Source organism: Phascolarctos cinereus, unplaced genomic scaffold (assembly GCF_003287225.1).
Source record: "Phascolarctos cinereus isolate Bilbo 61053 unplaced genomic scaffold, phaCin_HiC Scaffold_3;HRSCAF=262, whole genome shotgun sequence".
Lineage (NCBI taxonomy): Eukaryota > Metazoa > Chordata > Mammalia > Diprotodontia > Phascolarctidae > Phascolarctos > Phascolarctos cinereus.
In genome coordinates, this window is record NW_027555736.1 from 77,643,413 (window position 1) to 78,130,999 (window position 487,587).

Here is a 487,587-nt window from a genome sequence, read left to right on the forward strand (position 1 = left end):
GCCCCACGCAGATAAGCACCCTGCACCATTCATCTGAAAGGAGCTGAAGAAAGCAACTTAAAGTCTTCCTAAAGCCCCAGCCTTGCTGATTCCAACCCAAAACCAGGTAAGTTGTCAGAACCCCAGGAAGGGATCCTGAAGCCCAGATGGTAGAGCAGGCAAACACCAACACCTGGACCTCCATGCCTCAGTGAGGCAGGGAACCGGTGGAAACCAGCTCAGAAAACCCCAGGTGCCTTGGCACTCTACCACAAAGGAATCTCCAGTGCATTAGCAGAACAAGGGAACAACACTGCAGGGGCCCCAGGCAGATAAACACCCTGCAGCACCCATCTAAAATGAACTGAAGAAAGCTAATGGAAAGCAAAAGCAGGCAACCTAGAATGGCCTGAAAGTTCCAGCCTTGCTGATTCCAGCCCACAAGAGGTAAGCTGCCAAAACCCTACAGCCTCCAATTGCCAACATAAGAGGCCCCAGCACACAAAGCCAGTGACCAAGACCTAGGCTCCCAACACAAGAAGCTTGGGTCAGTACCCTCTGTTCCCCAGCAGGAGAGCTCAATCTCTTTAAAGGCCAGGGAATAAAGAAACACCATGAGTAAAAAGAAACATACCATAGATTCATATTATGAGAAGAGTGAAGATCAAGACAGAAATTCTGAAGAAGACAACATTGTCAACAAACCCACATCTGCAACAACAAAAGGGAATATGAACTGGTCTGAAGCCCAAAAAGCCTTCTTAGAAGAGCTCAAGAAGGATTTTAATAGTCAAATGAGAGAGGTAGAAGAGTCCTTCAAAAATACAATTGGCCAATTGGAAAAAAAATACACTGAAGAAAACAAGTCCCTAAAAAAACAATTGGCCAATTGAAGAAGGAAGGACAAAAACTAACAGAAGAGTACACTGAAGAAAACAAGTCCCTAAAAAACACAATTGGCCAATTGAAGAAGGAAGTACAAAAACTAACAGAAGAAAACAATCTGTTAAAAACTAGAATTGGACAAATGGAAACTAATGTCTCTATGAGAGAGCAAGAATCAGTCAAACAGAAACAAAAAAATGAAAAAATAGATGAAAATGTAAAATACCTCATCAGTAAAACAACCGACCTGGAAAATCGATCAGGAGAGACAATTTAAAAATTATTGGACTACCTGAAAATCATGATGAAAAAAAAGCCTGGACAGTATCTTTCAGGAAATCATAAAGGAAAACTGCCCGAAGTCCTAGAACCAGAAGGGAAAATAACCATAGAAAGAATCCACCGATCACCACCTGAAAGAGATCCCAAATTGACAACCAAGAATATAATAGCAAAATTCCAAAATTACCAGATGAAAGAGAAGGTGCTGCAAGCAGCCAGAAAGAAACAATTTAAATATCATGGAACCACAGTCAGGATTACACAGGACCTTGCAGCTTCTACATTAAAAGACCACAGGGCATGGAACATGATATTCCATAAGGCAAAGGAGCTTGGAATGCAGCCAAGGATCAATTACCCAGCAAAAATGAGCATCATTTTTCAAGGGAGGAGGTGGATATTCAACAAATAGGAGACTTCCAAACTTTCCTGATAAAAAGACCAGAGCTCAACAAAAAATTTGATCTTCAAGTACAGGACTCAAGAAGGACAAAAATAAATGGGACAGAAGATACAATATGTTGTTAATAAGGGGGGCTGTTTAAACCCCTACAAGGGAATATGACACTTGCAACCCTTGAGAACTGTATTGTTATTACACCTTGTTAAAGGAGTATACATAAAGAGGGTGGATATTAGTTGACTTTGATGTAATGATAAAAAAAATCTAATCAAGTGGGTTAAATGGATCCAAATAAGTGGATCAATCTGATCTTAGAAAATGTACTGAGAAAGGAGGAGGCAGACAAGGGTAAATTACATTACAGGAAAAGACACAAAATCCTATTACAGCAGAGGGAAAGAAGGAGGGGGAAACATTGTTTGAACCTTACTCTCATCAGATTTGGCTCAAGAAGGGCATAACATAATCAGTTAGGTATAGAAATCTAACTTGCCCTATAGGCAGTAGGAGGGAAAAGGGGAAAGAAAAGGGAGGGGGGAAGAAGGGAGGGAAGAAGCAGTAAGAGAAAGGGGAAGAAAAGGGAAAGGGATAATAAGGGAGAGGGACTGAAGGAGGCGGTGTCAAAAGCAAAACACTAGTGAAGGGGAAAGGAAAAAGGAGAAAGAAAAGCATAAATGGGGGAAAAAGGATGGAGAAAAAGACACAGATAGTAATCATAACTGTGAATGTGAATGGGATGAACTCTCCCATAAAACGGAAATGGATTGCAGAATGGATTAAAAACCATAATCCTACAATATGTTGTTTACAGGAAACACATTTGAAAAAGAGTGACACATACAGGGTAAAGGTAAAAGGCTGGAGCAGAATATATTATGCTCAGCTGAAGTAAAAAAGCAGGGGTAGCAATCCTGATCTCAGACAAAGCAAGAGCAAAAATAGATCTAATCAAAAGAGATAAGGAAGGAAACTACATCCTGCTAAAAGGCACCATAGACAATGAAGTAATATCATTACTAAATATATATGCACCAAATGGTATAGCATCCAAATTCTTACAGGAGAAGGTCAGGGAGTTACAGGAAGAAATAGACAGCAAAACTATACTAGTGGGGGACCTGAACCTCCCCTCTCACTAGATAAGTCTAACCACAAAATAAACAAGAAAGAAGTTAAGGAGGTGAATAGAACATTAGAAAAGTTAGGTATGATAGACCTCTGGAGAAAACTGAATGGGGATAGAAAGGAATATACTTTTTTCTCGGTAGTACATGGCACATACACAAAAATTGACCATGTACTAGGGCATAAAAACCTCACAATCCAATGCAGAAAGGCAGAAATATTAAATGCATCCTTTTCAGATCATGATGCAATAAAAATTATATGTAATAAAGGGCCATGGAAAGATAGACTAAAAAATAATTGGAAACTAAATAATCTAATCCTAAAAAATGATTGGGTCAAACAACAAATCATAGAAACAATCAATAATTTCATTCAAGAGAATGACAATAATGAGACAACATACCAAAACTATGGGATGCAGTGAAAGCAGTTCTTAGGGGAAGTTTTATATCTCTAAATGCTTACATAAATAAAATAGAAAAAGAGGAGATTAATGAATTGGGCATACAACTAAAAAAACTAGAAAAAGAACAAATTAAAAATCCTCAACTAAACACCAAATTAGAAATATTGAAAACCAAAGGAAAAATTAAGAAAATTGAAATTAAGAAAACTATTGAACTAATAAATAAAACTAAGAGCTGGTTTTATGAAAAAAAAATAGATAAACCTTTGGTTAATTTAATTAAAAAAAGAAAGAAGAAAACCAAATTACTAGTATCAAGAATGAAAAGGGTGAAGCTACCACCAAGGAAGAGGAAATTAAAACAGTAGTTAGGAATTATTTTGCCCAACTATATGCCAACAAATTTGACAATCTTAGTGAAATGGATACATATTTACAAAAATATAAATTGCCCAGATTAACAAAAGGAAGTAAAATACTTAAATAACCCCATCTCAGAAAAAAAATTGAACAAGCCATTGATGAACTCCCTAGGAAAAAATCTCCAGGGCCAGATGGATTTACATGCGAATTCTATCAAACATTTAAAGAACAATTAATTCCAATACTATATAGACTATTTGGGAAAATAGGTGAAGAAGGAGTCTTACCAAATTCTTTTTATGATACAAATATGGTGTTGATACCTAAACCAGGAAGAGTCAAAAAGAGAAAGAAAATTATAGACCAATTTCTCTAATGAATATAGATGCAAAAATTTTAAACAAAATACTAGCAAGTAGATTGCAGCAACTTATCACAAGAATAATACACTATGACCAGGTAGGATTTATACCAGGAATGCAGGGTTGGTTCAATATTAGGAAAACTATCAGCATCATTGAGCATATCAACACAAAACCAACAGAAACCACATGATCATCTCAATAGATGCAGAAAAAGCTTTTGATAAAATACAACACCCATTCCTATTAAAAACACTAGAAAGCATAGGTATAAATGGAGTCTTCCTTAAAATAATAAATAGCATATCTAAAACCTTCAGCAAGCATTATATGTAATGGGGACAGGCTAGAAGCATTTCCAATAAGATCGGGGTGAAACAAGGATGTCCATTATCACCACTGTTATTCAATATTGTACTGGAAACCTTAGCTTTAGCAATAAGAGAAGAAAAAGAAATTGAAGGCATTAGAATAGGCAAAGAAGAACCAAAGCTATCACTCTTTGCAGATGACATGATGATATACTTAGAGAATCCTAGAGAATCAAGTAAAAAACTACTTGAAATAATAAACAACTTTAGCAAAGTTGCAGGCTATAAAATAAACCCACATAAATCATCAGCATTTCTATATATTACCAACAAAGCCCAACAGCAAGAGATAGAAAGAGAAATCCCATTTAAACTTACTGTAGACATTATAAAATATTTAGGAGTCTACCTCCGAAACAAACCCAGGAACTCTATGAACACAATTACAAAACACTTTTCACACAAATAAAATCAGATCTAAATAATTGGAAAAACATCAGCTGCTCATGGGTAGGCCAAGCTAATATAATAAAAACAACAATCCTACCTAAGCTAATTTACTTATTCAGTGCCATACAAAACTACCAAAAAATATTTTATAGAGTTAGAAAAAATAATAACAAGATTCATTTGGAAAAACAAAAGGTCCAGAATATCAAAGGAACTAATGAAAAGAAATGCAGGGGAAGGTGGCCTAGCAATTCCAGATCTTAAATTGTATTATAAAGCAGCAATCATCAAAACTGCTTGGTACTGGCTAAGAAATAGAGTCTTGGATCAGTGGAATAGGTTAAATATGCAAGACACAGTAGTCAATGACTACAGTAATCTATTATTTGATAAACCCAAAGACCCCAGCTTCTGGGATAAGAACCCACTCTTTGAAAAAAACTGCTGGGAAAACTGGAAAAGAGTATGGCAGAAACTAGGCATAGACCCAAATCTCACACCATATACCAAAATAAAGTCAAAATGGGTTCATGACTTAGATATAAAGGCTGATACCATAAGTAAACTGGGAGAACAAGGAATAGTTTACCTATCAGATCTATGGAGAACAGAAGAATTCATGACCAAACAGGAGATAGAGAACATTATGAAAAGCAAAATGGATAATTTTGATTACATTAAATTGAAAAGTTTTTGCACAAACAAAGCCAATGCAACTAAGATTAGAAGGAAGGTAGAAAATTGGGAAAGAATTTTTACAACCAGTCTCTCTGATAAAGGCCTCATTTCTAAAATATATAGAGAATTAAGACAAATTTATAAGAACACAGGCCATTCCCCAATTGATAAATGGTCAAAGGATATGAACAGACAGTTCTCAGATGAAGAAATTAAAGCCATCTATAGTCATATGAAAAAATGCTCTAAATCGTTATTGATTAGAGAAATGCAAATCAAAACAACTCTGAGGTACCACGTCACACCTATCAGAATGGCCAACATGACAAAACAGGAAAATGATAAATGTTGGAGAAGATGTGGGAAAATTGGAACACTAATACATTGTTGGTGGAGTTGTGAAATGATCCAACCATTTTGGAGAACAATTTGGAACTATGCCCAAAGGGCTACAAAAATGTGCATACCCTTTGATCCAGCAATAGCACTTCTAGGGCTATATCCCAAAGACATCAAACAAATGGGAAAAGCACCCACATGTACAAAAATATTCATAGCAGCTCTTTTTGTGGTGGCAAAGAATTGGAAATTGAGAGGATGCCCATCAATTGGGGAATGGCTGAGCAAGTTATGGTATATGAATGTAATGGAATACTATTGTGCTATAAGAAATGATGAACAGGTTGACTTCAGAAAAACCTGGAAAGACTTATATGGTCTGATGCTGAGTGAAGTGAGCAGAACCAAGAGACTTTGTACACAATAACAGCCATGTTTGCATGACTAATATTAAACTGAACCCTTCTCAGCAAACAAGGATCTAAGACATCTCCAGAGGCCTCATGATGGAAAATGCTATCCACATCCAAAGAAAGAACTATGGAAGTTGAATCGCTATCATTTTTTTCTCTTCTGTTGAGTTTTGTTTCCTCTTTCTGATGGTTCCTCTTATTGGTTTTAATTTTTACTTACACCTTCACTAAGGTGAAAATATGTTTGATGGGAATGTAAATGCATAGCCTATATCAGATTGTGCGCCGTTTTGGGGAGGGTGGTAGGGAGGAAGGGGGAGAAAAATTTTAAACTAAAAAGCATATGCAAGTGATTGTTGATAAATCAAAATGAACTAATAGAATCTAAAGAAAGAATTTTAAAAAAAAATGATTAGCATGATATTATCAGAAAAACCTAGGAAAATATATATGAACTAATGCAAAGAGACGTGAGCAGAACCAGAAGAAAAATGTGCACAGTAAGAGTAATATTAAAGATGATCAACTGAGAATGACTTAGTAATTCCCAGAAATACAATGATCCAAGACAATTCCAAAGGACTCATGGTAAAAACACTTTCCACCTCCACAAAAAGAACTGATGGATTCTCAATGAAGGTCAAAGCTTTGATATTTTACTTTCCTTTTTCTTTTTATTGTTTTTTTTTTCCTTTGGAACTGTGTTTTCTTTTGTATCTTGGCTAATATGGAAATATGTTTTGCATGACCACACACATATAATATACATGCATGCATGCATACATACACACAACATACAGAATGTGGAAGTTAAAATTTTTCAATGACTGCTTAAAATTGTCTTTTACATATATTGAAGGAAAAACTTGAAATAAATAAAATGAGAGAAAAACTAATGCCAGTTATTTACTAGTGGTTCTCAATTTAAAGAATCCAATAACAAAAGTTCCCAGAGAAGAATTTCCTCAATGGGTTCCTGCCAATATAAGGGCCCAATATTTATCCCAGGCAAGGTCTCACATAGAAGACCTTATAAACTCTGAGTGAGAGAGGGTGCTGAGGCCCTTCCCTCACAGGGAGGAGCCAGCAGCTCATCATCCTCACTAGCCACTAAAAGGGAAAGAGACAAAGTGGGCTCCAAGTGAGTCTTTTGTGTGCATTCTGACTGCCACTCAATATCCATGTTCTCCCAGGACTACAGATTCAATGGCCAGTTCCTTATTATGGGAGGAAGAAAGGAAGGAAGGAAGGGGGAAAAGGAGGAGAGAGGGAGGGGAAGGAAAAATGAGGAAAGGAGGAGGGAGGAGGTATAAGAATGAACTATGGGCATATCATTTCAGTTCTCTCCAGGAAATATGAGGTGAGGCTGTCGGCTGTGAGGTGTCCAACAAGGGGGAGCCCTGAGAGACTTGAGGGGGGACAAAAAGGTTTGGAAAAACCGTGGTAGTAAGATACTTAGTAAATTATGAAGGCATAAAAAGACTGCTCTGTCACACTGGGGCCCAGATGAGATGATATAAAAGTCTGTAGTAGACCCAATAGGCACATTCTTGCAATTTTCTCTAGCTTCATTCATTAGCCCAGGAGTAAGGGCAAAGCAAGCAAATAGTGAGAGTAATCTTACCCAGACTAGGACTAGGACAAGAGAAAAGACAAGGAATTTTGAATTAAACATTAACAAACAATAATTGCAAACAGAGAGCAGTAAAGTTTGTTGTTGCAATCCTCGCACGTCAATGAACCCAAGAAATGATTGCCTAAAAGGCACAGAGGGGAAAAAGGTTATTGAGGCAAAGAGAATAAACATTTATGTACAGCCTACTAGGTACTAGACACTTCACCAAGTATTGTTGAAATATCATCTCATTGGATTCTCACAAATGCTTTGTGAGGGATGATGTTTCCCATTTTATACTTGGGGAACTGAGGTTAAGTGACTTGCCCAGAGTCACACAGCTAGTAAGTGTCTCAGGTCTTCTCAACTCCAGGCCCAGCTTTCTCTCCATAGCACTACCTTACTACTGGATAACATGTCTTAAAAAGCTCTGATTTCTAAGGGGATTATCAATTTCTAGTTAGATCCTAATTGGTTCAGAACTCTAACAATATAACCTCAGGAGCCTCTTGCTAGATCATTTGTATCTTGTGTTTGTTTTTCTTTCCCTTTGTAAACATGACTATGTAGGCTATGTCAGTCAATTAACATTTATAAAGTATATACCATGTAAGAAACTGCTAAGTGCTGGGGACACAAAAAGAGGCAAAAGGCAATCCCTGCACTCAAGGGCTTACAGTCTAACGTGGACACAACAAGCGTGAGCAAACAAGCCATATACAGAATAAACAGAAGATGATCACAAGAGGGAAGGCACCAGAATTAAAAGAGGTTAGGAAAAGCTTCCTGTAAAGGTGGGATTTTAGTTGGGACTTAAAGGAAGCCAGTCAGTAGTGATGAGCAGGGAGAGCATTCCAGGGCTGGGGAACAGCAGGGAAAAGGCCCAGAGACAACAGATGGAGCATCTTCATTTCTGGAACAGGCAAGAGACCAGAGTACCTATATGAGAAGACATGGTGAGGAATAAAGTGCAAGAAGACTGGAAAGACAGGAGGAGGTTAGGTTATGAGGGGCTTTGAATCCCAAACAGAGGACTATGCACTTGATCCTCCAGAGGATGGGAAGACACTGCAGTTTATTAAGTGGAGGAGGTGACATAATCAGACCTGCACTTTAGGAAAATGACTTAGGTGGATGAAGGGAAGATAGATTGGATCAGGGAGAGAATTGAGGCAGGTAGATCAACTAGCAGGTTTTTGCAATAGTCCATGACTGAGTGGTAAAGGCCTATACGAGAGTGGTGGCAGGGTTTGAGAATGGGGGCTATTCAAGAGACATTGTAAAGGTGAAATACGCCTTGGCAAAAGATTGGATATGGGAGGTGAAAGATGGTTGGTAGTACAGGATGGCACCTAGGAAAATGGTGTTGCTGTCTATGATAACAGGGAGTTGAGAGGAGGGGTAGGATTTAGAGGAAAAGGACAATGAGTTCAATTTTGACGGGTTGAGTTTAAAACATCTGAAAAGCAACAGGAGATGGGAGATTGGAAGCAGCAGAGAGATTTGGGTTGGATAGGTAGATTTGAGAATCATCAGCATAGAGATAGTAATTACACCCATGGGAGCTGATGAGAACACCAAGTGGAAGTAGTATAGATGGAGAAGCAGCTCTGATAGCACTTACTGGGACACTGATGGTTAAAGGGCATTTTCTGGATGAGGATCCTTTGAAGGAGACTAAGGAGCACACAGATAGTAGGAGAATCAGGAATGGTGTCTTGAAAACCCAGAGAGAAGAGAGTATCAAGGAGAAGAGGGTGATTAATGGTATCAAAGGTTGCAAAGATGTTGAGAATTAAGATTGAAAAAAGGCCATTGTATTTGGGAGCTGACATCACCTGCAGCTTTGCAGAGAGCAATTTTGGTGAAATGATGAGGTTGGAAGCCAGATTGTAAGGGTTAAGAAGAAAGTGGAGGCATCTATTGAAGACAGACTTTTCCAGGAGTTTTTGGCACAACGTGTGGGAGATACATAGAATGATCATTAATGGAGATGGAATAATCAAATGCTTGATTTGAGGTTCAGAGAGACATAGGCATTTTTGTAGGTAGTAGGGAAGGAGGCAGTAGAGGGGGAGAGATTGGGGATGACAGAGGTGGAAATCTGTTCAAGGAGATGGAATGGAATAAGATCATCATGCAGATAGAGAGGGGTTAGCTTTGGAGAGGAGTGAGATCACTTCTTACTGTGAGACAGGGATGAAAGAGACAGTGGCAGAAGGAATATGAGTCACAACAATACTGCCCTCCCTGGCTTCCTCTAAATCCCAAGCAAAATCAATCTTTACAGAAAGCCTTTCAGACTTCCTCTTAATGCTTGTGCCTTCTTTCTGTACTTTCCTACTTATCGTGTAGATCATTTCTCTGTATGTTTATTTGCATGTTGCCTCCTTCATTAGATTTTGAGCTCGTTGAAAGAAACTAGTGTTTGGGTGGGCAGAGCCAAGATGGTGGAGTAAAAGCAGTGACTTTCTTGAGCTCTCCCCCAAACCCCTCCAAATACCTGTAAAAAATGACTCTAAACAAATTCTAAAACAGCAGAACCCACCAAAAGGCAGAGTGAAGCAAATTTTCAGCCCAAGACAACCTGGATGGTTGATCAGAACGGTATATCATGCCAGTCTGGAAGAAGAGTGCAGTGTGGGCATGGGCACGCAGGCCACAGCAAACCTGGAGCAGGCCTCAGAGTACTGAATTGCAGACCACTGTGGAAGTTTCCAGACTTCTCAACCCATGAATACCAAAGACAACTGAGAAGGTCAGTGGGAAAGTGTGTTTCTGTGAGCTGAGAGTGCAGCTTGGGGCCTCAGCTACAGTTCCCAGAGAGCATGGAGTGGCGGCACTTACCTCCTGAGCTTCCGGCCCACAGACTGAGAGGGAAGAGAGTGGCTGATCAGAGGAGGATTGCAGGGATCTCTTTGCCAGTGCTGAGGCAGAAATCTCTTCCTTTGCCCGTGTTTGCATCTCGGTCACAGTTTTGGGCAGCAGTCGTGGGGCAAGGAGGAGTGCTGGAGTGGTGGAGGTTGCAGTGGCCATGAAGAGAAACCCTCCTCACACTTCCAGGAATGAATAATCTTATTTTTATAGGATTTGGCTTAAGGAGGGAATAACATACACATTCAGTTGGGTATGGAAATCTGTCTTACCCTACAGGAAAATAGGGGGAGAAGGGGATAAGAGAGCAGGGGGGTGATAGACAGGAGGGCAGATTGGGAAAGGGGGTAATCAGAAGCAAATACTTCTGAGGAGGGACAGGATCAAAAGAAAGACTAAATGCGGAAGCAGGGTAGAATTAAGGAAATAGAGTTAGTTTTTCACAAAATGTCTACTATAGAAGTGTTTTGCATAACTGCACATGTATAACCTATATTGAGTTGCTTGCCTTTTTAATTAGGGTGGGTTGGGAGGGAGGAAGGGAGAAAATTTGGAACCCAAAGTTTTGAAAACACATGTTTAAAAGCATATATTCACATGCAACTGGGAAATAAGAAATACAGGAAATGGGGTACAGAAGTCTATCCTGCCCTACAGGAAAATGGAAGGGGAAGGCGATAAGAAAAGGAAGGGAGAGAGATAGAAGAGAGGGCAGCCTAGGAGAAGGGGTATTCAGAATGCATGCCATCTTGGGGTGGGGGGAAGGATGAGGTAGGGAGAAATTTGGATGAACCGAGCTAATATATAAAAATGACAATCCTACCTAAGCTAATTTACTTATTCAGTGCCGTACCAATACAACTACCAAAAATTATTTTATTGTTAGAAAAACAATAACAGGTTCATTTGGAAGAACAAAAGGTCCAGAATATTAAAGGAAGTAATGAAAAGAAATGCAGGGAAGGTGGCCTAGCAATTCCAAACCTTAAATTGCATTATAAAGCAGCAATCATCAAAAACTGCTTGGTACTGGCTAAGAAATAGGGAGGTGGATCAGTGCAATAGGTTAAATATGCAAGACACAGTAGTCAATGACTATACTAATCTATTATTTGATAAACCCAAAGACACCAGCTTCTGGGATAAGAACCCACTCTTTGAAAAAAACTGCCGGGAAAACTGGAAAAGAGTATAGCAGAAACTAGGCATAGACCCAAATCTCACACTATATACCAAAATAAATTCAAAATGGGTTCAGGACTTAGACATAAAGGTTGATACCTTAAGTAAACTGGGAGAGAAAGGAATAGTTTACCTAACAGATCTATGGAGAAGAGAAGAATTCATGACCAAAGGAAGGAAGGAGGGAAGGAAGGAAGGAAAGAAGGAAGGAAGGAAGGAAGGAAAGAAGGAAGGAAGGAAGGAAGGAAGGAAGGAAGAAGGAAGGAAGAGAAGGAAGGAAGGAAGGAAGGAAGGAAGGAAGGAAGGAAGGAAGGAAGGAAAGGTAAAAAGGAGGGAGGGAGGGAGGGAGGGGGAAGGAAAAACGAGGAAAGGAGGAGGGAGGAGGTATAAGAATGAACTATGGGCATATCATTTCAGTTCTCTCCAGGAAATATGAGGTGAGGCTGTCGGCTGTGAGGTGTCCAACAAGGGGGAGCCCTGAGAGACTTGAGGGGGACAAAAAGGTTTGGAAAAAACCGTGGTAGTAAGATACTTAGTAAATTATGAAGGCAAAAAGACTGCTCTGTCACACTGGGGCCCAGATGAGATGATATAAAAAGTCTGTAGTAGACCCAATAGGCACATTCTTGCAATTTTCTCTAGCTTCATTCATTAGCCCAGGAGTAAGGGCAAAGCAAGCAAATAGTGAGAGTAATCTTACCCAGCTAGGACTAGGACAAGAGAAAAGACAAGGAATTTTGAATTAAACATTAACAAACAATAATTGCAAAACAGAGAGCAGTAAAGTTTGTTGTTGCAATCCCTCGCACGTCATGAACCCAAGAAATGATTGCCTAAAAGGCACAGAGGGGAAAAAGGTTATTGAGGCAAAGAGAATAAACATTTATGTACAGCCTACTAGGTACTAGACACTTCACCAAGTATTGTTGAAATATCATCTCATTGGATTCTCACAAATGCTTTGTGAGGGATGATGTTGTCCCCATTTTATACTTGGGGAAACTGAGGTTAAGTGACTTGCCCAGAGTCACACAGCTAGTAAGTGTCTCAGGTCTTCTCAACTCCAGGCCCAGCTTTCTCTCCATACACTACCTTACTACTGGGATAACATGTCTTAAAAAGCTCTGATTTCTAAGGGGATTATCAAATTTCTAGTTTAGATCCTAATTGGTTCAGAACTCTAACAATATAACCTCAGGAGTCCTCTTGCTAGATCATTTGTATCTTGTGTTTGTTTTTCCTTTCCCTTTGTAAACATGACTATGTAGGCTATGTCAGTCAATTAACATTTATAAAGTATATACCATGTAAGAAACACTGCTAAGTGCTGGGGACACAAAAAGAGGCAAAAGGCAATCCCTGCACTCAAGGAGCTTACAGTCTAACGTGGACACAACAAGCGTGAGCAAACAAGCCATATACAGAATAAACAGAAGATGATCACAAGAGGGAAGGCACAGAATTAAAAGAGGTTAGGAAAAGCTTCCTGTAAAAGGTGGGATTTTAGTTGGGACTTAAAGGAAGCCAGTCAGTAGTGATGAGCAGGGAGAGCATTCCAGGGCTGGGGAACAGCCAGGGAAAAGGCCCAGAGACAACAGATGGAGCATCTTCATTTCTGGAACAGGCAAGAGACCAGAGTACCTATATGAGAAGACATGGTGAGGAATAAAGTGCAAGAAGACTGGAAAGACAGGAGGAGGTTAGGTTATGAGGGGCTTTGAATCCCAAACAGAGGACTATGCACTTGATCCTCCAGAGGATGGGAAGACACTGCAGTTTATTAAGTGGAGGAGGTGACATAATCAGACCTGCACTTTAGGAAAATGACTTAGGTGGATGAAGGGAAGATAGATTGGATCAGGGAGAGAATTGAGGCAGGTAGATCAAACTAGCAGGTTATTGCAATAGTCCATGACTGAGTGGTAAAGGCCTATACGAGAGTGGTGGCAGGGTTTGAGAATGGGGGCTATTCAAGAGACATTGTAAAGGTGAAATACGCCTTGGCAAAAGATTGGATATGGGAGGTGAAAGATGGTTGGTAGTACAGGATGGCACCTAGGAAAATGGTGTTGCTGTCTATGATAACAGGGAAGTTGAGAGGAGGGGTAGGATTTAGAGGAAAAGGACAATGAGTTCAATTTTGGACGGGTTGAGTTTAAAACATCTGAAAGCAACAGGAGATGGGAGATTGGAAGTCAGCAGAGAGATTTGGGTTGGATAGGTAGATTTGAGAATCATCAGCATAGAGATAGTAATTACACCCATGGGAGCTGATGAGAACACCAAGTGAAGTAGTATAGATGGAGAAGCAGCTCTGATAGCACTTACTGGGACACTGATGGTTAAGGCATTTTCTGGATGAGGATCCTTTGAAGGAGACTAAGGAGCACACAGATAGTAGGAGAATCAGGAATGGTGTCTTGAAAACCCAGAGAGAAGAGAGTATCAAGGAGAAGAGGGTGATTAATGGTATCAAAGGTTGCAAAGATGTTGAGAATTAAGATTGAAAAAAGGCCATTGTATTTGGGAGCTGACATCACCTGCAGCTTTGCAGAGAGCAATTTTGGTGAAATGATGAGGTTGGAAGCCAGATTGTAAGGGTTAAGAAGAAAGTGGAGGCATCTATTGAAGACAGACTTTTCCAGGAGTTTTGGCACAACGTGTGGGAGATACATAGAATGATCATTAATGGAGATGGAATAATCAAATGCTTGATTTGAGGTTCAGAGAGACATAGGCATTTTTGTAGGTAGTAGGGAAGGAGGCAGTAGAGGGGGAGAGATTGGGGATGACAGAGGTGGAAATCTGTTCAAGGAGATGGAATGGAATAAGATCACTCATGCAGATAGAGAGGGGTTAGCTTTGGAGAGGAGTGAGATCATTCTTACTGTGAGACAGGGATGAAAGAGACAGTGGCAGAAGGAATATGAGTCACAACAATACTGCCCTCCCTGGCTTCCTCTAAATCCCAAGCAAAATCACATCTTTACAGAAAGCCTTTCAGACTTCCTCTTAATGCTTGTGCCTTCTTTCTGTACTTTCCTACTTATCGTGTAGATCATTTCTCTGTATGTTTATTTGCATGTTGCCTCCTTCATTAGATTTTGAGCTCGTTGAAAGAAACTAGTGTTTGGGGGCAGAGCCAAGATGGTGGAGTAAAAGCAGTGACTTCTTGAGCTCTCCCCAAACCCCTCCAAATACCTGTAAAAAATGACTCTAAACAAATTCTAAAACAGCAGAACCCACCAAAAGGCAGAGTGAAGCAAATTTTCAGCCCAAGACAACCTGGATGGTTGATCAGAACGGTATATCATGCCAGTCTGGAAGAAGAGTGCAGTGTGGGCATGGGCACGCAGGCCACAGCAAACCTGGAGCAGGCCTCAGAGTACTGAATTGCAGACCACTGTGGAAGTTTCCAGACTTCTCAACCCATGAATACCAGAGACAACTGAGAAGGTCAGTGGGAAAAGTGTGTTTCTGTGGAGCTGAGAGTGCAGCTTGGGGCCTCAGCTACAGTTCCCAGAGAGCATGGAGTGGCGGCACTTACCTCCTGAGCTTCCGGCCCACAGACTGAGAGGGAAGAGAGTGGCTGATCAGAGGAGGATTGCAGGGATCTCTTTGCCAGTGCTGAGGCAAATCTCTTCCTTTGCCCGTGTTTGCATCTCGGTCAAGTTTTGGGCAGCAGTCGTGGGGCAAGGAGGAGTGCTGGAGTGGTGGAGGTTGCAGTGGCCATGAAGAGAAACCCTCCTCACACTTCCAGGGAATGAGTGAATCTTATTTTTATAGGATTTGGCTTAAGGAGGGAATAACATACACATTCAGTTGGGTATGGAAATCTGTCTTACCCTACAGGAAAATAGGGGGAGAAGGGGATAAGAGAGCAGGGGGGTGATAGACAGGAGGGCAGATTGGGAAAGGGGTAATCAGAAGCAAATACTTCTGAGGAGGGACAGGATCAAAGAAAGACTAAATGCGGAAGCAGGGTAGAATTAAGGGAAATAGAGTTAGTTTTTCACAAAATGTCTACTATAGAAGTGTTTTGCATAACTGCACATGTATAACCTATATTGAGTTGCTTGCCTTTTTAATTAGGGTGGGTTGGGAGGGAGGAAGGGAGAAATTTGGAACCCAAAGTTTTGAAAACACATGTTTAAAAGCATATATTCACATGCAACTGGGAAATAAGAAATACAGGAAATGGGGTACAGAAGTCTATCCTGCCCTACAGGAAAATGGAAGGGGAAGGCGATAAGAAAAGGAAGGGAGAGAGATAGAAGAGAGGGCAGCCTAGGAGAAGGGGTATTCAGAATGCATGCCATCTTGGGGTGGGGGGAAGGATGAGGTAGGGAGAAATTTGGATGAACCGAGCTAATATAATAAAAATGACAATCCTACCTAAGCTAATTTACTTATTCAGTGCCGTACCAATACAACTACCAAAAATTATTTTATTGTTAGAAAAACAATAACAAGGTTCATTTGGAAGAACAAAAGGTCCAGAATATTAAAGGAAGTAATGAAAGAAATGCAGGGGAAGGTGGCCTAGCAATTCCAAACCTTAAATTGCATTATAAAGCAGCAATCATCAAAACTGCTTGGTACTGGCTAAGAAATAGGGAGGTGGATCAGTGCAATAGGTTAAATATGCAAGACACAGTAGTCAATGACTATACTAATCTATTATTTGATAAACCCAAAGACACCAGCTTCTGGGATAAGAACCCACTCTTTGAAAAAAACTGCCGGAAAACTGGAAAAGAGTATAGCAGAAACTAGGCATAGACCCAAATCTCACACTATATACCAAAATAAATTCAAAATGGGTTCAGGACTTAGACATAAAGGTTGATACCTTAAGTAAACTGGGAGAGAAAGGAATAGTTTACCTAACAGATCTATGGAGAAGAGAAGAATTCATGACCAAAGGAAGGAAGGAGGGAAGGAAGGAAGGAAAGAAGGAAGGAAGGAAGGAAGGAAAGAGAAGGAAGGAAGGAAGGAAGGAAGAAGGAAGGAAGGAAGGAAGAAGGAAGGAAGGAAGGAAGGAAGGAAGGAAGGAAGGAAGGAAGGGAAGGAAAGGTAAAAAGGAGGGAGGGAGGAGGGAGGGGGAAGGAAAACGAGGAAAGGAGGAGGGAGGAGGTATAGAATGAACTATGGGCATATCATTTCAGTTCTCTCCAGGAAATATGAGGTGAGGCTGTCGGCTGTGAGGTGTCCAACAAGGGGAGCCCTGAGAGACTTGAGGGGGACAAAAAGGTTTGGAAAAACCGTGGTAGTAAGATACTTAGTAAATTATGAAGGCATAAAAAGACTGCTCTGTCACACTGGGGCCCAGATGAGATGATATAAAAAGTCTGTAGTAGACCCAATAGGCACATTCTTGCAATTTTCTCTAGCTTCATTCATTAGCCCAGGAGTAAGGGCAAAGCAAGCAATAGTGAGAGTAATCTTACCCAGACTAGGACTAGGACAAGAGAAAAGACAAGGAATTTTGAATTAAACATTAACAAACAATAATTGCAAAACAGAGAGCAGTAAAGTTTGTTGTTGCAATCCTCGCACGTCAATGAACCCAAGAAATGATTGCCTAAAAGGCACAGAGGGGAAAAAGGTTATTGAGGCAAAGAGAATAAACATTTATGTACAGCCTACTAGGTACTAGACACTTCACCAAGTATTGTTGAAATATCATCTCATTGGATTCTCACAAATGCTTTGTGAGGGATGATGTTGTCCCATTTTATACTTGGGGAAACTGAGGTTAAGTGACTTGCCCAGAGTCACACAGCTAGTAAGTGTCTCAGGTCTTCTCAACTCCAGGCCCAGCTTTCTCTCCATAGCACTACCTTACTACTGGGATAACATGTCTTAAAAAGCTCTGATTTCTAAGGGGATTATCAAATTTCTAGTTTAGATCCTAATTGGTTCAGAACTCTAACAATATAACCTCAGGAGTCCTCTTGCTAGATCATTTGTATCTTGTGTTTGTTTTTCCTTTCCCTTTGTAAACATGACTATGTAGGCTATGTCAGTCAATTAACATTTATAAAGTATATACCATGTAAGAAACACTGCTAAGTGCTGGGGACACAAAAAGAGGCAAAAGGCAATCCCTGCACTCAAGGAGCTTACAGTCTAACGTGGACACAACAAGCGTGAGCAAACAAGCCATATACAGAATAAACAGAAGATGATCACAAGAGGGAAGGCACCAGAATTAAAAGAGGTTAGGAAAAGCTTCCTGTAAAAGGTGGGATTTTAGTTGGGACTTAAAGGAAGCCAGTCAGTAGTGATGAGCAGGGAGAGCATTCCAGGGCTGGGGAACAGCCAGGGAAAAGGCCCAGAGACAACAGATGGAGCATCTTCATTTCTGGAACAGGCAAGAGACCAGAGTACCTATATGAGAAGACATGGTGAGGAATAAAGTGCAAGAAGACTGGAAAGACAGGAGGAGGTTAGGTTATGAGGGGCTTTGAATCCCAAACAGAGGACTATGCACTTGATCCTCCAGAGGATGGGAAGACACTGCAGTTTATTAAGTGGAGGAGGTGACATAATCAGACCTGCACTTTAGGAAAATGACTTAGGTGGATGAAGGGAAGATAGATTGGATCAGGGAGAGAATTGAGGCAGGTAGATCAAACTAGCAGGTTATTGCAATAGTCCATGACTGAGTGGTAAAGGCCTATACGAGAGTGGTGGCAGGGTTTGAGAATGGGGGCTATTCAAGAGACATTGTAAAGGTGAAATACGCCTTGGCAAAAGATTGGATATGGGAGGTGAAAGATGGTTGGTAGTACAGGATGGCACCTAGGAAAATGGTGTTGCTGTCTATGATAACAGGGAAGTTGAGAGGAGGGGTAGGATTTAGAGGAAAAGGACAATGAGTTCAATTTTGGACGGGTTGAGTTTAAAACATCTGAAAAGCAACAGGAGATGGGAGATTGGAAGTCAGCAGAGAGATTTGGGTTGGATAGGTAGATTTGAGAATCATCAGCATAGAGATAGTAATTACACCCATGGGAGCTGATGAGAACACCAAGTGAAGTAGTATAGATGGAGAAGCAGCTCTGATAGCACTTACTGGGACACTGATGGTTAAAGGGCATTTTCTGGATGAGGATCCTTTGAAGGAGACTAAGGAGCACACAGATGAGTAGGAGAATCAGGAATGGTGTCTTGAAAACCCAGAGAGAAGAGAGTATCAAGGAGAAGAGGGTGATTAATGGTATCAAAGGTTGCAAAGATGTTGAGAATTAAGATTGAAAAAAGGCCATTGTATTTGGGAGCTGACATCACCTGCAGCTTTGCAGAGAGCAATTTTGGTGAAATGATGAGGTTGGAAGCCAGATTGTAAGGGTTAAGAAGAAAGTGGAGGCATCTATTGAAGACAGACTTTTCCAGGAGTTTTGGCACAACGTGTGGGAGATACATAGAATGATCATTAATGGAGATGGAATAATCAAATGCTTGATTTGAGGTTCAGAGAGACATAGGCATTTTTGTAGGTAGTAGGGAAGGAGGCAGTAGAGGGGGAGAGATTGGGGATGACAGAGGTGGAAATCTGTTCAAGGAGATGGAATGGAATAAGATCACTCATGCAGATAGAGAGGGGTTAGCTTTGGAGAGGAGTGAGATCACTTCTTACTGTGAGACAGGGATGAAAGAGACAGTGGCAGAAGGAATATGAGTCACAACAATACTGCCCTCCCTGGCTTCCTCTAAATCCCAAGCAAAATCACATCTTTACAGAAAGCCTTTCAGACTTCCTCTTAATGCTTGTGCCTTCTTTCTGTACTTTCCTACTTATCGTGTAGATCATTTCTCTGTATGTTTATTTGCATGTTGCCTCCTTCATTAGATTTTGAGCTCGTTGAAAGAAACTAGTGTTTGGGGGGCAGAGCCAAGATGGTGGAGTAAAAGCAGTGACTTTCTTGAGCTCTCCCCCAAACCCCTCCAAATACCTGTAAAAAATGACTCTAAACAAATTCTAAAACAGCAGAACCCACCAAAAGGCAGAGTGAAGCAAATTTTCAGCCCAAGACAACCTGGATGGTTGATCAGAACGGTATATCATGCCAGTCTGGAAGAAGAGTGCAGTGTGGGCATGGGCACGCAGGCCACAGCAAACCTGGAGCAGGCCTCAGAGTACTGAATTGCAGACCACTGTGGAAGTTTCCAGACTTCTCAACCCATGAATACCAGAGACAACTGAGAAGGTCAGTGGGAAAAGTGTGTTTCTGTGGAGCTGAGAGTGCAGCTTGGGGCCTCAGCTACAGTTCCCAGAGAGCATGGAGTGGCGGCACTTACCTCCTGAGCTTCCGGCCCACAGACTGAGAGGGAAGAGAGTGGCTGATCAGAGGAGGATTGCAGGGATCTCTTTGCCAGTGCTGAGGCAGAAATCTCTTCCTTTGCCCGTGTTTGCATCTCGGTCACAGTTTTGGGCAGCAGTCGTGGGGCAAGGAGGAGTGCTGGAGTGGTGGAGGTTGCAGTGGCCATGAAGAGAAACCCTCCTCACACTTCCAGGGAATGAGTGAATCTTATTTTTATAGGATTTGGCTTAAGGAGGGAATAACATACACATTCAGTTGGGTATGGAAATCTGTCTTACCCTACAGGAAAATAGGGGGAGAAGGGGATAAGAGCAGGGGGGTGATAGACAGGAGGGCAGATTGGGAAAGGGGTAATCAGAAGCAAATACTTCTGAGGAGGGACAGGATCAAAAGAAAGACTAAATGCGGAAGCAGGGTAGAATTAAGGGAAATAGAGTTAGTTTTTCACAAAATGTCTACTATAGAAGTGTTTTGCATAACTGCACATGTATAACCTATATTGAGTTGCTTGCCTTTTTAATTAGGGTGGGTTGGGAGGGAGGAAGGGAGAAAATTTGGAACCCAAAGTTTTGAAAACACATGTTTAAAAGCATATATTCACATGCAACTGGGAAATAAGAAATACAGGAAATGGGGTACAGAAGTCTATCCTGCCCTACAGGAAAATGGAAGGGGAAGGCGATAAGAAAAGGAAGGGAGAGAGATAGAAGAGAGGGCAGCCTAGGAGAAGGGGTATTCAGAATGCATGCCATCTTGGGGTGGGGGAAGGATGAGGTAGGGAGAAATTTGGATGAACCGAGCTAATATAATAAAAATGACAATCCTACCTAAGCTAATTTACTTATTCAGTGCCGTACCAATACAACTACCAAAAATTATTTTATTGTTAAAAAACAATAACAAGGTTCATTTGGAAGAACAAAAGGTCCAGAATATTAAAGGAAGTAATGAAAAGAAATGCAGGGGAAGGTGGCCTAGCAATTCCAAACCTTAAATTGCATTATAAAGCAGCAATCATCAAAACTGCTTGGTACTGGCTAAGAAATAGGGAGGTGGATCAGTGCAATAGGTTAAATATGCAAGACACAGTAGTCAATGACTATACTAATCTATTATTTGATAAACCCAAAGACACCAGCTTCTGGGATAAGAACCCACTCTTTGAAAAAAACTGCCGGGAAAACTGGAAAAGAGTATAGCAGAAACTAGGCATAGACCCAAATCTCACACTATATACCAAAATAAATTCAAAATGGGTTCAGGACTTAGACATAAAGGTTGATACCTTAAGTAAACTGGGAGAGAAAGGAATAGTTTACCTAACAGATCTATGGAGAAGAGAAGAATTCATGACCAAAGGAAGGAAGGAGGGAAGGAAGGAAGGAAAGAAGGAAGGAAGGAAGGAAGGAAGAGAAGGAAGGAAGGAAGGAAGGAAGGAAGGAAGGAAGGAAGGAAGGAAGGAAGGAAGGAAGGAAGGAAGGAAGGAAGGGAAGGAAGGAAAGGTAAAAAGGAGGGAGGGAGGGAGGGAGGGGGAAGGAAAAACGAGGAAAGGAGGAGGGAGGAGGTATAAGAATGAACTATGGGCATATCATTTCAGTTCTCTCCAGGAAATATGAGGTGAGGCTGTCGGCTGTGAGGTGTCCAACAAGGGGGAGCCCTGAGAGACTTGAGGGGGACAAAAAGGTTTGGAAAAACCGTGGTAGTAAGATACTTAGTAAATTATGAAGGCATAAAAAGACTGCTCTGTCACACTGGGGCCCAGATGAGATGATATAAAAAGTCTGTAGTAGACCCAATAGGCACATTCTTGCAATTTTCTCTAGCTTCATTCATTAGCCCAGGAGTAAGGGCAAAGCAAGCAAATAGTGAGAGTAATCTTACCCAGACTAGGACTAGGACAAGAGAAAAGACAAGGAATTTTGAATTAAACATTAACAAACAATAATTGCAAAACAGAGAGCAGTAAAGTTTGTTGTTGCAATCCCTCGCACGTCAATGAACCCAAGAAATGATTGCCTAAAAGGCACAGAGGGGAAAAAGGTTATTGAGGCAAAGAGAATAAACATTTATGTACAGCCTACTAGGTACTAGACACTTCACCAAGTATTGTTGAAATATCATCTCATTGGATTCTCACAAATGCTTTGTGAGGGATGATGTTGTCCCCATTTTATACTTGGGGAAACTGAGGTTAAGTGACTTGCCCAGAGTCACACAGCTAGTAAGTGTCTCAGGTCTTCTCAACTCCAGGCCCAGCTTTCTCTCCATAGCACTACCTTACTACTGGGATAACATGTCTTAAAAAGCTCTGATTTCTAAGGGGATTATCAAATTTCTAGTTTAGATCCTAATTGGTTCAGAACTCTAACAATATAACCTCAGGAGTCCTCTTGCTAGATCATTTGTATCTTGTGTTTGTTTTTCCTTTCCCTTTGTAAACATGACTATGTAGGCTATGTCAGTCAATTAACATTTATAAAGTATATACCATGTAAGAAACACTGCTAAGTGCTGGGGACACAAAAAGAGGCAAAAGGCAATCCCTGCACTCAAGGAGCTTACAGTCTAACGTGGACAAACAAGCGTGAGCAAACAAGCCATATACAGAATAAACAGAAGATGATCACAAGAGGGAAGGCACCAGAATTAAAAGAGGTTAGGAAAAGCTTCCTGTAAAAGGTGGGATTTTAGTTGGGACTTAAAGGAAGCCAGTCAGTAGTGATGAGCAGGGAGAGCATTCCAGGGCTGGGGAACAGCCAGGGAAAAGGCCCAGAGACAACAGATGGAGCATCTTCATTTCTGGAACAGGCAAGAGACCAGAGTACCTATATGAGAAGACATGGTGAGGAATAAAGTGCAAGAAGACTGGAAAGACAGGAGGAGGTTAGGTTATGAGGGGCTTTGAATCCCAAACAGAGGACTATGCACTTGATCCTCCAGAGGATGGGAAGACACTGCAGTTTATTAAGTGGAGGAGGTGACATAATCAGACCTGCACTTTAGGAAAATGACTTAGGTGGATGAAGGGAAGATAGATTGGATCAGGGAGAGAATTGAGGCAGGTAGATCAAACTAGCAGGTTATTGCAATAGTCCATGACTGAGTGGTAAAGGCCTATACGAGAGTGGTGGCAGGGTTTGAGAATGGGGGCTATTCAAGAGACATTGTAAAGGTGAAATACGCCTTGGCAAAAGATTGGATATGGGAGGTGAAAGATGGTTGGTAGTACAGGATGGCACCTAGGAAAATGGTGTTGCTGTCTATGATAACAGGGAAGTTGAGAGGAGGGGTAGGATTTAGAGGAAAAGGACAATGAGTTCAATTTTGGACGGGTTGAGTTTAAAACATCTGAAAGGCAACAGGAGATGGGAGATTGGAAGTCAGCAGAGAGATTTGGGTTGGATAGGTAGATTTGAGAATCATCAGCATAGAGATAGTAATTACACCCATGGGAGCTGATGAGAACACCAAGTGAAGTAGTATAGATGGAGAAGCAGCTCTGATAGCACTTACTGGGACACTGATGGTTAAAGGGCATTTTCTGGATGAGGATCCTTTGAAGGAGACTAAGGAGCACACAGATGAGTAGGAGAATCAGGAATGGTGTCTTGAAAACCCAGAGAGAAGAGAGTATCAAGGAGAAGAGGGTGATTAATGGTATCAAAGGTTGCAAAGATGTTGAGAATTAAGATTGAAAAAAGGCCATTGTATTTGGGAGCTGACATCACCTGCAGCTTTGCAGAGAGCAATTTTGGTGAAATGATGAGGTTGGAAGCCAGATTGTAAGGGTTAAGAAGAAAGTGGAGGCATCTATTGAAGACAGACTTTTCCAGGAGTTTTGGCACAACGTGTGGGAGATACATAGAATGATCATTAATGGAGATGGAATAATCAAATGCTTGATTTGAGGTTCAGAGAGACATAGGCATTTTTGTAGGTAGTAGGGAAGGAGGCAGTAGAGGGGGAGAGATTGGGGATGACAGAGGTGGAAATCTGTTCAAGGAGATGGAATGGAATAAGATCACTCATGCAGATAGAGAGGGGTTAGCTTTGGAGAGGAGTGAGATCACTTCTTACTGTGAGACAGGGATGAAAGAGACAGTGGCAGAAGGAATATGAGTCACAACAATACTGCCCTCCCTGGCTTCCTCTAAATCCCAAGCAAAATCACATCTTTACAGAAAGCCTTTCAGACTTCCTCTTAATGCTTGTGCCTTCTTTCTGTACTTTCCTACTTATCGTGTAGATCATTTCTCTGTATGTTTATTTGCATGTTGCCTCCTTCATTAGATTTTGAGCTCGTTGAAAGAAACTAGTGTTTGGGGGGCAGAGCCAAGATGGTGGAGTAAAAGCAGTGACTTCTTGAGCTCTCCCCAAACCCCTCCAAATACCTGTAAAAAATGACTCTAAACAAATTCTAAAACAGCAGAACCCACCAAAAGGCAGAGTGAAGCAAATTTTCAGCCCAAGACAACCTGGATGGTTGATCAGAACGGTATATCATGCCAGTCTGGAAGAAGAGTGCAGTGTGGGCATGGGCACGCAGGCCACAGCAAACCTGGAGCAGGCCTCAGAGTACTGAATTGCAGACCACTGTGGAAGTTTCCAGACTTCTCAACCCATGAATACCAGAGACAACTGAGAAGGTCAGTGGGAAAAGTGTGTTTCTGTGGAGCTGAGAGTGCAGCTTGGGGCCTCAGCTACAGTTCCCAGAGAGCATGGAGTGGCGGCACTTACCTCCTGAGCTTCCGGCCCACAGACTGAGAGGGAAGAGAGTGGCTGATCAGAGGAGGATTGCAGGGATCTCTTTGCCAGTGCTGAGGCAGAAATCTCTTCCTTTGCCCGTGTTTGCATCTCGGTCACAGTTTTGGGCAGCAGTCGTGGGGCAAGGAGGAGTGCTGGAGTGGTGGAGGTTGCAGTGGCCATGAAGAGAAACCCTCCTCACACTTCCAGGGAATGAGTGAATCTTATTTTTATAGGATTTGGCTTAAGGAGGGAATAACATACACATTCAGTTGGGTATGGAAATCTGTCTTACCCTACAGGAAAATAGGGGGAGAAGGGGATAAGAGAGCAGGGGGGTGATAGACAGGAGGGCAGATTGGGAAAGGGGGTAATCAGAAGCAAATACTTCTGAGGAGGGACAGGATCAAAAGAAAGACTAAATGCGGAAGCAGGGTAGAATTAAGGGAAATAGAGTTAGTTTTTCACAAAATGTCTACTATAGAAGTGTTTTGCATAACTGCACATGTATAACCTATATTGAGTTGCTTGCCTTTTTAATTAGGGTGGGTTGGGAGGGAGGAAGGGAGAAAATTTGGAACCCAAAGTTTTGAAAACACATGTTTAAAAGCATATATTCACATGCAACTGGGAAATAAGAAATACAGGAAATGGGGTACAGAAGTCTATCCTGCCCTACAGGAAAATGGAAGGGGAAGGCGATAAGAAAAGGAAGGGAGAGAGATAGAAGAGAGGGCAGCCTAGGAGAAGGGGTATTCAGAATGCATGCCATCTTGGGGTGGGGGGAAGGATGAGGTAGGGAGAAATTTGGATGAACCGAGCTAATATAATAAAAATGACAATCCTACCTAAGCTAATTTACTTATTCAGTGCCGTACCAATACAACTACCAAAAATTATTTTATTGTTAGAAAAACAATAACAAGGTTCATTTGGAAGAACAAAAGGTCCAGAATATTAAAGGAAGTAATGAAAAGAAATGCAGGGGAAGGTGGCCTAGCAATTCCAAACCTTAAATTGCATTATAAAGCAGCAATCATCAAAACTGCTTGGTACTGGCTAAGAAATAGGGAGGTGGATCAGTGCAATAGGTTAAATATGCAAGACACAGTAGTCAATGACTATACTAATCTATTATTTGATAAACCCAAAGACACCAGCTTCTGGGATAAGAACCCACTCTTTGAAAAAAACTGCCGGGAAAACTGGAAAAGAGTATAGCAGAAACTAGGCATAGACCCAAATCTCACACTATATACCAAAATAAATTCAAAATGGGTTCAGGACTTAGACATAAAGGTTGATACCTTAAGTAAACTGGGAGAGAAAGGAATAGTTTACCTAACAGATCTATGGAGAAGAGAAGAATTCATGACCAAAGGAAGGAAGGAGGGAAGGAAGGAAGGAAAGAAGGAAGGAAGGAAGGAAGGAAAGAAGGAAGGAAGGAAGGAAGGAAGGAAGGAAGGAAGGAAGGAAGGAAGGAAGGAAGGAAGGAAGGAAGGAAGGAAGGAAGGAAGGAAGGAAGGAAGGAAGGAAGGAAGGAAAGGTAAAAAGGAGGGAGGGAGGGAGGGAGGGGGAAGGAAAAACGAGGAAAGGAGGAGGGAGGAGGTATAAGAATGAACTATGGGCATATCATTTCAGTTCTCTCCAGGAAATATGAGGTGAGGCTGTCGGCTGTGAGGTGTCCAACAAGGGGGAGCCCTGAGAGACTTGAGGGGGACAAAAAGGTTTGGAAAAACCGTGGTAGTAAGATACTTAGTAAATTATGAAGGCATAAAAAGACTGCTCTGTCACACTGGGGCCCAGATGAGATGATATAAAAAGTCTGTAGTAGACCCAATAGGCACATTCTTGCAATTTTCTCTAGCTTCATTCATTAGCCCAGGAGTAAGGGCAAAGCAAGCAAATAGTGAGAGTAATCTTACCCAGACTAGGACTAGGACAAGAGAAAAGACAAGGAATTTTGAATTAAACATTAACAAACAATAATTGCAAAACAGAGAGCTGTAAAGTTTGTTGTTGCAATCCCTCGCACGTCAATGAACCCAAGAAATGATTGCCTAAAAGGCACAGAGGGGAAAAAGGTTATTGAGGCAAAGAGAATAAACATTTATGTACAGCCTACTAGGTACTAGACACTTCACCAAGTATTGTTGAAATATCATCTCATTGGATTCTCACAAATGCTTTGTGAGGGATGATGTTGTCCCCATTTTATACTTGGGGAAACTGAGGTTAAGTGACTTGCCCAGAGTCACACAGCTAGTAAGTGTCTCAGGTCTTCTCAACTCCAGGCCCAGCTTTCTCTCCATAACACTACCTTACTACTGGGATAACATGTCTTAAAAAGCTCTGATTTCTAAGGGGATTATCAAATTTCTAGTTTAGATCCTAATTGGTTCAGAACTCTAACAATATAACCTCAGGAGTCCTCTTGCTAGATCATTTGTATCTTGTGTTTGTTTTTCCTTTCCCTTTGTAAACATGACTATGTAGGCTATGTCAGTCAATTAACATTTATAAAGTATATACCATGTAAGAAACACTGCTAAGTGCTGGGGACACAAAAAGAGGCAAAAGGCAATCCCTGCACTCAAGGAGCTTACAGTCTAACGTGGACACAACAAGCGTGAGCAAACAAGCCATATACAGAATAAACAGAAGATGATCACAAGAGGGAAGGCACCAGAATTAAAAGAGGTTAGGAAAAGCTTCCTGTAAAAGGTGGGATTTTAGTTGGGACTTAAAGGAAGCCAGTCAGTAGTGATGAGCAGGGAGAGCATTCCAGGGCTGGGGAACAGCCAGGGAAAAGGCCCAGAGACAACAGATGGAGCATCTTCATTTCTGGAACAGGCAAGAGACCAGAGTACCTATATGAGAAGACATGGTGAGGAATAAAGTGCAAGAAGACTGGAAAGACAGGAGGAGGTTAGGTTATGAGGGGCTTTGAATCCCAAACAGAGGACTATGCACTTGATCCTCCAGAGGATGGGAAGACACTGCAGTTTATTAAGTGGAGGAGGTGACATAATCAGACCTGCACTTTAGGAAAATGACTTAGGTGGATGAAGGGAAGATAGATTGGATCAGGGAGAGAATTGAGGCAGGTAGATCAAACTAGCAGGTTTTGCAATAGTCCATGACTGAGTGGTAAAGGCCTATACGAGAGTGGTGGCAGGGTTTGAGAATGGGGGCTATTCAAGAGACATTGTAAAGGTGAAATACGCCTTGGCAAAAGATTGGATATGGGAGGTGAAAGATGGTTGGTAGTACAGGATGGCACCTAGGAAAATGGTGTTGCTGTCTATGATAACAGGGAAGTTGAGAGGAGGGGTAGGATTTAGAGAAAAGGACAATGAGTTCAATTTTGGACGGGTTGAGTTTAAAACATCTGAAAGCAACAGGAGATGGGAGATTGGAAGTCAGCAGAGAGATTTGGGTTGGATAGGTAGATTTGAGAATCATCAGCATAGAGATAGTAATTACACCCATGGGAGCTGATGAGAACACCAAGTGAAGTAGTATAGATGGAGAAGCAGCTCTGATAGCACTTACTGGGACACTGATGGTTAAAGGGCATTTTCTGGATGAGGATCCTTTGAAGGAGACTAAGGAGCACACAGATGAGTAGGAGAATCAGGAATGGTGTCTTGAAAACCCAGAGAGAAGAGAGTATCAAGGAGAAGAGGGTGATTAATGGTATCAAAGGTTGCAAAGATGTTGAGAATTAAGATTGAAAAAAGGCCATTGTATTTGGGAGCTGACATCACCTGCAGCTTTGCAGAGAGCAATTTTGGTGAAATGATGAGGTTGGAAGCCAGATTGTAAGGGTTAAGAAGAAAGTGGAGGCATCTATTGAAGACAGACTTTTCCAGGAGTTTTGGCACAACGTGTGGGAGATACATAGAATGATCATTAATGGAGATGGAATAATCAAATGCTTGATTTGAGGTTCAGAGAGACATAGGCATTTTTGTAGGTAGTAGGGAAGGAGGCAGTAGAGGGGGAGAGATTGGGGATGACAGAGGTGGAAATCTGTTCAAGGAGATGGAATGGAATAAGATCACTCATGCAGATAGAGAGGGGTTAGCTTTGGAGAGGAGTGAGATCACTTCTTACTGTGAGACAGGGATGAAAGAGACAGTGGCAGAAGGAATATGAGTCACAACAATACTGCCCTCCCTGGCTTCCTCTAAATCCCAAGCAAAATCACATCTTTACAGAAAGCCTTTCAGACTTCCTCTTAATGCTTGTGCCTTCTTTCTGTACTTTCCTACTTATCGTGTAGATCATTTCTCTGTATGTTTATTTGCATGTTGCCTCCTTCATTAGATTTTGAGCTCGTTGAAAGAAACTAGTGTTTGGGGGGCAGAGCCAAGATGGTGGAGTAAAAGCAGTGACTCTCTTGAGCTCTCCCCCAAACCCCTCCAAATACCTGTAAAAAATGACTCTAAACAAATTCTAAAACAGCAGAACCCACCAAAAGGCAGAGTGAAGCAAATTTTCAGCCCAAGACAACCTGGATGGTTGATCAGAACGGTATATCATGCCAGTCTGGAAGAAGAGTGCAGTGTGGGCATGGGCACGCAGGCCACAGCAAACCTGGAGCAGGCCTCAGAGTACTGAATTGCAGACCACTGTGGAAGTTTCCAGACTTCTCAACCCATGAATACCAGAGACAACTGAGAAGGTCAGTGGGAAAAGTGTGTTTCTGTGGAGCTGAGAGTGCAGCTTGGGGCCTCAGCTACAGTTCCCAGAGAGCATGGAGTGGCGGCACTTACCTCCTGAGCTTCCGGCCCACAGACTGAGAGGGAAGAGAGTGGCTGATCAGAGGAGGATTGCAGGGATCTCTTTGCCAGTGCTGAGGCAGAAATCTCTTCCTTTGCCCGTGTTTGCATCTTGGTCACAGTTTTGGGCAGCAGTCGTGGGGCAAGGAGGAGTGCTGGAGTGGTGGAGGTTGCAGTGGCCATGAAGAGAAACCCTCCTCACACTTCCAGGGAATGAGTGAATCTTATTTTTATAGGATTTGGCTTAAGGAGGGAATAACATACACATTCAGTTGGGTATGGAAATCTGTCTTACCCTACAGGAAAATAGGGGGAGAAGGGGATAAGAGAGCAGGGGGTGATAGACAGGAGGGCAGATTGGGAAAGGGGTAATCAGAAGCAAATACTTCTGAGGAGGGACAGGATCAAAAGAAAGACTAAATGCGGAAGCAGGGTAGAATTAAGGGAAATAGAGTTAGTTTTTCACAAAATGTCTACTATAGAAGTGTTTTGCATAACTGCACATGTATAACCTATATTGAGTTGCTTGCCTTTTTAATTAGGGTGGGTTGGGAGGGAGGAAGGGAGAAAATTTGGAACCCAAAGTTTGAAAACACATGTTTAAAAGCATATATTCACATGCAACTGGGAAATAAGAAATACAGGAAATGGGGTACAGAAGTCTATCCTGCCCTACAGGAAAATGGAAGGGGAAGGCGATAAGAAAAGGAAGGGAGAGAGATAGAAGAGAGGGCAGCCTAGGAGAAGGGGTATTCAGAATGCATGCCATCTTGGGGTGGGGGAAGGATGAGGTAGGGAGAAATTTGGATGAACCGAGCTAATATAATAAAAATGACAATCCTACCTAAGCTAATTTACTTATTCAGTGCCGTACCAATACAACTACCAAAAATTATTTTATTGTTAGAAAAACAATAACAAGGTTCATTGGAAGAACAAAAGGTCCAGAATATTAAAGGAAGTAATGAAAAGAAATGCAGGGGAAGGTGGCCTAGCAATTCCAAACCTTAAATTGCATTATAAAGCAGCAATCATCAAAACTGCTTGGTACTGGCTAAGAAATAGGGAGGTGGATCAGTGCAATAGGTTAAATATGCAAGACACAGTAGTCAATGACTATACTAATCTATTATTTGATAAACCCAAAGACACCAGCTTCTGGGATAAGAACCCACTCTTTGAAAAAAACTGCCGGGAAAACTGGAAAAGAGTATAGCAGAAACTAGGCATAGACCCAAATCTCACACTATATACCAAAATAAATTCAAAATGGGTTCAGGACTTAGACATAAAGGTTGATACCTTAAGTAAACTGGGAGAGAAAGGAATAGTTTACCTAACAGATCTGTGGAGAAGAGAAGAATTCATGACCAAAGGAAGGAAGGAGGGAAGGAAGGAAGGAAAGAAGAGAAGGAAGGAAGGAAGGAAAGGAAGGAAGGGAAGGAAGGAAGGAAGGAAGGAAGAAGGAAGGAAGGAAGGAAGGAAGGAAGAAGGAAGGAAGGAAGGAAGGAAGGAAAGGAAAAAGGAGGGAGGGAGGAGGGAGGGGAAGGAAAACGAGGAAAGGAGGAGGGAGGAGGTATAAGAATGAACTATGGGCATATCATTTCAGTTCTCTCCAGGAAATATGAGGTGAGGCTGTCGCTGTGAGGTGTCAACAAGGGGGAGCCCTGAGAACTTGAGGGGGACAAAAAGGTTTGGAAAACCGTGGTAGTAAGATACTTAGTAAATTTAAAGGCATAAAAAGACTGCTCTGTCACACTGGGGCCCAGATGAGATGATATAAAAGTCTGTAGTAGACCCAATAGGCACATTCTTGCAATTTTCTCTAGCTTCATTCATTAGCCCAGGAGTGAGGGCAAAGCAAGCAAATAGTGAGAGTAATCTTACCCAGACTAGGACTAGGACAAGAGAAAAGACAAGGAATTTTGAATTAAACATTAACAAACAATAATTGCAAAACAGAGAGCAGTAAAGTTTGTTGTTGCAATCCCTCGCACGTCAATGAACCCAAGAAATGATTGCCTAAAAGGCACAGAGGGGAAAAAGGTTATTGAGGCAAAGAGAATAAACATTTATGTACAGCCTACTAGGTACTAGACACTTCACCAAGTATTGTTGAAATATCATCTCATTGGATTCTCACAAATGCTTTGTGAGGGATGATGTTGTCCCCATTTTATACTTGGGGAAACTGAGGTTAAGTGACTTGCCCAGAGTCACACAGCTAGTAAGTGTCTCAGGTCTTCTCAACTCCAGGCCCAGCTTTCTCTCCCATAGCACTACCTTACTACTGGGATAACATGTCTTAAAAAGCTCTGATTTCTAAGGGGATTATCAAATTTCTAGTTTAGATCCTAATTGGTTCAGAACTCTAACAATATAACCTCAGGAGTCCTCTTGCTAGATCATTTGTATCTTGTGTTTGTTTTTCCTTTCCCTTTGTAAACATGACTATGTAGGCTATGTCAGTCAATTAACATTTATAAGTATATACCATGTAAGAAACACTGCTAAGTGCTGGGGACACAAAAAGAGGCAAAAGGCAATCCCTGCACTCAAGGAGCTTACAGTCTAACGTGGACACAACAAGCGTGAGCAAACAAGCCATATACAGAATAAACAGAAGATGATCACAAGAGGGAAGGCACCAGAATTAAAAGAGGTTAGGAAAAGCTTCCTGTAAAAGGTGGGATTTTAGTTGGGACTTAAGGAAGCCAGTCAGTAGTGATGAGCAGGGAGAGCATTCCAGGGCTGGGGAACAGCCAGGGAAAAGGCCCAGAGACAACAGATGGAGCATCTTCATTTCTGGAACAGGCAAGAGACCAGAGTACCTATATGAGAAGACATGGTGAGGAATAAAGTGCAAGAAGACTGGAAAGACAGGAGGAGGTTAGGTTATGAAGGGCTTTGAATCCCAAACAGAGGACTATGCACTTGATCCTAGAGGATGGGAAGACACTGAAGTTATTAAGTGGAGGAGGTGACATAATCAGACCTGCACTTTAGGAAAATGACTTAGGTGGATGAAGGAAGATAGATTGGATCAGGGAGAGAATTGAGGCAGGTAGATCAAACTAGCAGGTTATTGCAATAGTCCATGACTGAGTGGTAAGGCCTATACGAGAGTGGTGGCAGGTTGAGAATGGGGGCTATTCAAGAGACATTGTAAAGGTGAAATACGCCTTGGAAAAGATTGGATATGGAGGTGAAAGATGGTTGGTAGTACAGGATGGCACCTAGGAAAATGGTGTTGCTCTATGATAACAGGGAAGTTGAGGAGGGGTAGGATTTAGAGGAAAAGGACAATGAGTTCAATTTTGGACGGTTGAGTTTAAAACATCTGAAAGGCAACAGGAGATGGAGATTGGAGTCAGCAGAGAGATTTGGGTAGAATAGGTAGATTTGAGAATCATCAGCATAGAGATAGTAATTAAACCTATGGGAGCTGATGAGATCACCAAGTGAAGTAGTATAGATGGAGAAGCAGCTCTGATAGAACTTTCTGGGACACCTATGTTAAAGGGCATTTTCTGGATGAGGATCCTGTGAAGAGACTGAGGAGCACACAGATGAGTAGGAGAATCAGGAATGGTGTCTTGAAAACCCAGAGAGAAGAGTATCAAGAGAAGAGGGGGATTAACAGTATCAAAGTTTGCAAAGAAGTTGAGAATTAGATTGAAAAAAAGACCGTTGGATTTGGCAGCTGAGATCACTGGCAACTTTGGAGAGAGCAATTTTGGTGGAATGATGAGGTTGAAGCCAGATTGTAAGGGTTAAGAAGGTGAGAGGACCTGAAGTGGAGGCATCTATTGAAGACAGACTTTTCAAGGAGCTTAGTCACAACATGTGAGAAAGACATAGAATGATCATTAGTGGAGATGGAATAATCAAGTGTTTGATTTGAGGTTGAGAGAGACATAGGCATTTTTGTAGGTAGAGGGAAGGAGCCAGTAGAAGGGAGAGATTGGGGAAGACAGAGGTGGAAATCTGTTCAAGGAGGTGGGATGGATAAGATCACTTGTGCAGATAGAGAGGTTAGCCTTGGAAAGGAGTGAGATCACTTCTTCCTGTGAGGGAGGAAAGAGATAGTGAAAAAAACATGAGTGGTAACCATACTGATTTCCCTGGCCTTCCTCTAAATCCCAAGCAAAATCCCATCTTTTACAGAAAGCCTTTCAGACTCCTCTTAATTCTAGTGCCTTTTCTGTGTTTCCTACTTATCTTGTAGATCACTTGTTTGTATATTTATTTGCAGGTTGACTCCTCTATTAGATTATGAGCTCCTTGAAAGAAACTACTGTCTTTTGCCTTTTTTTGTATCCCCAGTGCTTCCTGGCACATAGTATGCACTTAACAAATGTTTCTTGATTGAGATGAGGAAGAAGAGAAGAGGTAGCTCATGGTGAATGTCCTCAATTTTTTCTGTAAAAATAGGAGGCCAGGTTCTCTGATGAAAAGTGCAGGGAAGGGGAGCATGAGAAATTGAAGGAGAGATGAAAAAGTTTGGAGGAATTGCTGTGAGGAGTGGGATAGCGATAAGATAAAGGAGTACAGTAGGATTGCCTAGCAACAGTGAGGCCCAGTTGAGGTTGTGTAATGAATTTGCAGTGGAGCTGATCGAAGGGTCATGAGATTTTCTCCACCTTCATTCAGCAGCACCATGTGTAGAAGCAAAGGTGACATGGTGAGAATGATCCAAGGCTGAGGCTTGGCAAGATAATCAATTAAACATTTAAGAAGTACCTACTATGTCAGGTACTGTGCTAAGTGTGGTACAAAAAAGGCAAAAGACAACCAACAAAATAAAGGGGCTAGGGACTCAAGGGAACAGCACAGAGTTGAACTGCTTTACCAAGAGGTCACAGGAAGAAAAAGAAAACAGTGAAGTTAATGCAGCAGTGATGGCCTAGGAAAGAAAGGAAGGCTTCCTGGATTGAAGGTGATGGTGTAGGCTAATAGTAGGGTTTCGAAAGGGAAGGCAGAGGAAAACATGGAAAGACAATAGATTAAGGTCAGATTAAGGAGATTTTGGAAAACTGATGGTTAGGGTGTTTGAGGAAAGTCATTATGTATGCTCCTAAGTGCATGGGCAGTAGTTGGGGAGGAGAAAAATTGAGAGCCAGGTTGTTGCTGTCTTTATCCTTTGCTCTCAAAGAGGACCATGACATTGGAAGGTGATGTCATGACTTGCAAGTGAATTGGATTTAAGTGAAAGAGGGCTGTGCAATGTCACAGCCTCTTTCTCCTCCTGAGCCATCTAGGTCCAGTGTCAAGATATGATCAGGACAACTGGAGATGGCAACTCATTGAGGAAGGAAGGAGAGTGACTTTTTCAGCATCTAGATAGGCCTTGTGAATTGTATGCCTACTGTTCCGCTCATCTGTCTTTCTATTTCTTAGTCACTACCAGATAATTTTGATAATTACTGTTTAAAATAGAGCTTAAGGTTTGGTACTGCTAAACAACCTTACTTTCCATTTTTTAAATTAGTTCTTTGATATTCTTGACTTTTTGTTCTTCCAAATGAATTTTGTTATTTTTTTCTAATTTAGTCAAATTTTTTGGTAAATTATTGGGATGGCATTGAATACACAAATAAGTTCAGGTAAAATTCATTTTTATTATTTTGGTCCTGCCCACTCACAAACAATATTTCTCCAATTATTCAAAACTGTTTTACTTGTATAAAAAGTCTGTTATAATTTTGTTTATATAGTTCCGGTTTATTTTGAAAGGTATACTCCCAGGTATTTGTACTGTCTGGAATTATTTTAAATGGGGTATCTCTTACTATCTCTTCAAGCAGGATTTTATTTGTGATATATAGGAATGTTGAGATTTGTGTGGATTTACTTTATATCCTGCTACTTTGCTAAAATTGTTGGGGTTTTGTTTTGATTTGTTTTGCTAAAATAGTTCATTGTTCAATTAATTTTTTATTGAGTCTTCAGGATTTTCCAAGTTTATCATCATATCATCTACAAAAAGATAGTTTCATTACCTCATTCCTTATTCTGATTCCTTCTATTTCATTTTCTTAAATTCCACTTGGTCAAATATATACTCATTAGGGAAATAGTTTATAGTTTTCTTTTCTGTTTTTGCTCTTCCTGTTGAATTATCAGCATCATATTTGTTTCAAAAAAAAGTTTGGTAGGACCCCTTCTTTGCCTATAATTTCAAATAATTTACTCAATATTGGAATTAGTGATCTGTAATATTAATAAAATTCCTTGTAAATCCATTTGGTGTTGGTGTTTTTTTTCTTAGGAAGCTCTTTTAGGGGCTATTCAATTTTTTTTTCTAAAATGGGTCTATTTAGATACTCTATTTCCTCTTCTGCTAATATAGGCAATTTATATTTTTTAAATATTCTTCCATTTCACTTAATTTGTTAAATTTATTGGCACACAATTGCATAAATAATTCCTCATAATTACTTTAGTTTCATCTTCATTTAGTGGTGTATTTTCCCTTTTCATTTTTAATACTAGTGATTTGGTTTCTTCTTTCTTTGTTTAAATCAATTAACCAATGGTTATCTATTTTATTGATTTTTTCATAAAACAACTCCTAGTTTCATTTATTAATTCAATGGGCTTTTTACACTCAATTTTATTAATCTCACCTTTAATTTTTAGGTTTCCAATTTAGTGTTTAATTGTGGATTTTCAGTTTGTTCATTTTTCTGTTTTTTAAATTGCATTGGTCTGTTCTTACTCTATTTTATTGATGTAAGCATTTAGAGATACAAATTTTCCTCTGATTACTGCTTTTATTATGTCCATAGATTTTGATATATTGTCTCATTGTTGTCATTGTCTTTAATGAAATTATTGATTATTTCTATGACTTGTGCTTTAAACCACTCATTCTTTAACATTAGGTTGTTGAATCTCCAATTAGTTGTTAATCTATGTTTTCATGGTCCTTTATTAAATAAATTTTATTGCATTATGATCTGAAAAGATACTTTTAATGTTTCTTTTTACATAAAATATTTTATGTCCTAATATATAGAAAATCATTGTAAGGATACCATGAAGTGCTGAGAAAAAGGTTTATTTCTTTCTTTTCCATTCTAGTCTCTCCAGAGATCTATTTGTTTTTGGTTAGATTTCTAGTTCTGAGAGGGAAAACTTAAGCTCCCACTATTATAATACTACTACCTATCTCCATCTGTAATTCATTAACTTTTCTTTTTAAAATTATATAAAAGTATGGAATTTGATTCATATAGGTTCAGTATTGTTATTGCTTTATTCGTCTATAGTACCTTTTATCAAATTAGTTACCCTGTTTGTCTCTTTTAATTAAATCTATTTTAGCCATAACTTTGTCTGAGACCATAATTGCTAACTCTGCATTTTTTGCATCAGTTGAAGTATGGTAAATTCTACTCCATCTCTCCATTTTAACTCTGTGTGTATCTCTCACTCTTAAAAGTGTTATGTAAAAAATATATTGTTGGATTCTAATTTTCAATCCTTTCTGTTATCTGTTTCCATTTTATGGTGAATTCATCCCATTTGCATTCAAAGTATAATTACTATTTGTGTATATCCTGTTACCCTATCTTCTCTCCCTTAACCTCCTATTTTTATTCTACTCACTCCTCTAAGAGTCCCTCTCTTAATCCTCTCCCCAACTGTCCTAAATCTTAATCTACACACCCTTCAAAAGTCTCTCCCCAACCCTCTCTAGTCTTCCAGAACTCCAGAAGACTTCTCCATCCCTCTAGATGTACAGTTTCCTCTTCAATACAGATCTTAAGAGAGTAATTGAACATTACCAGCCATCCACCTCCACCCACTTCTTCTATATCACTTCTTCCTTTCAAGTCCCACTATTGAGATAATTGCTCCTTTTTAACTTTTCCTATCCAATTTTGCTTTTAGAATCACCCCATCATGCACAACTCAGCCCCAACCTTTCTTTCAAACTATCCTAGTAATGATGACACTTTTAAGAATACTAATAACATTTTCATATGTAAGATGTAAACAGTTTGACCTCAATATGTACCTAATAATTAGTCTTTAATGTTTTCCTTATATTTCATTTTAATCTTTTATATTAATGTTTCCATTGAATTCTAGTCTTTTTCATCACAAATTCCTTAAATTCTTTCAGTTAGCCAAATGTTCATTTTTTTTCGTTCACTATTATGCTCAACTTTGCTGGGTAAGTTATTCTTGGTCGCAACCGCAGCTCTTTTGCTCTTTGAAATGTAATATCCCAAAAACTATGCTCTTTTAGTGTAGAAGCTGCTACACTTTGAAATCCTGATTGTATCTCCATAGTATCTCAATTGCCTTTTTTTCTTGTTGCTCACAGTATTTTCTCTTTAACCTGGGAGTTTTGAAACTTGAGTATGCCATTCTTTTTTAGCTGGTGAACAGAGGATTTTTTTTCTTCTTCTCTTTGACCCTCTTGTTCTTGAATTTCCACGAAGGTGCCTCAAGGAAGCAGGGTAGGCCCCAAAGAAATTTCAGCTCGACTAACCCAGCAAGAGATTCAGATGGCTGAGGAGGGGGAGATTGAAGGATGACTCTTGCCCTGCTGTTTCCAGATGTTATGTCTAGCAGTGCTGACTAGATGTGATCCTGGGCTACAACTCTGGGATGGGAGGAGTGAGCACACAACAAGTGAGTCTGGTACCGGTACAGGAGGGAGCAAGAGCATTTTTAGGACAGCGGGACTCAGAGTCCTATCAATTTGGAACTTTGCCCTGAAAACATCAAAGACCAAGTGGAAAGAAGCATATGTACAAAACTACTGAAAGCATCTCATTTTATCCTAGCAAGAAATAGGAAATTAAGGGATACCTAGCAATTGAGGAATGGATGAACAAATTATGGTATATGAAAGTAATAGAATACTCTTCTGTCTTAAGAAATGATGGGTGTTGATTTCAGTCAACCTGGGAAAGTTTGCAAGAACTGAGGCAGAGTGAGCTCTGAACCCTTTGCCAAAGTCATGTCAACTCACTAGACCTCTGTTTCCTCAAACATCATCTATAAAATGAGGGATATGGGCTAGTTTATTGATTTCTAAAGTTCCTTCCTTGGTGCCATCAAGGAGCTGATCATGGACTAGGGGAACAGGAAAGAATGAGTACAAACAAGTGCTATAAAATGATTTTAGATAAAGATGTTCTCCTGTCTTTTCAACATGAAGGGGCAGTCATTTTTCAATGCTTGTTGGAAAAAACAGTGCTTCTGCATTGTTTAAATGATTCAACATCTGAATCTGAAAGAAAGAGAACATAAAGAAAGGAGTGTATGTGGGCATAAGGCAGTTAGAATTTAGTGAGGGAGGATTCACTGAGGAGCCCTGAACTCCATAGGTCAGTGGAGTGGAGTGGAAAGTTTCAAATTTGGAGTCATAAGACATGGGTTTAAGTTATGGTGCTAATGGCCATTGCTCCTTTCTGGACCTCACTTTCTACATCTATAAAGTGGAGAAAACAATATTTTCACCACCTACCTTGCAGGTTTGTGATGAGGAAAATACATTGTTGCTGTAGAAATGTGTTATTATTAGACCACAGAAACATAAGATGTTTTACATTTAAATCTGGCAGGAATCATATGTAATAGTTATCAATTACACTCACCTGATTTTAACAGAGCCCCAAAGAAGTTCAATAATTTGTCCAACATCACACAGTTAACAAATGGCAGAGCCATCACTTGAATTCAGGTTCTACTAATTTTAAACCTCATGACTTTCCACTCTAGCACCTAGAATTCGGCAACCACCATGGACCATTCTCAGTGAAGTAAATTGAAACATATACTGTGTATGTGAATAGACCACCTCACCTGGTTCCTGGTGCAGAACTTTGGTTCAGTGAGCCCTCCTGAACTGATAATGTCTGGGAACCTCAACTGGATTACTCTTTGCTTAGATATGAAGCTCAATTCTCCCTTCAAAGTTTCCATTCCTCTCTTCTGATTGAGATCCCACTTCTAGATTCCTGAACTTTTTACCACACCACATATTTGAATCAATACAACATACTCAATCCTTTATGATTAACCTCTGGCCTCTCACGTTGTGGAGCTTGGGCAAAACAGATCAGAAAATGATCTCACAACCAAGGGACAAAGAGCAGAATGAAGGAAAAGGAGACAGTGCCAGCACCAATCCCACACTAGTTTCTAGACTAGATTTGACATGGCCTATCTTCATAAATTCCTTATAATTTCCCAAACAAACTATTGGAGCCAACAAGAGAGGTAGGAGAGTGGGAAATATTTAACTATTTTAAGATAATGGTGTTGAAAGAACACACTGCATTTAAAAACACACTCACTTTTCTCCAACTAAGGATATCTTATGTTGTTGTTCAGTCATGACTCTTCATGACTCTGTTCAGGTTTTCTTGGCAAAGACACTGGAGTGATTTCCCATTGACTTCTCCAGCTTATTTTACAGTTGAGGAACTGAGGCAGAGAGAGTGAATTGACTAGTCCAGGCTCACATACCTAATAGGTTTCTGAGGACAGATCTGGACTCTGGAAGATGAGTCTTTGTGATTCTGAGACCATAGCTCTACAACAAATAGAAAGCTATAATAACCAAAGTCTTACCGGACATCTAGTAGATGCATGCCCAAACATCATGCATGATATCTGCCAAGCCAAACATAGAAAAAATAGTGGCAATGGTCACATTAAGCAAGAAAAGATACATAGACATAAAAAATGTCACAAATGCATTTTCCACTTATTTTAGTACATCATCAAGAAACATGTGATATGAATATTTAGCTAAATAAAGTAAAGAAGTAGGATATAGTGAGGAAAGCACTGAATTGGAGCCAGGATACCTGGATCCTGAAATTAGTAAATTATGTGGCCTGGGGCAGGTCACATCCCTTTTCTGGACCTCACTTTTTTCTCATCTATAAAATGAAAAGATTGGACCAGATGATTTGTAAAAATCCTTCCAGCTCAAAATTGTGTCAATCTGAGACCAGCAAAAGATAAATCTAGTAGACATAGCAAAAATGGTCATGTAGAATATTGGAAGCCTGTCACCATGTAATCTTTTCCTTTCCAGATCCCCACAAGTGGTGACTTCCCCAAAAGTCACTCTGCATTTACTTTTATATACTTATAGGAACAGAAATTTAGAACTGGAAGAGACGTCAGTTGGACCACCTACTCCAATCCCCTACATTTTATGAATAAGGAAACAGGTCCAGAGAGGTTATGACTTGACCAAGTTCACACAGATAAGTGGCAGAATTAGGATATGAACCCAGATGTTCTTTTTGCTCTACTCATTGCACCACATTGGCATCCTATATTTACAGTTCATATTGCCTTGTACTTATAAAATATACACTGAACTTACAGATGGGCAGGTTGTCTACTCAATAGAATAGAAGCCCCTTGAGCAGAGGGATTATTTCCATTTTGATTTTGTACCAGTAACACCTAGCACAGTACTTGGATATAGGAGACTGGACCACCAATTGTTCAGTGTGTTATAGTGGGAATTCCTGTAGTGTGGATTAGACTACACAGGTATTGAAATCCCTTTGAACTCAAATTTTGTGCTTCTGTGAAGTACTCAATTAATATTTCATTGACTAATCAATTGATCCTTAACCCAAAGTTTTCCATATCACCCATTTAATTTTTTTCTAGGGTGAGATACTCATCTGATTGTGGGGCAATAAGAATTATTCATTTCATACCATCATTATGTGCCAGCCCATGTTTTTCTAAGATTGCTGAGACTAGAGAAGTTTTCTAATGTTAAATGATAATGAAATAGTCCAAGTTGAAGTAGAGGGATGCTGTGGTCCCTTTAAAGATTTAGGAGGGAAACAGAAAACTGGGAAAGAATTTTTTGTAACCAATGTCTCTGATAAAGGCCTCTTTTCTAAAATATATAGAAAACTGAGTCAAATTTTTAAGAATACATGTCCATTCTCCAATTAATAAATGGTCAAAGGATATGAACAGGCAATTTTCAGAGGAAGAAACTGAAGCTACTTATACTTCCATGAAAAAAAAGTTCTAAATCACTATTGATTAGAAAAATGCAAATGAAAACAACTCTGAGGTACCATATCACACCTATCACATTGGCTAACATGACAACACAAGACAATGATAAATGTTGGAGAAGATGTGGGAAAATTGGAACAATAACACATTGTTAGTGGAGTTGTGAACTGATCCAGCCATTTTGGAGGGCAATTTGGAACTATGTCTAAAAGACTATAAAATTGTGCATACCTTCGGCCCAGTAATACCACTTCTACGTCTGTAATTCAAAGAGATCATAAAAATGGGTAAAGTACCCACACGTACAAAAATATTTATAGTAACTCTTTTTGTGGTGGCAAAGAATTGGAAATTGAGGAGATGTCCATCAATTGGAGAATGGCTGAACAAGTTGTGGTATATGAATGTAATGGAATACTATTATGCTATAAGAAATGGTGAGCAGGCAGACTTCAAAAAAATCTGGAAAGACTTACATGAACTGATGCTGAGTGAAAAGAGCAGAACCAAGAGAACATTGTACATGGTAACAGCCACATTGTGTGATGACTAACGTTAATAAACTTGGCTCTTCACAGCAATACAAGGATCTAAGACAACTCTAAAAGTCTCATGACTGAAATTGCTATCCACACCCAGAGAAAGAACTATGGAGTCTGAATGCACATGGAAACATAATATTTGCTTTCCTTTTCCTTTGTTGTTTTGTTTTATTGCTACATTCTTGTGATTCCTCCCATTACTGGTGATTGTTCTTTACATAATGACTAACGGGAAAAAAATGCTTAAAATGAATGTATAAGTAAAGCCTATATCATATCGCACACCATTTGGGGCGGGGTGGAGGAAGTGGTGGGATAGGGAGAAAATTTAGAGCTCAAAGTCTAATGGAACTGAATGTTGCAAACTGAAAAAAAAAATTATCCAAAAAAAGTGCCAAAATGACTATACTAGTTTCTATGGATAAAGGACTTGCCTCCAGAACACAATTGGAAGAGTAATTATTACCCTTTTTATCAGTACTCATACAGTTAGAGACCACTGGGTGTATTCTTTCCTTGATATGTTAACAGATATTGTTCAGCATAAAGATGAGTATATAATTGTTAATAACAAGCTAGATTAATGTACGTGTAATGATAAGCCTTTAAAGAACACTTGCATCCCTGGAGGAGGAGCACCTGAGGACATTACCTCCACACCTAGTGGTATGGACTAGTTGACATGGCATCTCTGAACACTTTTTCTGTTAGAAGGATGCAAGAGGGATAGGCAATGTAGAGCGGGCAGGCAGCCTGGAGATTGCACTCTGCCTCAGAAGGAATTGAATTTGCCAGCTGAAGAACTCTGTACACTCCAGCTGAAAATCCTCAGGCAGATGCAGAGTTGATTGGAATTAAATCCCTATGGTATTCTATTTACTACCTCCATTAAATCAATCAATCACTATAATGTGTATGTCAAATAGTTTCTTTCCCCAAATCCTGAAATAATCTGGCCTCCTTGACTTTACATTGTTACAAAGGCCATCTCCCCCATAAAAAACATTCCTCACATTCTATCCAATGAATCTTCCTTATGCATAGATCAGGTCAATATTCAGCTCATCTTTTTGTTTACTGAGTAAAGTTCAAACTCTTCTTCCTGACATTCAAAGCCTCTTTTCCTTTACAGGCTTTTCTCATATAAAGTTCCTCTCAATACTCTATACTTGAGTCAAATTAGACTACTCAAATGTGTCCTGTTTTTTTGACACACATATATTTTAATTAGAGTAGGCAGGTGAAATACATAGTAGTTATGGTAGTAAAGGTAGAAGTAGAAGTTGTAGTAGTTGGTGTTGTTGTTATACTACCACTAATAATAATGATACTTGCAGCTAATATTTATATAGCAATTATGATGTGCCAGACACTGTGCTAAATGTGAACAATTATAAACCTTTGATCCTCTCACAACAACACTGGGAGATAAATGCTATGATTATGCCCATTTACAGATAAAGAAACTAAAGGAAATAGAGATGAAGTGGCTTGCCCAAGGTCATATAGCCAGTAAATGTCTAAGATGGATTTTAATCAGTTCCTCCTAAATCCAAGTCCTACAATCTGTGCAAGGTACCACCTCACTGCCATAACATTGTGAGTAAGCTGCCATCAGAGTAGGATACATGTACGTGTTGAAGTATATAACCTGAGACATTTAAGGAAGAAAAGAGATTCTAACCCATTGGGAGTGCATAACTGCACACAAATATGGGATAAAGGCCCTACTACAAGAAGCTTAGGATCAACTAACATGTCTAAAAGAATACAACATAAGATGGGTATATAATTCAGGCTTAAATTGTGAAGTACAGATTGTAAGTGCTAACAAGGTCACAGAGATATGGCATCTAAATTGTGATGTGAAGCTGGAGAGGATTTCAATCAGTGAAGTTGAAGAGATGAGAAGAAAATTCCAGGAACATGGAATTTCTGGGAAACAGGGAATTGGGGAAAATTAAGTCATGATTTTGGCAAAAGTCAAAGGGAGTATTAGATATGAGGAAGGGAATATTGGGCTGAAATCATAGAGGGCTTTCATTGCCAGGCAATGGAATAAATGCAGCTTCTTCATAGCACATCAGGAGACTCTAGAGCAATTGAACTAAGGGTGGTCCTTCACATGTTTTAGGAAGAGAAAGCAGAGCTCATAGGAGGGGGACTTTGCCAAACCCACTGGCAATTGGGGTGGTGTCAATACTTTTGGGTCAATGGGAGATTTCAAGGTAAAATTCTGTAAGATGGAGTAAAAAACAGAAATAATTCCATTCGAGCCAGGCTCTCACCAGCACATATCCATTTCCTGAAAGAGAAATACAAGGATTAGATAGAGACTTCTAACTCATAGACCACTTCTTTGGACTTATAGTAGCACACTAACTCAGTGGCATTAGAAAAGATTATGCATTCCTTTCCTCTCTGGTCCTTGACTAGTTTGAAGAGCCTGTTCCCCCTCAACAGAGAGGAAGACCCCTCCTGTATACTCTCTCTAAATCAATCCCCTGAACCAGAGCAAGTCCTGGGATTTATTTCAGAGGAAAGGATCATTGCTTTAGGGAGAAAACAATCACTCATTTATAATCTCAAAAACTAAGCTTAGGGCTAACCAGAGAGACTGCAATGGGGAAAGGTGACAGAAGAATGATCAAAGTTCCCTTTGGGAACCTCCTGTCACAGAAAACACCTCTGGAGTCTACACCACAACTTCATAGCCATCCAGCCACTTGTCTTAACTACTCACTCCTAACTCCAACCCCAGTATTAGAAACAATTGAGCAGGGCATGACCTTGGAGACCACAATGTCAGGGGTAGTTAGCTGTCTGACAACATTCCTGTCTGCCAGAACTAGGCTTGGCTATCACCACATTACCTGATGACTAATAGGTTCCCCAAGAATTGAAGGGAAAGGACAAGACAGACTCATCTATAATTTTGTACCAATAGATCCCTTAGAATGTACATAACTAGGAAAGGTGGTTCCATGTGTCCCAGTCAAGAGTCACGTTTCTACAAAATCATAAACTCTAGGATTACACCTTGGGTGACCTTAGCCATAATGGAAGCTAAGCAATGAGCCTTTAACATTACCCAATACTCTTTCTTTGCTTGATAAAGTACAAGATTATACCATGCCAACATAAAAGCCTGGAAGACTTTATCTGAGAAGTAGCTCAGGTTGAGAGTGACTGGGAGGACAGTTTTTAATATGGGGTTAAGGGACTTTAGTTGGGGTCTGGATGCAAAACAGAATAGCCACTATCTCAGTTCTACCTTTTTTTTGGAATAAGCTCAGACAACTACCCTCAAACCCAACTGATTTAGTTGATGGACCTTGGCCTAGGGAGAATTAGAAGAATGATGTATTATAAGGGGCAGCTAGGTGGCACAGTTGATAGAGTTCTGGCCTTGGGATCAGGAGAACCTGAGTTCAAATCTGACCTCAGACACTTGACACTTACTAGCTCTGTGAGCCTGGGCAAGTCACTTAACCCCAATTACCTCACCAAAATGAAAAAAAAAAAAGAGAGAATATGGTAAGACCATAATGGTCACCTAATCCAAACCAATCTTTTGGCATATAAGTAAACTGAAGTCCAGAGAAATGAAATGATTTGACCAAGGTCAGACAGGTAATAAGTAGCTAAGCTGGATTGAAACACGGGTCCTCTAAGTTATCACTCCAACTGTGATGCACATATTTAGAAGACTGTCTTACCTGCTGAAGAAGGCATGAAATAGTCACTCTTCTTAAAGTTGCCACCTTCATCCAGGAAGTGACCTGGGTCAAACTAGTCTGGATTGGGGAATTCTTCATCATCAAACAGAACAGAAGATAATACTGGTACTATGGTGGTACTCTGAAATGAGCAGATACAAACAAATAATGAGAAAATAAGAACAGCAAGAAAACTCAGAACTATCATCTAGACAAAACCCCTCATTTTGAAGTATGGAAAGAGCCAAGATTTTTTTAAATGCCTGTGCTGATCTTAAATTAGAAAATCTGCAATACTATGGGGAGAGATATGCGAGGGCCGGAATCGCTGTGCTTTGTCTCCCACTGAGACCAGGCTGCCAGGTTCATACTCACAATTCTGGCCATCCAAGAGTCTTCGGAGCCCATCCTGATACACCAAAGGATGAGTCGATGGGGAGGTGTTTAACCGTTTATTACAGAAAAGCCATAAGGGTGAGAGAGAAAAATCAGCAGACGGTAAAGCAAAGCAAGAGCAAGAGGGACGGAGAGTGCCACCCCAGGCAAGGAGCGCATAGGCTCAGCCACCTCAATAGACATCATAAGAGGTGTGTTAACATGCCTTTATCTGATGGAGACGTGGCAGAAGCATAGGCTTCGCCGCCTGTAGAGTGACGTCACACACAGCCCATGCACCTCTACTCCGCTTCCAGGACAGTTTCCTTATCAGCGAACAAAGCCGAGACCCACCAGCAGCAGCAGGCCCCTAACAGAGATAAAACTGAATTTTGACAACCTGAGGGGCAGAAGCAGTACAAATGAGTAAAAGACACAAAGAGGCAGATCCCAGGTTAATAAAAGTTGATAAAATAACTTTTGACCATTAGATCCATCAAAGAAGCAAAGTACTGCCTGGGTAAATAATAAGCACACTAAGTTCAAGCTGATGCCAGATGATCTGAAGAGGTAGAAATGAATTCTGACCTGTGTCAGGATGTTGAAGAATAAAATAGTGTCACACAGAAGAATGAGGCAAGAGCTGATAAACAAACTGGGGGCTCTTCTTGAAGATGAAGAAATTGGATACTCTAGGTAAGAAGCCCTGGCTTATAGTCTAAAGAATGCTAAAGTAGGTTCACGGGTATTATTTGATGAAATATCCAGGAAGAAGAAAATGGTATTAGTTGTTGACTCCTTGCAGATGGACACTGAAACAGCTGTTTGCTGACAATGATAACAATAGACAGGTCTGCCATATTCTCACAGCACATATCAAAGGCAAAATGGAGAAACCTCCAAGACTTGTGAATGGGGATGAGTACTAACCAGCTCTGGTGATTCACAGGGGCAAAAACAATACCTCTATAACCTGGAACCATTTCCAAAGCTTTTGACATTCAGAACAAAAAGAACCTAAAAAGTTAAGAGCACAGATGGTATATACATTATGGCTGGATTTGGAAGCAAAAGATTCTGAAAGGAAAGGTAGTTTTCAGAAGTGGACATCTTGTAAGATCGTGTTTCAGAATGGGATTTGGATTTCTGGATCATATATTCATTGAAATACAGGTAAGATAGACTCCTAGCCAGGATTGCAATGATGCACCTAGCAAAGACTGGAAGGATTTTAATTTTGATTTGTTACAAATACAGTCAAAAGCCTTTTTAAATGCTTTAAGTGTGGCTAAAAACAGGTGGATTGGAGATTTTAAGACAAGGAAACAAATTTGACCTCAAAGTTATAACTAGGACTTGGTATGATGAGATGTTTAACAAGGCAGAAGTTCTGGGAAAAGTTTCTCTTGTTTAAAAGAAACAGAATAGGAAAGAGGGAGGGGTTGTATATATTTAGAAGATATACTCATGTGAGGCTATTTAGGAAGCAGAGGAAAGAAGATTGATGAGAAACATCCAGGTAAAGAGAAATGGAGGCAGCATCAAGAGTGACATTGTCTTGAGAGTATTCAACAGACCACATGGAGAGAGAAGAAAAGGACAGGGAATAAAGAAGACACATAAACCCTGGTGGTTAGACATGATGCAGCAGTGATGGAAAACTTCAGTTATTCATTTAGATCCTTGAATTTCCTTTCTGTCAAAAACAGGGCAATTCATAATTCTTTGACTTTTCTTCATGACAATTCCATCCTGTAATTACAGTGGAACAAAACAGGGAAATTCTTTTATTGATCCAATTCTAACCAGCTGAGAAGAACTTGAATGACATAGATGTGAATGTGGCTCTGTAGGACCCTTGTGGCACAACATTCTTCCTCTGAAGGGATCATTTTATGTTGTAGGATATGCCATCACACCTGGCACACTTTCTGTGCACACCTATTAATTGTAACAATGGGAATTTTTGGGAAAGTGACCAGTCCATCTTAGAGTTTATAACAGAGTCAACTAAGTGGCCCAATGGATAAACTTAGATGCACCTTCTCCGACCCCAAATACTCACTAGCTGCGTTACCCTGGCCAAATCACTGACCCTCTCTCAGACTGAGTTCCCTCATGTGTAAAATGAGAATAATAACATTGCCTGCATGTCAGGGTTATTCTGAGGATAAAAAGAGATAACATTTGTAAACTGCTTCACAAACCTTAATGCTACCTTTTATTATTATTGCCAAGAAGTACAAGAGTTGTTTTCTAAAAACACAAAGGAAGACAATTCTGACAATGAAAGATAAAGGAACATTCTCTAAAGATACCAATGTGGATAAGGTAGCCAGATGGTGCAGTGGAGAGACTGCTAGACCTGAAGTTAGGAAAACCTCAGTACAAATCCAGACTCTCACACTTACTAGCTTCATGACCTTAGGAGAGCCAGGTGCTCTCTCTATGACTTAGTTTCCTCACCTGTAAAATAGGCATAATAATAACATCTACTCCCACAGAATTGTTGTAAAGATTCAATAAGATCATCTATGCAAATCATATCTCAAAGAACTTTGTAAAAGTAGATATTATTATTATTATTATTATTATTATTATTATTATTATTTATTATTATTATTATTATTATTATAGGGAACTCACCAACCAACTTAGATTTTTCAAAGACAAGGACGAGTAAAAGAAGCATGTCACAGTTCTATAAGGACGACAGAAGTGGTTAAGCCCAGAACAAACAGAGGCTAGTGAGGCTAACAAAGGGCAACAAGAAGGGGTTTTTTTTAAACTATTATTGTAGAAAAGAGGAGGATTAAAGAAAGGATAAACCCACAATCCAGAAGGTAATAAGATGAGGATGACAAGTGACAAGAAAAGATACAGAAATTCTCACTTTTTCTTTTGCTTCTGAGTTTTTTTTTCTAAGGGAAAGATCTTTGAACTGAAAAGTATAAAATAAATAAACATATGTGGCTGATAGTGATTGAATACCCCAGAGAAGTAAGGATAAAATAAGAGAGAACCTAGACACCTGTGCAAGAAAAATAAAGTGAAGAAAGTACAGTTCAATTTACACTCACCATCTAGAATACATTTCTAAAGAGAGCATTAATCTAGATAAGGAAGGAAGGAGGAAATGACTCCAGATAAGGAAGTAGAGATCAACAAAGATCTGGGGTGGAATCATCATTACTTCTTTTTTTTGAGGGTCTTAATAAACTGGTAGAGGAAGAGAATGCTGTAGATAGTGTTTACTTATATCTTAGGAAAGCATTTGATAAAAGATTTCATGTTCTTCCTCTGAAAATGGTGGAAATATACAGGTTAGATGATCATACAAATAGGTGGATGGAAAACTGATATCTGACTATGTACAAAGGGTAATTATTGAAAGTTCAATGGCAGCTTAGAAGTAGGCACTGCTGTACTGTGAGCTCCTTAGCTCACAAATATGGAGTATTCATTCTGGAATCATATTTTAGGAGAACATTGAAGAGCTGGAGGCAACTCAAAGAAGGGCAACCAGGGTGGGAAGAATAACAAGTCCATGCCATGTGAGGATGGGTTGAAGGAAATAGGGATATTTAAACAAGAGAACAGAAGACATAATAGAACAGGAGACATAATGGCTGATTTCAACTATTTTATGAACTGTTATTAGAAAGAGAGAGTAACTTTGTTCTGTTCTGTTCCAGGATTCAAAATAGATTAAAGTTACAAAATTTCAAACTTGGGCTTCATGCAAAACAAAAAAATTCCCTCAAATTAGGGATGTCGAAGATTAGAATGGAATTCCACAGCATTCCATTGAAAGGTTTCCCCTCATTGAAAGTCTTTAACCAAAGATTGGATGATCACAAGGTTAGCATACTATAGATGGGATTCTTTTTCAGATTGGGGATGGACAGTATGACCACTGAAATCCCTTCAGATTCTGAAACTCTATAACCAATTCTCAGGGATGTGGGTGGACCTGAGATTCCTTCTAACTCTAAGATTCTATAGTTCAAAAGGAGAGAGTATAAAATCTCATGTTATAGTGAGAAACACTTCTGACCTTGTGGACAAGATATTGTCTAAATTGCACATCTGTCTCTGCATGGGGCAGAGACACAGACATACATTGGCATAGGTCAATGTATCATTGTATCTCATGTACCACAGCATTGGTGTAAGGCATCTCATTTCTGTCCTCCATGCAGGGACTTCGATTTCAGTCAATCACACAATCAATTTCTTCATGAATTTTTCCTGTCACAATATGAATGAAAATTGATTTTAAAAGTAGGAACAAAGGGGCAGTTAGGTGGAGAAATTGATAGAGCACTGGCCCTGAATTCAGGAGTACCTGAGTTCAAATCCGGCCTCAGACACATAACACTACCTGTGTGACCCGGGGCAAGTCACTTAAACCCATTGCCTAGCAAAAAATAAAAATAAAAATAAAATAAAAGTAGGAACAAAAACTGCCTTCTCACATATTTTCCCTGATTTTTCACCAAGAGCTACATTGGTAAATAATGCATTTGACCCTCACATTCTCACATAGATAGATAAACAAACAGATAGATAGACAGATGAAAATTCCATTTTAGTCTCTTAAGCCAGCTGAGAATCCCTTGAGGTACCTATGCCCCATGCCCTGAGGACAGGCTCAAGTTATCCTTAAAATAATGCAGGCCAAGCAGCAGTTGGTTAAAGAAATGAGGAGAGGTCTCAGTCCTGACCTGTTCCAGAACTCAATGTGACCAACCATAGGCCCAAGGTACTTCCCTGCATGGCTGTATGAGTGACAGGAATCCAGAGGCACCAGCTCCTCCTATGGTCAGGAAGGATCAAGAAGCTATCAGGAACTAGTGCCTCTCAATCATTCAGTTCCTCCCAGTTCTATCACTGGGCTCCAGTCTCTATCCTTATCACTATCTCTATGCCTATCTCTCAGGAAAACTCACAATTACATACACTTAATCAAGCAAGGTAGAGGTAGTAGTGGAGGAGGAATAAGTAAACTTGAACCTCTAATGACTTAAATATATTAAAGTGACAACAAAAAATTTCCGAGGAAAGTCTCAAAAGGACCATGAACCCCTCTCATGCTGACTAAATGACAGATGTGCATTATCAGCCTGTAATAACACCTGTTATCTCATGGTATTTCAGGAGAAGCAGGAGTCCATATCTCTGGGTGGTGCTTGTTGTCTCTTTTTGCAGCAAATAGATCAGCTGCATTACAGACCAAGTTTTCAATGGTAAATTCAGACTGTGGTTGTTGCTTTTCCTAGGAATAATTTGGTATGATTAATTGAAAAGTAAGGGAGGCAGCAGGGCACAAGGGAAAGCATGATGGATTTGGAGGAAGAGGACCTTGGTTTAAATCTCAGTTCTGATTTTTTTTAATTTTGGGGGGAAGGCAACCAGGGTTAAGTAACTTGGCCAGGGTCACACAGCTAGTAAATGTCTGAGGCTGAATTTAAATTCAGGTCAGAAAGAGAGAGAAAGAAAGAACAAAAAGGGAAGAAAGGAAAAAGAAAGGAAGAAAAGAAGGAAGGAAGGAAGGAAAGAAAGGAAGGAAGGAAGGAAGGAAGGAAGGAAGGAAGGAAGGAAGGAAGGAAGGAAGGAAGGAAGGAAGGAAGGAAGGAAGGAAGAAGGAAGGAAGGAAGGAAGGAAGGAAGAAGGAAGGAAGGAAGGAAAGAAAAGGAAAGGAAAGGAAAGGAAAGGAAAGAAAGGAAGGAAAGGAAAGGAAAGGAAAGGAAAGGAAAGGAAAGGAAAGGAAAGGAAAGGAAAGGAAAGGAAAGGAAAGGAAAGGAAAGGAAAGGAAAGGAAGGAAAAGGAAAGGAAAGGAAAGGAAAGGAAAGGAAAGGAAAGGAAAGGAAAGGAAAGGAAAGGGAAGGGAAGGGAAGGGAAGGGAAGGGAAGGGAAGGGAAGGGAAGGGAAGGGAAGGGAAGGGAAGGGAAGGGAAGGGAAGGGAAGGGAAGGGAAGGGAAGGGAAGGGAAGGGAAGGGAAGGGAAGGGAAGGAAGGGAAGGGAAGGGAAGGGAGGAAGAAGGAAGGGAAGGGAAGGGAAGGGAAGGGAAGGGAAGGGAAGGGAAGGGAAGGGAAGGGAAGGGAAGGGGGGAAAGAAAGGAGCTGTGTTGCCCAACTGGCCATTTCCAGTTGAGTCCCCAGTGAGGCAGCTCCTACTAATACTCACAGAGGTTGTTGTTGTTTGTCCTTCCTTCTTGAAGAAGACTATGACATCAGGGAGGTGATGTCATGGCATGCAAGTGAGTTGCATTTAAGTGAGAGAGGCTGTGCAAAGCCCACAGCCTCACTCTCTCCTCTGGAGCTGTCTGGGTCCAGTGGCAAGATACAGATCAGGACGACTTGAGATGACCCTGGATGCAGTGAGATTATGTCATCTCCTTTGATTTTCATAACAACCAAAGGAGATAAGTACTATTATTAGCTCCCTGTTACAGAAGAACAAACAGAGGTTGAGATGTTAAGGGACTTGACCAAGGCCACAAAGCTATGTAAGTGTCTGAGGCAGGATGTGAACCCAGCTTTTCCTGATTCCAAGTTTGGCACACTATCCACCATGTCATCTACCTGCCCAGGAGATGAAATTGAAATATTTGAACATAAATACATAAAATATCTTCAGTAAAATCAAGCAAAACAAAATGAGTATACAATTAAATGTTCTATTGTGTAGTACATAAGTGCTAAGGAATTCAGAGGGATGTGGTATATGAGCTGGTCTTTATGGATGGGTAGTATTTCAAGAGGGGAAGATGAAGAGTGGGAGGAAATATCCTGGGGAACAGGAATACTTCATAGGAGCAAAAGCATTGGGCAAGGAACCTGAGTAATGTTGGGAGCAAAAGGTTTGTAATTCATTTTTATTAAAACCAAAGAGAGCAGTTAGAAATCAGTCTGGAAAAGTACATTTGGCCCAAGTCATGGAAGGCTTTGAATGCCAGGCAAGAGAATGAGTATAATGTGTGCACAGGACAGCGAGAAGGTGCTATAACTGCCAGTAGAGGGGTGTTCCTTCATGTGTTCTTGGAACGTACGAAGCGAGCCCATAGGAGAGTGGCACCTGGTTAAACCACTGGTGACTGGGGTGATGTCAATGTCTTTGGGGTCAATGGCAGACTTCGGGTTAAATTTCATAAGACTGTGGTGAAAAAGGGAAACAATTCCATCTGAGCCAGGCTCTCACCAACACATGCCCCTTTTCCTGAAAGAGACAGATGCAGATGATAAGCAGAGACTTGGAAGTGAGTCAGGAAACAGTCAATGAAGTCCCAAGGGTCACGGGCTCTGGGCTTTCTTGATATTCCTTCACTCTCTCCAAACAAAGTCACTCAAGGCATGAATGGTTTTTTTTATTAATTTATGATGAATTCCTGGGAGAAAATGGACTAGAGATGGGGGGGGGACTGTAGACTTAAAAAGGGAAAATAATCACACAGCTTTTTGAGGAGGGGGCCTGGATACACAAGGTACGTCCTTACTCTTGGATACAAGTAGTATTCAGAAGAGGAAACTGATCAGGTAGGCAGAAGTCACTGAGGCTAAGTGTGGAAGAGCAAAATGGTAACCTCTTCTTTTTACTTCCCCCAAACCTCTAAAATCATTTTAGATCCCACCCTCCGTCTTGAGGGCCTCCTTAATGCTTTACTAGAATAGAATATTTATGTAAAATGCTTAAATAGTAAAATACTGGGATACTTTCACTGGATAGAGCATTGGACATGGAATCAGGATGAACAAGGTTCTAACATGACCTCAGATACATTGGTTGTGGGACCCAATCAAGTCACTTTCCTTCTGTCACCCTCAGTTTTTTCACAGATAAAATCAGTATGACAATATCACCCTCACCTGTATTCATGGGGAGCTGAGAATCTGACATCTCACTTAAAAGCTCCATTAAATATAGAAATTTCTGACCTCGATAGTCAAAATGTTTCTCAGCAGGTGACATTGCAGGGGGTAGACCCAAGGGTAATGGTGAGGTCACAAGGCAGTCCTAAAGAATGGGAAATATTGAGAAAGAGAGAAATTTTAGCCTTAGCTTGAAATTGATTTTCACTGAAAGTACAAGAGAAGGTTACTGTGTACTCCAGCTAATCTAGATTACACCTTAGCAGACACTGTTAAAATTTTAAGCACTTATATGTTGTTTAACCACCAGATGGCATTGTTCATCACCAGCTTTATCCTATTCATGAAAAGAATTCAGTTCTGTTAAGTCCCACTAGGATACAAAGAAATGGTGTTTAAAAAGACCAGGCCTTCAAACTACTTACAGTCTAATGTAGGAGGTATTGTGCATGTAAATAAGTACACATAAGATATCTATACGTGTACATACGTGCACACACAAATGATGAAAGGTAATTTCAGAGGGCAGCTGGGTGGTGCAGTGGATAGAGTATTAGGCTTGAAGTTAGAAAGACTTATCTTCTTGAGTTTAAATCCTGCCTCAGATGCTGAGTAGCTGTGTGACCCTAGGAAGTCATTTAACCCTGTTTGCCTCATTTTCCTCATCTGCAAAATGAGCTGGAGAAGGAAATAGCAAACTACTCCAGTACCTTTGCCAAGAAAACCCCAAATGGGGTCACAAAGAGTTGGACACAACTGAAATGACTGAGCAACAAAACTTAGACATTAGTAGCATGGGATAGGGAAGATGGAAAGACTTCCTGATAAAGGCAACATATAAGCTGAATCTTCAAGTAAGTCAGGGATTCTCTAAGTGGGGGAAGTGAAGACCAGCATTGTGAGTGAAGAATAGTAAATAGGACAGTATGGCTAGACAGTAGAGGATGTGGAGATAGGAGGAATGTGCAAGAAAACTGAAAGAATTAACAAGGATCCAAGTGGTGAGTAGCTCTTAATACTATAAAGTGGAGTTTACACTTGATCCTAGAGATAATGGTAAGCCATTGGAATGGTGAGCAAATTAATAGAAGGAAGCCATAAAAGTCATAACTGTACTTGAGGAAAATTACTTTGGCAGCTGTATGGAGGATGGATTGGAATAGAGATTATTTAATTATCATTTATTATTATTTATTACAATTTAGTAATTATTAATTAAGAGATTGTTGCAATAGTCTATGTGAGAAGTGATAAGGATCAAAGGAAGGTAATAGTGACCTGAGACAGATGTGAGCTCTACTGGGAAGGTAAAATCAACAAGACTGGGCAACTGATTGGATGTGAGGGGTCAGGGAAATTAAAAAGTCAAAAATGATGCCAAGATTGAGAACCCGAGTGATTAGAAATAGGGAAGTTCAGGAAAAGCATAGGTTTTTGTTTGTTTTTGTGAGGGGGGAGATGATGAGTTTTGTTTTATACATGTAGAGTTTGTGGTACCTACAGGATATCCAGTCTGAAATGTCCAAAAGGCAGTTGGTAATGTGGAACTGGAGCCCGGGAGAGAGACTAGATATATAAATACAGTCAATGCTCAGGGCCATCCTTCAATTTTGCGACTTCAAGCATTAGCATGGTTTTATGAGTAACCTCATTTTCACTTTTGTGTTGGCTACCATGCACATTTGTGGCTATGTGCAGTCCTAGTAGGTGCTTCATTGGTCTTGTTAATGCCATCATTGTAGAATAAAGAGGTTCCCATGCAGTCGTTGCATGTTTTCATTGTTTGCCTTTAAAACTCAAGTTTTGTGTTACAATGAAGCCCCTGAAGTATAATGCAAGTCTGTAGGGCTCTAAGGTGAGATCAAGACCTTGCTAGTCTTAGCATCTTCCAATAGTTGTAACTTAAACACCACAACTTCTCCCTTGGTGTTCAGGCAAGACAGAGAGGTTTGCAGCAGTATGGTATAAGGTACAACAGCACTGCACCACCACCTAACAGTGGAAAGTAAGATTCAAGTTAAAAAGTGTTTTAGTTTCAAGAATTTTATTTGTTGTACAGTATTTTTGGTACTATAGATGCCATGTGTTATGAAAACAGAATAATGTCTGAAATCAATGATTTTTTTTTCACTTAGATGTTAGTGCGAAAGGTCACAGAATTGTAGGGAATTACTAGCAAGAAAAAAATTTGCATGTCACAAATTTTATTTTAGGGCAACTAGGTGGTACAGTGGATAGAGTGGCAACACTAGAGTCAGAAGGAGTGAGTTCAAATCTGCACCTCAGGCACTAGCTGTGTGACCCCGGGCAAGTAATCTAACCCTGTTTATCTCAGTTTCCTCATCTATAAAATGAGCTGGAAAAGGAAATGGCAAACCATTCCAGTGTCTTTGCCAAGAAAACCCCAAATGGGGTCATGGAGAATTTGAAATGATTCAACAACAAATTTTTTTTTTTGCGTGTGTACTGCATTTTACAGGTTATTTCATGGTTATCATGTTAGGAAAAGTGCATGTTATAAGAATTAATATTTTGTTATCAAGAATTGTATGCATAAAGTATATTTTCAGCCACCTTTCATGAAAGATTACAGGTTTTGGTGGTCACAGGAACCTCCCCCCCCATTTCACATAGTTTCAATGCTTCAGTGTTTGCATTTTTAACTTTCACACTGTTTTCTAGGAGCATAACCACTGCATATACATCTTGCAGTCATCTACATAGATATAATAACTGAATCCATGGTAAGCTGAGGAAATCAACAAGTAAAAGTAAAGGAAAAATAAAGAGAAGAAGGCTGATGTCAGAACACTGGGGTACTCCCCCAGTTAGTGAACTGAAGATCTGAAGACAGAGGACTAAGAAGGAATGATCAAAGAAGTAGGAGGGAGAGAGACAGAGAGAGAGAGAGAGAGAGAGAGTGAGAGAGAGAGAGAGAGAGAGAAGGAGAAGAAGGAGGAGGAGGAGGAGGAAGAGGAGGAGGAGGAAGAGGAGGAGTGAAGAAAGGGAGGAAGGGAAGAAGAGGAAGAGAGTAAAGTGGAGGAGAAAAATAGAAGAAAAAAAAAGGACAGAGTCAAAAACACCCAGAGAAGAGAGTGCCAAGGAAGAGAAAGTGTTGGTCAACAATGTTAAATGGTACAGACAGGTCAAGAAAGATGAGGTGTAAAAAAAAGCAATTAGGTTTGTCAATTAAGAGATTCTTGTTAACTTTGGACAGAGCAGTATATACTTGTTGAGTATAGTTACTATTGTCCTCTTCACTTGTATTTGACTCTCCATAACCCAGTTTCCTCAACTGTAAAATGACAATGACAATCTCACTGATCTCTGAAGGTTGTTGTGAAGATAACATTTTTGAACCATTTTTGTCATAATACCTGGCAATAGGTGCCTAATAAAAGCGTGTTCCCTTCCCATTCACCTACCCCATCTAGCCGTTATCAAGTCTTGTCCAGTCTATCCTCACAACATATCTTGCATCTATCTTCTCTTCACTCACAAAGCCCCTTCAGTCCAGGCCCTCACCACCTCTGGTCTGGAGTATTGCATTAAACTCTTAATTGGCCTGCCTGCATCCAGACTCCTTTGTGATCAGAACTCCACACAGCCACCAAAGTGACATTCCTAAAGCACAGGTCTGACTAAGTCACTCCCCTCCTCAGTAAGCTCCAATGGCTCCCTATTGCCTTTGAGATCAAATTTTCTTCTACTTAGCATTTAAAGCCATTCATTACTCACTTCCACCCTATTTTTCTAAGCTTACTAACATTACCTACTTTCACAAACTCTAAGGTCTAACCAAAGTGGGCTTCTTGTTTCTTAAACATGGCTTTCAATCTCTTATCTGCAAAGCTTTGCATAGGCTGCCTTCCATGCCAGGATGCTCTCTTTCTTATCAATCACTTCTTAGAACATTTACATTTCTGTGAGACTTACTCTAAATGTCCCCTCCTATATGATGTCTTCTCTGCTTGCCTCAGTACTTTGTGCTTTCCTCTAAAGCCTAACTTTTTTGTATTTATTTTGTATAGGTTTTGTATTTATTTCTCCGTATGCATCCTTGTACTCCACTTCCAACCTACATGTAAACTTCCTAAAGAGGGCTGGGACTTTTTATTTTTGGTTTTGAATCTTCTATGCCTGGCACAGTGTCTGGCATAAAGCAGACATTTACAAATATTCATTCAATTGAGCTGATAATGTAAATTTTCTCAAATTTCTTGTAATGCTACTTTTCTACATCCCTCATTTTATCTGGATTCTCTGCCTTACATCAAGCATAAACATACCTAATCCCTTCCTAATGGTGTCAGACACTGGGAAACTTCCTCTGCCAGCAAATGTATCTCTGTGACCAATCAGATCTTGCTTAATTGCTTTATGTCCATATAACAGGATAGCATGCTCAGAACCCAAGTACAGAGTGAATACTGGGCCATAAGTTTTTGCCAGCTGTAAGAGGAAATATAGAAGGCAATTTGATCAATTTGATAATAAACAGCTTGGATTGACCTTGGTAATCTCATTGGAGAAATTTTGAACTCATTAACAACTCCATCACGATATCTTTGACATTTACATCAAAAAGAGTCCAAGAAAGACATGTACTTTGCCTACAGTGCAAATGTCACAAGCAGAGTAGCAACCAGCACAATGGCTGGTGAAGTGTAGTTTATGCCCCTAGAGCAGCATCTTCACCTTCCTCCTTAACTCTGCCTCTCAGAATATCCAGTTTCCTTTTAAAAACAGCCCATGGGAAGCATTTCCCGATCTACAAAGTGAGTAGTGTTTTCTCTCTCTTTACCAAATTACAATGTATCTACCTAGTTACTTATATGATACATTCTTTCATTAGAATCTAAGCTCCTTGAAGGTAGGGTAGGTGTGTGTGTGTGTGTGTGTGTGTGTGTGTGTGTGTCTGTGTCTGTGTATGTCTGTGGGGGGGGGGTCTTTAAATCGCTGGTACCTAGCACAGTACCTGGCATATGGTATGTGATTAATAAATGCTTATTGGATCAAATGGGAGCAACTGTTTTTCCTTTCAATGAAGCATTGGAAGCATTAAGGTTAGGGAAGCAGAAAGGTATTGGTGGAGAAGCCTCAGAGCAAGGCATGTATTATAGTCAGAGGAGTGAGTAGGAGGAGAGGAAGTGAAGGCAATGAGGTTAGATAACTTTGGCCAGCAGTTTGGCTGGGGGAAAGTTTCATCCATAACTTGCAATATACCTCTAAGATTCTGTCCTGGTCCCTCTTCCCTCTACATTCTTTCATGGTGAACTCATCAGTTCCCATGGGTTTAATTAGCATCTCTATGCTGATAACTTCCACATCCATACACCTAGATAGTTTCTCTCCAGAGCTCCAGTCCTACCTTACCAACTGTCTCTTGTATATTACATAATCTATGTTCCAGAACCAACTGAAACTCAATGATACAGCCACCTCCTCCTCATTGCTTCTCACTTGGACCATTGCAATGCCTATTAAGTAATCACTCTATCTTACACTTGGAGACATTAAGATTTATGGTGATGCTCTCTCAAACAGCCTGACTTCCCAATTCCTCAATCTCCTCTAATATTATGACTTACCCCTCCATTCAACTTCAGCCACACACAGGGATAGTCACACCCTGGATCTCACCATGACTCACAAACTGAAAGCACTAATATTCCTCTAACAATAACCTCCTATCATAACATTTTCCCCTATGTCTTATCCCTCCAAAACCTACCTTTTGTACCCACTGGAACACCTAAACCTCATTACTTTCTTAGGCCATTTGCCCTGCTCCTACTCATATCCTGTTGAATAGAACTAGAGGAAGCAGTAAAACTACATAGACTTGGTCAAATTATAACTTTATGTTTCTAATTTCAACTGAGCTTCACTGTAGTAAAATAATCCTTTTATTCTTCCTTCATTGATTCTCTATCCAATTCCTCTCAGCAGCTAAGCCAAAACTTTCCATTCTCTCTTCAAGTCTCTCACATTTCTCTCTAACCATTTTCAGCTACAGAAAGTAAAGGATCTTGCCCCTTATTTTATGAAGAAAATTGGTAGACATCTCATTTGTCATGAGCTACCTCTTCTCCTCTTCTTTTGATCTCAAAATTCAAAATATCATCTCCCACTCTGCCCTCCTTTCTCCCAGTCTCTGAAAATCAGCCAGCTTTTCTTCTTATCAAGGTCAAGCTCTATATATGTGCCCTTGACTCCATCCCTTTCTGTTTTCTCCACAGATTGCAATCTCAATTGGTCTCTCTCAGCTTCAAGTCTTTCTTCTCCAATTCACCCTCGTCTCAGTGTCTAAAAAGATTTTTACTGAAGTGTAGGTCTAACCATATTACCACTTTACTCAATATACTTCACTGTTACCCATGGGATAAAATATAAAGTCATTAGTTGACATTTAAAGCTCTTCACAACTTGGCCCCCTTCAACCTTTTGAGTCTTCTTGTACTTTACTGCTCTAAATTCACTCTACAATTCATTCAACACTGGCCTACCTGCCATTCCTCATAGTCCCTTTCCTGACATGATGCATTTGAACTAACTGTTTCCAGTACAATCCTCTCCTTCCTTCCCTTTGCCTCCTGGCTTCACTGGTCTTTCAAGACTCATTTCAAATCTCACTTTCTGCAAGAGTCCTTTCCCATCCCCAGTCCCTTCCTACCAGCCACAGTTAGTACCTTCCCTATGAAATTGCTTTCCATTGATCTCTGTGTGTGTGTGTGTGTATATATATATATATATATATATATGTACACCTCTCTCTGTCTCTGTCTCTCTGTCTCTGTTTGCCTCTGTCTGTCTGTCTCTCTCTCTGTCCCTCCCTCCCTCCTTCCTCCTTCTCTTCCTTCCCTGCCTCATTATTTTCCTTTCTCTCATACTGGATGTGAGCTCTTTGAGCTTAAATGAAGCTTTTGATCAATTGATTGACCTCTCCTCCTCAATAGGTATCCCAGCATCATAGGATCATAGGTTTAAAGCTGAAAGGACCTTAGAAATCATCTAATACAGATCTACTTTTAGATATTCAATTCAAATCAACAAATAGTTCTGAAGTTTATCTTATGTACCAAGTGCAGTGCTGGGCACTAGCTCACACTTTAGATAGAAGTCTCTGGAGGAAAACAAAGACTCTGGAAAGATGAAGACATGTAGAGGAACTGATACCTTGATCACATCCTTTCTCAGCTTCCTTCCCAAGAGCCTTCAAGGAATTTCCTCTTGGATGAGTCTGGGGACTCTTTCACTCAGTTGAGCTAAAATCCCTTGCCCCCGGGGGGAGAACTATTTCACTCTCTATTCTGATGTTCTGGAATATTCTTATCTTATTCTCAAATTTCTGTTTGCTATTGGATTGGATAAATGGGTTGTTTGCTATTCACTCTGTGTGATGGCCTTTGTGTAACTGGTATGTGGTGAAAAGGAAGTGAAGACTTTGGATATAGGTTGGGGTACTCATTCGCTGTCATGGAATATCAATCAGGAGAACAGCTTGAATCTAAAGTTTCCCTAGACTAAAAATAATTAAGTGAGTAGATGGGTATAATTCTGACTTAGAACCTGCTCTCTGAATAGAGCAGAGCAGCTAGCCTTGTGGTACCAATCTGTCCGCCTGGCAAGAATCAAATTCTCTCTGGGCGAAAGGTAAGTAAGGGTTAGTCTAGAAGTATCTATTTATGTCTCCTTGTAAGCCACATTTAAAGCAAGTATGTGGACACACACAATCTACAAACAGATACTTACCAGGCAAAAGGATTTATTGATATTCTTAGTATCTAACTGCAGCTCGTTTTCAATAATTGGAAGAGGAGTAGGCCTAGGTGGGAACTTTCCTTTCCCAGAACCCCACCTCCATATTGAAATGAGAAGCAGATAGAGTTACCTGGCCAAGAGCAGATGGCTCCATGGGAGTTTTTCCTAACTGCTACAACACTGGACAGTTAAGAATCCAAAGCTTATGAGAAACACACAGGAGCTCAGCAAGCAAATAACTCCTTGTTTTCTTGGACAATTGTGGCTTTACTTCCAATGGACTTTGACCTGCTGGTAAAGACAAAAATGTGAGAGTCCTTTAATTTATTTTGAATTTTTGATGGAGAGTACAGTGAATAACATGGTAACAAACTGTCTCTGAGAAATGGCCATTCGTTCCCTCATCATTTTTGAATGATAAAGTTATTTATTTGCAATAAATTATTGAAGCAGGGTACTAGCTGCAGGTGGTGGACAACAGAAAGGTATTTTTTTAAAAAAAACAACCTCTATTGATATGTTTTGTTTTTATATCTCACCTTCCTCCCCCTCCCTAGAGAGTCATCCCTTAAAACAAAGATTATAAAGGGGGGGATGACGTGGGAAGAATCCATTCAGCAAAACCAACAGTTCTGGCAATATATGCAGTGTTCCATACCTGTAGCCTGAACTCTGCAAAGAAGGGAAGGAAAATTTATTTTTCCAGATCTAAGCTTGATCTTCATAATTACACAGTGTTCAGTTTAGGCTTTATGGTCATTGTTCTTTCCCATTTACCCTGTGGTTTCATTATGCATATTGTTTTTCTGGTTCTGCTTACTTCACTTTGCATCTGTTCATGTTACCTCATGCTTCTCTGTATTCTTCATAGTTATCATTTATTAAAGGGTACTGATAGTTTACTTCACCATGTATCACAACTTATTAGCTATTACCAAATTACTGACATCTACTTTGTCTTCATTTCTTTAGTACAACAAAAAGCGCTGCTATAAAGATTTTTGTGTAGTTGCATTCTAATAGAAGAATGAATTCTCAAAACTGTCCCCAATGGCTATGGGCCATTATAAAATGTGATATTCATTTTTTTTATATGTTTTAAAAAACAGTCTCCTGATCAGTTTCTTTTTAAAACAGATTTTTATCAATATCTTTTGTTTTTATATCACCTAGATTTCCCTCCTCCCAGAGAATAATCCCTTACAATAATAATTTTTAAGAAGGAAAAGAGGGAAAATATCTGCAAAACTGATAAACACATGGAAAAAATCTGAGTTATATGCAATATTCCATATCCATGGATCTTTCCCAAACTCTTGAAAGAAGTGTGGGGGAGGGGCAAGGTTGCTCCTTATTATTTTGTAATATTCATCCTCTGATCTGTTTTATATTTGTCCTTTCCATTACTTTAATAGTCTCTGTTTAAATGAACGCTTTAGAAGGGTAGGGGACTCTGTTTAAGGAATATTGCCTACACAGTTATACCTAGAGAGGTGAAATGACTTGCCCCAGGGTACACAGGTTCCCAGATTCCAAAGCCAGCTCCACTTTAAACTTCATCGCGTTGCCTTTACGTTAGCAATCTCGCATTGGTTTTTTTGTTTGTTTGTTTGTTTTCTTTTAATGCCATTGAGAAAAGTACTCTATGGCCATAGAAATGTGTTGTTATAAATCTAAGGCTGTTCTCCTCAGAAGGAAACTGGTGATCCGAGATTTGGAGCTATCGGAAGGAGTTTTAGAAGTCATCACTTCCCATTTCCTCTCTAATCGGGACTTCGCCTAAGTCGCAGAGCTAAGTGGGCGGAGAGATGCAGATGAGGGTCCTCTGACTCCAGATCCATAGAGTTATATCAAGGACCACTCCCTCTTATCAAAAGGGCAGAGACCCTATGTGCTGACTTATCTACTTCTTTGCCATGCCCTGTTCTCTGATCACTCTCCCTCAGAGTGTGGGACCCACACCAACTTCCCGCTAATTCAGATGCTAAGTAGAAGTTAATCTATTCTCCTCCCCAAGACCAGGCTTCACCATCTCTGCTTTTGCTCTTTTCGTTTCAACATCTCCGCTTCCTTCTCACACATCCGGATTTCTGAACTACTTCCACATCACGAAATCTCGACCAATAGGACCTATCTTGCCTTTGACCTTAATCCTGGGGCTTTAACTGGTCGTCTCCTGAAGTCTACCAGCCAAGGAGTAGAAAAAGAACAGGACAGAACGAAATACCACAGCGAAGGGAGGGATGGTGTTCATTCCTTCGAGTCACAGTAGCTTCTACACTACATTAAACAAACTAACTTCCAGAACAACTAATGGGATTTTCAGGTGAAGAAACCTTGATCTAGTTAATCGTGGTGTCATGGAAAGAACTCTGGACTCTAATGCATAAATTCTCAGACCCTGAAGGGACTACAAAAGCTGCTAGTCATGACACCCCTGTCAAGCATTCATCTATCTTCTGCTTGCAAACCTCTGATGATGAAGAACCCACTATTCCCTTTACTCTTTTTTGGAGAGCTATAATTACTTGGAAGTGTTGGTATCCTGCATAGCTTCGTGTCACTTTCAAATCTGATAGACATTTTATGCTTTCGTCGCAGTCGCTGAAAACAAAATTGTTTAACAGCACAGGACCAAGGACGGATCCCCAGGACCTCTATTAGAGATTTGCATTCTAGCTGACATCTTCCTATTAATGATTACTCTTGGAGTGTGGTCATTCAAGCAGTTCTGAATCTATTTAACTATGGTATCACCTAGCCCAAATCTTGTCCCCAAAGATAACCTAAGGGATTCTGTCGTGTGTGTGTGTGTGTGTGTGTGTGTGTGTGTGTGCGTGCGTGTGGACAGTATTCCACCATCATCCTGGAGTAACTATGGAGTCATCTGTTATTCTTTTTCTTTTTTAATTTTATTTTATTTTTATTCCACACTTAGACACCAAAAACAAACAAGCATTTCCATATACAAAGTAGATCAGGAAAATATGATTGTATATGGTTACAAAAATGTCAATTACATGAGGCTTGCTTTTTAAGATCATAAAATGTCTTACTTTTAAAACTGTACTGTTTTGTCTTCCTGAACTTCCTTTTGTTATCTTCTGTGCATTTTCTGCTAAATGACTCTTCTTTAGGATACAGCAACACTGTCACTACAGGCATGCCTCTGGTTTAGTTCATGAAAAGTTTCCCAGGCTTCTATGAAACTGACGTTTCTTACAAAACAAACATATGACATTATATATGTACACTATGAGTTGTTCAGCCATTCCTCTTCATGGGTAGTTCCTTTGTTTCCAGTACTTCAGTAAAACAAAAAAAAACTACTATAAATATCTTTGCCCTTTATTGTTCTTCATCATTTCATCTCTTTGGGGTATTGTCTTAGTCGTAAAAGGATATGCATAATTTGATAACTTTTGGGGTATAGTCCCAAATTGCTTTCCAGAATGCAAAAGATCATTTGACAGTTCTCCTAACGTTGTGTTAGTGTTGGCATGATGAGTTTGGGAACCAGATTGCAAAGGGCTGAGAGTGAATAAAATGATAAGGGGAAGCAGTAAGGTGAAGTCAGCTCCAAACCACCACAATAAAGCAAACATTGCAATAAAATGAGCCACACAATTTTTTTTTGTTTCCCCATGCATATAAAAGTTATGTTCATATGATACTATAGTCTAGTAAGTGTGAAATGATATTATGTCTAAAAAGACACATACCTTAATTTTAAGATACCTTATTGCTGAAAAAAAAATAATGTTAACCATCATCTGAACCTTCAATGAGTCATAATATTTTTTCCTGGTGGAGGGTCTTGCCTGGGTCTTGATGGTTGCTGCCTGATCGGGTTGGTGGTTGCTGAAGGTTAGTGTGGCTGTGGATATTTTTTTAAATAAGTCAACAGTGAAGTTTGCCACATCTATGGACTCTTCCTTTCATTAAAGATTTCTCTCTATCCTGTGATGCTACTTCATAGCATTTTATCCACAACAGAATTTCTTTCAAAATTGTAGTAAATCTACTGAAAACCTGCCCTTGCTTTATCAACTAAGTTTATGTAATATACTTTAATATTGTTGTATCTCACAGAACAGGGAGGCCCATGGAAAAGGAGAGTGAGACAGGGGAATGGCTAGTCAGTGAAGAAGTCAGAACAAACACAACATTTGTTGACTAAGTTCACTGTCCTGTATGGGCACAGTTAGTGGTGCCCCAAAACAATTACAATAGTAACATCAAAGATCACTGACCACAGATCCATATAACAGATATACTAGTAATGAAATACTGCTGTGCTTTGGGGAACACTTTCTCATCATACAGAACAGAGGTCAATGATGTTAATATGGTAGTGCCCTAGAAAGCAAAAACACAGAAAATTTCAATGATGTAGTAATGATCCTGGAAGATTTGACCTGGAAGTGGCCTTGTACTTGGACTAAATCCCCTCATTTTATCAACATAGAAACAAAGGAGCAGCGCTATTAAATACCTGCTAGCAAGCTAGTGATAGAGTTAGCGCTAGAATCGAGGTCTTCTGGCTTCCAGTCCTGCCCCAGTTCTTTGCATCAGACCATGCTTCCTCTCTTCCCCTAAGTCAGTCTTCCTCAGCTTCTCTCTGATCTCTGTCTTCACAAGCGTCTTTGATGTTAAGGTCAGATGGCTGTGCACTAGGGAACAATGTTGCTGACAATACAGGGGTGCAGGAGCTGAGAGGAGGGCACAGAACAAGTTTTGTGGGAGCTGCCACCAAGCATTAAGGGAGTTTTTGAAACTGAAGCTCTCACTCTTTGGAATTGTACCAGATGTTCAGGAGACTTCTGGCATTGCTCTCTTTAGTTATCAAGATAAGAACACCAGCTACAATGTATCTAACAAGGCATTACCCAACTTTTTAATGAAGACCTTCATTGAGGGAGAACTTAGGACTCCCCAAGGTAACCCATTCTCTTTTGGATAGTTCTAATTGTTAAAAACTTCATTTACCTATTTGCAACTTCATTCATTTCTCCTAATTCTGTTCTCTGGGACCAAGAGGCATAAATCTAATCCTTCTTCCACATGATAACCCTTCAAAAACTTGAAGACTGGTATTAAATCTTCCCTTCTCTGAGTTAACATCCCAAGTTCTTTCAAATGATCTTTATACAGCAGGATCTCAAGGCCCTGAACCTTCCTGGTTGAATTCCACTAGACAGCTTCCATCACACATCACTGTTTTATCTGGAACACAGCAGTTTGAACTGAACAAAATAACCACAGATGAAATCTGACAAGGGCAGTTTTTAGGGGGACCATCACTTTCCTAACCTGGACATCATGTCTCTCTTAAAGATGGTTCAGAATCAAGAAGAGCTAGGTTCAAGTCCTTCTCGGGCACATTTATTTTGTGCAATCCTGGAAAGTCACCTAGCTCCTCATTGTTGCAGGAGATTCTCTAAGAGCAAAACTGCATACTAATCTGCACTGAACTTCCTCTATGGGAGTTCCTTATAGCAATAAAATCACAGGTCCAGTCCCATATACATGCATATATACATACATACACATATGCTTACCTATATACTAGTATATATATATATATATATAGATCTATATGTATGTATATACATGTATATATATATATAGATCTATATGTATGTATATACATGTATATATATATAGATCTATATGTATGTATATACATGCATACATATGTTCTGATATATCTAGATACATACATTATGATACTTTTAGCTTTGAAATTATGCTGCTGATTTAGCATAGTCCCCTAAAACTCTCAAATCATTTTTGGACACATTATTATATAGTTATGCTTCTCTCATCCTAAACTTGTGAACCTAAATTTTTTAAACACAAATGTAAGACTTCATGTTATCTTTCTTCAGCGCACTAACTGGGCAATTGGATGGAGATTCTAATATTTTGGCTACCCAAATAAACAAACCCAGTCCGAGCTAGAAAATTTTTGCACAAACTGACTCGTCAACGGCATTTTAAAACAACTACACCATTGATTGCCACCATGCTACAATGCAGCTAAAGGGAATTGTTATGAAATACTCCAGGACAGCTAGGCATGGGCTTAAATAAGGGAGGGGAAGAAAGAAATCGTTTGTTTCCTTGCCTAGGAAAAGATATAGCTGTCAAGAGTATTCCCAAGTTCAAAGGCAAGGAGAATCAAGTCCACTGTATTTTAGGAAACAGACATAAAGAAAAATAAAGATTGTCCAACTGATATATAGACAAAGGATTTGAACAGGCAGTTTTCAAAAGGGGAAATTCAAGTTAGTAATGGCCATATTTAAAATACTCCAAAGCACTAATAATTAGGGAAATTCAAAGTGAAAAAATTCTAGGATTCTACATTAGGCCATCAGATAAGCAAAGCTGACTGACAAGGAAAAAAACAAATGCTGGAGGGGCTGTGGGAAATCAGGCACATTAATACAATGTTAGTGAAAGTGTGATGTGCTCTAGCCATTCAGGAAAGCAATTTGGAGCTATGCCCACCAAGTTATTTAACTGTATATATCCTTTGACATAGCAACTACTTATCCTCCCACCTCCCCCCAAAAAAAAAATCAGAGAAAGGAGAAAAGGACTTGTTTCTTCTAAAATATTTGTAGCAGCTTTTCTTGTGGTAGCAAAGAACCGGAAACTAAAGTGATGCCTATCAGTTACAGAATGGTTGAGTAAGTTTCGGTTAATGAAAGTGATGGAATACAACTAGACTCTACGAAATGATGAAGGGGATAGCCTCAGAGAAACTTTGGAAGACATATATGAACTGCTACAGAATGAAGTGCACAGAGCCAAGAGAAGACTTTATATGATAGCAACAATATTGTAAAGACAAATAACTTTGAAAGACTTAAGAATGCTAACTGATACAATGAGCAACCATGATTCCAGAGAACCCCTGATGAAGCAGGTTACCCACCTTCTGACAGAGAGATTGTGGATTGAGGGAAAAGACTGAGACATTAATTTTTTGGACACTGGCAACATTGCAATTATGCATATATGTTACAAGCATTTCATTTTTCTATTTTTTTTCACTGACAATAAAGGAAAGGTGGGTGGAAGAGAAAACATATTATTTGTTGAAAAAAATAAATAAAATAAATACCTGGCTTTCTTTGTATCCTAAACACAATCCTAAACATATAGTAAACATTTAATAAATGTTCATTGACTGTTTTTTTTCAATCTAAGAAAAGAAAAAGAAGAATTCATAGCTCTAACCCTGACTTTCAGGCTTTATAGATTCCCATGTGTCAAAATCTACGTTAACTCTTGGACCCTGTGCCAATAGTAAGTATTGACAATGTGCATTACTTTGTAAGAAACAAAATGAAATCTTGCCCTTGGACAGCAGAAATAGGACCAGTGATTTGAAGTTACAAAAAAGCAAATTTCAAATGTATAAATGGAATAATTTTCTGCTGATTTACATGTTATAAAATGGAATGGGCTGCCTAACTGGGTAGGATATATACTGTAAGTGAATATCTATAATCAGCTGTCAGGAGTAGGGGTTGGACTACAGAGCCTCTGAGTTCCCTTTTATCTCCAAGATTCAAGGATTCTATAATTTACTAAGATGTAGCATAGGTCAAAGAAACACTGACCTTGGGGATGACATATTGTCTGAACTGAGTGTCTTGTTTTGCTGCGTGGGGCAGGTTGGAGGGGATTAAATCAATGTGTCTCTGTATCTCACGTATCATAGCATCAGTGTATGGAATACTGCTTCTGTCCTTCATGTAAGGACTTCGGTTTCAGCCAATCACATGGTCAATTTCTTCACAGATTTTATCTTTAACACAGGAATAAAAATCATGTTAAAAGTGAGAAAGGAGGAAAAACACATTTCCCATAAATTTTCTGGTCAGTCGTTCAGAGATACCTCAAGAAACACATATTCGATCCTCTCTTTACTAGAAAATATAGCTATATTTAGTCTCTTAGGGAAGCTGAGAGTCCACAGGCCCTAATTCATGTAAGTCGCATGACCTCAGAGCACAGGTCTTTAAACAAAGGGAAGACAAGGGCTTTTGGTAGGAATACACACAGATATCAAATTGGATGGCTCCAAGTTATACTTCTTCATAGTGTGTGTGAATAGCAGGGAATCCAGATTTGTGAGTCCTGCCTACTGTAGGACAGGATACATTTGCTACAAGGAACAAAATCCAAGTTAAGAATGCACCCGGAATTCCTTGTCTAAATGGGTCTCCTTGCCTTACTAATTATTCAACACAAGAGATAGACATTGTTTATGAATGTTATGAATATAAAATCCTTATTTGTCATTCAAAGCCTTTGACAAACTGACCCCTTCCTCCTTTTCTAGTCTTCTTAAACCTAACTCCCCCACAGATCCTCTACATGTTATTCTAGTCTTCATGCTATTCCTTGAACACAATCCTCTCTCTCTCCTTCATACTTTTTCACTGTCAGTCCTCTATGCTTGGAATCCTCTACCTCCTCAAGCCTGCTCCTGGATCCCCTGGCTTCCTTCAAGATTGGTGCAAATTCCATCTTATGCAAGAGACAGTTTCCATATTCCCATATCCCCTACCTCAACTGCTTATGTCTCCCCTTTGAGATTGCTTGCAGTTACACTGCATTTATCTAGCCTGTACAGAGCTGTTTTGCTATGGTGACTATATTATAAAATATCATCAACATATTAAAGCAATTCTTACTTTTGACAATTGCTTTCAAAGTGGACAAGTAGACATTTTAATTTCATTATACTTTTAATATATTGGTGTCATACGTGTTGCTGTCATTGGTGGTTTATTTTTCTTCTCTTTGAGGGGATGTAATATAGAGAGAAGACTGGACTTTTCCTACAGTTGCAAGAACTGAATTCTAGTTTCAATCCTACCATTAACAGGACATTTGGAAATTTATTCTTTGAGACCTCAAGCTCCTCATCTGTAAAATCGAGCTGATACCTGCCTCATTGATCTCAGAAGGCTAACCAGATGTCCAAATGAATATTTTGGTGCATTCTTCATACTACCATCAAAACTCAACACAACACAGAAAGAAATCAAATTCAGAAAAAGAAATAGTATAAAACATGGAGTAGACCAACTCTTCCTACTGGTTCTATATGTCAAGTGTACTAGGCAAAGAGGTAATAGTGGGGAGAAAGAAAGGAGCAGAGAGCCTTAGAAAGAGTACCAAGAGATGTGGTGCCTTTAGAAAAAAGCTAGGTTCTATTGTGACTCACAAGATGAAAGGAATTTGAAAACAAGAGATAGAGGAGGATTGAGATAACTAAAATTGAGGGGCACAGGTAGGTGGCTCAGTGAATAGAGATCCAGCCTTGGAGTCAGGAGGACCTGAGTTCAAATCTGGCCTCAGACACTTGACCCTGGGCAAGTCACTTAACCCCAACTGCCTCACCAAAAAGCAAAAAAAAAAAAAGATAGCCAATATTGAGCTGCCAGGGACTTTAGCGGTTGCCAGTCTAATACCCCTCAGTGCACAAAGGAGGAAGCGGAGGCTCATAAAGGTGAGATAACTTCCTAAGGTTCACACAGGGAGCAGAGGTGGAATTCAAACACCAGTCTCTTTCCTCCAAAGCCGATGATCTTCCCACTGAAATAATAAAGGAAGGTGTCACAGAGTATATGGAAAGAGAGAGCAGAGGTCAATAGGAAAAAGGGAGGGCTAAGGGCAAGTTTATCATGGGTGGCTGCCAGCTGATTCTAGACATGCTGCATAGCATGGATTCTCAGACCAGGTAGCATGTTGGTGGGCAGTCCACTTAGCATAGATGGGAAGGCATACACCACCACTTCCAGAAAGGGGTTTGGTGACTGTAGGACCTGGGTAGTATGGCAGCCCAGGCAACTAGCACTAGAGAGGGGTTGGTGGTTAAATGTGAAGAAGAGAACAGTGATCATCCCCAGGATGTCAGCAAATGGTCAAAAACACAGCTTCAAGTATAGGCCTAGCAACAGACTATAGATGCAGACTCTACAGAACAGTCTATCCAGATTTAAAGAAAGCCATCACTAAAATGTAGACTACTAAAGATGATTTTTTTTTTAGCCACAGCAATTTACGAAACTGTCTACTAAGATGCATAAGAGCTGAACTCTGCTTTGGTAAAGGGAATACCTCCACAAACAAAATCAAAGATGCTTTCAAATACTTAACACTGTTATTGTGAACATAAGGTAGGAAGTAAAATCTTTCTAAAACAGGGATTCTTAGCCTAGAGTTCATCCCAAAGGGTCTGTGGTTAGATTTCACAGTGGGAAAACACTTTCCATCTTTATTTTAATACAACTGGGTTTTTTAGTAATATTACATGTTTTGTTTGATGCATTTAAAAACTTTATTCTGAGAAAAGGCTTCACCAGACTGTCAAAGGAATTCATCAACACACACATAAAGGGTTAAGTATCTCTGTCCTACAGGAAAGTATGTAGCTTTTAGACCCTTCCTCAAATGAATTTAGGGTATTATTCCAAAGACTTCAAAAGATCTGTAATTTCATCATTGTGAGAACATTCTACCATTAATGTGGTCTCTCCATAAATACAGGATCATAGCTACTTCACATATTAGTAGACATTTTCATGAGTTTCTGTGAACAACAGCAAGAAAAAAGTCATAGGATCACAGATTTAATCCTAAAAGGTACCTTAGAGGCCATCTAGCCCAATCCCTTCATTTTACATTTGAGGAAATCAGGTCAAGAAAGAATAACTTGCTCGTGGTTACATAACTAATATGTAAGATGGGATTTGAACCCAGGGCTTTCTGACTCCAAGGTAACCTGCCTTCCAATTCTGAACCTCTACAAATATAGCCAGAATGGTACTCAAGCAACAGAAACATAGTCTGTCACTGGATCTGTACTCAAAAGCCTTCCCAGCTTAACCAGACTTTCTGGAGCTTGCACTCTTCCTTATGACTTTGAGGTCCCAGGGCCATCTACATGCCAAATATTTTAATGACATATTTTAAGATAATAATAATACTACTAAAAACATTGTATAATCGCATGTTGATTTTTTTTAGTTCATGTAGTGCTCTCCCTGCAATAACGATGGAAGCAGGGAGCAAATTTGGACACACGACAGCTAATATTGAATACATGAAAACAGCAAGGGAAATTTTTCCAAGGTGAGTCTCAATGGAGCCACAAGTCATTCTCTTGCTGACTTTCCTTCTGAGTTTCATTATCATTTTTGTGGATCAGTATACCTGCTACTTCAGGATGTTTCAGTAGAAGCAGAAGTCCATATCTCAGAGTGGTACTGGTTGTCTCTGATCCCACAATAAATAGGTCAGAGACTGTTTGGGCCAAGTTTTCCATGGTAAATGCAGATTCTTGGTTTTCCTTTTCCTAAGGATAACATGATATAGTTAATTTACAAATAACTTAATTGGATTAGGTCACAAATGAACAAAAAATGAAGAAAGTTGGAAAGAGATGTAAAATGTATCCAATGCAGATATTCCATGCCCCTCAAAAAATTTTGGAAGAGTTTTGTGAAATAAACAGGATTTATTAACTTAGTAAATCAGAATGAAAAATAAAGAACAGGCACAGCTAAGTGTCACAGTGGATAGAGCCCCGGCCCTGGAATCAAGAGTACTTTATTTCAAATCTCCTTCTGATGTTTACTAGCTATGTGACCCTGGGCAAGTCACTTAATCCCTTTTGCTTCCAAAAAAGAAAAGGTAAAGAAAAAACATATAAGGCTTTGTACAAAGCCCTTCTACACACATTATTTCACTTAATCCTGATAAAAATTGTGACTTTTAGGTGGAACCTTACCAGTCTCTCTTTATAAAGGCTAAAGAAATTCCCAAATGTCTCAAAGATAGTGAGTGCTGGACCCAGAGTTCAAACCAGCTTTTGCTGCTTCCCATATTCACTACCTTTTCCACCATACAAGGTAGTCTTTTTAAAATAGTCCTATTTCTCCTATTTCCTGAGATGTTAATATGAAGGAAAATGATTCACTTAAAACCAGAATTGAAAAAAGCATAAATATGCCAAAGACTGAAGATGAGAATATGGAAATAGTAGGTAGGTGCTATAGAACCCATTTTAATTCAAGTCAACAAGTACTTACTTTGTTAAGTGCAGGACAGAAAAAAAAATGAAATTCTCCCTACTCTTAAGGTGGTTATAATCCTGTAAGAGAAATAGACTCCCATTCACAAAATAATTATATATGTGACTTCCACTCATGAAACCATGCTTCTGGGCTTATGTGCCAGATTATGTTACAGAAAGAATTCAAAGAACAAAGAGGTCAACTTGTATGTATCTTGAGGAAGGCAAAATTCAGGAAAAATTTAAGTTGGACCTGAAGATGAGAAATATTTGTTAAGGGAGAGAAATGGCATGGTGAGTTCTGAGAAACTAGGCTGGAGGATTTATTTGAGGGAGCGGAGGTAGGTTGAATATGGAAGGTAGGGGATAGGTTAAAAAATACTTAAATTAACAGGATAGGGATTTTGTATTTCTTTTCCTCTAAACCTAAAATGATTTCCTTTTACAAGTATAATTGTGGTATGAATGTTGTTATGAGGAGGCTACACAAGCAGTGTTATATTGTAATGTCAATTGAATCAAGAAAGCCTATTGATGGGAAGACCAAACAGATACCTCAAAAGGTCAGAAAAAGAGTAAAATGGGCCAAATATTCAAAGATATATTTTCTTACTTATGCTGTCATTTGTTTTTTTAAAATTTATTCATTTTTAGTTTTAACATTACCTTCCATGAGCTTTTGAGTTTTAAATTTTCTCCCCCATCCTCACCTCTCTCACTCTCCAAGATGGCATGCAATCTGATATAGGCTCTACATATACATTCATATTAAACACATTTTTACATTAATCATGTTGTAAAGAAGAATTAGAACCAATGGGGAGGAACTATGAAAAACAAAAAAAGAAAGCAAAACAAAAGAACAACAAAAAAGAGAGCAAATAGTATGCTTCAATCCACATGCAGATTCCACAGTTCTTTCTCTGAATGTGGACAGCATTTTCCATTATGTGTCTTTTGGAGTTGTCTTGGATCCTTGCATTACTGAAAAAAGTCAAGTCTATGAAAGTTAATCATCACACAATGTGGCTGTTACTGTGTACAATGTTCTGGTTCTGCTCGCTTCACTCAGCATCAGTTCATATAAGTCATTCAAGGTTTCTCTGAAGTCTTCCTGCTCATCATTTCTTACAGCACAATTATATTCCATTACACTCATATACCAGACTTATTCAGCCATTCCCCAATTTATGGGCATCCTCTCAATTTCCATTACTTGGGCACCACAAAATGAGTTGCTATAAAAAAAAATATTGTACATGTAGGTCCTTTTCCCATTTTTATGATCTCTTCAGGATACAGATCTAGAAATGGTATTGCTGGGTCAAAGGGTATGTTATATCCCTTTGAGCATAGTTCCAAATTACTGTCCAGAATGGTTAGATCAGTTCGCAGCTCCACCAACAATGCATTAGTGTCCCAATTTTCCCTTACCTTCTTTTTTTTAATTTTTTTTATTAATTTATTTTGATTTATCAATAATCATTTCCATATGCTTTTGAGCTTAAATTTGTTCTCCTCCTTCCTCCTCACCACCTTCCCCAAGATGGTGTACAATCTGATATACGCTATACATTTACATTCCTATTAAATATATTTTCACATTAGTGATGTTGTAAGGAAGTATTAGAACCAATAGGAGGAACCACCAGAGAGAGGAAACAAAACTCAACAGAAGAAAAAAAATAGCAAATAGTATGCATTCAAACTCCATAGTTCTTCCTTTGGATGTGGATAGCATTTTCTATCACGAGGCCTTTGAAGATATCTTGGATCCTGGGTTAAGTTTATCAGTATTACTCATTGCACAGCATGGCTGTTATTATGTACAATGTTCTCTTGGTTCTGCTCACTTCACTCAGCATCAGATCATATAAGTCTTTCCAGGTTTTTCTGAAGTCAGCCTGTTCATCATTTCTTACAGCACAATACTAGTCCATTACGTTCATATCCCACAGCTTGTTCAGCCATTCTTCAATTGATGGGCATCCTCTCAATTTCCAATTCTTTCCCACAACAAAAAAAAGCTGCTACAAATATTTTTGTACATGTGGGCCCTTTTCCCATTTGTATGACCTCTTTGGGATATAGCCCTAGAAGTGCTGTTGCTGGGTCAAAGGGTATGCACATTTTTATAGCCCTTTGGGCATAATTCCAAATTGCTCTCCAAAATGGTTGGATCATTTCACAACTCCACCAACAATGCATTAGTGTTCCAATTTTCCCCTATCTTCTCCAACATTTACAATTTTCCCATTTTTTCTTGTTAGCCAATCTGATAGGTGTGATGTGGTACCTCAGAATTTTTAATTTGCATTTCTCTAATCAATAGTGATTTAGAGCATTTTTACATATGACTCTAGATAGCTTTGATTTCTTCCTCTGAAAACTTCCTGTTCATAGCCTTTGACCATTTGTCAATTTGGGAATGACTTGTATTCTTACAAATTTCACCCAGTTTTCTATATATTTTGGAAATAAGGCCCTTATCACAGACAGTGTTTGTAAAAATTCTTTCCCAGTTTTCTGTTTTCCTCCTGATTTGGGGTATATTGGCTTTGTGTAAAAACTTTTCAATTTAATATAATCAAAATTATCCATTTGCATTTCATAATGTTCTCTATCTCTTATTTGGTCATAAAATTTTCCCTTCTCCATAGATCTGAAAGGTAAACTATTCCTTACTCTTCTAGTTTGCTTATAATATTAGTCTTTGTATCTAAATCCTGTACCCGTTTTGACTTTATCTTGGTATAGGGTGTAAGATGTTGGTCTATTCTCAGTTTCTGCCATATATTTTTCCAGTATTCTCAGTAGTTTTTGTTAAACAGTGATTTCTTATCCCACAAACTGGAAACTTTGGATTTGTCATAGAAAATTAATATAGTCGTTGACTGTTATGTCTTGTATACCTAACCTATTCCATTGATCCACCACTCTATTTCTTAACCAGTACCAAGTAATTTTGATGATTGTTGCTTTTATAATACAATTTAAGATCTGGTACAGTTAGGTCACCTTCCCTTGCATTTCATTTCATTAGTGCCCTTGATGTTCTGGACTTTTTGTTTCTCTGGATATATTTTTATTGTTTTTTTTTCTGGCTCTATAAAATAATTTTTGGCAGTTTGATTGGTATAGTACTGAATAAGTAAATTAATTTAGGTAAAAGTGTCACTTTCATTACATTAGCTCAGCCTACCCATGAATAACTGATATTTTTCCAATTATTTAGATCTGACATTATTTGTGTGAAAAGTGGTTTCTAACTGTGTTCACATAGTTTCTGGGTTTGTTTTGGCAGGTAGACTCCAAAATATTTTATAATGTCTACAGTAACTTGAAATGGAATTTCTATCTCTTGCTGTTGGGCTTTGTTAGTATTATATAGAAATACCGATGATTTATGTGGGTTTATTTTATATCATGCAACTTTGCTAAAGTTTTATTATTTCAAGTAATTTTTTACTTGATTCTCTAGGATTATCTAAGGATCCTATCATATTATCTGCAAAGAGTGATGGCTTTGTTTCCCATTTGCTTATTCTAATTCCTTCAACTTCTTTTTCTTCTCTTATTGCTAAAGCTAACACTTTTAGCAAAACACTAAATGACAGTGGTGATAATGGACCTCCTTTTTTCACCCCCTATCTTATTGGAACTGCCATTCCACAACTGATAAATGATCAAAATATACAATCAGTTTTCAAATAAAGTAATTAAAGCTATCTGTAGCCATTTGAAAAAATATTGTAACTCACTATTGATTGGAGAAATGCAAGTTAAAATAATTCTGAGTTACTACCTCATACCTATTACATTAGATAATCGGACAGAAAAGGTAAATGGCAAATGTTGGAGGGGATGTGGGAAAAATGGGACCTTAATGTACTTGTGAATTGATTAAACTATTTTATAGAGCAATTTGGAACTATGCCTAAAGGGCTATAAAACCATGCATACCCTAGCACTGTATCCCAAAAGAGATAAAAAAACAAAAAGGAAAAGGACTTATATATGCAAAACTATTTATACATAATAAATAAATAAATAATATTTATAGAAGATCTTTTCTGGGGGTAAAGCATTAGAAATTGAGGGGATGCACATCAATTGAGGGACGGCTGAACAAGTTGTGGTATGTGCTTATGGTGGAATACTATTGTACTATAAGAAGTGATGAGCAGGATGCTTTCAGAAAAACCTAGAAAGACACCCATGGGTTGACGCGTTGCCCCCAACCAGATAGTACACCAAACAGAAAGGTGCAAAATAAACTTGAGACATGGGCCAGGTGGAGCAGTAGGAACTGACTCAGTTTATTCATGTGAGGGTACAGGATATATAGAGAACATCCATCCTAACTTCAAAGAGACCTCCCAGTGAGACACTCCCCAAAACATCTGCTAAGGATGTGATAACATACATTTCCTCCTTATCAGAGTTCCTAGATAGGGTTGTAAATTCCAAGGCTTTTTCCTGCCCCCTGTATAGAGGAGTGAATATGTAAATCTAAGGTTCAAAGAGTGGGAAGGAAAGTCTCAGGAGCCTCCTAGCAGGGAGAGATTTGGAGAGCCCTGCTTCTTAATTATTGAGCCTTTTGGGTTAAAGCCTGGGCAAAGGTCAAACTCTGTCCTGGATCTTGAACCTATATCGGACTCTTAAGGCCCGCCCTCAACAAATTCCTCTCTTTTCAAATTAGCAAGCAGCTTGAGGCGGTGAACATCTGTTCCCAACACTATGATCCTTGATTTAATTAAGGTAACAATGCAGGGGATAATGAAACATAGTATGATGAATAATACTGCCCAAGAAAATGCATGAAGTAACAAGGCAGGTAAATTCTTAAATATATTGATTGCACTTAATTTCTCTAAGATCTCTACAGCCAGATTTTTTTGGGTTGGCCCCCAGGGAATGACTGCCTGCAATCTCCTGGGTGATATTTAGAATTGTGCCAGGCCACCAGTAGGCAGGCACTTGTCTTGTCTCATGAGATATTAGGATCTGAAGCATCATAGGGTAGCAGGATAGTGTAAATATATGAATATCTATAATCACATTGCAATAGCAACCTTGTTTTCAAGGGTTCTAACTTATCTGCTAAATACAATACTGATTGTTCTAATAAATTGACTTTATACAATGTATCAATAGCTTCTTGTGCATTAAGTACTAAACATATATTTTTTTGCTAAGTCATATACAAATTATGCAGTTTAGATTTCAGATTGTAGCATAATAGATGAAACAGCAGTAGATACAATAAAAGAAGCAACAATGATTAAACCAATAATAAGGAGACCAATAAATCGTTTTGATTGACTTAAGGAGGAAGTAATAATTTGAAGAACATGTTCACCAGAATTCTGGAACTATCCATATGAAATGTTGGTAGGGAAAATAGCAAATGATGATTGTTCTACCAAAAGTACAATATAGTCATTATTATCAATACATTGTTTGAGAGTACAATTGACACAAGTAACATACTATTCAAAAGTAGTATTAGATTGAGTAAAAGTTACATATCCATAAGACAAACTGGTATTAAAAACTGATGTAACAAGGAAAAAACAGGATTCAATATTGTTGCTAAATTTTGAAAAACATATAGGTGTCCTGGATGCTAGAGATCTGAGGGTAATTGTAACATTGACTTTATCCTGGAGATAGGGATCTTCTTGTCTTCCGAATATACAGGTGTTATTAGTATATGTACAGTCCCAATTTGTCCTATATGTGAGAGGTTGCATCCAGGGTGGAAAAGGAAAAATAAGTCCAGTGCTGAGCACTCTGTACATTACACACTTGAGCAGAAGTAAAGCTACTGTTACTAAAAACACAAGTTCAGGAGTCTTTTATCACTCGACGAGAGGGAGCTTTCACAGGACCCCATGTGGGAAGGCAACTCATCACTGTAAATTGGCTCCTTCTGTGCTTTCCCTGAATTTTCATACTCTGTATTCAAGCTGTGAGTTGTTATACATGATGCTCTGATATCTTTCTCCGGTATCCGGACAGGTTTATCAAAGTTTTCTGAAAAAATATAAGGACACCCTCATCCCCTTGTTAGTAATGGATCCAGTAATGGATACGGGCCTCAGGATGTTTTTAGGCTGGAGTGTACTCATCTTTGTTAATATTTAGAAAATTAATACCTAATTATAAAAATTAGTAGCCAATTGTCAAAAAATTAATAACCAATTATCAATGAGGGGTAATAGCTCAGATCCCCCCTTTTTTGAAAGAATAATTTTAATATCTTTCTTTTTAATTGTATAAAATGTTTGTGATCAGAGAAATGTTATAAAAAGCATAAAAGATAGAAAATGTTTTGCTAATGGAAGCTCCTCAGGAGCATTATCTGTTTTGATTCATTTAAGTACACTCATAACTGTGAAGGCTTGTAAAATATGATTGATCACATATTTAATTGTACCACTTGTTTGTAAAGTGGCAAAAATGAAAGAAGAAAAAATATCCATTATAACATGAATATAAGAAAGCTTTTCAAAAGAAGGCATATAAGTTACATCCAATTGTCAAATATGTTTGGGAGAAAAGCCTCTTGATACATTTGAAACAGGCTGTTAATTAAAAAATAATCATTATTCTTTATACTATGTTTCTAATACTGTAGGAGTTTATTTATTCAAAAATAGTCACAAAATGTTTTCTTCTCTACAGTTAAGGTTGTTGTATTGGCAGAATATAGTTAATAAAAGGCTCAATAAAAGCTTAATAAAAGTTAAGTGGCAGCATTGTAGTTAAGAATCAATAATGGCATTGCTTTCAGTATATAATTGTGTATTAGTAATATATTTTAATTTGCAGTCTCTATATTTTGACAGACATAAACAGATTACTTGTTATCAGAAACAACATTAATAGGCTCATAATATCCTGCTATACCTGTACTTAACCCATCGATGAATGTCATGGGTGCTGAAGGAATGGGGTTAAATCTAACAATCTTTTTGAAATACCTATGAATAATTAGTAAAAAAGGTTAATATCTTAAGAAATGGTAAGTAATTATCAATATCAATACAACCAGAAAAAATAGTAATAGCAATTTGCCAATTCTCTAAGAGGAAACAAGAGTGTCTATTTGTCTTTTGTTATAAGGTTAATTAATAACGGAAAGCAAATTTCCTGTAAGTTAAAAATTGTAGGGGACACTGGAGTACTAAGAATAGCACCTGGTACCTCTTCATTTAAAAAAATATGGGTGAGTTGAGCTTCAGGAATTTTTCTGTTTGACTAAATAAAGCTCCTTTTTTGCTTCAGGAGTTAATGTCCTAGGGGAATTTAGATTAGGATCTCCTCTAAATGTTAAAAAGAAATTCACCAGTTGTTCTGTAGTAATTTGGAAGGATGGTCAAAACTAATTAGTATCCTCTAAAAGTTTTTGAAAATCATTAAGTGCTTCACTGTTGTTTCAGTGACAATATGACCTAGGTAGGAAAATGGAGATTTTTCTTAAACTTTTTCTTGGGCTATAATAAGCCCATATTCTTGTAAAGCTAATTGAGGCTGAGGAAATAAATGTGTGAGTTTTCAGTGGAACAGCTACAAAGTATGTCACTATATAGTGTATTATTTTTGCATTGAGAAATTTTTTCCTAATTGGTTGTATAGCTTTATTAACAAAATTTTGACACATTGTAGGGCTGTTTTTCATGCCTTGAGGAAGGACTTTCTATTGAAACCTGGTTGCAGGGTGTTCTGCATTAACACTGGGTATTGTAAAAGCAAAACAACATTTGTCAGCTTCTTGCAGTGGAATAGTAAAAAAGCAGTCTTTTAAATCAATAACTATCAAAGGCTAGGAAACAGAATTCATAATGGGTGAAGGGAGACTTCATTAATAGCTCAGAGGTCATGAAGCATCCTCCATTTTGCTGACTTCATTTTAATAACAAAAACAGGTGAATTCCAAGGATTTGTAAAGAATTCTATATGTCCTTTTAAAAGTCTTGTTCAACTAATTGCTTTACTGTAAAAAGCTTCCTTTTTGTCAAAAGCCACTGTTTCACCCAAAATAACAGCTCCCCTTAGATGTAAAATATCTTGCCCCCACAAATTAAAGGGAATTAATTGAGTTTCAGCTATCTATTATTCTACTTAGTTTAAATTCATCTTAAAATAATTGATTAGTGGTGATATACTAGGCAGGCTAAAGCTAATTAATACCTTTAAGAGTTTTTTAAAAATCTTGACTATTTTGTAATATTTTGGGGGTCTAATTGTAGACTGTGAAACAATATGTCTAAAGTAAGCAAAGGGTGATTTCTTTTGTGCCTTATCAGGAGTAATTATAAATCTTTGAGACTGAACAGCTTGTCACACATTGAAAAGGAAAGTTCGCTAAGTTTATCATCCATATAATAAATTATTTTTGTCTGGGAATATTTTTGCCCAACAGGTTTAACAATGTTATGAACAAAATTTTTCCACATGTTAGAAAGCATTTCTTCTTAAAGGAACATAATAGGAAAACTTCAAATACTAATTTAATACAGATGAGTATACCCAAATTAAAACTCAAAACAAAATTAGTTATAGTCCTAAGAGTCTTTTATCTTAAGCAGTAAGTTTCACTAATCATGGCTTAAAGCCAGATATAGTTAATTTTACTCCCATGGAGTTGTAATAAGTAACAATGATTTACCATGAGTCACATACATAAGAGATTTCACTTAACATCTTTCTTCTCAAATTTAAACTTGTTCTGGTAAAAAAGCCAACTATTAGAAATCATTTCATATAGTTGCAGCTTCTCAGCAAGCTAAATTAATTGTTTAGAAACTGCATAATCCTAACAAGTTCCTTTTTTTTTCCCCTCAGGGAAGATGACCTTGCCCACAACAGATAGTTTCTAGAAGCTCTGGCAAATTTACAAAGTAGAGGGAATTGCCTTGTGCCCCTCTTTTTCACTCATAAGTAATTAAAAATTCTAGGTTTTAACATTAAAACAGTAACTTCAAATAACTTAATTAACAATCTGGTAATTTTCATAGGTGATAGTCAAATTGTTTTAACTATAAGCTGTTCTTTAATTACAGGTATAGATGGAAATACCTGACTTTCTAATTGATAGTTATAAAACATTACAAAGCAAGATTAACTGGACTTCATAAAATAATTTAGCTGGTTTTTACACAGCTTTCTCACTGTCTTTCAGTCTTTTTTAATTCATATTTTAATGACATCTAATTTATTAAAAATTGTTTGACATAACACAAAACAATACAAAAGTATACCAATTTGTAACAATACTAGATTTTTAAAACTTGAAACAAGCATATTACTAATTTGAATGAGTTAAATTATCTTTTGATTGCATTCCAAATACATAAAAAACTTTTCTTTATGATCTCAGGGGGCGCACCCTCCTTTTCACTATTCTCATTCTGTCTCTCACACCCCAACTTGGCCAGGCTTGGAATGGAGAGAAAGGAAGAGAATATTTTCCAACAACTTTTCTTTGATAATCTTCCAATTTTACACCCAAAGCTTTGGCCAGGGCTTTAGAATGCAAAAAAGAAAGAGAATTTTTTCCTAACAATTCTCAAAAAGTTTCAAAACCTTTTCATTTTCAAAACCTCTAATCACACTGTGCAAATAAATTATACCTTCCTTAAGCTTTCTATACATACTCCTCTATCCTACATGCTTAAACTTATTTGCCTAACTAATTTTAAGTCCACAGGCACTTCTTCCCCTCTCTTTTCTGCCCTTTGTATTGCCTTTTCTAACAAGCCCTTGCATTTAAATTTTCTCCCAGGCTGTTGTTTAACTGAAGGTAAATATACATCTTTCTGTTACTCAGAGGAATGCACATCTCTTTGTTGTTTAACAGAATGCACATCTTCCCTGTCCTCTTCAACTATGCTCAACTGTTCCTCAAAGGCCTTATGCATTTCTTCTTTCTCATCTGTTCCTGCCCTCTTATCTACCCAAATCACTTTCTCAGCTACTATTACTTTCTCCAGGGGAATAAGACATATTTTTAACACATTCCACATTAAAAAGGTAGCAATCGAGAATGCACCAGGGCCCTCTTCTCTGTAATATTCACTTACTTGCGTGCCTACAACCTCCCATTTCTCTAAATCAATTGTTCCTTCTTGTGGAAACCATGGGCAGCATTTTTCTACACATTCCAAAAATTCCTGTAGCTGACTGTTTGGAATAACTAAACCTCTTTCTTTCACTATTTTCTTCAGTAATCTTAGGTAATATTCTGTATCTCTTTTTCCACTTTGTACCTGACCCATACTTTTGATCTTAAGGGTGCCCCTTAACACCAAAAGTATGTATGTGGGCCTTTCCAAAGAGACACTATTTCTTGTGCTCTAAGTACCGAGCCTGTTTCTAAACTTTTCTTCTAATCTTTTTCTTATAATTTCTAATCTCCCACTTAAGCCTGGTGCTAAGGGATAATCTGTAATGACCATCGTTCCCTTTACCTTGATTCCATAGTGTCCAGCTACCAAGGACCTTGTTTCCCAGCGTAATAGCCAGCAAGGGTTTTTCTCTGGAGTGCAAGGGAACCACGTTTTCTCAGACTTTCAATGTTGTCACTGTTCAATGCGCCAAAATGTTCCCCACAACCAGATAGTACACTGAACAGAAAGGCACGAAATAAACTTGAGATGTGGGCCAGGTGGAGCAGTAGGAACTGACTCAGTTTATTCATGTGAGGGTACAGGATATATAGAGAACATCCATCCTAACTTCAAAGAGGCCTCCCAGTGAGACACTCCCCAAAACATCTGCTAAGGATGTGATAACATACATTTCCTCCTTATCAGAGTTCCTAGATAGGGTTGTAAATTCCAAGGCTTTTTCCTGGCCCCTGTATAGAGGAGTGAATATGTAAATCTAAGGTTCAAAGAGTGGGAAGGAATGTCTCAGGAGCCTCCTAGCAGGGAGAGATTTGGAGAGCCCTGCTTCTTAATTATTGAGCCTTTTGAATTAAACTCTGGGCAAAGGTCAAACTCTGTCCTGGATCTTGAACCCATATCAGGTTCTTAAGGCTGGCCCTCAACATTGATGCAAAATGAAATGTACTGGGTAAAACTAACAACAATATTGTAAGATGATCAGCTGTGAAGACTTAGCTATTCTCAGCAATACAAAGATCCACAACAACTTTAAATGACTTTAGGATGAAAAATGCTATCCATCCCCAAAGAAAGGACTGATGGTGTCTAAACACAGATGGAAGCAACGTTTTTTTTCCCACAGTTTTTATTGAGTTCTTTTTGTCTATGTTTTCTTTTGCAACATGAGTATTACGGATATGTTTTGCAAGACTACACATACATAACCCATATGGAATTGCTTGCCTTCTCAGTGAGTGGGGGTGGCGAAGGAGAAAGGGAAAGAGTTTGGAACTCAAAGTTTTGAAGACGAATGTTAAAAAAAAAAAAGAAATTGTGAAAGAAATGGTTTCAGAGAAATCTACTAAAACTTGTATAAAATAATGCTAAGTGAAATGAGTAGAACCAGGCAACAATTTATACAGTAACAACAATAGTGTAAAGACAAAAAACTTCGAAAGACTTAGGAACACTGATCAACAAGACCATGATTTGGGAGGTCTCAAATGTGCTACCTCTCCAGACGGAGAGATGATGGACTCAAAGTATAGACTGAGACCTATCTTTTTATTTTGGACGTGGCCAAGATGGGAATTTTTTTTGCTTCACTATATTTCTTTGTAACTGTTTTTTTTTCCCTTGCTTTTTCAACAAGGAGAGCAAGAAGAAGAAAATTCAGACATAAAAATAAAATAAAATTGGATTCAAAAAATAAAATTAAAATTAAATAGATAAATAACAATAATGAGGGGGTGAGAATAACACCTACCTCACAAGGCTGTTGTAAGGACAAAATTAAATAAATAAAATGCTTTGGAAACTGGAAAAATTGAACAGGCTGGGAAAAATGTGATGAGTATTGTACTTGGGGTAGAGAATGTGAGTAGAGGAAGCATATATGAAGATATGGGTAGAGGAAGTATGAATGAAAATACTCTTGGAGTTATATACTGGGTGACCCTGTTATATAATTCATTTTTCTTGGAATTTAATGGGCACATATAAGCCCTCTAGAATCATCCACACAACCAAAGACATGCAACCAAACCAACTAATGACTGTAGTTACATCCAGTGTTCAGGCTTACCTTTGGGGACAAGAAATAAAAACTTAGGTGGAAAGTTTTGGACAGCTTCCCAAAATTGACAAGACCCCATACTTCACATGCTTCACATAACCATTCATCAGCCAGTTGCTGGGAAGTTCCCATCACTACTTCCATACATATATACTTATTCCAATTATGTATCCTTGCTTAAATGAATTTTATCATTGGAAAGAGAGAAAAAAAGTCAGTAGTGACTAACACCTTACACTATCCCACGTGATTACCAAAAGCAAATAAGCTATAGCAGACAGAGTTCCCTTAGAATGTCTGATGCCCCTCCCCAATCACACAGACATAGTCCGGTGTCCCATTCCTTTCTACTACAATTTTCTCTAATCAGCTGGAAGTCCTCCTACAAGATGCCATGCCTCATCTCTGGATTCACTCTTTGTCCAGATGTGCTTTATGTATTCCTGTTTTCTTCTCCAACAGAAAGGAAATAACAGCAACACTTTGAGAGTCACTGTGTTCCTATATGTCTCAGTACTTAAGGCCTATGCAAGCAGGTGATGTGAATTGGTCTGTCCACTCTGGAAAGCAATTTGAAACTCTGTCCAAAAAGCTGACTGCTTTCCCCTGCTTTCTCAGAGACCTACTACATTCATGAAAACATGTGTCACTGAGAATGTCTTCCAATACAGGATCCAAATAACCCATGAAAAGTGAGCTGCCAACCTGCTTCTCTCATTGTACCTGCTCCATTTTCATCAGGAAGTAGTCAATAAAGTCACGAGGATTGTTGGGGTCCAGGGTCTCTTGGTGTTCCTTCACTCTCTCCAAGATAAAAGTCTGCAGCTTTTGACAGTTATTAAGGAATTTCCTATGAGGTCCTGGGAGATAATGTACTAGAGATGGGATAAAATTGTAAACCTAAGAAAACAAAAAAGATTATGAATCTCTTTTTTAATGGATACAAATGATAATTCGTCACTGTAAGATTCACATTGTACTTGTAAGAGAAGCCTGAATAGTAAGCAGTGGTTAACAGGGCAATTGTAGGACAAATGCCCTGCTCTGCCTACATTCAGTGGTTCCTTTCCAGGAGGAAGAAGGTATGGACACATCCCAGAATCCCACTGCTTTACCTCCCAATAGGGTGCATGATGAATCCTAGCCTAGTTTCTGGTAGTCATTTCTATCACATGAAGAAAAATGCCTTGAGCACCAGGAAGAGAAAACACTAGCCTTACCTGTATCCGTGCAGAGTTCAAGATTTTGTTGTTTTCCTCTAAAAGCTCCATTAAATGTAGAAATTTCTGATCATCGTATTGAAAACATTTATGGAAAATGACAGAGCAGATGACATTGAAGGGAGCACGCTCCAGGATGAATTTGGGATCATAAGGCTGTCCTAAAGAATGAGAGGGGGAAAGAGAGACAGAAGCTTTAACCTGCATTTTAAATTAAATATCATTGAGAGTACAAGGTGAGATTTGCCTGCCTCAAAGGGCAGTGGCACCTGACTCTCCTTCTGTCCCCCCAGACAGCTTTAGCAAGCTTATAAATTGATACTTTGTGGTACTGTTTAACTTATAATAAAAATACTTTGCTTTAGTGGTAGTAATCATAGTCATCGCAGTGGTCTTTGTAGTTGGAGTAGTAGCAGCAGCAGCAACACCAATAGCAGTAGTAGACGTCATCAAGTGGGGAGTAGTAATAGTCCATAGTAGTAGTGGTGGTGGTGGTGTAGCCTTTATCCGATTTGTTTCTTACAACTCAGTGCAAATATCAAATCCCTATTTTATAGCTAAGAAACATGGTCCCACAGCTGGTGAAAGAGGTGAAATTCAACTCCAAATTTTGTGTTCTGGCTGGCAAAGTCTGCCTAGCAAAGTCCAAAGCATGGACTCCAAAGTTGGTGTTCTTTCTACCATACCATACTACTTGCCTTGTCAAAATCTGTTCCCCCTAAGTGTGGCAGCCCACACCTGTAATCCCGGATACCAGGAAGTCTGAAACTGGAAAGTTTCTTGAGCTTGGAAGTTCCATAGTGAGAATCAATAGTGAGCTAAGTCAGTTGGGTTCAGAAATAATATTGCGAGTCTTCAGGAAGGAGCAAGGAGAGGAATGACCATTTTGCTTAGAGAGAGTGAACCAATCCAGATAGGAAATGGAACAGGTCAAAGCTCTCCTGCAAATAAGTAGTGGGTTCAGCCCACTGAGTGGCCTTTGCACTTTCTCCCCTATCTATGAGGTTCAATCTTTTTTCAAGAAAAAAAATCTATTTCCATCATCTCCTCTCCAAACCAGTCTTCATGTTGAGACTTCCCCATTTCTATGAATGGGATTACCATTCACAGAGTTACCAATGCTCAACACCTCTAGCACTCTTCTCTCACCATCACTCCAACATCTACTCCATTTCTAAGTGTTATTATTTCTTCACTGTGTCTCTTACATACCACCCCCCAAATCCTCTCCTCTTGCTAGCTTCCCTATTACTATTAAGGGTACTACTAGTATTCCAGTGACTTAGTCTCACAACTTAAGCATCATCCTCAACTCCTTACTCTTTCACACTCCCCACATCTAATATGTTGCCAAAGCCTGTCAATTTTACCTTCCCAGCATCTCTTGCATACACCCCTTCTCTCCTCTGACATTGGCACCACTTAGGAGCAGGCTTTCATTACTTGCTCTGAACTATTGCAATAGACTTTTGATTCATTTAAATCAAATGGGCGGTCAATAACAATTTATTTGACAATGATTATGTGTTAGGCACTGAGCTAGCACCAAAGACATGAAGAGGGCAAAAGATAGTCCCTGTTCTCAAGGAGCTCACAGCATGCAAACAACTATGTAGCAAGAAATTATATGAAGAGGTCATCTCAGAGGGAGGGCAGTAGAAGTACGGGGGATCAGAAAAGGCTTCATCTAGAAAGAACAGTAGACTTAGCACCTACTTTCAAACCCACCTGCCCCCCACAATACCCTGATAACGAGTACTCACTAAATATCTAAAAACACTATGTAAAACACTTTTGAGAAGTGACAGGTGAAAGGAGAGAGAGAATGGAGCAAACTGGGTGGGGGAGGAATAGAATGGAGGGAAATACAGTTAGCAACAGTGATTGTGAAAAAAAAATTGTGAAGTCAGTTTCTCTCATAAAGGCTTCATTTCTCAAACATATAGAGCACTGAGTTAAATTTACAAAAATAAGCCATTCCCCAATTGATAAATGATCAAAAGATAGGATCAGTTTTCAGATAAAGTAATCAAAGCATTAGAGAAATGCAAATTAAAACAATTCTAAGGTACTACCACATACCTATTAGTTTGGCTTATAGGACAGAAAAGGTAAATGAGAAATATTGGAGGGGATATGGGAAAAATGAGACATTAATTCATTGTTAGTGGAGTGGTGAACTGATTCAACTATTCTGTAGAGCAATTTGGAACTATGTCCAAAGGTCTATAAAACCATGCAAATCCTTTGACCCAGCAATACAGCTAGTAGGTCTGTATCCCAAAAGAGATAAGAAAAAAAGAAAAAGGAAAAGAAATTATATGTACAAAAATATTTATAGTAGCTCATTTCTAGCGTCAAAGAATTGGAAATTGAGAGGATGCCCATCAATTGGGAAACAGTTGAACAAATTGTGGTTATTATGCTATTATGTATTATGATGGAATATTATTGTACTATAAAAAATGGTGATCAGGATGCTCTCAGAAAAACCTGGAAAATCTTGCATGGGCTGATACGAAGTGAAATGTACTGGGTACAAAGTAACAGCAATATTGTAAGATGATCTGCTGTGAATGACCTAGCTATCTTCAGCATTACAATGATCCAAGACAACTCTGAAAAATTATAATAAAAAATGCTATTAATTCCCAGAGAAAGAACTGATCGTGTCTGAATGCAGAACGAGGCATACTTTTTTACTTTATTTTTCTTGAGGATTTTTTTGGCCTATGTTATCTTTTACAACATAGCTATTATAGACATGTTTTCCATGACTACACATGTATAACCTGTATCGAGTTGCTTACCTTCTCAATGAAGGGTGGTGGAGACGGAAGAAGGGAGAGAACTCACAACTCCAAATTTTAAAAATGAATTCTAAAAATTGTTTTCACATGTAACTAGGGAAAATAAAATACTAAATAATTTAAAAAAAAAAACAAAGAAACAAAGAAAAACAAACTAAAACAAAAAAAAACTACTGTCTTAGGAACTTAGGGGAATCCAGAAGTGATGGTAACATCCTTCAGTTACCCAACAAATTAGCTGTCCCTTCTGGACGTAGATCATCTGTAAATTTGACAAGCATTTCATCTCTGCCTTTATTCAACTCATTGATAAAAATGTTGAATAGTTTGTGTTGAAAGGAGATGTATTCAGGGAATGAGTAGTCTAATTTGGTACTACTCATTGTAGTGCAGAGGGCACTAAGGGCAATGATTTGAAATGAGACAGAAAGTTAGGCTGGAGCCAGGTTATGATAACAGGGACACACTGGAACTTTGAACAAAACAGTGACATGGACAAATCAGTTATACTAACAGCAGGTATGCAAACAATCTATTAGAGTGGGGCAATAAGGGCAGAGAGACCATTGAGAAACAATGCATGGTAGGTAGGGGTTCTGGTGATGAGAATCTGAATTAGACTGGAAATCAGGTAACTGAAGAAAAAGTTACATAGGCCAATAATGTTGTAGAGTAGAATGAACAGGACTTGGCAACTTATTGGACATGAGGCAAGAGTGAAGGAAATTAAATTATGATTTGGAAGCCACTGGTGTCATCAGCAAAAAGAGGGAGGTTTGGAGGAGGAACATATTGAAAGATAAAAATAATAAATTAAGTTTCAGACATTTTAAATTTGAGATGAAAACAGAACATCCAGATAGACTTCCTATAGGCAACTGGTGATTCAGGACTAAAACTGAGGAGAGATAAAAGCTAGAAGCATAGATTTGGAAAATATTTGTGCTTAGTATCCATGGGTTCACATGATATACCCAAGAGAGAGAAAATGGAAAGAGAAGAAAATACCTTCACATACACACACACACACACACACACACACACACACACACACACAACACAAACATCCCTAGAGAGCTGGCTATAGGGTGATCCAGTGAACCAATCCACTGAGATTAGTTAATTAGAACCTGGAGTGTATAATGACATAGAAGTCAGAGCAGGACAGAGCCCATAACAGGAAGGGATGGCCAGCAGGATTAATAGCTGTACAAAGGTCATTAGAAAATGAGAATTTAGACAAAGCCAAAGATTTAGCAAAGAAAAGATTGTTGGTAACATCAACAGAGTAAATCAATAAAATACTAAGGTCAAGACTGAGATTTGCAAGTGATTAAAATGTGACAGAAAGGCGATGAATTTATTTTAGATAATTCATTCTAGGAATATAGTAATAAAGGGGGAAAGGTAAATAAGGATAGCTTGAAAGGATAGTCAAGTGAAGATTTTTTTTAAGGATGTGGGAGACCGGAGCATATTTGTAAGCAATGCGGAAGGAGCCAGCAACTTGGAAGAGACTGAACAAGAGGAGAAAAGTAAAAAAGATAACCTCAGAAAGGAGAGAAGCCTCCTGACACTGGAACAACAAGGGGAAGAATAGGGGAGACAGTGGAAAGGTTTGTTCTAACTACCCTGAGGTTGAGATCATCTTCTGGGGTACCCGAAGCAGCCCCATTTTCACCTCATGGCAGTTTCCTAAAGAGCTAGGAGTGTTCTCATGAGGAAACAATCATCCTTTACAAGCCATACAAATCTGGGACTATTCAGCCATTGCAAAGATCTTGTGTGTATGTGTTCCTGTTCCATGTCTAAGGCGCATGCTGATATTGCTCTACTGTATTGATTTGTTTGTTTGTTTTTCAGTAGGAAGCTATTCCTAGTAAAATATTCTGGTGTAGAAGAGTATGCAAAACTAGATTATGACCAAACTATGAGAGTACTCTATTACCTCCCACCTGCCATCCTCTGCCACATGTTCACACTTATGCTAATTTTGCATTTTACATTTTTTAAAAACAGCCATAACTAAGAAATTGTGGCATTGGCTTGTGTACCAGTTTATGTACTCCTCTGACATCCTATAGCTTCACAGATTTAGGAATCCTTAGAACAATAATAGTTAATATTTATATAGCACTTACCTTACAGTTACTATTTCATTTGCTCCTCACAACAACCCTGGGAGGAAGATGTTGTTATTAAATGATTTGCTATGGGCCTCAGAACTGATAAGGATCTGAGGGTGGATTTAAACTCAGGTCTTCCTGACTTCAAGCATTGAGCTCTATTCCCTGTGCCACCTAGCTTCTAAAGAAGAAGGAAGAACACCCTTCTACTGAACCTCTTAGATTAGAGTGGGAGATGGAGGAGGTAAGCACACAGACCTTTGCCCTCCTCAGCTTCCATTAGAATAACTGGAGGAGTAAAACAAAGCTGTTCGTGGTCTCCTAAAATGTCCCCTGCCAGATCTTGCTCAGACCTATCCTGTCCTGCACTGTGTCATAGCTGGAAAAGATTATGACAATGTCCAGGTTCAGGATTCCAGCTGTAACCTTTCCATCAAACCTCTTCTCTGGGATCATCTTCCTAGAGTAGGCCATCCTATCTCACTGTTCTTGGAAATACAGCATGTAGACCCTGTATAGTTTCCTGTTCTCTATCAGTGTGATGATCCTTGTAAGCTTTTAGTGACCATCCTGGTCTTAGGATACAAGAAGGTAGTTTGTTCCTAAGCACAAAATAGAGAAAGCTAGGCAAGGAAGTGCACAGATTACTGGATGTGGAGTCAGGAAGACCTCACTGCATTTAACTCCCCATGCCTCAGTTTCCTCATCTGTAAAAAGAGTGAGTCTGAGTTCTACAAGACTGTGCTCCAAAGATGGCTATGTTCCAAAGACAAAACTCTTGACAGGTTCTCTTCTCCAGACAGTTAAGTACAAAGAGACTCATCTGGAGGGTGGCTACTGAGTGATGAATCATTTGACCATGGAAAACCATGAAATGAAGATAAAATGTACCCAAGTCTTGTGAATATGTGCCCCTCCTGTTTCTGGAGTGATGGTGACCAGAGGTGGAAAAGGGGGCAGTTGTCACAGAGCTGGGAATAACACCCCAGGCTTTTGACTGTTGGCTCAGTCTTCTTTCCATCACTGCCTTCCCCACAAGCCCAGTGTAAACCCATCAGGACTGCTACACGATGTCCCCTGTCTTTTTTCTCTCAGTAGTTTCTAGCCTTCAGGGCTTCCAGGAATGATCACGGGGTTTTATAGTCTTGTACCAGAACAAGACTGAAAGATCAAACACATCCCATGTAGTTGGTGACTACAACACATTTCTTGAAACTGCTTTATTCTAAGAACTAACAACTTTAATGAGAGAATTTGCAATTTTTTCTAAGACTAATGGGGTAAATAACATAATAAATAAATAAAATCTTAAAGAAGTAAATATAAGATAAGTGAATTTAATAAATAAATTAAATAAATAAGCACCAACCATTTGCTTTTTTAAATTCTTCCACCAGGAACTTTGCCTCTTCTTGGACTCGCTCCTCAATGCTCCTCTTCCCCATCCCCAAATTCTTCAGAGTCGCGAGGGAGAAGTGTCGCATTTGCTTCCACTTCTCTCCATTGCTGAAAACTAATCCTATGGGGAGGATCAGAGAAAGAAGAACAGGGAATTCCTCCATGTCTTGATTTCCAGCAGGAAGAGAAGTGGGGGAGAGAATGGGACTGACACTCCAATAGCCGTGGAAGTGAACAGCCTCAGACGTAGAAGTTCTTTTGTGTCTCTTATCCCAAAGAGTCCAGGCACAAGGATTCTTAGCCACCCCAACTCCTGTGTGGGGGAGATGGGCACAGGTGTGGTGGTTCTCAGTTTTCTTTCTCCTCTATCAGCACTGCTGTCTCTTCCATCTCAAACTCCAGTCCCCCCTCACCCACCATAATCACAAATACATCAGATGGTCAGGTACCCACAATCCCCTTATTGTAAAGAAGTAGCCATAAATCTGGAGGCCAGGCTGAATGTATTTTTTGAGATTCCAAATGACTGTGGAATAAATTAACTTTATGTACATATCTCTGCATCTTTTGGTCCAGGAACTAAGATGCCTTTGGAGGAAAGTTGAAGTTCTAGGCTCTCTACTCTATGAAAAGACCAGACTAGACAACTGTTCTTAATATTTTTATGAGTTACTAAAAGTATATTCTGGCAAGTCACCATAAACAGAGGTGCCTTCTTTGATATCTGTTGGCCACTCCTACCCTCTACAATTAAAATACAAAATACAATTGTATGTATCTGGAGAGAGAAAGAGAAACTTCCCATGATAAGGCACAAATCATAATGTCCTATAAACAAGGGGCCTTGTCTGAAGCATCCACCCTCTTAGTACTCTTTGAAAGAGATTGGTTTATAGGAACTTGGAACAGGTGGTACCTAAGGGTCAGAATGGATATCTTGCTGGTTCTAATCACTTTCTTCTTTAATGTGGTCACTAGGGTAGTAGCTCCAGGAAATTCCTGGATTTCAGTAATGCATTTAAAAATGTTTTTCATAGTATATTTAGGAAAGAGATGAAGGAGAACACACTGGTCAGATTGCCAGGTCAATATCAAGATTATCAACAGTAAGATACACAAGTTTAGGGTGAGTTTCCAGTAAAGAAAAACCAGTGTGTGAATGAGGCTATAGACCATTGGGCCCCTGGACAAAAAAAAAATTCTAACAAACTAGAGGATGAAATGGATGAATGGACCTTTGAGAATGACAATGATGACTGAGGGGTAGAAGGTTGTATCAAAATACATGACCTTGGTGGGTGAGAAAGTTTATCTTCTTTTCCTCTGGGTCTCTGCCTTCCTTCTTCCTTCTGTATTGTCCATGGCCACCATTTCCCTCTCATCTCACCCCTTTTGTTCTTTTTATCTTTCCCTCTATCTTTTCCCCTCTACTTCAACTGGAAATTACTTAGATAAGAGGTAGATATTGAAAGATACTCTTTACACCACCCTATCCTCCCCAGTATGGGTATTTGGTTGGAATTGTATATTTCTACCCATTTTTCCCCCATTCTGTTTTATCCAGTTTCCCTGTTCTACACCAAGAGGAAACATACCCAATAGTTTACTAACAGCATCAATAATTGAGAGACTTCCTCTGGCAGCAAATTCTTCTCCATGATCAATCAGAGCTTTTTTCATTGCCTCGTACCCATATAATACAACAACAGGCTCAGAACCAATGTACAGAGTAAACACTGGACCATAGCTTTTCACCAGCTGTGGGAAGAGACACAGACACATTGACAGTTACTGCCAAGTTGGCAGCTTAGTTTACCACTGATGATCTCATTGGAGAAGTTTTCAATCGATTAGAAGCCCCTTCAAAACATTTTTGATGTTTTGGATATAACAGCAAGGATCCAAGCAAAATACACATCTGACCCGGGACCCAGATGGGCCTAAACCACAAAATCCCATTCCCTTCTGTGGGGTAGCAGCCAGTAGGATGGTCAATGAAAGACATCAAGATTTTATCCTTCCTGTGAAAGGAAGGAGTTTGGTTTCTTTGGGTTTTTTTTTCTTTTCTGAATCTTTGAGAACACCTGAGCTGAGGAAAAGAGAGAATGCCATTAGTGAAATCCTGAACCAGGGGAGGCAGGGCTATCCAGGCCTCTTTCCCCACTGGAAACTCCACAAACCAATACAATAATATCATTAGAGTTGGAGCCAGAAGGGACTTTAGAGATCATACAATCCATTCATCTAATGTTGGACATGTGGAAGCTCAAAGAGCAGTTTGAAGGTTTACCAGGTCATAATGATTATATAACATGGCTATAAAGCACTTTCATTTGTGTTAACTTCATTTGATCTTCACACACAACCTTATGAGGCAGATAGGACCCTAATGCACAATTTTCCTCTTACACATCAAGAAACTACAAAGGCTCAGAGAGATGAAATCACTTCCCAAGGACACAAGGCTAGTATGTGTAAGAGCCTGGACTTGAACCCAGGCCTTTCTAATTCTGTGTCCAATGCTCTTCCTATTACCCAAGGCTGCCTCTCAAAGGCTTTGAGAGTTACAGGGTCTAGATCTTGATCTAGGGATACTCAAGAGTTCAGAACTTACTGGTGTCCCTGAGCCCAGGCTTGCTTTCAGCCAGGCACACTTAGGATTATACACAAGCATAGAGGCTGCACACAGAGACTGTGCCAGTGCTCCTGTGGAGCCTTGTGCAGGGAAAACATCTCCACTCTGATCCCTGAATGTTTGCAGAACCCTTTCTTTTCCCCCAGCAATGAGGAACAATCAAACTCATGAAATACTCTCTTTTTGCATATGATGGTGATGGCTCTCTCCAAAGTTATTAATGTTCTCTTAATTGCCAAAACCAGTGGCCTTTTCTCAATCCTCATTCTTCTCAATCTATCCACAGCCTTTGACATTGTCAATCATGCTATCCTCCTTGATATTCTCTTTTCTCTAGGTTTTCAGGACACCATTCTTTCCTGGTTCTTCTCCTACCTATTTGGCCACTCCTCATTCTGCTTGGGGAAGCTAGGTGGCATAGTAGATAGGGTCCCAGGCCTGGAGCCAGGAAGACTTGAATTCAAATACAGCCTTAGACAATTGCTAGGTGTGTGACCTCAGGCAAGTCATTTAACCTTTTTTTTTACCTCAGTATCCTCATCAGTAAAATGAGTTGGAGAAGGAATGGCAAACTACTCCAGTATTTCTCCAAGAAAATCCCAAAAGGGGTCACAAAGAGTTGGACGTAACTGAAATGATTAAACAACAATCTTGTTCTGTTTTGCTGGATCCTCATCGAGGTCACACCGTCTAACCATAGGTGTCCCTCAGGGCTCTGCCCTGGAATCCTCTTCTCTTCTCTCTCCACACTACTTCACTTGGTGATTTTATCAGCTCCCATGGATTTAATTACCATCTCTGTGCTGATGATTCTCAAATCTACCTATCCTTCCCTAATCTCCATACTGACTTTCAATCTCCAACTGCCTTTCAAGCATTTCAAAATGGATGTCCAATAGACATCTTAATCGCAATATGTCCAAGGCATGTCATCATCTTTCCCCCTAAACCCTCCCTACTCCAAACTTCTTTGTTACTGCAAAGACCAGCACCATCTTCCTAGTTTCTCAAGCTCGCTACCTAGGAGTCATTTGAGGAGTCCTTGTCTGTAATCCTAAGTGTGCCTGGCTGAAAGCCAGCCTGGGCTCAGGAACACCAGCAAGTTCTGAACTCTTGAGTATCTCTAGATCATAAACTCTCACCTCCCATATCCAAGCTGTTGCCAAGTTCTGTTGATTTTACCTTTGCAACATCTCTCATATAGGCCCTCCTCTCTTCTCTAATACAGCCACCACTCTAGTGGAGATATTCATCACCTCACATCTAGACCACTGAAACAGCCTAGCCAACTGGGTCTACTAGATGCAAGTCTATCTCACTCTAATCCAACCTCCATTCAATCAACAAAGTGATTTTCCTAAAGTACAGGTTCAACTATGTCACTCTCCTACTCAATAAATTCCAATAAATCCCCTATTGCCTCCAGAATCAAATACAAAATCCTCAGTTTGGGATTCAAAGCTCTTCATAACATAGTGCCTGCCCCTTACTTTTCCAGTCTTCTTACTCCTCACCACACACTCTTTGATCCAGTGACCCTGGCCTACTTACTCTTTCATGAAAAAGACACTCCAGCTCTCAACTGCAGACATTTTCTCAGGCTGCCTGTCATGCCTGGGATGCTCTCTCTTCTCATCTCTGCCCACTGTCTTCGCTAATTTCCTTGAAATCCCATCTAAAATCTTCTCATTGACAGGAAACCTCACCCAATCACTTTCAGTTCTACTGCCTTCCCTCTTTTAATTATTTCCTGTTGATCTTTTGTATATCTTGTTTGTCCATATTTGTTTACTTTTTATCTCCCCCATTAGATAATGAGCTCCTTAAGAGCAAGGACTATCTTTCCCCTCTTTTTTTTTTTTATTGCCTGGCACATGACTACTAATAATGATGGCTCCTTGAACTTTCAAGCCAAGAGGAAGCAAGTGAAACATTCTTATACTCATGCCTTTGAGAATGTGTAGCAATTACCCTCAATTACCCCACATATACAGACTCCTATTAGAACCCAGTAACACCTAACTAAAGCTGATTCACTAGATCCTTCTAGCCACAGCATAGCTATGAATCAAAATATGAATCAGATAACACATAAACTAGTTTCTAAAATCCTTAGTATGATCTGTTTGAACACACAATCTCTAGAAAGAAGGATGCTAAAAGCCAGGACCAGAACATCTTTTTTTAAAAATAATGCTAACTTACTGAGCCAAAGGATTTGGTGATATCCTTAGAGTCTAACTGCAGCATATTTCCAACAATTGGAAAAGGAACAGGGCCAGCTGGAAGCTGTCCTTTTCCATGACTCTTTCTCCACACTGAAATTAGAAGCTGACAAGAAATACACAGGACCAGGACAAGAGCAGTGATCACAGAGATCACATGAGACCTCTTCCTTAATCCTAATGCAATGGAGGGCTGAGAATTCAAAGCCTGTGAAAACTGCAAATACAAGATTAATTAGCCAATAACTCCTCCTTCTTTAAGACAAAATGTGGTTTCACTGTCAAAGGACTTTGGCTTGCTAGCCTCTTAATTATCTCTTATGCCATTATTACTGGGCTTTTTGGTATTTTTCAAACCAAAACTATGATTTCCTTCCTACATGACATGTCAGCAGCAGCATCTGTAACTTAATAGTGCCAGAGACAATAGGCTATTGAAAGGTTAAAGTGACCTTCTTGTGGTTACCTAATATGCATCCAAAGCAGAATCATTATCCAGTACCTCACACTGTCTCCAGTTACATGATAGGAGGTGACATTTGCATAATGTCCTTGCAAGGTTAAGGGAACAGCTCTGATGGCTTTTATCCTCCTATTTATTTTTTACAGGACTTAGGCATTCATGGGTATTATGCAGAATCTCTGTCCACTAAAATAAAATTGCCTAGACCCCAGAGAGGGCAAATGATTGACCAAGGATCACATGGCCAGTGTAGGTCAAAGGCAGGGCTTGGAACTTGACCCCAAGGCCAATCTACTGTCTGCTCTGCTAATCTACCTCCCTTCTCTTTAAATATGGCCTATTTGAATATATGCAGACCCGTTGGGGATTTTGTATTTGGGTTTTCGTTTTGTTCCCCATGTTCAAAAGTCATAAAATATTTAAAAGGGGAAAGGAAGCCCAGTTGAACTTCTGATCTTTTGAGTGTCTTAGATTTTTTTTTTCTGTATGTCTGGTCTGCATGAGTGGAGTTAATGAAGGCTGGGTCAGGAAAGAGGCTCTGATGAACAAACAGCTCCCAGGCTTCTGTGCTTTCACCTTTACTAATAATCCTGATTCCTCCTGTGGTATTTTGGGCCAGTTTCTGAAAATCTAATATGGCAAAGTTCAACTGGACTGAATGGCTTTTAAAGTCCCTTTCAGCTCTAAATTTCTTTGATACTTTCTCTAATTCAGTTCATTGAGACTGCTGGAGAGGGAATGAGGAGGGCATCAGGTAGGTATATGCACAGACAGACAGAGCAGTAAGATGTTGTTTTCAGACTATCTGGCATTGTCAGGATCCTTAGGGAACACAGTCCTGACAAGAGCTGCACTTTTCATTCCCATGAGACTGAGAGCTGAATCTTAAGAATTGCATCAAAACAATCTTTTCTCTCAGGTTACTCTTTTACCTACTCAAGGAGCAGAAGACAGTTTTCTTCCCTGTTTCTTAAATGATTCAGAGTTCATTCTGAGTAAGAATGGAGGAAATGGAATAAGGAATGTAGAGGCTAAGGTGAGCATAATTTAATGACGTAAGACTCACAGAGGAGGGCTGAAAGTGTTGGGGGAGGGGGTGGGAGTGTGTGAGAGGAGACTGAGTTAGTGAAGAGTGCTGTACTTGGACTTAGAAGACCTGTGTTTAAATTCTGGTTCTGCTGCTTGGCCAAAGACAAGTCACTGCTCTTGTCTGAGCCTCACTTTTCTCATCTTCAGAATGGGGGTTTGCACCATGGATGTCACAGTGTTGTCGAGAAGAAAGTACTTTGTTGCTTTAGTGATATATTACTACTGGTCTCAAGCTGTTTTTCGTTGTCGTTCGGGTTTTTTTTTTTGGTTTGTTTTTCCCCCAAGGGGGGATCACAGGATCATAAATTTTAGACTCAGAGCTAGAAAAGATTACAAATGAGTCTTCAGTAGCGACCACCTCCTTTAAACTGAGGCTCAACGAAGGTAAATAAGTTGCCCCAGGTACCGTAATTAGTAGGTGGCATAGCCACAATCCTAACCAGGTTCTCTGATTTAAAATCCAACGCCTTTCCACCATAACCGCGGGGGAAAGAAGATTAGACCCTCAGTGGAAGGAAGTTGCCACAGGCAGCCAAAACTAACCTGAGTTCCCCGCGTCCTTCCCGACTGATGCCGGGTGAGCCACACTGGCTCCTGGGTCCCTCTCGGACGCTGTCCAATTCTCCTCCCTGTGATAAGACTTCTCAGCTAAGGCAGCCTGGCTTTACAACATGTCTCCCTTCTGAAGTTTCTGGATTCCTGGGCTATCTTCTCAGAGCTCTAATTTGGACCAATAGGACAGATCCCCATCCTGGACTGCCCCCAGTCAGCTGCAGGTTAACCTATTATCTCCTGGAAAGGAACCTCGCAGCCCAGAGAGAAAGGGCAGAATGGAGAAAAAGGAGGAGACAGGAGGAGACAAGCCTGGCCAATTTCCCATCTTCCCAAACCTCTAACCTAAATGATTCCTGGGACAGGAACGGCCGGCCATAGAGGAGGAATCACACAGAACTTGTTCGGGATGGTGAAGGAACCTCAGAGGACAAGTAGTCTATTTAACCACTAATCCCTTCGACAGCCTCAGTGACTAGTCTTCATGTCTCTTCTTGAAGACTTGCGACCATGAAGGAATCAATCCTTGCCCTCTGCCCCCTAGAAGCAGCCCGTTTCATTTTCGGATAGCTCTAATTAGAAGTGTTTGCTAACCCTTGCAGCTTCACGTCAGCAGCCATTTATTAGGCAACTACTATTGTGCTAGGCACTGTGCTAGTTAAAAAGACAAAAGTGAAACAGTCTTTGGTCCCCAAGATCTTACATTCTATCAAAGAAAACAGCATGTTCATAGCTAACATATAGATATGGGTGATGGCAAATAGGAGAGCACGGAGCTGAGGGGCTTAGGAAAAACTTCATGCAGAAGGTGGTTCTTCAACTGAAGCTTAAATGAAATAATAACAGCTGGCACTTCTATAGCATTGTAAGGTTTCCAGAGCACTTTTCATGTATTATCTTATTTGATCCTCACAACAATACTGGGTGATAAGTGCTATTGTGATCCTCTTCATCCTGAAAGAGATTACAAACCAATGATTCCAGCTCTAACCAACTTGGGAAAACCTATTGTAAAATTTTCAGTGTAAGCATTTACAGAAATCTGTGATTTTGCAAATTAGGGCTTGATTTTTTGTTTTGATTGCCTACATTTAAGAAACTGTTAAATATGAGGGATAAATTTAAAAGTATGTGTGCATATTTCTTTTTTCCTGCAGTCTGGTTGTTAAATATTTACTACTACACCCCCATATTGATTTATAATCATTGCTTGAGTTCTGGACTGCAGTAGAAGACTTACAGACTGATCATCACCAGACTGGCCCCAAAAGGCCCAATGGGAGTGGAAAGTTCACCTCTCATGTGCCAGGGGAGTGAAGAGATAAATGGCTATGAATTCACTAGTAACCAACCCGGAGCAAAAAAGAGAGACCTGTTTGAATTGTCTCAGAACAAGGCATTCCTACAGCTAACTAAGGTGACCCTTTGTTTAGCAGATGGAACTGTGGGACCTGAGTTTCAATGTCCTTTCTGCAATGTACCACTGAGAAATGAGCACAATAATCCTGTGCTTTGTTCACAATACAGTATGATTTCAAGTCCTAAATACAATGACTCTCAATGCAGATCAAGATCATCACACTACCTTTCTTGGCTACCACATCATGCTACTGGTTATTCAGTTTGCACTCCTCTGCAATCCACAGATTCACTTCTTACACACTGAATTGCAACCATGATTCCTCCATCTCATAATTGTAAATTTTATTTTTAACCCAAATACATTTTACCCTTAGCTCTATGAAATTTCTTCCTACTTCCAGCTGAATGGTCTAGTTTGTCAAGACCTTTCCTCACTCTATCATAGGGTATGTTCATTGTTCTTCCCAGCTTTGTGTCATCTGCAAACTTGATAAGCATGGTATTTATGCCTTTTTCCAAATCATGATAAAAATGTTAAACAGAAGGGGGTGAAACACAGATCCCTGAAGATCTCCACTAGAGCCCATCTTCCAAGGTGATGTTGACTATACTCACTCACACCCTCTCTTTCCCAAACCCAGAGCTGGGCTGGTTCCCCACTTCTGAGGCTGACTGAGGGCCCTCAGCTCCCAGCATCTCACTGTATTGGTGCCTGCCAGTAAGGACACGCAATTGACTTTAACCTCATTGCACCTCTTTGTTGCTGTCCAACTCTTCATGATTCTGTTTTTGTTTTTGTTTTTTCTTTTTTTCCATGGCCAAAGTTGTTTATTTCAATATATTCTGTTCACAAGAATTAATTAGAAGAATTATTTCACCATACATGCCTGAGAAGTAAGATCCTGGGGGCATCCAAATGTTGAGTTTTGGAGGCCAGTCCACTTCATTATTCTGGCCAAAATGCACACCATCAGGGTTTCTCTCTCGTCCATTGATTGCTTCCAATCCAGATGTTCAAACACTCTGTCATCCCCAAAGCAAGCTCAAAGCAATTGGTTCAGGCATTCTCAGGTCTGTACCTCTCCTAAATCCTCTCTTTTTGTATCTCCAGCACCTGGCAAACAGGTGGTGCAGAATAAATGCTTATGGCGCTACTGGCTGCTTACTCTAGACCAGAGGATTAGATCTCTGTGGAAGAGTTCTCCCAAATGTAACCAACATCAACCTCTTTGCTACAGTTTCTGCCTCCTAGGCCGAAGAGAATTAGGCTGATCACTTCACCTTACTCTCACCTCACTTCTCATAGCTGGAGGAAGGCTTTCTTTTCTTCTCTTTTTTTTCCTTTTTCTTTTCTTTTTGCTAGGCAATGAGGTTAAGTGACTTGCCCAGGAAGTGTCTGAGGTCAAATTTGAACTCAGATCTTCCTGACCCTTGGTCTAGTACTCTATCCGCTGTGCCGTCTCACTGCCTCCTCAGTGCCTACTATACCTCAGCACTCCTAAATTTAGGCAGTCCACCAGCTTTAGCCTCCTGGTAGCAGGGATTACAGCTGTGTGCCGCCACATTCAGCATCTTTTCCAGAATAGCAACAGAGACTTTATCCATAAATTTAAAATAAAATGCATTTGGTTTCATATATTAGTATCTACAATATCTTTATTTTGGCTTTATTGTTAAATAAATGGGTGTGTTTAAGACCAAAGAAAACAATAAAATCAATATTTTTTTAAAAAGAAAGAAACTTTGTCAAATTCTTTCCTCAAATTTAGGTTAATTGTAGCTACAGTATTCCCCCAGTGTACCTGTGCAGTGACCCAGTCAAAAAAAAAGAACAATCTGGCAAGATCTATTCGGTTTTTTTAATCAACTAATTTATTTTTAGTTTTCAAAAGATCTATTCTTGAAGAAGCTATGCAAGCTCCTTGTGATCACTGCTTTCTTTTATAAATATTCACTAACTATATTTTAGACATCAGAGGGAGGCAGGGAAAGAGAAAAGCAAAGCAGAAAGGTTTTTGTTAGAAATCAAAGTCATGCTTGCTGGACTTCAGATTGCAAAAACCATTCTCTACCCTTTTCTGAAATGTTGAATGTTCTCCCTTCCCCAGATCTTACTACCTTTCCTATTCTTGATCTTTCAAAGATCTCTAACAATAGCTCTGCAATCATATCTGCTAGTCCTTTCGGAGCCTGGTAACAATCTTGTCACCTCCTTTATCCAACCCTTCCTCTTCCCTGGCAAGGTGACCACCCCAATCCAAACCCTTATCACCCCCCCAGGCACTATTCCCATAGCATCCGAACTGGGATCTCTACATTAAGTTTTTCTCCTCTCCAACCCATTCTCCATTCAGCTGCCAGACCGACATTCCTAAAACATGAGTTAGATGTTTGTCCTCTGTTCAAGAATGTTTAGAATCTCTCTATTACTTCTAAGACAAAATGCCAGCTGCTGTGTTTGGCACAAAAAGTCCTTTGTAATCTGACTTCATTCTACCTTTCCAGATTAAAATCTGTTTAGGAATCTATTACTCCACCTCACACATTCACCATCCCAGCCAAACCCTTCAAAATGCATTGCCTACATTTTGCATATACTTTCCTGTGTGTGTATTCTCCTCAGCCCCAGAACAATTTAAATTCCTTGAGGGATGGGACTATTTTGGTTTTATCTCTGCATGCATCTTGCCTAGCACACTGTGTGGCACATACAGATACTTAGTAAAGGCATATTCAATTGAATTAAATAGAAAGGGAAATGAACAGCTCTTTAAATGTCACTCTACTTAGCTCAGGCATCAACTCCTTATTGATCATTCTCATTATGTCCTTTCAAGTTTAAAGATCTGATTCTCATTGAAAGAGAATCAAAAACAAAATAAAAATCCTATCTCCAATATTTAGCCATTGCCTGAAGGTTTCTAGTAAGGAGTAACACATTAGCTCAAGAAGCAGTTCATTCCATTGTTGGCTAGCTCTCATCTAATTAACAGGCCTAATTAAGAGGTTTTCCCCTTCTTTAAGTCACATGACCCTCTGCAATTTCTACCCATTGTTCCTGGTTCTGTCCTCTGGGACTAGCCAGGATAAATGCAATTTCTCTTCCAAACGACAGTGCTTCAAAAGTTGGTGACTCCCAATCAGTCTTAATCTTCTCTTCCCCAGGTTAAATGTCTCTAGTTCCTTTAATAGATTTCCATATGGCATGATCCCTAATACCAGATTCTGATAGCTTTTCATCTGTCCTCCCTTCTCTACTACTACCCTAATACAGGCTCTCATTACTAGCTGTCTCATTCAGGTGGTTTAAAGTTCGGAGCACACCTTAAAGCTTGGAGACTGTACTGGGGAGGCTGTCATGTACTTAAGCAAAGGGCTGGCCTACTGGCAGCCCTGAATAATTGGAAGTGAATAGTGACTCTTTGTTTAGAACAATGGATGACATACTTAAATTCTGATTTGAACCAAATGAATGCAGTTAGGAGAGTATGGATGCACTAAAGGGGAGCACTGTTGGCAACCTTGTCTTCAACAAGATTTCTATATTATCTGTCTGCATATTCTGTTCTCTAGTAGGCTTCTATATGCCATCCCCTAATGTATGTATGTGTGTGTGTGTGTATATATGTACATACACAAACATATACATACATGTATGCATACATTGCTCATGCATAAATATGCATATATGTCTCATAATTTATTAGCAAAACCTAGCAATATATGTGTCCACCTGATTTTCCAAAGACAAGAGGGGAAGATCACCCTTTCACTGATCTAGAGCAGAGATTTTAATCTTTTCATATAATGAAACCTTCTCATAGTCTCACAAAGGCTATAGACTCCTCCACATAATGTTTTTAAGCCCATGAAATACATCAGATTATAACATAAACTAGCTATACTGAAGTCATTTTCAAAATATTAAAAGACTAAATTCAGATTAAGAACCCCTGTTAGAGATTTTTCTGTGTAACACACACACATGTCTACTATTGAGTTAGATTAAGTGTATGCAACTCAGGATTGCAAGCCCCATGGAGACTAGTCAATCACCATTGCAGCTAGTAGTATAAAACTAACAATTGTACTCATGGTCACTTCTTCCTCTAGGGAGACTATGGGACAGGAACAACAAAAGGTTCATAGACTTTCCCTGTAATGAACTTTGACCAGGAAGGAATTGGATTTCCCACTTGAACAAGATTTCTGCGTACCCCAGGATCAAGAATCCTAAGGCCCAGGGGGCAGCTATGTGGTTGATAGGGATTGAATATCAGTCAATGTTTTCTCTTCTATCCTCATTAAATGATTCAAGTCCTTAGTAAATGTCCCTTGAATGTGCCCCATGCTTTTAATATGCATGCTTATATTCTGCAATTAAATTAGGCAGGTGAATATTGTCAACTGAGTTGGAAGCAAGGTAGTGTATGTACGGAGGGGGCATCAGCTGGGGCATTTGAGGAATAGGATTGCTCCTTACCCATTGCTGGTGAATAATTATATACAAGTGTAAAACATTTTCCCTGCCAATGAGAGGCTTACAATGTAATTAGGGATACAAGATGAAAAAGACTATAACACGCATGGAACAAGAACAAATGGATGGACATATAATTGAGTGTTAATTTGTATAGTAATAAGTAAATGGGGATATGGCATCTGAATTGTGATTTGAAAGTGGGTAAGAGTTCATCCAGTAGAGTTGAGTAAAGGAAATATTTCAGATACAGGGAGTATCTGGAGAATGTTGGGGTGGGGTTAGAGGGAGCAGGGCATGTATTTTCTCAAAAGTCAGAGGAAGTAATGGGAGACTGAGCTAGGAAGGTAGTTTGGATTGAAATCACAGAGGACTTTCATCCTCAGGCCAGGGAATGAGTGAGAGTAGCATGTTCCTAGACACTAGAGAAGTTGGATTCTCTCACATGTTTTGGGATGGGAGGAAGCAAAGCTTAAAGGAGAGAGATATTTTGCCAAATCCACTGGCAGCTGGGGTGGTGTCAATATCTTTTAGGTCAATTGGAGATTTCAAGGTAAAATTCTGTAAGATGGTAGTAAAAAACAGAAATAATTCCATCTGAGCCAGGCCCTCACCAGCACATAACCATTTTCCTGAAAGAAAGAAATGAAAAGATTTGCTAGTTGTGGAGTTTTAAGTCATCTAGAACAGTGGTCTTGCAATTAAATAGCAACAGTGGCCACTAAACCATATATAAGGATTCTGTGGTTGCATATTGACTTAGGAAACCCCGTGTTCACATTATCTATGTTCTATTGTGTTTGTGTTTATTTTGTTATATATTTCCCAATTATATTTTAACCTGGTTCCTGCTGCACCCAGGAATCTTGAGGGCAGTGTATTTGACACCTCTAATCTAGACCGCTCCTGCTGATTTATAAGTTCCCCTCTACTACCCACTGGCATTCCTAGAAGACGATTCTTTCCTTTCCTCTCTGTTCCCTGCTCAGCACATCACCCCTTATCCCAGGGAAGACTCAGCCCTTTGGCCCATTTTCAGTGCAGGGTTAGGAGTAAAATGCTTTCTTAGTTCTTTTAAAGCCCTTATCCTGCTCTGTAGAAGGAGAGCTCTCTCCCTGAAAATCAGTATTCCTGAAACAGAGTAATTCCTGGGATTTGAAACTCAGAGGAAAGGAATAATTGCCCCCAAGGAGAGAACAGAGCCAACCACTCAACTCCACAGGGCAATGATGTTCAATTCCCCTTTGGGTAGTTTGAGTCACAATTCTGGACGGGCAATTCTGGAATCAGTTTCCCAGTTGGTGCCAATCTCCTTTCCACTCCAGCAGTACAATCAAGGACAACTGCCCCCAAACCTATCAATTGAAGTGTTCCTTCAGTTGATGATGTATGATCCAAGGAGCACTGAAAAGTTAAGGAACTCTTGCCACCCTCCTCTTAGAATTTATTGCTGCAAGAAACTTTAGTGATAACCTATTTGAACCCCTTTGACATATGACGTAACCGAATCCTAGAGTGGTGAATTGACTTGAACAAGGATACGCAGGTAATAAGTAGCAAAGCTAGACTGGAACCCATGTTGTCTGAGCTGTTGATCCATCTTTGGTGCACACATCTTACCTGTTGAAAAAGGCATGAAATAGTCACTCTTCTCCAAGTTGCCACTTTCATCCAGGAAGTGTCCTGGGTCAAACTGGCCTGGATTGGGGAACTCTTTCTTGTCATATAGAACAGAAGTCAGTAATGGTATTATGGTAGTGCCCTAAAATGAAGAGATATAGATAAGCAGAATTAGAAAATAAGAATCTTACAATGTCAGTACTGAAAGAAGTGCTTGGGTGCTTGTACTGAGACCCCAACTCCAAAACTATATTTCTCCCTAGCTTCAGAAACACTATCCCTGCCACTTTCTCCCTAGCCCAGGAACATTATGCCTAGCAGTTACCCATGTGTGGGCCTCAGCAACACACTTATCTCTCTCCCTGGAGCAGTTACAAACCACACCTGTAGGAATTATTAGTTTGAACTGGCTTTGAATTGGCTAATTAAGATATTGATACCCACTGGACTATCTAAGCCAACTCTCTACCCCATTATCTGCATCCTGTACTCATGTGTATCCTAGACTTAGGACATCTGTGTACTCCCTACAGCTATCTTGTCAAACAAGACTTTGGTGGCAGACGGGACAACCCTCAGTTGGCCCTGACTGCTAGTTACCTTAGTGACATAGCAGACCTAAAAATGACACCTCCCTGTAGCCCCTCCTTGGGCTTTTCCTGGTGAACTCTGGGTAAAATGCCTGTACAGTAGACACCTTAATACAAATTTCATCCTGAAAAAGGTAGAAGCAACATGGAAGAAGTCCATTCTAGACCTGATTTTCCCCAACAAGAAAGAACTGGTTGCTGAGATGAAAATGATGATGTTATGATAATCGTGGGCAAATGTTATTGTCTTATCTTAGAATGTAATAGAGGAGAAAAAAGCCAAGCACACCTTTTCCCTCTGTGACCAATACAAATAAGAATTCTAATCTAAGCTGTGATATTTGCTACCTATGACACCTTGGGCAAGTCCTTTCATATCTCTGGGCCTCAGATTGTCTTTAAAGTGAGGAGGGTGATGAAAAAAAATTAAAATGAATGGTGTATAATTGTACTTATGAAGATTGGCCCTGAAAAAAAAAATGAAAAAAGCACCTTCCTCCTTTCTTTGCAGAAATGGGGGACAATGGTTATAGAATATTACCTATATATCAAATCCCTTTGAAGTGTTAGATAGTTTTACTGGACTGTTTTTTTCCCCTTTCTTTTCTATACTTTATTACAAGAGATATTTACAGGGTAGTGGGGAGAGTTATATATTCCCAAATGAAAGTGATAAACATAAAAGCCAGGTATAATTTTACATAAACCTTAGATTAGAGGAGAGCAGATTTCAAACACCTCAGAGGAAGAATAAGTAAGCTCCCACTAATTAAAATTCTAGAAAGGAAGTTAATCAAAGAGGGGTAGGAAGCTCTCAAAAATGAAATCCTGGTGGTACAAAGAAAAACAGTTCTGATGGGAAAAAAGACAGTTACCAGAAAGTATCAGTGTAGATACCCATTCAGGGAACTCAGCAAATAAGTTAAATTGTTAAAAGAAATAAACAAAACATAGAATTTTAAAAAAACAGGCAAAGGAAGCTTGCCAGGGTCCTATAAGAATGGCAAAAGGGGTTCAACAGCCTGTAGCAAAAATGAGTTTATTATATGCAAAGCAGGAAAGAAAATGGCCCCTTTGGGCCACTTGATACCCTCCTGTTGGCTTTAAGGAGTTTATTTTGGCTGGAAAGGTTGGGATTCAGTCATGATTGTTCTGAGCCACAAATTAGGAAAATTCCTAATACTTAATAAAAGGCTGGGCTCTCTGCCTATCTTTAGACTTACATCTATCACTAGATATCCCCTGGCCTCTTTGTGGTTACGATAAAATTCAGTTAACTGAAACATTTTTGAAACCAAAAAACAGACTGTGTTAATGATATCTGTTGTTGCTCATCCATTTTCTTTTCTTTTTTTCTTTTTTGGCAGTTGGGGTAAAGTGACTTGCCCAGGGTCACACAGCTAGTAAGTGTCAAGTGTTTGGTCTGAGGCTGGATTTGAACTCAGGTTCTCCTGACTTCAGAGCCAATGCTCTATCCATTGCACCACTCCTCATCCTTTTTCAAAGAGAACCAATGACATCACTGGTGATGTCTTGACTTGCATGTGAATTGGATTTAAGTGAGGCAGAGTTACACTAAGTCATTACCCTCACTAACTCTCCAGAGTCATGGAAGTCCAGTGGCAGGATAAAAGCCAAGATGACTCAAGATGGCCCAGGGTGCAGTAGATGACCTTGTCATCTTTGATGTTTGACTAAGCTCTAAGTCCTCTACAATGCCTGCTTCTGCTGCCCTCATGGGCATCAAAACAAATTCCCTCATCTACCAATTCACAATTTCACATGATTGGAGTAGATAACCCACTACCTCACTGACAGATTTGAAGTCCATTGGTTACCCTCAACCTGGTTTATCTCAGCTGCTGAGATGGTTTACTGCAGTGTGGAAAGAGCTGACTTTTTTCTTGGGACTTCCCTCAGCCTGGGTCTTCCATTGCAAGATTCTTATAGAGCCAATAACTCTCCTTGATATCTCTTATGCCTACCGCAGTTCAATTCTGCCTTTATTCCATGCTTGCTCCAACCTCTCCAGTCCAAAGGCTCAGCATGGCTTTCCCCAATTATAAGACTTCTCTTTTTTTACTGAAATTGGTCAGGGTACAACCCAGGATCTCACATAGTGGCTTTGATTGATTCAAGGAGGGGTACAGATCACCAGTTCACATTCAGTTGATTCTTTGATTCAATCAAAAGTGTTTACACTTATTCAAGGCACCTTAGCCAAATGGAGTGACAATCAATGCCACCTTGCAGTGGTAAACCTTAGAGTGAGCTGATGTTGGTGAGGATAACAAAGAACAACAAAAGGGTTGGGAGTGCTAACTATAGTGTGGGGGAAAGGAGGTCAAAGAAAGAATGAGACTGCTCTGAATGGATTGATGATAGTAGTAACAGGCAACAAGTGATGGAAAGCAGCTGGGTGGCACAGTGTACTGTGCCTGAAGTCAGGAAGATTCATCCTTGTGAGTTCAAATCCGGCCTCATACACACTAGCTGTTTGACCCTGGGCAAGTCTCTTAACCCTGTATGCCTTAGTTTCTTATCTATAAAATGAGCTGGAGAAGGAAATGGAAAATTACTCCAATATTTTTTGCCCAGAAAACCCCAAATGGAGTCACAAAGAGTCAGACATGACTGAAACAACTCTGTAACGGCAGTAACAAGAAGAAATGAAGCAGAAATTCTCAATTCTCATTTAGCCTGAATTTTCTCTTAGAAGTATAATGAACTTTGTACTGGAAAGGACAAAAAGTATAATTACGGTTAATGGAGCCAAGATAAGAAAGGAGATAGTAAGAAAACACTTAGAGCTACCCTTGTTGAGTTCAAGTTACCAGGCATAGGTGACACCTTCAGGTACTGAAAAGGCTGATGGATATGACTGAGTCACAGAATTGAAGATGCACCAAGCTGGAAGCAATTTCAGAGACCACCTAGTTCCAGTCCAACTTCAATTCTGAAAAAAAGATCCTTCTATTTCAGATTCAACAAGTTAATTGGGTGATTATCTCCAGTAAAGGGCCTCTCCTGACACAGTCTGTTCCATTATGGTGAGGCACAAATTGTGAGGAAATTTTCTCCTGCATCAAGCCTAAATTTTCTTCTTTTCAGTTTCCATCCATTATTCCCAGTTCTGCCTTCTGGGTCCAGGCAAAACAAGTCTAGTCTGTCTTCCAAATGACAGCCCCTTGAACATTTGAAGTCACCTATACTGTCCTTCATAGATCCTCTTTTTTCTAGGCCAAGATCCCCAATTCCTTCAGCTAATCTTCATATGGAATGAAAGAATGAAAGAGAAAGAGAGAGAGAGAGAGAGAGAGAGAGAGAGAGAGAGAGAGAGAGAGAGAGAGAGAGAGAATGAGAATGTATCCCACTTTCAACTCAATCTCCACAGCCATCATCAGGAGGATCAACCATTATACAGAAGAAGCCCACCACTCCCACCATCATCAACTTTATCTGCTGACTATTATGTCAGCCTAAGAATCCTGAAAATAGTAGTGTCTCTCAGGCCACCAAATCTCTACCAACCTGGCTCCCAAAGCCATTTTCCATGGGAGAGGGAGGGGAACCAATTTTGGAAATAACTGTCAGTTGCTTCTGTAAGTGCTTTAACCCTCACTTTGTCAGAAGCCACAGCTACTAAGGACCCAGAAAAGAAAATTCTTACCACCAAGAATTGTCACTAGATTTTTAATTTCTTGAAGGCAAGGACTATCTTTTGCCTCTTTTTGAATCACCAGGACTTAGTAAAGTGTCTGGCACATAGAAGGCACTTAAATGTTTTTTTGACTGACTGATCAAAGTCCTTAGCATTAGGTAACAAGGATGGTAAGATGAAGTGAGGATTTTTTTAAACATGGAGGAGACATGGACATTTCTAGAGATATCAGCGAAGGAACCAGTATATAAGGAAAGATTGGAGATGAGAGAGAGTTGGAATGATAGTAGGGGAAATCTGTTGCAGACAACTGTATGGTATGGGCTCAAGGGAGCATGTAGAAGGGTTTGCTTTGGTGAGGAAAAAGGCAATCTCTTTATCAGAGACAGAAGTGAAGGATGAGATAGTAGGGGAAGATATCTGAATGATGTAAGATGGGGAGGAGGGGAGAAAGGTATGCTCATGGAAAATGCAATCAATTTTTTCTAATGAAGTATGAGGTGAGGTCCCCAGCTCATGGGATGGGGAGAGAGGGTGGATGGGAATCTTAAAGACAAGGCTTGGAACAATCACTGTGAAGACTAGGATAATCAATCTATAATGGGAGTCTGATGCTTCCTCAGAATTCTTCAGATGGCATCTACAATTGGAGGATGCTATAGACAGAATAGCAACTCTCCATGTGGGAGATGCTATGGAGCAGCCTCCAGAATTGTAATGATGTGTAAGGGAAGTGTCTTGGAGGAACAGGTTATGGAGCACATGTAGGTATTCTGCAAGTGGTTCTGGTTGGCTAACCACATGTTGAAGAGGAGACTTCTTAGATTGACTCTGGCAGCATTTAAATGGACGTGTTTCACCTACAGTTTTTCTGTCCCATTTATTTCTGGTGATCTCAGTGACTCCTTCATTCATGGCATCTGATGAAGGGAGTAGAATTACTGACCTTGAGTATTTTGAAAGATTGAGAGAGCAAGTCACAGGAATGAAAGCCCAGGCTGAGTCAGGCAAGCATCAGAGCCTCAAGGAGCAAAGAAAACTTCATAGTTCTCCACTCATTGGCAGCTAAGAGAAGGATACATATGGCAGAGATGCAGCCTTTGGTTCTGAATGTGATAGGAACAATTCAATGCAGGAACTGAGTGAAGTTGATCTTATATCCACCAGAGACTGAGGATGCAGGGGAGAGTATGCCCTATAGGCACTGGGGAAAATGCTCATTTTAAAAAGCCAATTGGTATTAAGTAGTTAAATGGAACTAATTTTCTAGACAATGGACTCTAACAATGGAGGAAACACAAGCAGTGTGGGGCTCAAATATGTGGCGGTAGGGAAAAAGCTACCCTAAGCCCCTCAGTGTACCCTGGAACCCCAAGGGGAAATGGAGCTAGCCTACCTGGCCTCAAGAGAGTGAGCATTCAAGCTACAAATCAATTAGGGAGGAGTGGAATGACTGCTTTGCTGCAGCGAGTGTCCAGTTGATATTAGACAATATAAATTCATGTTATATTGCTGGGAGAAACATTTCTGACCTTAGGGATTAGGTATTGTCTGAACTTAGTATCTTGTGCCACAGAATGGGTCAGATTGGCTGGGACCAGATCAGTATATCTTTCTATCTCATGGATCACAGCATCTGTGTAAGGCACGCTGTTTCTGTCCTTCAAGCAGGGACTTCGGTTTTGGCCAATCACACGGTCAATTTCTTCGCGAATTTTATCTGTTGTGATAGAAATTAAAATTTATTTTAAAAGTGAGGATAAAAATTTTTATCTCCATCAGTTTCTCTGATCTCTCTTACCTGAGTTCCAGTAGTAAAAATTCCACTGACTCTCCCTATTTATGGGAAAATGAAGAGTTCAATTTCAATCTCTTGACCCAGTGGAGAATTCATTTTAGATTCCAACAAGAATCCTAAATTCCATATCCTCAAAGCATAAGCCTCACAATGTCCAGAGATAAATACAGGACAAACAATAATTGGGTAAGGAAGCAGTGAGAAAATGAAATGGGGCTGGGACTTAACAAAATATGACCAATAAATTCATAAGAGTCTAAGTTACTTATTTACAGAGCTGTGTGAGTGACAGGCCATCCAGTTGTGCTAACTCCTCCAACAGGTCAATCACACAAGCCCAAGCAAAATGGCCCCTCTGAATCATTATGCTCTCCAGTCTGTTGCAGAGAATTAAACCTAGTCTAAGAGTAACCCTCTGCATTTTTTTTAATAGAACACTATTTCTGGATTCAGAGAACTCATGTTCAAATGCCACCATGGTCCCTTTCCTAATTGTATGACCTTGAGTAAGTAATTGAACTCAGGTTTCAGTTTCCTCATCTGTAAGACAAGGGGGTTGGATGACATTGTCCCTACGGTGCTTTCTATCACTAAATCCATGATCCTATGACTTAATGTTCCTCTTTTTTCTACTTAGTAATCAACACTAATGCTAGATATTATTTATGAATTGTATCACAGCTATACTACCATGTAATTAGTCACTATCTGATAGATCTGTCTCTGTACAGGGAGGTAATACTCCAAGATACATTATAAACCTTTAGTAAGTCTCATTTTCTACAGATTGTTTTAGCCTAATGAGCCCTCATTATAAGTTGGTCTTGTTTTAAATAGACCATTGACAGGATTGATCAATCATTATTTATTTTGATGTTTGAGGGAAAGTAAGAACATTGAGTGGAAATGATAATAACTAATATTTACACAGAGCTTTAAGTTTATGAAATGTTATTATATATACCATCTTTTTACATCTATTTATCTATTTATATGTATATGTACATATACATATTATCTTATTTGATTCTCAAAACAACTTTGTGACAAAAGTATCACAGGTATTAGTACCACCATTTTATAGTTGAGGAAATTGAGGTTCATGGATTTTACGTAACTTCTCCATGATCACACAGCTATTGGGTATCAGAGGCCAGATGTGAACCTTGGTTTCCTCTATACCTTTTCTTTCAAAAGACACTAAACTCTTTCAAAATATATTGGACTCTTTCTTGATTGGAAGACCTGGGATCTAGGTCTAGATTTGCTACTTAATCACTATGTAACATTAGGAAAGAGATTCTTTGGGGACTTAGTTTCTCCATCTATAAAATACAGATAAGACCTACCCTTCCAACCTCAAAAGTTGTTGTAAGGATCATATGTATATAAAAGTACTTTCTTTGTACTACCCAAAACAAGAAAATGTCATTTAAAAATTGGTCCCATTTATGAAAACACACATAAAATCATACATGAAATTTAAGTGAAACTGTTATAATATTTGTAAAACTACAGTGTTTTAGTTGTAAAAGATCTAAATAACTATTGTATCGGTGTAGCAAAAGTGACATTGATTAAATTAATTCATAGCTTTAATGCAAAATCAACAAAAATGTCAATTAATTTCATTGTAGAACTAGATTTAAACATGATGAATATTAGATGGAACTGAAGGGCAAGAATATGAAGGGTTAATTTTAAAAGTAAGAGTGGATGAAAATGCACTTTTTCTTCCAGGTTGTAAAACGTGTTATTATAACTCATTAAATTACATCTCATTAAAACTGTCTTGTACTAAATGGAAAAGTAAGATAAGATGAAAGAATACAGATTTCAGAAATAGAACTAAACACTTATAAGTACCAGTGTTTGATAAATTTGTAGGCCATAAAAACTGAGAGAATTGTTCATTTAACAATAACATTATGAATGACTCCATGAGAGTAGAGATTGCATTGTTTTTCATCAAGCCCCAAGGTCTTGCATATATAAAGGACAGATAGGAAGAGGGGCTATATCTGTAATTTCATTGATATGGGGAACTCCCAAATGGTAGAGGGAAACCTCCTCTCTCAATGTAGGCTTCCACTTTGCAATTTATAGTCTCAGGATGGTTACTATCTAAAGCACTTAGAGGCTAAGTGAGTTATCAATCATTACACTGTCAGTACGTGTTCATTTACAGATAAGTAATATACAGGGTAACTAGAAGGTAATCTTAGAAAGAAGGTCCTGTGGTAGGGGAGTGGAATCTGGAAAGGGCTTTTGCAGAAGGTAACATTTGAGTTAAGTTGAAAAAAGCCAGAAAGGTGGAGATGAGGAGGGAGAAATTCCAGCAAAGACATCAACTAGTGAAAAAGCATAGAGTTGGAAGATGGCTTGTTGAATTTGAAGAATTGCAAAAAGGTTAGTGTTGTTGGATTATAGATCACACCAAGGAGAGTAAAGTACAAGAAGACTGAAAAGATAGGAAGAGGGCAAGTTATGAAGGACTTTAAAAGTCAAAGAGAGGATTTTATATTTGATCCTGAAAGTAATAGGGAAGCGCTGTCATTTATTAAGTTAGCGGAGTGACATGGTCAGACCTGCTCTTTAGTAGGATCACTTGGGCAGCTGAATGGTGAATGGACTAGCATGAGAAGAGAATTGATATTTACTTTTGGTATAGATTTTGTATTTATATATACTACATGCGTACTACTTTTTACTACGTACTATGCACTGTAGTAATGTGCTGGGGACCAAAAGAAAGGCAAAAAACCCAGGGTCCATTCCCTCAAGGAGCTCATGTTCTAATAGGGGATATGATATGCATATGGTGTTTCCCTCCACTTAATGTAAGCATTTAAAGGTCTACAGCTCTATTTTTCTATTTTATCTCTCTCTGGTTTATGTGTCAATACCATATTTGTATCACAGAAAGAATTTGGAAGGGTCTCTCCTCTTTTTTACAAGTTTGATAGAATTGACTTGTATGGTTCTGGAATTTTTCTTTGAGGGTTCATTTTTACCTTGTTCAATTATATTTTTTAATACTGGGTATTTTAATAATGTGTTTCATCTGTTAATCTGGTTATTTTACATTTTTGTAAGTATTCATCTATTCCATTTAAGTTACTGGTTTTATTGGAATATAATTGGGCAAAATCATTTCTTACATTTTTTTAAAATTTCCTCTTACACCATGAATATTCCTTTTTCAGTTTCATGTAAACAATTTGATTTTCCTCTCTTCCTTAATCAAACTAGCTGTTCATGAGTGCTTTTTCCCAGAAAATAGTTCATTGTATTTATCAGTTCAATGGGTATTTTTGCTTTCAATTTTGATAATCTTTTCTTTTACTTGCAGAATTTCTACTCTGATGGTTAGATGGGGGGGATGGAAGCAATTTACTTTTCCAGTTTTTTTTCTAGTGGCATCCCTAGTTTGATTTGGTTTTTCTCTCTTTAGTTAATGAAAATATTTAGAGTTATAAAATTTCTCCTTAAGATTTCCTTAACTGTACCATATCAGTTTTGGCATTTTGTCTCATTATTGGAATTTTTCATGAAATTTTCTATTGTTTTTATGACCTTTTGTCCCACCAGTCTTTAAGAATCATGATGTTTCCAATCATTTTCAATTCTTAGTTCAAATTTAATTTTAAGCTAATATGATTTTTATTCTATTGTTGTCAGTGAAGTATGTTTAGCTTTTTTGAATTTGTTTGTGAGGTTTTATACCCCAATCAATGGTCAGTTTCTATAAAGGTGCCATGCATACCTGAGAATACTCCCATTCCCTTTATATTCCCATTCAATAATAACTAAAAACTCCTATTGTCTCTAATTTTTTAAGATTTTTATTCAGATCCTTGACTTCTTTTTTATCCTTTTATTTAGATTTGCTAGGTCAAAAAGGGACATATTAAGGTCTTCTGCTATTATATTTTTACTGTGTATTTCTCCCTGCAATTCAATTGGTTTTTCCTTTAAGCATTTAGATGCCATATGAACTATTTATATTGATTTATTATCTGTGATATCTTTGGGAATCATGTAGTTTCTGTATTTATAGTGATTAACTTTACTGTAACCTTGTCTGAAAACAAAACTTGTTTTGAGTTTAGTTAAAGTATGATCGGTTTTGTTATAGCATATCATTTTAACTCTGTGAGAATTTTTGTTTCATTTGTGTTTCTTCTAAACATTGTATTGTTGGATTCTGTTTTCTAGTCCATCCACTAACCTTCCATTTTATAGGTGAATTCATCCTGTTCATATACATTTCCTTCCCCTCAATTTATCCTCTTATACTTTTTTTTCCTCTTTGTCCCCAACCCCCTCTTCTATGAAGAAGGTGGTGAAAAACGAGTTTACCTAACACTTATGCTCTATAAATGATATAATCTGTTTCTACTCTATTGCCCTTCTTCTTTTCCCCTTGTTTCACCCCTAACAACAGATTTTTATTCATTATCTTCTTCCTTTTAATTCTCTCTTCACATTTCCCTCTCCAACACTGGAGTTTTAAGAGAGTTTGTTCATGACTACTACTTACCTCTCAAATCCCCCCACTCCTTGTCCCTACCTATTTAATGTATTTCTAAACCTCACCCTTTCTGTATATGCATATGTGTTTTTATGTGAGTGTGTTCAACCTTCCTTTGTCTGGTTCAGATGAAAGTGATCTAGCTGATAATAAAAATATTAATATCTCTTGATATTTTACAGTTCACAAAATACTTACTTCCCAACAACCAAATATGAGGGAGGGAGGAACCTTAAATATTTGTGTGTAATTTTGGGGAGGAAGTAGTTGTGTCAAAACAAAAGTAACTGCTCTAGTGCCTTATCATACCATGGAACTCCTTCTGGGTTTGGGTGGCTGTGAAAGGAAGAATACAAGCTCTCAGCAAAGTCCTATTGAATGGCTTTGAATAAGCACCTGGAAACTGCAAATTGCATGGATGCCCATCAGTTGGGGAATAGCTGAACAAGTTGTGGTATAGGATTGTGATGGAGTACTTCTCTGCTATAAGAAATGATGAGCTCAATGATCTTAGAAAAACATGGAAAGACTTGAATGAAAAAATGAAGAGTGAAATGAGCAGAACCAAGAGAACATTGTATATAGTAACACAATATTATTTTAAGAATGACTTTGAGAGAATAAGTTATTTTGACTATTATAAATACCAAAATTAACCATAAAAAACATATGAAGAAAGATACTATCTGCATCCAGAGAAAGAACTGATAAATAGAAGTATGTGTGGAATAATTTTACATACATGCATGTATACATATACATACATATATATGTAGTATGTGTATATATACATATACATATATGTATACACGCACATTATATATATACATATATACATATACATATACGTATACACACATACATACACACACATTTTATTTATATATATATATATATGTGTGTGTATATATATATACACACACACACACACACATACACTATATAGACACATACCTATTTGTGTCTATTGGTACCCATCTCTAGGGTGGGGTAAGGGAAGTGTAGGGAAAAAAAGTAATATACGTGATAATTTTGTTTTATATCTGAAAAGAATAGCAAGTTTCTCGTAGTAGATTTGCAGTTTTCTACAATCATCTTTTTCATGGTCCTATGTTATGAAAACATTTTTTTATTCCATAAATATATATAACATAAAAAATTAAAGGACAAAAAAAGAGTATGCATCTGGAGATGGTCTGTGTCATCTGGGGACAAACTGGAATATGTGGTGACTGCTAAATCCATGAAAATGACAATGGAAATATTCCCAAAGATAGTCTCCACAGGAGTGGACATTACTTTCGAGCATTATTATTGGGCGTATTGTCCATAATCCCACCTGTTATCTCAGGGTGTTTCAGGAAAAGCAGAAGGCCATATCTCAGAGTGGTACTGGTTGTTGCTATTCCTGCACCAAATATATCAGACACAGTGTAGGCCAACTTTTCCATGGTAAATTCAGATTGTGGTTTTTTTCTTTTCCTAGGAATAATTTGATAAAGTTAAGTAAGAAGCAGAATGTTTCAATATCAAGAGTGGTGGGTTTGGAGCCCAAGGACCCGAGTTCAAATCCCAGTTCTGCCCGTAAAGAATCTATGCGAGCTTGGGAAAGTCACTTATCTTCTCTAAGTCTTATTTTCCTCATCTGTAAAATGAGGGGGTTAAACTCAATGAACTTTAAGGTCCCTTTCAGCTCTAAAGAACTATGATCTTTTTGTGGTGGCAAAAAGCTGGAAATGAACTAGTTCCTGCTAAAACCAGACTTATACAGCAATATGAAGGTTGAAACAAAATTTAGAAAAGATTGGCTATCTGGGGTGAGTGGGAGGGAAGAGTGCAGAATGACACTGAGGTTTCAAGCCTTGAGGGGTAGGAAAGATAGTATTCCTGACAGTAGTAGGCAAGTTCAGAAAAGGGGAAGTTTTGGAGGGTTGGGGAAGGGATATAATTCACGGTATCTTACATGACAAAAAGTTAAAAGTGCTGTTGTTATGTTCAGTTATTTTTCAGTTATGTTCAAGTCTTCATGACTTGAACATTTGGGGTTTTCTTGGAAAAGATACTAGAGTGTTTTGCCATTTCCGTCTCCAGCTCATTTTACAGATGAGGAAACTGAGGCAAACAAGGTTAAATGATTTGCCCAGCGTCACACAGCTAGTAAGTGTCATGTGTCTGAGACTGGATTTGAACTCAGGTCCTTCTAACTCCAAGGCCAGAGCTCTATCCACTGTATGACCTATCTGCCCTAAGACTGGATTTTAGCTCAGGAGGAGTCTTCCTGACTCCAGTCTTGCCATGCTATCCACTGTGTCACCTAGCTGCCCTTTAAAAAGTTCTACTGAGTCACTTTTAGCCTTATTCCCTGTAGAGATTTGCAGCAACCACAATTGGCATGATGGGAGTTGAAAGGAATTCACTCAGCCTAAATCACCTAGTGAGCGGCAGCATGACATAGTAGATAGATGGGCTAGCCTTGAAATCAGAGCGATCTAGGTCCAAATTCTGCCTGGACACATAATAGCTAGATAACCATAGGCAAGCTACTTAATCTGTCAGTTGCCCCACACAACTGTCTAAATAAATTACAGATGAGAATCCAAACTCTATTACTGAAGGGACTTTCCGCTCTCAAAGTTACACACACACACACACACACACACACACACACACACACACACACACACACACAGGTATCAATGATATCATAGGTCAAGACTAAATTAAGTAAAAGATTGGGGTCAGAGAACAGCAGCTTAAGCAAAAGCAAAGTTGTTCAAAAGATGACAAACATAAGTCTAAAAGTAAATTAAATTTCATTAATTAAAAGTAAATTAAACGTGTCTACTGGCTGGCCTGGATGATCTCAAAAGAGCAAGATAGTTCCTGGTGCTATGTTCTGAAAGAGCTAAGACTCCTCCCTAATTCAAATAGCCAAAGCCTGGTAGCAGTTACAATTCATCAGAACATGGTAGCAAAAGATTTGCAAAGAACATCCCACTGACAACCAGCAGATGGAAACAGTGGAAATACTGGTCCAGTTGTATAGCTCAACAATCAACTCAGCATAGCATACCCACAAATCAATAATATTATCTAAAAAGCATATAACACCAAGAGCTGCATGAAGGAAGCTGCAAGTGGCAATCATGGAGATGGAGATAGGTTTCATCCCAAGAATATGAGTTGCCTTGGTATGTATATGTGTGTTTATTTGTATCACCAGATAGATATAGATACATAGAAAAATAAATGGATAGATGGATAGATAGATAGATAGACAGACAGACAGACAGATATTCCTTACATGTGGGTCCTCTCTCATGTGTCTCTTTAACCAGTGTTAAGTCATGAAATAAGGTACTCCTGGATTGCTGGCTAGGGGGAAAGTGATTTTCATTGTAAATTTTATTACCATAGTTAAACTAAATGTCTTTCGCTTTGAACTAATGTAGCTTCCTTGCTATCTTCTCACCATGATGTTCCAGTTGTCATCCTTCCCTTCCCTCATCCTTCACTCTCCCAATCCCACCACTGGCTTTCTAGCTCCCTTTTTATATGTTGTTCTCCATCTTGAGAACAAGGACCTTCTTGCTTAGTGTCTGAAACATAGGGAACATTTTATAAATACTTCATCTTGTCTATCTATTTGTCTCTTTTCTTCTGGTTAATCTGGCAAGAGAAACCTATGTGGAGCTCACAAGGCACACTAATTTCTTTCAGGCTATTTCAGGACATCTACCAGGGCACTGGGTGCTTTTCTTCTAGAATCTACCTTGTGTCTGGTGCTTTTCAATTTCTTCAGTTCTTTTGCTGTATTTTTTAAAAATTATACTAGAATTTTGCTTTATTCATTTTCTAGTTAATCCTTCCTGCTACGTAGTGTGGATTAATAGGTCTTCTTCTTCTTCTTGTTTTTTGTCTTTGTTGTTTTTTGAAAGGTAAGAGAGGAACTGGACTCTTTTTGGGTCCTCCCTCTGCCATCGTTGTCAGAGAATCCACTTGTATCATTTCAACCCCATCTGTTATTACCACCCACTAAAACAACTCCACTTCAATCTGGCCACTCAGTTTGCCATCATCCCCCACAATGACCTGTCTATTCAGAGTCCTGAAGTACCCTTTCCCATTCAGATTGCCAGTTTGTTTTATTGCCATCACCTCCCTCAATATCCAGATCAAAACTTAGCTCTTCTAGAAAAATGTTTTATATCCAACTGTTCCCAATTCTATTGTGCATCATTATTGTCTACTATTTTGCCCTTCTTGATATAGTCCTAGAATCATAGGCTCCTACATCTTGCAGCTGCAAGAGACCTTAGATGTCATCAATTCCAAACTCTTCATTTTACAGATGAGGAAACTGAGGCATAGAGAAGTTAACTGACTTGTCCAGGGTCTAACAGCTAGTAAGCATCTGAGATGGGATTTAAACACAGGTCTTCCTGACTCCACATTCTGTTCTTTCTGCCCTGGGCCATGCTTCTCACCTTATAATTATTCTCAGGCCCTTCAAGTATATCCTTCCTCTAATTAGCTTATAAACTCTTTCATGACAGGGACCAACTGGCCCTCAGTTCCTCAGATTGTTCTCTGAAGACACTTGCTTTAAGAAATTCTCACTTCCCTTTATTTACTTGTGAACAGCCCCCAATACAGTAATCACATGACTCACAAGAATTGAGCTGCAGCCCCATTCTTCTCACTATACCTGCTCCATTTGAAACTGTCAATCAAATCCTTAGGGTTGTTGGGGTCCAGGGATTCTTGGTGCTCTTTCACTTTCCCTAAAATAAAATTATGCAGTACTTGACAGTTCTTAAATAATTTGTGATGATGTCCTGGGAAATATTGTACCAAAGCTGGGAAGAGATTGTAGATCTATAAAAAAGAAACAATGGCACATTTCTTTTTCAGTAGATACACAAGATAGTTCTCTAACCTTGGATTCAGAAGAGAAGACTGTGACTAGGTGAGGAGAAGTTGCCAGGGCAAATCCCCTATGAAAAAAAATGTGACTTATCTTCACTCATGCTCTTCCCTCACCTGCAAAACCCCCTGAAATCATTTTAATATTCCTCCCCCTGCTGGCAGCTAGTGTCCATATGAACTTCCACTTTCCATGATTAATTAATTACCCCTGAAAGGTTTCCTGTCTACCGTTTTCTCAGAGCTCTGCTTTCTAATTTCCAATGGGGCAGCTGACACCTGCTAACACTATCTAGGCTCAAGTGTTCATGGCCAAGGTCAGCAGTCCTCTCGCAATGGGTATTTTTAAACCAGGGACCTTTGATGTCAGTCCCTGTGGCACATAGGTAGACTTCTTCAGAAAAAGACCTGATAGAGGCCCTCAGTGAAACTCTAAAGGGGTGACCTGCTCCATCTACATTCAAGAGGCCATCTGTTTATGATTAGAAAGATTTGGATTATGGCTGGATCTCACAGTTGTACCTCCCAATGAAGCTCATATTGGACCCCAGCCTTGATCCAGGTAGAGTTCCTCTCTCTAGAAAAAAAAAGAGTGCTCTATGTCCCAGAAGGAAAGAACTCTGCACACACCTGTGCCCATGGCGAACTCAGGATCTTGACCTTTTCATCTAAAATTTCCATTAAATGTAGAAATTTCTGATCATGATATTCAAAACGCTTCTGGAAAATGATAGAGCAGATGACATTGCAGGGAGCACACCCAAGGATGAATGTGGGGTCACAGGGCATCCCTAAAGAATCAGGGAAAGAGACAGAGCTTTAATATTGATTTTAACCGATTAGCATTGAGATCACAAGGGAATATTTGCATGCCTTGAGGAGCAGTGGCCACCATACTATTTTACATTCTCCTCCAACAAGTTTAACTTTCATTATAGCTGAGAATTACATCGTACCGAAAGGTAATAAAAAGCACTTTGTACATATTTTCTGATTTCATCCTTACAACAGTTTGGTGGAGAAGGAGAATGAGAAAAGGACAAAATGTAAGAGGTTTTTCATAATGGAGTGTTATGTGGCTTAAATGAGATAAATGATATAAAAGCATTTGCAAACCTTAAGGCACCATATAAATCTCAGGGATTATTATTATTATTATTATTATTATTATTAGCTTATAGTCACTAGTCCTCCAGTCTGATGATGACTTCATTCCCTAAGCCTTCTTTCTACTGTACTCCTGTGGAGTTCAAACAATGTTTATAGGGCAATATAGGAACTTACTGGTAAATGTTTAACCACTGACTGTCTGGGGCGGGGGTGAAGTATGCACACACTTTTAAAGTTTAATCTGTGTTAATAATTTCTTAAGTTTCAAACAGAGCTTGGCAAACGTCAGCCTGAGCTAAATTCAGCCCTCTCCCTATTTTTGCATTACCCAAGAGGGGTTCAAATCCAGCTTCAGACACTTTCTAGTTGTGTGTTGCTGGACAGTCACCCAACCTCTGTCTTCCTGTTTCCTAATCTCTAAAATGGGGAGAGTAATAGCACCTATCTCCCAGGGTTGTCGTGAAGATAAGATGAAACGAACGATAAAGCATATTATAAATACTGGCCATCATCATCATCATTATCATCATTGTTATGGGCTTGTACCAGAACAAGACTGAGAACTCAGACAAACCTAGGGGTGGCTGCAGATCACAATAGATTCTTTGGGGTCTACCTCAGTCTTCAGTTATCAGAAAAGTAACTGCTTTCCTGAGATTAGAGATTTGTTTTGAAGTAAATAAGCACCAACCATTGGTTGTTTTTAATGCCTCGACTGGGCACTTTGCCTCTTCTTGGACTCGCTCCTCAATGCTCCTCTTCCCCATCCCAAAATTCTTCAGGGTCATGAGAGAGAAGTATCGCATTTGCTTCCATGTCTCTCCACTGCTGAAGAATCAGAGAAGTAAGAAGAATCCCCTACTCCAACAGACTGGAAAGTCTCAGAAAATGTTCTTGTCTCCTGTTTTGCAGAATCCGTGCCTAAGGACCCTTGACCTGGTTCTACTAGAGTAGTCTGAAGTGTGGGAATTGTCAAACATCACATAAAAGGTAATCGCTCCCTATTTTTAGCACTAGCAACCTGGACAAGGAAGCCTGCTCTCAGTCGTAGCCAGATGACTCATTTTTAAGCCCATTTCTAAAAGCAAGAGGCTAGGGAACAATATAGACATCCTTGCTGCGTATTAGTCTTATCCACTTTAACCACATTTCTCCGTGCTTAGCTTTCAAGGGCTCAGTATTTTGGCTGATACTTAACATTGCTGGCTAAAACAATAATAATAATAGTAAGTATCTGGGGGGCAGTTAGGTGGCATAGTGGCCCTGGAGTTAGGAAGACCTGAGTTTAAATTCAGCCTCAGACACTAACTGTGTGACCCTGGGCAAGTCACTTCAATCTGCTTGTCTCAGTTTCCTCATCTGTAAAAAGCACTGCAGAAGGAAATGGCAAACCACTCCAGTATCTCTGTCAAGAAGACTCCAAATGAGGTTACAAAGAGTCAGACACAACTGAAAAGCAACTGAACAATAGTTAGCAATCATCACCGTAGTGTTTGCAAAGCACTTTGCCTATATTATCTCACTTGATAGTCACAACAACCTTTTGAGGTTGAGGTACTATTACAATCTCCATTTTTTTTACTATTACTATATCTCATTATTACTATTACAATTACAATTACAATCTCCATTTTACATTTTGAGAAACTGAGTCTGAGGTTTAGTGACTTGCCCAAGGTCATGCAGCTAAGAGGCATCTGAATCAGAGTTTAAACCCATTCTTTCCTAACTTCAAGCTTTCTACTCTCTGTGCCACCTAGTTGCTTAGATGAGATAATTTTTATTCCTTTCTTCTTAGTACCAGGCAGAGAACCCCTCACTCAGCTTAATTTCATTTCTCTCATGATGAGTTTTTTTAATTATCTATTGACCACCCTTACCTGTTGTCATTAATATTTTTAAAATATAACTATATATGCCTGGAGAGAGAGACTTGTCATAGGATGAGACAGGTTCTATATAGTGGAGGAAGGACAGGAGGCTTGTCTCATTTATAGTATGTCCCAGCACTCTCCAGCAAAGACAGGTTGGTTTGTGAGATCTTAGGGAGGGTGATTTCATTAAGAGTTAGCATAGGTATCTTGAGAAAAAGTTTTTTTGAGACTACCCTCATTTTTTCATATACTTTCCAAACAAGATACTGGGAATATTGACCTATTTTCCCTAAATTTCAGCCAGACATATGGCAACATTTCTCTTATACGTATCAATAAGTTGGAGAAGACACAGTCCAAAAGGTAAATTCTGGTCAAGCCAAGGAAGTATAGGGTTGGAGCAGGCAGAGGTTTAAAGTGGGGAGAACAATGGCAAAGCCTAGGCAAGGGGTGATAAGAGTCTGAACTGAGGAGATCATGTTGTAAGTAAAGAGGAGGGAACACAAATTCCCTTAAGATATATAGCTACAATCCTAATTCCAGAACCTATGATTTTATGTCCCTGATTTAGGGGATTTGGGTAAGTGGATCTATTTCTACTAATTTCTTGGAATGGCAACCTTTCCTCCATTCTCTGCTTCATCCAAATTCATAGCTCTACACCAAGCAGAAACTTACTCAACCCATTGTTAATAGCATCAATGATGGGGAAACTTCCTCTGCCAGCAAACTCTCCTCCATGATCAGTCAGCCCTTCTTACATTGCCTTGTATCCATGTAATACAACAATAAGTTCAGAACCCAAATACAGAGTGAACACTGAGCCATAGACTTTCCCCAGATGTGGGAGGATATGCAGAGGGCTTTGAGAGAGTCATCACTGAATTTGCTGACAAAAAGCTTGGATTCCTCATTGGAGAAGTTCTCAATCTATTCTCTGCTTCCTTCAAACCATTTCTATCATTTATAACAGAAAACATCTAAGCAACACATATGCCTGACCCAGGGCACAGAAAGGCCTGAAGTCCAAAATCTTACTTTCTGTTCTGAGATAGCAGCTGCGTAGTCTGGTATTGGGTCTCCAACCTTCCCATGAGAAGGAGCTACTTTTTTTTAATTTTTGTTTTTCTCAAGCTTCGAAAATAACAGAGTGGGGAAGGAGGAACAGTGCCCTCAGTGAAATCCTGGATCAGGGGAAACAGTGCTGGCCACTCCCCTCTCTCCACTGGAAATCCCGCAAACTAATCCAATAGATTTTGAGCTACGAGGAAACTTAGAGAACATATAAAGCTGTCATCTCATTTTATAGGTGAAGAAACAAAGAGGTTATGTCATGGAAGGGTACCAGTGGTACAAGAGTAACAATTTACAGATTTAAAAGTCACAATGAATATACACATTCCTGTAAAGCTTTAGGGTTAGGAAGCATTTCCACTTTTGTGAATTTTATCCGATCTTCACTTACATCACTGTGAGTAGGTAGTACATTCATTAATCATTTTCTTTTACAGAGGAGAAAACTGAAGCCCCAAAAGAAGGGTATGACTGGAGAAGGTATGAGAAGTACAACAATTTGGAGATCTACCAGAACATAATGAAAAACACATTTTAGTTTTGTCTTAAATTCGTGGTTACAAAGCACAGTCACACATTAACTTCGTTTAATCTTCTCACACCACCCTTTCTTAATGATTTTATTAATGAGCTTTATTAATGATTTTCTCTTACAGACATGTAAACAGAGACTTTGAGAAGCAGGTCAAGTGTCCATGGTCACAAAGCCAGTTATGTGGCAGGGTCTAGACTTGAATCCAGGACTTTTTAATTCCATGGCCAATGCTATTTCTACCATATCAAGTTGTCTCTAAAAATCTTTGTGATCTACAGGTCTAGATGCTGATCTGTGTATTTATGGGAGTTCAGAACTTGCTGAGTCCTCCTGTGGCCAAGCTTACTTCCATCCAGGCACACTTAGGATTACACATAAGGACCGGGGCTGCACACACAGGCTGTGCCCTGTGCTCCTATAGAGACTTGTGCAGGGAAAACATTCTGATTCAACAGAGGCTGGAAACCCATGAATGTTTGTAAAATATTTCATTCCATAACACTTTGATTGGAAGGCTCCAGGGAAGCTAGTGGTCTACAGACCTCTGACTGGGGCACTCTAGGTGCTGGAAATTGGTAGAGGATGTTCAAGTGAGGAGGAGAATGGAGGATGTAATGCTCTAACCTAGGATGATACATAGGGATCCTGAAACCTGCCAGGACTCTATGTATAGACATATTGGGGAGGTGGAAATTAGTGACAGGAAATCAGGAATTTAAGATCAAGACTCAACAGGAGCTGACCACCACATCTAAGACTATGAGAATGGGAAGAGGCTGGCCATAGCACAAAGTTACAAACTGGGAACTGAGCTGGCAAATAGGAGTAAACAAAAGAAAACAAACAAGATGGAGAAATGTTATATCACAGGAAATGCCCAAGAGGCAAACCCAGAAATAACATAACAACTAAAAGAGAGTCTCAAAAAAAAAAGTGGCTTGACATTAAAGATGACAAAAGTAGCTAGATGAAATGAAAGGAGAGATAAAAATAAACAATTAAGTCTTATGGAGGAAAAAATGGAAGCAAAATAGCTTAGAAAATAAGATATAAACTTCTGGTGTCAAAATGGCAGAGCGAGGCAGGAACCTTCTGAAGTGCTTTTGAATTCCCCTTTAAACAACTAGAAAACTGCCTAAGAATGTTTTTAAAATTATTTTATGTCATTCTTAAGCAACTACAATTACTTACTAGTGGGATATGTGTGCTTGTTTGGATGCTGTAGAACTTCTCAGACCTTGGAATCAAATTAGACACAGCCACCCTCATTTCCTGTTCCACATTGATTTTCTGGAAGCGCTTGCCTTTTTACCACAGAAACCACCACCACCACCAAAACACAACTTTGCAAAGATATGAGGTCACAAACGAGAAAGTTCAAAGAATTACTGGTATGGCCAAAAGCACAAGTACACAAAAATATCTCAAACATTAGAAAATTTCTTGAAAAAGAATGTAGCTTGACCTAATGTTAAAACCGAATAACATCAATGCTTGCATAACGTTCTACAGATATTGAGTAGCATTGTATTTCCCTCAAAAATATAAAAATATCTTAAGACTTCACAGTTTGGCAACTGTAGCTCTATGTTATACTTCACAGAAAGTCATAGGGAACCCACGTTCTTCCTGAGGTGTGTGGTTTTTGTTTTTTGTTTTTTGCTTTCCAAAGTATTTTTTAATATAAATTTATTTATTTTTAGTTTTCAACATTTACTTCCACAAGATTTTGAGTTCCAAATTTTCACCCCATCTTGCCCCTCCCCTCACCCCAAGATGGCATGCATTTGAATACCCCTTCCCCTAGTCTGCCTCTCTTCTATCTCCCCCCCTTGTCTTATCCCCTTCCCCTTCTATTTTCCTGTAGGGCAGGATAGACTTCTGTACCCCATTTCCTGTATTTCTTATTTCCCAGTTGCATGTGAAAACTTTTTTTAAAATCATGTGTTTTTAAAACTTTGGGTTCCAAATTTTCTCCTTCCTTCCCTTCCCATCCACCCTCATTGAAAAGGCAGCAACTCAATATAGGTTATACATGTGCAGTTATGCAAAACACTTCCATAGTAGACATGTCGTGAAAAACTAACTCTATTTCCCTTAATCATATCCTGCCCCGCCATTCATTCTATTCATTCTTTTGACCCTGTCCCTCCTCAGAAGTATTTGGCTTCTGATCACCCTCTTTCCCATTCTGCCCTCCTCTCTATCACCCCCTGCTCTCTTGTCCCCTTCTCCCCCTATTTTCCTGTAGGGTAAGACAGATTTCCATACCCAATTGAATGTGTATGTTATTCTCTCCTTAAGCCAAATCCTATGAGAATAAGATTCCTCATTCCCTCTCACCTTCCCCTTTCCCCTCCACTGTAAGCTTTTCTTTTCTGTTTTTTTGTGAGATAATTTACCCCGTTCTACCTCTCCCTTTCTTCTTCTCCTAGTATAATCTTCTCTCATCCCTTAATTTTATTCTCCAGATATGACCCCTTAATCTTCAACTCACCCTGTGCCCTCTACTTACCTATCTATCTATCTATATACATACATATAATTTTCCCCCTCTACCCTAATATTGACAAAGGTCTCATGAGTTATAAATATCATCTTTCCATGCAGGAATGTGAACAGTTCAACCTTAATAAGTCTCTTATGATTTTTCTTTCCTGTTTCTCTTTTCATGTTCCACTTGAGTCTTGTGTTTCAAAGTCAAATTTTCTATTCACCTCTGGTCTTTTCATCAAGAAAAGAATGCTTGAAAGTCCTCTATTTCACTGAATGACCATTTTTTTCCCCTGAAGGATTATATTCAGTTTTGCTGGGTAGGTGATTCTTGGTTGTAATCCTATCTCCTTTGCCCTCTGCAATATTATATTCCATGCCCTGCAGTCCTTTAATGTAGAATTCATCTAGGAGCAGGGAAGCAACTTACCAGTCTAGCAGGAAAGGTCTGTCTCTCTGGGGCGGGACAGAAGTCAGGTGCAAAAGCAGCAGCAGCTAGCCTCACAGCAGAGGGGTTGCAGCAAGGCTCCAAGCCTGGGGAAATCCACCAGTGAGGCTCCTCTCTCTTGCAAACCGGGAGACCCTAAGCAAGTGAACAGCACAGCAAGGCCCCACCCCAGTGATCTCACCCCCATCACAAGCCACCAGTGGAGTCCTTGACCCCATTGCTGACCAGTAGTGAAGTCCCACCCCTTGGGCTTATCAGCAGAGAGGTCCTGCTTCCATAGCAACCCGGTAGCAAAGCCCCACCCCTGGAGCATGCCAGTAGCTCAACCCCATACCCAGGGAAGGCCAACAGGGAGACCCCTTCCCCCCGTACAAGCTGAAAGGGAAGCCTACCCTCCAAAGAAAGCAGGCAGATAAGCCCTGAAGCCTAGTGAAAACCAGCAGTAAGACCCAGAGCATAAGCACAAAAAGCTTGGGACATTACAGGACCAGAGCCCAAATCTCATATGAAAACACCAAGTCACAAAAAAAGAGCAGAAAAAATGAGAAAAAAAAAAGGAGCTTGACTGTAGAAAGTTATTATAGTGATAGGGAGGATCAAAGCACAAACTTAGAAGAGGACAATAGTGTCAAAATGGCTACATGTGAAGCCTCAAAGAAAAATGCAATTTAGTCTCAGGTCCAAAAAGAATTCCTGGAAAACGTAAAAAGGATTTTAAAAAGCAAATTAGAGAAGCAGAAGAAAAAATTTGAAAAGAAATGAGAGTAATACAAGAATTACAAAAAAGGAGTCAATAACATGGGAAAAGATATGCAAAACTTTACCAAGGAAGCAACTTCCTAAAAAATGAAACTGGCCAAATGGAAAAGAAAATACAAAAGCTCACAAAAGAAAATATTTCCTTAAAAATTAGAACTAAGCAAGTAGAAACTAATGACTATATGAAACATCAAGACATAATAAAACAAAATCAAAAGAGAAAGGGGCAGCTAGGTGGCACAGTGGATAGAGCACCAGCCCTGAAGTCAGGAGGACCTGAGTTCAAATCTGGCCTCAGACCAAACACTTAATATTTACTAGCTGTGTGACCCTGGGCAAGTCACTTAACCTCGATTGCCTAAAAATAAATAAATATTTTTTAAAAATGAAAAGAGAAAAAAAAATAGAAGAAAATGTAAAATTTCTTGTTGGAAAAACAACTGGCCTAAAAAATAAATTGAGGAGGGATAATATAGGAATTATTGGACCACCTGAAAACTGTAATAAAAAAACTTGGACAATATCTTTCAAGAAATTATCAAAGAAAACTGCCCTGATATATTAGAACCAGAGGGCAACATAGAAATTTAAAGAATCTGCTGACCACCACCTGGAAGAGATCCCAACATGAAAACTCCTAGGAACATCATAGCCAAATTCCAGAGCTCACACATTAAAGAGAAAGTACTGCAAGCAACCAAGAAGAAATAATTCAAATGTCATGGAGTTACAATCAGGATTACATAGGATTTGACAGCTTCCACATTAAAGAACCAGAGGGGTTGGTATATGATATACCAGAAAACAAGGAATTAGGATTACAAGAATCACCTACCCACCAAAACTGGATATAATATTTCAGGGGAAAAATAAACACTTAATGAAATAGAGGACTTTCAAGCATCTCTAATTAAAAGACTAGAGCTGAAAAAAAAAATTTGACCTCCAAATACAAGATTCAAGAGAAACATAAAAAAGTAAACAAGAAAGAGAAAACATAAGAAATTCAATAAGGTTAAACTGTTTATATTTCTATATAGAAAGATAATATTGGTAACTCTTAACAACTTGATTACTATAAGAGCAATTACAAGGAGTATATGTAGACACAAGGTGGGAATATGAAGTGAGTTTGACAGAATGATAACCCCCGAAAACAAAATAAAGGGGTGAAAAAGAAAATTGCACTGTAAGAAGAAGGATGGTAGAGATTGAATAGAGTAAATTATCCCACATAGAGGAGGCATGAAAGAGCTATTGTAATACAGGGGAAGATTTGGGGGAGGGGGTTGATGTTGGCAGGCAAAGTTTAAACCTTATTCTCATCAAAATTGGCTTAAAGCAGGAACAACATACACACTCAGTTGGATATAGAAATCTATCTCACCCTGTAAAGAGGTTAAAAGAGATGGGGACAATAGGAGAGGGTGAGGGTACTAATAAAATGGAGGATATGTGGGGAAAGGTGGTGATCAGAAGTAAAACACTTGTGAGGAGGGAAAAGTTGGGGTGTCAGAGAGAGATAAGCAAGTGAAAAATAGCTTGGAGGGAAATACACAATTAGTTATCATTACTATAAATGTGAATGGGATGAACTCACCAAAAAAAAAAAGAAGCAGACAGCAGAGTGGATTAAAAAACAGAATCCTACAATATGTTGTTTACAAGAAACACAGAGTAAAGGTAAGGGGCTGAAGCAGAATCTATTAAGCTTCATCTGATGCAAAAAAGCAGGGGTAGCAAACATGATTTCAGACAAAGCAAAAGCAAAAATAGATCTAAATAAAAGATAAAGAAGGAAATCATATCTTACTAAAAATGAATCAGACAATGAAGTCATATCAATATTAAACATATATGCACCAAATGGTATAGCATCTGAATTTTTGAAGAAGTTGAATTAATTACAGGAAGAAATAGATAATAAAACTATACTAGTAAGGGACCTCAGCTTTGTCCTCTCAGAACTAGATAAATCTAACCAAAATGGGCCAAGCTGGCTATAAGTGAATCAAAATATGGATTAGATAATCTGTCTGGTATCTCCTTTCTCTAATATATACTATGCTCATTAGGATAATTTCCTTGAAGATGTTCTCCCAAAACACATTGACATGGAAAGCCAGAAATGAAACCAATAGGACAGACTGAGCCTAACTTACCATGCATAAGGATTTAGGGATATTCTTAGTATCCAACTGCAATGTATTACCAATAATTAGAAGAGGAAAAGGGCCAGGAGGGAGCTTTCCTCTTCCAAGAGCCTTCCTCCATGCTGAAATAAGAAGCAGACACAAGATACAGAATGCTAGGCCAAAAGCAGTCACCATAGATGGACCCATTGAAATTCTTCCTTGCTATGTCTGATATGGAAGGCTGAGAATAAAATGTCTGTATGAATTATAAACACAAAACTAATCAGTCGATGACTCCACTTTTTCTGGCAAAATACGGTTTTACTGCTAATGAACTCTGACAAGCTAATAAAGATAAAAAAGGTAAGCTCATTCCTCAGTTGATAAATGGTGAAAGGATAGAGACAGGCAATTTTCTTTCTTTTTTTTTTAGACAATTGGGGTTAAGTGACTTGCCCAGGGTCACACAGCTAGTGTCAAGTGTTTGATCTGAGGCCGGATTTGAACTCAGGTCCTCCGGACTTCAGGGCCAGTACTTTATCCACTGTGCCACCTAGCTGCCCCGAGACAGGTAATTTTCAAAGGAAGAAATCCAAGCTAACTATAATCATTTGGGAACAAATACTTCAAATCATTAGTAGATAAATGTAAATTAGAGTAATTTTGAGGATTCACCGTACATGCATCTGATTGGCAAAGCTGAAAAGACAGGAAAATGATAAATGCTCCAAGAACTTCAGGAAAACAGGCACATTGATAGACTGTTGGTAAAGCTATGAATTGGTCTCACCATTCTGGAAAGCAATTTGTTTCTTTTTCTTTATCTAATTTTTAATTTGTGGAATAAAATAAGCATTTCCATAACATAGTATAATAAAAAAAAAGATGATGGCACATGAAACTGAAAACCTGTTATGTACAACTTGCTATTCCTTTTAAGAACATAATAAAATTATCATGTAAATTTCATTTTTTTCCTCTTTTTTTCTTCCCTCCCACCCCCCCACCCTGGAGATACAAATATATGTATGTTTATACATATATGTGTGTGTGTATACATATAAATGTAAAATCATTCTATACATACTTCTATGTATCACTTCTTTCTCTGGATGCAAACAGCATCTTCCTTCATATGTCCTTTGTAGTTAATTTTTTTTTTCTTTTTGGTGAGGCAATCAGGGTTAAGAGACTTGCCCAGGGTCACACAGCTAGTAAGTGTCAAGTATCTGAGGCAGGATTTGAACTCAAGTTCTCCTGACTCCAAGGCTGGAGCTCTATCTATGGCGCCACCTAGCTGCCTCTTTTTGTAGTTAATTTTTAGTTACGATTACTTTTTCACTCAAAGTTGTTCTTCAAACAATATTGTTGTTACTGTATACCATGTTCTCTTGGTTCTGCTCATTTCACTCTCCATTATTTTGTGCAAGTTTATCCATGCTTTTCTAAGACCATCAAGCTCATCATTTCTCATAGTACAGTAGTATTCCAACACAATCACATACCACAATTTGTTCAGCCATTCCCCAATAGATTGGCATCCTTGCAACTTCCAGATTTTTTGCTGCCACAAAGGAAGGTGCTATAAACATTTTAGAATATATAGGTTCTTTTTATTTTTCCCTAATCATCTTTGGAAATAGATCTAGTAGTGGTATTGTTGGGTCAAAAGAAAAAGGCAGTTTAACAACTCTTTAGGCATAATTCCAGATTGCTCTCTAAAATGATTGGATCCATTCACAACTCCACCAAAAATTAATTAGTGTCTTAATTTTTCCACATCCTCTCCAACTTTTGTAGCTTTCCCCTACAATCGTTTTAACCAATCTGATAGTTGTAAAATGATATCTCAAGGTTGTTTTAATTTGCATTTCTCTAATCACTAACAATATTGACTATGAATTCTTTTTATTTCTTCATTAGAAAACTGCCTATTCATATCTTTTGACTATTTATCAATTGGAGAATGACTCAAAATCTTATAGATTTTATGAAGTTCTTCATATATTTGAGATATGTTACCTTTATCTGAGAAACTGTCTATAAAATTTTCCCCAATTTTTTGCTTTCCTTCAGATCTTGTTTACATTTGTTTTATTGGTACAAAATCTTTTTAATTTACTGTAATCAAAATTTTCCATTTTATACCTCACTCTGTTCTCTCTTTTTTATTCATAAATCATTTTCCTATCTGTAAGACTGAAAAGTAATATGTTCCATGTTTTTCAAGTTTTCTTGTAATATCTCTTTATACCTAGGTCATGGATCAATTTTGACCTCATCTTGGTAAATGGTGTAAGATATTGGTCTATGTGCAGGTTCACTAGAAATTCTGTCTGCTTCTATTGGCATTATAATAAAATTTACCCCTTGACTGGAAGATGATTTGAATGCATGAATTCATTCCAGGCAGACTGTGCCCTATACCCTAATATTTTGGGGTTTCTAGCAATCCCAAATCATGTCGTTTTGGTGGCCCATTATGGTGACCTATCTGATCCCCTCAAGTCCTTCTCCAGTCAAGACCAGAAGGCATGTAAGCCTCCTCCTTCTCTATCCCTTTCTCACTCTGCAGTTGAGGTTGCTCTCCAAGCACCTAGGAAGGCTTGGAGGTTTCAGGCTCCATTGGGTCAGACAGTTCAGTTCAAGGCCTTCTCAGACCCAGGGACAACCTATCTGGAACGATATGCCCAATCCTCTCAATTTTCCAGGACGCTGGGGAATTTGGTGACTACAAGTGCTTTTGGTTTCCTGAGGCAAAGAAATGGGCAAATCTCCCTCTATACCCTGGGATCCTACTTCTCTTCTGGTTTCATGAAGGGACTCCCAGTTCCAGTGCTTGTGCCTGCCAGATCCCCCTTCTCTTCCAGCTTCATGGCCACCAGATCTTCAGCCTCACAGCCAGACTCAGCAGCACTTTCCCAAGATTTGCCCCTATGTTATCTTTTACAGAACTGGAAACAGCTCAGTCTCCAAGACCTTGAAAAGGAATGCCTTGTGCCTGGCCTCACTATGACTTAAAGGACTAAGAAAAATCATCTGATCTGTGCAGGGGGTTTCCAACAAGCCTCTCTGAGCTTTTAGGTTTTCTCTGTCATTATCTGTATCACCCTGTCTGTTTGTCATATTAATCTGTTCTGTATTTGTCTCTGTGTGGTGCAAGTGAGTGTCTATGTGTAGTCCGACACCCTGTAAGATTTAAAATGCAGCCAGCCAGCCAGAGAAGCCTTTAAGGGCATAGCTGGACTTTTTTTTGGAATGCCTTTTTCTCCTTCTCTCTCCCTCTCTCCCTCCCTGATTGCAGCAGCCTCAGAGGAGTGGGGGATGAGACAAAGAAGGAGAAAGAAAAATACTTCATTATTTAGGTTGTATGATTGATAAAAGGCAAATAGAGGAGGATAAGAGAAGTGTCAAATCAGAACTAGAAAGAAACAAGACATGTGTAGTTCTAAAGGAGCTTTAATCAAAGACTACCAGAGGGATAAATAGATGGAAGGAAATGGAAGAAAGTTTAAGCATATAGGAATGAGAGGAGCATGGGTAGAAAGAAGGGCATAATCTATTTGCACAAACAATGTGAACAGAGGGTTTGAAAGTAAATGGTTTGGAAACTTTTGGAAAGAAAAAAGTTGTTGATTAAAACTCTCTCTCTCTGTCTCTCTCTGCCTCTCTCTCTCTCTGTCTCTGTCTCTTTCTCTCTCTCTGTCTCTGTCTCTCTCCTCTCCTCTCGTCTCCTCTCCTCTCGTCTCCTCTCCTCTCCTCTCTTCTCTTCTCTTCTCTTCTCTTCTCTTCTCTTCTCTTCTTCTCTTCTCTTCTCTTCTTTTCTCTTCTCTTCTCTTCTCTTTCCCTCTCTCCCTCCATTCAAACTCTGGCCAACTTCTGAATGTAGAGAGACAGACAAGGGAAAAAGAAAGAGGGAATCTTTTCCCCTCAGACCAAAAAGAGGCAGGTTGACTAGTATTCAATTGTTTCCTGTCTCACATAAAGAGAAGAGGTTTTGTATAATGTGACTCCAACTGCACAGTCTCCTGCAAAATGGGAGCAAATTCAGCTTACAAGATCTTGAAAAGAGACACCTTAAAAGTGGAGTCTTGAAGCTCTCCAGTTCCTGGGAAAGGGGACTAGATGCCAATTAGATCTTTTCCCGGAGGTCCCAAGCTATCTGTCCAAAAGGAAGGAGCCGGGAGGTGCAGCATCTAGAGTAGGGGGCCCCCTGGAAACAGCACCCCTGGACACCCCATTGCCTGCCTGGAAAGCTTGGAAGTATTACCCACATCCTGCTCATCCCCACACCCCCCAGCTTCATGAGCAGTGCCTGCAGCCATGGGAAGAGAGGAAAGGAGGATGAGTCAAGGCAGTACAAGATAAGAAACCAGCCAGCCTCAGCACTTGTTAAGCCCACTTTTTTTTTAGGCAATTGGGGTTAAGTGACTCACCCAGGGTTACAGTGTTTGGTCTGAGGCTGGATTCGAACTCAGGTCCTCCTGACTTCAGAGGCGGTGCTCCACCCACTGAGCCACCTAGCTGCCCCTAAAGTTATAGTTTCAACATGTTAATGATGAGATGCCAACTTTCTGTGTAAAGTAATTTGGAAATGCATTCAACAATATTGAAGTCACCTGATTGGTAATGCATTTGTTTCAAGTTTCAAACTGGTAAACTTTTGCATCAGTTATATCAAGCAACTTTTCATGATTTGGATATTATTAGAGTATGAAATGAGAGAACTAAAAAGGCACTGGAAAAATTGTTTCCCTAACCGTGTCTTATAATGTTTTGTAACTGCTATTTAGAAAATTGGGTACTTTCACCCTAGCCTACAGTTAAGAGGAAGTTGAAGCTAAAACAATTTGCATTTCCCTTATAAAAATTCTATTATTTTTAAAATTAATTTATTTTTTAGTTTTCAACATTCACTTCCATAAGCTGTTGTTTTAAATTTTCTCCGAGTCTCTCCTCTCTGTCCTCCCCAACATAGCATGCAATCTGATACAGGCTCTACATATACATTATTATTAAATATATTTTCAAGTTAGCCATGTTGTAAAGAAGAATTAGAATGAATAGGAGGAACCATGAGAAAGAATGAACCAAACAAACGAGAGAGAGAGTGAATAGTATTCTTCAATCTGTATTTAGACTCCATAGTTCTTTCTCTGGATGTGGATAGTATTTTCCATCATGAGTCTTTTAGAGTTGTCTTAGGTCCTTGTATTGCTAAGAAGAGCTAAGTCTATCAAAGTCAGTCAACACATCATGTGGTTGTTACTGTGTACAGTGTTCTCCTGGTTCTGCTCAGTTCACTCAGCATCATTCCATATAGGTCTTTCCAGGTTTTTCTGAAGTCTGTTGCTCATCATTTCTTATAGCACAATAATATTCCATTACATTCATATACCATAACATCTTTGGCCATTCCCCAATTGGTGGGCATCCTCTCAATTTCCAATTCTTGGCCACCACAAAAAGGGCTGCTATATTTTTGTATGTGTAGGTCTTTTTCCCATTTTTATGATCTATTTAGGATACAGTCCTAGAAATGGTATTGCTGGATCAAAGAGTATGCATATTTTTTAGCCCTTTGGGCGTAGTTCCAAATTGCTCTCCAAAATGGTCGGATCAGTTCACAACTCCACCAACAAAGCATTAGAATTTCAACTTTCCCACATCTTCTCCAGCATTTATATTTTCTTGTTTTGTCATGTTAGCCAAGCTGATAGGTGTGATGTGGTACCTAAGAGTTGTTTTGATTTGCATTCCTCTAATCAATAGTGATTTAGAGCAGAAAATTGTAATATAATTAACTAAGATATTTGGGTTATTTTTAATGCTAAAACTGGTTATTGATTATTCTGTCTGTGGATGTGTAAAGAAGAGGATGAGGTGAAAGCTTTATCCAGATTGCTTCTGCCAATTCAGAGCAGTCCTCAGAGCTAGTCAAAAGGCACAGCCCACGGCACATCTAAAGGTAGATGGGATGGATAGGCAGCTCCTTCTCAGGGGTCCCTATGGATATCCCTTATTTTGTAAACTTGCCAAAGGGCTTATTTGGGTTATGGAGTTCCTAAACAATGAACTTAGCTTGCTGAGAATCTGCAAGTATATCCCAAACAACTGGGTAAATTAGTACATGGGCTTGTTATCTGCCTGCCAGTGTAGTCATGTGAATCATTATCCCATAGACTAAGGCTGGGATAAATATTGCTATTATTTACTGAAATTAAATCAAAAATATCTCCATTTTGGTTTGGGGAAAAGAATTTCAGTGCAATCCATTTTCTTAGAGGGCAATACTTTCTTTGCTTTTCCCCATCATAACATCACTTTTATTTCTCCCTCTATCTGGGCCCTGCATATTGAACCTGCTTGCCAGATTTGTCTCCTCCAGGCTCCAGACCATTAACTTCTAGATGACTGCTCAGGATGTATACTAACCTTCACCCCAGTCAAAGGCCCGTAACCCACTGGACCTGGCATCAGTCAAATTCCAAAATCTTACTCCTTCAACGGGACCAAGCAAGGCAGGAACAACTCTATGCCCCCTGCCAGGAGGAAGCAGTTTCAGAAGCTGAGACTTTCACCCCTTACCTCAAAAGATTTTGGGTCCCATTTGTTTGGGGGGGTATGATAGGGTAATGGAACCTAGACCTCTAAAAGAAAAAGACCATATTTTTGAAAGCAACTCAGTCCCTGAATTTTCCCATACATTCCAGCAGCCCAGCTCATTGGTCCACCCCAGACTACTTGATCATCTAATTAACTAACTTGACATTCCTTTCCTGGTTGCACTTGGTGCCACCCCAGACTCCTTACCACTCCTGAATCTCATCCAGATCCCTTCACTGTCCTTTTTGTATATAAGCATCAGTTGCTAAGGTTCTTAGTTGCAGGTTCACTAGAAAACCTGACCACTTCTATTGACTTTACAATAAACTGCACCTTAACTGGAAAAAAAAAGGTATTGGTCTATGCCCCAATTTCTGTCATATTGTTTTGCAATTTTCCCAACAATTTTTACCAAATAATGAACTCTTATCCCCAAATCTTAAGTCTTTACTCTTGTCAAACACAAGGGTACTTATTTGCTGCTAGAAATTGTATGTCTACTCTGTTCCACTGATTTACCTTTCTCTTTCTTAGCCACTACCAGATAGTTTTGATAACTACTGTGCTATAAGAACTGGTGCTGCTAAATCTCCTTCCTTTACATTTTTTTCATTAGTTCCTCTGATATTCTTGACTTTGTTCTTCCAAACGAATTTTGTTAATTTTTCTAATTCAGTAAAATTTGGGGTGGGAAGTAATTTAATTGGGATGCCATTGAATATATAGTTTAAATAAAATTGTCATTTTTATTATATTGGCATTGCCCACACGTGAACAATTAATATTTCTCCAATTATTTAAATCCGGCTTTATTTGTATAAGGAGTTTTTTATAATTTTGTTTATGTAGCTCCTGGGTTTGCTTTTGGTAGGTATACTCCTAGGTATTTTATACTGTCTAGAGTTATTTTAAATGGAATGTATCTTAGTATTTCTTCTTGCATGGTTTTGTTTGTGATATATAAGAATGCTGATGATTTATGTGGATTGACTTTATATCCTGTTACTTCAATAAAATTGTCGGGGTTTTGTTTGTTTTTGCTAAAATTGTTAATTATTTCAATTAATTTTTAGTTATGTTTTTGGGATATTCCAAATATATCATCATATCATTGGGAAAAGAGATAGTTTTATTACCTCATTGCCTATTCTGATTCCTTCAATTTCTTTTTCTTCGCTTATTGCTATTGCTAGGATTTCCAGTACAATAATGAATAATATTGGTGATATGTGAGAATCCTTATTTCGCACCTGATCTTACTAGGAAGGTTTCTAGCTTGTCCCCATTACAAATAATGATTGCTGGTGGTTTTAGATAAATGCTTTTCATCACTTTAAGGAAGAATTCATTTGCACCTATACTTTCAAGTGTTTTTATTAGAAATGAGCATTGTACTTTATCAAAAGTTTTTTCTGCATCTATTGATATAATCACATTTTTTAAAAACTTTTACTATTGATTTAATCAATCATGGTAATAGTTTTCCTTATGTTAAACCATCTCTGCATTCCTGGTATAACTCTTACTTGGTCTTAATGTATAATCTTTGGGATATATTGCTGCAATCTTTTAGTTAGTATTTTATTTGGGATTTTTTACTCAAATTTCAATAGGTACATAGTCTATAAATTTCTTTCTCTATTTTTACTCTTCCTGGTTTAGATATCAGTATCATATTTGCCTTTTATTCCAAATAATTTACTAAACACTGGAATTAGTTGATCTTTAAATGTTAATAAAATTCACTGGTAAATCCATTTGGTCTTGGTGTGGTTTTTTTCCCCCTTAGGAAGCTCATTTATGGGCTGTTCAATTTCTTTTTCTAAAATACTTCTATTTAGATACTCTTTTTTTTTCTTCTGCCAATCTAGGCAATTTATATTTTTGTAAATATTCTTCCATTTCACTTAAATTGTTAAATTTATTGGCACATATTTGAGCAAAATAACTCCTAATAATTGCTCAAATTTCATTTATATTTATCCTTTTGATTTTTAATACTTGTGATTTGGTTTTCTTCTTTTTTTTAAATCAAGTTAACCAATGGTTTATTTATTTTATACTTTTTTTTCATAAAACCAACTCCTTGCTGCATTTATTAATTCAATGGGTTTTTTTCTACATTCAATTTTTTAAATCTCACCTTTAATTTTTAGCATTTCCAATTTAGTGTCTAATTGGAGATTTTTAGTTTGTTTTTTTTCTAGTTTTTTAATTGCACAGCCAATTCATTGGTCTATTCTTTCTCTTTTTTATTGATGTAAACATTTAGAAATACAAATTTTCCTCTAATCACTGCTTTTGTTGTATCCTATAGGTTTTAATATATTGTCTCATTGTCATTCTTTTTAGTAAAATTATCGATTGTTTCTGTAACTTCTTAATCCACTCATTCTTTGAAATTAGGTTGTTTAATCTCCAATTAGTTTTTAATCTATAGTCCCTTATTTAAAATAATTTTTGTTGCATTATAATCTGAAAAGGATACTTTTAATATCTCTGCTTTTAACTATAAAAAATGTGCTAATATTTAGTCAATCTTTTTAAAGGTACTATGAACTGCTGAGAAAAAAAAATATAACTTTCTATTTCCATTCAAATTTCTCCATATCTCTATCTCTAGCTTATCAAAAATTCTATTCACTTGCCTGATTTCTTTTTTATTTGTTTTTTGGCTAGATTTCTAGTTCTGAGAGGGAAAGGTTAATGTCTCCCACTATTATAGGACTGCTATCTCTCTCCACCTGTCATTCATTTGACTTTTCTTCTAAAAATTTAGATGTCATAGCATTTTGTGCATATAGGCTCAGTATTGATAGTGTTTCTTGTCTACAGTACCTTTCATCAAAATGTAGTTACTCTGTTTATCTTTTTTTTAATTAATTCTATCTTAGCCTTAACTTTATCTGAGATTATGATTGCTATCCTTGCCTTTTTTGCATCAGCTGAATCATAATAAATTCTACTCCAACCTTTCATTTTAACTCTGTGTATATCTCTTTTTTAAAATGTGTTTCTTCTAAATAACATATTATTGGATTCTGATTCTGTTTTATGGGTGAATTCATCCCATTCACATTCAAAGTTATAATTACTATTTGAGAATTTCCTTCCATCTTATTTTTACTCACTGTTGACTTCCCAGCCTCTCTTTTTACTCTGTCTCTCTTACCTTATCTTCTCCCCTTACCCTCCTATTCTTTATTCTACCCAACCCTCTAAGAGGGTTCCCTTAACCTCTCCCTCCACCCTACTAAATCTTAATCTGCACACCCTTCTAAAAGTCCCTCCCTAACCCTATCTCTCAGTTCTCTCACATCTCTGCAAGTCCAGAAGATTTCTCTACCCCTCCAAATGTACACATTACTTCCTCTTCAACACAGATCAGATGAGAGTAAGGTTCCACCATTACCAGCCTTCCGTCCTCACCTGCTTCCTCTGTATCAGTTCTTTCTTTCACCTATTTTTGAGATAATTGCTCCTTTTTACTTTTCCCTGCCCAATTTTGTTTTTAGAATCACATCATCATATACAACTCAGACTCAACCTTTCTTTCAAACTATTAAAGATGACAGTTTAAAGAATACTGATATTTTCATATACAAGAAGTAAACCGTTTGACCTTAATGAGTGTTTTATAATTAGTCTCTAATGTTTTCCTCATATTTTTCTGGGATCTTTTATATCAAATTTTCCATGGAGTTCTGGTCTTTTCATCACAAATACCTGAAAGTATTTCAGTTTGTCAAATGTCTTTTTTTCTTATTCAGGATTATACTCAAATTTTCTGGATAAGTTATTCTTGGTCACAACCCCAGCTCTTTTGCTCTTTGAAATATAGTATTCTGAGACCTATGGCCTTTTAATGTAGAAGCTGCTAGGTCTTGTAAAATCCTAATTGTATCCCAACAGTATTTAAATTGTTTTATTTTTGGTTTTGTTTTTTTATTTTTCTCTTTGTTACTCACAATATCTTCTCCTTAACCTGGGAGTTTTGAAACTTGGCTATGACATTCTTATAAGTTTTTGTCCTGGTACCTCTTTTAGGTGGTGAATGGTAAATTTTTTTTCCTATTTCAGATTTGTTCTTTTCCTCTAGAACTTCCACAGAGCTGCTCCTGGGGAAGCAGATTAGGCTTCAAAGAACTTTCACCTCAAGTCCTTTGGAACTTTCACCTCACAAAGTTCCATCTAACCCAGCAGGAGGATCAGATGGCTAAGTGGGGGAAGATTGGAGGACCACCCTCAATCTGCTATTTCCAGACGCTAGGTCTACTGGTTCTGACCAGACACAATCACAGGTTGTGGCTGTGGGAAAGGAGGAGTAAACAAACACCCAGTGAACGTGGTACTGGTACAGCAGAGAGCAAGAGTATTTTCATGACAGCATGGCTCAGGGCTCTATCAGTTTGGAACTATACCCTAAAAGATACTAAACTGTGCATAGCCTTTGACCCAATTATACCACTACTAGGCCCACACCTCCAAAACATAAAAGAACAAGGAGAAAGAAGCATATGAACAAAAGTATTTATAGCACCTCTTTTTGTGTTAGCAAAAAATAGGAAATTAAGGAGATATCTACCAACTGGAGAATAGCTGAACAAATTATGGTATATGAATGTAACAGAATACTATTGTATCTTAAGAAATGATGAAAGTGAGTATTTCACCATAACCTGGGAAATCTTGTAAGAACTGATGCAGAGAGAGCTCTGAACCCTTTGCCAAAGTCATGTTGCCTCACTAAACCTCTGTTTCCTCAAACAGCATCTCTAAGATGAGAGGAATGGGCTAGTTGATTGATTTCTAAAATCCCTTCCTTGGTGCCATCAAGGAGCTGATCATGGACTAGAGGAACATAATAGAATGAGTAGAAACAACTTCTGCAAGATGATTTTGGATAAAGATGTTCTCTTGTCTTTTCAATACAATGAGGCAGTCATTTTTCAGTACTTGTGGGAAAAAGAAATTCTTTTGCCTCACTTAAATGATTCAGGATCTCATCTGAATCTGGAAGAAGGGAGAAGAAGGAGAAAGGAGTGTGTGTGGATATGATAAGGCAGGTAGAATTTGATGAGGGAGGACTCAATGAGAAGCCTTGAACTCCCTAGGTCAGGGGAGTGTAGTGGAGAGTTTCAAACTTCTAGCAATATTATAGCCAAATTCCAGAGTTCCCAGGTCAAGGAGAAAATATCACAAGCTGCCAGAAGGAAACAATTCAAGTGGTGTGGAAACACAATCAGGATACCACAAGATTTAGCAGCTTCCACATTAAAGGACCACAGGGCATGGAATATAATATTCCAGAGGGCAAAGGAGATAGGATTACAACCAAGAATCACCTACCCAGCAAAACTGAGCATAATCCTTCAAGGGAAAAAATGGTCATTCATTGAAATAGAGGGCTTTCAAGCATTTCTGATGAAAAGACCAGAGCTGATAGAAAATTTGACTTTGAAATACAGGACTCCAGTGGAACATGAAGAGGTAAACAGGAAAGAGAAATCGTAAGAGACTTATTAAGATTGAACTGTTTACATTCCTGCACGGAAAGATGATATTTATAACTCATGAGACCTTTGTCAGTATTAGGGTAGTTGAAGGAAAAAATTATATGTATGTATAGATGATAGATCTATAGAGAGCACAGGGTGAGTTGAAGATTAAGGGATCGTATCTGGAGAATAAAATCAAGGGATGAGTGAGGATGATACTAGGAGAAGAAGAAAGGGAGAGGTAGAATAGGGTAAATTATCTCACAAAAAAAAAATCAGAAAAGTCTCTTACAGTGGAGGGGAAGCAGGGGAAGGTAAGAGGGAATGAGTGAATCTTATTCTCATAGGATTTGGCTTAAGTAGGGAATAACATGCACATTCAATTGGGTATGGAAATCTGTCTTACCCTACAGGAAAATAGGGGGAGAAGGGGACAAGAGAGGAGGGGGGTGATAGAGAGGAAGGCAAATTGAGAAAGGGGGTAACCAGAAGGAAATACTTCTGAGGAGGGACAGGGTCAAAAGAAAGAATAGAATAAATGGGAGGGCAGGATAGGATTAAGGGAAATAGAGTTAGTTTTTTACAACATGTCTACTATGGAAGTGTTTTGCATAACTGCACATATATAACCTATATTGAGTTGTTTGCCTTTTCAATGAGGGTGGGTGGGGAGGGAGGAAGAGAGAAAATTTGAAACCTAAAGTTTTAAAAACATATGTTTAAAAAAATGTTTTCACATGCTACTGGGAAATAAGAAATATAGGAGATGGGGTATAGAAATCTATCCTGCCCTGCAGGAAAATAAAATGGGGAGAGGATAAGAGAAGGGGGGAGAGATAGAAGAGAGGACAGACTAGGGGAAGGGATATTCAGAATGCATGTCATCTTGGGGTGGAGGGAGGGGTGAGATGGGGCAAAAATTTGGAACTCAAAAACTTGTGGAAGTGAACCTTGAAAACTAAAAATAAATAAATTTATATTTAAAAAAAAAACAAAAATGGGAAGAGGAACAGGACCAGGTGGAAGCTTTCCTCTTCCAAAGCCCTTTTTCTATGATAAAATGAGAAGCAGACATGAGATACAGAGCAGTAACTCAAGAGCTATGACCACAGATGGATCCATTGACACTCTTCCTTACTACTAATGCAATGGAAGGCTTACAATCCAAAGCTGGGAAGAATTGCAAACATGAGATCAATCAGCTAATAATTCCTCAAAATCCTGAGTAAGCTTCCAATGGATTTTAGCCTGTCAGTAATATAAAGAGAACCCTACCCCTTGTTCTATAATAATGTATTTTAATGTATCAGGAGCCCTTAATTTGTTGTTTAAAGTTTTACTGATTTATTTTGCTCCTTATATAACAAAGTTATTTCCCAATATGACCCCATCTCCTCTAATAATAAATACATTTAACAAATATTAAACAAAACCAATGATTGAAGACTTTGACTATTTATGTCATATCCATAATACCTTACCACTCTGCTGAGAGGAAGTGTTTCTTTATCTGTTCCAAGATTGAGACCACCTTTATAACATTAAAACTTCATTGATCCATTGTTGTTTGTCCTTCATTCTCAAAGAGGACCATGACATCATTTGCAAGGAAATTGGATATAAATCAGGGATGTCTGTGCAAGGTCAAAAGCCTCACTTTCTCCTCTGGAGTCATCTGGGTCCACTGGTAAGATACAGATCAGGATGACTGGAGATGACCCTACATGCAATGGGAGACCTTGGCCTTTTTAAGCTGAGATCTTTCCCAGGTCTCATGGAAAGGACTTCCAGGACACATTCAAACTTTATTCAAGAAAACTTAACTTGTTGGGGAGGAAGAGGATAATTGTGGTTTCCTTTTTTGTTTCAGTCTTCCACATTTACAGTGAGCACCACTGAGGCACTTCATATACATCTTCATTTTTAAATAGATGCCAGCAGACTCTTAAGAACCTAGAATGCATAATTAATTTGTATTAGATCAAAGCAGGCGTGGAATAACAGTATGGGCCGTGTCAAGCACTCATTATACTGGCATATTATGTGGATGACAGACGAATATATGACCACAAAGGCAAGGCCACCCACTGCTCCTGAATATCTGCAAACCACAAAGCTCACTGTGTTAATGTTCTTGAGTTTTTCTGCTTTACAAATAAAACGCGCTAAAATTTCAATGTCCCTCAATCTGAAAAGAGAAGAAAATCATGACAGCAGAGAAAAGGCACTAGGGTTTAAAACTGTTAAAATTCTCCATCCAAGTTAATATAAAACTTTATTTCCTGTTCATCTTTATCTGATGTTGTTTTCCCAAAACATTCAGCTGTCACTGACTTCATTGACCCGCACATTGAACTTAAACTATTAGTATTCATTAAAAACACATAATTTTTTAAAAAAAAAATTTATAAATTCAGCAGTGTTGTTAAGTTAATTTGCATTTTATAAATTAAACATTATTAGCTGTGTGACTCTGGGCAAGTCACTTAACCCCAATTGCCTCACCAAAAATTGATTAATTAATTAAACATTACTACATTTCTGAAAAATAAAATATATGTGTGTAAAATAATATTCTTTCAGTCTACAGTGCTTAATACGGTACATAAAACTTTTTTTAATGACGCTGCTGGGGGCACATTTTGATCCAAGGGCCACTTGCAATTACTTCATGATGTACAGCTTGGAGACCACAACTGATAATAATAACTGTCCTTCCCTGAGAAAAATGGTCCCTCAGCTCAAGGGTAATTTTTTTTTAATGGGAAAAGCTTTTCTTTTTTTTTCTTAATGAATATTGCCTTTAAAAGGTGCTAGTGGGAGGTAGTAGCTAAGAGAAGAAGAAAAAAAAACTATTGTATGAAAATTCTCCTTAATTCTCTTTAATAAGTTTAATGGTGAATCATTAAACGGTGACAGAATGTAGTTATAAAGTGTCTAATGTATACATAACAGGGAGAATTGGAACACTGGCAATTTCTATAGGTTAGGGGAAGAGATATGCTGATAAAATGTTTAACACCCAGAATGTCCAGGAAAAATGTATATATTATAAGCTTAAGTTTAAGGTGCATTGTTAACATTTTCTCCTTCACTTTCTTAAGGCTAAACAATCAACAGCAAAACAACCATTCATACCCTTATTTGTAACATTTGCTATGAAGGCTCACACTGGAAATTTTAGAATCAGATCTCATGAGATGGTACAAGGTGGATGCAGCATTTGTTCAGGTATTTCAGTTGTTTCTGATTCTTTGTGGCCCCATGTCAGGATTTCTTGGCAAAGATGCCAGAGTGGTTTACTACTTCCTTCTCCAGCTAATTTTACATATAAAGAAGCTGAAGCAAACAGGGTTAAGCCACTTGACAAGAGTCACACAGCTAGTAAGTGTGTGAGGCTAGGTTTGAACTCAGGTATTCCTAACACCAGGCTCAGTGCTGTATCTACTGTGCCACCTAGCTGACCCAGATCCAATATACTCTTGTTCATACACTGTATAACTTCTAAGCTTCTTCCCAGTCCTAGCCTTCTGTGATTCTCTCTCTGAATTTATTCTCTGATACTTCATAAGAACTTTCCCAGGGAGCACCAGGTGGGTACAGAATGGTGGGCGGGAAGTAGAGACCACACCCACACCAAACAGTCACAGAAAAGGAAGACACCTGTTCTGGACAAGGCTTAGCTCAAGCCAACAGAAGGATTTAGCTTGAGGACTAGAATGCAACGAGACACTTGCAGGGCATAAAATATATTAAAAAGAATTTGACTCAAACATAAAAATGAATAAATAAGGATACAATATTGATTCAAATGTGCAAGGGACCTCTTCCATTTCCAGATAAGTCACAGCATCAGTGACCAAAGAGAAAGGTCTGCTGACTCTGATATCAGTGAGCGTTCTATGAAACCTATGAAGCTTCCTAGGTTGGGCTTTCTCTGGCAGCCAGGAAGTCATACCAATGATTCAGGCCCTGGTCATCTAGACCTGTCAAGTCCTAGAGAGCTTCCTGGCTCATTTAAAGAGAAATTAGCCCAAAAGAAACAGAATATCCCCCACCAGAGTCTTTTCTATGAATTTCCAATTCCAGCTCAGTAGTGAACCAAAAAGGACATGGTAAATGAACTGCTACAAACAGTCAGAATACATGCTCATCCTCTAAAGTAGAAAGTGGGATCTCCACTCTACCCCGAAGCAGGCTCACCAAATATCCAGATGCTCCCAGCACTGGGCCTGGTCTGGCCAATTCTCCAACCCCATTTAAAAATTTTACTGTCCTCAACTAATAAGCCATGGGGTATTCTGAACAGATTGTCCATGTCCTCAATCCATAACTGTTTCCTAGGATCTCAGGGAAGCATAAATACTCTTTCTTGAATGCTTTCCCCCAGTGCTATAAAAGAATCTCAGAACAGTCAGTGTGGCCAGATCTTAAATAATCCTACATATTTTATGGGAAAACTACAGTTGTCACAAATGCAGTTATATAGATTTCAAAAAGGAAAAACATTTTACAAAGCTTGCTTAATACTTTACAAGGCCTATCTAGGGGCTAAAAAGGACCTTGTCCAACCCAAGGGCAAATAAAGAAAAAAAGAAAAGAAAAAGATTCTTATTTCAGAATGAAACCTTGTAAGTATGGAGCATCTCAGATCATTTCTACCTGAAGGGATTTGGGGTGTAGGGTACAGTGGTGGTTACCTCTTCATTCTCAGGCTTGATATTTATAAATCATCTCTAGGTTCTGGGGAAGTGGGCTACTTCTCCCTCTCTCTCTTCTGCTGAAGTCCACCCCATTCATCTCTAAGGTCAGACTCAAAGAATCAGTTTAATTCTATAAAATTCACCAATATAGTAGAGCAACCCAAATTTTCTCCAGGAATCCCTAAATTATCTAGAGAATCTAATCAACATTTCCAGGTATATCCTTCCAGAGAGGGAACACCAACAATTTCTGAGTCTCTGAAGCCTCATAAAGCACTCAGTATTTTCTCCAGGAATCTTTGCCACAGCAAGAATAATCTAAGACAGGCAGTCTCAGTTTCAGAAAAACAAGATGAGTTATATCTCCAGAAAGTATGGAGCCACCATGAAAGGGAAATCTGAGGCTGATTACTTGGGGGTTTTAGGTCAGTTGACAAACTATCCTATGTACTTTCCCTCTTTAAGGCTCTCACAGTAAGGCAAGAAGTCTAGGTCTGTATTCAATGACAGAAGGGAAATATAAACATTGAGCAGGTAGGCACCAGCACTCCACAGTAACAATATCAATATTTATAAAGGATTCAGAAAATTCAACAAGTATCTATACTTATACAAAAAATAGCTCAAAAAACTTTTCCGAGATAATGAAATACTGGCTGTACAATTACAGTCTAATATGAAAAACAAAGATTCTTAAAGGAAAAGTTAAATGAGTTACAGGAGAAAATAGACAGTAAAAATATGCTAATGGGGGGCCTCAAATTTCCCCTCTCAAAACTAGATAAATCTAACCAAAAAATAAATAAGAAAGAGGTTAAGAAGATGAATAGATTTTTTAAAAAGGTAGGCATGACAGACTTCTGGAGAAAACAGAATGGGAATATGTTAGGGATCTGTAAGGATGTAGAGGGCCACAGGCTGTTCATGAGATCTCACTGATGGGTGGAGGCCCCTCTCGGGTGTTGGTCTATGAGCAAAGATCGCCTGGTTCTGTGCTCCAGTTCTATGGATCTTTAACAATCTTTAACTCCCCTAGTTACTGTGTGGTCATTAGCAGTTTACTTGTGATTGGAGACAGATAAGTGCACAGGATGTGTGCATGCACTGCCCTTAGCACAGCATGGGCTCTACCTCATTGTAACTTGAGAAGTTCCTGTTACTTTACTACTTAAGTGAATGCTTTGTTTAAATTAAATGGAGTTGCTTCCATCTTGTCTCCCACCTCATCAATGCATTCGAGATAGGAGGTTAAGCTGGTCTTATCCCTTCACAGTTAGTATAGGATTCTTGCTCTTGTGGTGAGCTGAACTGGTTGTGCACAACAGGAATAGAATGGAGTATAACTCTTTCTCTGCTGTACATGGCAGCTTCACAAAAATTGACTGTTTATTAGGGCATAAATAACTCACAACCAAATGCAGAAAAGGACAAATATTAAATTAATCTCTTTCAGATCATAATGCAATAAAAATATGTTGAATAAAGGGCCATGGAAAGAAAGATTAAAAATTAACTGGAAACTAAATAATATAATCCTAAAGAGTGAGTGGGTTGTAGCAGCTAGGTGGCATGGCGTAGGGAGGGAATAGAGCTCAGGCCTTGTAGTCAGGAGTACCTGAGTTCAAATCAGAACACAGACACTTGACATTTACTAGCTGTATGTGACTCTGGACAGCTCACTTAACCCCAATTGCCTCAGAAAAAAAAAAAGAAGTGATAGCATAATAGAAACAATAAATAATTTCATGAAAGAGAATGACAATGAGACAACATGGGAAAATTTTGTGGGATGCAGCCAAAGCAATACTTAAGGATATTTTTATTTCTCTAAATATATCAATAAAATAGACAAAAAGCAGATCAATGAGTTGGGCACATAGTTTACATAGAAAAAGAACACATTTTAAATCCCCAAATAAACACCAAATTGGAAATTCCAAAAATCAAAGGAGAGATTTATAAACATGAAAGTAAGACAATCATTGAACTAATAAATAAAACTAAGACCTAGTTTTATGGTGGAAAACAATAAGATAGATAAACTATTGGTTAACTTGGTTTTTAAAAAGGAAAGAAGGACATCTCCAGAAGCCTCATGATGGAAAATGCTATCCACATCCAAAGAAAGAACTATGGAAGTTGAATTGCTATCATTTCTTTTTCTCTTCTGTTGAGTTTTGTTTCCTTTTTCTGATGGTTCCTCCTATTGGTTTTAATTTTTACTTACAACTTCAGTAATGTGAAAATATGTTTAATAGGAATGTAAATATATAGCCTATATCAGATTGTGCCCCATCTTGGGGAGGGTGGTGAGAAGGAAGGAGGAGAAAAATTTTAAACTCAAAAGCATGTGGAAGTGATTGTTGATAAATCAAAATAAATTTATAAATTTTTTTTAAAAAAAAGGAAAGAAGAAAACCAAATTACCAGTATCAAAAATGAAAAGGGAGAATTCATCATCAACGAAGATAAAATTAAAGCAATTGTTATGCGCTACTTTGCCCCATTACGTGCCTACAAATTTAACAATTTTAGTGAAATAGATGAATTTTTACAAAGATGTAAATTGCCCAGGTTAAGAAAAGAGAAAGTAGAATACTTAAATAACACTTTCTTAGAAAAAGAAATTGAGTTTCCAGCTCTGATCCGCGGAGTGGCAGTTGCGCAGCCCTGGCCCCCCCCCCCCCCCCGTTTTGTAGCGGAGGGGAGGGGAGAGCGGGAAGACGTTGCGGAGAGATTTGGGAGCGGCTTTCCCCATTCAGCTCACCCCGCTTCCTCCCTCCAACCCCTTCCCGGTTCCCCCTCTCCCTCACGCCCCGCCTCCTCGGCTCCCAGACTCTCCGCGGGGCTTTTCACTTTGCGGCCACTGCTAGTTCCAAGAGCTGGGGGGCAGCGACCAGGCTTCCCTCCTGTCTGTGGCCACAATGAGCTTTATGTTGCTTTTCAGTCGTCAGGGAAAGCTCCGACTCCAGAAATGGTATGCCTCGCTATCGGACAAAGAAAAAAAAAATCTTAAGAGAACTTGTTCAAACAGTTTTAGCCCATAAACCAAAATGTGCAACTTTTTGGAGTGGCGAGATCTGAAGACTGCCTACAAAAGTTATGGTAACCAAATGTATTTCTGCTGTGCAAGAAGATAAGGACCACGAACTAATTACTCTGGAAATTATTCATCGTTACGTTGAACTACTTGACAAATATTTTGGCAGTGTCTCTGAACTTGATGTCATCTTTAATTTTGAGAAAGCTTATTTTATTCTGGATGAATTTCTTTTAGGAGAGAAGTTCAGGAAACATACAAGAACAATGTACTTAAAGCCATTGCAGATCTGCTGCAAGAGGAAACTGAAATCCCACTTATTGTTCTTGAAGAAATCAGACTGGGGCAGCTAGGTAGAACAGTGGATAGAGCACTGGCCCTGGAGTTAGGAAGATCTGAGTTCAAATTCAGCCTCAGACCAGACCCTTAATACTCGCTAGCTGTGTGACCCTGGGCAAGTCTCTTAACCCCAATTGCCAAAAAACAGCAACAAACAAATAAGAAATTGGACTTGACATAAGCCAGGTCCCATGTTGATGACATCATGTGGTCTCACTGTAGATGTTCACTGCCTTCAATGTTTAACTAAGGGTGCAAGACTCTTGTTTCTCAGTATTACTGCTTGGCTAAGCCCCTTCATTCAGGCCTCCATAAAAACACCCCTTTTCCAAAAGGGAATAAAAATACTAGTTGTTGTTTTTCTTAAGGGACTTAAATGTTAACTAAAACTTGATGCTGAAGAAATATCTCTTCAGTATTCTCAAAGGATAAATTATGTCAGTTTCCTATTTTATTTGTATGTGGTAATTATGGATATACACATACAATCACAGTATGGGAGCACATTTGTTGCTGTTATTGCATTCAGCTGAAAGGAATCTACAAAGTAAATATAATAATATTTCAATATGGTTTCATGCAACCATAGACTAATGTTACATTTCAGTATTTATGGGAATGAGAAAATTTGAATGATATTATCTATCAAAACAATTTCAGTTGTAACATTACCACTGAAATTTAAACATACATATGTATATCAAAGATACTTATTGGGAAGTACATATCTGAAACTGGCAGCTTATAAAAAATGTACATGTCTGAGACTAAAGGGATATTACATTAAAGGGAAGAAAAGAAGAAAAGGAAGAAAGAAAGGAGGGAAAGAAGGAAAGAAAGGAGGGAGAGAGGAAGGTAAGAATGAGGAGGACAGGAAGGGAGGAGAGAAAGAGAGGGAGCTATGGGAAAATAACATCAATTTTTTCAGTGAAATATAAGGTAAACCTGTCAGCTGAGAGGGTTTGACAGGGGCGGGGGGGAGGAACCCTGAGAGACTTGAAGGGGGACAAAAAGGTTTGGAACAATCATGGTAGTAAGATAGTTGATTATGGAGGCATAAAAGAATTGTTCTGCAACAGTGAGGGCCCAATTGAGATGATATAAAAAGTCTATAGTAGACCCAATAAGCACATTTTCATGATTTTCTCTACCTTCATTCATTAGCCCTGAAATAAGGGGAAAGGCTTATCCATATAACAACTTGGCAGGGTAAGACTAGAGAAAAGAAAAGGAATTTTGAATTAAACATTGACAAACAATAATTACAAAACAGAGAGCAGCAAAGTTTGTTGTTGCAATCCCTTGTACTTCACTGAACCCAAGAAATGATCACAACATAAGCACAGGAAAAGAAAAGAAGTTATGAGGGGAAAGGGAATAAGCATTTATATAGAGCCTACTACATACCAGACACTGTACCAAGTACTATACAAATAGCATTGGGATTCTCACTGGATTCTTACAACAGCTTTGTGAGATGGGTGATGTTAGTCTCATTTTAGAGTTGAGAAAACTGAGATTAATTGACTTGCCCAGAGTCACACAGCTAGTAAGTGTCTCAGGTCTTCCCATCTCCAGGCCAAGCACTCTATCCACAGCACCACTTTAGTGGCTAGCTATCTATTGGGATAATATGCCTCAAAAAGCTCTGATTTCTAAGGGGATTATCAAGTTAACTCCAGCAATATTATCTCAGGAATCTTCTTGCTAGATCATTTGTATTGTGTGTTTGTTTTTCCTTTCTCTTTGTAAACATGACTGTGTGAGGTATGTCAGTCAATTAACATTTACTAAGTATATACTGTGTGAGAAACACTAAGTGCTAGGGATACAAAAAGAGGCAAAAGACTTACAGTCTAATGGGGAGACAAGCGTGAGCAAACATGCCATACACGGAATAAATAGAAGATAATCACAAGAGGGAAGGCACCAGAATTAAAAGGGGTTAGGAAAAGCTTCCTGTAAAAGGTGGGATCTTAGTTGGGACTTAAAGGAAGCCAACAGGTAGTGATGAGCAGGGAGAGCATTCCACGTCTGGGGAACAGCCAGGGAAAAGGCCCAGAGACAAGAGATGGAGCATCTTTGTTTATGGAATGGTCAAGAGGCCAAGGTCCCTATATGAGAAGACATGGTGAGGAATTAGGTGCAAGAAGACTGGAAAGAAAGGAGGAGGTTAGGTTATGAGGGGCTTTGAATCCTAAATAGAGGATTGTGAATTTGATCCTAGAGGGAATAGGGAGAGACTGGAGTTTATTAAATGGGGGACATGACATAATCAGATCTGCACTTTAGGAAAATGACTTAGGTGGTTGAATGGAAGTTAGATTGGAGCAGGAGAGAGTTGAGGCAGGCAGGTCCACTAGCAGATTAGTGAAATAGTCCAGGTGTGAAGTGCTGTGGGCCTGTATTAGGGTGGTGGCAGGGTCTGAGAATGGGGGCTATTCAAAAGATGTTGCAAAGGTGAAATAGGCCTTGGCAACAGATTAGATATGGGGTAGGGGAGAGGCAAGAGATAGATAATAGTCGAGGATGACACCTAGGTAGGGAACCTAGGAAAATGGTGTTGCCCTCTATGATAACAGGAAGGTTAGGGAGAGGGGGAGGGTTTAGGGAGAAAGATAATGAGTGCAATTTTGGACATGATGAGTTTAAGACATCTGAATGGTAATGGGAAATGAGAGATTGGAGGTCAGTAGACAGATTGGGGTAGAATAGGTAGATGTGAGAATCATCAGCACAGAGAAGGTAATTAAACCCAAGGGAGCTGATGAGGTCACCAAATGAAGTAGTATAGATGTAGAAACAGCCCTAACACACCCTCTGGGATACCTAGAATTAAAGGATATTTTCTGAATAAGGATCCATTGAAGGAGACTGAGTAGGAAAACCAGAAATGCTGTCTTGAAAACCTAGGGAGAAGAGCATAGAAAGGAGAAGGGGTGATTAACAGTATTAAAGATTGAAAAGACTGAGAAAAGGCCATTGGATTTGGGAACCGAGATCACCAGCAGCTTTAGAGAGAGCAATTTTGGTGGGATAATGAGGTTGGAAGCCAGATTGTAAAGGTTAAGAAGAAAGTGAGAGGACAGAAAATGGAGGTACCTATTGAAGACAGACTTTTCAAGATGCTTAGTCACAAAAAATGGAAGAGACATAGGATGATCTTTAAAGTGGATGAAATAGACAAGTAGTTTTGAGGTTGAGACATAGGCATGTTTGTAGGTAACAAGGAAGAAGCCAGTAGAGTGGAAGAGATTGGGGATGACAGAGGTGGAAATCTGTTCAAGGAGATGGAATGGAGTGGGATCACTTGTGCAGATAGAAGGGGCTAGCACTAGAAAGGAGCAGTATCTGGAGGAGAGCTGGGCCAAAGGCATATAAGTGATACAATACTGACTTCCCTGGCTTCCTTTAAGTCCCAAGTAAAATCCCACCTTTTACAGAAAACCTGTCAGACCCCTTCTTAATTCTAGTGCCTTCTTTCTGTTGTTTCCCACTTATCTTGTAGATCACTTGTTTGTATATTTGTTTGCATGTTGATTCCCCCATTAGATTATGAGCTCCTTGAAAGAAGCTACTGTCTTTTGCCTCTTTTTGTATCTCCAGTGCTTCCTGGCATGTAGTAGGCATTAACAAATGTTTATTTATTGAGATGAGAAAAAGGAGAAGAGGGAGCACATGGTGAATGTTCTCAATATTTTCTGTAAAAGTAGAAGGCCACGTCCTCAGCTGAAAATGTGGAGGGAGGGGAAGCCATGGGAAATTGAAAGAGGAATGAAAAAGTTTGGAAGAATTGCTGTGGGGAGAGGGGGAGTGATAGGACAGAGGGGGTACAGTAGGATTGCCCAGCAACAGTGAGGGCCTAGCTGAGGTTGTGTAACATAAATTTTCAGTGGATCTGATCAGAACGGTCATGTGATTTTCACCACCTTCATTCAGCAGCACCATGTGTAGGAGCAAAGGTTACATGGTGAGAATGATCCAAGGCTGAAGCTTGGCAGGATAACCCAAACATTTACTAAACATCTACTGTGTGAGAGATACTGTGCTTAGTGTTGGTGATACAAAAAGAGGCAAAACAAAACCAACAAAATAAAGGGGCTAGGGACTCAAGAGGACAATATAGAGTTGAACTGGTTTACCAAGAGGTCAAGAGGGAGAAAAAGAAAAGAGTGAAGTGAATGCAGGGTTTGAAAAGGGAAGGCAGAGAAAACCAAGGAAAGCCAATAGATGGTGGTCAGATAAGGAGATTTTGGGAAATCGAGGGGTTAGGGTGTTTGAGGAAAAGTCATTATGCGTATTGAAGTCCCAAATACAAGGGCAGTAGTTTGGGAAGAGAAAGACTGTGAGACAGGTTGTTGTTGTAGTTTGTCCTTTGTTCTCAGACAGGACCGTGACACAGGAAGGTGATGCCATGACTTGCAAGTGAATTGGATTTAAGTGAGAGAGGACTGTACAAAGTCATCAGCCTCTTTCTCCTCCAGAGCCATCTAGGTCCAGTGCAAGATGTAGATCAGGACAACTGGAGAAGGCAACTCACTGAGGAAGGAAGGAGAGTGACCTGGAGTTCTTTGAAGTGTTACCCAGTTTATGTGTGTCCACATTTCTTTGTGTAAATATGGTTCATCAGGAGATGTGACTAGGTTATCTCTAGTCTCCTCTGCCCACCTTCTCTAAAGAAGATACCTTCTAGGAGGGAAGCAGGAGACTGGGGCCACTGTTTTCCTCAGATAATGGGTTCTAGGCTAGAATTATGTCTCTCTAACCCCCATCCCCAATATTGTTGGTCTACAGGAAAAAAAAAAAACTAGTATTAAGGGGGGACCAGGAAAGGCTTCCTATGAAGGGTGAGATATTGAGACTTGAAGGAAGCTAGGGAAGCCAAGAAGAAGAGATAAGGAGGGGGGGGAATTCTAGACATGGGGATAAGCCAGTGAAAACACCCAGTTAGTTGACAGAGTGTTTTATTCAAGAATGAGAAAGGCCAGTGTCACTGTATTAGATTGTATGGCAGGGTATTAAGATCTAAGAAGATGGAGAAAGAGGAATGGGGTGGGGTGGAGAGGGGCAGGTTATGAAAGGCTTTAAAAGCCAAAGAGGATTTTATATTTGATCTTGGAGGGAGCCACTGGAGTTACGCAGTGTGGGTGGGTGGGGGGAGGGCAGTGATATGGTGAGCCCTGTGCTGTGGAAAGATCACTTTGACAGCTGAATGGAGTGCCAACAAAGGATGGGCTTGGAGTCAGGGAAGATCTGAATTCAAATCTGATCTCAGACACATTAGCTGTAACTCTGGGCAAGTCACTTAACCTCTGTTTGCCTCAGTCTCATCTGTAAAATAGTGATTGAAGAACTTACATGTAGGGTTATTATGAGGATCAAATGAACTATTTTAAAGAACTTAGCACTGCACCTGGCACGTAGTAGGCACTATCAAAAATGCTTATTCCCACCTTTCCCTTGAGTCAGGAATATCAACCAGAAAGCAACTATATTAGACCAGGCATGAAGTGATGAGTGATTGTTCTAGAGTAAAAGCAATATCAGAAGAGAGAAAGGGTCTGTGAGAGCTATTGTAAAGAGAGACACAAAAGCTTGTCAACTTCTCAACTTGTCAACAGATTGGCTACAGGGGTTAAATGTGAATGTGGAAGAATATGAAGTCTAGGTTGGACATCTATGTACTGGTAAAATGGTTTCCTTGATAGTAATACGGAAGTTATGGAGAGGGGAAGAATTTGGGGGGAAAAGATCAGCATTGGACTTGAGTTTGGAATCATCTGCATAGAGATGTCAATCTACAGGGAGCTGATTTTCACCAAGTGAAATAGAGAAAGAAGGTCCAGGGCAGAATCTTGGAGGACATGTATAGATTATACAGTATGTGGAAGGCAGTAGGCTATTACTCAAATTTTACTGAGTTGCTAGACAAGCAAGGGGTGGCTACAAGGCACATTTGCAATGACTACTCTTAGAAACCTAATCTTTGCATACTATAGAACCATTTATGTTGAACTACTGATTGGTTGTCATTTTACTAGAAACCACATGTAACTGCCAAGATGCAAGCACTGCTGTTTGGCAAATTAAAGTGCATATCATTTCTTAATACAATAAAATGGGAGGAAAATGAAATCACTATCCAAGTTTAAAATGTTCAATATTTTCCCACAAAGATTTGTACATAGGTGAAAAAGGTTAAGTTTGCCCAGTCACTGCTAGACTTTGGACTGCTATTGCATTGTTAATTATTGACTGGACCCCAAAAAGCTTCTTGAAAATCTAACAACAATGTAACAAAATAAGCTTACACTTTAAAAACCATTCTTAAAATTTATGTTACATAGTTTTCCTCATATGCAAAAAAAAAGTGAAGGTGTTGAAATGTACAATACATATTCTAAAGTTCTACTTTTGTTCTTTCCTTCTCCACAATTTTCTTTTAAAACCCATGAACAAATTAAGTACAAATCTTATCTTATGCAAGAATGCTCAAAAAGTTCTGGTTTATTCATCCTGTGTGTATAAAGACTGATTAAGATTTACTTTAAAAAGAAAGATTTACTTCAATTCTTTGCATTTTGACTGATATTGGTTAATCACTACAAGAAATATCCATTATTCAAAATTCATTTTACTGCATAAAATTTTGATGACTATTTAGTTGAAATAAAAAAAATTCAGTATGTACCATATGTTTCCATAGGGAAAATAAGAAACATGTATAAAAACATGCAGCAGGGAGCTGCCCTCTTTGGAAATCATTTCATCATTATCATCCCCTCCTCATCACGTAACTTACTGCATTGCAGCCCTTTTAAAAAACTTTCTTTTGATGGGATGTTTTCCTTCATTCCATTGTAAGCTCCTTGACAGCAGGCACTGTCTTTCCTTTTCTTATATGTATAGGCACTGTGCCTGGCACATAATTAGCACTACATAAATGTTAGTTATTATTATTATTATTATTCTAATGGTATATTATGCTCTTAATCACAGATACAGTAAGATTGTTTATTTCAAAATCTACAAATATCTTAAAATTTCAAATCGAAGATGTGTGAAGCTTAATGAATGCTTTCATTTCTAAATTAAGGTTCCAGGATTTTTTTTTTTTTGGTGAGGGAATCAGGGTTAAGTGACTTGCCCAGGTCATATAGTTAGTAAGTGTCGGAGGTCAGATTTGAACTGAGGTCCTCCTAACACCAGGCTGGTTGCTCTATGCTCTGCACCACCTAGCTGATCCTATTTCCTTCTTAATTGTGTACTATTCTTCCAAAGCTTCATCCCTTCTATTAGATCCCATCCACTACTGAGTAAAAGTCATCTATTGCAAAAAAACTTCTTAATAGTCTCTCCTTTAGCAAGAATTCAAAGAAGCCTGGAAACATTCATGACAACTGATGCAGAGTAAATTAAGCAGAACCAAGAAAACTATTCATAATGACAATGAAAATGGAAGCATACCCTAAACCAAAGAATGCACAGTTATGATGACCAAGCCAAACTTGTTCCTGAAGAGATGAGAAAACATACTCTCCATCCTTGTTTATAGAATAAAGAAAATATTGGGGGATTCCTTCTACTAAGAAATATATGAGACTTATATGTATATAACTTAAGAGAACTGAAGACATAGTTATATAATTGAAGAGATATTAATTGCCCAGGATTGAGTCAGGTGAAAATAATAAAAATGACAATATTACCTAAATTAACTTACTTATTCAATGTCATACCAGTCAAACTGCCACGGAATTATTTTAAAGGATGAGAAAAATAATAACATAATTCAGGAACAAAAGGCTAATAATAATATAATTTAGGAACAATTGTCAAGAATCTCATGGGAAATAATATTTAAAAGTTCTAAAGAAGGAAGCCTAGCAGTACCAGATATCAAACTATACTGCAAAATATTAATCCTCGAAATTATTTGATACTGATTAAAAAATGAAAACATTGATCAGCGAGATGGGATTAATTACACATGATTCAGAAAGAAATTAAAAAGTAACACAAAGTTTGATAAAAGTAATCCAACTATAAAAACATGTATGAGAAGGTATGAGTTCAGGAGCAAGACAGCAGGCAAGAAGATGGTACCAAAGTGAAACATGACTAGAGACTGACCTAGATGTAGTGGGCAACTACAGCAGATCCCAATCAGGATAAAGGAGTCCCAGAGTAGGTGCTCCAGGAGGAACGATATGAACCATTGGGCTAAGCATTCAACAAAAGTGGCTGGAGAGATAGAAAGCAGGCAGGCCAAAACCAGGTTTAGACCAACATCTAACCGCACATGCCATAGTAAATTCCAAATGGATACATGACCTAGATATAAAATGTCACATAATCAACAAATTAGAGTAAGGAAGGAGATACCTTTCACAACTGTGGATAAGAGAGGACTTCTTCATTAAAGAATAAAGAGAATCACAAAAGCTAACATGAACAATTTTCATTACACAAAATTGAAATGTCTTTGAACTAAAAAAGTTATTAAAATTAAAAGGGAAATAGTTCAACCACGTGAAAGAATTATCCCAATCATTAATAATAAGAGAAAAACAAATTGAAACAATCTTAAAGTTTCACTTCTTACCTTGTAAATTGCAAAAGAGAACACAAGATGGGAATGGTCAATGTTGGAGGAGTTGTGGGAAGATAAGGCATACTGATGCATTTGGTGGTGGAGCTATGACACAGCATAACCATTTTGAAAATCAATTTGGGGGGCAGAGCCAAGATGGCAGAGTAAAAGTAGTGACTCGCTTGAGCTCTCCCCCAAACCCCTCCAAATACCTATAAAAAATGGCTCTAAACAAATTCTAAAGCAGCAGAACCCACAAAAAGGCAGACTGAAACAAATTTCCAGCCCAAGACAACCTGGATGGTTGATTGCAAAGGTATATCGCACTAGGCTGGGAGAGGAGCACAGTTTGGTGTGGGTGTGCAGGCCGCAGTGAACCTGGAGCCGGCCTCAGAGGACTGAATCATGGGCAGCTGTGGCAATTTCCAGACTTAACCCACTAACGCCAAAGACAACTTACAAGGTCAGTGGGAAAAGTCTGTGTCTGTGGTGAGAGAGAGAGGTACAGTGATCTCAGCTCCATTCCCTGAGCTTGGCCCTGAGGTGGTGGCTGCCTCCTGAGCTTCCTGCCCACAGACTGAAGGGGGAATTGGGTGGATGATCAGAGGGGGATTGCAGGGATCTCTCTGCTGGTGCAGGATTCTCTTGCTTTGCCTGTGCTTGAATCTGGGTCACAGTTCTGAGGGGTGGCCCTGGGGCTAGGAGGAGCACTGGAGTGGTGGAGCTTGTAGTGGCCGTGGAGAGAAAATCCTCCTCACAGTTCCAAGACAGAAAAGACTGCTTGTGGTCATTCATGCACCAGAGCACAGGCCAGGAAAGGGGTAAACACCTCACCCTTGATCATAGTACCTTGGAAGAACTGAAAATTTACATATCCCTAGAAGTATCTCTGAAAACAGCTGCACAAAACCCATGAAGCTTAGGACAGTGCATTCTCCACACTGGAAACAGATCACTACCTTAACAAAGAGTTTATAACTCAAGTAATTGGCTGGGATCACGAGCAAGCAGCATAAAAAGAGTCAGACTATATTTTCTTACTTTGGTGACAAAGAAGATCAAATCATACAACCAGAAGAAGACAACAAAGTCAAAGCTCCTGCATCCAAATCCTCCAAGAAAAATATGAATTTGTCCCAAGCCATGGAAGAGCTCAATAGGGATCTTGAGAAGCAAGTAAGAGAAATAGAGGAAAAACTGAGAGTGATGCAAGAAAATCATGAAAAACAAGTCAACAGCTTGCTAAAGGAGACCCAAAAAATACTGAATAACACCTTAAAAAATTACCTAACCCAAATGGCAAAAGAAGTCCAAAAAGCAAAATTGACCAAATGGAAAAGGAAGTCCAAAAGCTAACTGAAGAAAATACTTCCTTAAAAATTAGAATGGAGAAATTGGAAGCTAGTGACTTTATGAGAAATCGAGGCACTGTAAAACTAATCCAAAAGAATGAAAAAAATAGAAGAGAATGTGAAATATCTCATTGGAGATACCATTGGCCTGGAAAATAGATTACAGGAGAGAGAATTTTAAAATTATTGGACTATCTGAAGGCCATGATCAAAAAAAGAGTCTAGATATCATCTTTCAAGCAATTATCAAGGAAAACTGCCTTGACATTTTAGAACCAGAAGGCAAAATAGAAATTGAAAGAATCCACAGATCACCTCCTGAAAGAGATTCCCAAAAAAACTCCTAGGAATATTGTAGCCAAATTCCAGAATTCCTAGGTCAAGGAGAAAATATTGCAAGCAGCCAGAAAGAAACAATTCAAGTATTGTGGAAACACAATCACGATAAAATAAGATTTTATATATTCCAGAGGGCATGGAATATAATATTCTGGAGGGCAAAGGAGATAGTATTACAGTGAAGAATCACCTACCCATCAAAACTGAATCTAATCCTTCAGGAGAAAAAACGGTCATTCAGTGAAATAGGGGACTTTCAAGCATTCCTGATGAAAAGACCAGAGCTGAATAGAAAAGTTGACTGTCAAATACAAGACTCAAGTGAAACATGAAGAGGTCAACAGGAAACAGAAATTGTAAGAGGCTTATTAAGGTTCAACTGTTTACATTCCTGCATGGAAAAATTATATTTGTAACTCATGAGTCCTTTGTCAGAATTAGGGTAGTGGGAGGGGAAAAAATTATATGTATGTATGTATAGATAGATAGATAGATAGATAGATAGATAGATAGATAGATAGATAGATTGCACAGGGTGAGTTGAAGATGAAGGGGTGATATCTGGAAAATAAAATTAAGGGGTGAGAGAGGTTTATACTGGGAGAAGGAGAAAGGGAGAGGTAGAATGGGGTAAGTTCTCTCACATGAAACAGACAAGAAAAGGCTTTTACAGGGGAGAGGAAATAGGAGAAGGTAAGAGGAAATGAGTGAATCTTATTCTCAGAGGATTTGGCTTAAGGAGGGAACAACATACACAATTGGGTATTGAAATCTATCTTACCCTACAGGAAAATAGGGGGAAAGGGGACAAGAGAGCAAGGGGATGATAGAGGGGAGGGCAGATTAGGGAACAGGATAATCAGAAGCAAACACTTCTGAGGAGGGACAGGGTCAAAAGAGAGAACACAATAAATGTGGGGTAGGATAGGATGAAGGGAAATGTACTTAGTTTTCAACACGACTACTATGGAAGGGTTTTGCATGACTACACATCTATAACCTACATTGAGTTGCTTGACTTTTCAATGAGGGTCGGTGGGGAGGGAGGAAGAGAGAAAATTTGTAACCCAAAGCTTTAAAAACACATGTTAAAAAAATTGTTTATAAAATAAAACTCAAAAGCTAAAAAAAGAGAGTAATTAAAGCAAGTATTTTAGCAAAACTAAAAAGAAAAGAAAAGAATTTGGAATTATGCAAATAAAGTGACTAAAATGTCTATATCCTTTGAAACAGAGATTCCATCCCTTGACTTTACTTCAGGGAGTCAATTGATAAGGAGAAAGTCCCCATTTACATCAAAATCTTTATAGAACTTGATAGAACAATGAAGAATTGGAAACGAAGTAGATGCCCATTTATTAGGGAATAGATAAGAAAATTGTGGGTACAGGCATGTAATGGAATATAACTGTGCTATAAGAAAGCACAAAGAAATTACTGAGAAGTATTGGAAAGATCTACATGAACTGATGAAGAGTGAAGTTAGCAATGCCAGGAAAATAATATACACTATGACTATAATAATATAAACACAAGAACAATTACACATGTCTTTTAAAAGTGAATTTTACAAAATTATAAAGAGCAAATATGGTATAAAAGAAGAGATAGAAGATATTCCCACCCCCACCACTTTGAAGAGGTTGGAGGTTCACAAGTGTTGCACATTACACATATTTTCAGATTTTTTTTGATGTATTGATCAGTTACGCTGATTTTTCCCGTACTTTTTATTTTTAAAAATTTGCTTTAAAAATAGTGTTTTTATAAGGAATGACTCTCTGGAGGGAAAAAAGAAAGGAAAGGGTATATCAGCTATGGGGTACCTGCAGCCTTGAGGTTGCTTGTGGCCCTCTAAATCCTCAAGTGCAGCCCTTTGAATCCAAACTTCACAGAAAAAATCCCCTTAATAAAATCCTTAATAAAAAGATTTGTTCTGTGAGGCTTGGATTCAGTCAAAGGGCTGCACTTGAGGATTTAGAGGGCCACAAGCAGCCTCAAGGCCACAGATTCCCTACCCCTGGAATTGATACTAGGGAAACTACAGTGATATTTTGAAAAATAAAATAAAAACTGTTTTAAAAAAAGAAAGAAAGGAAAAAGTTAACTGGGAAAACTATCTTTGCAGAAACTTTCTCTGATAAAGATCTATGGGGAACTGATTCAAATACATAAGAACAAGAACTATTTTACAACAAATGGAATAAAACAGGCAGTTCTTAGGGGGGAAATGCAAGTTGTCAACAATTATAAGAAAAAAGTGCTCAAAATCACTAAAAATTAGAGAATACAAAATGAAACATTTCTGAGGTTCTATCTCATGCCCAGTAGATTGACCAAGATGACTAAAATAGAAAATGAGAATTGTTGAAGAAGCTATATAGGACAGACATGAAGCTACCATTGCTTAAGTTGTGATTTTGTCCAGTCATTCTAAAAAGAAATTTGGAATTATACTAAAAAAATCACTAAGTAGCACATACTTATTGACCCAACAATATCAGTTCTAGACATGTACTCCCAAAGAGATCAAGACAGAAGGAAAAGTCTCATATGTACAAAAATAATTATAGCAACACTTTTCATTGTAACAAAGAAGTAGAAATGAGGGAAAGGGGGTGGGAAAAAGAGAAATATCCAACAATTAAGGAAGAAATGAGTGAATCATACTACATGAATTAATAAAATATTAATTTCTCATAACAGATGACAAAAGGAACAGATTCAGAGAAACCTAGGAAGATTTTTATGAACTGATACAGAATGAAGTACATCTTTGTATGTACTTTGTATATGAAATAGTCATATAAAATAGGATAGTAGAAAATTCACATTTAACATAAACAGGAAGCATTTTTATAACTCTTGCTAAGGGCCCTGGCATTCATAGTTCCAGAGGACTAAAGACCTGTAGAGAGCTGGTCTAGACTAGACTCTCTAGAGTTGGACTGCAGTCTCTGCCACAGAAGAGGAATTTTGAATTACTAGGCTGGAGAGTTTCTGCACTCTATGCCATAGAAATTCTACCTTTAGTCTCTATACCTCCCAAGGATATTAAGCAGAAACAACTCATATGCAAAGAAACATGGATGACAGGGGTGGAGGGGAATATTGTTAAGTGGGTCTAGACTCCGCCAGGTCATTTAAGTATCTTTAGGCAGACAGGACAGCAGTGACCAACCTAATTATTGGTGAATATTTCCCTTGATAAGATTCCAGAGGATCTAGTAAATTACCTTTTTACCTTTCTCTCTCTCTTTCTATTTAAAAGTGTTTTAAAAGTTTACTGTTTTTAAAAGTTTATTTACTATTTTCAAGGATACCTTAAAGATAGCTATCTCTAGATAAGGATATGATTGCTCTTAATTGCCTGTATTTGGTTGAATACAACAAGTGCAAATAGGGAAGTATCTGAGGAAAGGCATCAGTGGCTAGTTTCAATATGGAATAATTAAATTAGGTTTCACTGTCAAGCAGAGAAGGATAGATCCACTGATCAGCCAATCCTAGTAGTCAAAATTGGATTCTGATCTTGGGGCACCAAGCACTGATGATTTATATTAATAATCAAAATCCTTAAGCTCATTAAAATAGCAGAGAAAGGACCCACTTGGACCTGCAGGCCATTGCACTTACATTAAAACTATGTGCCTATTTCTTATTGTAGCAAAGTCCCTCTAAACATGGATGCTCTGGGCAAAAATCTTCAGCCTCCTACTCAGAGAAAATTAGGGTAGATCAGAGAGTGACGAAAGGGAAAAACTGAGTTGATCCAGTGGGAGGACATAGGCATGGTGTAGGAAGATCTAGCTCCACTCCTCTGTTTCTCTTGGAGGGAGGGGGAATAAAAGAGGAATAAATACCCAGACTTACAATGTCTCTGCACAACAACAACTGCTCTGTGTGTGTGTGTGTGTGTGTGGTGTGTGTGTGTGTGTACTGATATTTTTCAGGTTCATAATGAGAGAAGACAGAAGACCTTCAGGAAAACAGGCACACCGATAGATATTGATTTTTTGATTTTTTGATTTATTTTAGGCAATTGGAGTTAAGTGACTTGCCCAGGGTCACACAGCTAGTAAGTGTCAAGTGTTTGGTCTGAGGCAAGATTTCAACCCAGGTCCTCCTAACTTCAGGGTCAGTGCTCTATCTACTGTGTCACCTAGCTGCCCTAGGTGGAGCTGTGAATTGGTCACCCCAACCTGGAAAGGAATATTTTTTTAAATTTTTTATTTCATTTTAAATTTGTGGAATAAAACAAGCATTTCTGTAACACTATAATAAAAAAAGATGATTGCACATGATACTGCAAATCTATTATGTACAACTTACTATTCCTTTTAAATATGTAATAATGTAAATTTCTTTTCCCCCTTTTTTTCTTCTCTCCAGCTCCCCACCCTAGAGATCACTACCATTACACACAAATATGTATATATGTAAAATTATTCTATACATACTTCTATTATTAGTTCTTTCTCTGCATGCAAATAACATTTATTGCATTATTACTTGAAAAGGATACTTTTAATATTTCTGCTTTTACCATAAAATTTTTATTCCTTACATATGGTCAATCATTGTAAAGATAGCATGAAGTGCTGAGAAAAAGGTTTATCTGTTTCTCTTTTCATTCTAGTTCCTTCAGATATCTGGTTTATCTAAAATTCTATTCACTTCCTTGACTTCTTTCTTTTTCTTTTTCTTTTCTTTTTTTTTTTTTTTGGACAATCTGTCAAGATTTATTGTATAAGCCAAATAGAAGGGTACTATGTACAGAGGAGATAGGGGAGGATCATTTCTTAGTCTCCTCTTCCTTGAACAAAGTCTTGATGATCCCCTCTTTCTTAGCCTGCAGACACTCTTCCCAACGCTTTCATGCTTCCTTAGTCTTGGACTGGCAAGCTTCATCCTGGTCAGCCAAGAGCTTCCTCCGGGCTTTGTCTGCCTTCAACTTATAAATGTGCTCCATGAGGATTCACTTATTCTTGAACACATTTCCCTTCACCTCCAAGTACAGGCTGTGTGTGGTACATGTGTCGGTCAATCTTTTTGGATTCACGATGTCTTTGGAGCAGACAGCAAAGAATCTTCATTTGCCTCATTCAGGTCACCTTTTCAGGCATACGAGTATTGGCAGTACGCTTTCTCTTACCAATGCCCATGTGCGCACCCTTCTGTCAACCCAGAGTATTTTTCCGGCATCTGGCACAAGAGTGTACAGTAACGGGTTTCCAGATGACCAGCCCATCTTTAATCAGCTTCCAGATCTGCTGACGGGAATTGGCATTGGCAATTTCATTGGTCTCATTGGGGTCAAGCCATACCTTCTTCTTTCCACATCGAAGGACACTAGAGGCAAGACTCCTCAAGCCTGAGCATACTCATGGCTGCAGCCGCAGCACGTAAAAGGAAAGGAGAGAGCCCTTGACTTCTTTCTTATTTATTTTTGGGTTAGATTATCAGTTCTGAGAGGGAAAAGTTACAATCTCCCACTATTATAATACTACTACTATTTCCATGTGTAATTCATTTAACTTTTCTTTTAAAAACTTGGATGTTATAGCATTTGATGCATATAGGCTCAGTATTGATATTGCTTTATTATCTATAGTACCTTTTATCAAAATGTACTTACCCTGTTTATCTTTTAATTAAATCTATTTTAGCCACAACTTTTTCTGAGATCATGATTGCAATTGCTGAAGCATACTAAATTCTATTCCAACTCCCCATTTTAACTGTCTGTATCTCTCATTCTTAAATGTGTTTCATGTAAACAACATATTATTGGATTTTGACTTTTAATCTATTCTGCTGTTTCCATTTTATGGGTGAATTCATCCCATTCACATGCAAAGTTATAATTACTATTTGGGAATGTCCCTGTTACTTTATCTTCTCCTCTTACCCTTCTATTCTTTATTCTGCTCACTCCTCTAAGAGTCCCTTTCTTATCCTCTCCACCCCACACTCTTTTTCCTCCCACACTCTTCAATCTTAATCTACACACTCTTCTAAAAGTTCCTCCCCGACCCTGTCTCCTAGTCTTCTCACCTCTCTACAAGTCCATAAGACTTCTCCATCCCACCAGATGTAAATAGTTTCCTCTTCAACCAAGATCTGAAGAGGGTAAGATTCCAACATTACCAGTCCTCCATCTCCATCTGCTTCTTCTTGTATCAGTTCTTGCTTTCTTGACCCACTGTTGAGATAATTGTTCCTTTTTACCTTTTCCTGCCCAATTTTGTTTTTAGAATCATCCCATCACACACAACTCAGATCCAACATTTACTTCAAACTACCCTAGTAATGATGACACTTTTAAGAATACTAATAGCATTTTCATACATAAGATGTAAACAGTTTGACCTTAATAAGTCCCTTATAATTACTCTTTAATATTTTTCTTACATTTCTTCTGGATCTTTTGTATCAAATTTTCCATTGAGTTCTAGTATTTTTATCACAAATATCTGAAAGTCAGTTACTCAAATATATGATTTTTGGATATAGTATCCAAATATATAGTATAGCATATATAGCCCATAGTGTAGTATAGTATAGTATTTTGGGGGCTATACTAAAATGCAAATTTTTTTTAATTCAGGATTATACTCAATTCTACTGGGTAAGTAATTCTTGGTCAGAACCCCAGCACTTTTGCTCTTTGAAATATAATATTCTAAAACCTATGGTCTTTTAATGTAGAAGATGCTACATCTTGTGAAATCCTGATTGTATCTCTACAGCGTCTAAATTGGTTTTTTTTTCTTATTGCTCATAATATGATCTCCTTAACCTGGGAGTTTTGAAATTTGACTATGACATTCTTGTAAGTTTTCCACCCAGGCTCTCTTTTAGGTGGTGAACAGTAGATTATTTTCTATTTCTACTTTTTAATTAGGGTAGGAAGGTGAAATATGTAGTAGTAACGGTAGTAATAGTGGTAGTAGTGCTAGTAGTAGAAGTAATAGCAGTAGTAGCTATTGTTGTTGTAATAATAATAATTTCTGGTAACATTTATATAGCACTTACAATGTGCCAGACATCGTACTAAATGCTTAACAATTATCAACTGCTTTGATCCTCTCACAATAACCGTGGGAGATAGATGCTATGATCATCCCCATTTTATAGATAAAATAACTGAAGCAAACAGAGGTGAAATGACTTTCCCAGGGTCATACACTCAGTAAATGTCTAAGGCTGAATTTTAACTCAGGTCTTTGTGATTGCAGGTCCTAGACACTACCAAGGTGCCACTTTACTGACATCACTTTGTGAGCAGTTAAGTTGCCATCATAGTAGGATGTATGTATGTGTTGAAATATATAACATGAGACGTTTAAGGAGCAGAAAATGGCTTCTAACCCATTGGTGGTGGATAATTACACACAAGTACAGGATAGAGGCCTTGCTAAAAAGAATCTTAAGATCTGGTGAGGAATACAAGAGAGGATCAACAAACATTTCTGAAAGAACACACAACATAAGATGCATATATAATTCAGGCTTAAATTGAATAATACAGACTGTGAGAGCTAAAGGGGTCACAAGGATGTGGCACCTAAATTGTGATTTGAAGGGTGGGTAAGATTTCAGTCAGTGGAGTTGAAATGAAGAAAAAAGAAGAAATATTCCAGGAACAGGGAATTTCTGGGGAACGTTGAGGAAAATTAAATCATGATTTTGGCAAAAGTCAAAGGGAGTATTAGATTATGCTAGAAGAATATATTGGGCTGAAATCATAGAGGGCTTTCATTGGCAGGCAATGGAATGAATACATCTTGTTCATAGAACATGAGGAGACTCTAAAGCAGTTGGAACTAGGGTTGGTCCTTCACATGTTGTAGGAAGGTAGAAAACAGAGCTCATAGGAGGGGGGCACTTTGATAAATCCACTGGCAATTGGGGTGGTGTTGATATCTTTTGAGTCAATGGGAGATTTCAAGGTAAAATTTTGTAAGATGGTAGTAAAAAACAAAAATAATTCCATCCGAGCCAGACTCTCACCAGCACATATCCGTTTGCCTGAAAGAGACGAATATAAGGATTTGATATTTGTAAACTTCTAAATCATCTAGGCCACTTCTTTGGACTTACAGGTAGCCCACTAACACTCAGTGGCATTAGGTAAAAGACTGTGTGCATTCCTTTCCTCTCTGGTCCTTGACTCCTTTGAAGAGCCAAGACAGACAGGAAAAACCCCTCCTGTGTGCTCTCTCTCAATCAATCTCCTCTGAGCCAGAGCAAGTTCTGGGATTTATATTCAGAGGAAAGGAGCCATTGTCTTAGGGAGAAACAACCACTCATTTATAGTCCCAAGACATAAGTTTGTGGCTACCCACAGTGACTGCACTGGGGAAAGGTGACAGAAGAATGATGGAAGTTCCCTTTAGGAACCTCCTGCCACCATTCTGGAGAGAAAACACCTCTTGAGTCTACCTCACAGCTTCATGGCCATCCAGCCACTTGTCTTAACTACTCACTCCTAGCTCTAACCTAAGTATTAGAACCAACTGAGCAGGACATTGGAGACCACAATGTCAAGGATAGTTAGCTGCCTGCAAACATTCTTGTCTGCCACTGCCAGAATGGACCATCACCACCATTACCTAATAACCAGTAGGTTCCCCCAAGAATTGAAGGTGAAAGGACAGACCATCAGTTATAATTCTGTACCAATAGATACTCATCAAAATTTACATAGCTAGGGAAGGGGGTTCCATGCTCATGTGTCCTAGTCAAGAGTCACATTTCTATAAAATCATTAACTCTAAGATTAAACCTTCAGTGACCTTAGCCATAATGGTACCTGAGTAATGGGCCTTAAGATAACCCAATCCCCTTCCTTGGCTTGATAAATTACAAGATTATACCATGCTAACATAAAAGCCTAGAAGACTTTACCTGAGAAGTAGCTCCAGGTTGAAGGTGCCTGGGAGGATAGTCTTAAATGTGTGTGGGATGTACGGGCCTTTAGTTGTGGGTCTAGATGGAGAGCAGAGTGGCTTCTATCTCAGTTCTTCCTCTTTTTTTGGAATAAGCTCAGACAACTATGCTTAAATCCAGCTGATCTAGTTGATGAACCTTGGCCTAAGGATAATTAGAATGATGTATTGTATCTCCACCCTACTCTCTGGTTTTAGAAATTTGAAGGAATATATTGGTTACCTGGACCAAGCCAATCTTTTGGCATATGAGGTAACCGATATTCAAAGAAATGGAATAATTTGACCAAGGTCACACAGATAATGAGGTCCCCTGAGTTATCAATCCATCTTTGATGCACTCATTAGATGAATATCTTACCTGATGAAAAAGGCATGAAATAGTCGCTCTTCTTAAAGTTGCCACTTTCATCCAGGAAGTGACCTGGGTCAAACTGGTCCGGATTAGGGAACTCTTCATCATCATACAGAACAGAAGACAGTAATGGTATGATGGTGGTTCCCTGAAATAAGCAGATACAAATAAATAATTAGAAAATAAGAACCATAGAATGGTGGCGCTGAAAGAGAACTCAGAACTATCACCTAGTCAAAACCCCTGATTTTTAAGTATGCAAACAGCCCATCTTTTTAAGCACCTCTGCTGATAGTAAGTCAGAAAGTCTACAACATTATTGTGAGAGGTGAAACTGAATTTTGACACTCGAGGAGCAGAACCAGTACTGATGAGTAAAATACACAAGGAGGCAGATTTCAAGTCAAAAAGAAGTCAATAACATAACTTTTGATCATTAGATCTCTCAAAAGAGGAATGAGCTGCCTAGGCAGCAGACAATAAGCATACCAATCATGAATAAGATCAAGCAGATTCCAGATGATCTGAAGAGACAGAAATTAATTGTGACCTGTGTCAGGATGTTGAAGAATAATATAATGTCACACAGAAGAATAAAGCAAGAGCTGATGAACAAATTGGGAGCTCTTCTTGAAGATGAAGAAACAAGATGTTTGAGGAAGAAGCACTTGTTTGTACTCTAAAGAATGGTAAATTGAGTTCACAGGTGTTATCTGGCAAGATATCAAGGAAGAAGAAAAGAATAATGGTTGGTGACTCCCTGTAGAAGGATACTGAAACAGTTGTTTGCTGACAATTACTAAAAGGGATAGTTCTGGGACAGCTAGGTGGTGCAGTGGAAAGAGCACCGGCCCTGGAGTCAGAAGGACCTGAGCTCAAATCCGGCCTCAGACACATAACACTTACTAGCTGTGTGACCCTGGGCAAGTCACTTAACCCCATTGCTTCACAAAAAAATAAATAGTTCTGCCATACTCTAAGAGCATATGTCAAAGAGATAGCAGAGAACCTTACAAAACTTGAAAAAGGAGACAACTACTACCCACATCTGGTGATTCACATGAGCAAAAATGATACTACCATAAGGAATCTGGGAAGCATTTCCAAGGGGTTTGACATTAAGGGGAAAAAAACTAAAGACTTTAGGAGAACTGGTAGTGTATTCATTATGCTTGTTATTAGAAACAAAAGAATCAGAAAGGAAAGGCAGATTTCAGAAGTGGACATCTTATAAAAGGATGTTTAAAAATGGGATTTGGATTTCTGGACCACATATTAATTAAAATATAGGCATGATGATCTCCTGATCAGGAATGGAATGATGCATCTAGCAAAGGCTGGAAAGATGATTATTTTGATTTCTCACAAATATAGTCAAAAGGCTTTTTTAATGCTTAAAGTGTCATTAAAAAAAGAAGATGGATTGGATAGTTTAAGACATGGAAGCAAATCTGACCTCAAAGATAAAAATAGGTCTTGGTTTGATGAGATGCTTAACAAGACTGAAGTCCTGGAAAAAGTATAACTTATTCAAAAGAAACAGGATAGGAACAAGAGAGTAGGGTAGTATATATTACGAAGATACACTCATATGAGGCTATTTAGGAAGCACAGGAAAGAAGAATGATGAGAACCATCTAGGTAAAGAGAAATGGAGGCAACATCAAGACTGATATTGCCGTTAGAATATGCTACAGCCCATTTCGACAGAAAGAAGAAATAGATGAGGAATACGGAAAACAAATTATAAGCTCTGGAGGTTAGACATGATATAGCAGTGATAGAAGACTTCAATTATCCTTTCAGATCCTTGAGTTTCTCTTCTGTCAAAAACAAAGCAGTTCATAATTCCATGACTTTTCTTAACGATGATTTCATCCTGCAATTATAGTGGAACCAAAAAAGGGAAATTCTTTCATTGATCCACTTCTCACCATCTGAGAGGAACTTGGATAACAAAGATGTGAATAGAGATCTCCAGATCCCCTGTGGCACAACATTCTTCCTCTGGAGGGATCAGACTGTGTTGCAGGATATGCAATCACACTTAACACACTTTCTGTGCACACTTGTGGATGGTAATAAGGGGAATTTTTGGGAAAGTGACCGGTCCATCTTAGAGTTTATACAGGATCAACTAAGTGGCCCAATGGGAAGAGTACAGTACTTGGAGTCAGAAGGAACTGATCAGGCCTCAAACACTCACTAGCTATGTGACCCTGGCCAAATCACTTACCATCTCCTAGACTCAGTTTCCTTATTTGTAAAATGAGAATGATAACAGCACTTACATTTCAGCATTGTTATCAGGATGAAAAGGGGTAATATTTGTAAATTATTTCACAAATCTTAATGCTAGCTATTATTATTATCACCAAGAAAGACAAGAGTTAAGTTTCTCAAGACACAAAGAAAAAGAATTCTGGTGATGGAAGAAAAAGAAACCTTATCCATGTGGATAAGGTAGCCAGGTGGTGCAGTGAGGAGACTGCTAGCCCTGAAGTCAGGAAAACCATCATACAAATCCTGACTCATACATTTATTTATTGCATTACCCTAGCTGAACCAGGTGGTCTCTCTAACACTTAGTTTTGTCACTTCTAAAATGGGGATAATAATAGCATCTATTCCCACAGAGTTGTTTTAAAGAGTAAAGAAGCCCATCTATGTAAAGCAAACTTCAAACTACTTTATAAACAATAGTTATAATTATTATAGGGATTCATTAATCAACTCAGATTTTTCAAGGACAAGGATGAGTAAAAGAAGCATGTCACAGTTCCATAAAAGTGACAGAAGTGATAAAGCCCAAAATGGACAGAGGCTGGTGAGGCTAACAAAGGGCAATAAGAAGAGATTTTTTAAAACTATATTGTGAAAAAGAAGAGGATTAAAGAAAGGACAAACCCACAACCCAGAGGCTTAAAGGACAAGGATAACAAGTGATAAGAAAAGATGCAGAACTTCTTAATTTTTCTTTTGCTTTTGGGTTTTTTTTCTGACCAAGGGAATGATCTTTGAACTGAAAAGGACAGAATAAATTAACAAATACAGCTAACAGGGATAGAATACCCCAGGGAAGTAAGGAGAAATTTAGGGAGAACCTAGACACCTTAGCAAGACAAATTAAGTGAAAAAAGTGCACTTCAATCTGTACTCAGAGTCTAGAATATATTTCTAAAGAGATCATTAATCTAGTTAAGGAAGGAATGAGGAAATGACTCAAAAGAAGGACGTAGTGATCACAAGGATCTGGAGTGGAATCATCATTGTTTCCTTTACTGAGGCTGTTAATAAGCTGGTAGATCAGGAGAATGCCATATATAGGGTTTTCTTCGATTTTAGCAAAGCATTTGATAAAGATTTTCATGCTCTTCCTCTGAAAATGATGGAAATATGCAGGTTAGACTATCACACAATTAGGTGGATTGAAAACTGATGACTGATCATATACAAAGGGTAATTATCGAAGGTTCAAAAACAGCTTGGAAGTAATACTGTGGTCTCCTCAGCTCACAAATGAGGATTATATTCCTTCTGTGAGTCATATCTTAGGAGGACACTGAAGAGCTGGAGGCTACTAAAGGGAGGGCAACCAGGATGGTAAGAATAACAAGTCCATGACACGTGACGATGGGTTGAAGGAAATGGGGATATTTAGACAAGATAACAGAAGACATAACAGAACAGGAGACATAATAGTTGATTTCAAGTGTTTTATGGACTTTTACTAGAAAGAGAGAGTAACTTCGTTCTGTTTTGTTTTAGGAGACAAAACCAAGAGCAATAGATTAAAGTTACAAAATAGCAAATTTAGGCTTAATACAGACAAAACAAATTCCCTCAAATTAGGGCTGTCCAAGATTAGAATAGAATTTCACAGTGAAAAAGTGGTTCCACCTAATTGAAAGTCTTTAAGTAAAGATTGGATGACCATGAGGTGATCATACTGTAGATGGAATTCTTTTTCAGATTGGGAATGGACACTATGACCACTGAAATCCCTTCAAATTCTGAAATTCTGGGACCACTTCTGAGGGATATGGCTAGGCCTGAAGTTCCTTCTAACTCCAAGATTCTAGATTTCAATGAGAGACAGCACAAAATCTTGTGTTACAGTGAAAACATTTCTGACCTTGGGGATAAGATATTGTCTAAACTGAATATCTTCTGACACTGCATGGGGCAGGTTGGTGGGAACAAGGTCAATGTATCGCTGTATCTCATGTATGACAGCATTGGTGTAAGGCATCTTGTTTCTGTCCTCCATGCAGGGACTTCGATCTCGGCCAATCACATGATCAATTTCTTTATGAAGTTTTCCTGTCACAGTACAAATGAAAATTGATCTTAAAAGTAGAGATAAAAACTGCCTTTGCTTATATTCTGTCTGATTTTTCACCAAGACCTGCACTGGTAAATAATACACTTGACTCCCATATTTCAATAGATAGAGAGATAGATAGACAAAAATTCCATTTAAGTCTCTTGAGCTAGCTGAGCATCTCTTAAGGCACCTATGTCCCATGCCCTCAGGACAGGCTCAAGTTGTCCTTAAAAAAATAAAGGCTAAGTAGCACTTGATTAAGGAAATGAGATGGGGTCTCAGTCTGGACCTGTTCTACAACTTAACGTGACCAACCATATCCCCAAGGTATTTCCCTGAGTAACTGTATGAGTGACAGGAATCCAGAGGCACCACCTCCTCCTATGGTCAGGCAGGATCAATAAGCTCTCAGGAACCAGTGCCTCTCAATCATTCACTTCTTCCCAGTTCTATCACTGGTGTCCAGTCTCTATTCATATCACTATCTATGTGGCTACCTCTAATAATAACTCACTGTTATATACCACTTAACTAAGTAAGGTGGAAGTAGTAGTGGAGAAGGAGGAATAAGTAAACTTGAACATGTAATGACTTAAATACATTAAAATGACAATAAAAAAGTTTCCAAGCAAAGTCTTAAAAGGACCATGAACCCCTCTCATGCTGACTAAATTATATGTATTATTATCCTTTATCTCACCTGCTATCTCAGGGTATTTCAGGAGAAGCAGGAGTCCATATTTCAGGGTGGTGCTTGTTGTCTCTGTTCCTGCACTAAATAGGTCAATTGCAGTACAGACCAGGCTTTCAATGGTAAATTCAGACTGTGGTTGTTGCTTTTCCTAGGAATAATTTGGTATGATTAATGGAAAAGTAAGGGAGGCAGCAGGGCACAACAGAAAGTGTAATGGATTTGGAAGCAGAGGACCTTGGTTTAAATCTCAGTTCTGATAGTTTTTTTTTAATGGGGGGGCAATCAGGGTTAAGTGACTTGGCCAGGGTCACAGAGCTTAGTTAAGTGTCTGAGTCCAGATCTGAACTCCAATCCTCTTTACTTCAGGGCCAGTGCTCTATCCACTGTGCCACCTAGCTGCCGCCAACACATCACCAGCTCTGATCTTGACCTTGGGCAAGTCATTTAACCTTTTGATATTTCAGTTTCCTCATCTGTGAAATGAGGGGGTTGGATTCAATTACCTCCAAGATCCATTTCAGTTCAAAATCTATGACCCTATAAATAAATTAAATTTGACAAACACAATCCAAAGTGGAACAAGTAGTTGGCAATTATCAAAGCATTTTGGCCCTTGCAGGTATGACATATGGGAGAGAGACAGAGAGAAGAAAGACATGTGGCGGGGGTGAGGGGAGGAAAGAAAGAAAGAAAGAAAGAAAGAAAGAAAGAAAGAAAGAAAGAAAGAAAGAAAGAAAGAAAGAAAGAAAGAAAGAAAGAAAGAAAGAAAGAAAGAAAGAAAGAAAGAAAGAAAGAAAGAAAGAAAGAAAGAAAGAAAGAAAGAAAGAAAGAAAGAAAGAAAGAAAGAAAGAAAGAAAGAAAGAAAGAAAAAGAAAGAAACTAGATCTGCAATTTCATTGGCACAGGAAATTTCCAGGTAAGAAAAATTCTGTCTGCCAATGCAACTCTGCACTTTCTCTAAAACACCTAAAGTTTCAAGAGAGTTGCCTAGCCCTAGGGCACTACAGTGTTAAGTGACTTGCCCAGGATCACATAGACATTTTGTGTCAGAAAGGGGACTTGAACTCAGTTTTGCCTGTCTCTGAGGCCAGCTCTTTATCTACTACATGAGGAGGGTCAAACTCTCAGCCTTCAGGCCACAAGCAACCCACAGAACTGTGTGTGGCTGAAAGCAGATTAAAATGTAATTGGGAAATGTTTAGTAAAATAAACAAAGATACAATACAACATAAAGAATGTTATTTTCTAAGCTAATATGAGGCCCACCAGGATCCATTTCTATTCATGATTGATATAACTGTACTATATCATACTATCTTGCAAGACATCTATACCTATATAGTATATAGCAGTTATATCTGTGGGTACACACAAGCAGCTAGGTGGTACAGTGGATTGAGTTTAAATCTGGCCTCAGACACCAACTGCCTGTGTGATTCTGGATAAGTCACTTAACCCTGTTTGCTTCAGTTTCCTCATCTGTAAAATGAGCTAGAAATGGAAAATCACTCCAGTAACTTTGCCAAGAACATCCAAAATGGAGGCATGAAGCGTTGGACTCAACTGAAATGACTAAGCAACAAATGCCCAAGCACCGCACACATGTAAGCTATTGCATTTTCTTCCGGATTAAGTTCTGTTGTTCTATGAGTTCAATGACATGAACAGGATTTATTAGTTTAGCAAACAAGGAAGGAAAAAAATTATCAACTTCCATATATATCACAATTAATGCAAACAGGATCCATGTATATTTTCCCATTTTATCCTCATCAAAATACTGTGATACAGTTAGTGCATTATTGTTGTTGTTTTACTAATGAGGAAATTGAGAGGCTAAATGCTTTGCCCTTGACCATGAGATGTTGATATTGAGGAAAAGTTACCACTGAGGTCAGAAATTTAATATATAACAAATACCCAATGGACTAAAGATAAGAAAGGTTAAAACATAGGAAAAGCAGGCAGGTGCTAGAGGACATAATTCAACTTCAAGTCAGCTAAGGTCTATGCCCACTGTGGATGGGGGTGGAGGGGAAAGGATATGGAATTCTGAAGATTCTCACACATGAAAAACAAGAGACTACTGTACATATTAGTTCTAAAAATCTCTTGCTCTGCTCTACATATTTGCCCTCTCCCACATTCCCTCATCTACCAATGGGGTAGGAATCTGTGGGAGAATATACCCTTATGTGCATAGGTTGATGAAGGAAGGATTTTCCTGGTCAATTATGTTGGCACATTGCTAAATTAAATGCTTTTGAATTAATGTGTTTTCTGGTTGTCTGGTAAGAAAACCATAAGTGATGACCTCAGAGTACACTTCATTGCTGTAAGTAGGTAATTTATCCATTTCAGCATTCCATCAGCATATCTTTTATCTTCTCCCATGTTTCTCTGGTACTTTCAGGGCTTCATTTACTCCACATGAATTACATTAGCTTATTGCTTTGTTCTACTTTTCTTCTAATTTGTTGGATTGTTTTTCTTTATGCAACTTTTCAATGATTTTTCTTCCCTTTCGTTTTGCTCTTTGCTGTTTATGGAATGGTTGGAAAGTGAGAAGCCTCTAACTCCACTATCTTGACTGTAAAACCCACCATCCTCCCCCCAAGTACTTACCACAGCAGCCCCTCTATTCCACTCAGGCTGCTCAGATTAAAGTTCCCTATGCCCCACTGTCTTTACAACTCCTCAAATGCCCTGCCCAGTCCTCACTGCCTAGCTCTAGGACCTCCTTCAACACTCAGATCTAAATCTAACACTTCCAGAAGAAAGAATTATGATAACCCTCACCAAATATTACATTTCTTGCTAATTCCAAATTCCTTCATCACTTAAATATTCAATTTATAATCTATTTTGGCTTTCCTTACGCATTCCTGATAATTATTCTTGTCCTTCGGGGGGCTTCCTTCTCTCTGTTGGGTTAGAAATTCCATTAGGGCTAGGATCCTATCTTCTCATTCTTCTGTTTGCCCCATACAGTGCTCTGACCACACTACAATTAATATATGATTATTTACTTCTCTGTATCTGTGAACGTGAGTGTCAGCCTCTAATACATATACCATTTCACCTACAAGAACTGAGATTCAGACCTACTGTTCACACTCTACCTGCTCCATTTTCATCAGGAAACAGTCAATGAAGTCCCTAGGATTGCTGGGGTCCAATGTTCTTTGGTGTTCCTTCACTTCTTCCAAAATAAATTCACATTGTAAATGATAATTTTTAATTGCTTTGTGATGAGATCCAGGGAGATGATGTACTAGAGATGGAAAAGAATTGTACACCTAAAAAGAAGAATTTTATATCATACTTTATGAGAAAAAGAAAATACTTCTCTACTGTAGCATTTGGATCACGCTGAGAATATCACTGAATAAGGGTGGGACAAATGCCCTTTGGAAAATAGTGACTTTTCTCATCATTTCCTATACAAACCCCCTAAGAATAAATACTCTGCTCCTTGGTTGTCTAAGAATATGTTGGCCTTCACTCTCAATTCTTACTTCCTACAGAAAAGTTCTCATCCTTTCTCACTTTGAGGTCTTCTAAGAGATCTCCCTACCACCTTCCATTGGGACAGCTAACTCATCTGCTAACCTGATCCAACCTCAGGTGCTTGAGGGAAAAGTCAGCTTGGCTCTAGTAACATGAATTTTAACATTCAGTCCCTGTGACCAGTGGGTGAACTACTCCAGGGAAGGCCCTTATAATGTACCTCAAATCAGACCCCATAGAGGTAACCTTTTTTGTCTTTAGTTCCTGTCAGTGAAGAATAAAATGGGAACCCATTCCAGCATGGCACTATTGTACCTCCCAATAGAATGAATGATGAGTCTAGCTCCTTGCAGGTGTTTCTTTGAAGTAATTAAAAAAATATATTCTGAGCTCCAAACAGTGAGAACGCTGCTCTCACCTTCAGCCATGGAGAACTTACAATCTTGACATTTTCATCTAAAAGCTTCATTAAATATAGAAATTTCTGGTCTTTATATTCAAAACATTTCTGGAAAATGATAGAGCAGATTACATTGCAAGGAGCACAGCCAAGGATGAACGTAGGGTCACATGGCAATCCTAAAGGAGAAAGAGAGAAAGACTTTAATACTGCCATTGTGATCTAAAGGAAGATTTGCCTGCGTTTAGGTAGGACATGACTGTCCTCTTTCCCCTCTAGTTTACATTCTAGCTGACATTTATGTGGCACAGCAAGGTTGAAAATAAACTACTCTTTATGAAGCATCTGATTTCATCTACATGAGAATTCTAAGTGCAAATAGGATAATTCCCATTTTATAGATGAGGTTGCTGAGGCTCAAGCAAATCAGCTGATTTATGTGCCATAACTAGGAAGGATCAAGAAGTGGAATTCAACCCAAATTCTCTCCTGGACCCAGGTACAGTGCTCTTCCTACCATACAGCATCACTTCCCATTTCTAAATCCCTATTCTTCACCTCACCCTGACCAACTTTTACTTTCAGACTTCTTCATGTCTATTTTGAAATTATATTTCATTTTATTTCATTCACTTATCCCAGGATGAGGGTTAAAGGCACTGGTCTGGAAGTCTTGCTATTCCAAATGCTCTTAGGTTGCAGGTTCTGGGTTGTCAAAGGATTGATAATGTCAAGGTGGTGATTCTAGGTTTCCTTGACTGGTCTCTCATCTCTCCCTGAGGGTGCCTAACTGCTTTAGCCAGGCTGGCCCATCTGCCTTATGAGTAGCAATTGGCTGACAACTGGTGGCAATGGCTAGTCCCTTTTCCACAGGAGTTGCTTCCTCAGATGAGAGCTGTGATGGCTGGACTGGGACCAGAGGTCTAGAGATTGCTGCCACCCCTGTGGCCCTCATATTTACCTATTGGGGCAGCTGGTCACCAGTTGTTGCTAGTAGCAATGAGAACGATAGGCCCCTTCTTCACAATGTAGCTGCTGTGGACACTGGTTTTGCTGTTTCCCAGTCTCTTGGGTTTGGAGGTCCTGAGCTGCCTCCATCAGGGTCAGAGGGGAGATTGTGGTTGAGGTGGCGGCTATGCTAAAGAGGCCCAAGTACAGAATCTTGGAGATATTCACACTGAGGAGACTGAAGGTGGATAGTGACCCAGCAAAAGAATATTGAGAAGCAAAAATCAGGCCCAAAGAAGAGCCAGTGGAGAACAGCATGACAGAGGTGAGGGAGAAGAGAGTATCAGTCAGCCAATCCGCCAGCAGTCACTTAGCTCTTACTAGGCTCTGTGCTAAGCACCAGGGGTACACAGACAATAGTAAGACAGCCCCTGCCCTCAGAGGGCTTACATTATACTGAGGGAGGCAACATCTACACAAAAGAGCGGCAAAAGTCCCGGATTCCTCGGTAGTGGGGAAGTGCTGTTCTTAGTTTATTCCTCCAACATTGCTGGTGACATTTTCTGGAGTAGGAGAGCACATACAGCTGATTTCGAGCAACGACTGACAGCATCCTACTACTGCCCAATTCCTACCACCCAACACACACACACACACACACACACACACACACACACACACACAGAGTACACAGAGGTTTTGCCTTTTATTTTAAAAAGTAGTTATTCCATAGAATTTATGGCATCAGCATCCTCTAGTGTCCTGTGGCCCCCTAAGTTTCAGATTTCATAGAAGGATGACAACCCTTCTGTAAGATAGCTTAGATGGGGGAAGGAAGGGGGAAGCATGAAGGGAAACAAGCTTCCGAGAAATGCTGCTGAGTCAGCTCACTGACTTCCTAGCAATGTTCTCAGCCCTGCTTCCATTCCTTCAGTTAGTCAGAAAATCCCTGGATTCCCCAAAATGATCCTAAAGCAATGCCTTTTCCTCCTGGAACTGTTGGCTAAAGGTAACAGAACTGGTGCTGCTAGGTTCTTGTGAGCTCTGCTCCATCTGAAAAGGAATACAAACATATAAAGTCATCCCCCGACATGTTCCTCACCATGCTGCCTCCTCACAAGATTAGCATGAACTCATTAGTAGCGCTGCATTGCCTCTCATCTCTTCTCTCAGCTGTCTTGACCCTTCAGGGGTCAAGCAATGACCATATAGCCATGGGCATATCCCCAGCATGGGCCAAAAAGTGCAAACATGGTAGTTTCACACTACAGTAAATTCCTTGGACCAACCTCAGTCTTCGTGAGATATAAGGGATAGGACAGATTTTTACAAGGTCAGTGGTAACAAAGTGAAAAAACACCAACCTTTTGTTTTTTTTAATTCCTCCACAAGATACTTTGACACTTCTTGGACTCGCTCTTCAATGCTCCTCTTCCCCATCCCGAAATTCCTCAGGGTCATGAGAGAGAAGCGGCGGATTTGCTTCCATCTCTCTCCATTGCTTATGATAAGTCCTAGAAAAGGGAGCATGTCAAATTTTCTAATCAACTCTGGTCTTTTCATCAAGAATGCTTGGAAGTTCCCTATTTCACTGAATGACCACTTTTCCCCTGAAGGATTATACTCAGTTTGGCTGGGTAGGTGATTCTTGGCTATAATCCTATCAAGCATTCTTGATGAAAAGACCACAGCTGAACAGAAAATTTGACTTTCAAATACAAGACTTGAGTGGAACATGAAGAGGTAAACAGGAAAGAGAAAACATAAGAGACTTATTAAGGTTGAACTGTTTACATTTCTGCATGGAAAAATGATATTTATAACTCATGAGACCTTTGTCAGTATTAGGATAGTCGGAGGGGAGAAAATTATATGCATGTATGTATGTATGTACGTATGTATAGATAGATAGATAGAGAACATAGGGTGAGGTGAAGATTAAGGGATCATATCTGGAGAATAAAATTAAGGGATGGGAAGGGATTATACTAGAAGAAGAAAGGGAGAGGGAGAGGAAGGTAAATTATCTCACAAAAAAAAGACAAAAGAAAAAGCTCTTACACTGGAGGGGAAATGGGGGAAGGTGAGAGGGAATGAATGAATCTTATTCTCATAGGATTTGGCTTAAGGAGGGAATAACATACACATTCAACTGGGTATGGAAATCTGTCTTACCTTACAGGAAAATAGGGGGGGAAGGGGACAAGAGAGCAAGGGGATGATAGAGAGGAGGGCAGATTGGGAAAGGGGGTAATCAGATGCAAATACTTCTGAGGAGGGACAGGGTCAAAAGAAAGAATAGAATAAATGGTGGGGCAGGATAGGGTTAAAGGAAATAGAGTTAGTTTTTCACAACATGTCTACTATGGAAGTGTTTTGCATAGCTGCACATGTATAACCTATATCGAGTTGCTTGCCTTTTCAATGAGGGTCGGTGGGGAGGGAGGAAGAGAGAAAATTTGGAACCCAAAGTTTTAAAAACAAGTTTTAAAAAAAAACGTTTTCACATGCAACTGGGAAATAAGAAATACAGGAAATGGGGTACAGAAGTCTATCCTGCCCTACAGGAAAATAGAAGGGGAAGGGGATAAGAGAAAAGGGGGAGAGATAGAAGAGAGGGCAGACTAGGGGAAGGGATCTTCAGAATGCATGACATCTTGGGGTGGAGGGAGGGGTGAGATGGGGTGAAAATTTGGAACTCAAAATCTTGTGGAAGTAAATGTTGAAAACTAAAAATAAATACATTTATATTAAAAAAAAAACAAATAACTACAGCAAAAAAAAAAAGGGAGCAGGAAGAAGAGAAACCTTAGACTCTAAAGTTCCTGAAAGTCCATGGCAAAAAGTTCTTGGGCCCTTGACCCACACCTGTTGTTCTAGGAGAATATAATGTTATGGGGTGTCATTTTGCTTTCTCCTCTATCTATACTGTTTCCCGTCTGATTCTCTCTTCACCACAGTCACAAACACATCAGGTGGCCCTATGCCCATATCCCGAGCCTGGTAATGAAGTGGCCACAAAGAGGGAGTCCAGGATAAAGGCATATTTTTTGAGAAACTGAATGGTTATAGGGCACGTTAGTTGATATCTCTCCATCTTTTTACACAAGGAACCTAAAAGACTATGATGTCCTGAAGTCCTAGTCCTCCCTCTTCACACAGGTACCAAAGAGTGAGAGTCTTTGTGTGTTGTCTTTTTGTGGGTTGCAAAGTGGTGCAGTGGAAAGAGCACCAGACATGCAGTCAGGAAAACTCATCTTCCTGAGTTCAAATCCAGCCTCTTACTATTTATATGATACTGGGCAAATCACTTAACTCTGTTTGTCTCAATTCCTCATCTGTAATATGGCCTGGAGAAGAAAACAGAAAACCACTCCAGTATCTTTGCCAAGAAAACTGAGTGACGGAGAGTTGGACACGACTCAAATGATGGAATAATAAGAGGTACACTTAGTAGGAATAGAAAGTTATAAAAGCTCAGTAGAAATCCCAAATCATGTGGCTTTCCTTAGCTTTCTTTTTTTTCCCCTAAGTCTGAAACAATCCTACATAAGATTGTTGTTTATGGGGAAGTGATTGTTGAGTCAAAACAAAATATAGCAATTATACAAAGAATTGTAGTTAATTTGAGTAATGGAAAAGGTGTACACGTGCCTTTATGGTACAAACACGATAGACACACACTAAAGCTTCACAGGGTATGTTCTTCTTTCTCTGACTATATAACCCCTTCCTACCTTCAGATATCACCCTCTGTTTCCAGACATGGAGGAAGACTTCACCTAACTACTCTTATATGGAGAACTATACTTTCGCCTATAATCTTATTTCCATGGGACCTTTATCACGATCAAATTCATTACCCTCTGCTTCAAGATCCTCCAAAAGGGAACATTTGGCCTGCAGTCAAAAGATCTGAGTTCAAATCTAGCCTTAGATACTGACTAGCTAAACTAATCACTGAACATCTTTTTGCCTCAGTTTCATCATCTCTAAAATGAAGAGTAATAATAGCACACCCCTACTGGAGTGATTGCAAAGAGCAGATGAGATAATACTTATAAAGCACTTAACACAATGCCTGGCACATAGTAGGTACTATATTTGTTAGCTCTTGTTGCAGTTGTTGTTGTTGTTCATTCATTCACTCATTTCCCACCTTGGTTTACTCATATGTCCCTACTACAAGTGTTCTAAACTTCCTGTAGCAGAGATGTGTTTGCCTTCTAGACAGGTTATCAGGAGTCATGATGAAAAAGGTTATCAGAGACTTTTCCCTGGCAGTAGCTGATAGAATGCCACAAGAGAGAGAGATTTTTGTCCTAATTTCAGCTCTAGTAGGCTAAGCAAGGTGACCTATTCCAGAAGTTGCCAGATAATCATAACTTTTAAGACTATTTCAAAAAGTATAGATACTTTTCCTTCATGTGGATTCTGATCCACATTGGCTATACAGCACCTTGCTTGGTCTTCAGAGGCTCAGCATTTTGGATGATCATTATCCTTGCAGAATGAAGTAATTTTGATTTGCCTGTGACCTCTGGAAGGTAGCAAATCACTGACCACCAGGTTCATTTCACCAATTTTATACAAAATTTCCTAACATTGTACGTCTATTGGCTGCCATTCACCCTCTTCTGCAATGCCCAACAAGAAATACATGGCAAGAGAAAAGTCTCAATATCCTACACAGCGTGGGGTCTTGTCTCAGTTATTCACTTTCTTGACACTCTTACCAGAGGTTGTTTAGTGAACACTGAGAAAGGGTGGTCACTAAGAGCCAGCATGGGGTTGTCAAGACTAGGTCTTGCTAGACTAATCTGATTTTTTTTAACAGTATTATTAGAGTACTAGATCTAGGCAATGCCTTGACAGACTAGACTCAGATTTCAGCAAGGCATCTTACAATGTTTCTTATGACATATTCATACAGAAGATGGAGAAGACACTGGTCAGACTGCCAGAACACATGTTCCTAGGAATCCCAGGTCACGTCAAGTTGTGGACATTGTCCAGTAGGAGGAAACTAATGTAGGTGCTAGGCAGCTGAGCACTGGATCTCTGAACAGAAAAGAGAACATTCCAACCAACTGGAAAATGAACTAGAGTAATGGATCTTGGAAGGTAAAAGTCACAGCTGAGGGGGGAATGATTGCAGCAAACTGTAAAGACTAGAAAGATGGGAGAAGGAGATCTCTCTTCTCCCTCCAGGACTCTTCCACTCCACAATCATTCTCTTTCTCTCTCTCTTTCTTCCTTCTTTTCATTCTCCATCTTCTTTCTTGTCTTTCTCTCTCCTTTTTTTCTTTCTTTCCTTTCCACTTTTTCTTCCTCTGTCTCTCTGTCTCTGTTTCTCTGTGGGTCTCTTCTCTATCTGTCTGTCTTCTTATTTTTCACGTAGTGTCTTTCTTCCTACTTTAACTGGATATAACATACAACATGAAGCAATGCAGCTGCTGCCATGGACAAAAATATTGGCTTCCATACCTCTCACTACATCCTCCCCAACATGCCACAGCTATGAGGCCTTTGGTTTAAAAGTGGGTGTATTGCCACTAATTTCTGTCAATACTATTCTTTTCTGTATTCTTGTCTTTCTGTTCTTCCTCTATACCAAACAGAAGCTTACCTAATCCGTTGCTAACGAATTCTAAAAGTGGCATATGTCCTCTGTCAGCAAACTTGTCGCCATGATCAATCAGAGCTTCTTTCACTGCCTTGTATCCATGTAAAACGACAACACGCTCAACACCAAATTGCAGAGTGAACACTGGGCCATATTGTTTCCCTAGCTGTGAAAAGAGATGTGGGCAGTAGTGAGAGGGTCATCACTGAATCAGGTGATAAACTGCTGGCATTACTACTGTTCACCTTATTGGAGAAGTTCTCAATCCACTACCAGCTCCTTCAAAATATTTCTGACATTTATTACAGAGAGGATGATTCAACAAATGAACCCAAACCAAACCACAGATGGCTCAAAAGGCTAAAAGTTCATTCTGTGCCTTTGGCTAGAAGTCAGAAGACTGGTTAATGTGGCACAGTTTATGACCTCGGTGCAATATCCCCAACTTTTAGAGAGGTTGAGCTCATATTTCATAGCTAGGTGCCATAGTGGATACAGCACTGGACCTGGAATCAAGAAGACTTTACCCAAAATCCAGTTTCAGATATCAAATAGCTATGTGACCCCAGGCAAGTCATTTAACCTCTGTCTGCCTCAGTTTCCTCATCTGTAAAATTAGGATAATAATGACACCTAATTCTAAGGGTTCTTTTGAGAATAATAAGATGATTTTTATAAAACATTTGGCAAACCTTAAATCACTATATAAATGCTATTATTATTGTTATTATTCATCTAAAGCTTTGCGAATAGCAGATTTGGAAATGGGTACAATGCTGTCAGTGAAATCCTGGAGCAGAAAAGAGTACACATTCCAATAGAAATCCTACAAACCAGTATCATTGGATCATAGGTGTACAACCAGAATGGACTTTAGAGATCATTTAAACCTTTTTTTTTTGTCATGAACTCTCTTAATAGTCTGATGAAGCCTATGTCTTCCTCTGAATGATATTTTTAGATTGAAATACATAGGATTACAAAGGAAACCACTTATATTAGAATAAAATAAAGATGTAATTTTTCCCATCCTAACTCACAAAACCTCTGAAATATATCTACAGACCCAATGGGAGTTCATGATCCCAAGATTAAGAACTCCTCTTTTAAATCAATCATAATTTCACAGATGAGGACAGAGGCACCAAAGATCAGGATATATCTGGGAAGGATTTGGTAAAACATATATATATGAATATATATGTTTATCAATCTACCAGGTGAAAATGAGAACATAATTTCATTTTCACATATTAATCTCAATCTTTTTTCACAACCCTGTGAGGCAGATAGGACATTTATTGATAATGTCCCCATACAGACATAGGAAACTAAGACCCACAGAGGTCATCATGACTTGTCCAAGGCACAAAGCTAGTAATTGTCAGAATCTGGACTTGAATTTCAAATTCAATGCCTTTTCTACTACCCCACATTAACTTTCAAAGGCATTAAGATCCACAGATCTTAGTTCAGAACTTGCTGGTTCCTCTTGAGGCCAGGGTTATTTTCACTCAGGCACACTTAAGGTTATATGCAAGGACTGGGGCAGCACACAGAGACTGCTTAAGGGCTCCTTTGAAGGAATGTGCAAAGAAAACATTCTCCACTCTGATCCAACAAATGCTGGAGGTCCCCACCTGTTTGCAGGACCTACTCATTCCTCAGGCAACAGAAATAATCAGGCACATTACATACCACCTTTCTTCTTATGGTGGGCAATGAGAATTTTAGGTGGGACTGATGGCATTTTCTCCTAGAACTTCGCAGTGCCAATGTGAGCAGTGATAGCAGACGATGGCAGTTGTAGAATGGATTTCAACAATTCCTACAGGAACTTAACAGCACCCAGCTAATGCTGAAGCATTGGGCCCTGATGGCCACTACAGTGAATCAAAACAGAGTCTAGAAAACCTACAAGGTACCTACCTCTCTACTCTAACATGCTCTACTCATTAGAACAAGCTGCTTGAAGACAGTCTCCCAAGACAAACTGACTGCTGATAGAGTCAGGAATGAAACCAACAGAAGACAGCGATGCTTACTTACCTTGCAAAGAGATTGAGGGATATTCTTAAGGTCCACCTGTAGTATATTGCCAATAATGGGAAGAGGAACAGGACCAGGTGGAAGCTTTCCTCTTCCAAAGCCCTTTCTCCATGATAAAATGAAAAGCAGACATGAGATACACAGCAGTAAGCCAAGAGCAACGGCCACAGATGGATCCATTGACACTCTTCCTTACTACTAATGCAATAGAAGGCTTAGAATCCAAAGCTGGGAAGGACTGCAAACATGAAATTAATCAGCTAATACTTCCTTGGCATCCTGATTAAGCTTCCAATGGACTTTGGCCTGCCAATAAGATTAACAGAACCCTACTCTTGTTCTATAGTAGTGTATTTTAAAGTAACAGGAGCCATTAAATTTGTTGTTTGAAGTTTTACTGATTCATTTTGCTCCTTATGTGCCACAGTTATTTCCCAATATTGTCCTGCCTCCCCTTACAATCAATACCTTTAACAAACATTAAATAATACCAATGATACTCGTACTTTGACAGTGTATGTCATATACCACAGTACCTTACCACTCTGCTAAAAAAGTGTTTCCTAATCTCTTCCAAGATTGAGGCCACTTTCATAACATTAAAAACCTCACTGACCCATTGTTGTTTATCCTTCATTCTTGAAGAGGACCATAACATCAGGGAGGGGATGCCACGGCCTTTCCTTAAAATTATAAATAATATCTGTCTAAAACCATCAGCAAGCATTATCTATAATGGGTATAAATCAGAAACTTTTTCAATATGATCAGGGGCAAAGCAAAGACGTCACTGTTATTCAATATTATACTAGAAATGCTGGTTATAGCAATAAGAAAAGAAAAAGAAATTGAAGGAATTAGAATAGACAATAAGGAAACAAAACTATCAGTCTTGGCAGGTGATATGATTATATACTTAGAGAATTCTAGAAAATCAACTAAAACTTAATTAAAATAATTAATAACTTCAACAAAGTTGCCAGATAAAAAATCATCAGCATTTATATATATTACCAACAAGGTCCAGAAAGGAGAGATAGAAAGAGAAGCTGCATTTAAAATTACTGCTTACAGTAGAAAATACTTGGAAGTCTGCCTTCCAAGACAAATCCAGGAACTCTGTGAACACTTTTCACACAAATAAAGTCATATCTAAATAACTGCAGAAATATGAATTGCTCACAAGTAGGCCAAGCCAATATAATAAAAATGAAATTTCTACCTAAATTAATTTACTTATTCAGTGCCATACAACCAAACTACCAAAAAGTGTTTTATAGAGGTAGAAAATATAACAAAATTGATTTTGTAGAACAAAAGATCAAGAATATCAACAGAATCAATGAAAAAAAAATGTGAAGGAGGGTAGCCTAGCAGTACTAGATCTCACCTGTATTACAAAGTGATAATCATCAAAACAATCTGGTATTGGCTAAGAAACAAAGTGCTGGATCAGTGAAATAGGTTAGCTATATAATACACAGAAGTAAATGACCATAGTAATCTAGTGTTTAACAAACCCCAAGATCCAAACTTTTGGGACAAGAACTCACAATTTCATAAAAATTCCTGGGAAATCTTGCAAGCAGTTTAGCAGAACATAAGTATAGAAGAACATCTCATTATATACCAAGATAAAGTCAAAATGGCTACATGATTTAGACATACAGGGTGATCTCATAAGCAAATTAAGAGAGCATGGAATACTTTACCTGTTAGATTTATGATTAAGGGAAGAATTTATGACCACAGAAGAGTTAAAGACTATTATGGAATGTAAAGTGGGTAGTTTTATTGCATTATATTAAAAATTTTTTGTGCACACACACACACACACACACACACACACACACACACACAAGAAGAATGCAACCAAGACTAGAAGGAAAGCAGGAAACTAGGGGAGGTGAGCAAATTTCTCTGATAAAGGCCTCATTTCTCAAATATATGGAGAACTGAGTGAAATATCTAAGAATATGAATCATTCCCCAATTGATAAATGGTCAAATGATATAGACAGGCAGTTCCCACATGAAGAAATCAAAGCTAACTATATTCATATAGAAAATATTCTAAATTACTATTGATTAGAGAAATACAAATTAAAACAACTCTGAGGTACCACCTCATTTGTATCAGATTGACTACTTTGACAGAAAAGGGAGATGGCAAATGTTGGAGGGAATATAGGAAAATTGGAACACTACTGCACTGTTGCTAACAGTGAATTGTTGTGAACTGATGCAACCATTCTGGAGAGCAATTTGGAACCATGTCCAAAAGGCTGTAAAACTGTGCATACCCTTTGACTCAGCAATACCACTTCTAGTTCTGTATCTGAAAGAGATTATACAAATGGGAAAAGGACCCATACATACAAAAATATTTATAGTAGCTCTTTTAGTGGTGGCAAAGAACTGGAATTGAGCAAATGCTCATCAATTGGAATGGTTGAACAGTTGGGGATATGATTATGATGGATTACTATGTGATATAAGAATTGATGAACATGATATTTTCAGAAAAACCTGGAAGAAATATGTGAACTAATGCAAAGAGAGGTGAGCAGAACCAGAAGAACTTGTACACAGTAACAGTAACATTAAACAATGATCAACTGAGACTGACTTAGTCATTCTCAGCAATACAATGATCCAAGAAAATTAGAAAGGACTCCTGATGAAAAATACTCTCCACCTCCACAGAAAGAACTGATGGAGTCTCAAAGAAGGGCAAAGCTTTGATTTTTTTACTTTCCTTTTTCTTTTTTATTGTTTTTTTTCCCTATGGGACTGTGTTTTCTTTTGCATCTTGGCTAATGTGGAAATATGCTTTGCATGACTGCACACATAATATACATGCTTACATATATACATGCAAACATACAGAATCTGGAACTTAAAATTTTTAAACTGACTACTTAAAATTGTTTTTACATGCATTTAAGGAAAAATTGAAATAAATAAAATGAGAGAAAAACAAATGCCAGTTATTTACTAGAGGTTCTCAATTTTAAAAACACAACAAAAAAGTGCCCAGAGAAGAATTTCCTCAATGGGTTCCTGCCAATGTAAGGGCCCAATATTTACCCCAGGCAAGGTCTCACATAGAAGACCTTATAAACTCTGACTGAGAGATGGTGCTGAGGCTTTTCCCTCACAGGGAGGAGCACAGCAGTTCATCATCCTCACTAGCCACTAAAAGGGAAAGAGACCCAAGTGGCCTCCAAGGGAGTCTTTTATGTGTATTCTGAGTGCCACTCAACATCCACGTTCTCCCAGGACTACAGCTTCAATGGCCAGTCCCTTGTTATGGGAGGAAGAAAGAAAGGAAGAAAGGGAAGAAGGAAGGAAGGAAGGAAGGAAGGAAGGAAGGAAGGAAGGAAGGAAGGAAGGAAGGAAGGAAGGAAGGAAGGAAGGAAGGAAGGAAGGAGGAAGGAAGGAAGGAGGAAGGAAGGAAGGAAGGAAGGAAGGAAGGAAGGAGGAAGGAAGAGGAGGGAGGGAAGGAAGGAGGGGGGGAAGGAAGGAGGGAGGGAAGGAAGGAGGGAGGGAAGGAAGGAGGGAGGGAAGGAAGGAGGGAAGGAGGGAGGGAAGGAGGGAAGGAGGGAGGGAAGGAGGGAAGGAGGGAAGGAAGGAAGGAAGGAGGGAAGGAAGGAAGGAAGGAAGGAAGGAAGGAAGGAGGGAAGGAAGGAAGGAAGGAAGGAAGGAAGGAAGGAAGGAAGGAAGGAAGGAAGGAAGGAAGGAAGGAAGGAAGGAAGGAGGGAAGGAAGGAAGGAAGGAGGGAAGGAAGGAAGGAAGGAGGGAAGGAGGGAAGGAGGGAAGGAAGGAAGGAAGGAAGGAAGGAAGGAGGGAAGGAAGGAAGGAAGGAAGGAAGGAAGGAAGGAAGGAAGGAGGGAAGGAAGGAGGGGAGGAAGGGAGGAAGGGAGGAAGGAGGGAAGGAGGGAAGGAAGGAAGGGGAAAAGGAAGGAGGGAGTGAGGGGGGAAGGAAAAATGAGGAAAGGAGAAGGGAGGAGGTACAAGAGGGAACTATGGGCAAATGATTTCAGTTCTCTCAGGGAAATATGAGGTGACACTGTCGGCTGTGAGGTGTCCAAGAAAGGAGAGCCCTGAGAAACTTGAGGGGGGACAAAAAGGTTTGGAATAACCATGGTAGTAAGATAGTTAATTATGGAGGCATAAAAGGATTGCTCTGCCCAATTGAGATGATATAAAAAGTATGTAGTGGACCCAATAGGCACATTTTCATGATTTTCTCTAGCTTCATTCATTAGCCCAGGAGTAAGGGCAAAGGAAGTAAATGGTGGGAATAATCTCTACCCAGACTGGGACTTGGCATGGTAAGACTAGAGAAAAGACAAGGAATTTTGAATTAAACATTAACAAACAATAATTGCAAAACAGAGAGCAGTAAAGTTTGTTGTTGCAATCCCTCGTACTTCAATGAACCCAAGAAATGATTACCTTAAAGGCTCAGTGGGGGAAAAGGTTATTGAGGCACACAGAATAAACATTTATACAGGGCCTATTAGGTAGTAGACACTGTACCAAGTATTGTACAAATATCATCTCCTTGGATTCTCACAACTGCTTCGAGAGATGTATGATGTTATCCCCATTTTACAGTTGGGGAAAGTGAGGTTAAGTGACTTGCCCCGAGTCACACAGCTAGTAAGGGTCTCAGGTCTTCTCAACTCCAGGCCCAGTGTTCTCTCCACAGCACCACCTTACTACTAGGAAAGCTCTGATTTCTAAGGGGATGATCAAGTTTATAGTTCACATCCTAATTGGGTAAGAACTCTAACAATATAACCTCAGGAGTCCTTTTGCTAGATCATTTGTATCTTGTGTGTGTTTTTCCTTTCTCTTTGTAAATATGGCTGTGTAGGCTATGTCAGTCAATTAACGTTTATTAAGTATATACCATGTAAGAAACACTGCTAAGTGCTGGGGATACTAAAAGCGGCAAAAGACAATCCCTGCATTCAAGGAGCTTACAGTCTAATGGGGAGACAAGTGTGAGCAAACATGCCATATACAGAATAAATAGGAGATAATCACAAGAGGGAAGGCACCAGAATTAAAAGGGGTTAGGAAAAGCTTCCTGTAAAAGGGGGGATCTTAGTTGGGGCTTAAAGGAAGCCAACAGGTAGTGATGAGCAGGGAGAGCATTCCAGGTCTGGAGAACAGCCAGGGAAAAGGTCCAGAGAGAAGAGATGGAGTATCTTTGTTAGTGAAACAGTCAAGAGACCAGGGTCCCTATATGAGAGGACATGGTGAGGAATTAGGTGCAAGAAGACAGGAAAGAAAGGAGGGGATTAGGTTATAGAGGGCTTTGAATCCCAAACAGAGGACTGTGCACTTGATCCTAGAGAGGATAGGAAGACACTGAAGTTTAGTAAGGTGACATAATCAGACCTGCACATTAGGGAAATGACTTAGGTGGATAAATGGAAGATAGATTGGAACAGGGAGATAATTGATACAGGTAGATCAACTAGCAGGTTATTTCAACACTCCATGAATGAAGTGGAGAAGGCCTGTACTAGAATGGTGGCAATGTCTCAGAATGGGGGCTATTCAAGAGACATTGTAAAGGTGAAATAGGCCTTGGAAAAAGATTGGATATGGGGAGTGAAAGATAGTGGGCAGTCCAGGATGGCACCTAGGTAGAGAGCCTAGGAAAATGATGTTGCCCTCTATGATAATAGTGAAGTTAGGAGGAGGTAGAGGGTTTAGGCGAAAAAGATAACGAGTTCAATTTTGGACGGGTTGAGTTTAAAACATCTGAAAATAAACAGGAGATGGAAGACTAGAGGTCAGCAAAGAGATTTGGGTAGAATAGGTAGATTTGAGAATCATCAGCATAGAGATAGTAATTAAACCCATGGAAGCTGACGAGATCACCAAGTGAAGTGGTATAGATGGAGAAGCAGCTCTGATAGAACTCTCTGGGACACTTACAGTAAAAGGGCATTTTCTGGATGAGGATCCTTTGAAGGAGACTGAGGAGCACACAGATGAGTAGGAGAATCAGGAATGGTGTCTTGAAAACCCAGAGAGAAGAGAGTATCAAGGAGAAGAGAGCGATTAACAGTATCAAACGTTGAAAAGAAGTTGAGAATTAAGATTGAAAAAAGGCCATTGGATTTGGCAACTGAGATCGCTGGTAACTTTGGAAAGAGCAATTTTGGTGGAATGATGAGTTTGGAAGCCAGATTATAAGGGTTGAGAAGAAAGTGAGAGGACAGGAAGTGCAGGCATCTATTGAAGACAGACTTTTCCAGGAGTTTAGTCACAACGTGTGGGAGAGACATAGAATGATCATTAGTGGTGATGGAATAATCAAGTGTTTGATTTGAGGTTGAGAGAGACATAGGCATTTTTGTAGGTGGTAGGGAAGGAGCCAGTAGAGTGGGAGAGATTGGGGATGACAGAGATGGAAATCTCTTCAAAGAGATGGGATGGAATAAGATCACTTGTGCAGATAGAGAGGGGTTAGCCTTGGAAAGGAGTGAGATCACTCCTTCCCATGACACAGGGATGAAAGAGATAGTGGCAGAAGGAATATGAGTGATAACAATACTGACTTCCCTGCCTTCCTCTAAATCCCCAGCAAAATCTCATCTTTTACAGAAAGCCTTTCAGACTCCCTCTTAATTCTAGTGCCTTCTTTCTGTTGTTTCCTACTTATCTTGTAGATCACTTGTTCGTATATTTATTTGCATGTTGACTCACCTATTAGATTATGAACTCCTTGAAAGAAACTTTTGCCTTTTTTTGTATCTCCAGTGCTTCCTGGCACATAGTAGGCACTTAACAAATGTTTATTGATTGAGATGAGGAAGAAGAGAGGAGGTAGATCATGGTGAATGTTCTCAATTTTTTCTCTAAAAATAGGAGGCCAGGTTCTCAGCTGAAAACTGGAGGGAAGGGGAGCCATGAGAAATTGAAGGAGAGATGAAAAAGTTTGCAAGAATTGCTGTGGGGAGTGGGGTAGCGATAAGATAAAGGAGGTACAGTAGGATTGCCTAGCAACAGTGAGGACCCAGTTGAGGTTGTGTAACATGAATTTGCAGTGGAGCTGATCGGAATGGTCATGCAATTTTCTCCACCTTCATTCAGCAGCACCATGTGTAGGAGCAAAGGTGATAGGGTGAGAATGATTCAAGGCAGATGCTTGGCAAGGTAAATCAATCAAACATTTACTAAGTACCTATTATGTGTCAGGCACTGTGGTCTAAGTGCTGGGGCTACAAAAAAAGGCAAAAGACAATAACAAAATAAAGGGGCTAGGGACTGGAGGGTACAGTACAGAGTTGAACTGCTTTACCAAGAGGTCAACAGGGAGAAAAAGAAAAGAGTGAAGTGAATACAGTGGTGATGGCCTAGGAAAGAAAGGAAATGGTTGAGGGATTGAAGGTGATAGTGTAGGCTAATAGTAGGGTTTGGAAAGGGAAGACAGAGGAAAACATGGAAAGATAATAGATTATGGTCAGATAAGGAGATTTTGGAAAACTGATGGTTAGTTAAGGTGTTTAAGGAACAGTCATTATGTATGATGAAGTCCTAAGTAAAAGGGCAGTAGTTGGGAAGGAGAAAAATTGACAGCCAGGTTGTTGCTGTCTTTATTCTTTGTTATCAAAGAGGACCATGACATCAGGAAGGTGATGCCATGACTTGCAAGTTAATTGGATTTAAGTGAAAGAAGGCTGTGCGATGTCACCAGCCTCTTTCTCCTCCTGAGCCATCTAGGTCCAGTGTCAAGATATGGATCAGGACAACTGGAGATGCCAACTCATTGAGGAAGGAAGGAGAGTGACCCTTTTCAGCACCTAGATAGGCTTGGTGAATTGTATGCCTTCTCTGTTCCACAGATCTATCTTTCTATTTCCTAGTCACTACCAGATAATTTTGATAATTACTGTTTTAGAATAGAGCTTAAGGTTTGGTACTGCTAAACAACCTTACTTTGCATTTTTTTAATTAGTTCTTTGATATTCTTGACTTTTTGCTCTTCCAAATGAATTTTATTTTTTCTAATTCAGTAATTTTTTTTTTGGTAATTAATTGGGATGACCTTAAATGCACAAATTAGTTTATGTAAAACTGTCATTTTTATTATATTGGTCCTGCCCACTCACAAATAATATTTCTCCAATTATTTAAAACTGGTTTTACCTGTTTAAAAATATAAAAAGTTTTCTATACTTTTGTTTATGTAGTTCCTGGATTTGTTTTGGCAGGTGTACTTCCAGGTACTTTGGACTGTCTAGAATTATTTTAAATGGGGTATCTCTTATTATCTCTTCAAGTAGGGTTTTGTTTGTGATATATAGAAATGTTGATGATTTGTGTTGATTTACTTTATATCCTGCTACTCTGCTAAAATTGTTGGGGTTCGGTTTTGTTTTGTTTGTGCTAAAATAGTTCATTGTTTCAACTACTTTTTTAATTGAGTCTTTGGGATTTTTGAAGTTTATCATCATATCATCTACAAAAAGAGATAGTTTTATTACCTCATTCCTTATTCTGATTCCTTCTATTTCTTTTTCTTAAATCCCACTTGGTCATTATATATATATACATATACATATATATATATATGTATATATATGTATATATATTTATATATATATATTCATTAGGGAAATAGTTCATAATTTTTTTTTCTGTTTTTGCTCTTTCTGGTTGAAATATAAGTATCATATTTGTTTTTTAAAAAAAGTTTGGTAGGACCCCTTCTTTGCCTATAATTTCAAATAATTTACCCAATATTGGAATTAGTTGATCTTTAAATATTAATAAAATTCACTTGTAAATCCATTTGGTCTTGGTGCTTTTTTCCTTAGGAAGCTCTTTTGTGGGCTGTTCAATTTTTTTTTTAAATGGGTCTATTTAGACAATCTATTACCTCTTCTGCAAATATAGGCAATTTATTTATGTTTTTTGTAAATATTATTCCATTTCACTTAATTTGTTAAATTTATTGGCATACAATTGGATAAAATAATTCCTCATTACTTTAGTATCATCTTCATTTAGTGGTATATTTACCCTTTTCATTTTTAATACGAGTGATTTGGTTTTCTTCTTTTTTTAAAATCAAATTAACCAACAGTTCATCTATTTTATTGATTTTTTCATAAAACCAACTTCTAGTTTCATTTATTAACTCAATGGATCACCCCATCATACACAGCTCAGCCCCAACCTTTCTTTCAAACTATCCTAGTGATGATACATTTTTAAGAATGCTAATAACATTTTCATATGTAAGATGTAAACAGTTTGACCTCAATAAGTACCTAATAGTCTTTAATGTTTTCCTTATATTTCTTCTTAATCTTTTATATTAATGTTTCCATTGAGTTCTAGTCTTTTTTGTCACAAATACCTTAAATTCTATCAGTTAGTCAAATGTTCATTTTTTTTTTGTTGTTCAGTATCATGCTCAACTTTGCTGGGCAATTTATTCTTGGTCACAATCCCAGCTCTTATGCTCTTTAAAATATAATATTCCAAAATCCATGATCTTTTAATGTAGAAGCTGCTACATCTTGTGAAATCCTGACTGTATCTCCACAGTTTCTAAAATTTTTTTTTCTTGTTACTCACAATATTTCCTCTTTTACCTGGGAGTTTTGAAACTTGACTATGACATTCTTGTGAGTTTTCCTCATGGGATCTTTTTTAGGTGGTGAACAGAGGATTATTTTTTTCTTCTTCTCTTTGACCCTCTTGTTCTAGAATTTCCATGGAGGTACCTCAAGGAAGCAGGGTAGGCCTCAAAGAACTTTCAGCTCATCTAACCCAGCATGAGGTTCAGATGGCTGAGGAGGGGAAGATTGAAGGATGACCTTCACCCTACTGTTTCCAGATGCTACGTCTAGAGTGCTGACCAGACATGATCCGGAGCTACGACTGTAGGACAGGACGAATGGGCCCATAATAAGTGAGTGTGGTACAGGTATAGGAGGGAGCAAGAGCGTTTTTAGGACAGCAGAACTCAGGGACTTCTCAATTTGGAACTTTGCCCTGAAAACATCAAAGACCAAATGGAAAGAAGCATATGTATAAAAGAATTTACAGCATCTCATTTTGTGCTAGCAAAGAATAGGAAATTAAGGGGATACCTAGCAATTGAGGAATGGATGAACAAATTATGGTATATTAATGTAACAGAATACTCTTGTGTCTTAAGAAATGATGAAACTGCTGATTTCAGTCAACCCGGGAAATTTTGCAAGTACTGATGCAGAGTGAGTTCTGAACTCTTTGCTAAAGTCATGTCATCTGACTAGAGCTCTGTTTCCCCAAACATCATCTATAAGATGAGGGGTATGGGCTAGTTGATTGATTTCTAAAGTCCCTTCCTTGGTGCCATCAAGGAGCTGATGATGCACTAGGGGAACTGAACAGAATGAGTACAAACAAGTGCTACAAAATAATTTTAGAGAAAGATATTCTCCTGCGTTTTCAAGATGAAGGGGAAGTCATTTTTCAGTGCTTGTTGGAAAGAGCAATACTTTTGCATCATTTAAATGATTCAACATCTCATCTGAATCTGGAAGAAGGGAGAACATGGAAAAAGGAGTGTATATGGAACATAAGGCAGGTGGAACTTGATGAGGGAGGACTCACAGAGGAGCCCTGAACTCCCTAGGTCATTGGAGTGTTGTGGAAACTTTCAAATTTGGAGTCATAACACATAGGTTTAAGTTATGGTGCTGATATTCATTACTCCTTTCTAGACCTCACTTTCTACATCTGTAAAGTGGAGAAAAAAACATTTGCACCAGCTATCTTACAGGTTTGTCATGAGGAAATACTTTGTTGCCATAGAGATGTGTTATTATTAGACCACAGAAATATAAGGTGTTTTAGATTTAGATCTGGCAGGAATCATACTTAATACCTATAAATTACAATCACCTGCTTTTAACTGAGCCCCAGAGAAGTTCATTAATTTGTCCAACATCACACAGTTAACAAATGGCAGAGTCATCACTCAGAAGTTAATGGCAGGTTCTCCTGATTTTAAACTTCATGACATTCCACTCTAGCACCTAGAATTGGGCGACAACCATGGACCGTTCTCAGTGAAATAAATTGAAGCATACACTATGTGTATGAATAGACCACCTCACCTGGTGGCTGGTGCAGAACCCTGGTTCAGTGAGCCCTCCTGAACTGATGCTGTCTGGGAACCTCAACTGGGTTACTGTTTGCTTAGATATGAAGCTCAATTCTCTCTTCAGCTTCTATTCCTCTGCTCCAATTGAGATTCAATTTCTAGATTGCTGAACTTTTTACCACACCCCATATTTGAACCAATAGAACAGACTCAATCCTTTATGATTAACATGTGGCCTCTCCCGGTGTAAAGCCTGGGAAAAACAGACCAGAAAATGATCTCACAGCCAAGGGACAAAGAGCAGAATGAAGAAAAAGGAAACAGTGTTAGCACCAATCCCACACTAGATTCTAAACTAGATTTGACACCTGCTATCTTCATAAATTCCTTATAATTTCCCAAATTACTATTGGTGCCAACAAGAGAGGTAGGAGAGTGGGAAATATTTAACCAGTTTAAGATAATAGTGTTGAAAGAACACACTGCATTTAAAAACACCCTCACTTTGCTCCAGATAAGGAAATCTTATGTTGTTGTTCAGTCATGACTCTTCATGACTCTATTTGAGGTTTTCTTCGCAGAGACACTGGAGTGATTTGCCATTAACTTCTCCAGCTTATTTTAATTTAAAGAAGTGAGGCAAAGAGACTGAATTGACTTGTCTAGGCTCACATGGCTAGCAAGTGTCTGAGGCCAGATCTGAACTTTGGAAGATAAGTGTTTGTGATTCCCAGCCCACACCTCTATAACAAACAGAAAACTGTAATAACCAGTCTTAGTGGACATCTAGTAGATGTATGCCCAAATATCATGCATGATATCTGCCAAACCAAACATAGAAAAATAGTGGCAATGGTCACATTAAACAAGAAAAGATACATAGATGTGAAAAGTGTCACAAATGCATTTTCCACCTATTTTACTACACATTAAGAAACATGGGATATGTATATTTAGCTAAATAAAATAAGAAAGAAGGATTTAGTGGAAAAAAGCACTGAATTAAAGTCAGGATACCTGGATCTCGAAATTAGTAAATTATGTGGCCTGGGGCAGGTAACATCACTTTTCTGGACCTCACTTTTTTCTCATCTATAAAATGAAAAGATTGGACTGGATGATTAGTAAAAATCTCTTCCAGCTCAAAATTCTGTCATTCTAAAACCAGGAAAAGATAAATGTAGTAGACTTAGCAAAAATGGTCATGTAGAATATTGGAAGACTGCTCACCATATAATCTTTTCCTTTCCAGATCCCCATACAAGTGGTGACTTCCCCCGAAAGCCACTCTGCACTTTCTTTATATATACTTACAGGATCAGAAATCTAGAACTGGAAGAGATCTCAGTTGGACCATCTACTCCCATCCCCTCATTTTATGAATAAGGAAAATGAGGTTCAGAGAGGTTGTGACTTGACCAAGTTCACACAGAGAAGTGGCAGTATAAGGATGTGAACCCAGATCCTCTTTTTGCTCTCCTCATTGCACTACATTGGCATCCTATATTTATGGAAGTTCATATTGTCTTGTACTCATAAAATATACACTAAACCTAAGAATGGGCAGGTTGTCTACTCAATAGAATAGAAGCCCCTTGAGCAGAAGGATTATTTCCATTTTGATTTTGTACCACTAACACCTAGCACAGTATACTTAGATATAGGAGACTGGACCACCAATTGTTCAGTGTGTTATAGTGGGAATTCCTGTAGTGTCGATTAGACTACACAGGTATTGAAGTCCCTTTCAACTCAAATTTTGTGATTCTATGAAGTACTTAATTAATATTTGATTGACCCAATCAATTGATTCCTAACCCGAAGTTTTCCATATCACTTATTGAATTTTTTCTAGGGTGACATATTCATCTGATCATGGGACAATAAGAACTATTAATTTCATACCATCATTATGTGCCAGCCCATGTTTTTTCTAAGATTGCTGAGAGTAGAGGAAGTTTTCTAATGTTAAATGATAATGAAATAGTCCAAGTTGAAATAGAGGAATGCTGTGGTCCCTTCTAAGATTTAGGAGGGAAGCAGAAAACTGGGAAAAAATTTTTGTCACCAATGTCTCTGATAAAGGCCTCATATCTAAAATATAGGGAGAACTGAATCAAATTTATAAGAATACAAGTCATTCTCCAATTGATAAATGGTCAAAGGATATGAACAGACAACTTTCAGAGGAAGAAACTGAAGCTATTTATAGTTCTATGAAAAAATGTTCTAAATCACTATTGATGAGAAAAATACAAATCAAAGCAATTCTAAGGTACCACATCATCCCTATCACATTGGCTAACATGACAAAACAGGACAATGATAAATGTTGGAGAATATGTGGGAAAATTGGAGCAATAACACATTGTTAGTGGAAATGTGAAGTGATCCAGTCATTTTGGAGAGCAATTTGGAACTATGCCTAAAGGTCTATACAATTGTGCATACCTTTGACCCAGTAATATCACTTCTAAGTCTGTATCTCAAAGAGATCATAAAAATGTGAAAAGGACCCATGTGTACAAAAATATTTATAGTAACTTTTCTTGTGGTCGCAAAGAATTGGAAATTGAGGGGATGCCCATCAGTTACAGAATGGCTGAACTAGTTGTCATATATGAATGTAATGGAATACTATTGTGCTATAAGAAATGATGAGCAGGAGGACTTCAAAACATTCTGGAAAGACTTACATGAACTGATGCTGAGTGAAATGAGCAATATCAAGAGAACATTGTACATGGTAACAGCCACGTTGTGTGATGACTGACTTTGATAGACTTGGCTATTCACAGCAATGAAGGGATCTAAGACAACTCCTAAAGTCTTATGATGGAAAATTGCTATCCATACCCAGAGAAAGAACTGTGGAGTCTGAATTCAGATGGAAGCGTAATATTTGCTCTCCTTTTCCTTTGTTGTTTTGTTTTATTGCTACATTATCATGATTTCTCCCATTAGTGGTAATTGTTCTTTACATCGTGACTAATGGGAAAATATGCTTAAAACGAATGTATAAGTAAAGCCTATATCAGATTGCACACCATTTGGGGTGTAGGGGAGAGTGGCGGGAGAGGGAGAAATTTTAAAACTCAAAATCTAATGGAAATGAATGTTGAAAACTAAAAATAAATAAATAAATAAATAATCCAAAAAAAGTGCCAAAATCTCACTATACTAGTTTCTATTGGATAAAGGACTTGCCTCCAGAAAACAATTGGAAGAGTAATTGTTACCCTTTTTTATCAGTATACAGAGAATTACAGACCACATGGTATATTCTTTCCTTGATATGTTAACAGATATTGTTCAGCATTAAAGATGAGTATATAATTATTAATAACAAGCTAGATTAATGCACATATAATGATAAGCCTTTGAAAAATACTTGTATCTGTGGAGGATGAGCACCTGGGCACATTACCTCTACATGATGTGGACTAGTTGACATTGATCTCTGGACACTTTTTCATTTAGAAGGCTACAAGAAGGATGGGCAGTGTAGAGTGTGCAGGCAGCCTGGAGCCTGGACTCTGCCTCAGAAGGAATTGGATTTAACAGCTGAAGAGCTCTGTATACTCCAGCTGAAAATCCTCAGGCAGATGCAAAGCTGATTGGAATTAAATCCCTATGGTATCCTATTTACTACCTTCATTAAATCAATCAATCACTGTAATGTGTATGTCAAATAGTTTCTTTCCCCAAATCCTGAAATGATCTGGCCTCCTTGACTTTACATTGTTACAAAGGCCATCTCCTCCATAGAATACATTCCTCACATTCTATCCAATGAATCTTCCTTATGCATAGATCAGGTCAATAGTCAGCTCACTTTTTGTTTACTGAGTAAAGTTCAAACTGTTCTTCCTGACATTCAAAGCCTCTTTTCCTTTACAGTCTTTTCTCATATAAAGTTCCTCTCAATACTCTATGCTTGAGTCAAACTGGACTACTCAAAAGTGTTCTCTATTTTTTTGACATACATATATTTTAATTAGAGTAGGCAGGTGAAATACATAGTTGTAATGGTAGCAATGGTGGTAGTAGTAGTAGTTGTTATTGTAATAACAATAATATTTGCAGCTAATATTTATATAGCGATTATGATGTGCCAAACACTGTGCTAAATGCTGAACAATTATAAATTCCTTTGATCCTCTCACAACAACACTGGGAGATAAATGCTATGATTATGCCCATTTTACAGATAAAGAAACTAAAGGAAATAGAGACAAAGCAGCTTGCCCAAGGTCATATACACAGTAAATGTCTAAGACGGATTTTCACTCAGTTCCTCCTAAATCCAAGTCCTACAGTCTGTTCATGGTACCACCTCAATGCCATAAAATTGTGAGTGGTAAGGCTCCCATCAGCGTAGGATATATGTACATGTTCAACTACATAACCTGAGACATTTAAGGAGTAGGAAAGAGATTCTAACCCACTGGGAGTTCATAACTGCACACAAATATGGGATAAAGGCCGTACTATCAAGAAGCTTAAGATCAAGTAAGGAGCACAAAACAGGATCAACTAACATGTCTTAAAGAATGCACAACATAAGATGGGTATATAATTCAGGCTTAAATTGTGAAATACAGATGGTAAGTGCTAACAAGGTCACAGAGATACGGCATCTAAATTGTGATGTGAAGTGTGGAGAGGATTTCAATCAGTGAAGTTGAAGAGACGAGAAGAATTATCCCAGGAACATGGAATTTCTGGGTAAAAAGGAACTGGGGAAAATTAAGTCATGATTTTGGCAAAAGTCAAAAGGAGTATTAGAATACAAGAGAAGGGAATAGTAGGCTGAAATCACAGAAGGCTTCCATTGTCAATGGAATAAATGGAATGGCAATGGAATAAATACAGCTTCTTCATACCACATGGGGAAACTCTAGAGCAATTGGAACTAAGGGTGGTCCTTCACATGTTTTAGGAAGGTAGAAAGCAGAGCTCATAGGAGCGGGGCAGATGGCCAGTCACACTGGCAATTGGGGTGGTGTCGATATCTTCTGGATCAATGGGAGATTTCAAGGTAAAATTCTGTAAAATGGAAGTAAAAAACAGAAATAATTCCATTCGAGCCAGGCTCTCACCAACACACATCCGCTTTCCTGAAAGAAATAAAAACAAGGATTAGATATTCACAGACTTCTAACTCATTAAGACCACTTCTTTGGACTTATAGGTGACTCACTAACACTCAGTGGCATTAGATTAAACATTCTATGCATTCCTTTCCTCTCTGGTCCTTGACTCCTTTGAAGAGCCTGTTCCCCCTCAACAGAGATTGAAGACCCCTCCCGTATGCTCTCTCTAAATCAATCCCCCTGAACCAGAGCAAGTCCTGGGATTTATATTCAGAGGAAAGGAATCATCACTTCAGTGAGAAAACAATCACTCATTTGTAATCTCAAGAACTAAGTTTATGGTTACCCAGAAAGACTGCAATGGGGAAAGGGGACAGAATAATGCTCAAAGTTCCCTTTTGGAACCTCCCATCACCATTCTGGACAGAAATACCTCTGGAGTCTACCCTACAATTTCATGGCCATCCAGCCACTTGTCTTAGCTACTCACTCCTAGCTCTAATCCAAGTATTAGAACCAACTGAGTAGGGAATAGACCACAATGTCGGGGGTAGTTAGCTGTCTGACAATATTCATGTCTGCCAGAACTAGACTTGGCTATCACCAAACATTACCTGAGGACTAATAGTTTCCCCCAAGAATTGAAGGGGAATGGACAAGACAGACTATCATCTATAATTTTGTACCAATACATCCCCATTAGAATGTACATAACTAGGAAAGGTGTTTTCACATGTCCCAGTCAAGAGTCACATTTCTACAAAATCATAAACTCTAAGATTACACCTTGGGTGACCTTAACCATAATGGCACCTGAGCAATGAGCCTTAAAGATTACCCAACCTCCTTTCTTCATTTGATAAAGTTCAAGATTATTCCATACTAACATAGAAGCCAGGAAGTCTTTATCTGACAAGTAGCTCCAGGTTGAGAGTGACTGGGAGGACAGTTTCCAATATGAGGGGGTGGGTTAAGGGACTTTAGTTGCAGGTCTGGATGCAGAACAGAGTGGCCACTATCTCAGTTCTACCTCTTTTTTGGGATAAGCTCAGACAACTACTCTGAAACCCAATTGATTTAGTTGATGAAGCTTGGCCTAAGAAGAATTAGAAGAATGATGTACCATAAGGGGCAGCTAGGTAGGGCAGTTGATAGCGTTCTGGCACAACCTGAGTTCAAATCTGACCTCAGACACTTGACACTTACTAGCTTTGTGACCCTGGCAAGTCACTTAACCCAATTACCTCACCAAAAAGAAAAAAAAAAAGAATATACTGTGTCTCCACCCTACTTTTTGGTTTTAGAACTTGGTAGGACCATAATGGTCACCTAATCCAACTCAATCTTTTGACATATAAGTAAACTGAAGTCCAGAGAAATGAATTAATTTGACCAAGGTCGCATAGGTAATAAGTAGCAAAACTGGATTGAAACACAGGTCCTCTAAGTTATCAATCCATCTTTGATACACATATTTAGATGGATGTCTCACCTGCTGAAAAAGGCATGAAATAGTTGCTCTTCTTAAAGTTGCCACTTTCATCCAGGAAGTGACCTGGGTCAAACTGGTCTGGATGGGGGAACTCTTCATCATCATACAGAACAGAAGATAATGCTGGTATTACGGTGGTACCCTGAAATGAGCAGACACAAACAAATAATTAGAAAATAAGAACCATAGACTGTTAGGTTCTTACAGTGGAGAGGAAACAGGGGAAGGTGAGAGGAAATGAGGGAATCTTATTTTCATAGGATTTGGTTTAAGGAGGGAATAACATACATACTCAATTGGGTATGAAAATCGGTCTCACCTTACAGGAAAATAGGGGAGGAAAGGGACAAGAGAGCAGGCGGATGACAGAGAGAAGGGCAGATTGGGAAAGGCGTAATCAGAAAGAAGTACTTCTGAGGAGGGACAGGGTCAAAAGAAAGAATAGAATAAATGGGGGGCAGGATAGGATTAAGGGAAATAGAGTTAGTTTTTCACAACTTGTCTACTATGGAAGTGTTTTGCATAACTGCACATGTATGGCCTGTATTAACTTGCTTGCCTTTCAATGAGGGTGAGGGTGGGAGGAAGGGAAAATTTGGAACCAAAGTTTAAAAAACATGTTTTAAAAAAAAGTTTTACATGCAACTGGGAAATAAGAAACACAGGAAATGAGGTAGAGAAATCTATCCTGACCTACAGGAAAATAGAAGGGAAAGGGGATAAGAGAAGGAGGGGGGAGAGAAAGAAGGACAGGCAGACTAGGGGAAGGGGTATTCAGAATGCATGCCATCTTGGGGTAGGGGGAGGGGTAAGATGGGGTGAAAATATGGAATTCAAAATCTTGTGGAAGCAAATGTTGAAAACTAAAAATAAATAAATTTATATAAAAAAACTTTTAAAAAAGAAAAAAATAAGAAAATAAGAACCATAGAATGTTATAACTGCAAGAGAATTCAGAACGACCATCTAGTCAAAACCCCTCATTTTGAAGTATGGAAAGAGCCAACATTTTTTTAAACACCTGTGCTAATACTAAATTAGAAACTCTGCAATACTATTGGGAGAGATGAAACTGAATTTTGACAACTGGAGTGGAAGAACAGGTACCAGCGATTAAGGGAAATAAGAAGGCAGATTCCAGCTTAAAAAAAGTTAATAAATTAACTTGTGACCATTATATTCATCAAAGAAGGAAAATACTGCCTGGGTAAATAATAAGCACACCAAGTTCAAGCAGATGCCAGATGATCTAAAGTGGTAGAAATGAATTCCGACCTGCAGCAGGATGTTGAAGAATAAAATAATGTCACACAGAAGAATGAGGCAAGAGTTGATAAAGAAATTGGAAGCTCTTCTTGAAGATGAAGAAATTGGATGCTCTAGATAAGAAGCCCTGGCTTATAGTCTAAAGAATGGTAAAGTAGGTTCACGGGTATTATTTGGTGAGATATCCTGGAAGAAAATAGTACTAGTTGGTGATTCCCTATAGAAGGACACTGAAACAGCAGTTTGCTGACAATGACAACAATAGGTCTGCAATACTGTCAGAGGATGTATCAAAGGCAAAATGGAGAAACCTCCAAGACTTGTGAAAGGGGATGACTACTAACCACCTCTGTTGATTCACAGGGGCAAGAACAATACTTCTATAAGGAACCTGGCACCATTTCCAAAGTTTTTGACATTCAAGAAAAAAAAAAAAAACCTAAAAAAGTTAAGAGTGCAGGCGGTGTATTCGTTATGGCTGGATTTGGAAGCAAATGATTCTGAATGGAAAGGCAGATTTCAGAAGTGGATATCTTGTAAGATCATGTTTCAGAATGGGATTTGGATTTCTGGACTATACATTCATTAAAATATAGGCATGATAAACCAGGATTGGAATGATGCGCCTAGCAAAGACTGGAAGGATTTTTATTTTGATTTCTTACAAATATAGTTGAAAGCTTTTTCAATGCTTAAAGTGTGGCTTAAAAAAAGGTAGATTGGATATTTTAAGACAAGGAAACAAATCTGATCTCAAAGTTATAAGTTTGACATAGTAGGATGAGATGCTTAACAAGACTGAAGTTCAGGAAAGAGTTTCTCTTGTTCAAAAGAAACAGAATAGGAAAGAGGTTGGGGTGGTATATGTTGAGAAGATATACTCCTGTGAGGCTATTTAGGAAGCAGAGGAAAGAAGAATGATGAGAAGCCTCTAGGTAAAGAGAAATGGAGGCAGAATCAAGAGTGACATTGTCTTGAGAGTATTCAACAGACCTCATGCACAGAGGAGAAATAGACAAGGAATAGAGAAGACAGATTATAAACCCTGGTGGTTAAACATGATGTAGCGGTGATAGAAAACTTCGATTATTCATTCAGATCCTTGAATTTCCTTTCTGTCAAAAACAGGGCAGTTCATAATTCCTTGACTTTTCTTAAGGACAATTCCAAAAAAGGAACCAAAAAAGGGAAATTCTTTTACTGATTGAATTCTAACCAGCTGAGAGGAACTTGAATAACAGATGTGAATAAAGATTTGTAGAATCCCTGTGGCACAACATTCTTCCTCTGAAGGGATCATGCTGTGTTGTAGGGTATGCTATCACACTTGGCACACTTTCTGTGCACACCTATAGAGGGTAATGATGGGAATTTTTGGGAAAGGGACCAGTCTATCTTAGAGTTTATAACAGAGTCAACTAAGTGGCCCAATGGATAAAGTCAAACAGGCCTGCTCCAAGCCCAAACACTCACTAGTTGTTTGACCCTGGCCAAGTTACTTACCCTCTCTCAGATTCCCTCATGCATAAAATGAGAATAATAACAGTGCTCAATGTCAGGGTTGCTATGAGGATAAAAAGAGATAACATTTCTAAAGCGATTCACAAACCTTAATGCTAGCTATATTATTATGACCAAGAAAGACAAGAGTGGTTTTCTAAAAACACAAAAGAAAACAATTCTGAAAATGTAAGATAAAGGAACATTCTCTAAAGATACCAATGTGGATAAGGTAGCCAGGTGGTGCTGTGCAGAGACTGCTAGACCTGAAGTCAAGAAAACCTTAGTACAAATTCAGACTCACACACTTAATATCTGCATGACCCTAGGAGAGCCAGGTGCTCTCTCTAAGATTCAGTTTCCTCATCTGTAAAATGGGCATGGTAATAACATCTACTCCCACAGAACTGTTGTAAAGAGTAAATAAGATCATCTATGCAAATCAAATCTCAAAGAACTTTATGAAAATAGCTATTGTTATTAGAGGGAACTGACCAACCAACTTAGATTTTTCAAAAACAAGGATGAGTAAAAGAAGCATGTCACGGTTCCATAAGGATGACAGAAGTGGTAAAGCCCAGAATGAACAGAGGCTGATGAGGCTAACAAAGGGCAACAAGAAGAAGTTTTCTATAACTATATTGTGGAAAAAAGGAGGATTAAAAAAAGAATAAACCCACAACCCAGAGGGTAATAAGATGGGGGACAACAAATGATAAAGAAGATACAGAACTTCTCAATTTTTCTTTTCCTTCATTTTTTTTCTGACCATGGAAATGATCCTTGAACTGAAAAGGACTGAATAAATAAATAAATATGGCTAATAGGGATTGAATACCAAAGAGAAGTAAAAAGAAAATGAGGGAGCACCTAAATACCTGTGCAAGAAAAATAGAGCGAAGAGAATCTAGATAAGGAAGGAAGGAGGAAATGACTCTAGATAAGGAAATAGTGGTCACAAAGATCTGGAGTGGAATCATCATGATTTCTTTTATTTCTTTTTGAGGATGTTAAGAAACTGGTAAATCAGGAGAATGTTGTAGATAGGGTTTCCTTAGATTTTAGCAAAGCATTTGGTAAAGATTTCGATGTTCTTCCTCTGAAAATCATAGAAATATACAGGTTAGACCTTTATACAATTAGATGGATATAAAACAGATTGACTGACCATACACAAAGGGTAATTATTGCAGGTTCAAAGGCAGCTTGGAAGTAGGCAGTGCTGTACTCTTGTACCTTCAGCTCACAAATGAAAACTGTGTTCCTTCTAGGAGTCATATTTTAGGAGGACATTGAAGAGCTGGAGGCTACTGAAGGGAGGGCAACCAGGATGGTAAGAATGACAAGTCCAAGCCATGTGAGGACAGCTTGAAGGATATGGGAATATTTAGACAAGAGAATAGAGGACATAAGAGAACAGGAGACATAACAGCTGCTTTCAAGTGTTTTATGAACTTTTACTAGAAAGAGAGAGTAACTTTGTTCTGTTTTGTTCCAGAGGACAAAACAAAGAGCAACAGATTAAAGTTATAAATTTGCAAACTTAGGCTTCACGTAAGAGAAAAAAAAAACCCTTGAATTACAGCCATCCAAGATTAGAATGGAATGCCACAATAAAAAGTGGTTCCACCCCACTGACAGACTGCATAAGCAAGGATTGAATGACCATGAGATGAGCATACTGTAGATGGAATTTCTTTTTCAGATTGAGGATGGACAATATGACACTGAAATCCTTTCCAATTCTAAAATTCTATGACCACTTCTCAGGAATGTGGGTTGGCCAGCAGTTCCTTCTAGCTGTAAGATTCTATAATTCAATAGAAGAGAATATAAACTCTCATGTTATACTGAGAAACACTTCTGACCTTGGGGATAAGATATTGTCTAAACTGAACATCTTCTGACACTGCATGGGGCACGTTGTTGGGAATGAGGTCAATGTATCGTTGTATCTCATGTATCACAGCATTGGTATAAGGCATCTTGTTTCTGTCCTCCATGCAGGGACTTCGATCTCGGCCAATCACACGATCAATTTCTTCATGAAGTTTTCCTGTCACAATATGAATGAAAATTGATCTTAGAAGTAGGAACAAAAACTACCTTCTCTCATATTTTCTCTGATTTTTCCCCAAGAGCCACATTGGTAAATAATGGACTTGAACCTCATATTCTGATAGATAGATATATAGATAGTTTTAGACAGAAAGATAGACAGATGGGTGAAAATTCCATTTTAGAGTAAGTCAGCTGAGAATCCCTTGAGACACCTATGACCCATGCCCTCAAGACAGCTTCAAGTTGTCCTTTAAAAAATGCAGGCCAAGCAGCACTTGGTTAAGGAAATGAGGAGGGGTCTCAGTCTGGACCTGTTCTACAACTCAATGTGACCAACCATAGGCCCAAGGTACTTCCCTCTGTGGCTGTACAGTGACAGGAATCCAGAGACACCAGCTCCTTCTATGGTCAGGTAGGTTCAAGAAGCTATCAGGAACCAGTGCCTCTCAATCATTCAGTTCCTCCCAGTTCTAGCACTGGGCTCCAGTCTCTATTCATTTCACTATCTATGTGGTTACCTCTAATAATAACTCATAATTATATACCACTTAACTAAGCAAGGTGGAAGTAATAGTGGAGAAGGAGGAATAAGTAAACTTGAACATGTAATGACTTAAATACATTAAAATGACAATAAAAAACTTTCCAAGGAAAGTCTCAAAAGGACCAGGAACCCCTCTCATGTGGATTACATTATATGTATTTTTATCCTTTATCCCACCTTCTATCTCAGGGTGTTTCAGGAGAAGCAGGAGTCCATATCTCAGGGTGGTGCTGGTGGTCTCTGTTCCTGCACTAAATAGATCACTTACAGTGCGGACCAAGTGTTCAATGGTAAATTCAGACTGTGGTTGTTGCTTTTCCTAGGAATAATTTGGTATGATTAATGGAAAAGTAAGAGAGGCAACAGGGCAAAATGGAAAGCATAATGGATTTGGAAGCACAGGACCTTGGTTTAAATCTCGGTTCTGATATGGTGTTTTTTAATTTGGGGGGGGAGGAAAACAGGGTTAAATGACTTGGCCAGGGTCACACAGCTAGTTAAGCGTCTGCAGCGAGATTTGAACTCAGATGCTTTTAACTTCAGGGCCAGTGCTCTATCCACTGTGCCAACCTAGTTGCCCCCAACACACCACCAGCTCTGATCTTGACCTTGGGCAAGTCATTTAACCATTTTATGTTTCAGTTTCCTTATCCTCAACTGAGGGAGTTGGATTCAATTACCTTCAAGATCCATTTCAGTTCTAAATCTATGACCCTATAAATAAATTAAATTCGAGCAACACAATCCAAAGTAGAACAAGAAGCTAGCAATTAACAAAGCATTTTGGCCCTTGCAGACCTCACATACGGGAGAGAGAGAGAGAAGAAAAAGGTGAGGGATGGGGGGATATATACAGACAGACACACAGACAGACAGACAGACAGAAAGAGACTAGACCTGCAATTTCATTGGCACAGGTAACTTCCAGGTAAAAAAAAAAATCTGTCTGCCAATGCAACTCTGCACTTTCTCTGAAAAACTTAAAGTTTCTAGAGAGTTGCCTAGCCCTAGGGCACTACAGTGTTAAGTGATTTCCCAGGATCACATAGACATTTTGTGTCACAGAGGGGACTTAAACTTAGTTTTGCCTGGCTCTGAGGGCAGCTCTTTATCTGCTACATCAGGGGGGTCAAACTCTCAGCTCTCAGGCCTCAAGCCACCAACAAAACTGTGTGTGGCTAAAATCACATTAAAATGTAATTGGGAAATGTTTAGTAAAATAAATAAGATATAACACAATATACATAATGTTAATTTCTGCATTTTCTAAGTTAATATGAGGCCTACCAGGATCCAATTCTATTCATGTTTGACACAACTATACTGTATGATACTAACTTGCAAGACATCTGTACCTACATATTATATATCAATCATATCTGTGGGTATACACAAGCAGCTAGGTGGTGCATTGGGTTGAGTTTAAATCTGGCTAACTGCCTGTGTGATCCTGGACAAGTCACTTAACCTTGGTTACCTCAGTTTCCATATCTATAAAATGAGCTAGAAATGGAAAATCACTCCAGTATCTTTGCCAAAAAAACCCACAATGGAGTCATGAAGCGTTGGACTCAACTGAAATGACTAAGCAACAAATGCCCAAGCACCGCACACATGTAAGCTATTGCATTTTCTTCCGGATTAAGTTCTGTTGTTCTATGAGTTCAATGACATGAACAGGATTTATTAGTTTAGCAAATAAGGAAGGAAAAAAATTATCAACTTCCATATATATAACAATTAATGCAAAAAGAATCCATGTATATTTTCCCATTTTATCCTCATCAAAATACTGTGATACAGTTAGTGCTTTATTATTGTCATTTTACTAATGAGGAAATTGAGGTGGTAAATGCTTTGCCCTTGACAATGAGATGTTGATATTGAGGAAAAGTCACAACTGAGACCAGAAATTGAATATATAACAAATATCCAATGGACTAAAGATAAGAAAGGTAAAAACACAGGAAAAGCAGGCAGGTACTAGGGGGCATAATTCAAGTTCAAGTCAGCTAAGGTCTATGCCACTGTGGATGGGGGTGGAGGGGAAAGGATATGGAATTCCGAAGATTCTCACACATGAAAAACAAGAGACTACTGTACATATTAGTTCTAAAAATCTCTTGCTCTGGTCTACATATTTGCCCTCTCCCACATTCCCTCATCTACCAATGGGGTAGGAATCTGTGGGAGAATATACCCTTATGTGCATAGGTTGATGAAGGAAGGATTTTCCTGGTCAGTTATGTTGACACATTGCTAAATTAAATTTTTGAATTAATGTGTTTTCTGGTTCATCTGGTAAGAAAACCATAATTGATGACCTCAGAGCACACTTCATTGCTGTAAGTAGGTCATTGATCCATTTCAGCATTCCATCAGCATATCTTTTACCTTCTCCCATGTTTCTCTGGTACTTTCAGGGTTTCATTTACTCCATATGAATTACATTAGCATATTGCTTTATTCTACTTTTGCTTCTAATTCGGTGGATTTTTTTTCTTTATGCAACTTTTCAATGATTTTTCTTTCTTTTTGTTTTGCTCTTTGTTGTTTGTGGAATGAGTAGCCTCTAACTCCACTATTGATTGTAAAACCCACCAACCTCCCCCCAAGTACTTACCACAGCAGCCCCTCCATTCCAATTAGGCTGCTCAGATTAAAGTTCCCTATTCCCCACTGTCTTTGTAGACTCCTGAAATGTCCTGCCCAGTCCTCAGTGTCTAGCTCTGGGACCTCCTTCAAGACCCAGACTAAAACCTAACTCTTCCAGAAGGAAGTCTTATGTTAACCCACACCAAATATTATATTTCTTGCTAATTCCAAATTCCTTCATCACTTTAATCCTCAATTTTTAATCTATTTTGGCTTTCCTTACACATTCCCGATAATTATTCTTGTCCCTGCATGGGCTTTCTCCTGTCTGTTGGGTTAGAAATTCCATCAGGGCTAGGACCCTGTCTTCTCATTCTTCTCATATAGTGCTCTGGCCATATTATGATTAAAATATGATTATTTACTGCTCTGTGTTTGTGAATGTGAATGTCAGCCTCTAAGACACAAGCCATTTCACCTACAAGAAGTGAGATTAAGACCCACTGCTCACACTCTACCTGCTCCATTTTCATCAGGAAACAATCAATAAAGTCCCGAGGATTGCTGGGATCCAGTGTTCTTTGGTGTTCCTTCACTTCTTCCAAAATAAATTCAAGTATTGATTGCATATTTTTAACTGCTTTGTGATGAGATCCAGGGAGATAACGTACTAGGGATGGAAAAGAATTGTAGACCTAAAAAGAAGAATTGTATATCATACGTTACTAGAAAAAGAAAATAATTTTCTACTCTAGCACTTGGATCATGTTGAGAATAGGGCTGAGTAAGGGTGGGACAAGTGCCCTTTGGAAAATAGTGACTTTTCTCATCATTTCCTATGCAAATGCCCTAAAAATTAGCATTCTGTTCCTTGGTTGCCTGAAACTGCCTTGGCTTTCACTCTCAATTCTTACTTCCAACAGAAAAGTTCTCATCCTTTCTCATTTTGAGGTCTTCTAAGAGCTCAGCCCACCACCTTCCATTGGGACAGCTAACTCATCTGCTAACCTGATCCAAATTCGGGGGCACAAGGGAAAAGTCAGCTTGTCTCTAGTAACATGAACTTTAACATTCAGTCCTTGTGACCAGTGGGTGAACTACTCCAGGGAGGGGCCTTATAATGTCCCTCAAATCAGAGCACATAGGGTGACCTCTTCTGTCGGTAGTCTTTGTCAATGAAGAAGAAAATGGGAACCCATTCCAACATGGCACTATTGTACCTCCCAATGAAATGAAAGATGAACTCTAGTCTAGCTGATTGTAGTAGTTTCTTTGAAGTAATTAAAAAATATATTCTGAGCTCCAAACAGAAAGAACACTGGTCTCACCCTCATCCATGGAGAACTTAGGATCTTGATGTTTTCATTCAAAAGCTTCATTAAATATAGAAATTTCTGGTCTTTATATTCAAAACATTTCTGGAAAATGATAGAGCAGATTACATTGCAAGGAGCACACCCAAGGATGAATGTGGGGTCACATGGTAATCCTAAAGAAAGAGAGAAAGTAAGACTTTAATACTGGCACTGTGATGGAAAGGAAGATTTGCCTGCCTTTAGGTAGGAAATCACTGTCCTTTCCCCTCTAGTTCACATTCTAGCTTGGCACAGCAAGGTTAAAAATAAACCACCCTTTATGAAGCATCTGATTTCATGCACATGAGAATCCTAAGTGCAAATAGGATAATTCCCATCTTATAGGTGAGGTTGCTGAGGCTCAAGAAAATCAGGTCATTTATGTGACACAACTTGGAAGGATCAAAATGTGGAATGCAACCCAAATTCTCTCCTGTCCCCAAGTACACTGTTCTTCTTACCATACAGCATCCCTTCCCATTTCTAAATCCCTATTCTTCATCTCACCATAACCAACTTTTACCTTCAGACTTCTTCATGTGTATTTTTAAATTATATTTCATTTTATTTCAATCACTTATCCCAGAACGAGGGTTGCAGGCACTGGTCTGGAAGCCTTGCTATTCCAAATGCTCTTAGGTTCAGGGTTCTGGGTTGTCAAAGGATTGATAATATCAAGGTGGTGATTCTAGGTTTCTTTGACTGGCCTCTCGTCTCTCCCTTAGTGCCTCACTGTTTTAGCAAGGCTGGCCCATCTGCCTTATGAATAGCAATTGGCTGGCAGCTGGTGGCAATGGACAGTCCCTTTTCCACAGGAGTTGCTTCCTCAGATGAGAGCTATCAGGGCTGCGCCAGGACCAGTGGTCTAGAGCTTGCTGCCACCCCTGTGGCCCTCATGCATATGTACCTATTGGTGGCAGCTGGTTATCAGTTGTTGCTAGGGGTAAAGAGGCAGATGGGCCCCTTCTCCACGAGGTAGCTCCTGTGGACACTGGTTTTGCTGTTTCCCAGTCTCTTGGGTTTGGAGGTCCTGAGCTGCCTCCATCAGGGTCAGAGGGGAGATTGTGGTTGAGGTGGTGGCTATACTAAAGAGGCCCAAGGACAGAGTCTTGGAGATATTCACACTCAGGGGACTGAAGGTGGATAGTGATCCAGCAAAAGAATATTGAGAAGCAAAAATCAGGCCCAAAGAAGAACCAGTGGAGAACAGCATGACAGAGGTGAGGGAGAAGAGAGTATCAGTCAGCCAATCCGCCAGCAGTCACTTAGCTCTTACTAGGCTCTGTGCTAAGCACCAGGGGTACACAGACAATAGTAAGACAGCCCTGCCCTCAGAGGGCTTACATTATACTGAGGGAGGCAACATCTACACAAAAGAGTGGCAAAAGTCCCGGATTCCTCAGTAGTGGGGAAGTGCTGTTCTAGTTTATTCCTGTATTATTGCTGGTGAAATTTTCTGGAGTAGGAGAGCACATACAGCTAATTTCGAGCAACGACTGACAGCACCCTACTACTGCCCAATTCCTACCACCCAACACACACACACACACACACACACACACACACACACACACACACAGAGAGTACACAGAGGTTTTGCCTTTTATTTTAAAAAGTAGTTATTCCATAGAATTTATGGCATCAGCATTCTCTAGTGTCTTGTGGCCCCCTAAGTTTCAGATTTCATAGAAGGATGACAACCCTTCTGTGAGATAGTTTAGACGTTGGGGGGAGGGGGGAAGAGGGGAAGCATGAAGGGAAACAAGCGTCCAAGAAATGCTGCTGAGTCAGCTCACTGACTTCCTAGCAATGTTCTCAGCCCTGCTTCTACTCCTTAGCTTAGTCAGAAAAACTCTGCACTCCCCAGAATGATCCTAAAGCAATGCCTTCTGCCCCTGGAGTCATTGACTAAAGGTAATGGAACTAGTGCTGCTAGGTTCTTGTGAGCTCTATTCCATCTGAAAAGGAATACATACAAGTAAGGTATTCCCTTAAATGTTCCTCACCATGCTGCCTCCTCACAAGATTAGCATGAACTCATTAGCAGAGCTGCACTGCCTCTCATCTCTTCTCTCAGCTATCTTGACCCTTCAGGGCTTCTAGGAATGACCACATAGCCATGGGCATATCCCCAGGATGGGCCAAAAAGTGTAAACATAGTGGTTTCAGACTACAGTAAATTCCTTGGACCAACCTCAGTCTTCACGAGTTATAAGGGATAGGACAGATTTTTGTAAGGTCAGTGGTAACAAAGTAAAAAACACCAACCTTTTGTTTTTTTTAACTCCTCCATAAGATTCTTTGCCACTTCTTGGACTCGCTCTTCGATGCTCCTCTTCCCCATCCCGAAATTCCTCAGGGTCATGAGGGAGAAGCGGCGCATTTGCTTCCATGTCTCTCCATTGCTTGCGATGATGCCTAGAAAGGGGAGCAGGAAGAAGAGAGACCTTAGACTCTAAAGATCCTCAAAGTCCATGGCAAAAAGTCCTTGGCCCTTCCCCCACACCCATTGTTCTAGGGGAATAGCAGGTTATGGGGTGTCATTTTACTTTCTCCTATGTTTCTACTGTTTCCTGTCTCATTCTCTCTTCATCACAGTCACAAACACATCAGCGGCCCTACACCTACATCCTTCTCCTGGTAATGAAGTGGCCACAAAGAGGGAGGCCAGGATAAAGACATAATTTGACAAACTGAATGGTTGTAGGGCAAGTTAGTTGATATCCCTCCATCTTTTTACACACGGAACCTAAAAGATGATGATGTCCTGAAGTCCTAGTCTTCCCACTTCACACAGGTACCAAAGAGTGAGTGAGAGTCTCTATGTGTTGTCCTTTTGTGGGTTACTAGGTGGTGCAGTGGAAAGAATACCAGACATGGAGTCAGGAAAACTCATCTTCATGAGCTCAAATCCAGCCTCAGACACTTACTGTTTATATGATACTGGGCAAATCACTTAACCCTGTTTGTCTCAATTCCTCATCTGTAAAATGGCCTGGAGAAGAAAGTTCAAAACCAACTCCAGTATCATTGTCAAGAAAACCCCACACTGGGTCATGTAGAGTTGACACAACTGAAATGATGGAACAATAAGAGGTACACTTAATAAGAATATAAAGTTATGAAAGCTCAGTAGAAATCCCAAATTGTGTGGCTTTCCTTAGCTTCCTTTCTTTCCCCTAAGTATGAAACAATCCTACGCAGGATTGTTGTTTATGGGGAAGCGATTGCTGAGTCAAAACAAAACATAGCAATTATACAAAGAGTTGTAGTTAATTTGAGCAATGGAAAGGGTGATCACATGCCTTTATGGTACACACATTGATGTACACATACCAAAGTTTAACATGGCATATCCTTCTTTCTCTGAATATACCATACCTTCCTACCTTCAGATATCAACCTCTGATCTCAGACATGGAGGAAGACTTCCCCTAACTAAACTTATATTGAGAACTATCCTTTTGACTGTAATCTTATTTCCATGGGACCTTTATAAAGATAAAATTCATTACCCTCTGCTTCAAGATCCTTCATAAGGGAATATTTGGCCTGCAGTCAAAAGACCTGACTTCAAATCTAGCCTTAGATACTTACTAGCTAAACTAATCACTAAACATCTTTTTGCTTCACTTTCATCATTTGTAAAATGAAGAGTAATAATAGCACCCCCTACTGCAATGGTTGCAAAGAGCAAACAAAATAATACTTATAAAGCACTTAACACAATGCCTGGCACATAGTAGGTACTCTATTTGTTAGCTCTTGTTGTAGTTGTTGTTGTTAATTCATTCATTGATTTCCCAGTTTGATTTACTCATATGTTCCTACTACAAGTATTCTACATAGCAGATAATGTGTTTGCCTTCTAGTCAGATTATCAGGAGTCATAATGAAAAAGGTTCTCAGAGACTTCTCTGTCTGTGTCTCTCTCTGTTGGTCTCTGTCTATCTTTCTGTCTTTTTATTTTTCACTTCATCTCTTTCTTCCTACTTTAACTGGAGATAACATACAACATGAAGCAGTGCAGCTGCTGCTGCTATGGACAAAAATATTGGCTTCAATATGTCTCACTACATCCTCCCCAACATGCCACAGCTTTGGGCCTTTGGTATAAAGGTGGGTCTATTTCCACTAATTTCTAGGAGTAGTATTCTTTTTTCTATTCTTGTCTTTCTCTTCTTCCTCTATACCAAAGCAGAAACTTACCTACTGCATTGGTAACCAATTTGAGAAGTGGAATAGGTCCTCTATCAGCAAACTTGTCACCATGATCAATCAGAGCTTCTTTCACTGCCTTGTACCCATATAACACGACAACACGCTCAACACCAAGTTGCAGAGTGAATACTGGGCCATATTGTTTTTCTAGCTGTGAAAAGAGATGTGGGCAGTAATGAGAGGGTCATCACTGAATCGGGTGATAAACTGCTGGCATTACTGTTGTTGACCTTATTGGAGAAGTTCTCAATCCACTATCAGCTCCTTCAAAATATTTCTGACATTTATTACAGAGAGGATAATACAAACCATGAACCCAAACTGAGCCATAGATGGCTCGAAAGGCAAAAGTTCATTCTGTGTCTTGGGCTAGAAGCCAGAAGACTGGTTAATGAAGCACAGTTTATGACCTCAGTGCAACATCCCCAAACTTTTGGAGAGGTTGAACTTACATTTCATAGCTAGATGCCATAGTGGATACAGCACTGGACTTGGAATCAAGAAGGCTCTATGCAAAGTCCAGTTTCAGATACCTAATAGCTATGCGACTCCAGGCAAAAGTCACTTAAACTCTGTCTGCCTCAGTTTCCTCATCTGTAAAATTAGGATAATAATGACACCTAATTCTATGGGTTCTTTTGAGAATAATAAAATAATATTTATAAAACATTTGGCAAGCCTGAAATCACTATATAGATGCTATTATTTTATTATTATTATTATTATTGTTGTTCATCTAAAGCTTTGAGAATAACAGATTTGGAAATGGGTACAATGCTGTCAGTGAAATCCTGGAGCAGAAAAGGGTGCACATTCCAAAAAAAATCCGACAAACCAGTATCACTGGATCATAGGCATACATCCAGAATAGACTTTGGAGATCATTTAAACCCTTTTTTTTGGTCATGAACTCTTGTAATAGGCTAGTAAAGCCTATGTACCCCTCTGAATGATATTTTTAGATTGAAATACATAGGATTACAAAGGAAATCACTCATATTAGAATAAAATAAAGATGTAATTTTTCCCATCCTAACTCACAGAACCTTTGAAATATATCTACACACCCAATGGGATTTCATGATCCCAACATTAAGAACTTTTCTAAAGCAATCATAATTTCATATATGAGGACACTGAAGCCCCAAAGATCAGGATAGATCTGGGAAGAATTTGGTAAAAAAAAAAAATTATTGGTTTATCAATCTACCAGGTAAAAATGAGAACACAATTTTTTTTCACATATTAATCTCAATCTTTTCTCACAACCCTGTGAGGCAGATAGGAGATATATATATATATATAGACATATATATAGATATAGATATATATAGATATATCTATATCTATATATATCTATATCTATATATATATCTATATATATATATATATATATTTTTTATAAAGCCCTCATACAGACACAGGAAACTAAGATCCAGAGGGGTTATCATGACTTTTCCGAGGCACAAAGCTAGTAATTGTCAGAATCTGGACTTGAAGGTCAAAGTCAATGCCTTTTCTACCACCCCATGTTAACTTTCGAAGGCTTTAAGATCTACAGTCCTTAGTTCAGAACCTACTGGTTCTTCTTGAGGCCAGGGTTATTTTTAATCAGGCACACTTAGGATTATATGCAAGAACTGGGACAGCACACAGAGACTGCTTAAGGGCTCCTTGGAAGGAATGTGCAAGGAAAACATTCTCCCCTCTGATCCAACAAATGCTGGAGGTTCTCACCTGTTTACAGAACCTACTTGTCCCTCAGGCAACAGAAATAATCAGGCACATTAAATACCACATTCCTATGTTAAGCAATGAGCAATTTAAGTGGGACTGATGGCATTTTCTCCCACATCTTCAAAGTGCCAATGTGACCAGTGACAGCAGAGGATGGCAGTTGTTGTAGAATGGATTTCATCCGTTCCTACAGGAACTTAGTAGCACCCAGCTAGTGCTCAAGCATTGGGCCCTGATGGCCACTACAGTGAATCAAAATATAGTCTAGAAAACCTATGAGGTATCTACCTCCCTACTCTAACATGCTCTACTTTTTAGAACAAGCTGCTTGAAGACAGTCCCCCCAAAACAAACTGACTGCAGCTAGAGTCAGCAATGAAACCAACAGAAGACAGAGATACTTACTTACCTTGCGAAGAGATTGGGGGATATTCTTAAGGTCCACCTGGAGTATATTGCCAACAATGGGAAGAGGAACAGGACCAGGTGGAAGTTTTCCTCTTCCAAAGCCCTTTCTCCATGGTAAAATGAGAAGCAGACATGACATACAGAGCAGTAAGCCAAGAGCAATGGCCACAGATGGATCCATTGACACTCTTCCTTACTGCTAATGCAATAGAAGGCTTAGAATCCAAAGCTGGGAAGGACTGCAAACACAATGCCAATCAGCTTATAATTGCTTGGCATCCTGCTTAAGCTTCTGATGGACTTTGGCATGCCAATAACATTAACAGAACCCTCCTCTTGTTCTATAGTAGTGTATTTTAAAGCAACAGGAGCCATTAAATTTGTTGCTTGAAGTTTTACTGATTCATTTTGCTCCTTATGTGCCACAGTTTTTTTCCCAATATGGCCCTGCCTCCCCTTACAATCAATACTTTTAAAAAACATTAACAAAACTAATGATACTAGGACTTTCACAGTATATGTCACATACCATAGTACATTACCACTCTGCTGAAAAAGTGTTTCTTAATCTGGTCTAAGATTGAGGCCACTTTTATAACATTAAAAATCTCATTGACCTATTGTTGTTTGTCCTTCATTTTTGAAGAGGACGATAACTTCAGGGAGGGGATGCAATGAACTTTCCTTTAAATATCTGTCTAAATCCATCAGCAAACATTATCTGTGATGGGTATAAATCAGAAACTTTTTCAGTAAGATCACTGGCAAAGCAAGGATGTTACTGTTATTCAATCTTATACTAGAAAAGCTAGTTATAGCAATAAGAAAAGGAAAAGAAATTGAAGGAATTAGAATAGATAATGTGGAAACAAAACTATCAGTCTTGGCAGGTAATATGATTATACACTTAGAGAATTCTAGAAAATCAACTAAAAATTAATCAAAATAATAACTTCAACAAAGTTGCCAGATATAAAATCATCAGCATTTATGTATATTACCAACAAGGTCCATCAAGAAGAGATAGAAAGAGAAGTTGCACTTAAAATTACTGCTTATAGTAGCAAATACTTGGGATTCTGCCTGCCAACACAAATCCAGGAACTATATGAACACTTTTCACACAAATAAAGTCAGATCTAAATAACAGCAGAAATACAAATTGCTTACAAGTAGGCCGAGCTAATATACTGAAACTGAAATTTTTACCTAAACTAATTTACTTATATAGTGCCACACCACCAAACTACCAAAAAGTGTTTTATAGAGGTAGAAAATATAATAACAAAATTCATTTTGTAGAACAAAAGATCAAGAATTTCAAGAGAATCAATGAAAAAAATGTGAAAGAGGGTTGCCTAGCAATGCTAGATCTCAACTGTATTACAAAGTGATGATCATCAGAATAATCTGGTATTGACTAAGAAATAGAGTGGTGGATCAGTGGAATAAGTTAAGTACATAAAACATAGAAATAAATGACCATAATAATCTAGTGTTAAACCAACCCCAAGATCCAAGCCTTTGAGACAAGAACTCACAATTTCACAAAAATTGCTGAGAAAACTTGAAAGCAGTTTGGGAGAACATAGGTATAGAACAACATCTCATACTATATACCAAGATAAAGTCAAAATGGCTACATGATTTAGATGTAAAGGGTGATCTCATAAGCAAATTAAGAGAGTATGGAATACTTTACCTGTTAGATTTATCGTTAAGGGAAGAATTTATGATCATATAAGAGTTAAAGAGCATTATGTGATGTAAAGTGGGCAATTTTATTGCATTATATTAAAAAGGTTTTGTGCACACACACATATACACACACACACACACAAAGAAGAATGCAACCAAGCTTAGAAGGAAAGCAGGAAACTGGGGGGGGGAGGGGGCAGGAATTAACAAATTTCTCTGATAAAGGCCTCATTTCTCAAATATATGAAGAACTGTGTGAAATATATAAGAATATGAGTCATTCCCCAATTGATAAATGGTTGAAGGATATAAACAGGCAGATTCCAGATGAAGAACTCAAAGCTATCTATATACATATAGAAAACATTCTGAATTACTATTGATTAGAGAAATACAAATTAAAACAACTCTGAGGTACCACCTTATATCTATCAGATTGACTATTATGACAGAAAAGGAAAATGGCAAAAGTCGGAGGGAATGTGGGAAAATTGGAATACTACTACATGGTTGGTAACAGTGAACTGTTGTGAACTGATCCAATCATTCTGGAGAGCAATTTGGAACCACGTCCAGAAGGCTATAAAACTGGGCATGCCCTTTAACCCAGCAATAAAACTTCTGGGCCTGTGTCTGAAAGCTATTATACAAATGAGAAAAGGATTCATACATACAAAAATATCTATAGCAGCTCTTTTAGTGGTGTTAAAGAACTGGAAATTGAGCAAATGCTCATCAATTGGAAAATGGTTAAACAACTTAGGGGATATGATTATGATGGATTACTATTGTGATATAAGAAAGGATGAGCATGATATTTTCAGAAAAACCTTGGAAGATACATATGAACTAATGCAAAGAGAGGTGAGCAGAACCAGAAGAACTTTGTACACAGTAACAGTAATATTAAACAATGATCAACTGAGACTGACTTAGCAATTCTCAGCAATACAATGATCCAAGACAATTCCAAAGGATTCATGATAAAAATACTTTCCACCTCCACAGAAAGAACTGATGGAGTCTAATGAAGGTAAAAGCTTTGGTTTTTTTGTGTGTGTTCTGAGTGTCACTCAACATCCATATTCTCCCAGGACTACAGCTTCAATGGCCAGTCCCTTGTTATGGGAGGAAGAAAGGAAGCAAGGAAGGAAGGAAGGAAGGAGGGAAGGAAGGAGGAGGGAAGAAAGGAAGGGGAAAAGGGAGGGAGGGAGGAGGTAAGGAAAAATGAGGAAAGGACAAGGGAGGAGGTATAAGAGGGAACTATGGGCAAAAGATTTCATTTCTCTAAGGGAAATATGAGGTGACACTGTCGGCTGTGAGGTGTCCAAGAAAGGGGAGCTCTGAGAGACTTGAGAGGGGCTAAAAAGGTTTAGAAAAACCGTAGTAGTGAGATAGTTAATTATGGAGGCATAAAAGGATTGCTCTGCCACAGTGGGGGCCCAATTGAGATGACATAAAAAGTCTGTGGTGGACCCAATAGGCACATTCTCACGATTTTCTCTAGCTTCATTCATTAGCCCAGGAGTAAGGGCAAAGGAAATAAATGGTGGGAATAATTTTACCCAGACTAGGACTTGGCAAGGTAAAACTAGAGAAAAAGACAAGGAATTTTTAGTTAAACATTAACAAACAATAATTGCAAAACAGAGAGCAATAAAGTTTGTTCTTGCAATCCCTTGTACTTCAATGAACCCAAAAAATGATTACCTTGAAGGCCTGGGGTGGGCAGGGGGGGAAGGTTATTGAGGCAAAGGGAATAAACATTTATATATAGCTTCATAGGTACTAGACACTGTACCAAGTATTGTATAAATATCATGTCATTGGATTCTCAGAACTGCTTTGTGAGATGGTGATGTTATCCCCATTTTACAGTTGGGGAAAGTGAGGTTAAGTGACTTGCCCCGAGTCACAGAGCTAGTAAGTGTCTAAGGTCTTCTCAACTCCAGGCCCAGCGTTCTCTCCACAGTACCACCTTAGTGGCTAGCTATCTACTGGGATAACATGTCTGAAAAAGCTCTAATTTCTAAGGGGATTGTAACACTTATAGTTCATATCCTAATTGGGTCACAACTCTAATAATATAACCTCAGGAGTCCTCTTGCTAGATCATTTCTATCTGGTGTTTGTTTTTCCTTTCTGTTTGTAAACATGATTGTGTAGGCTATGTCAGTCAATTAAAATTTGTTAAGTACATACCATGTAAGAAACACTGCTCAGTGCTGGGGATATAAAAGGAGGAAAAAGACAATCCCTGTCCTCAAGGAGCTTACAGTCTAATGGGAAGACAACAAACCATGGAATTTGAGTGAGTAAACAAGCCATATACAGAACAAATAGAAGATAATCACAAGAGGGAAGGCACCAGAATTAAAAGGGGTTAGGAAAAGCTTCCTGTACAAGGGGAGATCTTAGTTGGGACTTGAAGAAAGCCAATCGAAGGTGATGAGCAGGGAGAGCATTCCAGGTATGGGGAATAAACAGGGAAAAGGCCCAGAGACAAGAGATGGAGCACCTTTGTTTGTGGAACAGTCAAGAGACTAGGGTACCTATGTGAGACGGCATGGTTAGGAATTAGGTGCAAGAAGACAGGAAAGAAAGGAGGGGATTAGGTTATGAAGGGCTTTGAATCCCAAACAGAGGATTGTGCATTTGCTCCTAGAGAGGACAGGCAGACACTGAAGTTTATTAAGTGGGGGAGGTGACATAATCAGACCTGCATTTTAAGGAAATGACTTAGGTGGATGAATGGAAGTTAGATTGGAACAGGGAGAGAATTGAGGCAGGTAGATTAGCTAGCAGGTTATTGCAATAGTCCATGAATGAAGCAGTGAAGGCCTGTACTAGAGTGGTGGCAGTGTCTGAGAAAGGGGCTATTCAAGAGACATTGTAAAGGTGAACTAGCCCATGGAAAAAGACTGGATATGTGAGGTGAAAGATAGTGGGTATTCCAGGATGGCACCTTGGTAGGCAGCCTAGGAAAATGTTGTTGCCCTCTATGATAATAGGGAAGTTAGGAGGCAGAAGGTTTAGGGGGAAAAGATAATGAGTTCAGTTTTGGATAGGTTGTCTTTAAAACATCTGAAAGGCAACAGGAGATGGGAGATTGGAGGTTAGCTCAGAAATTTGGGTAGAATAGGTAGATTTGAGAATCATCAGCATAGAGATAGTAATTAAACCCATGGAAGCTGATGAGATCACCAAGTGAAGTGGTATAGATGGAGAAGCAGCTCTGATAGTACTCCCTGGGACACCTACAGTTAAAGGGCATTTTCTGGATGAGGATCTTGTGAAGGAGACTGAGGAGCACACAGATGAGTAGGAGAATCAGGAATGGTGTCTTGAAAACCCAGAGAGAAGAGAGTATCAAGAAGAAGAGGGGGATTAACAGTATCAAAGGTTGAAAAGAAGTTGAGAATTAAGATTGAAAAGAAGACCATTAGATTTGGCAACCGAGATCACTGACAACTTTGGAGAGAGCAATTTTGGTGGAATGATGAGGTTGGAAGCCAGATTGTAAGGGTTAAGAAGGTGAGAGGACCTGAAGTGGAGGCATCTATTGAAGACAGACTTTTCAAGGAGCTTAGTCACAACATGTGAGAAAGACATAGAATGATCATTACTGGAGATGGAATAATCAAGTGTTTGATTTGAGGCTGAGAGAGACATAGGCATTTTTGTAGGTAGTAGGGAAGGAGCCAGTAGAGAGGGAGAGATTGAGGAAGACACAGGAGGAAATCTGTTCAAGGAGATGGGATAGAATAAGATCACTTGTGCAGATAGAGAGGGGTTAGCCTTGGAAAGGAGTGAGGTCACTTCTTCCTGTGAGACAGGGAAGAAAGAGATAGTGAAGGAAGGAATATGAGTGGTAACCATACTGATTTCCTCGGCCTCCTCTAAATCCCAAGCAAAATCCCATCTTTTTCAGAAATCCTTTCAGACTCCCTCTAAGTTGTAGTGCTTTATTTCTGTTGTTTCCTACTTACCTTGTAGATCACTTGTTTGAATATTATTTGCAGGCTGACTCCTCTATTAGATTATGAACTCCTTGAAAGAAACTACTGTCTTTTGCCTTTTTTTGTATCCCCAGTGCTTCCTGGCACATAGTATGCACTTAACAAATGCTTACTGATTGAGATGAGGAAGAAGAGAGGAGGTAGCTTATGGTGAATGTCCTCAATTTTTTCTGTAACAATAGCAGGCCAGGTTCTCAGCTGAAAAGTGGATGGAAGGGGAGCCATGAGAAATTGAAGGAGAGATGAAAAAGTTTGGAGGAATTGCTGTGGGGAGTGGGGTAGCGATAAGATAAAGGAGGTACAGTAGGATTGCCTAGCAACAGTGAGGGCCCACTTCAGGTTGTGTAATGTGAATTTGAAGTGGAGCTGCTCAGAAGGGTCATGAGATTTTCTCCACCTTCATTCAGCATCACCATGGGTAGAAGCAAAGGTGACATGGTGAGAATGATCCAAGGCTGAGGCTTGGCAAGATAATTCAATTCAACATTTACTAAGTACCTACTATGTGACAGGGGCTACAAAAAAGGCAAAAGACAACCAACAAAATAAAGGGCCTAGGGACTCAAGGGGACAGTACAGAGTTGAACTGCTTTACCAAGAGGTCGACAGGGAGAAAAAGAAAAGAGTGAAGTTAATGCAGTAGTGATGGCCTAGGAAAGAAAGGAAGGGTTGAGGGATTGAAGGTGATGGTGTACTCTAATAGTAGGGTTTGGAAAGGGAAGGCAGAGGAAAACATGGAAAGACAATAGATTAAGGTCAGATAAGGAGATTTTGGAAAACTGATGGTTGGGGTGTTTGAGGAAAGGTCATTATGTATGCTCTGTGTACAAGGGCAGTAGTTGGGGAGGAGAAAAATTGACAGCCAGGTTGTCGCTGTCTTTATCCTTTGTTCTCAAAGAGGACCATGACATCAGGAAGGTGATGCCATGACTTGCAAGTGAATTGGACTTAAGTGAAAGAGGGCTGTGCAATGTCACCAGCCTCTTTCTCCTCCTGAGCCATCTAGGTCCAGTGTCAAGATATGGATCAGGACAACTGGAGATGGCAACTCATTGAGGAAGGAAGGAGAGTGACCCTTTTCAGCATCTAGATAGGCTTTGTGAATTGTATGCCTACTCTGTTCTGCTCATCTATCTTTCTATTTCTTAGTCACTACCAGATAATTTTGATAATTACTGTTTAGAATAGAGCTTAAGGTTTGGTACTGCTAAACAACCTTACTTTCCGCTTTTTTAAATTAGTTCTTTGATATTCTTGACTTTTTGTTCTTCCAAATGAATTTTGTTATTTTTTTCTAATTCAGCAAAATGTTTTGGTAAATTAATTGGGAAGGCATTGAATACACAAATAAGTTTAGGTAAAACTGTCATTTTTATTATATTGGCTTTGCTCACTCACAAACAATATTTCTCCGATTATTTTAAACTGGTTTTACCTGTATAAAAATCTGTTATAATTTTGTTTATATACTTCCTAGTTTTATTTTGAAAGATGTACTCCCAGGTATTTTCTACTGTCTAGAATTATTTTCAGTTGGGTATCTGTTACCATCTCTTCAAGCAGGATTTTGTTTGTGATACGTAGGAATGTTGATGATTTGTGTGGATTTACTTTATATACTGCTGCTTTGCTAAAATTGTTGGGGTTTGGTTTTGTTTTGTTTGTGCTAAAATAGTTCACTCTTTCAATTAATTTTTTAGTTGAGTCTTTAGGATTTTCCAAGTTTATCATCATATCATCTACAAAAAGATAGTTTTATTACCACATTCCCTATTCTGATTCCTTCTATTTTATTTTCTTAAATTCCACTTGGTCATAATGTATATACTCATTAGGGAAATAGTTTATGGTTTTCTTTTTCTGTTTTTGCTCTTCCTGGTTGAATTATCAGCATCATATTTGTTTCCAAAAAAAAAAAGAGTTTGATAGAACCCCTTCTTTGCCTATAATTTCAAATAATTTACTCAATATTAGAATTAGATGATCTGTAATATTAATAAAATTGCCTTGTAAATATACATTTGGTCTTGGTGCTTTTTTTCTTAGGAAGCTCTTTTATAGGATATTAATTTTTTTCCTGTAAAATGGGTCTTTTTAGATACTCTATTTCTTCTGCTAATACAGACAATTTATATTTTTGTAAATATTCTTCCATTTCACTTAATTTGTTAAATTTATTGGCATATAATTTGGTAAAATAATTCCTCACAATTACTTTAGTTTCATCTTCATTGAGTGGTATGTTTACCCTTTTTATTTTTAATACTAGGGATTTGGTTTCCTTCTTCCTTTATAAAAATCAAGTTAACCAATGGTTTATCTATTTTACTGATTTTTTCACAAAACAAACTCCTAGTTTCACTTATTAATTCAATGGGCTTTTTACCCTCAATTTTATTAATCTCAGCTTTAATTTTGAGGATTTCCAACTTGCTGTTTAATTTTGGATTTTCAGTTTGTTCATTTTTGTTTTTTTAAAAATTTCATTGGTCTGTTCTTACTCTATTTTATTGATGTAAGCATTTAGAGATATAAATTTTCCTCTGATTACTGCTTTTATTATGTTCCATAAATTTTTATATATTGTCTTGTTGTTGTCATTGTCTTTAATGAAATTATTGATTATTTCTATGACTTGTGCTTTAAACCACTCATTCTTCAACATTAGGTTGTTGATGCTCCAATTAGTTGTTAATCTATGTTTTCATGGTCCTTTATTAAATAAGATTTTATTGCATTATGATCTGAAAAGATACTTTTAATGTTTCTGCTTTTACTATAAAATGTTTGTGTCCTAATATATAGAAAATCATTGTAAGGATAACATGAAGTATTGAGAAAAAGATTTATTTCTTTCTCTTTCCATTCTAGTCTCTCCAGAGATCTATTTGGTTTTTGGTTAGATTTCTAGTTCTGAGAGGGAAAAGTTAAAGTCTCCCACTATTATAATACTACTACCTATTGCCATCTGTAATTCATTTAACTTTTCTTTTTAAAATTCTATATAAAAATATGGAATTTGATTCACATAGGTTCAGTATTGTTATTGCTTTATTGTCTATAGTACCTTTTATCAAAATTAGTTACCCTGTTTGTCTCTTTTAATCAAATGTATTTTAGCCATAACTTTGTCTGAGACCATAATTGCTAACTCTGCATTTTTTGCAGCAGTTGAAGTATGGTATATTCTACTCCATCTCTCCATTTTAACTCTGCGTGTATCTCTCACTCTTAAAATTGTTACATGTAAAAAAATATATTGTTGGATTCTAATTTTTAATCCTTTCTGTTACCTATTTTCATTTTATGGGTGAATTTATCCCATTAGCATTCAAAGTTATAATTAGTATTTGTGTGTATCCTTGTTACCCTATCCTCTCCCCTTAACCTCCTATTTGTTATTCTACTCACTCCTCTAAGAGTCACTCTCTTAATCCTCTCCCCCAACTGTCCTAAATCTTAATCTACCCACCCTTCTAAAAGTCTCTCCCTAACCCTGTCTCCTAGTCTTCTTACCTCTCTACAAGTCCAGAAGACTTCTCCATTCCTCCAGATGTACACAGTTTCCTCTTCAACCCAGATCCAAAGAGAGTAAGACTGAACATTGCCGGCCATCTACCTCCACCCGTTTCTTCTATATCAGTTCTTCCTTTCATGTCACACTGTTGAGATAATTGCTCCTTTCTACCTTTTCCTACCCAATTTTGTTTTTAGAATCCCCCCATCATACACAACTCAGCCTCAACCTTTCTTTCAAAATATCCTAGTAAATATGACACTTTTAAGAATACTAATAACATTTTCATACATAAGACATGAACGGTTTGACTTCAATAAGTACCTAATAATTAGTCTTTAATGTTTTCCTTATATTTCTTCTTAATCTTTTATATCAATGTTTCCATTGAGTTCTAGTCTTTTTTGTCACAAATACCTTAAATTCTCTCAGTTAGTCAAATGTTCATTTTTTTCATTCAGTATCATGCTAAACTTTGCTGGGTAAGTTATTCTTGGTTACAACCCCAGCTCTTTTGCTCTTTGAAATGTAATCTTCCAAAAACTATGGCCTTTTAATGTAGAACTTTCCACATCTTGTGAAATCCTGATTCTATCTCCACAGTATCTAAAATGGGTTTTTTTCTTGTTACTCACAATATTTTCTCTTTAACCTGGGAGTTTTGGAACTTGACTATGACATTCTTGTAAGTTTTCCTCCGGGAATCTTTTTCAGGTGGTGAACAGAGGACTTTTTTTTCTTCTTCTCTTTGACCCTCTTGTTCTAGAATTTCCACAGAGGTGCCTCAGGGAAGCAGAGTAGACCTCAAAGAACTTTCAGCTCATCTAACTCAGCATGAAGTTCAGATGTCTGAGGAGGAGAAGATTGAAGGATGACCCTCTCCCTGCTATTTCCAGATGCTACATCTAGTAGTGCTGACCAGACATGATCCTGGGCTACAACTGTGGGACAGGAGGAGTGAACACATAACAAGTGAGTATGGTACTGGTACAGAAGGGAGCAAGAGTATTTTTAGGACAGCGGGACTATCAATTTGGAAATTTGCCCTGAAAACATCAAAGATCAAGTGGAAAGAAGCATATGTACAAAACAATTTATAGCATCTAATTCTGTGATAGCAAAGAACAGGAAATTAAGGGGATACCTAGTAACTGAGAGATGGATGAACAAATTATGGTATATGGATGTAACAGAATACTCCTGTGTCTTAAGAAATAATGAAAGTGTTGATTTCAGTCAGCCTGGGAAATTTTGCAAGAACTGAGGCAGAGTGAGCTCTGAACATTTTGCCAAAGTCATGTCAACTCACTAGACCTCTGTTTCCCCAAATATCATCTACAAAATGAGGGATATGGGCTAGTTGATTTCTAAAGTCCCTTCCTCGGTGCCATCAAGGAGCTGATCATGGACTATGGGAACAGGACAGAATGAGTAGAAACAAGTGTCATAAAATGATTTTAGATAAAGATGCTCTCCTGTCTTTTCAACAGGAAGAGGCAGTTACTTTTCAGTGCTTGTTGGAAAGAGCAATGCTTCAGCATCATTTAAATGATTCAACATCTGAATCTGGAAGAAGACAGAACATAAAGAAAGGAGTGTATGTGGGTATAAGGCAGTTAGAATTTAATGAGAGAGGACTCACTGAGCAGCCCTGAACTCCCTAGGTCAGTGGAGTGGAGTGGAAAGTTTCAAATTCGGAGTCATAAGACATGGGTTAAAGTTATGGTGCTGATGGCCATTGCTCCTTTCTAGACCTCACTTTCTACATCTGTAAAGTGGAGAAAACAATATTTGCACCAGCTACCTTACAGATTTGTCATGAGGAAAATACTTTGTTGCTGTAGAAATGTGTTATTATTAGACCACAGAAACACAAGGTATTTTAGATTTAAATCTGGCAGGAATCATATGTAATAGCTATCAGTTACAATCACCTGATTTTAACTGAGGCTCAGAGACGTTCAATAATTTGCCCAACATCACACAGTTAACAAATGGCAGAGCCATCACTTGAATTCAGGTTCTCCTTATTTGAAACCTCATAACTTTCCACTACAGCACCTACAATTGGGTGACCACCATGGACCATTCTCGGTGAAGTGAACTGAAGCACATACTGTGTATGTGAATAGACCACCTCACCTGGTTCCTGGTGCAGAACTGTGGTTCAGTGAGCCCTCCTGAACTGATAATGTCTGGGAACCTCAACTGGATTACTCTTTGCTTAGATATGAAGCTCAATTCTCTCTTTAAAGCTTCTATTCCTCTGCTCTGATTTAGATCCCATTTCTAGATTCCTGAACTTTTTACCACACCACATATTTGAACCAATAGAACAGACTCAATCCTTTATGATTAACCTGTGGCCTCTTTTGGCGTAGAGCTTAAAACAGACCAGAAAATGATCTCACAGCCAAGGGATTAAGAGGAGAATGAAGAAAAAGGAGACAGTATTAGCACCAGTCCCACACTAGATTCTAAACTAGATTTGATACCTCCTATCTTGATAAATTCCTTATAACTTCCCAAACAAATATTGGAGCCAATAAGAGAGGTGGGAGAGTGGGGAATATTTAACTAGTTTAAGATAATGGTGTTGAAAGAACACACTGCATTTAAAAACACACTCACTTTTCTCCAACTAAGGATATCTTTTGTTATTGTTCAGTCATCACCCTTCATGACTCTATTTCAGGTGTTCTTGGCAAAGACACTGGAGTGATTTCCCACTGACTTCTCCTGCTTATTTTACAGTTGAGGAACTGAGGCAAAGAGAGTGAATTGATTTGTCTAGGCTCACACAGCTAATAAGTGTCTGAGGCCAGATCTGAACTCTGGAAGATGAGTCTTTGTGATTCCCAGCCAACAGCTCTATAACAAATAGAAAGCTAAAATAACCAAAGTCTTTCTGGACATCTAGTAGATGCATGCCCAAACATCATGCATGATATCTGCCAAACCAAACATAGAAAAATAGTGGCAAGGGTCACATTAAGCAAGAAAAGATATGTAGATTTGAAAAGTGACACAAATGTAATTTCCACCTATTTTACTACATCATTAAGAAAAGTGGAATATGCATATATAGCTAAATAAAGTAAGGAAGAAGAATATAGTGGGAAAAGCACTGAACTGGAGTCAGGATACCTGGATCCTGAAATCGGCAAATTGTGCGGCCTGAGACAGCTCACATCACTTTTCTGGACCTCACTTTTTTCTTATCTATAAAATGAAAAGATTGGACCAGATGATTTATAAAATCCTTTCCAGTTCAAAATTCTGTCATTGTGAGACCAGAAAAGATAAGTCTTGTAGATATAGCAAAACTGGTCATGTAGAATATTGGAAATCGACTCACCTTGTAATCTTTTCCTTCCCAGATCCCCCCACAAGTGGTGACTTCCCCCAAAAGTCACTCTGCATTTACTTTATATATACCTATAGGAACACAAATTTAGAACTGGAAGAGACCTCAGTTGGACCATCCACTCCAATCCCCTCATTTTATGAATAAGGAAACAGGTCTAGAGAGGTTGTGACTTGACCAAGTTCACACAGATAAGTGGCAGAATTAGGATATGAACCCCGATCCTCTTTTTGCTCTACTCATTGCACTACATTGGCATCCTATATTTACAATTCATATTGTCTTATACTTACAAAATATACACTGAACTTATGGATGGGCAGGTTGTCTACTCAATAGAATAGAAGCCCCTTGAGCAGAGGGATTATTTCCATTTTGATTTTGTACCATTAACACCAGCACAGTGCTTGGATATAGGAGACTGGACCACCAATTGTTCAGTGTGTTACAGTGGCAATTCCTGTGGTGTGGATTAGACTACACAGGCATTGAAGTCCCTCTGAACTCCAATTTTGTGATTCTGTGAAGTGCTCTATTAATATCTGATTGAGTAATAATTGATCCTTAACCCAAAGTTCTCCGTATCATCTACTGAATTTTTTTTCTAGGGTGACATACTCATCTGATTGTGGGGAAATAAGAACTATTCATTTCATACCATCATTATGTGGTAGAGCCCATGATTTTTCCAATATTGCTGACACTAGAGGAAGTTTTCTAATGTTAAATGATAATGAAATAGCCCAAGTTGAAGTAGAGGGATGCTGTGGTCCCTTTAAAGATTTAGGAGGGAAGCAGAAAACTGGGAAAGAATTTTTGTAATCAATGTCTCTGATAAAGGCCTCATTTTTAAAATATATAGAGAACTGAGTAAAATTTATAAGAATACAAGTCATTCTCCAATTGATAAATGGTCAAAGGATATGAACAGGCAATTTTCAGAGGAAGAAACTGAAGCTATTTATACTTACATGAAAAAAAGTTCTAAATCACTATTGATTAGAAAAATGCAAATCAAAACAACTCTGAGGTACCATATCACACCTATCACATTGGCTAACATGACAACACAAGACAATGATAAATGTCGGAGAAGATGTGGGAAAATTGGAACAATAACACATTGTTAGTGGAGTTGTGAACTGATCCAGCCATTCTGGAGAGCAATTTGGAACCATGCCTAAAAGACTATAAAATTGTACATACCTTTGGCCCAGTAATACCACTTCTACATCTGTAATTCAAAGAGATCATAAAAATGGGTAAAGTACCCACATGTACAAAAATATTTATAGTAACTCTTTTTGTGGTGGCAAAGAATTGGAAATTGGGGAGATGCCCAACAATTGGAGAATGGCTGAACAAGTTGTGGTATATGAATGTAATGGAATACTATTATGCTATAAGAAATGGTGAGCAGGCAGACTTCAAAAAAATCTGGAAAAACTTACATGAACTGATGCTAAGTGAAATGAGCAGAACCAAGAGAACATTGTACATGGTAACAGCCACACTGTGTGATGACTGACTTTGATAGACTTGGCTCTTCACAGCAATGCAAGGATCTAAGACAACTCCAAAAGTCTCATGATTGAAACTGCTATCCACACCCAGAAAAAGAACTATGGAGTCTGAATGCAGATGGAAGCATAATATTTGCTTTCCTTTTCCTTTGTTGTTTTGTTTTATTGCTACATTCTCATGATTCCTCCCATTATTGGTAATTGTTCTTTACATCATGACTAATGGGGGAAAAAAAATGCTCAAAATGAATGTATAAGTAAAACCTATATCAGACTGCACACCATTTGGGGCCGGGGGAGGGGGAAGAGTGTGAGAGAGGGAGAAAATTTAAAACTCAAAATCTAATGGAAATGAATGTTGAAAACTAAAAAACAAAAAATCCAAAAAAAAGTGCCAAAATGTCACTATACTAGTTTCTATGGATAAAGCACTCGCCTCCAGAACACACTTGGAAGAGTAATTATTACCCTTTTTATCAGTACTCAAAGAATTAGAGACCGTTGGGTATATTCTTTCCTTGATATGTTAACAGATATTGTTCAGCATAAAGATGAGTATACAATTGTTAATAACAAGCTAGATTAATGTACATGTAATGATAAGCCTTTAAAGAACACTTGTATCCCTGGAGGATGAGCACCTGAGTATCTCCACACCTGGTGTTATGGACTAGTTGACATGGAATCTCTGGACACTTTTTCCTTTAGAAGGCTACAAGAGGAATAGGCAATGTAGAGTGGGCAGGCAGCCTGGAGATTGGACTCTGCCTCAGAAGAAATTGGATCTGCCAACTGAAGAACTCTGTATACTCCAGCTGAAAATCCTCAGGCAGATGCAGAGTTGATTGGAATTAAATCCCTATGGTATCCTATTTACTACCTTCATTAAATCAATCAATCACTGTAATGTGTATGTCAAATAATTCCTTTCCTCAAATCCTGAAATAATCTGGCCTCCCTGACTTTACATTGTTACAAAGGCCATCTCCCCCATAAAATACATTCCTCACATTCTATCCAATGAATCTTCCTTATGCACAGATCAGGTCAATAGTCAGCTCACTTTTTGTTTACTGAGTAAAGTTCAAACTGTTCTTCCTGACATTCAAAGCCTCTTTTCCTTTACAGGCTTTTCTCATATAAAGTTCCTCTCAATACTCTATGCTTGAGTCAAATTGGACTACTCAAATGTGTCCTGCATTTTTTTGACATACGCACATTTTAATTAGAGTAGACAGATGAAATACATAGTAGTAATGGCAGTAATGGTGATAGTAGTTGTTATTATTGTAATAATAACAATAATACTTGCAGCTAATTTTTATACAGCAATTATGATGTGCCAAACACTGTGCTAAATGCTGAACAATTATAAATTCCTTTGATCCTCTCACAACAACACTGGGAGATAAATGCTATGATTATGCCCACTTTACAGATAAAGAAACTAAAGGAAATAGAGATGAAGTGGCTTGCCCAAGGTCATATATGCAGTTAATGTCTAAGATTGATTTTAACTCAGTTCCTCCTAAATCCAGGTCCTACACTCTGTCTACGGTACCACCTCACTGCCATAACATTGTCAGTAATAAAGCTGCCATCAGAGTAGGATACAGGTACATGTTGAAGTATATAACCTGAGACATTTAAGGAGTAGAAAAGAGATTCTAACCCATTGGGAGTGCATAACTGCATACAAATATGGGATAAAGGCCCTACCACCAAGAAGCTTAAGGTCAAGTGAGGGATGCAAAACAGGATCAACTAACATGTCTAAAAGAATATACAACATAAAATGGGTATATAATTCAGGCTTAAATTGTGAAGTACAGATTGTAAGTGCTAAAAAGGTCACAGAGATACGGCATCTAAATTGTGATGTGAAGCAGAGAGGATTTCAATCAGTGAAGTTGAAGAGATGAGAAGAAATATTCCAGCAACATGGAATTTCTGGGAAACAGGGAATTGAGGAAAATTAAGTCATGATTTTGGCAAAAGTCAAAGGGAGTATTAGAATACGAGAGAAGGGAATAGTAGGCTGAAATCATAGAGGGCTTTCATTGCCAGGCAACAGAATAAATGCAGCTTCTTCATAGCACATAAGGAGACTCTAGAGCAATTGGATCTAGGGGTGGTCCTTCACATGTTTTAGGAAGGCAGAAAGCAGAGGTCATAGGAGGGGGGGACTTTGACAAACCCACTGGCAATTGGGGTGGTGTTGATATCTTTTGGGTCAATGGGAGATTTTAAAGTAAAATTCTGTAAGATGGAAGTAAAAAACAGAAATAATTCCATTCGAGCCAGGCTGTCACCAGCACATATCCACTTTCCTGAAAGAAATAAATACAAGGATTAGAGATTCGTAGACTTCTAACCCATTTAGACCACTTCTTTGGACTTATACGTAGCTCATTAACACTCAGTGGCATTAGATTAAAAATTGTATACATTCCTTTCCTCTCAGGTCCTTGACTCCTTTGAAAAGCCTGTTCCCCCTCAACAGAGAGGGAAGACCCCTCCCATATACTCTCTCTAAATCAATCCCCCTGAACCAAAGCAAGTTCTGGGATTATATTCAGAGGAAATGAGTCATCGCTTTAGGGAGAAAACAATCACTCACTTATAATCTCAAGAACTAAGTTTATGGCTACCCAGAAAGACTGCAGTGAGGAAAGGTGACAGAAGAATGATCAAAATTCCCTTTGGGAACCTCCTGTCACCATTCTGGACAGAAACACCTCTGGAGTCTACACCACAACTTCATGGCCATCCAGCCACTTGTCTTAGCTACTCACTCCTAGCTCTAACCCAAGTATTAGAACCAATTCAGCAGGACATGGAGTTGGAGACCACAATGTCAGGGATAGTTAGCTGTCTGACAACATCCATGTCTGCCAGAACTAGACTTGACTATCACCACCATTACCTGATGACTAATAGGTTTCCCCAAGAATTGAAGGGAAAAGGACAAGACAGATCATCATCTATAATTTTGTACCAATAGGTCCCCATTAGAATGTACATAACTAGGAAAGGTGGTTCTATGAGTCCCAGTCAAGTGTCACATTTCTACAAAATCATAAACTCTAAGATTACATCTCAGGAGACCTTAGTCATAATGGTACCTAAGTAATGAGCCTTTAACATTACCCAATCCCCTTTCTTTGCTTGATAAAGTACAAGATTATGCCACGCTAACATAAAATCCCGGAAGACTTTATCTGAGAAGTAGCTCCAGGTTGACAGTGACTGGGAGGATAGTTTTTAATATGGGGGGTTAAGGGACTTTAGTTGGGGGTCTGGATGCAAAACAGAGTGGCCACTATCTCAGTTCTACCTCTTTTTTGGAATAAGCTCAGACAACTACCTTCAAACCCAACTGATTTAGTTGATGAACCTTGGCCTAATGAGAATTAGAAGAATAATGTATTATAAGGGGCAGCTAGGTGGCACAGTTGATAGAGCTCTGGCCTTGAAGTCATGAGAACTGAGTTCTAATCTGACCTCTGACACTTGACACTTACTAGCTCTGTGACCCTGGGCAAGTTACTTAACCCCAAAATGAAAAAAAAAAAAACATGATAAGACTATAATGGTCACCTAATCCAACTCGATGTTTTCGCATATTTAAGTAAACTGAAGTCCAGAGAAATGAAGTAATTTCACCAAGGTCACATAGGGAGTAAGTAGCTAAAGGTGGATCGAAACACAGGTCCTCTAAGTTATCAATCCATCTTTGACACACATATTTAGATGAATGTCTTACCTGCTGAAAAAGGCATGAAATAGTCGCTCTTCTTAAAGTTGTCACTTTCATCCAGGAAGTGACCTGGGTCAAACTGGTCTGGAATGGGAACTCTTCATCATCATACAGAACAGAAGATAATACTGGTACTATGGTGGTACCCTGAAATGAGCAGATACAAACAAATAATTAGAAAATAAGAACCATAGAATGTTAGAACTGCAAGGGAACTCACAACTATCATCCAGTCAAAACCCCTCATTTTAAAGTATGGAAAGAGCCAACATTTTTTAAAACGCCTGTGCTGATAGTAAATTAGAAAGTCTGCAATACTATGGGAGATGAAACTGAATTTTGATAACTTCATGGGCAGAAGCAGTACAAATGAGTAAAGGACACAATGAGGCAGATCCCAGCTTAATAAAAGTTAATAAAATAACTTTTGACCATTAGCTCTATGAAAGAAGGAAAGTACTGCCTGGGTAAATAATAAGCACACCAAGTTCAAGCAGATGCCAGATGATCTAAAGTGGTAGAAATGAATTCCGACCTGTGGCAGGATGTTGAAGAATAAAATAATGTCACACAGAAGAATGAGGCAAGAGCTGATAAACAAATTGGGAGCTCTTCTTGAAAATGAAGAAATTGGATGCTATGGGTAAGAAGCCCTTGCTTGTACTCTAAAGAATGGTAAAGTAGGTTCACGGGTATTATTTGGTGAGGTATCCTGGATGAAGAAAATTGTACTAGGTGGTGATTCCCTATAGAAGGACACTGAAACCGATGTTTGCTGACAATAATAACAACAGACAGGTCTTTCATATTCTCAGAGGACATATCAAAGGCAAAATGGAGAAACCTCCAAGACTTGTGAAAGGGGATGAGTACTAACCACCTCTGGTGATTCACAGTGGCAAAAATAATACTTCTATAAGGACCCTGGAACCATTTCCAAAGTTTTTGACATACAGGACAAAAAAAAAAAAAAAACTAAAAATGTTAAGAGAACAGGTGGTGTATTCATTATGGCTGGATTTGGAAACAAAAGATTCAGAAAGGAAAGGCAGATTTCAGAAGTGGACATCTTGTAAGAACATGTTTCAGAATGGGATTTGGATTTCTTGACCATATCTTTATTAAAATATAGGCATGACAGACTCCTAGCCAGGACTGGAATAATGCACCTAGAAAACAGCAGAAGGATTTTTATTTTGATTTCTTACAAATATAATCAAAAGGCTTTTTTAATGCTTAAAAGTGTGGCTGAAAAAAACAAGGTGGATTGGAGATTTCAAAACCAAGAAACAAATTTGACCTCAAAGTTATAACTATGACTTGGTGTGATAAGATGCTTAACAAGACTGAAGTTCTCGAGTTTCTCTTGTTTAAAAGAAACAGGACAGGAAAGAGGTTGGGGTGGTATATAATAAAAAATATACTCATGTGAGGCTATTTAGGAAGTACAGGAAAGAAGAATGATGAGAAGCATCTAGGCAAAGAAAAATGGAGGCAGCATCAAGAGTGACATTGTCCTGAGAGTATTCAACAGACCACATGGACAGAGAAGAAACAAATAACGAATAGAGAAGACAAATTATAAACCCTGGTGGTTAGACATGATGTACAGTGATGGAAAACCAGTTATTCATTTGTATTCTTGAATTTCCTTTCTGTCAAAAACAGGGCAGTTCATAATTCCTTGATTTTTCTTAATGATAATTTCATCCTGTAATTACATTGGAACCAAAAAAGGGAAATTATTTTATTAATACAATTCTTACCATCCGAGAAGAACTTGAATAACATAGATGTGAATACGGATCTGTAGAACCTCTGTGGCAAACGTTCTCCTTCTGAAGGGATCATGCTGTGTTGTAGGGTATGCTATCACACTTGGCACACTTTCTGTACACACCAATTTATGGTAATGATGGGAATTTTGGGGAAAGTGACCAGTCCATCTTAGCGTCTGTAACAAAGGCGACTAAGTGGCCCAATGGATAAAAGTCAGACAGACCTACTCCGACTCCAAATACTCACTAGCTATGTGACCCTGGCCAAATCACTTACCCTTTCTCAGACTCAGTTCCCTCATGTGTAAAATGAGAATAGTAACAGTGCTCACATGTGAGGGTTGTTATGAGATAAAAAGAGATAACATTTGTAAACTGCTCCACAAACCTTAATACTAGCTATAATTATTATCACCAAGAAAGACAAGAGTTAGTTTCTGAAAACACAAAGAAAAACAAGGAAAGATAAAGGAACACTCTCTAAAGAAACCAATGTGGATAAAGAGGCCAGGTGATACAGTGAAGAGACTGCTAGACCTGAAGTCAGGAAGACCTTAGAAAAAATCCTGACTCACATACTTACTATCTGTATGACCCTAGGAGAGCCAGGTGCTCTCTCTAAGACTTAGTTTCCTCACCCATAAAATGGGGATAATAATAACATCTACTCCCACAGAATTACTGTAAAGATTAAATAAGATCATCTATGCAAATCAAATCTCAAAGAACTTTATTAAAAAGTAGTTATTATTATAATTACAAGGAACTCACCAACCAACTTAGATTTTTCAAAGACAAGGATGAGTAAAAGAAGCAAGTCACAGTTCCATAAGGATGACAGAAGTGGTAAATCCCAGAGTGAACAGAGGCTGGTAAGGCTAACAAAGGGCAACAAGAAGGGGTTTTGAAAAACTATACTGTGGAAAAGAGATAAAAGGTTAAAGAAAGGATAACTCCACAACTCAGAGGGTTTTAGGATGAGGATGACAAGTGACAAGCGAAGACACAGAACTTCTCAATTTTTCTTTTTTTTTTTACCAAGGGAATGAACTTTTAAATGAAATGGATAAATAAATATGGCTAATAGAGATTGAATACACCAGAGAAGTAAGGAGAAAATAAGGGAGCATCTAGACACCTGTGTAAGAAAAATAAAGTGAAGAAAAGTACACTTCAATTTACACTCAGAGTCTAGAATACATTTCTAAGGAGATCATTAATTTAGATGAGGAAGGAATGAGGAAAATGACTCTAAATAAGGAGATAGTGGTCACAAAGATCTGGAGTGGAATCATCATTATTTCTTTTTTATTTTTGAGGATGTTAATAAACTGGTAGATCAGAAGAATGCTGTAGATAGGGTTTCCTTAGATTTTAGCGAAGGATTTGATAAAGATTTTCATGTTCTTTCTCTGAAAATGATAGAAATATACAGGGTAAACTATTACAAAATTAGATGGATTTAAAACAGAATGACTGACCATATACAAAGGGTAATTACTGAAGGTTCAGAGGCAGCTTAGAAGTAGGCACTGCTGTACTCTCCTCAGCTCACAAATGAGGATTGTATTCCTCCTAGGAGTCATATTTTAGGAGGACATTGAAGAGCTGGAGGCTGCTCAAGGGCGGGCAACCAGGATGGTAAGAATAACAAGTCCAAGCTGTATAAGGATGGGTTAAAGGAAATGGGGATATTTAGACAAGAGAACAGAAGACATAACAGGACAGGAGACATAATAGCTTCTTTCAAGTGTTTTATGGACTTTTACCAGAAAGAGAGAGTAACTTTGTTCTGTTTTGCTCCAGAGGACAAAAACCAAGAGCAGGAGATTAAAGTTATAAAATTGCAAATTTAGGCTTCACGAAAGAAAAAAAATTCCCTCAAATTAGGGCTGTCCAAGATTAGAATGGAATGCCACAGCAAAAAGTGGTTCCACCTTATTGAATGACTGTATAAACAAAGATTGAATGACCAGGAGGTGAGCATACTGTAGATGGTACTGTTTTTCAGATTGGTGGTGGACAATATGACCACTGAAATCCCTTCAAATTCTGAAATTCTATGACCACTTCTAAGGGATGTAAGTTGGCCTGAGGTTCCTTCTAACTCTAACATTCTATAACTCAATGGGAGAGAGTATATAATCTCATGCTATAGTAAGAAACACTTTTGACCTTGGGAATGAGATATTGTCTAAACTGAACATCTTCTGACACTGCATGGGGCAGGTTGTTGGGAATGAGGTCAATGTATTGCTGTATCTCATGTATCACAGCATTGGTGTAAGGCATCTTGTTTCTCTCCTCCATGCAGGGACTTTGATTTTGGCCAATCACATGATCAATTTCTTCATGAAGTTTTCCTGTCACAATAGAATGAAAATTGATCTCAAAAGTAGGAAAAAAAAAACTACCTTCTCTCATATTTTCTCTGATTTTTCCCTAAGAACTACATTGGTAAATAATGCACTTGACCCTCATATTCTGATAGATAGATAGATAGATAGATAGATAGATAGATAGATAGATAGATAGACAGATATAAACAGATAGATAAATAAATGGGTGAAAATTCCTTTTCAGTGTGTAAAGTCAGCTGAGAATCCCTTGAGACACCTATGAACATGCCCTCAGAACAGCTTCAAGTTATCCTTAAAAAAAATGCAGGCCAAGCAGCACTTGGTTAAGGAAATGAGGAGGGGTCTCAGTCTGGACTTGTTCCAGAACTTAATGTGACCAACCATAGGCCCAAGGTACTTCCCTGTGTGGATATATAAGTGGCAGGAAGCCAACGGCACCAGCTCCTTCTATGGTCAGGCAGGATCAAGAAGCTATCAGGAACTAGTGCCTCTCAATCATTCAGTTCCTCCCAGTTCTATCACTGGGCTCCAGCCTCTATCCTTATCACTATTTCTATCCTATCTCTAAGGAAAACTCACAATTACATAGCACTTAATTAAGCAGAGCAGAGGCAGTAGTAGACAAGGAAGAATAAGTAAACATGACCCTGTAATGACTTAAATATATTAAAATGACAACAGAAAAGTTTCCAAAAGGACCATGAACAACTCCAGTGCTGACTAAATGAAGGATGTGTGTTATCAGCCTGTAATCCCCACCTGATATCTCAGGGTGTTTCAGGAGAAACAGGAGTCCATATCTCAGGGTGGTGCTGGTTTTCTCTGTTCCTGCACCAAATAGATCACTTGCAGTGTGGACCAAGTTTTCAATGGTAAATTCAGATTGTGGTTGGTACTTTTCCTATGAATAATTTGGTATGATTAATGGAAAAGTAAGGGAGGCAACAGAGCATCATGGAAAGCGTAATGGATTTGGAAGCAGAGGACCTTGGTTTAAATCTCAATTCTGATATTTTTTTAATTTGGGGTGGAAGGATGCAATCAGGGTTAAGTGACTTGGCCAGAATCACACAGCTGGCAAGAGTCTGAGATCACATTTGAACTCAGATCCTACCAACTTCAGGGCCAGTGCTCTATCTACTGTGACACCTAGCTGCCCCCAACCCACCATGAGCTCTGATCTTGACCTTGGGCAAGTCATTTAACCTTTTTATGTTTCAGTTTCCTCACGCGTACAATGATGGGGTTGGATTCAATGACCTCCAAGATCCCTTGCAGTTCGAAATCCTATAAATAAATTAAATTTGAGCAACACAATCCAAAGTGGAACAAGAAGCTGGCAATTAATAAGACAGTATGGCTCTTGCATAAATTACATATGGGAGAGAAACAGAGAGAGGAAGACAGAGAGAGAGAGGGAGAGAGAGAGACTGGACCTGCAATTTCATTGACACAGGGAAATTTCCAGGTGAAAAATTCTGTCTCCCAATGCAAATCTGCAATCTCTTTGAAAAACTTAGTCTCAAGACAGTTGCCTAGCCCTAGAGCACTATAGGGTTAAGTGACTTGCCCAGGATCATATAGACATTTTGCGACAGAGAGGGGACTTGAACTCAGGTTTGCCTGGCTCTGAGGGCAGCTGTTTATCTACTATATTAGGGGTGTCAAACTCTCAGCCCCCAGGCCACAAGCCACCAACAAACTGTGTGTGGCTACAACCAGATTAAAATATAATTGGGAAATGTTTAGTAAAATAAATAAAGATACAACATAGAGAATGTTAATTTCTGGACTCTCTAAGTTAATATAAGGTCTACCAGAATCCATTTCTATTCATGTTTGACACAACTTTACTTGTATCATATTATCTTTCAGGATATCTATACCTATATAGTATATAGCAATCATATCTGTAGATATACAAAAGCAGCTAGGTGGTGCAGTGGGTTAAGTGCTGGACCTAGAGTCAGGAAAACTCATCTTCCTGCATTCAAATCTGGCCTTAGACACTTAGTGTCTGCATGACCCTGAACAAGTCACTTAACCTACTTGCCTGTTTCCTCATCTATAAAGTAAACTGGAAAAGGAAATGGAAAACCACTCCAGTATCTTTGCCAAGAAAACCCAAATTGGAGTCATGAAGAGTTGGATTCAACTGAAATGACTAAGCAACAAATACACAGGCACTGCATAAATGTGAGCTATTGTATTTGCCTCCTGATTTACTAAGCTAATAAACACTGTTCCTCTGTATGAATTTAGTGAGATACACAGGATTTATTAATTTAGCAAATGAGGAAGGAAAAATTATCAACATACATATATACATATATATACATATATATGTATATATCAACACAAAAATATCCACATATATTTTCCCATTTCATGCTCATCAAAATACTGTGATATCGGTAGTACAATATTATTGTCATTTTACTATTGAGGAAATTGAGACACTAAATGCTTTGCCCTTGACCATGAGATGTTGGCATTGAGGAACAGTCACCACTGAGGTCAGAAATTGAATATACAATAAATACTGTATGGACTAAAGATAAGAAAGGTAAAAACATAGGACAAGCAGGAAGGTGGTAGAGGACATAATTCAAGTTCAAGTCAACTCTATATAACCATGTGGGTGATGAGGGGTAAAAAGGATATGGCCTTATTAAGATTCTCACACGTGATACACAGAGCATTGCAAGAGACTATTGTACATAATAGTTATAAAAATCTCTTGCTCTGGTCCACATATCTGCCCTCTCTTACATTTCCTCATTCACCAATGGTGCAGGAATCTGTGGGAGAGTATACTCTTATGTGCATAGGTTGAAGAAGGAAGGATTTTCCTGGTCAGTTATGTTGCCACATTACTAAATTAAATGTGTTTTGCTTTGAAATAATATGTTTTCTGGTTGGTCTGGTAAGAAAACTATGGGTGGTGACCTCAGATAACACTTCTTTCCTTTAAGTGGGTCACAGATCCATTTCAATATGTCCATCAGCATATCTTTTACCTTCTCCCATATTTCTGATACTTTCAGGGCTTCACTTACTCCATATGAATTACATTAGCATATAGCTTTGTTCTACTTTTATTCCTAATTTGGTTGATTTTTTTTCTTTATGTAACTTTTTCACTATTTTTCTTCCCCTTGGTTTTGCTCTTTGTGTTTGTTGAGGGATGTAAAATGAAGAGCCTCTAACTACACTATCTTGACTATAAAACCCACCATCCTTGTCCCAAGTACTTACCACAGCAGCCCCTCTATTCCAATCAGGCTGCTCAGATTAAAGTTCCCTATACCTCACTGTCTTTGTAGAGTCCTGAAATGTCCTGCCAAGCCTTCACTGCCTAACTCTAGGATGTTCTTCAAGACCCAGATCAAAATCTAACTCCTCCAGAAGGAAGTCTTATGTTAACTCTCTCCAAATATCATATTTCTTACTAATACCAAATTCTTTCATCACTTAAATGTTCAATTCATAATCTATTTTGGCTTTCCTTACACAATACTGATAATTATTCTCTTGTCCTTACAAGCGCTTCCCTCTGTGTGCTGGGTTACAAATTCCATTAGGTCTAGGACCCTACCTTCTCATTCTTCTGTTTGCCCCATGTAGTGCTGTAAGCACACTAGCATTGATATCTGATTATTTACTGCTCTGTGTTTGTGAATGAGTCAGCCTCTCATACACAAGCCATTTCACCTACAAGAACTGAGATTCAGAACTACTGCTCACACTCTACCTGCTCCATTTTCATCTGGAAACAGTCAATGAAGTCCCGAGGATTGCTGGGGTCCAATGTTCTTTGGTATTCCTTCACTTCTTCCTAAATAAATTCATGTTGTAAATGATAATTTTTAATTACTTTGTGATGAGATCCAGGGAGATAATGTAATAGAGATGGAAAAGAACTGTACACCTAAAAAGAAAGATTTTATATCATACTTTATTAGAAAAAGAAAATACTTCTCTACTCTAGCACTTGGAACATGTTGAGAAGAGGGCTAAATAAGGGTGGGACAAATGCCCTTTGGGAAATAATAACTTTTTTTTTTAATTTTATCAATTTACGCTGATTTATGAACAATCACTTCCATATGCTTTTGAGTTTAAAATTTTTCTCCCCCTTCCTGCCCACCACCCTCCCCAAGATGGTAAACAATCTGATACAGACTATACCTTTACATTCCTATTAAACATATTTTCACACTACTTAAGTTGTAAGTAAAAACTAAAGCCAATAGGAGGAACCATCAGAAAGAGGAAACAAAACTCAAAATAGAGAAAAAAAAAGAGATAGTGATTCAACTTTCACATTTATGATTACTATCTGTATCTTTTTCTCCAACCTTCTTTACCCCATTTATGTTTTTCTTTCTCCTCTCTCCCTTCCCCCCCTCACCAGTACTTTGCTTTTGACCACAGCCTCCTTCAGTCTCTCCTCCCTTCTATCATCCCCCTCACCTCTTTTTCCCTCCCTTCCTTCCCTCCTCCCTTTTCTTTCCCCTTTTTCCTCCTACTGCCCATAGGGTGTTAGATTTCCATACCTAACTGATTATGTTATTCCCTTCTTGAGCTAAATCTGATGAGAGCAAGGTTCAAACAATGCTCACCCCCCTCTCTTCTTTCCCTCTGCTGTAATTGGATTTTCTGTCTTTTCCTGTAATGTAATTTACCCTTGTCTGCCACCTCCTTTCTCAGTACATTTTCTAAGATCAGACTAATCCTCTTACTTGGATCCATTTAACCCAGTTGATTATATTTTTTTTTTATCATTACATCAAAGTCAACTAATATCCACCCCCTTTATGTATACTCCTTTAACATGGTGTAATAACAATACAGTTCTCAAGAGCTGCAAGTGTCATCTTCCCTTGTAGGGATGTAAACAGTCCACCCTTACTAACAACATTTTGTATCTTTCTGTCCCATTTACCTTTTTATGTCTTTCTTGAATCTTGTACTTGAAGATCAAATTTTTTGTTGAGTTCTGGTCTTTTTATGAGGAAGGTTTGTAAGTCCCCTATTTCATTGAATATCCATCTCCTCCCTTGAAAAATCATGCGCATTTTTACAGGGTAATTGATCCTTGGCTGCAATCCACGCCCCTTTGCCCTATGGAATATCATGTCCCACTACCTGCGGTCTTTTAACATAGAAGCTGCAAGGTCCTGTGTAATACTGACTGTGGTTCCATGATATTTACATTGCTTCTTTCTGACTGCTTGCAACACCTTCTCTTTCATCTGGTAATTTTGGAATTTTGCTATTATATTCCTTGGCATTGTCAATTTGGGATCTCTTTCAGGTGGGGAGCGGTGTATTCTTTCTATGGTTATTTTACCTTCTGGTTCTAGGACTTCTGGGCAGTTTTTCTTTATGATTTCCTGAAAGATACTATTTAGGCTCTTTTTTTCATCATGATTTTCAGGTAGTTCAATTTTTAAATTGTCTCTCCTGGATTGTTTTTCCAGGTCGGTTGTTTTACTGATGAGGTATTTTATGCTTTCATCCATTTTTTCATTTTTTTGTTTCTGTTTGACTCATTCTTGCTTTTTTATAGAGTCATTAGTTTCCATTTGTCCAATTCTAGTTTTTAACAGATTGTTTTCTTCTGTTAGTTTTTGTACTTCCTTCTTCAATTGGCCAATTGTATTTTTAAGGGATTTGTTTTCTTCAGTGTACTTTTTTTTCCAGTTTGCCAATTGTATTTTTTAAGGACACTTCTACCTCTCTCATTGGACTTTTAAAATCCTTCTTCAGCTCTTCTAAGAAGACTTTTTGGGCTTCAGACCAGTTCATATTCCCTTTTGATGTTGTAGATGTGGGTTTGTTGACAATGTTGTCCTCTTCAGAATTTCTGTCTTGATCTTCACTCTTCTCATAGTATGAATCTATGGTACATTTCTTTTTACTCATGGTGTTTCTTTATTCCCTGGCCTTTAAAGAGATTGAGCTCTCCTGCTGGGGAACAGAGGGCACTGACCCAAGCTTCTTGTGTTGGCAGCCTAGGTCTTGGTCACTGGCTTTGTGTGCTGGGGGCCTCTTATGTTGGCAACTGGAGGCTGCAGGGTTTTGGCAGTTCACCTTGTGTTGGGCTGGAATCAGCAAGGCTGGAACTTTCAGACAATTCTAGGTTGCCTGCTTTTCCTTTCCTTTAGCTTTCTTCAACTCCTTTTAGATGGGTGTTGCAGAGTGTTTATCTGCCTGGGGCCCCTTGCAGTGCTGCCTTCCTCATTTCTGCTAATGCACTGGGAGATTCCTTTGTGGTTGAGTGCCAAGGCACCTGGTGGTTTTCTGAAATGGTTTCCACCAGTTTCCCCACCCTCACTGAGGCACTGGGAGGTCCGGGTGTTAGTGTTTGCCTGCTCTACTACCTGGGCTTCAGGATCTCCTTCTGGTTGACAGTTGGAGCTTACCTGGTATTATGTTGGAGTCAGCAAGGTTGGGACCTTAGGAAGACTCTAGATTGTTTTCTTCAGCTCCTTTCAGATGAATGCCACAGGATGCTTATCTGCCTGGGGCCCTTTGTAGTGCTGCTTCCCTCATTTTTGCTGAGGCACTGGGAGACCAGTTTGCTGGGCTGCTGCACTTCTGTTCCCCGTCTTTCTTCCTACCATACCACATCACTTCCCATTTCTAAGCCCCTATTCATCACTTTACCCTAACCAGTTTTTGCTTTCACACGTCTTCTTGTCTATCTTTAAATCATATTTCATTTTTTTTTTAATATTTAGGCAACTGAGGGTTAAATGACTTGCCCAGAGTCACATAGCTATTAAGTGTCAAGTGTTTGGTCTGAGGCCACATTCCAACTCAGGTCCTCCTGATTTCAGGGCCGGTGCTCTATCCTGTGTGCCGCCTAGCTGTCCCCTAAATTATATTTCATTTTATTTCAATCAGTAACCCCAGGACGGGGGTTGAAGGAACTGAGCTGAAAGTCTTGCTATTCCAAATGCTCTTAGGTTCAGGGTCCTGGACTGTAGAAGAAGTGATGATGTCAAGGTCGTGATGCTAGGTCTCTCCCTCAGGATGCCCCACTGCTTTAGCCAGGCTGGTCCATTTGCCTTATGAATAGCAATTGACTGGAAATTGCCAGGCAACTGGTGGTGATGGCCAGCCCCTTCTCCACAGGAGATGCTTCCCATATGAAAACTGTGACGGCTGGACTAGAAACAGCTATCTAAACACTGCTGTCACAATATGGCCCTTCTATTTATCTACCTGTTGGTTGTAGCTAGTCATCAGTTGTTGCTAGTGGTAATGAAAAAGATGGGCCTCTTCTCCACAATGATTTCTCCTCTCTATGAGAACTGTAGAGACTGTCCTAGAAGTGATTTGGAGGAGAGGAGGACAGTTGTTTTCCCAAGGTTTTGGGCTCAAGGGCCTGGGCTGTCTCCATCAGAGTAAGAGGGGAGATGATCATCAAGGTGGGGGTGGTCTGACCAGCCTGGATCATTCAGGTGTTCTCCCTGCTGAAACTATTTTGTTAATATTTTTCAATATGTGTAGTTTAGGATCAGTGGGAACAGTTGCTAGGCTGCATCTCCACAAGGGAGAGACTCTGGACACTCGAGTGAAAGTATTGCTGTTCCCCAGGCTCTTGGGTTTGGAGGTCCTGGGCTGTCTCCATCAGGGTCAGAGGGCAGATGGTGGTCAAGGTGGTACTTATATTAAAGAGGCCCGAGGACAGAGTCTTGGAGATATTCACACTTAGGGGATTTAAACAGGATAATGATCCAGCAAAAGAACATAGAGAAGCAAAAATCAGGCACAAAGAAGAACCAGTGGAGAACAGCATGACAGAGGTGAGGGAGAAGAGAGTATCAATCAGCCAATCCTCCAGTTGTCACTCAGCTCTTACTAGGCTCTGTGCTAAGCACCAGGGGCACACAGACAAAAGTGAAACAGCCGCTGCCTTCAGAGAGCTTACATTATAATGGAGGAGAAAACATCTACACAGAAGAGTGGCAAAAGCCCCAGATTCCAACGTGGTGGAGTAATGCTGCTCTCAGTTTATTCCTATATTATTTCTGGTAAAATATTCTAGAATAGGAGAGTGCATACAGCTAATTGTGAGCAATGTCTGACAGTACCATACTACTACTGCCTGGTTCCTGCCAACCAACACACGCACACGCACACACACATACAGAGTACACATTGATTTTGCCTTTTACAGTTTAAAAAGAAGTTATCCCATAGACTCTATGGCATCAGCATCTCCATTCATACCCTCCTGCAGTGCCCTATGGCCCCCTCAGTTTCAGATTTCATAGAAGGAAAATAACCCCTCTACTAGCTAGCTTAGATGGGGGAGGAGGAGGAAGCTTGAAAGGAAAGAGCTTCCAAGAAATGCTGCTGAGTCAGCTCATTGACTTCCTAGCAATGTTCTCAGCCCTGCTTCCCTTCCTTCTGCTATTCATCAAAATATCAAGTAAAACCCTGGACTCCCCCAAATGATCCTAAAGCAGTGCCTTTTCCTCCTGGAATTATTCACCAAAGGTAATAGAACCATTGCTGGTAGGTTCCTGTGAGCTTTGCTCCATACGAAAAGGAATAAAAACATACAAAGTATTCCCCTGAAATGTTCCTCACCATGCTGCCTCCTCACAAGAATAGCATGAACTAGGGCAGCTAGGTGGCGCAGACGATAGAGCTCCAGCCTTGGAGTCAGGAGGACCTGAGTTCAAATCTGGCCTCAGACATTTGACACTTGTGTGTCCTGGGCAAGTCACTTAACCCCGATTGCCTCACCAAAAAAAAAAAAAAGGGCAGAACAGCATGAACTCATTAGTAGAGCTGCACTGCCTCTCATCTCTTCTCTCAGCTGTCTTGACCCTTGACCCCATGGCATATCCCCAGCATGGGCCAAAAAGTGAAAACATGGTGGTTTCAGACTACAGTAAATTCCTTGGACCAACCTCAGTCTCTATAAGGTACCAGGGGTAGGAAGCATATTTCTAAGGTCAGTGGTAACAAAGTGAAAAGACACCAACCTTTTGGTTTTTTTTTTAAGTCTTCCACAAGATGCTTTGCCACTTCTTGGACTCGCTCTTCAATGCTCCTCTTCCCCATCCCAAAATTCCTCAGGTTCATGAGGGAGAAGCAGCACAGTTGCTTCCATCTCTCTCCATTGCTTACGATAAGGCCTATAAAGGGGAGCAGGAAGAAGAAAAGCCTTAGACTCCAAAGTTTTTGAAAGCCCATGTCAAAAAGTCCATGTCCAAAGCCACTCAACCCACATTTTTTGTTTCGCGAGAATAGAATGCAGTGGGGGGCAGGGTGACAGCGTGCTTTCTCCTGTATCAATACTGTTTCCTGTCCCATCCCACACATCATTTTCCTTCATCACAGTCACAAACACATCAGGTGCTTGTGACTACATCTACATCCCCCTCCTGGTAATGAAGGGGCCACAAAGGGGGAGGCCAGGACAAAGACATATTTTTTGAGAAACAGAATGGTTGTAGGGTGAGTTAGTTTATATCTCTGCATCTTTTTACACAAGGAACTTAAAGGATTTGATGTCTTGAAGTCCTAGTCTTCCTACTTCACATAGGGACCAAAGGGTGAGATTATCTGCGTGTTGTCTTTTTGTGGGATCCTAGGTGGTGCAGTGGAAAGAGTACCAAACCTGGAGTGGGGAAGACTCATCTTCATGAGTTCAAATCCAGCCTCAGACACTTACTATTTATGTGACACTAGGCAAGTCACTTAACCCTGTTTGTCACAATTCCTCATCTTTAAAATGATCTGGAGATGAAAAAGGCAAACCGCTCCAGTATCTTTGCCAAGAAAACCCCACATCAGGTAACAGAGTCAGACACGACTGAAATGACTGAACAATAACAGGTACACTCGACAGGAACACAAAGTTACATAAGCTCAGTAGCAATCCCTATATCATGTGGCTTTCCTTAGCTTTCTTTTTTTCCCCTAAGTCTGAAACAACCCTACATAAGATTTTTGTTTGTGGGGAAATAATTGTTGAGTCAAAACAAAATATAACAACTATACAAAGAACTGTAGTTAATTTGAGCAACGGGAAAGGTATACCCATAACTTTATGGTATACACATGATAGACACATACTAAAGCTTCACGTGGAATATCCTTTCTCCAAATAGATCACACTTTCCTACCTTCAGATATCACCCTCGGATTCCAGACACAGGATGAACACTTCACCTAATGGCCTTTATATTGTGAATGATATTTTTGCCTGTAATTTTATTTCCATGGGACCTTTATCAGGATCAATTCTTCACTCTCAGCTTCAAGATCCTTCATACAGGAACTCTAGAAGAAGAAAGTGACTGATATTCTTTGGAATGGACTTTAATTCCTGTTGTTTTCACTAAATACCTCTGAAAAAATGGAAGCTAACACCCAGAAGCCTCAAAAGATCTGTTGGAAAGTTCAGATCCCCAGCAAAGTGCCTCTCCTCTCTCTTTCATTGATGTCAATCTCATAAATTGCATTCACTAACACATACTCTTGATCTCATAACAAAAATAACTCTGCTACTAAAGTAGCTCCTGCTCTGCATTGGAATCCCCTCCAAAAGAAATAAAAATATAAAAAAGGAAAGAAGAAAAGCAACTCCCCTTCAATGCCAGTGAAGAGCTGAAGAAAGGGCTTGGGAAAATTTAATCTTTTGCCGTTGTTCTGTATCTGATTTCACTGAACCATAGACTGTTACAATCAAGGGATCTTAGAAATTGTCCAGTCTTCTCCTCTTATTTTATACATGAAGAATCTGAGAAAGATTAAGTGACTCACCTAAAGTCAGGAATGGTTAAATCTCAGACTAAGCCTAGGACTCAGGAATCCTGACCAAAATCCTGGAGTCTTTCCACCCCAGGTCATGAAATGAAAGGAAAATAACAGGATAAACACTACCCTTAACACTCTGGGCTCTGGGGTGGGGCAGAGTCACTTCACCTTCTCCCTCTTCTGCTAAAGTCCAGCCCTTTCTCCTCTGAGATCAGACTCAGAGAATCAGTTTAATGTTGCAAGATTCAGCAACATAGAGCAATCCAAATTTCTCCAGGGAGCCCTAAAATACCTAGAGAATCCAATCAACATCTCCAGGTATGCCCTTACACAGAAGGAACACCAAAACTTTCTGGGTTTCTGAAGGCCCATAGGACATTCAGCATTTTCTCCTGGGATCCCTGCCACAGCAAGAGTAATCTAAGACAGGTAGCCTCCATTTCAGATGAACAAGTTGAGATATATCTCCTGAAAGTATGAAGCTCCCAAGAAAGGGAAATTAAGTACTTGAAGCTGATTACTTGGGGTTTTTAGGTCAGCCGGCAAACCTTATCTAACGTGCTTTCACTCTTTAAGGCTCTCACAATAAGGCAAAAACTGACAGAAGGAAAACATTAACATTGAGCAGGTAGGCACCCCACTCCAGGGCAACAGTATCAATACTTATAAAGGATTCAGAATACAACAGGTATCAGTACTTAAATTTTACAAAAAAATAACACAAAGAAACTCTTCTGAGATAATGAAATATTGGCTGCACAATTACAGTTTATAATGAAAGAGAAAAGATTCTTAAAGGAAAAGTTAAATGAGTTACAGGAGGAAATAGACAGTAAAAATATACTAGTAGGGAACCTCAACTTTCCCCTCTCAAAGCCAGATAAATCAAACCAAAAAATAATCAAGAAAGACGTTAAGTAGATGAAGAGAATTTTAGAAAAGTTAGGTATGATAGACCTCTGGAGAAAACAGAATGGGAATAGAAAGGAATATACCTCTTTCTCAACTATACATGGCACCTTCAAAAAAACTGACTATTTATTAGGGCATAAAAGCCACAGAATCAAATGCAGAAATGGGGAAATATTAAATTAATCCCTTTCAGATCACAAGGCAATATAAATTACATTCAAAAAAGGACCATGGAAATATAGATTAAAAATTCGTGGGAAACTATCAATACAATTCTTTTTTTTCTTTTATTTATTTATTTGTTTGTTTGTTTATTTTTAGTTTTCAACATTCACTTCCACAAGATTTTGAGTTCCAAATTTTCCCCCATCTCGTCCCTTCCCCACCCAAAGATGGTATGCATTCTGAATACCCCTTCTGCTAATCTGCCCTCCCTTTTATCTTACCCCAATCCTTCTCTTATCTAGTTCCCCTTCAATTTTCCTGTAGGGCAGGATAGATTTCTATACCTCATTTCCTGTATTTCTTATTTCCCAGTTGCATGTGAAAACAATTTTTGTAACACTTGTTTTTAAAACTTTGGGTTCCAAATTTTCTCCCTTCCTCCCTCCTCACCCACCCTCACTGAGAAGGCAAGCAACTTGATGCAGGTTATACATGTGTAGTCATGCAAAACACTTTCATAGTAGTCATGTTGTGAAAAACTAAGTATATTTCCCTTAATCCTATCCTGCCCCCCATTTATTCTATTCTCTCTTTTGACCCTGTCCTTCCTTAGAAGTGTTTGCTTCTGATTACTCCCTCCCCCAATCTGCCCTCCCCTTTATCATTCCCCTGCTCTCTTCTCTCATTCCTCCCCTATTTTCCTGTAGGGTAAGATAGATTTCCATACCCAAATTGAGTGTGCATGTCATTCCCTCCTTAATCCAAATCTGATGAGAATAAGATTCACTCATTCACTCTCACCCTCCCTCATTATTCCTCCACTACAAAACTCTTACCTTACCAACTTGGAAGAACTGAAAATTTACAGGTCCCTACAAGTATCTCTGAAAACAGCTGCACAAAACCCCCAAAGCTTGGCACAATACATTCTCCACACTGGAAGCAGACCCCAACCTTAACAAAGAGTCTATAACTCAAGTAATTGGCTGAGATCATGAGCAAACTTCACAAAAAAAAAAAAAAGGCAGACCATACAATCTTTCTTTGGTGACAAAGAAGATCGAAACATACAACCAGAAGAAGACAGCAAAGTCAAAGCTCCTACATCCAAAGCCTCCAAGAAAAATATGAATTGGTCGCAGGCCATGGAAGAGTGCAAAAAGTATTTTGAGAAGCAAATAAGAGAAGTAGAGGAAAAACTAGGAAGGAGTTCAAAGGAAATAGGATTACAACCAAGAATCACCTACCCAACAAAACTGAGTATAATCCTTCAGGGGAAAAAATGGATATTCAGTGAAATAGAGGACTTTTAAGCATTCTTGATAAAATGACCAGAGTTGAATTGAAAATTTAACTTTCTAATACAAGACTCAATGAAACATGAAGAAGTAAACAGGAAAGAGAAATCATAAGGGACTTATTAAGGCTGAACTGTTTACATTCCTGCATGGAAAGGTGGCATTTATAACTCATGAGACTTTTGTCAGAACTAGGGTAATTGGAGGGAAAAAATTATATGTACCCTTTAACCCAGCAATACCACTTCTAAGTCTGTATCTGAAAGAGATTATTCAAATGGAAAAAGGACCCACAGGTACAAAACTATTTATAATAGCTCTTTTATTGGTTGCAAAGAATTAGAAATTGAGCAAATGCCAATCAATTGGAGAATGGCTAAACAACTTGGGGGATATGATTGTGATGGAATACTATTGTAATATAAGATATGATAAGCAGGATGCTTTCAGAAAAACCTGGGAAGATATACATGAACTGATACAAAGAAACATGAACAGAACCAGGAGAACATTGTACATTATAACAGTAATACTGTATGATGATCAACTGGGAACGACTTAGCTATTCTCAGCAATACAATGATCCAAGACAATTACAAAGGACTCATAATGAAAATACTTTCCGCCTTCAGAGAAAAAACTGATGAGTCTAAATGCAGGTCGAATCTTTTCTTTTTTTACTTCCCTTTTTCTCATTTTTTTCTCCTTTTGGCTTGGTTTTTTTTTTTTTGTAAATTGGCCAATAAGGAAATATGTTTTACATGACTGCACTTGTATAATATATATACATACATACATACTTACATACACATAGAGAATCTGGAACTTAAAAAATTTTTTTAATGAATGTTTAAAATTGTTCTTATATGTATTTAAGGAAGAAAATTGAAATAAATAAAATGAGAAAAAAACAATTGTCAGTTATAACAAAAGTTCCCAGAGAGGAATTTCTATTGTGGGTTGCTGCAAATGTAAGGGTCCAATATTTATCCCAGGCAAGGTCCCACATATAAGACCTCATAAATTCTGAGTGAAAGAGGGTCTGAGACCTTTCTCTCACAGAGAGGAGTATAGCAACTCATCCTCCTCACTAGCCACTAAAAGGGAAAGAGGACAAGTGGCCCCCAAGGGAGTCTTTTGTTTCTATTCTGGGTGCCACTCAACATCCATGTTCTCCCAGGACTGCAGCTTCAATGGCCAGTCTCTTGTTATGGGAGGAAGAAAAGAAGGGAGGGAGGAGGAAGGAAGGAAGGAAGGAAGGAAGGAAGGAAGGAAGGAAGGAAGGAAGGAAGGAAGGAAGGAAGGAAGGAAGGAAGGAAGGAAGGAAGGAAGGAAGGAAGGAAGGAAGGAAGGAAGGAAAGTAGGGAGGGAGGGAGAAAGAAAGAAGGAATCAAGGGAGGCAGGGAAGAAGGAGGGAGGAGGTATAACAGGGAGCTATGGGCAAATGACTTCAGTTCTTTCAGGGAAATATGACAAGAGGTAGTCAGCTGAACGGGGTGTGAGGAGGGGGAGCCCTAAGAGACTTGAGTGGGGACAAAAAGGTTTGGAAAAAACATGGTAGTAAGATAGTTGATTATGGGAGCATAAAAGGATTGCTCTGCCACAGTGAGTGCCCAATTGAGATGATATAAAAAAGTATATAGTGGACCCAATAGGTACATTTTCGTGATTTTCTCTAGCTTCATTCATTAGCACCGGGAGTGAGGGCAAAGGCAGTAAATGGGAAAGTAATCTTACCCGGACTAGGACTTGGCACAGTAAGACTAGAGAAAAGACAAGGAATTTTGAATTAAACATTAACAAACAATAATTGCAAAACACAGCGCAGCAAATGTTGTTGTTAAAATCCCTCATACTTCAATGAACCCAAGAAATTATTAACTTATAAGCCCAGAAAAAAGAAGTTATTGCAGGAAAGGGAATAAGCATTTATATAGAGCCTACTAGGTACCAGACACTGTACCAAGTACTGTACAGATGTCATCTCACTGAATTCTCACAACTCCTTTGTGAGATAGGTGATGTTATGCCCATTTTACAGTTGAGGAAACTGAGGTTAAGTGACTTCCCCAGAGTCACACAGCTAGTAAATATCTCGGGTCTTCCCAACTCCAGGCCCAGCACTCTATCCACAGCACCACCTTAGTGGCTAGCTATCTATTGGGATAATATGCCTCAAAAAGCTCTGATTTCTAAGGGGATTATCAAGTTCATAGTTCAGATCCTAGTTGGGTCAGAACTCCAGCAATATTATCTCAGGAATCTTCTTGCTAGATCATTTGTATCTTATATTTGTTTTTCCTTTCTCTTTATAAACATGACTGTACAGGGTATGTCAGTCAATTAACGTTTACTAAGTATATATCATGTGAGAAACACTACTAAGTGCTGGGGATACAAAAAGAGGCAAAAGACAATCCCTGCACTCAAGGAGCTTACAGTCTAATGGGGGAGACAACAAGTGTGAGCAAACAAGCCACATACAGACTGAATAGAAGATAATCACAAGAGGGAAGGCACCAGAATTAAAAGGGGTTAGGAAAAGCTTCCTGTAAAAGGGGGGATCTTAGTTGGGGCTTAAAGGAAGCCAACAGGTAGTGATAAGCAGGGAGAGCATTCCAGGTATGGGGGAACAGTAAGGAAAAAGGCTCACAGACAAGAGATGGAGCATCTTTGTTTGTGGAACAGTCAAGAGTCCAGTGTCCCTATATGAAAGTGCATGGTGAGGAATTAGGGGCAAGAAGACTGGAAAGAAGGAAGGTGGTTAGGCTGTGAAGGGCTTTGAATGCCAAATAGAGGATTGCGCATTTGATCCTAGAGGGGATAGGGAGCCACTGGAGTTTACTGAATGGGGGAGGTCACATAATGAGACCTGCACTTTAGGAAGATGACTTTGGCAGCTGAATGAAGGAAGGATTGGAGTATGGAGAGACTTCAGGCAGACCAATCCTCTAGAAGGTTATTGCAATAATCCAGGCATAAAGTGGTGAGGGTCTATACTAGAGTGGTGGCAGTGTCTGAGAGAAGGGGGGCTATTCAAGAGACACTACAAAGGTAAAATAGGCCTTGGCAACAGATGGGATATGAGGGGTGAGCGATTGTGGATAGTCCAGGATGGCACCTAGGTAGGGACTTAGAAAACAGTGTTGCCCGCTCTGACAATAGGAACTTAGGAAGATGGCGAGGCTTTGGGAGGAAAGATAATGAGTTCAATTTGGACATGTTGAGTTTAAGACATCTGAAAGGCAACAGGAGATGGGAGACTGGAGGTAAGCAGAGAGATTGGGGTAAAACAGGTAGATCTGAGAATCATCAGCATAGAGATGGTAATTAAACCTATGGGAACTGATGAGATCACCAAGTGAAGTATTATAAATAGAGAAGCAGCTCTCATAGAACTCTGGGACACCTACAGCTAAAGAGCATTTTCTAGATGCAGATCTTTGAAGGAGACTGAGGAGCAGTTTGACCTCAGTAACTCAAAGACTAATAATTAGTCTTTAATGTTTTCCTTATATTTCTTCTGGATCTTTTATATCAATATGTCCACTGAGTTCTAGTCTTCTTGTCACAAATACCTGTAAGGCTTTCAATTAGTCAAATGTGCATTCTTATTTTTCATTCAGGATTATTCTCAACTTTGTTGGGTAATTTATTCTTGGTTACAACCCCAGCTCTTTTGCTCTTTCAAATATAATATTCCAAAACCCATGATCTTTTAATGTAGAAGCTGCTAGGTCTTGTGAAACCGTGATAGTATCTCCACAGTATCTAATTTGTTTCTTTTCTTGTTGCTCACAATATTTTCCCCTTAACCTGAGAGTTTTGAAACTTAGCTATGACATTCTTGTAAGTTTTCCTCCTAGGATCTCTTTTAGGTGGTGACCACTACACTGTTTTTCTTTTCCTACTTGACCCTCTGGTTCTAGAACTTTCAGAGCTGCCCCAGGGAAGTAGAGTAGTCCTCAAAGAACTTTCAGCTCATCTAACCCAGCATGAGGATGAGACAGCTGAGTGAGGGGAGACAGAAGGGCCACCCTCACCCCGCTGTTTCCAGATGGTAGGTCTAGTGGTGCTGACCAGACATGACCCTAAGCTGTAACCGTGGGAGACGATGAGTGAGCTCACAACAAGTCCCAGTAAAAGCAGGGAGCAAGAGCATTTTCAGGACAGCGGGACTCAGGGCCCAATCAATTTGGAACTAGGCCCTGAAAGACACTAAACTGTGCACAGCCTCTGACCCAACTGTACCACTACTAGGCCCATATCCCAAAAACATCAAAGAACCAGGGAAAAAAAGAGTATATATACAAATGTATGTATAGCATCTCATTTTGTGTTAGCAAAGAACAGGAAATTAAGGGGATACCTACCAACTGGAAAATAGATAAACAAATTATGGTATATGAATGTAACAGAATACTCTTATGTCTTAACAAATGATGAACCTGATGATTTCAGTCAACCTGGGAAATTTTGCAAGAACTGATGAAGAGCAAGTTCTGAACCCTTTGACAAAGTCACGTCACCTCACTAGACCTCTGTTTCCCCAAACACCATCTATAAAATGAGGGGAATAGGCTAGCTGATTGATTTCTAAAGTCCCTTCCTTGGTGCCATCCAGGAGCTGATCACGGACTAGGGGAACACGACAGAATGACTAGAAACAAGTGTCACAAAATGATTTTAGATAAAGATGCTCTCCTGTCTTTTCAGCACAAAGGGGCAATCCTTTTTCAGTGCTTGTTGGAAACACCAATGCTTTGCATCACTTAAATGATTCAACGTCTCATCTGAATCTAGAAGAAGGGAGAACAGAGAGAAAGGAGTGTATGTGGATATAAGGCAGATGGAACTTGATAAGGGAGGACTCACTGAGGAGCCCTGAACTCCCTAGGTAAAGGAGTGTAGTGGAGAGTTTCAAACTTGAGTCATAAGACATGGAATTAAGGTATGGTGCTGCTAGGCGGTGCTTCTTTCTAGACCTCACTTTTCCCATCTGTAAAGTGGGGACAACAATGTTTGCACCAGATAGATACCTTACAGGTTTGTCACGAGAAAAGTACTTTGTTGCTACAGAAATGTGTTACTATTAGACCATAGAAATATAAGATGTTTTAGATTCAGATCTGGCAGGAATCATACATAATAGTGATCAACTGGAACCACCTAATTTTAACTTAGCCCCAGAGAAGTTCAGTAATTTGCCCAAGGTCACACAGTAAATAAGTGGCAGAGCTATTACTAAAACTCAGGTTCCCCTGACTTCAAACTTCATGACTTTCCCCTGTAGCACCTTGAATAGGGTGACCACCATGGACCATTCTCAGTGAAATAAATTGAAACATACACTATGTCTGTGAATAGAACATCTCACCTGGCTCCTGGTGCAGAACCTCCGTTCAGTGAGCCCTCCTGAACTGATGACCTATGGGAACATCAGCTGGCTTACTGCTTGCTCAGATAATGAAGCTTAATTCTCTCTTAACAGCTTCTATTCCTCTGCTCTGATTGAGATTCCATTTCTAGATTCCTGAACTTCATACCCCACCCCACATTTGAACCAACAGGACAGACTCAATCCTTTATCATTAACCTGTGGCCTCTCACACAGTAAAGCCTGGGCAAAACAGACCAGAGAATTATCTCATGGCCAAGGGAGAAAGAGCACAATGAAGGGAAAGGAGACAGTGCCAGCACCAATCACACACTAGGTTCCAAATGCCTTATAATGTGCCACACACTGTGCTAAATACTTAACAATTATCAACTCCTTTCATCCTCTCCAATAATCCTATGAGATAGATGCTATGCTTATACCCACTTTACAAATAAAGAAAATGAAGCAAACAGAGATGAAGTGACTTGTCCAGGGTCATACAAGCCAGCAAATGTCTAAGGCTGGTTTGAACTCAAGTCCTCCTAATTCCAGGTCCTATACTCTGTCCAAGGAACCACTTCACTGCCATCGCCTTGTCAGCAGTTAACCTGCCATCAGAGCAGGATACATGTATGTGTTGAAGTATATAATATGAGACTTTTAAGGAGCAGAAAATGGCTTCTAACCCATTGGTGGTGGATAACTGCACACAAGCATAGGATAAAGGCCCTACCAACAAGAAGCTCAAGATCTAGTGAGGAACACAAGACAGGATCCACAAACATGTCTGCAAGAGTACACGACATAAGATGGGTATGTAATTCAGGCTTGAATTGTGAGTTACAGATAAGTGCTATAGAGGTCACAGGGATATGGCATCTAAACTATGGTGTGAAGTATGAGGAGGATTCATTTAGTCCAGCTGAAGAGAAGAAAAGAAATGTTCCAGGAACAGGGAATTGGGGAAAATTAAGTCATGATTTTGGTAAAAGTCAAAGGGAGTATTAGATTATGCTACTACGGTATTTTGGGCTGAGATCATAAAGGGCTTTCATTGTTAGGCAATGGAATAAACACAGCTTGTCCATAGCACATGAGGAGACTCTAGAGCAGTTGGAACTAGAAGTGGCCCTTCACATGTTCAGGAAGGTAGAAAGCAGAGCTCATAGGACGGAGGAACTCTGATAAATCCACTGGCAACTGGGGTGGTGTCAATATCTTTTGGGTCAATGGGAGATTTCAAGGTAAAATTCTGTAAGATCGTAGTAAAAAACAGAAACAATTCCATTCGAGCCAAGCCTTCACCAGCACATATCCGTTTGCCTGAAAGAGACCAATATGAGGATTTGAAATGTGTACACTTTTAAATCATGTAGCCCACTAACACTCAGTGGCATTAGGTGAAAGACCGTGTGCATTCCTTTCCTCTCTGGTCCTTGACTCCTTTGAAGAGCCAAGACAGAGAGGAAATACCCCTCCTGTATGCTCTCTCTCAATCAATCTCCCCTGAGCCAGAGCAAGTTCTGGGATTTATATTCAGAGGAAAGGAGCCATTGTCTTAGGGAGAAACAATCACTCATTTATAGTCTCAAGATATAAGTTTGTGGCTACCCACAGTGACTGCAATGGTGAAAGGTGACAGAAGAATGATGAAAGTTCCGTTCAGGAACCTCCTGTCACCATTCTGGAGAGAAAACACCTCTTGAGTCTACCTCACAGCTTCATGGCCATCCAGCCACTTGTCTTAACTACTCACTCCTAGCTCTAACCTAACTATTAGAACCAATTGAGCAGGACATTGGAGACCACGATGTCAGAGATAGTTAGCTGCCTGACAACACTCATGTCTCCCAGCCCCAGACACAGCTATCACCATCATTACCTGATAAACAATAGGTTCCCCCAAGAATTGAAGATGAAAGGACAACGGAGACTATCATCTATAATTCTGTACCAATAGATCCCCATTAAAATGTACACACCTAGGAAAGAGGGTTCCATACTCACGTGTCCTAATCAGGAGTCACATTTCTACAAAATCATAAACTCTACGATTAGACCTTAGTTGACCTTAGCCATAATGCCACCTGAGTAATGGACCTTAAGATAACCCAATCCCCTTCCTTGGCTTAATAAATTACAAGATTGTACCATGTTAACATAAAAGCCTGGAAGATTTTATCTGAGAAGTAACTCCTGATTGGCGGTGCCTCGGAGGATGGTTATTAATGTAGGGGGGGAGACTTTAGTTGTGGGTCTGGATGCAGAACAGAGTGGCCACTGTCTCAGTTCTGCCTCTTTTTTGGAATAAGCTCAGACAATTACTCTGAAACTCAACTGATTTAGTTGATGAACCTTAGCCTAAGAAGAATCAGAAGAATGATTTACTATGTCTCCACCCTACTCCCCGGTTTTAAAAATTGGAAGGACCATAACAGTCACCTAGACCAACCCAGTTTTTTGGCATATAAGGTAACTGAAGCTCAGAGAAATGAAATAATTTGACCAAGGTCACACAGGTAATAAGGTCCTCTGAGTTATCAATCCATCTTTAACGCATACATTTAGATGAATGTCTTACCTGCTGAAAAAGGCATGAAATAGTCACTCTTGTTAAAGTTGCCACTTTCATCCAGGAAGTGACCTGGGTCAAACTGGTCTGGATTGGGGAACTCTTCATCATCATACAGAACAGAAGATAATACTGGTATTATGGTGGTACCCTGAAATAAGCAGATACAAAGAAACAATTAGAAAATAAGAACCACAGAATGTTAGAGCTGAAAGAGAACTTAGAACTATCATCTAGTCAAAACCCTTATTGTCAAGTACAGAAGGAACCAATATATTTTTAAACACTTGCACTGATAGTAAACTAGAAAGTCTATAATACTAATGTAGATACGAAATGAATGTATGTAAAAATGAAAATGAATTTTGACACCATGAGGGCTAGAACTGGTATGGATGAGTAAAAGACACAAGGAGGCATATCTCAGGTTAATAAAAGTTAATGAAATAACTTTTGACCATTAAATCTATCAAAGAAGGAAAGAGCTGCCCAGGTGGACAATAAGCACATCAATTGTGGAAAAGTTCAAGCAGATTGCAGATGATCTGAAGAGGCAGAAATTAATTGTGTCCTGTGCAAAGATGTTGAAAAATAAAATGTCACACAAAAGAATAAAGCAACAGCTGATAAACAAATTGGTAGCTCTTCCTGAAGATGAAGAAACCGTATGTTCTGAGGAAGAAGCACTTACTTGTACTCTAAAGAATGGTAACATAGGTTCACAGGTGTTATCTGGTAAGATATCCAGAAAGAAGAAAAGAATCAAGGCTGGTGGCTCCCTGTGGAAGGATACTGAAACAGTTGTTTGCTGACAATGACTAAAATGGATAGGTCTGCCATATTCTCACAGCATATATCAAAGACATAATGGAGAACTTCCCAAGACTTGTCAAAGGGGATGACTACTAACCACCTCTGGTGATTCACAGAGGCAAAAATAATACCATAAGGAATCTGGGAAGCATTTCCAAAGGTTTTGAAAATAAGAACAAAAAAAAAAAACCTAAAGATTTTAGGAGCACAGGTGGTGTATTCATCATGGTTATAATTGGAAACAAAAGATTCAGAAAGGAAAGGCAGAGTTCAGAAGTGGACATCTTGTAAGAGGGTGTTTGAGAATGAGATTTGGATTTCTGGACCACATCTTAATAAAAATATAGGAACAACAGACTCCGAGCCAGGAATGGAATGATGTACCTAGCAAACGCTAGAAAGATGATTCTTTTGACTTCTCACAAATATAATCAAAAGGGTTTTTCAGTGCTTAAAGTATGGCTAAAAAAAAAAGATGGATTGGAGATTTTAAGACAAAGAAGCAAATTTGACCTGAAAGTTATAACTAGGACTTGGCAGTATGAGATGCCTAACAAGACTGAAGTTCTGGAAAGAGTATATCTTATTCAAAAGAAATAGGACAGGAAAAAGAGGGTGGGGTAGTATATATTAAGAATATATATTCATGTGAGGCTATTTAGGAAGCAGAGGAAAGAAGAATGATGAGAAGCATCTAGGTAAAGAGAAATGGAGGCAACATCAAGAGTGACATTATCATGAGAGTATTCAACAGACCACATGGACAGAAAGAAGAAATAGACAAGGAATACAGAAGACAGATTATAAACCCTGGTGGTTAGACACGATATAGCAGTGATGAAAACTTCAATTATTCATTTGGATCCTTGAGTTTCCTCTCTGTGAAAAACAGAGCAGTTCATAATTCCTTGACTTTTCTTAATAATAATTTCATCCTGCAATTATAGTAAAACCAAAAAAGGGAAATTCTTTCATTGATCAATTCTCACCATATGAGAGGAACCTGAAGAACACAGATGTGAATATGGATCTGTAGAATCCCTGTGATACAACATTCTTCCACTGAAGGGATCATGCTGTGTTGAAGGCTATGCTACCACACTTGGCACACTTTCTGTGTACACCTATGGATGGGAATGATGGGAATTTTTGAGAAAGTGATCAGTCCATCTTAGAGTACGTAACAAAGGTAACTAAGTGACCCTATGAGTAAAGTACAGGATGTGTACTCAGAAAGAACTGATCTGGCCTCAGACACTCACTAGCTATGTGACCCTGGCCAAATCACTTACCCTCTCTCAGACTTAGTTTCCTTATTTGTAAAATAATAACAATGGTAATAGCACCTACATTTCAGGGTTGTTATAAGGATAAAAAGATATAATATTTTTAAAGTGCTTCACAAGCCTTAAAGCTAGCTATTATTATTATCAGCAGGAAAGACAAGAGTTAGTTTCTGATCTGAAAACACAAAGAAAAATAATGAAGATGGAAAAAAGGAACACTCTCTAAAGATATCAATGTGGATAAGGTAGCCAGGTGGTGCAGTAAAGAGACTACTAGACCTGAAGTCAGAAAAACCTTAGTACAACTCCTGACACACACTTACTAGCTGCATGACCCCTAGGAGAGCCAGTTGTTCTCTCTAAGACTTAGTTTCCTCACCTGTAAAAATGGGGACAATAATAGCATCTACTGACACAGAGTTGTTGTAAACATTAAATAAGATCTTCTATGTAAAGCAAACCTCAAAGTACTTTATAAACAACAGTTATTATTACAGAGAACTCACCAAACAACTTAGATTTTTCAAAGACAAGGATGAGTAAAAGAAGCATGTCACAGTTCCATAAGAAGGACAGAAGTGGTAAAGCCCATGAACAGAGGTTGGTAAGGCTAACAAAGGGCACCAAAAGCAAAAAGGAGGCGGATTAAAGAAAGGATAACTCCACAACTCAGAGGGCTATAGGATGAGGATGACAAGTGACAAGAGCAGATACAGAACTTCTCAGTTTTTCTTTTGCTTGCTTTTCTTTTCTGACCAAGGGAATGATCTTTGAACTGAAAAGGAGAGAATAAATAAATCAACATGGTTAACAGGAATTGAATACACCATGGAAGTAAGGAGAAAATAAGGGAGCACCTAGACACCTGTACCAGAAAAATAAAATGAAAAAACTATACTTCAATTTGCACTGAGTCTAGAACATATTTCTAAAGAGATCATTAATTGAGATAAGGAAGGAATAAGGAAATGACACTAGATAAGAAAGTAGTGGTCACAAAGATCTGGAGTGGAATCATCACTATTTTGTTTTTCTGAGTGTGATAATAAACTGGCAGATCAGGAGAATGCTTTAGATAGTGTTTCCTTAGATTTTAGCAAAGCTTTTGATGAAGCTGCTCGTGTTCTCCTGAAAATGATGGAAATACACAAGTTAGACCATCTTACAATTACATTGGCGGATTTAAAACTGATTGACTGACCATAAACCAAGGGTAAATATTGAAAGTTCAAACACAGCTTGGACGTGGGCTCCGCTCTAACTCTGAGCTCCTCAGCTCATCAATGAGGATTGGATTCATTCTGGAGTCATATTTTAGGAGGACATTGAAAAGCTGGAGGCTACTCAAGGGAGGGCAAAGAATGGTAAGAATAACAAGTCCATGCCATGCGAGGATGGGTTGAAGAAAATGGAAATATTTAGATGAGAACAGAAGACACAACAGAACAGGAGACATAATAGCTGATTTCAAGTGTTTTATGGACTTTTTTTTTTTTGGTGGTGCAATTGGGGTTAAGTGACTAGCCCAGAGTCACACAGCTAGTGATTGTTATGTGTCTGAGGCTGGATTTGAACTCAGGTCCTCCTAACTCCAGGGCCAGTGCTCTATCTACCATACCACCTAGCTGCCCCTTTATTGACTTTCACTAGAAAGAGAGAAAAACTTTGCTCTGTTTTGTTCCAGGGGAGAACAGCAAGAGCAATAGGTTAAAGTTACAAAACTGCAAACTTAGGGTTCATGCAAGAAAAAAAAAATTCTCTGAAATTAAGGCAGTCCAAGATTAGAATGGAATGCCACAGCAAAAAGTGGTTCCACCTTATTGAAAGTCTTTAAGCAAAGACTGGATGACCATGAGGTGAGCATACTGTAGATGGAATTCTTTTTCGGATTGGGAATGGACAATATGACCATTGAAATCCCTTCAAATTCTGAAATTCTGTGACCACTTCTCAGGGATGTGGGTTGGCCTCCAACTCTAAGATTCTATAATTCAATGGGAGACAGTACAAAATCTCGTGTTATAGTAAGAAACACTTCTGACCTTGGGGATAAGATATTGTCTAAACCGAACATCTTCTGACACTGAATGGGGCAGGTTGGTTGGAACAAGGTCAATGTATCGTTGTATCTCATGTACCACAGCATTGGTATAAGGCATCTTGTTTCTGTCCTTCATGCAGGGACTTCGATCTCGGCCAATCACATGATTGATTTCTTCATGAATTTTTCCTGTCACAATACAAATGACAATTCATCTTAAAAAATAGAACAAAAACTGCCTCCTCTCATATTTTCTATGATTTTTTGCCAAGAATACATTGGTAAATAATGCACTTGACCTTCACGTTCTGGTAAGGAGATAGATAGATAGATAGATAGATAGACAGACAGACAGACAGACAGACAGATAAAAATTCCATTTTAGTCTCTTAAGCCATCTGAGAATTCCTTGAGGCACCTATGCCCCACGCCCTCAGGACTGGCTCAAGTTGTTCTTAAAAAAATACAGGCCAAGAAGCACTTGGTTAAGGAAATGACGAGGGGTCTCAGTCCTGACCTGTTCCAGAACTCAATGTGACCAACCACAGGCCCAAGGTACTTCCCTGTGTGGCTGTATGAGTGACAGGAATCCAGAGGCACCAGCTCCTCCTATGGTCAGGCAGGATCAAGAAGCTATCAGGAACTAGTGCCTCTCAATCATGCAGTTCCTCCCAGTTCCAGCACTGGGCTACAGTCTCTATCCCTATCATTATCTCTGTGCCTATCTGTAAGGAAAACTCATAATTACATAGCACTTAATTGAGCAGAGTGGAGTCAGTAGTGGAGGAGGAGGAATAAGTAAACATGACCCTGTAATGACTTAAATATATTAAAATGGCAACAGAAAAGTTTCCAAGGAAAGTCTCAAAAGGACTAGGACCGTTTCATGCTGACCAAATGATGTGTGATATCAGCCTGTAATCCCACCTGTTATCTCAGGGTGTTTCAGGAGAAGCAGGAGTCCATATCTCAGGGTGGTGCTGGTTGTCTCTGTTCCAGCAGCAAATAGGTCAGCTACAGTGCAGACCAGGTTTTCAATGGTAAATTCAGACTGTGGTTGTTGCTTTTCCTAGGAATAATTTGGTATGATTAATGGAAAAGTAAGGGAGGCAGCAGGGCACAAGAGAAAGCATGACGGATTTGGAGGCAGAGGACCTTGGTTTGAATCCCAATTCTGATGGGGGTTTTTTTTATTTTTTGTGGGGAAACAATCAGGGTTAAGTGACTTGACCAGGGTCACACAACCCATAAGTAAATGAAGCCAGACTTGAAAGCAGGTCCTAATGACTTCAGGGCCAGTGCTCTATCCACTGTGACACCTAGCTGCCCTCACCACACCCCCAGCTCTGATCTTGACCTTGGGCAAGTCATTTAACCTTTTTATGTTTCAGTTTCCTCATCTGTAAAATGAGGCAGTGGGATTCAATGACCTCCAAGATTCCTTGTAGGTCTAAATCTATGATCCTATAAATAAATTAAGGTTGAGCAACACAATCCAAAGTGAAACAAGAAGCTGGCAATTATCAAGGCAGTTTGGCTCTTGCAGATATTATGGGAAAGAGACACAGAGAGGAGAGAGGGGAGAGGAGAGAGAGGGGAGAGGGGAGAGGAGAGAGAGAGAGAGAGAGAGAGAGAGAGAGAGAGAGAGAGAGAGAGAAGAGAGAGAGACAGAGACAGAGACAGAGACAAAGACAGAGAGAGACAGAAAGAGAGAGAGAGAGCGCTGCAATTTCATTGGCACAGGGAATTTCCAGGTAAAATAATTCTTTCTACCAACGCAAGTCTGCGATTTCTCTAAAAAACTTCTCTAAAAGTCTCAAGAGAGTCGCCTAGCCCTAGGGCACTATAGTGTTAAGTGACTTGCCCAGGATCACATAGACATTTTGTGTCAGAGAGGGGACTTGAACTCAGTTTTGCCTGGCTCTGAAGCCAGTTTTTTATCTACTACATCAGGAGTGTCAAATTCTCAGCCCTCAGGCCACAAGCAACCAACAAAACTGTGTGTGGCCGAAACCAAATTAAAATGTTATTAGGAAATTAGTAAAATAAAGATACAATACAACATAGAGAACGTTAATTTGTGGATCTTCTAAGTTAATATGAGGCCTACCAGGATCCATTTCTATTCATGTTTGACACAATTGTACTGCATCATGCTATCTCGCAAGATAGCATCTTCCTGCATTCAAATCTGGCCTCAAACACTTAATAGCTGTGTGACCTTGGACAAGTCACTTAACCCTGTTTGCCTCAGTTTCTTCATCTGTAAAATGAGCTGGAGAAGGAAATGGAAAACCACTCCAGTATCTTTGCCAAGAAAACCCCAAATGGAGCCATGAAGAGTTGGACTCAACTGAAATGACTAAACAACAAATACACAAGCACTGTGTAAATGTGAGCTATTGTATTTTCCTCCTGATTTACTAAGCTAATAAATCCTGCTCCTCTATATGAGTTCAGTGAGATAAACAGAATTTATTAGTTTAGCAAATGACGAAGGAAAAAAAATAATCAACTTACATATATATATATATATATATATATATAAACAAAAAGAATCCATGTATATTTTCCCATTTTATCGTCATCAAAATATTGTGATATAGATAGTGCATTATTATTGTCATTTTACTAATGAGGAAATTGAGAGGCTAAATGCTTTGCCCTCGACCATGAAATGTTGGTATTGAGGAAAAGTCACCACTGACGTCAAAAACTGAATATATAACAAATACCCAATGGACTAAACATAAGAAAGGTAAAAACATAGGAAAAGCAGGAAGGTGGTAGAGGACATAATTCAAGTTCAAGTCAACTCTATATAACCATGTGGGTGATGAGGTGGGGAAAGGATATGGCATTATTAAGACTTTAACACAGGAAACAGAGAACATTACAAGAGACTACTATATGTAATACTTCTAAAAATCTCTTGCTCTGGTCTACATATTTGCCCTCTGCTATATTCCCTCATCCAGCAATGGGGTAGGAATCTGTGGGAGAATATATTCTTATGTGCGTAGGTTGATGAAGGAAGGATTTACCTGGTCAGTTATGTTGACACACTGCTAAATTAAATGTTTTGCTTTGAATTAATGTGTTTTCTGGTTGGTCTGCTAAGAAAACTGTAAGTGGTGACCGCAGAGTATACTTCATTCCTCTAAGTGGGGATCCATTTTAGGATGTCCATCAGCATATCCTTTTACCTTCTTCCATATTTCTGGTACTTCTAGGGCTTCATTTACTCCACATCAATTACACTGGCATATTGCTTTTTTTTTGTTTCTAATTTGGTTGATTTTTCTTCTTTATGTAACTTTGCAATGATTTTTCTTCCTTTTTGTTTTGCTCTGTGTTGTTTGTGGAGGGGATGGAAAATGAAGAGCCTCTAACTCCACCATCTTGACTGTAAAACCCACCATCCCCCCCTGCCCAAATACTTAACACAGCAGCCCCTCCATTCCAATCAGGCTGCTCAGATTAAAGTTCCCTATACCTCACTGTCTTTGTAGAGTCCCAAAATGTCCTGCCCAGTCTTTACTGCCTAGCTCTAGGACCTCCTTCAAGACCCAGGTCAAAACCTAACTCTTATCATGCATAATTTACAGTATTTCTTCACAGGACTATAGAAAGCTTTGAGTTCTTCTTCTGAAAACTGCTTGTCATATCCCTTGACAATTTATCAGTTGGGGAACATGACATATTTTAAATATAATAAACACACTAAGATTTTCAGGAGCAGTGGTTGAGGCACATAGGCAGATTTGGGTTGAACCAGATAACTGGAACACATTTTCCTTTCTGAATATTAGAGTTCATTCAGGTTTTACTTTACAGATACAGGTGCTGCTTCCACCAGGGAGAAGATGACAGTATTCCCATTGTGGCAACATATTATCTTGTTTCGGTGGCTTCTTTTATGAGGTTCAGGAAGGAAGGGATTCATGGGTCAGTGCAAATGTGATTTAGTGCAGCTCTGTACTAGTGGTATAGGTTTCAAGTGAATAGAGAATAGGTAGCTCTTCTAGTTTACCATGCGAACCTTGAATAATAATAAGAATAGCTAACATTTCTATAGCATCTACTATGTGCCAGTCACTGTGCTAAGTGCTTTACGATCACTTTGTCATTTGATCCTAATACCAATGGCTAACATTTACACAGTACTTATTATGTGCCAGGCACTGTGCTAAGTGCTTTACAATTATCAGCAAAATGCAAACTGAAACAACTCTGAGTTACCACCTCCTACCTATCAAAAATGACAAACGCTGGACAGGATGAGGGAAAATAGGTACACCAATAAACTGCTGGTGGAGTTGTGAACTGGTCCAGCCATTCTGGAAAACAATTTGGAGCTATGCCCAAAGGGTTCCACAACTTTGCATACACTTTGCCCTGGCAGTACCACTACCAGGTTTGTACCTCAAAGAAATTAAACGAAAAGGGAAAGAGCCTCTCAGTACAAAAATATTTACAGCAGCTTTATTTCTGGTCCCAAAGAATTAGAAGTTGAGGGGATGCTCATCATTGGGTAATGGCTAAACAAGTTATGGCAAATGACTGTGATGAAGTACTACTGTGCTATAACAAATTATGTCAGGGATAGTTTTAGGGGGAAAAGATGGCAACACCTATACAAACTTATGCAAAGTTAAGTGTGAAGAACCAGGAAATCATTCTGCACAGGAAAGCAATGTTGTAATGATGATTAACTGTGAAAGATGGCCACTGTGATCAATACAACGATCCAAGATAATTCCAAAGGACTCATTATGAAAAAATGCCATCCACCTCTAGAGACAAGGAACTCTGAGTGCAAACTGAAGTATAATTTTCTTGGTTTCTTTTTTTTTTTTTGCTTTTTTTGTGATAGGACTACTATGGATATGTTTTGCATGATTTCATATGCATAACTGAGACCACTTTGCTTGCCTTCTCAGTGGGTAATGGAGGGCTGGGAGGAAGGGGAAGCATTTTGAATTCAAAATTTAAAAAGAAAATAACATTAAAAATAAATATTAACTGTTTAAAAATTGAAAATATTTTAATAATTTCCATGAGGTCAGAGACTGAAAATTGTGTATGATCCTCAGTACCTTGCACAGTGCTCTGCACAGAATAAGCACTTAACATTTGGCAAATCAATCAACAAGCATTTATTAAGCACCTACTGTGTGCAAAGCATTCTGCTAAGGGCTAGGCCTACAAGGAAGACATTGAAACAGTCCTTGCTCTCAAGGAGCTTAACATTCTACTGGGAAAAGGAAGCAATAAATATTAGTCTACTTTCCAACCTTAGGAAAGATAGAAAAGGAAACCTCATGGAATCTTTGAAGAAAGGACTGCACTGCGGTCCTTTGAGGTTATCATCAACACAATTATTTTGAACATCAATTTTCACTGTACAGTGTTTGTACAGATATTACAGGGGATGGTGCCAGATCTATACCACTTTTAAGGGCATAGTTTGCAAGTCGTTTTAAAAAATAAATCCCTGATCACCTTAAAGAAACAAAACAAAACAAACCTAACTCTTTGAAAAGGAAGTCACTAAATATTATATTTCTTACTAACACCAAATTCCTTCATCACATAAATCTTCAATTTATAATGTATTTCAGCTTTCCTTACACATTCCTGATAATTATTCTCTAGTCCTTACATGTGCTTCCTTCTGCCTCTTGAGTTAGAAATTCCATTAGGGCTAGGACTCTATCTTCTCATTCTTCAGTTTACCCCATAAGGTGTTCTGAGCGCACTAGGATTGACACATGATTATTTACTGCTCTATGTTTGTGAATGTGAACGTCAGCCTCTAATACACAAGCCATTTCACCTATAAGAACTAAGACTCAGACCTCCTGCTCACACTCTACCTGCTCCATTTTCATCAGGAAACAGTCAATGAAATCCAGAGGACTGTGGGGGTCCAGTGTCCTTTGGTGATCCTTCACTTCTTCCAAAATAAACTCATGTTGTAAACGAACATTTTTAACTATTTTGTGATGAGATCCAGGGAGATAATGTACTAAAGATGGAAAAGAACTGTAGACCTAAAAAGAAAAATTTCCTATCATACTTTATTCAAAAAAGAAAATAATTCTCTACCTAGCATTTGGTTAATGTTCAAAAGAGGGCTGAATAAGGGTAGAACAAATGCTTTTTGCAAAACAGTGACTTTTCTCACCATTTGCTATACCAACCCCCTAAGATATTGTAGCATTCGGTTCCTTAGTTGTCTGAGCTTCCATTGGCCTTCACTCTCAATTCTTACTTCCCACAAGTAAGTTTTCATCCTTTCTCGTTATGAGGTCTTCTAAGAGTTCTGCCTCCCACCTTCCACTATCACAGCTAGTCCACATGCTAACCTGATCCAAACTTGGGTGCACAAGGGAAAAGTCAGCTTGTCTCTAGTAACATGAATTTTAACATTCAGTCTCCGCGACCAGTGGGTGAGCTACTCCAGCGATGGGCCTTATAATGTCCCTCAAATCTGACCACATGGTGGTGACTGTCTTTGTCTTTATTCCTGTCAGCAAAGAAGAACATCTGAACCGATCCCAGCGTGGCACTGTTGTACCTCCCAATGGAATATATGATGAATTCTAGCCTAGCTTCATCCAGTAGTTTCTTTGAACTAATGACAAAAAAAAATATCCTGAGCTCCAAAAAGAGAGAACAGTGGTCTCACCTGCATCCATGGGGAACTTGCGATCTTGATGTTTTCATTTAAAAGCTTCATTAAATATAGAAATTTCTGATCTTTATATTCAAAATGTTTCTGGAAAATGACAGAGCAAATTACATTGCAAGGAGCACACTCAAGGATGAATGTGGGGTCACATGGTAGTCCTAAAGAAGAAAGAGAGAGAGAAAGACTTTAATGTTGCCATTGTGATCAAAAAGAATGTTCACCTGCCTTTAGGTAGGACCTGATTTTCCCTCTAGTTTATATTCCAGCTGACATTTATTTGGTACAGTCAGGTTGAAATTAAACCACCCTTTACGAAGCATCTGGTTTGATCCACATAAAAATCCTAAGTGCAAATACGATAATTCTCATTTATAGACAAGGGTGCTGAGGCTCAAGAAAATTAGATGATTTATGCCAAAACTAGGAAGGATCAAGAAATGGAATTCAACCCAATTTCTCCGCTGGCCCCAAATATAGTGCTCTACCTACCATACCACATCACTTCCCATTTCTAAATCCCTATTCATCACCTCACACTAACCAGCTTCTGCTTTCATACTTCTTCATGTATATCATTAAATTATATTTCATTATATTTCAATCAGTAATCCAGGATGAGGGTTGCAAACACTGGGCTAGAAGCCTTGCTATTCCAAATCCTCTTAGGTTCAGGGTCCTGGGCAGTCTAAGGAGTGATCATGTCAAGGCTGTGATGCTAGGTTTTCTTGACTGGCATATACTGTCTTTTGTCTATCCCTCAGGGTGCCCCACTGCTTTAGCCAGGCTGGCCCAACTGCTTTATGAATAGCAATGACTGGGAATTGGCAGCCAACTGGTAGGAATGACCAGTACCTTCTCCACAGGACCAGCTTCACAGATGAGAGCTATGAAGACTAGATTAGAAGAAGTGGTCTACAGATTGCTGCCACCCTTGTGGCCCATGTACTTATCTACCTGTTGGTGACAGCTAGTCATCAGTGGCTGCTAGTGGTAATGAGAAAGATGGGCCCTTTCTCCACAATGATTTACTGTCTTAGTGAGAACTAAACAGATTAGGATAGAATTGATTTGGAGATGGGCAGGACACTGCTATTCCCAAGGTCTTGGGTTCAAGGGCCTGGGCTATCTCCATCAGGGTCAGAGGAGAGATGATCATTAAGGTGGAGGTAGTTTGACTAGCCTGGATCATTCAGGTATTCCTCCTACCCAAACTACTTTGCATTCATTTTCTAAATATATTTCAATATGTGTGGCACAGCATCTATGGGAGAAGCTGCAAGGCTGCATCTCCACAAGAGAGAGACTGCCGGCTTAGATTCTTCTAATCTAGCCACTGCTCAGATTCTTAAAATCTAACCAATATTTTACTAATGTTCAGACTCCTTATGAGTCTGCCCAGCAGGACGGAGCCAAGATGGAGGAGTGAAAGCAGTGACTTGCTTGAGCTCTCCCCTAAACCCCTCCAAATACCTATAAAAAATGGCTCTAAACAAATTCTAAAGCAGCACAACCCACAAAAAGACACAGTGAAACAAATTTCCAGCCCAAGACAATCTGCATGATTGATCAGAAAGGTATATTGCCCCAGGCTGGGAGAGGAACACAGCACAGCTTGGGCGCGCAGGCTGCCGTGAACCTGGAGCAGGCCTCAGAGGACTGAATTGTGGGAAGCTGTGGTGGCTTCCAGACTTCTCAACCCAGGAACACCAGGGACAACTTAGAAGGTCAGTGGGAAAAGTCTGTTTATGCAATGCTGAAAGAGGAGCACTGGGTAGCGGCTCGACTTCCCCAAGAGTGTGTCCCTGGGGGAGCAGCTGCCTCCTGAGCTTCTGGCCCACAGACTGAGTGGGAATAGAGTGGCTGATCAGAGGGGGATTGCAGGCATCTCTCTGCTGGTGCTGAGGCAGGAATCTCTTGCTTTGCCCATACTTGGATCTGGGTCACAGTTCTGGGTGGCGATACTGGGGCAAGTAGGAGAGCTGGCACGGTGGAGCTTGTAGTGGTTGTGCAGAGAAAACCGTCCTCATGGTTCCAGAACAGAAAGGAGTGCTTGTGGTCACTAACAGACCAGAGCACAGGCCAGGAAAGGAGTAAAACCCTTGTCCCTTATCATAGCACCTTGGAAGAACTCAAAATTTACAGGTCCCTAGAAGTATCTCTGAAAACAGCTGTACAAACCCCCAAAGCTTGGAACAGTACATTCTCCACATTGGAAGCAGACTCTTACCTTAACATAGAGTTTAAAACTCAATTAATTGGCTGGGATCATCAGCAAGCAGCACAAATAGAGTCAGACTATATTATCTTACTTTGGTGACAAAAAAGATCAAAATATACAACCAGAAAAAGACAACAAAGTCAAAGCTCCTACATCCAAAGCCTCCAAGAAAAATATGAATCAGTACCAGGCCTTGGAAGAGCTCAAAAGGGATTCTGAGAAGCAAGTAAGAGAAGCAGAGGAGGGGCGGAACCAAGATGGCAGAGTGAAAGCAGTGACTTGCTTGAACTCTCCCCCAAACCCCTCCAAATACTCATAAAAAATGGCTCTAAACAAATTCTGAAGCAGCAGAACCCACAAAAAGACAGAGTGAAACAAACGTCCAGCCCAAGACAACCTGGATGATTGATCAGAAAGGTGTATCGTACCAGGCTGGGAGCGCAGCATGGGCACACATGCCGCAGCAAACCTGCAGCAGGCCTCAGAGGACTGAATCGCGGGAAGCTGTGGAGGTTTCCAGACTCCTCAATCCACCAATGCCAAAGACAACTTAGAAGGTCAGTGGGAAAAGTCTGTTTCTGTCGGTGGTCAGACAGGAAGGCGGGATTTCAGCTCCACTCCCCCAAGAGGCTGGCGGGGGGGGGGGGGGAGCTGCTTCCTGAGCTTCAGGCCCACAGACTGAGGGGGAATCCAGTGGCTGATCAGAGAGGGACTGCAGGGATCTCTTTGCCAGTGCTCAGGCAGGAATCTCTTGCTTTGCCCGTGTGTGGATCTGGGTCACACTTCTGGGCAGCAGTGCTGGCGTGAGAAGGAGCGCTGGCGTGGTGGAGCTTATAGTGGCTGTGGACAGGAACCCCTCCTCACAGTTACGGGACAGAAAGGAATACTTGTGCTCACAGGCCAGGAAAGGAGTAAACACCTCACCCCTTATCATACCACCTTGGAAGAACTGAAAATTTACAGGTCCCTACAAGTATCTCTGAAAACAGCTACACAAACCCCCGAAGCTGGGGACAGTACACTCTCCACACTGGAAGCAGACTCTCACCTTAACAAAGAATTTAAAACTCAAGTAATTGGCTGGGATCATGAGCAAGCAGCGCAAAAAGAGTCAGACTATATTATCTTACTTTGGTGAAAAAGAAGATCAAAATATACAACCAGAAGAAGACAACAAAATCAAAGCTCCTACATTCAAAGCCTCCAAGAAAAATATGAATCAGTCCCAGGACTTGGAAGAGCTCAAAAGGGATTTTGAGAAGCAAGTAAGGGAAGCAGAGGAAAAACTGGGAAGAGAAATGAGAGTGATGCAAGAAAATCATGAAAACAAGTCAACAGCTTGCTAAAGGAGACCCAAAAAAATACTGAAGAAAATAACACCTTAAAAAACAGCCTAACCCAAATGGCAAAAGAGGTCCAAAAAGCCAATGAGGAGAAAAATGCCCTAAAAAGAAAAATTGGCCAAATGGAAAAGGAAGTCCAAAAGATTACTGAAGAAAATACTTCCTTAAAAATTAGAATAGAGCAATTGGAAGACAGTGACTTTATGAGAAATCAAGACACGTAAAACAAATCCAAAAGAATGAAAAATTAGAAAACAATGTGAAATATCTCATTGGAAAAACAACTGACCTGGAAAATAGATCCAGGAGAGAAATTTAAAAATTATTGGACTATCTGAAAGCCATGATCAAAAAAAGAGCCTAGACATCATCTTTCAAGAAATTATCAAGGAAAACTGCCCTGATATTTAGAACCAGAGGGCAAAATAGAAATTGAAAGAATCCACTGATCTCCTCCTGAAAGAGATCCCCAAAGGAAAACTCCTAGGAATATTGTAGCCAAATTCCAGAGTTCCCAGGTCAAGGAGAAAATATTACAAGCTGCCAGAAGGAAACAGTTCAAGTACTGTGGAAACACAATCAGGATAACACAAGATTTAGCAGCTTCTACATTAAAGGACCGCAGGGCATGGAATATAATATTCTGGAGGGCAAAGGAGATAGGATTACAACCAAGAATCACCTACCCAGCAAAACTGAGTATAATCCTTCAGGGGAAAAAATGGTCATTCAGTGAAATAGAGGACTTTCAAGCATTCCTGATGAAAAGACCAGAGCTAAACACAAAATTTGACTTTCAAATACAGGACTCCAGTGGAACATGAAGAGATAAACAGGAAAGAGAAATCATAAGAGACTTATTAAGAACTGTTTACATTCCTGCATGGAAAGATGATATCTGTAACTCATGAACTTTGTCAGTATTACGGTAGTGGAAGGAAAAAAATTGTATATATGTATATATAGATAGATAGATAGAGGGCACAGGGTGAGTTGAAGATTAACGGGTCATATCTGGAGAATAAAATTAAGGGATGAGAGAGGATTATACTCGGAGAAGAAAGGGAAATGTAGAATGGGGTAAATTATCTCACAAAAAAAAAAAAAAAGAAAAGTCTCTCACAGTGGAGGGGAAACAGGGGAAGGTGAGAGGGAATGAGGGAATCTTATTCTCATAGGATTTGGTTTAAGGAGAGAATAACATACATATTCAATTGGGTATGGAAATCTGTCTTACCCTACAGGAAAATAGGGGGAGAAGGGGACAAGAGAGCAGGGGATGATAGAGAAGGAGGGCAGATTGGGAAAGGGTGTAATCAGAAGCAAATACTTCTGAGGAGGGACAGGGTCAAAAGAAAGAATAGAATAAATGGGAGGGCAGGATAGGATTAAGGGAAATAGAGTTAATTTTTCACATGTCTGCTACGGAAGTGTTTTGCATAACTGCACATGTATAACCTATATTGAGTTGCTTGCCTTTTCAATGAGGGTGGGTGGGGAGGGAGGAAGGGAGAAAATTCGGAACCCAAAGTTTTAAAAACATATATTTAAAAAAAAAACGTTTTCACATGCAACTGGGAAATAAGAAATACAGGAAATGGGGTACAGAAGTCTATCCTGCCCTACAGGAAAATAGAAGGGGAAGGGGATAAGAGAAGAGGGGGAGAGATAAAAGAGAGGGCAGACTAGGGGAAGGGATATTCAGAATGCATGCCATCTTAGGGTGGGGGGAGGGGAGATGGGGTGAAAATTTGGAACTCAAAATCTTGTGGAAGTAAATGTTGAAAACTAAAAATAAATAAATTTATATTTAAAAAGGAAAAAAAAAAGAGTCTGCCCAATATGACAGATGTTCTAATAAAACCTGTCTTTGGCTAAAAAAAAAAAAAAAGAGAGAGAGAAAGAGAGAGAGACTGCACGCACTGGAGTGAAACCCAGGCTCTTGGGTTTGGAGGTCCTGGGCTGCCTCCACCAGGGTCAGAGGGCAGATGGTGGTCAAGGTGGTACTTATATTAAAGAGGCCCAAGGACAGAGTCTTGGAGATATTCACACTTAGGGGATTTAAAGTGGATAATGATCCAGCAAAAGAACATAGAGAAGCAAAAATCAGACATGAAGAAGAACCCATGGAGGTCAGCATGACAAAGGCAAGGGAGAAGAGAGTATCAATGAGCCAATCCACCAGCAGTCACTCAGCTCTTACTAGGCTCTGTGCTAAGCACCAGGGGCACACAGACAAAAGTGAAACAGCCCCTGTCCTGAGACAGCTTACATCATAATTGTGGAGACAACATCGAACAGAGGAGGGGCAAAAGTCCCAGATTCCAACATGGTGGGGCAACAGTGTTCACAGTTTATTCCTATATTAGTCCTGGTGAAATATTCTGGGGCAGGAAAGTACGTATGGCTAATTATGAGCAACGTCTGATAGTACCCTACTACTGCCCAGTTCCTGACACCTAACACACACACACACACACACACACACCACACACACACAGAGTACACACAGGTTTTGCCTTTTACACTTCAAAAAGTAGTTATTCCATCGAATTTATGGCATCAGCATGTCTATTTATACCCTCCTCCAGTGCCCTGTGGCTCCCTAAGTTTCAAATTTCATAGAAGGATAACCACTCTGCTAGATAGTTTAGATGGGAGAGGAGGAAGAAGAAGCATGAAAGGAAAAGAGCTTCCAAGAGATGCTGCTGAGTCAGCTCATTGACTTCCTAGCAATATTCTCAGCCCTGCTTCCATTCCTTCTGCTAGTCACCAAAATATCAAGAAAATCCCTGGATTCCCCCAAATGATCCTAAAGCAATGCCTTCTTCCCCAGGAACTGTTCACCAGCAGAACAGAACTGGTGCTGCTAGGTTCTTCTGAGCTATGCGGCATATGAAAAGGAATAAAAACATGTATAGTCATCCCCCTAAATGTTCCTCGCCATGCTGCCTCCTCACAAGATTAGCATGAACTCATTAGCAGAGATGAACTGCCTCTCATCTCTTATCTCAGCTGTCCTCATCCTTCAAAGCTTCTAGGAATGACCACACAGCCAGGAACATATCCCCAGCATGGGCCGAAAAGTGAAAACATGGTAGTTTCAGACTACAGTAAATTCCTTGGACCAACCTCAGTCTCTATAAGGTACCAGGGATAGGAAGCATATTTCTAAGGTCAGTGGTAACAAAGTAAAAAAACACCAACCTTTTGTTTTTTTTAATTCCTCCACAAGATACTTTGCCACTTCTTGGACTCGCTCTTCAATGCTCCTCTTCCCCATCCCAAAATTCCTCAGGGTCATGAGGGAGAAGCGGCGGGTTTGCTTCCATCTCTCTCCATTGCTCACAATAAGGCCTATAAAGGGGAGCAGGAATAAGAGAAACCTTAGACACCAAATTCCCTTACAGCCCATGTCAAAAACATCCATGCCCAAAGACACTCAACATACACTCCTTGTTCTAGGAGAATAAAAATGAAGGGGAGGCGTCAGTGTACTTTCTCCTCTATCAGTACTGTTTCCTGTCCCATTCCACACATCATTCTCCTTCATCACAGTCACAAATACGTCAGGTGGCCCTACATCTACATCCTGGTAATGAAGTGGCCACAAGGAGGGAGGCCAAGATAAGGACATATTTCTGATAAACTGAATGGCTATAGGGCAAGTTATCTCTTGCATCTTTTCACCAAAGGAACCTAAAGGATTATGATGTCTTGAAGTCCTAGTCTTCCTACTTCACATAGGGACCAAACGATGAGAGTATCTGTCTGTTGTTTTTTGTGGGTTACTAGGTGGTGCAATGGAAAGAGTACCAAACCTGGAATCAGGAAGACTCATCTTCATGAGTTCAAATCCAGCCTCAGACACTTACTATTTATGTGACACTGGGCAAGTCACTTAACCCTGTTTTGTCTCAATTCCTCAACTGTAAAATGATCTGGAGAAGAAAACAGCAAAACACTCCAGTATCTTTGTCAAGAAAACCCCACACTGCATCACGGAGAGTCAGACACGACTGAAATGACTGAACAATAAGAGGTATACTCAATAAGAATAGAAAGCTACATAAGCTCAGTAGCAATCCTTACATCATGTGACTTTCCTTAGCTTTCTTTTTTTCCCCTAAGTCTGAAACAATCCTATGTAGGATTGTTGTTTGTGGGGAAATGATTATTGAGTCAAAACAAAATAAAACAATTATACAAAGAACTGCAGTTAATTTGAGCAGTGGGAAAGGTGTACACATACCCTTATGGTACACACATGATACACACATACTAAAGCTTCACATGGCTTATCCTTCTTTCCCTGAATATATCACACCTTCCTGCCTTCAGATATCACCCTCGTATTCCAGACATAGAATGAAGACTTCACCAAACTACTCCTATATTGGGGACCATACTTTTGCCTGTAATTTTATTTTGATGGGACATTTATCAGGATCAAATTCTTCACCTTCTGCTTCAAGATCCTTCATAAGGGAACCCTAGAAGAAGACGTGACTGATATTCCTTAGAATGGACTTTAATTCATGTTGGTTTCATAAAATACTTCTCTGTAAAATGGAAGCTAACACCCTGAGGCCTCATAGGATCTGTTGCAAAGTTCAGATCCCCAGCAAAGTGCTTCTGCTCTTTTTCATTGATGTCAGTCTCACAAACTGCATTCACTAACACATATTCTTGATCTCATAACAAAACTGTTGTTTAAGTAGCTCCTGCTCTGCCTCAGAATCCCTTCCAAAAAATAAATAAATGAATGAATGAATAAATAAATAAATAAGGAAGGAAGGAAGGAAGGAAGGAAGGAAGGAAGGAAGGAAGGAAGGAAGGAAGGAAGGAAGGAAGGAAGGAAGGAAGGAAGGAAGGAAGGAAGGAAGAAAAGCAACTCTCCTTTAATGCAGGTGAAGAGATGAAGAAAGGGCTTGTCAAAACACTGCTTGGGAAAATTTAACCTTCTGCCATTGTTCTGTATCTAATTTTACTGAATCATAGCCTGTTACAGTCAAGGGATCTTAGAAACTGTCCAGTCCTCTCCTCTCATTTTATACATGAAGAATCTGAGAAAGATTAAGTGACTCACGTAAAGTCAGAAATGGTTAAGTCTCAGACTAAGCCTAGGACTCAGGAATCCTGACCAAAATCCTGGATTCTTTCCACCTTAGATCACAAAATGAAAGGAAAATAACAGGATAAACACTACCCTTAACACTTCTGTAGACATGTCAAACTCATTACATCCAACATTGAATTCACTACCTTCCTCACCCAAACTGCCCCTTCTTCTGTCCTCCCCTATTTCTGTGGAGGAAACCACCCACCTTCCAGTCACTAAGGTTTGCAGCCTCAGTGTGATCCTTAATTCCTAACTATTTTCTTATCCTCAAATCTAACTAGTTGCCTAATCATTCCTATCTCTACATTAGCTTTCTTTTTTTTTGGGGGGGGGTGAGATAATCAGGTTAAGTGACTTGTCCAGGGTCACACAGCTAGTAAGTGTCAAGTGTTTGAGGCCAGAATTGAATTCAGGTCCTCCGAACTCCAGGGCCAGTGCTCTATCCACTGTGCCACCTAGCTACCCCTAGAGCAGCTTTCACAACTGCTTCCTTCTCTTCACTCATGTATCCACCACTCTGGTCGATGCCTTCATCACTATTTTGCCTGGAATATTGCAATATCCCTGCCTCCAGTCTACTCTCTCCAATTCAGCCCTCACTAGCTACCAGAGTGACTGGACTGATCAGCCACAGTCAGACACACAAAAGACAACAACCAAAGTGATTTTTCCTAAAGTGATAAGCTGAACATATCATTCTCCAACTCAACAAACTATGGTTCTGTATTACTTTCAGGATCTCATACGTAAACTCCTCTGTTGGGCTTTTAAAAACCTTCATAACCCGGCCCCAACTTACCTTTTCAACCTCACTGCACATTATTCCCCTCCAAGAATACTACAGTGAACAGGGCTCTTTGCTGTTCCTCATACATGCAGCTCTTCCCTGGTATTGTACCTCATCCTTGCTTCAGTCTCCTTACTAGGTAAACTAGTCACGTAACCTCTTTTTGTCTCAGTTTCCTCACCTGTAAAATGAAGAGTACTAATAACACCCCCTACTGGAGTGGGCACAAAGATGAGATGACGTAATACTCATAAAGCACTGTGCCCAGTGCCTGGCACATAGTAGGGACCACATTTGTTAGCTCTTGTTGTTGTTCATTCATTCATTCATTCATTTCCCACCTTGATTTACTCAAATGTCCTTACTACAAGTATTCGACATTTGCTGCAGCAGAGAAATGTGTTTGCCTTCTACTCAGGTTATCCCGAGTGGTCATGAAAAGCTTCTCAGAGTCTTTTGCCAGGCGGGAGCTGATAGAATGTCATTAGAGTGGGATTTTTGCCCTAATTTTAGTTCTAGTAGCCTAAGCAAGGTGACCTGTCCCAGAAGTAGCCAGATTATTATAATTTTTAAAACCATTTCAAAAAGTATAGATATGTTTCCTTCATGCAGATTCTGACCCACATTGGCTATACAACACCCTGCATGGTCTACAAATGCTCAATATTTTAGATGATCATTATCCCTGCAGACTGAAGTAATTTTTGATTTAACTGTTATCTGTGGCAGGTAACAAATCCCTGACCACCAGCTTCACTTCACCAATTTTGTGGCAAATTTTCTAACTTTGTACATCTATTGGTTGCCACTCTCCCTTTTTCTGCTATACAAAACAAGAGATACATCATGGCAAGACAAAAGTCTCAACATCCTACACAGTATGGGGTTTTGTCTCAGTTACTCACTTTCTTGCTACTCTTAAGAAAGGCTGATTAGTGAACTCTTAGAAAGGGTGATCACTAAGAACCAGCATGGGTTCATCAAGACTAGGTCTTCCTAGCCTAATCTGCTTTTTTTTTTAACACTATTATCAGACTAGTAAATCTAGGAAATGCCTTGACAGACTAGACACAGATTTCAGCAAGGCATCTGGCAATGTCTCTCACGACATATTCATAGAGAAGATGGAGAAGACACAGGTCAGACTGCCAAAACATATGTTCCTAGGAATCCCAAGCTACATCAAGTTGTGGTCATTGTCCAGTAGGAGGACGCTAATGTAGGTGCTAGGCTGCTGAGCATCACATCTCTGAACAGCAAGGAGAAAATTCCAACCAACTGGAAAATAAACTAGAGTAATGGATTTTGGAAAGTAAAAGTCACAGCTGAAAGGTGAATGATTACAACAAACTATAAAGGCTAGATAGATGGGAGGAGATCTCTCTTCTCTCTCCAGGACTCTTCCACCCCACAATCATTCTCTTTCTTTCTTTCATTCTTTGATTCCTTCCTTTCATTCTTTCTCTTTCTGCTTTTCTTTCTTCCTTTCCCTCTTTCTTTTTCTCTCTTTCTTCTTTCCTTTCTTTCTCTTATTTTTTTCCTTTTCTCTTTCTTACTCTGTCTTTCTCTGTGTGTCTGTCTCTGTCTGTCTTTTAATTTTTCCCTTTGTCTCTTTCCTCCTACTTTAATAGGCTATAATACAGAACATGAATCTATGCAACTACTATCCTGGATAAAAGACAAATGTCTTCCATATCACTCATTACATGCTCCCCAACATGCCACTGCTTTGGGAGCTTTGGTTTGAAAGTGGGTTTATTTCCACCAGTTTCTCAGAATACTATTCTTTTCCCTATTCTTGTCTTTCTCTTCTTGTTCTACACTAAGCACAAACTTACCAAATCCACTGCTAGTGACTTTCAAAATCGGCATATGTGCTCTGTCAGCAAACTTGTCCCCGTGATCAATCAGAGCTTCTTTCACCTCCTTGTACCCGTGTAACACGACAATACACTCAACACCAAATTGTAGAGTGAACACTGGGCCATATTCTTTTGCTAGCTGTGAAAAGAGATGTGGGCACTAGTGAGAGGGTCCTCACTGAATCGGGTGATAAACTGCTTGGATTACTATTGTTGATTTTATTACAGAAGTTCTCAATCCATTATCAACTTCTTCAAACATTTCTGACATTTATTACAGAGAGGATGATACAACCCATGAACTCAAGTCAAGCCATAGATGTCTCAAAAGGCTAAAAGTTCATTCTGTGCCTTGGGCTAGAAGCCAGAAGGCTGGCCAATGAGGCACAGTTTATGACTCAGTGTTGTATCCCCAAACCTTCCTGAGAGGTGGAGCTTATATTTCATACTTAGATGCCATAGTGGATACAGCACTGGACCTAGAATCAATAAGACCTTTCTCAAAATCCAGTTTCAGATTCTTAGTAGCTATGTAACCCTATGAAAGTCACTTAACCTCTGGCTACCTCAGTTTTCTCATCTGTAAAATGAGGATCATAATAACACCTAATTCTAAGGGTTCTTATGAGAATAATAAGATAATATTTGTAAAACATTTGGCAACTCTTAAATCACTATATAGATGCTATTACTATCATTATCATCATTGTTATTCATCTAAAGCTTTGAGAATAGCACACTTGGGAAAAAAGGACAATGCTGTCAGTGCAATCCTGGAGTAGAAAACAGTCCTCATTCCAACAGAAAAACTACAAATTAGTATCATTTGATCATGGGTATAGATCCTGAAGAGACTTTAGAGATCATTTAAACCAGAGGTTCTAAACCCTTTTTTTTTGTTGTTGTTGTGGACTCTTTTAATAGTCTGGTAAAGCCTATGTACTCCTCTGAATGATATTTTTAGAAATACACAGGATTACAAAGGAAAGCAATTATATTAGAATAATATAAAGACGTAATGTTTCCCATCCTAGCTCACAGAACCTCTGAAATAAATCTATAGATCAACTGGAAGTTCATGGTCCCAAGATTAAGAATTCCTCTTCTAAATCAATCGTAACTTTACAGATGAGGACCCTGAGGCCCCAAAGATCATGGTATATCTGGGAAGGATTTGTTAAAAAAAAAAAAAACGCCTTGGCAATCTACCTGGTCAAAATGATAGCATATTTTTGTTTCCACATGGTAACCTCACTTAATATTTTCTCACAACCCTGTGAGACAGACAGGACATTTACGGATCATATCTTCATACAGTCTTAGGAAACAGGTCCAGAGCGGTCATCACAACTTGCCCAACACACAAAGTTTCTAACAGACTTGAACCCAGGCTTTTCTACTTCCAAGTTCAACACCTTTTCCACTACTACAGGCTACTTTTCAAAGGCTTTGAGACCTACAGGTCTGAGTTCAGAACTTGCTGGTTCCTCTTGAGGCCAGGCTTGCTTTCAGCCAGGCACACTTAAGATTAAATGCAAGGTCTTGGGCAGCACACAGAGGTAACATGAGTGCTCCTGCGAAGGAATGTGCAAAGAAAACATTCTCCACTCTGATCCAACAAAGCCTGGAGGTTCCCACCTGTTTGCAGGACCTACTCATTCCTCAGCCAACAGAAATAATCAGGCACATTAAATACCACCTTTCTTCCTATGGTGGGCAATGAACATTTTAAGTAGGACTGACGGCATTTTCTCCTACAACTTTGAAGTGCCATGGTGAGCAGTAACAGCAGAGGAAGGCACTTCTTGTAGAATGGATTTCATTCAAACCTACAGGAAAGTGATAGCACCTAGCTAGTGCTGAAGCAGTGGACCCCTGTGACCACTACAGTGAATCAAAATATGGTGTAGAAAACCTACAAGGTACCTACACACCTACTCTAACATTCTCTACTCATTAGAACAAGCTGCTTGAAGACAATCTCCCAAAATAAACTGAATGCTGCTAGAGTCAGGAATGAAACCAACAGAAGACAGAGATATGATCACTTACCTTGCAAAGAGATTCTGGGACATTCTTAAGGTCCACCTGTAGTATATTGCCAATAATGGGAAGAGGAACAGGACCAGGTGGAAGCTTTCCTCTTCCAAAGCCCATTTTCCATGATAAAATGAGCAGACATGAGATACACAGCAATAAGCCAAGAGCAATGACAAAAGATGGATCCATTGACAATTCCTTACTGGTAAGAAAGCTGGCAAAGGACTGCTAACACGAGATCAATCAGTTAATAATTCCTCAGTGTCCTGAGTCATCTTCCAATGGATTTTTACCTGCAGATAAGATAAAGAGAATCCTACCCTTGTTCTATAGTAGCATATTTTAAAGAGCAAAAGCCATTAAATTTCTTGTTTAAAGTTTTACTGAATCATTTTGCTCCTTATATGCCAGTTACTTGACAATATGGCCCTGCCTCCCCTTAAAATCAATACTTTTAAAAACAAAACCAATGATTCTAGGGCTTTGGCAGTCTATGACATATCCCACAGTACTTTACCAACTCTGCTGACAGGAAGGATTTCTTAATCTGTTCCAAAATTGAGAACACTTTCAGAACGTAAAAAACATCACTGACCTATTGTTGTTTTTCCTTCCATCTTGAAGAGAACCACCATCATCAGGTAGGTAATGCCATGATTTGCAAATGAACCAGATTTCCTTAAGAGAGGGCTGTGCAAGGTCACCAGCATCACTTTCTCCTCTGGAGCTATCTGGGTTCAGTGTCAAGGTATAGATCAGGAGTAATAGAGAGGACCCCCTATACAGAGGAGAAACATTAGCCTTTTTAAGCTAAGATCTTTGCCAGGACTCATGGAAAGGACTTGTAGGAACCATTAAACTTTTATTCAAGAAAACATGACTTGTTGGGGAGGAAGAGGGTAATTGTTGGTTGCTTTTTGGTTACTATCTTTCATATTTACAGTGAGCACCACTGAGGCACTTCATATGCATTAAAAACCCAGAATGCATAATTAATTTGTATAAGATGAAAGCAGGCATGGAGTAACAGTGTGGGCCATATCAAACACTCATTTTACATGTATATTATGTGTATGACAGACAGTTATATATGACCACAAAGTCCAGGTCACACACTGCTGCTGAATATCTGCAAAATACAAAGCTCACTGTGTTAATGTTCTTCTTGAGTTTTTCTGCTTTATAAAAAAAGCATAGTAAGATTTCAGTCTCCCTCACTCTGAAAAAGCAAGGAAATCATGACAACTGAGATAGCACTGCGGTTTAAAACTTTTAAAATTAGTCATCAAAGTTAATATGAAACATTATTTCCTGTTTATCTTTATCTGATTTTCCCCAAAAAATATCCAGCTGTCACTGACTATAGCCACATCACCAGATACATCTGGAGACCCACACATTATAGTTACACTATTAGTATTCATTAAAAACATATAACTATAAAATAGCTTTTCATAAATTCACCAATGCTTTTAAGATAGTTTGTATTTTATAAATCAAAGATTGCTAGTTTTGAAAAATAACACACACATGTATAAAACAATATTCTTTCAGTCTACAGTGTTTAATTAGGTACATCAAATATTGTTTTAAATGACATTGCTTGGGCTGCATTTTGATCCACAGCCCACTTGCAATTACTCCACGATGTGCAGCTTGGGGAACAATGACCTACAGTAAACTTTCAATGGAGACCACAACTGAAAATAATAACTATTCTTCCTGGAAAAAAATGGTCCCTTAGTTCAAGGGTCATTTTTTTTGAAAGGGGAAAGTTTCTCTTTTTTTATAGACATTGCCTTTAAAAGGAGCTACTGGAAATAGTGGCCAAGAAAATAAGAAAAAAGAACTCTTGTCTCAAAATTCTCCTTAATTCTCTTTAATCAGTTTAATGCTGAATCATTAAATGGTGACAGAATGCAGTTATCAAATGACTATTGCAGACATAACAGAGGGAGTAGTAACACTGGCAATTTCTGTAGGTTAGGGGCAGGAATATGCTGGTAAATTGTTTAACACCCAGAATCTCCAGGAAAAAATGTAAACATAACCATTACATTTAAGGTGTATTACTAATATTTCTCCTTCATTTTATTAAGGCTAGACAATCAACAACAAAACAACCATTCACACCTTTATTTGTAACATTTGCAATAAAGGCTCACACTGGAAATTTAAGAATCAGATCTCATGAGACGGTACAAGCTGGATCCAGCATTTGTTCAGTCCTTTCAGTTGTTTCTGACTCTCTGTGGCCCCATGTCAGGATTTCTTGGCAAAGATACTGGAATGGCTTTCTATCTCCTTCTCCAGCTCACTTTACAGATGAGGAAACTGAGGCAAACAGGGTTAAGTGGCTTGCCCAGGGTCACACAGCTAATAAGTGTGTGAAGCTGGATTTGAACTCAGGTATTCCTAACATCAGGCCCGGGGCTTTATCCACTGTGCCACCTAACTGCCCCAGAAGCAGCATACTCTTGGTCATACATTACATAACATCTAAGGTCCTTCCCCATTCTAACCTTCTGTCATTCTCCCTCTGAATTTATTCTATGATACTTTATAAGAAATTTCAGAGGGAGCACCAGGTGGGAACAGAATGATGGATAGGAAGTAGAGACCATACCATACAAACAGACACAGAGAAAGAAGACACCTGTTCTGGACTAGGCTTAACTCAAGCCATTCAAAGGGCTCACCCTGAGGACTAGTATGCAAGGAGACATTTGCAGACCATATTTTAAAAAGAATTTGACTCAGACATAAAAACGAATATAAGTAAGGATACAACATTGATTCCAATGTGCAAGGGACCCCTTCCACTTCCAGATAAGTCACAGCAGCAATGTCAATGAGAAAGGTCTACTGACTTTCATATCAGTGAGAATTCTATGAAGCTTATGACACCTTCTAGGTTGGGCTTTCTCTGGCAGCCAGGAAGTCATGCCAGGGATTCAGGTCCTGGTCCTCTAGACCTATCAAGTCCTGAAGAGAGCATCCCGGTTCCTTTAAAGATAAACTACCTCAAAAGAAACAGAACTGTCCTGTGGTAAGTATTTGGAGAGGAAGATGATGGGTTTTACAGTCAAGATTGTGGAGTTAGAGGCTCCTCACTTTCCATCCCTCCACAAACAACAAAGACCAAAACCAAAGGGAAGAAAAATCATTAAAAAGTTACATGAAGAAAAAATCAACCAAATTAGGAACAAAACTAGAACAAAGCAATATGCTAATGTAATTCAATGGAGTAAATGAAGCCCTTAAAGTATCAGAAATATGGGAGAAAAAAGATACGCTGATGGACATCCTGAAACGGATTAATGACCCACTTATAGCAATGAAATGTAATCTGAAGTCACCATTTATGGTTTTCTTACCAGATCACCCAGAAAAAACATCAATTCAAAGCAAAATACATTTAATTCAGCAATGTGGCAACAGAACTAACCAGTTAAATCCTTCCTTAACCAACCTGTGCACATAAGGGTATGTTCTCCCAGATTCCTGTCCCATTGCTGGATGAGGGAATGTAGGAGAAGGAAAAAATGTGTACCACAGCAAGAGATTTTTGGAAGTATAGTAGTCTCTTCTAATGCTCTGTTTCCTGTCTTAATAATGCCATATCCTTTTACCCCCTCATCACTCACATGGTTATATGGAGTAGACCATAGTTGACTTAAACTTGAGCTAGGTCCTCTACCAGTATGTTTATACCTTTCTTAAGTCCATTGAGTATTTGTTATACATTCAATTTCTGACCTCAGCGTTGACTTTTCCTCAATACCAAAATCTCATGGTCAAGGGCAAAGCATTTAGCGTCTCAATTTCCTCATTACTCAAATGACAGTACTAATGCACTACCTATATCACAGTATTTTGATGAGGATAAAATGGGAAAATATACATGGATTCTTTTGTATTAATTGGTATTATATGTAAATTGATGTTCATCTCACTAAACTCACATAGACAAACATGATTTATTAGCTCAATAAATCAGGAAGAAAATACAATAACTTACATTTACAGTGTTTGTGTATTTGTTGGTAAAATGTTCATTTTTTTGGTTCAGGATTATTCTCAATTTTGCTGGGTAATTTATTCTTGGTCACAACCCCAGCTCTTTTGCTCTTTCAAATATAATATTCCAAAACTTATGATCTTTTAATGTAGAAGCTGCTAGGTATTATGAAATCCTATTGTATCTCCACAGCATCTAAATTGTTTTTTTTTCTTGTTGCTCACAATATTTTCCCCTTAACCTGAGAGTTTTGACACTTGGCTATGACATTCTTGTAAGTTTTGCTCCTAGGATCTGTTTTAGGTGTTGAACACTACACTTTTTTCTTTTCCTACTTGACCCTCTGGTTCTAGAACTTCTGTGGAGCTGCCCCAGGGAAGTAGAGTAGTCCTCAAAGAACTTTCAGCTCATCTAACCCAGCATGAGGATCAGATGGCTGAGTGAGGGGATATAGAAGGAGCTCTCTCTCACCCTGCTGTTTCCAGATGCTAGGTCTAGTGGTGCTGACCAAACATGATCCTGTGCTGTGACAGTGGGAAAGGAGGAGTGAGCACACAAGTGAATGTGGTCCTGGTACAGGAGGAAGCAAGGCCATTTTCAGGACAGCAGGGCTCAGGGCCCTATCAATTTGGAACTAGGCCCTGAAAGACACTAAACTGTGCATAGCCTCTGACCCAATTGTACCACTACTAGCCCCATATCCCAACATCAAAAAACCAGGTAAAAAAGAGAATTTACATATATAAATGTATTTATAGCACCTCATTTTGCATTAGCAAAGAACAGGAAATTAAGGGGATACCTACCAACTGGGGAACAGATGAACAAATTATGGTATATGAATGTAACAGAATACTATTATGTCTTAACAAATGATGAACCTGATGATTTCACTTAACCTGGGAAATCCTGTAAGAACTAATGAAGAGTGAGTTCTGAACCCTTTGACAAAGTCACGTCACCTCACTAGACCTGTGTTTCCCCAAACACCATCTATAAAATGAGGGGAATGGGCTAGTTGATTGATTTCTAAAGTCCCTTCCTTGATGCCATCAAGGAGCTGATCGTGGACTAGGAGAACACGACAGAATGACTAGAAACAAGTGTTAAAAAATGGTTTTAGATAAAGATACTCTCCTGTCTCTTCAGCACAAAGGGGCAATCCTTTTTCAGTGCTTCTTGGAAACACCAATGCTTTGCATTGCTTAAATGATTCAGCGTCTCATCTGAATCTAGAAGAAGGGAGAACAGGGAGAAAGGAGTGTATGTGGATATAAGGCAGATGGAACTTGATAAGGGAGGACTCACTGAGGAGCCCTGACTCCCTAGGTCACGGGAGTGCAGTAGAGAGCTTCAAACTTGAGTCATAAGGCATGGAATTAAGGTATGGTGCTGATAGGCAGCGCTTCTTTCTAGACCTCACTTTTCCCATCTGTAAAGTTGGGACAACAATATTTGCACCAAGTACCTTACAGGTTTGTCATGAGGAAAGTACTTTGTTGCTACAGAAATGGGTTACTATTAGACCATAGAAATATAAGGTGTTTTAGATTTAGATCTGGCAGGAATCAATCATCATAGGCATCAACTGGAACCACCTAATTTTTAATGAGCCCCAGAGAAGTTCAGTAATTTGCCCCAGGTCACACAGTTAGTAAGTGGCAGAGCCATTACTTGAGCTCACGTTCCCCTGACTTCAAACGTCACGACTTTCCCCTACAGCACCTAGAACAGGCGACCACCATGGACCATTCTCAGTGCAATAAATTGAAACATACACTATGTCTGTGAATAGAACATCTCACCTGGCTCCTGGTGCAGAACCTCGGTTCAGTGAGCCCTTATGAACTAAACACATCTAAGAACCTCAGCTGGCTTACTGTTTGTTTCTATATAAAGTTCAAGTCTCTCTTTACAGTTTCTATTCCTCTACTCTGATTGAGATCCCATTTCTAGATTCCTGAACTTCTTGCCCCGCCACACATTTAACCCAATAGGACAGACTCAATCCTTTATGATTAACCTGTGGCCTCTCACAAAACAGACCAAAAATTATTTCACTGCCAAGGGAGAAAGAGGACGATGAAGGGGAAGGAGACAGTGCTAGCACCAATCACACACCAGGTTTCAAATGCCTTATGAGGTGTCAGACACCGTGCTAAATACTTAACAATTATCAACTCCTTTGATCCTCTCACAACGCTGGGAGACAGATGCTACAATTATCCACATTTTACAGATAAATGAACTGAAGGAAATAGAGATGAAGTGACTTTCCCAGGATCATATGACCAGTAAATGTCCAAGGCTGGATTTGAACTCGGGTCCTCCTAATTCCAGGTCCCACACTCTGTCTACGGTATCACCTCACAGCCATCACATTGTCAGCCGTTAAGCTGCCATCACAGTAGGATACATGTATGTGTTGAAGTATATAACCTGAGACATTTGAGGAGTAGAAAATGGCTTCTAACCCACTGATGGTGAATAACTGCACCCAAGTATAGGATAAAGGCCCTACCAACAAGAAGCAGAAGATCTAGTGAGGAACACCAAGACAGGATCCACAAACATGTCTGCAAGAGTACACGGCATAAGATGGGTATGTAATTCAGGCTTAAATTGTGAAGTACACACTGTGAGTGCTAAAGAGGTCACAGGGATATGCCATCTAAATTGTGATCTGAAGGATGAGGAGGATTCCAATTATTGCAGTTGAAGAAAAGAGAAGAAATATTGCAGGAACAGGGAATTACAAAAAATTAAGTCATGATTTTGGTAAAAGTGAAAGGGAGTATTAGATTATGCTAAAAAGGTATATTGGGCTGAGATCATAAAGAGCTTTCATTGCCAGGCAATGGAATGAATACAGCTTGTTCATAGCACGAGAAGACTCTAGGGCAGTTGGAACCAGGGGTGGTCCTTCACATGTTTTAGGAAGGTAGAAAGCAGAGCTCATAGGAAGGGGGTAGTTTGCCAAATCCGCTGGAAATCCAGGTGGTGTCAATATCTTTTGGGTCAATGGAAGATTTCAAGGTAAAATTTTGTAAGATGGTAGTAAAAAACAGGAATAATTCCATCCGAGCCAGGTTCTCACCAGCACATATCCATTTTCCTGAAAGAGACAAATATAAGGACTGGATATTTGTAGACTTCTAACCCATTTAGACCACTTCTTCAGACTTACAGGTGACCCACTAACACCCAGTGGCATTAGGTAAAAGATTGAATGCATTCCTTTCCTCTCTGGTCCTTGACTCCTTTGAAGAGCCAGTTTCCCCTCAACAGAGAGGGAAAACCCCTCCTGTACTCCCTCTCTAAGTCAATCCCGCTGAACCAGAACAAGTTCTGGGATTTATATTCACAGGAAAGGAGTCATCGCTTTAGGGAGAAAACAATCACTCATTTATAATCTCAAGAACTAAGTTTATGGCTACCCAGAGAGACTGCAATGGGGAAAGGTGACAGAAGATTTATCAAAGTTCCCTTTGGGGATGATGTACTTATGTCTTCATCCTATTTTCTGGTTATAGAACTTGGTAGGACCATAATGGTCACCTAATCCAACTTAATCTTTTGGCATGTAAGTAAACTCAAGTCCAGAGAAATGAAATAGTCTGACCAAGGTCACACAGGTAATAAGTAGCAAAGCTAGATTGAAACACAGGTCCTCTAAGTTATCAATCCATCTTTGACGCACATATTTAGATAAATGTCTTACCTGCTGAAAAAGGTATGAAATAGTCGCTCTTCTTAAAGTTGCCACTTTCATCCAGAAAGTGACCTGGGTCAAACTGGTCTGGATTGGGGAACTCTTCATCATCATACAGAACAGAAGATAATACTGGTATTATGGTGGTACCCTGAAATGAGCAGATACAAACAAATAATTAGAAAAAAAGAACCATAGAATGTTAGAACTGCAAGAGAACTCACAACTATCATCTAGTCAAAACCCCTCATTTTGAAGTATGGAAAGAGCCAACATTTTTTAAACGCCTATGCTGATCATAAATTAGAAACTCTGCAACACTACTGGGAGAGATGAAACTGAATTTTGACAACTTGAGGGGCAGAACCAGTACCGATGAGTAATGGAAACAAGGAGGCAGATCCCAGCTTAATAAAAGTGAATAAAATAACTTTTGACCATTAGATCTATCAAAGAAGGAAAGTACTGCCTGGGCAAATAATAAGCACACCAAGTTCAAGCAGATGCCAGATGATCTGAAGAGGCAGAAATGAATTCTGACCTGTGGCAGGATGCTGAAGAATAAAATAATGCCACACAAAAGAATGAGGCAAGATCTGATAAGCAAACTGGGAGTTCTTCTGGAAGATGAACAAATTGGATGCTATGGGTAAGAAGCCCTTGCTTGTACTCTAAAGAATGGTAAAGTAGGTTCACAGGTATTATTTGGTGAGATATCCGGGAAGAAGAGAATAGTACTAGTTGGTGATTCCCTATAGAAGGACACTGAAACAGCTGTTTGCTGACAATGACAACAACAGACAGGTCTGCCATATTCTCTGAGGACATATCAAAGGCAAAATGGAGAAACCTCCAAGACTTGTGAAAGGGGATGACTACTAACCTCCTCTGGTAATTCACAGGGGCAAAAAGAATACTTCTATAAGGAACCTGCAAGGATTTCCAAAGGTTTTGACATTTAAGACAAAAAAATTCCTAAAAATACTAAGAGCACAGGTGGTATATTCATTATGGCTGGGTTTGGATGCAAAAGATTCAGAAAGGAAAGGCAGATTTCAGAAGTGGACATCTTGTAAGAGCATGTTTCAGAATGGGATTTGGAATTCTGGACCATATCTTCATTAAAATATAGGCATGACAGACTCCTAGCCAGGAATTGAATAATGCACCTATCAAAGACTGAAAAGATTATTATTTTGATGTCTTATAAATATAGTCAAAAGGGTTTTTTAATGTACAAAGTGTAGCTAAAAAAAACAAGATGGATTGGAGATTTTAAGCCAAGGGAAACAAATTTGACCTCAAAGGTATAACTATGATTTGGCATGATGAGATGCTTAACAAGACTGAAGTTCTGGAAAGAATATATCTTGTTTAAAAGAAATAGGACAGGAAAGAGGGTGGGATAGTATATATTAAGAAAATACACTCATGTTAGGCTATTTAGGAAGCAGAGGAAAGAAGAGTGATGAGAAGCATCTAGATAAAGAGAAATGGAGGCAACATGTGACATTATCACGAGAGTATTCCACAGACCACATGGACAGAAAGAAGAAATAGACAAGGAATACAGAAGACAGATTATAAACCCTGGTGGTTAGACATAATACAGCAGTGATGGAAAACTTCAATTATTCATCTGGATCTTCGAGATTCCTTTCTCTCAAAAACAGAGCAACTCATCATTTCTTGACTTTTATTAATGACAATTTCATTGTGGAATTACAGTGGAATAAAAACAGGGAAATTCTTTTATTAACACAATTCTTACCATATGAGAGGAACTTGAATAACATAGATGTGAATACGGATGTGTAGAACCCCTGTGGCACAACATTCTTCCTCTGAAGGGATCATGCTGTGTTGAAGAATATGCTACCACACTTGGCACACTTTCGGTACACACCTATGGATGGGAATGATGAGAATTTTGGGGAAGTGACCAGTCCATCTTAGAGTTTATAACAAAGGCAACTAAGTGGCCTAATGGATAAAGTCAGACAGACCTGCTCCAACTCCAAATACTTCATTGCTGTTTGACCCTGGCCAATTCACTTACCCTCTCTCAGACTCAGTTCCCTGATACGTAAAATGAGAAAAATAGTGCCTACATGTCAGGGTTGTTATGAGAATGAAAAGATATGACATTCGTAACTGCTTCACAAACCTTAAAGCTAGCTATTGTTATTATCACCAAGAAAGACAAGAGTTGGTTTGAGAAAACACAAATGAAAACAATTCTGAGAAGAGGATAAGGTAGCCAGGTGGTGCACTGAAGTGACTGCTAGATCTGAAGTCAGGAAAACCTTAGTACAAATCCTGACACACACTTATTAGCTGCATGACCCTAGAAAAGACAGGTGCTCTCTCTACGACTTAGTTTCCTTACCTGTAAAATGGGGATAATAATAGCATCTACTCCCACAGAGTAGTTGTAAAGATTAAATAAGATCATCTATGTAAAGCAAACCTCAAAGTACTTTATAAACAACAGTTATTATTATTACAGGGAACTCACCAACCAACTTAGATTTTTCAAAAAAAAGGATGAGTAAAAGAAGCATGACACAATTCCATAAGGATGATAAAAGTGGTAAAGCCCAGAATGAACAGAGGCTGGTACGGTAAACAAAGGGCAACAAGAAGGAGTTTTTAAAACTATATTGTGTAAAAGAGGAGAATTAAAGAAAGGATAACCCCACAACTCAGAGGTTTATAGGATGAGGATGACAAGTGACAAGAGAAGACACGGAACTTCTCAATTTTTCTTTTGCTTCTGGTCTTTTTTTTTTAACCAAGGGCATGATCTTTTAAATAAAAAGGATAGAATAAATAAATATGGCTAATAGAGATTGAATACATCAAAGAAGTAAGGAGAAAATAAGGGAGCATCTAGACACCTGTGCAAGAAAAATCAAGTGAAGAAAGTACACTTCAATTTGAACTCAAGAGTCTAAAATACATTTCTAAGGAGAACATTAATCTAGATAAGGAAGGAATAAGGAAAATGACTCTAGATAAGGGGGTAGTAGTCACAAAGATCTGGAGTGGAATCGTCATTATTTCCTTTTTTTGAGGGTGTTAATAAACTGGTAGATCAGGAGAATGCTGTACATAGTGTTTCCTTAGATTTTAGCAAAGCATTTGATAAAGATTTTCATGTTCTTCCTCTGAAAATGATGGAAATATACAGGTTAGACTATTATACAATTAGATGGATTTAAAACGGATTGACTGACCATATACAAATGATAATTGTTGAAGGTTCAAAGGCAGCTTGGAAGTAGGCACCACTACTCTGATCATCTCAGCTCACAAATGAGAATTGTATTCCTTCTAGGAGTCATATTTTAGGAGGATGTTGAAGAGCTGGAGGCGACTCAAGGGAGGGCAACCAGGATAGTAAGAATAACAAGTCCAAGCCATGTGAGGATAGGTTAAAGGAAATTGGGATATTTAGACAAGAAAAAAGAGGACATAGTAGAACTGGAGACATAATAGCTGATTTCAATTGTTTTACTGACTTTTACTAGAAAGAGAGAGTAACTTTGTTCTGTTCTGTTCCAAGAGACAACACCAAGAGCAATAGATTAAAGTTATAAAATTGCAAACTTAGGCTTCATGTAAGAAAAAAAATTCCCTCGAATTAGGGCTGTCCAAGATTAGAATGGAATATTACAACAAAAAGTGGTTCCACCTCATTGAAAGACTGTATAAGCAAAGATTGAATGACCACAAGGTGAGCATACTGTAGATGGAATTCTTTTTCAGACTGGGGATGGACAATATGACCACTGAACTCCCTTCAAATTCTGAAATTCTGTGATTACTTTTCAGGGATGTGGGTTAGCCTGAAGTTCCTTCTAACTCTAAGATTCTATAATTCAATGGGAAAGAGAAGAAAATCTCATGTTATATAGTGAGAAACACTTCTGACCTTGGGGATAAGATATTGTCTAAACTGAACATCTTCTGACACTGCATGGGGCAGGTTATTGGGAAGGAGGTCAATGTATCACTGTATCTCATGTATCACAGCATTGGTGAAAGTCATCTTTTTTCTGTCCTCCATGCAGGGTCTTCAATCTCGGCCAATGACATGATCAATTTCTTCATGAAGTTTTCCTGTCACAATATGAATGAAAATTGATCTTAAAAGTAGGAACAAAAACTACCTTCTCTCATATTTTCTCTAATTTTTCCCCAAGAACTACATTGGTAAATAATGCACTTGACCCTTACATTCTGATAGATAGATAGATAGATAGATAGATAGATAGATAGATAACAGATAGACAGACAATAGATAGATAAATGGGTTAAAATTCTTAAGCCTGCTGTATCCCTTGAGGCCCCATGCCCTCAGGACTGGCTCAAGTTGTTCTTAAAAAAATACAGGCCAAGCAGCACTTGGTTAAGGAAATGACGAGGGGTCTCAGTCTGGACCTGTTCCAGAACTCAATGTGACCAACCATAGGCCCAAGGTATTTCCCTGGGTGGCTGTATGAGTGACAGGAATCCAGAGGCACCACCACCTCCTCCTATGGTCAGGCAGGACCAAGAAGCTATCAGGAACTAGTGCCTCTCAATCATTCAGTTCCTCCCAGTTCTATCACTGGGCTATAGTCTCTATTCTTATCACTATCTCTATGCCTATATCTAAGGAAAACTAACAATTACATAGCACTTAACTAAGCAATATGGAGGTAGTAGAGGAGGAGGAGGAATAAGTAAACTAGATCCTATAATGACTTAAATATATTAAAATGACAACAGAAAAGTTTCCAAGGAAATTCTCAAAAGGATCATGAACCCTCTCATGCTGACTAAATTATGGACGTGTATTATCAGCCTGTAATCCCACCTGTTATCTCAGGGTGTTTCAGGAGAATCCTTTAACCTATCCTCACATGGCTTGGACTTGTTATTCTTACTATTCTGGTTGCCCTCCCTTGAGTCGCCTCCACCTCTTCAACATCCTCCTAAAATACGACTCCTAGAAGGAATACAATCCTCATTTGTGAGCTGAGATGATCAGAGTAGTGGTGCCTGAATATGAGTCCATATCTCAGGGTGGTGCTGGTTGTCTCTATTCCTGCTGCAAATAGATCAGCTGCAGTAGAGACCAAGTTTTCAATGGTAAATTCAGATTGTGGTTGTTGCTTTTCCTAGGAATAATTTTGTATGATTAATTGAAAGATAAGGGAGGCAGTAGGGCACCATGGAAAGCATAATGGATTTGGAGGCAGAGGACCTTGGTTTAAATCTCAGTTGATATTTTTTTTTGGGGGGGGGAGGCAAGCAGAGTTAAATGACTTGGCCAGGGTCACACAGCTAGTAAGTTTCTGAGGCCAGATTCGAACTCACATCCTCCTGACTTCAGGGCTAGTGCTCTATTCACTGTGACTCATAGCTGCCCCTAACCCACCAACAGCTCTGATCTTGACCTTAGGCAAATCATTTAACCTTTTTATGTTTCAGTTTGCTCCTCTTTAAAATGAGAGGATTGGATTCAATGACCTTCAAGATCCCTTGCAGTTCTAAATCTATGATCCAATAAATAAATTAAATTTGAGCAACAAAATCCAAAGTGGAACAAGAAGCTGGCAATTATCAAGGCAGTATGGCCCTTGCAGATATTACATATGGTAGACAGACAAAGAGAAGCAAGACACAGAGAAAAAGGGAGAGAGAAAGAGAGAGACATAGACAGAGACAGAGAGAGAGAGAAAGAGAAAGAGAGAGACACGACCTGCAATTTCATGGGCACAGGGAAATTTCCAAGTGAAAAACTACTGTCTTGCCAATGCAAATCTGAACTTTCTCTGAAAAACTTAACGTCTCGAGAGAGTTGCCGAGCCCTAGGGCACTATAGGGTTAGGTGACTTGCCCAGGATCACACAGACATTTTGTGTCAGAGAGGGGACTTGAACTCAGTTTTCCCTGGCTCTAAGCCCAGCTCTTTTATCCACTACATCGGGCCGGGGGGGGGGGGGAGGCAAGCTCAGCCCTCAGTGCACAAGCAACCAACAAAACTGTGTGGCTCATTCCAGATTAAAATTTAATTGGGAAAAGTTTAGTAAAATAAATACAGACATAATACAACATAGAGATTATTGATTTGTGGATTTTCTAAGTTAATACAAGGTATTTCAGGATCCATTTCTATTCATGTTTGACACAACTGTACTGTATCATGCTATTGTCCAAAATATCTATATCTATATAGTATATAGCAATCATATTTGTGGATATACACAAGCAGCAGGTTGAGTGCTGGATCTAGAATCAGGAAGATTCACCTTCCTGCAGTCAAATCTGGCCTCAGACACTTAGTGGCTGTGTGACCCCGGACAAGTCACTTAACCCTGTTTGCCTCAGTTTCCTCATCTGTAAAATGAGCTGAAGAAGGGAATGGAAAACCACTCCAGTATCTTTGCCAAGAAAACCCAAAATGGAGTCATGAAGCATTGGACTCAACTGAAATGACCAAGCAACAAATACACAGGCACTGTGTAAATATGAGCTATTGTATTTGCCTCCTGATTTACTAAGCTAATAAATCATAAATATATGAGTTTAATGAGATAAACAGGATTTATTAGTTTAGCAAATGAGGAAGGAAAAAATGATTAACTTACATACATATATATTAATATAAAAAGAATCCAAGTATATTATCCCATTTTATCCTCATCAAAATACTGTGATGTAGGTAGCGCATTATTATTGTCATTTTACTCATGAGAAATTGAGATGCTAAGTACTTTCCCCCTGACCATGAGATGTTGATGTTGGTATTGAGGAAAAGTCACCACTGAGGTCAGAAATTGAATACAGAACAAATACTCAATGGACCTAAGATAAGAAAGGTAAAAACATAGGAAAAGCAGGCAGGTGGTAGAGGACATAATTCAAGTTCAAGTCAACTATGGTCTACTCCATACAACCATGTGGGTGATGAGAGGGGAAAAAAGGATATGGCATTTCTGAGATTTTTAACATAGAAAAACAGAGAGCATTACAAGAGACTACTGTATGTAATACTTTTAAAAATCTCTTGCTCTGGTACTTCCCTCATCCACCAAAGGAGTAGGAATCTGTGGGAGAATATACTCTTACATGCACTGGATGATGAAGGAAGGGAAGGATTTACCTGGTCAGTTCTGTTGCCACATTGCTAAATTAAATGTGTTTTGCTTTAAATTAATGTTCTTTTCTGATTGGTCTGGTAAGAAAACCGTGAGTGGTGACTTCAGATTACACTTCATTGCTATAAGTGGGTCATTAATCAATTTCAGGATGTCCATCAGCTCTTTCACCTTCTCCCATATTTCTAGTACATTCATTTATGCCACATGAATTTCATAAGCATATGAAATTGTTCTAGTTTTGTTCCTAATTTGGCTGATTTTTTCTTTATGTCATTTTTTAATGATTCTTCTCCCCTTTGGTTTTGCTCTTTGTTCTCTGTGGAGGGATGTAAAATGAGGAGCCTCTAACTACACTATCTTGACCATAAAACCCACCATTCTCACCCCAAGTACTTACCTCAACAGCCCCTCCATTCCAATCAGGCTGCTCAGATTAAAGTTCTCTATACCCCACTATCTTTGTAGAGTCCATAAATGTCTTGCCCAGTCCTCACTGCCTACCTCTAGGACCTCCTTCAAGGCTCAGATCAAAACCTAACTCTTCCAGAAGGAAGTCTTATGTTAACCCTCCCCAAATATGTTTCTTACTAATTCCAAATTCCTTCATCACTTATTAAATGTTCAATTCGTAATCTATTTTGGCTTTCCTTACACATTCCTGATAATTATTCTCTTGTCCTTACATGTGTTTCCTTCTGTCTGTTGGGTTAGAAATTCCATTAGGGCTAGGACCCTACCTTCTCATTCTTCTGTTAGCCCCACAGTATGCTCTGAGCACACTAGGATTGGTACATGATTATTTACTGCTCTATGTGTGTGAATGAGTGTCAGCCTCTAATACATAAGCCATTTCACCTACAAGAACTGAGATTCAGACCTCCTGCTCACACTCTACCTGCTCCATTTTCATCAGGAAACAGTCAATCAAGTCCCAAGGGTTGCTGGGGTCCAGTGTCCTTTGCTGCTCCTTCACTTCTTCCAAAATAAATTCATGTAGTCAGCAAACATTTTTAATTACTTTGTGATGAGCTCCAGGGAGATAATGTACTAGGGACGGAAAAGAATTGTACACCTAAAAAGAAGAATTTTATATCATACTTTATTAGAAAGAGAAAATACTTCTCTACGCTAGCACTTGGATCACGTTGAGAAGAGGGCTAAATAAGGGTGGGACATATGCCCTTTGCACTACTGTCACTATTTTAGTGACTTTTCTCATCATCTCCTATGCAAACCCTCTAAAAATCAGTATTCTGCCCTTGGTTGCCTGAAACTACCTTGGCCTTCACTCTCAATTCTTACTTCCTACAGAAAAGTTCTCATCCCTTCTCATTTTGAGGTCTTCTAAGAGCTCTGCCTGCAATCTTCCACTGAGACAGCTAACTCATCTGCTAACCTGATCCAAACTCCGGTGCTCAAGGGAAAAGTCAGCTTCTCTCTAGTAACCTGAATTTTAATATTCAGTCCCTGTGACCAGTGAGTGAGCTACTCCAGTCAGGGGCCTTATAATGTCCCTCAAATCAGAACACACAGAGGTGACCTTCTCTGTCTTTATTCCCTGTCAATGAAGAAGAAGATGGGAAAGGATCCCAGTGTGACACTGTTATACATCCCAAAGGAATGCATGATGAACTCTACCTAGCTCTTTGCAGAGGTTTCTTTGAAGTTACAGAAAATATATATACTGAGCTCAAAAAGGAGATGACACTGGCCTCACCTGATTCCACTGGGAACTTAAGATCTTGATGTTTTCATTTAAAAGTTTCATTATAGAAATTTCTGTTCTTTATATTCAACATGTTTCTGGAAAATGATAGAGCAGATTATATTGCAAGGAGCATACCTAAGGATGAAGGTGGGGGTCACATGGTAGTCCTAATGGAGAATACTGCAACTGTGATCAAAAGGACGGTTTGTCTGCCTTTAGGTAGGACCTGACTGTCCTCCTTTCCTCTCTAGTTTGTATTCCAGCTGACATTTATTTGGTACAGCCAGGTGGAAAATAAACCACCCTTTATGAAGCATCTGGTTTGACCCATATAAAAATACTAAGTGCAAACATCATAATTCCCATTCTATAGATGAGGTTGCTGAAGCTCAAAAAATTTAGCTGTTTTATGCCACAATTACGAAGGATAAGGAAGTGGAATTCGATCCAAATTCTCTCCTGGCCCCAAATACAGTACTCTTCCTACCAAACCACATCACTTCCTATTGCTAACTCCCTATTCATCACCTCACCCTAACTAGCTTTTGCTTTCAGACTTCTTCATGTCTCCCTTTAAATTATATATATATATATTTTAATTTTAAGGCAATTGGGGTTAAATGACTTGCCCAGGGTCACACAGCTAGTAAGTGTCAGGTGTTTGGTCAAAGGCCGGATTTGAACTCAAGTCCTCTTAACTTCAGGGCCACTGCTCTATCCACTGTGCCACCTAACTGCCCCAATTATATTTCATTTTATTTCAAACAGTAATCCCAGCATGGAGGTTTCAGGCACTGAACTGGGAGCCTTGTTATTCCAAATGCTCTTACGTTCAGGGTCCTGGGCTGTCTAAGGACTGTTGATGGCAAGGTGGTGATGCTAGGTTGCCTTGACTGGCATACATTGCCTCTTGTCTCTCTCTGGATGCCCCACTGCTTAAGCCAGGCTGGCCTATCTCCTTTATGAATAGCAATTGGCTGGCAATTGGCTGGCAACTGGTGGTGATGGCCAGCCCCTTCTCCACCGCAGATGCTTCCCAGATGAGAGCTGTGAGGGCTGGACTAGAAACAACGGTCCAGACATTGCTGTCACCCCTATGGCCCTTATACTTATCTACCTATTGGTGGTAGCTGGTCATCAGTTGTTGCTAGTGGTAATAAGAAAGATGGGCCCCTTCTCCACAATTATTTATCCTCTCTGTGAGAACTACACAGACCAGCCTAGAACTGATTTGGGAGGAGGAGAGGACACTGTTATTCCCAAAGTCTAGGGCTCAAGGGCCTGGGCTGTCTCCATCAGAGTAAGAGGGGAGATGATCATCAAGGTGGGGGTGGTCTGACCAGCCTGGATCATTCAGGTGTTCCTGTTCCCTAAACTACTTTGCATTCATTTTGTTAATATTTTTCAATATATGTGGCTGAGCATCTATGGGAGAAATTGCAAGGCTGCATCTCCACAAGGGAGAGGCTGTGGACATTGCAGTGAAAGTATTGCTGTTCCCCAGGCTCTTGGGTTTGGAGGTCCTGGGCTGTATCCATCAGGGTCAGAGGGCAGATGGTGGTCAAGGTGGTGGTTATATTAAAGAGGCCCAAGGACAGAGTCTTGGAGATATTCACACTTAGGGGATTTAAAGTGGATAATGATCCAGCAAAAGAATACAGAGAGGGGCAGCTAGATGGCGCAGTGGATAGAGAACCAGCGTTGGAGTAGGGAGGACCTTAGTTCAAATCTGGCCTCAGACCAAACACTTGACACTTACTAGCTGTGCGACCCTGGGCAAGTCACTTAACCACAATTGCCTTAAAAAAATTTTTTTTAAGAATATAGAGAAGCAAAAATCAGCCACGAAGAGAACCAGTGGAAAACAGCATGATAGAGGCGAGGGAGAAGAGAGTATCAATCAACCAATCCACCAGTTGTCACTAAGCTCTTACAAAGCTCTGTGCTAAGCACCAGGGGTACACAGACAAAGGTGAATCAACTCCTGCTCTCAGAGAGCTTACATTATAATGGGGGAGAAAATATCTACACAGAGGAGTGGCAAAAGCCCCAGATTCCAATGTGGTGGAGTAATGCTGTTCTCAGTCTATTCCTATATTACTTCTGGTGAAATATTCTGGAGCAGGAGAGCACATATAGCTAATTATGAGCAACGTCTGACAGTACCCTACTACTGCCCAGTTCCTGACACCCAAAACACACACACACACACACAGAGGGTACACATAGGTTTTGTCTTTTATGGTTTAAAAAGTAATTATCCCATTGAATTTATGGCATCAGCATTTCCATTCATGCCCTCCTCCAGTGCCCTGTGCCCCCCATACGTTTCAGATTCCATAGAAGGATGACAACTCCTCTGCTAGATAGCTTACATGGGGGAGGAGAAGGAAGCATGAAAGGTAAGAGCTTCCAAGAGATGCTGTTGAGTCAGCTCATTGACTTCCTAGCAATATTCTCAGCCCTGCTTCCATTCCTTCTGCTAGTCACCAAAATATCAAGAAAATCCCGGGATTCCCCCAAATGATCCTAAAGCAATGCCTTCTTCCCCTGGAATTGTTCACCAGTGGTAACAGAACGGGTGCTGGTAGGTGCTTGTGAGCTATGCCCCATATGAAAAGGAATAAAAACATGTAAAGTCATCTCCCTAAATGTTGCTTACTACACTGCCTCCTCACAAGATTAGCACGAACTCAATAGCAGAGCTGCACTGCCTCTCATATCTTCTCTTCGCTGTCCTGACCCTTCAGGGCTTCTACACAGCCAGGAGCATAGCCCCAGGATGGGCCCAAAAGTGCAAATATGGTGGTTTCAGACTACAATAAATTCCTTGCACCAACCTCAGTCTTCATGAGTTATGAGAGATAGGATGGATTTTTGTACGGTCAGTGGTAACAAAGTGAAAAAACACCAACCTTTTGATTTTTTTAACTCCTCCACAAGATGCTTTGCCACTTCTTGGACTTGCTCTTCAATGCTCTTCTTCCCCATCCCAAAATTCTTCAGGGTCATGAGAGAGAATTGGCACAGTTGCTTCCATCTCTCTCCATTGCTTACGATAAGACCCATAAAGGGGAGCAGGAAGAAGAGAAGCCTTACACTCCAAAGTCATTTTTTTTTGGTTTTGTTTTTCAGGGGCTGGGCAATGCGGTTAAGTGACTTGCCCAGGGTCACACAGCTAGTAAGTGTCAAGTGTCTGAGGCCAGATTTGAACTCATGTCCTCAGGGCCTGTGCTCTATCCATTGTGTCACCTAGCCGCGCCCCCCTCTCCAAAGTTTTTGAAAGCCCATTTCAAAAAGTCCATGCCCAAGGGCATGCAACATGCACTCCTTGTTCTAGGAGAATAAAATGAAGTGGGGGAGGTGTCAGTGTACTTTCTCCTCCATCAATACAGTTTCCTGTCCCATCCCACATATCATTTTCCTTCATCACAGTCACAAATACATCAGGTGGCCCTACATCCACATCCCCCTCCTGGTAATGAAGCGGCACAAAGAGGGAGGCCAGGATAAAGACATATTTTTGAAAAACTGAATGGTTGTAGAGTAAGTTAGTTTATATCTCTGTGTCTTTTTACCGAAGGAACCTAAAGGATTATGATGTCCTTATTTGTGAAGTCCTAATCTTCCTACTTCATACAGGGATCAAAGAGTGAGTCTCTGTGTCTTCTCTTTTTGTGGGTTACTAGGTGGTGAAGCGGAAAGAGTACCAGCCCTGGAGTCATGAAGATTCACCTTCATGAGTTCAAATTCAGCCTCAGACACTATTTATGTGACACGGGGCAAGTCACTTAACCCGTTTGCCTCAATTCCTCATCTGTAAAATGATCTGGAGAAGAACACAGCAAACCACTCCAGTATCTTTGCCAAGAAAATCCCACATTGCATCACAGAGAGTCAGACATGACTGAAATGACTGAACAATAAGAGGTATACTCAATAAGAATACAAAGCTACATAAGCTCAAAAGCAATCCTTACATCATGTGACTTTCCTTAGCTTTCTTTTTTCTCCCAAGTCTGAAACAATACTACATAGGATTGTTATTTATGGGTAAATGATTGTTGAGTCAAAACAAAATATAACAATTATACAAAGAATTGTGGTTAATTTGAGCACTGGGAAAGGTGTACCCATACCTTTATGGTACACACATGATAGATACATGGCATATCCTTCTTTCTCTGAATATATCACACCTTCCTACCTTTAGATATCACCCTCTGATTCCAGACATAGGATGAAGACTTCACTTAACTACCCTTATATTGGGAACTATACTTTCGCCTGTAATATTATTTCCATGGGACCTTTATCAGGATCAAATTCCTCAACTTCTGTTCCAAGATCCTTCATACAGGGACTCTGGAATAAGAAAGTGACTGATATTCCTTGAAATGGAATTCAATTTATGTTGGTTTCATTAAATATCTTGGAAAAAATAGAAACTAATACCATGAGACTTCAAAAGATCTGTTGCAAAAAAGATACCCAGCAAAGTGCTTCCTCTCTTTCATTGAGATCAACCTCACAAACTGCATTCACTAACACACACTCTTGATCTCATAACAAAACTAACTCTGCTGCTAAAGTTGCTCCTGCTCTGCTTCAGAATCTTTTCCAAAAAAACTGAAAAATAAAAAAAGGAAGGAAGAAAAGCAACTCCCCTTCAATGCAGGTGAAGAGCTGAAGAAAAGGCTTGGGAAAATTTAACCTTTTGCCATTGTTCTGTATCTAATTTTACTGAATCATAGCCTGTTACAGTCAAGGGATCTTAGAAATTGTCCAGTCCTCTCCTCTCATTTTACACACGAAGAATCTGAGAAAGATTAAGTGACTCACCTAAAGTCAGGAATGGTGAAGTCTAAGACTAATCCTAGGACTCGGGAATCCTGACCAAAATCCTGGATTCTTTCCACCCCAGATCATGAAATCAAAGGAAAATAACAGGATAAACACTACCCTTATTGCTCCTGTTTCTTTACTTTCTACAGACATGTCAAACTCATTACATCCAACATTGAATTCACTGTCTTCCTCACCCAATCTGCCCCTTCTATGTTTCCCTATTTCTGCTGAGGGAACCACCACCTTCCAGTCACTCAGGTTTGCAGTCTCAGTGGGATCCTTGATTCCTAACTCTTCCCTCACCCTCACATCTAATCAGTTGCCTAATCATTCCTATCTCTACATCAGCTTTTTTTTTTTTTGGTGAGGCAATGAGGGTTGATTGACTTGTCCAGGGTCATATAACTAGCAAGTGTCAAGTGTCTAAGGCCAGAATTGAAATCAGGTCCTTCTAACTCCAGGGCCAGTGCTCTATCCACTGTGCCACCTAGCTGCCACTATATCAGCTTTCACAACTGTTCCCTTCTCTTCATCCATGGATCCACTGCTCTACTCCACGCCTTCATCACTATTTTACCTGGAATACTGCAATTTCCTGCTCCAATTCAGCCCTCACCTAGCTACCAGAGTGAATGGACTGATCAGCCACAGTCAGACACACTATACCTTGACCCTGATATAGTGATATCACTTTGGTGCTCTTCCAGCACGAAAGACAACAATCAAAGTGATTTTCCTAAAGTGATAAGCTGAACATATCATTCTCCTACTCAACAAACTCTGGTTCTGTCCTATTTTCAGAATCAAATACATAAACTTCTCTGTAGGGTTTTAAAGGCTTTCACAACCTGGCCCCAACCTACCCTTTCAACCTCACTGCACAATATTACCCTCCAAGCATACTATGATGAACTGGGCTTTTTGCTGTTTCTCATACATGGCGTTCCTCCCTGGTTTTGTACCCTATCCTTGCCTCAGTCTCCCAGAATCCTCAGCTCAGGTCTAGTGCCTCCTTGTACAATCAGTCCTTAGCTGACCTCCACAGATGCTGGTGCCCTCAACTTATACCCATTATGTCTGTGTGCCTGTGTGTATAATATGGGTGTATATGTCTATCTAAATAAATAGAGAGTATTAATATATGTCTATCAATCCATATATATATGTAAATATACATGTTGTCTCTTCCCCACCTCATCCAACTGTAATCTCCTCAAGGTCACTGACTATAGTCACTTTTGTCTTTGCATCTCCGGATACCTAACCCAGTGCTTGGCACATGATAAGATGCCAGTCTTCCTCCATCTTACTCCCTTCTACAAACTCTATATTCCTCTCACAAGGCCCTCCATTTGGCATTTCTGTACCTTTGCACTGGCACTCATCTTCCCTTTTCTCTCTCCCCATGGCTTTAATGCTATGCTTCCTCCTAGTTTCTTTGGTCTCCTTTAATGCTCAGTTCAAATCCCACCTTTTGCAGGAAGCAATTGCTGACCTCCCTGGGCTGCCATGTTGTGCTGCTGTTTTGTGTCAAGCCTACAGTCCATTAAGATTTCCCAGATCTTTTCTTTCAGATAAACTACTGTCTAATCACCACAGCAGCTAGGTGACACAAAGGATAGAACACTGGGCCTGCAGTTAAAAGATTTGAGTTCAAATGTAGCCTTAGATACTTACTAGCTAAACTAGTCACTTAGCCTTTTTTTGCTTCAATTTCCTCACCTGTAAAATGAAGAGTAATAATAGCACCCACCTACTGCAGTGGCTGCAAAGATTAAATGAGATAATACTTACAAAACACTTAGCACAGTGCCTGGCACATAGTAGGGACCACATTTGTTAGCTCTTGTTGTTACTGTTGTTCATTCATTCACTCATTAATTTCTACTTTGATTTACTCAAATGTCCCTACTATAAGTGTTCTATTTTTACCTCTAGTAGGCTAAGCAAGGTGACCTATTCCAGAAGTAGTCAAATTACTAATTTTTAGGATTATTTCATAAAATATACTTTCCTTCATGTGGATTCTGATCCACATTGGCTACACCATGCCTTCCTTGGTCTTCAAAGGCTCAATATTTTGGACGATAATTATCCTTGCAGACTGAAATAATTTTGATTTACCTGTGTACCTGTGGAAAGTAGCAAATCCCTGACCACCAGCTTCACTTCACCACTTTTGTGGCAAATTTTCTAACCTTGTACATCTATTGACTGCCACTAACCCTTTTCTGCTATGCCCAACAAGAGGTACACGGCAAGACAAAAGTCTCCATGTTCTACACAGTGTGGGGTCTTGTGTCAGTCATTCACTTTCTTGCTACTCTTAGGAGATGTTGATTTTTGCACACCTAGAAAGGGTAGTCACTAAGAGTCAGCATGGGTTCATCAAGACTAAGTCTTCCTAGCCTAATCTGATTTCTTTTTTTAAACACTATTATCAGACTACTAGATCTAGGCAATGCCTTGACAAAGTCTCTTCTGACACATTCATAGAGAAAAAGGAGAAGACACTGGTCAGATTGCAGGAAAACATGTTCCTAGGAATCCCAAGCTACATAAAGTTGTGGTCATTGTCCAGTAGGAAGACACTAATGTAGGTGCTAGACTGATGAGCACTGCATCTCTGAACAGCAAAATTCCAACCAACTGGAAAATAAACTAGAGTAATGGATTTTGAAAAGTAAAAATCACAACTGAAGGGTGAATGATTACAGCAAACTGTAAAGGCTAGATAGATGGGAGAAGGAGATCTCCCTTCTCTCTCCAGGACTCATCTATCCCACAATCATTCTCTTCCTTTGGTTCCTTCTTTCTTATTCTTTCTCTCTGCTTTTCTTCCTTCCTTTCTTTCCCTCTCTCTTTCTTCTTTCCTCTTTTTCTTCTTTCCTTTCTTTCTCTTTTCTTTCTTTCCTTTTTCTTTCTCTCTCCGTCTCTCTGTCTCTGTCTCTCTCACTGGGTCTCTGTCTTTATCTGTCTTTTTATTTTTCCCTTAGTCTTTTCTTCCTACTTTAACTAGCTACAACATAAAACATGAATCTATGAAGCTGCTGCCCAAAAGAAAAGACAAATGGCTTCCATACCACTCATTACATCCTCCCCAACTTGTCACTGCTTTGGGAGGTTTGGTTCAAAAGTGGGTTTATTTCTACCAATTTCTCAGAAAACTATTTTCACTATTCTTGTCTTTCTCTTCTTCTTCTACACCAAGCAGAAACTTACCAAATCCATTGTTAATGAATTCAAAAAGTGGGATATGTGCTCTGTCAGCAAACTTGTTCCCATGATCAATCAGAGCTTCTTTCACCGCCTTGTACCCATGTAACACGACAATACGCTCAACACCAAATTATAGAGTGAACACTGGGCCATATCTTTTGCTAGCTGTGAAAAGAGATGTGGGCAGTAGTGAGTGGGTCATCACTGAATCGGGTGATAAACAGCTTGGATAACTATTGGGGGGTTTTTTGCTTTGTGTTTTTTTGTTTTGTTTTGTGTGACGCATTTGTGGTTAAGAGACTTGCCCAGAGTCACATAGCTAGTGAGTGTTATGTGCCTGTGGCTGGATTTGAACTTTGGTCCTCCTGTTTCCAGGGCCAGTGCTCTATCACTGCTCCACCTAGCTGCCCATTGGATTGCAACTGCTGTCCTTATTGGAGAAGTTCTCAAACCATTACCAGCTCCTTCAAAACATTTCTGACATTTATTACAGAGAGGATGATGCAACCCATGTACCCAACACAAGCCACAGATAGCTCAAAAAACTTTTACTGTGTGCCTTGGGCTAGCAGCCGGAAGGCTGGCTAATGAGGCACAGTTTATGACTCGGTGCAGTATACCCAACCTTCCTGTGGATACAGCACTGGTGCTGTAATCAATAAGACCTTTCTCAAAATCCAATTTCAGATACCTAATAGCTATGCGACCCCAGGCAAGTCACTTAACCTCTGTCTGCCTCAGTTTCCTCATCTGTAAAATGAGGATAATAATAACATGTATTTCTAAGGGTTCTTCAGAGAATAATAAGATAATATTTGTAAAACATTTGGCAACTCTAAATTACTATATAAATGCTATGATTATCATTATTATTATTATTATTCATGTAAAGCTTTGACAATAGTAGACTTGGGAAATAAGGATAATGCTGCCAGTGAAATCCTGGAGCAGAAAAGGGTCCTCATTCCAGTAGAAATCCTACAAACTAGTATCATTGGATCATGGACATACATCTAGAACTGACTTTAGAGATCATTTAAACCGGAGGATCTTACCTTTTTTTTTTTTGTCACGGACTCTTTTAATAGTCTGGAAAAGCCTATGTACTCCTCTGAATGATTTTAAAATAAAATACATAGGATTACACAGGAAACCACTTATATTAGGATAAAATAAAGAAGTAATTTTTCCCATCTAAGCTCTCAGAACCTCTGAAATAAATCTACAGACCCACTGGCAGTTCATGATCCCAAGATTAAAAACTCCTCTTTTATACCAATCATAATTTTTAGAAGAGGACACTGAGACCCCAAAGATCAGGGTATATCTAGGAAGGATTTGATAAAAAAATATCGGCTTAGCCATCTACCAGTCAAAATGAGAACATATTTTTGTTTCCACATGTTAACCTCACTTAATATTTTCTCACAACTCTGGGAGGCAGATAGGACATTTACATATCATATCCTCCTACAGACCTAGGAAACCGAGGTCCAGAGAGGTCATCATGACTTGCCCGAGGCACGAAGGTAGTAATAATCAGAATCTGGACTTCAACCCAGGCTTTTCTACTACTCCAGGCTACATTTCAAAGGCTTTAAAATCTACAGGTCTCAGTTTAGAACTTGCTAGTTCCTCTTGAGTCCAGGGTTACTTTCAATCAGATGAACTTAAGATTACATGCAAGGACTGAGGCAGCACACAGATGCTGCATGAATGCTCCTGTGAAGGAATGTGCAAGGAAAACATTCTCCACTCTGATCCAACAAAGCCTGCAGGTTCCCACCTGTTTGCAGGACCTACTCATTCCTCAGGCAACAGAAATAATCAGGCACATTAAACACCCTCTTTCTTTCTATGGTGGGCAACAAACATTTTAAGTGGGACTGATGGCATTTTCTCCTACAACTTTGAGGTGCCATGATGAGCAGTAATAGCAGAGGAGGGCACTTCTTGAACAATGGATTTCATCCAGATCTACAGGAAATTGATAGCACCCAGCTACCGCTGAAGCAGTGGACCCTGATGGCCACTACAGTGAATCAAAATATGGCACGGAAAACATGCTTCACTCATTAGGACAAGCTGCTTGAAGACAGTCTCCCAAAACAAACTGCTGCTAGAGTCAGGAATGAATGAAACCAACAGAAGACAGAGATGCTTACTTACCTTGCAAAAAGATTCTGGGATATTCTTAAGGTCCACCTGTAGTATACCGCCAATAATAGGAAGAGGAACAGGACCAGGTGGAAGTTTTCCTCTTCCAAAGCCCTTTTTCCATGATAAAATGAGAAGCAGATGAGATACAGAGCAGTAAGCCAAGAGCAATGACCACAGATGGATCCGCTGACACTTCCTTACTGCTAAGAAAGCTGGGAAGGACTGCAAATTTGAGATCAATCAGCTAATAATTCCTCAGTATCCTAAGTAAGCTTTCAGTGGACTTTGGCCTGCCAATAAGATGAAGAGAACTCTACCTTGTTCTACAGTAGTGTATTTTAAAGTATCAGGAGCCATTAAAGTTGTTATACAAGTTTTATTGATTCATTATGCTCCTTACATAACACAGGTATTTCCCAATATGGCCTCGCCTTGCCTTACACTCAATACTTTTAACAAACACTAAGCAAAACCAATGATACTAGGACTTTCACAGTGTATGACATAGTAAGCTACCACTCTACTGAAAGTTTTCCTTATTCTGTTCCAAAAATGAGGCCACTTTTGTAACTTAAAAAACTTTGTTGACACATCATTGTCCTACATTCTTGAGGACCATGACATCATGGAGGGAATGCCATGACTTGCAAGTGAAGCAGATTTAAGTGAGGGAATCTGGGCAAGGTCACCAGCCTGACTTTCTCCTCCGGAGTCATTCTGGGTCCACTGGCAAGATATAGATCAGGACAACTGGAGACAGCAACTCATTGAGGAAAGGAGTGACCTCAAGGTTTGAGAACTGTTACTCACATTGGTTTGTCTAAATGTGGCTCATTAGATGTAACTAGGTTATTTCTGGTCTCCTCTGCCCACCTTTTCCATACCTACTAGGACGGAAGCAGGAGATTGGGGTCATAAGGCTGGCCACTGCTCTTCTCAGATAAGGAGTTTTAGGCTAGAATTTTATCTATCCAACCCCCATACTCAATATTGTTATTCTAGGGAAAAAGAAACTAGTACTAAGGGGGACCAGGAAAGGCTTCTTATGAAGGGTGATACTGAGACGTGAAGGAAGCTAGGGAAGCCAAGTAGAGATAAGGAGGGAGAGAATTCTAGGCATGGGAATACTGAGTTAGTTGACAGAGTGTCTTATTCAAGAATGAGAAAGGCCAGTGTCACTGGATTAGATTATATGATAGGGTATTGACTGGTAAAGTGGAATTGGGGGTGGGATCAGATTATAAAGTCCTTTGAAAGCCAAAGAGGATTTTATATTTGACCTTGGATGTGATAGGAAGCCCTTGGAGTAAGGAAGGGGGGTGGGGGGAGTGATATGGTAAGCCCTGTGCTGTGGAAAGATCACTCTGACAGCTGTATGGATTGGCAACAACGGATGGGCTTGGAGTCAGGGAAGATCTGAATTCAAATCTGATCTCAGACACATTAGCTGTAACTCTGGGCAAGTCACTTAACCTCTATTTGCCTCAGTCTCAACTGTAAAATAGGGATTAAAGAACCTACCTATAGGGTTGTTATGAGGACCAACTGAACTATTCGTAAAGCACTTAGCACCGCACCTGGCACATAGTAAGGCACTATCAAAAATGCTTATTCCCACCTTCACCTTGAGGCAGGAAGACCAACCAGAAAGCAACTGTATTAGACAAGGCATGAGGTGATGAGTGATTATACTAGAGTGGCAGCAATATCAGAGGAGAGAAAGGGTCTCTGAGAGCTATTGTAGAGATACAATCAAAAGCACTTGGCAACAGATTGGTCATAGGGTTAAACCGAACGTGGAAGAATATGATGTCTAGGTTGGAAATCTATGTACTGGTAAAACAGTTTCCTTGACAGTAACAGGGAAGTTAGGGAGAGGGGAAGAAGTTGGGGGAGAAAGATCAGCACTGGACTTGAATTTAGGAATCATCTGCCTAGAGATGTCAATCCACAGGAAGCTGATGAAATAACCAAGTGAAACAGATCAAGAAGGTCCAGGGCAGAATCTTGGAGGACATGTATAGATTACAGAGTATGTGGAGGGAAATAAGACTAACACTCAAATTTTACTAAGCTGCTAGACAAGTAAGGAGTGGCTACATGGCACATTTGCAGTGTTACTCTTAGAAACCCGATCTTTGTGTATTGTCTTGGTGAAGAACCATTTATGTTGAGCTACTGATTGGTTATTTTACTAGAAGCCACATGTAACTGCCAAGATGCAAGCACTGCTTTTTGACAAAGTGCATATCATTTCTTAATACAATAAAATGGGGGGAAAATGAAAAAGATATCCAGGTCTAAAATTTTTTTAATATCTTCTCATGTAGATTCGTGCATAGATGAAAAATGTTAAGTCTGTCCAGTAACTGCAAGAGTTTGGACTGTTATTATGTTATTAATTATTGACTAGATGCCAAAAAGCTTTTGGAAAATCTAACAACAAAGTAACGATATAAGCTTTACACTTTATAAGCCATTTTAAAAATCTGTTACAATTTTTCCTCATAAGCAGTAAAAAGTAAAGGAGCTGAAATGCACAATACATATTCTAAGTTCTACTAAGTTCTCTTCTTCCTTCTCCATGATTTTCTTCTAAAACTAGTGAACAGGTTAAGTACAAATCTTAACTCATGCAAGAATGCTCAAAAATCTGTGGTTTATTCCTCCAGTGTGTATAAAGACTGCTTCTAAGATTTACTTCAATTCTTCGCATTGTGACTGATATTTATAAATCACTGCAAGACATTTCTATTACTCAAAATCCATTTTCCTGCATAAAAATTTGATGAGTATTTAGCTGAAATCAAAAAAATGAAAGCAAGTACAGTATGTTTCCATCGGGAAAATAAGAAACATATAAACAAGTGTAGCAGGAAGCTGCCTCTTTGGAATCCACTCCATCACTATCATACCCTCCTCATCAGGTACCCTACCCCATTCCAGCCCTTTTAAAAAAGTCTCTTTTGATGGGATGTTTTCCTTCATTTGATTGCAAGGTCCTTGATAGTAGGCACTTTCTTTTTCTTATATGTATAGGCCCTGAGCCAGGCACATAAGTAGCACTACATAAATGTTAGTTATCATCATCATCATCATCATTCTAAAGGAACATTATGTTCTTAATCTTAGATATAATAAGATCGTGCATTTTAAAATCTATAAATATAAAATTTCCAATTCAGTATGTGTAAACATTAATGAACATTCACTTACGAATTAGTGACTTGCCCAGGATCACACAGCTCGTAAGTATCAAGTGTCTCAGGCCACATTTGAACTTGGGTCCTCCCGACTCCAAGGCTTGATCCACCGCACCACCTAGCTGACTGTTTATTTTTAATGTGTACTACTGTCCCAAAGCTTCAAACCTTCTATTGGATCCTGTTCTCTACTGAGTAAAAGTCATCTATTGTAAAAACTTACTAATAGTCTCTTCTTTATGAAGAATTCAAAGAAACCTGGCCACATTTATGACAATTAATGCAGAATAAATTAAGCAGAACCAAGAAAACTATTCATGACGACAACCACGAAAATGGAAACACACCCTGAACCAAATGCTACATAATTATGACCACCAAGTCAAACTTGTTCTCGGAAGAGATGAGAAAACATACTTCCCTCCCTTGTCTGCAGAGTCAGTGCGGGTGTATGGTGTGGGGGTGTGGTGTGGGGATTGTTGAGGGGGAGGTGTGAGGAGGAACGAGGACACATGAAGAGAATGTAGAACTGTGCATTCAAATAGAAATAGGAGCCACTAAATTATACATGTCATTATGAATACTGAAGGCCACATATAGACTTGAGTTTTAAAATATAACACTATTTTATTGTATTTTTATTTCTGTTGTTAAATATTTCCCTATTATATTTCAATCTAGTTTAGGATGTACTCAGGAGTGTTGTGGGCTATATGTGTTTTGATACCTCCAGTGGAACTGACATTCAGAAATGAGGGCTATAGAAAAACAAAAAATGTGAATAAAAATGTTTTTTTTTGTTTCTTTGGCTACGCAATGATGGGGTTAAGTGACTTCCCTAAAGTCACACAGCTAGTATGTGTTAAGTGTCTCAGGCTGGATTTGAACTCAGGTCCTCCTGACTCTAGGGCCAGTGCTCTATCCACTGTGCCACCTAGCTGCCCCAAATAAAAATGTTTTGAAGTAAAACATAATTAACTACAAAAATAATACTTGATTCTACATTCTCAAGGCATGTTCTCACCTTTCAACAGTATCAGTATTCTCTTCCTTAGTCAGAGAATTTGAATACAAAATCACAATTACAAGAAATTATACTTCATATGGCCTATACTTCCTTTGAGAAAAGAACTTAATTCAGTCATCTTACAAGAATGAACATTTATTTGGCAAAAACATCTTGTAGCAATGAACACTAAAATTACACAATTTTTCTTACAAAACAAAATAAACCATATTCCCAATTTCCCCCTTCTCATCCTATCCCCAACTCCATAACTGAAGCAAAATTATCTGTAAACTGTATTCTGGGGGGAGGTCAAAGGGGGAATGCAGAAAGACATGCAAAAACTTCCACAGGAAGACTGTATAAATCTGGCAGTGTTTAAGTATCCAATGGCCTTTATCAAGAACACTACTAGAACTCAAAAGTTATAGGAAAATCAGAATCTAACATGTTTCTTTTGTTCTTGTTAAAGCTGAGAAAGCTACCACCCATTAAATATGGGATTGCACCTGTTACATATGTAGTCTGTTACACACAACTGAAAACTAAAAAGTGGATATATTAACCTGATTTCCAAACCAACAGTAAATCACTTCAAGTGAATAAAGACCTGTTTTGAGGCCATTCTTTACAACCCAATTCAGAACATACAATCAGCACCTGAATCTTCAGAATTTTCTAAAACCTTGAAAATTCCCACCTTCTCTTTAACTGGCACAGAGGCATTCATTTGATCTATAAAAGAAATATAAAAATTAGTACTTTTTTTAAAAGTTATTTTCTAAATGAGAAGATATTCATAGTACAATTATTATCATGCTTTTAAATGGATTTGTATTCTACTGACAACTGCTAATATTCTATAATAAAACTGCTTATCAGTTTAACAGTCTTATTTAACTTAAATTTCCATGGTATTTGCAAGTTGGGAATACTGCAGGAAGTCACGTGTGTTCACAAGCAAAGTAAGGGACTGCCTGGACTCATACTGATCATTCTTTTCTCATTTCCCAGAATGGATAAAAGCAACAAAAGCATTTAGTTATTACACAAGTTTAGCCCCTATTCTCTCTCCTCTGAAGCAGAGGGGCATTTCTTTTCTCCAACCCCAGAAGAGATCAAAAAGGGATGTGAGGAGTTGCAGCAAGGAATCTGAGAAAAACAGGTATAGTAGCTTATAGAAAGAGGTAAAGTAAAAGTAAAAGACAGTGCATGCTACTACCAGTAGGCTTGGATCTTAAGTAGCACAAAGCAACGAACTTTTAGATTCACAACCCTACTTTTTCAAGACCCCTACCCCTCAACCTATCAAACCCAAAATAAATGAAAGCCATTCATTCAACACTATGAAAATCCAGAGCCTACCAGAGTCAACTGTCCTTTTTGTATACTCTTTTCTCCTCCTGGAATAGGACCTGATTTCAAGAGATTATCCCTCTTCCACCCACTGTCCCCATCCTCCAGGGAAAAATGGAAATTTACTGCATACATTTCAAGAAAAATCTCTGCATAACATAGACATTTGAGGTATCTTTCAATTATGGCAATCATTAAAATCAAGTACTGAAATAAATTTAGAAATAGATTTTTGAACTGATGTATCATATTACATGCATATAATGCTATGATACCTCATTAAGGCATGGAGGTACCCCTACATTCTTGAAGTCAGCGAAGACTAAACTGGCAAAGCTCTGCATATGAAACAGATGATGAACTATTATCTGAGGACCAGCTTAAGTTCAGTACATAAGAGGGGCATTAAAGAAACAACAATCATTCCTGTTTAATAATTCCAATTAGACAACTAAAGGCAGTTTACTCTCCAAAATATCTGCATTTTGATTAAACAAGTTACCATTTCCCTTTTGAGCATCTCAATTCCCAATTAAGCAGATACACACTTGTCCGTAAGTGATTTAGGAAATTTCCTCTAATATAAAGTCTTCATCATCACTAGATCAATTTTCATGGTTAAGCTCTTTGAGATTAGGACTATATTGTGCTTGGTGTTTATCAGGTAGGTGCTTTAAAAAAAAGGAGCATGAATAAGACAGGATTATGTTATAGTGCCACTTGATGTCTAGGCTGCAACACTACCGCTAACCTAATAAACGATCAGCAGAGGAAGAGAAAGCACAGCATCATTCCCTTTGGGAACATTACCTTGCTTTCACTTCCAATTATCCCTAAGTTAGAGTGAAAGTGATAAAGCAAAAGTGTGTAGATGAGTGGCAAATAAGGTCAGAAGTAGAAAACTTATATCCAACACACTAGCTCATCCTCTGTTTATAACTAAGGGATGGAATTAGATCCCATCTCTAAGAGAGTACAAAAGACTGCCAAACTATGAGCACACAATGTATTCTGTTCAATGGTTATGTTAAAACCTGCTACGGATGCACAGAACTTCCTTTCAAGGCTTAGGCTTATCAGAGAGTAAACTACAACCCCAACTATAACAAAAAATATACAGGGATGAAAAAGATTAGCTACTCAGTGTAAACTGATCAAGCCAACTGCAAAGAAGATGAGAAGTAACTTTTTTTATATTTTCATGTTATACTACACTGAAGATCACGAATCCTAGGGCAGTTGCTGACTAAACAGGACTTTTTGGATTATCACTTAAATCTCAATAGCCTCAGTGTCATGCCAAATGAGGGGGATGAGCTAGAGAATTTCTACATTTCCTTTCAGATTTAAAATTGCATTATTATTCAAGAGTGCAGGAGAAGAAATAGCAGCTACTGTTCTCAAATCATCTTTTCCACTTAAGGGAACTGGTTTTGCCAGTGAAAATCACTGAAACATAAAAAAACTTACCAATTAGGTCACTCCGATCCAGCAACAATTCTAAATCTTTATCACTGATAACTTTCTCCCTTGATCCTTTTACTTCCCTACAGAGAAAAATAAGTGCATAATTACTTACAAAAAAATGTAATTTTAAAGGTTTTTTAAATTGAAGTTGAAAAAAGAAAATCTTACCTTTCATAGTCTCTGGATTTCAATAATTCCATCAATTCCTGAGGATCCAAGAAGGTCTTAGATTGACTTAATCCAGATTTACCACCTTTGAAATGATCTAAAAACATTTAGAAGGAAATATAACAAAAATGTCACCATTAAAACTTTTCCGAGTTAAATTAAAATAGTGGAAATAGAAACAAAGAATGTTGCCTAAATTTACAGAATGTCCAAGAGTTTATAAAAAAAACACTAAAAAGATCTAATTTCTTTAAAGACAATTTATGTATCACTGCTTACAAAAAAAGGCCAATAGTCTTACAAACAGCTTAAAATAAAAATTTTGGCCAGGCTACACAGTATATCAATGAACATGAATATACTGGCCAAATTACCTGACTAGCAATGGAACGAAATGTCAATATTCATACAAGTACTTATTGGCTAATATTTTATGAACCCATAGTGTAGTATTTATACACATACTATAAATTTTGCATAGAGATGGGATTAAAGGTAAAACTGAATTTCAGTATAACTGAACTTTCAGTGAAAGGAATCATATAATAATTGTGGACAACACAATTTTCTTTTCTTATGTGGCTGTAAGGAATTCAACCATGATTTCCTCATACATTAGTACTACATGCACAACTGTCTGCTTTATCATCAGATAGAAAGAAGAGGATGAGGGGGAAAGAGTAAGGGAAAGATCCTTAGGAGTAGGAGGAAATAGGTTAATTAATAGGAGGGCAAGGAAGCAGGCAGAAGTAAAGTAGAGGAGTCAGGAGGGATAGGAAGTAAGAGATACACACAAATATAATGATCAGGAGTAGAATTTATTATGGGAAAAAAGCAGGGTTAGTAGTCATAATCTCAGACAAAGTTAAAGCTACGATAACATATTTAATCAAAAGAGAAAAATAGGTAAACTACTATGTGTCAGCCATATTAATCAATATTGTTTTAGACTATTTAAGATAACTAGACAGTATAAGGTTGGAATATTGTAGTAGTATAGGAAATGTTGAGTTGGTAGACTTAAAAAAAATGAAGACTTGGACTCACAAAAGGAAAATGTTATCTACCCTCAGAGAAACAGAAGACAAACAAGTGTAGTATACAGTCTTACATAGATGCACATGAATTTGTCTATGTATGATTATAGATATCTAAGTGTATGTATATGTTTGTGTGTATATCTGTGTGTGTGTGTCTCTGTGTGTGTGTGTAAATATATATCTGCATTTAATTGTAGCCTTTGGGGGGAATGGTGAAAAAAGAACAAAGTAAAAAGCACTCTCAATACAATATGTAGTATTTATTATATAGGCTTTCTTGAAATGGAAATCTATTGCTGCATATTTGGAATCTTCTCTTACTTCCTGCTGTGCACATAGCAATGCTTTTTCCCCCTTTTCTTACTGTGTATTTAAATTTAAAATAAATTAATTGGGATTTACCTACATGAAAATGTGCACTTGAAAAGCCTGGCATCCCTATAATTTAACACCCCCCCCCAATCACTTCATGTCTCCCTTACCTCAGCTCTGCCTTCTAACTCCAGTTAGGAGAAAATAAAAAGACCTTTTTAAAAAAAAAAAAGGCAAAGCACACCACTGCAAAGCAACTTACTGGGGAAAATATTAACAGCACAAGAACTTTGTTACAAAATTGTTAATTACTTTTGTGGATGATGAGTTTTTCCAGCCTTCTCTTGGCAGCTGCTCTCTCCACAATTTTCTGGTCAACAGTATTTGCTGTCACAAGACGATACACAACAACTGGTTTTGTTTGACCAATTCTGTGACACCTATCTTGAGCCTGAAGATCAGACTGAGGATTCTTGAAACAAAAGATATTCCATTAGCATTAGCTTAAACTTCTAGCAGAATCAATGTACAAAATCCTAGCAGAATCAAAAATTGACAGCATAACAAATTTTAGACTATAGTATTTGATTTTTCAGCTTTTCCTTCAGAGTGAGAAGCTCTGAAAACGTCATAGTATCCAAAATGAAATTCTAATTTACTCCAAGTTCTACAAGTTTAAAAAATTGGTAATATACATGAAATGATCTGTAGTTCTAAAATGGATATTATATTTAAAGACAATTTAGGAAATGAATCATTAAAAACTCCTAATCTTTCTCCTTTACAAAGGTGGGAAACCTTGAGTATGAAATACTATAGAACGGTACACTAAACTTTTCTTTAACATGTTGACTAGTTTTGCTGAACTTTTTAAAAAATTCTTTGTTATAAATAAGGGATGGTTCTCTGGAAAGGGTTGGGGGAGACATATATTGCGAAACCAATGTGCAGATATAAACTGGGAAACGTAAATGATGTAAAACTAAAGTTATCCATAAAAATAATTTCTTAAAGTCTGCACAAGTTTCTTTCCAGTGAGAATTAAGAATAGAAAAATCCAATCTCAGTACCACCCAACTTACCCAATCACTATCATAAATGATAACTGTGTCTGCTGCAGTCAAATTAATACCTAGACCACCAGCTCGAGTACTAACTAAAAACAGGAATACTTCAGGATCTGTGTTGAACTTCTGCATCTAAAAGAAAAAAAGGAATTTAGTAAAAAGAAGCCAAAACTGGTAAATGTAGCAGAATCTTAACTATCTTGGGTAAGCCAACTAAGCTGAAATAAATAACAGCTTACTCCAGCATTCCAAAGACCCACAAGTATCAGTGTAGGTAGTCCCTCCACTACTGCATAGCACAATTCCTCTGTATCTTCAGGAGTTGCTACAGCTGTAAAATTCATCCTCAACAGAGCCAACCTGGTAATAAGTCTCTCTAACCTAAGGCCCAGACAATATGCAGACTTAATTTTGCTTTCATTAATCTTTCAATTAATTAACTCAATCCCTGGTCTTTTGCTTAAGGAATATGAGTGCCCTGGGGCAAAGCAGTAGGAAGAAATATTCTACTTTTGGAGGGAACATCCACTGAAAGAAATCCAACAGAAGAATTACCTCATATAAAACAGAATAAATTCCAAAGGGAGATACATGTTATAAGACTCAAATAACCAGGACTTTGGTATACAGATTCTAAACAGTTACTTGAATTATCTCCAATTGCTCTGCCTGCCTTACCCACAGCCAGCAAAACATTCATAATGATGAAGAGGATGGAATTATACTTTCAGTGGAAAGAATGATGCAATTTTTTGACATGTCTGGGAGTCCCCTAAACCCTATCATCAGTATTTGCATGTTAAAACATTCTACTAAGTAAGGAAGTACAAAACTGGACTCATTTTTTATTTTCTTTTATTCCCTTGATCACCAAGTGCTACCAGCTCTTCCTCTTCCCCTTCTTTTCCATTCCCAGTCAACAAACTACCAATCTAAGTCAGAGGTGTTAAATACATGGCCTGCAAGACTTAAGTACCAGATGAAAATTTATTTGGGAAATATTTAACAATTAAAAATGAAGAACATAAATGTTAACATGATTTTCTAAGTCAATATACAGCCCACAGAAATGCTTATGCGTGGTTTAGTGGCCCCTGTTTCTATTTGAGTTTGACACCATGGATATAACTTTTCTCCTCATTCCTAAGCAATTCCCTATAATCCATCCTTCATAGGATCATCAGATGAATCACCCTCAAACTCCAATTTCACATCATTCCTTTCCCAATCTCCCCTCTCCCCCAGTATCTTCAGCGGCATATTTTCTACTAGATAAAATTTTAAGTTCCTTAGCCTGGTGTCCTAATTATTTGGTAATCCCCTACTTGTCTTAACCCTGTCATGCTAACAGTGAATCCTTTGAGCCAGTCAGGCCTATTCTACTGCTGTTCCCAGAACACAGCATGGCCTGCTACTGCCACTTTAATCAGGCTGTGTGCCTCTGACTACAAAGTTATTCCTACTTCTTCCTATCTAAAACTTATTCATCCTTCAAGGCCCAAGCCAAGGACTGTGGTCCTTTAACACACAGTCCTATCTGATATGTCCTAGCTGTACAGTTTTCTGTTTAAGACTCACCCACAAATAAATCCTAAGGTTATTTAACGTTTTATAAAAATACTGCCAGGTAAACAACACTGCAGGGACTCATCAGTTCCATAAAAAGTGCTACAAATAAGCAATACACAAAACACTACCTTTTGTAAAAAAGAAATAAAGATGTTACCACCCAATTACACTGACTGGCACAATCTTAGGAAGAGAATGCCTGTCTCATATTTTGAACTGTATCATTGCCTTGACTCAGGAAAATCTTCACTTTAATAGACTTGAAAAATGTCAAAGTGACTTAGATTATGGAAGAATCATAGGAGAAAACAAAAACATCCACAAGAACAATACTTCTATTTTAAAATGTTATACATAGGGTAGGGGAGAGGAAATAGTACAGTTTAATTACTAATATAGTATTCCTTTGATTGGAGCCAAAACCTGCTACTGGGCCTTTTTTTCTTTTCTTCATGTAATTCCTGTTTTTCCAGCCACTGTTATCTAGATGGGGGGAGGGAAGGGAGGAGGCCTGGCTCAAGAATTTATACATCTAAACAATACAGTCAGATACTGATAGAAAAAAATTTTCAAAGAGTGAATCACATAAACCTGCCCTTACATTTTCTTCTCTTTCTACATAAGACATGGATCCATCCAACCGGCTAAAGCTGTAATTTCTAAGATAGCAGTAATCCATCAAAATGTCCAACATCATTGTCATTTGTGAAAAAAGCAGCACCTGAAAAGTACATATTACTGAGTATTTGATTTCTGGGATAAACAATTATTGAACAAAATCACTTTCCAATTAAACTTAATACCTTGTGACCCCTGTTTTTGAGTTCTGGAAGCATCCGATCCAGAATTAAGAATTTCCCTGAACTTGTCACTAATTCTTCATTAATCTTAAAGGGAGGTTAAGAAGAAAAGAACATTAGTAACACAATAAGCATCACATTTAAAATATTTCTTTCCCCAATAAAACGCATCAAGCTCTTAACAAATTATGCTGAAAAAAGAGTAATATACTTCCCCTACCCAACGTGTGAATCCTACATATAATACATCAACATATGTAATGGAAAACCAGGGAAACAATGCACACAATGATGCCCATGTAAAGTAGCTTGGCCCTGAATAAGAATCCTACAAACTTATTTTCAGAAGTGAGAGACGCCAAGCAAGTCTCACAATGGGAGACACAGTTGATGTCTTGGCTGGGTTTTTGTTTTTTCCTTTTTCTCTTTTAATATTTTTATAAAGGAAGGACTTGCTGGTTAGGGAACAGGGAGAAATATATTAAGAAATAAGTAACATAAAAAATATAGAATTTTTTTTTTAATGAAACCAATGCAAATAGCATTACGGCAGAGTAGAAAGGGGTATCTGCATGGGTAGGATTTAGGACACAAAGTGGGAAGTAATCTAGAAATAGATGTGGATAAGGGATCAGGTAGGGCTCAATCTTTCTAAGCCCATTTCCTAACTCATAGGGTTTCAGTAGGACTAGAATAAGAAAGTATGTAAAGAACTTCACTAATTTTTAAATACCTCATAAATGTGCTTAAGGGGAGTTCTGGGCTTCTTACTGTTAAATTTTTACATCAATTGGTCAAGCCAGCAAATTCCCAGAACAAACTTTAAATGTACCTTTTGGAAGGTGTAATGCTCTGAGGGGCCATATAAACTTAGTGAGAAAGGACTAAATCAACCTTTAGGCTCTTCAATAACCAGCACATTATTTCCTATGCATTGGCAACCAGATAAATAAATAATAAAGTAAAAAGCTAACAAATAAGCTGCCAAAACACTTAGTTTACACCTTTTTATCAACTTGAACATTGACTAATTATAGTTGGTACCGGAAAGGTTCATTTAAATTTAGCCCTGTACAGACTGCTGGTACACTACAGGAAAATGATGACTTTTTTCTAAAAGAAATAACTTTCGAGTTCAGAAGTTAAGACTGTTGATGTAGCTACACATATAAAATACAGAAATTCAGCATTTAAGGTCCATGTAAACATATAGAACTTCACTCTGATCCCCCTAAGGATTTTTCCTTCTCAACAACACAGGCAGCATTATAAATTTTCCTAACAATATCTGCTTAAGGGACAGAGGATGAGTCTTCACGTGGCAACTCATATAGTCTAGTGGATAAAGGGCTTGCCAGCCTCAGAGTTAGGAAGACCAAGCATTAAGTCCTGCCTCTGAAATATACTTTCCAGAAGACCCTGGGCAAATTTCTCACGAAGTCCTTAGCATCCAAGCATTTAAGGGTAAACACGGATCTACATTAGTGGAAGTTCCCCACATCAATGAAATCATGAAAGCTAAAATAAGTGACATCAAAATCAAGAAGTTAGAGAAGTCAAAATAGCAAATGCTATTAGCCACTTACCTGAAATTCTTGTGTGACAGGATCTAGAGGGTACTCAATGAGGTATGGGTGGTTACAACATTTTCGAAGAAGCATCATAATGTTTTGTAGCTTTAGGTTAACTTCTGATTCTATAGGAATACTCATTTCTACTACAGGTCTAGGAAAAGTACAAAGACATGAATGCACAGCAGATATTAAAATACTCTTTGATATAAAGATATTTATTTAAATACACACCTTTGTGATTCCATCTCTGGTTGCATTTGACTGATCAATTTTTCTAACTCATCAGGTACATTATCATCATTAAATGTACTATAATTAATCAATTTTCTGCTTCGGCGCTTTGGTCTTCCTGTGGGACTCAGTTCAATGGTTTCTTTCTGTAAGATACCAAAAAACACTTGAATGAGAAAATATTTCTATTTTTTCCCCAAAATATACTATCTTATATAAACTTCTCAAATCCCAGGCCTCTTTGAAAAGGATACTCTTCTCTTCACTATTTTTCTGTTTTTCAGCATTATTTAACATTTAACGAGTGCCCATTGACTAGATGACATAAATGATTTACAGTCAAATTCTAAAGGCTGAGTGTACCTGAGAAAATATATTTAATCCTATTAAGTATGGTGATTACATCCAAGAATAAAGAAATAACTAACACAGAAAGAGGTAACAGAGAATAGAAGCTAGATGAACTTCTGTTCAATTTGACTCTAAGTAATTTGGCCAATAGGCACTTATACAAATGAATCTTATGACTCAGGGACAGAAATAACTCAAATTCCTATAGTGCTTTTAAGGTTTGTAAAACATTTTGCCTACATTAATTACCTCATCCGTACCACCCTACGAGGTAGATGCTTTTTAGCAACCCACTTTAAAGATAAAGAAATTAGGACTATTATTAACAGACTCCTTTCGGATGCTATTTTTTTTTTGTCTATAGGATTAATGATTTGCACTATGGAACATGAAATTACCAATCAGGAGTCTTTAGACAAGTGCCTGTGCTGTCATTAACTAGTCATATAGTTCCAAACATGTAATTAACCTCTCCAAATCTGTTTCTGCAATTATAAATAACTGTATAAAATATTAATTATACCTACCCTAGATTACCAGAGATGTTGAGGATCAAGCTAGAAATACGTGAAAGCATTATAGCAAAACATATATACATAGTTTACAAAGTCGAGAATTTTGCTTCATATTTCTTCACTAACTTTCTGTGTAGCTATTTTTTGGGGGGAAAGTGGTAGGGAGTTTAAGTACTTTGTATATTTAGCAACAGCTTGGAAGCCTTCTCTTGAAGGATATCAGTAAATACAACATACTCAGTTTGCTTAAGGATAAGGAAAACAAGGAAAAAATAATGGAAAACAAAACAACTTCTATACCTCTCCTTATTACATCCTCTCTACAGGAATAAAATTAATGGGTAGTAGAAAAAACACTGGTGTCAGAGGATCTGGATTCCTACCCCGGCTCTGACATTTACTACCTAAGTTGAATAAGCAAGTCACTGAACTTCTCTGGACCTATTTCTTTGTTTAAAAAAAAATGTGTTGGGGAAGCTGGTAAGTTGGTGGTGGAAGAAAGGTTGGGTTAGATGACCTCTAAGGCCCTTCTACCTCTGAGTCTAAGATCCAATCCCCACTAATAGGTTCATGAGCCTCAACAGATTCATTTGCATCAAGCATGGAATTTTCTGTCTCCAGCTTCGGATTCATTTAAAATATACCTCCTATGATGTTACTTGTAACTACAGTCTCTCTATATTAGATATTATATATACTATTAGCAGCAGATGGCACATCTATAGCAGATAGAGACAGCATCAAGCCTGGAATCAGGAAGACCTCCATTCAAATCTGATCTCAGACACTTACTAGCTGAGTGACCCTGCCAAGTCACTTAATCCTGTTTGCCTCAAGTTTCCTGATCTATAAAATGAGCTGAAGAAGGAAATGGCAAACTCCAATACCTTTGCCAAGAAAACCCGAAATGGGATCACAGTCGGACACGACTAAAACAACTGAACAACAACAAATATAAATTCTACTTCAACAAACACCTTACTGCATCCAAACATTTTTGAAATTGTACGGTTCACAATTGCTGTATAAAAAGTTTCTTGTTTCTTTGAAAGAGGTGCATATACTACCACTTCTCGTTTAGGAGGAACTTCAAGTGCAACATCAGATTTTAGTCTTCTCAGTAAGAAAGGGGTCAGGATCTAGAAAAATAACAAAGGAATAAGCAAATAAGATGAACCATTCCACTGGACTATAGCGCAGTCTTTATCACTGGAATTCTAGTCTTCTCAGACCACTCCAGTTCAGATAAACCTCTTTCCCAACCTCTCAACTACTAGCACTTACTGAAAATTGACTTTTATTTAGTAATTATGTACATAATACTGTCTCCCACCCTGCAACTTGTCCTTTTACCCAGCATTCATAACAATTTGTCTTTTGTCTACACTTGGTTATATCAATTCTCTGTATGAAAATCTTCAGTGGCTACTCACTGCTGCCCAAGTTAAAACTCTTCTGCTTGGTAGTGAAGCATCTCTAAAATTTAGCACAACACTAATTTTCAAAGTTTATATCAATCTCCTTTCACATACACTTCACTATATTCTGCCAAAATGAACAATTATATAACCAAGAAACAATGAAAACCTGGTGAAGCATATGTAAAACATTCTGTTCCCGTTCTTTAGCAACGATGTCCTCAGCAATTTCTGTAAGACTATTTATGTCAAACCAGGACTCAAAGCTAGAGAGAAAAATAAAATCTTAAATTACTCAATCCATTAAACAAATAATTAACATGCCAATTTGAAAAATGTTTTTCTATACAACTTTAATATATATATATTTTTTGCTTTACTTTGTCATATGACACAAGATTAACCACCAGGTGATGGCATTTTTGCAAAAAGCAACAAGACAATCTACTAAACACGTTTGTAGGTTCAACACCAAAGAAATAGGTCCTTAAAAGCATATTCTAGTTATCCCTTACACAATTTACATTTAATTAATTACAATGAAGCAAATAAATACAATAATACAATACTATAGGTATGCCTTTAAAAAAACAAAAAATCCTGAACTTTCAAAAACGACAAAATTGTAGAATAGTTTGATTCTTTAAAAAAACAAAAAAAGCAATAAAACACGAAGTATTTACATACGATGCTATTTAAAATATAATTCAATTTACAGAAATAGCTATACTACTTCCCAAACATGTAATATTACTAGATTATCAGCATAGTTTTGAGCACCCAAGTTTTTACACAAATAATCCATGCTGTATCCATCACCAAGCAGGAGAAATATTATTAATGAATCACATCATGCAGACAATTTCATGTGAATGTTTTCTGAAGCTCATTCGGACATACACATTTATGGACACTCCAAAATTATCTAATTCTATACTTTTCTACCCTGGATTTATTAATAGCAAAATCATGTAGGCTTCATTATATATATATGAAAAATACTAGACAGCTTTAGAGCTATTCACTAATATTTTATTCACTAGGATTAATTTCCCTTGGCTGAAATGTTCTTTATCTATGCCATATCACCCTAAATTCAACCAAACTTGCCTGAAACATTTTCTATTTGGATTTTCATGGTGTAGATAAAGAATAGAACACAATTTTCTCATGGAAAGAGCTTAAGGGTAAAAAGGCCAGAATTCTAATACTGGTCCTGCCACTAACTAGCCATTTGACCAAAATCAATTTTCTTCTCTCAAACAGGCGAACTACCACTCCCCGTTATCAATCCTAAAGATAAAACAAGATCATGGATTTTAAAGTGGTTTGCAGTTAAGAGTCAGAAAGACCTGAATTCCAATCCTATCATATCCAATATAGCCATCAGATATATACTTGCTGTTTGATCCTGGTTATATCATTTAACCTTTGTCAAACTAAGTTTCCTGAGCTCTAAAGTGGGGAAAATAATAGTACCTGTCTCACAGGACATGAAGATGAAATGAAATACATGTAAAGTACTTTTCAAACCTTAAAGCCCTATATAAATATTATTGTTGTTATAATGATAATTATTATTCATTAAACTATTGGCTCCTGATGCACACATTCTAACCTATAGGTGGTAAGTGTTCAATCAGCCAGCTGTGACTCGGTTTTTCTTTCTTACCCAGTTTTAATAGGGCAGTCCATGCACCACCAAAAATATGCTACATGACTTACTCTGGTATTTTTCATAAGATCTCTTTCAGCTTTAAAGCCTAATTCTCTCTCTCTCTCTCTCTCTCTTCTCTCTCTCTCTCTCTCTCTCTCTCTCTCTCTCTCTTCTCTTTTTAGGCAATTGGGGTTAAGTGACTTGCCCAGGGTCACACAGTGTCATGTGCTTGGTTTGAGGCCAGATTTGAACTCAGGTCCTCCTGACTTCAGGGCCAGGACTCTACCTACTGCTCCACCTAGCTGCCCCTTTAAAGCCTAATTCTCTAATAAGCTATAACCAATAACTCTGGCCTTGGATCTTCTATGGACTTTTTAATATGCCCAGTAATTCTAAAGAAAGATAATACATGAGGCTCTCTTCTTTGATATTCTGGGTGACCACAAGAGGAAAGAAAAACAAGCTTTTATGAAGCACCTTCTATGTGCCAGGCACCATGATTTATAGATATTACCTCATTTGAGCCTCACAACAACTCTGTGAGGGAGGTGCTATTATTATCTCCATTTTACAGTTGAGGAAACTGAGACAGATATTAAGCGATCATGTGCCCAAGGTCACACAGCTAGTGTCTGATGTGGATCTGAACTCAGGTCTTTCTGACCTGACCTTGACCATAAGCTCTTATATTTCAAATTCTGAGGAATAATACACAAATAAGAGGTTTTTGCCCTGGTCAAATCTTTATAGATATCTAAATACTTTAGAGATTTTCTTTTCTTGATTTCTTAGGAGTACATTGGTGTCAAAATGGAGTGTGTCAAAACACACCACATATAATAAGAACAGGTTGGAAAACTCTTAGTCTTCAGTTATCCAGAAACAGGTCAGAGTTATCTGATTTTTAAGTACTGGTTAGATTTTTTTTCTCAACAGTGAAAAAAAGCAACTACTTCAGCCTACCTTTTCAAGTCATCAAAAACATCTGGCAACAAAAAATTTAGTAATGACCACAGCTCTGCTAAATTGTTCTGCAAGGGTGTACCAGTCAGCAGAAGTTTGTTGTCGGCATTGAATCGTTTTAATTCCCGGATTAGACGACAATTCATGTTCTTAATCCTGTGTCCTTCATCTACTATTAAGTATTTCCAGTAGCAATGCTAGAAAATTAATTGGAAAAGAGAAATGATTTCAAGAGTGTCACCTCACAATTTTGCATTGGTTATATGAATAAAGCAAATAGTAAGTATGACATTTCCATCCCTAAAGTATTAGAAATTAGTGAATAAGTACAAATGCTCACATTTCTATACTAAGTAAGTATTTAGGGATTTCCCAATACCAATTCAGATCTAGAAGCTAATGTGCAAAATTTCTTAAAGAGAGATTAAAGGACTCAGGATTAAGTAACTAGCCCAGAATCATGTGGCCAGAAGATAAGAAGGGCCAGAATGCCACAAGGCCTTCCCAATCATTTCACCATGGTCCGAGTTATACTTGAGTACACCTTATCACCAAAAAAACTTTGCACATGCACCCCTATATACATGTATTTAATCAATCTAAAAGCATGTAGGAAGTGCTGACTATGTTGTCAGGCACCAGGATAAGCACTAGATTTATGTAATTACACATATAGTCAAAAGCACCAATTATTATATACACTATAAATTTACACAGAAAATAAAAATTTTAAAAGAGTGAGATAAAGATTAAATAATATTTGATTTTACAGTCAATAGGGAAGCATCAGAATTTATCATGCAGCCAAGTGATTGGTCCAGACCTGCACTTTACGAAAATTCTTTTGGCAGCTCTGTCAGAGTAGTGAGGGGTGTAGTTTCAAGTGAATAAGGAGTCAAGGAAAAAGAGGCTGAAAACATAGGAGACTGGAAGAATGATAACATCCTCCAAAGAAACAGGGAAGGTTCAGAAGAGGGCTGCATTTTTGGGAAAGATGAGAGCAAATTATCTATGCTAGCTCATCCTGTGCTACTCCCACTTTCTAACTGATGAAAAGAGAACATGTATGCTCAGGGGGTGGAGGGTACAGAAAGGCCATGCTCACTAGCTTAGATGGCAGAGCCCCTACTGTGGTGACTCAGGAACAGAGGCACTAAGGGGAGGGTAGATAGCCTTCAGAGACCGAAATTTGCCTGTAGAGCTGCTGTGATTACCAGAAGTGGCTGATTATAGCCTCCCTGAGTGGCCATCTGAAGGACAGTTGTGGAAAAGGCAATATGAGGAAGTGCTAGAGGAGATGGTGACGCAGCTAGGGGAGGATAGAATGTAACCTATCTTCCTATGCTCTCACTGGCCTTCTCCCTGAGGTCATTCCAGGCTCCACTGCACTGCACTGCACTGTCTCATGTCTCTGCATAAAGGCAGTTCAACACTTTGGGGAGATCAATGGATGTGAAGTCCAAGCACTCTCACTCAAACCCCTCCTCTGCCCTTTCCAGGGTAAGCTTGGGCAAGTTCACTCAACCTCTCTGAATCTCAATCACCTTTTGCATAAAATGAGAAAGTAGATGAAAAGGTCTGGAAAGGCCTTTTCACTCTAACTCTATGGTCCTATATCTTCTTAAAGTCCATTTTAAACCCTTCACCTAAACTTCTGCAAATAATCCTAAAAACATGGGCCTCTGAGCCTGAATAATGGCTAATAATCCCCTATCTGGCCTCTTTTTACCATGCTTATTACATTCTCTAATAATACTTGGGCTAAAACCACTATTCAAGATCTCTCTCAGATTCTACTTCCAGATAGCAAAACCAGAAATTAAAGAGTCAGCAGCAAAAGTACAACAATAAGAAACATCACAGGAGCACAGCTAAAAAAAGTAAGAAACCAACTAATACAAAAACATAGCGGAGAGAGTGGGAAGAGAAACATTACAGTGTTTAAGAGAGCAGTAAATAAGAGCAATTAATAGTTCTGAAAAGTTCTTGACTTCCTGTTCTCTTGTACCTTTTACCACCAAAGAGTATAGCAGATTCTTCACTTGGGTGATAATTCACAAAAGCAGAAATAAACATGTAAAAAAAGGGTGCCATGAAGTAATGGCTAGACTCTCCTGCCACACTCTTGCTTATGTTTAGCTCTATCCTTACCACCCTGTTCATGTGAAGAAGCAGAACAGGACGAACTTCAAGAGAAGCCTGAATATATTTAAGTGGGCTGGATAAATTCAATAAAATCAAAAATGTAATAGAATAGACCTCAAACATATTTAAGCATCACACCAATGGTCACAACATAAATGATGCTAAAAAGTCACGATTACAATTGCTAACTTTCAATCTGTTTTATTGAGAGACTTAAACCTCAATCAGTTTTCTTTACAAATACATGCCAATCATCACAAAGGGAACTGGGCAAGTGTTTCAGACGGAGGGGAGGGGGATGCAAAGAGAAGAACCACATAATATCTAAAAAAACTCCAAGTCTACAGGATTAAAAATCAGTTTTACAAGACACATAGGATAGCATATTACACAGATTATAATAAATGAGTATATTTGGAGTTATATAAAGCTGATCTGTTTACCTGTAGAGCATTTCTGTCTCTCATCGCTATTTCAAAGGACGTAATTACCACAGGATGTATCTGCAATGTTCCATCACGTTTATGAATTTTTTGTGCCAATTTTCGACGTTCTTGTTGATCTCCATGATACAACATAATAGGAATCTAGGATGATAATATTATTTATGATAAACACAACAAATTTACATAAATCTGGGGAAAGAGCTAAAATTCCTCAATTATCTGACTTATGTTTCACTTTGTTATTCAATAAAATGAATCCAATATTACTTTCTCTACTATACAGGAAGAAACCCTTTTTCAAAAGTCCCAAGAATTAAAATACTTGAACACACTAAAATTTTATTAATTTACTTCAAAATACATTGTACTGATTTCTTTTGTCTTTGTATGCTACTCATTAGTGGGAAAGGAAAAAGATTGTTCTGGCTCCAGACTGAAGCCTCCCTAATCACAACTGGATACATGTGAGATAAATGAGAATAAGTCAAGAATGACTCTGAGCGCCAAGTATAAACCTTGATGACTAGAAAGATGGTAGTTCCCTTGAAAGAAATAGGGTCACTCAGAAGAGGGGATGTTTTAGGCAGAAAGAGTTCTGTTTCAGACATGTTGAGTTTGAGATACTTAAGGTACATTCAGTTTGAAACGCCCAATAGCAATTAATACATAGTAAGCATAGGGCTACATGACATATTGACACTGATAAATAACTTACGTACCTGAAATGTCATTTAAAAAAATATAAAATATCCAGGAAGGACCACCGTGTCTGTTCTCACCAATGAGAAGGGGCAAAGCCCTCCACACCTGGCATTGGCTGTGTCCTACCCAGATAACCTATTGCTTCCTAAGCCTCCTCTACCAATCCCCCACCCTTCAACTGCCTTGTCAGTGACCACTGAGGGCACTGATAAAACACCTCTGTACAGCTGACAACCTCAAGGTGGGCAGGACAGCCATCCCTACCTTGCAGCATAAGGCCTGCATAGACAACATGCACAATAAAGGTTTGCTGGATTGGATGGAGAGGAAAAGGAGAGACAGAACATAACTCTCACATTTTAGGCACGAGAACTCGCCCATTTGTGGCTTGGTTCCCTTTTCCCAGGGCTTTTGTCCCATTGGCTCCCTAAAGCCTCCCCTTCAAGGCTCTGTCTTCCAAACTTTCCTTTGGCAGCCCTGCCCACAAGCCCCTGTTCGTATCCCCACCCCAAGCCTCGTTTCCCTGGGAACTCAACAAGGCTCACCATAAGCCAGTGAAGCCACAAGCAACAGCAGCCCCAAGACAAAGAGAAGCAACTTCTTTTGAGTGGAAAATCTCCTGAATTTCATCGAGATGAAGGAGATGTTAGCGCCTGCCCTTCCCCACTCCAGTCTCCTGTGAGACCCTCCCTGAGTGGCAAATGAAACAACCAAAAACAGTGTGCCTTGCCCCCCGCCCCCCAACACACACCCTCTGCCATGGGGCACCCAACATGTGGAGCACTGGGGTTTTATGGACAGCCCTAGAGGTAAAGTAGAAGGAAGAATTAAAAAAAAAGTATAAATACAAGTGTGAATGGAAAAGGAGGTAGGATAACACAGAGAGAATGAAGTGGTACCCTCAAAATACTGGAAAAGAGCCAGAAGCAGGCCTAGGGTATGTTGGGCAAATGCTTTAATGGAAACTTATGGAAATATGTAATAAAAATCTGCATGAGAAGTTCTAGAAGAACTATGATCTACCATGTTAGTAGAAGAGTGCATATTAATGAGAACACCAATTTATTGAAGTATATGAAAATAATTCTTACCTGTGGTGTAAATCTTTTAAATTCAGCCATCCAGTTAGGAAGTGTAGACAAAGGACCACACACGAGGAATGGTCCAGGTACTCCTCTCTCAACCATCAATGCAATTGTAGCAATGCATTGAACAGTCTTTCCTAATCCCATTTCATCCGCTAAAATGCCATTAATACCATTTTCCCAAAGCATCTGCATAAACCAAAAAAAAAAAAAGCTGTAATTAAATCTGGAAACATTAAATTTGTACTCTTCATGAGAATTTCATGGTAGAATTAGTTGAAGAAAATATCACTAAATTAGGAGCTCAATATTAAGAGTTGTTTAAATAATCCTGACTTTCTGAGTTTTTGGATAATTTCTAGGTCACAAATCCACTACGTGACTCCAAAGTGCAAATGAAAAAGAAAATCTCAAAAGATTAGGAAACTTTATAAACTTTAAATCCCTAAAAACAGTTATTGAAATCTTAAATTGAATAAGTGCTTAAATAATGGTAAGAAATACCAGTAGGAAGAAGTAACACAATGTAGTAGATATTAAGAGATAATAGGGACTCTGGTCCCAGTTCTACCACTACCTACCTTTTGACCTTGGGCAAATCAACAGCATCTCCAAGACTCAGTTCCTTTATGTAAAATTCAACAATTGGGACTATATATTCTGAAAGGTCCATTCAAGCGACAGTACGTGTTCATGGAGTTGGGGAAAAGGTGTAAGAGGATGTTGAGGATGGTGGCTAAAATAAGCTATTAGGATGGAGACATGGTATGAGCACAGCTGCCCAGGCTCACGTTCAAGATCAACTGACTGATCCCAACTATCCTGATAAACTATTAGATTATACATGATTTCAGCTTTTGGGACTTTATTTTTTGTGAGACATTTTTTTTGGCAACTGTCTTACAAACAGTCAGAACTTAGAATAATTGGGAAAAGAGACTTCTCATCTGGACACACCTACAATCCTAGGAACTAAGCTGGAAGTTACAAATTTTAGAGCTAGAACAGACCTTTCCAATCCTATCACTCAGCAAATAAGGAAACTAAAGGCCAAAAATTATGTGGCTTGGTATAAGTCAGTTAAGCAGAGAGCCTGAATTTTAACACAAGTCCTCTTGACGGTAAATACAATACTCTTTCCACTAAAGAATTGGTGTGCCTGAAGAATCTGATCCTAACGTTGGGTTAGTCCCACTGAAATGGACCTCAAATAACCAGATTCAAGATTGAGGGAACAAGGATGATGGTAAGAAACCTGAATTCTTGTCCTAACTGCCTCTAAAGAACTATGTGACCTGGGTGAGTCAGAATCTCTCCGGGCCAGTTTCTCTATCTGTAAAACGAAAAGTACAGCCTAGATAATGTTTAAGATAAAAATTCCATGATTGCTACCTGATCCAGAAGATTATTACAAGAAAGTGTCTAGCATGGCTCTTGATTTTAGAATGAACTTTTTAAATTAAGAGAAACAGACCCAGATTGAAACCATATGAGGTTTAAATTGAACTGAACGTACCTTTCAGAACCTGTGAAATCTAGGATCTGTCAAGAGGGGGATGTCATATACTTGAAAATCACCAGCCAAAAACATAACTTACAAAATAGTTAAAATTAGGGGATAAATTAAGCTTCATCTCACAAAGACTCATCACAGACAGAATTACAGTGAACAATGAAAAATAAACCTTTAAATGAACTTTTATTAAGGCAATAATTCCTACCCTAAGCCACTCCATGCCTTCTACTTGGTACCACCGCATTATTCCTCCTGTGAAGTGCTTTGGTTGTTGAAAGGGTACTGCCTGGCCATTACATTTCCTTACTGGATCTAGAAAGTATTTAGCATTATGCCGAACAACTTGAGATAATCTATCCTTAATCACACTATTTGTATCACTACTTTTCTGAAGATCTTCTACAGAAACCTGTATAGAAGAAGAGCATTCATCCTATAAGAGAAAAAAAAATCATTAGCAATTCAAGCTCACAAGGCTGACTTCAATCTTGTTTATTTACTAGATGACCAAATGCTCAACTTTATAAACTTCCCTAGATCTATAAACATTCAATTGTACACGATAGTACAGGAAACAGACCAAACCTTGGAGATGTCTGGCCCCCCAAACTTCTCTGGAACATGCTTCAAAACTCTCTAATCCTGTAATTCTTTCAGTCACAAGATAGTTAATCCTCCCAGTTCCTAACCAGGCACATAGAATCCTAAAAATACTTTGTTAGAGTTTTCCCTATTTCTCATATTCCAATACCAACAAAGCCATCTTGCTCTTAGGATACCTTTCCTGGAAGGCCATTTCCTAAACTCCTCAAAAAACCCTTCTCAGTCATGATTCATTATCTTCTGCTGAAAAGAAAAACTAAAGATAAGAGAGTCTAGCTTTCAGGGAGCATTAATTTTCATATGCATGCAATTTGAGGAGTGGAGGAAATTCTATCAAACATCTCTTATGGGCATAGTATTGTGTTAGACATTAAATGCCAAGTTAAGATAAAATATCCATGTTCTCAGTCTAGATGCTCAATCTTCTTTAAAATTATAACTGAGAGTCTGCTACAAAGTGCCACCCATTTACCACCACAAGGTTGACATCCAGCAGTTTCCCTTGTTGTTCTTACTTAAAATGTTCTAAGGAAAAATCAGCAAGATTCAGGGCTGAGATAAGAAAAGTAAATGGCTAAAAATTTGGGAATCCAAATGTATCCAAAATATACAAAAAGGAAAAAATAAGATAATATCTTTTCAGAAGAGCCAAATACTCAAAGTTAATCCTGTGAAATAAGGGATGTCAAGATTCAAGGAACCCTAAAATCTTAGTGTAAAAACTACTCATACAGTATATATAATGTACAGATTTATACCAAAAATGTACCAATTATATTTACTAACACAGATTAATCTCACACACATAACCTTAAACATAAATTCATATACCAAGACATGAATACAAATATACTTTGGTTTTTTTGTTTTTTGGGGGGGTTTAGGCAGTGGGGTTAAGTGACTTGCCCAGGGTCACACAGCTAGTGAGTGTTATGTGTCTGAGGTCGGATTTGAACTCAGGTCCTCCTGAATCCAGGGCTAGTACTCTATGCACTGTGCCACCTAGCTGCCCTGAACACAAATATACTAAAAGAACAGGTGAAGACCAATCAACCAACCTTTTATATAAAAAAAAAATGGTAATTTTTTTTGGTAGAAGAACAGGAAAAACCACTTGGGGTAAAGGTATGTCAATAAGGTCCTCAAAGAGGAGCTGACATTTGAGTTGAGCCTTCAAAGAAGGCGAGGATTCAAGAGACAGGTGAGAAGAGAATACATTCCAGGTATGGGACAGATGTGTGTAAGAATACCAAGAAAGCCAGCTAAATCATATTATGCTATTCACCAAAGGGAATAATGCATAATGACCTGAAAGGTAAGGCAGAAAACATATAATAGTTAATGGGAAGGAATAAATGAATAGATAGGTGAGAGATGACAAGAATTGGGGGAAGAAACTGAGCTAGTATATGAGAAAGGCAAAAAGAATTGAGCAAGAAGGATTAGATGCATTCAGCTAGTGCTCAGAGAAAACAAATACAGAGTTCAGATTTGGCTTTATTATTATAAATCACTTACCCAATTGTCTTCTTTCTTCTTCTTAGCCACTGATAAAATTTCCTTAGAAATGAAGGAGGAAAAGGTGAAATTAAAAACATTTTAATAAAACATTTTTTCATCTATCATATTAAATCAATCAAGCATTTTATTGAGCTCTTAGTAAATACTGAGTAATGAGATGTAAAAGACATAACACACATGAAAGTGGTAAATGGTAAGGAACTGACTTAAGTGTTAAAAGAATTCTAAAGGAAATTACAAGTGTGTACTTGAGTTAAAAGAAGATAGACTTGAGTTGGGCTGAACAGAATTGGAGAGTTGGATAAGAAGGGAATGAGCAAAAGGTTACAGACACAAAAATAGGAATAGAAGGACACAAGAACAACCTGACTAGCTAAATGCTTGATGCGAAAAACAATTCAAACAGTTATTTCTTGGGTTTGGAGATAATGTTTTATGCTTTCTTTACCTCTTTTGACATGACTTCTGAAATACTATATTCATCTTCTCTTCCTCTTTTCTTTTTCATAACTACAAAAATAAACAAAAGATTGTCATCCTAACAAACTCTAAAAGAAAATATAACCTTCAAAAACTAGGACAAAAAAATTTACCTGGTTTTTCTTCACTTCCATCAGTTGATTTTTTCCCCTACAGAGTAAATATTTACAACATTAAGTCTTTTCCTAAAATCTTTAATCTTATGACAAATGAATTAACTTCTTCATTTACTTGGAAACTGGAAAAAGTATAACCAATTACAAATTTTAAAAACATAAGCCATAAGCTACATGACATACGGGCAACTAAAGAACACAATATTCTATCATCCCTGTGGCTTATAGCACCTGGTCAGAAGATTGAAGAAACAGAGATCATATTCAGTATTACAGATTATGCCAATGTGTAAATATTCTTAGTAGTTATGCTCTGTGCCTTTTGGTGAGTAATCCAGGTACATTAAGACAAATGTCTCTTGCCCATGGAATTTAGGCATTTACATAAGCAACTATGCTTCCCTTACAGATTTTTGGTGCTATCTATAACCTTTTCCTTTCTGTGTTTCTCTTGAGCAGGAGGAAAAGAGGAATCAACACATGTACCACTTTAAATTTTTGTTGCTCGTTCTTACTGAAGAATGTTTTATGAAATCTAGGAGGGGGAGAGGTAAGATAGAGGTAGAGAGAATATGGCTTCACAATCTCTTTTGAAATCCTCACCCTTAGAAGCAAGGTTTTTCTAGGATAATGGAACTGAAGGAAACAGGAGTTATTTCACAAGTTCTCTAGGGAACTTGAAAGAAAAAAAGTCAAGGCATGGAAAGAAAGGACAAAAAAGGTAAAGACTTAAGCTTAGGAAAAGAACTATTTAAAGAGGAATAAGAGTTATTTTTTAAAAGAGAATAAAGGGCAACACACCAAAAATAGACAACATGCAAGCAAAAAATATGAGAAGGGAGAGAGGATGGAGGGAAAAAAGAAAGCTTAAAATTTATAAGAGCAAAACACTTAGACTTAGGCTATGTTAGTGGAATGAAATATGTGGTAGGTGTTGGTAGAGCTTCATATATGGATGGCACAATTTTTTGGCCACAGAAGTGCTGTATGCTATGTATTAAAAGCAGAAAATGCCTATATCTGAAATTTCAGGAGCAGTCACAAAGATCTATCCTAGAAACTGCTACTCTTTCTGGTAGTGTTACTTGCCTTCGGTATGTAACTGAAAATTTGGGTAACTGCTATAATAAAATGCTAATCTATCACAATTTCTAGACTCTGTTCTATGGATGGAAACATAAAACAAATGGTCTCAAGGAAGACCTGCTGGAGACAAAGGTTTCAGGAAAAACCAATACAGGCTGCTTTCCATTAGGGAAATACAGTTAACTTTCTCATGGTACATGAAATGGATTCAGTCCTAAATGTTTATATTTACCATGTTTTCCCCAAAAATTAAATATGGGTGATATGCAGAAAACAGAAAAACTGTTACAGTAATACAGGAAGAGAAAAAAAAGTTTTAAAGCAATATTACACATTTTACTGAGGCTATTTTCTTGTCAACATTAGAATCAGAAACTTCTTCAAGACTTAATATACTATCTTAAAATTTTAATTTAACAGATTACCTTTGAAATTTTTAAAGCTTCCTTTTTTCGCTCCAATTTCTCCTTCCTCTTCTGTTCCTGAGAAGAGATATCTTAGTGTCTTTAAAGTATACACATTTAATGACTTTCTGATTTGCAGAATCATACTCCTGAAAGGGAGGTACTTTAAAGATTATGTAGTCCAAACCTCTCATTTTGCAAACAAGGAACCAGAAACTTGCTCCAGGTCAAACAGGCAGAGCCAAGAAGCAAAGACAGTTTCTCTGACTTCACATCTATCTGGTATTCTGCCCACTACACCATAGTACTGTTTCTTTATTTGGTGTTAAGTATAGGGCTTTGTTCTAGATAAAAGGCCAAGACTCCTGTTCTGAAATCCTATTTTTTTTTAGGTAGTTTTACTAAATTTCTTATGATTAAGACTACATGAGTTTTGGGGGACTACATTATATCCTAATATTTATAATTTCTTTGGCCTATAACTTACATCAATACAAAGTGAGACTGAGAAAGTAGATGTAAAAGCATGTCTTTGCATCCAAAATATGAAAACAACAAAATAAAACACACAGATATATACGTATTTCCTTCACTATGTTCTCCCTCTAACATGTAGAAGTAAACCTAGATTCTCAAAAGCTTTGCCAAAAGAACACATACTTAGGCAGTTCAGATTCAGCCAGAAAGTCCTCAAGTATGGACCCAATGGCAGTGTGTCTGTCTTAGGAAGACTTGTTCAGTTGTTTTTCAGTCATGTGTGACTCTTCATAAAGCCCCATTTGGGGTTTTCTTGGCAAAAGATACTGGAGTGGTTTGCCATTTCCTTATCCAGTTCACTTTAGACATGAGGGAACTGAGGCAAACAGGATTAAGTGGCATGCCCAATCACACAACTAGTAAGGGTATAAGGCCAAATCTGAGCTCAGGAAAAGGTCTTCATGACTCCAGGCTCAGTGCCCTATCCACTGTGACATCTAGCTGCCCTTATGAAAACTAGCTTGGTTAAATTCAGTGTGACCAGAAAGTTGATGAGCAGGTAAATTCTGGCCACAGTCAACTCATGAAAATCTAGGTGTTTGGGGCACTGCAATATATATCATTTATAAGGATGAAAATTCCTCTAAAGTACTAAAGCACGTGTTCGTTTTTAAAATTTTACCTTCAAATTAATAACTACCAATGACTATTTTCAATTACTCACCTCCATTTGTTGTTGTTCCATCTTGGTCAACAAAAATTTGGAATATATATTGCTTTTTTCAAGTAAATGTTGAAGTCTCTTGTAGCGAATTTCATTAGAATCTCTATCCCAAGACATTCGAGCCTACCAACAAAAGATTTTTTTCACTTATTACTGTCTTTCTCAAATATGAATTTTTGCAGTATATCCTATGAAAATTCAGTCAGTAATATTACACTTTAATGTTTACATAATGTAAACAAAACAAAGCAATAAAAAATTATACAAATACAGCTTACTTACATATATCTTAGAACCAGGGCTAAAAAAAAATCTAGTACCTTATTTAAAACTCAAAGTAAAAAAAAAAACAACTGAGTATGTAAATTAACTTTTAAGTTTGTTATTAGAATGCTTGTGGGTAAAAACTCTGACAATATGATAAAACTCAAATATATTTTACAGAATAGGAAAGTTTCCAATTACATTAATATAATTAAATACTGGGGTGTTTCTTTTTTTGACTAAAATATAAAATGAATACTGTACTAGCTTGGTCCTCCAGTGATAGGTGATCGTGGCTTTTCCTGGATTATGCTAGCAAAACACAAACTCTGGCAGATACAACTCCAAAGAAGAACCTAAGGGTTCAAAGGACCGGATATCAGTCATCTGAGGATTAGCCTAATTAAGTTCAAAAAGGCTTATCATCAGAAAATCTGTCAGCAGGAGAGATATTTTTTCAGGTTTAGCAACACATAGATACCACCTACTAAGTGCGGAGAGGTTGCACACTACATGAATAAACATATCAGATACTTTGGTTAAATTACTTTCTGTCCTAATGTTTTCTTGTACCGTGACAAGTTAATATTATTTAACTTTTCGTAATCTATATAAATCAGAGTCCACACGGCACAGTGGACCCATAAGTCAGGAAGACCTGGATTTAAGCTCTGCCTCGGACACTAACTAGTTATATAACCATAAAGAAGGGATAAGATCACAGGATCAAGGATTCAGAACTGGAAGAGACCTAAGAAGTCATTTAGCACAACTCCTTCATTTTGTACATAAGGAAATTGAAACCCAGAAAGGTTGAGTCACTGTCCAGTCACAAAAGTTCTGCCAGTAATTCCACTACCCCATTTACTGACTGAATTATGCATACTACAATATACACACTTCTATAAGACTTGTGAAAAGACACACAAAAAAACCACAAAGAACACATAAACTCTATCCCCCGTTTATTTATAATCTAGATGAAATCACAAGGCACATATACACAAAAAACAAAGAATAAATACTTCTGTCAACTAATAAAGCTAATCTGAGAGAGAAATTACTATGAGCTAGAGTGGTCAGGCTTTAAGAGGGAAAAAAAGCAAACTACTGAACATGATTCAATTTGGGCCCAATCTTCCCTTCCAGCCTCACCTCTCCCAGTTACATCCCTAAATGAACCCTCAATTCTATTCAGACTGATGAAATACTACAACATACTCATCCTTCCTTCTGAGCCTTTGCTCATAACATAACCCTTCTTCCCTGCCCCCTCCCCCACTACCCAATAAGGAATGCCCTTTCCCCTGCTATTTCCAATCTTAACTCATTCCTAAATGCCCAACTAGAGACACTTACTAGATGAAACATAACCTGACTACTCCAAATACATCATCAGTATTTCTGTATATTATCAACAAAATAGAGCAGGAAAAGAAAGAAAATTCCACGCAAAATAACTACAGAATATAAAATATTTTTTAAAAAGCCCTTTTTAACAAGTTGGGGGCAGGTAGGTGGCAAAGTGGATAGAGCACTGGCCCTGGGCAAGTCACTTAACCCCACTGCCTAGCCAAAAAAACAAATACAGTCAAGCAAAGTAATTTCCCACACAATAGTGTAGTAGCTCTTTATTATTTTTTTAGTGTCAAAGAACTAGAAACTAAGGAGGTTTACTGGGGAATAATTAATGAAATGGAATATTATTGTAGTAAAACATGATGAAAGGGATGATTTCAGAGAAACTTACATGAACTGGTACAGACTTAAGCAAGTAGAACCAGGAGAACAATTTATACAACAATGTAAATAAAAACACTGAAAGGCTTAAGAATTCTGATCAATGTAATAATGACCCTTCACAAGTACTGATGATGAAGGATGTTGACTAACAGTTGAGACATGCTTGGACACAAGATGTAGGAGATTTACATTTTTGTACACGGCCAATGTGGGAATTTGTTTCATCTGATTATATGTATGTCTGTTATGGGAGTTTTGGGTTTTTTTTCCAATGAGAATGAGAAGATAGAGATAGGGTTCCAAAAGGCAAAAAATAAGAAGCCACCAGAAAAAAAATTAGGCAAGCAAGATGATTTTGAAAGTTGCACACTTAATTTATCAGATACTTCAAAGGAAGGACAAGCTCTACATAACAGAGATACATGGTTTCACATATAAGCCCCCTCCTTATGTTCTACAACATATGCAGAAATTCTCATTTTCTTTGGTATTCAGGTTAAAAAAAATGTAAATGTGCAGGCTCCCCCCCCCACTAAAAAAATCTCCCATAAAACACACCAGAAAAATAAAGTAGCACTAATTGTAAGAGAAAAGGTTTAGCACTGTTATTTCTTTAGTATAGGGAACTCTTGGGTAAGGAAATTTCCTCTATCAATGTAAATGAACCCATTCCCTGCAACTTATTATGGTCCTAAGAGAGCTGCCTAGAGCAGAGAAGTTAACTGACGATCCCAGTGTCACACAACCAGTATGTATTCAAGGTGAGTCTTGAAGCCAGGCTGTCTCCCCAACCAGCTATTATATTATGCTGCCTCTTTATAAATTATCAAATTTATAAAATACAATTTAGAAAGTATTTCGATATGAAGTTATAGTTACTATCACAAAGAGGCACTAATTGCTAGGTGGCTAGCTTAAAACAGCATGGTGAAAGAGTATAAAGTATTAATATTTACCAATTTAGAGAGGACTGGAGGAATTTTCTTTTTTCATTATATTCATCACATACCTGTCATTCGAAAATTAGTATTTCCCTCTCTAATATTCTAAGCTAATTCATGTTCTTTTCAATAGGACCATAGAGCTAGAGCCACACAGGACCTCAGAGCCCATCTGTCCCACCTCTTCATTTTAAAAATGAGGAATCTGGAACCAAGGGGGAGTTAGGTACTGTTATTAACAGGAATTGAACCAAGTTATCTAATTCCAAAGCTAGTGATCTTTCAACCACACTATGATGCACCGATGTAGCATTTACTGAGTGCTTACCAGATGCCAGGCATCATGCCACATGGTAAGGATAGAAAGACAAAAGTTAAAGATTTTCTACTCTCAAAGAGTTTCCATTCTATCCCTAAGAGTCACTTGTGTATGATACATACAAAATAAATACAAGGTAATTTGTGGGGGGAGGCAGGGGTTAAGAGACAGAAAAGTCTTCCCATCTTCAAAGAAATCCAGGGATTCTAAAGAGCAGAGGAAACACAGGAGGCATAACTTCTGGGCACAGTAGGCAAGCTTTTCTTCCCAAGGCTTGAGTCTTCCCAATTAACAATAGCTTTCTTTCAAAGGGAGATGGTCCATGAATACCCAAAGAACCTAAAGGAGTGGATTTCCTTCTGGAGCCAGTAGCTCCTCCTTCCTTCTCCTTTCAAATACAAACAAGACATTTTCTTTAACAGTAAAGAAACTTTTTAAAAAGTTGAATCTATAGAAAGACATCTATTTTTTCCAGAATTAGAAGTGTTCTTCTAAATGTGCCACATAGTATACCCTTAACAAATATTGCCTTAATAAATGCAATACTCCACAGTATCATCACTTTATACATTACTTCAAAGCATTTTCTTGTTAGCATGCAGTAGAAAGAATCAAAATGGGAAAGGGAAGTAGTCAATCCAGCCTCAGTCACTTACAGTGTGACCCTAAACAAGTCACTTAACCTCTGCTGACCTCAGTGTCCTCAAATGTAAAATGAGAGATAACAGCACGTACCTCCCAGGGTTGTTTTGCTAATCAAAAATGAGAAAATCTGTAAAAACTGCTTAGCACAGGACCAGGCACATAATAGGTCCCATATAAATGTTTATTCCTTCCCCTTCAATCCATCATATTTTAAAATTGCTGAAGCAGGATTAGTAACTGCATTACATACTACTGGACAGGTAATTATAACATATTACGTACTTAATAAGCATAGATCTAGAGCTAGAATGGACATCGGAGACCATCTAGCCCAATTCTCTCATATAGGGGGTAACTCGGACCCAAAGGGCTCAAGTGATTTGCAGTCATTATAGGTAAATGCCAGAGCAAGGATTCAAACCAAAACACAATGCCTCCCTTCAATGTTGTTAGCCATAGTTTATTTCCTTTCTATATTAGGTAATCATATCATCAAAGGACCACAACACAACTAGAGTCCTATCAGTCCTAAATACAACCCCTTTCAGGATGAGGAACAAAAAATAATTGAAGAGAAAAATGATAACCTGGGTAACTGTTTTATACGTAGAAAATAAAATTCAAATAGGAAATAGTTAACTATCGGGCTGGTTATCTCATAAACATCTCATGGTAATCTCTGCACATTTCAATGGATCTGTGATTTCATCAATCTTGCTGCTCTATCCAATGGGTCAGAATATAATAATACATCCAGCCTTCCAAAGAGGTGCAATGGGCTAGGGATTTTCTACAGGTTTCTTAACACTGCTTGGATAGTAAAGAAGCATACAAACTGTCCACTGGTTAACTGACCTGCCTCCCTTCCTTTTAGTCATAAACCTCCTAGATCAATACTAAAGGTGAATTAATTAACCAAGTAATGTTTGCACATCACCTTAAAGTCATATCAATGAATGAACACGTCATGTTGACACTTCAGACACTACTCAGAGCTAGAACACAATTTTAAAAATTAGCAGTTTTATTTGCTGTCAATTAATGTCCTATTTCTATGTCCCTCTCTGGCATGTAAGTGCCCTCTGGATTCTCAAAGGCTATGTTAGTGCAATGAAATATGTGGTAGGTAAGTGTTGGTAGAGCTTCACATATGAATGGCACCATTTTTTGGTCACAGCATTTCATGGAAAAGGCATGAAAGGATTGTAATCTGTATTGCTGGAGGGAGTACCAAGTACTAAAGAAATTTCATTAAGTATATGTTTTCTTATTTAGCATCAGAATATGAATCTAGAGTGAGGACGGATTTCAGAGGCCATCTATCTTCTCTCTTATATTATTTCAAAATGAGAAATGAGAAACCAAAATGGGTGGAAATGGTCTGTAATAAACAGGAAGAGGAAGATAAAGATTCTGAGCTTAATGTTTTATGTTCTCACAATCAACTAGTTAAAACAAATTTGTGTAAACGTGATTGTATGACAAGGTTAAAATGTTCAGACATCATCCTGGCTTTTTGGTTTTTTTTGTTTTTTTTGTTTTTCGGAAAATTCATAAAACGAATAATGTTTAAAAGAAAATGTACAGAAAGCAGGAGCTGTTACACTTTGAACGTTTAAAAATCTCCCAAATAAGTTTTTAAAAAATATAAGTTATTTACTGTTGTTCACAGTATGTCTACTCACATCTAAACTAAGCTTACTTGAAATAATGATACTGGCACTACTGCTCTAGAACACTCAAAATTTCCAAAAAGCAAACAAATGGTAAATACAAACTTCAAGGTTGGAAAAAAAAACTAGGTTGTTTTAATTGTATGCTCTTTTTTTAAACTCGGAAGCACTACTCTGGATGGTACCTTCTCCAACATTTTTCGCTCTCTCTCCAGACCGACTGCTTCGAGTTGCTTTTCCTCTTCCAGCATGGCTGGGGTGATCACCGGGGTGTCGTCTGGTGGCTGATCCATCTCTGCCGCCACAAGCCCTGCGTTCAATGGCGGGAGAAATGGTTCTTGAGCACCAGGAGCGGATGCTGCGCAGCCAAGCCGGCTGCCAGCCCGGACGAGCGGCCCCAGCCCGCTCCCCGCCGCTCTCGGCGTCCGTACAAAGCTAAGAAACACTTAGCGGGGGGGGGGGCAGCGGGGGCGAGCCCAGCCAGGGCAGGGAGGCGGCCCCGGCCCCTAGCCTCCGGCCTCCGGCCCCCGCCCCGAGCAGGACCGCAAGCCCATCAATCACCGGCAGGAAAGCTTCGTTTTCGCGGGAAACAGCGCGGGGGCGAGGCACTTCCCAGGGTGGCTCCGGGGCCGGCCCTCCCCCCACCGGTCCGCCGCCGCTTCCCTTCCCCCTCAGCCGCCTCTCCCCAGGCCCCCGGCTCCCCCGCCCTGGGGCCGAGGGCGCACTCACCGCCGTTCTGCTGCAGGCGCTCGGCAGGCATAGCCGGAGACACAGACGAACAAGGGCACAGGCGACGCCGCACTCCCCTGACGGAACTCCGGGGCAGCCCACAAACCCGCGCGCCAATTTTCGCCCAACCCCCTGCCAAGCCTCGCGAGCCTCGCTCCTCTCACGAGACTCTCTCGGGGAAAACCGCGCGCTTCTCCTTCCCAAGTCCCCGCCCCCTCCTCCTTACCCCTCCCCGTCCCCGCCCCCAGTCTCGCGGGGTTTCCTGTTCTCTCCCTCCCCGCCCACCTTCCTGCGGGGTCAGGTCGCTACTGTCGGTTTCCAGGTTTAGTTCCGGGTCTCGTTGAAGTTTTGGGCTTTCGTGCACTGTGCTGATGGTCCCGGCGGCCGGAATTCAGTCAGAATAGAGAGAGAGAGAGAGAGAGAGAGAGAGAAAGAGAGAAAGAGAGAGAGAAAACAGGGGAAGGCATTTTTATCTATTCTCCATGAAGCACCTGATGCCTCGAGAGGCCGCTGGCCCTGCAGGCAGGGAGTCCTGAGTTCAAGTCGTCCCTCAAACCCATAGTCCGACCTCCCAGTGTCCTCATCTAGCAAATGAAGGGGTTGGGCTCTGCGTTCTCGCCCAGCTCTGCTCTGGAGAGGGGGATCGGCTCCCACCCAACCTGTCTAGACTCGCAGGAGGAGCGGGCGGGTGTAGGTGAGCGCTGGACCAAACCTGAAGCTCAGCGGATGTGGGCTCCAACACCCTGCTTTTACACGTGAAGTCGTGAACCCAAAATGTCCTCGGAGACGCAGGTAGAGCCAGGATTAGCAAGCAGTGCTTTTTTTTTTTTCCCTTAATTTTAATATTTTGATTTTTCCCCTTTTTTATCACTTCCCACTGAGTACACCCCCCCACCATCCAAGCAAAACAAAACACATTGGCTGTGTCTGAAGATCCAGGTGGCCCATTTGGCTCGCGGGGTCCACCACCTCCGCTGAGACGTGAGAGGTGGGCTTCATTTCTCCATCACTCTTCTTAAGGCGTGATTGAGCTCTGCCTCAGAGTCTTGAATTCTTTTACGTACAAAGTGCTTTTTCCAAGGCATGAGATCCTGGTGCCAACTCCCCATCTCTACCCCCAATGACTAGCTTCCTTCTTAGATTTTTTTTTTCGTAGCACTGTGCCTGGCTCTCTCTTGCCCTCATTACTTTGTTCTGTATCAATTACTTATGTAGACCCTCTTCTCTACTAGTAAGCAGTCGAAAACGTGTATGAAGCACCTGTTTATGCCAGGCACTGTGCTAAGAAGTGGAATCCACAGAAGAAGAAGAAAAAGAAAAAGCAAAACAATCCTCGTTCTCTAGTCTACATTCTAAGGGGGAGGTTGTATGCGCACGTATCAGTCTATACAGAATATGTACAACTTGAATCTAAGGTATCTTTGGGAGTGCACTAGCCTTTAGGGGGATCATGAAAGGATTTGGGTAGGAGTTGGAACTTGTGCTGAGTCTCGAAAGAAACTAAGAATCCCAAAAAGCATTCCAGGCTTGGGGACCAGACAAGGTAAAAGCACAGAGACACAGGTTGGAGCATCATGTGTTCAGAACTGCAAGGACAGTATGACTGGATTAGGGAGTAAAGTATAATTGGGCTAGAAAGTTAGTTTATGGGGCCAGGTTGTAAGAGCTCGAAATATCAAAAACAGAGTTTATGTTTGATTCTAGAGGGCGAGAGCCACTTAAGTTTTTGGAGCAGAAACACTTTTGAGCAGAGACATGGTCAGATCTGTGCTTCAGGAAAATCATTACTGCAACTGTATAGATGATAAAATGAAGGGTGAGAGACAAAGCAGTGAATCCAGTTATAACAATTTTGTAATAGGTTAAGAGTTAATGAGAGCCTGAAATTGGGAGCTGGCCTGGGAGGAGATGGGTGTAACAAATGTGGAAACAGAATGGACAAGATTTATCAAATGATCAGTGATGTGGGGTGAGAATGAAGAATTGAGAAAAATATGGAGGTTGAGAACCTTCATGACTAAAAAAATGGTGTCCTCAACAGTAATAGGGAAGTTTAGAAGAATTGGGGGGAAAGATGAGTTCTGTTTTGTACAAGAGTTTGATATAACTATAATTAAATGTTCATATTCTTTATGAAGTTTGTTGATCCTCAGGAGAGATATTTCCTCCTGCTCCACCCATTCAACAGCATGAGGGGAATAGAGGAGGCAGACAGAAGAATTCAGGGCTGGGGTTCAACAAGCAATGAGGTGAGATAGGACTATAGAGCAAAAGATTCAAAAATAGAGGAGAGTGGAGAGTTGAACTGGTCAGTAGGAGTTTGAGATGAGGAATGCTTGAGGGAGACCAAAAAGGAAGTTATTGCAGTAGTCCAGGAAAGAGGTGATGAAGGTCTTAAGGAGAAAGGTAGTTATGGGAGTGATGAGGAAGGGGATGTAGGAGATAGAAGGAAATGTAGGACGTAGAAATAGAAAAGACAAGAACTGGCAACTGAATGAATATGTAGTATGTGAGAAAAAAAGATCCTAAAGACAAAGTAAGCACTTCATGGATAACAAATGAGCTGAGACTAAGATCAGATAGGTAAGGGAATCCAGGAGACAGCGGTGTGGAGGAGTGGGTGGTAAACTGAGTCAAAAGCTGAGAAGAGGTCAACAAGAGGATCGAGGAAAAGCCATTAGACTTGGCATTTAAGAAATCATCAGTAACTTTGGGGAAGGTGGTTTCAGTTGAGGTCTGCAGCCAGAGTGCTGAGGATATAGGGAAGAGTGAGAGGAGACAAAGTACTACAGAATGCTCCTCCAATAATTTGTATTGTAGACCACTTATGTGTACCCACTCTTCGGCCTTAATAAATAAAATTCAAGTTTTCCTAATTGTTATTGGCCTTCTACTATTTAAAGGTTTACTGATGAATGTGCTGTATGTAAACAAGAAAAATCTTCATCTCTAACCACCTTTTTGAAGCAAATTTTTCCTGATCCCCAAATTTCCCACCTACTTGTGCACTTCCTCCCCAAAACTCCCTTAACCTCATATTTAAAGGGAAAAGAGCAGCTGAGTAGAGCATTAAATGAATGCTGAGTCAGGAGAACTGGATCACAGTCCAGGATCTGTGGTCATTTACTACCTTTCTGAACCTGACTTTATTTTTTAAAATACGGGTGATAATCCTTGTCTACTTAACAGGATGATCCCAATAATCAAATTTAAAAGCCATGGAAAATTTCTGAAAACTATATAGAGGGTTATATAAATATGATCATTATTATATGATATGATTTAAATATAAATTGTAAAATGAGAACACAGACAAAGGTATGTAATCAGTTCTTGTCTCTATTTTTACATTACTATCAAGGCTGTTATCAATTTTATCATAGCATGTTTATTACAAAATTGACTTCCAAATACATTGTAATTGTACAAAAGTCACTTAAATAAAACCATGAAAGTTTCCATTTTTCTTAATGTCAACAAATGAAAAGGTTTTGCAATGCAGCAGAAAGATAACTTCCTTAAGAATGGTCACAATAAGGTAAATTCAGCCTGCAGCATATGGAAAAACCTCACCAAGTGAGATTAATTACGGGAAGACTAGTTTGAATAAAATAAAGAAATGTTATATTTAAAGAAATGAAATTTTACTTATTTCTAGGACATGCAGGAAACCTAAAAAATTGTGGTATGAAAGAAGCATTGTTTTTTAACAAATAAACAAAGATTTATAATTAGCATATTAAAGCATTAGTAAGGACCTGTGGGCCCTGCCACTTTGCAATTAAATTACATGTTAAAAATGCTTCTAAAAGCATTCTAAAAATCCATTTCTGCCAATTAGCTGAACTATTTCTTTAAAGTTTTGTTTAAATTCTCTCTTTCCTAGAAATTTTCACAAATGCTAATCCAGTGAAGTCCAATTTATTAAGGTTTTACTACATTTGGGAATCTATGACAGCTTTTTATTAAACCCTGGGTAATGGCTTCATATTAAATTAAAATATGTCACTTATGCCACACAGATACAGCTCTTTATTATCAAGATGGCAGATTATCCACCCCCAAATTTAAAATTCCAGACTGACTTCCCTGTACCACAGACTTTAGGGCTGCTTTACTCCCGATCTGTTCCTATCAGTTGATGTGTTCTCTTATGGAATGCAAATTAATTTTAATAGCAAGCTTAGCAAGACAAGAAATAGACATATTGTTGCTACCCAAAAAAATTACAATGTAATGTAATGTCAATTAAAAATGATTTGGGATCACAGTTTTGAAATACACATATTAGTGCAGCTATATTGAAAGTGAACTGAACTAGAGAAAAGTAACCTCAATTCAAAGCTACAGGAAAAGTTGTTAAATTAATCACAGAGACTTTAGAAATTTCAGTGCCTTCTTGCTAATGCTGGATTATCTCTTCAGAGTTCAGTACCAGACTAATCATTTAAAGGCATTTGACCATGGGTGTATACACCGGAGTGATCTGAGAGATTTGCAACTTGCTCTCAGTGGAAACTGCCATGAATACAAGAGTTCGGTGCCTTCTAGCAGCATTTGGAGTAAGAATACCTCACTGTAAACTTAAGGGATATTGCCCAGTCACAAAAGGAAATGGGAGTAAGAAAATATGCTGCCAACTTTTTAAAAAGTTACTTTGCATAAGTATACAAGGGAAATGTGTAACACTAAACTTCACATTATTATGATGACATAGTAAAACGTTTTCCATTTCAAAGAAAATTTTAATAAAGTAGCTATCTTACACATTGACATATGAACTGTGTACAAATGGCTCATGGGCAAATGCAGTATGCTACTGCAGCTGCCAATACTGCCAGTCCTTTAGGACCAGGCCTGGGGCAATGCTAAGCAAGAAAAATTTGGCAAAAAAAAATTTAGTTATCATTTTCCAGCTTCAGTTAATTAATGCAGATAACCCAAAAGTAATGAAGACTCAAGTAATTACTCTGCTTACAATTTTATTTACATAGGAATTTTATTAGTGGTCTTTAATGTGTCCCTTTTATTTACATTTTTATATACAAGCTTATACTTGAAAGGTAAAGAAACTGTACAATAATAAAACAAAACTCAAAGAAATAACTTGGTTCCAACTAAAGAAATGAATACATAAAAATATAATTTAACTTAAACATGTGGTATGATGTCAATATGGTGACTGCCAGGGTTCAATGCTCAATACTTTCCAGGGCCATTGAAAACAACAAAGTCGGTGACTGGGCATGAGGCAATGACTATAGTCATTCATTTCAGACACTGGAGTGGCTTCTTATTATGATGCAGTCCCCCCCACCCCAAACATTATTTCACAGAAAGTTTCCTCCCCCTAGCAAGCTTCACTGCTGCTCTGTTACTAGGAGTAACTATTGAGAGGCCCTCCCAAGTCACAGTGCTGGAATAAACAGGGATGGAAGTAAGTGGGCACTCTCAGGTTCTATGTTCCTAAAGAGGCAGTCACCACATTAATAAGGATACCAGACCTGTTACCTTGAAGACTACATATTAACAATATAAATAATGTGCTTAAAGGTAGTTATAAACCAAACTGCAACATAAAAGCATTCTTTAAATAAGTAGCATGTTATGCAGATACTGCTCTTAACATTCAAATGATTCATTTTAGTTCCAAAATTAAAATGTTGTAGTGATAAATTTGATCTCAAGTCTACCAGTGATTAACATAATCAATACACAATAAATATCAAAGTTTGCCTTATTAGAAAAAGTTAATGTTCAATTGTATTACTGCTATCATTCATTTCCATTGATTAAAAAATTAGGTTTTTTTCATCATCTAGAGCACATTTTGCAAGTCACTGACTTGGCTTATAAATTAAGGTTTCAAATGTCAAATCTATATTTACAAAATTTTGTTGTTCAACAGTGGAAGGATTTTAAGTACAAAGAATGTCAAGTCTTTGCCAAGCACCATGCTACTTAAAACTGTCAGCATTACATACTAGGGTAGTTTCTTTACTGTGATTAAACAATCACCGTAAAACCTCACTTTAACATTTATGGATTGACTACCAAAGCCAAAATTTCTGCCCACTAAAGTGCAAAGAAAAACTTTTCCTTCCACCATTTTTTCCCCATTTTCATAGTGTTTTATGACTTCATGAATAAAATCATTTCTTAGACCAGAAATGGAAAGGCTAACATTCCTCTGTTGCTAAGAATCTCTTAAGGAATGTCCACATAATTTTTCTTCAATAACAAACATAAAATATTACCAGAAAAGAAATACCTGAAACCAGTGAAGTACAATCTACCACCAATATTTCCAGTTCCTGAGTTACACATATTTGCCCCAACTGATGGATGAAACTGAATGACATCAGTGACCCAAATAAGTTTAACCCAATGTTTCATAGTCTTAGGCACATAGACAACAAAGAAATTTATTTGGTCCATAATATTTTCAACTGGTTAAATCTGGAGGTAATATCTGTACTGAGGGGTTTGGTTCAGAAAGCAGTTTGGGGTTCAGACTATTTAACATGCCCCCTTTTGACCTCCAAAAGTGCCTTTCTGGTAACTGTTTATTAAAAAGAAAAAAGCATGCCTCAAAAACTTCCAACCAAGTTCCAACCAAGATTATTTAAAAATTTTATTGCATTAAATTCTTTACCTCAAATTATGGAATATGAACTAGCAACTTTCAAAATTTTTCTTTGTGAAAACTGTTTTCCCCACACAATACTTTTTAAAAATAATACTGGCAACAGGATATCCATTTATCTACTTTTGCCACTGAGTGAAAATTCAACATCTGTCCATCTCTCTTGATTCTTCTGGATTTCTCCAATTTTTTCCTCTGTTTTCCACATAGAAAAAAGTATTTTATTAAATTGTTTTCCACATTTCAATTAGGCTTTTAATTGTGAAGATTAGCTTTTCAGTGCTGGACTATGGTTCTTGTCCCCTTCTTTAATATCCTTCATTACAGATGCAAACACCTGAAAATGATTTGAAATAAAGATTAGCTCTTGAACATTCTCTCTGGGAATTCCTCTCTGGAAATGCGTATTAAATTAATTGATTTTCAACAGTAACAGACTACTAGCTATTAACTTAAAAACAGAAAGAAGTTGGGGTTGTTTTTTTTTTTAGAACCATCAACACTGTTTCTCCAACCCACCCCAAACCCCCCCCAAAAAAAATTTGCATCATTACATTCTGCTTTGTTAGGTCAAATTTTAGATTCTAATGTTATGGTCATCACCTGGCAGAATGCCATTACATTATCATTTGGAGAAGTAGTGTGGAAAAGAAAAAAAAGCACTAGGCTTGGAGACATGGGTTCAAATTTGGTTCAAATCACTTAACTTGTTTTAATCTCAGTTTCCGCATGTGTAAAATGGAGATAATACTAGAGACTAGTCTACCTCAGAGAGTAATTTGAGGAAAGCATTTGGTAAACCTTAGTTTACCAAACAAACATGAATTATTCCTCCTCTGAAGCTCCTAGATTCCATTTCTACAGATTGCTGATGAAACTGTAACACATATGAATTCATAGCAATGTCTACAAAGTCTATATTTACTGTCTACACTACACATTTCCTCTGCTAAAGTGCTACATGATGGTAAAAAAGTTAAGTCAATAATCTTGCATTTGACATTAACCATGCCAAGTCTCATTTTCTTCATCATTAAAATGGGAAAAATAATAACTCATAACAGGCTTGTATGAGAATAGGTCTACATAAAAGGTCTACATCAGATAAATATCAGTCATTTTGAAAGAGAAATGTATAGTAGACCCTGAGTATTTGGTTAAAGATAATAAAGGTAGAAACAGAATAACACTGTCATCAGAGCCTAATCCAGAAGGGCTATGATATAGTTGTGATAGGGGACAGACATCTGCTGAAGCTCTGTGACAGAAGCAGCGTCCCTAATTTCTCAACCTACCTTAATAATAATTTCTTCCTTTGAAGTATAGAGGAACCAAGGAGAAGTTCTAAATTTGGATCTGATTGTCACAAACAGTTCATGGAGTGGAAATGAAGGAAATCTTGTAGGGAGAGGAAGGAACTAACTACTACATCTTAGTGTTTACAACAGAGGTGGCAGAAGTATGGCTTAATATAACATATAAGTCAACACAGGACAGAGAGAAATCTGTCAAAAATGAAATTATGAAGACACAAACAGAAATAATTATAATGCAGAGGAAATATGGAAGTTTTCCACAGAGAATAGTATTGATAAAAAGGAAACTCATCAACCAATGTAGATTTTTGAAAGAAACATGCAAAGGTAGAAGCAAGGACAGGTAACAGAAAATAAATCCCACAAAGTTCCCTTCATTTCTACCCCATGAACTGTTTATGACAATCAGATCTAGAACAGAAATTTTCCTTGGTTCCTTTACCTTTTAAAGGGAGAAATTATGAGTTTATACTCATGAGATGTTCCTCTAAGAATAGTATCAAGATTGTTAGAGCTCAGTATGCAACATGGCTGTCAGGAAAGCTAAGGACAGCCAAAAAATGCTTTGTTTTCAGTCATACCAGACAAACAAGTTTGAAAGAAGGGATAGGACTGCTATTCGGGGTGAACAAGACAATGACAACTGTTGCTGCTTTTTTTCCTCTTTTTTTATTCAGTCGTTTCAGTTGTGTCTGACTCTTTGAGTCTCCATTTGGGATTTTCTTGGCAAAGATACCAGAGTGGGTTGTCATTTCCTTCTCCAACTCATTTGACAAATACAGAAACTGAGGCAAACAGCGTTAAGTAACTTGCCCAGGGTCACACAGCTAGTAAGTATCTGAGGCTGGATTTGAATTCAGGTCTTCCTGATTCCAAAACCGGTGCTCTATCCACTGCTCTACCTAGTTACCTCGATTTTTTTTTCTCTACCAAGAAGGTTTTTCAGACTGGAAAAGGAAAAACAAATATGGCAAAAAGGAATCTAATACCCAAAATAAATAAAGCGAAGAGGCACTTAGCCTCTGTTGAGGAAGTTAATTCATCCAGTCCAAATGAACTATATCTACAAGCAAATTTAAAAAAGGGTAAATACAATTGTTGAGCCACTATCAATAATCTCTGGGAGATCAAAGAATATATAAGATCTATTACAGAACTGGAGAAGATCATGTGTCTTCTGATTTTCAAAAAAAATGAAAAGGATGCAGTCTGCAAATTAAACCAGATTTCAATTCCAAGAAAAATTCTATAATATATGAAAAGAACCACTTAATAAAGGAAGCAGTAAGCACAAAAAGATAGCATTTATTAAGCACCTATTACATGCTAGAAATTGACTAAATGCATGACCAGATGATGATAGATCAAAGTCATTTCTTCCTGAGAATCCCTTCTGTTTGGTCCCTGGACCACATCTCCTCCTCCCTCAGTAATTCATTACATCTTAATGATACTGCCCTCTCCATAATTTTCAATCTATCCCTATATGTTGGTTTCTTCTCTGTTATCTAAAAACATGCCAGGGTCTCCCCATCCTTTAATGGAAAACAACAACATTTTTACTCGACCCTGTCATTCCTTCAAGCTACTGTCCTGAATTCCTCTTCCTTTCACACCTATACCTGTCGCCTCCATTTCCTCTCTGCTCACTTTTCAATCCCTCAAAATCTATATTTCAACCTTAACACTCAATTGTGAGGCTACAATACTCTCTCAACTGCAAAACTCAATGGCTTCTCTTGTATCCTCATCTCTCCAACATTTGATACAGTTGAGCATTCACTCCTCCTACCTATTTTTCTTCCCCCAGGGTCTTTGTTAACATTGTTCTCTCCTGATTTTTCTCCTACTTCTCAGACTGTTCCTCAGTTTTCTTTGCTGGATAATCATCCACATCTTATCCCTTAATCTCCCAAAAGCTGTGTTCTGAGCCTTCTTCTCTTCACTTTCTGTAGTCAGTCAACTAGCATTTATTAACCACCCAATTACTGCCAGGCACTGTGTTAACTAAGTACAAAGAAAGGCAAAAGACAGTATCTGCTCTCAAGGAGCTCACAATCTGATAGGGGAGAAACATTCAAACAATTACATACAAACAAGATAAACTGCAGACACTCAACAGAGGAAAGGCACTAGCAATAAAGGGGATCAGGAGACCCTTTTTGCAGAAAGTGAGACTTTAGCTGAAACTTGACAGAAGCCAGGGAAGCCAGGAGTTGGAGATGAGGAGTTAAAGTTTGAGGCTTGGGGAATAGCCAGTGAAAACAGTGAAAGTTTTGGGGCAGCTAAGCGCACAGTGGATAGAGCACGGGCCCTGAAGTCAGGAGGACTGGAGTTCAAATCCGGCCTCAGACCAAACACCTGACACTTACTAGCTGTGTGACCCTCATCAAGTCACTTAACTCCAATTGCCTAAAAAAAAGAAAAGGAAAAAAAAAAGGTGAAAGTTTGGAGCTGGAGTATCATGTTCAATAAACAATGAAGAGACCTGTGTCACTGGATTACAGAGCATAAAAGTAGAGCGGAGGGGAATATACAGTGTAAGAAGACTGGTGGGGTGACAGCTAGGAGATTAAGGAGGGCTCTGAATGCCAAAGAAAGGATTTTATATTTGAACTTGAAAGTAACAACCACTGGAGTAGAATGAATGGGGAAGTAACACAGTCAAACCTGTACTTTAAGAAAACCAATTTGACAGCTGAGTGGAGGATGTACTAGAGCAGGAAGAGATTTGAAGCACGGGGACCAACAAGCAGGGTATTGTAATAGTCCAGGCATGTATCGATGACAATCTATAACATTGTAGGAGAAGTGTCAAAGGAGCCCAGGGGGTATATGTGAGAGATGTTACGGTGGTAGAAATGACATGACTTGGCAAATGACTGAATATGGGGGTAGTGAGAAGCAGGAGTTAAGCACTCTGTGCCCTCTCAAGGAATCTCATCAGCTCCCAGTTCAACTGAACTCTTGGTTTCACAACCTCAGTCTTGTTGACCTCCTCTCAGTTGCCAAGTCTCATCAATCCAACCTCCACGACACTTTTCCCATCCATGCTCTTTCACATCCAGCCACCACACTCACCACACCTCTTCACCTCTCCTTATCAATCACTACTTTGGTACTTCTATCTGCATTATTAAAAAGCCACAGAAGGCATACTTATCAAATTGCAAGTGACATAAAAAATGGGGAAGATAGCTAACAAGGTGTCAGCATAAGGGTTCAGAAAGATTTTGACAGGTTAAAATAGTGGGCCAAACATAATAACATAAAATTTAGGAGGGATAAATGCAGTATTCCACTTGGGCTCAAAAAATTAACTTCAAAACTACAAGATGAGGAGGGTATGGGTACAGAACAGTTTGTCTGAAAACCAGCGTGGCAATTCTAGTGAACTGCAAGCTTAATATGAGTCAGCAATGTGATGGCAGTCAAAAAAAAATGCAATTTTTTTGATACATGAAGAGCAGCATAACATAAAGAAAAAGGAAGTGATAGTCCTACCATAGTCTTTTCTGTTCGGAATATATCTGGAGTATTATTTTCAGTTCCAGACAACACAACTTAGGAAAGATATTAAGCTAGAGATGGTTCAGGGAAGGGTCTCAATTTTATGTCATATGAATATTAGTCAACAGAACTGCGGACATTTAGCTGAGAAAAGATTAGGAGGAGGGACAGTTGTCTAAGTATTTAAAGAGCAGTCATATGGAAAAGGTAGTATGTTTATTCTGTTTATCCCTTAAGAAGTAGAAATAACAGACAGAAATTTTAAAGAGGCAAATTTAGACTTGATGCAAGGAAAAACTTCCTAACAATCAAAGTGATCTAAAAATGGAATAGGCTGTCTTGAGAGGTAGTTGAGGTGTACAAGCAAAAACTGAATGATCAGTTGTTGAGAATATGGTATAGAGGGGATTTCTGTTTAGATACTGGTTGGATTAGAGGCAGGGGTAACGAACCTGCAGCCTCGAGGCCACACGTGACCCTCTAGGTCCTAAAGTGCAGCTCTTTGACTGAATCCAAACTTCACAGAACAAACTCCCTTAATATAAAGATTTGTTTTGTAAAACTTGGATTCAGTCAATAGGCCACACCCAATCATCAGACATTAGACATCTAATGATTAGACATCCAATGAGTCAGTCAGTCAAAAAGCATTTACTTGGTGCCTACTATGTTCCAGGCACTGTGCTAAGCACTGGGGCCAAAAAAAAAGGACAAAGACAGTTCCTATTTTTGAGAGGCAACTGACCTAATGAGAGATACAACAAGCAAACAAATAGATACAAACAAGTCATATACAGGATAAATAAGAAATAATCAACAGAGGGAAAGCACTGGAATTAAGAGCGATTGGGAAAGGCTCCCAAGAGAAGGTGGAATTTTAGTTGGGACTTGAAAGAAGCCAAGGAGGCCAAGAGGCAGTGATGAAAAAGGAAAGCTTTCTCAGTATAAGGGAGAGCCAGAGAAAATGCCTACAGACACGAGATAGAGTGTTCAAGGCCACTTCTGATTGAAATTCTGTGATATTCTTATGACTCAGATCAACATGGAGGTAATTCTGGCTTCTCAAAGGTTGTATAATTAGCAGAACACAACCTCTATTAAGTCTTATCAAACCAGAAAGGTCTCAAGCATGAAGCCTAACCAACTACCTTTGTAATACAAGGACTATGAAGTAAGTTTGAAGAACCTCATCACCAGAAGATTGGTCTCCAGGAGATGAAAGGAATGGAAACTCATGAAAGTGTCCTGATATGCACTGGAGGGAATAGACACACAAATGAAATCAGAAATCTTTCAAGGTCCTACATTTGGCAATTAATACTACAGTATATTTTTATTGTTGCATTCTTTCCACTGTTATCTTTTACTATTTAATGTTCCATGTATATATTCCCTCCCTAAATTATATGCTCTTAAATTGTTTTAAGAGATTGTTTATCTTTTTATAGCCCCTGTGGTATATAGCATACACAAAGTATTCTTTAAAAATACAATATGGATGTGTATTTTTATGTTTTCTATGAAATGTCATAGAAATAACAAGAGTTAGTCCCCTCATAACTACAGAAATGTTGTGAGTTACAATTCGTTTATATTCATAAAATGTTGTAGAAAAAAAGTTTTAGGATTGCAAGGGTAAAAGAATGCTTATTTCATTCCACTTCATTTACAGAAGACCATAAACTAAGCTATTCTCAAATACATAAAAATGACCGCAAACTTTTTCAGCACCGACATCTGGAAAATTTTTAACTCTCATTGGTCTGACATCAAAGGACTGATTTAATATATCTTTATTAGAGTTAGGAAAGAAAGAATTTACCTGTGTCCATTTTTTGGTGCTATTCTGCATCTGAATAGCTGCTATACAGCTGAAAAGCTTTTCTGATGTGATGTCGTCTGGCAGTTTGGTTAAAAACTGTGCTATATGAATAAAGTCCATTTGCAGAAGTATATCTTCATATAATCGAAGGATTCCTAATCCTGTTCTAAATAAAAATTCTTCTCCATCTCTACAAAAGACATCCCAAACTCGACAGGCCAGATCAAGTGGAAGTGACTTGCTATACAGCGTGAAGATCCTAGATTGTCAGAAAAAAATTAACTTGCTATTAGATTACAATTTATAAAACCTCTTCAGAGACTTCTAGTTCTTTGGCAGTCTCCAGCACAACCACGTGGAGACACAATAAATACAAACTTCTGAGACGTCCCCTTGGTATAGCAATCCAGCCCACAAACATACATCTCATGAACCAAAGACAAATCTTATCTTAATTCTAAAACCATATGCCACGTTGCTTACTACTTTCTTAAATATAGTGAAATTAAGACAAAGTTCTTTAATTTATGAATTTTATAGATTTAATAATCTACTACCAAAGGAAAAAACCTCAACGGTATCAATCTAAGAATACGCATATATTTAGTAAAAGCTTGTACATGATATTTCTCAATAAATTATACATGTGATACTTACAACCAACAAATAAATGCCTTGATATTTCAGGGTATTAATTATTATATTTGAAGACAATTCTATGTACACACATATACATACCAAAAACAAGAAAACCACACACACACATACACAGATAGTATATTATAGGTAGTAGTAAAAAAAAACCTTTAAATGGTAAGCATATTTAATTTTTTAATTAAATTTTATTTTCAGAAAAAGATCAGCCTTATCTTCCTCCCATTTCCTTCCCACCCCCACCCCAACAAAATCTATTAAAAGCATGTATAGTCAAAGAGAACAAAATTTCTCATTGGCCATGTCCAAAAAAAACCCAACTATGTATCAATCTGTCCTCTGAGTCCATCACTTCTCTGTCAGGAGGTAGGCAATATGTTTTAATATGAGTCCTCAGGAATGGTGATTGGTCAATACACAGATAAGAGTTCCCAAATTTTTTTTTAATATATATTTTGTTTTTATCAGTCAAGATGCCTTCTATCTCTCCCTCCTACCTCAACATCCCCCGGACCTCATCCCCAATGAGAATATAAGAAAAACCCATTACACACATGTATAAGAAAACAAGACAAATTTCCATATTGGCTATGTTCTAAAAAAGGTGATCTAATAGAAGGGATGAAGCTTTAGGACAATTGTACACAATTAAGAATAAACAGGGGCAGCTAGGTGGTGCAGTGGATAGAGCTCTGGCCCTGGAGTCAGGAGGACCTGAGTTTAAAGCTGACCTCAGACACTTGACACTTACTAGCTGTGTGACCCTGGGCAAGTCACTTAACCCCTACTGCCTCACCAAAAAAGAAAAAAATGTGTCTCATTCTGCATTCTTGGACCTTGAGCTTTCTGTTATAAGGTGGATGGCATGCTTCCTCATTAGTCTTCTGGAATCCTGGTTGGTTATTACACTGAAGAGTTCAGCAAAATAGTATTCTATCACAATCATAGTGTAATTTGTTCATCCATTCCCCAATCTATGGGTACTTCCTCAGATTCCCTTTCTTTGTCACCCCAAAAAATACTGTAAATATTTTTGTACATCCTTAGAATTTGTTTTGCTTAGAACTAATCCCTTCCTTAACCTACCCTCCTCCTTTTCTTTTTCCCTCCTTTATCCATGTGGAGTGAAATGTATTTCTGCACCCAACTGTGTGTCTGTATTCCTCCCTCTTTTGACCACTTCAGATGAGAGTGAAGTTCAAGTGTCAGCCACTGCACCTACCTCTGATTCACTTGTACTAATGTCTACTTGTATACTCATGTGAGATTTTTCCTAACTTTCCTTTGCCTTCCCCCACAGTGTATTCCTCTTTCCTTCATTCTTTTCTTAAAATTATCAAGACATAATAGAACCACTCCCAGGTCTTATCTAATTGAACTCCCTCTACGAACTGTGATGATGATGGGGTTCAGAGGCGACAGTATCATCTCCCCATATATGAATGTAAACAGTTTATCCTTGTTCAGTTCTTTATAATTATACTTTCATGTTTTATCTTTTTATGCTGCTCATCATTCCTGTGTTTGTACTTCAAAGTTTTTCCACAGCTCTAATCTTTTCATTAGGAATGCTTGAAAGTCCTCTATTTCATTACAAATCCATTATTCCCCCTGCAGCATTATACTCAGTTTTGCTGGTTAAATTATTCCTGGCTCTAAGTCCATATCTTTTGCCTTCTGGAGTATCATATCCCAAGCTCTCTGCTACTTTATAGTGGTGGCTGCTAAATAAATTGTGTGTGATCCTTGGTATGTGAATTCTTGCTTTCTGGCTGACTGCAGTATTTTTTGTTTGACCTGGAAGATCTGGATTTTGGCTATGATCCTCCAAGGAGTTTTCACCATGGGATTTGTTTAAGGATTTGACTGATGGATTCTTTCTACTTTTATTTTGACATCTGGTTCTAGGAGATCCAACAGTTTCTTTTAAGATTCCTTGAACTAAGGTACCTAGGCCTTTTTTTGAGCATGGTAAATTCAGATAATCTCTTGATTCCTAAATGTTTTCTCTTTGATCTCTTTTGAGGTCAACTGTTACTATAAGATACTTCACATTTTCTTCTTTTTTCAATCGTTTGATTTTGTTTTAATATTTCTTGTGGCCTCATGGAGTCATTCCCATCTGTTTAGTCCCTTCAAATTTTTGGTCAGTTTGTTGCTTGGACAAGCTTTTCCTCTTGTGTCAAGCTGTTAATTCCCTTTCTAATTCTTTCTTCCACAGCTCTCATTTCTTTTCAAAATTTTTCCTCAAGCAATCTCATTCCATTTATAAAAACATTTTTAAAATATTTTTTAAAAATTCTTGTCTCTTCTCTTCCAAGAATTCTAGTTGAATTTCTGTCCAAGCTGTATTTTTCTCCAAGGCAATACTTGTGATGTTTTGGAGTCATTCTCTCCTGTATTTATATTCTGAGTGTCCCTGCCAACATAAAAGCTCATCATGGTGGGGTTCTGTTCATGTTTGCCCATTCTTCCTGAGATGTGACCTTAGGGCTGGGCTCTGCCACACTTCTAGGAACAGTCTTGTTGCTGCTCTCTTGGAGTATTGAGTGTTGTGCTATTCCAGGATCTTAGGAACAGGCTGGGGACCTACAAGCTTTCAGTTCTCCCAAAATGGTCTCATCTACGGCAAAATCTAATTGCTGCCACCCTGGTCTGATCTTTGCGATTTCCTGACCAGTGTCTGGGCCTGTGAAAGAGTAGACTGCTGCTGGATTCTCTGTCTGCCAGCTGGAAAGCTCTGTTAGCTCGGAGCAGCAGAACTGTAGACTCTCCTTTGGCCTGGGATTCTCTCCTGATTATTCCTCTGCAGGTTGGGCTAGACCTTGGAACTGAAACCCAGACTGGCTTCTGAGGTCTGAACTACACCCACTGCTGCTGTGGTATTCTGAACATCCTCTTTTCTCCATACACAGACCAGGGCTTCCCTAAGTAGAATGCAGGCACATATCCTCTTTTCACTCCACCCTGGATCTTCCATATGCATATGCCACATGCATATACATATATATGTGAGTATAAACATTCATACACACAGATTTCTGGAGTTGGAATCATCAGTACAAATGGATGTATGTGCAGCACTTATTTTTTCCATAGTCATATATACTTATGCACTCTTCTTCCTCAAGTGATCAAATGAAAAGCTGTCACAAGTATGTAAATACTAGATATGTTATCTTTACAGATTTCATAGTGCTAGTCTTTAATTTTAATTATAAAATGCTTAACATCAGAATTTTTATTTTCTTAGGTTTACCAATAGCTTCAATTGAAAAAAATTATAGATGGAGACTCTTTAGCAACTACACTTCACCACAAGAATTTGAAATTTTAGAAGGAACTATAGTAGAAAAAGAAAATACTTAATTTTTCTTCATTTAGGCTGAGAAAACCAAAAGGCATCAATACCCAGGGCTGAATCATGAACACTAAAACTCCCAAGTAGTCCTAAATGACCCTACAAAGGATTTGGAGTCCCAAAGGATCACACATTCTACAGAATGTATATCACAGACAAAAGATGATGTCAGGACGCAATGGCTACCAGAGGGCCATAAACAATTCTTAAGCTCTGGTAATTCTTGCTTTAGGTGCTCCAGTTTCTCCTCCAGGAACATATCTGTCTGCTCAGGCATCTAGTTATTTATCCTGTCACGGGTTAGACTACAAAGATCAAATTCCTTCAACTTCTGCCTATTTTCAGGATTACTGCAATCATCATCCCAAAAAAAATTACTAAACTCTTAAATTTTGCCTCCTGGATATGTAATGGATTCTAAAGTCTCCAGTATGTGCAAACTTTAAACTGTGCTGAACTCACTGCAAGGGGAGTTGTCCAAGATCTAAGATCCCTGAGTTTGGGATGAGTGTCAGATTTTTCCTTGAGTCTGTCAGTCACTAAACATTTATTAAGCACCTACTTACTTACTAAGTATCAGGTACTTTGCTGAGTGCTAGAGATACAAAGGCAAAAGACAGTCCCTACCTTCAAGGAAGCTAGGTGGCACAGCAGATAGAGTCAGGAGGATCTGAGTTCAAAACCAGCCCCAGACACTTAGCTGTGTGATTCTGGACAAGTCATTTAACCCTGTTTCCCTCATTTTCCATATCTGTAAAACGAGCTGGAAAAGGAAATGGCAAATCACACCAATATTTTTGCCAAGTCATGAAGAGTTGGACACAACTAATCAACTAAACAGTAACAAAAACAACTGTCCTCAAGGAGGGAACAAACTTAAGGGAGTGGGGAAGGATTATTACCCAGAGAGAGGCTATGATGGGAGAAGTCCAAAAGATTGAGACATCTGACGGATATGTGAGATTTTTTGATATGCATGCTAGAAAACTAGAGGAAAGCCCTTAGAATTGGGTGGACCCTTTCTGAAAATTTATAAGACATAGACAAGAGTCATTTAATGTACAAGAGTATGAGAAATTAATGAGATCACAGTTCTTGTGCCAAGTATAAATTTCCTTAGTAAAGAGTGAATCTATTCTTATTCATTTCCTATTTTAGGTTACCTCAATTGTAGACTATATATTTTCATTTTAATTCTTTCATCTAATTTGACAAAGATTTTGACCTTTCCTCTGAAAAATTGATGGCTCAACATTACACAACTGATTCTCAATTAATCCTGAACTATGCTGGGTGTCAATATACAGAGTGAAAGGGACAGACTTGAAAGCTGTTACAGAAATAAAATCAAGTGGACTTTGCAACTGAATGGATGTTGAAAGAAAAGAAGATGGAAGAAGTAAAGAGGACTCCAAGATTGAGAGCCTGTGTGAATGGAAAGGTCAAAGACTATAGAGCTAGAACAAGAAGGAACTTTAGGGGGCAGTTAGGTGGCTCAGTGGAAAGCCCTGGAGTCAGGCGGACCTGAGTTCAAATCCGGCCTCAAACACTTACTAGTTGTGTGACCCCGGGCAAGTCACTTAACCCCAACTGCCTCACTAAAAAGCAAAAAAAAAAAAAGAACCTTACATGCCATTTGGTCCAACTCTTTCATTTCCCAGTGCGACAACTAGGAACAAGAGACCTTACGTGAATTTCTGACAATATACAGATAGTAAATGGAAGAGCTGGTATTCAAATCCAGGTCCTCTCTGACTCCAAATGCAGTTCTGTTTTCTCTGTACCATAACACTTCCCAAATTTGTGCCATAAAAAGAAACTGTTAAGATTGAAAGAAGGGTAAGTTGAGTTCCGTTTTAGACATATTGAGTGTTGGGTACCAGGCACAAATCCAAGGAGAGATTTTGAAACTAACACATTTTAGATTTTTCATAAGCAACATGCTGTTAACTGCTTTACAGATAATAATTTACTATTCAAAACATTGCTTATTCTACCCCTGGCTGCTTCCAGGATCACAGAGCCATCTTCATGCCATGACTCCTTGCTCTACCCTCTACCTCTAGAGCTCAGGACTCAAAGATACTAATGATCTCTTAACTAACAAACCTAAAAATGGCTTTTCTTCAAGCTTCATCTTCCTTGACCATACTAGTCTTTGACCCACTTCTCCTTAATCACCCCTGCTCTCTCCTGGCTATCCTCCTATCCATCTTACTACTTTCTCAGTCTCCTTGGCTGTATCTTTATCAGGTCATGCCTATTAATTGTGGGTCTATCCCAAGGCTCTGTCCTGAGCCCTCTTCTCTTCTCCCTCTAGACTATTTCACTTACTGATCAGCTCCCATGGATGCAATTATCATCTCTGTACAAATGATTCTCAGATCTGTCAAGCCATACCTTCTCTCATGACCTCCAGTCCTGAATTTCCAACTGCCTACTAGATATCTCAAACTAGACAGATGTCCCATAGACATCCTAAAGTAAGCATGCCCAAGCCTGAACTCATTATCTTTTCCCAAAAACTCTTCCTCCTTACAAATCTATTATTGCAGAGCACCACCATCCTCCCAGTCACATAGGTTCACAATCCCGATGTCATCCTCATTCTTTATTCTCTCAATCTCCATATCCAATCTGTTGCCAAGGTCTGTCCTATTCTGGTAAATGTCCCCTTCTTATCTATGACACTGCTACCTACCTGATGCAAGTCCTTATCACCTCATTCTTGGACTACTCCAATAACCTGCCTCAACTCTCTCCCTACTCTGGTCCATCTTCCACTCAGCTTATCAAACTGATTTACTGAAGCATAGTTCTGACCACATTACCCTTACTCAATAAACTGCAGTTCAAATATAAAATTCTGTATTTGGTTTTTAAACTCCTCCATAATCTGGCCCACTCCAACCTTTCCAGTCTTCTTATACCTTCTTTCCCTTCTATATACTATGTGCTCAGTGACACTGGCCTCCTTGCTCAAGATCCTTGCACATGACATTCTCTCTTTGGACTCCATATATTTTTACTGGCTGTACGCCATACCTGGAATGCTCTCCCTCCTCATTTCTTGTCTCCCATATTTCTTGACTTCCTTCAAGATCACAACTAAAAGCCCACCTTCTACAAGAAGCCTTTTCCAATCTCCCTTCATACTGGTGCCTTCCCACTAAGATTATCTACTTTTTAAAAAATTTTATCTATATTTTATCTAATTTTATCTATATCTTGTTTGTACATGGTTGCTTGCATGCTGTTTCCACAATCATAATGTGAGCTCTGAGAGCAGAGACTTGTGTTTGTTAAAGAGTTTTTTCTTTTGGTCTTTGACTCCCCAGTGCTTATCATAACGCCTGGGATGTAGCAGATGCTTAAAAATGCTTGTTTGATGGTAGATATACAATGCTCTATAAATGTCCTCATGTATGTCCTATTAAAAAATTTAGCCTAAGTCTCTTCTCTCATAAACCTGGGTTGCAGCCTGGTCTGTGCCTTCTGGATTAAATATCAAGTCCTTTACTCTTATCTCAACCGACAATGCTCAGGCCTTCCCTAAAAGAATTTTAAGCAATTGAAAATGGAGGCAATATATTAAAAATTAACATGATTGAGTTTTTTTAAAAAGCCTATATAAACTAGAGCTTATATATCTGTATAGTTAGACTAACTACTTTAGATTTTTTACATTTAATTTTATTTTTTCTCAATTACATGTAAAAAATTTTTAACATTCATGTTTTGAAATTGTGAGTTCAAAATCCTCTCCCTCCCTCCACCACCTCCTTAAGAAGGCAAGCAATGTGACATAGATTATATATGTTCGGTTATGCAAAACATCTTCATATTAGGCACTCTGGAAAGAAAATGCAGACAAAAAAACCCGAGGATGATAAAGTAAAAAAGAAGTGTGCTTCAATCCTCCTTCAGACTCAATCAGTTCCTTCTCTGGAAGTGGACAGCATTTTTTCATCATAAGTGTTTTGGAACTGTCTTGGATCATTATATTGCAGTTGATCATCATACAATATTGCTATTACTACATACAATGTTCTCTTGGCTGTGCTCACATCACTATATTGGTTCACATAAGTCTTCCCAGGTGTTTCAGAAAATATCCTGCTTGTCATTTCTTATAGCGCAATAGTATTCTATCCAATCATATACCACAACTTGTTCAGCCATTCCCCAACTGATGGGCATCCTCTCAATTTCTAATTCTTTGACACCACAAATAGAGCAGCTATAAATATTTTTGTACATACATGACCTTTTCTTTTATCTCTTTGGGGTACAGACCTACTAGTGATATTGCTGAGTCAAAGGGTGTGCACAATTTTATAGCCCTTTGGGCATAGTTCCTAATTGCTCTCTAGAATGGTTAGATCAGTTTACAACTCCACCAACAATGCAATAGTGTTCCAATTTTCCCACATGCCCTCCAATATTTGTCATTTACCTTTTCTGTCATGTTAGTCAATTTGATAGATGTGAGGTGGTACCTCAGTTATTTTAATTTGTATTTCTCTAATCAATAGTGATTTAGAGCATTTTTTTCATATAACTATGGATAGCTTTGATTTCTTTATCTGAAAACTGCCTGTTCATGTATCCTCTGACATTTATCAGTTGGGAAATGACTCATACTCATATATTTGATGCTGTTCTCTATATGTTTGAGAAATGAGGCCTTTATCAGGGAAATATGCCATAAAAATTTTCCCCCAGTTTCCCACTCTCCTTTTAATCTTGGCTACACCAGTTTTGTTCGTGTAGAAACGTTTAAATTTGATATAATCAAAATTATCTATTTCACATACCCTAAGGCTCTCTATCTCTTGTTTGGTCATATATTCTTTCCTTATCCATACATCTGACAGGTAAAGTTGCTTCTCTAATTTGCTTATGATATCTCCCTTTAAGTCTAAATCATGTACTCATTTTGGCCTTATGAGATGTTGGTCTATATTTAGCTTCTGCCAAACTGCTTTTCAGTTTACTCAGCAATTTTTGTTAAATAGTTGTTGTTGTTGTTGTTTGTCCTTCATTCTCAAAGAGGAGTGTGACATCAGGGAGGTGATACCATGACTTGCAAGTGAAACAGATTTAAGTGAGGGAGGGCTGTGCAAAGTCACCAGCCTCACTTTCTTATCAGGAGCCATCTGGGTCTAGTGGCAAGATATAGATCAGGACAACTGGAGAAGGCCCCCTTGTTAAACAGAGCTCTTGTCCAAAAAGCTTAGATCTTCGGGTTTGTCAAACACTAGATTACTATGGTTATCTACTACTATGTATTGTGCATCTAATCTATTCCACTGATCCACCACTCTTTCTTAGTCAGTACCAGATTGTTTTGATGATTACCTCTTTGTAATAATAGTTCGAGATCTGGTACTGCTAAGCTACCTTCCTTCACATGTTTCCCTTGATATTCTTGACCTTTTGTTCTTCCACATGAATTGTTATTTTTTCTAGTGCTATAAGATAATTTTTTGGTAGTTTGATTGATACGGCACTAAGTAAGTGTATTAATTTATGTAGAATTGCCATTTTTTTATTATGTTAGCTTGGCCTATCCAAGAGAAATTAATATTTCTCCAAGTGTTTAGATCTGACTTTGTGTAAAAAATGTTTTGTACATGGGTTCATATAGTTCCTGGGTTTGTCTTGGCAGGTAGACTCCCAAATATTTCATACTGTCTAAAGTTATTTTAAATGGAGTTTCTCTTCTTATCTCTTGCTGCTGGACTTTGTTGGCAATATACAGAAATGCTGATGATTTATGTGAGCTTATTTATATCCTGCAACTTTGCTGAAGTTGTTAATTATTTCAACTAGTTTTTGATTTTCTAGGAGTCTGCAAGTATACGATCATATCATCTACAAACAGCATACTTTATTTTAAACAAACTCATTAAATCAATGCCATAACTCTCCTGTAGGATAATACATTTTAATATATTGCCCAGAAAACTCTCTAGGATTGTAGATTGGAAACTTTACATTTTCATTTCCACCCTGACAGTTCATCATGGATTCAACAACCTCTTGCTCCTTGATTACACTCTAGCCATGTTGCTCCTGGTTGCTGCTGCTGCTACTACTGTTCTAAGCATATTTTTATTAAAAAGTAAATTAGCAGATGTTAAAAAAAATGGATTAAAGGTGGATTAGAATGCAGATAAGGTTTCCCCTTTGATTCAGTCAGAAAATTGAAAGAACACTGAAAAAAAGGGAAAGTTTTAAAGAAAAACATGGACATTAATACAGTCATTTTACTTTGTCCAAAACAAGAACCTATAGATTCCTCTATTATCAAGGGATCTCCAAAAATCTAACTCCTTCAAAAGGAGAAAATAGTCTATATGTTAATACAAAATATAATTCTGTAAGACCCATCCTACTTCCACAGGATACTATTTAAAATTGCATGTTTTAACTCTGGTTATAATGAACCATGCTCTATTACTTACCAGTCTATCAAGTATATGTCAGGAGTAAGACTGTAAGACTTGAAGTGAAGAAACAATTTGGAAAGATTTTCTTCAAAGAATACTTCAAATGTTGCAAAATATTTCAACATCTGCAAGTAAAAATATTACCATTGATATAACTTAAAAAACAAGTGAAATTCTAATAATCATAGGAATAAATTCCTCATTATTGAGGTTTATCAACAGAAAATATAGCTTCATTACCACTCATCCTAATCTTTCTTCCAATCATGCATGCTGCTACAATAAAATTTAACATTTAGATTGCAGAACAATTATTCTAGACTTTCTATACTTTTCATTGTAAAAAGAATTTAACTTTTAGAACATATTCAAAATCAAAATGAAAACTGTTATATCTCTGTTAAATGTCCTTACCATGCTATGATCTACACGGAAAAAGGCCAACTGGCATGGCTTATTCAAGAGATTTGCAAAGGCAATGAAAGCATCTGCCTCTTCCAAGTTGAGAATGAGCACTGCAGCAATGAAGGACATTCCTTGGACCTTCAACAAGAAAAAGAGCTAATAAATTTTGTGTAGGATAATAATCAGATTAAGTCTAATTACAAAGTAGTTCTGTGATTAAACAAGAGATTTTCCTCCAGCAAAGGCAAAGTGACTAAGAGTTCACCATAATTTTATCTCTAATACAAGTGGCATGTTCAAAAAACGTTAAATTTTACCTGCTACCAAAGCATTTTACAATGCATAGAAGCAGTAATCCAATCAGGTATTTGTCTACTACAGCTTTGTAACTTTCACCCACCTACCCTTCTTTTCAAATTCCCAGCTATAATTCCTACAATTCAATCATTTGAATCTTATCCATCTAGAACAAAGCTCAATACTTCCCTCACTTAAAAAAAAATACCTATCTTGTTTGTTAAGAAAAGTGACTGCTACCATTGTCACTCCCCAGAGGCTGTTCCAAATCTTCTCTCCCAAAGCATCCCATACTACCTCTTACACCATCTCTCACTGAGAGAGGATAAAGAAAAGAGAACCTCATCTGGGTTCTACCATCTTTAATCTGCTATTTCACTGAAAAATAAAATAAGACATTGTGTGTGAGCTCCCATTCTCTACATTTCAAAACACCATGACATCATCATTAATTTTCTCCTTTACTCCAGGTTCTGATAGTAGACTCTTCTCCCAAAAGCCAACTCCTTGGCATGCACCATAATTCCTGTCACAATTATCTTCTCCTCACCACCATCTCATCTTCAATCTCTCCTTATCTACTGACTCCTTCCCCTCCAAAGCTTACAAATATCCTCAGGTCTCTTCCATTGTGAAAAACAAAACAAGAATTTTTGTTTAATCCCTTCAAGCTAAAGTCCTAACTCCTCCTTTTCATTCTCAACCTTAAAGAAAAAGTTGTTTATGCCCACTGCTGCTTCCACTTTTCAAACTTTTATAATTTGTAATTTGGCTTTCTATATCATTATTCAAGTGAAATTTCTTTTCAAAGTTAACCAACCATATCTTAATGGCCTTTCTCAATTCTTATCCTGACTGAATGACTTAATAAAACAAACACTGGTATAATCAGACAGATGAACTTCCCCACTTGTCCTTATCTGAGTTTTCAGGATTCTGCTTCTCTACCCTCCCCAACTATTCCTCTCTGACCACTCCTTCTGCGTCTCTTTGCTGGCTCATTCAGATCATACTCCCTAATCATGTGTGTTCCTCAAGGTTCTGTCCTGGAGTCTCTTTCCTTTCTACATTCTATCAGTGAATCATCTTCCATGGGGTTAAATATCACCTCTACATAGATAACTCTCAAATCTATAGATGTAGCCTTAGTACCTCTCTTGAGCTCCAGCCACTCATCTTTAACTGCCTAGTAGATATTTCATTTTTCTTGTCCTGTATATTTCATATTGTTTGTCCTGTGTATACATTTCAAACTCAACATGTTCAAAACAGAACTCGACTTCTTTTTTTTTTCTTTCTTTTTGTACCTTTTTTTTTTTTGCAAGGTAATTGGGGTTAAGTGACTTGCCCAGAGTCACAGTGTCAAGTGTTTAGTCTGAGGCCACATTTGAACTCAGATCCTCCTAACTTCAGGGCTGGTGCTCTATCCACTGCGCCATCTAGCAGCCCCCTAGAACTCATCTTCTAAAACTCACCTCTTACCAGAACTTTCCTGATTTCTATAAAATGCATCATCATCCTTCCATTTACACAGGTTTTCAATCTTAAAATCAACTCCTCCCTTCCCACACCAAATCAGTCACCAAATCTTGTCACCTGTATCTCTTCAACATCTCTTGCATCAATCTCTTTTTTTTGTCACCTCCCTAATTCCTTCAAGTACTCATTAGGCCCTAGATTAGTGTAAAAAAGCCTTGTTAATGGGGCTCCTTGCCTCAAATCTCTCCCCCTTCCAAACCATCCTCTAACGCAGCCTCAAAATGGATTTATTCCTAAAGGACAGAGAACCAGGTCATCATTCAAAAGTGCCAGTGCTTAAAAAAAAAAAAACCATGCGGGGCCTCCCTATGACCTCTAGAATCAAACACAAACTCTTTTCAGAGGCATTTAAAGTTCTTCCTAACTTGGTTCCAACCTATCTTTCTAGCTTTATTTATACACTGTTTCTACATTTCTGCTTGACTTGTCTCCTGTGTATACGAATGAAATCTCTGCTGCTGTTCTTATCCTTGATTGCTATATTTATTTATCCTTATATTTCTGTTGTCTGGAGGGTTTGAGAAGCAAAAAGTATCTTCAGGTCTGGTTTCTTTCTAGGAATGTTTTCAATGCCTCTGCTTACTGAATATCCATTACTTTTTCATGAATGGTTAGGCTCAGATTTGCAGGGCAGGACACCTTCAGTGAACTCCTTTGCTGTCTGGAATACATTATTTCACCTTCTCTTACAGTTTCTGGAAAGAGCAAACTAGTCCAGTTATTCGATTTTCCTTTTTTTTTTTTTCTTAAATATTTGAAGGTCTTTCTCTTCATCACTTACATAATTTCTTATCATCAGAATTGTTAAATTTAATCACTATGTGTCTTAAGAGTTTGGCGCCCAGGGTTGTTTTCTGGAGGCAATCTGTGGATTCTTTCAAATGACACACTGTTTTCTATGTTCACAAGTTCCAGGCAGTTTTCTTGTATTATTTCTTGTACACTGATGTTCAGATTCTTTGATTTGTCATGTTTTTCTGTGAGTTCTATAATCTTTAAGTTGTATCCACGCATCTTGTCTTTGAGATCAAAACATTTTTGCTTTTATGGAGATCATACTTTTCTTTTGATGTTGTTTTTTGCTTCTTTTCTTCCAGATTATCTTTTACTTCTATTTGCATTCCCACTGAAGTTACTTTCTCATTTGTTTGGTGAGACTTGCCACCATGCATTCAGGTTTTTCTCTTCTGCCAAACTTTTCCACTGTGCAGACCATCAATTCTGTTTCTCTATTCTTACTTCTCATTTAGGGGCACCTAGGTGGCACAGTGGACAGAGAACCAGGACTGGAATCAGGAAGTCCTGAGTTCAAATCCAGTATGAGAAACTTACTAGCTATGAGACCCTAGGAAAGTAATTAATCACTTAACTTCTGGACTGCCTCAGTTTCCTTATTTATAAAATAGGGATGATAATAATAGTAGCTACCTGGAAGGCTTACTATGAGGATCAAATGAGGTAATAATTGTAAAGTGCTTAGCACAGTGCCTGGCACATAATAAGCACTATAGAAATGTTAGCTATTATTATTATTATTACTTAAATAATTCAAAAACATTCTTCTGAGGTTCAATGATCTTTTGGGAATATCAGGGTCCTCTGCCTTATCAAGTACTCATTCATTTTTTTTTTTACTATAATGCTTGTTCACAGATGCCTGAAATCTTTCCCCTGATGTGGAGGTCATTTCCCCTCCTGTTATGACCTCCTCTTTTGGTTTACATGCTTTTGTTCAAGGTCTCTTAAGTTTTCTTGCTCCTAAGATCTCTGCTAATTTCCTATTTTTTCCTTACTTGTCTGCTTTCTAACTTCTAACTTCTCTCTTGATGGCAGTCTCCTGGAGGGCTAGCATTCTCAGACTCCTCCCATAGTTCATCAGTTTCACTGGCAGCAAGTGACTGGTAGGGGTACTGAACCAGCCCCAGCTGGATGCAGGACTCTTTCCCTCAGGCTTAATGGGGTGTCATACAGCCTTGGTACTCTCTATACAGCACAGGGAGTATGTATCTAGGGATGGGTGAGAGGGTAGTATGGGGATGTACAGAACTGACTTCTATTGCATGCCTGTGGGCTATACCTAGCAGGAGATAGGGAAGGGTGATGAGTGAGCACATTAGGGGTTGAGGATTATTGGCCTTCTCTGTTAGTTGTTTTACCTCATTTGGGTTTTTGGTGTCCCAGACTGTAGAGACGGCTGAAATTGCTTTATTTCTTCCACATAGTTCCAAATTTGGAGAGGCTTGAGAGATGGTGAAAATTGCAGAAAATGTCTAGTCCTCTGTCTTCTCAGTCACATGACCTACAGTCTTCCTCCTCTTCACACTCTTTTCAATGCAGCCAAACTCACCATTTTGCTGTTCCTCCCAAACACCATCTCCCATCTCCATGCTTTTGCACAGGCTGTTTTCCTCATAAATGGAACACACTCCCCCCCCCACTTCCACCACTCAGGATCCCACCTGAAGGGCCACTCCCTACATGAAGCTTCCCCCTAAAATTAGCTTGTATTTGTTTTGTAAAAGTTTTACACATCTTTATATGGCTATCTAGGAGAGGCAATGTAGAATGGCAGGTAGAGAGCCAGCCCTGAAGAGCCCAAGCCCTACCTCTAATATACCAGGGCTGCTGGCTGTGCACCTCTGCGCACATTATCACTCAATTTCTCAATGCTCTAAGCATCTTTCCAAGACTCTTAAGTTACAGAAAAGGGGCTAATGTACACTGGTATAAGGAGTTTCCTCATAGAGGAGTTTCCTAAACTTTCAGTGAAATCCCGGGTCCAGTTCATAGCCCTAATGCCCACTGTTACATGTAAATATGTTTTCTTCCCCCATAGTATTTAAATTCCTTTCATTCCTGTCCCAGAATTCCCACTGTCTAATGTAGTATTTAACAAAAGCACTCTGACTCATTTATGCTTCACTGGTATTTATGCAGCATCAGGAAAACAACAGAAAGGCCCCAACAAGTAAATAAAGACTGCCTTGAATTTGGGGGTATACATGGATTCTGAGATGAATTATCAGAAGAGTATCCATGACAATGAGATCACCAATCCATGAAGATATAGGAATAAAGGTCTGGTGTTAAAGAAGTAAGAGTCCTGCCATTCTCTGCCCTGGACAGGTCACATCTGGAGTACTGTGTTCAGTTTTTGGTACTATATTTTAGGAACAGCATGGATAGGCTGGAGTGCATCCACAGGAGGGTGACCAGGTATACACAAGGCCTAACAGCCAACCAACCAACCAACAAATAAGCATTTATTAAATGCTTACAGTATGTGCCAAGCACTGTGCTAAGCACTTAGAACACAAAGATTAAAATGAAACAGTCCTGCTCTCAAGGAGCCTATATTTTATATGTGGAGACACATTTACAGAAAAGTAGAGAGAAGGTAATTTTATGGGGGAGTACGAAGCACGAGGAGCTAGGAAACCTAGGTTCTAGTCCTGTCCTGACACATCCTAGCTGTGTAACAATGGTCAAGTCATTTACCATCAGTGCTCTAGTTAACTCTCTAAGACGGTAAGGGGCAGGTAAGGTTCCTTCCTACCTGTATTGAAAGAGAGAGTCTCCTATACTAATGAATTTCCAGGTCCAGATCCTAATTTTATTCCATATTCACTGATTTAATATGCATTACAAGAAAATCCGAGCAATATATTACACTGAGTCTTCAAGGGAGATAAAAAATCATTATGCTTTATTCCTTCTAAACATAACTCTCCCCTCTCCACCTCACCTCCATCCATGCCCACTCCACAATTCCACAACAGACTCTCTGGCAAGTACCCAATGGGCCACTTTATGCTACTGATCTGGCAAAATTGCAGTGGTTTTTACAGATTCTATACCGTTCATCCTGGTATGCTAAAAAGCATCTCCAACACATGTACAGAATATGCATATATGCAAATCATCCAAAGGTTAATGTTTCATTGTGCAACAGAACAGATTAAGGAAAATACTTACATAACCAACATCGGGCCTGTAACATGTATATGCTCCTAAGATACTATGTAAGACATCATGATAAGGACCACCCTTAATGGGAGGGGGAAAAACAAAGTTATTTTTTGAAACTGCATATTAGTATTCAGATCCTGTATTTTTAATCTTCAAAGTCTAAGATGTCAAATTTTAATATAGTTCCTTCAAAAAGTTTTTCCATTTATTTAATTATCAATATTATTCAAAATGAATTATGTACTTTCTACAGTTATTAACAAAACAATTCTATATTAAAATAAAAAGGTAGCTAAACAAAATGCATTCATAATTTACACAACCCAGATAATTTAACAATGTTTTAACTTTTTTCATGACTTAATAGATCAAAATATGCTATGCCCAAATTAGTTTGTTTAGATGCAATGAATTCAGAAGAACTCCAAATATATTAAATAATGCTAAATAACATTAGAAATCTCAATAATGTGAACTTTTTTTAAATCACTATTCCATTTAACCAAAGGAGAAATGGATATTCAAAATGAAGATAACACAGTAAAGTTATGTTTACTTTGCTGACTAAAGTCAACAACAATAAAATTTAAATTTAACAAGTCTGCTTTTTAAAATCAAAAGCAACTACATTAATAAAAGTTTGAATGCAGATAGTTATTTCAGTATCAACTTCTGAGGCCCTGAGCATGACAGGTGATCAAGAAATATTTAAAAAATTTTTGAGATAAGTTTCTTTACATTTTTCCTACTAATAACAGAGAAAAGGTCCAATATGAACCGAAAAATATCAACAAAATAAAATGCTTAATAAAAGTAAGAAATCATTTAAAATCTATTCAAGAAGTTAGTGCCTAATAAAGTGCTTGGCATAGGGTAGGTGCTTAATGATACTTGCTGATTAGCAAGTTAGTTGGTATGTACTTTGAGCAGCTCTATGAAGTAAGCTTCCTCATTAAACTTTTGCTGTTTATTTTTTAATTCAGCCTTTTTGTAGACTGTGATTAGATAGTTTGCTCTCTTGGTTATTGCAAGAGAGGAATATTTTTTATGAGCTGGGTGAAAGGCCTCACCTTCTGAAAGATGTAGAGAGAAGGGAATGTGCGGGATATGTCCAGCTTAATTAATTCCAGACTAGCTTCCCGGTCAGCAACAGATACACCTACATCTGCCAAGTAAATAAGATAAAATAATTACTTGGCTTCCATACTGCCTTATCTTATGTACAAGGAATGAATACATGAAATCAAGTCTTAAACCAAAAGAACTAAAGCTGAATTATCAAGAACCTGGAGAAATTACCACTTTTTAAGTGTTTCTAGTCTCTCATCCATTCAGCAAATTACATGGCATGATGCCTAATTACTCCCTTCCAGGAAAGAGAAAGAACATTTTCTCAAAAGTTAATATTCCCCAAAGTAGATTCATAACTTTTCGTTAATATGAAAGAGAATGGGGACTTTGACCAATTACCTTTCTAAACTGAAGATCATTTGTTCATGCCAAATAAATTAGTCACACAGATCTGAAAATCTATTGTTTGCAGTTAATATTTAAAGACGCCAAAATGAGAAACAAGGAAGTTCTTGAGAGACCTAACTGCTATCACTGGATCTTAGATCATCCAACCCAATTCTCTCACATTACAAATAAAGCTGAGAAGCAGAGTGATTAAGTGACTTTGTCCAAGGCCATACACTTAAGTAGCAAAGCAGGGATTGGAATTTAGGTCTTTTGACCCCAAATCTGATGCTTTTTTTCTTTACCTTTTTAAAAACTAAATGTCTCTATTTCGTCCAAGACAGAAGTACAGAGGCCTTTCATAGGCTCAATCCCATTCTAATTATCAAGGGAGCTTTGGACTGCTCCAGTTTGTCCTTCCATAGACAACCCTTCCTTAGGTGGTCCCCACTCCTAGGGATTCAATATAATAATACCAAACTTAGCTCAGACATCTGACTGACTTAGCTCACTGCAGCTCAGAACACCCAAGCTTAAGAGCTTGGCCAGCCTTAGCCTCACTAGCAGCTGGGAACATAGCTGTGTGTCACCTTATCTGTCGATAGCACTCTTCTCACAGTGCTGTTATTTCCATCTCCTTTGAACTTTTATTACAACAACATAAAATTAAGTATAAATAATGAAATAGTTCTGTTTCCAGATAAGAGAGGTAGCAGCAGACAGTGGATAGAGAGCCAGCCTCAACATGAGGAAAACTGCCCCCCTGGATTCAAGTCTACCTCTGACACATACTAGCTTGCAAGACCCTAAGAAAGTGACAACCTTCTAAAGCTGCAAGCAACTCTTTAAGACTACAATTGAAGAGGAGATCATGACTGGCATTGGTAGAACAAGTTCTCTCCTTGGAAGTTCCACACCTCAAATAAATCTCATCAGTGCTGGCTTTTCTTTATTGCTCTCGTCACTTACCATTTTAAATTTAGGGCTATTTCACTGCAAAGATGAATGTCTGTCATGTCCCTCTCAGATTGAAAGCCACCCAGAACATTGCAAGAAATATCAGAATCCACAGTATTTTATTAGACCTGCTGATGGAACCCTGCAAAAATTTTAGAAGCAGCTAGATGGCAGGCACGAGATATGGACTCAAGAAGACTGGAGTTCAAATCCATTCTCAGACACTAGCTCTGTAACCCTGGGCAAGTCACTTGACCTCTGTCTGCCTCAATTTTGTTTCATCTGTAAAATGGGGAAAATAACAAGCAGGGTTGCTGGTTGCTATGATGATAAAATGATGTAATATTTGCAAAGAGCTTTGCAGATGTTGAAGTACAACATAAATGCTAGCTATTATTGTCATTATTACTATTACTTCAGCTACCTGTACTTATGGCCTCAGAAGGCAAAACTAGAAACAATTTGTGGAAACTACATACAGCAAGAGTTCTTTCAACTTACAAAAAAAAAAGGGAAAAAATGTCTAACAGAACTGTTCAAAAATAGAATGTACTTCAAGCCGAGTTTTAATAATCATCATTTATTGGAGATGTTGTAGTGGGGAATTACTGTTCAGATCTAGGGTGGAAATTCTTTATGATAAAAAAATATATATATAATACATATACACACACCCATACATATCTTAAGATGAGAACATCATAATGAAGTAGAACACAAATATTAGTTTAATCAGCATTTGTTAAATGCCTAGAATACACAAGGTATGCCATGATGTATAGAGAAGATAAGCTGGTCACATTAACATAACTGAAGCTAATTAGCCACGAAATGGTTCAAAAGCCAAATTTTCTTTTACATCAGGGAACAGATCTTTTTTAGTCACAAAAAAAAATTTAATTGCTTTCCACCTCTAAAATCTCTTCTTTATCCGAATTTATAGCCTAGAAAAAGTTGTTCCTAGAGTCACACTGCATGCAGCAAAAACAGTCTCAAATTATGTCTTTTATAAAAAAGAGAAGATGTTATAAGAGAAACAACAAAGCTGGTAATGTGATTCCTGAAAATCACCAGAGAACAATGCACTGACTTGCTCTATCCCATGCTGTGCTCCCTTGAAGGACTGTCCTGAGGGTGGAGAAGGAATACTCTGTTTTCTAGCTGGTAGAGTAAAAGCAGAGGAAGAAATACCGATAGTTAAAGGGTGTTTATAATAACTAGCTTTATGTGGGGAACAACTAAACAGTGATCTTGAGTGAATGAGTCTTCATGGATGGATTAAGACCTAGAGGATAAAGAGATGGAGAGGGGAAACAAAGAAAAGTATGTATAACACACGAGGCAGTAAGATAAACCATCAACAGTCAGTCATGACATATGAGCCTCCTCATATGCTCAGTAATTCAAAACTCCACCAGTCTGTCAGGTCTTGCAGATCTGAAAGGAATGATACAGAGACAACCAACCATCTATTCTAAGTCCTTGTCCAACTCATCTATTGGCCTCCAGGTCATTCCCCCTTTATCTTAGAAGAATCTAGTACCTGGTCCACAGTTTTGTTCTCTCCACTAAACTCTGCTCTCACCTTTGGGGACTTTACATGGATTTCTACATTTACTATGCAAGGATATTTCCTTGAACATCCTAAACTCCCTTTTCAACCTCCACAATTCCATTTCTTCCATACATACCTATAATAGTTTTTATCTCCTTGATCCTAAAATACAAAATAATTCTCTCCCAATATAACCTTCTATCCATCTATCTCTAAACTACAAAATAATTCTCTCCCAATATAACCTTCTATCCATCTATCTCTTCTCTTCCATATTCCTCCTAAACCTATTCTTCCATCTTTACTGTGACATCCAGTCCCATTATCTCCCTTCCTATTCTCTGATTCTATTACTGCTGTGTTCTTATTTTTCATGCTTCAGTCTTAACCAATTCAACTATATACTATTCTCCAAACTCCAATCTTCAGTTTTTCTATCATATACTGTGCATATATACACACACACATACACACACACACACACACACACACACACACACACACACTCACACACACAATCTTCTCAATAGACTGTAAGCTGCTTGCAGGAAGAAACTATTATCACTTTTATCTTTATAAACCCAGCATCTCGAAAATACAAGGTGTTTAATAAATGCTTCATTGATTAATCCAACTTCTCTCTTCCTACTTTTGCACTGAGGAGTACTGCTGCAGAAAATCATATAACTGTCAAATAAGACCACTATGAATTTGTTATCTAATTTCAATGTGGCCTTCAGTGCTGAAAAGAAATCTTTTTATATCTCCCTAATTTGATCTCTTACCACATTCTCCACAGTACCTATTCTAAATCTTCTCTTCTCTCCTTGATGCCTTCCATCATCTTACCCCTCTCCCTCTTGGCAGGACTGTGCCTCCAGTTTTACTGAGGAAATGGAATCTAACTGCTGCAAGCTTTCTCTTCTTCCCTATTCTATACCTCAAAATGCCTTTCATAATTAGCCATTCTGTCTGCTTTTGCTCCAGTTTCAGAAGAAGGGGTGGTTCTTTTCCTATGCAAGGCCATCCCTTCCCTTCAGATAGTTTTCTCCTCAATCATTCTCTTTTTCCTCTTTCCTCCCCTATGTACTAACTCCTTTTTTACATTTCCTCCAAATATATCTGTTTCCCATCCTTAATCCTTCACTTGATCCCACTATCCCTCATTAAGCTATTATATCTCTTATCCCTTTCTCAAATGCCTAGAAAGAGTGGAAAACAACCACATTTCCTCACTTCCCACTCATTTCTCAATCCCTTGCAATCTGATTTCCAACTCTGCCACTTTAATGAACTGCTCTCTCCAAGAATACCAATCATGTAAACTGCTAAACCCAATGGCTTTTTCTCAGTCCTCAATTTAACTGACTTCTCTGCAGTTTCTGACCCTATCAATCATTCCCTTCTCCTTCGGCTTCCATAACACTACACTTTCTTAGTTCTCCTATCTTACTGTTCCTTCTCAGTCTATTTTGCTGAATCATCCATTTCTTTCTTTGGGCATGCACTCCATGGATCTGTCTTGAGCCCTCTTTTCTTCTCTCTCTATACTGTTTCTTACAATTATCTGAATAACAGATTTTGTTATAATGGCAGAATAACAGCTGCTCCCCACATTGATAAGATCACAGGTCTGGACGACCAAGACCAAAACCAAAACAAAACACTTCTACTTATGGTAACTAAACAACAACGTGATAACAAAACAACAGGGAAAAGTGGCTTAGTAGAAGAGGCATCGGAGGAATGACAACTCGATATTTAAAATTTGCTACAGTTACATCTCATACAGATAATCTAAAGTTAACTTTACCTGCAATTGTCACAACGGTTTCTAAGTAATTTTTGTATTAAAAAAAGCTTCTTTTTGATTAGCCAATATCTAAAGTTCTCTCCAAGATGAGAGGGTCAAGTGGAGCATGGCTAGGTTCAAAAATATCAGCATACTCTTTACAGTTACTGATAATGAAAGACTGCACTATTTACCCTAAATGCATCAACTCAATGCTTAAATTAGGCAGCATCTCAATAATTAATTATCTTATGCTAATATAACCATAGGTTGCATTTATTTAAAGAAGGAGAAAGGACAAAATCAAGTGATAATACAGAGATAACTCCTCCTTGATTGGATCACATATAGAACACTGAATTCCTCTTCTGGTTATATTTTAGCACACATTAACAAAATGTTATCTAAACAGAGTTCTACTAGATTAGTGAAATGATTGATATTCATGTCCTATGAAAAACAGTTACAGCAAATGGAGAAGAGAAAATTCAGAAGGGATATATATCTGAAGGTGAATCAAACAGAAGCTAAGGACATAAATAAAACACAAAAACATGTCTCCCTGTCCTCAAGAGTTCCCATTCTAATGAGGCAGACAATTTGTATATAAGTAAGTATTCATAAAATATATACAGACAAAAGGAAAGTATTTTCAGAGGAAAGGCACTAGCAGTAAAGTAGAGTGGAAAAAGTCTCTTGTAGAATGTAGGATTTCAGTCTTGAAGGAAGCCAGAAAAGCCAGGGGGGTAGAAATGAAGAGGGACTGCATTCCAGACATGGGGGACAGCCACTTTATAAAGGCATGGAATCAGGAGACAAAAATGTTGTATGAAGAACGCAATGAAGCCAATGTGGCTGGACGGCAGAGGGAAGTACAGTAACAAGAACAGAAAGGAAGGATCCAGGTTTAAAGGGCTTTAAATGCCAAATTAGTCAATAAGCATTTCTAAGGTGCTTACATTGGGCCAGGAAATCTATAAAGCACTAGAGATATAAGAAAGGTAAAAGACAGTACTTGTTCTCAGGAAGTTTAGTGGAATGGAGGAGACAACAGGCAAACAACTGCGCAAACGAGATTTAGACAAGATACCTCAGAGATAACTGTAGAGGGAGGGTACTAGCATTAAGGGAAACCAGGAGAGGCTTCCTGTGGAAGGTAGGGTTTTAGCTGAGACTTGAAGGAAGCCAAGGCAGGAAACAATGGAGGAGGCAATTCTTGGTGTGGAGGATAGCCAGTGAAAATGCCTTGAGTAGGGAGATGGAGCGTTTTGTGTAATGCCAGTGTCACTGGATTGCAGAGTATGTGTTAGTAAGACGACTGGAAAAGGAGGAAGGAACCAGGTTATGAAGGGTTTTGAACAACAAACAAAGGACTTTATATTTGAACCTGGAAGTAATAGAGAGCCCTGGGGTTTATTAAATGAGGAAGAGGGGAGAGTATGTGAGCATGGTCAGACCTGCATTTTAGGAAGATCAATTTGACGGCTGAGAAAAAAATGGACTGGAGTGGAAACCTGAGGCAGGAGACCAACCAAAAGGCTATGAGAATACTATAGGCATGAAAGAGGGCCTACAGCAGCATGGAAGCAGTACCAGAGGTGAGAAGAAGATATCTAAGAGAGATATTACAAAAGTAAAATCAACAGAATTTGACAACAGATTAAATAGGATGGGAGGGGAGGAGTGGAACACAGTCAGAGAGTGTGAAGAATCCAGGATGACCACCTAACTGGGTGGTAAATCAGGGATTTTATATCTGATCCTGAGGTGATGAGGAGCCACTGGTGTTTGTTGAATGGGAGGAGGAGGAGGGAGGGAGGAGAGATAACATGGTCACACCTGGGCTCTAAGAAAATAACTTTGGTAGCTGAGCAGATGGACTGGAATAAAAAGACACTTGAGGCAACTAGAAGACCAATCAAAAAGCTATTCCAGTACTCCAGGCATGAGATGATGAGGGCTTGCACCAGGCTGGCAGCTGTGTCAAAAAATGGGGGTATAATACAGAGGTGGAAAGGGAAGAAGGGAAGAAAGACAAGATTTGACAAGGGCTTGGCTATGTTGGGTGAATATGAGGAGTTAAGGATGACCCTGAAGTTTTGACTCTGTGTGACAGGAAAAAGTATGATGCCTTTGACCATAATATGAAAGATGGAAATGGGGGGTGTTGGGGGGAAAAGATAATGAGTTCTGTTCTGGATATATTGAGTTTGAGAGGCTTATGTTCTCTTCAAGATATCCAAAAGACAGTTGGTGATGCAAAACAGAGAGCCGTATAGAGATAAGCAAATCCATTGAAGCTGATGAGATGCAGCAGAGAGACAGTGGACAGGGAAAAGAGAAAAAGGCTCAGAACAGAGCCTTGGGGGTTACATACAATTACTGAAAGTAAACTAGATGAAGATCTAGCAAAGGAGACCAAGAAGAAACAGTCAGACAAGTAGGAGAACTTGGAGGAAGACAGAGAAGCTAAAGAGTAGAGACCTCTAGGAGGAGAATATAAATTGTTGTTGAAAATGGGTACAGAAGTGAAAGGATGCAAATGTGAAAACTAAATTTTTCTGAGGTCTTCAAGGCAAGAATGAGGAAATAACAGCAACAATAATATTAAGGCTAGCTGACCTTTACATAACACATTAAGGTTTGCAAACCATTCAACATTATTTAATGCTAAAAGATAGCTTTGTGTATGTTAAAAGTATAGTGGTTGAGGGGCAGAGACAAGATGGCAGAGTAAAAGCAGTGACTTTCTTGAGCTCTCCCCCAAATCCCTCCAAACACCTATAAAAAATGGCTCTAAACAAATGCTAAAACAGCACAACCCACAAAAAGACAGAGTAAAACAAATTTCCAGCCCAACACAACCTGGATGGTTGACCAGAAAGGTATGTCGCGCCAGGCTGGGACAGAAGTACAGTTTGGCATGGGTGCGCAGGCCACAGTGAACCTCGAGCAGGCCTCAGAGGACTGAATTGCAGGCAGCTGTGGTGGTTTCCAGACCTCTCAACCCACAAATGTCAAAGACAATTTAGAAGGTCAGTTGGAAAAGTCTGTGTCTGAGGCGGTGAGAAAGAGAAGCAAGGTGGTCTCAGCCCCAGTTCCTGAGCACGGCCCTGAGGCGGCAGCTGCCTCCTGAGGTTCCGGCCCATAGACTGAGGGGGAATCAAATGGCTGATCAGAGGGAGACTGCAGGGATCTCTCTGCTGGTGCAGGATTCTCTTGCTTTTTTGCCCGTGCTTAGATCTGGATCATAGCTCTGGGTGACGGTCCTGGGGGCGAGGAGAAGTGTTGGCATGGTGGAGCTTGTAGTGGTGGTGCAGAGGAACTCCTCCTCACAGTTCCAAGACAGAAAATAGTGCCTGTGGTCACTCACAGACCAGAGCACAGGCCAGGAAAGGAGTAAACACCTCGCCTTTGATCATAGCACCTTGGAAGAAATGAAAACAGCTGTACAAACCCCCCCGAAGCTTGGGACAGTACATTCTTCACACTGGAAACAGGCGCCTACCTTAACAAAGAGTTTATAACTCAAGTAATTGGTCAAGATCATGAGCAAGCAGCGCAAACAGAGTCAGACTATATTATCTTACTTTGGTGACAAAGAAGATCAAAACATACAACCAGAAGAAGATAATGAAGCCAAAGCTCCTATATCCAAAGCCTCCAAGAAAAATATGAATTGGTCTCAGGCCATGGAAGAGCTCAAAAGGGATTTTGAGAGGCAAGTAAGAGAAGTAGAGGAAAAACTGAGAGTGATGCTAAAGGAGACCAAAAAAAAATACTGAAGAAAATATCACCTTAAAAAATAGCCTAACCCAAATGGCAAAAGAGGTCCAAAAATCCAATGAGGAGAAGAATGCCCTAAAAAGAAAAATTGGCCAAATGGAAAAGGAAGTCCAAAAGCTTGCTGAAGAAAATACTTCCTTAAAAATTAGAATGGAGAAATTGGAAGCTAGTGACAATTTGAGAAATAAAGGCACTGTAACACTAATCCAAAAGACTGAAAAAATAGAAGAGAATGTGAAACATTTTCATTGGAAAAACAACTGACCTGGAAAATAGATCCAGGAGAGAGAATTTAAAAATCATTGGACTATATGAAAGCCATGATCAAAAAAAGAGCCTAGACACCATCTTTCAAGAAATTATCAAGGAAAACTGCCCCGATATTTTAGAACCAGAGGGCAAAACAGAAATTGAAAGAATCCACAGATCTCCTCCTGGAAGAGATCCCAAAGGAAAACTCCTAGGAATTGTACAGCCAAATTCCAGAGTTCCCAGGTCAAGAAGAAAATACTGCAAGCAGCCAGAAAGAAACAATTCAAGTACTGTGGAAACACAATCAGGATAACACAACATTTAGCAGCTTCTACATTAAGGGTCCAGAGGGCATGAAGTATGATATTTCGGAGGGCAAAGGAGATAGGACTACAACCAAGAATCACCTACCCAGCAAAACTGAGTATACACTCCTTTAGGGTAAAAAATAGTCATTTGACGAAACAGGGGACTTTCAAGCATTCCTGAGGAAAAGACCAGAGCTGAATAGAAAATCTGACTTTCAAATACAAGACTCAAGTGAAACATGGAAGACGTAAACAGGAAAGAGAAATCATAAGAGACTTATTAAGGTTGAACTGTTTACATTCCTGCAGGGAAAGATGATATTTGTAACTCATGAGTCCTTTGTCAGTATTAGGGTAGTAGGAGGGGAAAAAATTATTATGTATGTATAGATAGATATATGGAGGGCACAGGGTGAGTTGAAGATGAAGAGGTGATATCTGTAAAATAAAATTAAAGGGTGAGAGAGGATTATACTGGGAGAAAGAGAAAGGGAGAAGTAGAATGGGGTAAATTATCTCACATGAAACAGACAAGAAAAGGCTTTTACAGTGGAGGGGAAATGGGGGAAGGTGAGACGGAATGAGTAAATCTTATTCTCATAGGATTTGGCTTAAGTAGGGAATAACATACACAATGAGGTATGGGAATCTATCTTACCCTACAGGAAAATAAGGGGAGAAGGGGACAAGAGAGCAGAGAGTTGATAGAGGGGAGGGAAGACTGGGGAGGGCATAATCAAAAGCAAACAGTTCTGAGGAAGAACAGGGTCAAAAGAGAGAATAGAATAAATGGGGGGGTAGGATAGGATGAAGGGAAATATACTTAGTTTTTCACAACAGCACTACCATGGAAGTGTTTTGCATGACTACACATCTATAACCTATATCGAGACGCTTGCCTTTTCAATGAAGGTGGGTGGGGAGGGAGGAAGGGAGAAAATTTGTAACCCAAAGTTTTAAAAACATATGCTAAAAATAAAAAAGAAAGAAAAAAAAAAGTATAGTGGCTGAAAAGAATGATAGGAAATTGAAAAGGATATGAGAGCAGGCTAAATTACTTTTAGGCAGCCTATTACTACTAAAGCATTAGAGCCCCAACTCCACTTGGGCAGTAAGGAGAGAAGAGAAGCACCTGTTTTCCTCACAATAAAACCCTAAAATCCAGACTCTTATCTCCTGCTGAAACTGCCTCCAGCTAAGAATCACTCAAGAAGACATGACTGTGATGCAAAAGGTAAAGAGCAACTACCATCAGGAAAATGAACACTAATCCTATGGTCATACAAAAATAAAAAATGCCATAACTAGACACATTGAATATAGTCAATGAGTCCTTTTAAGACATCTGAAATCATCAAGTATGAATGGGCTAGTAACCCTCTAACCCCTACATCATAATGCATTCGATGACCATAAACACAGAGTTCATGTGAGGGAGGTCAAGAAAAAACTGGGAAACAGCCAGTGATACAATTTGGCTAGACTATAGGAACTGCAAAGGAGGGTACTATAAAATAAGGTTGAAAAGGTAGTCTGGAGACAGACTGGAGAAAGTGTTATATCAGACAAAAAAGTTATGTTTCTTCCTATAATAAGAGTTAGGGAGACGCTAGAGTTTCTTGCACCCATTAAGAGTAATATAGTCAGACCAGGAGAGTAGGAAGATTATTTTGGCAGGTGTGTCAAAGATGAAATAGAGATGATAAACACTAGAGGCTGGGAATCAGGAGGCTATCATAAGAGTTTAAGAGAAAAGAAATAAAAGTCTAAATGAGGATAGAAGTTTGAGTGGATAGGAAAAGTGAGATTTAAGAAATATTTTCTATATACTTTCATATAAATGTTTCAGTACACACATACAGAAATCTGGGTATCTATATATTTCTACATATATGTATGTATTATGTACATACATATATAAAATATATTTATATCTACACAAAAACAACTTATACACACACACACACACACACACACACACACATACCCCTATATTTGAAAAAGGCTGATTATTTTAAATCAGAAAAGGGTATGACACCATGTCTTAGAAACTTTAAGTGAAAATACAGCTCAAGAGGGATAAAAAGCTTTCCAAAATTACAACTCTGAATGTAAAAATCACAAAACATTCAAAATGAAGAAAAAATTGATGCATCTAAACTAAATGCTCTCTACTATGCTTGTATTTTCGAAAGAGTTATAAAGAAAGAGAAGGGGTGGGGATAAGGAAGAGAGGAATAGATCAAATCTAAAATAAGGCTTCCAGAAAAACAACTAAAATGAGACAGGAAGCTTTAAAAGTACTCTTTTTTCCCTCCTGATCAAGACAACTAACCAGGAAGGGCTAGGACCACTTGTGGGGGAAGATGACATGGGGTTTATGGGAGAGAATGCACAATTATTTCCCAACTCTTTCACTTCAGTATTTCACAACAAGGAAAATGGTCTTCAAAAGTGAAATAATAAAATAAAACAACCATACAGAAAATGAAGATGAGTGAGGAGATAAGAAGAGAGCACTTAAGCTGAAAGTAGGATCCCTATTTACAAAAAGGGGGAAAGACTGTATTCTAAAAACTAATGATTGGAAAACTAGTGCCTGGAAAACTTACAGTTGATTCCCAGAAAAACTCCAGCATGAATTATTACAAAAGATAGATTGTGATTACTGAGAAAAGAAAGCAGTACACATTAGTATCTGGTTTAGGTTCATAAAGAACAACTTATGCCAATGTAACCTTTCTTTTTTTTTTTTTTTTGGTGCTTGGCAACATGAATAAAATGGTGATCTGTGAAATACTATACCAGAGTGGATCTTGATTTCAATGAAGTGCCTCAAGATATCCTTATAGAGAAGATGGGAAAAGATGGCTAGATGATTCAGTCAGGTATGGACACCTAGCTATTTAAATAACTTATCCCAGATAGTGCTGAATTGGAGCAGAGCATAAAATCTACAAAATCATGTACTTATGCTATCTCCATAAAATCACTCTACACACTGTTTGTTGATCAAAGCTTGGACTCATGTAGTTCAGAGTATCTTTTTGTACCTTTTTCTCCATCCCCTATCACCTACTTCACATCACATGCAACTCTTTTTTTCCAAAGCCTAAATTCCAAAGTTCATTCTCTACGTTCTTGAGGCTCTCCAACTAGCATTTATTCAGGACATTTAAAATGATATGGTAGGTTTATTCCTAAGCAGAAGAAGAATATAATGAAAGCAGCACTTTAAGACTTATCTAATTTTTTTTGAGGAAGTGCAGAAGAACAGGCTAATCAACTAGAAGGCTACAGCAATATTGTAGATATGAAGTGATAAGAACAGAAGAAATGAAAATGGACAGTGAGACATTGCAAATTTAGTGACTGACTCGATAGAGAGGATAACAATGAGAGATGAGTTATCTTTTGAAAGATGATTTCAAAAGTTCCAAGGCTAGGCATCTCTCTCAGTTTCTACACCTGAGAAACAAGGATATTAATGTCTTCCTTTCCCTATAGGGTTATAAAAGGATCAAATGAAAAAGTGCTACACAAATATATTAATATTGCATCAATGACAACAACAAAAACTCATGCTAACAACATAACTAAAATAATCTGACACTTGACAAAGACACACCTTCTACATCATTCTCTGTACTTGTTTCACTGAAGCTTTTCCATCGTTCCTTTGCTCTGGAGAGGAAAATTTCATAAAGTTCTGCAAAAGAAAAATACAGACAAGCAAAAACAAAGTTTAAGACCAAATAACAAGAATGAAACACTTATATTCAAATACTTACTCAATAACCTCACATTTATGACAGTAGATAAGAAATTGAAACTTTCCTAGTCCAACAGTGATGTAATTGCTAAAGCCCTTCGTTTCCACAATCCTCTCTGACTTACACATTCAGTCATCCAACAAGAATCCAGTAAGTACTTAACAATACACAGAGAACTGTGCCAGATGCCCATGCAATGGAACACCAGAAACAATCAAACAGGCTGCTGCTGAAAGAGCACTTACAAAGCAGAAGGGGTTACAGCTGACGTGCATGTCTTCTGCCTGTCTCGTGGTCACCCAATGGACACTACTATCGCCTACAGGAAATTACCAACAATTCATGAAGCTGGGTAGCTCAATTGATAGAGAGCTGGACCTGAAGTGAGCAACAACTGAGTTTAAATACTGCTTCAGACACTGCAGTATGACCCCGGGCAAATTCTTTAACATTTCTCAACCTGTTTCTTCATCTGTAAAATGTGAATAATAATACCACCTACTTCACAAGATTGTTTTGAGAATCAAATAAGATACATACAAATATGTGTAAAGTATCCGGCAACCCTCAAAGTGCTATTTAAATGTTAGCCATTATTAATATTTTGGTTTGTTAGGTAGTCTTTGGCTATTTGAAAAGACTCCCTCAAACTACCATCAGCCAATTAATTAATTGACCAATGTGGTTACACTTTAACTTCTTGGAGGGAAGGGACCGCAATTGTTTTCATCTTTCTATTCCCAGTCCCTAGCACAGTGCCAGGCACATAGGAAGAACTTACTAAATGCCTCTTGATTAAGCAACTATTAAGTGCCAGGCGCAGTGCTAGGTGATGAAAAGACAAAAAACCTTCCAAGTGCAAGAGGAGGACATGATTCTATAAGGAAGAATCAACATGTACATAAATAAGAATGCGTGTAAAACGATGTCCGAGCTCGTCAGGAATGGCTTCATGCAGAAAGTGGTGCCTGCCCTTAGCTCTGAAGGAAAGCAGGGGTTCTAAGATGCAGAGATAAGGAGAACATTCTAAGCGCAAGGTAGGGAATCCAACGCAAAGGCATAAGGAGATGAAGCAGTCCCTGGACAGCCAGTCTAGCTGGATCATACAGTGTATTCAGGGAAAAAATGTATAATAATTCTAAAAAGACAGGTTAGAGCCAAACCACGAAGGGTTTTAAATGCCACAAGGAGTATTTTACATTTGGTTATAAAGAAAAAAAGAAGCTATTGTTGTTTATTGATCAGTTTGTTATCAAAAAGATAGGTAAATTATTTTGTAAATCTTGAAGTGACATGTAAATCTTAACTATTTTAATTTTCAGTAGAGGACAGAGTGATATTTACACTTTAGAGCAATCACTTTGGGAAATGCGTGAAGGACAGAACAGCAAAGAGAGAGACTTGAGATGAGACCACTAAGGAGACTTTCATTAATCAAGAGGAGAGATGACAAGAACCTAAACTAGAGTTAGACAGAGGGGGAAAGGCTCAAAAGATATTGTGGAGATATAGTAGAATTGTCAAAACTTGGCGACTGGATATGATGTGCAGTCAAAGATGACTCAGAGGTTATGAACCTGAGTGAACAGAAGGATGATGGTGCGCTTGATAGAAACAGGGAAATTTGGAAGAGGGATGGGTTTTGAAAAGGAAAGATAATGAGTTCTGTTTTGAACATATTGAGTTTAGACACCACAGGAGATCCAGTATGACAGTTGGTGATATGGGACTGGAGCTCAAAAGAGAAATTAGGACCATGGGAATACAGATTCAGGGCTAAAAGGGACCTCAGACACCATCTAATCCACCCCCTTCATTTTTATTACAGATGAGGAAACTGAAACCCAGGGAGGTTAAGCGATATGTTCAAGGTCATACATTTGGTGAGCATCAGAGGCAGGTATCATGCTAGCTCCAGGGAATTGTCTGCATAGAGAAGATAATCCAACCACAGGAGATGATCAGATCACCAGGAGACTGAATATAGAGAAAGAAGAGAAGAGGTCCCAAGACAGTGTTAGAGTATACCCACAAGATAGGTAATGATCCAAAGAAGCAGAACATGAAGGAGAAGCCACACACGTAGTAAGAGAACCAGGAGTGGTGCCATGAAAACTCAGAGGGTGCCCAGGAGCCCAAAGGAGTTGACAAGTGTCAAATACAGAACTGAATAAGGATGAACTCTGAAAAAAGTCACCAGATACAGAATTAGTAATTTTGAAGAGATCAAGTGATTGATAAGATAAAGTATAAAGTCAGACGACAAAATTTTTTTCATGACAGGGGAACTATGAGCATGTTCAATGGCAACAAGGAAAGAGTCAGTAAAAAGGGAGAAATTAAAGATGAGGCTTGGCAGTAAGATTATGGATGCAATTTGCTGGAGGAGATAAAAAAGGGAAGAGGATCAAGACTACACAGAGGATCTGGTCCTGGCAAGAGGACTAGATACTTCAGAAACTGGAGAAATTAGGAGGAGAGAATAAGGGAATGATGTCTAGGTATTTTGATAGAAAAGGAGGAGAAGAGGAAGTTATCAGGTGAATGTACTCTGTTTTCTCAGTAAAGTAGGAGTTGAGGTCCTCTGCTAAAAGGGTTGGGAAGGGTGGTGTAGGAGGCTTGAAAAGAACAACTCAGGAAGGGGAGTGGGATAAAGAATAAGGCAAGATGGAGTGAAGGAGTAGGAAAAAGGGCTGCAGTGAAGCATCAATTGAAATTAAATAACAAACTTGTAGTGGACTCAGTCAGCACCATCTGTAACTTCCTTGAACACACATCATCAATACATGAGCAGGAATGGAGGAAGCAGATCCATGGATGGATTGTGGGAAGGGATGAGGGACATTAGGACAAGGGTGTGAGGGATCTGAGAGCAAAGGAAAATATAAGGTTAAACTGGTTAACTACTGGGTCAATATTAGGAAGAAAAGAAAGTGAATCTAGTAGGAGTGATGGCCTAGAAGCCTACCAAGGGTACAGTGAAATACTGCATTCCTTACAGCCTTCAGTCAATTGTGGGATGGCAAACATTCTACTATGGGTTATCACTTGTGAAACTCTCATCAAAGAAGCCCTCCTTCATTGTATGAACAGAAGAAGGTGAGAGCTACCTTTATAATCTCTGACATTCTTGCTTCCCTTTCCACTAACTGCCACTATCCCAGACTTCATTACCTCTTACATGGACTTTTACAACAGCTTTTTTTTTTTTAAAGGCAATTGGGGTTAAGTGACTTGCCCAGGGTCACACAGCTAGTAAGTGTCAAGTGTTTGGTCTGAGGCCGGATTTTATAACAGCTTCTTAACTACTGTCCTTGCCTCTTATTCTCCCCTCTCTAACTCATGTTTCCCATGGCTGTCAAAGAAATCTTCTTATTGCAAAAGCCTGATCATATCATTTCTACATCTAAAAACCTCCAACACATTCAAACTGCTTAGTAAATAGAATATGGGCTCTTCAGTGTGGTACTCATTGGCCTCGAGAATGCCTCTCCAGCTTTATTACCTACTTTTCCTATTCATGCATGACCAGCTCCTCCTTAATCTTTTCCTGCCCTTTTCTTCCGTGCCTATGTACACTATCCTTCAGGTTTGAAATGATGGCCTTCCCCATCTTGACCTGCTGAAATCTTTCAAGTTCTACTTCTGATGTTTTCCATCTCTGAAAAGTTACTCTAGCTTTCAAGATATGTGATCTTACCCATCTTAAGCCTCAAATACCACTGTCTGGACACCTTCTGTACTTATGATATTGTAATTGGCTTTATGAATGAATGAAAAAGCCTTTATTAAATCAGAAGAGCCAAGCACAGCAACTGACACAAAAATCTGCTCTGTTCTTGGAGATATTCTCAAAATTCTAGTCCTTCTAGTGTTAAGTGCTTACTATATCCTAAGCACTTAAATGCTTAGGCATATTTAAATAGGAAAATCAAGACAATTCCTGCTCTCAAGGAGTTCACACTCTAACTGGAGAATACACTGCAGTTTAAATAAACAAACAAACAAATAAATAAAACACTGAATTTGCAGTCAAGAGAACCTGGCTTCACATCTCCTGTCATGATCACTTATGATCTTGAGCAAGGCACTTTCCATTTCAGTTTCCTCAACTAAAAAATAAGAATGGTGCTATAGGATATTTAAATCTATACTCCTACCCACCTCTACCCCACCTCCTTTCCCAACTAAATTACAAATTCTCTGAGGGCAGAGACTGCATCCTGCTTCAATCTTTGTATCCCCAGTGCCTAGAATAGTATGTAATGTATAGCAAATGCTTAATGTCCTTTGAATTTAACTGAACAAACAAAATATTACTGATATCATATATACTGGTATATGTGGGAACATGAAATACAAACCAGGAGTGATATTGAGTTCATTTCCCACAGCGAGACTCCATACTTTCCCACGAACACTAGGGGGCAGTCCTTGCCACCACAATTCTCGAACTCTTCTTGTCCCACGCCTTGAAATAAAGAAGAAAAAAAAGAGAATGTTATTTAATAGCGAAACTAATAGTTACATCATGACTTACGGAGTCTACAACTTTTGGGAAGAATGCAATGCATTCATTCTTTAGATTTCATGTTATCAAAGGACAAAAACCTACAAAAGTATAGCATTTCAAAGGGGAGCAGTGATTATTTTTGAGAATTGTGTTCTATAATTATGGCTGGATTCAAACTACATAGCTAGAGTCAAAAGACAGATGAGAAACAAGGAAAAACTGGAAATAAGATGCATAAAATATATTATTTACAGGAAATTCTGCTTACTTACATTCCTTCCCAATTTGGTAGTATCTCATTGACCCATATCACCATCGCACTTGCGATATTTTCTTCTTGTTTAAACCGTTCTTTCATTATTTGTTTTCTTTTATGTGCTTCTTTGATTTCTGCATTAAACATTAAAGAACTTAATCATTTTAAATAAGCCATTTTAAAACTCTCTAACTTTATAATAAAAGTTACTTCTAACTCTATAAAGCTGCAGTTTTTTAAAGTTTTCTGATTACAGGAGTAAAGAGAAAAATATTCAATTTTCATAATATTTAGCATTTCATAACTAGCAGTGGAAGGAAGCTAAGAAAACATCTAGTCTAATACTTTCATTTTAAAAGAAACTGAAGCTCAGTGATATTAAGTGACTAAGTCCAAGGTCACATAGCTTGTTAAGGGCAGAGCTGGGATTAGAAACCAGGCTTCTTGTAAGTGTAACATTTTTTCAACTATGTTATATACTGTTCTCTTCTCTCCTGGACTTAAAAAAAAAATCGACATCTACAAATTTGTTTATCAAAGGACCAAAAGTACCAAGGATAATTTTAATAATATAGCTTCCTAATTCTACATTATAAAGGCTGACTCACTGGGAGGAATGAACAGGGAAAATGTAGGCCCCAAAAAAAAAACACAAAAGACATTAAAAAATATCTATTAAAAATGTAACTTCCTGGGGCAGCTAGCTGGCACAATGGATACAGCTATGGCCCTGGAGTCAGGTGGACCTAAGTTCAAATCCAACCTCAGACATCTGACACTTACTAGCTATGTGACCTTGGGCAAGTCACTTAACCCCAACTGCCTCACCAAAAAGCAAAAGCAAAAAAAAAAAAGTAACTTCCTTAAGAAGATACCCTTCTTTTACACTGATATACAACTTTTTACTAGAATTACACAGAGTTCAGTAAGTCAATGACATTAAAACCATCATACAACTAAACTGGTATGTTTACCACTTTTTTGTTGTTGTTTGGGTTTTTTTTTTAAAGATTTCTCTTTGATTACACAAAATGTGTAAAGTTCAAAATCGGTAACACAAAGTATACTTGAAACACACACACCCATCACCAGCACAATATTTTTTAAGTCTCTATATCCCCACTTCTTTGTAAACTATAATGTACTAGATAAAAGTGAGATTATTATAACAATAATGAGGAACAAAGCCTAGCAGATAACAAACTAGTCTTGAAAAAAGGGACCCAGTCCTACGTCCAAATCTTGTCCTTGACACATTCTAGGGTGTGATCCTGGGCAATTTGCTTAAAAATCATAGTACCCCATGCAAATCTCTAATACTATAATTTATAAACTAGCTGATTATCTTCCACTGGTGGAAGGAATTTGCACTGTAGGATTTCCATACATGAATGAATCACAGGTCTGGAAAAAAATCAATTATAATAAATTATTACTATACTCTCATTTTTTTCTCTTGATTAACTAAAACAAGACACTAGAACAAGGGTTACTAGGATCTTCTACTCATTGATGACTACTTTATTAAATAGTAGAAATGAAAAAGTAACTATAAATTTAATGGTGTTATTTGTTGAGCAGCATACATTTAGGAATTCAATATTGGAAATGTTGCAAATATGTACAGAAAAATGAATTTTAAGTAATCAGGAGTAATTATTAACTTCACATAACCTCAGCACAGGTTTTCTCCACATTTCCCACCAGCTTCACTGCTTTTGAACTTCTCTGGCCCTCTCCATCATGCTTTCCTACCCCAGGAAACTCATCATGGGAAAATCTCATTATCCTGCAAAACTGAATCTGCCTGGTCCTCACATCTCATAAGTCCCTTCTGCCCCTCTGACTGGAGGGTAGGGCCATGAGCTCCAGAGCCTCTATTTAAAAAGGGGGCTCAGAATTGATGTTCTCCACATTTCCCACCAGCTACACTGCTTTTGGACTTCTTTGGCCCTCTTCCATCATGCCCCACCATCAGGTACCTTCTTCCCCCTCCCCTCCTCTTCAGCTTCCTTTTTGTATGTTGTCTTTTCCCAACAGATTATAAACTACTTGGGGATTGACTGTATTTGTTTTTATACAGATTTGTATCCTCAGTGCTTAGCACAATAGTTGGTACACAGTACGCACTTCATATTTAATGATGGAAAACCAATAATTATTTTAAGATTAAAAACATTTTATTATGTATATGGGGGGAGGGGGGACGCCGTACTTTCACAAGTTTCACAAAAGCCATGAGCAGGTGTTACTAGGATAATTAAGTTCTGGTATTGCTACAGCAATAGGAAACTGAAAGGGACACTGAACTAGGAATCAGAAAGCCAGCAATCTAGTCCCAGCTGTTCCACTTATAGCTGTGAGATCTTGGACAAGTCATAACCATCCTGAATCTAAGTTTTCATACCTGTAAAATGGGGATAATAATAATGCCTCCCTTACCTCCTTCACAGCAATTTTTGTGAACATCTTTATTTCATATGAGTTGTAAAGGATGAGATAGGCAAGGAAGTTATGCTCTCAACTAAGAGATGCCTGTCCCAAGAACAACATGGATCCTAAACACATCTCCCCTGACAATTTAAAATTTTATGTAAGTCATTCATTAGGGGCAACTAGATGGTACAGTGAATAGAGCACCGGCCCTGAAGTCAGATGGAACTGAGTTCAAATACGGCCTCAGACATTTGACACTTACTAGCTGTGTGACCCTAGGCAAGTTACTTAACCCTGACTGCCTCAACCCCCCCAAAAAAATTAATGTGAGTTGTCATCTAGAGACTAAATTAACATTTAGTAAATAATACTGTTTGTATAAGAAATAACATTACTATTACTAGTATCACATTTTAGAAAAAGAGGCTGCAATGAAAAGTGACAGCAGCTTCAACAACTGGAATTATGGAGACAAGAAAATATTTTTTGGAAAGCGTCAAAGATAGTAAAGCAATTTTAGCTCAACTATTTCCAAATTCAATTATATTCCCACTTAAAAGTTCTTCCTAAACCATTCAATACTTAAAGTAATTCAATTTCAAAATACCAAAAAGATAAAACTACAACAGAGATGAAAATCATGGAAGTTTATAGATAAAGACAGCAGTAACAACAATATGAACTACTATTTCTTTTAATAAAATAAACAAGTACCTTTGTGGAAACGGGAAGTGTATCTGCTCCCCAATTTTCCCTGAAAAATCTTTAACACAGCTGAAATGTCAGATATGATTACAAAAAGGTACTATGTTCTTCACCTAGGTTTTTAATAGTTACCACAGCATTCCCTCAATTAAAGCTGAACTAAAGTTAATAAACTATTTTAAGGTACCAATAAAATAAGTAAAAAGCACAACTATTGGGCATTCAGATAAAAAAATCACTTCAGATAAAGTATCGATCAAATTTTAATGTATTTTTGGTGGACATCTTATTCTTAATTCACTGATTTAAACAAATCAATGAATCAATTATGCAAAACTGATTTAAATTCTGATAAGTTCATACCTCGCTTTTTAGCCTCAGCCACCATTTCATCATATTCTTGTCTATGACGTAAAGCTTCTTCAACTGATTTGGCAGGAAGATTTCTGAAAAATAAAATGCTAGAGTCAGTCAATTCTTTTTAAAAGATTGACTTTTGATGTGTTAATCTTTCCCTTTTTTAAGGCAAGGATTATAGAAAGGCCAATTTATACACTATATATGTTTCATATCTTAGTTACAATTTTTTCTGATTCAAAAGTTGACTATCTAAATTTCATTTGTATTACAAATGTGCCACTTATTATATAATACATATAGCCTAGCTTTTTATTTATTGAATCAATGAGAGGCAGCATGCTATTTCAGGAAACAACACTGAATTTGGAGTCCTTTCACTTACAGTAATGTTCATATTAACTGGAACAAATTCAAATAAATCTATCAAAACAAATATCCAACTTTTTACATCTTTAAAAAACTTTCAGCAATATGTCTTTTTGCTACCATCACTTATTTTACACAATTTGGCACTATGGTCACAAACTCTGATATCTATTATTTAATTCATCATGAAACTATCCTTTTATCGCATGGGTTATTAAACATATATGCACCAAAAAGTCTTTTTTTTTCCAGTCTAGCCCTGATTTAAAACCCTTAGGTTTTTAATGAGGTTTAACTCAAGAGAGTTCTCAGTCTAATCGCCATGTCTTGGATAAGTGCCTGGACCTCTCGTGGCATGTGGCATGGTGCCAGGCTATCTCCATTTGGGAAGAGCTGTAATTCTGGAGCAATTCTTCTTCTCAGCATTATCAGTATACTTGTCAAAGATCATCCTCCCATGAATGAAGATAAGACTTCCAAGACCACAGGAAGTAAAAAGTTCCCCAAAACACTTCTGATTACTTACATTTACAGGCTTATGAAGATGCTAACTTTTGACAATGGTTTTCTGAGCTTTGAATGAATGAGTCTTAGCTATCAAAATTACTTTTCCTCCAGTCTACAGTCATCTTTTTACACACTTTTGTCTTGCCCTTAATAAGTGACTCTTCTTCACAGCAATGATCTGAAATTGTTTTTTCACTCACCACATTCTTCCTGTTCTTTCAATGTCAATAAACTTACAGTACACTGTAAAGGAATCAATAATATTCCCCCCTCCTCCTCCAGCCTCCAGGTCCCTCTTTGCTTGTTACTTGAGGATAACTTAGGCTCTTTTATATAAATAATTTGTCAGCAGTTGGTGGTGTTTTTCATTTTTGACAAATTTTCCCTTGCATTTAAGTGTGACTGACTCTCTTTCATTGCAGGGTTGAATGAATCTTAAAATTCCTGACTTCCCCACAGCAACAGCTGTGGCAGTATCTCTAACAGTCATTAAAGTGTGCTTTTAAGAGCTACAATTTTTATACTTTTCCTTGGAAAAAAATAGCTATTCTTGAAAGACACAGAATTAAAACTAACAAAATAGAGCACTAAAATGAATGCATAGCACAAAATCCAGTACTTAAGCAGACAAGACTAAACATTGTTCTGGTTTCATCTGGTCAAAGTAAGATATTCTGAGAGACTCTCTTGCCAGTATAAACAAGTTATGTATCACTACTACTGACATAAACTAAAACCACATCAAAATTATTGACTGTCTCAGGTAATTCACATGACACTGTATTCGTGTCACAGACTTAGCTTCTGTGAGCCAAAGCTTCTTATCTATAAAATGGCACAGCAACATCAAAATTATTGACTGTCTCAGGTAATTCACATGACACTGTATTCGTGTCACAGACTTAGCTTCTGTGAGCCAAAGCTTCTTATCTATAAAATGGCACAGCAACATTTATACTACATCTCACACATGGTTGTCATGAAAATCAAATGAGACAATGCAAACAAATCACTTTTAATTATAAAGTGCTACATAACTATAGGCTATTATTATTATTGCATTTCAAAAGGGTGATGGAGAAGAAGCTTTCTCTAGCTGACTTTTATCAGGTCTCTTTAACTGAATCACAAAATAAAATCACATCAAATATTATGTTAGAACTGAAAGGAACCTTAAACATCATCTGCTGCAACAACTCATTTTACAGATAAAGAAACTGAGATCCAGATGAGATAAAATAATTAGCCAAATTTCCCTTAAGTTCCTAAATACACAGAGAGAAAACCCATTTTTGGTTACTTTAACATTAGTCTTGAATTTTTCATACATTACCTCTGAGTATAACATCTGTTTTATGCAGAGTGCAACTGTTCTAATACATATCACAGAGTAACCAGAGATTTGCCTGAAAAGGCCACTAATGTTTTATACAGCTGGCTGTAGAGAAAAGCAACGGCCAGTGTTATGCTCTCACTGTACAACTTCGTTATACAGTCTATTCAAGAAAATGGGAAAATTTGACAATTTCCCAGCAAAAGCAATACAGTCCAAATTGCTTTTTGTTGGTATGCAAAAAGAAAAAGAAAAATCATAAAAAGTATGCAAACAAAAATGCCTTCCCTTCCTTCCCTTCACCCCGACCTCATCTTGACCCATCCCATTTCCTTGAAAAAGAAAACTCTGCTGAGTATAATGTCATTTTTGACCAGTCTACAACACACCCTGTAACTACCTATTATACTCTGACAAATTTCAAGTCAGGCCACAAAATAGTCTTATTGTCTAGATTTATTATCTAACCCTAATAACCAAGACTTCTAGGTAGAAAAGTATGATTCCCTGGGCTCTTCAGAGAAACTATTCAATCATGGAATTTTTTAAGGTCCTAAGATTGCTTTTCCCTAAGTACCTTCTGACCAACTGACTGCTAAACCTATTTTGTTCAGCATTCCTTAAAGTCTGACAAGCCTCTCCTGTCTGATGATCTATTCCAGAAGACTAGATTATGTCCTGCTGTTTTGCTTCACAACTGCTAAATGCACAAATTAATAAGAATCTTTACCACTTAGGCCTACAATACCTCTTGCCTAACCACTTCCTCGACTCCTAAAAGATGTACTTAATACATCTTCTAGAATGGCAAAGAATATGGAAAATACAAAGCATGTACAATTAAAATTTCATAGTCAGACACAAGGATTTAGGAAGAACATGAGTGACACAGTCAAGTCTGTCCTTAAAGCTGTGGGGAGAGACATGAACAGGAAACCAATTAAAAATCTATCACAATGGTACAGACAAGTGGTGCTGAGGGTCAAGCTAGGAGTAGAGTGTTGTTGTAGAGGCAGAAACAGCAAGATCTGGCAACTGACTAAATATATACAGTAAAAGAGAGTGAAGAGCTGAAAATAATGCTGATGTTACAAACTTAGGAGAATGGAAATATAGTAGTTTGGAAGGGAGGTAGGTTTGTGATATAAAATAACGAGTTCCATTTTGGCCCCAATAAGCTTAAGATGTCTCTGTGTCAGCCTGTCTGAAACGTGCAACAGTCACCTGGTAAGGCAAGAATGAAGCTCACAGGACACAGGGTGCCAGATAGATCAATGACTCATAAAGTTCCTTGTCAATTTCTTTTTATCTGGGCAGTCCATTGGATTTCTCCCCACCTTTGTACCAAGTGACTGGCCCGTATCTTTTTTTTTCTCTTTTGTTTCATGGATGATATCATTTATGCCAACGTCTCTGAAACTGTGGGTCACAACCCAATATGAGGTTGCATAACTGAATGTGAGGGTTACAAAAAATTTGGCAACAGTAAATGGTTTCTGAATATGCAACGACCAAAAATTAATTTAAAATCAAACATGCAATGAAGCAGAGGTGTTTCTGGCAGCGCTTGCCATGCTGCATCACGTGACTTCACTGCAGCCTTGGTTCTAACACACAATGTGTGCACTTTGCACTGCACATGCCGTCACCCCACACAATGCCCATGAACTGCTAGAAACACCTTGGCTGAGATTTGAGACTACTTTGTTATTAATTGCAGTGTTTTTACTGTACATACTTCTGCTCTTGCAGAAACATAATAGTTTAATTACAGAAAATAAAGACTTTTAATATTTTCCCACTGTCATTCCTCAGCAGGTAAGTATCAAATTATTATATCTTTGGATTGTATTGTGTTAGAATGTTTTATTCTTAAAATTGCTGTTATCTCCTTCTTTTACAGAAATATAAGTGTTTAATTGCAGCAAGTAAAGACAAAAGCTCTTTAATAATATTTCTCTACTATCACCACTGTATTTGTATGTAAATGCAAACATCAGTATTTAAAATTAGGCACAAATACAATTTCATAAATGAAAGCTAGTATTTATTTGAGAAAGTATTAGCAATATTTATGTTTTAGGACAAAAATATTTTAGGTTATGAGTGGCTAAATTCAGACATCAAAGGTAAAAATGCTGATGACAATGCAGCAGAGTCTTTACAACCAGGTTGCAGTATACCCTGACAAGAAAAAGAAAACATGTCGAATCATGTGGCTCTCAAGAAGGCAAAGTTTAAACATATTATTGAAACTGAAAGACGAAGTTGTATTTTTGACTGAGTAGAAATGCAATTCTGTTAATTTTTTTCATAATGATACAGCTTTCAAAACTGTGTTCTCTGTTGGATATTTTGGAAAAACTCAATGATTTAAACATGTCGCTTCAAGGAAAGAATTATAACTTATTTATGTTAAAAGACAAAATTGAAAGTTTTACTAAAAATGTTAATATATGGAAGAATAGAATAGAAAATGTTTCTTTAGAAATATTTACAGCTACAGATAATTTTATACTTGAAAATAACCTTTCCAAAGATTTAATCATAGGAGTTATAACTGATCATCTGAAGTGCCTGGAGATGCAGCTTCAGAAATACTTCCCTTAAAATTCGGATTCTAAAAAACTAGGTTGGGTTCATAAACCATATTCAGTTGAAATAAAAAATGTCAGTCATCTACCATTAAAAATTCAAGAGACTTCCGCTTCCGGGAGCCAAGATGGCAGAGTGAAAAGGTAATTGCTCTCACTCTCCCCTATCAACCTCTGAAAACCCAGAAAATACCACCCCAGAAAAAAACCCTGGAACAGCTGAAGTAGAAGAAAGACTGGGAGCAGCAGTACAGTAGCCCAGCAAACGAGTCTCCCAGTGCCTCAGCAAAAATAAGGGAGGCAGAACTACAAGGGGCCCCAGGTGGATAAGTACCCAGCAGCATTCATCTGAAAGGAGGTGAAGAAAACAAGCTAAAGGCTTCATAAAGCCCCAGCCTTGCTGATTCCAACCCAACATTAGGTGAGCTGTAGGAGCCCTGAAGCCTCCAATTGTGAAGAAATCCTGAAGCCCAGGTGGCAGAGCAGGGAAACACGAACACCTGGACCTCCAAGTGCGGGGAGGGGGAGGAGGAAGGGAACCAGTGGAAACCAGCTCAGAAAACCACCAGGTGCGTTGGCACTCCACCGCAAAGGAATCTCCCAGTGCGTTAGCAGAAACAAGGGAGACAACACTGAAGGGGGCCCCAGGCAGATAAATACCCTGCAGCACCCATCTAAAAGGAGCTGAAGAAAGCTAAAGGAAAGGAAAAGCAGGCAACCTAGAATTGCCTGAAAGTTCCAGCCTTGCTGATTCCAGCCCAACACAGGTAAGCTGCCAGAAGCCTACAGCCTCCAATTTCCAGCATAAGAGGCCCCAGTATGCAAAGCCAGTGACCAAGACCTAGGCTCCCAACACAAGAAGCTTGGGTCAGTGCCCTCTGTTCCCCAGCAGGAGAGCTCAATCTCTTTAAAGGCCAGGGAATAAAGAAACACCATGAGTAAAAAGAAACGTACCATAGATTCATATTATGAGAAGAGTGAAGATCAAGACAGAAATTCTGAAGAGGACAACATTGTCAACAAACCCACATCTGCAACAACAAAAGGGAATATGAACTGGTCTGAAGCCCAAAAAGCCTTCTTAGAAGAGCTCAAGAAGGATTTTAATAGTCAAATGAGAGAGGTAGAAGAGTCCTTCAAAAATACAATTGGCCAATTGGGAAAAAAATACACTGAAGAAAACAAGTCCCTAAAAAACACAATTGGCCAATTGAAGAAGGAAGGACAAAAACTAACAGAAGAGTACACTGAAGAAAACAATTCCCTAAAAAACACAATTGGCCAGTTGAAGAAGGAAGTACAAAAACTAACAGAAGAGTATACTGAAGAAAACAAGTCCCTAAAAAACACAATTGGCCAGTTGAAGAAGGAAGTACAAAAACTAACAGAAGAAAACAATCTGTTAAAAACTAGAATTGGACAAATGGAAACTAATGTCTCTATGAGAGAGCAAGAATCAGTCAAACAGAAACAAAAAATGAAAAAATAGATGAAAATGTAAAATACCTCATCAGTAAAACAACCGACCTAGAAAATCGACTCAGGAGAGACAATTTAAAAATTATTGGACTACCTGAAAATCTTTCAGGAAATCATAAAGGAAAACTGCCTGGAAGTCCTAGAACCAGAAGGGAAAATAACCATAGAAAGAATCCACCAATCACCACCTGAAAGAGATCCCAAATTGACAACGCCAAGAAATATAATAGCAAAATTCCAAAATTACCAGATGAAAGAGAAGGTGCTGCAAGCAGCCAGAAAGAAACAATTTAAATATCATGGAATCACAGTCAGGATTACACAGGACCTTGCAGCTTCTACATTAAAAGACCGCAGGGCATGGAACATGATATTCTGTAAGGCAAAGGAGCTTGGAATGCAGCCAAGGATCAATTACCCAGCAAAAATGAGCATCATTTTTCAAGGGAGGAGGTGGATATTCAATGAAATAGGAGACTTCCAAACTTTCCTGATAAAAAGACCAGAGCTCAACAAAAAATTTGATCTTCAAGTACAGGACTCAAGAAGGACTTAAAAAGGTAAATGGGACAGAAGGATACAATGTGTTGTTAAGGGGGGGGCTGTTTAAACCCCTACAAGGGAATATGAGACTTGCAACCCTTGAGAACTGTATTGTTATTACACCTTGTTAAAGGAGTATACATAAAGAGGGTGGATATTAGTTGACTTTGATGTAATGATAAAAAAAATCTAATCAAGTGGGTTAAATGGATCCAAATAAGTGGATCAATCTGATCTTAGAAAATGTACTGAGAAAGGAGGAGGCAGACAAGGGTAAATTACATTACAGCAAAAGACACAAAATCCTATTACAGCAGAGGGAAAAAGGGGGGGAGCACTGTTTGAACCTTACTCTCATCAGATTTGGCTCAAGAAGGGCATAATATAATCAGTTAGGTATAGAAATCTAACTCGCCCTACAGGCAGTAGCAGGGAATAAGGGAAAGAAAAGGGAGGGAGGAAAGAAAAGGGGGGGAGGGAGGGAAGCAGCAGTAAGACTAAAGGGGAAGAAAAGGGAAAGGGATAAAAAAGGGGGAAGGGACTGAAGGAGGCAGTGGTCAAAAGCAAAAATTCAAGAATTTGGTGAGCTGTCAAGCGAGACAGGTTTAAAACTTGAGTTTCCTTAAAAAAATCATTAAGTGAATTTTGGCATGGGATTAGGGCAGAATTTCCAACAATTTCTGAAATGGCTCTAACCACTCTTCTGCCATTTTGTACTACGTATTTATGCGAAGCAGCATTCTCAGCACCGACAATTATAAAACCAAAATATCAATCAACTCTGAAAAACATTGAAGATACTCTACGTCCTGCAGTATCAAATATTCTGCCAAGATTTAATTTTTAACGTAAAAATAAACAAGTACATACATCTCATTAGAATGCAAATTTGCTTTCATCTTTAATAAATGATAAAATTATATGAATGCCAAAGAATTATTTTAAAATAAATTTCTTTATGATTTATGATCAGTAAACGTTTGATTTTGTATACCTATTTTATATACCTACATACCACAGGTCATGTAAAAATTTCTTGGGCAAAAAGGGGTTATGAGTGTGAAAAATTTAAGAAGCCCTGACTTGTACCAACTATCCTTGAAAATCCCTGGTTTCTGATGCACTACAGCCTGCTCATCCTAACCATGCCATCTGGAGAAAGTTCATTTTCATTTCTTTGGAAAGAATGTTATTCAATAATTTACACCCATACACCTATGCCAGAAGAATACAAGCATTAAAAATATGTCTTTCTTACATGAACTGATACAAAGTGAAGTGAGCAGAAGCAAGAGAACACTGTACACAATAACAACAATACTGTATGGATGAAGAAATGTGAATGACTTAGCTATTCTCGGCAATACAATGATCCACAACAATCCCAAAGGACTCATGATGAAACATACTATCCGCCTCCGGAGAAAGAACTGATATTATCTGAATACAGACTGAAGCATACTATTTTTCACTTTCTTTATTTCATTCCTTTTTTTTTGTTCAACTCTTGTACAAAATGACTAATATGGAAATGCTTTACATGATTGCACATGTATAACCTATATAAGATTGCTTACCATCTCAGTGAAGTGGAAGGGGAAGGGGAAGGAGGGAGGTTTAGAATTTGGAACTCAAAACTTTAAGACAAAAAAAAAAGTTAAAAATAGTTTTAACACGTAATTGGGGAAAAATATTATTTAAAAGTAAAATAAACAATATCAGTCCTTGTTTTAGTGGACCATTAAAAATACTCCACATTCCCAAAGAAAATATAACATCCCACTGTGTTTATAATAGTTTGGTTTTTTAAATTAATGGATTCAGTAAAACGAAACACTATACCCTAACAGGTCTTTTTTTTTACAAGTAAGTACCTCCTCTGCATGTCAAAATTATAGAGGAATCCTTAAAAGATATATTTTTAAAAACCCTTAATTCAATGAAATATCAAGTAAGGAATAAAAAAAGAGTTACAAACTCAGCAAGGGTGCTCACCCCTGTCATGGAAGAGGTCTAATGTAAAGAATCCACAAGAAAGATGTTAAAGCCCTCTGGATAATGGAATTTGGGAATGACATTGGACCTACTGCATCAAACCCCAGAATGCCTGTCCTTGCTCATAAGGAACACACGATCTAACAGTGGAAGACAACATATATAAGGAAGCTGGAAGGCAGGGAGAGGAGTTGGGGAGGCATGATGATGTCCAGAGGAGTGCAACTGGGTGAAAAATGAAGAGATGGTTCCCCTAAGCATTCTCCTTAAATGAAGAATGTGGGGGAGCTCTCTGATGTCCATCTGGCAAGACTGAAACTTGGGGGTTTATCTGATTCATAGTGAATTTTGACCCAGCCTCCCATTGTGAGAGTGACAGTCCTTGCTTTTCATATGGGTTTCTTGTGAACAGATTGTGTGGTTTGTTTTCTCACCTATTCTGCCATTTTCTTTCATTTTACTATATTGTTTAGTCAATTAGAATTTAAAATTATGAGAAGGAGGTTTGGGTTTTTCTCCTTTGGTTTCTTTAGCATTCCTCTTAGATATGTTTGATTCTCTTCCTCTTTTAAATGAATTCTTTGCCACTGCAATTGGTTTTGCTTGAACTAATTTGATGCATCTCTATTTCCATGGGCTCTATTCCTACTATACCTAGCTCTTCCAGTTTGAAGTTTTACTTAAGTTGTTGAATTTTCTTTTTAAAATTTAGTTTTCTGCTTCTTCCTCTCTTTTCCCCTTTCTCTTTCTCCTCTAAATTAAGTGGTTAGAGGCAAGCGAGTGGTACAATAAACAGAGCACAAGGCCTAGAGTCAAGAAGACCCAAATTCAAATCCAGATTCAGCTATTTACTAGCTCTGTGACCCTGGCAAGTCACTTCACTTGCATGCTTCAGTTTCTTCATTTGTAAAATGAAAATAATAATAATAGCATCCAGCTCCCAGGGCTGTTGTAGCCTAAAATAGGATAATATTTTCAAAGTGCTTTGCAAATCTGAACATGCTGTATAAATGCCAGCTATTACTAGTAGTAGTACAGTAGCTCAAAATTTCTGTCTTCTCCCCTCCGATTTCATATGTTGGTTAGTTCTCCTTTTATTGTACCTTTTTCTAAGAAGTATTGCTTTGCTTTGTTTTCTTCCTTCTTTTCCCTTCCAGTGTATTTTGCAATTTTATTCTTTGTAGGCAAGTCCCACCCCCTTCTTAACAGAATCAGAAAATTGTGTGATTCAATTCACAAGGGTAGAAATACTGAACAAAACAATATGCTTGGTACCAATTCCCCTCTGTTCTAAATCATGCAGTGCAATTCTACCCCTCCTGTTCCCCTTAACTGTTCTCCTTACTAATGACCAGGACACTTTACACAGGCTCCATGTCTACCCCAACTCCCTTCTAGATAGTCACTGCCCAAAGGAGCTTAAACGACCCTTTTCCTGGGCCAGGATTTTTATCCATGGAAGCATCACACTCTCTCAGAAGTAGCCTTCCAATGCATATTCTGCCCCCCTGAGGTCCCCAATCTCCTACACACTTTTTTCCTGAGTTCTGAACAACTGAGGTTGTTCAGTGGGGCATCTACCCTTGTTTAGGCTTGAGACCACTTCTTTCAGCTCTCCTTGATTTAATTACTCCTTTCTGCTTCCTCTCCTGAATTCTCCTGAAGCCCTCTTCTTGAGAAGAAGCTAAAGGAATCACCTCTTCACTGTTTGCCCATGAATGCGGGAGAGCTGTATCACCCACCTCTCCTTACCCCATTAATATACCCTCCTACGGGGCAGATAACTAATTATAAGAGAAACGCAACTTGTAAAACAACCCTAAAGCTTAACTGTATACTGAGCAAATCAGCAAAGATGACAAAAGATACGAATAGTCAATACTGAACAGGTTGTAGAAAGATAGGAACACCAGCAAGCTGTTGGTGGAACTATGAATTTGCAACCATTATGGAAAAATAAAGTAGAATTACGTGAAGAAAGTAACTAAAATGCCCATACCCTCTGACCCAGAGCTTCCACTGCCTGCCATACATCCCAAAGAGGTCAAAAAAAAGAAAGGCTCCTTAGACATCAAAATATTTATAATAGCATTTTTTTGTAGTAGCAAATAATTAGAAACAAAATAGATGCCCATTAACTAGGGAATAGCTAAACAAGGAGTGTGTGTGTGTATGTGTGTGTGTTAGAGATATACAGATCTAGATAGATACGTGCGTGTGTGTGTGTGTGTGTGTGTGTGTGTGTGTATCTCAATGTGCTGGAATATTAGTGTATTATAAAAAATGATATAATGACTATATTACTATGTTATAAGAAATAATGAATGAGATGAATAAAGAAAAGCATAGGAAAACTTATATGAACTGATATAAAGTAAAGTAAGCAGAATCTGGGAAACAATATACAAAATAATAAGAATGGAAGTGAAAAGAACAACAAAACAATATAAACTGAATGATCTAAAATTATAATCACCACATTTGGCCCCAAAGAAGAGATATAAGATGACACATCACCCCACATCTCTGAAGTAGGAGACTCTAAGGGCAGAATACTACATAGAAAATGTAAGGCCTTTTGATATGTTTGTTAGCTTTTGCTAAAATTTTTTTTCCTCTTTTTTTATTCTTTGTTATAAGGGATATCTCCTGGGCAGTGGGAGAGAATGTAGGTGATATAAATACATAAGATATCAATAAAAATTTACTTTTTAAAAAGAGCTAACGTAAAGAAAGACAACCTGGCAAAGAAGACAGAAAGCCAACCTCAAAACCAGAAAATCTGGGTTCAAGTTCTGTCTCTGACATATACTGGCTTTTGTGATTCTAGACAACTCATTTAATCTCTCCATGCTCTACACTATTCTTTAAGATTATAAATTGCAGAGAAGTACCATATTTCACTGCATAATCATCGCAGATTTTATGTCAAATTTTTTTGCAAAAAAGGTGGGGTGCAACCATTATAGAATACTAGTGAATATACATTAACCCTCGAAATTCTAGGCTCGCAACACATGACAGATAAATGCGTATCCATACGCCACTGGTGAATGCACTGCTGCTCTATTTACCTTTGAAGAGACCTGACAGAATTATACCACACAATGATTATGCAGTTTTTGGACTTGGAAAAAAAAAACACCACAGGGTTCGATGATTATGCAATGGTGACAATTATGCGGTGAAATACGGTAATTTTAATGCATCATTGTCTAGCTCATGCCAGCATCTACTGAATCTACTTATGGCCTCTGAATCAACAATGTAATTTTCTCTTATTAAGACATCTTTCTGGAATAATTTTTTTCAAAAACAAGTTTCCAAGGAATATCAAATACCTTTAATATGACAAGATAGATAAATCATTCTAAAATTAAAAGTATCAATAATATTAACAATCATTAAAACACTTACGATGGTCGGTCCTCAAGAATGAGAGCAGTGGTTGAAAGTGGTTCAAATTCAAAATTTTTACGTCTTGTGGACGGAAGTGGAGGTTTACATGTCCTCCCTGTTCGTGCTTCATATTCCTAAAGTTAAAAATAATATACATTATCCAAAGATTTTACATTTTAAACTTTTATTCAATTGCTAGTATTTAATTACTGAAAATAATATGTTGCAGCAAGGAAGTATGTATATATTAAGTTACAACTTTCAGGTAAACAAGAAAAAAGATTAAAAAACTAAAAAAAATTTTAAATCACAGGAGTAATTACATAACTTGTTATATAATGTATCAAATTCAGAAATCTGACAATGTCTAGGAATTCCACCCTAAAAGTCATGGAAAAAAAAAAGAAAAGCAATGAAATAACCAAAAACTTTGCACTTTAGAATAAATATCAAAAACATGGTGTTCAACTCTTTATTTAGATATTATACTGCATAAAGGTTGTTAGAAATAAACATACAAACCATTTAAATGTTGATAACACACTTTAAAAAAACACATAAAGAGGTTAAGTGAGAATTTATGTCATTGAGTGATAAACCAGTTGGTATTTTAAAAAAGTTTTAAATAGCTGAATTACATTGAATTGCATATCCCATGGAATTAATCAGCCTTTCAGATGCTAGAAAAAAAATTCAAAACTGAGCTAACTCATGTAATCATATCAAGATTGGTCCTGAGATTCTTTCATTCAACTTTCTCATTTTGTAGATGAGGAAACTATGGAGAAGTGAACTGACTTGCTCCCATAGCTCAGAAAGCCAGGGCGCTCATGGCTTGTGGCTTGTACTCTACACCATACCATCTTCCTTGGTTCCATAGGTCAAAGAAACATGTGTCACTCTCAAATACATAAAGAAATTTGTAATGAACATTTTGAACATTTACCTCTTTTAGTTGCTTTTAAGAGCCTGACATACGGTGCTCTGAGGTTTGCAAAGCACTATATACACACTATCTCATTTGAGTCTCACAACAACACTGACAGAGACTACAAGTATTCTTATTTCTATTTTTCAGAGTGGAAAATCGAACTAGTAAGCTTTGAAAGTGACACATGAATCCAGATGTTTCTAACTCCAAGTTTGGCATTTTTTCCACTACTCTACAGAGCTTCTTCCTAAGATGCATTTCCATTTTATTAGAATACCCTGTATCATCATTAGGCACTGTATACAACATTAAAAATGGTTCAAGCAAAGTATAATTACAAATATCTATTTGGATCAATAAGTATTTGAGTGCATAATATATGATATATCATCCATCTTGGATGGATATAAAAACAGTACAAAGCAATATGATAATCTTGCTAGGCATTATTACCCACAATTTATAAGACATGGACTCTGTGATAAAGGAACTTACAATCCAGCTGGACAAAACTGAACATACATAAAACACTTGCTAAATACAAGAAAATATAGAATCAAATGAGATCAATATAGATTCAAAAGAAATCAGTATGGGTTAGAGTAGTTGGAGTAGACTTTATGGAAGAAGTAGAACCTAAAAGATGAAGAAACACAAAAGGGAAAGGACTTTCCAGGAAGGGAGTCTCACCAAAGATGTACTGGCAGAACTGATCAAGATATACATGGAAGTACTTGAAGAATGATGGCACTATTTCTTTAAAATATTGATGCCACACACTACCATCTAAGTACAAAACAATATTAGGCTCTCAATACAATCCAATAAAAAATTAAGCAAGAAGAAAACATGAAGAACACACAGTCCCAGCCTACAAGGAATTTGTAGTCTTAAGGGAAGATATGAAGCACAAAGAAACAATTTTATTATTAAATGGAACAGAGAATTGCATGATAAACCAATATAATTAGAGTCTTAAAAAGGAAATGATTTCTGAGAGAGGGTAAGAAACAACTTCCAAATCAGAAAAGTCTACGAGGGCAAGAATTGAGTCTTTACTAAATCTCCCCCAGTGTTGAGCATATTATTTTGCAAAGACCAGATACCTAAATGTTTGCTGAAATCAAGAATTGGATGCAATGGCATTCCAGTAGGTTTCTGAACTATTTTGGTGATATAGATATTTATTCTAGAAGCATAAGGAATACATGAATGAAATAGTCCTTTTTGAAAAAAGTATATGATGGGGAAGTATAAAATAAGGACAAAGGAGGAGAATGGTGTCAGACTACTGGAGGCCTTATCTTGTGGACAATGTGAGGCAATAAAGAGCACAGAATGACCTGATCAGATCTGTGCATTGTTAAAATTAATTTGGTAAAGAATAGAGAGATGGTGGAAGAAACTGTTTAGGAGAGTAGTCTCCTAGAAACTCTAGATAGATCGCTGCAAGTTATCATATAGATGGTAGTTGTTCAGTTATGCCTGACTCTCCATGCCCCCCTCTGAGTTTTCTTGGCAGAGATACTGGAGTAGTTTACCATTTCCTTCTCCAGCTCATTTTACAGATGAGGAAACTGAGGCAAACAGGGTTAAGGGATTTGCCCAGGGTCACAGAGCCAATAAGTGTCTGAAGCTGGATATGAACTCAGGAAGATGAGTTTTCTTGACTCCAGGTCCAGCACTCTATCCACTTTGCCGGCTGACTGCCTATTACACACACACACACACACACACACACACTTACACATACACACACACGTGTGTGTGTGTGTGTGTGTGTGTGTGTGTGTGTGTGTGTGTATGACCAGGTGGTAACTTTATCTTCCAATATACACTGATTACCAGGCACAAGAGGGGATTAATGTTACTTAAATGACTCACTTTTATCAGTTAAAGTATTTATTTACATTCCTTTGCATAAGATGCTCTTTAGCTCAGATGAACAGAAATACCAATTTGTCCATCCTCATCAGGCTTATAGTATTTTATGGTAGTTTTGTCTGTAGAAGAAGGCAACTGAAGTATGACTAAAATGACTTTCCAACTAATAATCACTATGAAAAACACTGGATATTAATTAGGTACTGAAGAACACTGGATATTAATTAAGTACTAATAATCAAGAAACAATCATTAAGCAATTACTACATTCCAAGTAAGAACACTGAGACCTATTTAGGCAGACCACAATTTGCATGGAGAGTAGTGTGTGATAAAGCTGGAAAGACAGAATGAGTAGAGTCATATCTGCAAGTGCTTTAAATGACAAAGAGAGGAATTTATAATCGATCCTAAGGGAAATAGGCAGCCAACAGGCCAGAGTTTACAGAGATGGTTCCTCACTTTAGGAAAATCACTATGGTGGTGATGGAGAATGGAAAGGAATGGGGAAAAACTTAGGAGAGAGGTATCCCAGTTAGGAGGCTATTGCAACCATACCAATGAAAGGCAGGGAGGGTCTAAAACAGGATGATCATGAATACAGACATGGAAATGGATTCAGGACATGTTGTTGTAGTTTAAAAAAAAAAAAAGGAAGTATTTGGATATAAGGTGTAAAAGAGTGAGAAGTCAAGGAAGGGCCCAAGACTGTAAACTTAGATGGCTGAAGGGATAGTGGTGAACTTCACAAGTTAAATGGGTTAAACAAGGTTACACAGTAAGCAACAGAGCAAGTCCTTTTGATCCAAATCCAATTACCACAATATCACTTTTCTTCTATTTCCAATCAGACCTACTATATTCAGTTTTGGTCACCATACTTTGAAAGAGATTTGGGGGAACTGTTGACATTTCAAAAGAAAACAACAGAGATGATTAAAAGAACTGAAAATAGTACATATGAAACAAGTTTCAAGGGACCAGATTTGTTTCACCATCATAGAAGATGAAGAATAAACTGATCACCTTAAGATATATAACAGCTTTTAAGAAAAATATTAGCCAACTGTTCTTCCATTTGACAGGAAATCTAATAGGTTCAAAATTAAAGCAGGATAGACTTTAGTTGGGCAAAAAAGAGAAACTCTGAAAAACTGGGGTAACTTACTGATCCGAAAAAAGCAAAGAAGAGGGGAAAAAAGGAGAGAATAGAAAAATAGATCAGAGAAAGAAGTTGGAAGTAGCAGATCATTACTAACAAATACCTCAGTTGCTACTCAGCAGCAACAGTGACACTGGGATTAATTCCTCTTTATTCTCTGATCAAATAATTGACATTTATCTAGTACTTTGAAATTTACCCAGTATTTTTCATAACACTTCAGTTGATACTGACAACAACCCTATGACCTACAGGTATCAGCATTCCTATTTTACAAATAGAAAAAAGGTTCAAAGGAGAAAATGACTTGTCCATTGTCAACAAAACCTAATAAATATGCAAGGAGCAATTTGAACACATCTCACCTAAATCCACAGCTCTATCTCCTATACAATGCTGTCTCTAGCTGGCCTTAATTACATCCAACTTCAGTAGTTAAAAACTAATGGAAGCCTATACCAAATTGCTTACTATGTCAGGGAGGGGGGAAGGGAAATAGTGAAAGAATTTGGAACTCAATTTTTTTTATATCTTAAATATTGTTTTTACATGTAATTGGGGAAAAAAATAAAATACTTTTCAAAGAAAAATTCATGGAGGGCTGAACTGGCCAGCAGCTGTAACTTAACTGCATTTGGTCACCTAAAAGTTTATTTTTATTCCATTTTAAGCTATAGAACCTAATCTGTAGCTGTTCATGCAAAGAGTGACATCAAGTTTGGACACAAAGCAATTTGTCACCTCTCTAAGCTCTGGTGAGGCCCTTTACTGAAAGGTGCCAGTTCGGGAGATATAAGACCAAATCAGTTTGCTCCATTGTCTTTATCAAAGGCTACTATTAACCTAAACAGAATGGATTACCTGCTAAGAATGATGACATGAAGTAATTACCATCACTCTTAGTGTAACCTCAGCCTTGAGGTCACTCAGTCTCAACATCTAGGCTGATGAACTGCTAATTAATGTAATGGAATGATGAAAAGAGGGGAGGTATGCTGGTTCTTTGGGTACTCGCCAGGAAAGAATATCATGGCAGTGGGGAGTAAGGCTTCAATCCCAGTTGGCACAGAGCGTGCAGGGGTAAACGGCATAGAAAATACAGAGACATATGGTGCAAAGGGGGAGGGAAGGGTACAAAAGAAGATAGTATGGGAATGGCGATAGAGTGGTAAAGGAAGGCAGACAGCCGGGGAAGAGAATCAAGATGGTAGAGGCACAGAGCAGCAGTCACACAACCATGGACTGGAGTTGGGAATACTCTGTAGCATGGACCCACATGGAGACAGAAGAGTGCAGGAGGGGAGAGAGAGAGAACAGGAATTTGGGGTCTCATTTTTACAGGGTTTAGGTAGGGGGGAGACAGACTAACTTGTACCCATGCCACTTTAGAGTAGCTTTATGCAGATATTTAGAGCATATCTGAAATCATAGGACCAAAAAGCCCTAATTTAGTACATAGTCTCAGGATGTAATTTTTAGTTAATATATAATGCATTTGCAAATTACTATACTCCTCTGATTTTGGGGACAGTCTGTAAGTGACTTCCAGATTCCCCTTTGCAATCTTACTTTCTGTTACTGCCCCTTTACACTGGGTACTTACAAACTTACTATACTAACTAGAAGTGAGATGGGTCCGAGAGACCAGAACAAGATACAATTTTAAAACAGCTGAGGTCACATCAAGGTATTAAGTCATCCCCCTAGGTCACCCTGCTTTCCCAAGCAATTGATGTTTACCAAGAGCCATCTTGCCAGTTTCTTATAATTATTAGCTACTTTTAAAATCTGGATCAAAGTATATGTCTCCTGATTCAGTTACACCATAAGCATTACTATATATTACAGTAAATTGTGGCTTGATGCCAATGTGTATCAAGCAACTATTTCCTTGTATTTGATTCAAAATTAGAAGTAACATATCATGCTAAAGAATACGTACATTAATAGAAGGCATTTTGATGTCATTCCAACATATTAAAGGGTACATGACTAGAGAAAGAGCAACACAACATGCAAAATGGCAGTGCTAAAAGCAGTGAAAGATTATACAAAGAAAGAATGCCAGCCCTGGTTCTACTTAGTAACACTTACAGAAACTGTTACTGATTTTATTGGGAGTCCAAGAAGAAGCAGGGTAAACCTAATCATCACTTTTATTAAAACTAGGACTAAACCAAAGAATTCAGTTTACCAAATTCATTCTTAGTTAAAAGAAAAAAAAAAGTGATGTTGCATAAATTAAGAACATGAGCATGCTATCTATTAGTAAAGGTGCCAATCAGGTGACATGAACAAAAGAAGTAAGATTGGCAGGTGATGTAAAAGAGAAATAAAATGGGCAACAAATGAGAAATAAGACAGGTCATTTTAAAAATGAAAATGATACTGAAGAGCTTTTCCTTTATTTGAGGATATTTACCACAGTGCATATGTGCTATACCTAAGCAAACATCAGTGATCTGAAACCTAGTATGTCAAGAAATTTTGAAAAGCTCAAACATTCTAAAGGGTTTATGTCGAAAAGCCCTTGACTTTCCTAAATCCTTCACTGACAGATTGAGTACTGATTTATCTCAAAATCACTCCATAAAACATCATATCTCTCAGAACAAAATTACCAAAAAAGATAACATACTTTTCATAGAGAAGGATGTAACAATTCTTGAGTTTTGGATAATTCCAGGCCATACATTCTTTAATATGAATTTCTGAGTATTGGTTTTCAATGCCTCACAAAGACAGAAACTACAAGAATTCTAATAAGTTAGCAAAACGATTATTAAAAGTTTGAGGACTTCCAAATGAACACATAATATGTTCCTGGATAAAATAATAATAACATGGTGCATATTTTCTCAAAAGAATAGGAAAAGGGGCAGCTAGGTGGTGCAGTAGAGAGAGCTCCAGCCTTGGAGTCAGGAGAACCTGAGCTCAAATCTGACCTCAGACACCTGACACTTACTAGCTGTGTGACCCTGGACAAGTCACCTAACCCCAATTTCCTCACCCCCCCCAAAAAAACTGGAAAAATATTGAGGAATTTCCAGACCTCTCCTAATTAGTGAATAATGAACTTTTATTTGTTTTAAGAGGTCCCCTGTAGAAGGGAGAATATAGTAGTGAGAAGATTAAATGGATTCTGTATCATTTTATTGATCCTATTTACAATTAATTTTAACCTCACCCTGTAACTGTTTACATCATTGTTCTTTGTCTCTGAACTTAGAAATTCAACTGGCCTATAATGAGTTTTGAAATCCAGTTCTGCTAATCATTATTTAACTCTTGTCTCAAGGAAATCTGCTATCCTTGAGGGATGTGGGTAGACAACATGGAATCTGGTCCAGTATCTATATACCACCAAACTATCCTTCAAGGATGTCTGGTCTAGTATCTCTGATCTTGCAGGTAGATTGAAACAATAAATATTTCTTAGGCACAGGAAGGAAGGGGGTTATTGCAACCAATTATATTGTCCCCCATGTCTCAGCTCTGTAACCAATCATATTGATTTTGCCATTCATGATGTCAAGTTCTCGGAATCAATCATAACTTATTCCCCATTTACAAAGTCCTGTGCTCCCCAAAACTAACTGGTAAATCACACTTTACTAATAAACTGATCATGCTCGGAACTTTGTGCCTCAGTTAACTCTAACAGTAGGTATAGAGAAATTATGCCAGTTTGACAATGTTATGTTAAATATTGTTTTAAAGTTCCAGTGTAGTTTGCTTTTGTTACTCCAAACAAAGAAGAGCATGACAGTCAACAAGCATTTATTAAGTACTTAGTATAAGGAACTGAGTCAAATGCTAGGAATACAAAGAAAGGCAAAAAAAAAAAAGTCTCTGCTCTTAAGGAGCTCACAATCTAATGGAGATCATCTCAGAGGGAAGGCACTAAGTAAGATTAAGAAGGACTGGGAAAGACTTCTTGCAAAACATGAGATTTTAGCTGAAACATTAAGCAAGCCAGAGGAAACCTTACTGGAGGTAAAGAGTGTATGGATTTAAATCCTGATCTAAGTCATTAATACCTAAGTAACCTTAGGTAAAACAAGTATTCTGGGCCTCAGATTCCTCATCTTTACCATGAGAGAATTAGGCTACATGACCTCCAAGGTCCCTTCCAGCTTTAAATTATATGGTCCATATTATCCTTGAAAGAAAACCAACCTCAATGAATGAATGCTCACAGAATTATCAGGCCATTTTTTTTCCTAAGTAAATTATCCTTCTGCGACTTTGTTAAAGGGGGGGAAGGGGGAGAGACAACCTCACAGAAAAGCACTTAATATACACAAGGCACTCTTAGGTGGTAAGGATAGAAAGACAAAAATGAAATCCTCTTCCATCAAGGAGTTTACAACCCCAGAAAAATAACATATAAAAAAAAAACAAATAAAATAGAGGCTGATAAATGATATTTTGGAGAGAGTCCTGGACTTGGATTCAGGAAGACCTGAATTTAAATCCTGCCTCAAACACAAGCTAAATGACCCTAGATGACTCACTTAACCTCTCCAAGCCTCAGTTTCCCCATCTGCAAAATGGGGGAATAATAGAATAACAGTGTTGTTGTAAGGATAGAATGAGATAATATGTAAAACACTTGGGAACATTAAAGTACAATACAAATGTTAGCTATTATTATTTTTATGATTATTATGGAATATATACAAAGTAAATGCAAAGTAATTTTATGGAAGAGACACAAACAGCTGGAGAGATCAAGAAAGATAACTACATATGGCTTCTGAAGGAAACTAATAATTCTAAGAGGAAGATGTAAAGAGGGAATGCATTCCAGGAATGGTAGACAATATATGTGGACTAAAAGAGAGAAAAGGGAGATGGAATACTGTGTACAAGGCATAGCTGGTACGCCAATTTTAGTTCACTTGACTCCTTCAGTTTTGTTTTGTTTTTTAAGTAAATTATAACCAACTCTTTAGCTATCTGGTATGGACAGTCAACTCGCCAGAGGAAGAAGAGTTGGAGAAAAAGGAAGAAAGGAAAACTTCTGGTTAAAATAAAATATTAAAGTTTTTTTTTAAAAAAAGTCCATCTCTCCCTCATAACCTCTAACAAATACCCAAAAGGACCCCAGAAAGAGAAATAAGAGAAAAAATGAAAGGGACGAAAATTAAATTTATCCATCCAACTGAGAACTAGCTTCCCTGGCTTCCTTCAAATCTCAGCTAAAGCGTCCCACATTCTGCAAGAAGCCTTTACTGGTCCCCCTTAATGCTGCTGCCTTCCCTCTGAGCTGATTGCCCATTTATCCTATACAGAATTTGTCAGCACATAATTATTTTGCATGTTATCTCCCACGTTACACCGTGAGCTCCTTGAGAGCAGGGGCTCTCTTTTACCCTTCTTTGTATTCCTAATGTTTGCCACAATGCTTGACACATATTAATCACAGCAGTGATTAATAAATTCTAGCTGACTGACAAAAAGAGTAGCAGAAATGAGGAGTGAGAGGCCAGTGCAAACTAAGGTAAACCAGAAAGCCTGAAGAGGCAGGTAAAAGAACTGAGAAAGGGATGTGAATTTGAGCTACTAAAAACAGACCCAACATAAGACAGTGCTGGGGAGTTGGGAAGAGGGGTGTAGAATACATTACAAGCCAGCTCTAGCTCTAATTCAGGGACCTGAAGCCAAATCCCAGTCCTGTCCTGTCAGAACATAAATAGGGAACAGAACAGAGAGGCAGGGATAAGCTGTACCCTCCTTAGAGCACTGGGAATCACAGCAAGTGACAGGATCAACTCAGCACCTCAGGGAAAGTGTGGGGGTGATTGAGGAGTGTTATAAAAGAGGCCTAAGACTATTCCCAATCTCCAACATCCCACTTGAGCGTGTCAGGGCTACAATAGGGGCCAACAACTTCTGAGAGAGAATCATGCAAAAAGAAAACAGTCTTGCTCAGGCCAGAACCCAACACTGGACTACCAGGAAACTGACTAGCAGCTTCATTTAGATTCAGCAGCAGCAGCAAAATGAGATACAAACTGCAGAGGACCAGGACAAAATAGGGCCTACCCAGCCCCAAGAAGGTCCCAAGGAAATGACCTGAGCCGAAAATCCTAATCCAAGAATGGAGGCTAAAAATAGGAGTCAAAAGAAGAAAAAGGATATGATGAAAGGAAACACAATCAACAATCATAAGAGTGAATGTGAATGGGATGAAATCATTCATAAGGCAGCATAGGATAGCAGAATGTATTAGAAAGTAAAATTCAATAATATGCATTTTAAAAGAAACACCTGAAATATAAGAATTCACCCAGTATTTAGCTGATAAGCCGAAGCAGAATTTTATTATACTTCAGGAAAATATAAAACAGAGGGGGAAGCAACTGATTTCTAATAAAGTAACAGTAAAAATCAACATGGTTAAAAGAGATAAATAAGGAAACTATGTTATGTTTAAAAGAGACATAATGAAAAACTATTAACACTTGATCTATTTGCACTGAATGGCATAACATCTAAACACCTGAAGCAAAAGTTAATCAAATTAAAGTAAGAAAAAGACAGCAAAACTATAATAATTGGGGCCCTCAATGTACCCCTCTCAGACTAGGCAAAACATAAAAGACAAATAAGAAGGACCTGTATAAAATTTATGAAAAACTTGCTATGATAGATCTCGGGCAATTACAGAATAAGAATAAAAAGGAATATACTTCTCAAAAATTAGATGTAAATAAATAATTGGCCCAAATATATGCAAACAAAAGTAATACCTTAATTGAAATGAAGATTTATAAAAATATAAAATACTAAATTAAGAGAATGAGAATTTAAAATTCATTATTTTTTGTTCCTCTGCTGCTAAATACAGCTATAGAAAATAATGAAACCATGCCAACTGGGACCATCACAAATTTGTTATAATATCAACTTGGCCCTCATTCCATCAAGGCAACCGTTTTACATTTCCCTAATCAATTTACTATCCTACTCACCACAGCAGCTATTCCAAACTTTATCTTTTTAGCTCAAGCCTCTCTAGCAACCCCCTTCCTCCCAAACTCTCAGCTGAGAACCACACCTCATATGTCACGAACATAAATGAAGAGCTTCACAGAGAGCTCCTTCTTCCCTCCTCCTCTCACATCCCTGACAGCATCCCCCCACTCTCCTCCACTCTAGTCTGATGAAGAGGTGCATCCTTCTCTTTGTCAAGGCAAACCCCTCTGTTCTCTTGATCTCATCCCATCCCATTTTTCTATCAGGTTAATCCCATTATCATTCTCCCACTTTTTTGCTGACCTCCAATCTCACATCTCCAGCTGACTCTCAGACTACTGTGCAGTAGACATTTTAAATCAAATATGTCCAAATTAGAACTCATCTTTCTCCCTAAACTCTTCCCCCTCCTACCTTCCCTATTATTATAGAGGGCAACACCATTCTCCTAGTCCCTCAGGCTCCCTAAGAATTATACTGGACTCCTCCCTATCTCTCACCTCACCCCACCCCACCCCATATCCAATCTGTTCCCAAGGTCTGTTGATTTCACCTCTGCAACAGCTTTCCAATACATCCCTTTCCTCTGACACTGACACCACTCCAGTGCAGACACTCATCATCACCTATTGCAATAGTTTCCAGTCTATCCTCCACTAACCAACTAAAGTGAATTTCCTAAAGCATAGGTCTGACCATGCCACCCATCCCCCTTCACATTTTAATAAATTCCAGGGGCTCCCTATCATCTCCAGGATCACATAGTGTTTGGCATTTGAAGCCCTTCATAATCTAATCCCTTCCTTCCACTTTTTCCCTACCATATACTCTTTGATCCAGCTATGCTGGCCTCCTGACTGTTCCATGAACAAGATATTCCATCTGTCACCTCTGAGCATCTTCTCTGACAGTCTCCCCCCACTACCTGGAATGCTCTCCTTTCTCAAATCCACCTACTGACCTCCCCGGCTTCTTTTAAATCCCAAATGAAATCCTATCTTTTGCAGGAAAACTTTGCCAACCTCTCTTAATTCTTGTTATATTAAGTCTATGTTAATTCTTTTTATTCTGTATACTGGTTGCTTTGTATATATTTGCATACCATCTCCCCCATTAGGTAGTAAGCTCTTTTAGGGCAGGGACTGTCTTTTGCCTCTTTTTGTAACCCAGAACTTAGGACAGCGTCTGGCATATAACAGGCACTTATAAATGTTTACTGAACGGAACTGAATTGAATTTTGCTAATCTTCTCTCTCCCCCTATCCACTGGTTGTTTCCCTTCTGCCTACAAACATACTCATGTCTTCCCTATTTTTTAAAAACAAAAAACCTCACATGATCCAACTATCACTGCCAGCTATCGCCCTAGGTCTCTCCTTTCCTTTGCAGGTTAATAAGCTCCTTAAGAAAGCCATCTATATTCGTTGCCTCCATTTTCTCTCCTCTCACTTGATTTTTTTCCCCTTTTTTCTGAAATACTTTTATAAAACTTTTTAAAATCTCATTTTCAGTTAACAAGTACTTATTTTCTCATTCTCCCATGTCAACCCTGCCCCAAAAAAGAAAAACCAAACCCTCACACAAATACACAGAGCCAAGCAAAATAAATTCCCTCACTGACCATGCCCAAAAAATGTATGTCTAAGTCTCTATCTTGAATTCATCACCTCTTTTTCAGGAGGTCGGTAGCATGCTTCTTTATAAATTCTCTATAGTCATGGCTACTCGTTGCACTGATCAGAGGTCCTAAGTCTTTAAAGTTGTTTTGACTTTATAATGCTGCAGGTATTACATAAATTGTTCTCCTGGTTCTGATCCCTTCAATCTGCATAAGTGCATACATGCCTTCCTTGGTTTCTTTGAAACTATCCTTTTCATCAGTTCTTACAGCACAATAATATTCCGTAACAGTCATATACAAAAATTTGTTCATCTCTTCTCATTAGACTCTAACCTCTATTCAACTGAAGCTGCTCTCCCCAAAGTTACCAATGATCTTTTTATTGCTAAATCTAATGGCTTTTCACAATCTTGATCATCTTCTCTGCAGTATTTGACATGGTCAATAAACATGTAATAAGTTTCTATTATATGCCAGGCACTGTGCTAAGCTGTGGGGATATACACTTTCTCCTTCTGGATACCATCTGCTCTCCAAGTTTTCAAAATACTATTCTTTCCTGGTGTTCCTCTTCCACTCTTTTTCGTCCCCTTTGCTACATTCTTCAATCCTGGTCACATCCACTAAATTATGAGTGTCCCCTCTACCTACCCCTTTCCCAGGCTCTGTTCTAAGCACTCTTTTCTGTTCACTCTAAACCATTTCACTTGCTGATTTCATCAGCTTGCCTGTTCAAATATCTTCTCCATTAAGAACACTTGGACATCTACATATCCAGCCCTAATCTCTCTCCAGAGTTCCAATCTCATGCCAAATACGCTCTTCATTCATCTCAAATATGATATGTTAAACAAAGAACTCATTGTTTATTTTTCCTCCTAAACCCTCCCTCTTCCAAACTTCTTTATTACTGTGATGGGCACCATTAATCTTAGTCATGAGGCTCAGTGTCACCTTCAACTCTTCACTCACACTCACCCCAATAAACTGCCAAGTCTTGTTGTGTCTACACTTAACATCTCTCATATATGTTCCCCTTCTGTCTACTCATACAGCCACTACCCTAATTCAGGGTCTTACCATGTCACACCTGGACTATTGTAATAGTCTTCTAATAGGTCTCCATACTTCAAATCTTTCTCTATTACAATCCATCCTCCACTCAACTGGCCAAGTGACTTTCCTAAAGCATAGGTCTGACCATGTTATCCCTACATGCATAAGTTATATATATAATAATAATAAAAAATTGCAGTTTCATGTTTCCTTCTTTTACTATTACATAGTTGCAAATGACAATTTCTGGTTTTGTCAAGTTCATTATAAAAATACTTTTTAAAAAGTTTAACAGAGTAGGTATACACAACCCAGAATCAATCAACCATAATAGCAGAGTGCTGACAAATCCAAGGACTACAACTACTCAGTTAAGGATAAGGTATCTGATAAAAACCGAGAGGAAATCTGAAAGACAGTCTGGCAGATATTTAGATATATGTAAAACCATACACCATGATAAGTTCTAAATGAACACATGACCTAAAAATAAAAAGTCATATTAAAACAAAGTTAGAAATCAGGAAATAAGGTATCTTTTACAGTGTGGAAAAGGGAAGTATTCTTTTATAGGGAATAAAATGCATAAATTTGATTAGAAAACCCTGAAAAAATGTTGCAGAAACAAAATCAATGCAATTAGAATTAGGAGAGAAACATTTAAATGGGAAAAATATTTGCAGCAAATATCTATAATAAAAGTCTTATATTCAAGACATATGGGGAATGATTTAAACGTTGAGTGAACAAGTGCCATTCCATAACAGATAAATGGTCAAACGATACGAACAAGTAATTTCCAAAAGAAGAAAGGCAAATAATTAAAAACTATAAGAGGGGCAGCTAGGTGGCGCAGTGGAGAGCTCCAGCCTTGGAGTCAGGAGGACCTGAGTTCAATCTAGCCTCAGACACATAACACTTACTAGCTGTGTGACTGAGCAAGTCACTTAACCTCGACTGCCTCACCAAAAAGCAAAACAAACAAACAAATACATACATACATACATACATACATACATACATGCATGCATGCATGCATGCATACATACATTCTAGGGTCAGCTAGGTGGCGCAGTGGCTAAAGCTGTGGTCTTGGAGTCAGGAGGACCTGAGTGCCTCAGACACTTGTCACTTACTAGCTATGTGACCCTGGGCAAGTCACTTAATACCAACTGCCTCACCCAAAAAAAAAAGCCTAGAAGAAAAAAAAGATGCAAATCAATAGATCTGCATCAAGAGAAAACAAATAAAAACAGTTCTAAGGTTTTACTCCACACCTATCAGATGAGCAAAGATGTTAAAGAAAGGAAAATGAATGTTGTTGCAGAGGCAATGGGAGGATAACCACACTAATACAATTGTGGTAGAGCTGTGAAGTGGTTCAACCATTCTAGAAGGCAATTTTGAAATATACCCAAAAACTCACTAAGAGTATATACCCACTGACCAATTGATATTACTAGATTTATGGCCAAAGAAATCCAAGAAAGAGGAAAAGGACCGAAATGCACAAAAATATTTATAGTAAATTTTTAAATTGTAAAAAAATTTTTTTAAAAACTAGAAACTAAAGGAATGTCCATCTATTAAACTAAACAAATTATGCTATAAGAATGTAAGATAATATTATTGTACCATAATAAATGACAAAAGGGACAAACTCAGAGAAACTAAGAGAAACTGCATCAACTAATAAAGAATGAAATGAGCAAAACCAGGAGAAAAAATTACATAATGATTAAAACGATACACAGGAAAACAACTGCCAAAGTTAAAATCTATGATAAATGCAATGACCAATCATTATTCCAAAAGACTGAAGAAGAATTATGCTTCTCTCCCTTTGGCAGAGAGGTAATATACTAGAGGTACAGAATGAGGCAGATGATATATTTTTTTTATTAAAAAATTAAATTTCCCATATTTTTATTTCATTAAATAATTCTCAATTACATATTAAAAAAATTTTTACCATTCTTATTTTTTCCAATTTTGAGTTCCAAACCTCTCCTTCCCTTCCTTGCTCTCCCCTCCTTGAAAACGCAAGAAATTTGATACAATTATACATGTGAAGTCACACAAAATATTATTTCCATACTAGCCATGTTGCAAAAGAAAATACAAACAAAAAAAAAAGAAAAAGAAAGCAAAAAAGTATGTCGCATTTAGATTCCATCAGTTCTTTCTCTGAAGGTATATAGCATTTTTCATTATAAGTCTTTCAGAATTATCTTAGATCATTGTATTGATCAGAATAGCCAAGTCATTCATAGTTGATCACTGTACAATATTGCTGTTACTGTGTACAATGATCTTCTGGTTCTGCTCACTTCATTTTGTATCAGTTCATGTAAGTCTTTCCAGGTTTTTCTGAAACCAGATGATATTTACTTTTTCAGATGATGTCAGCATATAGATTTGTTCTGCATTATTACGCTTATTTATTATAAAAAGGGCTTTTATTTCTCTTGGTGGGAAGAAAATCTGGGGAAAGACTAAAGGGCAGTGGTAGTCAATAATTTTTTTGAAAAAGGATATTACTGATGAATCACTGAAAAAAAATTTCTATGGAGAAAAGAACAGAAGCTCAAAATGTGGCAGAGGCCATGTTGGATCTACCATATTATATCTGACATATACCAAAAAATAAACAAAACAAACCCCAACCAAACTAAAACTGGAGTTTTACAGCTTAATATGCAGTACCCTTTTCTGTTCTTCTTTGAATGGGTAACATGTTCATGTTTGTTGGTATCTGTCAAGAAAAATAAATTTTTTTTTAAGAAAAGTATATACTGGACTAATAGATGTCAATAAACATTTATTAAGGCACTGGGGATTCAAACATTTTAAAACTTCATAGCCCCTAGACTCTAGCAATTGATCTTCCACTGGCATCATGTAAACAGAAAATGTAACTCAAGATGGAATACGATGAGGCAAAAGGAAGACCCAGTCAAAAAGCTTTTTAAAAATTTGAGGAAAAGAATACTTAATTGGCCAAGATCATGGAAAGCTCCACGGAGGAAATAGCACTGGAGCAAATTCTCAAAGGAAAGAGATTTCTCAAAGGTAGAGATATGAATGAGAGTGCATTCTAAGGGGGCAGGAAAGAGTATGCTGAACTTGAGGAACAGCCAACAATCCAGTTAGACAGGAATGTAGGTTGCATGAAGAGTGGTTAGTAGGGGTATGCAGAATTACTTTTGATATTTAGGAAGATTATAACATAACTATTTCTACAAGTTTTAGAGATAAAACAAAAAGGTAGAAGTCTGGGTTAAGTCCGATGTCTAGGTGAAGGATAGGACTTTAATGATGGGTAGTAAGGTAAGGATTTTGGTGCAAGGAGCCTTCTACTGCTAAAAATAAAAAATCAAATAAGACTGAAGGGAACAATCTGCTTAGGATTATCAGAATAAGTTGGCCATCCTTTCTCTTGATTTTTGCCAGAACTTTGTTGTTAAGAGGGAAGGAAGGAAAAGTATACCTTAGAATCTAAGATCAGTCAAGGTCCTCTGATTCACTAGCTATGCAAGCAAATCAGTAGCCTTTGGCCCAAGCATTTTGCTATCCCTTTGAATAGCACAGGAGGAATAGAAAACAGAGAGGCTACTCTGATCCAGTGCCCAGGACCAAAGAAAGAACAAAAAGTGCCCCCTTTCTACCTGATGCAACTAGCAAAACAACCAAACTGGACTTTCAATTAGATGAAGATTTTTTTTGTTTGCCAGAATCTAAAGCATTTTATGGCAAACCTGGTGGCCCTTCTTTGTTCTAAAATGCTGATATGGATACTCTGGCAGGTATTAATATTTCAACAAAAGGTCAACTTGATTTTTTAATAGATAGATACATATATACATATATACACATACATACATATATACTAATACTTTAAGGACCTCATTCCTGAGGCTAGGCTTAATGAGAAACCAGATACAGATGAGCAGAAAAAACAAAAATCAATGTGGAGTACAAATCCTGGCTCTTCCAATTAAGGTGCCAAAATTTTAGAAAGGAAAAAATATTCATAATTTTTTTTTAAGGCAATTGGGGTTAAGTGACTTGCCCAGGATCACACAGCTAGTAAATGTCAAGTGATTGGTCTGAGGTCATTTGAACTCAGGTCCTCCTGACTTCAGGGACAGTGCTCTATCCACTGCACCACCTAGCTTCCCCAATATTCCTATTCTTTAAGTATTAACGTTCATATAAATAATTACATAGACCTGAAACTGAGTTGAGAAGGATAATATAAAAGTAAGAGCACTGTTACAGTATATCTAAAGGCATATCTTTTGTTAAGTTGGGACAAACCACATGGCTATGTCAAGTCTTACCTGTTGGATAATTTTAGAAGCCTTCTGCAGATTCTCTCTGGGTGGGACTTTACCAAATAACTTCCAGCCAGGAGCACTATGGACAGCAGATTTCAATTCCTTTGTCCTTTTTGGAAAAAAATTTCTGAAACACAGAAAAGTTACATGAATTTTTTTTTCTGACTGAAAATCATGCAATACACAAACAAAAAACAAGAAAATGTTTTTATGGCAAGAACAAAATTTTCTAAGAACAATTATGGTTACAGTTTATACTACTGAGATTCTGTACAACTTGAGAACTACCTACAGTCAAGTTATCTGTGCTACTGAAAAGGTCAATTAAAATACTCCTCTTTGAAATAAATGTGTTTTAAATTTGCCTTTGAATATGACTGACTTTGATATTGTAGAAATTTAGAATATTTTAAACAAAATAAGGAACTCATAAGTTAGTGGAACTGGAAAGCTTTCTAGCTTCCCCAGACTGCCCTCCTAAGGAATTCCTTCTACTCCTATTAGCCTTTACATATTTGGAGCAGAAAATCTTTTTCATATTTATGCCCCCAAAACCCACATTTCCTCTAGCGTCAAATGAATAAAGAGAAGCTAATTTAAAATATTTAAGTTTTAAAATGTTCTACCGATTCCCTACAAATGTCATGCAAAACAGAAAGTCAAGTTTGTGGGACCTCCCAGGGTAAGAATTCTCTCCACCAATGCAGACCACAGCTCATCTATTACTTAATAAATAAAAAATTATGGAAAGGTGGCTTGAAACATACTGAGGATAAATGAACTGCTCACAAAATTAGTGTCAATGGGAGGATTTGAACCCAAGTCTTGGTCTGACTCCCAAGTCTAGCACTATATGCAGTAGAACACAGTGCTTCTATGTTGGTAGACAGAGCTCCCTTTGCAACTAAAAGAACTGAGAAATTTATAGAAAGAAAAATATCATATACAGTAATAGTCAAATTTACCTAATATTTGGGCATTTTACCTACCAAGACATACATCGTATCTATATCTAGAACCCACATGAGAAAAAAAAATCATTTTTGACAGAATTATTAAACTAATATATGAGATGAAGGCTGTGCATATAGTTAACCTAGATTTTATCAAAACTTGTCCCAAATACTATTTCATACTATTCTTAGAGAGAAGATGGAGAGATACAGATTACAAAATAATACAATCAGAAGACAGTAATTATCCAGCTCACCTAAATTCTCCCACAGACTTAGGTTAAAGAGGGAATAACATATACATCTAGAAGAGTTACAGTAAAAGTCTTCTAAATCTATAAAGAACTGGGAAAATGAGGGCAGAGGATAAGGGAAGGACTTTTAGAAGGGGGGGGAATAAGGGAGGGATTTTTTAAAAGGGTACGGATTAGGGAAGTAGTGGTAGAAGCAAATCAGACTTGTGAGGAGGGATAGGGTAAAAAGAGAGGATGAGAAGGATAATAGTGAGGAAAAATAGGATGGAGGGAAATAGACAGCTAGTAATTATAACTTTGAAAGTGATTGGGATGAATTTACCCATAAAATGGAAACAGCGGAATGGATTAAAAATCAGGATCCAACACTATGTTGTTTACAAGAAACACGTTTTAAAATGAGAGATATACAAAGAGTTAATAATTATTATTATAATTAATAAATAAAAAACAAAGGTATATATAAAGCTGATGCAAAAAAAAAAGCCAGGGTAGCAATCACGATCTCAGACTAAGTTAAAGCTAAAATAGATTTAGTTAAAAGAGATAAACAGGGAAACTACATTATGAAAAAAGGAATCAAAAAAGCAATATCAGCACTAAACCTATATGTACCAAATGGTATAATATCAAAATTTTTAAAGGAAAACTTAGATGAATTACAGGTAGAAATAAACAGCAACATCATAATAGTGGGGGGGCATTTACTTCCCCCTCTCAGAATTAGATAAATCTAACAAAAAAATAAGTAAGAAGTCAAGGGGGTGAATACAATCTTACATAAGCTAGATATGATAGATATCTAGAGAAAACTGAATGTGAATAGAAAGCAATATACCTTTTCCTAAATGGTACATGGTAGCTTTAAAAAAAACTGAATACACAGTAGGACATAAAAACCTAATAGTTAAATGCAGAAAAGGAATATTAAATGTATCCTTTCCAGGTCACAAAACAATAAAAATTATATTCAATTAAGAGACCATGGAAAATTAATTGGAGACTAAATAACCTAATCTTAAAGAATGAGTGGGTTAAAAAACTAATCATAGAAACAATCAATAATTTCATCAAAAAGAATAACAATAATAAGACAACATACCAAAACCTATGGGATGCAGCAAAAGCAGTAAAGAGAGGAAAATTTATAACTCTGAATGCTTACATCAATAAAATAGAGAAAGAATAGACCAATGAATTGGGTATGTAATTTAAAAAACTAGAGAAAGGACAAATTAAAAATCCCCAATTAAATACCAAACTGGAAATCCTAACTTAAAAGTGAGATTAATAAAACTGAGTGTAAGAAAATCACCGAATTAACAATAAAATAGATAAATCACTGGTTAATATGATTTTTTTAAAAAGATGAAAGAAAACCAAATCACTAGTATTAAAAATGAAAAGGGTGACTATATCACTAATGAAGATGAAATCAAAGCAACCATTAGGAGTTATTTTGTCCAAGTATATGCCAATAAATTTAACAATTAAAATGAAATAGAAAAATGTTTACAAAAATATAAATTGCCTAGATCAACAGAAAACGAAATAGAATATCTAAATGAATCTATTTTAGAAAAAGAAATTGAACAGGCCATAATTGAACTTTCTAAGAAAAAAAGCATCAGGACCAGATGGATTTACGAGTGAATTCTAACAAACATTTAAAGATCAACTAATTCCAATATTAAATAAATTATTTAGAATAATAGGCAAAAGAGTCCTACCAAACTCCTTTTATGAAACCAAAATAGCATTAATACCTCAACCAGGAAGAGCCAAAATAGAGGGGAAAAATATAGACCAATTTAATTAGCAAATATAGATGCAAAAATCCTAAATAAAATCCTAGTTAGGGCGACAACAATATATTACAAAAATTATACACTGTGACCAAGTGGAATGTATACCAAGAATTCGGGGATGGTTTAACATAAGGAAAACTATTAACATAATCAAGTATATCAATAACAAAAGTAATAAAAATCATATGATTATATCAATAGATGCAGAAAAAGCTTTTGATAAATTACAGCACTCATTTCTATTAAAAAACACTTGAAAGTATAAGCATAACTGGATTTTGCCTTAAAATGACAAGAAGCACCTACCTCAAACCATTAACAAACATTAATTGTAATGGGAATAAACTAGAAGCCTTCCCAATAAGACCAGGGTGAAACAAAGATGTCCATTATCACCAATATCATTCAACATTGTATTAGAAATGCTAACAATAGCAATAAGAGAAGAAAAGGAAACTGAAGGAATCACAGTCAGCAATTAAGTGATAAAACTCTCTCTTTTTGAAGGCGATATGATGATATAATTGGAAAATTTTAAAGATTCAACTAAAATTAGTGGAAATAATAATTTTAGTAAAGTAGCAGGATATAAAATAGACCCACATAAATCATCAGCATTTCTATATATCACCAATAAAACTCTGGAAGAAGAGATAGTAAGAGATACTCCATTTAAAACAACTGTAGATAGTATAAAACACCTGGGAATATACCTACCAAAACAAATCCAGGAACTAACTATATAAACATAACTAAAAACATTTTTATACAAATAAAGTCAGATTTAAATAACTGGAGAAATATCGATTGTTGTTCATGGGCAGAGCCAACATAACAAAAATGATAATTTTACCTAAACTAATTTATTTATTCAATGCCAACCCAATTCAATTACCAAAAAAAAATAAAAATAAAATTCTTTTGGAAGAACAAAAGGTCAAGAATATCAAAGAAATTAATTAATAAAAAATGTAAAGGAAGGAGGTTTAGCAGTACTAGATTATAAACTATATTAAAAGGCAGTAATTATCAAAACTACCTGGTACTGGCTAAGAAACAGAAAGGTAGATCAGTGAAAGAGAGAAGACATATAATAACACAGTAACAAATTATTACAGTAACTTTGTTTTTGACAAATATAAAGCTTTTGGGATCAGAATTCATTATTTGGTAAAAAGTAGTCTGGCAGAAATTGGGCATAGACTAATATCTTACACCATGTACCAAGATATGGTCAAAATGGACACATGACCTAGATATAAAGGTTGATATCACAAGAAAATTAGAAGAACATGGAACATAATACCTATCAGACTTATGGACAGAATAATATATTAATACACAAGAGATAAAGAGCATTGTGAGGTGTAAAATGGATAATTTCCATTACATTAAATTTTAAAAGGCATGTACAAATAAAACCAACATAGCCACAATCAGAAGGAAAGCAGAAATTGGGGAAAATTTTTATAGACAGTTTCTGAGATAAAGGTCTTATGTCTCATATATATAAAGAACTTTGTCAAATTTATAAGAATACAAGTCATTCCCCAATTGATAGATGGTCAAAGGATATGAGCAGGCAGTTTCCCAATGTAGAAATCAAAACTATATTAATATGAAAAAATGTTCTAAATCATTACCAATTAGAGAAACGCAAATTATAACAACTTTATTTTAATCTTATACATCTTATACCTTACCAGATTGGCTAAAATGACAGAAGGAGAAAGTGACAAATGTTGGAGGGAATGTGGAAGAACTGGGACACTAACTCACTGCTGATGGAACTGTGAACTGATCCCACTATCTTGTAGAGCAACGTGGAATTATACCCAAAGAGCTATACAACTGTGTGTATACGTACCCTTTCACCCAACAAGAGCACTAAGACCTAAATAAGGTCTGTTTCCCAAGGTAATCAGGGACAGAGGAAAGGACCTTATATGTCCTAAAATATTTATAGCAGCTCTCTTTGTGGTGGTAGAGAACTAGAAGTTGAAGGACTGTCCATTAATTGGGTAATGGCTAAACAAGTCATGGTGTATAGCTGTAATGGAGTAATACTGTACTGTAAGAAATTATGAGCTGGCTCATTTTAGAAAAACATGGAAAGATTTGCATGAAATAATGAAAAGTGAAATGAACAGAACCAAGAAAACATTTTATACAGTAGCAACAATATTGTCCTGAGAACAATTCTGAACAATTAAGTCGTTTTGAGTATTATAAATACTCAACTGAACTACAAAGGACTTATGAAGGCTCTACACTTACTTGGCCTTGTGCTATTTAACATTTTTATCAATGACTTGGATAAATGCATAAATGGTACGCTCATGAAATCTGCAGATGATATAAAGCCAGGAGAAACAGCTAACATAGTAGATGCACATAGTAGATGACAGCATCTATCTCAACAGGCTATAACACTGAGTTAAATCTAACAAGATGCAATCTCCCCTCTCTTCCCCACAATGAGTTTACTTTCCATCTACTCTGTCAGTGGATCAACAAGAATTAAGTGCTTACTACACTACCACCACTTTTGAAATGCAGTTGCTCAGAAGACGGAAGTAGCTTAGGATTTGGGGATCCCAGATCCCTTTTCCTCTTCCATCTAGCTTACAGATGTACCACTACACTAGGCCACAGAAAGAACCACCTCTAGATTCTCTTACTCAACACAGAAATCGCACAGAGCACCTGAGTCCTGTAGGGGACCCTGGAACGAACAAGACAGGATAAACTAACAGCCATGGACAGAAGGCAGAGCTTCAGTAGCTGCCCCTGGAGCCTTCAGGGCAATCCCTGCACTCCCTGCCCGAGCTCCTCAACATCCAAGCAGTATTTCCTTTTTTTTTTTTTTTGGCTAGGCAATGGGGTTAAGTGACTTGCCCAGGGTCACACAGCTAGTAAGTGTTATTATGTGTCTGAGGATGGATTTGAACTCAGGTCCTCCTGAATCCAGGGCCGGTACTCTATCCACTGTGCCACCCAGCAGCCCCTTCCAAGCAGTATTTAAGATAAAACCAGCACCCAAGCTGGCAAGGAGGAGCTCAAGCTTCCCCCCTAAACCTTTAGCTGGCTACCTGAGCCTAGTTCAGGAAAGAGCAGCCTCCAGATATTCTAGGCAGTCCAGCCCTAGCTTGGGGTAGGAAGAAGAGGTGGAGCTAGGAGCCTCAGGGAGAAAGACCCTAGGAATTATATCAGAGCAGTCCCTGAAGCCTGTAGAACCACAGATCAAGCTCAGAGCAGGGAGAAGTTCTCGAGCTCTATAAAAAGAGGGAATCCCAAGGCAAAACACAGAAGTCCTTTGAAGGAAGGGTCTAATCTAGCCCACATACAGGAGTAGGCAAAGCCTTGAGCACACCATTCAGTTGTGCAGTGTAGCCAAAGAGCAGGTCTCTCCGTTAGCAAAACAACATGAGGAAATAATTTGGAATTTAAGATGCCCAAAGATGATAGCAACCCCAAAACAAATCCAGGTAAAGCTTCAAAGAAGAAAATGCCCTGGCCACAACAGGGACAACAGGAATATCTGGGAAGAAATGAAAAAAGAAATACGGACTGGAAAAGCTAGAGAGGAAAGAAAACTTGACACCTCAGAAGAGACAGTAGAAAACTTCATTCGAGAACTGAACATCTGATCAGAATGGAACGGATAGAAAATTATAAAAACAAAATAAAATACTGAAGAAAAAATAATAAAATCTAAGAAATCAAAACAACTGACCTGAAAGACAGGTCAAGGAGTAAAAATCTAAGAATTATCAGATTCTGAAAATTATGATCAAGGAGAAAGTAGACGCCATATTTCAGGAAATCATAAATAAAAGTTGTCTACAATTCTTAGTGCCAGAAAGCAAAGTGAAAAACAGAAAGAAACCACTGGTTACTACCAGAAATCCCCAAATGAAAATTCCCAGAAACATAATAACCAAAATTCTGAGCTTTAAGTTCAAGGAAAAAAAAGCTTCATAAAGCCAAAAAGAGTTCAAATACCAAGAAACTACAATAAAAATATTACAAGACTTGGCAGCTCTCCATACGAATAAGAGGAGGGGCTTAGAATATGACAGTAAAGAGAAAGATTTAGAACCAAAGATAACCTGTCTAGCAAAACTAAGTATAACCATAAAGCAAAAAAAGTAAAATATTAATGGAAGAGAGGATTTCTAAGCATTGCTGAAGACCAAAACTGAGCAGACATTTGGGAAATGGAAATGCAGGTGGCAAGAAAAACATAGAAAGGGGTGCATGTACACATATATATGTTTGAAAGGCAAGATGAGGATAAGTTATTTACAAGTTAATAGAGAGAGAAGGAAAAACATGCCCTCTCAGAACACAATATTCTTAAGACTCAAAGAAAAATTTAAATGACAGAAGGTCTATCCGCGACTATTCTGTTTTACTGATATTAGAAAAAAATATGAAAGGGGACTGAGTACATTCATTGCAAAGGAAAAAAAGGAAAAAGGAGAGGAAAGTCATTATTACACAATAATTCTGTATTAAGATGAAATCACCTAGGAACTATATGAATCTAAATATAAAATCAAGATAGTCCTAAATAATTAGAGAAAACACTAATTGCTTATGGGTGTATTTAGTCAATATAATAAAAATGACAATACTAAATTTATCAATTTACTCAAGAGCTATACAAATCAAATTCCCAAAAGAATATTTTCTCTAGAGTCAGAAAAAATAAGAAAATTCATACCTGGAATGCTCTTCTTCATCACCCACCTTCTACAGAAAGCCCTTCCCAATCTCATTTCCAGTGCTTTCTGTCACCATCGCTTCTTTCCTATTTCTCCTCTAGAGCTTGTCTGTGAAGTTTGTTTGCATGTTGTCTCCCCCATTTGACTGTGAGCTCCATCAGGGCAGGAACTGTCTCTTTTCCTTCTTTGTATCTTCAATTCTTAGCACATAATAAGCATTTAATAAATGTTTATTGATTGATTTGCTATGCTGGAGAAGTATAGAGTCCTTCCTCTGGAAGGCAGAGTACAAAAAATTCTGAAATATACTTCTCAGAGTCATTCTCTCTTTCTCATAACCACTTGTGTCAGGAGGTTTGACTCAGTAAATACACTTTGATGTGCTGAGGATGGTTATTAGGAAAGAATGCTTTTAGAGGACTATAATCTTATTTGGGATACCACCACACATACCCCACCACCACCACTACACCAAATTATCAGCTATAATTTGATTTTTAACCATGACATAGAGACAATATCCCCTATTTAGTATTATATGTAGAACCCACAAATATTCCAAACCCCTAACATACCCTGACTCCACTAACATAACTTGGCTGAAGTGAACCTCTTAGGGCAATTAATGACACCATTCCTTTCTCCAGAGAGAAGAATGCAGAGCATGTTATGTAGGAAAAGCACAAGAAGAAATGAAAGAAGCAATACTTTACAGACTTCAGTGAAACACTGGGGGGAGGGGAGTGGTTCCCAACCATCAAAACCAGGAAACAGCAAGGAATAAATTAGACCACAAATCTAAGGAGCTGAGCTACTCAGGGAGAGACACTAAAAATGACAGCTACAAACAAAGATGACTAATAGCTCATATAACATTTTCAAATTCACAAAGCTCTGTACATAAATTATCATTTCAATTTTCTTCTTTTTTTTTAGGCAAATGGGGTTAAGTGACTTGCCCAGGGTCACACTGCTATTAAATCGTCAAGTGTTAGGTCTGAAGCCGCATTTGAACTGAGGTCCTCCTAACTTCAGGGCCAGTGCTCTATCCACTGCGCCACCTAGTTGCCCCTCATTTCAATTTTCATAACAACCCTTTCTTCTACTACCTCAAGCCTTTCTTGGCTCTCCCTCCCCTCTCTTAGTACACAGCCTTGCCTCTCATTTCACTAGAAAAATTAGAGCCATTGGCAAAGTGCTCCTTCTTCTCCTCTCCTCCTCATCTCACAGAACTCAGATGTTTTCCTCTATCTCCTCCTTCATCTTTATCTCACATGAAGCAGTGGCCCTTCTCTTTGGCAAGGCAAAATCCTCTTCATATACAAGTTATAGTACTCCATCCCATCTTCTCCAACAGACTGCCCCTCAAACATCCCCATTCTCTTTATCTTTTATAACTGCATCTATCTCTTGTTTGTTACAAATACAGCTCCTATCCACAGTTGTGAAAGTATGTGATGTGTTTCTCTTCTAATTAATTATTGCAAGCATAAGTTCTGCCCAAATTTTTTGTAGGTTTTATCAAACACAGAGTTCTTTCCTACATATTATGTTTTGAAGTTTCTCTCACACTAGATTGTTACATTATTTCTATTCTCACTGCCTGTTACATCGATATACTTTTCTATTTCTTAACCAATGCAAATGGTTTTGATGACTGCTTCTTTATAATATTGCTATTCCCCCTTCAGTCTTCTTTTTAAATTATTGCCCTTGATATTCTAGAGCTTTTGTTTTTTCACATAAATTCTGTTATTAATCTAGGGAGTTCTGTAAATTATCTCTCTGATAGTTTGATATAGCAGTAAAACTGTAAATTAACTTTGGTAGTACTGTCATTATTGTTTTGACACATCCCAGTCACGAACACAAGGATTCCTCCAACTATCTAAGCTGGTCTTTATTCTTTAAGAAGTACTTTATAATTGGGTATATCCAAGTGTTTTGTGTGCTCTGGTACAATGACTCCCTATTATTTTATTCAATTGCAGTTATGCTGAATGTGATTCCTCTTCGTATTGTTGGCTCTTGGATTTTATTATTATACAGAAATTCTGTCAATTTTCATGGGTTTACTTTGAAGCCTGTAATTTTGCTGAAACTTTTGTCTCAATTAGTATCTTTGCTGATTGCCTAAGATTTTCTAAAGAAATCATCATGTCACTTCCTATATGCCTATCACATTTAAAATTTCCTTCTTTTGTATTATAAATAACACTCTAGAGCTATATCCAATTAGAGCTCAGGAATTGGGCTGGCTTGCTTTACTCTTATATTTACTGGGAAATCTTCTAGTACATCCATATTGCATATGATGCTCCCTTTTAGTTGTAGATAAAATACATTTCATGATATTTTTTAAAAGATCTTTATGTACCTAATCCATAAAGCGTCTTCAGCATAAACTGGTGTTCTGAGGCTTTTTATGTTATCTACTGAGATGATTTTGGGTGTTTTTTATTTTTAACATGATTATTTTCCTAATGTTGAACCATTCTTGCATCTCTGGCATAAATCCAACTTAGTCATAATGAATGATTTCTAGGATAAATTTCTATAGTCTGATAAGATTTCATTTAAAATTTTTCAGTCAATGTTCATTAATGACACTGATCTATAATTCTACTGTGTTTTCTCCTCCTTTATCTCAAAAAAGGAATTTGGTACAGAGCTAAAATAATTTATGTACAATCATATGTTTCATGTGTAGAGCAACATAAGAGATCATTTTCCTCTAAGAAAGGGATGTCTTGGTTCTGCATACTATGTAAGGATGCCTTGGGGTATCCAGAACCCAGAGTAGTAAGGCTGGAGACACATAGCTCCAGAGGTCAGATATATTGGCTTTAGGAAGCATGAGTGGTCCTGGTAAGGGAATCCAGGTAGGACATCGGCACATATGACCAAGATTCAAAGAGATTCCCACAACACCACAATGCTTTCTTTATGAATTGTATTTCTAGGAAACAGGCATAGCAAAAGGCCCTCAAAAAGAAAGGAGAATGCACTAACATAGAATCTCCTAGATAGAAATAATTGAACATTTCTTGGAAAAAGGTGTCACAAAAGAACATTACTTAAGTTTCAATGGGAAGATTTTTGAATCACACTTTGGTGAAGGGAGAGAGAAATGTCAAAAGAGGATGGGAAAATTTAAAAAAAGTGAATTTAACAATTTAAGTAAATTCAAGGAAGATAAGATAAGGGCAGATAAACAGGAGCAAGAAGGAATGCCAAGGACAAAATCAGTATAAGCAAAACTAATTGCAGAGACATGGTGCTGACTTAAAAGAGATAAACAATCAACACAAAAGAAATTAATGGTAGAAAAAAGCAAAACATTTAATAATCACAAGGAACATGCCAAACAAGCAGGAAGAAAACCAAGAAGGTTCAAGGTTCTAGAAGCCAAGGAAGGAGTGAGAATGTTCCAGAGGCACAATGATCAGCCGTGTCCAAAGTTACAGAAAATCAAATAAGAATATGCTGCTCATTTAGCACCTAAGAGATCAATGGTCACTGAAAGCACAGTATTCAGGCAGCAATAGGTTGGCAACATCTACAAGGGGTTAAAAAGTGAGTATAGGATGAAGAAACTAAGGCAGTGAATACAGACTAGGCAGTGAATACAGACTAAGCATTTGGCAGTAAAAGGGAAGAGAGATATAGGCTAACTTGTAGTGTTGGCAGAGTTTAAGAGGACAGGAAGGGTTTTTTGTCTTTGTTTTGTTTAAAAAAAAAAAAGGTTGAGCAGGGCATGTTTGTAGGAAGCTGGGAAGGAAGCAATTGATAAGGAGCAATTAAAGATCAGAGAAAAAAAATTATCAAGAGGGCTCCCAAATTATCAAACTCCCAGAAGAGACAGAAGGGGACTCAAGGTCCTAAATAGAAAGGTTGACCTTGTCAAAGTGAGTGGTCACCTCTTCCTCAAGATACTAAAACAAAAGTGAGAATGAGGAATAGAGAAATTTTGAGTACAGGAAAAGGGAGTTCATATTATGATTAAGAAATAGTATAATATAAGCCAGGAGACCTGGACTTTAGACCCAGCTCTGCAACCAGCTATGTGACCTTGGGGAAGTCACAATCTCTTTGAGTTTGTTTCCTAATCTTTAAAATAAAGTGACTGGACTAGATGATCTCTAAGTTTTCTTCCAGATCTAATCTCTGGTTCTGATAACAGCAGCCAAGAGCCACAGCATATGAAAGTCATGAGATTATGATCCACCCTCCACTCCTACACAAGTACTACTATATACCAGTGGAAGAAGTCACACAACCATGCTTAAATGGGTCCACTAAAATTTTATGTTATATAATCTCAAATGGACCTCACACTGCTGCACAAAGTTTTACATTTCAATGATTTGACTTTATTTCACTCCCTATCTCCAGCACCTGTTCCGACTATCTCATCACAACCCTCCCTCCTCTCAGCAAAGGAAGCCATCTATTACCAGCTCTCTCTTCTCTCCAAAATCTATACCCAAATTACCTCAATATCCTTCCCCACTCTCCTCCTCCTTTGCTCCAGTTTTGGAGAAAGGAGGTGGCTTTTCTCCTCACAAATTCCAACCCCTCTCCTCTCTATGCCCTTAAGCCTATCCCTGCCTCTTCTACAAGAATGGTCCCTTCAACCACGGTCCCTTCACTAATTCTCTCTCTGTATCCACAGATTCCTTCCTATTATTTCCAAATATGTACAAATCTCCTCCATTCTTATTTAAAAACAAAACAAAACCTCTCACTTGATCATACCATACCTTCAATCCAATCCTGAATTCCTTCTTTCCTTTCAACAGCCAAACTCCTATTGTCTACACATCTGCCTCTATTTTCTCACTTCCTGTTCTTCAACCCTTTGCAACCTGGCTTCTGACCTCATCACTCAACTAAAACTTCTCTCCTATGGTGACCAATTATCTCTAAATTGTCAAATCCAATGTTTTCCCTGCCTCAGACCTTACATTTCTTGGCATGGCAACCATTCACCATCCCCTCTCTCCTACACACCTTCCCCTAACTGTCTGATGGCCTCTTCTCAATCTCTTTTTGCTGGATTATCACCTCATCCCACCTGCTACACACGAGGGTGTCCCCAGAATTATTTGCTGGGCCTTCAATTTCTCTTTACACACTGCTTTGGTGATCTCCTCAGTTTCCTTGGGTTCAACTATGTATCTAGCCCCAATGTCTCTCTTGAACTCCTTAACTCCTGACCTACATCAACACATGACTATTGGACATCTCCAACTGGCTATCCCACAGGTTTCTCAAACTCAGCATGCCCAAAATAGAAATCATTTTGCTCCCCAAATCCTTCCCTTTTCTCAAGTTCCCTATTTCTGTGAAGCCATTACTATTTTTTCATTCACTCAGAGTAACTACCTCTAAGTTGTCCACTATAATTCTTCAATCTACTTCACCCTTCACATCCAATTAGCTGTCATTGGGAAATGTCTGAGCAAGACTGCTCCCCCTCCCCCAGATCATCTCAGGGTCCAAGAGGGCGCCCTCAGTGGCAGGCTCTATGTTCAGGGACAGTGACTGGGAAGAGCCCTAGCCTCCTCTTCATTATGGACACACTGGAGTCACACAGGATAAGCAGACCACTTCAGTGTTTTCCTCAACTGCTCATTCTCACTCAACCTATATATCTAATCAATCACCAAATTTTGCCATTTCTACCTCCATAATATATCTTCTATCTGTCCCTTCTCTCTACTCTTACAGCTATCACCATAGTTGAGGTCCTTAACACCTCTCACCTGGACTACTGCAATAGTCTCCTAAATGGCCTCCCTACCTCAAGCCTCTCCCCTCTACAATCCATCCTCCACACAGCTGTCAAAATGATTTTCCTAGAGCACAGATGTGACCACATCACCCCTCTATTCAAAAAACTCCAGTAGATCTCAAATGATTGTAGGATTAATATTATTTCATTAAATTTTCTGTTTCATAAATTTTATAAAGTACATTTTAAGTACAATAGAATATATGTAACATACAAATAATTAAATATTCATACATTGGGGATGCATGCTAAAATTATTTTTACTGACAGGTCATATGATCAAAAAAGCTTGGAGACCATTTGTAAGGAGGATTCCTTATGAGCAAACTTTACCAATGCAGACTAGCACTTTCTCTTAGAAAGCAGCCTTGAATTTAGCCTGAAGATGCTAAATTACTTGCCCAGGAGATGACACAGCCCACAAGTGACAGAGGTGGGACCTGAAGTCCAGTCTTCCCAACACCAGGAGAAGTCTTCTGCTGTGTCATGCTGCACTCCCTCAGAAATTATTTTATTTCTACTTTGTATTGAATTTTCTATGTACATATTATTTCCCCTAGTAAATGTAAGCCCCCTTAAGACAGGAACTGTTTGAAGGCAACTATGTGGCGTAGTGGAAAGAGCATCGGCCCTAGAGTCAGGAGGACCTAAGTTCAAATCCAGCCTCAGACACATAACACTCACTGGCTTGTGACCCTGGGCAAATTACTTAACCCCAACTGCCTCAAAAAAAAAATACAGGCACTGTTTCATTTTTGTATTTTGTGTCCCTAGCACCTAGCACAGTGCTGAGCATATAACAGGCCCTGAATGAATGTTTAATTATCAATAGTAGCAATCAGATGTTGTCATCTTCTGTATTTGTCTTTGCACCCCTAGTGACAAGCACATAGTAGTTGATTAATAAGTGTTTGTGGAACTGAGTTAAGCCCTAAACCTGTCCTTCCTTTCAAATGGATCTCCTTTATAACAGTTGTGAAAAAGTCTGGTTAGCATATGTCTGTTTTATTTTATTTCTCACTTGATAATAATTCCTAGCCATGTTAAGGTTTTCTTGGTTACATTTTTCAAGAAACCTTGTATAATTCTGACATGCATAGAAGACACTTCCTGGTGATGATGTATGGCTCTGAGTCATAGAACACAACAACTATGGTCTCTGAAGAACTTTAAGATGAAAATCATCTAACAGGCAAGACAGAGGTACACTGCTCAGGCTACAAGGCAATGCAAAGAATGAAAAAGGTACAATGAGGCTATATTGGTTATGCTTTTGCAGGAAGTCATTGATTTCCCAAGATTCACCATCTTCTAAGGATCATTATGTCTGACACTTAAAGTAGGACATATACCTTACAAACTATGCTGCCTAGTCAAGCAGCTTCCTAACATATTAATTCAGCCTTTTCCTAGATTCCTTCTAGCCTCAATCTGTCCCCTTCAGACCTATTTCTCCAGGGGAAGGCTCAGATCCAGTGCAGCTATCTCCTGGGGAGTCACTGGCCTTCTAATTCAAGCACAATACTGGACTGCCTGGGTGAGCGCCACAAGGCCTCTTCAAAAAACAACTACAAGGAAAAGGCAGTATGCTCCAGGGATGGTAGCAATTCACTACATAAAACAGTGCACAACATCAATGTGCTGTTACTGGTGGGGCTGTGAAACGGTGCAGTCATTCTGGAAATCAATTTCAAACTGTCCCAAAAGTAACTAAACCATGCACATCCCTTAAACCAGCACACTGTCCTATGGTCCAAAAGGATCCAAAAAGAGGAAAAAGTACACACATATATTTATGGCACTGTTTTTATAGCGACAAAGAAATGGAACTAAGGGACTCCCCATCAACTGGAGAATGGATGAACAAATTACTGTATATGAATGAAACTATTACTGAGGTTTGGTTTGTTTTTTTTTTCATAATACAAGGAGTAGTTTGAGAAAATTCTGGGGAGACTTATATGAACTGATATGGAGTAAAGTGACTAGAACTAAGAAAACAATTTATACTGTAACAATACTGTAAAGATAAACAACTCTGAAAGACTTAAGAATTATATGTTTAGTAGTTGGGGTTTTTTTGGTGAGACAATTGGGGTTAAGTGCCTTACCTAGGGTCACACTGCTAAGTGTCAAGTATCTGAGGCTGCATTTGAACTCAGGTCCTCCTGACTCCAGGGCCAGTGCTCTATCCACTGTGCCACTTAGCCACCTCACAACTTAAGAACTATAATCAACATAATAACCAACCACAATTCCAGAGGACTGATGATGATGCTACCCCACCTTCTGACAGAGAGGTGATAGACAATGCAGGATGAAACATACATTTTTGGGGCATGGCCAATGTGGGAATTTGTTTTATTTATGTACATGTTATAGATGCTTTGTTTTCCTTTTTCTCCTGGTTGGGCGGGGGGGGGAGAAAAAATACCTTTTTGTTAGTTGAAAAAATTAAATAAAAAATAAGAAATTAAGGTGGGAGACAAAAGCAAATGCTTAACCGTTTTGTTTTTTTTAAATGGGAAAAAAAAAGAAAGCAATGTGTGCAAGTATGGTAGTAGCTACCTTAGAAAGTGTCACTTTTTTCTTCATTCTCCTAAGTCCTACACATTTTTTTTCTTCCAACAGCTCCATTTCCCTTCTGAGAATGAATAACAGAAGTCACAGCGGTCACTAAACTCTAGTTCTTCCTCCTTTCTCTTCTTCTTCATTAATTTTAAAAGGGGAAAGGCGTGAGGAAATAGGCCCAAAGAAAACACAGCAGTAACATAACTTTAGAGCAACTATCACCAGGTGCCCAGTAAGAATTCAAGCTATGCTTGGCAACAGAGCTACTTCTAGAGAACTGGAAAGGAGAGAAAACAAATGCTTATTCACTGAAAAATAATTATTAAATTTCAAAAAATGACATATAAAAAATTCAAACAACCATGCAAAGATTTCTCTGAACTGATGTACAGTAAAATCAGAAAAATATAAAAAGTGACTACAATGTAAATGAAAAGATCACAAAAATGAAGCTAAGTGCCAAGTAACCGAAAAACCTGTAAAGGTCCCAGAAAACAGATAATGAACCATGTTCATTTTTCAGTTGTGTCTGACTCTTTGTGACCCCATTTGGGGTTTTCTTGGCAAAGATACTGAAGTGGTTTGCCATTTCCTTCTCCAGCTCATTTCACAGATGAGGAAACTGAGGCAAACAGAGTTAAATGACTCACCCAGGGTCACACAGCTAGTAAGTATCTGAGACTAGATCTGAACACAGTTCTTCCTGACTCCAGGCCCAGCTCTCTATCCACTGTGCCACCTACCTGTCCCTGGTATATGCTGTTGTTGATCAGTTATTTTCAGTTGTATCTCTCTGTGACTCCATTCGGGGTTTTCTTGGCAAAGATACTGGAGTGGCTTGCCATTTCCTTCTCCAGCTCATTTTACAGATAGGAAACTGAGGCAAACAGGGTTAAGTAACTTGCCCAGGGTCACATAAGCAAGTATCTGAGGCCTAATTTAAGCTTACAAAGATGAGTCTTCCTGCCTCCAGGTCTGGCATTTTATCCACTGCACCACCTACCTACCTCCTTATGACCAAGAGGTGGGAAGGACAACTCGGGCAGAACATTTATATATTTCCAGATGCTGTCACTGCACTGGGTCTTTTGTTAAATTCATTCTCTTTGTTACAAGGGAAGGTTCAATCTGGAATAGAGGGTAGGGTGGAAGGAGAAGAGGTTCCTTCAGAAATGACTATAACATAAAGACAAAAAATATCAATAAAAACTTATTTTAAAAATTTTTTTAAAAAACAGCTACTTTTGGGTATATGTGCCCCACCTTTCACCTCATTCCAATGAATCTTTACTCATACTGAAATGATTTATTTCTAGTAAGGTATCTTCAACATGCTCTTTATTAATCAATCCCAATGAGGGGAAGGGAGAGGAACCTTTTTGCTGATTTTATGAATTAGAGGTCTAGGTCCAAATCTAGATTCTGCCATTTACTTATGAAAGTCATTCACCTCTTTTCACCAACATTCATTTGATCTCATCATCTGTAAAATGAAGACATTAAACAAGGTGATTTCTAAGGTTCCTCCCAGCTCTAAATCCTATTACATGAACACAGAGAGAATACTGAGGGAATACACCTATTTCAATGGGATTTGAACACTTGCCTTATGGAAGGAAAGAAGGCACTGACCGTAATGTTTTTAAAAGACCAGTCTTTTCACAAGAAGTAGAGGATGCAAAAAGAAAAAAGAAAGAAGAAAGATGGACCAGAAGAGCAGAACTGAGTGATTAGGCTGATGGGGGCAGCAAACATCTTAATACCAGAATAAAGGAAACAATAAAATTGCCCAGAACTTCTGAACATAAGAAAATTAAAAACCAATTGAAAGAATTCTCTCATCACCTCCAGGGGGGTGGGCAGGGAATCAAAGCTGCAAATTCCAAGGTACATGATAGTTAAATTTAACAATTCAATTCAGAAAGTTCTACAAGTGATGGAGAAAGACTTTCAAATATAAAAGGAAATGCAATTTGAATAACGGAAGACTATTCTGTATGCACCAGAAAACATAGGAGAGAATGGAATGTTTTCCTAAGACCAATAGAGCTCAAGGGTGACCTACTCTACAAATCTGACTTTAACCATAAATGAAAAAAGATGGACATTCAATAATAAAGAGGCATTTGAAACATTTTTAGAAAGAAAGCAGCAAGGGTTTTTATGAGGCAAAGAGGAGGGGAAGTGTGCATTACAAGCAAGACAACTTGTGCCAAGAGACAGAGGTAGTACAAGAGGTAATGACCAATATGAGGTACAAGAAGGTTAGCTTCACTAAAATAAATGGTACAGGAAGGAAATAATATAAAATAACATTGGAAAAGGTCAGTGGAAGCCAAAATATGAAGACCTTTAAACACAGTGTTGAAAAGTTTGTATTTTATCCTACACCTAGAGGCAATAGGGAACCACTAAATTTTTGAAGGAAGGAGAAAGTGACATGGTCAGATCAGTATTTTAGAAATACCAGCCCTGAAAATGATTCTCTGAAGGACAAAAACATCTATTGGGAGAAGGATGTTTCAGCATAAAATTCAGTCAAAAAGCAGACATGTTACACTTATGAATGATAGTGAAGCTTTATTATACATTTCATGCCACAAATGACCCAAAAACAAGCTAACAGACATTTGCAAGAAAGCAAGTTCCTGAGTAAATGTTTAAATCAGTGTTCTCTTCACTTATTTCTCCACATTGTGTCTGCTGATACAAACATCCAAATTTAAGACCCTCTACAAAGATATAAAATTGCCTCAATCTTCTGTAAGCCTCATTATGATTCTAAAATTATATTCAGAGTAGCAGAAAAGGGGGGAAAAGATGCCAAGAATCAGTTTTTTAAACCATCTAACAAACTATTTAACTACTGATAATATAAATGTGAGATCTTTGTTCAAAGCACAACCTGAAATTGAAAAGACCTGAGTTTAAATTCTACCTAGGCACTTATTGGTTGCTAATGGCAAGCCACTTAACCTCCCTGAGGCCCAACTTCCCCATCTATAAAATGCAGGGGTTGAAATCAATAGTCTCCAACTTCCCTTCAGCTCTAAATCTATAACCCTATAAATTACAGGTAAATAAAGAGAAAACCCATAAGTTCTCTTCAGAAAGACAAATAAAGCAATTGACCAAGGTGGTTTCTTCACATGCCTACGGGCAACAAGAAACAATTCGGTCATCTTATCTCCGGGCGATTATGATGAGTGTAGCTGTGAAGGCACTGCTAATCTCCACTCCAAATGTTCATGTGTAATATTTGTGCCCAACCTGTGGTAGAGCTTTCTGGGCTCATATTGGTCTGATCAGCTGCAGCTGGACACACTTTGACTCTGACACAGTGACATCATTTTGGTCCTCTTCAAGAATGAAAGACAACAACCGGTCAAAGGGATCACTATGAAAACAGTGTTGATATATCAACTTATGTTGCAGAAGATGAAGTAGAGAAATTCTATGTAACAAATAATGGGAAGATTTATATGAACTGATACAAAATGAATAAAACAGAACCAGGAGAATAACGTGCCCAGTGTCTACCATGTCAACAACAACACTAAAAGGCAGCTGAACTGCTATGTCCAATCTAATATTTATATAGCACTTTAAGGTTTGTAAAGAGTTTTTTAATATGTTATCTCATTTGAAACTTACAACAATCCTATGAAGCAGGCACTATTACTATTTTCATTTTACAGATAAGGTAATTGAGGCTAAGTGTCTGTGTCAGAATTTATAGTCAGGTCTTCATGAATCAGGTCCAGCACTCTATTCACTATGACATCTAGTGATGAGATATTTTGTCACTTCTATCACACCAAGAGAAGAAGCTAGTACCAACACAGCTTCATTTCTGTGGAAATGAAGCCTGCCAGTCTCACTACCACCAACATCAACCAACCATCAACTAAGTTCCAATAGGCAGGTAAGCACAAGAACCAGGAAAATAGCAGTTCCCCTCAGACTAATGGCCCTGCTCCCAATCCAGCCCTTTAAACCATCATAAAAAGGAACAATCCTCATGAAGAAGGAGCCCATTAAACCTACTGTTATCTATGCCAACTGCCACCTATAGGCCAGATAATAAAGCCTACTTGAAGGGACAAGTCAATTTGAGAGAGAGACAGGTTATATGTGCCAAACAAGTCAAACCACCCCAACCACCACCTCCTCTCATACACTGGTAGCCCAAGACCCTGAGTACAAGAGCACCAAGAATAGTAATAGCCCCTATGCCATTAAAAAAAACTACAATAGCAGAAAAGAAAGAAATCATCACAGAAAAACCAGGTGACAGACTAGAGAAAGATACAAGCAAAGAAAAATATAATGAAGAAACAATATAGGGTAAAAGAATATCAAGAAAAATCTCCAGAAGAAAAGAATAATTTTGTAATGATCACATCAATATCCCTAGTAAATAGAACTGAACTGGTCAGAAAACTAGAATGCAGTCTGATATGGGCTATACATACACATTCCTATTAAACATATTTTCACATTAATCATGTTGTAAGGAAGAATTAGAACCAATAGGAAGAACCACTCAAAAGAGGAAACAAAATAGAAGAAAAAAATAGTAAATAGTATGCTTCGATCTATATTACTCCTATACTTACTTAAAAATTAATGAGGAATCCTCTAAAAGAATTTTCATTTATGTAGGCTTTATCTATTGATATTTACCATATTGGAAATTAAAACATATTATTAGTATTATGAAAATAGTTTTAACTTTGTGTGCCACTTAAAAGGGTCTCTGAAAGGACCTTGAGTAGTCTCCCAACCATATTCTGAGAACCACTGATCTAAGAGGAGTTTATTCAGCCATAAATACTAGATATTCAGCAAGGACATTCCCTTACCCTACCCCTTTGGCTGGTCAGCAGGGTATAGTGACTTCTACCACAAGTCTGAGGGCACTGACTCTTTGTGGGAGTTTTATGCCCTTAGGTAAATGGAAATCTCTCAAAGGCTGGAGGCTTAACCCCCTGGAAACTAATTTAGCCTCAAAGATGCTTCCTTGCCTTTTAAGGAAAAACTAAACAGCCTACATAAGGGTAAATCAGGCGTAGGGAATCTGCAGCCCCGAGGCCACATGTGGACCTCTAGTCCTCAAGTGCAGCCCTTTGATTTAATCCACTTGCCACACTTGAGGACCTAAAGGGCCACATGTGGCCCTGAGGCCACAAGTTCCCCACCCCTGGGGTAGATGTTGCTCCTGCAGCAACTCCAAATATTTATCTCCATCTCCGACTACTCCTAAGCTCCAAACCCACACGTCAACTTTCTAATTGCCTAGAGAACATCTCTACGAGTGTGTCACACTGGCACTCCAAATCAATATGTCCAAAACTGAGACTATCTTTTCCCCAAAACCTGTTCCTCTTAACTTCACTTGATTTCCTAATGGTGTAACTCTCATTTACTTAGTTGCTCATGTTTGAAATTTTGGAATTATATTTGAATTGTCTTTCTCCCTCACTTACATCTAATCAATTACAAATTTCTTCAGATTCTACCTCTTATCACCTATCCCCTTTTACTTCTATTTCTATCATCCTATAGTACAAACTGTGATCATGACTTGCTTGGACAATTACAAAAGCTTCTAAAGAAGTCTTTCCACCTCCATGCCACCCTTCACAAATTTATTTTCTTTATGCATATTTCTGGTCACGTCACTTATGTGCCCAAATCTTCTCTATTATATTTAAATTCCTTAACCTAACATTCAAGGCTTTCAATTTCCAAAGGTTTTCATCCTTTCTCGCATAAGCTCATACTCAATCCATCAATAAACATTTATTAAGCACCTACTGCGCGCCAGAGACTTTGCTAAGAGACTAGGATACAAAAAGAGGCAAAAAACAGTCCCTGTTCTCCAGAAGTTTACAATCCAATGAGAGAGAGAGAATAATATGCAAACAAATAGATACAAATCAAGCTATATACACAATAGGAATTAACAGAAAAGAAGGTAGGACAATTCAGAGGGGTTGGGGAAGGCTTCCAGTTAAAGAAGACATTTTAGCTGGCATTAATGGAAGTTAGAGGTTAGTAGGCAGAGACAAGAGAGAGCATTCCAGACATGGGGAACAGTCAGGAGAAATGCTCAGAGTTGAGAGATGTAGGGTCTCATTTGATAAACAGCTAGGAGGCTTTCACTGGATCAAATAATATGTGTTTGGGAGTAAGGTATAAGAAGACTGGAAAGGTAAGAGGGAGCTTGTTTATAAATGGCTTTGAATGCCAAACAGAGCATTTATCTTATTTGTTCCTGGCAGCAATAGGAAGCCATTGGAGGTTGGGGGGGATGGGGGGGGAGAGACGCGCGCAGGCTTAGGGGTTGATATGATTAGGAAAATAATTTTAGAGGCTGAATGAAAGATGGACTGGAACAGGCAGACTCACCAGCAGGCTATTACAATATAGTCCAGACATGAAGTGATAAGAGTCTGCATTAGAGTGGTGGCAGTCAGAGGAGAGAAGAGGTAGTATTGGTGAGATGCTGCAAAGATGAAACTGACAGGCCTTGGCAAGATTGGATGGGGGTGGGGAGAATGAGGAATCCAGGATGACTCTTAGGTTGGGAGCCAGAAAGTGGGAGGATGGTGTTACCCTCTACAGTAATAAGGAAGGCAGGAGGAAAGGTATAGGGAAGAAAGATAATAAGTTCAGTTTTAGACAGAATGAGTTTAAGATGCCTACTGAACATCCAGTTTAGGATGTCTGAAAGGCAGTTGGAGATGAGAGGCTGGGGCAGAATAGGTAGATCTGAGACTTATCAGCATAGAGATGGTAACTAAATCCATGGAAACTGATGAAATCACCAAGTGAAGGTAATATAGAGGGAGAAGAGAAGAAGACTTAGGACAGAACACCCTGAGGGATATTTTATAGATAAAAGAAGAGATCTTGAAGAAGATCCAGCAAAGGAGTCAGAGAAGAGAATAAGAGGTCAGTTAGGTAGGATGAGAACGAGGAGAGAATAGTGTCCCAAAAACCTAGAAAGAAGAGAATATCCAGGAAGAGGAAAACGTGATCAACAGTGTAAAACGCTTCAAAAAAGACAGGGAATATAGAGAAAAGACCATTGGATCTGGCAACTAAGAGATTCTAAGTAAATTTGGGGAGAGACATTTCTGTGGAATGGTACTAATCCCTTTCACATTATCTAAATTCCAGCCTACCTGGAATTCTCCTCACCCCTATGGCTTTACTTATGCCTTATGTCTACAACAGTCTCTCTCTCTCTCTCTCACTCCTTACCTTCTGAACCTGTTAAATTCCAACAGGTTCTTTAAAGGCCAATTCAAATGCCCCTAAACCCTTCTCTGACGCCCTTCAAAGGGCAATTACTCTCCCCACCTTGAACCTCTCATAACTTTCTCTATTTCATTAAGTCTTGCAAAGCCCTTTATATATCATTTTTCACTTGATCCTCATAACAATCCTGGCAGGTAGATGTTATTATTATCCCCATTTTACATATAAGGAAACTGAGTAACAGAGAGGTTAAGTGACTTGCCCAGGGTCACATACCTAACAAGTGCCTGAGGTTCAATTCAAACTCAGATCTCAGTAACTCCAAGTCCAGTCCTCCTATGCACTAGACACCCAAACTGCCATTTTCTTTTTCCAGTAAATGACTTAAAAGACTTTTCAAAGGGATAGGAAGCATCAGAGAAGACAAAATACAAATGCCTTCTCTTTGAGCTAGAATGCTAGACCCAAACTAACAAGATAAAATTCACCACGGAAAATCTCAAAACTTAAATGTATATTCAAAAGTGGATTTATACACATACAAGATGAAAGACACACCTTACTTGACAACACATATGAAAAAAAATCTAGAAGCTTCAATTTGCCACGAGTTTAATGAAACAACAGAGCAATACTACTACCAAAAAGTTAGTAATTTAAGCAGCATTAACAGAAATAATGTCTTCTATGCACATCAGTTTCCTCATATCAGAAAAACTGAAGAGCTCTGTTAGAGCAATTCAATTTCATAAACACGAAGTATTTTCTATGTGTAAGAGTCTAGCACTAGGGACACAAAGATTAAAAAATGACAGCTCCCTTCAGAAGGCCATGTTCTTCTGGGGGAGCTGGAGGAGGAATACAACATCCCCAGGTTAATACAAGGCTGTGTATAATGGGTCAGAAGAGAAATCCAGACAAAGCATTCTACAAAAAGATGGGGCAAGACAAAATACTGACTGACGGGAGATACAAAGAAAAGCCTCCTGGACTTCCACTTCTGGGAGCCAAGATGGCAGAATAAGAAGTAAGTTGCTCTTACCCTCCCTTATTGACCTCTGAAAGCCTAGAAAATATCGCCCCAGGAAAAACCCTGAAACAGCTGAGTTAGCAGAAAAATGGGGTGCAGCAGTCTTGTAGATAAGGAAGCTTGGGAGATTAGTGGGAAAGGCCCCTCTCTCTCTGGGGGAGGGGGAGCAGTACAGGATGGGAAGCTTCCCAGCAAGCACCAACACCAGGAACCCTGAGTGCCTCAGGCAGGGTAACAGGTAGACACCACCTCTGAAAACCACCACGTGTGATGGCATTTTCCAGCAGCCAAATCTCCCAAGTGCCTCAGCACAACTCTGGGAAGCACAACCCCAAGAGGCAAAGTTCCAGGCTGACAGACATCCTCCAGCAGCCAAACATTAGAGTGCAAGGCCTAGATGAGCTAGAGTCCCCCAGGGGCCAGAGTCCCCACCTCCACCCTGAGAGCTCCAGTGTTGCTGACCCCAGACCAGCATCAGGTAAGCTACCGGAACCCTACAGCCTCCAAATGCCAGCACCTGAGGCCCCCACACACAAAGCCAGTGAACAGGTCCTGGGCTCCAGCATGAAGCTTGGGTCAGTGCCCCTTACACTCCAGCGAGAGAGCTCAACTTTTTTTTAAAAGTCAGGAAATAGGCAAACACCAACAGCAAGAAGCAGAAACAGACAATGACCACAGATTCTTATTATGGGGATGGGGAAGATTCACAAATTCAGAAGAAGATATTATCAACATACCTACATCCGAAACCAAAAAGGGGAATATGAACTGATCTCAAGCCCAAAAAGCCTTCTTGGAAGAGCTCAAGAAGGATTTTAAAAGTCAAATAAGAGAGGTAGAAGAAAAATTGGGAAAAGAAATAAGAGGTATGTGAAAGAGAGTCAATAACTTGGAAAAGGAAGGACAAAAATTAGCTGTAATTAACACTGTGTACTTGAAAAAATACAATTGGCCAAATGGGAAGAAAAAAGTACACTGAAGAAAATAACTCCTTAAAAAGTAGAATTGGCCAAATGGAAAAGGAGGCACAAAAACTCACTGAAGAGAACTCCTTAAAAAGTAAAACGGGCCAAATGGAAAAGGAGGTACTAAATCTAATAGAAGAAAACAAGTCATTAAAAATTAGAACTGGGCAAATGGAAGCTAATGACTCTATGAGAGATCAAGAATCAGTCAAAAAGAAACAAACAAATGAAAAAATAGAAGACATAAAATACTTCATTGGTAAAATAACTGACCTGGAAAATAGATCCAGGAGAGACAATTTAAAAATTACTGATCTACATGAAAACCATGATGAAAAAAAGAGCCTGAACAGCATCTTTCAGGAAATCATCAAGGAAAACTGCCCTGAGGTCCTAGAACCAGAGGGTAAAATAGTCGTCAAAAGAATTCACCAATCACCTCCTGAAAAGAGATCCCAAATTGAAAACACCAAGGAATCTTGTAGCCAAATTCCAAAATTACCAGGTCAAAGAGAAAACACTGCAAGCAGCCAGAAAGAAACAATTTAAATATCATGGAACCACTGCCAAGATTATTCAGAACTTTGCAGCTTCTACATTAAAAGATTGGAGGGTTTGGAATATGATATTCCAAAAGGTAAAGAAGCTTGCATCACAACCAAGGATCAACTACCCAGCAAAATTGAGCATAATCTTTCAGTGGAGGAGATGGATATTCAATGAAATAAAAGACTTCCAAACCTTCCTGATGAAAAAATCAGAGCTCAACAGAAAATCTGATCTTCAACTACAAGACTAAACAGAACAGGACAGAAAAAAACAGAAACATATTAATAAGGGCAAACGTTTTACATCTCTACAAGGGAAGATGACCCTTGTAACTCTTGAGAACTGTATTGTTATTACGACATTTAAAAGGGGTGTATATATATAGACAGAGGGTGTGGGTGTAAGTTGACTTTGATGTGATAAAAAAATCTAATTAAGTGGCAGAAAGGGATTGGACTAGGAGAAGACGAAAGGAGAAGGCAGAAACAGGTAAATTACATCACATGAAAAGGCACAAAAACCTATTACAGTAGAGGGAAAGGAGGGAGATGAGCATTGTTTGAATCTTACTCTCATCAGATTTGGTTCAAAGAGGGAATAACATAATTAGTTAGGTATAGAAATCTAACTTACCCAATAGGAAGTAGGAGGGGAAAGGGAAAAAGAAAAGGGAAGAGGTGACTAAAAGGTAGAGAAGGAGTAAAGGTAAAAGGGGAGAAAAAGGAGGGGGCTGATAGAAGGGAAGGAAGACTTAGGGAGGCAGTGGTCAAAAGCAAAACTCTAGTGATGACAGAAAGGGAAAAAGGAGAGAGAAGAATATAACCACGTGGGGAAAGAGAATGGAGAGAAAGACACAGAGAGTAATCATAAGTATGAATGTGAATGGGATGAACTCTCTAATAAAACGGAAGAGGATAGCAGAGTGGATTAAAAAACTTAATTCTACAATATGTTGTGTATAATAAACACAGCTGAAGCAGAGAGATACACACAGAGAAAAGGTCAAAGGCTAGAGCAGAATATATTATGCTTCAGCTAAAGTAAAAAAAGCAGGGGTAGCAATACTGATCTCAAAGAAAAAGCAAAAATACATCTAATTAAGAGACAAGAAAGGTAACTACATCCCGCTAAAAGGTACCATAGACAATGAAGTAATATCATTACTAAACAAATATGCACCAAGTGGTATAGTATCCAAATTCTTAGAGGAGAAGTTAAGGGAGTTACAGGAAGAAATAGATAACAAAACTATATTAGTGGGGGATGTCAACCTCCCCTTCTCAGAATTAGATAAATCTAACCACAAAATAAGAAAGAAGTTAAGGAGATGAATAGAATTTTATAAAAGTTAGATATGACAGACCTCTGGAGAAAATTAAATGTGGATAGAAAGGAATATACCTTTTTGTTGGTGGTACATGGCACCTAAATCGACACAAAAATTGGCACAAAAACTGACAATGTACTAGGGGATAAAAATCTCACAATCCAATGCAGAAAGGCAGAAATATTAAATGCATCCCCTTTTCAGATCATAACGCAAAAAAATTACATGTAATAAAGGGCCATGGAAAAATAAACTAAAAATTAATTGGAAACTAAATAATCTAATCCTAAAGAATGAGTGGGTCAAATAAAAAATCATAGAAACAACCACTAACTTCATCCAAGAGAATGACAATAATGAGACAACATACCAAAACTTATGGGATGCAGTGAAAGTGGTTCTTAGTGTAAGTTTTATATCTCTAAATGCTTACATGAATAAAATAGAGAAACAGGAGATGAATGAATTGGGCATACAACTATAAAAGGGAGAAAAAGAACAAACTGAAAATCCCCAATTAAATACCAAATTAGAAATTCTGAAAACCAAATGAGAGATTAATAAAACTGAAATTAAGAAAACTACTGACTAATAAATAAAAACTGGTTTTATGAAAAAAAAACAATAATAGATAAACCTTTGGTTAATTTGATTTAAAAAAAAAAGAAAACCAAATTACCGGCATCAAAAATGAAGAGAGTGAATTCACCACTAATGAAGAGGAAATCAAAGCAATAATTAGGACCTATTTTGCCCAACTGTATGCCAATGAATTTGATAATCTTAGTAAAATGGATGAATATTTACAAAAATACAAATTGCTTCAATTAATGGAAGAAGAAATAAAAATTTTAAATAATCCCATTTCAGAAAAAAAGAAATTTAACAAGCCATCAATGAACGCCATAAGAAAAAAATCTCCAGGGCCAAATGGATTTACAAGTGAATTCTATCAAACATTTAAAGAATAACTAACACTGGGGCAGCAAAGTGGCTCAGCGGATAGAGCAAAAGCCCTGGAGTCAGGAGGACCTGAGTACAAATCCAGCCTCAGTCACACATAATACTTACTAGCTGTGTGACCCGGGGAAATCACTTAACCCCATTGCCTAGGGAAAAAAAAACTAATTCTAATACTATATAAACTATTTGGGAAAATAGGTGAAGAAGGAGTCCTACCAAATTCTTTTTATGATACAAATATGGTGCTGATACCTACAAGAGCCAAAACAGAGAAAGGAAATTATAGACCAATTTCCCTAATGAATATAGATGTAAAAATTTTAAATAAAATATTAGCAAACAGATTACAGCAACTTATCTCAAGGAAAATATACTATGATCAGGTAGGATTTATACCCAGGAATGCAGGGTTGGTTCAATATTAGGAAAACCATGGGCATAACTGACCATATCAACAACAAAACTTACAGAAATCATATGATTATCTCAATAGATGCAGGAAAGCATTTGACAAAATACAACACTCATTCCCATTAAAAACACTAGAGAGCATAGGAATAAATGGAATCCTCCTTAAAATGACAGGTAGCATCTATCTAAAACCATCAGTAAGCATTATATGTAACGGGGATAAGCTAGAAGCATTTCCAGCACGATCAGGGAGTAAAATAAGGATGTCCATTATCAACACTGTTATTCAATACTGTACTAGAAATGTTGGCTTTAGCAATAAGAGAAGAAAAGGATATTGAAGGAATTAGAATAGGCAAAGAAGAAACAAAGCTATCACTCTTTGCAGATGATATAATTGTACACTTAGAGAATCCTAGAGAATCAAGAAAAAAATTACTTGAAATAATAAACAAATTTAGCAAAGTTGCAGGATATAAAAAAACCCACATAAATCATCAGCATTTCTATATATTACTAATAAAGCCCAACAGCAAGAAACAAAAAGACAAATTCCATTTAAAGTTACTGTAGACATTATAAAATATTTAGGAGTCTACCTGCCAAAACAAAACCGGGAACAATATGAACACAATTACAAACCACTTTTCACACAAATAAAGTCAGATCTAAATAACTGGAAAAAACACCAATTGCTCATGGGCAGGCCAAGCTAATATAATAAAAATGGCAATTCTACCTAAGCTAATTTACTTATTCAGTGCCATACCAATCAAACTACCAGAAAATTACTTCACAGAGCTAGAAAAAACAATAACAAAACTCATCTGGAAGAACAAAGGGTCCAGAATATCAAGGGAATTAATGAAAAGAAATGCAAGGGAAGGTAGCCTAGCTGTACCAGATCTTAAATTGTATTATAAAGCAGCAATCATCAAAGCTACTTGGTACTGGCTAAGAAACAGAGTGGTGGATCAGTAGAATAGGTTAGGTATGCAAGTCAGTGCAACAGTCAATGACTATACTAATCTACAATTTGATAAATCCAAAGACTCCAGCTTCTGGAATAATTATTCACTATTTAACAAAAACTGCTGGGGAAAACTGGAAAATAGTATGGCAGAAACTATGCATAGACCAACATCTTACACCCTATACCAAGATAAAGTCAAAACTGGTACATGATTTGGATATAAAGACTGATACTATAAGCAAACTAGGAGAGCAAGAATAATTTACTTATCAAATCAATGTAGAAGGGAAGAACTTATGAGAAAACAAGAGATAGACAAAATTATGAAATGCAAAGTGGATGACTTTGATTACATTAAATTAAAAAGGTTTTGCACAAACAAAGCCAATGCATCCAAGATTAGGAGGGAAGCAGAAAAATGGGAAAGAATTTTTATAACCAGTGTCTCTGATAATGGCCTCATTTCTAAAATACATGGAGAACTGAGTAAAATGTGTAAGAATACAAGTCATTCCCCAATTGATAAATGGTCAAAGACATGAACAGGCAGTTTTCAGATGAAGAAATTAAAGCTATGCATAGTCATATGAAAAAAATGCTCTAAATCACTATTGATTAGAGCAATACAAATCAAAACAACTCTGAGGTACCACCTCACACCTATCAGATTGGCCAACATGACAAAACAGGACAATAATAAATGTTAGAGAAGATGCAGGAAAATTGGAACACTAATGCATTGTCAGTGGAGTTGTGAAGTAATCCAACCATTCTGGAGAGCAATTTGCAACTAAGCTCAAAGGGCTATAAAGTTATGCATACCCTTGTACCCAGCAATCCACTTCTAGGTCTATATCCCAAAGAAATCATAAAAACAGGAAAAGGACTCACATTTACAAAAATTTTTATAGCAGCTTTATGGTGGCAAAGAATTAGAAATTGAGGGGATGCCCATCAATTGGGGAATGGCTAACAAGCTGTAGCATATGAATGTAATGGAATACTATTGTGCTACAAGAAATGATGAACAGGCTGACTTCAGAAAAACTTGGAAATACTTATATGAACTGATGCTGAGTGAAATAAGCAGAACCAGGAGACCACTGTACACAGTAACACTCACATTACGCAATGACTGACTTTGATAGACTTAGCACTTCCGAGCAATGCAAGGATCTAAGACAGCTCCAAAAGACTCATAATGGAAAATGCTATCCACATCCAGAGAAAGAACTATGGAGTCTGAATGCAGATGAACACATATTATTTGCTCTCCTTTTCTTTTGTTGTTTTGTTTTGTTTCTTCTTTCTTGCAGTTCCTCCCATTAGTTGTAATTCTTCTTTACATTATGACTGTGAAAAATATCTTAATACAAATGTATAAGTAAAGCCTATATTAGATTGCAAGCCATCTTGGGAAGGGGGGAGGTGAGGAGGGGGAGAAAATTTAAAACTCAAAATCTTATGGAAGTGAATATTGAAAACAAAAAATAAATAAATTATATATGTAAAGAAAAGAAAAGAAAAGCCTCCTGGAGGAGCTGGCACCAGAGTGAAGGCTTAAAGAAAAAATAAAATCCTCAAAAATAGAAATAAGGATGATGGCCACTCTTCAGGTGTAGGGCACAAAAGACATATAGAGAGAGAGATATAGATATACAGATATAGATATATATATAAAATGTAGAGTCTGGTGCAGGGAATAGCTAGTAAGCCAGTTTGACTGAGGTGTAGATTAAGGGGAGGGGAGTAAAGTGAAATCAAGTTTATAAAAGTTAGTAGTATCCAGTCAGTGAAGGGCTTTATATGGCAGGTTAAAAACATCTGTCTGTTACCCCAAGGGCAACAGATAGCCACTAAAGTGTTATTTTTGTTTTCATTTTTAAGAAGGAACAAGATCAAGCCTGCATCTCAAGAAGACAGATTATTTTAGCAGACGTATGGAAGACTGTTTGGAAAGGGATAAAACTGGGTGCAGGCAGGTTATTACAATCATCTGATGAGAGAGAATGAGGACCTAAATTAAGATGGTGGTCCATGTAAGTAAAGAGAAGAGCAAAGATAGAAACGATGTTACAGAGGTAAAAATCAACAGGATTCAGCAATTTTTTTTATATGATGGCAAAGGGATTTAGGAAAGAGAATAATCAACGTGTGACTCTTGGGTTACAAGCCCAGAGGAGACTAGTATGTCCTAGTGATTCCCTCAAAAGAAATAGGTAACTTTGAAGGAAGGGTGGATTTAGAATGATGAGCTCCAATTTGGAAATGCTGAGAACCATATTAAATCTATGTTGTTGTTATCATTATTGTCCAGATCACATGAAGTAATAGTTCTATTTTCATCGTAGACTAGTTAGACCACATCTGTAAGACTGTTGTCTAGTCTACACATCTCATTTTAAAAGGACATTTAAACTATATGGCATCCAGAAGACAGAAGGATAGTGTGGCATCTATAAACCACAAAAACTGTTTAAATAATTAAAAGTGTTTAGCCTGGAGAAAAGAATACTAAAAGGAGAACATATCTGGGGTATAAGTGCTTAATAACATCAAGGCACAATTTTGCATTTCATCTAGGCAGAGGAAGAGACTAGCATTGCCTGAGGTGTTCTTATGGGCCCCTGCGGAGCCAGTCTCACCAGAGAAAAAGGTGGAGAAGAGCCACAGGAGAGAGGTCTCTGAGTCAGTGGGCACTTGTGTGCTGGACAACAAAAGGAAGTGTGGTTGTTGAGGAATTTGGTCAGCAGCCCTGCTTCTGTCCTTGACAACCATGATAGAGGGGAGCAACCCTCGAAAAGAAGAGTCCAGAGACAACCAACTGACACCAACAGATCAGCTAAAGCAGTACGGCACCCTGAGAAGAGATCTGAGAAGAGATCGGAGCCACTATGTGACAGACAGGTCCAACTGGTGTACCAAGAAATCAGCAAGCGAGACCCAGACATAATTTAAAATGTGGATTTATTAGTGCGCGACTGCAAGGGGTATGCACATCCAAATCAAGCAGCCCCAATCAGGGGTCAAGCTAGGGTTTATATGGGAAAGAAATGCCAGGAACACTGATGAGGTAATCCAAAGGTGCAGGTGTCTTTGGGGGCTATGGATGGGAAAGTACAGGAAGTATACCGAACGGGGAGGGGGATGGATCTTTGGAGTCTGGCAGGAGGAAGAGTCCTTGGGCTGGCCAAGGACACCCCTCTCTCCCTCTGTCTTGATGAAAGAATGCTCTGCAACAAGGGAAAGCTTTCTCACAACACAGGAACTTACTAAGGAATTGGGAGGCTTCCAGAGACATGATCTGAGGGCTGGGGCCTGAGCAGCCCAGCTCTGTGTAGCTGTATCAGGGACAGAGATAAGGGTCATGCTGAGGCCCATGCATGAATAACTGCTAGGCACAGTGTCCTTAGGCTGGGGAGTGGTTGTCAGAGACAGTGTTTCTGAGACTAGGGAGAAATTGGGGCACAAGTACAAGCACAAGCACCCGAACACCCCACCATTATCGGTCAGAGATCACACAAACCAGACCAGGTGTCCTGGTCTCTGGTGTAAACATAATTATCTAAAGTGATTATATTGCAAGCTTTCTTAACCATTTGCGTTGGAGGTATGGGCTATGCTGAGCTATGCTGAGCTATGCAAGAGTACATTTCACTATTGTTTAGATTTTTAGGAGGTAAGAGGTCTGGGGCAAGATTAAGCACCAACTTTTGCTTTCCATGGCTTAAAGGGCCATACTGCCTAAGTGGTAAAATAATGTTCTGCATTACACAACCACTTCAACCATCAACTCCTCTCAGATGTTCTGGTCAAAATCTCACCCATGCAGCTCTCTGCCACTCCCCCACAGCCCTGCTTTCAACTCAGCCCCTGGGCACACCATCCCCACCACTGACAAACTGCCAGTGCACAGGCAAGCTCAAGAACCCAGGGAATAGTAGCACCCCCAGACCACAAGCCCTACTTCCAGCCTAAACCCTGCCACAGTCTGGCAGCCATAGCTACTGAAGACCTAAAAATGAAAGTTCTGTCCACCAAAGTACTTGACATTGTCAAATGGCTCAACTTCAGAAAGACTAAGGTCTTATTAATGAAAATGACATTAAGGAAGGTGCCTCTGCTTTGCCACTGGACCCACCTGACTTGCAGCTGAAGCCTTTTACTTGTTTTCTCCCCTAATTATAATGTGAGGACCCAAAAGCAAAGATCTGCTTTTGTATGTGCATCCCCAAGCACTTAACACAATACTCTGCACAGAGGAAGCACTTTATATCCTCTACATTTTCTGCGGGCTGCCTGGAATCCTTTGGAGGGCCACAAGTGGCACACGGACTATATGTTGCGCGGGCCTGACTTAACATATGCTTTTTCTTTCATTTCTTCATCTGGCCCAAGATCAATTAAATATTTATTAAGCACTTACTTTGTGCTCAGAGAAGCAGTATGACAATGGACAGAAAGCTGGTCTCCCTCACAGTCAGTAAGACTTAGGTTCAAATCCCTCTCCTGAAACATCTGTCTTTGTGATCCAAGCCTCTCTTTGTCCTCTAGCCAACTCTCTAAAACTAAGCAGAAAAGGTGCTGGCCTCAATTGTCAGACAAAGCTTCCTTATCTAGGAATTTCCTGTACCATTGACTATGTGCCAGGTACTATGACAGGCAACGACAAAAACAAAGACAAAAAAAAATGTAAAGACACCTGCCCTCAAGGAGTTTATATTCTGTCAGTTTAGATAACATATACATCTACAAGTATAAACAAAATATATGACATAAATACAAGGAAATGGGGGGGAACGATGCTAACAGATGGAGGAGGATCAGGAAAGGCCTTCCACAGAAGGAAACCACAGAGTCCACAAGGCAGAGGTGATGAGGGAGCATACTCTAGGCAGAGCAGGAGGCCTGTGCAAAGACACAAGAGATTGGAGATGCAATAGTTCAAGGTGAGGAACAGCGTGAACATGATATGGCAGAACCAAAAAAAAAGAAAAAAAAATGGGAAGAAAGGATGTCATCTAGGAAGCATACATGAGAAAAGGGCATGAAAGGGCATGGACAAGAGTGGTATGTGATAGGCTGGTACCGATGCATTGCACCCTGCATCACTGGAGGGGACATCCAGTTGGATCAACCCACATGGATCAAAATCCACTTAAGAGTAGTGAAGAAAATCGTACCCACCAACAACATGGTTTCTTAAAAGGCCTTAAGTAAGAGACAGTATGTAACAGCTGGCATGGCACATTGAAAATAGCACCGTACTGAGAGTCAGATGGTCCATGTTCAAATCCCCGCTTTGCTATTTAAGCCTGAGTGACCGTGGGCACGTCATGGCCTCCCTGAGCATCAGGCTGCTCATCTCCAAAATCAAAGAACTGGACTAGATGTTCTCTAAGACCCCTTTCAGCCCTAACCCTAGGACCTCAGGAGGCTCTCATGATGTAGTACAATCAACTCGAGATTTGGAGTCACTCCAGCTCTTGCTACCACTGGCTGTGTGACCTTAAGCAAGTCACAGAGAATCTTTCAACATCAACTCATCTATAAAATGCTCCTCAACTTCCCATTTTACAGGAATGTTCCATGAGCTAAGATGAATATTAGGCTAGCTAAGGCAACTGTGAGGAAACAACTAGATAATTAGATTTTTTTTTTTAATATTACTCTCCAAATGCGTAAAATATTCAAGAGGAAAACTACACGGCACCTTTAAAGAAAAGTCGTGTCAGCATAACAACAAGCTTTAAAATTACTAGGAGTTGAAGATCTTAGTTAAAAGTGCAAACTTTAGCATTTTCTGCAAACTGCCTCACACAACTCGGAGCAAAGGAATAGAAAGTGTCTAGCAGCACAGTTGCTAGGGTGACCTTTTCTTGATTTGGGGGCCTGAGAAAGAAACAGTTGGTGGTTTCTTCAAACCCATTACCAGCCATTCTGCACTGGCCTCTGGAAGAAGGGGATATAGGAAAGGGCACAGTGGGAATGCAGAAGTCCAGCCACAGAACTGTGGTTAAATGAGCAGTGTTACTCCTTCAGGCACTACTAGACAAAGGAGGAGTCTGCAGCAGTAGGCAGATTAACACTGAGAAACAATAAACTGAAAGACATAGGCTTTGACGCCAACCTAAAGCCCCTACATAGCTGAAATGGCAGGAATCGAGTCTTTAGACACTAAAGCTTCTCCAAAAGTTCTTTTAAAAAAAGATTCAGAAAGGAGAAATTACCAACCTGTAATCAGTAGGGTATGTGCTTTGCATGTTACTACTAGTGGGAACAATTTTGCAATGATCCATCACCAGACTGAGTGATAATAAGCCCCCTGAACTCTAGAACCCCACCCTCAACTATTCTTCCCAAGGATGCCAGAGTAATCTTTCTTATGCATAGATCTGGTCATATCATTCATCTGCTCAAAACCCAATAGCTCTTCATTATCTATTTAATAAAACTCAAGCCTCCTTAGCCTGGCAATCAATACCCTTCACAATCTGGTACCAACCTTCCTTTCTAGCCTTCTATTCGACTTTTCCATTCTGAAGACTCCACTCCAGTAAAAGTAGATCACACATATATAAATAAGAGACACTACTTTGCTAATGCTGGTGCCTATGTTTCCCACCCACTTGCCAGAGTCTTCCAATTTTTTAAAGTCCATTTCAATGTCCTCTTTCCATGAAGCCTTTCTTTATCTCTCCAACATTTAAGTCAAAAGTTTATAAATAAATATACAAACACACACACACACACACACACACACACACACCCCCTATTAAAGACCTATTCTGATGCCTCATCATAGTCAGCTATGTCAGAATGCAAGCTCTGACAGGTCTTATGCCAACCTGGAAAAGCTTCAAGTACTAACAAACAGTCCGTGGACCAGCCCAGCTAAGGCACCAAGAAACTTATCACTAAAAGACTGGCCACCATATGTTTTAGCTACATTAAACTCTCTATTAGTAAGCAGAAGGATTATTATTCAAATCACTGAAACAACTACCTAACCAAAAATCACATATACTTTGTTCTGCATTATTTAAATGTATAAGACATATCTCTACTAGACAGTGAACTCCATGGAAGCAAAGCCTATTTTTATTTTTATTCTATTTATTTATTTATTTATTTAGGCTTTTAGGCAATTGGGGTTAAGTGACTTGCCCAAGGTCACACAGCTAGTAAGTGTCAAGTGTTGGGTCTGAGGCCGGATTTGAACTCAGGTCCTCCTGACTTCAGGGCCAGGTGCTCTATCCACTGTGCCACCTAGCTGCCCCTTTTTTATTTATTTTTTTTTTATTGAAACAAAGCCTATGATCTCTGAATGTGCTCCAGTTTCTGATTAATGATAATAATAGTAGTAGTTCATGTTTACACAGCACTTAAAAGAAGTGCATGCCTCAAAACTACAGAAGATAGACTAGTGCAAGTTTTGTTATCCTCATTTTACAAATGAGGTCCCTGAGGCTAAATGGTTAACAGACTGGCCAAAGTACCAAAGTCACACACCTTATGAGAGGCCAGTTCCAGACGCTAAACCAGGTTTCTTGATAGCCAGACCAGCTAGCTCCTCTTTCAGTGATCTTTCTACTACCCAACACTGAGCTCTTAGACACTTAATGTTGGTTAATTTAGGTCAAAGTTGATTCAAATATAAAAATCACACATAAAATTGCAAATCTGACTTTAATTTTGAAAGTGCATACTGATTTCCTAATGTTGTACCTTAAATAAAATCTAAATTGAGCAAACTAAAAGATGTCCTTGTTGGCAGCATGCTAAGTCTGTATGTCACAAGCTTCCACCTTCTCAACCATAAAATGAAGGGGTTGAAGGGCAGCTAGGTGACTCAGTGGATAGAGCACTGGCCCTGGATTCAGGAGACCCTGACTTCAAATCCGGCCTCAGACACATAACACTTACTAACTGTGGGACCCTGGACAAGTCACTTAACCCCACTGCCTAGCGGAAAAAAAAAAATGAAGGGGTTGGCCTAGGTAATCTCCAAAGTCCTTTTCACCTCTCAAACTCTATGATGTCTTTCTAAAGACCCTATACCACTGCACAACTATCTGGACAATTCTATCAAAAAGAAAGAATGAATAAGCTTTGCATACAGTAGGGCTGCTGAATTGCATCTGAAGGCATTAGAGTAGAAGGGACAGCTTGTTTTCTGTAGCACCTTAAACAAAACCAGCTCCACTTGAGTGAGTCAATTCTTTTACCACAGAAATTGGAATTAATCAAAATCACTACATTCTTCTTAATTCACCTCCAAGATCCCACCAAATCAGGAGCTTTTATACCTTGTGTGAAGCCACTGACAGTCCAGGCAACATTAAAGACCCTTCTTAGAATGTTTTTCAATGCACAAAATAAATGCACAGTAATACAAAGGAAATCAATTATATTGAAATTCACTTATCAGATACAAGCAAGTTCACAGATCCTAGGTTAAGTCCCTCAACGTCAAATCTTTTATCTTCCACACTAAAGAAAACCAGGGAATTCGAGGTGAGGTCTTTCAATCACTGAAGGCTTTCCAATGGGAATGGTTACATTCAGATTTCTAAGACCACTAGTAAGCCTGAACCTCCCTAATCAATTCTCTATCCTATTCACCAACGCTATTCCAAATCTTTTTTATACCTCTTCAAACTTCCCATGGTCCCCTCTAATCCCTACCTGTTCAACTTAGAATCCTGCCTCATATTTCACTCTAAAAACTGAGGCAGAGAGCTTTCTCTTTTTCCCCTTCTCCTCAACTCACATCACTCAGACAGCTTCCTTCCCCTATTAGCTCCTCCTTCACCCCATCTCATATGCAGAGGCAGGTGGCAGCACAACGGATAGAGGCTGGGCCTCCAATCAGCAAGACCAGAGTTCAAATTCAGCTTCAGACACATACTAGCTACGTGACCTTACTCTGTCTCACTTTCCTTATGGGGGTCTCAAATGAAATATATAAAAAGTGCTCAGTGCACTTAGGTGCTTAATAAATACTTGTTCCAACAAAATATTTTTAAGGCTGTATTTGAGTCAAGAGAAGGATCAAAGAAGGAATAAGATTACTGCTTGGGGTAGATGGAGGATGGTAATAAGATTCAACCTTTGGAGAAAAAAAAAGATTCAACTTTTGTTTTACTCCTGGTTTCTCTCCCAAGGAGACGGTCTATGGATTGGAAAGGACAGAACAACAATTATTAGAAAGGAGTAGAAACCCAAGTTAAATAAAGGGATGACCAGACAGCATCAACTACTCTAAATGAGTTCAAGTCACTGTAAGGAGAGCTATAATCTAAAGTAATGAAAATAGTACTGGAATTGTTGAGCTGCTGATGGAGACCTTTAAAAATATTCTGGAGAATGTAACAGATGCTGTAGAACTAAAGATGAGCAAATGTCCCAATTTTCAAGAAATAAGGAAGGAAGAAGACAAAGAGTCTACAAACTACAGACTTTGAGCTTGACTTATTCATGGAAAGCTCCTAAAACACACGATTAAGTGAGTGGTTTCTGAGCACTTAGAAAGGGAAGCAGTGATCATGAAAAGCCAACATGAACTCACCAAGAAGTCATGACTCACTTCATTTCCTTTTCTGACAGGGTAACTGTTGTCGATCCTTCGTTTTCGAAGAAGATCAATGACATCAAGACACTGAGGTACTTTACGATGGATAAAATAATGGGTGATATCTTGTGAGCTGGATTTAAGTGAGACAGCTTTGTAAAGTCGGCAGCCTCACTCTGTCTTCCAGAGTCATCAAAATCTGGTGGCAAGACAAAAGTCAAGACAAGTGGTGTAGCTGATGTACATGCTACAGCTACCTGGAGCCACAGGTGGGAGCTGGGTGGCAGATACACATCAAAGGAGGGTGAGCAGCCCTAAAAAGGACAGGGTAACAGCACAGATCAGAGTATTAGATAGATGGATAGATACTTGTTCCTTCCTCCACTTCTACTGGCGAAGGCAAAATCCTCTATATTCACAAATGATCCCACTCCATCCTATCTTCTCCAATAGATTGTCCCTCACTCTCATCCCCACTCTCACTAATCTTCAATCTTTGTCTACTGGTTGCTTGCTTCCCTGCTGTCTACAAATACATCCATGTCTCCCCCATCCTCAAAGAACTCTCCTTTTATTTACCTATTACCATCAGCTTTCATCCTCTATCTCGCCTTTCTTGGGGCTAACTCCTTGAGAAGACTATCTACAACAAGCACGTATACTTCATTCCTTTCACAGTCTTCTTAACTCTTTACAATCTGACTTTTGACCTCATCATTCAACTGAAACTACTCTCACTTAAAGTTGCCAATGATGCTCTAGGTAGTAATCTAGATCTAGGATTTGAACCAAGCACCAAACTCCTATGATTGTAGCATTCTTCTCCCTTTCCTATTTGGTTGTGCTTCACTCACAGAGTTGTCAAGAGCTATGGTGTCAAACTCAAATAGAAACAGAAGCCACTAAGCCATACATAACGGTCCCTTCGGGCTACATATTGACTTAGAAAATAATATGTTAACTAACATTATCTATGTTTTACTGTACTTTTATTTATTTTTTAAATATTTCCAAATTACATTTTAATATGGTTCAGGCAATAGGGAGTGATTGTAGGCTGAATGTTTGATATCTCCAGTCAAGAGGGCAGGAGACAATATTAAAGGGCTTAGCAAACCTGAAAGCACTATGTAAATATCAACCAATCTAATATTTACCAATCAAAACTAGTTTAGTATGGTTTCCTCTTTTTGCCTCTGTATCCTAAGCACATTGTCTTGCTCACAGTATGTATACAGTAATCATTTTTTACGTTTTGTATAAGTCCTAGCTTGAACACAACTATATCTAAAGGAATCTCATTAACAGAGCGGATTCCCAAGTTGACCTCACAGTAAAATATCTAATTTTTATACCTAAATATTCCAGTTATCTCCCTATTAAGTGTTTTCACCATGTCAAGTTTTATGACAGAACTACTTTAAAAAATAAATGGTTGGCTTGTTTTTGCAAACTCTTTGAATAACTTATAAACATAAAAGGCCAAATAACAGTTCATTTATATTCATCATTGGGTTGTCAGTGCAGAAAAGGAGGTAGGAAAGAGAATGTAGTTTTAAATTTTTCTTTAACATAACAAGAAGAAAAAAAGAGTCCAAAGAGACATGCTAGTACAAATTATGAAAGTCTGTCTGATGGGAGGACTAGGGCAATTTGGTCAGGTAAACTATAGCTAGAGAAATTTGAAAAATACAATTTAGAAAAAAATCAAATCTTACAGGTTTTTTTTTAAAAAAAAAACACTTTAAGGCAATGAACTGGAAACAAAATAGATGCCCACTGATTGAATAACTATTAAATAAATTGTGGTTAAACAACTTTCATGTAATGAAAAAAAAAATGAATATGAAAAATACCGAGAAGTATGGGAAGTCTTCTATGAACTTATGCAAAGCACACAGAACCAGAAAAACAATATATGCAATGACTGTGACAATGGAAATATAAATAACAACAAAAATCAAAACTGAAAGCTGTTTAATTATAAAGGCCCAAAAGAAAAAATGAAAAAATGAACCTCCTGTCAGACTCCAGAAGTCCTTTTCCCCATTCTTTTTTTTAAGGGGGGAGGTTATACTTGGAAGCAAAGGTAATGTAAAAGCAAAAGTTATTTCAAAATTTGTTAAGCTTTGCAGAAGACTCAAGTATCAATAGTGCCTGTTGTACTCATCAACATTTTTGTCAAGAAGAATGGGAGATATTTGAATCTTCGAGTATGGGTCAGAGAAATCACTATAGGGAGTAAATTAGGATTCTTCACGTCTCCAATGTAACAGCGGTAGAAAGAGCTTTATTTAACATCCTTGTCATCAGTTGCTATGATAGGGAGAAACATAATAAATGGAATCACCAGCTCTAGAAATCTACAATTTTGTATCTTTTCAGACTCGGAAAAGATTATTCATAATTTATTCATGACAGCAAACTTCAATAAAGTTTGAGGCTTATACTTATTTTTGTTCAATTATTATATAGGTATTCTGTATCTAAATTAACTAAAGGGAGGCAAACAAACCTATGAGTCTGAAAACAAAAACAATTGTGACAGTGTAATCCTAAGAAGTAGTAGAGGTGTAAAATAACCTAGTAAAATAGGAATAAAAAGGGGGTTCATGATACTACTGTGGCAAAAATAAAGCCATTTTCATATGAATAATTTTATTCTGTCATGTACCAGAGAAACAAATTCTTTGAGAGTTTAAAACTCAGAGCCACAACAGTAAAAGGCAAACCTAATTTAGTTTTCTGAGAAAAAAAAATACAGCAATATATCACTTAAATCTTGAGGAAACAAAGCTTTTAAACAAAGTTGGCCTGGGTGGAACTTGACTATTAGAAAGGGAGGAAGGTAAGTTTGGGTTCAAACTCCTGACTGCTCAATCAGAGGTGGCTGAGAAGTTCGGCTGCTGCTTTCTCAGGTACACAGCTCATAAATAAGCCAGTCTACCTCCTGGTCACCATGAAGTGGAAGATGCTGCTCAGGCTCAACTTCCTTCCACTACCCCACTTACTGCAAACTAAAAGTCAAGAACACTCAACTTTAGGGGCCTGAAGGATGGAAAAATCACAACCCACCTCACCTAAGAAATATGGTAGGGATCTCTCTTCCCTCCCCATCCAACTCCACTTCAGGATAAAAGAATACATATTCTAGAACTCTTCCTTATGTGTCCAATGTTATTTTTACCCTTGGTAAGGAGTTGTGTCATTTTAAACAGTGCCCCTTCTACAAAATATTCAACTCATCCTTTTAAAAGTAAAATGTTTTAATTCAATGAAAACAAAGAAATGTATTTCAGTTTGAAGAGAATACGATAGAGAAGGATAACAAGAGAAAAGAGAAAAGATCTGGGGGGGGTTTACAATGAAAACAACAGGAGACTTGGAGATAGCAAAGGCTGATTCTAGTCAGGATTCTGCCATTAACTATCCATGTGCTTTTAGGTCAATCACAGAATCCTAGAACTAGAACCAGAAAGGGGCCTCAAAAAGCAACTACTTCAGTACTTTCTTTTTAGAAATGAAGAAAACGAAGTGAAATTACTTCTCCCAGGTCACATAAGTAGTAATCATTCAATCAAGGAGTATTTATTCAGGTATTCTTCTAAGCACTGGGGACAGACAGAAAGAGAAAAGTCCCTGGACTCAAAAAGTTTAGGGGAGAAAAAAAGAGCATATAAGTACATACTATACATAATATATGAAAAATTAACAGAAGGTTGTAAACTCAGAAGCAAAATTTGAACACAAGTCTTGTGACTCACGGATCCACTTACTACACCAGGCAAATTCCTTCTCTCCAAGCCTTGCTTTGTCATCTGCAAAATGTCTAAATGACTAGTCACAGATGATCTTAAGCTTAGAGCTAAAAGGAATCTTCAAAGTCCAACTTCCTCATTTCACAGAAGAAGAAACTGAAGCTCAGAGCACTTAAATCACTTTTTTTTTAAAGGCAATTTGGATTAAGTGACTTGCCCAGGGTCACACAGCTAGTGTCAAGTGTTTGGTCTGAGGCCGGATTTGAACTCAGGTCCTCCTGACTTCAGGGCAGGTGCTGTACCCACTGGGCCACCTAGCTGCCCCTCATTTAAATCACTTTTCCAAAGTCACAAAGGTAGGAGGTGGCCAGCTATCCTGTGAAGTCCGGATTCAGTCAAAGGACCTCACTTGAGGACTAAAGGGCCACATGTGGCCTTAAGGCTGCAAATTCCCCCCACCCGTTATACCACGATGCCTCCTACAGAAAAGACAGATGCCACCACACACAGCACATCTACATAGGGCTTTAGAGTTTATACAACGTTTTCCTCAAAATTACCCTGTGCAGAAGTACCAGTGTCATCATTTTACATAAGAGGAAACTGTGACTCCAAAAGATGCTATAACTTGCCCACTGTCGTACATCTATCCTCTCTCACCCCTCCCCCATAAAACACAGATTCATGGAGAGAAAGAAAAAAACACAGAGGTGTTTAATAAAGCTTGCTGAACTGAACTGGAAATAAAGACAAAAAAAGAACTTAATTATGACGATAAACAGCCTTTAAACTTGCATCATACTTTTGCAACTACAGCCACAAATATCACTTCTTGGTACCTGCTCCCTTACGGCAGACTGTTACTCCCGGGTTAAATTATTTGACTCTTGCTTTTGTAAACTCACAAGCAAAAGTGACAAAGTAAAACTGGGAATGAGACATTCTAAGTTTTGCAACCTGAAAAATGTGTACATACAGACATTGGTTTATCAAATCAATGATGAGAGTCATAGATTTTGAGTTGAAAGGGTTTTTAAAGAGTATCGAATCCAACCCCCTTCTCTTCACGATGAAGAAACTGAGGCCCAGAGGTCAAGTGACTTGCTCTGTGGTCCATACAGGTAATAACTGACGGGGTAGTTTCCATTCTAAATCCATTTCTCCTTCCACCATACCATGATGTCAAGGTCAAATTTGCTTTTGAAAAAGATTAACAACTACTGGGTTTTAATATGTTATTTTCACACCTAGGTAATGGGATCAGGAGGACAGCAAGGACAATTACTTTGGGAGACTGGAATTTAACAAGTTAAGAATTAATACCATTTGTGTGCCTTGCTGTCTTACAAAAACAGAAAATACGGCTGGAAAAATTCATATTAAAATCTGCCAGAGGAATTTTGCTCCCCTTTTTAAAAATGTACCAATATTTACTGAACTCTTACCTAATTAAAAGGTATCTAATAACTAATAATGACTCCAGCTACTTTATATACCTACAGCACTGCACATTGGTTATCATCAATTTTTAACTATATAACTCATGTTTCGTATATCACAGCTCACCATTTAAACAAACGACACTGCCCCCCAAAATGCTGAAAAATTTAAGGTCTCTATTTTAGGACGCTTCATGGGGGGACCCTGAGAGGACTCAAAGAACTTCATGCTTAAAATAGAGGGATAAATTGGGGGTGCAAAATTAAACACTCCTGACTTCAACAATGCAAAAATCATAGGAGGGTGGGTCATTCTCTAAAGGCATCTGTAACTAAGAGGGTCTCCAACCACAAATGTTTGAATGTATTCTGCCACCACCCAAATAAAACTGTCCCTGCAAAGTGACCTCCAGTTCACATACCCCAAACAAATCTCGTCGTATAATACCACAGATTTAGAACTGGATCTCAGAGGCCATCTAGTCCAATTTTTACAGATGAGGAAACTGAGGCCCACTGAGGTAAATAAAGTTCCTTGCCCAAGGTCATACAAGTAATGTCCAGGTGCTATTTGAATCCAAGCCTCCGACTCCAAATCCTCTTTCCGATCAGTAATACCTTGGGGGAGGGATGGGGTCGGGAAGGGATGCTTTACCTTTCCCACCCCAACTCCAGCCGAAATTGTAGACTTGGCATTACAAAACTTGCTGAAACAGCAAGATGGCCATTTCTCCCGAAAGCGCTCCCCCAGCACATCTACGCACACAAAAGTAGCCAATCTTCCAGGGATAAGCCCGCGCGTCCAGTTCGCCACCACCAGCCCCAAGCCCCCAAGCCTGTCCCGTCGCCAGATGAGCCCCCCAGAGAGCCCCCGGCGGCCAGCCCCCGCCTAGTGACTACCTGGTGAAGAAGTCCGCAAAACCACCACCGCCGCCGCCACCACCACCTCCTCCGCCGCCGCTCCTCCGGGCTTTGGCCGCAGCCCCCGCCGGGCCCAGCTCCGAGGCGGCCGGGGGCCCCAGGAGCCCCTCCCGGGCCAGGTAGTCCGGGGCGCTCTGTCGGCGGCTCACCTCGTACGTGTTCCGAGAGTTCAAGTTCACGTCCGTGAAGCGAAAGCCCGGCTCGGCGTGGGCCCCCCCGCAGTCCTCTCGTCCGCCTCCCCGCCGCGCTGCGCGGCCCTGGGCCCGGCCGGCGGCGGCGACTGCCGACCTCCGGAGACGTCCTCCGAGCCCGAGCCGCCGCCTGGCTCCCCCGGCTCCACCGCTCCCAAGCGGCAGCTCCGGAGCGGGTCCTCCAGCGGAGTCGCCCCGTCGGGCGGGCTCTCGCCGCCGTTGTCGGGCCCGGGCAGGCGGCGGAGGCTGGAGGCGCGGCAGCAGCGCGGCTCCCGGGGGAAGCGGAGAAAGCTCCCCCCGCCGCCTCCCTCCGGGGCCGACGACGAGCAGGACCGGGCGGGCAGGGGCAGCCCGCCGGCCTCGAGGTCGTGACAGCCCGGGCCCAGCAGGAAGCCCGAGTCGCCGTTGGTCATCCTCGGGCGCGGGGGCCGCAAGCCGCCGCCCTGAGGGGGCTTTCCGTCTGGCTCGTCCCCGCAGAGCCGGGAGCCCGAGCCCGGCGGCGGCGGGGGACGGCCGGCCTGGCTGCCGGCGAGCGGGCTACAGTGGCACAGCGCCGGCTCCAGCTGCCCGCCCGCCACCGCCAAGTATCGCTGAATCAGCCGCTGAGGCGGCGGCGTTGCCCCCTCCTCCTCCTCCGATTCCTCCTCCTCCTCCTCCGATTCTTCCTCCTCCTCCGATTCTTCCTCCCCCTCCTCCTGCGGCTCCAGGCAGCAGCTGCCGCGGCCACCCCCGGGGCCGCCCGTGGCCCCGATCATCCTCCCGTCGCGGCCCCCGGGCTCGGGCCCCGGCGGAGGGAACAGTCTGGGCTTCCTTCCCGGACAGGCGCCAGCATCCTCCGGCCCCACCATCTGGCGGTCCGGCGGCTGGCGGCGGAGCGCGACACTGACGACCGAAGGCGACCGGCACAGCCCCGCGCACAACGCTCCGCTCTGCCAAAAAACGGCTCTCAGGCCCCGGGCCGCGGCGGCCGCCGCCGCAACGCTCCCCGCCCCCTCCCCCCAGTCCGCCAGCAGTTGCCCACGGGCACACACTGGGCTACGCGCACGCGTAGCAGCGGACTGGTCAAGAAACCACCGCCATCGCCACCCCCACCTCCCGTCCCCCTTCCCCCCACGAATCCCAGATGATTTCCCCAAACCATAGAGACAGGGGCTAGAGAGCCTCACTCCATGACAATCTCAGGCAGCCAATAAGCGCATCCGCCACCTGGAGTGTGGTGGCTACTTGGTCGATGCAGATTACGAAATTCTGACAGATGTGGGGGCCCCTAGCTGAACGGAGATTCACAAAAGGATTCAAGGAAAAGTTATTGGGCGCCTTCCTTTTAAGCGAGGTTGAGGATTTCTAAAATGTAACAGCTTCTTCCCTCAGGGAGTTTACGTGTTACTAATACTTAGTAAACATGTGCTGGACCATAATAAAGGCGGTAAGGGGTTGCACGTAAGTCGTGGTCCTTTGCCTTCAAAGGGTTTACCATCATCAATTTGTCCTTTCTGAATTTGAGATTCCTTAATAAGTACAAAAAAGGCCATTGAGAGCAGGGGTTGTCTTTTGCCTTTCTTTGCTGTATCCCAACGCTTACAGGCAATTCATAAATGTTTATTGACTGACTGAAGATTAAATATACTTTAGGGGAAATCCTAGAAGGCTTCATGGAGAAAGTGAGATTTAAACTGAATATCAAAGTATGTTTGGTTTTGGTTTTGAATAAATGAGCAGGATGGAGAAGACATTCCAGGAAAAGAGGGCATAGAGACAGTATGTTTATGGGATAGTGAAAGATCATACTAACCCAGATGGAGCAAAAGATTTACAAAGAAAATAGAACTGTGTCTTTGGAAGAATAGATAAACATTTCCAAAATGTGTTATTTGTTGCTTATTCGTGTCTTTATGAGCCCATTTTTGGCTTTCTGGGCAAAGATACTGGAGTGATTTGCCACTTCCTTCTCCAGCTCACTTTACAGATGAGGAAATTGAGGCAAACAGGGTCAAGTGACTTGCCCAGGATCACACAGCTGGTGTCTGAGGCTGGATTTGAACTCAGGAAGATGAGTCTTCTTTGACTCCAGCTCCAACCCTCAATCCACTGCACCACCTAACTGCCCCAGAATTTGTTTTAAATGTGTTATAATTCCTATTTTGCATAAGTTTATTAGTATAGATTGTTATGATGTGAGTCTGAGGTACTTCTGATCCAAAGCTGGTAAATTTATACTATCACCACCAAAGGGGTTCTCAGTTTCTCCTTCAAAGACCCTGACCTTGGGACTATACCCTTATCCCTTTGTTTCTTCCTGGCATCCTTCAAGCACAGTGTTCTCAGTACAACATATTGAATAATCAACTACAAAGTGGGATGTTTCAGTACCTGGCCAGCACTTAGACATTCCAATATAACTTCATTTACCCTTTGCACCTGGAGAATGTCAATTCTGAATTACCAATTATGTAGCAGCAGAGTTTCTTAAAGTGTCATCAAGAAGTTGGTGGATTGTCGGGGAGAAGGCAAAGATGACCATGGAAAGTTAAAAACCCCTGCTCTGGATCTAATGACATTGTATGAATATTAATGGAAAAAGTGGGTTATTTATCAGTTATCCCTTTCCTTTGTTATCTGACTGGCCTGCTACTTCTCATATATCTCTTTGATGTTAAGCTTTATGCCTCTTCTCAATCAATAGCAATCAATGAATATTTATTAATTGCCTGTTACTGGTGAGGGGCAGCTCAGTGGCACAATGGATAGAGTGCCAAGCCTGGAATCAGGAAGAGTCCTCTTCTTGAGTTCAATTCCAGCCTCAGACATGTACTAGCTGTGTGACCCTAGGTAAGACATTTAACCCTGTTTGCCTCCGATTCTTCATCTGTAAAATGAGCTAGAGAAGGAAATGGCAAACCACTCCAGTATCTTTGCCAAGAAAACCTCAAATGGGGTCATGGAGAATCAGACATGACTGAAAAACAACTAAACAAATGACTGAGACACCACGCTGAGCACTGGGGATACAAAAGGAGGCAAAAGACAGTCACTGCCTCCAAGGAGCTCACAATCTAATGGGGGAGAAAGCATACAAACAAGTAGAAATAAAGCAAGCTATATATAGGATAAATGGGAAATGATTAATAGGGGGAAGGCACTAGAATTAAGAAGGATCAGGGAAGGCTTCCATTAAAAGATGGGATTTTTAGTTGAGATTTAAGGGAAGCCAGGGAGGTCAATAGTTGGAGTGAAAGAGGGACAGTCTGCACACTTCTTTATTAGTAAATTGTTATGGACAATGTATACCTACCATGTGCCTCTCCGCTCCCCTTTGCAACACATGGAGCTTTATTCCTTTGGAGATGAGAGTATTCCATGACTCACCAGACAAATACTGAAGAGAAAAGACAAGGAAAGAAAAGAGGAGAGGAGAAAGGAAGAGAGAGGAGGGTAGGGGGGAAGAGAGAAGAAAATAAAGATGGATCAATGTTTCAGAAAGAACCTTAGGGTTAGGTACTTTCCTAGAAACATTTTTGCCAACTTTCTTCTTCCTATTCAACTCTGGACCCTACTCATCGTCCATTTTTTCCTATCCATCTAATATATACATATTGATGAACTTGCTCTCTGAGTTGTCTGCCCAAATGTATATACCAGCCTGGACAAATAATCATTCTTCCCTCCATTTTACTTGTTGACCAAGGATTTCACCATTAGAGTACCAACAAAAAGGTCAATATTTAGGTCAATATTTATATAGGATAGGGAATGGATCTGTGATTTCACTGTACTGGGAACTCTCTAGTGAGGAAACTACCTCTTTACCAACATATATAAGCACCTTCTCTGCAACTCAGAGCCTTAGAGAGCTGCACAAAGCACTGAGAGATTCAGTGTCTTGCCCAGGTCCCACAAGCAGTATGTGTCAGAAGCAGGTCTTGAACCCAGGGCTTCCTCCTACAAGGCCAGCTCATTATGCACTATGACAAGTTGACTTTCAACTTAGAAGTAATCTGAAAAAAGTGGGACTCCTAGAGCCCTGATTCCCCCTTTTTGCTACTCTACAACTGTCATTGCACATAAGACTGATGGCCGCTTTGTAATTTTTCTTTTGTTTCAGGTTGAGCTGCCTGGCCAAGAAATTTATCACTAAGTAGCTACTGGTGATGAGCCTCTCTGTTCACATAGCAAGGTCAGCCCTTGGAAAACAGATCTAGAAAGCTCTTCTACCAAGGTAAGCAGAAGCTACCAAAGCTTGTGAGCCACCGGCCTAGCCTTCTAGAACTCAGGGCCATTTCCATAACCACACAAGTCCTTGGAATACAAACTTATGGAGGGCAAACCTTAAAGTTCTGTATAAATCAGTGGTGTCAAATTCAAATAGAAACCATTTCCTGGGAACTACATATTAACTTAGAAAACCACAGATTGACATTATTTATGTTGTATTTTTATTTATTTTTGTTAAACATTTGCCAACAACATTTTATCTGGCTCTATATACTTGGGAATTTTGTGGGCTCCTGACT

At 38.6% G+C, this 487,587-nt stretch overlaps 5 protein-coding genes and 6 pseudogenes across 13 annotated transcripts; 1 reads left to right on the forward strand and 10 right to left on the reverse strand.

The window, feature by feature from the left end:
• Positions 1–44,252: 44,252 nt before the first annotated feature.
• Positions 44,253–103,581, reverse strand: LOC144456389 (cytochrome P450 2C55-like; annotated as a pseudogene). Its single transcript, XR_013485504.1, has 10 exons — positions 103,498–103,581; positions 98,524–98,751; positions 95,279–95,441; positions 93,655–93,804; positions 87,350–87,510; positions 86,853–87,029; positions 73,076–73,217; positions 69,469–69,656; positions 45,816–45,963; positions 44,253–44,402 (listed from the first exon to the last, which is right to left on the reverse strand). The product of XR_013485504.1 is annotated as a cytochrome P450 2C55-like (transcript).
• A 3,017-nt stretch (positions 103,582–106,598) lies between these two features.
• On the reverse strand, positions 106,599–134,253 carry LOC110192785 (cytochrome P450 2C19-like; annotated as a pseudogene). Its single transcript, XR_013485233.1, has 9 exons — positions 134,074–134,253; positions 127,286–127,443; positions 125,420–125,589; positions 124,249–124,409; positions 123,401–123,570; positions 120,032–120,174; positions 113,893–114,080; positions 108,110–108,251; positions 106,599–107,121 (listed from the first exon to the last, which is right to left on the reverse strand). The product of XR_013485233.1 is annotated as a cytochrome P450 2C19-like (transcript).
• Positions 134,254–153,605: 19,352 nt separating this feature from the next.
• Positions 153,606–169,181, forward strand: LOC110192752 (AP-1 complex subunit sigma-2 pseudogene; annotated as a pseudogene).
• Positions 168,525–170,663, reverse strand: LOC110192775 (large ribosomal subunit protein eL19 pseudogene; annotated as a pseudogene).
• Positions 170,664–172,020: 1,357 nt separating this feature from the next.
• LOC110192774 (cytochrome P450 2C19-like) lies at positions 172,021–191,791 on the reverse strand. Of its 3 annotated transcripts, none has more exons than XM_020964158.2 (9): positions 191,380–191,783; positions 189,334–189,496; positions 185,069–185,218; positions 182,775–182,935; positions 181,969–182,145; positions 178,853–178,994; positions 177,961–178,148; positions 173,832–173,973; positions 172,021–172,550 (listed from the first exon to the last, which is right to left on the reverse strand). In XM_020964158.2, the coding sequence occupies exons 1-9, from the start codon at positions 191,557–191,559 to the stop codon at positions 172,360–172,362; spliced, it is 1,494 nt and encodes a 497-aa protein (XP_020819817.1). In that variant the 5' UTR covers positions 191,560–191,783; the 3' UTR covers positions 172,021–172,359. The 3 variants fall into 3 exon arrangements, with proteins under 3 accessions (XP_020819817.1, XP_078007113.1, XP_078007114.1); XM_078150987.1 differs by having other exon boundaries at positions 182,889–182,935; positions 191,380–191,782; XM_078150988.1 differs by lacking the exon at positions 172,021–172,550 and adding an exon at positions 173,466–173,615 and having other exon boundaries at positions 191,380–191,791.
• A 15,267-nt stretch (positions 191,792–207,058) lies between these two features.
• LOC110192769 (cytochrome P450 2C19-like) lies at positions 207,059–225,083 on the reverse strand. 2 transcript variants are annotated; one of them, XM_020964151.2, is made up of 9 exons: positions 224,789–225,083; positions 222,631–222,793; positions 220,690–220,839; positions 218,395–218,555; positions 217,585–217,761; positions 214,649–214,790; positions 213,735–213,922; positions 209,101–209,242; positions 207,059–207,632 (listed from the first exon to the last, which is right to left on the reverse strand). In XM_020964151.2, the coding sequence occupies exons 1-9, from the start codon at positions 224,966–224,968 to the stop codon at positions 207,451–207,453; spliced, it is 1,485 nt and encodes a 494-aa protein (XP_020819810.1). In that variant the 5' UTR covers positions 224,969–225,083; the 3' UTR covers positions 207,059–207,450. The 2 variants fall into 2 exon arrangements, with proteins under 2 accessions (XP_020819810.1, XP_020819811.1); XM_020964152.2 differs by lacking the exon at positions 217,585–217,761.
• Positions 225,084–233,335: 8,252 nt separating this feature from the next.
• On the reverse strand, positions 233,336–255,828 carry LOC110192751 (cytochrome P450 2C42-like; annotated as a pseudogene). Its single transcript, XR_013485235.1, has 6 exons — positions 255,821–255,828; positions 250,564–250,647; positions 247,569–247,710; positions 246,625–246,812; positions 242,678–242,818; positions 233,336–241,241 (listed from the first exon to the last, which is right to left on the reverse strand). The product of XR_013485235.1 is annotated as a cytochrome P450 2C42-like (transcript).
• A 4,452-nt stretch (positions 255,829–260,280) lies between these two features.
• On the reverse strand, positions 260,281–292,463 carry LOC110192750 (cytochrome P450 2C19-like). Its single transcript, XM_020964134.2, has 9 exons — positions 292,149–292,463; positions 290,073–290,235; positions 285,533–285,682; positions 278,762–278,922; positions 277,947–278,123; positions 272,995–273,136; positions 272,069–272,256; positions 267,937–268,078; positions 260,281–266,678 (listed from the first exon to the last, which is right to left on the reverse strand). The coding sequence occupies exons 1-9, from the start codon at positions 292,323–292,325 to the stop codon at positions 266,497–266,499; spliced, it is 1,482 nt and encodes a 493-aa protein (XP_020819793.1). The 5' UTR covers positions 292,326–292,463; the 3' UTR covers positions 260,281–266,496.
• A 1,218-nt stretch (positions 292,464–293,681) lies between these two features.
• LOC110192772 (cytochrome P450 2C42-like) lies at positions 293,682–323,217 on the reverse strand (annotated as a pseudogene). The gene is made up of 5 exons (XR_013485236.1): positions 316,802–323,217; positions 307,919–308,095; positions 303,807–303,994; positions 299,879–300,020; positions 293,682–299,272 (listed from the first exon to the last, which is right to left on the reverse strand). The product of XR_013485236.1 is annotated as a cytochrome P450 2C42-like (transcript).
• Positions 323,218–323,307: 90 nt separating this feature from the next.
• Positions 323,308–355,410, reverse strand: HELLS (helicase, lymphoid specific). Of its 2 annotated transcripts, XM_020964125.2 has the most exons (22): positions 355,275–355,410; positions 354,731–354,855; positions 348,961–349,083; positions 347,781–347,837; positions 346,267–346,303; positions 346,122–346,183; positions 345,671–345,712; positions 343,755–343,982; positions 342,040–342,222; positions 340,244–340,387; positions 337,656–337,852; positions 335,205–335,301; positions 334,595–334,756; positions 332,752–332,897; positions 332,533–332,671; positions 330,950–331,033; positions 330,748–330,867; positions 328,593–328,709; positions 327,823–327,982; positions 326,159–326,255; positions 325,994–326,070; positions 323,308–323,902 (listed from the first exon to the last, which is right to left on the reverse strand). In XM_020964125.2, the coding sequence occupies exons 1-22, from the start codon at positions 355,303–355,305 to the stop codon at positions 323,808–323,810; spliced, it is 2,523 nt and encodes an 840-aa protein (XP_020819784.2). In that variant the 5' UTR covers positions 355,306–355,410; the 3' UTR covers positions 323,308–323,807. The 2 variants fall into 2 exon arrangements, with proteins under 2 accessions (XP_020819784.2, XP_020819783.2); XM_020964124.2 differs by lacking the exon at positions 343,755–343,982.
• Positions 355,411–358,595: 3,185 nt separating this feature from the next.
• TBC1D12 (TBC1 domain family member 12) lies at positions 358,596–484,076 on the reverse strand. Its single transcript, XM_020964091.2, is given in 14 exon segments — positions 358,596–362,257; positions 368,569–368,827; positions 379,054–379,163; positions 379,453–379,581; positions 385,255–385,326; positions 386,319–386,413; positions 398,985–399,065; positions 403,494–403,600; positions 403,915–404,032; positions 407,403–407,485; positions 419,634–419,749; positions 437,597–437,720; positions 482,865–483,093; positions 483,096–484,076. Coding segments are annotated over 14 exon segments (2,421 nt in total). The 5' UTR covers positions 483,925–484,076; the 3' UTR covers positions 358,596–362,188.
• Between the last annotated feature and the right edge of the window lie 3,511 nt (positions 484,077–487,587).

What these genes read in the sequence shown, in the direction of transcription:
- LOC110192774 (XM_020964158.2), bottom strand. Translation starts at nt 191,559, where the DNA reads ATGGATCCATCTGTGGCCGTTGCTCTTGGCTTACTGCTGTGTATCTCA. An exon ending in TCCCTCAATCTCTTTGCAAG is followed by an intron (nt 189,497 to 191,379) that starts GTAAGTAAGCAT and finishes CTCTTTTCACAG; the next exon opens with CTAGGGAAACAATATGGCCC. An exon ending in TTTCATGCCTTTTTCATCAG is followed by an intron (nt 172,551 to 173,831) that starts GTAAGATATTCA and finishes CGTCTCTTTCAG; the next exon opens with GCAAACGGATATGTGCTGGT.
- LOC110192750 (XM_020964134.2), bottom strand. Translation starts at nt 292,325, where the DNA reads ATGGATCCATCTTTTGTCATTGCTCTTGGCTTATTGCTGTGTATCTCA. An exon ending in TCCTGATGAAAATGGAGCAG is followed by an intron (nt 273,137 to 277,946) that starts GTAGAGTGTGAG and finishes AATTATTCCTAG; the next exon opens with GAAAAGCAACAACCACAGTC. An exon ending in GAAACACCCTGAGATAACAG is followed by an intron (nt 272,257 to 272,994) that starts GTGGGATTACAG and finishes GTATTGTGACAG; the next exon opens with GAAAAATTCATGAAGAAATC.
- HELLS (XM_020964125.2), bottom strand. Translation starts at nt 355,305, where the DNA reads ATGCCTGCCGAGCGCCTGCAGCAGAACGGCG. An exon ending in TTTTACATATGCTTCACCAG is followed by an intron (nt 334,757 to 335,204) that starts GTTTTCATTGTT and finishes TTATTTTTCTAG; the next exon opens with ATCCTGACCCCTTTCTTACT. An exon ending in AAATCCAGAGACTATGAAAG is followed by an intron (nt 326,071 to 326,158) that starts GTAAGATTTTCT and finishes TTTTCTCTGTAG; the next exon opens with GGAAGTAAAAGGATCAAGGG.
- LOC110192769 (XM_020964151.2), bottom strand. Translation starts at nt 224,968, where the DNA reads ATGGATCCATCTGTGGCCATTGCTCTTGGCTTACTGCTCTGTATGTCA. An exon ending in TCCCCCAATCTCTTCGCAAG is followed by an intron (nt 222,794 to 224,788) that starts GTAAGTAAGTAT and finishes CTCTTTTCACAG; the next exon opens with CTAGAAAAACAATATGGCCC. An exon ending in TTTCATGCCTTTTTCAGCAG is followed by an intron (nt 207,633 to 209,100) that starts GTGAGACATCCA and finishes TATTTCTTTCAG; the next exon opens with GAAAGCGGATGTGTGTTGGT.